The sequence below is a fragment of the Schistocerca piceifrons genome, chromosome 10 (assembly GCF_021461385.2).
Source record: "Schistocerca piceifrons isolate TAMUIC-IGC-003096 chromosome 10, iqSchPice1.1, whole genome shotgun sequence".
Taxonomy (NCBI): Eukaryota; Metazoa; Arthropoda; class Insecta; order Orthoptera; family Acrididae; genus Schistocerca; species Schistocerca piceifrons.
The window spans coordinates 137,870,563-138,381,530 of NC_060147.1; the positions used below are offsets into that span (position 1 = coordinate 137,870,563).

The following is a 510,968-nucleotide window of genomic DNA, read 5'->3' on the forward strand; positions in this document are numbered from 1 at the left end:
GTGTGTGTGTGTGTGTTTTTGTGTGTGTGTGTGTGTGTTTTTGTGTGTGTGTGTGTGTGTTTTTGTGTGTGTGTGTGTGTGTTTTTGTGTGTGTGTGTGTGTGTTTTTGTGTGTGTGTGTGTGTGTTTTTGTGTGTGTGTGTGTGTGTTTTTGTGTGTGTGTGTGTGTTGTTGTGTGTGTGTGTGTTGTTGTGTGTGTGTGTGTTGTTGTGTTTGTGTGTTGTTTGTGTTTGTGTGTTGTTTGTGTTTGTGTGTTGTTTGTGTGTGTTTGTGTGTTGTTTGTGTGTGTTTGTGTGTTGTTTGTGTGTGTTTGTGTGTGTTTGTGTGTGTTTGTGTGTGTTTGTGTGTGTTTGTGTGTGTTTGTGTGTGTTTGTGTGTGTTTGTGTGTGTTTGTGTGTGTTTGTGTGTGTTTGTGTGTGTTTGTGTGTGTTTGTGTTTGTGTGTGTGTTTGTGTTTGTTTGTGTGTTTGTGTGTGTTTGTGTTTGTTTGTGTGTTTGTGTGTGTTTGTGTGTGTGTGTGTGTTTGTGTGTGTGTGTGTGTGTTTGTGTGTGTGTGTGTGTGTTTGTGTGTGTGTGTGTGTGTGTTTGTGTGTGTGTGTGTGTGTTTGTGTGTGTGTGTGTGTTTTTGTGTGTGTGTGTGTGTTTTTGTGTGTGTGTGTGTGTTTTTGTGTGTGTGTGTGTGTTTTTGTGTGTGTGTGTGTGTTTTTGTGTGTGTGTGTGTGTTTTTGTGTGTGTGTGTGTGTTTTTGTGTGTGTGTGTGTGTTTTTGTGTGTGTGTGTGTGTTTTTGTGTGTGTGTGTGTGTTTTTGTGTGTGTGTGTGTGTTTTTGTGTGTGTGTGTGTGTTTTTGTGTGTGTGTGTGTGTTTTTGTGTGTGTGTGTGTGTTTTTGTGTGTGTGTGTGTGTTTTTGTGTGTGTGTGTGTGTTTTTGTGTGTGTGTGTGTGTTTTTGTGTGTGTGTGTGTGTTTTTGTGTGTGTGTGTGTGTTTTTGTGTGTGTGTGTGTGTTTTTGTGTGTGTGTGTGTTTTTGTGTGTGTGTGTGTGTTTTTGTGTGTGTGTGTGTGTTTTTGTGTGTGTGTGTGTGTTTTTGTGTGTGTGTGTGTGTTTTTGTGTGTGTGTGTTTTTGTGTGTGTGTGTTTTTGTGTTTGTGTGTTTTTGTGTGTGTGTGTGTGTTTTTGTGTTTGTGTGTGTGTTTTTGTGTGTGTGTGTGTGTTTTTGTGTTTGTGTGTTTTTGTGTTTGTGTGTGTGTTTGTGTGTGTCCGTTTGTCCTTAGGATAATTTAGGTTATGTAGTGTGTAAGCTTACGGACTGACGACCTTAGCAGTTAAGTCCCATAAGATTTCACACACATTCGAACATTTCTTGAACGCACACTCCGAGCTGTGCGACACGTTGCGTTGTCCTGCTGGTAGATGGCATCGTGCCGAGGAAAAAATTAACTGCGTGTAGGGCTGGACGTGGTCCATAAGGATAGATGCATGCTTGTGTCGGTTCACTGTGCCTTCGAGAATGACAAGATCATCCAGCGAACGGCACGAAAACATTCCCCAGGCCGTAACGCTCCCTCGTCCGGCCAGGACGTTTACGACCTGCCGGCAGGGAGTTGGCTTTCAGACGTTCCAAGCCGACGGAGCATAAAGCGCCATTCATGTGCAAACGCCTCGTGTCGGTACCCACTGCACGCCCAGCCCCAGCCGCAGCCGCAGCACCGCGGCGCTAACTCCAGCTCTCGTCGCCGATGAACGGCAGTCGGCACGGGTGCCTGCTGCGGCGGCACACAGCCAGCAGCGTTCGCCGAACTGTCCTCGAGGAGACACTGTTGGGAGCCCCCTCGGTTCACCTGGGCGGTCACTTGTTAAACAGCTGCCCGTCTGTTCGCCCGCGCACATCTCCACAGCCGTCGTCCAGCCCTGTCTGTCGCCTGTGGACCGCGGTGCTCCACAGCCGCCTCGTGCGCCGGTTTTGGGTAGCGCCATTTTGCCATGCGCTGTATACTTGAACCACGACGGCACGTGGACAGGCTACGTAGTTAGCCGCTTCGGAAATGCTTCCACTTTCCGCACGAAAGCAAGTGATCGTGCCCTTTTGGGCGCGAGACAAACTGCTCCGTCTGCGCATTACAACGACTGCATTTTTTCCCGCGTCCCCCCCCCCCCCCACCTCCCTCCACTGCTAATGCTGCCACATGACGTCTGCGAGTGGTTGTTCCAAGTTGACGTCAAACATGGGGGTAGGAGGGCCGCATACATTGTGACTGGGCCGTTTTTTAATAAATAAATTCCAGCCCACACGAACGTATGGGTGCTTTTTTCGCAAAATTAACGAAAAAAGATTTCATGACCTAATTGTAGTCTGAAAACCAAATTAAAACGAAAAAAAACCAGGGCTGAAATACCATCAGCAACTTGTCTAATAGAGATCTGGCAATCGTTCGAAATCACTTGTTTCCCTTCTTCCACGGTTTCGTCGTCAAATGGTGTGCTGGGACGACGAGGGCTCCCTCCATCTTCAGCGACTTTCCGGCCTCCTTCGAAACGCGTATACCTCTCGTAAACCCTCGTTTAGTCATAAGAGTGTCACCAAAAGCAATATTTACCGTTTCTAATACTTTGCTGCGCTTCATTCCTGTCTGATACCAATATGTAATGCTAATAATCTCTCCCACATTTACACAAAATTATCACCGATACTACCAACACACATCTAACCATTCTGGCAGCTCGAAACATACTAAACATCCGATAACGCTAACTCTGTACACACACATTTTCCAGACATACTTACCTACGCAAGAACTAAAAATCACGCAAATCAATCTAATACAACATGCGAAATAACAAAATTCGGTTTACTTTTTGAACACACACTTGCATTTCAATGTCTAAATTTCAGGGCTAACTTTTGGCCAATAAAATAGCATGGAAGCTAAGAGTCTCAAAAATGGCAGTGGATTAAAGAACTTGCAGAATTTCATATATTTTATGGTCATTAATGTAATTGTTTTTCATTATTATTACATTAAAAATGTTTATATACGGGTATATTAGACTGGTGCGAAACTTCGTGTCGTTTTCCTTTTGCGTGTTGGTATGCCGATTGTTATGCGTTTTCTTATCCACTCTCATTTTTATTTGTAGTTCACTCTTGCTACTTGACTTTAAATATTGTCATGTCATTTGGAGCTACTGAGTGGAGCTGTCAACGCTACAAAATGAACTGCCAAGTGGAGAAATCGGAACATTTCCTACATATTCGTCTGTTTTGAGTTCAATAGAGGGGTGACAGCAGCGGAGGCAGCGAGAAACATTTGCACGGTATGAGGGGATAACGGAAGTGTAGAGACGAAGCCAAGAAAATAGGTTTCTCGTTTTAAGGAGGATGGTTTGGACGTAATTGACTTTCAACGTTCAGGAGGCCTACGGCGTTCGAAGATCATCGTTTAAACGTTTTAATCGACAATGTCTCAAGTCAATGAACCCGAGAACTGGCAAATATGATGAACTGCGCGCTCTTTCCGCCATCGTCCGACATTTACATGCAGTGGGGAAAGTTCAAAAACGGGGTTTTATGGATACCGCATGCTCTTAGTCACGAAAATCAGCGTGTGGCCGTATGTGCATATCTGCTTACTCATCAATTGGCTCGTGAACAATACCGACCATTACCATCCCGTAGCGTTAGTGGTGACGAGAAATGGTGTATTTATGCTAACACAAGAAAGAGAAAGGAAAGAAATGGTTGAGCCCAAACAAAGCAGCAACTCCCCGCACGAAGATCTGCTCACATGCACAAAAGATCATGTTATACATCGGGTGCAAAAGTGACGGTATGGTGTACTCGAATTGCTTCCGCGAGTTGTGATCATCACTACTGAGGTTTATTGTCAACAACTGAGACGTTCTGCAGGCGCAGTCCGAGAACAGCGACCAGGAAGACTGCGTGAGGTGAGGTGATGCAACTCCACGGTAACGCCCGCTCGCATTCTGCTAGACTGACGAAAAACGCTACACAGGTTTACACCTTTTCCGCTCTGTGTCGAACAGCCTTCAAGGAACTTTATTTCCAGACGAAAATGCGCTCCGAACCTGGCTCGACGAGTTCTTCGCCTCAAAACCACGTGATTTCTACACTCGCGGAATCGAACATTTACCCCAGCTTTAGCAGACCGCTATGAATAGTGAACTATATATCACTGATGACTGAAGCCTCTATTATGTGTATCTGTTGTGTTTACTGAACTTGGAAGAACGCTTCGAACTTACGCACCAACCCAGTATTTGATCGTTATCAAAATTGTGCTCTCTGTAGCACATTCAAAATCATGTTGGAGGCTATTTTTGTGAGAAAGGGCGGGTGAAGGGTTTTGGGTGGGGAGCTAGGAGTGGGGGGAGGTGAAGACAGCTACAGAAACACAATACAGTTTTCCGTGACCACCTCCAGAAACGAGAGCTCAGTCCGCCTGATGCATTCTCTGAGCTGTTCCAGTCTTCATGGCAGTGGAAGTACATAAAAGCGGTCCTTAATATACCCCCAGAGGAAAAAGTCCCCAGGTCAGGTGACCGGTGGGCGGAGGGAGGGGGAGGACAGGGAGAACCTCTGGAGGCGCGTCACGTGCCCCACTGCGCCCTGTCCCCTGTCCAGCGATGCTGGAGTTCATGATTTGGGCGTCTCGATGCTCCAGTGAGGGGGTGTGCCGTCTTGTCGGAAGATGAAATTCTCGGAATCAACAGTCAGTTGTGGAAAAAACTCAGACTTCAAAATTTCGAAATAGGAGGTAACAGTTGCAGTGATAAGAAAAACGGCCCTTACAGCTTCGACTGTGAAATTGCACAGAAAACATTAACTTCCGGCGAATTTCGTTCACTCGTAACAATTCGTCAGGATTTTCAATCCGTGCACCACAATTTCGTGAGGATTTTCAGTTCATGCGCTAGAAAATGGAGTGCCATGTGGAGAATTCATGAGTAGAATGAGATTTTCACTCTGCAGTGGAGTGTGCGCTGATATGAAACTGCCTGGCAGATTAAAACTGTTAGGAGACGAGGTACCGGCAGAAGTAAAGCTGTGAGGACGGGGCGTGATTCGTGCTTGGGTAGCTCCGATGGTAGAGCACTTGCCCGCGAAAGGCAAAGGTCCCGGCACACACTTTTAATCTGCCAGGAAGTTTCAAGTCATGAGTACTTTCAGTGTCCCAAACTCTGACATACTGGCTATCAACCTTTCCAGATAAATTGAAGATTGCTTCGTCGCTGAACATCAGATTGTAGGCGGAATGTTCATCCTCGAGTGCCTTCTGAATTTCGCAGCGAAGTTTTAGGCGCCGGCTTTTATTTGTTCCACGAGCTACAGACGTTACGGTTGGAAATGTAACCGCCTCCGCAAAATCTCCCGTACGCTTTGCTGCGGTGTTCAAAGTTTGTGGCATGCACTGGCCGTTGATTAATTTGGACTGCGTACGAAATTTTCTCTCGCATTCTCCCCGATTGAACCTGGCACACTTTGTCGACCGGTATTTTCAGTTTACAGACGCACCCAGTGTTCCAAAATTGTCGACACGAACGCACGATGCTCTGTTTACATTGCTGTTCTTTTCCGTAACCCCTTCTGAATGCACGCTGCGCTGTTGTAACACACATGTCGCATGGTCGCATGTAAAAAAATAAAAAAAATAAAAAAAATAAAAAAAATTACTTGTCGCCATTTCGTCAACTAGGGGACTCGACGCAATCTCAGCGAGTTCCCAGTTCTGTTTAACACGTATCAAATATAGTGGCCCTGTATCACAGACGCAGGCAATGGTTTGAAAATGAAAGTACTCGTTCGCAACTAGTTAGCGCTAAAGGTAATGTGCAACTGTGCCAGAAAACTAAATAAATAATAAAATTACAATTAAATCAATACAATTAGCTGCTGAAGGGTGTTGATATACATCAACTGGGACAGTTGAAAATGTGTGCCCCGACCGGGACTCGAACCCGGGATCTCCTACTTACATGGCAGACGCTTTATCCAATTTTTGTTTTCAATATTGTGCGTTGCGTTTGATCTGAGCGGACGTTGCAAGACATGCGTTCAAGTTGATCGTTCATTCCTTTACTCGATTTTTTATTACAGACAGCCCTGTGGCCGAACACGGAGTATTTTGTTCGCTTTCGTTGTTTGATCTGCTCGGGGCGGACGTCGTAAGACACGCGTTTAAGTTCGTTGTTGATCGATTAACTCAGAGGGCAGCTAACCGTCTGACCGAACACACTGAGCTACCGTGCCGGCTCCATCTGAGCCACCGAGGGCACAGAGGATAGCGCGGCTGCAGGGATTTATTAGTCCACACACTACATTCGTAGTGCCCCTGCCATTATACCCATTACACGCGGCAGACAATCCACCGAGTACCGTAAGAGTTCAGGAAAATCGTATGCATCCGCACTGAAGGAGGTCATGAGCCGGTTAGCCTTAAACGATATGATGGCATCTGTTCTTTCGGACATGTCCGAAAGAACAGTTGCCATCTTCATACCTTCAAATAAATAATACAGGAAATGTATTCGCAATTGTCAATACGAACATGACGAGGGAGATATACAATAAAAAGAATATATCCATACAGGCAAAGATAAGCCACTACAAGGCAACGGTGAGGAATGCAGTATTATATGCTGGTGAGACGATAACACTAGGAAGATATGGGGTAGAACAACTAGAGAAAGAAGAGAGCAATCAGACTCAAAAGGGCAAGGTTTGCTGGACATGTAGTTAGGATGAGTATGGACAGAATGACGAAGAGAGTGTGGGAAACAGGGAGGAAAAGGGGAAAGAGAGGACCCAAGTGGGTTGTTGAACTTCTGAAGGACTGGTTGGAATTGGGGATCAAGGTCGAAGGAAAGGAAAATTGGAGGAACAAATATACACCGACCAATATGCCGGAGATCAATGACAGTGAAGAATACAGGAAAAGAATAGCGTCACCAGAAGAGCCGACAGGAGAAACGGAAACTGAAGATCTCGGTAGAAGAGCGGGAGAGAAGAAGAGAGAATGAAGAGGTTCTGGGAGTAGAGGAGAATACAGTCCACGAAGGGGCTACCTGTGGTCCTACAGAGGCCGTAACGGAAGAAGAAGAAGAACCGTCAGCTGTAGAATGGAATGACAATAAAAAATTCGTGCCCGACCGGGACTCAAACCCGACTTTCTCGCTTTGGGCGAGGAGTCGCACATTAACTGCTCTGGCTCTCCCTGCAGGACTCGCGGGCAGACCCAAACTTCCACACGTCGTGGGTTCTGTGTCACGACCGGTATTCGTACACACATTACGTGATTCCCGTACAGGGGAGGAAAGTCGCTGCCTGACACATACGATATCACAGTTCCTGTTTTGCAAGTTGCATGCGTGCATCTCCGAAGTACATTACATCGTTTTTCTTAACAACACAGGCACTGTAATATCGTAAATAAATGAGTTGCTGGTTTCCTATGCCAGCGAGTGTTGAAATTGTAAAAGTATTGGGTTTGGCATAGTCAGCAGGTGCGGTCACCCTGCGAAAGAATGTACCACTGCCTGAATGGGACGTTTGCTGTGGGCGGGGCTCACGCAAGTGAATAAAAAGTATCGCGTTTTAAAACGTAGCTGCCGACTTACAGAATTCTCCGCCGTGTTGAGAGTGGGTAGTAAACATCACAGCAACGCACCCTCGGCCACTCACCTCGAAGCGGGCCTTCATGCCGGACTGCGCACAGCGAGTGTTCCCGACCTGCCACACCTTCCACGACTGAGCGGCCGCCGAAGCTCACTCGTAGGTTTTGGCGCTAATCCATCTTTGCACTTGACGTCATAGGCGGGAGGCGCGCAGTGGGGGGGACCCTGGCCTTGGAACCGGCCGCTGCTCATCCACGGTCAGGATTGCACCTCGGGGCCCTCAGCGTTGCGTCACCCAGACCGCACACTGCCGACTCACGCGCAACGAGTCGACCGAGTGGAACGGCGCTAGGTGATTAATCACTGAAGCGGGCGTGGGACTGCGGCTGGTCATAAACTTGTAGCAGTAAGAAATACCAACAACCGTACTTCCGTTTATAAAATACTTTAATTACACGACCAGTTTCGACAGTGGATTATTGTCATGAATGCTGATATGCAACCGGCGGTGCTTCAGGACAGGCACCGCGGTGCTCTCCACTCATCTGGCAATGTTTGTTAACAAAAGTATGCGATGGATTGCAGAGCACCGTCAACGTTGCGATGTTAATGCCCTTTATTACTTGATGACGAGTTTCGAGTCTAAACTCATTATCAAATAATCCTGCAAGCTATGCAACAACACACATTGCGACACACACATGGCTCTTCATTCACAGTATTGAAGTATCTTCCTGCCGATATTCAGTGCTGTTGTATCCCACTGGGAGACGTAAGTGTGGGCTTCGGCCTTCCTCCGTGCCGCCCTGCGACGCCAGCCTCGCGCTGGGCACCGCTTCAGACAGCGACGCGCCGACACGTGCGGAAAGACGGCGCCAGCCAGGAAGTCCGTGTGAGGTATAAAGCGGGTTGCTGGTGTCACACTGGCACCACAGTTCTACCCAGCGCCACTGTGAGAAGGTCGTCACAGCTCTCTCACCCGCGACACCCAACGTCGAAATCACGCGATTTTCTTACGGCAAAAACATTTCACACACACCGCCGCTCGAAATCGACACGAAAAGGCCTCAGAGGGTGGGATAAAGAGCGCCGACAAAAGCACTCCGACACTGGTTCCCACACATTTCGCAGGTCGAAAACGACAGTTTGTAGTGCGATGAGCGACGGAACACATTCTCCACGTGCTTCCACCCTGTTGACACCTCCGGCCGTTCCGACCCTTCTCTGAGAATACTGCGGGGTTGCAGCGCCATTGAACGTGGTCATACCCTTTTGCAGGCACCGCAACCGCAATTTTCACTCTCGTGCACAGGTTGGACTCTCTAGGGACCGTTCAAAAGCATTAGACGAAATTTCGGCGTGACCCCAAGTATCAAAGGGTACTTACAATGTTTCAACGCTCGTGTTTCCTGACCTATGGCATGATCACACACTGCCTATCTAACCCATCCCCCCTGTGGGTCCGGGGGTTAGAATAGGTCTGAGGTATTCCTGCCTGTCGTAAGAGGCGACTAAAAGGAGTCCCTCCCCCTCAAGGGGGTAGTTAGTGCCTGCGTCCGGAGACAGACGGTTCCACGACCTCTATTTGCGGTCATTTTGGTTTTTCACTTCTTCTCGTTTCTTCCTTCCTTTGGTTGGTTCCTTTCTTTGTTCTTCTCCATCTCATTGTCTTCCTTACTCTTTCCCTTGCCTTCTTCTCCTTCCCTTGCCTTCTTCTCCTTCCCTTGCCTTCTTCTCCTTCCCTTGCCTTCTTCTCCTTCCCTTGCCTTCTTCTCCTTCCCTTGCCTTCTTCTCCTTCCCTTGCCTTCTTCTCCTTCCCTTGCCTTCTTCTCCTTCCCTTGCCTTCTTCTCCTTCCCTTGCCTTCTTCTCCTTCCCTTGCCTTCTTCTCCTTGGCTTGCCTTCTTCTCCTTGGCTTGCCTTCTTCTCCTTGCCTTGCCTTCTTCTCCTTGCCTTGCCTTCTTCTCCTTGCCTTGCCTTCTTCTCCTTGCCTTGCCTTCTTCTCCTTGCCTTGCCTTCTTCTCCTTGCCTTGCCTTCTTCTCCTTGCCTTGCCTTCTTCTCCTTGCCTTGCCTTCTTCTCCTTGCCTTGCCTTCTTCTCCTTGCCTTGCCTTCTTCTCCTTGCCTTGCCTTCTTCTCCTCGGCGTTTGAGACAGTCTGTCCTCTCTCTCTTCTTGCTTCCTCCCTGTGCGCGCCTGAAGGCCGACCCACGCGTTCGCACGCGTAGCTGGTGACGGGGTAACGCGTAATTCCCCGCCCTGGGTAGACAAGTAAGGCACGCACGTACCCCCTGGTAAAGGCCAGGCCCAGGGAGGCGTGATTGCCTGAGCTTGATACCTTCTGACCATGCCGATTGGTCCCTCCGTCTGTTTCTCAGGAGGTGTGACCTGAGGTGTAAACATACACCTAAGGCGGGAGTGCCTTCTGAGAGGGTCCCCACAAGGAAGGAGCGCGCCATCGGAGACGCTGGCAATCATGGGGGATTCCTCCGCAATGGATTTCTCTTCTTCTCTCTCGACTCCTGCCCACAAACGGAAACTTGACCAGCCACCAGTGACAAAAGTACTACCGCCCGCCCCACAGTTCCTCGTCGTTTCTCGATCTGAGGACGGAAAGAATTTTTCCTCTGTCAACCCTTTCGTTATCCAGAAGGGCGTAGATGCCATAGCTGTTAAGTCTTGTACCAGGTTGCGTAATGGTACCTTGTTACTAGAAACTGAGAGCGCCTTTCAGGCACAGAAACTGCTTCGAGCCACACTCCTGTACACGTTCCCTGTCCGGGTGGAGGCTCACTGAACTTTGAATTCGTCTCGTGGTGTGGTCTATACTAGATCACTCGACGGATCGACTGACGAGGAGATTCAGTCTTTCCTCGCTGATCAGGGCGTGACGGCTGTCCATAGGGTCATGAAAAAGGTTAACAATGACCTTGTACCGACCCGGACACTTCTCTTGACTTTTGATAGTGTTCAGCTGCCATCGCGCATCAAAGCGGGCTACGAGGTTATTTCTGTTCGCCCCTATGTCCCGACACCTACGCGCTGCTACCAGTGTCAGCGTTTTAATCACACTCGCCAGTCCTGTTCCAATGCAGCTAAATGTGTCACTTGTGGCAGGGATGCCCATGAGGGTGACTGTCCACCTCCGTCTCCTCGTTGTGTGAACTGTCAGGGTGACCATGCAGCGTCCTCCCGCGACTGTCCCATCTACAAGGAAGAACGCTGTATCCAAGAAATTCGGGTCGAAGAGAGAGTGTCCACCTCGGCTGCTCGCAAGCTATTGGCTAGTAGGAAACCCACGCTGCTCCCAGCGGGGAAATACAGTACTGTCCTCGCCTCGCCTCTCCTCGGACTACCAGGGAGGTGGCGACGCAGACATGCGATCTGACCTTCAGCACCACGGTCGTCCGTTCGGCCAGTGCTAAGATCGCGCGGTCGACGTCTCCTCTTCCTCCCATCCCCCCACAGACACAAGCCACTTCATCAGCTTCTGCTAAGACGAAGACCCAGAAGTCAGATGCACGGGCCTTCAAGAAGGAACCGTCCTGTGCAGACTTCCTACGTACCTCGACCTCCCAGCCATCGACCAGTACTTCCACCAAACGACCTTCCAAGAAGGCTCATAGGAAGCACAGTTCTCCTCCGCCACGGCGCATTTCTTCTCCTGCGGCACCCAGCGGTTGCCGCCCCAGGCCGTCATCCGTTTCGCCTGGCCGCACCGCTGGTAGCCGAACATCTGGCCGTTCACCGGCGGAGGAAGCTCCTCCTCCCGGCCATCTTACCAAGATGGCCGATGAACCTATAGAACCAATGGACGATGACTGTCCGCCTACTGATAGCGGTGGCAGTGCTCGCTCGAAGCCAGGCCCTCGGCGGCCTTCGAGGTGACACCTTCTTTCATCTTCCTTTTCTTCTTACGATGGCACTTATTCACTGGAATATTCGCAACATTCGCTCCAACCGAGAGGACTTGAAGTTGCTGCTCCGCTTGCACCGTCTGCTCGTCGTAGCCCTCCAGGAAACGAAGCTACGTCCATGCGATGAAATTGCCTTGGCACACTACACCTCTGTGCGTTTTGACCTACCCCCTGTGGTAGGTATTCCGGCTCATGGAGGGGTTATGTTGCTGGTCCGGGATGATATTTACTACGATCCCATCACATTGCACACCAACCTGCGCCGGCTATCTGGCACTAAGGTCCACTCACCAGTTTCTGGCTTGACGGTCGCGAATGACGTCCTTGTGGCCCCTGAGGAGGTCTCCAATGCCTTCGGCCGCTTTTTCGCAGGGGTTTCGAGCTCCGCTCATTACCACACTGCCTTCCTCCCCCGAAAACAGGCAGAGGAGGCTAGGCCACCTAACTTCCGCTCCTCGAATCGTGAAAGTTATAATGCGCCTTTCACCATGCGGGAACTCGAAAATGCACTTGCCCGGTCACGGTCCTCCGCTCCAGGGCCTGATTCTATTCATATTCAGATGCTGAAGAACCTTTCTCCTGCGGGTAAAGGTTTCCTTCTTCGTGCTTATAATCGCATCTGGATTGAGGGACATGTTCCCGCATGCTGGCGCGAGTCTATTGTTGTCCCTATTCCTAAGCCGGGGAAAGACAAGCACTTGCCTTCCAACTATCGACCCATCTCGCTTACCAGCTGTGTCTGTAAGGTGATGGAGCGAAAGGTTAACTCTCGTTTGGTTTGGCTGCTCGGATCTCGACGCCTACTTACCAATGTACAATGTGGATTTCGTAGGCGCCGCTCTGCTGTTGACCATCTGGTTACCTTGTCGAGCCTCATTATGAATAACTTCTTGCGGAAGCGCCCGGCCGCGGCTGTGTTCTTTGATTTGGAGAAGGCTTACGACACCTGTTGGAGGGCGGGCATTCTCCGCACCATGCATACATGGGGCCTTCGCGGTCGCCTCCCTCTGTTTATTCGTTCCTTTTTAATGTATCGATAGTTCAGAGTACGTGTGGGTTCTGTCCTGTCAGACACCTTTCGCCAGGAGAATGGGGTGCCACAAGGCTCCGTTTTGAGCGTCGCTCTCTTCGCCATAGCGATCAATCCAATAATGGATTGCCTCCCAGCTGATGTATCAGGCTCCCTTTTCGTGGACGATTTTACCATCTATTGCAGCGGGCAGCGTACATGTTTCCTGGAGCGCTGTCTTCAGCGTTCTCTTGACCGTCTTTACTCCTGGAGTGTCGCCAATGGCTTCCGTTTTTCTGCCGAGAAGACGGTCTGTATTAACTTCTGGCGCTACAAAGTGTTTCTCCCACCGTCCTTACGACTCGGTCCCGTTGCTCTCCCATTCGTGGGGACGACAAGATTTTTAGGTCTTACATTTGTCAGGAAACTTAGCTGGTCTCCACATGTGTCATATTTGGCTGCCCGTTGTACCCGTTCTCTAAATGTCCTCCGTGTTCTCAGTGGTATGTCGTGGGGAGCGGATCGAACCGTCCTACTTCGCCTATATCGGTCGATCGTCCGCTCCAAGCTGGATTATGGGAGCTTCGTATACTCCTCTGCACGGCCATCCATCTTACGCCGCCTCAACTCCATACAACATCGGGGTTTACGACTTGCGATCGGAGCGTTTTATACTAGTCCCGTCGAGAGTCTTCATGCTGAAGCTGGTGAATTGCCACTCACCTACCGGCGCGATATACTGCTTTGTCGGTATGCCTGTCGGCTACTGTCAATGCCCGATCTCCCGTCTTATCGTTCCTTTTATGACGACTCTCTCGACCGTCAATACGGGTTGTATGTCTCTGCCCTGCTACCCCCTGGAGTTCGCTTTCGTCGCCTCCTTCAACGCCTTGATTTTTCACTCCCTGCAACCTTTCGAGTGGGCGAGAGCCACACGCCACCTTGGCTCCAGGCTCAGGTTCGTGTTCACCTTGACCTCAGCTCGCTCCCAAAGGAGGTTACCCCCGGTTCGGTCTACCACTCCCGTTTTGTCGAACTTCGTTCGAAGTTCATTAATATGACCTTCATTTATACAGATGGCTCTAAGACCAATGACGAGGTCGGGTGTTCTTTTATTGTCGGGGCACAAAGTTTCAAATACCGGCTCCATGGCCATTGTTCGGTCTTCACAGCTGAGATCTTTGCCATCTACCAGGCTGTTCTTTACATCTGCCGTCACCGACATTCTGCTTATGTCATCTGCTCCGATTCCCTGAGCGCCATCCAGAGCCTCAGTGATCCGTATCCGGTTCACCCTTTCGTGCACCGGATCCAACGCTCTCTTCAGCAGCTGGTGGACGTCGGTTCTCCGGTTAGGTTTATGTGGGTTCCTGGCCATGTCGGTATCCCTGGGAACGAAACTGCAGATTCCGCGGCCAAGGCTGCGGTCCTCCAGCCTCGGACAGCTTCTTGTTGTGTCCCTTCATCAGATTGTAACAGGGTCATTTGTCGGCGCATTTTATCGCTGTGGCATGCCGATTGGGCTGCACGTACAGACAACAAGCTTCGGGCCTTGAAACCTCTTCCCGCGGCTTGGACGTCCTCCTCACGCCCTTCTCGGCGGGAGGAGGTCGTTTTGGCCCGGTTACGAATTGGACACTGCCGGTTCAGCCATCGCCATCTGCTGACGGCTGCGCCGGCGCCGTTCTGCCCATGTGGGCAATTGCTGACGGTCCGCCACATTTTAACGTCCTGTCCGGATTTTAATACACTGCGTCTTGATCTTGGCCTGCCATGTACTCTAGATGCCATTTTAGCGGATGACCCACGAGCAGCTGCTCGCGTTCTTCGTTTTATCAACTTGACAAACCTCTCTAAGGACATTTGATTCTGCTGTTTTTTTTTTAATCCTATGCCTGTCAGTCTGACTTTTATCGTGTTTTCCCTTTTAGTTGCTGTCTTAACCTTGTGCCTCGCGGTGCATTCCTAACGTAGTCTGGGCGCAAATGACCATTGAAGTTGTGCGCCCTAAAACCACAAAAAAATATCCAACCCATATTAATTTAGGCAAGTATTTGACCCACTTCTGAAAAAACCATTTGAGGGAGGACCTTTATTTTTACTGTGACAGTAATAGTCAACTGCACTAAAATCTACTTAATCCATTTTATAGTTTTTAAGAAATACTTTTTTAAATATATTAACAAAAAGTATTAAGTTTTTTCTGCAGAAAATATTTTTTGTGAACTTCCTACTGGGGAATATTAATAAATGTAGTACCAATGGTGGCTTTTTATGTTATGCGGAGTCTCTGAAAATTTCATTCATTTATCTATGATAGTTTCTGATATAATGGGGAGTATGTACTGAAAATTTTAGTTTGCGGGAAATTGACTTTAAATGAGAAACTTTTGGAAATGGTTACTAACAGTTAATTAAAACTGTCCTGCTGCATATGATGGCCCTTCTCTGGCCTCTATCAGGTCTTCCAGCTTGTTTTTTCGCCTTCCTGCATGTTTGTCTTGCTTTCTTGGCCATATTAGATGCAGACCTGTCTGCATCGGCTATCCTCATTTTATCGCAATGTTGCAGCCCAGTGATCATATTTTCACCAGGATTAATTCCCAGCTTTTCAGTATCCAACACTTTCCAATATTACCACAATCGAATGTAATAACAGCATCATGAACTAGTTTCATTGTATGCATGCCTACAAGTACAGTTTTAGGAAGGCGGTTCCAAATTAAGCTGTTGAAATATTCATTTGGGTTCTGTCTGCTCATCCAGACATTTCCTTAGGTCAGGATGCACCAAGTCTTTGAAGATAGGTTTAATTGCTGTAATAACAGCAGCAGGAAGAGAATGCTGCTGAGAATAAGATTTTCCAGTTGCCTGAGCCCTATTATATTTTCTCCTGATGGACACAATCCATGACATGGCTTATCAGTAGAGCACGGTAGATATATGTTTAACTTGAAGGAGCTTCTATATAAATAGCTGTGAAAGAGGTGAGTACATTTGCAAACAAGCACTGCAAACGTAAGTATAACAAGGACTCGCAATCACACTTGAACAAAACTAACCGCGTGTTTGAAAGCGTGTTGTTCACAAACAGCAGAAACAAAAGAATACCGACCGTTGCATTCCAAGGATAGCCAAAACACTAGGGGGGCAAAAAAAGTGCCTGATGTGCAATGTATGGGATTTAAAGATCTAAAATACATGTAGAGAAGTGGGTGACAGAAAAGTGGAAGTGGCACATAAACACACGTCGTAGGAAAATGCTCTTTAAATGCTCGAAAAAAAAATTTTTCAGCAAAATCCTTTTCGAGCACTTAAATAAAACCTTAATCTATCGAAATATGATTAAAACCGAAAACAGATTTTTTTCGACCCGAACCACGGTGTGGTAACATGAGCGTCAATAAAACGGTTAGACGTTGTTAAGATCCCTCAGTTCGGCAATACCCTCGCTGCCACCCACACGGCATTTCCTCTGACCACATTAGAAATGTACCTGTCCAAAGTTTCGGTACCAATTCAGCCTGGCGGCTGTCCAAGCGCCTGAAGGTAGCCAAACCGCACGCGGAGGTGTCGAAGGGGATGTCTAATCCTGAGGCGCTAGAGCAGCCGCATGGCTGATTTGGTGGCGAAATCTCTCATAACTGTCAAACTAACTCAGCCGGAAAACGAAACGGGACATATCTGAGCAGTACGGAAAGCAGTCTTGATGTCGAAGAGTAATGTTTCGTCAGCAACAGGTACTGCGAGTGACTGCAATAAGTGTTCCCAAATAAAACACGCAGTGCATACCGACCATGTTTTCAGCGTGATAAAGATATTTTGAGCGCAGTACGTACATGAAAATAATCAGAGCAAGAAATCAAACGGAATGAAATCAGCCTATAACGAGCCACCGGAGACCACGTGTCCCTGCTGCTAAAATCCTCAGAAAATGCCGCTATACAGCCTCAGAAATGTTGTCGGCAAAGTTCTGGTTCGTCCCAAATATACACTGCTGGCCATTAAAATTGCTACACCAAGAAGAAATGCATATGATAGACGTATATTCATTGGGCAAATATATTACACTAGAACTGACATAATTTTTCACGCAATTTGGGTGTATAGATTCTGAGAGATAAGTACCCAGAACAAACACCTCTGGCCGTAATAACGGCCTTGATACGCCTGGGCATTGAGTCAAACAGAGCTTGGATGGCATGTACAGGTACAGCTGCCCATGCAGCTTCAACACGATACCACAGTTCATCAAGAGTAGTGACTGGTGTATTGTGTCGAGCCAGTTGCTCGGCCACCATTGACCAGACGTTTTCAGTTGGTGAGAGATCTGGAGAACGTGCTGGCCAGGGCAGCAATCGAACATTTTCTGTATCCAGAAAGGCCCGTACAGGACCTGCAACATGCGGTCGTGCATTATCCTGCTGAAATTTAGGGTTTCGCAGGGATCGAATGAAGGGTAGAGCCACGGGTCGTAACACATCTGACATGTAACATCCACTGTTCAAAGTGCAGTCAATGCGAACAAGAGGTGACCGAGACGTGTAACCAATGGCATCACAAACCATCACGCCGGGTGATGCGACAGTATGGCGATAACGAATACACGCATCCAATGTGCGTTCACCGTGATGTCGCCAAACACAGATGCGAGCATCATGATGCTGTAAACAGAACCTGGATTCATCCGAAAAAATGACGTTTTGCCATTCTTGCAGCCAGGTTCGTCATTGAGTACGCCATCGCAGGTGTCCCTGTCTGTGATGTAGCGTCAAGGGTAGCCGCAGTCATGGTCTCAGAGCTGATAGTCCATGCTGTTGCAAACGTCGTCGAACTGTTCGTGCAGATGGTTGTTGTCTTGCAAACGTTGACTCAGCGATCGAGACGTGGCTGCACGATCCGTTACAACCATGCGGGTAAGATGCCTGTCATCTCGACTGCTAGTGATATGGGGCCGTTGGGTTCCAGCACGGCGTTACGTATTACCCTCCTGAACCCACCGATTCCACATACTGCTAACAGTCATTGGACCTCGGCCAACGTGAGCAGCAATGTCGCGATATGATAAACCGCAATCGCGATGGGCTACAATCCGACCTGTATCAAAGTCGTGATGGTACGCATTTCTCCTCCTTACACGAGGCATCACAACGACGTTTCACCAGGCAACGCTGGTCAACTGCCGTTTGTGTATGAGAAATCGGTTGGTAACTTTCCTCATGTCAGCACGTTGTAGGTGTCGCCACCGGCGCCAACCTTGTGTGAATGCTCTGAAAAGCTAATCATTTGCATATCACAGCATCTTCTTCCTGTCGGTTAAATTTCGCGTCTGTAGCACGTCGTCTTCGTGGTGTAGCAACTTTAGTGGCCAGTAGTGTATTAAAAAGTGCACTGCCTGCCAGCGTGCGGAGACGACGATGGTGTGCGGTCACACGGCACTTTTCCTGGTCACACGCGATCGGCGAAGCTAAGATGTCGTGTACTTCCGTAGGCATTTGCCTGTTAAATGTAACTGCATTCAGTTTGTGGTTGTGTGCGCCGAGACAACCAGTCAGAATGAGCGAACCACATTACTGGAGCATCCGACCACAAGGGACGCTGTTTCGCTGCAGTCGCACTGAGGGTCGCTTTTGCCACTGGTTGCAGACTTTGAACGTGCCATTCTCGGTGGGCGTCGAATACGCGGCGCGGTAGTTAGCGAATGCTTCTGTACAGAGCGACTGATACGAAAACTTATGTACGTAGAGCTTAATCGTTAGGCAGCGCAATTCAGTTTTTCCGGCCTCCGACACTTTCGTAACTCGGGAACTCACGGTCACCAAATGTTCTGTGAAAATACAATTAGTTGTGCGACACACCGTAAACGATTAATTGCATTGATGCGCCAAAGAAACTGGTATAAGCATTGAGAGGTGGCATGAGTCCCCTCTCATATTTCTACCTTACTCTGAGTAATTCGATTTTCCTCTCTAACTGCATGCGGTGAAAAGTTGCTATTCCTTCACACGCGGACTTCCCACGCAGCGTCTCTCGTCACCCGGGTGGTCCGGTGACAGGCGGGCTCTGCTGAGCTTGAAAGGGTTAAGCCGACGGGTGTGAGGGAGTCGAGTGGATGCTTTCCAGACGCCGACATTGTCATAAGAGCGGCAGCGACACGCCCACAGGGGCCTGAAGGAGCGGCTGGGCTAGAGATTCCGTTAATTCGCAGAAACTTAGTGAAAACACTTTCTGGCGGGCTACCAGCGAGGCGTGGGAATGACTTGTGTTCCCTGGCAGTCATGGCAGGCAAATTCCCGCGTTTTCTGCAAAATCGTAACTGTGATTGGCTTGCTCAGGGCATAGCACCGTGACATAGCAAAATCGGCGCAGAAATTGGCGCCAAGAATCTTCATTGGTGGAATGGTAATGCTTCGGCAATAGAGGGGAATTTTCCGCCGGTTTTAGAGTTGCTGATTGGAACGTTTAACCACGGCCACTGTCGTGGGGGCGGTAATGTTCGGTGTTCGGTTTGTACGGGTGCTCTTGAGGTAGTCGGCTGTCGCCTTTCGGTCGGGGTAGGTTACAAGACTGAGCTCTCGCAGCTCTGCCTTCCGTTGGCTGTCTAATATACTTTCATTTAATTGTAACTGTTTGACGAAGTTGCTGAAGTTTCGTCTTTAACGTAACTTTCCGAGTAAAGTTGGCAATTGAGCGTTCTGCGTACAAGCGACCTATGTTGTCCGTCTTGAGCAGTTTTAGCTAAAGTTGACTATCTGAGTTACTGTGTGACTTCGCTTGTTAAAATCAATCACTGTACGGTCAGTGATTGTGTGGCGAGCCTTCTTCGTCTCCCTCAGAGGCGCATTTGTATTGTTGATAGGAAGTCTTGAGTCTGGAACAACCAGACCAGGACAATTTGTTTCGGGCTATACTCGCGACATTATCACCACCACGACGGGACGTCGAAGCAACCAGCCATCGCTTCCGGTACGCCAAATCGTGTCCTTGCAGTTAAGAAGACAGCTTGGTAATGTATGTCCGCAGCTCCGGCAGATTAGGGAATTTGCTATGTGATAATCAGAGCTCAGCAGAGCGCGCCTGTTCCCGTCTTTTCTTACGTGGTTCTGTCTTGGATGTTCATTGCCTGAGTTCTCACTACTGTAGCAGCAATTAATATTGGGTTGGCTGGGTGTTTCTCTTAAGATTTGAGTTGCAAGGAATTGGCTCCACATACTACTTGGTCATAACTGTCACAATCTAGTTTATGGACAGCCTCATCTGCACAGCATTTATTTGAGTATCCAATTTTGATTTATTGTAAATGTTTCATGTGTTTTGTTTACAATTTTGAGTTTAGTCATAATAAATCAAATTATTTTGGACAGGACTTTCATTCTGTGGATCGGTAAAGCATCCCTTTCATTTCTAACTACGTTAATGAAACTTTCCTTTATCAGATCAATTTCTATCAAATTAAATTATTGCAGGTGCCAAACTTTTTTTCTGCTCCACTTGCAGGGTCGATTAGTCAGTCAGTTCGCGTTTCTTCTTAATCCATGTGCAACAGCAAAAGTCGGAGTTAGAAAAAGGGGGGCTTAGAGCATCATTTCCATATGAAGATTCTAGAAGAATTTAGTATTGAATACACTGCTAGCCCCGGCACCTCGCAGCATGCCTATTCAAATACAAAGACATGTAAACAGACAGAATACAGCGCTGCGGTCGGCAACGCCTATATAACACAAGAAGTGTCTGGCGCAGTTGTTAAAGGTTACTGCTGCTACAGTGGCAAGTTATCAAGATTTAAGTGGGTTTGAACGTGGTGTTATAGTCGACGCAAGAGCGATGGGACACAGCATCTCCGAGGTAGCGATGAATTGGGGATTTTCCCGTAAGACCATTTCACGAATGTACCGCGAATATCAGGAATCCGGTAAAACATCAAATCTCGGACATCGCTGCGGCCGGAAAAATATCCTGCAAGAACTGGACTGACGACGACTGAAGAAAGTCGTTCTACGTTACAGAAGTGCAACCCTTCCGCAAATTGCTGCAGATTTAAATGCTGAACCATCAACAAGTGTCAGCGTGCGAACCGTTCAACGAAACATCGTCGATATGGGCTTTCGGAGCCGAAGGTCAAATCGTGGCCCTTGATGACTGCACGACACCAAGATTTACACGTCGCCTGGGCCTGTCAACACCGGCATTGGACTGTTGATGACTGGTTGGGCTGTTAATGACTGGAAACATGTTCCAGGTATGAATTTAAAAAAAACGCCTCCAGTCACAATTTTTCGTATTTTATTCAGTAAACGATGCATTTCGGACCCTGTGGGTGCATCTTCAGATGTAATTCGTCTTAATACATGCTTTATTTGTTGTGTTAAATATGATGAAATGCATACTCCTGTCACGAAAAGGCTTGATGTTGGGTTACCTGGATTGGAATCCTTCGCTGGCCGAAATTTCATTGCGTACAAGACCTGGCATTGTGGAATAGTTGCTCAGAGCCAATCTAGACGAGGAAAATACGTGCGAAATAGTGTAAATTTACCAAATAATGCAAGAAAAGCGTTTTTAACGCTTTAGCAACAGCATAAGTGAGCCGTGCGTGGCTCGCGCTCGTGCCATATCTTAATTTACATCCTGTTTTTTTTTCGTGTTGCCACCTCGTTATGTTTCTGTTGTCACTGAGTTGCTGCTTTGTCTGCCCGTGATCGGCAGCAGCAGCAGCAGCAGCGCCTATCGATATAGCCCTCACGTGTTATCTTTGCTGCACTGCTATTACTTTCCGGTTGTCGTCTGTCATCGGGGTCAGTTGGAACGTGCCAGGAGGGCAGTTCGTACCTGCTAGTCGTGCAGATGGAATGCGACACTACTTCAGTCGGGTTGGAGCAGCAGTGAGGCATGGATGTCCATGGCTCACCCGACTGTTGCAGCCACGCATTACTTGAGCCAGAGACGGTCTTCGTGGATCGTCGGTCGGTTGTCCTACTGGACGACGTGAATTGGCTCGCCGATCGCTTATGGGTTGTGTGTGTGTGTGTGTGTGTGTGTGTGTGTGTGTGTGTGTGTGTGTGTGTGTGTGTGTGTGTGTGTCCCGATTTGTCTTCGTGATTGCACAGCCACTGCTGAGTGTCGTTCAAGTCTTCGTGCAAGTGTTTGTCAAACTGTGTGTGTAGTTGGTGTCATTTCCACTGACAACTTGTTTTAAATGTTTGTCGGTGTACTGGCAGTGAGCCGGTCGGTTGTAGCGAATCAGCAAGTAAGTCTCCGCGCCGCGCAATCGGCCGGGCCCGCTGGCGGTCTCTATACAGTATCAGAGCGTGTGAGGGCTGTTCAGAGTGCTACGAGGTTCGTGGCTCACCGACCCAGGACATGAAAGTTAAGTGGTGATTTAATTACCGAAACCACGTCTGTTCACGTTGTCCCCTTGTTTTGTGGTTTGCTGTTGGCGGTATTCCTGGGAGCAACAGCGAGTGTTCCAGTTAGTGAAGATTTAGCCGCCATGTGGTGGAATTAACTATATTTGTCGGTCTGAAATTCAAGTGCACCAGCGGAATTTTCTGCCTTGCGGCCATTAGTGTTCCGGTTACCTGCCCTGGTCGCTGACGTAAATTCAGGCAATGTCCTTTCCTCACCTGTTGTCGCTGTCCAACATGGTGTGTAGGTTTTGACAGCTTAAAGTATTTTTGATTGTGGGCGGCTATGTCTGTAATGTTTTGGCTTTGGAATTCTCGTATAGTGGTCGGTGGTTAGCAAGTCGTCTTGTCGGTGGGTCCCTGACACTCTTGGTTGTGTTGCCGGCGGATCGAGTATAGTTGGGCCAACTACCTGTCTCACCTAAGCGAACGTTAAGATTTCAAGGGCAGACCGAGCCCCCTGGAAACTTCTGAACGCCGTTGCCTATACTGCCTTTCTTGTTGGCGTTTAATTGTGTATTTTTTAATGGCTCATAGCCGATGGTTGGAATTTGTATGCTTGTAATTGTGTTTTTAAAATGAAAGGCCTTCAGCCGTTTTAAAATTAAGTTTTACTACATTGGGCAAGTCTTACGTTGTCTGGAGATAATGCTTGGGCCTTCTGCCTGTTTAAAATTTATTTTATTGTTTTAAAGCATCGGCCTTCAGCCACTTTAAGTCTTAAGGATCCTACTTATCTAGTATTAACTTTGGAAGATAAAGCTGTGGGCTTTCGGCCTGTTGGAAATTATTGTAGTGTGTTGTTTTTAAAAGTATCGGCCTTCAGCTGCTTTCAGTTTTAAGGATCCTATATATCAAGCATTACCTTTTGGAAGATAAAGCTGTGGGCTTTATGCATGTTGAAAATTTACTGTAGTTGTATTGTTCTTAAAATGATGGTCCTTCAGACGCTTTAAAATTTTGGATTCTTACTTATAAAGTCTTACATCACTTGGGCTTAAATACTATTTAAAGTTAAAACCTAGAGTCTTATATATATATATATATATATATATATATATATATATAGCAGTTGTATTTACTTCATGGGCCTTCAGCCGCTTTAGAATTAAAGCTTAGAAGTTGCGCTGTAACGTTTGGACAACTAAATAGTGTTATGTTTGGAGTGTAACTGACAGCCACTCATTCTGGTCCCATTCCACAATTCCTATTACTTTTCCTGTCCTGCAGGTTTAGCAGGCCGTTTCAATAAGTTTTTTCCGCCATCGTTTTCAAATATCACTTCATTCAAGAGACACATTCGCAAACACATGTTTGTAAACACTTCAGATGTCTTTGTACGTGGTGTGGTCAAAGACGAATTTTTCATAGTGCTAAAAATATAATTATTAAACAATTTACATATGTAGGAAACAACTGACATATGCATTGACTAACTTTAGATCTTTTAAAATTACTGAAAGAGCTGCGGCTTGCGAAATCTGTTCACTTAACATCGATTCATTATGTAATATAATGAAGCCATTGGTAAGACCCTAAATCTGTTAGAACTGGAGATAAACCTCCACAAAATAAAAAAACAAACAGTGTTAAATGATCTGTGACATGTCTGCCGAAAGAGCACAATGCTGGAGCGCGCACAAGTGCTTCGGGGCTCACCGTTCATCGTACATTGCTGAATATGGAGCGTCGCAGCAGACCGCCCCCGTGTGCTCACATGTTGACCCAACGGCATCGTAAATTACGACTGCAGTGGTCACGGGACCATCTGGATTCGACCGCCGATCAATGGAAACGTGTCGGCTGTTCGGGTGAATCACAATTTTGCTACGCTAGGTCGCTGGTCGTCTCCACAAACGCCGTCATCGTGTTGAACGGCGCCTCGAAACTTGCAGCGCGCCACGGACGCACTGTTATGCTAAGGGAGACTTCCTCCTGCGCTTGCAAGGGACCTGCGGTAGTAATCGAAGGCATGCTGACAGCTGTGAAGCATGCCTTGACGCTTGATGTCTTTCCCGACGGTGATGTCATCTTCCAGCAGTATAAATGTCCGTATGTCGGAGCCAAAATCGAGCTACAACGGTTTGAGGGGGCATTATAGCAAACTCATGTTGTTGTCTCGGCGACGAAATTCGCATTACGTAAATCCTGTAGAACCTATCTGGGACGCTATCGGGCGCAATCACCGCGTACGCAAATCAGCGGCCCGTTACTTAGGTAAATTACGTGACCTGCGCATAGACATCTATTGCCACAAACCTGCCAACAAACTGTCTGCTCCCTGATACGCAGAATCGATCTCGATTAAATTTGGTACGGAGAGAACTTGATCACTGAGGGAGATCACTGCTTATTTTACAAAGTGTTTAGTAAAAGATTCTTACTGATATGAAGAATATTACGCTAATCAGTTAAAAATATTCATTGTTCGAAAAACATGTTTACTCTTTGACTTTTGATCTTTACCATAATTGTGAAAAAGTGCTTTTGTCGGTTAATATGTGCTACATGATACAATTCAAAGTAATGAATGCACTGCTTATGCGATCTTAAGTGTTCTCAGTCCATACTTGCACACTATTCGTTGCATAATGCACACACTGTATGCTGTAGCCTGCAGGCACTTCGGTGTCCGTCCCACTCCGTGCCCACTCCTTCGCGCATCGTGCGTTAGGCCAGCTTGGGAGGGTAGGGGGAGAGAGACCACGACCTGTGCTCACTCAGACACGGATATTTTAAGGCAGCTGACGATATCGCACTTGCAGCAGCTTAGGTACTCACCACGTCAAAACTACTGGTATACGGATGCAGACATGATAAACAGCCAGTTCAGGAACAAATCTGGTTCTTAACTTATGATATTTGTGACTGAGCCTTACACCCTTCCCCTCTATATGTAGTACTTCTGTCATAAATTTGTGATTTTCGTTCAAGCAGTGTTCGGCAAGTGATGAATCTGGCTTCTTTGGTCTCCATCTTCCGTGGTGTTCTCAGAGCCTACTACAGGCTGACTTTCCAATACGCCCGATACCGCATGGCTGACTTTCGTCGCAGATACTCCCATAAGCACCAATTTTCATGGTGGCTGATTGTTTTGAACTGAAGTGACTAATGTCAGGGACATTTAAAACTACAGAGAAACTCGCTGCCCTTAATTGTTAATTCGTCTACATCTACAACTACACTCGTGCTCATAAATTAAGGATAATTGCAGATTGTGGTGCCACACAACGTGGCACTACACAAACCTAGCGCTAATAGCATAGGCACATAGGGAACACACGCGACACAGATCTGAAAGTCCACGGTATTGGCGATAAGTTGAGAAAACCGTCCCGAAACACATGTGCTACAAAACGCCACTGTTTCCTGCGCATGTACCCCGACATCAATATGGGATATGATCACCATGCACACGTACACAGGCTGCACAATGGGTTGGCATAGTCTGGATCAGGTGGTCGAGCAGCTGCTGGGGTATATCCTCCCATTCTTGCACCAGTGCCTGTAGGAGCTCCTGAAGAGTCCTAGGGGTTTGGAGACGTGCAGCGATACGTCGACCGAGAGCATCCCAGACGTGCTCGATGGGGTTTAGGTCTGGAGAACGGGCAGGCCACTACATTCGCCTGATGATTTCTGTTTCAAGATACTCCCGCACGATGGCAGGTCGGTGGGTCCGTGCGTTGTCATCCATCAGGAGGAAGGTGGGGCCCACTGCACCCCTGAAAAGGCAGACATACTGGTGCAAAATAACGTCCCGTTCCTCTGTCAAAGACATGCAGGGGTGTACGTGCACCAATCATAATCCCACCCCCCCACCATCAAACCACGACTTCCATACAGGTCCCTTTCAGGGACATTAAGGGGTTGGCATCCGGTTCCTGGTTCACGCCAGATGAAAACCTGGCGAGAATCACTGTTCAGACTATACCTGGACTCGTCCGTCAACATAACCTGGGACCACTGTTGTTGGCACCGGGCTTTACGGGCTCTCCTGTGACCAGGGGTCAATGGAATGCAGCTTACAGGTCTCCGGGCGAATAAACCGTGCCTGTTCAGTCGTCTGGAGACAACTGTTCCAGTGGCTACGGTAAGGTCCCGAGCAAGGCTACCTGCAGTACTCCGTGGCCGTCTGCGGGCATTGATGGTGAGATATCGATTTTCTTGTGGTATTGTATACCGTGGACGCCCCGTACTGTAGCGCCTGGACACGTTTTCTGTCTGCTGGAATCGTTGCCATAATCTTGAGATCACACTTTGTGGCACACGGAGGGCCCGTGCTACGATCTGCTGTGTTTGACCAGCCTCCAGTCGCCCTAGTATTCTACTCCTCATAACGTCATCAACATGTGTTCTTTGAGCTATTTTCAACACTCGATCACCATTAGCACATCTGAAAACGTCTGCACACTTACTCGCTGCACCGTACTCTGACATGCACCAACACACCTCTGCGTATGTGGACTGCTGCCAGCGCCACCGTGCGACGACCGCAGGTCAAATGCACCGCCTGGTCATACCCCGAGCCGATTTAAACCAGCAAACCGCCCACCAGAGCGCTGTTTCACCGTTTATCAGCATTGTCCTTAATTTATGAGCATGAGTGTTTGATTAACTATGCAATTCACAATAAAGTGCCTGACAGAGGGTTCATTGAACCACCTTAAAGCTTTCTCTCTACCGTTCCACTCTCTCGAAAGTCGTGTGAGAAAAATGAGTGCCCAAGTCTTTCTTCCTATGTAGGTGGGCGTCAACAGAATACACCGTGAGGAGAAAGCTGATGATAGTTGAGCCGTGTCGGCCTTAATTTTGGCGGACATGGCACTCTACTGGTACCGCTAACTACGTGGATTGCCCATACAGCTCGTGATTTTATGTCGGGAGCGAGTGTTGTCGGTTTTTGGCGAGCCCTGCTACTGGCAGCTGGAGGCTACGTGGCTGGCAAGTTGTTGGTTTTGGGCGACTCCAGTTGTCCGATACGGACAGAAGCCGCCAGTGGTTAAATCGGTCGGAGGCAATCCTTGCCGGCTGGATTGAGGATTGATAACGGCGAGTTGCGGGAAGACCAGTGGACGCCGCAGGCAACCTGGTCGGTAAGTTGCCGGACAATTTTACGGCATCTCGAAGACGGCCTTTACGGATTGGAGACAATAATACCCCTCGGAATCCTGAAAGTCACGATTCCTTCACACCTGAGTGGAGTTGAGTGTTGTTTTTTAATTGGTACTTGTTATCGTAAGGCCACTTCCGTGTTGATGTGGAATTGGACCTGTCATATTAACACGCCTCTGAGCCATTGTGTGTATGATCATCGGTCAGTGTAACGATAATTTGTTGTTCCAGGCCACATTCTGTGCATGTGTACGAGCATTCCGTGTTACAAACTGAGTTGGTGAAATTGAAATAGTAACTGTAACATAGCCTGCGTCGAAGGCAAGGCACCCTTTTCTAGAGGAGTATGCCCTAGTCATTGGATTTGCAGGCGCTAATATGTCACCTTGTTAATTTTCAAGTAATTATAAGGAGTATATGTCTAGTCGCTTCCGGAATAAGTTAATATCGCAGAATGAAAATTTTCACTCTGCAGCGCAATGTGCGTTGATAGGAATTAATATTGCCTTCTACATCCTAGACATTTCCCTCTGTAGCCTTATTTGGGCAGATTACTGTTCCCTTGTGATGTGTGTCGGCAGCGGACGACGCGTTCCTGTTTCCTGGGTCCGGAGCAGAGACGAGTTTTCGTCCCGTTGCGGCGACGTTTCCGTCGTCGCATGTAGTCTAGACTGTCCCGCAGTCTAGCGCCTCTGCCACTTCGTTTGGTGCGTGCCACGACGGAGTGTCGCCAATTAATCGGGAACTTCTGATCTATTCAATATTGTGAATTCAGCAAGCATATAAGCTTTGAAGCGTGTTCTGCAAGCCTGCAGTACCTCTTCACTCTACCTGCTCTTTAACTACTCGTTTAAACTTACACCTTACTGCTAACTCTGTACTGTGTTAAATTTAAAAGCCTGTACTGTGTTAAATTTAAAAGCCTTTTACTTAGGAGTATGAACTGTTGAGTTTTTACTTATTATCCACAGTCATTAGCTAATTCCACTCATTGTAAAACTTGCCTGCTTGTTGCCTGTGACAACTGCGTGCTGTATTTGCCAGCTTATCTTGTATTCTGGCGGATTGTACATACATCAAAAAAGTTTTGCATCACCCCGGTTCCCAGAACTCCTGAAGATAGACGTTGACTGTGGATATTGTATCACACACACAGACGCTTCGACTGTTCAGAGATGTCACTAAACCCGCCCAAAGAAACAATCACGCATGAGCAGCGCCTTTTAGACGGAGGGGGTCCGACAGTCGATCATTTCCAGTCATTCTACCAGGGAGGAGGTACACGGCTCGTATTGTCTGTAGTTCAACCATGCCTAGACGGTCAATATCGCGGTTCGATCGCGTCCTCATTGTTACTTTGTGCCAGGAAGGGCTCTCAACAAGGGAAGTGTCCAGGCGTCTCGGAGTGAACCAAAGCGGTGTTCTTCGGACATGGAGGAGATACAGAGAGACACGAACTGTCGATGACATCCCTCGCTCAGGCAGTCCAAGGGCTGCTACTGCAGTGGATGACCGCTACCTACGGATTATGGCTCGGAGGAACCCTGACAGTAAAGCCACCATGTTGAATAATGCTTTTCATGCAGCCACAGGACGTCGTGTTACGACTCAAACTGTGCGCAGTAGGCTGCATGATGCGCAGCTTCACTCCCGACGTCCATGGCGAGGTCCATCTTTGCAACCACGACAGCATGCATCGCGGTACAGATGGGCCCAACAACATGCCGACTGGACCGCTCAGCATTGGCATCTCGTTCTCTTCACTGATGAATGTCTCATATGTCTTCAACCAGACAATCGTCGGGGACGTGTTTGGAGGCAACCCGGTCAGGCTCTATGCCTTAGACATACTCTCCAGCGAGTGCAGTAAGGTGGAGGTTCCCTGCTGTTTTGGGGTGGCATTATGTGGGGCCGACGTACGCCGCTGGTGGTCGCGGAATGCCCCATAACGGCTGACGTGAATACTATCCTCCGACCGGTAGTGCAAGCATATCGGCAGCATATTGGCGAGGCATTCGGTTTCGTGGATAATTCGCGCCCCCCATCGTGCACATCTCGCGAATAACTTCCTTCAGGATAACGACATCGCTCGAATAGTGGCCAGCATGTTCTCCGTACATGAACCCTATCGAACATGCATGGGATAGATTGAAAAGAGCTATTTATGGACGACGTGACCCAGGAACCGCTCTGAGGGATCTACGCTGAATCGTCGTTGAGGAGTGGGACAATCTGGACTAACAGTGCCTTGATAGTATGCCACGGCGAATACAGGCATGCATCAACGCAAGAGGACGTGCTACTGGGCATTAGAGGTACCGGTGTGTACAGTAATCTGGACCACCGCCTCTGAAGGTCTCTCTGTATGGTGGCACAACATGTAATGTGTGGTCTCCATGAGGAATAAAAAGGGCGGAAATGACGTTTATGTTGATCTCTGTTTCAATTTTCTGTACAGGTTCCGGAACTCCTGGAACCGTGGTGATGCAAAACTGTTTTTGATGTGTGTATATTTATTCCATGGTCATTTTCTATGTTTCTGTTGGTGTGTACCTGCTGGGAGTCATATTTTAAACTGCATTCCTTCTCAGCTTTGTTTATATTTAGGGATTGTGTATTTTATTGCCTACGGGATTTTATTAAGGCTTATAGATTGTTAAGCGCTTTCCAACAGCCACAATCAATGGCGTGATGTGTTATCCTTTCTGCATTTTCCCTGGACATTGTCTATTTGTTTAAGGTGTTATCCATGCTTTGGAATTGTTAGTACGTTTAGTGGCAGTCATTTGTGATTCATTTTACTGGTAAAACTCAGTTTGTTGAACGCGCCCGCAGCCACACCTAGTTGGTGTGACTTCTTACTTGTATTTGGGGACAGTATAGTCCTGATTTCAAGTATTGATCCGGATGACCTCACACTTTCCGTTATTTAGACTCTATTTTCACTTTCCGGAGCATACAGACCTCTTTTCTAAATCATTTTGCAATTAGTTTTGATCATCTGATGACTTAACGAGACGGAAAATGACTGCGTCTCCTATGTCGCTCACGTGGATCAGGAGCAGCAGAGGGGCTGAAACACTTCGTAGGGGATCGCTAGATATTACTTCTGTTGTACTCCATGACTTACCGTCAGTTACTATGAACAGTGATTTTTCTGACAGGAAATCGCGAATTCAGTTGCACAACTGAAACCATAGTCCACAAGCACGCAATTTGATTAGACGTCGCTTATGAGCTACAGTGTCGAAAGCCTCCTGGAAATCTAAAAATGCGGAATTAATTTAATATCCCCTGTCGATAACACTAATTACATCGTGAGAATGAAGAGCTGATTGTATTTTACAAGCAAGATATTTTCTGAATCCGTGTCGGCTATTTCTCAATAAATCATTTTATTAGGGTAATTCATAATGGTTGAACACAGTATATTTCCAAAATCCTACTGCATATCGGAGTTAGTGACATGGTTCTGTAATTCAAATGGTTTACCCTTACTGCCTTTCTTGGATATTGGCGTGACTCTTGCAACTTTCTAGTCTTTAGGTACATATCTTTCGTCGAGTTAACGGTTATATACGATTGGTAATTACGGAGCTATTGTATCGGCATCGTTTGAAAGGAACCTGAATTGTACATAATCTGGACTGGCGCCCTTGACTTTATTAAGTGATTTAATCTGCTTCGCTACGCCGCGGTATCTACTTCTTAGTAACTCATATGGCAGTTGTTGTAGATTCGAATTCTGGATTATTTACTTAGTCAACTTTGGTGATGGAATTTCGGAAAACCGTGTTTAGTAACTGCGCTTTAGTGGCACTGTCATCAGTAACATCACCGTTGTTATCGCGCAGTGAAGGTATCGATTACGTCTTGCCGCTGGTGTACTTTGCATATGACCACAATCTCTTCGGGTTTTCTGCTACATTTCGAGAGTGATTTTCGTTGTGGAAACTATTTAAATCATCTCGTATTGAAGTTCGAGCTAAATTTCGAGTTTCTTTAAAACTCAGCCGGTCTTTGGTTTTGAGTTCTTTTAAATTTAGTATGCTTTCTTCACTGCTCCTGCAACAGTGCTCTGAATCGTTTGTGTACCATGAGGGCATCAGTACCATATCTTATTAATTTATACCGTCTGTATCTCTCAACTGCTGTCGATACTATTTGTTTGAATTCAAACCGCAGCTGGTCTATGCTTACAAAGATCGGAAGGAGTGGAGACTGCCTCTCAGAAAGGCGTCAAGCGAATTTTTCTGATTTTTTTTTTTTAAAATTAATGCACTTTCTTATTCGTAGTTTTATTTCCAACATTGATTCTGGAAATGCGGTTCTAACTGCCGGATTTTTACCTCCATAACAGATTTTTGCTGTCACGTAAACGCACAGCCGGTTTTCGAACCTGCATAGGCTGTCAGGTTGTTCTTAAAACATTTTCAGCTGATCTGCACGGCGTGACTTTTGTGTAATGTTGAAGTTGAAATGTAATATCTACCAGGAAGTTGTCTATCTCCGATATTTTGTTGAAGAGAAACACCCACTGTGCAGACAAATCAGAACAGCTGATTTCCAGACGAAGTGTTTTATCGATCTAGCAGAATCACTTCAGGCCTTAAGATGTAAACACGACAGCGAAAAACGGTTTCCAAAATTCTATTTTCGTCGTCGGGAAGTTGTGTAGCATAGAAACGTAGTGCATAAGAGTGCACTGGATCGTTGAGACAACTAGGCTCAATCTATGGTGCATGCCCTAGCGCGAGAAATTTTTTGATAATGGAATCGGAAAAATATCAGTTTAGAGCAGTTTCCTAATTTGATGCCTGTAACTCAACACTGATGGTTTATTATTTAATTGTATAATTTTTCAGTACAAATTATAATTTAGCTATTTTATGAAATTTCAAGAAAATAAATGGAACTGGAATTTTTGAGGTATTCAACGCGATTTCTTGACATCGCTATATATAACTATATTGGTAATAGTATGAGTATTATGACGAATATATATAATGCACTTTTTCCTAAAACCTCATTTTCTTATCTGACATTTAAATTTTTTACTAAAATGTTCATGGTGATCCCGTGACCTCGTTGTGACGTCATGAGTCGCTACGTGGGGCCAATGAGATTATAGAGGCCCAGCAGCGAAGTCCGCCGCCCAAGGGATATCACTGTTTCATTGAAAGCTTGCCACCTAAACGAGTTAACTTCGTCGAGAACCTGCATGCATTTAAAGACGCGGTCAAGAATTACTGAACTCGTCAGAAGTACATAGTTGCTGTTGCTGCGTCACGTGCTCTTTCTCGTGGGCCTTGCTTAGCGACGAGGAGGGCGTGGCGCTTACGTCACAGCACGTGACACTGCAGGTCTTAAAGACTGCCAGTAGCCGTCTCCGACGGGAAGCCGGCAACTACGTATTTCAGACGAGTTCAGTAATTCTTGACCGTTTGTTTAAATGCATGAAAGCTCTCGATTAACACCTTCAGTGGGTACCTTTTCACTGACGTACTGATTTTCCGTGGGCCCTGCACAGAGCCGAGCGTTCGCCAAGTATGGGGGACAAGGCGCTTAGTGTTACGTCACGAGTTCGTCGCGAAACCCGTAGTTTTCGCCCCGACCCGCCAGTAAGCTGTCTGCCAGACTCTGCGGACTTTTGGTAGATTGAACTTCGCCCGCGCTATCTCGTTAAGCGATAAACTTATCTGAATGTGGATTTCCCATGGCCGCAGAAACCACACCTGATGATATCGCTGCATCGCTATTTTCGAGGTAATTTGTATAGTTTTAGCTCGATTGACTGATCTCTGTTCGAACACTTATCCTTGTAAGTGTAAGAGGTGGTGATAAATCGCTGACACGAATCTGTCGCCTAGCCCTCGTTTTATCCGACGCGAGTTTATCTTCCTTCCCGTAGCCACCTCCTTACCTGAAAGTGCTAGCAGACAGGACACAAATTTAGGCTGCTCTTGTAATCGCAGTCATTAATACATTTTCATGCTGTGGCAACCGAAAGCATCCGGCACAAGAAGTCATCCTCGATCTGCCATCGGCCTTGTCAAAGTGGGCGGAGAGCGTACAGAAGTTCGGGGCACACTCTTGCCCGAAGGATGGGAAACTGCCGCTAGTGGCGGGAGAATCAGCAGTGATCAACGGCTTGAGGATCCAGAAGGCAATGGAAACCACGGCATCAAAGACACATAGCGTGCATCCACAGAACATGAGGCTTGTAACTGAAAAAGTGTCGTGATAATCTCTTTGGCAAAAGATCCCAGACTATTCCCCATTCGGACCACTGGCAGCGGACTGTCAAGGGGAAGGTGACCATAAGAAACAGATTACATAATCAGCGGAGGGATAACATTCTAAGAATAGGGACGTCAAATGCCAGTTGTTGGAACGTGCTAGGAAAGGTAGAAAATCTGAAACGGGAAATGAAAGGCTCAGTTCAGAAGTAGTAGGAGTCAGTGAGGTGAAACGGAGAGAAGGTAAGGGTTTTTGGTCAGACGATTATAGGGCGATACTAACAGCAGCAGAAAATGTCATAGAGGAAGTAGGATTCCAGAATGAAATTTTCACTCTGCAGCGGAGTGTGCGCTGATACGAAACTTCCTGGCAGATTAAAACTGCGTGCCGGGCCGAGACTCGAACTCGGATTGGAGGAGGATTGGAAGGTAGGGCAGAGAGGGAACAGTTCAGTGACAGGGTTGTTCTCATCAAACACGAGATATCAAAGGCAGATATATGCGAGAACTATTACACAGTCAGCTTAACAGCTCATGCTTCAGTGCTTCTGACAATAATAACACACAGAAGGCTGGAGAAGAAATTTGTGGATCGGTTAGACGACGATCAGTGTGGGTGTATGAAAGGTTGGGAGGGGGAACCAAACAGCATCGTCAGTGGTCCCATCGGATTAGGGAATGATGTCGGCTGGGCGCTTTCAAAGGAACCATCCCGGCATTTGCCTGAAGTGATTTAGAGAGATTACGGAAAACCTAAATCAGGACGGCCGGACGCGGGTTTCAACCGTCGTCCTCCCGAATGCGAGTCCAGTTTGCTGACCTCTCCGCCACCTCGTTCGGTTTTATGAAAGGTAAAGGCACCAGAGAGGCAGGCCTGGCGTTGCCTATTGATATTTCAAGCAAGACTCGAGAAAAATCAAGACACGCCCATAGGACCGGCCGACCTAGAAAAACCGTTCGATACTGGAAAATGGTTAAAGACGTCCGAAACTCTGGGCAAAATACGGATAAGCTATAGGGAAGGACAGGTGGTACCCGATATGTACAAGAACCAAGAATGAATAACAAAACTGCAAGACCAAGAAAAAAGTGCTCGGATTAAAAAAGGTGCAAGACGGGGATGCAGCCTTTCGCCTCTTACTGTTCAATCTAGTTGTTCAAGAAGTATGACAAAAATAAAAGTTCAAGTGGGGATTAGAATCCAGGATATCAATGATAATGTTAACTGGTGACATAGTCATCCTCACTGAAATTTAAGAGGAATTAGAGGATGTGTTAAAACATCTGGAGGAAAATGAGTGTTGTGTGACAAGGTGAGCACTGGGTTGGAAGGGAAAGTGTACAAGTCGGTGGTAAGGCCTGCTATGATATAAGGGGCAGAGACATGACCAATCACAGTAGCCCAGTAAAGGAAGATGGAAGTGGCGGAAATGAGGATGCTGAGGTGGATGTGTGGGGTAACAAGGAAGGACAGGATTAGATATGAATTTGTCAGAGGAGCTGTGAAAGTGGGACCCAAGGGGAAAAAGATAAAAGAGAACAGACTAAGGTGGTACGGACACTTGCAGAGAAAAGAGGAAGAGCATATCGGAAACAGAGTTGAAGATATAAAGATTGAAGGAGCGAGAAGGAGATGAAGACCGAAGATGAGGTGGAAGGATAAGATATCCGGGGACCTAAGAGAGAAAGGATGGAAGAAGGAACAGGCAATGGATAGAGTACTATGGAGGAGAAGGATCCAGAAGAGCAACGCCAACCCTACGTGACGTGGGACAAGGCGACGAAGAAGAAGAAAGAAGAAGAAGAAGAAGAAGATGTGTTAAATGGAATGAATGTCTAACAACTACAGAACGTGGACTGGGAATAAATCGAAGGAGACGAAAGTAATGAGAAGTAGCAGAAATGAGAACAGCGAGAAACTTAACATCACAATTGGTTATCACGAAGTAGATGAAGTTAACAGATTCTGCTATCTCGGAAGCAAAATTACCCATGACGGACGATGCAAAGAGAATGTCAAAAGAGGACTAGCACTGGCAAAACGGGCTTTCCTGCCCAATAGATGTCTACCAGTATCAAACATAGCCGTTAATTCGAGGAAGAAAGTCCTGACAATGTACGTTTGGAGCATAGCACTGTATGATAGTGAAACATGGACTGCGGGAAAGCCGGAAAAGAAAAGGATTGAAGCATTTGAGATGTGGTGCTACAGAATAATGTTGAAAACTAGGTGTACTGATAAGGTAAAAAATGAGAAGTCGCCTCCACATGGACATACACAGATATACAGAAAACAGAGCAAACGCACTGCAAATGTGGAATATGCGGATGGAGGCGACTGGATGAATACGGTGCTATACCACGCCTCCGGATCAGAAAAATAGTGAATTTGCGCTAAGTGTTGTCAGCTGTACTACATTTACAGGCAGTCAGCCGTGCGCGGCTCGTGTCCGTGCCATCTCTTACTTAACATCCTGTTTTTGCCGTACTGCCACCTCGTTATGTTAATTTTCAATTACTGGCGTCAGTGTGTTGCTGCCTTGTCTGCCTGTGAGCGGCAGCAGCGGCGCTTATCGATATAGGCCCTGCCGTATTATCTTTGCTGGACTGCTGTTACTTCCCGGTCGTCGTGTGTCGTCCAACGAGTTGGAACGCGCCAGTAGTGGAGGTCGGACCTGGCGGTCGGACAGAGAGGTTCGGATAGCCGTGACTCGCCCGACCGTTGCCGGCACACATGACTGGAGACGGTCTTGGTTGATCGTCGGTCGGTCGTCTAGTCGGACGACATATATTTGACCGGCGATCGCTTATGGGTTGGCTCTGTGTGCCGTCCTAGTTTCACTCAGTCACTGCCGTTAGCATTGTGTAGTCCTTCGCGCAAGTGTTCGTGAAACTGTGTGTTATTTATGTGGTTTGACTGACAAGTTATTTAAAGGTCGTCGGCGTACTGGCCATGAACTGGTCGGTTGGCGTGGAGTAGCGAGGAAGGACAGGATAGCCACCACTCGCCCGACGATTGCCGACACACACGTGTGAGTGGCAACGACCTTGCTTGTCCATTTGGTCGGCCGTCTCATTAGACGGCGCGTCTTTGGGTCGTCCTCCGCTTATGGGTTGTCTGTGATCCGTTCTGGTTGTTGTTCCAGTCTCCGCTGTTAGTATCGTTAGTTTTGGTGCATGTGTGGAGCGGAACTGATCTTTATCATTGGTCTGTTGACTGTTTGTCGGTTGGGTTGCCATCCGATCGAGAATGGTTGGCCGACTGCCTGTCTCACCTAATTTCAGGCCGACCCTCGAACATCTGAGCACCCTTGGGTGTGCTGCCCCAATTTTTTAAAATTTGTTCTTGTTTGTATTTGTATGGCTTCTAGCCGATTTTTTTTAAATTAGAGTTGTCTTGCTGTTAAGGCCTTCAGTCTAAATTAAGGAACTGTTTCACGTAAGGCCTTCGGTATAAAAAAAATATGGAGTGTTAGGCCTTCAGCCGATCTGAATTTAACTTGTTTACTTCAGTCTAAATAAAGAACTGTTTTAAGATACGGCTTGCCTGTCAAATTTCTGATTATGCTTACGTTTTAAGTTATTGGCCTTCAGCCGTTTTTAAATTCAAGTGGCTTTCAGCCGGTAGTCAAGTCCCAAGGATTAAAGGTGTGTGTGTGTGTGTGTGTGTGTGTGTGTGTGTGTGTGTGTGTGTGTGTGTGTGGTGTGTGTGTGTGTGTGTGTGTGTGTTTTTTAAGTTTTTGGGATCTTGTAATGTTTCATCAAAGAATAAAGTTGTATGTTCGAGTGTAACTGACAGACGCTATCAACTGCGGTGTGTTACAGTACATCGCTCTATATCAATGGTATCTTTCCAGTCCTGACCGTCCACTAGGTGTGGTGTTGATTACCACATAATGATTGACTGACACCACTCCGTATGGTGTTGATTACCACATAATGATTGACTGACACTACTCCGTTGAGATGGAGGGAACCTTGACGGAACACTGGATATCTGCTACTTGTCGCTGTGGAACATGGGATTAAATGTAGAGTCCATCACCTTAATAAAGTTATTTGGAAGCGTTCCACATTGCTACAGACCCGTCCTATTTACATACGCTGTGATACCCTACACGTTTTTATTTTTATTTTTTTCACCAATAAGATAACAGCACCTCTTTTTATTTGTGCTACCTCGTTTGTGTTGTGAACATCACCTTCCGGCGATGGACAACACCGAAACAGTAATCGTGTACATGACTGCAAAATGAAGCAACAATGCTTTTCCAAACGGAGCACCGAGACATCCGCTACCCTTTCGATGGGAAGATGAGATTAACTATACAGGTTATCACCCTCGAATAGTTGTTGGAAGCGCTCTACAATACCTCAGTTTCCATATGTTGCAATGAGAAACATTGCGTCTGTGTTTTTTTTCTACCAACCTGTGGTGTGGTAGCCGTACAGTTTATGCCATGTGATCAGTCTTCTGTGAGAGCCAGAGGATCGAAGCGTGTTAATGTTGGTTTAGCAGCAGCTGACACGGGTCTCTAAGTCATGGTAGAAAAAACACAGTGTATGGCTGTATATACTGATTGGATGTGTTGCAACCGAAAAAACAATGTATTAAACTGCTTATGAAGGAGCAATACAGGAACCCTCTTGTATGATAGATAGTCTGTTGGATATAGTACAGGTGATGAAACTTTACACCGGTCTGTGGAAGCGACTTCGATCATGACCCACCTGTCCAATGAACCAATACCTGTATATTTAATAGGATCACCACATATGTTCGGGTGATAGACAAGAATGCACCCTGAGAGATACAGATCACCTTCAGACTACACGTATGCAGTTTAGAGATTTGTCACAAAATCTTCGTACTTCCTCCGTGCCGTGTATGATGTGTAATCTTCCTGATTTTCCTAAGAAAAACACTACCGTTCCTACCAAAAAGCATAACACTATCAGCGGCTCCTATGTGCACCTGTAGATTCAAGACCGCTTTTTATGCAGGGTGACGGTAATGTAGTCGGAACAATCCTGTTTTTAATAGCACGGTCCTTATGCGAAATTTGTTGCGGGCGATAGAATCCCTCTGTGGCCAACTTCAGATGTCGTTTCTCAGTAGTGTTCCCCGAAGAGAAAATCATGTTCCCTCGACGGCTTCCCATTTGACCTACATGGTGAGTGTAATCTGACAACAAAAACAAAAATTACTCGCCATGGAAAATGACTCCCGTGAGCAATTTAATTTCGAAATAACGGGGACATTCTGCAGTGACTGGTAGTTTCCGCATCAAAATATTCGAAGATTCTTTTCCTGATTTTACGCAGGATGGGTATGCCTCTGCTGATCATTTGTGATCGTTGGCGGTACACTTTGCTGGACGTCACAAAGTAATGAGATGCGAGTGGAGGCGAACATAACCCATACCAATTTCGTTCACAAAATGTTTTTTTTTTTTGACAGTTCCTTTATTATAGGAGTCAAGTTGATGCTAAATAGTCCAGTGCAGAACGGCGGGCGACTTCCCTACGACACCATGGCTCTCCTTCGGTCCCATCTGGAGCGAACTACGTGACGTTAAAAATAGTATTTTCGACCGCAGAACGAGAGGCCTATTGGAGGCGCTGGGGACCTGTCTAGTCTGTGGCAGCTCGTCGTCGCAGCTGCGGCCCCTAACCATTAGGGGCGGCTGTGTCACTTTACTTTAGACGACCGAGATGCATTGGGGACAGCCGTCCTTGTTTAATTAACTATACCTGCTTTTGTGTTGGCGAAGGACGATCGTCTCAAGCCGGCCAGCGGCCAGCACGTGTCGCGAGGCTGCTGGTGGAGTACCTCCCACCCACCCGCCCGCCCCCCAGCCACAGACAGACGCTAGAGTGGATGAGGTCGGGTTCCAGATAAGATACGGCGTTCTGCGAGATACCGCCATCATCCGAAACAAGAGCAGGTATTATTTCTCAGCTGCACACCGGTATGTGGCGATAACATTTTTCTCATTGATGCAGTAAAGTGTACTGCGGGCGGGAAGGGGAGGGGGGGATAGCGATAAGATACGAAGCATTCCAAGAGAACAGTGTCGGAGGAAGCACATGGTGACGGAATAACAAGAGGGCACGCTTTGTAAATGATTGAGGACCGCCGATAAAGTCAAAAGTGGCAGCTTTACAACGGGCCACATAAATATCAGTTTGCACATTGCGTAAGCGGGAGGGAAGATGCGCACCGTCATGCTTAGAGGACGAATCTCCCAAGGCGGGCAGGCGTGCGCTGCTTTGAGAACTGTGTTCCTGACAGGGCGGACAGGGGAAGCAGAAGGCAGCAGTCTCTACATCCACGTCCGCAATGATACTCCGCAAGCCACCTGACGGTATGTGGAGGAGGGTACTTCTGGTACCACCCCCCCCCCCCCCCCCCACCTGCGAATGGCGCGTGGAAAGTGTGATTGTCGGCATGCTGAGTAATTCAAACAATGTCGGGAGACGTAAAAATTTTGATGACAAGGGAGAAATCAGGGTATGCCACAGGGTTCAACATTGGGTCCATTAATATTCGTTACGTAAGTGAATGACCTTCCACTTAAATTTCATCAAGCAGAATCGGTTTTTTCAGATATTACTGGTGTCTTAATTAATCCCATTACAGAGAGAAGGCAACAAGAGAGATTGTTAACGATCATTTTCAAATAATTATCAAGTGGCTCTTTAAAAATCGACTCTTAATTTTCACAGAACACTATCCGAGTCATGATCAGAAAGTAACGGGAGTTTTTGTTTTTCTCGAAAAATCTTTATTTATTCATCCTAAACGACTTTGTCACATTCAGAGTAATCATCCTCAGACTTAGGTCTTCGGCCTCTGGAATAGCAAGAAGCCGCAGGGCGCCATGTCCGGCGAATACGGTGCTGAGGCAAATGTAACGGTTTTGTTTTTCGCCAAAAAATAACGAACAAGTATTTATGTGTCAGCGGGAGATTTATCATGATCCATGTGGTTTTGCCAAAATATTGGAACAAACTTTGCTCATACACGTTTCATGCCCAAAATATCCTAAAAAATGCTTGGTTTGAGGCAAAGGGTATGCCGAAATAATCAGCAACCTCTTTGACGGTTATTCAGCGATTTTTTCAGACTCATTTTCTATACTTCTTTCGCACAATCGTCAGTCACTGATGTGCTGGGGCGTCTAGGGCGGTCGTCGTCTTTAACGTCTCCTCGACCCTCTGCAACGTTCACACGACTCGTAAACTCTTGTGTCACTCACAGTAGATTTGCCAACGGCGACAGTCAACATTGAGAATGCAGTGCTGCACTTGTTACATTTTTCAAGCGAAATTTAAAGCAAATTCTTCGACCCATCTTTTTCGAAAGTAAAAATTCTCCGAGCACTCGAAAACTTGTATAACCTTTCCGACTGTCAACAATGAACTAAATATTCAAAACAGCTGAAGATCAAAGCATACATAAAGAACATGTGTGACAACAAGATAAAAAAATTGAAAATCGAATGTACAAAGCCCGCGAAATTAAATTCCCGTGACGTTTTGTTTTGATCACACCTCGTGTATTCGGTGTAACGTACGGTTTCCCGGCCACCCCACCCCAGCCCTGTCCGCCGTCGTCGTCTGCTCGGCCGTTTCTGAGTTTCTGGCTGCGGGCGGGGAGCGAAGGGAGGCGAGGGGGTTTTCCTACTGCCTGGAAATGATGCGCCGGTCTTTCGTAGTCCTCCAAAGTGGGCTGTGATCGGAGGCGACTACGCAGATTTTAAGGACGAGTGGTTTAGCCACCCACTGTTAGGAAATTTATACAAGTCCTGTAGGGAAAAGCTGTTAGTGGCTGCTGGAAATGGCCAAGAAAACCCCTGCGTTCTGCTACAGGCTGCGGCTGGCTGGAATGTCCAGATGACACACAGCCTCGTGGAGAGGTGTGGAACTCGCAAAATCGGTGAGTCGGTCGGCAGACCCCTCGAGGTGTAAAAGTCGCGTGCACCGTGAGGCGGAGGCGGTCTTCTCCGTTGTGTGTTTCTGAAATCGGGAGTGGCTGATCTTTCGTGATTATTAGAATTATTGGGTTGGTGCATAAGGGTTCGTAGTATTTCCCATAAGGTTAATGAACCCGACGGACAGACGTAACAGAGACGTTGGTCATCACTAATACAGTACTGGCCATTAAAATTGCTACACAAAGAAGAAATACAGATGATAAACGGGTATTCATTGGACAAATATATTATACTAGAACTGACATGTTATTACATTTTCACGCAATTTGGGTGCATAGATCCTGAGAAATCAGTACCCAGAACAACCACCTCAGGCCGTAATAACGGCCTTGATACGCCTGGGCATTGACTCGAACAGAGCTTGGATGGCGTGTACAGGTACAGCTGCCCATGCAGCTTCAACACGATAACACAGTTCGTCAAGGGTAGTGACTGGCGTATTGTGATGAGCCAGTTGCTCGGCCACCATTGACCAGAATTTTCAATTGGTGAGAGATCTGGAGAATGTGCTGGCCAGGGCAGCAGTCGAACATTTTCTGTATCCACAAAGGCCCGTACAAGACCTGCAACTTGCGGTCGTGCATTATCCTGCTGGACTGTAGGGTTTCGCAGGGATCGAATGAAGGGTAGAGCCACGGGTCGTAACACATCTGAAATGTAACGTCCACTGTTCAAAGTGCCGTCAGTGCGAACAAGAGGTGACCGAGACGTGTAACCAATGGCAACCCATACAATCGCTCCGGGTGATACGCCAGTATGGTGATGACGAATACACGCTTCCAACGTGCGTTCACCGCGATGTCGCCAAACACGGATGCGACCATCATGACACTGTAAACAGAACCTGGATTCATCCGAAAAAATGACGTTTTGACATTCGTGCACCCAGGTTCGTCGTTCAGTACACCATCGCAGGTGCTCCCGTCTGTGATGCAACGTCAAGGGTAACTGCAGCCACGGTCTCCGAGCTGATAGTCCACGCTGTTGCATACGTCGTCGAACTGTTGTTGCGGATGGTTGTTGTCTTGCAGACGTCCCCGTCCGTTGACTCAGGGATCGAGACGTGGCTGCACGATCCGTTACAGCCATGCGGATAAGATGCCTGTCATCTCGACTGCTGGTGATACGAGGCCGTTGGGATCCAGCACGGCGTTCCGTATTACCCTCCTAAACCCACAGATTCCATATTCTTCTAACAGTCATTGGATCTCGACCAACGCGAGCAGCAATGTCGCGATACGATAAACCGCAATTGCGATAGGCTACAATCCGACCTTGATAAAAGTCGGAAACATGATGGTACGCATTTCTCCTCCTTAAACGAAGCGTCACAATAACGTTTCACCAGGCAACGCCGGAGCGCATTTTCTTCCGGGAAGAAAATTCGTTGAATGTTCGATAGAGAGCGGAAAAGGTGAAAATCTGAAGGCGCAAGACCAGTGGGTGCGGAATGACTTCCCAACACAACTTCTGTACAGTGACAGTGTTTTTTTGCCAGTCAGCTGAGTGCGGGCAGGCGTCCATCACCTCACGCAGTGTTCCTGGATGTTCTTCTCGGACTGCGTCGGGAGAACTTCTCAGTTGTAGGCAGTAAATGTCAGTAGTGATGCTCGTACCTCGTAGTAAACCCCAGCGTTCCTCTCTCACCAGATGCATAAGATTATCTTTTGTGGGTGGGCGCAGGTCTTTGTACGGGTAGCTGCTGCTTTGTTGGGACTCAACCATTCTTTTCTTTTTCTTGTTCTAGGACAAAATAACACAATTTCTCGTCGAAAGTAACGATACAGGATAGGAGTAGTCGGTGTCGTTCAGAACCGATTAACTACGAGCAAGCAGAAATACGCGTATTATCACCTGCTAATTTTTGTGATTTCGGCTTAGAGCATGAGGTACGGCTAAAGGCGATTTTTGAACCGCCCACACAGCTTGCAAACATCGCACAACGGTGGGATGATCACAGTTAGTCACATTTGCCATTTATTGAGTAGAGTTCGTGGATCGTTGTGCATTAATACGTTTACACGATCTTTATGAAACCGCGAGAGTCGAGTCACTGATGTCAAAACGATCCTCCTTGAAACGAGAGAACCACTTTCATGCCGTGTTCCGTCCAGTGACATCGTTTGTTTGTTTGGTTTTGTTTTGCTTAAGGCGCAAAAACGACTGGGGTCATACGCACCCAAGTCAAGACTATAGAACACGAAGTCAGAGAGGAGTTAGAAACGACTATACGTCAGTTCCAATTGACAGAACAGAAGACAGCTAAAAACAGGCACGTGGAAAAAGGGCTAAAAAAAAGACGCCATGCAGAAACGGAGGTCGAAAACTGAAAAGTAAATGGCCTTCGCCATATAGCTTTGGCGGATAAAAAGTAAGACGCGATCGATAGCTCTCGAGTCGTTTGTTAAAACGGCGTTATCCCCCCACACGGCGCAAATTTTTTTCTGGCTGCCTCCGCTGCCGTCAGTCCTGGGTTCGGCTCAAACAGAACAATTTGTCTGAAATGTTCCGATTACTCCACTTAGAATTCCATTTTCTGGAGTCTACGACTCAACTCACTACCTCCTAACGACAGTATGTAAACTCAAATAGCAACGGTGAACTAGAAATAAAAAAATGACAGTCGATAAATAAATCCCTAGCAACCGCGATGTCAACATGCAAAACAAGAACTTGAGCGTCGCCCAACGCCTATTACAGTACGGGACGGCCGTTAAACGGGCCTCCCTGGGCCGTGTTTTGGCATGTAGCGACTCAGTGGGCAGTCTCCACGCTACTGACCGACGCTGTTCTCGCCACCCTTCTTTCTCTGCCACTGGCGGCCTTCTCGCCCACCTTCGTCGTGCTGCCTTTTCTGGGTCACGAGTCACGTGGGTTTCCCAGAGAATGAACCGACCGGCCTTTTGGCTAGTCAGCGCTGCCGACCCCAGGTACGGATCTACGGCTGCACGCGAGATCCCTCCTCGTTGGGGATGGAACGACGCCTGTGGCGGGCTGCTGCCCCACCTGATCAACTCCGCAAAAGTACAGGAGACTGCTGCACTATGGGGCCCTTCCTTCCGCTTCTGCAGGAAGGAATCCATAGTCCTGTGTCGCCTCCGCGTCAGCCGTATCAACTTAACCCATAGTTTACGTATTACCGACATACAGTCGGTGGAACAGCGACCAATACAATACAAAAAAAAGTTTAATTGTTTTGCCTAGTGTCTGCCTGTTTCAATACACAGTACCGTTCTCAGGCACCCTATGATCAAAAAATTCGTTAACATAAAACAATGCAACGCTAAATATTTTTCTCTATGAAAGCAAACATATGGTATAAAGCGTACCTTAAAATGTGTAAGTAGCCTCTCACCCTCTCGCTTGCCAGGTAGGTACTTTCACTTTGTGTGACGAGCCACGCCCACATTGTGCTTGTGGACCCTTATAGACGGTAGCTCCAATCTTGGTGGAACACCCCTTCTTCTTGCCCCCCCCCCCCCCCCCCCCGTCGACTTCCAGACTAAAAAAAAAAAGGCTCTGAGCACTATGGGACTTAACATCTGAGGACATCAGTCCCCTAGAACTTAGAACTACTTAAACCTAGCTAACCTAAGGACATCACACACATCCATGCCCGAGGCAGGATTCGAACCTGCGACCTTAGCGGTCGCGTGGTTCCAGACTGTAGCGCCTAGAACCGCTCGGCCACTTCGGCCGGCTCCTAGACTCACTACCTGTAATACAGGCGAACGACTCACGCACGGTTCGATGTTTGAGCTGGTTCTCAGTTTTCTCCGTCATTTTTCTGACTAGGCTGATACGGCCACCAGCCACGAATTCCTCTCCTGTGCCGACCTCTATCTCAGAGCAGCAACTGCAACCAATGTCTTCAATTATTTGAAGGGTGTATTCCAGTCTCTGTCTTCCTCTACAGCTCCCTCTCTCTGACCATCTTCTCACCCCCCCCCCCCTCTCTCTCTCTCTCTCTCTCTCTCTCTCTCTCTCTCTCTCTCTCTCTCTCTCTCTCTCTCTCTCTCCCTCCCTCTCCCTCTCTCTCTCCCTCTCTCTCTCCCCCTCTCCCCCCCCCCCCCCACACACACATATATCTTCCGACCCCCATCCCTCTGTGCATACGCTTCTCTATTCTATCTCTGTCCATCTCGTCTTCGTCTTCCTCCCCCCTCTACCCCTCTTATTCCATTTCCGTCTAAATGTTCAATAGAATATTGTGTGAAAACTTGAAGTAAGTCCGTCAAGATTTTCCCGAGATTTTTACTAACGTTTCCCCTTTGTATATTACGTATATACAGGGTGATTCACGAAAACACACAAATATTGTAATATATTATTCCAGAATTAAATCTAAAGATAAAAGTTCATACAACCGTAAGTATGTTTAGTTACGGAGTTACGGTTAGTAAAAGATTTTGAAATTTAGCAACTTCGCTAATACGAAGCAGAACTGTGTGAGGTTAAAGTAAAGCACAATTTACATTTATTTTGTTCTTATTGGTCTGGTCAATCTAATAAAACATCTCCCAGACGTGTATCTGCAGTAGTTTCCCAGAACGTCCAGAGAAGCGAAGAAGTAACTGCGTAAAATTTTTGATTTATTAAGTACTTTGTCCAATTTGGTTTTTAAATTCCAAACAACTGTATAAAGTTTTTAACAGAAGTTGTAGAGAATTTAATTTTGGAAAATGATGTTAATAACGTCAACTCAAACTATTTGAATATGTCAGGTAATCTGCTCTTATTAATACCATAGCACACGTGAATTCATGTTAAACCGGAAAAAACAAAACTCAGTGTTAAGGAAGTTCTGCAATGTACATACAATTTCACAGTACATTTACAATAAATTTTCAAAAATGTCTCCACAGAGTTAAATGCACGTGTATGAACAGATTTCGTTGCTCGTTTCAGTTTCACAGGGTTGTTTTTAATTTCGTCTATTGCCTTTATAACGCAAGCAAGTAATGAATCACGTGTACTGCAGATATATATATATATATATATATATCTGCAGTACGTGATTCATATATACATTCCTGGAAATTGAAATAAGAACACCGTGAATTCATTGTCCCAGGAAGGGGAAACTTTGACACATTCCTGGGGTCAGATACATCACATGATCACACTGACAGAACCACAGGCACATAGACACAGGCAACAGAGCATGCACAATGTCGGCACTAGTACAGTGTATATCCACCTTTCGCAGCAATGCAGGCTGCTATTCTCCCATGGAGACGATCGTAGAGATGCTGGATTTAGTTCTGTGGAACGGCTTGCCATGCCATTTCCACCTGGCGCCTCAGTTGGACCAGCGTTCGTGCTGGACGTGCAGACCGCGTGAGACGACGCTTCATCCAGTCCCAAACATGCTCAATGGGGGACAGATCCGGAGATCTTGCTGGCCAGGGTAGTTGACTTACACCTTCTAGAGCACGTTGGGTGGCACGGGATACATGCGGACGTGCATTGTCCTGTTGGAACAGCAAGTTCCCTTGCCGGTCTAGGAATGTTAGAACGATGGGTTCGATGACGGTTTGGATGTACCGTGCACTATTCAGTGTCCCCTCGACGATCACCAGTGGTGTACGGCCAGTGTAGGAGATCGCTCCCCACACCATGATGCCGGGTGTTGGCCCTGTGTGCCTCGGTCGTATGCAGTCCTGATTGTGGCGCTCACCTGCACGCCGCCAAACACGCATACGACCATCATTGGCACCAAGGCAGAAGCGACTCTCATCGCTGAAGACGACACGTCTCCATTCGTCCCTCCATTCACGCCTGTCGCGACACCACTGGAGGCGGGCTGCACGATGTTGGGGCGTGAGCGGAAGACGGCCTAACGGTGTGTGGGACCGTAGCGCAGCTTCATGGAGACGGTTGCGCATGGTCCTCGCCGATACCCCAGGAGCAACAGTGTCCCTAATTAGCTGGGAAGTGGCGGTGCGGTCCCCTACGGCACTGCGTAGGATCCTACGGTCATGGCGTGCACCCGTGCGTCGCTGCGGTCCGGTCCCAGGTCGACGGGCACGTGCACCTTCCGCCGACCACTGGCGACAACATCGATGTACTGTGGAGACCTCACGCCCCACGTGTTGAGCAATTCGGCGGTACGTCCACCCGGCCTCCCGCATGCCCACTATACGCCCTCGCTCAAAGTCCGTCAACTGCACATACGGTTCACGTCCACGCTGTCGCGGCATGCTACCAGTGTTAAAGACTGCGATGGAGCTCCGTATGCCACGGCAAACTGGCGGACACTGACGGCGGCGGTGCACAAATGCTGCGCAGCTAGCGCCATTCGACGGCCAACACCGCGGTTCCTTGTGTGTCCGCTGTGCCGTGCGTGTGATCATTGCTTGTACAGCCCTCTCGCAGTGTCCGGAGCAAGTATGGTGGGTCTGACACACCGGTGTCAATGTGTTCTTTTTTCCATTTCCAGGAGTGTATATGTATATATGTAATGCATTATGAAGTTCGTCAAAATTTTCATTAGAGTACCATGTAAAAATTGGAAGTAAGCAGGTCAAGAACTTTTCGAGATTTTCGGTAATGTTTCCGTGTGTGTGTGTGTGTGTGTGTGTGTGTGTGTGTGTGTGTGTGTGTGTGAGTGTAAGTAAGTGGAAGTGTTACCGAAAATACACTGATATTTTTCGTTAGGAAAGCGTGTCTCTGCAGAACTCTCAACTGAACCCAATTTTTTTTCGTATCAAAAATACCATTACCAACCACAATTACGAGAACATCCAAAAAAAGTCAACCACATCGGTCGAGCCTTTATCAAGTGGTGATCTTTCACAGCTGATTTTAATTTGCGACTTTTCCGGTGGGTTCTTCAGAAATTTTCTCTCATAGAAACCGTGTCCTGACAGTAACGAACACACAACAAAAAGAAATCAGTCAAACCGATTAAGCCATTCTCAGCTGATGGTCTTTGATACGTGAGGCAATTGATTTTTATTTATGTAGACAAACGGACTGGTAGATACAGCAGTTAGTTTTAAAAGTAACGATGATTTCTGTGTATTGTTACATCAGAAGCTGGCCGCATTACGGCAAGCTTCATTTACTTCGCGCTGAAATCGTGCAAGCGCTGCGTTGAGCTGTTCCGCGAAAAGTTTCCTTGCGTCCCTGTTCCAGGAAGAGCAGCAGTTTGTGGCGTTGCGAAACGTTCTCGTCAAACAGCAAGTGTCAACGAAAAGTCCCGAGGCCGTCAGCCGACGAGCTGACACCGTAGTTTACGGAACGCGATCAGCATTCCCTGCCTGCGATCACCTCCCCTGTTGTCTCAGCAGTCTGGAGCATCTTGTTCAGCCTGCCGCAGAGCCAATCAACGTCTGAGGTTGCGGCCAGTGGTTCAGAGGACTCAGGAAAGCGTGTCACTTAGTGTCAGTGGTTTAAGAGACTCACTTTTAACAATGGAGGTAATAAGTCGAACAACAACGGGTGATTCAGAAAGAAAGAACAGATTTCAGTTGGTTTATTACTGACAAACTATAAAAGATACAAAGATATTGCGCATGTCACAGAATAGAGGAACGTTCAGAGTTTGGACACAGCTGCGCAACAGGGCGACTGCACCGCAAGAGAAATCACTTTGTGTGTGTTGGAATTTGCGTGGAGTTAGTCCACTGTTTAAGGATACGGGGTAATTATAAACGGCGAAAAAATCGAAATCTTTTTATGGTTTTATTAAATTCTATACACAAAATTAAGGCTTTCCTGGCCCTTGTTGACAAACTGCCTATTGGCTTCTCTCTCGGGTTCTTCGGCCGACGTTCATCTGATGATTTTACTGACGTTTCGCCAGCACGAGTGGCTGGCATTGTCAAAGCTTCACACTCCATTGCCGGTGGTGAACTGGAGGCGAGCTTTTTTTTTTTTAAAACTATTCCTTTCCGCTCCTAAAGGGAGGCGGATGGGCCGCTGGAGAGCTTGTTGCTCTATTGGGGCCAGAGATGAGGGTATTACATTTCAGTTTTCTTTATTTATTTTGTACTTATTGCTAACTTACATACTAATTACAATTTTCTTAAAATATTGTTTGATCATATACAAATGTTTTATCATCTTAAGAACTAATTACAATTTTTCAAGCAATAGAGGTAGAAATAGAATTAGAATTGGAAATGGAGATAGGGGTGACAGTGGAGGCGGATTTATGTGCCGTTTTGTTGCAATCGATTAGGTCGTGTTTATGGTGGCGGGCGGTCGGGGTTCAAAGCCTGGAGGTGGGAGGGGGTGGGAGTGTCGTTGTTCTGTATGTGTAATTGTCTTGCGTGTTCGTGTTGGTGTATTGTATCAGGGAAGATGTGGAGGGTGTTGTTTATGATTGTTCTTGGTGGGTAGGTGTATTTGTGTTTGGGTTTGTTTCTTTGTCTGGTTCTGTGTGTGTATATCGTGTGTAGGTCAGGACGGGAGGTGAGGATGGCTTTCCCATAGCGGGCTCTCAGGATGGCTAGTCTTGTTTGAACGGGGGTGACTTTTGCTTCCTCAAAGACCTCTTGTCTGGGGGTGGAGGGTGGGAGGCGAAGGATGCTGCGTAGTATTCGTCTCTCGGTGCGGAAGATTCTTTCTGCTTGGGTTTTTGAGATGCAGGCGAGAGGCGCTGCCGCGTATTCAAATAGTGGGCGGACGAACGTTTTGTAGGTGTTTACAGCTGTCTTGTCACTGCAGCCTGTAAATTTTCCTTGAACACGTCGTATGAGTTGTTGGCGTTGACGTACTTCGCTGAGGGTCTCCTTAATATGGTTGCTCAGGTTGAGATACTTGTCGAGGTGGACGCCCAGGTATTTTGCATTGGGGTAGGGGAGGAGCTGGGTGCCCCACAGCGTGAGGGAGATGTGGTCGTGATTTTGGTTTGTCTTTTTGTGGATGTTGCGGTGTTTGAATAGGATGAGTTGGGTTTTGGTGGGGTTGGGTTTGATGCGCCATTGTCGCATCCAGTCTTCTAGTTTTGTCAGGTAGGTCGCTGTCTGGTTGTTGATGGTGTTTGTCGAGGGACCAGAATTCCAGTATGCTGTGTCGTCTGCGTATAATTGGAGTTGTTCGTTAGTTCTTGTCGGGGTGGGGATGTCAATGGTGTAAAGGGAGTAGAGCAAGGGGGAGATAATCCCGCCCTGAGCTACTCCTGCTTCGGGGCAGAAAGGGGATGAGGTGGTTTGGTTGATGTGGATTTGGCAGCGTCTGTCGTTTAATAGGGTTTGGATTAGTCGTACTGTCTGCGGTGGGAAGCCTGTCTTAAGCAGCTTATACAGAAGTCCGTCATGCCAGATTTTGTCGAATGCCCGCTCGATGTCCAGAAAGACAGCGAGCGTGCACTGTCCAAGGTTCTGATGTCTTGTTATGTCTGAAGTGAGTCTGAGAAGGGGATCATTGGTGGAATGGAGTTTTCGGAAGCCAGACTGGAGGTGAGGAATGAGTTGGAGTTTGTCAGTAAAGTGCGTGAGTCTGTCTGTAATTATTCTTTCAAAGGTCTTGCGGAGGACGTCGAGGAGGGATATGGGGCGGTAGGATTTAGGATCAGATTTGGGTTTGCCTGGTTTGGGGATCATGATGACTTCGGCGGATTTCCACGCTGTGGGGATGGTGTTGTGGGAGAGGCAAAAGTTGAATAGAAGGGACAGGAGGGGGATGATGGTGTTGAGGGGGCAGTTGCGGAGGTGTAGACGCTGTATCCCGTTTTCGCCAGGGGCTGAGTTTCTGCCTGAGAAGATGGCTTTCTTAATTTCACTCTCGGTAATTACATTCTGCAGTTTGTCTTCTTCTGTGGGGGCGGTGGGGGAGACAAGTAGAAGGGGGAGTTCTGCCACGGCCGATTTCTCCACTTGCCCCAACCTGCAATGTCGCTTATGCTCTTTGATCCTGGTGTTGATTGATCGTCCAGTCATTCCGACATAAACTTTTTCGCATGTGCTTGGTTTACGGTATATTCCCGACATTGCAAGTGGGTCCCTTTTCTCCTTCGCCGATCTAAGACACTCTTTGATCTTCTTTGTCGGTTTGAAAATCGGCTTTACACCGTGTTTGCACAATATACGACCAATTCTGTCCGTCACTCTGGGAATGTATGCCAGAAAGACCGTACCCGACATTTCTTTTTCTGATTCCTTACTTCGCCGAGTGTTCGGCTCTGTCACGCTTCTAATGTAATTTGTGGAGTACCCATTGCTCCTCAGAACAGTTTCCAGGTGTTGCATTTCGCTTCTGAGGTGCTGCGGCTCACATATTCGTCCTGCTCGCGTTACGAGCGTATTAATCATGCATCTTTTCTGGCTCGGTTAGTGGTTTGATAGTCTGTGCAGGTATCGGTCCGTGCGTGTCGGTTTTCGATACACGCTGTATCCCAGGTTTTCGCCGTTGCTTGTGACCAGAACATCTAGAAATGGCAGTTTGTCCTTTTCTACTTCCATAGTAAATTTTATGTTGGTGTGGAGGCTGTTCAAGTGTCTTAGGAATTCACCATGGCTCCACACAACGAAATTATCATCGATGTACGTGTACCACACCTTAGGTTTGCAAGTCGCTAAGTCCAGTGCCTGTGCTTCGAATTGTTCCATGAAGAAGTTGGCCACCACTGGACTGAGAGGACTACCCATGGCGACGCCTTCCAGCTGTTCGCAGAAATTGCCATTCAACGTGAAATAGCTCGTGGTGAGACATGCAGCGAAGGGCTTTGTGATGTCTTGCGGGAACATGGAACCGTTGTGCTCCAGAGCGTCACTGAGTGGCACTTTCGTAAACAATGAAACATCAAAGCTGACCAGGATGTCGTTTGGTGCAAGTTTCAGTTTCTTCGGCTTCTCAATGAAATGTCCTGAGTCTTTTATGTATGTGTCGGTCTTCACCATGTGCGAATGGAGCAGAGAGGCTAAGTGTTTTGCCAGTTTATATGCCGATGAGACAGGAGCGCTAACAATCGATCTTAGTGGAACGTCATTCTTATGGGTCTCAGGCAATCCATACAACCGAAGTGGTAGGGCTTCTGTGTTGCGCAGGTTCCCCTGTATGTCCGCCGGCAGAGAAGACGCCTTGATTAACAGATTCGTATTCCGTGTGATACGCTCCGTCGGATCTGCGCTTAATTTTCGGTACGTCGTCAGATCTAATAGGTCTCGGATCTTTCGCTCATAATCTTAAGTTTTTGAGTTGGTTGTGTGTGTGTGTGTGTGTGTGTGTGTGTGTGTGTGTGTGTGTGTGTTTTGTGGTTTTGTTTTTCGTAGTTGTAGGTGTTGGTTTCTTCGTATCAATAGCTATGGTTGACCTGTGTAGGTCAAGGGAAATTACCGATTCTAATTTTCGTAGTTTTATGTGTAGGTATTGGTGTTTTGGTATAATCAGCTGTGGTAAAGGGAGATGTCTGATTCCAGTTTCCGTAGTGTTGTTTTGGTATAGTCAGCTGCAGTTGACCTATATACGTCAAGGGAAGTGTCTGATTCCTGTAGATTTTGTAAATTTTTTTTTTTGTTCTTCATTTTGTGTGTTTTGCGATCGTGTTTTTTTTACTGTTACATTTAGCTTGTCCCCTCCCTAAAGCCCCCAGTTTCCCGCGGTTTCCCGTTAGTTTGATTGTATTTTAGGACGACGATGTTATTGTCTTATTTATACCTATTTTCGTGTTTGTTTCCGTGTGTACGTCGTGACATCAATGGCGCCATATTGGAGACGCTTAGAATAACCATTTCCGCCATACTGATGACGTCATGGGTCGAAGGAGACAGGTGGAATCGGACACTTTCGTAATCCCCTTATTTTCTATGGTTGCAGACAATATTACAACTTGCATTTCAGTGGTATAAGTTCAAGTGAATGCTTAAAGTAGTAAAATGAGTGCAAGTAAACATGTTTATCTCAGTGCCACAAATAAATATATTTACATTTTGTCATCTTTATTTAAATAAACATAATTTTTTTTTTTGTCTGCCTCATGTAAGTTCAAGTGAATACTTCATAGTGTAGAAGAAATGGTGGTACACATTTTAACCTACGATATAAATGAATTTACATTTTATCATAATTTATGTTAAGAATACACAGTTTGGTCTTCATGACATAAGTAAAGTTTTTTAAGGGGCCTTTTTATATTAGTGGTTTCCTCTGTTTTTATGCAAAAGGATGTCTCAGTGCTCTAGGAATTCATTCATTATATAAAAACTTTGTTCACTGAGAAAAATTTGTAGTTTCCTTTTTAATACCAGTGTTATTCATTTCCTTTTTGATATTGATGAGAAGCTTTGTGTGTACTTCTATTCCTGGCACAGTTATTCCACTATGGACTTTTAGTGAGAGTTGCAGTGTGTTGGTGGAAATTCTCCCTGTGTCTTACGTTACACTCACAGATGTCACAGTTTCTGTGGAATAATTCCTGGTTGCTAGCTACAAACACCATTAGTGATTTGTAACGCTAAATAGCCTCTGCAGGATGTTCTGTCAGAGACCCCACACATTAACCTGTCTGCTCATTTCTGTATTTTTGAAGACTTTTTCAACTCCTGTAACATTTAAATAGAAGATAATACTGTAGGATAGTACAGCATGGAAGCATGCAAACTGTGACAAAAGCAATATTTCCCTGTCAGCAGGGAAACAAATATATCTCACGGCAAAACACACTGTGCTAAGTTTCTTGACCAGTTGATCAATTTGCTCTTTCCATCTCGGCTGGCTGGTGGTCTAAATCCCCAGGAATTTTGTATGTGTGATTTCATAAATTATCAATAAAAAATCTCCTTTTCAGGAACTTGGAGATTTTTATTTTTTCTGTTTGGATCTACATAATGTTAAGTTTTGAAAAATTTAAGGTTAGGCTATATGCTGTGAACAATTTGTGTACTTTGTTAGTGACTGTCAGGGCTGTACCCTGCATTGTGGATCTGGGACCCTGGATCAGAATACTTGTATCATCCACAAACATGACTATTTTTGCTCTGGCTGAGGATGACACAGCAGCTGCTTGGTAACACTGAACCTTCATGGCCTGTTCAAGCAGAGGTTACTTAGTTTAGTTTAGTCATTAATAAACTGGTAGATCATTAATGTAGGTCAGGAAAATAAGTGGCCGAAGGATTGAGCCCGGAGGGACCTCTGTATTTTACCCAGTCTGAGTGTACAGTTAGATCTGCCTCCAGTAAGGTTACTCTTTGCTTCTTGTTGTGTAGATAAGATTCTTGCCACACCAAAGGTTTGACTTCAGTGCCATAGTGTGGAAGCTTTTTTAGCAATGTCTCACGATTTACACAGTTGAAAGCTGTAGCGAGGTCACAAAAGAATGCCACTGGATACCTTCTGAGATTTAATTCACATAGAGTTTCATCTGTTAGGCTAAATACAGCTCTCTCTGTGGAGAATCCTTTACAAAGGCCAAACTGTGTAGGTGTCAGTAAGCCATATTATGTCATATGGCCATAAATCCTGTCACACAATGCTGTCTCCAATGCCTCTGAGAGCCCTGGCAGCAAACATTTGGGCCAATAATTGGATAGTACTTTCCTTGCCCCACTTTTGTGGAATGGCTCAAATGGTTCAAATGGCTCTGAGCACTATGCTACTTAACTTCTGAGGTCATCAGTCGCCTAGAACTTAGAACTAATTAACCTAACTAACCTAAGGACATCACACACATCCACGCCCGAGGCAGGATTCGAACCTGCGACCGTAGTGGTCGCTCGGCTCCAGACTGTAGCGCCTAGAACTGCAAGGCCACTCCGGCCAGCTCTTTGGTGGATGGGTATCACTATTGCATGTTCAATCTATCTTGAAATGTCCCAGTTTTCATTGACTGGTTACATAAATAGCATAATATGTGACTGATAAAGCCCGCAGATGATTTTAAAATCCTATTTGATATTCCATCGAATCCACAAGAGCCAGAGCTTGTAAGTAATTTTATGAGTTTTTTTCAATTCCCTTATGAGTTCTACTTCTGAAATAAAGTGCTATAATTTGGTGTGATTTGAATGTGATCAAGTAGCTCTGTGGCTTCTGTGGGCAATTGTTTACTATAGTTCCCTGTTCTTCAGTCACAGTGATAAAAAGTTATTAAAGTCTGAGGCTGCAACATTTTAATTATTGGTGTCTGAACCACTGCCAGAGGTCTGTTGAGTCCCTGCTTGCTCAGATTTTATATTCCTATTTGTCTCACTTTTTGTGATGTCTCATATGGTTTTTACTATATTGTCTTGCTAATTTTTTTCTGTATAATGCATTTGTTTGGCATTCCTGATTACACGTTAGAATTTTGCAGTATTTTTTGTTACATAATTTCACTGCTAGGTTTATCGCCCTTTGTTCTATGTATAGGTCTCTCTTTTTTGCACATGATATTTTGATGCGAGCTGTTATCCATTCTTTCCTTCCACAACAGCTTAATTTCATTTTAATCTGTCTTTGGGGGAAGCAGGCTTCAAAATATTTGAAAATTAAGTCCAGGAATGAATTGAATTTCTCATTCATTGTAGGCATACAGCCTGCTACATTTCCTCCCATTGTTCATAATGTAAACTATTCCTAACAAACTAGTAGATTCCATATTTATGTTTCGTTTTTACATAATTGGAATTTGCGGGGTCCAGAACAGATTATCAATTGAGGTCTTGCTGTGCCCATCTACTATTATTTGGGATGAGACTGTCTAGAGTAGGTTGAAAGTTTACAACAGTGATTTCAACTGTTTGACTGTTACTATTTGAAAGAAATTTTATGTTAAAATTGACATGTACTCTAATCTGACTGTTACTCCTATAAAGTTTTGTAAGAGTTGATTCTAGTTGTGAGAGGAACTTTTTGATGTTTCCCACAGGTGCCCTGTAAACTGCAGTTATTATGAGGAACTGAGTTCCCAGTTCTAATTTAATAGCACAGCGTTCAAAATGTTGTTCAATACAGTACTGAGCTTCATGTATGGTTTGTGAGCTAAGAGTATTGTGCATATGAATTGCTATCCCACCTTGGCATAAGCTGGTCCTACAGTAGCAAGAAACAGTTCCATAACTATTTACAAGTGTTTGATTTCTGTAGCTTCCAGGTGGTATCAGTTGGGCAGAGCACATCAGCAATAGTTTCATCAGTGTCAGCTAGTTCTTGAAGAGAAAGCAGTAGTTGTTCTTCTACTTTGTTTAAAAGGCGTCATCAATTATACTTCTGACAGGTTTCTTAATGTCAGATTTGACATGAGCTAAATTATTATTGAAGGGCACAACATTTATTTTCTAACTTTCCCTATCCTCTAGTCTATAAAGAGCCTTCTTTCAGTGTTAAATACTGCAGAATGAGAATTTAAACTGGAAAAAGCACATTTTGGAACTCCTAAAACATAATAATCCAGCCACATTTGCACATACAATCATTGCAAATATTGGGGAGGGACCAATCAGTAAGTTGACATTCTTTACGTATTTTCAGTCAGTAAAGTTCTATGGAACAATGTTCTGTGGTAATTCATCTTTGAGAGAGAGAGTGTCTTCGTGGCTGAGATATGTGCTGTAAGAATATATACGCTCACCCACAATCCTCATTCAAACATCTGTTTAAGGATTTCCGCATTCTGGTTACTTGCAGCTTCACAGTATATTTATTCCACCATGAAGTTCATTTTAAGTAAGCTATAGCACTCAAAAACATTAATGATGTGCTTAATTAAAATACCAGAAGGAAGAATGACATTTATTACTCCACATTAAAGTTGTCTTTAGTACAGTAAGGAGTGCCCAAGGCTGCAATTAAAAATAGTGGTCACTCACCCTGTGATACAAAATGTCTGACAGCAAAATGAAATTTGAAAAATTTTCTCCTTGACAACTCCTTACATTCCATAGAATAATTCTTATTACTGTAATGTGTAAAAGGTGGTGGATAGAAATTTTTAACTCATAACTGCACATCTAAAAAAATCCCTTATAACTATTCAGAGGGTAGCTGTATTTACAAATTAATTTGTGATGTGAATGTAAAATGACCTATTCCACATCATTACAATTTATTGTGCAAAATGATCCATGGAACACACAACTGATACTGTGTGAACCGAAACTCTACTGAGAAAATTTCTGATGTGGTTCAAGGATTCATATAAGGGAACCAATACAAAAATTTAAATAAATAGAAAAAAGTCTAGTATTAGAAAGACCAGTTGATGACATTTTCATGGGCATTAGTAAATGGTTCCTAGCCAATTATTTGTCACCAAACTTTTAAAAGAATTTGATTTAAAAGGACAGTTTGGAGATTGAAAAAACACTCTAAAAGCAGTTCAGACCTTGTAAAAGGCCCCCTACCAATACATACCTATAGGGCTAAAATGTGATTATGATCAGAAAAGACATTTACAGTAATTAACTTCAGGGTATTACAGATTGATGATAAATTCACTTATGATGAACATACCAATACCACAGAACTGCTGAAGCACCTAAACAAATTTCTATTTGCAGTGTGAGCACTGGTACACATAGGGGATAAAAAGAAGAGAAAAAAAAACCAGCATACTGAAATCATGAATGCAGTTTCCTCTGCCTTTGAACTGTTAGCGATACCAGTGTAGTGAGGCCACGTTGGCTGATGGTAACCACTGAAAGGGCTGCTGCCACTCTTCAGGAATGATGAGTTAAGTCTGGCCTCTCCACAGATACCCTCTGCTGATGCACCTATGGTAAGGCTGTCTGTATGGCTGAGGCACACAAACTACCCCACTTTGGCAAGATCCGTGTTTCATTGTGGGGCTCAATTCAGTATTGTCTGAAAAAAGCTGCACAAATATTTAATCAGATCTTGATAAGATTTCAATGTGGCGCAGAAGAAAGTAAAGTTGTTTAAGTGTTCAGAAGAGTAAAATTGTATACTTCACAAAGCAAAGCAAAAAAATGTAGTACCCTATAATTATGATATCAGAGTATCTCAGTGATAATTGGTCAACTCGTACAAATACTGTGGTGTATCAATTTGCTGGGATGTGAATAGGACAATCACATAGGTCCATTAGCAGGGTACTGCAGAAATTCAGTGAGGCTACAAAGGAGATTGCTTATAATAGAAGACTGCTCAAGTGTGTGGGACCCTTGCCAAATAGGACTGACTGAAAGGCGATATTGAACAGCTATAGAGAAAGGCAGCACAAATGGTCACAGACTTGTTTGACACAAGGGAGAGCAGCACAGAAGTGTTGAAAAAAAAGCTGTTCTGGCAGATGCTTAGAGATACACAAGCTATCCAGTGGCAGCCTGTGCACAAAGTTTTGAGGACCAGGTATAAGAGATAAATCTGGGACCATACTACAACCCCTGTGACGTATCACTGAACTGTGTCAAACATGAAGTTGATGGTTCCGTGTAAAATAAAGAAGTCACTGATCTGATAAAAGAAAGTAATTAATGCTTCAACAGAAAATATAAATAACACACACCAGGACGGGAGAGGGAGAGCAGTGTGGAGGGTGCATTATATCTAAAACAGCAGACATAGCTCAAATATTATTATTATTAACTTCATTGGTCACATTGGACCACTTGAGTCATTCCATGATCAGTTTCCTTCAAAACTAACACTGTTCAGTTCTTGCAGTCTGCCCAGTATCATTTCATTCTTTCCAATCATACTTTTCTCAATTCACCTGAAATTTTTATAGTACTGTGTGTCATTTTTGCTGAAAATTTGTGGTTCTTAAGAAGGGATTAATTTTATCTTTGTTCTCTGTGTGTATTATTCAGAGTCCAGCTGCTGAATTTTTTGCATTGCGTGTGCACCTGTCCTATTTCTAAGATTTCTCATCACAAAATCTGTTTCCTTGAATTTGCAAGCTGCAAAAGAAATAAGACATTCTTTTCTTTTCCATTATGTTGGTGACAGATTCAATCTCTTGATGGTCAGTTTCATTAAGAAGGGTTCTCCAGTGTCCTTCAACCTAGTATTTCTTATTTGTGTAAGTTCTGGCTATTCTTCTTCCAGTATTGTGAAAACGATCTGTTCTTCTTTTTCTCATTTTGTTGGTTAGCTTAGGTTCGGTTGTTTCATGGGAACAGTTACAGTTTTCTTTAAGGATACTTATTACACTAGTTAAGAGGGTTAAATCATCAGCAAATTCTAGCTGTTTGTTCTTATTGAGTATTTTGCTGCAATTTTTATTTTAGGTGGGTTTTATTTTTGACAAATCTTAATGATGTAATCAAGGGCTACACTGAAAAGCAGCAGGGATAAACTAGCACCTCATTTGACTTTTATTGTGGAAGCTTTTCAAATTCCTTCCTGAAATCTACCTTGGAATTTCTATCAAGTTAAAGTTAGGTTGATGATTTTTATGAATTTGGAGCAAAGGCCGTATGATCTGAGAATTTTCAAAAGTGAAGTTGTATGGATACGGCTGCTACTTTTTTTAAAAAAAATCAATTAATAATATAGAGTTCTTTATTTTATTGTTCAAAACTTTGCACATGTGCAGAAGAAACAATGAATTTGATGTGCCTAAAAGAACATTTTCATATATGTACTGGTGAGTTGGTTAAAGGATCATTCCCATAAAGTGTATTTTTCAGGAACCACGGTGTTGTGGAGTCACCACATAGCAATTGGCCACAGGATGAAACAATATACACAATTACAGCATTCTTTAGCCATTGACTGTAGTTAGTAATTGACTGTGAATGTGCTGGAGATGACGCCTTTTCAAACCTGATGTTGACTAGGCGAGTAGCATTGTTTGCAGTGGAAGTGGTGTGTTATGCTAGTTGATATTATTTATATTCTTTACAGCAATAAAAGAATGTGGTATGAGCACACAGGTTTATTCATAATGTACCCAATACAAACACAAGCAAAATAGAGCAAGGCAGACAACATTGGGTGTGCTTTACCTTTATATTGTCCTCCCTTTGCTGGTCACTGGCAGGTATATTATAAAATTGTTTCTGATTGTCCGGTAAGTGTTGTAGAACTTTCTTTGCATGTCCAGTTTCTTCTTTTCTAGTGGAACAGGTTCCACTTTATGCTTGTTTATATGGACATGGTATCTTCTCTAACTCAATACCCTTCTAACAAGCTCTTCTGGTGACATGACACCACCCCCCTTCCCTGCCCCCCATTATACCACACAATGCATACAGATATGAAAGTCAGTTATCTCCAGTAAACATAATTTGGGGGGGGGGGGGAAAAAAGTGGACATGACCCTTTTCCCAAATTATTGATACGCACGCGCACAAGCGCGCGCGTGCACACACACACACACACACACACACACACACACACACACACACACACACACACACACACACACACACACACACAGTGCTCGATTTGTAAATAAATGGTACCATGAGCATGGGGAGGGCGGGGGGGGGGGGGGGCAGGCAGTCTTTGAAATATGTTGTTGTTGTTGTTGTTGTTGTTGTTGTTGTTGTTGTTGTTGTTGTTGTCTTCATTCCTGAAACTGGTTTGATGCAGCTCTCCATGCTACTCTATCCTGTGCAAGCTTCTTCATCTCCAGTACGTACTGCAACTTACAGCCTTCTGAATCTGTTTAGTGTATTCATCTCATGGTCTCCCTCTATGAATTTCACCCTCCATGCTGCCCTCCAATACTAAACTGGTGATCCCTTGATGCCTCAGAATATGTCCTACCAAGTGATCCCTTCTTCTAGTCAAGGTGTGCCACAAATTTCTCTTCTCCCCAATTCTATTCAATACCTCCTCATTAGTTATGTGATCTACCCATCTAATCTTCAGCATTCTTCTGTAGCACCACATTTCAAAAGCTTCTATTCTCTTCTTGTCTAAACTATCTATCATCCATGTCTCACTTCCATACATGGCTACTTTCAGAAACGATTTCCTGTGACTTAAATCTATACTCGATGTTAACAAATTTCTCTTCTTCAGAAATGCTTTCCTTGCCATTGCCAGTCTACATTTTATATCCTCTCTGCTTCGACCATCAAGAGTTATTTTGCTCCCCAAATAGTAAAACTCATTTACTACTTGAAGGATCTCATTTCCTAATCTAATTCCTGCAGCATCACCCGATTTAATTCAACTACAATCCATTAACCTTGTTTAGATTTTGCTGATGTTCATCTTATATCCTCCTTTCAAAACACTGTTCCAACTGCTCTTCCAAGTCCTTTGCTGTCTCTGACAGAATTACAGTATCATCGACTAACCTCAAAGTTTTTATTTCTTCTCCATGGATTTTAATTCCTACTCCAAATTTTTCTTTTGTTTCCTTCACTGCTTGCTTAATATACAGTTTGAATAACATTGGGGATAGGCTACAACCCTGTCTCACTCCCTTTCCAACCACTGCTTTCCTTTCATGCTCATCGACTCTTATAACTGCCGTCTGGTTTCTGTACAAATTGAAAACAGCCTTTCACTCACTGTATTTTACCCCTGCCACCCTTAGAATTTGAAAGAGAGTATTCCAGTCAACATAGTCAAAAGCTTGCTCCAAGTCTACAAATGCTAGAAATGTATGTTCACCTTTCCTTAATGTATTTTCTAAGATAAGTCATGCAGTCAGCATTGCCTCACGGATCTCCCAGAGGTCGGCTTCTACCACTTTTTCCATTCGTCCGTAAAGCATTCGTGTTAGTATTTTGCAGCCGTGGCTTATTAAACTGGTATTTCGGTGATTTTCACATCTGTCAACCCCCGCTTTCTTTGGGATTGGAATTATTATATTCTTCTTGAAGTCTGAGGGTATTTTGCCTGTGTCATACATTTTGCTCACCAGATGGTAGAGTTTTGTCAGGGCTGGCTCTCCCAAGGCTATCAGTAGTTGTAATGGAATGTTGTCTACTCCTGGGGCCTTGTTTTGACTTAGGTCTTTCAGTGCTCTGACAAACTCTTCATGCAGTATCATATCTCCCATTTCATCTTCATCTACATCCTCTTCCATTTCCATAATATTGTCCTCAAGAACTTCGCCCTTGTATAGACCCTCTATATACTCCTTCCACCTTTCTGCTTTCCCTTCTTTGCTTAGAAATGGGTTTCCATTTGAGCTCTTGATATTCATGCAAGTGGTTCTCTTTTCTCTAAAGGCCTCTTTAATTTTCCTGTAGGCAGTATCTATCTTATCCCTAGTGATATATGCCTCTACATACCTACATTTGTCCTCTAGCCATCCCTGCTTAGCCATTTTGCATTTCCTGTCGATCTCATTTTTGAGATGTTTGTGTTCCTTTTTGCCTGCTTCATTCACTGCATTTTTGTATTTTCTCCTTTCATCAATTAAATTCTATATATCTTCAATTACCCAAGGATTTCTATTAGCCCTTGTCTTTTTACCTACTTGATCCTCTGCTGCTTTCACTATTTCATTTCTCAAAGCTACCCATTCTTCTTCTACTGTATGTCTTTCCCCCATTCTTGTCAATTGTTCCCTTATGCTCTCCCTGAAACTCTCTACAACCTCTGGTTCTTTCAGTTTATTCAGGTCCCATCTCCTTTAAATTCCCACCTTTTAGCAATTTCTTCAATTGTAAGTTACAATTCATAACCAATAGCTTGTGGTCAGAGTCCACATCTGCCTTAGAAATATCTTACAATTTAAAACCTGGTTTCTAAATCTTTGTCTTACCATTATATAATCTATCTGATACCTTTTAGTATCTCCAGGATTCTTCCATGTATACAACCTTCTTTTATGATTCTTGAACCAAGTGTTAGCTATGATTAAGTTACGCTCTGTGCAAAATTCTACCAGGCGGCTTCCTGTTTAATTCCTTATGCCCATTCCATATTCACCTACTACGTTTCCTTCTCTTCCTTTTCCTACTGTCGAGTTCTAGTCACCCATGACTATTAAATTTTCGCCTCCCTTCACTATCTGAATAATTTGTTTTACCTCATCATACATTTCATCAATCTTTTTGTCATCTGCAGAGCTAGTTGGCATATAAACTTGTACTACTGTAATAGGTGTGGGCTCCGTGTCTATCTTGGGCAGAATAATGCATTCACTATGTTGTTTGTAGTAGCTTACTCGCACGCCTATTTTTTTATTCATTATTAAACCTACTCCTGCATTACCGCTGTTTGATTTTGTATTCATAACCCTGTATTCATCTGACCAAAAGTCTTGTTCCTCCTGCCACCAAACTTCACTAATTCCCACTAGATCTAACTTTAACCTATCCATTTCCCTTTTTAAATTTTCTAACCTATCTGCCCGATAAGGGATCTGACATTACACGCTCTGATTCGTAGATCGCCAGTTTTCTTTCTCCTGATAAGGACATCCTCCTGAGTAGTCCCCGCCTGGAGATCCGAATGGAGGATTATTTTACCTCCGGAATGTTTTACCCAAGAGGACGCCATCATCATTTAATCATAAAGTAAAGCTGCATGCCCCTGGGAAAAATTATGGCTGTAGTTTCCCCTTGCTTTCAGTTGTTCGCAGTACCAGCACAGCAAGGCCGTTTTGGTTAGTGTTACAAGGCCAGATCAGTCAATCATCCAGACTGAAAAGGCTGCTGCCCCTCTTCAGGAATCACACGTTTGTCTGGCCTCTCAACAGATACCCCTGCGTTGTGGTTGCACCTACGGTATGGCTATGTGTATCACTGAGGCACGCAAGTCTCCTCACCAACGTCAATTTTTTTGAAATTTAGACTTTCTAAAACGTTTTTAATGCTCTCCTATGCATTGTAAAAGTGCAATTACAACGTTTGTACCAGTAAAAAATAAAGATGTATCGCACAACATCTCCAAAACTTCTGTTCTGATATTCTTTTTTTTTTTTTTCTTTTTTGTGAGAGGTCCATCCCATCACAAGTGTGTGTGTGTGTGTGTGTGTGTGTGTGTGTGTGTGTGTGTGTGTGTGTGTCTAAAAAGGTTGGAAAAAATATGAGGGAGGGAGCGTGCATTTGATCCACTAGGAACCCAGTCTCAGACCTTTTATTCACAACAGAGTTATCAATAATACCTAACACTAATATTCTGTGGTCTCACTAAACTGTAAATTTAACAGAACTGAGTGTGACAGGAAGCAGTGTGGCTGTAGAAATCACTATATATTTTCAGCTTTTTAGGAATCAAGCTGTGTTCATGGGAATGCATGCCAATTTCTTTCTGTTTCAGCAGTTTGTGTTGCTTTCAGGTCAGATGCAGGCAAACCATAGAACTGTGTTGAAATAGTGTCCTAAGTCTTTTTTCCTGTGTTTTCCTTATACATCCCATATCTAGCTGCACAAATCTGACATCAGTTCCCATGGCAATGTAAATGAGGCAGCTGTAGTCTACTGTCTATTTGTAGATGGAGAGGACCTATGGCAGCTTTCTGATTCTGAATTCAATTCTGGGTGCCGCAGTATTGTTGTCGACTCTGAAGAAACTATGTCAAACTGTAGATGCGTTCATCAGCACTTCTTCTATGGAGACACATGCATGAGTTGAAAAAAGAAAATACCATTTTCTGTCTAGTGGAGGTGGAAAGAGTATGAAATTTTAAGGCCAAACATTTGCTCCCTCCTGAAGTTGGGAGCTTCTTAAACCACATGGGGTCTGGCACAGTGTGACATGCAACCACAGAGCTATGAATTTCACACTGTAATTGGCAAGGATGCACAGTACTGTGACAAACTGGAAAGAAGGGAAATACTTCGACTGAGTCCCGTGCTGTTAAAAGTTGATTCTGCTGACTGGATGGTTTTGGAAGACTTGTTGGGGGTCATCCAGTCATTGTCTGATACTGGATTACACTTTATCCAACCAACCCCAAAAAAGTAGCTTTTGAAGCACATGTGTTCAACTTTAGTTACGCCATTCAACATTGAAAAATAAAAAGCACGAAAGTAACGCTTGGAATCCAGTCTCAGACCTTTCATTCACAACAGAATATGGTCTCAGACCTTTCATTCACAACAGAATATGGTCTCAGACCTTTCATTCACAACAGAATATGGTCTCAGACCTTTTATTCACAACAGAGTTATCGATAATAAATAAATAACAAGGTGTTTTGCATCAAGGCGGACTCAATTTCTGATATTGTTGTTTTTCTATGCAAACAGGGACCAAATGGAAGAGTTCAAAGATAAAATTATTGTCAAAATTTTATAGTCATCACCAACATTGAATAAGCCTTTGTTCCCTTTTTTCCACTTAGAGGAGCTTTACTGTGGTTAATTTTGTTACCTCTTTAAAATTTATATTTAACAGAATTTTATTGCTCACACTGACTCTTTTATAGATTGTAGTAGTTTAAATGAAAATGCCTTTTGTGTTCTGCATACTAATTTTTGTATTTTACTTGTGCACCCAGATGTGTTTCAACTAATTTACAAGGTAACTTCAGTGGTTGTGTGAATCAGCTTTCCAAACACAGTACTGTTACTGCCACCTTCATTTCAGACGCACAAAATGGCAGTTAAAGGGTATTGTTTTGAAAACAGAGTGAGCATAAAAAAAACTGCAATCTTTCAACCAATTTTCCACACGAGGGAAAGCTGTTTGGCTTACTAATAATGAATTAGATGCTGATCTGATACTCAGTAAAGATGATTGTAAATAAGACAAAACACATCTAGGTGCACAAGTAAAATACAAAAATTGATGTGTAGAATGCAAAAGGCATTTTTATTTTAAACTACTGCAATTTATATATGGCTGCTATGAAAATAGCCACCACAAGCAACTTGCAATTTTTTATATTTATATTTCAGCCTAACATTATTAGAATATAAATATTAGGACAAATCGCCGATCACCACATAGATGAAGTATTGAACAGCAGATTGTTAGATTTTTACACACACACACACACACACACACACACACACACACACACGGCTGCTGTTGTCTCTGCGTGCTGTGGTGTCCTCTGTGGTGAGTAGCAAATTGTCCTAATTTTCACGTTGCCACTTCAACTCTGATTTTCCATTATTTAACAGTACTGGAATACAAATAAGACTTCTGTTTATATTTTCTAGCTATATTTCATAACTCATTGGATTCCCTAAATTTAATCATATGAAGATATAATTACATACATTGATCCAAAAACTTGCCATTCATATTCATATAAATAATGAAAAAGGTGTTCTTTACATATGCAGAGCACAGGAATTATCCACCCATTATTTTGTAAAATAAGATGACAAAAACACCCCAATAATTACAGAGGAATAACTCTTCTGGACTGCACCTACAGATTTATGTCCCATCTAATGTACAACTAGGTCAAAAATACTGTTGTACCACAACCTAAAGAATACCAAAACATATTTTGTAAATAGGGAAGACACCCAGACCACAATCTCAGCCTAAAACTAATAATGAAATGGTGCTTGTGATTACAGTTACAAATAACTTAAATGGGAATGATCACACAGATAATGTCGTAAGGAAAGCAAGCCAAAGACTGTGATTTATTGACAGAACACCTAGAAAATGCAGCAAGTCTACTAAAGGGACCTCTTACACTATGCTTGTTGCCCTCTTCTGGAGTACAGCTGTGTGGTGTGGGGTCTGCAATATATAGGTTTGATGAAGGACATTGAAAAGATTTAAAGAATGGCAGCTCATTTTGTATTATTGTGAAATAGGGGAGAGTGCCCACATGTGATACATGAATGGGGGAGTAAATCATCAAAACAAAGTATTTTTTGTTGCAGCAGCATTTTCTCATGAAATTTTAATGACATAAATTCTCCTCAGAGTGTGAAAATATTTTGTTGATGCCCACTTATATAGGGAGAAATGATAATCACAATAAAGTAAGAGAAATTGGAGCTCACATAGAAAGATTTAAGTGTTCGTTTTTACTGTGCACTGTTTGAGAGTGGGAAAATAAAGATATGGCTTGAAGGTGATTGAGTGAATCCTCTGCTAGCATTTAATTGTGAATTTCAGAGGAATTGTGTAGATTTGGATGTAGACATAGTGAACCATTAAACAGTGCCTATGCAAGACCTTCATATTAAGAGTTGTGTATTGTAATTGGTTTCTTGATAGCAGAAAATGAAACCATGATCAACATCCATAAATATTCTGTGCAGTGTATGCTAATGATGCGGTTGGTTGGACTACTGTTGTGTGATTGATTAAGAGAGTTAAGGTGTGAGGAAGTGCAGAAGCTGAGCTTCACGACTGAACGTGTTCAAAATGTCCTGTCACAGCCACAGCCACAGCCACAGCCACTGCTACTGCTACTGACACGGTGAGTCACATGGCTGCCATTATTCATTTGACCGGCACATCAGAACCTGACATTTGGCTCCACAGCTGTTGATGAGCATTGTAATTGGGGGGGGGGGGGGGGGGCGGCAGGAAGAGTTCGAGTGCATCTGCAATGATTGGGACTCTAGAATAGTCAGATGTTGTGAGCTCAAATAGCTTCCATAGATTCTCACGGCAGACCAAAAGATTCAAAAGCAATTTGATTTGAACTGTTGGAACCAATTAAGGCTAGCAAAGATGTAGTGATGCCATAGATAATTACAGTTGACAAAATACAGCTGCAACATTTTGGGTCAGAAACAAAACACTGTAGCAGCACCATCCTCAATCACTAAAAAGTGAGAAATTAGAGGCAGCTTGCTATGCTGACAGTCGGGATGGCCGACTTTTTGGGATAATGATAGTGTCACTCTTGTGCAGTGTGTAAACTTTTAGATGGCAGACCTCTCACTAGTCCTGAGTGGGTAGAAGTCGGTAAACATCGGGAGGCTTCGGTAGGCATGCAGTTTCGACTGCTGCCAACATTACGTAGCTGACTGTGTTGTACAAGGTAGCCATTGTCGTCTGCTTCGTTATTGTTTTGCGCTGTACTGTTCTGCGTGTTTTTATTGTGCAGTTGTGCTACTCATTATCAAAATGAGTGAAGAGGCAGTTGCTGGCCCATCTCGGGAGTCGCCAACAACCCCTACCAGTAGGCCTACGGTTAGAAGGAAACCAGTATTATATAGCGATGCTCGCAAAATTATATTGCATGTGATTGAATGCTGCGAAAGGGAAAGGGAGCAGAAAAAATTGCTTCACCCAATTTACAAATCTTCAGTGAGAGCTGCTACATACACAGGACAAAGCATGCGTAGCATTCAAAGATTCAAACAGTTTTCCAAGAATCATCCTGGTGTATCACCACAAACGGCTGGCAAGAAAAGGTGAGTTTCCATTTCAAATAGTTTGTTCGCGATCACTTTGAAGGAGCCCCCTCTTTTGTCCGAATTACCTTATATTTCATTTTTCCTTGCTACCGTATTGCTTTGTATGGAAACACCACTGGTTACTGTATTATTTCGAAACACATTCATATTAGAGCACATTTCCAAATTCAAAAAAGTACATGCAGTGCAGAAGGCATTTTCTTATAAATCTTTCTCTCTCTTTTAACTTAGGAAAAGAAGTGGAGAAATCGAAGTAATGATTGATGATTTCAATGAGCGTGTCATTCGCGACACGATAGCGGAATTTTATTCAGTGCGGAAGATTGTGCCGAGCCTGCGAACACTTCTTCCAGTTTTGAACGACAAAATAGGCTTGAAGTGGAGTAATGTCTCACTGAGAAAAGTACTTTTGTCTATGGGATTCATATGGCGTAACGTGGAAAACAAGAGGAATGTATTGTTAGGACGTCCAGGCATTGTGCACTGGTGATCTCGTTTCGTGGTTTGTGAGTGCATAGTAGACAAACATACGTACATTCTTTTTTATATATATATATATAGATTTTAATGTAAATGACAATTTCAGTTTCGTTTACGAACAACATTTAAAGCGAGTTTTACTTCCAAGCCTTTCGTCTGCTTTTGTGTAAGCATGACGCGCAATTTTTAGTGCCAGCACTGCAACTGGTAGGCGTGCCTTGTCCCCCCCCCAACGGCTCCTCACCCCTCGCCAGCCAATGCTTGCTTCCTCCTCCCCCGCACTCCCCTCACAACTCTGCCGTCTTACAGTTAACACACTGTAGATACGTTGTCAAAAGGGTCTGCCACTAATTGACAGGCGTCTGTGAAGATTATGAAGAAACTCGAGAACCATATCTGAAGAGTTTGCTCTGACATGAAAGTGAAAGAATAAAGGAAATATTGCTCCAACATGATAATGCATGCCCCCACACAAGTCTCGAAAGTGGAAACACACTGCCAGGCTGGGTAGGACGTCATTGCCTCGTGCATCCTGCAGCCCAGACCTGCTATCCAGTGACCTCCATCTGTTTAGACCACTTCAGGATTCTCTACATGGGACACACTTTGAAGAAGAGGAGTGAGTAATTCAAGCAGTGAAAACGTGGCTGTGAGCTCTCGGCAAGAAGTCTGACCGACAGGGAATGTGTGTAATTCAGGCATGAGGCCATAGGGTGTGATGGAGTATCTATATATATCCTAATAATATATGTATATATTATTTTGAAGGTCTCATTAAGTCTTCTTACATTTGCAAGTGAATTTTGCCTCCTTTGAGGCCTGGACTTCCTGCATTCTTTGTGTGTGGTGTCACCTACACTCCTCCCTCCAAGGCGAACCTGTAGTAGTAGTAGTAGTAGTAGTAGTAGTAGTAGTAGTAGTGTACACATGCACATGCTCATGTGCATGCACACTTTTCAACTGAAAAGGGGTTCATTTTGATTGTGGCTTAGAACAAAGCTCTCGAATATATTTGTAATTCACTTTATTTGCAATCACAAAATTTGATATAAAAAAATGAAAACTCAAAAATATACATTTCATTCAACCAGATCTACATAATAATTATCACAATATAAGATCTACGTGAAAGATCAAGTTTACATTAATGTTTTTTATCATTTCTATGATTTTTAATTATTGTGACAAAACACATGCTAAATGTTTTGAACTGTGTAAAATATCTTCTCTAGAATTGCACAAGTAAGTTTTTAAATTCTAATTCTACATAACTCTTTGGTTCCTTTTTTTTCTCTACTGTGTCACTATACCCTCAAGATTTATTTTCTTCTTTAAAATTAAAAAAAAAAAATGTGTCAACAGGTATTACAGACAGGCTTACACAGTGGCTTGTGCCTTTAAAATTACAACACATATTAAGCAAGACACTTTGTTGCTGGCGACACATCGGCCATTTCCCTCTGTTGTTAACTACAGTCCGACTAACAAACATATAATAAAACACAGAACAGTTAGCTATTTAGTCCATAGTTGTGGTAGTATCCTAGAGTAATTGTGTATACAGCTGCAGAGAATAAGAAGTAATTATAGAACATACATTCAAGAAATCACAGATACAAAATGTGTCTTTCATTTTTACAGTCTACCGCACCTCTTTGGCATTGTGTGCACAATGCACATAAGTGGCCAGTTGAACACTCTAGTCTCGTGACTATTAAAGCGTATCAGTCCTACAGAAAACATAACTTTTTAGTGCCCTATGTCTGTCAGCGGTCCTGATACACAAACATACACAGTCAGTCCATTCACAATTTCAGCTGAAAATTCTTTCTCCATTTACTGCTGCAAAATGACCAAAATAACTGTATCTCATTTACCCTTGTCAAATTAGGCATTTACAGCCATCATCAATATAATATCAAAATTAGACTGAAACCATATCTGAATGGTTACAAGCTTAGGACTAAATACTACAATGGACAGAGGTTTCCTGCAATGAGCAATGGTTGATTGAGGGATTGCATTGAATATTAGTAATAACTGAATTACTCAAAATTCTAAATGTAGATATTCAAAATATCACTAAATTGAGATTGTGAGCATATATTTTAGGAATATGGGTTATCACTGTTATGAAAAAATGGTGATGACGAGCATAAAACTGTGTATTATTGAGCCAGAGAATGTTTTCATAAGGCCATTTTAACTTAATCAAATGTGGTTTTTAGGTGAAACATTGTAAATTAACTAAACACTGTTTTTTGCCTTGTTTTACAAATTTTATTACGGTTACTGCACAACCTAGGTTTCAGGTTATAAGCCCTGAAAGGGGTCTTATAACCTGAAGCCTAGGTTGCCCAGAAACCATGATAAAGTTTGTGAAAAAAGGTAAAAAACAATGTTTGTTTAACTAATTTTCTTAAGGTATTTCTACCACAGGTAACAAAAAAGTATGGAAATATAAATCCTGTATTACTGGATTTGTTGTCTCTTCAGGGAAGCTCTAGGTAAGTAGGATTTAACTGGTATTACCCCCCATTCAGAGCTATCAAATGTGTGCAACAAAAAGATAATGAATGTATACAATATGCAGTGACGGTCCAAAATTAGGTGGTACTGCTGTGCGGAACATCACCGTGAGATCTCCTCACAGGTGAGAGGGCAGCACAGAATGCAGGCAGTGAAAGAAATACTGTATGTGACAGCAGAGGTCGAGGAAGTGTGATGTGATACTGAGCAGCACCACACAGCCGGCACGTTAGGACTACGTATTGCACTTGTTCACTTTGGTAACGCATTATAGCACAAGTACGTGATGCACATACAGAATTACCAAATCAGTGGGATATATATAGGAACTGGAAAATTAATTGATGTGGGTCCTGCGAGAACGTACTCTCGGGTTGTGTGTGGGGGAGGGGAATGGGTGCAATTTCATATTACTTAGGTATGGGGGAGGACACTGGTGTTCCTGCTTGGCATCTCAACTGTGTGGCATCATTTTTAGAGAACAAAAAGATGAGTGAAAAGAATGAAGACTAATTTCTGTGAGGAAAGGAAAAGTTAATAGAGAAGCAGTTCTGATTATGCACTTAGCAACAAAAGATGTAGAATGGAAAACAGTGACATCTTCGTAGAATTTTTTGGCTCACAGAAAGTGGTTCACAATATGAGGTGGGATAAGATGGTCGATACCCTGGGACGAGTAAGGTGAAGAATAGAGGCAGACATATTATCTACAAAAAAACTAGTGGAAACTTAGTAAATGGGCACATACAGAGAAAGGTAGCTATGTATTGACAACGGTGCGAGGTGGGCTCACCGTTTACCACAAGTGTTATTAGACACGTGTGTGAGGAAGAAATTCGCAAATCCGTTATAACAAAGAGCATATATGATTTAAAAACAGAGATAAGGCAGAAGTGATGAAAAGTATTAATAACAAGAAGAGGGATGCATTTCACTGACAGACAGAACAGTGTCATATTCTGGTGTCTGGAACAGCACATTACACGTGTGGCAGGAAATTGTAGTGGCAGAGTTTCGCCATCCCTTTTCCACAGCATGAACCGTGCCTCCACACATCCAGTGAGGCGTAGGCACCTCTCCCTCCTCCGCTCATTTACTGGACATTCTGCAACTACAGTTGTTTATGATGGCGTACACTCAGGCACACACATCTCTTGAATGTTAACAGAGAGGTTCTTGTGGTTTTTAGACCAAAATAGTGGAAAGAGAAATGGTGATATGATTGTGGAAATGGTGATCATGTGATTGTGAACCAAAAAACTGATGAAACTACTTCAACAGACTTTTCTTACAAACTCGGGAATACTGGAGGAATAACAAGTTTGTCAATGTGGACATTGTCTGCAACAAATATATAAATATTCATTTTATAAATTGTGAACTGCATTGAGAAAAAGGGGTTTCAGTTTATAAAAAGAATACCATCGAAATATTCCTTAGGATGACATCTGCCATTCCCATTAAATTTATTAAAATTATCGTGTTGAGAGGATAACATATTTTCAAAATTTTCTCTTTGGAAATACACATTTAACAAAGATTGCACGTGGATCATTGCAATGTATAATGAAATTACAGAAATAAAGAGAGAAGGTTCAAAAGAGTTAAATCTGCTATGGCAGTGTATTTAGATTGTGTTTTCATTGTCTTTGCTGATACAATGTACACACAAGATTCCACCTGCTGTGTTGGAGATGATAATATTCAGGAATTCCACAAGGTCTCCACATATTCCCTGTTTTGCAACTGTGCAGCAACAATTTAAAGTCTTCACCACTACTGCTTATGTACTCATTTGATCTGTTATCTTTCAAAAGCATGGAGTTGCAAGTAATTTTTTATTGTGACACTTATCCTGTTGAAAATAATAACCTGGAGGTTCTCTAAATACAGGTTGAGTTGTTTCCTTTTGATGAATTCTACTGTGTGTGAGACCAGTCACACTTTCTTCCCTTTTTTAATGTGAATGCTAACAGTTCAAGTATGTTGTGAGTGCAAAGTTGCATGCACTGGGTTGCAGCTCTGTGTATCACAATCAATTGCTGGCCAAAAAAAGTAATCACTAGAAATCTTATTACAACGAAACAAGTTTTCCATAAATACTCCTCAAGTTCTTTGTTCAAAGTGACTACTAAATAAGGGGCAACATTTTGAAGTTATCTACTCTTTTGAACACTTCACAACATTACGAGGGACAGTATTTAATTCGTAGCTGCTAAACTGCCCTCCAGACCAAAAGAATTGGGTTCCTCTTGATGCATTTGCAAGATCTTTCTAATTTTAATTACCAACATTGCTAACTGATCAGAAATTAAACTCACAGTAAATGTGTTACTCTGATAATCATTCTTCCTCTGGATTTACCTTAACCAAAGAGAAGAAAAAAAATCAATTTCTAGCAAGTTGTTACTGTTAACTAGATATTTATGAGACAAAAAATAAGAATAGTTTATTTTAGTGTAATACTGTAATACGAAGCCTGTTCAGAAAGTAAGCTCAGATTGATTGCCAAATTGAAACCACAGTGAACATCAGAAATGTTTTACTTGTAACAATTAGCTACACCTTTCAGCTACTTCTCTACGTAGTCGCCGTTCTGACTTAGACTTTTGCCATAGCGTTGTACCAACTTTTCAATAGCCTCATCATAGAAGGCAGCCGCCAGTGCTTTCCGCCAATTCTCCACGCTGGCCTACACCTCGTTGTTTGTGTCAAAATGTTGTCTTCAAAGACAGCGGTTCATGTGACCAGAGATGAAACTCAGGGGGAGACAATTGCGGACTGTATTGTGGGTAATCTAACATTTCCATTTGAAAACGATGCAGGAGCATCTTCATTGCCCCTGCAGAATGCGGCTGAGAATTGTCGTGAAGACGAAACAGCACGACAGTTAGGTAATGTTAGCTGCATAGCTTCAGGCGAAATTTCTCACCAGGCCCTCATACTTGGCGGCAGACACTATTTTCTAGACATCTTTACGCACTCACTGCGAGCTCAGAAATGAGAAGAGCGACGTGATGCTAACTGGGGTTACACTAGAGACACTACCCAACACATCTGTGCAAAGCTTTATTGGATTTTCACAGTTGTTTCCATTTCGCGACCGATCGGAGCTTACTTTCTGAACGCCCCTCGTACATTAATGAGTGCCATCAAAAATCAGTCACCTGTGGTCGGGACAGGTACATGAGTAGGACTCTAGGGAGTCCTGTACTTGTACCAGGAGAAGCATGCAGCAGTACCAAGAGCATAGGTGGGGGAGTAAAACACTCTCTGTGTGCCTTACACTTCTAAGTATGAAACTGCTCTACTACAAAGTGATGCAGAATTCATTAACATCCAAATGAAATCATGTATCAGACTCTGTATACTGTCGACAACACACCAAACCTATTTTGTATGACAGTAGCTCATACATTACATACTAATGAGCTCCTGTCAGGTTGAAACATGTACACTCTTGAAATATTTGTTTTTGTTGAGAATTTTGTAGACATAATTTTGTTCTAAAGTACTAGGATTGCCACATTCAAAAAAAAAAAGAAATAGTTAAAAATGAAGACTAACACTATACAAGACAGAAGATTGTTTACTTTCTGATAATTGAAATGACAATGCATAAAACTTGGCAAAATATAATTTTAGATGTATCCAATCATTTAATTGCAATTTGTATGTCAGATGCTTAATTTCAAATACAATCAAGTGCTGCACTTCTGTCTTTTATATTGTTATTTATGATATTCCTTAATCTAAAACTTCATATTGTAAAGAATATTGAAGTATACAATCAACTGTGCAGGTGTAAATTACCTGCACTACACAATACACTAATCAGTTAAGGGTATTAGGCATTAGAGTCGCAAGGACAGTAATATTTTCCGACCAGCTACACATTAGGCCTCCCAGATGTAGACCGTACGGATTGACAGTGAGGTCACAAACTCATATTTTTAATACTGAGCACCACATATTTATTTTAGTAGTTATACACACGAAGAAAATTTTGAGACTAATATCGACACTGGTCCCGGGGAAACTACGCCCCCGGCATACGTATTCAGTTTCAGTATGGCACGAGGTCAGGAATTCTTATTTCAAAACTTGGCACACCACGGACGGACATCAGGTTGCCCACTGTTGAAACTAAATGCAGCTGCCCCAAAGGGAACTCCGTTTTTGTAGTATTTGCAATTTCAGGAAGGTTTCCACCACTCTTACATCAAGCATTCCTCACACTGACACACTAGTGACACCACTAGTGGAGTCACTTCGATGGTGCCAGAATAATCTGCAGCAGGTATGACTGATGGCAACACAGAGGTTTCAATTGGTGAAAATGCTCATCCGTAGATAACATCTTCATTTTCAAAGTGGGGAATGACATACATCACCGAATAGGGCTGGCAGCTTTGAAATCCTTAGGTAGTGAGTGGTACATAAACTTCACCAATAGCAATTTGCAGAGCAGTGGAGAAGCAGTTCTGAGTCCGCACTTGTTAGTCAAAGATGATAAAAATTGAGACATCTTTGTAGCACCTGCGACCTCCCAGCTCCACTGTAGTTCAGGTGGTTCTCTAAGCCGAGGGGGCACTCGTTTAGGCCGCAAACACCATTTACCAGATCTGGAAGCGACTTCAGGTAGTAGGCCTATGGAAGTGATAATTTCATGTGAATGTGGTGATTAGGGCCCACAGATATTAGTTTGTGTAAAGATTTACTGACAATGTTCATCTTGCAAACAATTTGTGAACAGAATGGGAAAGGATGATAAATACAGTACCAGAAGTGCCCTCCACCACGCACCCTAAAGTTGCTCGTAGAGTATAGATGTAGAAAAATAGATGGAAGAATATCTCCTCATCTCGTGGAATGAAATTAGGAATGTACAACTGAAGGGTTTGATCTCGCAAAGAATGGTACAATTACAGTTGCCAATCAGTGGAGTAATGTTCATAAATACATCACTTCTGAGCTTTAAAAATAAAGTATATCTTCTTGTATTGTTACTTCTCAGCTTCCGTATCACAAAAAAGTTTGTATGTCCATTCCCACCTCACTTCTGTTCTCTCTCCAACCAAATCAGTTGTAACTCAGTTTCTCACTGTGCTGCCCTTAATTCCCTAATCGCTGTATTACATACCCCAGTTTTATCAGAAATACAGAAAAAAACAAGGTGCCCACGATAAAGTGTACTACTGCAAAGCCTTTTGGAACCGAGGATGGTGTGACAGTCACGTCTGTAATGCTAGAGTTCTTGATGACAGTGATTTATTTGCCATCTCATTGAGAATTTAAAAAGTTAAGAGGAAGAGTCCTCTGTAGCTCTGTAGAATAACTTCTTTTTTTTTTTTTTTTTTTTTTTTTTTGGAGGCCTGCCTTATCGAGCAGTTTGAATATTTATCACTTTCTCTCCTCCACTGCGAAATCTGGTGAGGAGATGACAAAGCAGAGAGATTATTGAACATAGTTGTTTGGAGGCCCTTTTGTTTCTTACAAAATGGTAAAGTTTCAGACTGGCACTGTTTCCACGTAGACATTAGACGTGCTACACTGCCACACACAAACCTGCGAGAACATATACCCTCTACACGACAAGTATCAACTGCTCACTGAGGGCCTCTCCGGTGCTCTGCAAATAATTTTGTGTCAGTGTGGCGAAGCACTAGTAAGTGACGTGGGCAATTACAACTGACGGCACCTCGAATGTGCCCGTAGCGTACAAATGTTGCATGCGGATTGAATTAAACGCGACACGGAGGAGCCTGTCAATCAAAAATTTGCTGTTACATTTTTATTGTTATCCAATACTTCCAGCTGGTAGGAGCACCCTTCTTCTGGTCCAGTAACAAAGACACTATCAGACAATAAAACCACTAGATAGTCAGTTTCTGTTGTTTGGAGATCTACCAGCAAAGCAGTTTAGAGACACACACAGTCCACCAACAAGTGTACCACCTCATACGTAAATTACATCGGCAACAGATCGGCTCCTATTAGTCATTAACATTTGTTTGTGGAGCTGACAGTTGTCCGTTATCTCAGTACGTACTGTGGAACTCAAAGTGTACATAAGTTACACTCATTTGCCTCTTCCTCTCCCTCTATCCACTCTACATCAAGTGAGAGAGCCTTCAAAGTCCACACACTGAAACTCGACACCCGTTCTCTGCAGCACCGGTCAGTCCTTAAAGGGTAAATAGATCTGTGACACCCTGTTACGCCACAAGCACACCTTTACACTTCACGAGGTACGGGCACCCGGCCCCCACACCGCAGCTTTCCTCAGCCGCGACCCGAGTCGTCGTCCTCGGGCAGGACGATGGACACGGACTTGCGCGGTCCTTTCGGCGGGGTTGTCGGTGACGGTGATACGGCACCGTCGGCGGCAGGTGCGACGACAGTCAGGACCGGCTGCTCGGTGGTGGTGGCATCTGTCTGGGCACTGTGGACAGAATTTTACTCGTTTTCAGGATACTCGAGTTACTTTAAACTCAATATATACCATTTATACCTGCAAACATTTTAGTTATTTAAGATTGCAAACTGAATGGTTTTATATCAATTTTGGGCATACATTCCAACAGCTGCATTTGTAATCCATCTGCAAAAAAGAAGCAAAAAAGTGGCAGATTTCAGATGGAAAGCTTCGTAGCTAAATCTGTGGGGCCCCAGTCATGATCGGGCTTCTGGCCTGACTGCAAGTGGGAATTGTTGTTGTGGTCTTCAGTCCTGAGACTGGTTTGATGCAGCTCTCCATGCTACTCTGTCCTGTGCAAGCTTCTTCATCTCCCAGTACTTACTGCAACCTACATCCTTCTGAATCTGCTTAGTGTATTCATCTTTTGGTCTCCCTCTATGATTTTTACCCTCCACGCTGCCCTCCAATACTAAATTTGTGATCCCCTGATGCCTCAGAACATGTCCTACCAACCGATCCCTTCTTCTAGTCAAGTTGTGCCACAAACTTCTCTTCTCCCCAATCCTATTCAATACCTCCTCATTAGTTACATGATCTACCCACCTTATTTTCAGCATTCTTCTGTAGCACCACATTTCAAAAGCTTCTATTCTCTTCTTGTCCAAACTATTTATCGTCCATGTTTCACTTCCATACATGGCTACACTCCATACAAATACTTTCAGAAACGACTTCCTGACATTTAAATCTATACTCGATGTTAACAAATTTCTCTTCTTCAGAAACGATTTCCTTGCCATTGCCAGTCTTAATTTTATATCTTCTCTACTTCGACCATCATCAGTTATTTTACTCCCTAAATAGCAAAACTCCTTTACTACTTTTTGTGTCTCATTTCCTAATCTAATTCCCTCAGGATCAACCGATTTAATTTGACTACATTCCATTATCCTCGTTTTGCTTTTGTTGATGTTCATCTTATATCCTCCTTTCAAGACACTGTCCATTCCGTTCAACTGCTCTTCCAAGTCCTTTGCTGTCTCTGACGGAATTACAATGTCATCGGCGAACCTCAAAGTTTTTACTTCTTCTCCATGAATTTTAATACTTACTCCGAATTTTTCTTTTGTTTCCTTTACTGCTTGCTCAATATACAGATTGAATAACATCGGGGAGAGGCTACAACCCTGTCTCACTCCTTTCCCAACCACTGCTTCCCTTTCATGCCCTTTGACTCTTATAACTGCCATCTGGTTTCTGTACAAATTGTAAGTAGCCTTTCGCTCCCTGTATTTTACCCCTGCCACCTTCAGAATTTGAAAGAGAGTATTCCAGTTAACATTGTCAAAAGCTTTCTCTAAGTCTACAAATGCTAGAAACGTAGGCTTGCCTTTTCTTAATCTTTCTTCTAAGATAAGTCGTAAGGTTAGTATTGCCTCACGTGTTCCAATATTTCTACGGAATCCAAACTGATCTTCCCTGAGGTCCGCTTCTACCAGTTTTTCCATTCGTCTGTAAAGAATTCGCGTTAGTATTTTGCAGCTGTGACTTATTAAACTGATAGTTCGGTAATTTTCACATCTGTCAACACCTGCTTTCTTTGGGATTGGAATTATTATATTCTTCTTGAAGTCTGAGGGTATTTCGCTGTCTCGTACATCTTGCTCACCAGATGGTAGAGTTTTGTCAGGACTGGCTCTCCAAAGGCCATCAGTAGTTCTAATGGAATGTTGTCTACTCCCGGGCCTTGTTTCAGCTTAGGTCTTTCAGTGCTCTGTCAAACTCTTCACGCAGTATCTTATCTCCCATTTCGTCTTCATCTACATCCTCTTCCATTTCCATAATATTGTCCTCAAATACATCGCCCTTGTATAAACCCTCTATATACTCCTTCCACCTTTCTGCCTTCCCTTCTTTGCTTAGAACTGGGTTGCCATCTGAGCTCTTGATATTCATACAAGTGGTTCTCTTCTCTCCAAAGGTCTCTTTAATTTTCTTGTAGGCAGTATCTATCTTACCCCTAGTGAGACAAGCCTCTACATCCTTACATTTGTCCTCTAGCCATCCCTGCTTAGCCATTTTGCACTTCCTGTCGATCTCATTTTTGAGACGTTTGTATTCCTTTTTGCCTGCTTCATTTACTGCATTTTTATATTTTCTCCTTTCATCAATTAAATTCAATATTTCTTCTGTTACCCAAGAATTTCTATTAGCCCTCATCTTTTTACCTACTTGATCGTCTGCTGCCTTCATTACTTCATCCCTCAGAGCTACCCATTCTTCTTCTACTGTATTTCCTTCCCCCATTCCTGTCAATTGTTCCCTTATGCTCTCCCTGAAACTCTCTACAACCTCTGGTTCTTTCAGTTTATCCAGGTCCCATCTCCTTTAAATTCCCACCTTTTTGCAGTTTCTTCAGTTTCAATCTGCAGTTCATAACCAACAGATTGTGGTCAGAATCCACATCTGCCCCTGGAAATGTCTTACAATTTAAAACCTGGTTCCTAAATCTCTGTCTTACCATTATATAATCTATCTGATACCTTTTAGTATCTCCAGGATTCTTCCAGGTATACAACCTTCTTTTATGATTCTTGAACCAAGTGTTAGCTATGATTAAGTTATGCTCTGTGCAAAATTCTACAAGGCGTCTTCCTCTTTCATTTCTTCCCACCAATCCATATTCACCTACTATGTTTCCTTCTCTCCCTTTTCCTACTGATGAATTCCAGTCACCCATGACTATTAAATTTTCATCACCCTTCACTACCTGAATAATTTCTTTTATTTTATCGTACATTTCTTGAATTTCTTCGTCATCTGCAGAGCTAGTTGACATATAAACTTGTACTACTGCAATAGGCGTGGGCTTCGTGTCTATCTTGGCCACAATAATGCGTTCACTATGCTGTTTGTAGTAGCTAACCCGCACTCCTATTTTTTTATTCATTACTAAACCTACTCCTGCATTACCCTTATTTGATTTTGTATTTATAACCCTGTAATCACCTGACCAAAAGTCTTGTTCCTCCTGCCACCGAACTTCACTAATTCCCACTGTATCTAACTTTAACCTATCCATTTCCCTTTTTAAATTTTCTAACCTACCTGCCCGATTAAGGGATCTGGCATTCCACGCTCCGATCCGTAGAACGCCAGTTTTCTTTCTCCTGATAACGACGTCCTCTTGAGTAGTCCCCGCCCGGAGATCCGAATGGGGGACTATTTTACCTCCGGAATATTTTACCCAAGAGGACGCCATCATCATTTAACCATACAGTAAAGCTGCATGTCCACGGGAAAAATTATGGCTGTAGTTTCCCCTTGCTTTCAGCCATTCGCAGTACCAGCACAGCAAGGCCGTTTTGGTTAATGTTACAAGGCCAGATCAGTCAATCATCCAGACTGTTGCCCCTGCAACTACTGAAAAGACTGCTGCCCTTCTTCAGGAACCACATGTTTGTCTGGCCTCTCAACAGATACCCCTCCGTTGTGGTTGCACCTACGGTACGGCCATCTGTATCGCTGAGGCACGCAAGCCTCCCCACCAACGGCAAGGTCCATGGTTCAGGGGGAGGGGGGGGGGGGAATACAGTTGTCCATTTACTGCAGCACTAGGAGGGAGAGGGTGGCGATCCCATCTCTCCGACCAGCTTTTACCCTGGGAAAGATCGCCGCTGCTCGGTTCGGCGGGCTGCAGTCAGGGAAAGAACCTCTGGCCCCTGCCCGGGATTGAACCGGAGACCTCCACTGTCAGTCTAGTGCTCTACCTGCTGGACCAGTGAGCCACTTGTTTCAACAGTAACTATTACTTTTGCTGCCAGGAAATAGAATCTCCCCCAGTTCAGTTCTTTTGTAATACTGCTAATATGTCCCACAGTAGTCGATTTATATGAGCAAAAATGAGTATCACTGAAATAGGAATCACAACTGATAAATACACTCTAAAAAGAAAATGACACGCTATGAAGGAATTATCCGAATGGGATGGAAATCGATAGCTGTGACTACGTGCACAGAGAAACAAGTGATTACAATTTATGAAAACTTGTACGATTTATTCGAGAGAAAGAACTTCACAAATTGAGCAAGTCGATAATGCGTCGGTCAACCTCTGGCCTTTACGCGAGCAGTTGTACAGTTTGACATTGATCGGTAGAGTTGTTTGATGTTCTCTTGAGGGATACTGTGCCAAAATCTATCTGACCGGCACGTCAGATCGTCCAAATCCTGAGCTGGTCGGAGGGCCCTGCCTACAATGCTTCAAATGTTCTCAACTGGGAGAGAGAGATCCCATCACCTTTCTGGCCAAGGCAGGATTTGGTGAGCACAGAGAGGAGCAGTAGAAACTTCCATCGTGTGTGGGCGAGCAATAACTTGAAAAAATGAAAGTGTGGGATGGCTTGCCGTGAAGGGCAACAAAACAGGGTCAGAATATTGTCGACGTCCTGCTGTGCCACAAGGGTGCTACGGATGACAACCGAATGGGTACCGTTATGGAAAGAAATGGCACACCGGACCGTCACCCACAGTTGTTGAGCCGTATCGTGGGTGACAGACGGGTTTGTATCCCACCGCTGTGTGGAGCATCTCCAGACATGTATTTGCCGGTCACTGGGCTTAGTTTAAAGCAGGACCCATCACTGAAGGCAGTTCTACTGCAGCCACAGAGGTTCCAAGCTGAAGACGTATCAGGAGACGCTCTGGATGGTGGTGAGATACTGACCTGACTGGCGCCCACCGTACAGCCTGACGAATGGGAGTGACTGTCTGGGGTGGCGTCTCATTTCTCAGCAGGACCCCTTCGGTTGTCATTGACGGAGCACTTACGGCACTGCAGTATGTTGACTATGTTCTGCTCCCCGTTTTGTTGCCCTTTGTGGCAAGCCATCCTTGGGCTTATATTTTGGCAGGGTAATGCCTGCAACACATGACGAGAGTTTCTGCCGCTCATCTTAGTGTTGCCGAATCCTACCTTGCTCAGCAAGATTGCCAGATGTCTCCCCGACTGAGAACATTTTAAGTATTAGGGGAAAGACCTCCCGACACCTCAGGATTTTGATGATCTAACACACCGACTGAACACAATTTAGCACAATATTCCTAAGGAGGATATCTAACGACTCTATCGATTGATACCAAGCTCAAATAACTACTTGCTTGAGGGCCAGAGGTGGACCGACACATTGTTGACTTGCTCAGTTTGTGTAGCTCTTTCTCTTGAATAAATTATACAATTTTTCTGAAATTGTAATCATGTAAAGCACAGCTACCTATTTCCATCCCATTCAGATAATTCCTTCATGGTGCATCCTTTTCTTTCCTTTTCTTTTTTTTTCTTGGAGTGTATGTTGACAGTCACAAGTAGTATTTGTTGTGCCCAAAACTTTTAAAAAGCTTGTGGATGCATTCATCTGTCATACTCCACAGATCCCGTCGACAAGGAGGTGCTTCAGGTGTGTGAAACAAATCGAGGTTATGTTAATTTGAGACAGAGGCATCATAGAAGCTTCACCTGTATTAACACTAATGTATCACTATACTGCTTAATGCTTGTCACACTTAGTCATCTATATTTAATCGCATAAATTATTAATGAAGCTGATCTTCTGCAGTATGCTGCTGCCTTCTCAGTTTCTTTACACTTCTGTTGTTTACCTACTATTCACAGCTTATATTTATTTGTTTACAATTGCAGTTTTCAAAGAAAATATTTTTGGGTCTGTAAACCCTGAATCCTGTGTGTACTACATTACTACTTGTCACGCATCTTTATACCAAACACTGCTATTTGCTTATAGCTAATGGAAGTTTTCAGTCCCTAAATCTAGATAGTCAGATAATTTGTAGAAAGACTGGGTAATTTGAAATGTTTTTAATTTTATTTTAAACTGGCAGGATTCCTAATTTATGGGTTTACATCAGGTGGGAGCTTGTTTACTGGCTTACTACCAAAGTAAGTAGTTCTTTCCTGAGGCAAAGTCTACATGGAAATTATTTTTTTGTCTCTTATTATGACTGCGTGTATCACACTTCAGTTGAAACTGTTCGACAGTTGTTTTTCTGCACCCTGCTCACCATCACATGAACCCAGGATGGCCACAAGTGGGAGTCGAGCACACCCTGACACACACCAAAATGTCTCCCACAACCCTGTAGCAGCCACTGTATGATCTACCCACTACAACTGTTTCAGTACTCCAGTAAATGTAAATGTTATTCCGTTATGTATCATGACATGGCAGTGACCACGTGAGTCAGCCTCTGTGTGAAGTTGTCAGAATTAGCCTAGGTGCAGTACGGTGACAGCTATGTCAAGGTCAGTATATTTCATCAGCTTTGATTAATGCAGTGAAAATGAATTGAAGGCTGTATATACATCAGTTCAGTAATTAGTGTGTCACCTTTTTGTTCCTACTCACGGAATGAATACAATTAGAAAACTGCATTGCAACAAATCAGGATCACTTGTGATCACCCCTACAGCAACAGAGGAAATCGTATTGTATTGTACATTTATTGGTCCTGTGAATCATAAATTGTACAGGGGTACATAATGATACAAGACGAGTCAAATAATTTCAATAAAGTTTAACAGAAAACTGTCGTATGGTTTCCAGTATATAGCAATATAAGTCTAACATATGGGAATAACATTTCACAAATACACAAATTTTACACACAAACATTTCTTACTTTCAGCCTTGATTATCAAATACACACATATATGTAATAGACCACATACAATACACAGATAAATCTACATGTACACATTTCTTATTTTGGCCTTAATTGTATAAACTATTTAAATTTTTCACATATTTGCATTGTAGATAAAAATTCATCAACACTATAGTAGCAATATAGTAGCAATTCTGTAGCAGGTCATCACTCACTGCAGTTTTGAATTTTTGTATGTCAGTTATTGCCTTAATTTTTTTAGGTAGTTTGTTATACAGTTTTTTCCTGCTTGCAAGGGTCATTTTTGTTTTAGTGTTGTACGTCAAAACTGCACATGTAAATCTTGATTATTCCTTGCTATTTTCATCTACAATTTTCCTTGTAAACATTAATGTTTCTAGGATATATAGGCATGGTAATGGAAGAATATGAACCTTTTTAAATGAGGCTTTGTATGAAGATAAAGGTGCTGTGCCTTCCATTCTTTTTTGTGCAATAAAACAGCTTTTGCTGGGTGGTGAATTTTCCCAGCATATTAAACCATATCTTGGTAGCGATTCTGCTTGGGCATATTGCACATTTTTTATGACTTGCATTGATGTGTGTCCAGCAAGAATTTTTATACTGTAACAAATGGTATTTAATTTACTACATAGGTGTTGTGTGTGTTTCTGCCATCTCAGGTCATCTTAGATCCAAACTCCCAGAAATTTGGTGCTATTTACAATGTCAAATCTTTTGCCTAACAGTTCTATGGTTGCAGTTAAAGCCTGTTTATTCTGCACTGTGTTTGCATAATGTTTGTTTTATGTGTGTTTATTATTAAGTTGTTCATTGCGAACCATTCTGATACATGTGAAGTGCTCTTTTTTTTAATTTCATTTTGGAGCTCTTCTGGGGTCTTTCCACTGATAAGTATATTTGTATCATTGATATATTTAATGTGCTTATAGTTAAAGCTGGATGGTTCCAAGTCATTTACAAACAGCAAGAACAAGATTGGTCCCAGTATGGAACCATATGGCACACCGTATTTAACACTGTGTTTTCTGATTGATAGGAAATTAAATTTTTTACTTCTTTGTACAAGACTTCAACTATTTGGTGTCTGTTTTGTAGATATGACTTTACCCACTCATAAGCAGGGCCTGTGACACCAACATTTACTAGCTTTCTAAGCAGTAGACCATGGTTAATGATGTCAAATTCTTTTGAAAGATCTGGGAATATTGCTGCTATGTGTTCTTTTTAATCTAATCCATTTGAAGTTTCAATTAAGAAATCAGTAATAGCTGTCTTGGTGGATTTACATTTTGGGAAACCATGCTGTGTAGCTGAGAAAAAAAATTTTTTTTTTCGATGAAATCTAAGAGTCTCTTATAAAAGATTTTTGCTATTATTTTAGAAAAAACAGATAGTAGAAAGACTGGTCTTTTTGTACAATGGCTTCACTTTTGCTATTTTTAACCTTTCTGGGAAGATTCCCTGAGAAAGTGAACTATTGCATATGTCTACCATGGGCCTAACTACTAAGGGTGCACATTTTTTAATGATATGGTCTGGTAAGTTGTCAGTACCAGAGGAAAATTTTGATTTTAGCTCGCCTATTGTTTTCAGCATTTCCTATTCATCTGTTGGGTATAGGAAGAGAGTTGTTCCTAGAGATTGTTTTAATCTGATTTGCAGTGGCAGCATATTAGAAGTTTTGCTTCACCAGCATCTCAGCTGCCTCAGAAATATGAGTTACAATTATTTGCTATCTGCTGGGGATCAGATATTACAGAAGAGATTGCTTTCAGTTTGATATTATGGTATTCTCTCTGTTTTACTCCTGTTTCATGCCTGACAATGTCCCATGTGGCTTTCATTTTATTTGGTGCATTTGCTATGAAGGAACTGTTTGCCATTCTTTTTGCTTCTTTTATGACTTTAGTTAAAATCATTTTGTAATTCTTAAAATAGGAATCAAATTTTTGGGATGTGGTGTGCTATCTACATATTTCATGAAGTAATCTCTTTTTATTCGCAGATATTTGTCTCCTTGTTGTGACCCATTTTATTTTCAGATCCTTTTTTGTGACTGTCTGTTTATGGAGTGGAAAGCAAAGTTCAAAATAATAGCTAAAACTATTTAGGAGTTTGAATCTAAGACAAGCAGCACTTGACTACATACAGAGCTAATATTCTGCAATACTTTCTGACAATAAGTTAAAACCAAACGACAGAAAGATCTCCTGATCCTCATAAATTTACATTTGTAATAGAATGTTTTAATGTTCTGTAGAATCGGTCATGGAGAACCATTAGGGATTAGGAACAAACAAAGTTGTACAGTAACGAAAGATAATCATCTGGCACAAACTTGTACGTCAGACTGACAATAAAATCCCACTGTGCCGGTTGGTACTACCCATGCTTATGCCAGTAGATGTGACCTAGTAAAATAGCAGGAAAACCCACAACTTCACAAAAACTGTTTTTCCCCCCACTTATCTGAAGTAGCTCCTGTTTTTCTAGTCATATCTCAATACTCAGTTGGTTGCATTCATTTTCATCAATTACTTACCCGCTTCTGAACCAACAGAGGCTCGTTTACAGCTCGTTACTCCCTGACACATGGCTTTACAGTGCTTCTGTGTCTCGTATTGTGACTACGTACATTGCAGTTCAGTTGAAATTATTTTTATTATGATCGACAACCACCATTAGGGAGTAAATATATTGGGAAGTGAATGTAACAATTCTAGGAACCTTAAAAAGGCTTCTGCAAGATGTTCAGTTACCTACTTTACACAGCATTCTTACTGCGCACTTTTGCTGAATTAACACTTCATTTAATTCAGGTGCACGAACACAGAAGATAATACATCAATATTCTGCAAACCACCGTGAGGTGCATGACAGAGAGTATGTCCCATTGTACCAGTTATTAGGATTTCTTCCCATTCCTTTCACGTGTGGAGCATGAGAAGAATGATTGTGTGAATGTCTCTGTGTGTGCAGTAATTATTCTAACCTTGTCCTCACAATCCCAATGGCGCCCTTGCCGAAACAATTGGTGCTTGCCCCCCGGGCCAGAGGGGGTCCAATGTCAGACTGATGAGTGGATTCGTACTGCTGAGTTTGTTGTAATTTTTTTTTCCAGGCAGTGTATGTTTGTGAAACAGTATGCCTTATTTCTGAAAATGGATATATTTTTACAGAAAGTGAAAGATGTCCACCATCATCAGACTCGTCTTTCCAATGAGTTAGTTAGGTACATGTTCCACTGATAAATCTCACAGTAACCGTTAAGATGTGGAATGAGTCGAGTGCATAAGATATGCACTCGAGAATGTTTTTTTTTTTCCCCCCCACAAATTACATATATAATACCTATAGATTTATTTATCCCTATACAATAATTCATCTATGTTATAGAAGCAGTTGTAAAGGAGATATGATTTCAATTTATTTTTAAAACTGTTACTGCTGTCTTAAATTTTATTTCATCTGGTAATTTATCAAACATTTTTACAGCAGCATATTTTAATCCTTTGTGTGCCAAAGATAGCTTAAGTAGAGGACAGTGTAAGTCTTTCTTTCTTCTGGTATTATAATCATGAATGTCACTGCTGTTTTTGAACTGGTCCATCTTGTTGAGAACAAATTTCATTACTGAGTAAATGTACTGTGAGGCTGAGGCTGTTGTAAGAATTCCTAATCTTTTAAAGAGATGCCTACAAGATGTGTGAATATCTGCCTCACACATTATTCTAACCACTTTCTTTTGAGCAGTGAATATGTTTTGCCTAAGTGTTGAGTTACCCCAAAATATTATTCTGTATGACATCAGAGGGTGAAACTATGCGAAGTATGTTAGCTTGCAAAAAGTGCTGAACCTGGTCACTTTAGGTTGTCCAAAACATGAATTTTCCAATTAAGATTCTCACCTATATGTACATCCAAAAACTTAGTATGCTCTACCCTGGCTACTGACTTCTGTTGATGTGTTATATTTATTGAAGGAGCTGTACTCCTTCCAGTAGAAAATTGGATGAACTGTGTTTTTTCAAAGTTCAGAGCAAGCCCATTCACAGAAAACCAATCAATAATTTTTTGAAAGACATTATTTTTATCATTTTCTGTTGGAGTTTCTTTCACTGGATTAATAATTATGTTTGTGTCGTCATCAAATGTGTATAATTTCTCAGTGGCTATGTAAAGGATACAGGAGTCTAAAGCACAAGGGAGCTCCTCTATTCGAGAAGCTACCAAAAAGCTTAGTTGAATTGAAAAGGATTCAGGGCAAAAGTGAAAATGTTACTTCAGAAGAATGGGTCTATACAGTAAAAGTTTTTATTAATGCCAGTGTAAATTAACAAAGTTAAATATTTTCATATGTACCATGTGTTTACAGCTAACTTCATTCATTCTACCATGACATATTTAAGGAAAATTTAAGTGTATACTATAAAAGGATTGGAAAACAGGAAATGGAGATGGTGTATTTGTACCACTAGATGAGAAACTCGAATCCACTAAAATAAGAGTTGTAGCTGCATGTGGGACTGTTTTGGCAAGACTCAGTATCAACGGTAGGCAAAAAATTATAATAGGGTCTTTCTATCGACCACTGGGCTCTCCTCCTGAAGTAACTTCAAACTTTAGGGAAAACCTCAGTTCAGTTGTACACTAGCTCCATAATTATACTGTAAAGATTGGCAGAAACTTTAACCATCCAACAATCAATTGGGATAATTACAGTTTTGTTAGTGGTAGGTATTATGAGACATTCTGTAAAACATTACTAAGTGCCTTCTCTGAAAACTACCTTGACAAGATAATTAGGAGCCCCACTCATTATGGAAAAATATTGAATCCAATGACAACAAATAGACTTGACCTCTTTGAGGATGTCCACATCCAGACTGATAACAGTGATCACAACATGATTGTGGCAACAATGACTACCACAGTAAAAATGACAACTAAAACAAGCAGAAAGGCATATATGTCCAGTAAACTAGATAAAAAAACCAGCAGTGTCATCTCTCAATGAGGAACTGGAAACTTTCAGCAGAGGGCAGGAGCATCTAGGGGAACTCTGGCTCAACTTTAAAAGAACAGTTGACCCTGCACTGGCTAGATATTCACCCAGTAGAACAGTTCATAATGAGAGAGAACCTCCATGTTATACAGTCAATATAAGGAAACTTCTAAAGAAACAGAGATTACTGTATAATATGTGTAAAACAAAGTGTAGGACTGTAGATAGACATATGCTGAATGGAACATGTTGGGCTGTCAAGAGGGCAATGTGTGAAGTCTTCAGTTACTATTGTAGCAGAATCTTGTCAAATCATCTTTCACAAAACCCAAAGAAATTCTGTTCATGTGTAAAGGCTGTTAGCGGCATGAAAGTTAGTCCTGTCACTAGTGAATCAGATAGGAACTGGAGCTGAGAATAGCAAAGCAAAACTAGAAATGTTTAACCCTTTTTTCAGTTTCTTAAAAAAATCTTGTACCACTGAAAAGAAGAGTGAAATAGATATTAGTGTCAGTGGTGTTGAGAAACAACTGAAAGCATTAAAACTGAACAAAGCCCCATGGCCCAATGGAAACCCTGTTACATTCTATACCCAATTCACAGCCAAGTTAGCCCCTCTGTTAACTATAATCTGTCATAAAGCCCTCGACCAAAAATCTGTGCCCAGTACCCAGAAGAAAGCACAGGTCATGCCTATCTTCAAGAAGGGTAGTAGAATTGATCAATAAACCTACTGCACAATATTCTTGACATCGATTTGTTTTAGAATCTTAAAACATATTCTGCACTTAGGAACAGAATTTGCAAAAACAACGATCATGTGAGAACCAACTCTGACTTTTCTCATTCGATATCCTGAAAGCAACGGTTCGAGGCAATCGGATGGATGCAGCATTTCTCGATTTCCAAAAAGCATTGGACTCAATACCAAACCTACATTTTTTATCAGAAGTATGATCATCTGGAGTGTCAAGTGAAGTTTGTGACTGGATTGATGACTTCTTGGTAGGAAGAATGCAGCATGTTATCTTACACAGAGAATCACTGTGAGATGTAGAGGTAACTTCAGCTGCACTGCAGCAAAGTGTGTTGGGACCCTTGCTATTCATGTTGTATATTAATGATCTTGCACACAACATTAATGGTAATGTCAGACACTTTGCAGGTGGTGCAATTATCTATGATGAAGTACTGTCTGAAAGAAGCTGCACAAATATTCACCAGATCCTGATACCGAGTGATGTGGTGCAATGGTTAGGACACTGGACTCGCATTCTGGACGATGTAGTTCAAACCAGCATCCGACCATCCTGATTTAGGTTTTTTGTGATTTCCCTAAATTCCTTAAGGCAAATGCTGAGATGGTTCCTTTGAAGGGGCGCAGCCAAGTCCCTTCCCCGCCCTTCCCTCATCCAACGGGACCAATGACCCTGCTGTTTGGACCCCCCCCCCTCCCCCCCCCCCTCGATCAACCAACCAACCAACCAACCAGGTCTTGATAAGATTAAAAAGAGGTGCAATATTTGGCAGCTTGCATTAAATGTTGAAGAATATAAAATTTAGTACTTCGCGAAACAAAACAAAACAAAAAAGAAACATAGTACTGTAAGCTATGAATATATCTGTGAGTCACAGTTGGAATCTGTAAACTCATACAAATACTTGGGTGTAACACTTATTATGAGCTTGAAGTGGAACCACCACATAGGCTCAGTCATGGGTCAGCAGGTAGCAGACTTAGGTTTATTGCCAGAATACTATGGGAATGCAGTCAGTATACAAAGAAGGTTGCTTAAAAAATGCTTGTGTGACCCATCCTAAAATATTGATCAAGGGTGTGGTACCCATGCCAAATAGGAGTAACAGAGATATTGAATAAATTCAGAAAATGATGACACAAATGGTCACTGGTTTGTTTGACTTGTGCAAGAGTGTGACTGACATGTTGAAAGAACTGAATTGGCAGACTCTTGAAGACAGATGGACATTATCCTGAGAAAGTATTCAAATGATAACTCTAGGAATACATTACAAACCCCCTACTTTTCACTCCTGTATAGGTGGTGAAGATAAGATAAGATTAGATTAATTACAGCATATGTAGAGGCATTTAAACAATCATTTTTCCTATGCTTCATATGTGAACAGAATGGGAAAAAGCCCTACTAACTGATACAGTGGGATGTACCGTCTGCCAAGGATTTCATAATGATTCACAGATTACAGATGTGGGTGTAAATGTTATTTTTCTTATTATGAATTTAAAATAATCAAGGTAAATATTTTCTTTAACGCCATAAGTTTTTAGCACATTTATTGGTTTTCTAGAGATGTAATTATTGTTTTTCCTATAGTGAGTTAGTTACAGTATTTATACAACTTGTGTGTGTAACTTATCATCCATTTGTAACAACACACAAAATGATTTCTAATCTAAAATGCCTTGTATTTTCACATTTTGTGATAACTGCCCTACACACGTGTTACGAAAAACAAGTTAGGTGGCACGCAACATTCATCTAAAAAAATTCCGTTTCGGCCAGCAATATTTAAAGCCAGTAGGTATTCAGCATTCAGTATGTAAAAATCTGTGTCGTACGGTAGTATCAGTTGTTTAAATTCAGTCTGTGGCAAGCTATATTACAGGTGTAGTTGTTGGTAAATTCTACGTCAGCAGCATACAAACGAATTACGTATATGCAGTTCTTTATACGGAACAGTTAAAGTGTATAGATGAAGTATTATTTGTCCTCGCAGCACGAGACTAGTGTTCCGACCCGCCTCCGAGATAAGAGATATGTTACGCTCTGTTAAACATGATAGAGGTCTTAGAGTTCCTGGTGCATACGGCGTACACTGTGAATGTGGCAGCATTTATGTAGGTCAAATTATTTGCAGTATGCCGGATGTTGCACAGAGCATTCACAACATGTCAAACAGAGAGAACTTGAGAAGGATCATGGCTGAGCATTTCCTAAAAATTGGGTATAAAATATGGTCTGAAAACTTCAATCTTTTCAGATGGAAGTTTTGACCCCAACACCATTGTATTGGGATTCTGTGACAAAAGAAGCTACCAGAATTAGGATAAACAGCAACAATTGTGACAGAGACCAGGGGTACGTACTTAGTAAGGCACAGGGGAGGACTTTGGACACTGAGTAAAAGCAGAGGCGGAGGCTCAATACACATAGTGATGTGGGAGCAGCCATTTCATGTGTGGCACTGGCCCCTCGCACCATCTGACATCACTCGGTTCTGTGGTGGGACCAAACTGACTGACTCGCCTTCTGTGTGTGCCACTCTGGCCCTCTGTCAAAGGTTCCAGAAACTGCCATTGCATCTGTATAAGCAGAGCACTGTGCCACCCCCGCAGTCAGTAATTTTGATTCCCGATGCCAACAGTGGGGAGAGCTACTGAAAGCTTGAGTGTTTTATTTCAAGCTAAGTGGCTTGTAAACTGAGGGATCTGTCTAGTGAAATGTACAGGCACAGTTTCAGAAATCATCACTCTTGGGAGATTCACTTTGACCTTCTCTCGCACGAGATCCTGCGAATCGTGGATGAAGAGTGACGGGGGATTCCGTATTCCTAGATTTCCGTATAGCATTTCACACGGTGCCACACTGCTGCCTCTTTAACAAAGGTAAAGGCATATGGAGTAGGTTCTCAGGTCAGTAGCTAAAAGACTTCTGAAGTAAAAGAACCTAGTTCATTCACATAAATGATCTGGTGGACATGGTGTGTAGCAGTGTGCGGCTGTTTGCCGATGATGCTGTGATGTGCCAGAAGGTGTTGTCATCGAGTGAGGAAACAAGATATTGCAGACAAAATTTCTAGTTGGTGTGATAAATGGCAGCTAGCTCCAAATGTAGAAAAATATAAGTTAATGGTAGATAAGTAGGAGAAACACACCCATTGTATTCGAATACAGTATCAGTACTGTGCTGCTCGACACTGCCACGTCGATTAAATATCTAAGTGTAACATTACAAAGCAATGTGAAATGAAATGAGCACGTAAGGACTGTAGCAGGGATGGTGAATGATCAACTTTGGTTTATTGGGAGAATTTTAGAAAAGTATATTTCGTCTGTAAATGAGACTGTTGTGACCCACTGTTGAGTAATGTTGGAGTGAGTGTTTGGGGTCTGCACCAAGTCAGGTTACATATTTTTACTAGTAGGTTTGAACAACATGCAAGTATTACGGATATACTTAGGGAACTCAAATGGCAATCTGTGCAGGTAAGGTGGTGATCTTTTTGAGAAATCTATTCAGAAAATTTAGAGAAGCAGTATTTGGAGGTGACTGCAGAATGACTCCACTGCCACCAATGTGCATTTCACGTAAGGAACACAAAGGTAAGACACGAGCAATTATAGTTCATATGGAGGCATGCAGACAGTTGTTTCTCCCTCACTCTATTTGTGAATGGAACAGAAATGGAAATGACTTGTTGTGGTAAAGTGTACTCTCTGACACACACCATATGGTGGGTTGCAGAACATGTATGTAGATTTTTACATTGTCAACTACACTGATGAACATAATGAGTAGGTCGGTAAACTTACACACATCTTCCCATTTCCCGAGCTCGATGTGTTGACAAAAGGCCAAATTTTTTTGTCAAATGATGAGGATTAATGAACAATGTGCAGTTATTAAGACAGGAGTTAAAGAAGTGAGAATCCCCGTACCGAGCTTTAGGCCGGCCGCCCACTCCCCCACTCACCTGTCGGCACCCGGCGGGGGCGGCGGCGGTGGCGGTGACGGCGTCCTGGAGAGCGGGAAGCTGGCCACCTCGCGGCCCGCTGCCAGTGACTTGATGGAGCCGAACGTCTGGTCCGGCGACAGGTTGGCCCCCACCGACGGCAGCATCCCGCTGCTGCTGCGACAAGGGCACACGAGTCAGGCGGGGTGCGTCACAGTGTCTCGAATCTCATTTATTCTGAGGTGTAAAACCTGTGCCCCACATTGTGGGTCACAGTTTGGTCTCAATACAGAGTTATGTTCACTGCTATAGCTGTCCGTGCCAGAAGACAGGCAGGTCACTCACTCCACTCTGACGGCTGAGACCCTGGACCTGGGGTGGGGCAAACTTTGTCAGCACGAGGCTCCGTCCTCATTCTGTGACGGAGTGTACAGAACTGGCAGTGAGGTAACTTCGAGTAATAATAATTAATCGGTAACTTTTAAAAAAACGAGCTGACTCTATTGAAATATTTGCTCGTACCGATGTTTCACGTACGCAATATTATTAATTAAAAATTAACTTTTGGTATATAACAAATGAACCAGACTAACGTAACGAGTAATGGCACAGATGCCCAAACTCTGACAGACAACTGCCCGGCGTGGCCAAGTGAGAAACAGTTAGGGACGGTTATCGGGCAGTGTAGCTCAGTGATCGGTCTTCACTGCTGTGAACAAGTAACTCTTTACTGAAATGAAAGAGTTGTAGTTGAAGTGATGTAACTATTAATAGTGGCTCGAGCAAGATTTGATTCAAAATTTAATGACTCCCAAGGAAACACAGTGACATTACGTCGAATAGTTGCAGTGCGCAATATTACTGTCAGACATAGAGATCGTGACTTCTACTTAAATATCCACTGGCTCTCACGTGGCACCTCGCTTTACCACACTGATAGATGCCACTGTTCCTTATTTCACCTGGACAAATATATAAGGTGATGTCCCTTTTTCTTAAAGACTGAATATTATTCTACTCCTAATAGCAGCAGTCTCAATGTCCACACTGACTTCTAGCTGTATTAGGAGAGACAACCCACAGAGGAGAACTCCAGTGGGGATACGTTTAGAAGACACAGTATGAGCAGCCCTCTCCTCGACAAATCAGTGAACTGCAGACTGTGGACTGCTAGGACATACTCTATTTGATGTAGCCCTCTGTGCGGAGACAATTTACAGTATCAGCAAATTCAGATACGATAATATACCACGATAGGAAGTTTCTGTAAGCCACTTTCAGTAGAAGGCCCTGGGAACATTTACTCTGTTACATTTTAAGGTAAAAACAGTCATCGTATTATTTGAGAAAATGCAAATGGCTGAAGGTGGACATTACTGTGCAGTCAGTCTCAAAACTTTCAATGCGCTCACTAGATAAATATGTAGAACAACAGATCAGGTAGTACTGGACAAAGATTAATAGTAAAAGAAAAAGGCACTACAGAAACAATCCTGACATTACACTTAATAATAAGCATTTGTGGACTTAGTGAGAGCTTGTCACAGAGCAAATCAAATTAAAGTTTGTAAATCTTGAGAGAGACAAAGAGAAATGTGGAGTGCACAACATAGGTGGGACAGATATGGGAATAAATGTTAGTGATACAAATGAGGGATCGAGGACAGACTTCCACATCGATTAAGGCACTGCAGCAGGCCACTATTGCTATTCCATTTGTATTTTCTTGGTAAGAAGCAAATATGAGAACTTTGAAACAGAATTTTAATTCCAAGAAAAGCAGATAGCATAGCTGGGTTGGTAGAAAATATGGGAAAACATCTGAAAATAAAAAAAAAGAAGCATGTTGAATGGTACTGATATTTTCATTAATCTAAAAGTCAAATTTTTTATTCCTTTATAATATTTCACAAGTCAGCTGAAGTAAGAACGATACCAAAGAATATTGATGTAGTGAAATGGTTTCTTTCACATGACTGTTCAACTGCTATTAATAATTTGTGTGTTGCTGATGATGGAGTTACTGAGAAAGACAGTCACAGGTACAGCATTTCACAGAAACATGTTCACCATGTAAAATGAGGAGCACAAGGAACTGTGAGATTTTGAGATGTGCTTCGACTAGAACTATTTGAAACTTAAATCAAAGGAGAGGGAATGTTCGTTTCATTAACAGTGCACAGATCTAGTATCCTCTACAGACTTGATTTCACATATAGGAAATAACTCACAACTTATGAAAAAAAACTACTTATAAGTATATTAATGCAACCCAGCAAGGACCACACCAGAATCCTACAAGAATCTGACCAAAACTTTGACACTTGCAAGAAGCTTATCAGAATAGTTACCTAAAACTTTTGTGAATGTTAAGGAACCTACACGAATCTTACAAGAATATCATGAAAACTATAGCAGAACATTAAACAAATGATACCAGGCCATCGTAAGAACAACACCAAAGTATCTAATGTATTATACTGGGACATCATAGGAACGGTACCGGGGACACTATAGGTGAGACAGCGGGACACCGGGAACGGTGCTGGTAGGTGAGAGGACGTACATCAGAGCATCATAAGAACCCGACCACAGAACTGAATCAGACCGTATGTTACCTGACAGACCCCGACGTGACGAGGAAGGGCGTGGGCGCCGGGCAGGGCGAGGCGGGCGCGCTGGAGACGGAGCTGCGCGTCGAGCTGAGCGTCGAGTGGGGGCACTGCGGGGTGGGCACCGGCGCCCCCGCCCCCCACAGCCGCCGCCCCCCAGGGCCCCGGCAGCACAGCATGCCGTAGCGCGGCTTGCCGCCCCCACTCAGGCTCCCCGACAGGCCTGGAACGCGGACACACGGGTTAGCCGAACTTCAGTAGTGGGGTGTCACGGAGGCAGACTCACTGTCACACTTCACATTCGTAAATTGCATTTATACAAATAAAAATGATTATGTGAAGACTGATGAGACTGCAATGTGAGTGGTCTCGAAACCTGAAAGGGTGGTTGTGCCGGGGGCTCGGAGTACGCTCTAGGTGAGTGGTTTGGGTGTGGGTGGGACAGGATGTAGGACGAGATCCACAGTGTGTCTACAGGTGGGACACAGTAGGACTGGATTTTTGCAGGGAAAGTTTGTGTTAGCCGTCATTCGCAACGGATGGGGAAGGGTATGCTGTAGCTGATAGGACAAGTAGATGTCAAAACTGATTTCAATGTCTGGGAGGGGAAGGTAGTCGGACGAGCCTGTGAGAGGACGGGGACAGATGGATCTGTGAGGGTGGTGGGATTGAGAAGTACAGATGAGTCAGTGGTGCTGGCTTCTCGATGTTGGGCCAACAGGGAAGTGAATGTATTCTAGATGTCGGAGAACGTGTTTGACTCTTACCAGCTAGTACAAAATACAGGTGCAATAGGTTAAAGGGATACAAAAATTGAGGCAAAATGCATGTTGTTAAAGTGTTTGGAGAGCTGGTGAGGCTACTACAGTATCCAGTCACATTAACGTGACCACCCCACTAACACTTTTCTGTGTGGACTGCTGTGAGATGTGGAGGAAGAGTGTTATGGGGTTCTGGAAGGTACAGGAAAGACAGAGGAGCTGTGCCAACTCCACTGCTGTGGCCAGCTGCACTAGGGTTCTCAGTTGAGGATGAGTGGTCTGAACAGCTGATTGAGGTGCTCCCACATATTCCCCATTGGGCTTAAATACAGGGAGTTTGGTGGCCAGAGGGGTACAGGAAACTCATTTTTGTACTCTTTGAACCACACGCGTACACTGTGAGCTGTGTGACACGTTGCATTGTCCTGCTGGTAGATGCCACTGTGTCGAGAAAAACAACCTGTATGTAGGGGTGGACACGATCCACGAGGATAGATGCGTTGTGTCTTTGAGAATGACATCACCCTGGGAAAATGGTGGAACCATTCACAAGACCGTATCGCTCCTGCTCAGGACTGGACCCTTCCGACAGTTATTGCATGGTTTACACGAAGACGGCCATTTGTCCGACAGAACGTAAAAGGTGATCAGTCTGAAAAAAGGCCACCAGTCACCATTCGGTGGACGTCCAGTTGTGGTACTGCCGTGCAAATCCCAGCCTTCATTGCTGACAGACAGCATTCAGCACAGGTGCACGAACCAGGTGCCTGTTGCAGAGGGCCATTCGCAGCAAAGTTCACTGGAGTGGTTGTCGAGGACACACTGTCAGTAGCTGCTCAATTCATCTGGATGGTCAGTTGCTCAACATTGCATGTCTATTTGCCTGTACACATCTCCACAGCCAGCATTCACCCCTCCCCCATGGCGCATGGTGTACCACAGTTGCCTCGGCACCAGTTTTGGCTAGTGCAATTTTGCCATGTACATTGTACCTTAACTGCAGCGATACACGAATGGTTTACAAACTTGGCCATTTTGGAAATGCATCCGCCCTGGGCCCAAAGTCCAGCGATTCTCTCCTTTTGGACGTCGGATCCCATTTCCTCTTTACGATAATGACGGCACTGTTTTCTCACGTTCCCTCAACAAGCATTGCATACCCTCCACTGTTAGTGCTGCCATCTGACGTCTGTGGGTGGTTACTGCACACTGGCTTTGGGAGCCTAGATGATGCTCACATTAATGTGACTGGACGCGTTATGCTGCATTTGAAGATTGTGTGGTTGTTTTTCATACTGATCTGTGTTAGATTTTCCAACATTAGAGCAAGCTGCAATTAGTCACACCTAGAAATTCTGTCTAGGTCATCTTGTACCCTCGCACAGACTTTCTCATATGCTATGGTGTCCTCAGGAAGCAGCTGCTCAGTCTGTCCATCAGGTCTGTTGTGCATAATGAAAAGAAGAATGGTCCTGTCACAGTTCCCTGGGACACTCCTGACGATACACTTGTCTTCGATTAACATTCCATGTTGAGGACAGTATTGGTCATAATGGAAGACAGTTTGTGACCTTATATTTTCCAAATTCGAGGCACATTTCATTTCATAAATAATGCGCACTAATTTTTACTTTCACGTTTATTTTTTTCAATATCTCGTTACTGTTCTTCGATATAGTATCTCTGTGTCTGTATGAGTGAACCTGAACGTCTCGGAAGCTCTATTATTCCACGCAGTTCACTACTGTTCATCTGTCGAATGGCGTGGGTAATGGTGATAGAAAGCTCTTCCAGAGAAACATAACGACAGCCACGCACAGGTACTTCCAATTTCGGGGACAAGTCGAAGTCTGGTGGACTCATGTCGGGGCCGTTGGGAGGATATGGCAACACTTCCCGTCCGTATTCGCGCAGTTTCTGGGCTACAACATTGCCGATATGCAGGCGAGCATTGTCGTGGACAATGAGCGGCCCAGCCTGGAGCAACAGAGGTCGAGTTTTGTGCATTTATCTGCAGATTCTGCATGAAATTACGATAATACAGTGCTGTGACATTACTTCCACACGGAACTTACTCGTGATGATTTCTTGGTGACTATAAGTAAAAACCATCATTTGCTTGAGCTTTGACTGAACGTGAATGTGTCGAAATATTTTTGGACATGGAGAATCTGAAGCTCTCCGCCATTGGACTGTGATTTCAACTCCCGTTCGAAGTCTGTAATCCACGTTTCACAAATAGATACAATTTGACTCGAGAATTCTTGACTTTCACAGTGGAATCATTGTTTTCACGGTCGAACCGTTGTTTGAGAAAGGTTGCATGTCCAGGCGTTTCCACTTCTCTTCAGCAGTCAAAGATTATGGAACACATGTCGCAGAAATTTTTCCCTTCTTCAAATCATATGAGAACGCAGAATTCTGATGCTGGAGGAATTCCAGTGGCTGCAGAGCGCTCCTCAGTGAGTCGCACTGCGATCTTCAACAGAACCTGCCGCAAGTTTCACACTTTGTTCATCTGTTGACGTTTTTGGCCTCGAGGATGTCTGATCGTCGTGTACGCCCGTACAACCACCATCAAAACCAGTGATCTGGTGTGAAACTGTACTACGGTCCACTGTAAACTCACCGCAAACTACGCTTAAAGTACTGTGGATTTACGTCGGGTTTTTGCTTTTTTTGTTCTTAATATGTATTAAATGACTTACCACTCTATATTCATGAAGATGCAAAGCTAGTTCTTTTTGCTGATGATAAAAGTACAGTAATCACACGCAACGAACTAAAATCAGGTGAGGAAATAGTAAACAACGTGTTTCAGGAAGTTATTAAGTGGTTCTCTGCATGTGAACTCTCACTAAATTTTGAGAAAACACAGTATATACAATTCTGTACAGTAAATGACTATGAACAGAAGCCTGTTGCTAAGGCAGAATATTGCAAATTTTTGGATGTGTACATTGCTGAGAAACTGAATTCGAAGAAGCATATCGATGATCTGCTGAAACGGGTAGGTTCAGCTATTTCTGCTGTTAAGGTAATTGCAAATTCTGGCGATAAATACGACTAAATTAGCTCACTATGCCTATTTTCCTTCACTGCTTTCATTAAAAATATATCACTTTTTCAAACCAACAGCTCAAGTCATGGAATCAATACTAGAAATAAGAATAATCTTCACAAGGATTTAAAGTCACTTACTGTTGTACAAAAAGGAGTGCATTATTCAGGAGCACACATTTTCAATAACTTGCCAGCAGCCATAAAAAGATTAACAACCGATGAAATTCAGTTTAAGAGAAGCCTAAAGGATGTATTGGTGGCCAACTCCTGCTACTCCATTGATGAATTTCTTAGTAGAACCAATTTATTTTGTGTGTGTGTGTGTGTGTGTGTGTGTGTGTGTGTAAGTACAGTATAACTTCCGCACAATTTCAGTGCAGTAAAGTGTTCATTGTAAATAAGTATTATAGTAGTTGTATTACGCGTTTATTACCTAATAAATAAATAAAAACTTTTTTATTTTAAATTCAGTGCATTAGTATCTGCTGGACAAGATCAAATCCCATGCTTCCTCCTTCATAATTGCAGTAACTTTATCAGTAAACCCCTAGCTCACATAATAAACTTCTCATTCCTGAATGGTACATTTCCTGGTATGCTCAAAATTGCAAAAATTATACCTGTCCACAAAACAGGAAGCAAAGAGGATCCCAGTAATTATCGACCCATTGCACTACTTTCAACTTTTAGTAAAGTATTTGAATATATAATGGCCACCAGAATCATGTCCTTTCTAGACAAAGAAAATATCCTGTCACCTGCTCAGTTCGGCTTCCAAAGTAAGAAAGCTACAACAGATGCAATACAAGAATTTCTAGATCATGCACTGGAGCTTGTGGACAAAAAACTCCCAGCCATAGGTATCTTCCTAGATCTAACAAAGGCATTCGACATGGTTAATCATAGTATACTTCTGCAAAAGATGCATTCCTATGGAATAAGAGGAAATGCCTATGACTGGTTTAAAAGCTATCTGGAAGATCGACAGCAGTATGTCGAATTAAATGAAACTAATCTCTCAGGTACAGCTAGCACTGTACACTCCTCCATACGTACCATAAAGCAAGGCGTTCCCCAAGGCTCCGTCCTGGGCTCTTTGCTGTTCTCACTTTACATAAATGACCTTCCTCACAGCCTACCAAACACAAAAACCCTTTTATTTGCTGACGACACCTCTATACTCATGTCTGCGCCCGAACAAATTCTCCAATCTAATATAGATAGAACCACAGATCAAATAAGTCAATGGCTTCAAAGTAACAGGCTGCTGATTAATGCAAAAAAGACAATTGGAATAACCTTTCACACTGCCCAAAACAGAAATCCATTACTACCAACTATATCACTGGAAAAAAATAATGTTAAACTTGAAAATGAAATAAAATTTTTGGGGGTCACTATTACTGATACGCTCACATGGAAAAGGCACATTGACGTTACCAGCACAAAACTTAGTAGAGTATGCTTCATGATTAGATCAATAAGGAACGTCACTAACACAAGTACCCTAACCACAATGTACCATGCACTCTTTCACTCTGTACTTAACTATGGAATCATCTTCTGGGGCCAAAATTCTGAATCAATTAAGATATTCAAACTGCAAAAGAAGATAGTCAGAACAATTATGTTCAAAAAACAGAGAGACACTAGTAAACCATTATTTAAGAAACTAAATATTTTGCCCCTCCCATGCCAATATATACTAGAATTATTATTCTTTACCAAAAAAAGTATCAACAAAATTAGCAAAAATATGGACTACCACGATTATGACACAAGATCAAAAACCTCTCTAAGAATACTTCCCCACTCAACAAAACTGTACAGTGATGGTGTCAAGTGCATGGGAATAAAATTATATAATCATCTTCCAACTTTTATACAAGAAATCCAAGAAATAAATAAATTCAAACAGGCAGTGAAATCTCTTTTAATAAAAGAATGCTTTTATACCATCCAGGAATATTTGGAATCAAAATTGTCTTAGTGCATGATAATGTATCAAAGCTGAATGTTGTTAAGTCAGTCTTGTCACATCATGTAACAATTCTCTGTAAAGCTGTAACTTTAAGTAACATAATTTGGTAGGTAATGTAAAATAATCTTTCTTCTATACTCTTGTTTACTATTTTAGACTCCTGTAAACTGTATATTTGTATTGACTTATCCCATATCAGTTGTACAAGCCATTGTACCGATTTGATCTACGGGACAAATAATAAATAAATAAATAAATAAAATGATTCTTTCATATAGTGTTCAATAAAAAATGACATCATTCGACTTTGGACCTGTAGAATGGTACATTAGCTTATTTGTTTGAATTGTAAATATTTGTCATGTATTGTCGTTTTTCTGATGTTCTACATCCTGGAGGAACTCCTCACTACATATCAATTGGAATGAAAGTAAATCCAATCTAATCTAATATGGCATCACATTTCGGGGTTGTTTTGAATCACGTTCACACTTTTACTTATAAAATACTTTATTAAAATATACATATGTTCACTTTACAAAAGACACACGAAGACTATCTATTGCGCCTCATCACTCACGCATATATACACAAACATAGCTGTCACCACAATCGATACTTCTCGAACATACTCGATATAACTTATTCTAGAACAATGTTCTGGAACTTTCTCATATCCGATATAAATGTATTACATAATTCCAACACACCTCCTTACATTTATATCGCGATGTTTAACATATTCCTAATTTTAATGAATTTTTCTTTACATAATGACTTTGTGAATATATCTGCAACATTTTCATTTGAATCTACTTTAACAATATCAGTGAGTCCCTGTAAATAATACTCATTCACAAAATGGTAATGCACTTCCATGTATTTTGAATTCTTTGTAAAATTACCAAACTTCGCTATATTTAATGCTCCTGAATTATCTTCATATATGACAATAGGTTTTTCAAATTTAACATTAAAAATGTCTAAAATATCATGTACACGTTTCACCTCGCTTACAGCTTCAGACAATGCTACATATTCTGCGAAAGTTGAAGCCTTTGTAACACTCGCTTGTTTTCTTGACTTCCAAAATACAACATTACCAAATAATCTAATTACATAACCAGAAGTTGACTTTCTATCCACACTATCACCTGCCCAATCTGAATCCACAAAACAATCTAATATCTCAGCACTTTCATTCCTACAATAGTTTAATTTCAAATCTTTAGTTAAATATAAATATTTCAAAATTCTCAAAGCATATTTAAAATGAGTACTACTGTAACAACTTTGGAATCTGCTCAAGTAATTCACACTATAGCTAATATCTGGTCTAGTACCCGAACTTACGTACAAGAGTGCACCTATCAAGTTTCTACATCTAACGTCATTACAATCTTCATACGCTGGTTCTAACTTTAAATTTACTTCCATTGGAGTTTCGTACAAGATCGAATCTTCAATTTTATATTTCGCAGCTAACGAATCAATATATTTTTCTTGACTTAAACTCATAACTCTTGGTTCACAATCACAATCAATATCGATGCCAAGATATCTTTTTACCTCACCTAAATCTTTCATATTAAATCGTTTTGTCAATAAGTTCTTAATCGTCGACAAAAATAATCAAATAAATCAAGACATCTCCATCTCGCAATACATAAAGACAATAATCATATTTACTCCTTTTAAAACCTAAACTTCTTAAAAACTCGTCAAGACAATTGTACCAAGCTCGTGAGCTTTCTCGCAAACCATACAATGCTTTATACAATTTACAGACTCTATCCGTACCATCATCATATCCTCTTGGCTGCTTTACATAAACTTCAGATAAAACTTTACAATTTAGAAACGCAGTCTCTACGTCCATTTGTTCTATAACCAAACCTTCTTGACAACAGTATGACAACAAAATCTTTAATGTTTGCATAGTGGTTACTGGAGAATAAATATCCTCAACGACTTCTTTTTGTTGAAACCCCCTGACAACTAATCTTGCTTTGTAAACACTTTCTGATTTCTTTGTGAAAACCCACTTTACATCAATGGCTTCTTTATCAACTGGTTTATCTACTAATTCCCATGTTTTGTTTTTGTTCAAACAATCAATTTCCTTATTCATTGCTTTTTCCCAATAATTTGATTCGGCGCTGTTAATCGCCTCCTCAAAGATTTCCGGACTATTTGCACTGCAAAAGTTTACATAAATAAAATTGCTGTAAACATAATCACTTAATATTTTTGGTACTCTTTCTCTAGATGATCTCCTCAACTCAAGTACTTTCTCTGGTTCATGATTATCAGAAAGCTTTTCATTTTTCTCAATTTCCTTCTGTTTTTATATTAGTTCAGTTTCATTTTCCATACTTTTGTGTTCAGAATCACTAGAATATTCACTTACTGAATCATAATCTTTAAACCCAATACATTTAACACCACTTTCAACAATGTCCACATGTCGAGCAACAACTATCTTATTATTTATTAGCACTCTGTAGCCTACTTCACAATAACCCATTAAAACCCCCAAATCGGCTTTCCTATCCCATTTCGACTTCCTCAGTTGCTCAGGTACTCTTACAAAAACTCTACTCCCATACAACTTCAAATGATTAACATTAGGTCTTTTCCCCAGTAATATCTCATAAGGAGTTTTCTTTTCAATGGTGTTAGCTGAAGTTCTGTTTTTGAGGTACGCTGTTGCACAAACCACTTCAGGCCAAAATCTCGTGTCTACTCGCGCTTCGGCTAGCAGACACCGAGACATGTCCATGATGGATCTGTTATACCTTTCAGCAGTACCATTAAGCTCATGCACATATGGTGGACAAGCATTCAATACAATTCCTTTTTGTCTCACAAATTCATAGACATTTTCATTTAAATATTACTTCCCATTGTCACATCTTATCTTTAACAGTTTTCCCTGTGAGATTCTCAACTTCATTAATATACTCTACAAAACAATTGTATACTTGATCTTTAGATTTTATGGTGTAAACACGAGCTGCCTTACTGTAATCATCAATGAAAGAAAGAAAATATCTTTCCCCATGCATTCCAGTAGGTGAGCGAGGCCCATTTAGATCTGTGTGAACAATTTCTAAGATTTCTTTTGCTGTGGTTCTATTATTTTTAAAAGGAACATTATGCATTTTGTTTTCGATACAGATTTTACATTTCATAAATTCTGATTCTAGTTCTGAAGGAACCCCATCTAACAATTGATGTTTACATAAAGTATTTAGATAACTGAAATTAAAATGTCCCAAAATGCGGTGCCATTTTTCCTTTGTTGTCATATTATTGTCTTTACTCATAACGTTAACATTAACTTTTCCTTTACTAATAGTACTACTCATTTTATACAACCGACTCTCTTTCCATGCAATTGCAATCAATCCATTAGCTTTATCAAAAATTTTAGCATTATTCCCTACCGATACAATTTTGTGATTATCTGTAATTTTGGCATAACTGATCAAGTTTTTGTCTATGTCTTTTACAAAGAAAACATCTCGCATATTAATTGGAACCATTTGATCATAGACAGGAAAATTACTAATTACATTACCAACTTTAGTAGCTTGCAAAATTTTTCCATCAGCAATTTTTACATTTATAGGTTGTTTTAAAGTTATACTCTTAGAAAAATATTCCACATTATTAATAACATGATCAGTACAGCCACTGTCTAATAACCAATTGATTTGAATTTGATTGTTGTTACTTGACTCTACTGTTCTATTTTGACCTATCATAGAATTAACCTCTGTTATAAAACTACTCATACCATGATCACTCTGATGGTAACCTTGCTTGCTGTGATGCCGACCGCTGCTAAAACCATGCTGCTCTCCTCGACCACGTTGCCTGCTGCCATAACCTCCACGCTGCATGTTGCCGTAGTTTCCACGCTGTACATTGCTATAGCCTCCACGCTGCATATTTCCATTACCTTTGTCGCTACCTTGAAAATGTACTCCACGATGCCATGTGCCTCTGTTACTTGTTCTTCCCTGGTTACAATCACGTTTGAAGTGACCTGCTTTGCCGCATCGATAACATACTTGCTCCTGATTTCTTGAATTCAATTTTCTTTCTGTGTGAAATGCATTTGATTTTACCTCTTCATTTCCAGTTTTTGCATTCAATAATTGAATCTTAATTTTAACGTATTCAACTGTCTGGTCCTCTTTCTTCAAGACGTCCACTAAGTCCCCAATATAGCTCATTGACTCTGGTAACGTTCGCAGCATATAATTTATCTTCTCCTTTTCCGTTACTTTAGCGCCTGCAGATTTCAGCTCATTTACAGTTTTTTCAAATGCACTGAAAAATGTCCCCGTATCACTGTAATCACTTAACCTCAATTTGTCCAACTTGTTTCTGCATAATATTTGAAGGGCTGTAGACTCTTTCGAATATAATTCATCAAATTTCTTCATGATCTCGAAAGCACTTTCTCTGTCACTCACGAATTCTAGTTGCTTATTTGTGATTGCACCATAAATATAGTTGATAGCCTTCAAGTCCTCTTCATCCCACGTTTCGTTGTCTGAGCTCACTTTTGCTCTCGTAGTCACTGTATGGCATTTCTTCATTTTTAGGTACATGATTATCCGCTGCTTCCAGTTCCCATAGTCCTCGCCATCAAATACAGGAATAGTTATATCAGCCATGTCGAACTTTCTGAATAACACGCGACGGCCACAATATAATATTTAACTTCTACTTTTCTTTTCAATAACCACGCTCTGCTACCATGTTTTGAATCACGTTCACACTTTTACTTATAAAATACTTTATTAAAATATACATATGTTCATTTTACAAAAGACACACGAAGACTATCTATTGCGCCTCATCACTCACGAATATATACACAAACATAGCTGTCACCACAATCGATACTTCTCGAACGTACTCGATATAACTTATTCTAGAACGATATTCTGGAACTTTCTCATATCCGATATAAATGTATTACATAATTCCAACAGGGGTAATTCATCATTAAGAGAAAAAGTATTCATTCTACAAAAGTGTGTAATGAGAATAATAGCTGGAGACCACGCAATATCACCTTGCAGACATTCAATTAAGGAATTCGGAGTATTCACAGTACCTTCGGAATACATATATTCGCTTACGAAATTTGTTATTAATAACCCACCCACATTCAAAAATAACACCGAAGTGCATAGCTACAACACTAGGAAAAAAAGGGATTGACTTCACTATTCTGGGTTAAATCTGACTTTGGCACAGAAAGGGGTGAATTTTATGCTGCCACAAAAATCTTTGGTCGTTTTGCCACATAGCATTTAAAGTCTGACAGATAGTCAACGAACATTTAAAGACAAATTAAAAGAGTTTCTGAATGACAACTTCTTGTACTCAATAGATTATTTTTTTTAAATATGAAATTGTAACTGTAAAAAAAATCTTTTGTGTAAAGAAAACTTTTGTTGAAGTGACTCGTTCCACATAATTACGAAATGTCCTATTCATGATCTATGGAACAAGTATTAATGTATGTAAAGTTTCGACCTCGATGTACGACCTCTGGTCTTCAACAGTCAGAGTACCCGACACCACCGCAGGGTCCATTTCTACATGTTGCCAATTTTATGCTAGAGTAGGTACCAAGAAATAAAAAAAATAAATAATTACTTCTTCCTGACACTCGCAACTACATCTGACACAATTTTTATTGTCGTTGCATCAAAAAATCCGGAGTAACACCGACCTATGTATTATTTATGAGATGTCCCTCAGGGGCGTTTACACTGAGTTCGCAACATTGTTCGTGGCTGGTAATAGACTACCGATGTTCGCAACGTGTTGGCAACATGTTCGCAACACAAAATGAATGTTCCACGGCTGCGTCGGTAGAGAATGAAACACTGTTCGTGCCCTGCTACCACTAAATTCCGCTACGCAGCGCTAGTATTCGTTTGCTCTGCGAGAGTGTTTTGGTGTTTGTTTTGCTGGAGTGTAGTGGTGCGCTCATTTTATGTCTCTTTCATTTTTATTTGAAATGGAGTGATCACGAGACAAAATTTTCCAGTTGATATCGCTGTATGAGGCAGAGGAGTACCTGTGGAATATACGTTGCGCAGGTTAAAAAAATACTAAAATCAAACATAATTCATTACAAAAAGTTGCTGCTGGTGCAGTGACGTAACAAAAAAATTAAATCTCTCTTGTCTCAGTACCGACGAGAGAAAAGAAAAATGAAAGTAAAAATTCTGGATATGGTACTGAAACGCTTTACGAAACGAAGTGGTTTGGATTTAAATATCTACGTTTCCTGGATGATGAGGAACTTCAAATGGCTCTGAGCACTATGGGACTTAACTGCTCAGGTCATCAGTCCCCTAGAACTTAGAACTACTTAAACCTAACCACCCTAAGGACATCACACACATCCATTCCCGAGGCTTGATTCGAACCTGCGACCGTAGCGATCGCGGGGTTCCGGACTGCAGCGCCTAGGACCGCTCGGCCACAACGGCCGGCGATAAGGAACAATTTGAGATGTGGCTGGCTTTGATATGAGTCTCCTGACGCCAGAAAACGAAGAGTAACAGCAAGTCTTCGGTACACAGGGATTACTTTTCTGAAATTTGTGTCTTTCTTTGAAACAACTGGTCCTATAATATTCAACATTTCAAAATCTGACGGCGACATCCTAGTGAAGTTACGAGAGCCAGAACCGTCTTCCAAATTCAGCTCACAGAGCATGTCATTCCCGCCACGTCTTCTATAGTATGTTTTGATCCACCGACGACGACTACGTCGTTTTGTTCGTCTGTTCATTCAGTTAAGTATTATTAATGCAGCACCAAATGTCATTAATTCTTCCTCTTCACTTGACATAGCGTATCTCTTGATGCGAACACACAAAGTAACCTGTCGGTTCACCGCAGCAGACTATGCGAATACGTAGAAGTGTCGGTCGCTAGTGTAAACGGGAATGCGGACAACGAACTATGTTGCCAACATGTTGAGGGAACAAGTTGCACACAATGTTCCGAACAAAAACATGTTCTGAGCTCAATGTAAACGCACCGTAAGCCGTCGGCACACGGACCGTGCATCCGAGCGTTGAGCGTGGCGAGTTTCTGACGTCATAGCTTGGAATGGCACGTTCGGGAGTCTTTCCGAACGTGCAGAGCAATATCTGGCATGTCAGGTATTATGAGCGTGCGTCTGAGCGTTGACGAATGAGGTGGCGCAACAGAGTTGTAAGGCGCCATATTGCCATTCATTTCAAGCGTATATGTATATTGCCGTTTCTGAGCACCAGCAAATTGAGAATCACTGGAAAACCCGTTAACTGTGTGATTCATTCCAATGAAATAATGAGAAACATTATATTCGTGGCAAAAGAATTATTGTAACTTGCGTATTATGAGAGTAGGCTATTTGAAGGCAGCGACACACTGAAGATCCACCCAAAACGCAATGTTCTTTGTCAAGTTGTCATTGTTAAAAATAATAAAAAATAGTTAAATTTGAATTAGTAACATATGTACGATAAGATTTTTAGCAAGGGGTAATGTAATATGTTTAATAACCAGTTCTGCGTTGTTGGTTTAGCGTAATGGGTAGCGTCACTGTCCTGAACTCTGAGGTCTATTAGGGCGGTGGATCGCGTCCTGACTTTTCCTAACATTAGCGTTTTTATTAGGTTCCGATACTTTATTATTAGTATATACTATAATATTTGATGTTATGTAAATATAAGTTCACCTTTTTTTTGAGGGGTGACTACGTTCGATTGGCTTAATCAACAGGACAGCTTGCGCTACTTGTATGAAGATATTTACGCTTCGTAATTCACATGTTGCAAAGATTCTGCTATTGGGTAGGAAGAGTCATCGAGTAAGACTGACCTCGAGATTTTACTAAAATGTGGGAATGATGAAATAATGTTTATCTTGTGCGTAGAAGTATTCCAAATTTGTACCGCACTGTTTGTAATGGAACTTTTATAAGCTCGTGTCCTTATTGATTGGACACGGTACTTTTCTTTTCGGGGACGATGGAGGAAATGTGCGTTTCGATAGAGCTAACGTGGGAATTTTGCGCGCGCCCGTTGAGTAAACAGTGTGATTTACGAACTTTAAACATCCCTCAACTGCCACCGGAGTGCGTCGCGATCGGGTATACTACGTCGGAGCCCACGTACCGTATGCACAAGTCGTATCCTTGCTGAGCGTTCGGCAGCACGTCGAACTCGGCACGCTCAACGTTAACGTTCGACAACACGGTCCGTATGCCGACGGCTTTAACGCGAGTTTCGACGAGGAGAGGGTTAAGCAGAATGGAAGGGGAAGGAGGCAGAGTGGGCAGCAACTGACCGGCGACGGGCGACAGCGGGTAGAAGTCTCCGTGCAGCGGGCAGTGGAAGGCGACGCGGCGCTGCCGCTGCCTGGCGCGGCGGGCCAGCAGGCAGAGCGCGGCGCCGGCCACCAGCATGGCGACGCCGACCGCCAGGCAGGCGGGCCCCAGCGCTCGCGAGCTGCCCGTCAGCGAGACGCGCGCCTCGTACTCTGCGGGCAGCTCGCCCGCCGCCGGCCCGCGGTACGCCGCCGCCGTCAGCACGCAGCCCGCCAGCGCGAACAGCGCCCCGAACGCCGGCAGCGCCACCTGCGACACGCCGCAACACCGCTGCCTCACTACACACTCTCTGCCGTCGGCGCATCAGATAAAAAAGGTTTCGTAATATTTTGTGTAATGTAACATCTTGTGTAGACACATTTTATTAACCTGACACGTTCCACATCATTACAAAGTGTCGCATCATTATCTATGGAACAAGTACTAATCTAATCTAATCTCGAGGTATGTGCCTGCTCAGGGTCAGTCCAAAAGTTTGTCCAAGAGGTGCCTCTTTTCTAGGCGCCAACTCCCCCCCCCCCCCCCCGCCCCTTTCTATCTCTCATTGAAAGGAAAAAATTTACCGAATTCACATCTTTTTCTTTCAAGAAAGCGATTTAAAAATCAGTAATGCACAGGTTTTTAACGTGGTCGCGCCTTGTAACATTATGTGATTGCTTATCATTTTAAATCATTCACTAATCGAGCAGTCGCTCGGCAACAGCTACAGTTAGCAAATAATGTTGCGAGAATGTAAAAAGGTGAACGACCTGTGACGTAACTTGTTTATTGTCGAAGCGCCGTCAGAGATGCAGTGAGTTACTGACTTTGAAAACTGCGGCGCGAAAAACGGACAGAACAAGAACACTTTTACACTTTTTTTTGATGTACAAGATATTCTCGATTAACAGTTACTCAGTTACTCATTTTTTTCTTCTATTATCTCTTGTAAGTTGTGTCGGACGCGCATGTCTTGCCGCCGTATTATTATCGTTAAAAATAATATTCTTTTAGTGTTAAGTAAAAGTGCAGTACTGCATAGCAGTAGATTTATTGTGCGACGTGTATGTGAAAACGTCAAAGGAGTTATTTTCATTACGAGAAGAGAAGTGCCAGTCAAAACGGCATCCATGTTAAATCCTTCATTGCAGTGTAAGTTCATCTATTAATTGCCATAAATTCAGAGTTAAATGGAACTGGTGTATGGACTATTTATTTAACATGGAATCTATGTCTCACTCCTTCATGAAGTTATTTAATTTTTTTTTATGTTTCTGCCAAATAGAGAGTTCACAGTCACGAATTCTTTCGTCGAAATCGGACGGACGTTTCTCTGCGCCATATTCTACTAGTAAATGCATTATTTCCCTTAGGAAATTCATGTTGAGCTATCCAAAAATAATCATATTTTGAACGGGCATGTACTCTCCTCTGCAATGCAACTTCCGACTGATCACGCGATCCAACTAGAAATAGCCGCACACGGTCGGCGTTCGCAAATATATTTCCACCGCTGATTATAGCTAGATGTTACAGCACAAAAGTAAACATATTGTTATAATTAGCGACTACGAACGGGGACATTTATAACTGTATGTTTATGTATACACATTACGTAAACATATCGTTATAACCTCTAATGGCTACTTACAAGTCGCCATTCCTCTTCCATAATATTAAAAATACCCACGTCTAGCCCCCTACGTACTCTACAAACTATCGTATGCGCACCCTTTCGTGCGCGAACAGGCGTTCTCGTGTCCACACTTTGCGTCATTGCGGGAGCAGTCTGCTGCGGATCCCCTTCTTTACTTGGCACTTTCTGCTGTGTTTACTGTAGCGAGAAGGGGACAGGAAAAGAAAACGCAAAAGTGACCTGTCGCTAAAGAACTATACAAATAACACAGTTACTAGAAGTACAAAGTGACGGCAATGTTTTCTTTGCGAATTTCAGGAGGTCGCGGCGAGATTTTAGGTTTTCTTCTCGGGAAAGTCCTGTGATGAGGCTGGAGATAACATATAGTTACAGTCCAATCCACGCGCGGTGGCGATTCGTGCATGTCGAGGCACAGAAGAAGATTGCACTGTTGATGATTCTATCTGTCGCTTGCGCCTTTGTCCCGCATTGTGCACGGGGTTGGCGTGGTTAATTCGGATTTGGCATGTTGATGTGAAGGGGTGGCCGGATGCCCTTCCTGCCGCCACCCCGCACCCGCGGGACGGAGTCAGAGTACCCCATCTGTCTGCGTCGAGTGTAAATCGTGGAAAAGTGCGGATATGTTTCAAATGTCTGTGAGTCGTGTAACTGAGGCGGGACGTGGGGACCAGCCCGGTATTGACCTAGAGGCATGTGGAAAACCGCCTAAAAACCACATCCAGGCTGGCCGGCACACCGGCCCTCACCTTTAATCCGGCGGACCGATTCGATCCGGGGCCTTAGCGCCTACCTGAGTCCAGGAAGCAGCGCATTAGCGCTCTCGGCTAACCTGGCGGGTGATGGCATTGTTGATGATTCCGAGCGACAATTGTGCCGTACGTGCATGCATGTGCTTTGTGCTTGGAGAAAGCGTATAGGCTATCCTGCAAACTATGTCTCTCTCTTACTTATGCATAATTTATCACTTACCACCACCATCAGCGATGACAACTAGGGCCAAATGGAATCGAAATTCATCAAACAACTGGCTACGATCACGTACAATGTTCGCATTACGTACGGAATTCGTGGCAGAGCGCTCCGAACATACTGAACGCTCATTGCCTGTCGGACTATACGTGACGTAGGTGCGCGGAACAAGCCTAAACTCGACCGCCATCCTTCGTGACTTCAACTATAGTAACTGGCGAGTTACGTACTACTTTGTGAACTACTTACTTCGCATTTCGAAACAAAGTATTTCAGTGATTATTCCCAAATACGCTAAATACTTATGGGAGGTTTTCAGTGGTTATGTGAAGGTTCATTAACTTTCAATTTCTCCTGTGTATCTTATTTTATAAAGCTATTTACAAAACTTTAATCATGAAACATAACATGTAGTATGATGAATAAGACCGCTTCAACCGTATGGGAAATCTTTCTTTTTGATCTAACTGGTTTGGCGATGTTCTAAACACATCTTCAGAGATACAGATTTATAATTTATTCCAAACGGTAAGCAATAGATGACCCAACATTGTTTGTACCATTGGCACAAAAGCAACAGCACAAACAATTGATACAACATTTGCTGATTATATCAGATTAACACCCTCGGACCCGATAAATTTGGGAATTTCATACACGCCAAAGTCCACTAGAAATTATGAATGTCTTTCACTTCTGTTCCACGCAGTCTGCGAGGAGCGACACATATCCGATCACTTGTTTTCTTCTCATGCCATATTGGAAGTCACCATAGCACGAATATTCGTCCAAAGTTTTCATACACAATTTACATAAATCTCTGGCTTACCCTTCGAAGTTTTTATACTCCGAAACTAACGGTATCTTATTCTATACAGTAATATGATCGGACACATTTTATATAATACTTGTCGCTCAAAACATAACAAAATGAAGTTTTCTTTGAAATAATCGTTAGAAGCGGTATTTTATACGGCTTTTTTTTATCTCTAAACATGTATAAATTTAAGCGCGCTTCCTTTGTAGTCAACAGACATCATTGCACATAAATCGCTTCACAGTATAATCTCAACACACTAGACAATGAAACACACATGGCCTCCACCTAAGGCGTGAAGTAATGCGCTTAACGCACTGTCTCCATTTCCAGAAAATTACGCATGCACAAATGCGCACTGTTGGAAATATATGTGCCCACCAAAGTTAAACACAAAGAAAGGCATTCTGTGGACGCACCTCATACAGAATCGCAGCACTCGCCGCTGCGAAGATTGTTACCGTTTCATTGTTGAAATGACACTGGTGCCCCTAGTGGCGAGAAATCCAACCGTAAGATTGTTTTAATTACTTTTCTACTTAATTAACGTATTAGCTATATTTTTTAGTCCCAAGCATTAATAAATTATTAGGAGCATGACTGATCGTGAAATAAATGTAAAAGCAGTCGAATCTCACTGATTCAATGACAAGCTACAATTTATTCACGAATAAATACTTTCGAATGTGTGTATAGCTGCAGCTTCGATGAAAGCAATAGAATATAAACGCACACTTCATGCACGAGAAGCGTACGTTTGTGTTATTGTGTGTCCCCTTACTGTGATAGGCAGTTTCCTTCACACGTAACACCACTGTTCGGGGCCTAACGATTCGCACGTTCTTACTCTTGACTCGACTGTCTGCACCACAAATATTTTTGTAAACATAATTACTTGTGCTCTAAATGTGAAATTTTTGAAGACTTTTCCCGTTTGTAGCTCAGATATAGCAAGAATTGTGGACTTGAGTTTCTTCTGTGTTGGCAAACAGTTTTATTGCTTTTGACGTTTTATTATCGCGTCTGTGTGGTTTTACCTTCAGCTGCAGTTCTGATGGCTTATTTCGTACATTAAATACTGTGGGTATTGCATTCCACACACGTTTCCTACACTGCACATTCACTGATATGACTAGAAGCGTAGCGAAGAAAGCTTCCCCTTCTTGAGTAGATACGCGTCGTCTTTATGCAAAGGATCAAGTTTTTGATCTTCACTAACCAGTTTTTGCTTTTGAAAGAAAACGAAGTTCATTCAATATGTGTATGTTAAGAGAAAATTGTAAATAAACTGTCCTGTAATGTACTGTCGCATGCCTCCCGGGATATAGAAAGATAAATGAGGTGTCATTTTTGTTAGTTCCGGTATTTATGGCGCTTAACACGCTTCCTGTGTTACAAATCAATATAAACGATACTATTCTTAATCATCCGGTATCACATTCAGAAGTGTAGCTTTCTGTCCAGTTGGAGCGCTGCTATCACACCGTAGGTGTTGCAGTTGTGGTATTAAGCCCGTTTTACATGAGCGATTTTCTGATCAAAACCGCATACTCGAAGTGCGCGCTCCTTTTGCCTGCGTGTAAATCAGCAACCAACCACACCGCGAGTGTGTGTGTGTGTGTGTGTGTGTGTGTGTGTGTGTGTGTGTGTGTGTGGCCTCAATGATCTATACATTGTGTCAATTGCGGAGTAGTAAATTTCTGAGTATGCGCAGAAACAAGGGAGAATGCATGGAGGTAAGAAAGCAAGGGCGTTATCATTATGTCACAAACTTGAAGCCGAAGTCCTCTATCTTATGCACCCCAAAAAGATTAGCTTCACCGCATTTATACTGCCATGGTTCACCGAACTGATACTTCCGCGTGACGTCACTCCGATATGCCCGTGACCAGTTTCGACCGTTGAGAATAACTATAGACTTTCCTTATCCCAAATAGCGACAGGTACTGTGAATGTGTGAGGCGTAGCTGTTTCATCAAAAATGCCAGCTTGCGACGGTTACGGGTGTACTAATCAATCCGAGATTAGTGTAAAGTTCTGTCCACATTTATTGTAGTGGTTTTGTTTCAGTAACTTGATGTTAGATTTCCTAACAATCCTCATGCAGTTCTGTTTCGTTAACAAAGAAATGGCTCTAGCACTATGGGACTTAACATCTCAGGTCATCAGTCCCCTAGAACTTAGAACTACTTGAACCTAACTAACCTAAGGACATAACACACATCCATGCCCGAGGCAGGATTCGAAACTGCGACCGTAGCGGTCGCGCGGTTCCCGCCTAGAACCGCTCGGCTTTTCGTTAACATTTCAATTATATTTCACTTCGTTGACACGCGCAAGATGATAGCATACCTTGCTTCTTTCCTCATTGCACACATTTATGGGCTAACAAACAACGAATAGGTAAGTTTTTCGCAAACGTGATTAAAACTGTGCATCCGAACTGAAAGCTGGAAATGTGACGTACAAGAAGCAGTACCGGTTAGGAAACAAGCATTGGTTTCGGAGTTCTGCTTCATTTTCTATCGGTACAAACACAGTAGAAGTGGAATTAAGTGGAATACGAAAGAATCCTTTTCGCATCACAGCCTTCTCTTCTTGGTTATCCGAAATATATCAAAGAAAAACAAGTTACATTAAAAAAGCCAAATATGTCGTATTACCAGAGCAAACGCGCACACGAGAACAGAACAACGTTCGAAATTACCGTCCTGACACTACGTTATTCACGTAAGCACTGAAATTTTTAGTATTTAAAACAGCAATTGTGTACACACGACAGGAATAATGAACACGATGCAATCGTAAACAGCAGTCTATAAATGTTGTGGGCTATTTAAGACGGCGGCTTGCCACGCCCACTCTGGCTTCAAAACAACGTATAGCGTAAGTCTACAGCGTCAAAAAAATGATTCAAATGGCTCTGAGCACTATGGGACTTAACTTCTGAGGTCTTCAGTCCCCTAGAACTTAGATGTACTTAAACCTAACTAACCTAAGGACATCACACACATCCATGCCCGAGGCAGGATTCGAACCCGCGACCGTAGCGGTCACGGGATTCCAGACTGTAGGGCCTAGAACCGCACGGCCACCCCGGCCGGCTCCTACAGCGTCACCGCCCTTGAGTTTTATCTCTGTGGGACTATGGCGACGTCTAATATCTATGGTCAAAGTCGTTCTGGCCGAGCTCACTTCTCTGAGCTTGCTTCTGTTATAGAAAAGAATTTTCTGCTTTCGTGTCTTCTTAATCTTTTAAACATTGTTTGCTTTGTTTTCGTGACGCACTGCAATGTCACGCAACGTGCTAGTATTTTTTCCTAGTAGTGTTTTCTTACAAGGGATACGAAATACCTCAAACCAAAAATAGTATTTATGCTTTACAACGAAAAAGCCTTACACTACGCATAAGAAAGAACGTATATAGGTAAAGGTGTTGTAATGTAAATTATTTCAACACTGAAAATATCCTCAATATTATTTCACGAGAAAATAATTTTCGATCTTATTTGACACTTAGCAAGAAAACAAGACATAAAGGGTGAAACAAAACTGTCCTATTAGCTGCGTTCGAGACATTGTTCGACATTTGCTAGTGCAGGGTGTTACAAAAATGACCGGTATATTTGAAACGGCAATAAAAACTAAACGAGCAGCGATAGAAATACACCGTTTGTTGCAATATGCTTGGGACAACAGTACATTTTCAGGCAGACAAACTTTCGAAATTACAGTAGTTACAATTTTCAACAACAGATGGCGCTGCGGTCTGGGAAACTCTGTAGAACGATATTTTCCACATATCCACCATGCGTAGCAATAATATGGCGTAGTCTCTGAATGAAATCACCCGAAACCTTTGACAACGTGTCTGGCGGAATGGCTTCAGATGCAGATGAGATGTACTGCTTCAGCTGTTCAATTGTTTCTGGATTCTAGCGGTACACCTGGTCTTTCAAGTGTCCCCACAGAAAGAAGTCACAGGGGTTCATGTCTGGCGAATAGGGAGGCCAATCCACGCCGCCTCCTGTATGTTTCGGATAGCCCAAAGCAATCACACGATCATCTAAATATTCATTCAGGAAATTAAAGACGTCGGCCGTGCGATGTGTCCGGGCACCATCTTGCATAAACCACGAGGTGTTCGCAGTGTCGTCTAAGGCAGTTTGTACCGCCAAAAATTCACGAAGAATGGCCAGATAGCGTGATGCAGTAATCATTTCGGATCTGAAAAATGGGCCAATGATTCCTTTGGAAGAAATGGCGGCCCAGACCAGTACTTTTTGAGGGTGCAGGGACGATGGGACTGCAACATGGGGCTTTTCGGTTCCGCATATGCGCCAGTTCTGTTTATTGACGAAGCCGTCCAGGTAAAAATAAGCTTCGTCAGTAAACTAAATGCTGCCCACATGCATATCGCCGTCATCAATCCTGTGCACTATATCGTTAGCGAATGTCTCTCGTGCAGCAATGGTAGCGGCGCTGAGGGGTTGCCGCGTTTGAATTTTGTACGGATTGAGGTGTAAACTCTGGCGCATGAGACGATACGTGGACGTTGGCGTCATTTGGACCGCAGCTGCAACACGAAGAACGGAAACCCGAGGCCGCTGTCGGATCACCTGCTGCACTAGCTGCGCGTTGCCCTCTGTAGTTGCTGTACGCGGTCGCCCTACCTTTCCAGCACGTTCATCCGTCACGTTCCCAGTCCGTTGAAATTTTTCAAACAGATCCTTTATTGTATCGCTTTTCGGTCCTTTGGTTACATTAAACCTCCGTTGAAACCTTCGTCTTGTTGCAACAACACTGTGTTCTAGGCGGTGTAATTCCAACACCAGAAAAATCCTCTGTTCTAAAGAATAAACCATGTTGTCTACAGCACACTTGCACGTTGTGAACAGCACACGCTTACAGCAGAAAGACGACATACAGAATGGCGCACCCACAGACTGCGTTGTCTTCTATATCTTTCACATCACTTGCAGCGCCATCTGTTGTTGAAAATTGTAACTACTGTAATTTCGAAAGTTTGTCCGCCTGAAAATGTACTGTTGTCCCAAGCATATTGCAACAAACGGTGTATTTCTATCGCTGCTCGTTTAGTTTTTATTGCCGTTTCAAATATACCGGTCATTTTTGAAACACCCTGTGTATATTTTCTGAAGCAAGTAAGTATATATGTCTGAAATGTTTGGATTACACTTTTCTTCTGATACGGCAAAGAACTTACCACACAACTACTGAGGAGAACTACCACTATCAATTCTGCTTGAGTCATTAAGAAACTCTGTTATCATTGCTTGTTGCTACGTCTTGTTAGTATACTTAATTTTTTCGTAAAAAATAATAGTTCCACATAACTTCAGTGTCACCGCTCGGATGCCAGATTCCCCGGAAACATTTCTCATAACATGTGCAATTTTCGTGCTGACGTGTAAACAAAAACCACAGCTCGGAACAGAGGTATAAAACGCCAAGAGCGCTGCACGAGACTCTCACTTGTCACGAGTAGTCGATTGAGACAGGAAAGTTGATCGTGCAAAAGTGGCTTCAGCGCTTCGTTCGTCGCGGTCATCGGCAATCCGTCTGTGCGACCTCTGTTTTGACTCTGCGAGCAGTGACAAGGGGTGCGCTGAAGTTCTGCGTTCTGGCTCCGACCGACCGCCGCGTTATCCTCTTCCAGTGACGTCACAGGAGGCGGCACGGGGGGCGTGTGGTCGGCACAGCGTTCTGCCGGCTTTCTCAGCCTCTGAACCCCAGCTGGCCCGGTGCAGCCCGCGCACCTCTCCTCCCAAGCAGAGAAAAATCCCTGGCAGTGCCGGGACTCGAACCTGTGTCCCCCGCAGTTATTCCTCTCTGCAGGCGGTAGCTGTCAGTGTTTCCTGCAAGTGCTACTCTTCCGCAACTAGCATTTTTAGCTGATATTTGTCACAGCGGTTACGGATTCATATCCCGCAACGTTAAAACGTGATTTCTGCGCTTCATCACCGTGCATGTTACACTACCGTTCGTCGCAAGCAACAACTAACAGCAACGGCAAGTATGAGGGGCGGTCAAATGGAAACCCAACTCCCGCCACAGCGGGACCACGGAATGGTTCCGGTCAACAGTAATCACCACACGCGTTAACACACTTAGCTTAGAGGAACAATTCCTGTTTGGTAGACCGCGGTCGGCCGCTGACGGATCCACAACCGCATCCGCTCTTGCTCTTCCTCGTTCGACTGCAACCGACGTCCGTACAAGTCTGTCTTCAGATCGGCAATGATGTGGAAATCAGAGGCTGAAGTATTCGGGCTGTAAGGGGAATTAAGGCATTAATTGAAATCAACGGGGAAAGTTGAAAACTTTCGATTCGGGATTCGAGCCCGGGTCTCGTGGATACTAGGCAGATGTTCTGGCCACGAAAGCCATCCGGGCACAGCGGTCAGTGCAACTGCACCGCAGGCCTTCCTGGCACCCGCATTCCAAGTTGGTTTTGTGTTCAGCTGTCACGGGTGGATTCACTCTTCTACATTATAGAGTATAAAATGAGTGTGGCAGTTGTTTGAAAGCATACTTACTGCTAGTTTCCTTCCGCGCCGTACGTGTACACGAATTGATCTTCGTGAATTCAGTTCCTAGTAACATCAAATTTTACTGAATATACGCGGAGAAATTCTTCTTCTAATGAATAATGAACATAGCAGATATTGTTTCATAAAATATCTCGAAAATGTTAGCCACTTAGATAATGCACGGTGTATCAAAAAAGAATGATCCTATTTGGGAGTCCATATTTCTGAAACTAATATACATATACAATGAATTTTGTTTTTTCGATAAACGGGAAACTCAAAAAGTTATTTTCATACCTTTTTATAGGTGTTTAATTGCCCCCCCCCCCCTTGAGATGTACGGCATATGTCAATGCGTTATTCAAATTGTTACCACACTGCAGCGAGAATGTCTTAAGTTACAGCTTACACAGTTGCTGTTATGCGATGTCTCAGTTCATTCATTGTTGTTGGTAACGGAGACAGATAAACAGAGACGCCAGTAATGCAAGGGAGGATCATTTCGTCCAATGCGACTGAGCCATCGTTCAGTAATTCTTTGATTTGAAAATTCATGCACTTCCAGATGCCAGCGTAGCGGTGCCGCATACTGTTGCTAAATAGAGTCGTTCGAATCAGTCTCCAACTGTGGGAAAAAGAACGATCTCAAGCATGTCGAGATATGTGCTTTCTGTAACAGTGTTCCCGGCAAAGAAAAATGGACTACACAGCGTTTCCAGTGAAACTCCACAGAACACATTAAATTTTGAGAAGTCCCTCCCATGTTCTACAACTCCATGTGATTTTTGCCGTACTCCATATTCTCATATCATGACGGTTCACCTTTCCGTTGAAATGGAATACTGCCTCGTCACTAAACATTAAGCGTGGAAGAAAACTGTCATCCCCCATCTTGCCGAGAACGAAACTACAGAGCTCTACAAGTTGTTGCTTGTCACCTTCACGAAGAGCTTGCAGTAGCTGAATTTTGTATGGCTTCATGTGTAAACGGCGACGCAACACACGCCGACGGACATGTTGAGCTGTGGAGCTGTACGGCGAACAGATTTCTGCAGACTCCTTGTCCCACACCTCTAGTAACAAACCTGATAATATCTGCGTAAATGTAACAAAAGTTATTCGTGGTTCAAGAAGATGACCACTGTAAACAGTGAAACAAACATACACCTTTTATTTCAGGTGCAGATTAAGAAAGCAAGGTAAATTGTGGCCTCCACACCTATGTTGCACCTGTTTGTCTAAAGGCTTTTCCATTAAGTTTACTGTGCCAATGATGTGAACCCACAAATCATACACAAGATTGCTATTTTTGTTTGGTGCCTCGATCGAGGAAAGGGGTCAGTCAACTTGAAGAGGAAGAGGAAGAGGAAGAGGAATATTCAATATCCTGCGTTCGATATCTGTGTCACTCTCGGGGACGACCCGGCGATTTGCCTTTACACAAACAACCTGTGTCTCTGAATTGTTCGTGCCATCATCTAATGCCCTGTGGTGCAGGATAATCCACACCATATCTAGTACGAAAGTCACGTTGAACACAAAACGCTTTCTGTTGTGTCGACAGCATTTTTACTAGAACTGAAGCGGGCGCACACTGCTGCTACGTAGCAGGAACTATGTAAAACTCCGGAGTTCGCTTCTCTCAAACAGTACTTTGTTCAAGCACATACCTCAAATAACATAATAGTTATGAGTTTTTTAAAATAGGATGCTTCTTTTTGATACCCTATATAAACAATTTGCACTGACAAGAACAAGTAGGATGATTATTGAAAATATACAGCATGATGAAAACAGTTCATGCACACACTCGAATACACGAGGGCTATTTGGAAAGTAACTTGCGATCGGTCGAGAAATGGAAACCACTGTGAAAATCGGATGAAGCTTTGCACGGACGTGTTGGGCAGTGTCTCTAAGATGTGCGCGCGTAAATATACCTAGAAAATAGTCTCCCGCCAAATACGAGGCCCCGGTGAGAAATTTACCCCGAAGCTATGCAGCCCACATAACATAACAGATATGCGTATCCACTTTCAAAACAATTCTCAGCCGCATTCTGCAGCGTTTTCGATGGGAAATGTTTGATCACCCGCGATACAGCCCGTAATCGGCTCTCTCTGAGTTTCCATCACTGACTGCAAAGACGACACTTTGGCACGGACAGCGAGCTGTAGACCAGTGTAGAGAATTGACGGCAAGCACTGGCGGCTGCCCCCTTATGACGAGAATATTGAAAAGTTGGTACTATGCTATTACGAATGCCTAAGTCGGAGCGGCAACTATGCAGATTAGTTTGTATAAGGTGTAGCTAACTGTTGCAAATAGAACATTTTTTGATTCTCACAGTGGTTTCCATTTCGCGGCCGATCGGAACTTACTTTCCGAACATGCCTTGTGGTAGGAACAGCATATTATTTACTTGGTTTTTATAGTCAGTAGAATCACGCTGACAACCGTGAATATTTCTTAGATGTACACTAAGCAACAGAATTAAATGATCACTTTTTAAACACCCATTACGACGCTTAAGTCTGATATATGGCTCAGAGGTTCGTACAGTGTTGTCTCCCTGTGCGATGCTGCAGAAACAGGGTGCCCTGCGGCGTAACCCTCGGGGTCGAGGTGTCGACAGGTGCGAAAAAAAAAGGCCACAGCTCGGAAGCTGATGTGAGCAGTTAATGTGGGTTAGTGAGGTCACATGAGCACCAAGTTCCAGCACACTTCTGCCCAACGCCACCGCGGACGTGCCACACGATGGGAAGATCGTCACACCCTCTCTTAGTTACATTTCACTCCTTTCGACAGCTCTGCGATGGAGGTCAGAACTGCGACACCCAGCGTTGAATCACCCGGTTATCTTAACGGGTGGCCGAGGAAAACATGCCGGACACACTGCCGCCCACACGAAAAAGTCTCAGGGCGTGGCAGTAAAGAGCGTCCACGAAACAACCCCTTTACCTGGGGCGTTGATTCCCACACGTTTCGAGGTCGAGAACGACAGCAACGGGAAGCTTTTCTCGGCGACATGTGACACCCTCGGTCATTGCAGCCCTCGTCTACGGGCACTGTGGGGCTGCATCGCGACCGCAGTTTTTGTTCTCTTGTGCAGGCTGCAACTGAACGTGATCCGAAGCAACAGAGAGTACTTAGCCTTTTTCAGCGCTCCTGATCTGTGTCTTCCTGTGCTGCGATCATGAACGGGATGTAACATTGACACATGCGCGAATAAAATGGCAAAGGGTCCCTCACAGAACACCTTCCCCCGCCCCCCCCCCCCCAACCCCACCGCAGTCCGGCAACATCTTCGGTGGCACCCGACCACCTTTACCGATAATTTTAAAAATTCGCCTGTCCAGTCAGTGACGGCCTAGGCGCTTGTAGACCCGCAACCCCTCTGACACTCTGCGATTCCGGATGGCCCACCATCAGGCGAAATAACAGTAGGGCACCTCGCCCGCTGGTTACAAATCGGTGGTTTGTTGGAGCAGAGCTGGTGCCCCAGGTGCGTCACATCGGATTCAGGTTGGGTGAGCTTGGTGGCCAGTTCACTGCCATTCTCCTCAGACCACTGCAGCGCGGATCTCGGGTTGTGACACAGACAGCTGTCCGGCGAGAAGACGCCATCGGCGTCACGGAGGACATCGAACATTAAGGCGGGCGGTTCGTGTTCGTGAGTACAACGTCATAGGCTTCCACGGCCAGTGTCAATTTCAATAAAACCAGTTTGGGTATTCTGCCGCGTCATTGTTATAACAACTGCATCAGCGACGTTTCGACTGTCTTTCCAGCCATCCTCTTCGTGGCGACTACCTGCTGGATTCTGGTTACGGTCATCCCTGTCTTATTTCAGTTATCAGGGTGCTAACGATGTGACTCCGGGGTGCCACTGGGCAGTCCGCAGTTAAGATTGCTGAGGAAGGGAATCCGTACGATAAGATACTATCTGCGCAACTATGCCATGTTAATGGCAGACAACAGTGAATCGGCAGGTTGTAGCCACGGGTGGCGTTTTCTTCTGCAGCCGCGCGGCAGTTATCTTGTTTATACTGTTCAACGAGAGCGATGTCGAGCCGCTGGCCGGCGAACACACTACACTTTACTGTCTCAGTCAACTACTCGAAAGGTGTGGGTCTGCTGCAGCAACCCTGGTCATATACTCCCGTGCTGCCTCTTGTCTGTTTCGGGCGTTCGTTTTTTTTTACACGTCAGCGCCAGAATAACGTCTGTTGTGAGAGCTGTCGGCTGAGCAGTTAGTAACAAAATTTACGAACAAGCAATGATAAATTTATTAATGACAAAGAACAACTTATACTGGTAACGGAACTTTTTGACATAGGTCGAGTGTTAGTCTTCGCACTCCAGAGAACTGAAAGAATAGCAAACGTATCATCCAAACATTGCAAAACACAGATTTATTTGTTCGAGAAAATATATACTTGCAAATACACCAATCAATGTCAAGAACACAGTAAACAGTCTTTTTGTTTCGTCCTTTCTCTCCTGGTTTCTTGTAAAGTGCACACATAACAACACACCTTATTTTTCTCATCGGATACACTGAGGAAAAAAAGACGCATGACAAGGAATGATCCGAATGGGACTGAAATCAGTAGATGCGTTGTATATGTGCAGACAAATTTACAATTTAAGATAAAATTGATGCAATGTTACTTATAATCCGTCTTGATTGCAAAATTTTTATTCATATGACCGGTTTCGGTTAATCTAGAACCATCTTCAGATCTGATATTTCGGTTTATAGGAGTAACCCGTCCAAATCCAGCAACTTTGACATGCTGTGTCAACTGACGTTACTCATGTAACCGAAATATCAGATCTGAAAATGGTTCTAGATTAACAGAAACTGGTCATATGAATAAAAATTTTGCAATCGAGACGGATTATAAGTAACATTGTAAAATCACTGATTGCTGCTATCCTATCAGACATTGTCTGTTTTTGCAAAAAATTGATGATTTATTGGAGAGATAGTTCCACAAACTGAGCAAGTCAATAACGCGCCAGTCGACCTCTGGCCCCTATGCAAGCAGTTATTCGGCTTGGCATTGACTGTCAGAGTTACAGAACGTCGTCCTGGCGCGTCAAATCGTCAAAGGGCACTGACCATAATGCTCCAAACGTTCTCTTTGGGGGTCAGATCCAGCCACCTAACTAGCCAAGGTACGGTTTGGCAGGCACAGACACGCGTGGCAGTATCATGGCGCCACTTTTAAGGCGACAGTGCTCGATCAGATGTGACATAAGTTTGTGTACGAATTCTCTCTGTGATGCTGATGTACTCCTGTGACCAGCCAGATCCCCAGATCTGTTCTGCATAGAACCAATTCATGCGTCAACTCCACCCTAGTGCCAGTGTCCAGCATATCAGGAACCACTTCCAACATTTGTGGCGCAGGCTGTCTCAGAAGAGGTGTAAGACGTCGCAGTCTCCTGACCTTCATTGCTTACATATTCCGCCCTCACAATCATATTCCGCACATCGAGACGCTTCATTCGAACCCAAACTCGATAAGATAAAGTCAATGTTGTATGAATTCATGTAAACGATATGCAATTAACAAGTAAGCACACCGTGGTTGAAATACTCGAGGCTGGCGTACACACATACATTCCAGACACTATGGTCACAGAAGCTTTTAGTTTGGGACAGAAACCGCACAACGGGACGCTGGTCCCTTCAGAGGACGACCCAGCCTATGTCGGCCGGTGACTGCCCGTGTAGCAGTCAGCGTGGGCCCAAGTGAAAAGGGGGAACACCCCCGTGTTCGGCTTAAAAGCAAATTCCGCTACACTGTGTGGGAGCGCCCAGCCTACGTATTCTTTACACATAGCACGCAGTTTAAGAGATTTTCACAGGGAGACAGCAAACGGCAGACGCCAATGCTACAGGTTTCCGGATTGGTTGCCTTAAACGAAACGTCATTCTCCCGTTTTAGAAGAGCAATGCTCATTGGCAGACGATATTTCTGATGCCTTGAGCTGAAGGAATAATGGAAGAGACCGAAAGATGTACCCCTTCACGTCTGGTGTGGAGAGGCGCCGTTCCGTTGTCGCTCTTGGAGCGAGGAACAAGTCTCTCCTCAGTACTTCACTGGGAGAGCACCTCTGTCGAGAGCGAATCGAAGTGCGACTCTCTATATTGAGTCCTTGCGATTAAGCATTGTCCACTGTGTTGGCCGCCACACTTATTGTGCAGTGTGAACGGACAGAGTTATAGTTAAACGCATGCGGGCGAATTTTGAGTGGCATCGCGGTGGACTGGTTATATGACTGGTGTACCACGCCAGTAGTTAGACTAGGGGTGAATAGGAGTCCTTGACTTCATCAAGGCATAGGGCGAGTTTGATTGACGAAGGTCAATCCAGATAGAACGAGAGTTAGCTTATTTGTCAGCAGCGAGCAGCACAGACAGCAGTCATCGCAGCTTACGATATTGTGTGCTACAGCTATTGCGAGCCCCATATTTCCTCCAGAACAGTACACTTTACTGCATTTCACACGCGACAGCCTCGACCGTACCTAGCAACATTCTAAAGGATAATTATTCAAGTTGAGAAGGCGCGCCTCTCAGCCATTCTGCCAAGTCAACAACAATCTTAAACTTTGTATAGAAATTTCACTAGCGAATCCTATCCTTGAGAGGTAACTTCACATTCCGAAAAGAACCAGGATATAACTTTTTCAATGAATAACTAAAAGTGCCATTGTGATTTCTCAGAATTTTTGCAAAATAAATAATAACTTTCGTTAGTTTCTGTTTTTCTTACGCTAACTAGCACTACTCCAGTACCCAAGTATCCCACTAGTTACGTAAGAAATTTTGTGAATTTTTGTGTCATTTCCTTACAGTGGACGACTCCAGAAGATATTTATTGCTGAAAGTTTTTCAGGCATTCCTCTTTAGAACGTTAGGAGCGTCTGTCTGACTTCTGTAGTAGTGTGGGGGTGGAAATTGCATCTTGCAGGAGCCACAGGGTAGAGGGTACATCTCAGATTAATCCGTTGGGCAGAATAACAGATCAACCCCACACCTCAGAGAGGATACAACAGATTTATGACAGGCGACCCATGCAGATGACTGCATGGACTTGGAGCTACAGATGTGGGAGTATGGGCTACACCAGGGGACTGTGGACTGGGGGACTATATGTGCTAGGGACTGTGCTCGCCCGCCGCGCGGCCCACCTGGCAGTTGGCGGCGACGACGACGCCGGCCACCAGCAGGCCGCCCTCGATCTTCTCGACGCGCAGCCGCGAGATGGGGGCGGCGCAGCGGGTGCCCAGCGACAGCCCCAGCGGCGCCACGCCCCCGCCGCTCCCGCCGCCGCCCCCCGCCGCCGACGTCGCGACGCTGCCCCTGCCGGACTCGGCGTCGGGCCTGCAACACGGCGGGACGCCTGCCGTCACACGTCGCTCTGGGCACACCACAGCCGCGTCTTTAGCAGCGTTACGAAAATCTCTTATGGGAAAAGTAAGGTAGTAAAATTTAAAAAAAAGTCAGCAGCAAGAAACTAGCGCCCTCCCCCCTGTCACACACACAAACAAATTAAACAAAGACGTCAAATACCGCAGCAGACAAGTGTGCCTGGTTGACCAGTGGAATACAAAAGGCTGAACCATGAGCAACTCTGCAAACAGTAAAACCTAACGCCTATAACATTTTGGTTAAGAGTTCAGACAGACAAAATTTTTATTAAGCCCGTGTCGCCTTCAACTGAGACAAACTGTTGCAGCCGGTCGCGGTGGCCGTGCGGTTCTAGGCGCTTCAGTCCGGAACCGCGAGACTGCAACGGTCGCAGGTTCGAATCCTGCCTCGGGCGTGGATGTGTGTGATGTCCTTAGGTTAGTTAGGTTTAAGTAGTTCTAAGTTCTAGGGGACTGGTGACCTCAGACGTTAAGTCCCATAGTGCTCAGAGCCATTTGAACCATTTGAACACTGTTGCACACTGTGACAATGTCGCAAGTGGTGTGTTGGGCAGTGTGTAAGAGCAGACGTGTCAATAAGACAGGTGTTACACCCGACCTAATGAGATGTCGCCCAGCACCAACACCCCTGTGACTACGACCCAAAACACAGGGATGCCAGCAGACAGCTGGCAGGAGCAGGGCATTCAGCTCATGTGAAGCGTAGTGCCTGGCGCCGAGTTCGCTTAAGGGGGGGTAGGACGTCAAACGGGCCGACGACTTGGAGCAGGAGAGGCACCACAGGACATTTTAATTTCCACTGTCTATACTTTTACAATTAAATTCATAAAACTTTGTCAGCATGACCAGGAAGAATTCAGGATTCACACTCGTAGCAGCGGAAATTCAAAAGAAAAACAAAATAATTTTTTTTACATGTGAAATTTCATCATTTTTTCACTTACTGTTGGCTGCATTTGTTGCTGTAGGTACTCTTTTCTTCATAAGCAAGAGAGACTGTTCGATGAATTTTGCACGGCATACAAACCATACTTACGGGTGTCTGAAACTCTAGAATCTATTTAATTTATGAAAAAATGAATGAGCTGTTAAGTTTTAAACTTTATGTTTAGAAAAAAATCAAATTTTGTAGTTAATTATCTCAGTATTTACCACAGTTTTAATAGTTTGGAAAATTCTAGAGTTTCATACACCTGTTAGTATCGTTTGTATGCTGTGCAAAATTCATCAAAGAATCTCTCTTACTTCTGAAGAAAAATGTACCTATAGCAACAAATGCAGCCAATAGTAAGAGAAAAAATGATGAAATTTCATATCTAAAAAAAATTATTTTGTTATGTTTTTGCACTTCCACTGCTATGAGTGTGAATCCTGAATCCTTCCTGGTCATGCTGACAAAGTTTTATGAATTTATTTGTAACAGTATATACAGTGGAAATTGAAATGTCCTCTGGTCCCTCTCCTGCTCCAAGTCGGCCCGTTTGACGTCCTACCCCCCTTAACTCACGATGGAAAATATCTGTCCTCTCTTCTCGGTTCGTCCGTGGATAGGTGCCTACTAAGACTCTTTTAGTCACGAGTATTGTCTTACGATATTTCATACTTAGAAATGGTTCAAATGGCTCTGAGCACTATGGGACTCAACTGCTGTGGTCATTAGTCCCCTAGAACTTAGAACTAGTTAAACCCAACTAACCTAAGGACATCACAAACATCCATGCCCGAGGCAGGATTCGAACCTGCGACCGTAGCGGTCTTGCGGTTCCAGACTGCAGCGCCTTTAACCGCACGGCCACTTCGGCCGGCTCATACTTAGAACCATTTTTACAATTTGGCATAGACTTAGTGGTTCGTCTCATATTTCTGCGAGATTGTTTCATCGTTTGGCGTAGCACTGCCGCATTGCCGCATTGCTTGGACGTAGCCGTTTAACGATTGATAAAACAAATAAGTTGACTTCATTCTTCAGTGTTACTCGTTTTCCTATCGGCAAATTTTCTAATCACGAGATAAATTTATATTTTATTCTCTTAATATCTTCTACTGTTGCTAAACAGCAGTACCTTACGCTTCATAGCTACTAGCAAAGCAACGACAGAAAAGAAACGCAGGAACCGCAAAACCACAACACTCTATACAACAATAGTGCACCAACAAGAAAGCAACCTTCGCTCTAGACGACTAGTATCAAAAGTGGTGTAAGAAAAGTTAATACACTGTAGAAGTAATGAACGATTCTGGTAGTAATCTCAACAAAAGTACGTATGGTATCCATTAATTACGTTCTTATTGATAAACAGTAGAATTCTATCCTAAGTGGATCGCTTATTACACCTAGCTCGGACAACGTTAGCGAATTCCCCTGTAAGTTTTACGGTGCTGGCAACTTACAGAACGTGATGTCTGGTGGAGCCGGCGCTCACTTTTTAGAAATGAGCTGAAACTTTTCCTTTTGCGTGTAGATATGGAGACCACCATCTTTCCATTGGACGGTAGGTAGAATACCATTCGTATTTAACTTACTAGGTCTGTCCCCTAGTACCTGGGACCGCACCGTACGCTGACTCGGTGCGTGGCTAGTTCGGCTCTGGTCGTGTGGGTGAGCGTGGCGAGTGACCGTACAGTGTGGTGTTGGGTTTGTGTTTTCACGGCTCAAGGGAGGGGGGCGGGACAGGGAGAAAGCCCGCGCCGGCTCACTGCCCACCCCTCTCGAATGGACGAGTGTAGCAGCAGACGTGCGGAGGTAAAACCAACACTGTGCGTGAGGGAGGGGGCCGCCGACCTTAGCCGGACCACCGTCAACAGTGCCGCATGCCCTCGCTTGACGAGACACCGCGGAGACCTTTCCAGTTTAATCCCGGACACAGGCGCAAAAAAATTTAAAAAAAAATCTCTCCTGTCTTCCCCTTGCCGGCCAGATACTGGCAGTAAAAATTTGTCCTCCATTGGGATTGCAACCGGCTTACCAGCGAGGCGTGATCTCGGCTACGGACGCAGGTATAAATCATTAAAAACGTGGCCATAAATGTGTGTAAAGTACAAGAACCGTGTTACAAAACATTTACTCAGTACTGGCTTACCGAATGGACACGCAGACAGCAAATTAGGGCCAGACAATTAACAAATCCTAAAAAGATGAAGTCAGAAAATATTAAAATGTTTATTTAAAATTGTCTGACACGCCATAGTGAAGAGTCGGACAAATAACCTACCTTCGTTGATGAGCCGTACTAACATGACATATTGCAAAATGTATTACGTTGCTATAATAATGCTCATAAATTAAGGATAATTGCAGAATGTAGTGCCACACAACGTGGCACTACACAAAACTAGCGCTAATAGCATAGGCACACACACACACACACACACACACACACACACACACGACACAGATCTGTAAGTCCACGGTATTGGTGAAAAGTTAATAAAACCGTCCCGAAACACATGTGCTACAAAACGCCACTGTTTCCTGCCCATGTACCCCGACATCAGTATGGGATATGATCACCGTGCACACGTACACAGGCCGCACAACGGGTTGGCATACTCTGGATCAGGTGGTCGAGCAGCTGCTGGGGTATAGGCTCCCATTCTTGTACCAGTGCCTGTCGGAGCTCCTAAAGTGTCCTAGAGGTTTGGAGACGTGCAGCGATACGCCGATCGAGAGCATCTCAGACGTGCTCGATGGGGTTTAGGACTGGAGAACGGGCAGGCCACTCCATTCGCCCGATATCTTCTGTTTCAAGGTGCTCCTCCACGGCGGCAGCTGGGTGGGGCCGTGCATTATCGTCCATCAGGAGGAAGGTGCGACCCACTGCACCCCTGAAAAGGCGGACATACTGGTGCAAAATGACGCCCCGGTACACTTGACCTGTAACAGTTCCTCTGTCAAAGACATGCAGGGGTGTACGTGCACCAATCATGATCCCACCCTACACCATCAAACCACGACCTCCGTACAGGTCCCTTTCAAGGACATTAAGGGGTTGGTATCTGGTCCCTGGTTCACGCCAGATGAAAACCCGGCGACAATCACTACACCTACACTTGTCCGTGAACATAACCTGAGACCACTGTTCCAATGACCGTGTACTGTGTTCTTGACACCAGGCTTTACGGGCTCTCCTGTGACCAGAGGTTAGTGGAATGGTCTCCGGGAGAATAAACCAAGTCTGTTCAGTCGTCTGGAGACAACTGTTCCAGTGGCTGCGGTAAGATCCCGAGCGAGGCTACCTGCAGTACTCCGTGTCCGTCTGCGGGCACTGATGTTGAGATATCGGTCTTCTTGTGGTGTTGTACACTGTGGACGCCCCGTACTGTAGCGCCTGGAATCGTTGCCGTAATCTTGAAATCACACTTTGTGGTACACGGAGGGCCCGTGCTACGACCTGCTGTGTTTCACCAGCCTCCAGTCGCCCTAGTATTCTACCCCTCATAACGTTATCAGTGTGTGTTCTTAGAGCCATTTTCAACACTCTGTCACCATTAGCACGTCTGAAAGCGTCTGCACACTTACTCGCTGCACCGTACTCTGACATGCACCAACACACCTCTGCGTATGTGGACTGCTGCCAGCGCCACCGTGCGACGACCGCAGGTCAAATGCACCGCATGGTCATACCCCGAGGCGATTTAAACCCGCAAACTGCCCACTAGAGCGTTGTTTCACTCTGTATCAGCACTATCCTAAATTTATGAGCATGAGTGTACATAAGTTCGTAGTGTTTTTGTTTTGCAAGTTGGTATTCCGGTTGCTAAGGGTTTATTTATCGATCGTCATTTTTTTATTCGTACTTCGCTGTTTGCTATTCGAGTTTACATATTGTCATTTTATCATTTGGAGCTACTGAGAGGAGCTGTGGACGCTATTGAACGGAGTGCCAAGTGGAGAAATCGAAACTTTCCGGCAGGTTCTTCTGTTTGAGATCCACAGAGGGATGACACCAGCGGAGGCAGCCAGAAATATTTTTGCACCGTATATGGGGATAGGACTTGACTGATCTGGGGGAAGAGGCCAAACAGCGAGGTCGTTGCATTAGGGAAGCATGGGGAGGGAAGTTGGCTGTGCCTGAAGCGATTTAGGGAAACCACGGAAAACCTAAATCAGGATGACCAGACGCGGGATTGAACCGTCGTCCTCCCGAACCCGAGCCCAGTGTGCTAACCTGCGCGCCACCTCGCTCGGTGTGTATGGCGATAATAGCAATGGGCAGAGCAAGGCAAGAAAATGATTTTCTCCTTTCAAGGAGGATCGTTTTGACATCAGTGACTCCACCACAATTATCCCCAGAGCTGGCAACTGTGGTGAAGAATTGTGATCATTCCACCGTCGTGTGATATTAGCAGCAATCTGAGCGGTTCAAAAATAGGGTTATAGATATGCTCTAAGCCAAAATCAAGAAAACCGCGGGTGACCACACGTGCACCTATTAGCTCGTCATCAACTGATTCTTGAACAACGCCCATCATTTCTATCCCGTATCGTTACTGGTGAAGACGAATGGTGTCTTTATGCTAACATAAGGAAAAAGGAATGGTTGAGCCCAACCACAGCAGCAGCTGCGCCAACATGACCTGTGTGCGTCCACAAAAGATACCGTTGTGCATTACCCGACGTGTAACCGTCACTACTGATATTTGTGGTCAGTCACTGATGCAGTCCGAGAACAACGACCAGAAAGATTAAGTGGTGCTGCTCCACGGCAAGACCCTTCCGCATTCTGCTAGACTGACAAAAAACGCTAAACTTCCTTCTCGAATGAAATCTCGCTCGCAACGTCACTAGACGAGTTTTTCGCCTGAGAACCACGTGATTTCTGCGATCATGGAATCTAAAAGTTACCTCAGCGTTGGCAGACTGTTGTAAATAGTGAACGAGAATGTATATTTGATGACCAAATTTACTGTTATTTGAATCTCTTGTGTTTATTAAAGTTACGGAAAACGCTATGAACATATACACCAACCCAACACATAGTGTATGTGATGATTGCAAGTACACACTTATAACTCAAAGATCCTACACACGCATCGACCGACCGACAAAGTGGACGTGTGTAGCCATTTTGACCAGCCTACCGACAAACGTTGCGGCTTCAACCACGTGGTAGCCGACGCCCTCCCCCACCCTTAACTCCGCCCAACAAATATGTCGTGTGCAGTGCTGTCTTGCCAACCGTACGTCTTTTGTCACTCTGCGTGGGATTAAATACTGTTCTAATACAGCGTGTATCAAAAAGAATCGTCCGATTTAGCACGTCTATATTTCTGAAACTAATAAACATAGACAATGAACTTCGTTTTTTCGTGAACGGGAAACTCAAAAAGTTTTTTTTCATACCTTGTCACAGTTTTTCAATACGACTCCTTGATACGCACGATATATGTCAATGCGGTATTCATATTGTTCCCGCGGCCGCGAGCATGTCTTGAGTTACTGCTTCCAAAGCTGTCTCAGTTCACTCATTGTTGTTGGTAACGGAGCCACATAAACAGTCTTCTATAAACCCCCGCAAAAGTAATCACGAACAGTCATGTCCTGTGACCTTGGAGGCCAATAATGTAAGGCTGAATGATTTGGTCCAGTGCGACCGTTTCACCGTTCGGTAATCCTTTGATTTAAAAATACCTGCGCTCCCAAATGCCAGTATGGCGGTGCCCCATGTAAAACCAGAGTGTTTGCTCTTTCCAACAGTATGTTGTTCACGCAAATATCTCAAATAACATAATAGATATGGTCTTTTAAAAGAGGATGATTCTTTTTGATACACCTTGTGTACATGACAAAGTGCCAGGCAGACGAAACTTTAAAGACAGAGGACAGAGTTTCTGGAGAAGTTTAAACACTGCAGATGTTTGTGGGACACACAATTCTTAGATCATTACGAATATTATTGGCTAACAGTTGCTTAAGTAAGTTGGTGCCCTACGTAAACGACAGAAGCGACCGACATCTGGATACGCGACACTCCACCGACAAGCAGCAGCATCGGGCGTCCTGCGTGCACGCTACAAGATGGCTGCTTGGAGCCAACCAGCTGTTTCTATGAAACGGCGTCCTTAACCAGTAGAATACTGTAGCTGGAGAGTAAGGCTACAGAATTAGGTCTACTTAAGAAAATAAAGCGAAAAAGGAATGCTGTGCATGAAATTTACAAAGGGAGAATTTCATAAATATCATCAACTACCAAGATCACCAGGCAGATTCCTCAAATACACGTGAATGAGCAGAGGAGCATTCTACTCTCTTATCAATAAATTAAATACGAATGTTTTTACATGATCAAAGACTTTTATCAGCTAATATATGCGGAAGAATGACCGGCTACATCACTAACTACCGTAAATTCTAGATTATTAATACGTAATCATAGCTTCTTGTGGTGTGGAGGTAGCGTTACAGTATGTAACTATGTGCTTCAGGAAGGTCCTGAAAAAAATAAAAATAAAAAATAAAAAAGATCCCCGTTGCTTATTATATTTTAACTCAGTTACAATTCTGTATACTAAGTTTTATGTATACTGTTTACACTGCATCGCTAAGTGTATTTTTAAGGTCTTGCCAAAGAACTTGAAGTGCATACACACCAATCCTATCACACATTAAATTTATAATAAATTACAATGAACCATGAAATTTTACAAGATATTTGATCTTGCGAATGTGTTTCATCAGCAGTCAGTGTTAAGGCCAAGCGTTTCAATTAATCTAAACAGTCTGTAAAAGTAAAACATACAAAATTTATGAAAAGAAAATCAAACGTTTTGTGTAATGATTTGTGTAAAACTATGTAATGAAAAATATTAGGGAAACGTTTGGTGCACCCCATTTTCTGTTCACGATTTCGAGCATCATTCGAAGGCACATAGAACGTTTTTCTGATCTACTTATTTCTTTTACACAAATAATTTCATAAAATATTTGACTGATTTCTTTCATTTTTTGTTTTCAAGTTTTACTCAGAAAACATGATCTTACTGACTCCGAGTTTGCCTTCCTAGCGTACTTGATTTGAAGGAAGCCTTTTTGACAATTAAATACCGCACCAAAGTATCTTTTTATGTGCAAAACAGCTAGACCTTGAACAGATAAAATTTTTGACACTTCATTTACATAGCTTTGCGACAGCTTTTCGTGAAACATTTCAATTTTCCCTCAACTCATTAATTAAGTTTTCGTTAATTACCCTGATTACTTTCAAGCAGTTAAATATTTTCATGCAAAACTAGGCCTCACGCTGGTCACTTTGATACCCTGTTTACCTGTTTCTCTCGCTTTGTTTGACTGTGAAAATTCGGACAAAACCTCGTGGTGTAATTTGGTAATCGTGGTAATTTGGTGTAATCTTGATTTCGCTCTACTCACGCGTTTACAAAAACATATCGAGTTTTAATTATACGGTAAATAGTCCTTTCTGTGTGCTGTCATTTATAAAAATCGTCGTTTCGATATCTTGAACCTTTTTTGTGATACGACGATGTTTACGACCACTTGATTCCCGAAGTGCAGGAAATATTCGGACGCGCCGCGAGCGACCCGTCCGCGGATATAACAACCAATATCTCAAGAATAAAAATATATACCATTCCGGTCTCATCTTTAAATACAATTTAGATATATTGGTTACGTTTCATACGCAATAATGTATGGCCTTAAATGAACTATACGGAAAGTCTACGCAATGCTATTTTACCTCTGCAAATTCTTAAAAATTTCGTGCAGCCATGTACTCAATTACGTGTAGCACAGTAATTATGATGAATAACGAAAATAAATTCAGACATTTATCGTTTAAAGATATCAATCTATCAGATGCGGAAGAATCAAATTTTTTCACCGAATAGTTTTCTTAAAATCGGATGTTATGTAATTCATGGCTGCCGTCGCGTCCGCTCCACTGCTCTGCGGAGAAGACACGTGGCTGTCGCTCTGTGTCGCGCGTGCTGCAGCGACGAGATTCAAACACGTTTGGATTCAAACGTCACCGGTTGCAGCGGGGGACAGGCAGCGACACAGATGTTGGTCGGTCGGTCGGTCGGTCGGTCGGTCGGTCGGTCGGTCTGTCTGTTGGTCGGTCTGTCTGTCGGTTGGTCGATCTGTCTGTCTGTCTGTCTGTCTGTCGGTTGGTCGGTCTGTCTGTCTGTCTGTCGGTTGGTCGGTCTGTCTGTCTGTCTGTCGGTTGGTCGGTCTGTCTGTCTGTCTGTCTGTCTGTCTGTCGGTTGGTCGGTCTGCTGATAAATTAAGCGCCCAACACACATATCAACCGACCGACCAATTTACGTGCAGTGTACACACGTCCCAATCAACTAAACTTAGCAATTGCAACACCGCCCTGTTCATATCGTTGTTTGCAAATTGTTTAGTCTATAGAAAGTTCATTGAGGTTAGGTTCGACAAGATGCCGCTGACGTAATAACTGGGAACTGCCTTGCTGTTTTGGAGTTTACAACGGCAAGAAAAGCAGAGAGAAAGCTGGGGGCAAAGAAGTGGCTTATGCAAAGAAGAAATTTAGTCCCGCTCTTTTACTGAAGGAACTGGGAGCAGACGATTTTTTTCAATTATCTCAGAATGGATGAAGCATACTTTTCGGGGATGCTGAATATAATCAATGTCTTAATATATATCAAACGTTTACGGTACTATAATGTGGCATTAATCGTAACGTTTCTATTGCAGGAGAGAGTATATACTATCTTAAATTCTCTTTCATATGTCGCTCGCATGTTGTCTAACTTACGCCTCAAAACAAGAGGTGTGGCGTCTAGATTGCGGGGGATGGCTAGACCTGAGTGTATATAATGTTTTCAGTATTTTGGAAGACCCTTGCTGTCGGGTATGAACGCCCTCGGCCAGCGAGAATGCTACATAGAAAAATGAAGCGACAGATGTGAAAAAAGGTCAATTTCGTTTAGAGGCACATATGAACATCAGAGCTTATATTAAACGTGAGTGCAACAGTGTTTTATTAATTTGAGTGAGATAAATGAGAACATATTCACCATCTGAATTCTCAATGTAGAACTACCCTATTCAAACTGGACATTTTATTAGTTTTGGCTCGTATTGTTAGCAGTTGATGTAATAACTAAACTGTGAATAACAAATACTTTTCCGTGTTTTATGTCAATAATGGGTGAATGTTTCACCTTTGGCAGGTTCCTGTTTTAACTGTCGGGTATTATTACGCAAGGAATATACATATTTATTTCCAGGCGAAATGAATTTGGTCGAGAAACTTCCATCTAATACGAAATTGTGCGTCTAATGACATTTTATTCTGTTTGGTGTGGATGTGGTTTATCGATAAATAATATCAGAAATAGTTGGAAAACGTTTCGTTTCGTCATTTGTCAACATACTATCCAGGAATGAAGAAAATGCCAGAACACGCACGTGCGGTAGTAACGATCCGACTCCACTCACCACTGTGGCCGGATGCTTGCGAGTTGCCGACAGGTGGCAGGGCGGTCAGCGGTGGGTCGCAGTCTGGCTGCTAGATGGCGCGAATGGCGCCGTACGAATAATTAAACGGCTGCCTCGGTAGTGTTCTGCCACAGCCCGCTGCGGGCTATGGATCTACAATCTAGTAATAACAGAGTTGCCAGGTCTCCCGTATGTCCGGGTTTTTCATATATTTACCTTCAGTCTCTCTGTTCTCGTGATTATCGACATTTCTCCCGTATTTCATTCTAACAAAATACTGCTTGATTGAAATGCAATACTTTTTCAATTTTTAACGATTCGACTCCGATTATTAACACAATTTGAGCGATAGCTCGAAATGTACATTGGCTGATGCTTTGTTCCGAAGTGATAACAAACCTACTTAGGTATCGCATTGGTCTCACACCCAACATTAAATTACTTTTACGAGCACATATTCAAATGTGCATGTACGTTAATTTCATGTTGCAGTTAGCTTCAGGTTGCAGAACTGCCGCACGGAACAAAACTGTTGGGTTAAGATGATGCTAAGTCTGTTTCTGAATGCGAGTCAAATTGTAAATATCTTCTACCATGTTTGTTCATTCAAGTGTTTTATATACTTTAAGTGTATGGGGATAAAAATTCCATTGGACTCACCAAAGGTCAAAATTGAAATAATATAGAAAACGTCGATAGTGTAGTGTTACCGCTTGTATGGTAAAACGTGCTTCAGAATCTCCTTTATTTTCAATTAGAAAATCTGGCAATCCTGAGTAACGAAAACACGCATGGCTGAATTTAGTTTGTGCTGTAATATAAACTTCTACAGGTTTGATTCATGCTGTGAGTGTTGCAATAACTTGTTATATTTCTGCGTAACACGCCTGCGTCTAATTTTATCTTCACAATGTATAGAGGATAGGTGTTTAAGGGACCAAAAAATTACTCTTGGACATGTCTTCTAAGTTCCTAGTGTCATGAAATGTCAAGCGTCTTTCGCAACAAACCAAAACTTTAAAGAATGTAATTTTCATGTACCAAGATGATGATAAAAACATATTATACATTATTTACTACAGGTTGACAGGGAAACATTCGTTGTCAGGCAATAGAAAATTATTATAACAGGACAACGAAGATAATAATCTTATATAACGAAGATAATTTGGACTCACGCGGAGACATATAGACAGTCGCTTCTCCCTCGCTCTGTTTCCAAGTGGAATAGAAAAGGCAATGACTAGTGGTGGTACGGGGTATCCTCCATCACGCACCGTACAATAGCTTGCGCAGTATGTATGTATGTATGTATGTATGTATGTATGTATGTATTATTATTATTATTATTATTATTATTATTGCTGCTGCTGCTGCTGGTAACTTGACCTTCAGTTCAGGACCACATCCATCTACTGGGCCGAAATAGCAGTGACAAGATGGCTGTTTAATGACCGTATGCCCGTACGTTTTCGCCACCACGCCGATTTCGTACCTGGGGAACCGATTTACGAAGAGAGATTACACTCACGCCTGCCTGACTTTGTCACTTGCTTCGACGTTTCGAAGCTGAAGCCAGTCACCCCCTCAGGAGCTGTGCTGGTGGCGTGTGCAGCGTGCCCGCCATGTCTGCCTCATCCCATGGGCGACCGCAGTTTGCGGGAAATCGGGGCATTTTCCCCATACATAATTCTCACGAATTTTTAGCAGTGCTCGTCTGCGACTCAATTAAACTGCAGAGTTGACACTGACAAGCAAGACGGGAAATACGGTGACCAGCAGTCAATAAGGTAGGAGGGCCCAAATTTCGTCACCTTAATACGCTAGGACCTGTATAAGTTCTGAAAAGGTTATGGAAAAGACTATAAATTGTTGTATATATATCCCTGAATTTATATTCCATTTGTACACAAATTAAAGTTAAATTGTTATAATATACTGAAGCCAGTATTTGTCATAAATGTTAACACGACAAAAACAGAAATACAAAAAGTGTTCGTAATTTCGTCTCCCATAAAAATTCTCAAAAGTGCAATTAAGTTAAACGTATTTTTTCATTCTAACATAGCCAGGCACTTTTACTACATCCTTCTTTCAAGACACTGTCCATTCCGTTCAACTGCTCTCCCAAGTCCTTTGCTCAAGTTTTTATTCATTCACCCCGAACTTTAATTCCCACTCTAAATTTTTCTCTTGTTTGCTGAACTGTTTGCTCAATGCACAGATTGAATAGCATAGGGGGTAAGCCACAACCCTGTCTCACTCCCTTCTCATCCACTGCTTCCCTTTCTTGCTCGTCTAGGATCATACGAAATGCAACTATACGTCACATCCATTCCCTATCAGGAGTTGAGTTAAATATTACTTGTCCTCTGACGGCATGAATTAGTGGGATGTTAAAATATGGCTAAACGAATACAGAACATTTGAGTGTTGATAAATGTTTTCCTAGTTCGCTGTCATAGCAAGATAAAACAGTACATCTAGAAATATATAGTAATTACAGAACGCATCACTGAGCAGCTGAAGGAGTATTGTGGAGAAAGTGCACAGGAAGAAGAATAGATATCCTCCCTGAAGCGAATTGCGAATACATAGAAAGAAGAATCCTTTATTGTACGATTATATGATAGCAGAAGAAGCACTGGTACCAGTTACTTCTGTAAAATATCTGGGAGTATGCGTACGGAACGATTTGAAGTGGAATGGTCATATAAAATTGTTGGTAAGGCGGGTGCCAGTTTGAGATTCATTGGGAGAGTCCTTAGAAAATGTAGTCCATCAAGAAAGGAAGTGGCTTACAAAACACTCCTTCGACCTATACTTGAGTATTGCTCATCAGTGTGGGATCCGTACCAGGTCGGGTTGATAGAGGAGATCCAAAGAAGAGCGGCGCGTTTCGTCACAGGGTTATTTGGTAAGTGTGATAGCGTTACTGAGATGTTTAGCAAACTCAAAAAATGGTTCAAATGGCTCTGAGCACTATGGGAATCAACTGCTGAGGTCATTAGGCCCCTAGAACTTACAACTAGTTAAACCTAACTAACCTAAGGACATCACAAACATCCATGCCCGAGGCAGGATTCGAACCTGCGACCGTAGCGGTCTTGCGGTTCCAGACTGCAGCGCCTTTAACCGCACGGCCACTTCGGCCAGCTAGCAAACTCAAGTGGCAGACTCTGCAAGAGAGGCGCTCTGCATCGCGGTGTAGCTTGCTGTCCAGGTTTCGAGAGAGAGCGTTTCTGGATGAGATATCGAATATATTGCTTCCCCCTACTTATACATCCCGAGGAGATCACGAATGTAAAATTAGAGAGATTCGTACGCGCGCGGAGGCTTTCCGGCAGTCGTTCTTCCCGCGAACCATACGCGACTGGAACAGGAAAGGGAGGTAATGACAGCGGCACGTAAAGTGCCCTCCGCCACACACCGTTGGGTGTCTCGCGGAGTATAAATGTAGATTTAGATGTAGAAGGGTTTAAGCAATCATTCTGCCCACGCTTCATATCGCACCCTGGCAAGAAAAGTCGGAAAAATGGCAGATTTTAGTTTCTAACTGTAAAATATGTATGAACTGCCTTAATGTGCACAAAAAACATTTTATTTATGCCAACAATGTCCGCTCGGGTAGCCGCGCGGTCCAACGCGGTGCTTCCCGTGCGGGAAGGCGTGCCGGTCCCCGGGGCCGAACCGCACAATAAGCCTGGGTTCGGTGTGGGGCGGCGGTGGGGTTCTAACGCTGCTAAATATTGCATTTTCGGGCAACAACAAAGTTATATTATGTGGCAGTTGTCATTAGAGCACAGTTAATACAGTCATTTCTTGAAATAATGGATAAACTAGGCACTCATCTTTTCGTGTTTCCCACGCTGGTCTCGTTGCGAACTCATGGCTCAATCGTCGAAAATCTAGGTAGTGATGATTCCAAGCAAAGAGGCCTAGATGTTATTCAGTGATATTCAAAAGATTTTATATATGTGTTTCATAAACCATTCTTGAATATTAAACTCTTGCAAGTTAGGACAATAGTGATGTAAAAAAGTAATCAGCACTCCGAATTTAAGTTACTTCTTTTTTATTACTTTTGTTGCAATATCACGTAACTCCTTCCAAAACATCACTTCACAATATAAAACATAAATGAAAATATCTCCCTCACTGTTAAAGTTCACATTTCATAAACTGACTAGAATTTGCGTCTTTTTAACATGACGACCAAAGCTTGACTCTCTAATCGCTTACGCGCCCAAAAATCAGAGTTACAAGTACGTCAAAGATCATAGTGACAAAAGAAAGAATACACATAAGAATAATATCATTGCAATATATACATATCGATGTATCGAAGGCCCTCTACATTAATGAAATCAAATCTGATTGTTGTCACAGAAATATGTTAACTATTTTACGGAAACACGGTAGAATATTGCTGGTATCGAGAGGTTGAGGTGAGGTGCCGTAATGGTTACGTAATTCAAGTACCATTACAGGGTGAGTGGTCTGCTGTAAGCTGTTGAGAAATTGTGAACCACTGAAGTCTCTCCGTCGTTTCGAGGTCCCCGGTTTAATACACAACACTGCCAACAATATTTAGCTGAAATTTAAAGCGTATACTACTTCACTGTACGGTTTATACAATTCATTGTTTTAACCGAGTTTTCTCGGACTTGTGTCTGTTTTGCCGGCATGCGATATTTTGTTGGAATTGGAAGGTGCCCTAATAACTGGTAGAAGGAAAGCGCCCCCAACCACGCGTGTCATTGTGGTTTCCTGAGTACGGGTGTGGATGGACAGATACAAATAGCACCCTCAATTTTTCCACGTACAGCCGTCAGTGATCAGCGGAAAAGGACCAGTCCAACGTCCTGACATAGACTCGTATCACACCATAATACTACTGGCATTACAATGTAGAAGATCTTTGTGAACGTCTCTTTGACTCAACTAGATCACTGGAGCCATTACAGTATCGTAAAATTTCTCGTCCTAGTTGCTCGGGAACAGACGCCGAACAGTTATTCGTCCTTGCGACAGCAGTTAATGCAGTGGTCGCGGTGAGGGCGTTGCTTAAAAAAAGAAAGAGAACCGGTAAAGATTGCGGGTGTAACTGTGGGTAGAGCGAAGACAAGCTCCCAAGTGTACCACCAGAATTTGCTTCGTGAGCTACAGTGCGAGGACATAGCGCCACGAAACTTATTCGAGGATGGACGAAGAAACATTTCAGTTTGTTCTCACAAGGTAGCTCCTTGATATCTTCAAACAAGATTCCCATTTCTGCTAAAGATCGTCTTGCAGTTAGATTAATATTTTGAGCAACAGACGAAAGCTATGGTATTTCAGTTTGCAATGTTGTACTCTCCCACTGCATACAATTTCACCTACATCATTGTTCCAGGAACATCTGAAGCAATGTATGAATCACTCTAAGTATTAATGAACAAGTTTCTTGTGGTGGGCATTTCCGCTACAACTGTGTATAAACTGCAGTAGTTGAAAAGACAAACCCAGACGCTTTTTGCCTTAGTTAACGGCATCTTCAGTCAGTGTCTTGAAATATAACAAGAATTTTTCGTTTGCACATATAGGTTATAGATTTATGACAGTTCGTTGAAGTTTTTATAATAAAATGGAAATGTATTTACAGATCAGCGTCTAATTCATTATTTGTAGGCTAAACAGCCTTCTCTCAAGTGACAAACTGGTTGAAAGTCAGCAATTTTCTTTGCGGCCACTTTTCTCGAAGAATAGCGCTATAACTACCATTTTCTGTTTCTGGAGTGTCATTTGTTTCTGTAGGTGTTACCAACTTTCTCAGTTTCGCTTTTGTTGTTTTTTTTAACTGTGTATGTGCTGATGTAAGTATTGTGTGTTCGTGTATAACATTATTTTATTTATTTATTTTTACATATATTTTTATTTTACTGTTTATTAGTATTACCATTATTCTTTTTCATATATTTAATTTATGAAGGTTAAATTATTTACAGTAATGAATAAGGGCATTTATTTCAATTATGTACTCTTTATTAACAACACTTGGCTTTCCAGATTACCATAGGATTTTTAGTCCGGTTAATTTCTTCCTTACATCATCCACACTGGATCCACTCGTTTATAATAGTGTGACCGTTTACTGCAAGCGTCTTTTCTGTTATGAAATATTTAGGATTCTTCATACATTGCAATGGCTGTTGTTGTGGTAACCGCGCACCAAATAAAATATACTTCCGCGTCATTTTATGGGTTAAAGGCACCAGAAGCATTGATGTGCAACGTCAATCAAAAAGTTGATTTCGCTAATCGTTAATCCGTTACTAAAAAAGTAACTTCATTAAATATTGAAACGTTACCGGACAGGAAATTTAACGGAAGCTCATCGTTCATCTGTAACGCGTAATGGTAAACTTACGTTGTGCCGGTAGTGAAATGACCAAGTGAATTAAACGTATAAGCGTTGTTTAAATAAAAATGTTTTGGTTGGGGAAGTTTAGGTGAGACATGGAAGACACGTGGGAATCATGGTCGTAACAAAAAAGTTTACTATGCATTGGTCAACACTAGTTATGACACACACCGCTGCCAGCTTCTGCAATGCCGAAAGAACCTCCAGTGGCTTCCCTATAGTACTCTTTTAACCTGATTACTGCTACTGGCTCCGCTGTCAATATCTGAATGAATGTCCAAGTTCGATTTTTCTTTTTGGCTTTCCTCGACCGGACCCTGCCGTCACTGTTTCTCCAAACTGCATATATCGCGATTCATGTGCTCTCCTTATGTGTTGTTTCAAATGGTTAAGGATCGAAGGGTGAGCCCAAATTGTTGACTTTTTGGGCAAGCACAGTCTACAGTCGAAAAGTATTTGTTCTTCTGATTTTGATACAGAATTAACTAAGCACTTGAATGCGGCCACGGATTTTCATCAGTTTTAGAGCTGGAATCCGATTTCGTGATTTACTTTCCACAGTCAGTCCACTAACAAGGTGGTAGTACCTAGCGCGAACTCAATAAACACCCACTCGATTGTTTAAATAAATCGCGCACATAAGCATGCATCTACATGACCCGAGTTCGTCAGAACATGGTTTCCGCAGAGAGTGTGTGTGTGTGTGTGTGTGTGTGTGTGTGTGTGTGTGTGTGAGTGAGTGAATTCGTAAGGGACCAAACTGCTCAGGTTATCGGTCCCCAGACTTACACACTGCTTAAACTAACTTACGCTAAAAACACATACCCAGGCCCGAGGGAGGACTCGAACTTCTGGCGGGGGTGGCCGCACAGTCCGTGACATGACGCCTCGAACCAAGCGGCTTCCCGCAGAGTGACTTTTCTCATAAACAGTAGGTACTTAATGATTAACGGACTCAAAGTTAACGGAAGTTGAAGAAACTGTTAACATTCTTTAAAATTAACTTAAAATTTAATCCGTTACTGGAAAAGTTAATTTGATTCATTAACGATTAGTGGATGAACGGATTTGTGCCCAGCTGTGACTAGAAGTAAACGAAGCCACAAGTATGCAATTGGCCACTTTTTAGAGAACCTAGGACCAAGCTCTCGCTTTTTTTTCCTGTACCCGGCTTGCGTCGCAGTACCACGGAAGAAAAAGTGTTTGGTTCAAATGGTTCTGAGCACTATGGGACTTAACTTCTGAGGCCATGAGTCCCCTCCAACTTAGAACTACTTAAAACGAACTAACCTAAGGACATCAGACACATCCATGACCGAGACAGGATTCGAACCTGCAACCGTAGCGGTCGCTCGGTTCCAGACTGCAGCGCCTAGAACCGCTCGGCCACACCGGCCGGCAGAGTGTTTGGTTTTCTAATCTGTTTGTTGAAGTGCTTGTGGATACACAATATTTTTGGTTTTTCCGTTTGGCTTTACACGAATAAGTCAGAAGGCGCGCATTTTTCAATTTTAGTCCACACACGAGCCTGATGGTCGCTGTAAATGCGAGTCGCACCGAAAACAGAAAGCGTTTTTACTCGAATGGCTTATCCGCTGGAATCGTCGAGATACGATTTGGGACATTTACATTTGCTATTCGTTTGTTCTTAATACCAGACGCTGGAAAGTCGTTGACCGACTGATTTGAAATTTTTTATATATTTTTTATATATTTTTTAATACAAATTACAGTAGGTCAGAAGAAAACCGCCTTTTGCATGCTGCACATTAAGTTTTTTATTTATCCTGCGCACCCAGACACGTTTTGCCTTAGTTAAAAAGTATCTTCAGTGGACCTCCTGAAATATTACGCTATTTTTCGTTTGAAAGTACAATAACTTGTATATGCAAACGAAGAAATCGTGTAATATTTCACGTGCTGAAGATGCCTTGTAACTACGTCTAGGTGTACAAGAAAAACAAAACTTAATGTGCAGCATGCAAAAGGCGTCTTCATTTTGAAGTACTGTAATATATATGCAGCTGCTGCGAAAACGGCAGTAATTTTCGAATTTTGTACCTGAGGGACGATGCGTTTCCAAAGTAACGAGTCAGCGATGATGATGCTGAAAGTGGCGGCGCTCCGTGTTGCGGACGCCCACGCTCACAAGCCACTCGTTCCTTCGCAACTGTGAATCGTGAAATACGAGGTGCATTCGAGTTCTAAGGCCTCCGATTTTTTTTCTAATTAACTACTCACCCGAAATCGATGAAACTGGCGTTACTTCTCGACGTAATCGCCCTGCAGACGTACACATTTTTCACAACGCTGACGCCATGATTCCATGGCAGCGGCGAAGGCTTCTTTAGGAGTCTGTTTCGACCACTGGAAAATCGCTGAGCCAATAGCAGCACGGCTGGTGAATGTGCGGCCACGGAGAGTGTCTTTCATTGTTGGAAAAAGCCAAAAGTCACTAGGAGCCAGGTCAGGTGAGTAGGGATCATGAGGAATCACTTCAAAGTTGTTATCACGAAGAAACTGTTGCTTAACGTTAGCTCGATGTGCGGGTGCGTTGTCTTGGTGAAACAGCACACGCGCAGCCCTTCCCGGACGTTTTTGTTACAGTGCAGGAAGGACTTCAAAACATTTTCGTAGGATGCACCTGTTACCGTAGTGCCCTTTGGAACGCGATGGGTAAGGATTACGCCCTCGCTGTCCCAGAACATGGACACCATCATTTTTTCAGCACTGGTGGTTACCCGAAATTTTTTTGGTGCCGGTGAATCTGTGTGCTTCCATTGAGCTGACTGGCGCTTTGTTTCTGGATTGAAAAATGGCATCCACGTGTCATCCATTGTCACAACCAATGAAAAGAAAGTCCCATTCATGCTGTCGTTGGGCGTCAACATTGCTTGGCAACATGCCACACAGGCAGCCATGTGGTCGTCCGTCAGCATTCGTGGCACCCACCTGGATGACACATTTCGCATTTTCAGGTCGTCATGCAGGATTGTCTGCACAGAACCCACAGAAATGCCAACTCTGAAGGCGATCTGCTCAACAGTCATTCGGCGATCCCCCAAAACAATTCTCTCCACTTTCTCGATCATGTCGTCAGATCGGCTTGTGCGAGCCTGAGGTTGTTTTGGTTTGTTGTCACACGATGTTCTGCCTTCATTAAACTGTCGCACCCACGAACGCACTTTTGACACATCCATAACTCCATCACCACATGTCTCCTTCAACTGTCGATGAATTTCAATTGGTTTCACACCACGCAAATTCAGAAAACGAATGATTGCACGCTGTTCAAGTAAGGAAAACGTCGCCATTTTAAGTGTTTAAAACAGTTCTCATTCTCGCCGCTGGCGGTAAAATTCCATCTGCCGTACGGTGCTGCCATCTCTGGGACGTATTGACAATGAACGCGGCGTCATTTTAAAATAATGCGCATGTTTCTATCTCTTTCCAGTCCGGAGAAAATAAATCGGAGGCCTTAGAACTTGAATGCACCTCGTAATTCTGGTCATATTCGTTTTGTAAATGAAAACCGCCTTTTCTTGCTGTAATGTATTTTACTTTTTCCGGATGCATTTCGCCTTTTACTTTAACGCATCTTCAGTGGAATCTAGAATGATACAGTTTTCTACATCTACATCTTCATCTATATGGATACTCTGCAAATCACACTTAAGTGCCTGGCAGAGGGTTCATCGAACCACCTTAACAATAATTCTCTATTATTCCAATTTCAAACAGTGTGCGGAAAAACGAACACGTATATCTTCACGTACGAGCTCTGACTTCCCTTATTTTTTGCTGGTGATCGTTTCCCCCTATGCAGGTCGGCTTCAACAAAATATTTTCACATTCAGAGGAGAAAGCTTGTGATTGAAATTTCGTGAGAATATTCCGCCACAACGAAAAATGCCTTTCTTTTAATGATGTCCACCTCAAATCCTTTACCATGTGACACTCTCTCCCCTACTTCTCGATAATACAAAACGTGCTGCTCTTCTTTCAACTTTCTCAATGTACTCCGTTAATCCTATCTGACAAGGATCCCACATCGCGCAGCAGTACTCCAAAAGAGGACGGACAAGTGTACTGTAGTGTAGGCAAACTCTTTAGTGGATCTGTTGCATCTTCTTCTAAGTGTTCTATCAATGAAATGCTGTCTTTGATTTGCTTTTCCCACATTTTCTATGTGTTCGTTCCAATTTAAGTTGTTCGTTATTATAATTCCTAGGTATTTAGTTGAATTTACGGCCTTTGCATTTGACTGATTTATCGTGTAACCGAAGTTTAACGGATCCCGTTTAGTTCTCATGTGGATGACCTCACGCTTTTCATTATTTAGGGTCAACTGCCAATTTTCGCACCATTCAGATATCTTTTCTAAATCGTTTTGCAATTTGTTTTGATCTTCTGACGAGTTTACTAGACGATAAACGACAGCGTCTTTTGCAAACAACGTAAGACGGCTGCTCAGATTCGTTTCCTAAATAGTATGTATATATATATATATATATATATATATATGGGCCTATAACACTACATTAGGGAATGCCGCAAATTACTTCTGTTTTACTCGATGACTTTCCGGCAATTACTACGAACTGTGACCACCTTGACGGAAATCACGAATTCAGTCATGTAACTAAGGCGATATTCCATAAGCACGCGATTTCACTACCAGCCGTGTGTGTGGCACAGTGTCAAAAATCTTTTGGAAATCTATGTATACGGAATCAATTAGAAACACCTTGTCAACAGCACTCAACACTTCGTGTGAGTAAAGAGCTTTGCTTTGATGTGCTATATTTGTAGATTGCGAAACAGTCAAGTAAATACAGTTCTTCGAGATTTTTGGTTGTCATCTGCGTCTCCCCTCACCTGGTCACAAGCTGGAGATAGCACTAACTATAACTTCACATTTTCATGTTATGAACTTTTTCTTCGCAATTTTCACAGTGTTTCTGCTAATTGTTGTGGAGCACCATCAGTCTTCTGTCACTAGTAGTAGATATTTTATCGAGAACTGTGATTTAAAGTCGTAACTGCTGTGCGTTCACCTTATAACTCTTCCCTCTTCGTAAGGTGCAGGTGCGCTTATGTTTCGTAAGTGATGTTACAGCGCGACCTCCAGCAAGTGACCAGGTGAGAGGAAAAGGAGATGCCAACCAAAAGCCCGAAGAGCTATCCCACTGTTATTTATTACGAAACTACTACACACCAACATTTAAGCACAGGTCTCCACCATAAAATAACAGAAATGACAGCAGTTATACATGGCTATCAAGGTCTTTTATGTATTTTATAACATCACTCGTCGCTGTAAGGAAATCTTCGAAAAGACCCCTGTAGGCACGTGCAGGACATGTCGATACAACGTGAGCAGCTGTCTGCCGTTACCCACCACAAAGTCACGCGATGGCGGTGAAGGTTCGCCCCACTTATAGAGACTGTCTGCACATCGTCCAAATTGTCCGAGTTCTGGTCGAATCCAGGTGTTTTCTTCTGGACGCAGGGCAGCTTCAGGCTTTGTGGGGAACAGTTTTGTTGCCAGCAGCGTTTCCATTCATCCGTAGGATTTGATTCAGTTTCCGTGAGACTGGTACCTGTGAAGAGAGTGGGATGTCTCGATCATAGTGTTTTTTGCTCCGCAGGGAATACGTCGTCAGTTACTAGAAGGTCGGTGTTGTTAGCAATCTTCTGGTACCCACGAAGTAAGACGCTCTTCCGTCTCATATATGTGGGAGTAGATCGTATTGACCCTCTAACAATGCGGACGGCCTCGTTTGTCTTTGTTACGCGTGGAGTATTAATCCAGGCAGGCTGAGTACACCACACCGAGTCCTGATACCCAGAGACTGTCTGCTGGCGGTCCCCGACGAGAGCTGCAGAGTTTATGGTGAATGTTGTTTCGTTATCCCATGGTATTTTGGATGCATATTACGATGAAGTTTGTCTCCTCCGATATCTATTGGACTCATGAAAACATGAAACTTCTGTTGTATTTTGGTTTGGTTTGTAACTTTCATTTACCGAAATGGTGCCTTAAGATGGCTAGATCAGGAGTTAAGATTTCTTCAGTTGTTTCAAAGGTTTTGTGTTGGGTACCTATTGCCCAATAGCGAAACTATCTGGACTGTGTTGGAGGAATATAGGGTATATATGTAAATTAAAGAAGAGAGGAGCAAGAATGGATTCCTGTAGTAAGCCATTATTCAATACTTTCGGGGAGCTAGTGTTTTTTCTGTAATTACTGTAAATGTCAAAATGGTTCAAATGGCTCTGAGCACTATGGGACTTAACATCTTAGGTCATCAGTCCCCTGGAACTTAGAACTACTTAAACCTAACTAACCTAAGGACACCACACACATCCATGCCCGAGGCAGGATTCGAACCTGCGACCGTAGCAGTCCCGCGGTTCCGGACTGCAGCGCCTAGAACCGCACGGCCCCCTCGACCGGCCTGTAAATGTCGTTCGAGTTAACTTGTTGTCAACAAGTTTTATCGTCCGTTTGAACGGAACAAGTTGCAATAATTTATAAAGCAGTCCATGCCTCCAAACGGTGTCATATGCTGCACTTAAATCTACGTAAGCAACTGGCGTTTTCTGATTCATTCGGTATCCTGCTTCAATAAATGTTGTTAAAGACAAGAGTGGTTGGAACCCAGCGTGCTCAGTAGGAAGGCTCTGAAAGATTACTGGACTAATCCGGTTGGATTAGCAACTTATAAAGAGTGCTCAGTAGTGCGACTGGGCGATTGTTCTTGGCCTGCCAGGCTCGAGTATTGCTACGATTTTTGATTGGTTAATTTCTTGTGGGACTGAACCAGATATCACAATGTCAGAGAAGAAATCCGCCAGCCATCCTTTTGCGTAGTTCTCAATATGGAGAAGAAATTCTTGGTGGATTCTGTCGCTTCCCGGTTCCTTTCCGGGTTTTGGAGTTGTAAGAGCAGCAGACATTTCAGGTATGGAGAAACTTCATTATTGTCCTTTTCGAGGAATCTGAGGTTATATCTGGTGTGTCTTGTGTCTTTTATGAGTTTTAACCCTCGGTACTGTTTATGTGGACAGTAAATGTAATGGATCCTATTAGCTGATATGTGACTGTTGTTTCCGTGCAACTTCTTTAGTAATGACCACGCTCTTCTACTTGATGTTTGAGAACTAATTGACTCGACAGTATCTGTTAGCTTAATACCTCTGGCTGGATTGAGTTTACCAAGTAGCTTATCCGCAATGACTGATTGCGTCCGTGACGTACCGTGAGTCACACCTGTCTTTTGGCTGGTGCTAAAGAGCAGTCACTTCGAGGCAAGTATCTAAAGCCAACAAGCAGAGGGAGCCGGATAATCTCAAAGATCTACTGGCTAAAATGAATTTGTCTGAGACGCCTTAAAATAAAAGGCAAAACGCGTGTGGAAGATTTAAAATACATTGTAGCAAGAAGAGGTGGCTTCTATTTACAAAACGAATATTTCTGTGCTCGATGCGGATAGTGGCCGCACAACCGAACTCGTAATTGTGGGCGGACTCTATATACGGAGCCGCAGGGCTCGTGCGTCAGGTGGGCAGACAGAGAGAGACCGAGGGACAGGAAGGAAGCGGCGCTGCGCCCCCACGTGACGGCGGACGCACGCGGCTGCCGCCGGAAGCCTGTGACGTCACGCCGGTCGATGTGTCGGAGTGCGGCTGCGGCCCGCGCACGTGACGGCCGGCAGCGTCGCGTCGCGTCACGTTGACGTTACGTCACTTCACGGCTCGCCGAGGGCCCGGCCCGGCAGGGCAGAGGGCGGCGGCGGCGTGCCCTTCCTCCCCTTCCCTACCCCTCCTCTCCTCTCCACACCTCAGACAGACAAACTCTGTCTCGCCTTGTAGCTCGGTTCGGCTGTAAGCTGCCGAGGCGGTGAGAAGCCGCACAGCACGGCACACCGGAGGACAGGTCGGTCGCCACTTGCTCGTACAGCAGGGGCTTCACCCACGCAGCCTTCCGCACACTATCAAATTTGTCGGACTCTATGCACGGATTCGCCAAAGAAGCCCGTACACTATGCAACAATCGGTGTTAAGCTCAACGCGATTTAATTAAAGAGAATTTACACCAGACGCGTTTCGCTTTTACTTGCTAAGCGTCTTCTGTGGTTATCCTGCAAACTGGATACATACTCTGATCAGCCAGAAGAGTATGGCCGCCTACCTAGTAGCCGGTAAGCGCAGCTTCAGAACAGACAACTGCGGCGTTGCGTCGTGGCGTGGAAGCAGTGGGGCCTCCGTAGATCGCTGGAGGCAGTTGCCACCACATCTGACGACACAAGTCACGTAATTCTCGTAGATTCCGGGGGGAGGGGGGGGGGGGCGGTGAGCTCCGACATCACGTTCAGTCACATCCCGGACGTGTTCAAATGGTTCAAACGGCTCTGAGCACGCCGCGCGGGATTAGGCGAGCGGTCTTGGGCGCTGCAGTCATGGATTGTGCGGCTAGTCCTGGCGGAGGTTCGAGTCCTCCCTCGGGCATGGGTGTGTGTGATTGTCCTTAGGATGACCTTAGCAGTTAAGTCCCATAGGATTTCACACACATTTGAACATTTTTTTGGCTCTGAGCACTATGGGACTTAACATCTGAGGTCATCAGTCCCCTAGAGTTAGAACTACGTAAACTAACCTAAGGAAATCACATACATCCATGCCCGAGAGAGGATTCGAACCTGCGACCGTAGCGGCCGCCCGAATGTGTTCGATCAGGTTCAGGTCTGGCGATTTGGGAGGCTAGCACATCAGCGGGAACTCGCCACTGTGTTCCTCGAACCATCCGTCACACACTTGATCTCGTGACGCGGTGCATTACCTTGTCCAAAAAGACCACTGTCCTCGGGAAACGTGACTGTCAGGAATGGGTGTACGTGGTCTGCAACCAGTGTGCCAGCCTCCTTTGCCGTCACGGTGCCTCGCACGAGCTCCACTGGAACCATGGATGCCCACTCGAATGTTCCACCCGAGCATAATGGAGTCGTCGCCAGTTTGTCTCCGTCCCGCAGTAGAGGTATCAAGGAGCTGTTCCACTACAAGACGACCAATTCGCGCCTCCCATCGGCACGATGAAGGAGGTATCAGGATTCATCAGATCGCGCAACGCTCTGCCACTGCGCCAACGTCCAGTGCCGATGGTCACGTGCCCATTTCAGTCGGAGCTGCCGATGTCGAGGTGTTAAGATCGGCACACGCACGGGTCGACGGCTGCGGAGGCCCGTCGTTGGGAGTGTTCGGTGCTCTGCGTATTCACACACACTTGTACTCTGCCCAGCATTACAGTCTCAGTTCCGCCACAGTTGGCCCCGCCTGTCCTGTTTTACCAGTCTGCCCAGCCTAGGACGCCCGACTTCTGTAACGGCGGGTGGCCGCCCAATCCCACGACGTCTCGATGTTGTAAGAGGTCCACGACTAAGGATTTTGTTGCCAGCGCACTCGAGCAGATGTAATTTCGATGGATTGCTCACGGGCTGCCTGCGATATGTAAGCTGTAAGGGAATCTCAGACCAGAGAGCAGTGTTGGCTGCAGTAAGAACTGTGTCAGTAATAGCTAGCAGTCGTGTGTATGGAGTGGGCCGGGCCGGTCGTGGGTAGCGATGGCGGTGCCTGAGCGATGTAATATAAGGTAAAAGCAGCCGCGCGCATATGTAGTATGTTATAACAAAATTTGTACTATTGTTATATCAAGTCACATGTAAATGTTTCAAAAATCTTTTAATAATAATCCTTTTTATAAAATTAACTTTTTGACAATCATTCATCTGAATTTAAAGAATTTACTAATTTCTGCAATCCATGGTCAGCCCGACTATCGTAAAGAAAAATCAGTCGTTTCCTTTTGTTGTTGTTGTTGTTGTTGTTGTGGTCTTCAGTCCTGAGACTGGTTTGATGCAGTTCTCCATGCTACTCTATCCGGTGCAAGCTTCTTCATCTGCCAGTACCTACTGCAACCTACATCCTTCTGAATCTGCTTGGTGTATTCATCTCTTGGTCTCCCTCTACGATTTTTACCCTCCACGCTGCCCTCCAATACTAAATTGGTGATCCCTCAATGTCTCAGAACATGTTCTACCAACCGGTCCCTTCTTCTAGTCAAGTTGTGCCACAAACTTCTCTTCTCCCCAATCGTATTCAACACCTCCTCATTAGTTATGTGATCTACCTATCTAATCTTCAGCATTCTTCTGTAGCACCACGTTTCGAAAGCTTCTATTCCCTTCTTGTCTAAACTATTTATCGTCCATGTTTCACTTCCATACATGGCTACACTCCATACAAATTCTTTCAGAAACGACTTCCTGACACTTAAATCTATACTCGATGTTATGCATGACAAATCTAGCGGCCACCATTGCACTGGGCTGTGCCAGAAAAATTTCTTATAGGAGCAGATATATAGGCGTTATCCGGCGATTCCATTGAGGTAAGAATTTTCAATTTATTCAGAATGATCTTTCAGGGCCATGACGCAGCACTGCTGATGTCCAAATCTACCAGTTTAGATTCACAGTCAGTTAATTATTGAAAGGTTATATATGAGTCACATTTTTTATTGGGGGGTTAGTCACGTTATTATTTCGAGGTTACGGAATGTTATACATATTTTTTTCTGTTGGGAGGTTACAATGTCGTTTCATCCCTCACTCAGCACAGCCCTCCTCGGAGTGCCGACAACTCGTGCAGTTTCCGATGTGCTCTTGCCGAGCCTCCAGGCCATCAGAGTCTGCCCTCGGTCAAACTCAAGACAGATCGCGCGCCCGCTGGTACTGGATGCACAGTGCGTGTCTCTGCCTGACCGGCACGGCACTCATTTCTGGCCGGCTGTCGCTGCTGTCGCCTGGAAGCCTTCATGTCCACACTGGGCCGGTGGTCGCAGTGTTCCGGCTCGTCAGTGAGTGTTTGTGCACTTTTGGCTGTTTAAGATTAAAAACAGTACTTTGTTTCTAAAACAACCAAAAATGTACAAACATACGAATCCAAATTGCAGGATAACCACGGAAGTTAATTTGTAAATGAAAGCGAAACGCGTCTCGTGTAAAATTCTCTTTAATTGGATTGCAGTGACCTTAAGACGCGGAAACCAGTAATAACTGGTATCAACAGCTGCTGCGGAACACCAGCATGCAAACAAACACACGATGCAACAAGTTTGCCACTTCAGCCTCACTATTGTAGCAGGCAGGCGCTGCTCTTGCGTGCTCTGTTTTGACACTAGTGGTATGACGTTTGACTTTATCTTGCAACAATAACGTTACGAAATGTTTATTTGATTAGGTTGCGGTAATATTTCGTGAGCATCAATCACAAATTCGTTGTAACTGAGAAAATGATTATCTGAGTTAAATAGTATCTTTCAATCAATCGTTGAATAGTTAGCAAAGACTGCATGTAGGAAATTCTTTCTAACTCATATTTTGATTTAGTTCCTTTTTTCTTTTTTAACAGACTGATTTTATCCTCAAGCCAAAATTAGGCTTATGTGGCTGCATTTGAAAAATATAAAAACTTCCTGATAAAGGAAGGTACATTAATCCCTGTTAAAAATCAAAAAAGTTAACTATTACGCAAATCCACACTAGCTTCCACTAGTACAATTACAGTGTCCACATTATCTTTAATTCTTCAGGATAATAAAGAAGATGGAAAACTATGTAAAGAAAATTAAATAACTCTCTTCAATCATTATTATTCCGATTAGAACAAGAAACTTACATTCACTAGTACAGAAGTACTTTCAGGTGTGATCTTAATCGGCGAAAAGCACCAATGAACGGTTCACTGTAGCACATTGTAATAGTATAACATGAAAAATGAAATAAAACTGGGAGGACTGGCTCCTTACTCTGTTGTTGTTCTCGGGCGAACATAACCTGTACCTGAATCATATCACTGTAAGATACATTCAAGTACTCCTAAAATTATTTTAAAAATGGATATATACTCTTAAAATACTAAGTTCGTCATTAAGACGCACCACAGTGGGAATCACGGAAAATGCATTACTCGCATTGACAACGTCACTTTTTTTAAGAAGAAGAAGAAGAAGAAGAAGAAACGAAGACGCTCGTGCATGAAATGTTTTAAAATGAAAGAAGAAACATTCCTCCCCAACCCCCCTCCTCCCGCCCCCAAGAACAGCACCTGTTTCTTCTCAGTCTCAAAAAAGAGAGAGAGAAAAGAAGAAAACTTCAGGCTTACGTCTCGAAAACTTTCTAGCTATGGTACTTGATATTATAACAGTAATAAAACACCTCCGTTTACTCCAGAGAATTTGGAGACTCCAAGGTGGTACAAAATTTCTTTGACACCACCTCCTCCGCCCGCCCCCCTTTCTCCCCAGCCAAAATCCTGCGTTCGACTCTGTCCTCGGAACCTGACGATCATTACATCAACTTACTCCGAATGAACGGTGAAACTTTCAATAACTTGTTTATAGTTACTTGACCCTCACATGGAAAAATAAGACACAAGTCGATGGTAGGCAATGAAAACGTCGTAACTGCAATTTGATAAATCTTACAGGAGACGTAAAAAGATTTATTAAAAAATAATATAAAGTGATGTAGAGGAATTTGCTAAATGTGCTTAAATGTGTAATTTTATAGCAGAACCCTAGTTATTAGCAGACTAGAGGAATCTATGCAGTTTCTAATCTCTCTTTGATAAATGAGTTATTGGTTGCTGAAATTAGGAGGATGAAGTTAGGAGGTCTTCATTGCCTACCATCTAAGTACGTGTGATCACAAGGTGGGAAGATGTAGCCTACATCTCCGAGCTTCGATTTTTTTATTTTTAGTGTACCGCATTCCCACTTGTATGTTGCGCGTACAAGATTGATTTTCTTCTTAACCTGTTCCTGCGTGATATACGCCTGGGAAAGACGCAATAGCTCTAGCGTTTTGGTAACTGCCAGTTTTGTCTTGTTTTTAGCCTTGATGGTAGTTTCCAAAACTGTGGAAACCCACGTTATAGTAAGATAGATTGTAGTAAAACTCTATTTCCCTAAAAATGTGTGACGAAACATCAGTACAGAGAACATCCCCTTTATTGTCACATTTTGTCAGTCAAAATTTCTCTCAAACTCTGTGAAACTGAGGATAGGACATAGTCTTAATATGTCAGAAACGTACTGACTGCACTCCAAAGTACCAGCCATACGAATCACATGTGACACTTTTGTGTAACTGATGACACACCATGTGCTGCAAACGTGTAACCGTTAATTCATTTAATAGTGTCAGTTGCCCTCTGAGCCCCCACAGACGGATACAGCCATCGTGATGTTTGCAGATCTGGAACTCGTCTGTTGCTGCAAACGACCCGCTGACTCGTGGCACGTGGCATGGCTCTACGATCTGCACGGCCTGTCCTGTCGGGCGCTAGTCGGGTAGTGCCGTTCAGACGCTGCACGGCTCTGATTGAGGCGCTCGCAAACGCACCGGTTCCGTATTTGGACCGCGGCGGACGCGAGCGGCACCGCTGCCCAACTGTAGTCTGCGGCCTCTGCAGGCTATGCCCGAACTGCTGACGCATCCCACCGGGTAGTGGCTGACACTTCTCCTCCTTCACGGACTTCTTACTAGGAACCTGATTCCTCGATGAGAAACCTTTCCTTGTACAGACAATGTGCCAAGGACAATACAGGGTGATCGAACTGCCGCTACCTACGGGTTTTATGCCGCCCGCAGTGCCTTCAAAAAGCGTGCGCAAAATTTTCGTATCCTCTCGCCCACAAACTATCAGTCTCACAGAAAAAATGAACAGGACTTTTTTGTTGGAAATTCAATAATTTTATTTTGTACTTGTCGTTACAAGCTACAGTCTGAGCTACTGAAGAAGAACTCGTTTGACTGTAACTTTGGTACGTTTTTTATCGAATAATTCGAGAACTATGGCCTCTAGTGAAAATGTATCCCAGTTCAAAATTTAATTTGCTACAAAAATGTGCTGTTCATTTTTCTGTAGGATTAATAGTTTGCGCCTAGCGAGGAGGAGAATACGAAAATCTTGTTCGTGGTATTTGAAGGCATTGCGGGTTGCATAAAACCCGTAAGTAGGGGCACCTGAATCGCCTCGATACGCGCGGCCGCGCTGACATGTCGACGACGCGGCACACCTCGTGCCATTTGGACGCCATTTTCACGCTGTCGCAATTCTAATGGAGAACGGAGCAGTCACGTGACTAGTTGTACCCGGAGGAGACTCTTGCCGTTCTGTCGCACGCCGCCATTCGCCAGACAGCGGACTGTGATGAGGGAACGGGAGACAATATGGAGGCCCGGCTCGGCTCGTCTCTGCGCGCAGCTCTTTTGTTTTCCCATCAAGTGGTCCGCCCTGATGAGAGCAGTCCTAGTCGACGGCCGCGGACAATAGGTGGCAGCAGCGGCGCCACAATGGCGGCCGTCTCAGCCGCGCTGACGACGCGCCGCGGAAACGCGCCATTGTCTGCCCGCCTGCCGGCTCACTAGTCCTCATCCTTAATATCAGGATTAGTGTGTGCGGCGTGGCGGGCACGTCAGCCGGGCCTCTGGACTGGACACTCGGGACAGGTCTGAGCGAGGCCATACGGTTTAATGGTCTACTGTCGACTAGTTAGCAAAGACGATCGCGATCACTAGCAAGAGACTCTTTGATCCTAACCCACATCGATAATACACGACTAGGGTTGCCCCCTGTCCCGTACTGTACATGACCTTCTGTATCTAAAGCGAAAATTTTGCGTTCCACATTATGAACTGTTGTCCCGTAAAAACGAGCGTTTGCCTTTTTTTTCTCTAAATATTTTAAAATTCGTACTTGATTTGAGCGCCGTTGATGTTCAAAGTAGCGTCACTATTTTTTATTCACTGGAGCCTCAGAAGAATGAAATGACGTGATGTCTGACCATACGCTGGTCAAGTTGAGCGTGCCGTGTTGTTGTTTACCTTGCCTTCCGCTGCGTACTTCCGTAGGTCTTCCCTTCCAGCTTCCAGCGCGACTGTTCGTGCTGCTTGAGACTAAATCTAGTACGTAAATTGTGAAGATATCAAACCTCATCGAAGACATCAGTGTCAAGATGAGAGATTATGGCGAAAATTTACTCAGTATAACTCGTACGAAGAAAGTTAAACGGGTAACGTGATATCAGAATAGAGCTGAATCCCCACACACGTGGGAGAAACGTGTTACTGGACAAGGCCACAAGGTCCGATGTTCCGTGCGTGTGCGTGAATTCTCTCTTTCTCATGGCGACTGTAAGCAACATGCTGGAACTGAAACCCATAAAGGAAATAAAAAACCACAAAGTACAACGAAAAATCTGGAATCCTGTCTTTCTCATCAAGCGACATCTCAAACACAAACTAATTATAATGTAGTTAAAGCTGGCACGTAATATTTGATTTGCAAGTATTTATGAACTAATAAGTTTCCTTAAATTTACGTCTATGGTCACAAACTTTTTGTTAACAGATTACCGGTTTCGGTCTTTAATGACCATCATCAGATCTGTTTCATAAAAACAAAGTCCTAACGTACTGCGGCCATAGTGGCAGAGGTTGCAGACAGAAAAACACTCATTCAAAATATATTTGATTGGGAAGTTGGTCAGAGGGAAATTAGAAAACGGACTGGAACGCCGTGGTCTGATGAAAGCAAGAGAGTTCACTCTAGAAGGATGAAACAAATTTGGACACAAAGGAAGGCCAACCATCCAGCGTGACATTGACTGATTGTGCCTCCCGTGGTCCTGTTGTGAGCGTACGTGAATACATAATAATAATAATAAATACATCTACATCTACATTTATACTCCGCAAGTCACCCAACGGTGTGTGGCGGAGGGCACTTTACGTGCCACTGTCATTACCTCCCTTTCCTGTTCCAGTCGCGTATGGTTCGCGGGAAGAACGACTGTCTGAAAGCCTCCGTGCGCGCTCTAATCTCTCTAATTTTACATTCGTGATCTCCTCGGGAGGTATAAGTAGGGGGAAGCAATGTATTCGATACCTCATCCAGAAACGCACCCTCTCGAAACCTGGACAGCAAGCTACACCGCGATGCAGAGCGCCTCTCTTGCAGAGTCTGCCACTTGAGTTTGCTAAACATCTCCGTAACGCTATCACGGTTACCAAATAACCCTGTGACGAAACGCGCCGCTCTTCTTTGGATCTTCTCTATCTCCTCCGTCAAACCGATCTGGTACGGATCCCACACTGATGAGCAATACTCAAGTATAGGTCGAACGAGTGTTTTGTAAGCCACCTCCTTTGTTGATGGACTACATTTTCTAAGCACTCTCCCAATGAATCTCAACCTGGTACCCGCCTTACCAACAATTAACTTTATATGATCATTCCACTTCAAATCGTTCCGCACGCATACTCCCAGATATTTTACAGAAGTAACTGCTACCAGTGTTTGTTCCGCTATCAAATAATCATACAATAAAGGATCCTTCTTTCTATGTATTCGCAATACATTACATTTGTCTATGTTAAGGGTCAGTTGCCACTCCCTGCACCAAGTGCCTATCCGCTGCAGATCTTCCTGCATTTCGCTACAATTTTCTAATGCTGCAACTTCTCTGTATACTACAGCATCATCCGCGAAAAGCCGCATGGAACTTCCGACACTATCTACTAGGTCATTTATACATATTGTGAAAAGCAATGGTCCCATAACACTCCCCTGTGGCACGCCAGAGGTTACTTTAACGTCTGTAGACGTCTCTCCATTGATAACAACATGCTGTGTTCTGTTTGCTAAAAACTCTTCAATCCAGCCACACAGCTGATCTGATATTCCGTAGGCTCTTACTTTGTTTATCAGGCGACAGTGCGGAACTGTATCGAACGCCTTCCGGAAGTCAAGAAAAATAGCATCTACCTGGGAGCCTGTATCTAATATTTTCTGGGTCTCATGAACAAATAAAGCGAGTTGGGTCTCACACGATCGCTGTTTCCGGAATCCATGTTGATTCCTACATCGTAGATTCTGTGTTTCCAAAAACGACATGATACTCCAGCAAAAAACATGTTCTAAAATTCTACAACAGATCGACGTCAGAGATATAGGTCTGTAGTTTTGCGCATCTGCTCGACGACCCTTCTTGAAGACTGGGACTATCTGTGCTCTTTTCCGATCATTTGGAACCCTCCGTTCCTCTAGAGACTTGCGGTACACGGCTGTTAGAAGGGGGGCAAGTTCTTTCGCGTACTCTGTGTAGAATCGAATTGGTATCCCGTCAGGTCCAGTGGACTTTCCTCTATTGAGTGATTCCAGTTGCTTTTCTATTCCTTGGACACTTATTTCGATGTCAGCCATTTTTTCGTTTGTGCGAGGATTTAGAGAAGGAACTGCAGTGCGGTCTTCCTCTGTGAAACAGCTTTGGAAAAAGGTGTTTCGTATTTCAGCTTTACGAGTGTCATCCTCTGTTTCAAAAATGGTTCAAATGGCTCTGAGCACTATGGGACTCAACTGCTGTGGTCATAAGTCCCCTAGACTTAGAACTACTTAAACCTAACTAACCTAAGGACAGCACACAACACCCAGCCATCACGAGGCAGAGAAAATCCCTGACCCCGCCGGGAATCGAACCCGGGAACCCGGGCGTGGGAAGCGAGAACGCTACCGCACGACCACGAGATGCGGGCCCTCTGTTTCAATGCCATCATCATCCCGTAGTGTCTGGATATGCTGTTTCGAGCCACTTACTGATTTAACGTAAGACCAGAACTTCCTAGGATTTTCTGTCAAGTCGGTACATAGAATTTCGACGTAATATCAGCCCAAATGTGAGTAACAATAACATAATTGTAGCCACAAAAAGAGCCTTTGGTACAGCCAGACTTAGCTACAAGGACCAGATTTCCATACACCAAAAAAACAGAGGAAGGAAATTGTAGTAACACCAAAGCCAATGACCATACAGTACTAAAACGTTAATAAAAAAAACAAGTAACGATAATGCTTTAACAGTGGAAGCGGACAGAGGTAGCTCTGTTGTCATGTATGATAGTGAATATATCAATAAAACCATTGATTTTTTTTCAACAGTAATAATATAATAGAAATTCAGTCGGGCCTCACTTCTAAATTGCAGAGTAAACTTAAAAATGTGATGAACAGTGACTTCCTATCAGAGAAGCAGATAACCGAACTGATGAACTGAACATCACTGAAGCAATTGCTTACTACAATGGCTACAGTCTAGAACTAACAGATGAGCTAAATAGTAAAAGAAGTACCCACGTAAACAACCACAGAGACAAACCACCACCAAGTAACACCACAGCTAACAGAAAAACATATGAGAAACTGACATATAAATAATCAAACCTTTTTTCCGAGGAACTTTTATATCATCAATAAATCATTGCTGGGAGAAAGAGACTCTGTGGCCTATCGGCTGGTGAAGCTTCTCGTGCGCGCCCGGCCAGACAGCCGCTGGCAGCCTGGACTCCAGACTGCCGGCTCTCCAGGACGCGGCGCGGAGCCTGGCAGGTCGGCCTACCCTGCAGGCGCACGGTGTGTCTCCCTCCCCCAGACTTCCCCACTGCGGTGCCCGTCAGCTGCACTTCACTACTCCCGACTGTGCTGTGGTTCGTTCGTGTAGACTCGGCAAGGACAGAGTTTCAAAGAGATAGACCACGCATGGATCCCTGACACAAACATAGGAAAGAGGAAAACAGGACGATCACGTCTAGAGGATGACTGGTTCCGCTCTGTACCGTCGGCTTGCTTCCGAGACGCTGCAGGTATTGCGAGGTACAGGCTGGCCAACCACTAGGCAGGGTCGCCAACTTATCAACTCTCCGGCCCTTGCTCATATTGTACTGTAGAATACTCCTCTGGTAACAGTCCGCAGATCCCCTCTAGGAAACTTCCAGCCATTTACGAAAGATCTAATAGCGTTACTGAGCTACCTGTCACACAACAAGAAACAGTGAGTAGTTTGTGGAGATTTCGATGTAGATTGGTTAAAAGATATGGACAGGAAAAATGTACTAGAATTGTTATTTGGGTGTTCCAATCTAATTTCAGCAGTCAATTTTCAAATTCAGTGTTCGAATAAAGGTTTTAAGGCCACCGTAAAGCGCGTGAACGCAGGTTACCCGCAGCTCGGCAGCTACCCGACCCACAGATCCCGTGTACGGCGTACGGACGGGGAAACCGACACCAGTATTTTGGTTTTGAATAACCGGTATTTTTCAGTATTTGTTTTGTCTCTGTTATAACGGGTGTTTCTCACTTCTCACTAACAACCGAGTAAAAAGAAAAAGAAATATCAATTAGACCTAGCAGTAGTACTGCAAGTCTTTGTTTTTAAAGAAATATTTATTAAAAAAATGAGTAAGTTTATTCTTAAAATTTGTTGGTTTTAAAGTATTGCGTTATTATAAGAAAAAGGGAAAGCTATCAGTGCTGTTTTAATAACAATGGCGACAGAAATAACTAAGTCACATGGCATACGAATTGGTCCAGCGTTGCTGAGACAACAATGTCCCTGTGTTTCGTGTGTCGTGACTTTAAGGCAGGCGTGTGTGCGACACTTTGCCGCTCCTCGTCCGTTATATGTCGCAACGGCACGAACCCTAGTGCGGAAACACACTATGTGATCAGAAGTATCCGGGCGCCCCCAAAACATACATTTTATATATTAGGTGCGTTGTGCTGCCACCTACTGGTAGGTACTCCATATCAGCGACCTCCGTAGTCAATACACATCGTGAGAGAGCAGAATGGTGCGCTCCGCGGAACTCACGGACTTCGAGCATGGTCAGGCGATTGGGTGTCACTTGTGTCATACGTCTGTACGCGAGATTTCCACACTCATAAACATCCCTACGTCCACTGTTTCCGATGTGACAGTGAAGTGGAAACGTGAAGGGACACGTAAAGCACAAAAGCGTACAGGCCGACCTCGTCTGTTGACTGACAGAGACCGCCGACAGTTGAAGAGGGTCGTTGTAATAGGCAGACATCTATCCAGACCATCACACAGGAATTCAAAACTGTATCAGGATCCACTGCAAGTTCTATGACAGTTAGGCGGGAGGTGAGAAAACTTGGATTTCGTGGTCGAGCGGCTGCTCATAAGCTACACATCACGCCGGTAAATGCCAAACGACGCCTCGCTTGGCGTAAGGAGCGTAAACACTGGACGATTTAACAGTGCAAAAACGTTGTGTGGAGTGACGAATCACGGTACACAACGTGGCGATCCGATGGCAGGGTGCGGGTATGACGAATACCCGATGAACGTCATCTGCCGGCTTGTGTAAGTGCCAACAGTAAAATTCGGAGGCGGTGGTGCTACGGTGTGGTCGTGTTTTTCGTGGAGGGGGCTTGCATTCCTTGTGGTTTGCGTGGTACTATCACAGCACAGGCCTACATTGATGTTTTAAGCACCTTCTTGGTTCCCACTGTTGGAGAGCAATTCGGGAATGTCGACTGCATCTTTCAACGCCTGTTCATAACGCACGGCCTGTGGCGGAATGGTTACACGACAATAACATCTCCCTAATGAACGGGCCTACACACAGTCCTGACCTGAATCCTACAGAACACCTTTAGGATGTTTTGGAACGCCGACAGACATCGATATCTCTCCTCAGTGTGGCATCCCGTGAAGAATGGGCTGCCATTCCCCAAGAAACCTTCCAGCACCTGGTTGAACGAACGCCTGCGAGAGTGGAAGCTCTTATCAAGGCTAAGGGTGGGCCAACACCGATGAAGGGCGCGACGAACTTGTAAGTTATTTTTAGTCAGGTGTCCGGATACTTTTGATGACATAGTGTATTTTGTAAAGTAATGTAGCAATGAAGTACAATGCCTCATTTGCTTTAAATATTAAAGATTTGTCTCCCATTTATATGAAATAATAAAAGAGGAAGGAAATTATGGTAACTATGACCAATTAAAAAAATTAACAAGAATTCATTCGTAGCATAAAATAAAATAGAAACTACTTCATCTGCTGTGTTTATCTACATAATGTGCGTTTAGTTACTTGCATCCCTTGATAACGGACAAATTAACGCGAGAGACAGAATTCTTGAGCCTCAGTTTTCACGCTGCAGCACTGATTACTCGTAATGTCCAAATAGTGCTGATGTCCCAGACTGCATCACGGTCTCTGAGGAGACTTTCAAAAAATTAGAATCACTAGAAGAATGCTGGTGACTTTTTTGTAGTATTCGAGCACTTACCACATTTTATGAAAAGTAGCGAACGGTGGACGGACTAACTTTTCATTTATTTGTCCATTCAGTTTAATATTTTGGTTCTATGTATTCTGAAACTGAGTGGGTCGAAATTTTTTAATCTTCGTTCGATTTCTAAGTTTATTACAAGAAATAATAGGAATAAAAACCGGAATGGACTATTTCAGAAAACGGTAATTTTGAAGGGTTTTAATAGTCGTGTTAAATTGGCGTGAGAAAAAAAGAAGAAAAACGATTACCGAAAACCGGTTGTTCCAGTGATTACCGCCATCCCTAGCTCAGCGCCTAAAACGGACGAGATAAATTTGCGCCTAAACCAATGGAATAGTCGTGTATAGACATCGTGCAAAGGGCGTTTCGGTCTGAGAATATTCAGATTAGCCACAGGAAACTTCCCAGCAGTAGTGGAAATCGATATAAAGGCTTGGCCATTTATAGCAGAAGTAACAGCGTCAGTTAGAATAGTTGTGCGCAGTCTGTATGCGGTAGTATCATATGCTTATACTGACAAACGACGTCAAATGGTATCGCATTTGATGCCAGTACAGTATATAACAAGACGTCAACGATTCAGAGGCTGGTACCCAGTACAGAGGCAGTGGTGTGTCTGTGTGTGTGTGTGTGTGTGTGTGTGTGTGTGTGTGTGTGTGAGTGTGTGTAGCTGTAGGTGCCTCTATCGCAGAGGGGAAGCAGACGCCATTGCTGACAGCGCGTGTTGTGCACATAAACGACTGGCAATGCCACGTGGAAAACAGTTACCGTGTGATGAAGAAGCAAAAATCGCTGCGTACAGGCAAATCGGACACACTAATTGTGAAATAGCCAAGAAACTGAATCTTTAAAGTACAGTGATTTGTACAGTGATTTGTAATTTCGTAAGACCAGGAGCGCAATGTGGACAGAACGAAAAATATTGAGCAAACTAGGATAGTCACTTAGCCAACAAAACGGTTATTTCTGCGCAGAGCTAAGCCAGAAACCGTTGTTCCTCTGTTGTTGCCGATTCACGGTTGCCAGTAACTGTTAAAAGTGTATTACAAATTTCGCCAAATGACGAACACTTTCCATCAGAGAAACGACTGCAGAAATCTGCCGTAAGGCACAAACGTATAGAGGCTCGACAGGAGTCTGTTGAAAAACATGTCACGTACTTCAAAATGGGATAAAGTAATCTTCAATGGTGAGAGAGGGTGTTTAATTTAGATGGGTCGGGCGTATTTCAGTACGACTGGCATGATATGAGAAGAGGGCAGCAGGTAGAATGAGCAGAGGTTTTCGTCGAGGGAGTGTTAAGATTTGGGCAGCCTTTTTTTTTTTTTTTTTTTTTTTTTTTATTTGTGATAAGATCTTATGGGACCAAACTGCTGAGGTCATCGGTACCTAAGCTTACTCACTACTTAATCTAAATTAAAGTAACCTCCGCTAAGGACAACACACACCCATGGCTGGGGGAGGACTCGAACCTCCGACGGGGGCTGCAGAGCGGACCGTGGCAAGGCGCCTCAGACCGCGCGGCGGGCATCATTCTGCACCGAAAACAACTCGCGCATTCCTTGGCTCAACTGTGTAACGGACTCTTAACATGTTCACTGCGATGCTGGAGGCAGAATTGATTAGAATGTATGAGGACCAGGGGACGAAGGTTTGACGTCTCAAGTGATAATACATCTGTGTATGGTTCTGCTACAACCAAGAAGTGGTTTGAAGCCGAAGATACCGATGTAATGCCCTGGCCTACACGTACCCTGGATTTGAACGCCGTCGAAAACCTTCAGGGATTACTTGGAAGGCGTGTTTATCGTAATCGAAGACAATCTGAGGCGTATGTCAGTTGAAAAACGCGGTACGAGACGTGTGGGTCACAGTTCCACTGCCGGCCGAAGTGGCCGTGCGGTTAAAGGCGCTGCAGTCTGGAACCGCAAGACCGCTACGGTCGCAGGTTCGAATCCTGCCTCGGGCATGGATGTTTGTGACGTCCTTAGGTTAGTTAGGTTTAAGTAGTTCTAAGTTCTAGGGGACTAATGACCTGAGCAGTTGAGTCCCATAGTGCTCAGAGCCATTTGAACAGTTCCACTGCAAGAACTACTGACCATAACAAAAACAATGCCGAGGAGAATTTTTTAAGTAATTACGAAGCACCGAGGTCGGACAAAGCACACATTAAATAAAGATATTCACGAAACTGCGTGTTCTGAGCCATACTGATTAGTGAGCGAAGAAATCGCTCGTTTCCACCTTCTACACGATCAACACGAGCAGTTAGCCTGTTCAGAAAGTCGTGAACGTAAACAACGATGCGCAGCAAACAACATATGAAAACATCATTTTACATACAGTTAAAAAAGGAAATTAAAAAAACTGTCACTGAAGGTACCCGATCCGATGTCAATGCCGTAGATTAGTTCAGACGTTCTTAGCAAAACAGTTTTTAGCATGGATAGGGACTGCAACTGCTGTGTTCGGATGCAGGCTGAGTTGGCATCCCTTCGCTCCCAGCTTCAGGCAGTGTTGGCTTCGGTCACACAGCTTGAGGCTGTTGCCAATGGGCATCACTGTGGGGGTCGGGATGGGGGTTTGTCGGGGACGGCCAGCTCGTCCCACGCATCCCCTGATCGGACTACGACTGTGGTTGCCCGGGATACTGCCCGCATTGAGGCTGATCCCTCACCTGTGGTAGAGTGGGAGGTCGTTTCAAGGTGTGGCAGGGGGCGAAAGACATTCCGGAGGGCTGAACGGAAAGCCTCTCCAGTTTGTCTGACGAACCGGTTTCAGGCTCTGTCTCAGGCTGATACTGATCTTCGGCCTGACATGGCTGCTTGTCCTGTTCCAGAGGTTGCCCCTCAGTCTGCAAGATCCGGGCAGTCGCAGAGGGTGGGCTTACTGGTAGTTGGGAGCTCCAACGTCAGGCGCGTAATGGGGCCCCTTAGGGAAATGGCAGCAAGAGAGGGGAAGAAAACCAATGTGCACTCCGTGTGCATACCGGGGGGAGTCATTCCAGATGTGGAAAGGGTCCTTCCGGATGCCATGAAGGGTACAGGGTGCACCCATCTGCAGGTGGTCGCTCATGTCGGCACCAATGATGTGTGTCGCTATGGATCCGAGGAAATCCTCTCTGGCTTCCGGCGGCTATCTGATTTGGTGAAGACTGCCAGTCTCGCTAGCGGGAGGAAAGCAGAGCTCACCATCTGCAGCATCGTCGACAGGACTGACTGCGGACCTTTGGTACACAGCCGAGTGGAGGGTCTGAATCAGAGGCTGAGACGGTTCTGCGACCGTGTGGGCTGCAGATTCCTCGACTTGCGCCATAGGGTGGTGGGGTTTCGGGTTCCGCTGGATAGGTCAGGAGTCCACTACACGCAACAAGCGGCTACACGGGTAGCAGGGGTTGTGTGGCGTGGGCTGGGCGGTTTTTTAGGTTAGATGGCCTTGGGCAAGTACAGAAAGGGCAACAGCCTCAACGGGTGCGGGGCAAAGTCAGGACATGCGGGGAACAAGCAGCAATCGGTATTCTAATTGTCAACTGTCGAAGCTGCGTTGGTAAAGTACCGGAACTTCAAGCGCTGATAGAAAGCACCGAAGCTGAAATCGTTATAGGTACAGAAAGCTGGCTTAAGCCAGAGATAAATTCTGCCGAAATTTTTACAAAGGTACAGACGGTGTTTAGAAAGGATAGATTGCATGCAACCGGTGGTGGAGCGTTCATCGCTGTTAGTAGTAGTTTATCCTGTAGTGAAGTAGAAGTGGGTAGTTCCTGTGAATTATTATGGGTGGAGGTTACACTAAACAACCGAACTAGGTTAATAATTGGCTCCTTTTACCGACCTCCCGACTCAGCAGCATTAGTGGCAGAACAACTGAGAGAAAATTTGGAATTTCACATAAATTTTCTCAGCATGTTATAGTCTTAGGTGGAGATTTCAATTTACCAGATATAGACTGGGACACTCAGATGTTTAGGACGGGTGGTAGGGACAGAGCATCGAGTGACATTATACTGAGTGCACTATCCGAAAATTACCTCGAGCAATTAAACAGAGAACCGACTCGTGGAGATAACATATTGGACCTACTGATAACAAACAGACCCGAACTTTTCGAATCTGTATGTACAGAGCAGGGAATCAGTGATCATAAGGCCGTTGCAGCATCCCTGAATATGGAAGTTAATAGGAATATAAAAAAAGGGAGGAAGGTTTATCTGTTTAGCAAGAGTAATAGAAGGCAGATTTCAGACTACCTAACAGATCAAAACGAAAATTTCTGTTCCGACACTGACAATGTTGAGTGTTTATGGAAAAAGTTCAAGGCAATCGTAAAATGCGTTTTAGACAGGTACGTGCCGAGTAAAACTGTGAGGGACGGGAAAAACCCACCGTGGTACAACAACAAAGTTAGGAAACTACTGCGAAAGCAAAGAGAGCTCCACTCCAAGTTTAAACGCAGCCAAAACCTCTCAGACAAACAGAAGCTAAACGATGTCAAAGTTAGCGTAAGGAGGGCTATGCGTGATGCGTTCATTGAATTCGAAAGTAAAATTCTATGTACCGACTTGACAGAAAATCCTAGGAAGTTCTGGTCTTACGTTAAATCAGTAAGTGGCTCGAAACAGCATATCCAGACACTACGGGATGATGATGGCATTGAAACAGAGGATGACTCGCGTAAAGCTGAAATACTAAACACCTTTTTCCAAAGCTGTTTCACAGAGGAAGACCGCACTGCAGTTCCTTCTCTAAATCCTCGCACAAACGAAAAAATGGCTGACATCGAAATAAGTGTCCAAGGAATAGAAAAGCAACTGGAATCACTCAATAGAGGAAAGTCCACTGGACCTGACGGGATACCAATTCGATTCTACACAGAGTACGCGAAAGAACTTGCCCCCCTTCTAACAGCCGTGTACCGCAAGTCTCTAGAGGAACGGAGGGTTCCAAATGATTGGAAAAGAGCGCAGATAGTCCCAGTCTTCAAGAAGGGTCGTCGAGCAGATGCGCAAAACTATAGACCTATATCTCTTACGTCAATCTCTTGTAGAATTTTAGAACATGTTTTTTGCTCGCGTATCATGTCATTTCTGGAAACCCAGAATCTACTATGTAGGAATCAACATGGATTCCGGAAACAGCGATCGTGTGAGACCCAACTCGCTTTATTTGTTCATGAGACCCAGAAAATATTAGATACAGGCTCCCAGGTAGATGCTATTTTTCTTGACTTCCGGAAGGCGTTCGATACAGTTCCGCACTGTCGCCTGATAAACAAAGTAAGAGCCTACGGAATATCAGACCAGCTGTGTGGCTGGATTGAAGAGTTTTTAGCAAACAGAACACAGCATGTTGTTATCAATGGAGAGACGTCTACAGACGTTAAAGTAACCTCTGGCGTGCCACAGGGGAGTGTTATGGGACCATTGCTTTTCACAATATATATAAATGACTTAGTAGATAGTGTCGGAAGTTCCATGCGGCTTTTCGCGGATGATGCTGTAGTATACAGAGAAGTTGCTGCATTAGAAAATTGTAGCGAAATACAGGAAGATCTGCAGCGGATAGGCACTTGGTGCAGGGAGTGGCAACTGACCCTTAACATAGACAAATGTAATGTATTGCGAATACATAGAAAGAAGGATCCTTTATTGTATGATTATATGATAGCGGAACAAACACTGGTAGCAGTTACCTCTGTAAAATATCTGGGAGTATGCGTACGGAACGATTTGAAGTGGAATGATCATATAAAACTAATTGTTGGTAAGGCGGGTACCAGGTTGAGATTCATTGGGAGAGTGCTTAGAAAATGTAGTCCATCAACAAAGGAGGTGGCTTACAAGACACTCGTTCGACCTATACTTGAGTATTGCTCATCAGTGTGGGATCCGTACCAGGTCGGGTTGACGGAGGAGATAGAGAAGATCCAAAGAAGAGCGGCGCGTTTCGTCACTGGGTTATTTGGTAACCGTGATAGCGTTACGGAGATGTTTAATAAACTCAAGTGGCAGACTCTGCAAGAGAGGCGCTCTGCATCGCGGTGTAGCTTGCTCGCCAGGTTTCGAGAGGGTGCGTTTCTGGATGAGGTATCGAATATATTGCTTCCCCCTACTTATACTTCCCGAGGAGATCACGAATGTAAAATTAGAGAGATTAGAGCGCGCACGGAGGCTTTCAGACAGTCGTTCTTCCCGCGAACCATACGCGACTGGAACAGGAAAGGGAGGTAATGACAGTGGCACGTAAAGTGCCCTCCGCCACACACCGTTGGGTGGCTTGCGGAGTATCAATGTAGATGTAGATGTAGATGTAGAATAAGAGCCTGGCGCTCTGGCGACTTCGCCTCATGGACACTGCGACAGGCTCCTCTACGAACGTGGACGGTGCTGGCGTTGCAGGGCAGCTGATGGTGCTCCCTGTGAGTGAGTGTCAGCAAGAAAGCTGCGCGAAGTGGACTGAGGACGAAACTGTCCATCTAATTATTTTGTACGAGGAAGGATGAGCGTTACGGAATGTGCAGTTTTTGCACTACATGAAGTGAGATAAACAAGCAAAGTTCGTTGCCTGAAATTGCTACACTTTTCAACACCTCGACATAAACATTTACCACAATATCCACAGTTCAAGGAATCAGGCAAAGTAGCTTCATAACATAGATTAATTAAGATTACGTTTGAAAGTAATGCTTTAGGAACACGGAAATTACCATTCAACTTGGAGTAACACAGCTGTATCTACAATTTTATATGATGTGGTATTAATGATTATGCAGTGTTAACTGTATTGGTAGTTCAAGAACAGACTCTCAGGAGTTAAGAGTGGTCCCTCAAAATACACGTTCAAACAATGCTTCATTTATCAGGTATCAGCCCTGTTTGGGCCTTGAACGTATACGGAGTTGGTGTAACGTTATTTGATCGGAAGTGCGGCCTAAGGCACTTTCCCACGGTTCGCGCGGCTCTCCCCGTCGGAGGTTTGCGTCCTCCCTCGGGCCTAGTTGTGTGTGTGTGGGGGGGGGGGGGGGGGCGGGGGGGAGGGGGGGTGCTTAGCGTAAGTTACTTTGAAGTTTGAGCTGTGTAAGCCTAGGAACCAATGACCTCAGCAGTTCCGTCCCATAGGAACTTACGACCAATTTCCAAACTGCCTTTTTAACGCTAATGGCTTTGCGCATAATAGTATGTGGATTGGCAAATTTGGGACCGGTTATCAAAGACTATTTCTTTCACCTGTATCGCTGACGTCCTTGTAAAACTTTGATGTTGTTGTGGATTTCTCATCATAAGCTCTCCAATGATATCCTTGCCGCCCCTTCCGCTCTCTTATCCGAGACGAACACGGCTGTTTATATTTTTTCTTTGCCACTGGAAGTATGATAAGTACAGCTGCTGCGTGGCGCTTTTCCTACGCAATGTGTTCCGTCACGCGCAGAACTGCGACATAAACACTTCGTGGAGAGTGATCTCTCTCTCTCTCTCTCTCTCTCTCTCTCTCTCTCTCTCTCTCTCACACACACACACACACACACACACAGTGTGTAAACGCGTCCAACATCTGCTCTCCAGCGACTCTCACACGCTTACTGGGAGCACTGGCAAGGAACTGCCACACATTAATTATCGGCGAAAATTCGCCCCTAGTGTAAAGAATTGTGCGAGTACTGCCTGAGAGTAACAAACAGCCTGAGAGCAGAAAACTCCCCCTGACTCCTGCCGCCGTCGCGCCGCAGTTGGCTGTTGCGAGCGGCGGGCCCCCAGCAGCAGCAGCCAGTGGCGGGATCAATACTGTGCTGTGCTGTACCAGCTGTGGCTGCCGCCCGCGTCCCTCGCCCGCCGTGTTTACGCCTGCAGGTGGCTGCGGGCACTGCTCGTAAGGCGAACGTCGCTAAAACTGAAACCGAGGGCAGTGGCTAAACACGTACACGAGAGCGCAAAAACTGCTGGAAGCCGACCTCTTGGTAGACCAGTTCGCGTTCCGGAGGCGTGTCAAGAACATGCGAGACAATTCTTCGCCTATCACTTCACAGCAGAAGGTAATCGGCGTTGTTTCTGTACAGGGTGTTGAATAATCCATGTTTACAAATTTGTAGAGGTTGTATGGCGGCTTAGTACGTTTCACACGCGAACCCACGTCCGGAAACGACGTCCAGCGACACCACACAGGCCCCGGCACCCGTCAATGTGTGCACGTGGAGAGTGATCCCGTGGTAGTGTAGGATGTTGGAGAAGGCTACATTCATCAATCTTAGGTAACAAATTACTTTTGGATACATTATGGGAGTGACAGTGATCAATGTGTTACAAATATTTACTATTTAAAAACAGTCTTGATCACGATTTATTTATTAAGGCGACAGGTTTCGACCACTGCTGTGGTCATCTTCAGACCTACGAGTCGTATACAAAGCTTTAATTAGAGGGCTACATACATTAAAGAAAATACAGAAAGTTTAAAACGATGAATTACCATTGAGTAGGAACCTCTTTCTGCTGCAGAATCACTACTGAAGAAAGCAGTGCACGCCTTACTATATGTAATGGAGGCTCCGCCCACTTCTGACGGCATGATGCCACTACTAACCAATGAGTTATAAGTCGAATAACAATGTAAAATTTCTTAGTTAAAAGAACATTGTCAAGAAATAAAAATAAACACACACCAAACCCTATCTTATTAAACAGCTGTTGTCAATTAAGAAGCGTTAAAAATACTTAAATATGTAGGATAAACGAACTTCGGTTTAGCAGTACATGGGTTGCCCTCTCAAGACCTGTTAGTCAACCATTTGGAACCGATGTACTGCCAAAACGAAGTTCATTTATCCTACAACATGCTGCCGTGAGGAATGTTTCCAACCGATTTCTCATACACAAGCAGCAGTTCACCGGCGTTGCCTGGTGAAACGTTGTTGTGATGCCTCGTGTAAGGAGGAGAAATGCGTACCATCACGTTTCCGACTTAGATAAAGGTCAGATTGTAGCCTATCGCGATTGCAGTTTATCGTATCGCGACATTGCTGCTCGCGTTGGTCGAGATCCAACGACTGTTAGCAGAATATGGAATCGGTGGGTTCAGGAGTGTAATACGGAACACCGTGCTGGATCCCAACGGCCTCGTATCACTAGCAGTCGAGATGACAGGCATCTTATCCGCATGGCTGTAACGGATCGTGCAGCCACGTCTCGATCCGTGTGTCAACAAATGGGGACGTTCGCAAGACAACAACCATCTCCACGAACAGTTCGACGACGTTTGCAGCAGCATAGACTATCAGTTCGGAGTCCATGGCTGTGGTTACCCTAGACGCTGCATCAGGAGCACCTGCGATGGTGTACTCGACGACGAACCTGGGCGCACGAATGGCAAAACATCATTTTTTCGGATGAATCCAGATTCTGTTTACATCATCATGATGGTCGCATCCGTGTTTGGCGGCATCGCGGTGAACGCACATTGGAAGCATGTATTCGTCATCGCCATACTGGCGTATCAGCCGTCGTGATGGTATGGGGTGCCATTGGTTTCACATCTAGGTCACCTCTTGTTCTCATTGACGGCACTTTGAACAGTGGACGTTACATTTCAGGTGTGTTACGACCCGTGGCTCTACCCTTTATTCGATCCCTGCGGAACCCTTCATTTCAGCAGGATAATGCACGGCCACATGTTGCAGGTCCTGTACGGGCCTTTCTGGATACAGAAAATGTTCGACTGCTGCCCTGGCCAGCACATTCTCCAGACCCCTCACTAACTGAAAACGTCTGGGAAATGGTGGCCGAGCAACTGGCTCGTCACAATACGCCAGTCACTACTCTTGATGAACCGTGGTATCGTGTTGAAGCTGGATGGACAGCTGTACCTGTACACGCCATCCAAGCTCTGTTTGACTCAATGCCCAGGCGTATCAAGGCCGTTATTACGGCCAGAGGTGGTTGTTCTGGGTACTGATTTCTTAGGATCTATGCATCCAAATTGCGTGAAAATGTAATCACATGTCAGTTCTAGTATAATATATTTGTCCAATGAATACCCGTTTATCATCTGCATTTCTTCTTGGTGTAGCAATTTTAATGGATAGTAGTGTAGGTGGTCACAATATAAATACGTAGGATTCCACGACCGATCAAAGTTTCATGAAAGCCTTCTCTACGCACGCCTGCGTCATTGTATAAAATACTTATAGTGCTAAATTTCTAAAAGGAACCGACATTATAGGCCTAATACAGCGGCCTTCTTCAAGGCCAATAATAATCCGCTTGGCAGTGGGTGCTTCATTATATCGCCTTTCTGGCAGTGTCAGTGAACTCCAGGCGTCACATTTATTAGATTTAATTGTCTCTTAAATAACATTGGCGGATGTCAGAAGAGAGCAAGGGAGCATGTAAGACATTATTATATACCCTCCCTTTACGTCTGGCCGGCCGGTGTGACCGAGCGGTTCTAGGCGCTGCAGTCTGGAACCGCGCGACCGCTAGGTCGCACGTTCGAATCCTGCCTCGGGCATGGATGTGTGTGCTGTCCTTAGGTTAGTTAGGTTTAAGTAGTTCTAAGTTCTAGGGGACTGATGACCTCAGAAGTTAAGTCCCATAGTGCTCAGAGCCATTTCCGCTACCTCTGACATTGGAATGCGTGTAACGGCACGGTTGTTGCTAGGGATGCGCAACTTTCAGAGGTGGTAGTACGGACCAAAATAAGGAAAAAATTTCGAGTAAAATACCTTAAGAGCTACGGGCACTTGTTTCTCTTCGATACTGTGATACACATCTCTATTGAGCAAATGCTCAGACCTCTTACGGTATGCATCTCAGAGCCTGTGTGTTTACTGGACAGCTTTTCCTTATTTTGGTCCATACTGCCACCTCTGAAAGTCGACTACCCTACAATTTTAGCTAGAACATTACGAGTACACGTATTCCACTCTGAGTTATGAGAACGGTTTTGGCTTATAACTGTCGATTCACTCGTTTCTGGTACAAGGACCGTTGCCTCAGACTGATGCATGTATTCTTCTCCGTCGTCCTTGAAAGTCTGTAACATGATCACGGTATCATCCTGTATGTACATCCGTTTACAGGTGCCGGCGCCTGCAACTTCGGTGCTCTGCAGCGTCGTCGGATGCCGTTTTCGGACGTGCGTTCCTGTGTAAAACGTGACGTGCTGAGTGCCCTCTACAACGTCTAGAAGTGTGTAACATGAACTGTGAAACACCCTGTATATAGACAACGTAAAAGCTCCTCGCTTTTAAAATTATTATTTTTACCGACCGGTATCGAGCTACAAGCTCATCGTCAGCAGTCTCATAGAAGGCACTAATATAATACATATTGCACTCTAAGGAAAAAGATGACCTGCCACGAAGGAATTACCCGAATGGGAAGGAAATCAGTAGATGTAACGTACCTGCAAAGACAAACGAATGTTTACACTTTCAGAAAAATTGCACGATTTATTCCAGAGAAACTGCTTCACAAATTCAGCAGTTCAATAACGCTTTGGTCCACCTCTGACCCCTACGCAAGCAGACATACGGCTCGGGAGTCACAGACAGCGTTACTGGGTGTCCTGAGAAACGCCGGATCTGTTTCTCGCCGCCTGCTAACGACTTTGCGCGGCCGTGTTTGTGTAGGGAGCGCAGAGCGAGTTCTGACGCTTCCACGGCGCGTACGGACGACAAGGCCGCGCGGACACGGCCTGTGGTGGTGGTGGTGGTGGTGGGGCGGCGGAAGCGACGTCGAGCACAGCTGCCCCGGGACTGGCTCCGTCCGGCGTCTACCTCACGGCTCCGCAGCTCCAATAGCACGTGACGAAAAGTGAACGCCTAAACCTCGCTGTGCGAACTCTGATTTCTCCTATTTTATTACGATGTTCTATCAGGTAGGTGCGAGTAAACAAAACGTTATCACATTCGGGGGAGAAAGTTGCTGATTGAAATTTCGTGAAAAGATCTCGCCGCAACGAAATCCCTCTTGTTTTATTAGCCACCACTCCATTTCGCTTATAATGTCTCTGACACACTCTCTCCCCTATTTCGCAATAACACGAAACGAGTTATCTCTTTTTGAATTTTTTTCGACGTGCTCCGTCACTCCTATCTGGTCAGGACACCACACCGTGCAGCAATGTTGTAGTAGAGTAGCGAAGGCAGTCTGCTTAATAGATCCGTTGCATCTTCTAAGAATTCTGCCAATAAATCGCAGTGTTTGGTTCGCCATTCCAACACCATTTTCTATGCGGTGGTCCCAATTTAGTTGAATCGACAATGTTTAAACTTGCCTGAATTATCATGCATCCCAAATTTATAAGATTTTCATTTGTACCATAATGCTAGACTTTTTATTCACTGACGGAAAAAATCGCACAAAAAATGAATGTACGGTAATTTAATTTTGGGAATACATATAACTACGTAACATATTTAAGTGATTGACAACGCAAGATTGCAGGTTGATGTAAGTGCGAGGTGCGTCATTCCAACGCTGGTACATCAACAGCCGCTGTAACCGCCAAAATGTTGAATGCAAGCATGCAAACGCTATGAAACCTCCCCTTACAAAAATTAGTGAAATACTGTGCTCATAAACCCCTCACGTTATTTGATTTTCAAACAGCTGAGCAGAACTGGAGGTACTTAGACATTTCTCTCTTTATTTATTCTGCTCAACACTAAACTGACGCACAGTATTTTTAGCGCAACGCAATCTGACTTTCAATAATCTCTAGAAAAGAATGGCCCTGACTAACAATAACCTATACCTTTCATGAATGACTTACCTCACAAAAATCTTCATTACTCGAACTACTGCAATACAGCAAGCGACAATATTTGTAGCTAAATAAAAGATTCTAACTACTGAAGGCATTAACTACTGATAGGTATAGTTAGCAAATGAAAGATTTTGATAAACAATGTATTTACCTTAATAGTGTTCGAAAGTCATTATATATATATATATAAAATATCTCAGTTCATGATATCCAGTATTAAAAATTTACTCTTTCTGGCGGACACACGTCCAGATCGTCCGCTCTTAAAATTCTGCTATCTCTCTCCCCACATCCACCACTGCTGGCGGCTCACCTCCAACTGCGCAACGCTACGCGCTGTTCACATCCAACTGCCCAACACTACAATAGAGAATATTTCAGCAATGCCAACCAGCCACAGACTGAACACAGCACAGTCAGTGATTTACATACAGAGCGCTAAGTGGCGTTACCAACATAAAAACCTGAACAGACTACTTAACTTACAACGCGCACGTATTGAGTTGTACAGGTGCCGCATGCCAGTCTGTGGCATGGAGCTCAAAGTCTGTTGCACACGGTCGGTCAACACAGGGACGGTTAGTGCTGTTTGTGGATGACGTTGGAGTTATCGACCGATGATGAGCCGTATGTGCAGGCAGATCTGGTGATCGAGCAGGCCGAGCCAACACGTCGACACTCTGCAGAGCACTTTCTTGCGCCACAACAGCGAGCGTTATCCTGTTGGAATACAACTCTTGAAATGTTCATCAATGGCGGCGCAGCGGGTCGAATCAGCACACTGAATTTGCAGTGAGGGTGTGTGGGATAACCACGGGAGTGCTCCCGCTGCCACACGAAATCGCATTCCGGATCCTGACTCCAGGTGCAGGTCCAGTGTGTCCAGCACGCAGACAGTTTGGTTGCAGGCCCTCAACTGGCCTCCAGCTAACCAACACACGGCTGTCACTGGCACCGAGGCAGGACCATCTTTCGTCACAAAACACAACACCCTGCTCTCCAATGAGCTCTCTCTTGACACCACTGTAGTCACAAATGGCGATGGTTTGGAGTGAGTGAAATGCACGCTACAGGGCGTCTGGCTCGGAGCTTTCCTTGAAGTGCCCGGTTTCTAGCATCTCGTTGTGTCACTGTGGTGCCAGCTGCTGCTGCACGCGCAGTACGACGCGCCAGAGCCACACGCCCAACACGGTGGTCCTCCCCCTCGGTAGAGCCACGGGGTTGTCCGGAGCCCGGTCTTCTTGCGACCGTACATTCTCGTCACCACCACTGCCAGCAGTCACGTACTATGGCTGCATTCCTGCCAAGTCTTGCTGCAGTGTCGCAGGTGGAATATCCAGCTTCTCACAGCCCTATTACACGACCTCGTTGAAACAAGGTGAGGTGTTGGTAATGGCGTCTTTGTCGCGCTAAACGCTAACCTCAACCCACCTCGTCGAATATCAGAGGTAACTAACGCTTATCACTTTTTATTAAAAATGCAACTCCTCCAGCTATGCTTAAGATTTCATATTTATTTGGCTGCTACTTTAAAGTCAGTACCCCCATTAGACTTTCTTCATGTGCAGTGTTACATTTACACGATCACGATTTCGGCTTAAAATGCCATTATGAAGTGTTTTAATGTTATACAGTGCCTAAGATGGCATACTGTCGTATTTAAAATACACTGTTAGACTTTAGACAATGTGTCTAATAGTATATTTTAAATACTGCAGTAAGCCATCTTAGGCACTGTATAACATTAAAACACTTCATAATGGCGTTTTAAGCCGAAATCGTGATCGTGTAAATGTAACAGTGCACATGAAAAAACAGTCTAATGGCGGTACTGACTTTAAAGAAATCCATTATGACTGTGACCCCACATTATGAAAAAATTATTTGGCTGCTAGTTTCGATGTTGCGTCGACGCCATCTTCAGGGTCGTACACCTGAAGATGGCGTCGACGAAACGTCGAAACTAGCAGCCAAATAAATATGAAATCTTAAGTACAGCAGGAGGAGTTTCATTTTTAATAAAAATTATACCAGCTGATGTCCCACCATCACCCAATTTAAATATGGATGTACGAAGATCGCTTATCACCGTTACAGCGTGTTATTAAAGCAAAGCTGATTTTCATCCTCATGGTGGCGCTACTAGCTGCACTTTTATGCGACCTGCGCGAAATTTGAACAGACGACGTCTTTCAGACATCGAAACTCGCTTACCAACCTTCGTGTATGTCGCTTAACTCCTCCTTGGTGTTCCTATTTTTTTTTTTTTTTTGCGTCAGTGTACTTTAGGCTCAAGTGTCACTTTTCTCACGATGCAGATGTCGTGCCTAAATGATTTCGCAATGCGTTTTCATCTCCTGGTGACTTTGGTAGACAGTAAAGACATCATATCTGCAAACAATCTGAGGGCTGTTCGGACTGCATCCTAAATCATTTATGTAGATTGGCAACAGCAGAGTTTCTGTAACACTTGCTTGGCAACGGCAGATTTCACTTCTGTTCCACTCGGTGAGTTTCCGTCCATCCGGCAGCACAACTGAGACGGTAATCCATAGCCACCCACTTTGATTAAAAGCCGTATTTGAGTAAAGGTATCAAAAGATTACTGAACGTCAAGAAACGTGGAATCTCGTAGTGATGCCCTGCTCATAGCACTCTTTACTTCGTGTGAGCAAACAGCTAGCTGCGTTTCATAAGAACTATATTTTCCGAGTTTTAATAGCTGTGTGTCGACAGATTGTTCCCCTCGCGGGGTACACTGACAAAACACGCACAAGAGACGGCCTGGTGCAAAGGTAAATCTGCACGCGCACACTCCACTGGTGGGTAGGGGAATGCCTGCAGTTGCAGTTCTCTGTGACAGGGGGAACGACCACCAGAATGCATTAGCGTTCCTGCCAGGCCTGGCATGGCGTGAACAGAGTCAGGTGTTGGGTGATCACTGCGAAGCCGCGTAGTCATGTGAGAAAAAATTATCAGTACCAGACAGAGTTTGGAAGGGACTTCACTGAGGATTTGGCCGTCTGGCCGATTGTTACAGTACTCAGATCTGTGGGGGATCGGAATGTGGCTGTGGCCTAATGTCGGACTGAAGGGGAGCGTGACACGCCGTCAGACTCGTCGAGGTTCTGGTTGGCCACGCCTGACCGCTTCACACCTGCGCCCGCCGTCCGAGTCCCTGAAACCCTGTGTGTCACCCAGCTCCATCGGTCGGAGACTGGCAGCAGCCAGAACTGGGGAACTACCATCGCATGCGCGTGGACTACGCTGACAGCACGACACGAACGGCTGCTTTTGGCGTGGTGCCGTGACTGGAAACCACGGACTGCTGTCGCACTGCGCTCAGCGATAAACAGCTGCTCTGCGCTAACGCGTCTGTCAGTACGGTGGTGACCTGGGCAGAGGTCCTGTTCTTTCAATATTCTGGAGAGGCAAAGCGGTCTTCGTGCTGGTGTCGCGGTGTGGGCAGCCACCGAGTGTGTCTTTAAGTTACTGCTCACTGTGACTGAGGAAACAACGGTACGTTACAGATATCGTGCGTCTTCACGAGCTACTTTTCATGCCGCCGACCAGTGACGCCATTTTCCAACAGGACAATGCTCTCCACAAATGACACGCTTCTCTATGAAGTGTCTGCGCGATTTGGAGTTACTGCCGTGGCCAGCAAGACCCCCAGATGTGTCTCTGGTGGAACACGGGTGCGACCAGCTCGGTCGTACTCTGTCCCGGAGCGAGCCACTATCTGGGACCAGTTACAACAGCGGGGGACAGGTGCGGCTCAGGAGAAGATGCGACCGCTGGGTGAGATCCTCTGCAGCCGAATCAGTGTGTGCATCCAGACCAGGGGTGAGCAACGTCATACTCACATGTGGACACACGCTGTCGAGTTCTATGTAAATTTGGCTCGATTTTGTAATCACTGAAGCAACATCTGGTAGGTTAACATCGCGTCGGGCCTTCTTTTTCCCAGCACAGTTCGACGTGGCAGGGACTGGACAAGGAGTTGGAAGTTCCCTGCAGAAATACTGAGCCATGCCGCCTCTATAGCCGTCCATAATTGCTGAGGTGTTGCTGGCACATGATTTTTGTGCACGAACTGACGACTCGATTACGTGCTATGAATATTCCATGGGATTCATGTGGCGCTATCCGGCAAGACGACCGACCGACGACCAACCAAGGTCGTGCCCACTCCACTCACGTGTGTCGTCAACCGTCGGGCGAGTCCTGGCGGTCCGGACCTCACTGCTGCCGCTCCACGACTGAACTCGTGCCGCGTGCCAACTTGAAGGCCGGTTCCCACTAGAGCGCGGCAGCGCGGCGTGCGGCAACGGCGGCGGCAAGCGTTTTCCGCTTTGACGCGGCGGCTCGCGGAATTGGCGTTCCCATCTGGAAGCGGCAGACGCTAGCGGTAGCCAATGACGGACAGCCACTGAGGTACGGGGCGGGACCCACTGAAACGCCCGGTGCGTTTGATTAACTATATCTTACACCTACAAGAAGGAAAGACGAAGTTGGGTGAAGACATACCAAATTTTCATTTTCTGTAGAATGTACTCTTTCACATATTTCATTATTCATGTTTTCTCATTTCACCATAAACACATTGAAACATGGAAATGAAATGAGCTTTTGGCGTCATTGGCCGGGAGGCCCCTCGCGGGGCAGGTCCGGCCGCCATATCGCAGGTCTTATTACATTCGGCGCCACATTGGGCGACCTGCACGCCGGATGGGGATGAAATGATGATAAACACAACACAACACCCAGTCCCTGAGCGGAGAAAATCTCCGACCCAGCCGGGAATCGAACCCGGGCCCAGAGGACGGCAATCCGTCACGCTGACCACTCAGCTACTGGGGCGGACACATTGAAACAATCAATGTACGACAAAAGACGGTAGCAGGTACAGGAAAACAGTAAGAACACAAAGGGATGAAAGTGGAAGCCACCTGGTAGAATTTCGCACAGAGCATAATGTAATCATCGCCGGCACCTTGCTTAACACTCATGAAAGAATAATACATATTTGGAACAAAGTTTTCGAAGCCAGATTTTAAATTATAAGACATTTTCCCTGTGCAGACGCAAACCTACAATACTTTATTGGTTACGATCTGCAGTTTACAACCAAAAATACAGTAAACGATAGCAAATTAAGGAAATGGAACTTGAATAAGTCAAGACCCACAGTTATTCGATAATCTTATTTACCGTAATGCAACGACTGACTGAAACAGAGGAAGGAATCCGGTAGAATACGAATGGATATCTTTGAGAGAAGAAGTGGTGAATGCAGCAGAGTATGTTAACGGGAAGAAGGTACAGCAGAAATCGTTAGATAAAACGTGATATATTAAATTTGACAAGAGGGAAAATTATAAAAATGCAGCAAATAAAGTAGGCCAAAGGAAATAGAAATGTCTAAACATGACGTTGACAGAAAGTCCAAAATTGCAACGCGACTTTGCACTTGGAAAACATAAGGTAATGAAAATGAGAAAGAACAAAGAAAACTTTGCTCAAAGGAGAAGCAACTGTCAAGAACTCATTTGGCAAGTCAGAACTAAGCAAATAAGAGAAGGCTAGAAAGTGGAAGGAATATGCAGAGAGGAGAGAGGGAGGGGTTGTACAAACTAACATAAGCACGATGTTAGATTCCTGTGAGATGTCTGAACACACAAGGCAATACTGATCCTACCACTTAGCTAAGTAGACACACTGAAGAACTGCGAAATTTTGTTTATAGCATTTGCATGTTAAGAGAGAGATTTTGACAATCTTCATTAAAACATTCTTTGAAGCTCTGGAGATGTCATCGATGCCACAAGATTATCTACAACTTGTACCGAAACCAAACTGGATTTCTAAGACTTCAATGACTTGAAAGGGAAGCAGTAATTGAGAAGGCAGAAGTAGAGAGGATATAAAATGAAGTCAGTGAATAGCAAGAAAAACATTCTGAAAAAGAAAATTTGTTCACATCGAATATAAATTCTAATGATTCGGTACTATTTTACAAAGGTATTTGTGTGGAGTGCAGCCTTGTATGTAAGTGAAATGTGGGCGATGAACAGTTCTGTCAAGAAGACAATGGACACTTTAAAAACGTGGTGATCAATAAGAATGCTGAAGATTAGATAAGAGGATCGTGTACTAAAGAAAAGGAACGGAATTAAATAGAGGAGGCAGAGGAAATTACGGCACAACTTTGACTACAAGAGGGGTAAGTTGACAGGACACATTATGAGGCGTCAACGAATGGGGACAAAGGGGTTGGGTGATAGTATTATGATAATAATCATCTGTTGAAATGCTATTCTACTATTTTATCTATTAATGTAAGCAGTGAATTTACTCTTCCATGCACTCCTCCACAAAACATTTAAACCAAAACTGAAATCAGCTGAACACCAAATCTTTCAACCACTGTCTGACAACTACTGGATTCACTTTCAACTTTCTATAACTATCACTGACTAGCCACACGCACATACAGATATAAGGAGAACAAAAATAAACAAACATTAGTTTTCAGCATATAATTCTGCAGGTTGGCAACATGTACATAAACAAACCAGACAGGAAGGGACATGAGGTGAACACACTGTAGTTACGACTTCAAATCAGAGTTTTCGGTAAAACGTCTACTGCTAGTGACAGAAAAAAACAGAGCGAACATGAAAATGTGCTTATGTTCCATAATCTAAGTTTTAGTTCAACCTCCAGCATGTGACCAGGTGAAGGGAAACGTATATGTCCGCCTGTCCGCCAAAAACTCGGTTCACTGTAAGTAATCAGTCATTCACGTAAAAAAAGATGTGAACTGTTTTATAATCTGCAAGTATCACATATCAAAACAAAACTGAAAAATTCTAGATTCCACCGAAGGTGCCTTAAAGTAAAAGACGAAACGCGTCTTCAATCAGTGAAGTACACTGGATAAAGAAAAAAAAGTTTTTTACTTACCAAAGGGAATAATCAATAGCTGTAGATATTTAGTAAATTACATCTTATGACATACCAGCAAATTAGTTTCGGTTTAACTTCTCATTCCACATGCTATTAAATGCTGTTTAAAAAAATTCATCTATCCCTTCTGAAAAACTGTAGTTACTTTCATATCTCGGTAGATAAACAGATTTAGGATATTTATCATGCGACGAAGTACATGACTTTTCACAAGTTATCGTTTGCAAAAAAACATGTTTCGATTTCTTGAACCGTTTACGAAATTTGCGGTTGATACAACCACACGGTTTACGACGAGCAGGACGAAGTACCGGTCGCGTCGCGAGCGGTCACCGCACAGCCCGTCCGCCGACATATCATCCAATATCTCGAGAACGGTGATAGCTATCGATCTGCTCTCAGCTTTAAAAACAATTTCGATATGTTGACTAAATTTCATACGCAATAATGTATTACCTAAAATGAACTGTACGCAAAGTCCACGCAATGCGTTTTTACCTCTGCACACTCATTAAAATTTCGTGTAAAGGTTTACGTAAATGCGATACAGCAAGTAACCACAACGAATAACGAAAATAAATTCGGTCCTTTATCGAGAGAAGATATCAGGCTGTAACATACCCAAGAATCAAATTTTTCTACCGAATAGTTTCCTTGGAATCGGATGATAAGTATTTCATAGCTGCCGCCGCGTCCGCGCCAGCGGTTCGGCGAAAGTTCGTGTGGCCCGGGAGTCCGTACCTGACGTCACGCTCAGCGCGTTCTGTGATTGGCGGCGCGCACCTGGAGCGCGGCACGCGGCAGCGGAAGCGGTTCGACATGGTCAAACCGCGACGCAGAGCCCGCCGCGCCTTGCCGCTGACGCCATTTCCATGGCAACCACGCCGCTGACGCGCCGTTTTGACGCGCGGCAGCCCTAGTGGGAACCGGCCTTCAAACACTGCCAGGTCGCAACTAACTGCTGGCGCGTTCCAACTCGTTGGACGACACACGACGACCGGGAAGTAATAGCAGTCCAGCAAAGATAATACGGCAGGGCCTATATCGATAAGCGCTGCTGCTGCCGCTCACGGGCAGGCAAAGCAGGAACTCAGTGACATAAGTAATTGAAACTAACATAACGAGGTGGCAGTACGGCAAAAACAGGATGTTAAATAAGAGATGGAACCGAGACGAGCCACGCACGGCTCACTGTCGATTTTCGAAGTGAAATGTACCGTGCATGTCCAGCTACCACGCAGCGTTCAGTGTCTGTTAACTCCCGTCGTGCCGTCACAATCACGTCGGAAAGCTTTTCACATCAATCACCCGAGTACAAATGACAGAACCGTCAATCCACTACCCTTTTTCATCATGGGTGCGCCACAATACCGCCACGTTTATATGTGCATATCATTATCCAATGACTTCATCTACATCTACATTTATACTCCGCAAGCCACCCAACGGTGTGTGGCGGAGGGCACTTTACGTGCCACTGTCATTACCTCCCTTTCCTGTTCCAGTCGTGTATGGTTCGTGGGAAGAACGACTGCTGGAAAGCCTCCGTGCGGGCTCAAATCTCTCTAATATTACATTCGTGATCTCCTCGGGAGGTATAAGTAGGGGGAAGCAATATATTCGATACCTCATCCAGAAACGCACCCTCTCGAAACCTGGACAGCAAGCTACACCGCGATGCAGAGCGCCTCTCTTGCAGAGTCTGCCACTTGAGTTTGCTAAACATCTCCGTAACGCTATCACGCTTACCAAATAACCCTGTGACGAAACGCGCCGCTCTTCTTTGGATCTTCTCTATCTACTCTGTCAACCCGACCTGGTACGGATCCCACACTGATGAGCAATACTCAAGTATAGGTCCTTTGTTGATGGACTACATTTTCTAAGGACTCTCCCAATTAATCTCAACCTGGCACCCGCCTTACCAACAATTAATTTTATATGATCATTCCGCTTCAAATCGTTCCGTACTTTTGTCACGTCAATGTATTTCATAATGTTCGGACACTGATTTGTTCGAAATCCTAGTAAAAATGGGAGGAGGGCAGAATGCACAGTGCAGTGAATGCGGCAATGAAGACAGCTCGTAGTCGTATACTGTGGCCGGCTTAACTGGCCACGTCGTGTTGTGCCGACTCCACTGTAGCTTGAATGGATTTTTAAGTTTGTTTTATACGCCCGACTTCTAATTTCACCACACAAGTCTCCAGGGTTGAGCAGTTATTGCCCGATGACGACACGCAATACAGTTTGTCAAAGCGGAGTTCGCCTTTATTAATTATGTTTTTAGATTCAATTTTAATACTAGTACAGAGACTCAACGTTCCTTTGTTTAACAGCGCGTCGTCAAAATAAGTATGAAAATGCTAATGTCTTTGCAATACATAATGCCGACTATTGAATTAAAGTTCGTACCTATTTTGCCATTTTAGAGAAGGGAAACCTTAAGCACTTCTGCTTCTATAGTCTCAGTATCAAATGTTCACTAATTTCAATTTACTTCCTATCTCAGTTCAGTATTTAACACATATTATATATCAATGTTATTTCAGAGATATTACGTCGGTTCCACAGTAAGGGAATAACACGTAATTGTCATTTAACATCACTTTTATTAATAATCCTTTTTCTTATGACGTAAATGTTAATGAATGATCACTATCTAGGAGGGATTGATCCTAATCATGAGATAATAGCTTTTAGTGAGCCCGCAATTAAATAAAAAGTCACGTTCAAGGATGATATGCGAACAACTTCCGTTACGTCCGTTTTCACGTTTCTCTCAAAACTAATCCTGTCGCCCACAATTCAAATTAACATTGACGTTAACCCCTATTGTCGGAACGTCGAATCGTAACTATTATGTGAAAGTTCATTATAGTCCCCGAATTAATTCCTTTCAGATACCCGCACAACCGAACAGCAGAACGAAACACAAACGACTTGTTTTAACAACCGAACAAGGCAATGACGTTACATTACGACAATGTCCGCCCAATGAACATCTCTTTATCTTTTTTACTCTGCTTAATTAAATTATTCCTAATTACTATTTATTCAGCTATTTAACGAAAACATCTAACAAAAAATAAAATAAATTTATCCGTTATACCGGCTACCGGTCATCTTCAGCTGTAGGGCCAACTTTTCTGAGGGCAGAGCCGAGGGCGCGCTAGGCACGACCAAATAAAGGGCGCACCGGCACCGAGCAGCGGGCGTCAGCGCCGGTAGTCGAGAGTCGCGTGATGGGCGAGCCGAGGCTGGCGGCCGTGGCCTTGCGGTGCGTGGCTGTGGGTGTGACGCGCGCGCAGGCGGCCCATTGTTCTGCCCGCCACACACACACACACACACACACACACACACACACACACACACACGGGACGCACGTGTGTGCGCGCACCACGGCAGCCGCTGCAAGCAGAGACACGCCACGCGTCCCACCTGCGACTTCAGCTGCCAACATCCACGTCCCTACAGCGAGATCTGCAGTCTCTGGTACACCGGGGCCCCTGTCCTGTGTATTCATCTGCGTCACTAAACGGTAAACACGGAGGACAATCCCGGTTGCAGGTTGCCTATCTAACGACTGCCAGGAGCACAGCGAAATTTGAGTTTCAGGATCTGGCGCACACAGTCCAGCCACACAATAACGACCTGAATAGCTAACTTCTGCGGCTCGAGACGTGCAGTGGGGTTCTGGAAGGTAACCACACGGATATGGTCCGTCACACTGTGTTTCTCAGCTGAGGGTCCGTGGGGCCCGATCCAGGTGGTCCCAAAGATTCTCCACTGGGTTCGAACCCAGGGAGTCTGCTGGCCGGGAAAGTACGCTAAAATCATCCTTGCGCTCTTCACACACGTACACTGGCAGGTGAGTCGCTCGTCGCATTGTTCTCCTGGTAGATGCCGTCGTGTAGACGAAAAATGCACTGCATCTAGAGGTGGGCGTTGTCCCCTAGGATAGGTGCATACTTCCGTTGACCCAGCTGTCATCCAGAATGACAAAATCGCCCACCGAATGTTACGAAGACATTCCCCGGACGGTAACGCTCCCTCCTCCTCTTTGGACCCTTCTGATGATCCAACTGCCATCTGTCAGGTGCAGAATGAAACGTGATTCACGTGAGGAGACCACCTGTCGCCACTCAGTTGCGGTACCGGCGTGCAAATCCCAGCCTTCGTCGCCGATGAAGAGCAGTCAGTATGGGTGCACGAACCAAGCGCCAGCTGCAGAGGCCGACACACCACAACGTTCACTGAACGCTCGTCGAGGAGACGCTGTTGGTAGTCTCTCGGTTTATCTGGGCGGAACAGTTGCACGTCTATTGACCCGTACACATCTCCGCAGCCGTTGTTCGACCCTGTCATTTATGGCCCGTGGTGCACCAAAGTCGTCTCGGCGCTGGTTTTGTACAGCACCGCTTTGCCACGCACAGTACCCTTCAACCACGGCGACCCGCGAACAGTTTACGGACTTGGTCGTCTGGGTAACGCTTCCACCCTTGGCCCGAGAGCCAATGGTCACACCTCTTCGGACGACACATAAATCGCTCCGTTTCCGCGTTACGACAACAATTGCACTGTTCGCCGCGTCCCCCGAGACGCTTCATGCACCCTCCACTGCTGGTGTTCCTACTTGTCACGTCTGAGGTGGTTAACGCTAGTTGACTCGGAACACAGGCGGCGGTGACATCAATGGGAGTCCACTGTGTAGTTCTTGACGGAACTTAAAAAGTTTAAATCTCTGGTAAAAAAAAATGGCTCTGAGCACTATGGGACTTAACATCTATGGTCATCAGTCCCCTAGAACTTAGAACTACTTAAACCTAACTAACCCAAGGACAGCACACAACACCCAGCCATCACGAGGCAGAGAAAATCCCTGACCCCGCCGGGAATCGAACCCGGGAACCCGGGCGTGGGAAGCGAGAACGCTACCCCACGACCACGAGATGCGGGCTAAATCTCTGGTAGTCTACCTGTTAAAAAAGGTATAATAACACGTTTCAGTTTTAACACACCAAGACACGTATATCAGTGGGAAACTGTGTGTTTGTCTTGAGACAGCGTAACTCGTGGCGCGCAAATTACGCGGACTACGTTTGTCCAGTATTTCAAAATGGGAGCACTTAATTACAAAACCTTACGAAACATTTTCTGGCTGACACTCCTCAAAAGCCAATGAAAGGAAATAAAAGGTTGGTCGCTTGTTACATTTTCAATGTTTATGCACTACTGGCCATTAAAATTGCTACACCAAGAAGAAATGCAGATGATAAATGGCTTTTCATTGGACCAATATAGTATAACGCAACTGACATGTGATTACATTTTCACGCAATTTGGGTGCATAGATCCTGAGAAATCAGTACCCAGAACAACCACCTCTGGCCGTAGTAACGGCCTTGATACGCCTGGGATTGAGTGAAACAGAGCTTGGATGGCGTGTACAGGTACAGCCGCCCACGCAGCTTCAACAGGATACCACAGTTCATCAAGAGTAGTGACTGGCGTATTGTGACGAGCCAGTTGCTCGGCAATTGGTGTGAGATCTGGAGAATGAGCTGGCCAGGACAGCAGTCGAACATTTTCTGTATCCAGAAAGGCCCGTACAGGACCTGCAACATGCGGTCGTGCATTACCCTGCTGAAATGTAGGGTTTCGAAGGGATCGAATGGAGGGTAGAGCCACGGGTCGTAACACATCTGAAATGTAACGACCACTGTTCAAAGTACCGTCAATGCGAACAAGAGGTGACCGAGATGTGTAACCAGTGGCACCCCATACCATCACGCCGGGTGATACGCCAGTATGGCGTGCACCGCGATGTCGTCAAACACGGATGCGACCATCATAATGCTGTAAACAGAACCTGGATTCATCCGAAGAAATTGCGTTTTGCAGCCAGGTTCATCGCTGAGTGCACCATCGCAGGCGCTCCTGTCTGTGATGCAGCGTCTAGGGAACCGCAGCCATGGTCTCCGAGCTGATAGTCCGTGCTGCTGCAAACGTCGTCGAACTGTTCATGCAGATGGTTGTTGTCTTGCAAACGTCTCCATCTGTTGATTCAGGGATCGAGACGTGGCTCCACGATCCATTACAGCCATGCGGATAAGATGCCTGTCATCTCGACTGTTAGTGATACGAGGCCGTTGGAATCCAGCACGGCGTTCCGTATTACCCTCCTGAACCCACCGATTCCATATTCTGCTAACAGTCATTGGATCTCGACCAACGCGAGCAGCAATGTCGCGATACGATAAACCGCAATCGCGATAGCCTACAATCGGACCATTATCAAAAATCGGAGACGTCATGGTACGCATTTCTCCTCTTTACACGAGGCATCGCAACAACGTTTCACCAGGCAACGCCGCTCAACTGCTGTTTGTGTATGAGAAATCGGTTGGAAACTTTCGTCATGTCAGCACGTTGTAGGTGTCGTTACCGGCGCCAACCTTGTGTGAATGCTCTGAAAAGCTAATCATTTCCGTATCACAGCATGTTCTTCCTTTCGATTAAATTTCGCGTCTGTAGCACGTCATCTTCGTGGTGTAGCCATTTTAATGGCCAGTAGTGTAAAATTTGTATGCAATAAAACTTCAGCATCGGCCATGACATTTTAACTTATAACTTCTCTGCATTAGCAACACATTTTTCAAGCAGTATGCCACTGAGCGTACCTGCACAGTTAGGTCATTGTACGGCTTGTAGTTCGTGAGATGAACGTCACAAACATTGAGATGCGTGAAAAGTGAGATAAGTGTAAAACTAGTTTTTCTAGAAACGTGGACGCAAATCGCGCAGACTATACTTATCTAGCATCTGTCAATGACCACGCTTGGTGACTTTTCCCGCTTACGTGTATAACGTCGAATATTTAGGACATTGACTATTCATTTGTAAAGTAATCACACCTTTGAAGTTGTTGTTGTACAGGAGAGTTGGATTCTTTAAAGAACTGGCAGGCGCTGCAGTCATGGACAGTGCGGCTGGTCCCGGCGGAGGTTCGAGTCCTCCCTCGGGCATGGGTGTGTGTGTTTGTCCTTAGGATAATGTAGGTTAAGTAGCGTGTAAGCTTAGGGACTGATGACCTTAGCAGTTAAGTCCCAAAGAAAGAACCGGCAGGTGGAGGGTTACTGTTGAAGCACCAAGAGGAGAAAGATGGAGTACTTTAACGCGCAAACGACAATCGCAGGCTCTTGCAACTAATACTCCACTGGAAGATCGATGACAGGCGTGGTCCACGGCGTAGAAGATTATCCTGACTGAAGGACTTAAGCCACTGGTCTGAATTGAGCGCACAATCGCTCTTCAGAAATGTCACGGGCAAACAACAGATCATGCAACTCATCGCCAATGTTGTTGCAGGACGAGGCCAGTACGAGAAGAAGAAGAAGAAGAAGACCTCTGAAAAGACATGCGCCGTAATACCAGACAGCATGTCCAGACGACCACGGCGGCTGTACAAATCAGACAGCTGACGCAGCCGGTGACTTCACGTGCGGGATCGAAAGCAATCCTCGAAAGTAATGGGCCACTCCGGCTTCCGTGAAAACCGAGAGGTAGGCGCCCGGCGCCGGCCTAAGCACGGCTCTGCCAACGGGACTGCGCTAACTACGGGAGAATCCGCGTAACGGGTGTGAGCGAGTGGATGGCTCCCACAGCCGGAAGGCAACGGACGGAGACGGGCGGGCAACGACGTCCGGAATCGAAGGCAGCCGCCAAGCGTTGCTCCGTCACGGGGTCACGGCGGTGCCGTGCTCTGGTAGGACAGCGACGTCTCGGGCACTTGCACTCCATGCGTAGCAGGACCGAGGTTTGTCACTCTGCTAAACACTGACTGCACCGACAGCGATAAACTTTTGTTCCTTTCATGATTTTGTGGTGGCTGTCAGCGAGAAAAACTTTCGTAAAGGGTTGAAATTACGTGTAAAGTTCGTTGGAATTCGCCAAGTTGTGTCATCCCCAAATATAGGACGAACGCAGTCAGGCAATTTGCGCGCCTTCAGTTGCACTGCCTCGAGGCGTTTACACAGCTTCTTAACTGAAGTACTTGACTGTGCGTTAGACCTTTAACCTAACATTATACATCTTGATGGACAGATTATGGCAGCATTTTAGATTCATTCAATAATTGTACGAAATACTGAAAATCCCCAAGGCTGTGGCTAAGCCATGTCTCCGCAGTATCCTTTCTTCCAGGAGTGCTAGTTCTGCAAGATTCGCAGGAGAGCTTCTGTAAAGTTCGGAAGGTAGGAGACGAGGTACTGGCAGAAGTAAAGCTGTGAGGACGGGGCGTGAGTCGTGCTTCGGTCGCTCAGTTGGTAGAGCACTTCCCGCGAAAGGCAAAGGTCCCGAGTTCGAGTCTCGGTCCGGCACACAGTTTTAATCTTCCAGGAAGTTTCGAAATGTTTGTTATCCCTGAAAGTCTCCAACACGGACTGAGCACCGTGCAGCGTGATAGCCACACAGATATCAGACTTCCCATCTGACCGAGCATCAACCAAAAATAAAGAAATTCGAAGTGATAGCAGCAAAACCAGTGCAGAGTTGAGACGAGCGAGAGAGAGACAAATACACTGACGGAGCAAAAATCGCAACGCCCATGATGAGTTGTGCGACATAAACGAAAGTTGGGAGGCGTCTTTCAACATCTCAAAAAATGGTTCAAATGGCTCTGAGCACTATGGGACTTGACTTCTAAGGTCATCAGTCCCCTAGAACTTAGAACTAATTAAACCTAACTAACTTAAGGACATCACACACACACCCATGCCCGAGGCAGCTTTCGAACCTGCGGCCGTAGCGGTCGCGCGGTTCCAGACTGAAGCGCCTAGAACCGCTCGGCCACCTCGGCCGGCTTTCAACGTCTCAAACATTATGTCTATTCAGTAGCGCCACTATGAGGATGCAGATCGAGTTCACTTAACCGCTGTAGCGGTCATAAGTGTTAGTCACCTATCAGATTGGACGTGCTGAGCTGATAGTAGAGAATGCCTTTGAGCCGATAAAGATAGCGTTATCAACGGCTCACTGAGTCTGAACGAGGTCGTGCAATAGGAGAGTGAAAAGCTCTATATTCCTTCTGCTAAACTGCAGAAACACTTGGCGGGAGTGTAGCCACTCTACACGGCTGCTCGCAGCGGAAACGACAAGTACGTGCGATCGCAAGAAGACAGGATTCCGAACGGCCACTTGGCAGTACACCTAGGAGGAAGACCACCGTGTTCGGCGTACGGCTCTGAGCATCGTATTGCGACTACACCAGCAATTCGAGTGGCAGTCGATACGACAGTAACGCAAACAACTGTTAGGAATCGGTTAGTTCAAGGATAGCTGCGAGTCAGACGCCCTTAGCCAACACTTGGCGACTTGGGTGGTGTCAAGCGAGACCTCACAGGAGGGCAGGGAAGAGGTGTGCCTCGCTGCCAGTGGTGGCTGCGTGTCGGTTAGGAGAGACCAGCTGAGGGCCTGTAGCCAACTGTCTGAGTGCTGGAGGCGGTGAACCCACACCTCGGGTTGTGGTCTCGGCTGCGATTCCGTTTGATAGCAGGAGCTCTCGCGTGGTTATTCTACGCACTCTGACTGCAAATCTGCAAGTCAATGTGGTCATTCGGTGTGTTGTGCTGCATATCAAGAACAGCGTTCCAGGGCTTGCGCCGGCCGGTGTGGCCGAGCGGTTCTAGTCGCTTCAGTCCGGAACCGCGCGACCGCTACGGTCGCAGGTTCGAATCCTGCCTCGGGCATGGATGTGTCTGATGTGCTTAGGTTAGTTTGGTTTAAGTAGTTCTAAGTTCTAGGGGACTGATGACCTCAGAAGTTAAGTCCCATAGTGCTCAGAGCCATTTGATCCAAGGGTTGCTTTTCCGACAGGATAGCGCTAGTCCACAAACCGATGTTTCAACCCAACATGCTGTACAGTGTGTCGACGTGTCACCTTGCCCTGCTCCATCACGAGACCTGTCTCCAGCGGAGCGCACACGGGACACGATCCGACAACTAGCATTAACAGTCCCTGTAGGCCTCTTGGCAGACCAAGTGCAACAGCATAGAACTCCATCCTACAAACTGACAGGAGACACGTTTGCATGCTTGCATTCAGCATTTTGGCCGTTACAGCGGTTATTACTGTACCAGTATTTGACATTTGTAATACCTTTCTCGCGCTTAAATCAACCTGTAATCTTACAATGTCACCACTTAAATATGTTACCTAGGCACGTGTATTCCCGAACTTTCAGAAGGCTACAGTACTTATCTATTTGGTGTTCGGTTTTTTCCGTCAGCGTAGACAGCACGATTGGTTCAAATGGCTCTGAGCACTATGGGGCTTAACTGCTAAGGTCATCAGTTCCTTAGAACTTAGAACAACTAAAACCTACGGACATGACACACATCCAAGTGCTTTATCTGAAAACTACCTTGAGCAGTTAAACAGAGAACCGACTCGTGGCGATAACATATTAGACCTTCTGGTGACAAACAGACCCGAACTATTTGAAAAAGTTAACGCAGAACAGGGAATCAGCGATCATAAAGCGGTTACGGCATCGATGATTTCAGCCGTAAATAGGAATATTAAAAAGGGTAGGAAGATTTTTCTGTTTAGAAAAAGTGACAAAAAGCAGATTTCGGAGTACCTGTTGGCTCAACACAAAAGTTTTGTCTCAAGTACAGATAGTGTTGAGGATCAGTGGACAAAGTTCAAAATCGTCGTACATAATGCGTTGGATGAGTATGTGCCAAGCAAGATCGTAAGAGATGGAAAAGAGCCACCGTGGTACAACAACCGAGTTAGAAAACTGCTGCGGAAGCAAAGGGAACTTCACAGCAAACATAAACATAGCCAAAGCCTTGCAGACAAACAAAAATTACGCGAAGCGAAATGTAGTGTGAGAAGGGCTATGCGAGAGGCGTTCAATGAATTCGAAAGTAAAGTTCTATGTACTGACTTGGCAGAAAATCCTAAGAAATTTTGGTCTTATGTCAAAGCGGTAGGTGGATCAAAACAAAATGTCCAGACACTCTGTGACCAAAATGGTACTGAAACAGAGGATGACAGACTAAAGGCCGAAATACTAAATGTCTTTTTCCAAAGTTGTTTCACAGAGGAAGATTGCACTGTAGTTCCTTCTCTAGATTGTCGCACAGATGACAAAATGGTAGATATCGAAATAGACGACAGAGGGATAGAGAAACAATTAAAATCGCTCAAAAGAGGAAAGGCCTCTGGACCTGATGGGATACCAGTTCAATTTTACACAGAGTACGCGAAGGAACTTGCCCCCCTTCTTGCAGCGGTGTACCGTAGGTCTCTAGAAGAGCGTAGCGTTCCAAAGGATTGGAAAAGGGCACAGGTCATCCCCGTTTTCAAGAAGGGACGTCGAGCAGATGTGCAGAACTATAGACCTATATCTCTAACGTCGATCAGTTGTAGAATTTTGGAACACGTATTGTGTTCGAGTATAATGACTTTTCTGGAGACTAGAAATCTACTCTGTAGGAATCAGCATGGGTTTCGAAAAAGACGGTCATGTGAAACCCAGCTCGCGCTATTCGTCCACGAGACTCAGACGGCCATAGACACGGGTTCACAGGTAGATGCCGTGTTTCTCGACTTCCGCAAGGCGTTCGATACAGTTCCCCACAGTCGTTTAATGCACAAAGTAAGAGCATATGGACTATCAGGCCAATTGTGTGATTGGATTGAGGAGTTCCTAGATAACAGGACGCAGCATGTCATTCTCAATGGAGAGAAGTCTTCCGAAGTAAGAGTGATTTCAGGTGTGCCGCAGGGGAGTGTCATAGGACCGTTGCTATTCACAATATACATAAATGACCTTGTGGATGACATCGGAAGTTCACTGAGGCTTTTTGCAGATGATGCTGTGGTGTATCGAGAGGTTGTAGCAATGGAAAATTGTACTGAAATGCAGGAGGATCTGCAGCGAATTGACGCATGGTGCAGGGAATGGCAATTGAATCTCAATGTAGACAAGTGTAATGTGCTGCGAATACACAGATAGATAGATCCTTTATCATTTAGCTACAAAATTGCAGGTCAGCAACTGGAAGCAGTTAATACCATAAATTATCTGGGAGTACGCATTAGGAGTGATTTAAAATGGAATGATCATATAATGTTGATCGTCGGTAAAGCAGACGCCAGACTGAGATTCATTGGAAGAATCCTAAGGAAATGCAATCCGAAAACAAAGGAAGTAGGTTACAGTACGCTTGTTCGCCCACTGCTTGAATACTGCTCAGCAGTGTGGGATCCGTACCAGATAGGGTTGATAGAAGATGTAGAGAAGATCCAACAGAGAGCAGCGCGCTTCGTTACAGGATCATTTAGTAATCGCGAAAGCGTTACGGAGATGATAGATAAACTCCAGTGGAAGACTCTGCAGGAGAGACGCTCAGTAGCTCGGTACGGGCTTTTGTCAAAGTTTCGAGAACATACCTTCACCGAAGAGTCAAGCAGTATATTGCTCCCTCCTACGTATATCTCGCGAAGAGACCATGAGGATAAAATCAGAGAGATTAGAGCCCACACAGAGGCATACCGACAATCCTTCTTTCCACGAACAATACGAGACTGGAATAGAAGGGAGAACTGATAGAGGTACTCAAGGTAACCACCGCCACACACCGTCAGGTGGCTTGCGGAGTATGGATGTAGATGTAGATGTAGTTGTAGACGCAGGATTCGAACCTGCGACCGTAGCGGTCGCGCGGTTCCAGACTGTAGCGCCTAGAACCGCTCGGCCACTCCCGCCGGCAGACAGCACGATTCTCCTGCGACTGATCATCAAAATTTGCAAACGATGTTAAGAGAATGACTACAAGGTCGAGACGAGCGAGCGAGAAAGAGAGTGAGAGAGAGAGAGAGAGAGAGAGAGAGAGAGAGAGAGAGAGAGAGAGAGAGAGAGAGGAGAGAGGAGAGAGGAGAGAGGAGAGAAAGTACACAGTAGCAAGAAACAACCAAGCAGGCCGGAGGCTGGCGGGCTGCCTCCGTGCCACTGGTGTGCTGTCCACGCCGGCGCCCGTCTTGCCGTCGCAGGAGTCGCGCAGGCGACGTGCGCCACATTCGATTTCCAGAGGCTCCCTCCAGCCAGACGTTCGCCTGCCACGAGCTGCTCCGCGATGGACGCTGGGTACGCGGACGCTTTGTGTCGACTGCTACACGAGCGACGCCATCTGCCAGGTCCGGTCCAGAAAGTCACTCGCACCGACAAAGCAGCAGCCTGTCAGGGTAGGCGCGCTTCCTGTTTCCACCCTAAACGGCCGTTCCTACAGAAAGCTGCACTGCCCCGAGGAAAATATGCTGTACGCTCAGTCACGAGGTCATCTTATTGGCAAGTGAGGCGACAGGTAGTTGATCATTGCAGGGGCAAAGGTTACCGCACGAGTCGCATCTGGACACCGTGTGACGGCGACGCACGCGTGCATTCTCGTGTGAAAACCGACGTGAAGGTCATACAATGAAGGCTTTCCCGACCGGATGTTTCAGCTGCCGAGAATTCTTGCGGGTTGTATGGCCGTGGTCCATGGAACTCTCCTACCCCTGACGTTTCGTCCAAAGCTACGTTGCCGACTGACTCAGCACAACCAGGAGCACCTCCGAAGATGTCCAACGTAGCTTTGGACGAAACGTCAGGGACAGAAGAGTTCCACGGACCACGGCCATACAACCCGCAAGAATTCTCGGCAGCGCCGCGAAGGTGGCGAACGCCATCCCGCGAATGATCGTGCCTTCTGTCGCAGCTCGGCAATGGCTGTTTCGGGCTCTGGACAGCGGGCAAGTCCGCGGTTCATCACGTCCTAACTCCCGAGAGAGCTGGTGATCTCGTTGGCCAGGGCAGCTGTACACCGCGGAGAACACGTAGCGTAGAGGTGGCAGAAAGTAACCGGTTACTGCCACGTAGCAATTACTGTAACAACCGCTTATCTATTACTAGCAGTTATTTTAATAACTGTCAATAGAGCGTTGCGCCATCTATTCACCGAAGTGCGTACTCCGCTTGCGCGTGACCTGACATGGGATCACGGATAAACTAACAGGGCAAACGAACGACCACCTGGAAGGAACTCTATAGCTCATAGAAATAACTGTCACACGGCGCACACACTGTTTACCGAAGGGTGTTCCTCGGATTCGTTCTGCCTATTCTGCGAAAAGTGACCAGAGAGAATTCGTGCGACTATGGAAATGGCCGTCAGTATACTGGGTAAAAAAAAAAAAAAAAAAAAAAAAAGTCGCGAACTCGGACTTGACTGAGCGATTCCTCACATACTAACAATACCAAAATGTCTGTCTCATAATTTCGTCCTGCGCGTATTTCGGGCAGTACATGGACGTTACAGATAGGCAATCTGGTACCGCTGTAATAGGTGCATGCTCGCTACCCCTGTCAGGATATAATAGCGCTGTGCAGTTAGTGCAGTGGACAGCGTGTTGGGTTAGCATGCACGAGATGAAGGGTTCGATTCTGGATCGAGGTTGATTTGTTTTTATTTGTCAACAGTAGTCTGCGTGGAACAGTATCTGGCGTCTTAGTCATCATACAGTGAATACGCTGCGTCTTCTACAAAACATAAGCAGTTACGTCCTACGAACACAGAAATGGAAGAACGAGTACAATCGTTTTCATTGCTCGGCTTTTAAAGAAACGTTTTGCAAGTCGTGGACGCGAATTGTTTCGCACCACTGGATCTACTATATTCCAAACTTGTTTTGTGTGTACCTTCCCCCTCAGAGATATTTTGGTATTGCTAGTATGTGAGGATCTCGGTGCGAAGTCCGAGTGCGCGAGTTTTTCTTCACCGTGTATAAGTCAATTTTGTGTTGCAGTTACAGTGTCAGACTGCTCGTCGTCAATGGACATAACCGTCAGCAGATGAATATACACTACTGGCCATTAAAATTGCTACACCAAGAAGAAATGCAGATGATAAACGGGTATTATATATTATACTAGAACTGACATGTGATTACATTTTCACGCAATTTGGGTGCTTAGATCCTGAGACATCAGTACCCAGAACAACCACCTCTGGCCGTAATAATGGCCTTGATATGCCTCGGCATTGAGTCAAACGGAGCTTGGAAGGCGTGTACCAGCTGCCCATGCAGCTTCAACACGATACCACAGTTCATCAAGAGCAGTGACTGGCGTATTGTGACGAGCCAGTTGCTCGGCCACCATTGACCAGACGTTTTGAGTTGGTGAGAGATCTGGAGAACGTGCTGGCCAGGGCAGCAATCGAACATTTTCTGCATCCAGAAAGGCCCGTACAGGACCTGCAACATGCGGTCGTGCATTATCCTGCTGAAATTTAGGGTTTCGCAGGGATCGAATGAAGGGTAGAGCCACGAGTCGAAACGCATCTGAAATGTAACGTCCGCTGTTCAAAGTACCGTAAATGCGAACAAGAGGTGACAGAGATGTGTAACCAATGGCACCCCATACAATCACGCCAGTGATACGCCAGTATGGCGATGGCGAATACACGCTTCCAGTGTGCGTTCACCGCGAAGTCGCCAAACACTGATGCGACCATCATGATACTGTAAACTGAACCTGGATTCATCCGAAAAAATTACGTTTTGCCATTCGTACACCATCGCAGACGCTCCTGTCTGTGATGCAGAGTCAAGGGTAACCACAGCCATGGCCTCCGAACTGATAGTCCATGCTGCTGCAAACGTCGTCGAACTGTTCGTGCAGATGGTTGTTGTCTTGCAAACGTCCCCAGCTGTTGACTCGGGGTTCGAGACGTGGCTGCACGATACGTTACGGCCATGCGGATAACATGCCTGTCATCTCGACTGCTAGTGATACGAGGCCGTTGGGATCCAGCACGGCGTTCCGTATTACCCTCCTGAACCCACCGATTCCATATTCTGCTAACAGTCATTGGATCTCGAAAAACGCGAGCAGCAATGTCGCGATACGATAAACCGCAATCGCGATAGGTTACAATCCGACCTTTATCAAAGTCGGAAACGTGATGGTACGCATTTCTCCTCCTTACAAGAGGCATCACAACAACGTTTCATCAGGCAACGCCGGTCAACTGCTGTTTGTATATGAGAAATCTGTTGGAAACCTTCCTCATGTCAGCACGTTTTAGGTGTCGCAACCGGCGCCAACCTTGTGTGAATGCTCTGGAAAGCTAATCATTTGCATATCACAGCATCTTCTTCTTGTCGGATAAATTTCGCGTCTGTAGCACGTCATCTTCGTGGTGTAGCAATTTTAATGGCCAGTAGTGTATTATGTAAGTTATTTTTCTGTGTCAGTTAATTTTAGCTCACAGTCGTCTTCTCTGGAAGGTACGGGAAATATTACAGGTAAGCTGCTAGTTTTATAACCGTGTCCCAGACTCTGGTAGGTCGTAGCAGACGACGATGTTTCCAGAGAGGACAGATACTGGCGTGGAACAAGTATTTTCGTGCTTCTACGGAAATAACCGCCAGCCGTCGGGGGTTTGCACAGAGCTGATTTGAAATTAACGACCCGGTAAGCCAGTGAACAAACTTTCAGCATCGCTCAGAAGCGGATGACAGTCCTGCACGTATTAACCTGCTTTCTTGTCTGATGTGTGGCTGAGGGTGTGTTGTTTTTCAGTGTTCGTGATGTTCGTTACGCTTTGATTTTAAACTGACTTCCCGATGAGCTAGGGACTCGAAACTTTCCACATACCTCAAGAGGGGTCGACAGTGCAGCAGTAACTCTCCTTCCCGTCTGCGGCAGTCTGGGTGCACCTGCTGTTCCCCCCTCTTTTTTCCTGCTCCGGTCGCGAATGTTTCGCGGCGAGAACGACTGCTGGTAAGCCTCAGTGTCACATTTTGCGATTTGGTAGACACGTGGTATGAAACAGTACAACTGACTGTCTCAAAAGAACAGAAACTGAATTAAACCTGAAATGCCGGCCGGTGTGGCCGAGCGGTTCTAGGCGCTACAGTCTGGAACCAAGCGACCGCTACGGTCGCAGGTTCGAATCCTGCCTCGGGCATGGATGTGTGTGATGTCCTTAGGTTAGTTGGGTTTAAGTAGTTTTAAGTTCTGGGGGACTGATGACCTCAGATGTTAAGTCCCATTGAAAAGTTTCACACACACACACACACACACACACACACACACACACACACACACACAAGGCTAGAAAGCAAAAAATAATTGCTTAAGTAAAAAGCTTTTTAATATAACACGCTTTTTAAAACGAACTAAAAAGTATAAAATTCCTCCTAGCCCCAGACACATTCCTAATCGCACATAGATAGCCGTGGAATTGTGTGCACGTGAATTTTTAATAGCTATGACAGTATTTGTAAAATTTAAGACGAAAAACGTAGAGTGCATGTAATAGATAACAGCGAGGAGCATAAGGAATAGCTGTCGTTGAGAAAAATCGCACAACAGTTGACATCATTAGCGCTGCAATAAAACTGTTGCTGACTTTGGTGTACTATCCGCGGATCGATTATGTATTACACACGCCACGTTTTTCAAAAAAATGCTACAAATGGCTCTAAGCGCTATGGGACTTAACTTCTGAGGTCATCAGTCCCCTAGACTTAGAACTACTTAACCAAGGACATCACACACATCCATGCCCGATGCAGGATTCGAACCTGCGACCGTAGCGGTCTTGCGGTTCCAGACTGAAGCGCCTAGAACTGCTCGGGCACTCCGGCCGGCCCACGTTTTTCGTTCTATTTTTATAAATATTGCCATGGCTATTAAAAATTCGGAAGAGGAAATTTTCAGAACTGTTTGTAAGGGATTTGTAATTTATATGGTGATGGGAAAAATTATTATGTAAAGTTGTTGAAGCTTTCGTGGCCACTCGTTGACAAACTGGCTGTCTCGGGTCCTTCGGCCGACGTTTGTCTGATGTTTTTTTCCTGGCGTTACGCCAGCACGAGTGGCTGGCTTTGTCAGAGCTTCAGCCTCCACTGCTGGTGGCGGCCTGGAGTCGAGCTCTATGTACGTGGCGCGCCCACGTCCGAGGGCTTCTCTGCGGTCATTTCCGTGGGCGTTTCCCAGAGGAGGACAGCAGCTGAAGAAGTTTTGCAGAAATCGAGCAGTAAAACTTACATACCATTCTCTCAGTTCTTTCAAATGGAATATCTTGTACCGGGGTAAACAAATAATTTTGTGTTTCATTTCATTGCCCCACAGTACAAGAAATTAAGCTCCGAAATTTACCTACAAGACTCAGCTTACATGTTAGTTCATACTTGCAAAAGCGTGTCTTTAACCAGTACAACGGAAAACCAGCCAAAGTTCCAAATTTCACTTGTTTGTGAGAAAAAGTACCACCACAGTTGCACCTTGACAATGTCTTTATTCTATCACATGACTAGTTTCGGCGGCACATTACCGCCATACTCAGGTCATGTTTACCGAAGAACTTTAACACAATGCCAATATTTGAAAACTAAACAACTGTAGAACAACGAACACACAGAGCTATGGTACTCTAATGTATTAGTTGAAGTAACCTAAAGGTACGATTCTGCGAAGTACCAATAGAGCACATATGTCAATACACACCCTTGTGTGTAATAGTAAACATAATATTTGAGGACTGGTGTATTTGGTTATTTAAGGGGATATAGTTACCCAGGGCTTTTAGAGGAGGACCTTTTCATTTCTCGGAGATAGGTTGCCACAAAACAGTGTGCTTCACGTACAGTTGCAACAGGTCTGTGGTTAATGTCTGCCATGTTGGTTCCACTTTTACTGTTAGCTTCCTATTCACTTATACAGATTTGGCACATGTCTTTAAATACTAATGAACATTTTTAGTTGGATCATGTCTGATTTTTGGGACCCTTTGTTAAATTTATAACCGTGGTAAATTGTGTTGTTTTAATAATTTTGTTTGAAATGAGCGAAAAGCGTCTTTTTAGATGTTCATTGTTTTTACATATGACGACAGCCATGTATTTTATGACTTTGATTCACGTTTATTCTATGTTTATGTTTTATACGCTTATACATTTCTGGACTAGAGAAAAAATGGAGGTCTTGACATGTGTGCTGTATTGGTACTTCGTAGAATATTACCTTAATGTTACTTCAACTAATATACACTCCTGGAAATTGAAATAAGAACACCGTGAATTCATTGTCCCAGGAAGGGGAAACTTTATTGACACATTCCTGGGGTCAGATACATCACATGATCACACTGACAGAACCACAGGCACATAGACACAGGCAACAGAGCATGCACAATGTCGGCACTAGTACGGTGTATATCCACCTTTCGCAGCAATGCAGGCTGCTACTCTCCCATGGAGACGATCGTAGAGATGCTGGATGTAGTCCTGTGGAACGGCTTGCCATGCCATTTCCACCTGGCGCCTCAGTTGGACCAGCGTTCGTGCTGGACGTGCAGACCGCGTGAGACGACGCTTCATCCAGTCCCAAACATGCTCAATGGGGGACAGATCCGGAGATCTTGCTGGCCAGGGTAGTTGACTTACACCTTCTAGAGCACGTTGGGTGGCACGGGATACATGCGGACGTGCATTGTCCTGTTGGAACAGCAAGTTCCCTTGCCGGTCTAGGAATGGTAGAACGATGGGTTCTATGACGGTTTGGATGTACCGTACACTATTCAGTGTCCCCTCGACGATCACCAGTGGTGTACGGCCAGTGTAGGAGATCGCTCCCCACACCATGATGCCGGGTGTTGGCCCTGTGTGCCTCGGTCGTATGCAGTCCTGATTGTGGCGCTCACCTGCACGGCGCCAAACACGCATACGACCATCATTGGCACCAAGGCAGAAGCGACTCTCATCGCTGAAGACGACACGTCTCCATTCGTCCCTCCATTCACGCCTGTCGCGACACCACTGGAGGCGGGCTGCACGATGTTGGGGCGTGAGCGGAAGACGGCCTAACGGTGTGCGGGACCGTAGCCCAGCTTCATGGAGTCGGTTGAGAATGGTCCTCGCCGATACTCCAGGAGCAACAGTGTCCCTAATTTGCTGGGAAGTGGCGGTGCGGTCCCCTACGGCACTGCGTAGGATCCTACGGTCTTGGCGTGCATCCGTGCGTCGCTGCGGTCCGGTCCCAAGTCGACGGGCACGTGCACCTTCCGCCGACCACTGGCGACAACATCGATGTACTGTGGAGACCTCACGCCCCACGTGTTGAGCAATTCGGCGGTACGTCCACCCGGCCTCCCGCATGCCCACTATACGCCCTCGCTCAAAGTCCGTCAACTGCACATACGGTTCACGTCCACGCTGTCGCGGCATGCTACCAGTGTTAAAGACTGCGATGGAGCTCCGTATGCCACGGCAAACTGGCTGACACTGACGGCGGCGGTGCACAAATGCTGCGCAGCTAGCGCCATTCGACGGCCAACACCGCGGTTCCTGGTGTGTCCGCTGTGCCGTGCGTGTGATCATTGCTTGTACAGCCCTCTCGCAGTGTCCGGAGCAAGTATGGTGGGTCTGACACACCGGTGTCAATGTGTTCTTTTTTCCATTTCCAGGAGTGTATTAGACTACCATAATTTTTTGTGATCGTTGTTTTATAGTTGTTTAGTTTTCAAATATTGGCATTGTGTGGTTGTTCTTTGACAAACAAGGCCTGAGAGTGGCAGTAAAGTCCCGCCGAAAGCAGTCGTGTGTTACAATAAAAACATTCTCAAGATACAGGTCACGTGCATCACCAGCTGAAGTCTCTCGTGCAGTAACATGGACATGCATAAACTTAACTTTTTTTATTTACTTGATGACAATTTTCGGGCCGGGGCCAATTTTTAAACCATTCCAGATAGTCAAAAAGGTATATGCAAAAAAATACAAGAACCATGTCAAAATATATACAGGTATTATCAAGTGCATACAGGTGCACTGCAACTATTCATTTGCACTTCATAATACGTATATATTCTTGACACGGTTCTTGTGTTTTTTAGAAATACCATTTTGAGTCTATGGATAATTTGAAAATTGAACCCGCCCCGAAACTAGTCAGCAAGTAAATAAAAAAGGTGAAATTTGCAGCTTTGGCTGGTTTTCTGTTGTACTGATTAAAAGAAGTTGCTGACCTCCAATTATTCCAGCATACTGGAAGATCGCATGTCTTCAACATTTCACTCTTAATACTGTTGTGACAAAATTTCGTACACTTCCTGTAGCAGCTTCGAGAATTATATTTCCAATGGCGGCCGATAACCCATAAATATATAACATGAAAGATCGATGATCCTGCAAACATCAGCTGAAATGTAACTGACAGTTAACTAGGTAAGGTTATTACACGCCTCAGTCGACAATCCTACCAGTTTTCAATACCTACACTTTTAATTATACTGATGAACTAAACTAATGGATTCCACATACTTAGTTATTTACCTGTACCTCCGTCTGGCGAATTCGGCAGTAAAAATAAGTGACTTATAAATAAGTGTTGAAAGTAACTCACGTAAAACAATAATCGTACTCGTAGTAACTGATACCCCAAGACAACCGTTTGGTCCACCCCGTGTGTGGACGTGTACTGTCCCACTAAAAAAGCACACCTTTGTTGTTGTTGTGGTCTTCAGTCCAGGGACTGGTTTGATGAAGCCCTCCATGCTACTCTATCCTGTGCAAGCTTCATCATCTCCAATTAACTACTGCACCCTACATCCATATTGGTCTTCCTCTACGATTTTTACCCTCCACTCTTCCCTCCAATACTAAACTGGTGATCCCTTGATGCCTCAGAACGTGTCCTACCAACCGATCCCTTCTTCTAGTCAAGTTGTGCCACAAATTCCTCTTTTCCACAATTCTATTCAGTACCTCCTCATTAGTTACGTGATTTACCCATCCAATCTTCAGCATTCTTCTGTAGCACCACATTTCGAAAACTTCTATTCTGTTCTTGCTTAAACTAATTATCGTCCACATCTCACTTCCATACATGGCTACACCCCATACAAATACTTTCAAAAAGACTTCCTGACACTTAAATGTATTCTCGATATTAACAAATTTCTCTTCTTTCCTTGCCATAGCCAGTCTACACTTTGTATCGTCTCTTCTTATTACTTTTATTTTACTTCCCAAATAGCAAAACTCCTTTACTACTTTAAGTGTCTCATTTCCTATTCTAATTCCCTCAGCATCACCCGACTTAATTCGACTACATTCCATTATCCTCGTTTTGCTTTTGTTGATGTTCATCTTATATCCTCCTTTCAAGACACTGTCAATTCCGTTCAACTGCTCTTCCATCACCTTACTGTCGAAGAAATGTCTGTAGCAGGGGGATAGTAGCCTGTGCAACGTAGCGTGCTCTTGTCGCTGTACGCTGCAGAAGTAGGGAGAGGGCAAGGGCGAACACCGAGGAACCAGCCGTGTGGTGGGCGTGTAGCGAAATGGGCGACGCGGAGCCGCTGCCGGGTTTCCGGGAACAGCGAGCGGGTCCCGGCTGCCTGCTCTGTGGCGGCGGCGCGTGACGTGACGTCACGGCAGGATGTGGCCAATCAGCGTGCTGCCTGCCGCTCGCGCTGGCGCAACACCTGCCCCGGCCCAGGATAAGGGGCGCCTCCTGCTAAAACCCATACAAGAACATATTATCAGAGAGCAAATTCTGCCGGATTTCCGATTTGGATTCCGGCAGAACCACTCTGCCCCACAACTGGTCATGAGAATGGTTGAAGCAGCCACAGAGGGCTTCAACCACAGAGGCTACTGCGGGATAGTGCTACTAGACGTAGCCAAAGCCTTTGACTCAGTATGGCATAGAGGGCTACTCTACAAGTTGTACTCACAAGGGTTTCCAGGGAGCATAGTTCAGTTAATCAAGAGCTACCTCACAGATAGGACTTTCTCCGTCAAAGTAGAAACTGCCACCTCCACCAGAAGACGTATTCGTGCCGGGGTCCCACAGGAATCGGTCCTGGGGCCCGTATTGTACAGTTTGTGCACTGCGGACACTCCAACGGCCCCCCTGGTGCACACCGCGCAGTACGCAGACGACACAGCCTCCTACACGAGAAATGCGAACAAGGACCTGGTCATTCGAAGGCTACAAAGGGTTTTAGACGACACAGAAACCTGGGCCCGTCGCTGGCGCATCACCATCAATTCGGAGAAGACGCAGGCAATGCTGATTACCCGCAGGCTCGGAAGGCGCGAACCTCCTCAACATCGCCCCCTCCACCTCCACCTAAATGGAACCCAACTCCCCTGGCGCAGAACCGCCAAGTACCTTGGCGTAACCTTGGACTCTCGTCTTACGTGGAAACCCCACATAGACGAGGTCCACAGGAAGGTCTGCGCCAGAATGTCCATCCTATACCCTATCCTGAACACAACCAGCTTCCTTCCCTGCCCAGTAGCAGTAAATGTATACCAGGCCCTGATCCGGCCAGTAATGGAGTATGCGTGCCGTCTGGGGATACGCGGCAAAGCAGCACCTGGACAAACTCCAGAGGCTACAAAACCGCGCCCTCAGAAGGGCACTGCGCCTACCTCTCGGATTCCCCACAGACGACCTGCACGCCGCAGCCGAAATCCCACTCCTGAGAGAGCGTTTCCAGGATCTGGCAAGGGCCTTCTATGAAGGTACTTCCAGATCCGGAAACGCACTCATCCACTCCCTAGGTCGGTATGACACGTCCCGCGATAAACACAAGCGCCCTATGACGATCTTCGACGATTAAGTCGAAGAGAAAATCCCAATACCCAATCCCTAATCCAGCTCCTTCCCATATATCACCAATCATCTCGCCTACCTCAGGCAAATACCAGACACACTCACAACAATTCATCACATATCACAGACACCAAAAATATATAGAAAAATCACACACACATGTACACAGGGGAGTAAATGCCAAAAGGCTACAAACTCCCCCTCACACTTCCCCAAAGAGGGGAAAGTAATAGATGAGAGCAGGGCGGCAGTTGTGGCCCGCCACACTCGTGCGTGCATGTGCCCCATGAGGCCGAATACACTGCTGGAGAAAAAAGCTATACACCCTTTTACAGGTTTCCAATTCACTCAAGATTTAGTAGGGCAACAGTGCATATAGAGTACATGAATTTATTGCATTTTCAGATCAATAGCACAAGCGATTGGGTAGTTGGAATGAAGAGAAAACATCTTCAGAAATGAACCGAATGACGTGAAATAATAGTCGTGATAAATCCTTGCAAAATTCTCTACAGAGAGTTACAACACCCACGTGTAAACGATATTTGATGTAAAAATGTAGCTTATCTTCGTGAACTTTTTTTTTCATTTTATTTAGGGGATATAAGATTTAGTTCTTCTTGAGGAGACTACATACAATCGTTCAACACTAGCGGCGGGATCTGTTTAGTACAACCCTGTTTTTTGAAGCGTCTGCCCCTGCGACTTGCTTATAATGATAGCAAGTGCAATTTTAATAGCCAACATTGTTCTTGTCAACTGGAAAGGCGTGCTTGGATCAGACGGTGTTCAGTTCATCCGAGGTATGTACACCACCCTGTTGTTCACAAGAGTTAACAATTAACGAGCAAATACAAACACACAGCACACGCACTAAAGAAATGTAATTTACTGCTCATGACAATATTTGACTCCCAACAGTTGCTTGTGATTTCTGATTTTCGACCGTAATATTTACGTTTACCTGTTGTTGAAGAGAAGTTTATCGATAAATACGAATAGAGCGCAAAGTAATAAAAAATGGGAAATGTACAGCTTATAACGCAGTGTTCGCTTCTTATCTGGTACATCAATAAGGCCACAATAACCTCTGCATTTGACACTTTGTCCTTACTGTAAGCACGTTAGGCTGCGCTTCCTCCCGAGCGGCAAGGCGTGCCGGTCCCCGACACGAATCCGCCCAGCGGGTTAGTGTCGAGGTCCAGTGTGCCGGTCAGTCTGTGGATGGTTTTTAAGGCGATTTTCCATCTGCCTCGGGGAATGCGGTCTGGTTCCAAGTATTCCGCCTCAGTTACACTATGTCGGTGATTGCTGCTTATACACTGTCTCCACGTACGCGTACACTATAATTACTCTACCACGCAAACATTTGGGGTTAGACTCGTCTGGTATGAGACGTTCCTGGGGTGGGTCCACCGGGAGCCGAACCGCACAATAACCCTGGGTTCGGTGTGGGGCGGCGGTGGGGTGGGTGGATTGCTGTAGCCTGTTGTGGGGCTGTGAACCACTGAGGGCTACGGCAGGGACGAAGTCTCTCCATCTTTTCTAGGTCCCCAGTTCAACAGACACACACACACACACACACCCACACACACACACACACAAATGTGTCAGGGCGCAGTAGCAATTGATAAATCACAAATAAAAGCGACAATGTTAGATATGTTCGTTGTTTCGGAAACCATACTGAAGAGCCAAAAAAACTGCTACACCTGCTTAATATCGTGTAGGGCCCCCGCGAACACGCAGAAGTGCCGCAACACGACGTGGCATTGACTCGACTAATGTCTGAAGTAGTGCTGGAGGGAACTGACCCCATGAATCCTGCAGGGCAGTCCATAAATCCGTAAGAGTATTAGGGGATGGAGATCTCCTCTGAACAGCACGTTGCAAGGCATCCCAGATATGCTCAATAGTGTTCATGTCTGGGGAGTTTGGTGGCCAGCGGAGATGTTTACACTTAGCGAGTGTTCCTGGAGCCACTCTGTAGCAATTCTGGATGTTTAGGGCGTCGCATTGTCCTGCTGGAATTGCCCAAGTCCGTCGGAATGCACAGTGGACATGAATGGATGCAGGTGGTCAGACAGGATGCTTAAGTACGTGTCACCTGTCAGTCGTATCTAGACATATCAGGGGTCTGTTATCACTCCGACTGCTGACCCCTCACAGTATTACAGTGTCTCCACCAGCTTGAACAGTCCCCTGCTGACATGCAGGGTCAGTGGATTGATGAGGTTGTCTCCATAGCCGTACACGTCCGGCCGTTCGATATAATCTGAAACGAGACTCGTCCGACCAGGCAACATGTTTCCAGTCATCAACAGTCCAGTGTCGGTGTTGACGGACCCAGCCGAGGCGTAAAGCTTTGTGTCGTGCAGTCGTCAAGGGTACTCGATTGGGTCCGTCACTGAAAGCCCGTATCGATGATGTTTCGTTGAATGTTCCGCACGCTGACACTTGTTGATAGCCCAGCACTGAAATATGCAGCAATTTGCGGAACGGTTGCACTTCTGTCACTTGAACGATTATCTTCAATCGTCGTTTGTCCCGTTCTAGCAGGATTTTTTTCATACCGCAGCGATGTCAGAGGTTTGATGTTTTACCGGATTCCTGATATTCATGATAGACTCATGAGATGGTCGTACGGGAAAATCGCCACTTCATCGCTACCTCGGAGACGCTGTGGCCATCGCTCGTGCGCCGACTGTAGCACGTTAATCTTGATAACTGTCATTGTAGCAGCAGTAACCGATCTGACAGCTGCACCAGACATTTATTGTTTTACATTGGCGTTGCCGATCGCAGCGCCGTATTCTGCCTGTTTACATATCTCTGTGCCGTCCGCTGTGGCCGAGCTGTTCTAGGCGCTTCAGTCTGGAACCGCGCGACCGTTACGGTCGCAGGTTCGAATCCTGCCTCGGTCATGGATGTGTGTGATGTCCTTAGTTAGGTTTAATTAGTTCTAAGTTCTAGGGGACTGATGACTTCAGATGTTAAGTCCCATAGTGCTCAGAGCCGTTTGAACCATTTGAATTTTAGATATATGTGTATTTGGATACGCATGCCTATGGCAGTTTCTTTGGCGCTTCAGTGTATATTTGTTTAAAACAGTGAACTTCTACGACGGGCAGAGATAATGGACCACCACAATGGTCGCGGTTATTATCTATGACAATACTTCATATAAATTATCCAGTTAATAAGTACTTTAAAACAAATAAAATGGTATTTATAATAAGACACTATGAAAAGGGAGTCTCTTATTCGTGATTAATAAGTTGTTCTTCTTCTTCTTCTTTCGTGGCGCTACAGTCCAGGATGGGCCTTGGCGTTCCCACCGAGCTTCCGCCATCCATCTAGGTCACGTGCCGCCCTCCTCCAGCATCCGTAGGTCTTCTTGCACTCCCTCCATCCGGCCATCTTGCTTGAGTTCGACCTCTCCTTCTTTGCCCTCCTGGATTACCGAAGAGGATATTTTTCATCACCTCAGACTCCTCCATTCTAGCCACATGACCTGCCCGTCTTATCCTTGCTGCTCGTATGATTTTTGTTACAGAAGCATCGGGATGTATAGTGTACAATTCTGCATTGTACCTTTTCCTCTATTGTACTCTGTCATACACAGGGTCGGTTATTCTCGTCAAAACTTTCAGATCCGTGGAGCAGCCTCGCTTCGGTTTCAGTCGAGGGCCATGTTTGCGAAGGGTAAGTGATACCTGGTCTAACAAGGGTTTTATAAACAGTGAATTTTGTTGGGCGGCTGAGGAGTCTTGACCGGAGTAAAGTACTCGAGGCGAAGTGTGCCTTATTTGCTGATATCAGCCTAATCTTTAGTTGAGCATCGTAAAATATAGGTACGAAGCTGGGCATCCATGATGTCCTTTTGCCTGTATTAGTTAAGTCTCTTTTACGTTAAAATTTTCCACAAATAGTAAGTTTTAGCGCAAAATCGGTATGCAATTTCAGAAGCCGGTTCGAAACATTTCTAACGACATCTCCTTGATCCCTGCACGATTAGTTTGTGTTGAGAAAGAGGTATGTTGACTTGAGAAGTAATACTTTCGATACGGATCCGAGACCGCGCAGCACTGGCTGTACGGCAAACCCCGGCTGGTGGTCCTCCTGCCTCGGCAAGTGGCAACTCTAGCGTGCTGGCGGTGCCTGACCTCACCTTACCTGCTGTCCGCGGAAAACACGCGTCTCGGCTCGCCTAGTGTAGTGAAGTGTACAGTAGTGTAGCGTAGGTGCTGCAACTCACCTGAAACAGAGAAAAGGGGCCGGTGCTGTCATACAATAGTAATCCAGTGCATTTGGGGATCAAAATATAGTGACAGCACCGTAGACTACAGAATCAGGCGTGAGATAATGTAGGTAAAACAACAAACGACAAAGCTGTAAACAAACTGTTTGAAGAGTTGTGGCCCGTAACTGCGCCACGTGAGTACACCTGCTGACGCAACAAGCACATAAACAGGAATTCAGCGCCAGAGACATCAACGTGAGTTCTCTGTCCTGTTCCTCACACCAGCTACACCCTCGGAAGACGCAGCGCGACCGACCGACCGCCGTGTCATCCTCATAATAGGCGTCACTGGATGCGGATCCACGTGGCCAGCAGACCGCCCTCCCGGCCGTCGCCAGTTTTCGTGACCAGAGTCCCTACTCGTCAGTCCAGTAGCTCCCCAGTCGGCCCCACAAAGGCTGAGTGCACCCCGCTTGCGAACAGCGCCTGGCAGACCCGGACGGTCACCCGTCTGAGTGATGGGCAGGGCCCTCCAACTATCCAGGGATTTTGACGACCTAACACGGCAACTGGACGGAATTTTGCACGATACCCCGCAGGACATCCGACGACTCTGTCTTCGAGTATATATGAACACGTTTTTGGGGCTCCCAGAAGCTGTTATACAGATAACCATCAGGTACGGCCGTACAGTGTGGTGTGGGCTACACGTGTGCTGGTGTAGATAGCCTACAGAATTACTCAAATAAGACAAAGAGGAAACTGGTAAGGATCTGGCGGCAGATAAAACTTTAAATGAGAAATGAAATTTGTCGGTCATTTCCCACTTTACAGTCAGAGTGTCGCTTACGGAAAAATGCGTCAGCTCGCTTGGGGTCGGCTCATCCGGTCACCTGCCTCAGGCGCCAGCAGCACACACGCACACGCACACGCACACGCACACGCACACACACACACACACACACACGCACGTGTATGTTGGTGTCAGGGAACTGGTTGGGGGCAGGCGGAAAGCGAGAGTCGGTGTGGAGGCTGAAGCAACATACCTCAGGCCCAGAACACGGTACGTGCAGAGGAGGTTGCAAGATGGCTCAGGTCACACCCACCTAGGTGACGGGTAGCAGGGGCAATCCCAGAAATTATCATCTACATCGATACTGTGCAAGATACATGACGGTGTTTGGCGGACGGTACTTGTGCTACCACTAGCTGATCATCCTCCTGTCCTGTTCCACTCGTGATTGGCGTGTGGGTAGGATGATTGTCGGAAAGCTTCCGTATTGGCTCTAATTTCTGGAATTTTCTCCTCGTGGTCTTTTGGTGAGATGCATGTGGAAGGATCGTTTGACTCTTTCTGGAAAGAGCTCTCTCGAAATTTCACTAGTAAACCCCTCTGTGATGGACAACGCCTCTGTTGCAGTGTCTGCCACTGGAGCACCACTGAAACGCTCTCGCGTCGACCACACGATCCAGAGACGAAATGCGCCGCTCTTCATTGGATCTTCTCTATCAGTCCTGCGTGGCAAGCATCCGTTATTGATGAACAATAATACTCTAGAGTCCCTCGAACAAGCACCTCATAAGCAGCTTCCTTCGTCGACGAGTTACATTTCCTTAACATTCTTTCTATGAATCTCAGTCCTGCATCTCCTTTTCCTGCTATTTGTTTTATGTGGTCCTTCCACTTACGGCCGCCCAGAACAATTACTCCTACATATTTTACAGTAGATAGCGTTTCCACCGAGCGAGGTGATGCAGTGGTTGGCATACTGGACTCCCATTTGGGAGGACGACGGTTCACACCCGCGCCCCAATCCTGACTTCGCTTTACCGTCATTTCCCTAAATCGCTTCAAGCAAATGCCGGTACAGTCCCTTTAAAAGGGCACAGCCGATTTACTTTCCCCCATCTCTCCCTCATCCGATGGTTCTGATCACCTCGTTGGATGGTCCCCTCTCCCAAATCGACCAATCAACCAACCAACCAACCAATACTGTTTCCAACAACAGTGTAGTTGCACTGTAGTGCATTCCTTTTCCAATATATACGCAAAATGTTAACATTGTTTTACGTTCGGGGTCAACTGCCAGAGCCTCTCAATATTCTGTGGGTCATTTTGCATATCGGTACTGTCCTCTGGCATTGTTACTTTGTTATGAACAACCGAACCATCCGCGAATAGTCTTAAAGAGCTTTTGCCCCTTTCTACTACATAATTGGCCGGCCGCTGTAGCATAGTGGTTCTACGCGCTTCAGTCCGGAACCGCGCTGCTGCTACGGTCGCAGGGTCGAATCCTGCCTCGAGCATGGATGTGTGTGATGTCCTTAGGTTAGTTAGGTTTAAGTAGTTCTAAGTTCTAAGGGACTGATGACCTCAGATGTTAAGTCCCATAGTGCTCAGAGCCATTTTTTGAACCTTCCTGAAAATTGGAATGACCTGCGCTTTTCCCCAGGCGCTAGGTACCCTTCGTTGCCCCAGCGCTCTACGATAAACTTCTGCTAGACGGGGAGCAAGTTGTTTTCCATAATCTTTGCACACTCTTAGGTATCTGGTCCATTCCTGGTGCTTTTTCACTACTACATATGTATTCCGCGATTGGCTATCTCAATGTCTCCCATTTCTATGTTCGTAAGATGACTGAAAGGAGGACTGTGTTACGATCTTGCGCTGTGAAACGATTTCGAATTCAGTATTTCGGCCTTCTGTCTGTTATTTTCCGTTTCGGTGGCAGTATGGTCTCTGAGTGAATGAATACATGATTTCGAAACGCTTGCTGACTTCATATTCGGCCAAGCTCAATTGACAAAATTTTACTTGCAAAGCCATTGAACGCTTCTCTCATTGCTCACCCTGCACTCATTTTCGCTTCGTTCAGATTTTGTTTGTCAGCCAGGCTTTAACTTTTCTTGAATCTGCGACGAAGCTCTCTTCGTTTACATATCAGTCTTCTAACGTGGCTATTAAACCATGTCTAGTATTTCCCATCCCATCACCAACCCTCTCCTTGGCCAAAAGACATTGACAGTGAAAATTTCATTCGTCATCAGGATTCGAACCGGCTTACTTCAGCGTCGAGCGTCAACGGACAATCCGTGTGTTAACGATATCTGCCACTGAGGCGGGCACAAACCATTAGAACATGGCCACAAATGTGTGTAAAGTACAAGGAGCGTGTTAGAAAAATTTACCCAGGACTGGCTTACAACATAGGGAACAGGATGTTCAATTAGGATCGGGCAATTTATTCATTACATGATTTGCGCCACCATCATGTGTAGTGTTTCTTCTTCGAAACTGAACTGAGTTTCTTAAACTTACAGGGGCATTTTCATGCTACATACACAAACAAATCAATAAAGTTTACATGAAGTCCTCTTTTTTATTCAGTTTGCTTTGCCTGTCAACTATCAGTCACGCTGAATTCTCTTAAGTTTCACAAGTGGCTGACAGCCTCTCCTGGCAGCTTACAGCCTCTTTCATGGCTGTTTCGTTTCGTTAAGAATGGTTTGATGTCTTTCAGCAGGCCGGCCGGAGTGGCCGAGCTGTTCTAGGCGCTACAATCTGGAGCCGCGCGACCGCTACGGTCGCAGGTTCGAGTCCTGCCTCGGGCATGGATGTGTGTGATGTCCTTAGGTTAGTTAGGTTTAAATAGTTCTCTAAGTTCTAGGGGGACTGATGACCTCAGAAATTAAGTCCTATAGTGCTCAGAGCCATTTGAACTTTCAGCAGCTCCGAAAAGCATGCTTCATCTATTCATAGACAATTAAGGAAATCATCGGCTCCCAGCTGCTTAAGCAAGCAGCTTCCTTACGGAAGATGGGATGGGTGATGGGTGAATTTCTTTCCTCACATGAGCCACTTCTCTGCCCACAGCGAAAGCTTTTTCTTTCTGTACCAGTCAAAAGCCCGTTTTCGTTTCTGTGTACAACCGTGTAAACTCTACTGACCTCGTAGAACATAAACTCAATGAGCTTCAGAAAATATATCACACCAACGGAACGGTGCTGTAATCGTCGAGTGCGGCCGGTCAGAACGTGTGTAGGCTGCCACAAATTTGGTCGGTCGGTCGGTTTGTTTGTTTGTTTGTTGGTCGGTCTGTCGGTCTGTTTATTTGTTTGTTTGTTTGTCGGTCGGTCGGTTTTGTTGGTCGGTCGGTTTTGTTGGTCGGTCGGTTTTGTTGGTCGGTCGGTCTGTCTGTCTGTCTGTCTGTCTGTCTGTCGGTCTGTCTGTCTGTCTGTCTGTCTGTCTGTCGGTCGGTCGGTCGGCCCTCATATTCAGAAAGCGTGTCATGCCCAACACCGACTCAAAGGAAGGCCTCGGCGCTTGTTGGTGACGTCACGTCAGCTAGGCACGGCGAACGCCAGGTCTGTTGCAGGCATACTCATAATGGTGGTGTCTCCCTCCCTGACACAGGAAAATGTGAAACTATTGGCGGTAGTTGACTAACACACATTGTTCTGAGAGATTTCTGCAATCAATTAATTGTGCAGTTCATTACACTTCTTAACAAATAGTGTACTCCTGAACTTAAATTTCCACCTGTTTTAAGGATTGACGTACAAAAACAACTTCATGGTCCAGCAGCAATAGAATTCGTGCTTCTTTACCTTCTTTGTAAATCTCAGGAAGTTACGTTTGTACTGGGTTGCTTTTACAAGAAACTGTGACCATATTGGTGCTCTTCTTTAGGCATCATTGTTTACTATGGGGTGAGGAGCACTGAATGTTAATGAAATATCTTGCGATTGTACACGTTTGAGGAGGGGGTGGGGGACAGAAGAAGAGGCAAAAGAGAGATACTTGTTTTATAAAATAAATTTTTTTTATCTTATAAAGTTCCTCCTTTCAGTTGCAAGAGGGGAATATTTATCTTTTCTAATGTGCATGTTTAAAAAAGTTTAAGCTCAGCAGTATTTTCGACGTATGAAGCTGTTTTGTTTCCTGTTTAGAATTCCTTTCGTTGAAAACGACTGTAATCTAATGGCTGGCAACAGTTGGACATTTACACGTAAATTAGTTCACATTTCCAGTGATGATGTCAAACGAAAATAAATAAATAAATAAATAAAAGAAACGAGTTCATTCTAAGGGGGTTAGGGTAAGTTTCGATAACAAAATGGATGAAGTAAATATAGTTTCTTGAATGTAAAATTTACGAAGCTTGCAATGGGGCAAAGTAATTCTCATTGATCTACGTTTGTTTCGACAGGATTCAGTAATACAGAACTATGATCTTCATTTGTAACTTTGCGATAGTAAGAAAATCTTTCATCTAAATAAAACTGCAGAATCCAAAACAATACCAAACAGTTTGTCCAAAAATAAGAGATTTATAGTGATAAGCTCGCCCACGCGTTTCTGCCTGCAACAGACCTGGCGTTCGCCGTGCCTAGCTGACGTGACGTCACCAACAAGCGCCGAGGCCTTCCTTTCAGTCGGTGTTGGTCGTGCCTGAGTGTTAATTAAAACCTGATAAATATTAGTAAGCAGGAAAAGCGTTATAATAACTCATTAGCAATTCAGCGTGTAAAAGTCAAGCATCTGATATTGTAGATGGAGGCTGTGGCCCCTTCCTTTGCTCAGTGGGCAGCCTGTGTGGCACCTTTACGTAGGGCACAGGTTTGAGTCCTGGTACTGCCAGGGTTTCTCAATAGTGGGGGTCTGCAACAGAGTACATTCAGCCCCGTGAGGCCAAATGAAGACCTACTATCTATTTTGAGTAGTCGATAACGACCACTAGTGGGGTGTGCTGACCAGTGCCCCTCCCTATGGCATGCGAATCTCGAGATCGACTATAAATTGACACACGCAGTGTGTAGAGTAAGAGTAAAATATTGAGTACAATAGACACAACCGCACATTCAACTGGTGTAACTGAATTGTGAGCAGAAGGATTCACTTAAAAATGCGAGCGCAAGTTTGTATGTAATACGGGGAATATGCCATACACTTCTGCAGTACATATTGCTGCGATTAGTACCTTCATAAAATAGAACAATTTACATTGTTTTATAATAGACGCTGTAGAATAAAAACATTGTCTATTTTTCTATGTGAGTTAATCATCGTTCAGGATATTTTTAGAATTTTGGCGGAAATGTTTATATAATTCAAGCTCTTCTAAGAGGTTCATTTTGTAGCCCTTGTCAACTACGTGTCAAATTTCCATATTAAGTAAAGATGGCGAAGGAAGAGTGTGTGTTTCGACGTCAAGACGTTCTATGAAAGTTGGCTTGTATGACTTATTTACTATGTACTCAGAGCAATCCTCAGAAAAACGACTCTTGAATTCCCTTCTTACCTGTCATATACAAAATTCAATACAGTGAATGCCCCAGGTTTTACATACAACAGATTTAAAAAAAATTCAGTTGAAGGTCTCTCACAGGTTAGTTAGTTTCATAGGTCATATGAACGATTCTTCGTTCATCGAAATGTGGAACCTTACCGCTTACTTGATATGTATACATGGATAGTGTTAACACTGATGAACACATCATTATTATTTTTAGACCTACTCATGTAGTTATACTTTTTTTAATGTCTACCAGTTTTTAAGTAGAAATTTGGCAATGGAATAGAAGTGGATGTGAAATGTTTGTCGCCGGCCGGAGTGGCCAAGCGGTTCTAGGCGCTGCAGTCTGGAACCGCGCGACCGCTACGGTCGCAGGTTCGAATCCTGCCTCGGGCATGGATGTTTGTGATGTCCTTAGAACTAGTTAAACCTAACTAACCTAAGTTCTAGGGGACTGATGACCTCAAATGTTAAGTCCCATAGTGCTCAGAGCCATTTGAACCATTTTTTTGAAATGTTTGTCAGATGTGGCTACTGACCGTCTTGCTACCTGGAAACATCTTAGATTATATTAGATTAGATTAATACTTGTTCCATAGATCATGAATACGACACTTCGTAATGATGTGGAACGTGTCAGGTTAATAAAAGATGTCTGTACAAGATATTACATTACCCAAAATATTGCATGACACTAATGTTTTTTATGTTTTTTTGTTTTTTTTTTTCTTTTGTTCCTTTAATTTATATCTAAAAATTCAGCCAATGAATAGAAGGAGTTGTCATCTAGAAATTCTTTTAATTTATTTTTAAATGTTAGTTGGCAATCTGTCAGGCTTTTGATGCTGTTTGGTAGGTGTGGCAGCATAATTTACCTCTTTCTGTGCCAAAGTCAGATTTAACCCTGCATAGTGAAGATCATCCTTTCTCCTGGTGTTTAGCTATGCACACTGCTATTACTTTTGAACTGGGTTGGATTATTAACAACAAACTTCATAAGTGAATGTATATACTGTGAGATTACTGTGAGGATCCCTAGATCCCAAATAAATGTCTGCAGGATGACCGTGGGTGGGCTCCAGCAATTATTCTGATTACACGTTTTTGAGCAATGAATACTTTTCTACTCAACGATGAATTACCCCAGAATATGATGCCATACGAAAGCAGTGAATGAAAGTAAGCACAGTAAGCTAATTTAATGAGATTCTTATCACCAAAATTTGCAATAACCCTAATAACACACGTAGCTGAACTCAGCCGTTTCAGCAGACCACCAATGTGTTGCTTCCAGTTTAACCTCTCATCAATGGACACACCTAAAAATTTTGAAAATTCTACCTTAGCTACAGACCTGTTCAAAGTCTATATTTACTACTGGAGTTGTGCCATTTACTGTACGAAAGTGTATATACTGTGTTTTATCAAAATTTAAAGAGAGTCCGTTTGTTGAGAACCACTTAATAATTTTGTGAAAAACATCATTTACAATTACATCACTTAGTTCTTGGTTTTTGGATGTTATTACTATACTTGTGTCAACAGCAAAAAGAACTAACTTTGCATCTTCATAAATGTGGAATGGTAAGTCATTAATGTATTCACCTTAAAGTTTTCTAAAATATTCTGGGACTTCCTAATTAATGTAATATACGTATGCTGCGTAACATTTGATGTTAGGTATGTACAAGAGCCCTCACTCTCAGGAGCGAGTTGGTTAGATTTGCGAACGTGGCAGCGAACATGTAGCAACAAACTGTAAGTTACTTTCTGTGTCACAGCATCAATCGATCGCAATTTACTGTTTATTTATTCATGCAAAACAGTTTCTGATGGTGGAATAGATAATTCCTTTATAAATATTTTGTATGGTCGTGTGTTCAAACTTGCAGGTACACACACACACACACACACACACACACACACACACACACATACACAGTAAATTTTGCGCTGTGCGACCTCCGATTGTGAGGATATCCGGTCGCAACAAGAAAAGCCTTTATTTTAATGGTATCCATCCTAAATCCTGTATCATATCAGTGACACTTTCTCCCCTATTTCTCGATAATACAAAACGTGCTGCAAAACTTTCCCAATGTGCTCCGCTAATCCTGTCTGGTAAGGATCCCACAACGCGTAGCAGTACTCCAAAAGAGGACGGACAAGGGTAGTGTGGGCAGTCTCTTAAGTAGATCTGTTATATTTTCTGAGTGTTCTGCCAATAAAACGCAGTCTTTTGTTCGCCTTCCCCACAACAGTTTTTGTGACCTCTTTCTAGTTTAAGTTGTTCGTAATTGTAAATCCTAGGTACTTTGTTGAATTTACAGCCTTTAGATCCGATTGGTTTATCGTGTAACCGAATTCCATTTAGCACTCCTGTGAATGACCTCACGCTTCTCATTATTTAGGATCAACTGTCAATTTTCGTACCATACAGATATCTTAGCTAAACCGTTTTGCAATTTTTTTTATCTTCTGATGACTTTACTGGACTATAAACGACAGAATAATCTGCAAACAACCTTAGAGGGCTGCTCAAGTTGTCTCCCAAATCGTTTGTATCGATGGAGAACAGTAGAGGGCCTATAACACTAACTTGGGGAACGCCAGAAATAGCTTCTGTTTTACTCGATGACTTCCAGTCAATTACTGCTGACTCTGACAGGAATCACGAATCCAGTCACATAACTGATGCGATATTCCATAAATACGCCATTTGATTCCAAGCCGCTTGTAAGGTACGGTGTCAAAAGTCTTCTGGAAATCCAGAAATACGGAATCAGTTTTAAATCCCTTGTCAATAGCACTCAAGCATTCAACACTTCGTGAGAGTAAAGAGGCAGCTGTGTTTCACGAGAACGATGTTTCTAAATCCATGTTGACTATGTGTCAGTAGACAGTTCTCTTCGAGGTAATTCATAATGTTCGAACACAGTATATGTTCCAAAATCCTGCTGCATTTTGACATTAATGACACGGGCCTGTAATTTAGTGGACTACTACTACTCCTACTACCTTCTTGAATATTGGTGTGACCTGCGCAACTTTCCAGTCTTTGGGTACTGACCTTTTGTCTAGCGAGCGGATGTGTACGATTGTGAAGTATGGAGCTATTAATACATCAGCATACTCTGAAAGAAATCTAGTTATTGGTACATACTCTGGACCGGAAGACTTGCTTTTATAAAGTGATTTAAGTTACTTCACTACTCCAAGGCTAGCTACTTCTAAGTTACTCATGTTGGCAGGTGTTCTTGATTAGAATTATGGAATATTTACTTTGTTTTGTTTGGTGGAAGAAGTTTGAAAGGCTGTGTTAAGTAACTCTGCTTTAGCAGCACTGTCATCGATAGTATTTTCATTGCTGTCACGTAGAGGAGGCTCTGATTGTGCCTTGCCGCTAGCACATTTTACACACGACTAGAATCTCATTGGATATTCTGCCAGGTTTCGAGACAAAGTTTCGTTGTGGAAGCTATTATAAACATCTCGCACTAAAGTCGGTGCTAAATTTCGAGCTTCTGTAAAACGTCGCCAATCTTTGGGATTTTGCGTTCGTTTGAATTTGGCATGTTTGTTTCGTTGTTTCTGCAACAGTGCTCAGTCCTTTGATAATTTATTTGGTATAAATTTCTCAGCTGCTGCCGATATTGTATCTTTGAATTCGAGCCACATCTGGTCTACACTTACAATATTAATTTTGAAGGCGTGTAGATTGTCTCTCAGGAAGGCGTCAAGTGAATTTTTACCTGATTTCTAAGAATATTTTTCGTTTATTTTTGATGGAGTTGGAAATTAGTATTTAGTCTCGCTACGACAATCCTATGTTCAGCAATCCTCGTATCCGTTTTGATGCTCGTTATTAGGTGAGACTTATTTCTTGCTAAGAGGGCAAGTGTATTTTCAAAACTGTTTAGTATTCGGATGGGCTGACGAAGTATTATAATTGCTCGAAATAATTTCGAGAGAAAGCGCTTAGTATAATTTCGGACGATGTTTTATGCGTACCTCCGGATTTAAACATGTCTTTTCGCGAATATATAGAGGGTAAATTCAGTCACCACCAACTATAATTGTATGAGTCGGGTACGTGTTTGAAATGAAACTCGTTTTCTTTGAACCTTTCAGCAATTGTATCTTCTGAGTTGGGAGGTCGGTAAAAGGATCCAATTATTACTTTATTCCGGTTGCCGAGAATGACCTCTGCCCATAGTAACTCACAGGAACTACAACTTCGCTACAAGATAACTGACTACTAACAGCAACAAACACGCCACCGCAACTGTACTTAGCCTCACCTTTCAGAACACGGTTAAGTCCTTCGCATAAATTTCCGCTGAACTCATCTCCGGCTTTAGCCAGCTTTCAGAGCCAATATAGATTTCAGGAGCAGTGCTTTCTATTAGCGCTTGGAGCTCTGGTACTTTCCCAACGCAGCTACGACAATTTACAAGTGTTCCACCTACGGTTCGTGAACTTAACGTGTCTTAAAGATAGTCCCGCTGAATATGAGCAGCGATGTACGAGAGGTGATCAGTAAGTAATGTAACACTTTTCTTTCTGAAAGCAGGTTGGTTTTTTTCCGGATTCCAATACACCATATTATCCCGCACTGTTTTAGCTACGCAACCCTATTTTTCAACATAATCTCCGCGTAGTGCGGTGACCTTACGCCACCTTACTGGCAAGGCCTGTGTACTCGCACGGTACCACCCTACTGGTCGACGCAGGAGCCAACGTCTTACAGCGTCAATAACCTCCCCATCATCCACGTACAGATTCCCGCGGACTACGTCCTTCACTGGACCAGACGGGAGGTGCGAGATCGAGCTGCAGGGTAGATGGGGAAGAACAGTCGTACGAAGTTCTGTGGGCTCCTTTCGGTGCGCAGACGTGTGTGGAGCCTTGCATTGCACGTTTGTGGCGACGAACAGGTTGTAGTAGTCTCTTCAATTTCCTGATTGAACCGTGGTACTACATTTCAATTCTTTAGAAAATCAAAATTACGATCTCACCACAGTTATTTAAAGAAAATAGCAAGCCCAGGATCACTGGTGGTGGACAAGCTTGTGTTTGTTTTGCAGTTTTAATTTCACTCGAACAGACTTTATTATGAACTTCAATTCGGACATTTGTCCTCCTGCTGATGCAATATACAAATTTTCACATTAATTGAATTACATAAACACGAATAAGAATCATATTTTGCATCGGCAAGCAAAAACATAGATAGTAGGCATGGTGAGTAATCAATCATGAACAATCGTTCTTGTTTAACCATATCTCAAAAGGCTAGTAACACTATACACTTGCAACCCAAAGTTACACAGCCACATAGTACCACAACTTCATTAAAAAACAAAGATCTTAAAGATTAATAAAACTGAACTGCCCACGTAAAGGTCCACAGTGAAACATGCTTATACTAAAAATGCAAAGTGGGCCAACCAAGGTCGCAAAACTGGCACACAGGAAAAATAACAAGTTGCAAGTTCATTAAAGACACATAAATGATTAACATATGTGTTGAATGAGAATGGCTAGTAATAACCAGCAAAATAACTTAGAGAAACGCTAATATTGACAGAGTGGCCTCAGTTAACTTTAGAGAACAGCGTTAAGGCCCACAGCAGTATTTGGAAGCAATAACGCTACGGCCGGCAGCCAACTCGAGCGTTCACTCCCCACGGCTTGTGCAGAGGCTCACATAGCAGGCGGTATATATTTACATATAGTCCGACCGGCCTCACAATGCGCGGTCCTGTCAAGAATTCATAACCGCACCGACGCCAGGAAACGAACAGACATAACAGATAGCGTGCAGCACAAATAGATTGCAATGAAAACAAGGTCAAATCACAGCCACACTGGAATATATAATAAGCATGCCCCCAAATTCCTATGGAGAAATACTCTAACAGTGCCCGTCTCCCAGTAAATTAGCAGGAAACTTAGAGTTCACTTGCAGTTGCCTTAAGGCACTTTCAACATTAAATAAGCCGGCTGAGATGGCCGAGCGGTTCTAGGCGCTACAGTCTGGAACCGCGCGACCGCTACGGTCGCAGGTTCGAATCCTGTCTCGGGCATGGATGTGTGTGATGTCCTTAGGTTAGTTAGGTTTAAGTAGTTCTAAGGTCTAGGGGACTGATGACCTCAGAAGTTAAGTCCCATAGTGCTCAGATCCATTTTTTGAACATTAAATAAACATAGCAAATCCTGCCGTGACAAATGATTGAACCATTAACTCTACGGCAACCTATCCCCAAGCGGTCAGTATGTCCTATCACAAGTTAAAACTTGCATGAAAACCACTTAAAACACACACTCCACAAATGATGAGAAACGAAATGAGGAAGATCATCCTCCTTAAAATAGCCACTGTGGAACCAAGATCAGAACCATCTCCGGCAGCTACCCATGCCACAATAGGTTTCAACAATCTTCTTAGTTAAACACGAAATAACTTGCAGCTTGCAAATTACGAGCTGGGAAGCAGTTCAGCGTGACACGACGAAGCAAGCACAATTTTGCACGCCAAGGCGCCCAATGATCGGCACCGAACATCCGGAGCGACAAAAGACGAGGGCGGCGAGCGCGGCGAGGCCCGGGCACCACGGTTAGGGACGGCGGTTTGTTTTCCACTCAAGTTGGCTCGATGAAGGCCGACCGGAGACTGTCCCGTCACACGTTCACCCGGAAAACCCGCCGGGGGGAGAAGTCAAAGATAGCAGGACAGCCGAATATCGATATCAGCGATGCAAGTAGAACACCCTAGCGCCAGCCGCCACGGCTCACTGATGGTGCCACAACACACTTCAGAGCTGATCATTGCACCACGACGGACGCCATCAAACAGAACAACTCTTTCAGAGTCCCAGAACACTGTTCCCACGACTTTACCGCTCTGAACCATTTCTTTGGAGGTGCGGCGCCAGTCTACATTGCCGTCCTGCTTCCAGTTCGAATTGATGAACACATTATCACGATCAGCCTCGTAACGTGCAAACAGTTCCGTACAGACGGTCCTTCGTTGCCCTTAACAGTCTTCTGTTAGGTTCTCGCTTCTCGCGCCCGGGTTCCCGGGTTCGATTCCCGGCGGAGTCAGGGATTTTCTCTGCCTCGTGATGACTGGGTGTTGTGTGGTGTCCTTAGGATAGTTAGGTTTAAGTAGTTCTAAGTTCTAGGGGACTGATGACCATGGCTGTTAAGTCCCATAGTGCTCAGAGCCATTTGAACCATTTGAACCTTCTGTTAGGTGGCTACGGACCCAGCAGGCGCAGACTTCTGACAAGGGAACCTCCCCATCGCATCCCCCTCAGATTTACTTATAAGTTGGCACAGTGGATGGGTCTTGAAAAACTGAAGACAGATCAATCGAGAAAACAGGAAGAAGTTGTGTGGAACTATGAAAAAAATTAGCAAAATATACAAACTGAGTAGTCCATGTGCAAGATAGGCAACATCATGGAGAGTGCGAGCTCAGGAGCGCCGTGGTCCCGTAGTTAGCGTGAGCAGCTGCCGAACGAGAGGTCCTTCGTTCAAGTCTTCCCTCGAGTGAAATGTTTAATTTCTTATATAATCATGTTCACTCTCCAAAATTCCAGGACATGTTCAGATTTGCTTGGACATATGCAGGATTTGACGGTCTACACACGAAAAAATTTGAAAACGTTAAAAACATATGTTTTGACAGAGCACAGGGAAAACTGTGCGACTGTGTAACTGTTGCATTCATTTGTTGCAGTTTATGTGACAAACTCATGTTTTCATAACTTTTTTGGGAGTGATTATCACAGCCACAAGAAAATCTAAATCGGGCAAGGTAGAAGAATCTTTTTACCCATTCGCCAAGTGTACAAGTTAGGTGGGTCGACAACATATTCCTGTCATGTGACGCACATGCCATCACCAGTGTCGTATAGAATATATCAGACGTGTTCTCCTGTGGAGGAATCGGTTGACCTATTACGTTGCGATCAAATTTTTTCGGTTCCCATTGGAGAGGCACGTCCTTTCGTCTACTAATCGCACGGTTTTGCTGTGCGGTCGCAAAACACAGGCACTAAACTTATTACAATGAACAGATACGTCAATGAACGAACGGACAGATCATAACTTTGCGAAAATAAAGAAAATAAACTTTTAACTCGAGGGAAGACTTGAACCAAGGACCTCTCAATCCGCAGCTGCTCACGCATACCACGAGACCGTGGTGCTCCTGAACTTTCACCGTCCTTGATGTTACCTATCTTGCGTATGGACTACTCAGTTTGTATATTTTGCTTATTTTTTTCATAGTTCCACACAAGTTCTTCCCGTTTTCTCGATTGATGTGTGTTCAGTTTTTCAAGGCCTATCCACCGTGCGAACTGATAACTAAATCTGAGGGGGGTGCGATGGGGAGGTTCCCTTGTGAGTACCCCAACTGGTGGCCAGTGTGTCAGCCCTACCAACAGAGGCGTCCAGCTGAGCAGCGGGCTGTCTCATCGTGATCCCCCTATCACCTCGAATGAGTGTCTCCGCACGTTCCAACATTGCAGGCGGGCAGCACCCGGGAAACAGGACGGGCTGCTCACCTTGTTGCGATGACTACAGGCGCCTCGCCCAACGACCCGCCGTGCTTTTGGTCACTGCCCGGTCTCCGTGCACGTTCTGCAGCAAGCTGCGAATATCTGCGATCTAGTTCTCCCCCAAAAGAAACTCAATAACAGGTCTCTGCTTGTGAGCCGTGCTGGCCCCGGCCTCTGCTTTGGTTTAAACCTTGACTGCGTTTGGTTTCCAGCGGTTATTGCGGTTATGCCGTCGTTCTTCCTCTTTCTACGTGTGGCAGCAGCGGTGTGTATCGATATTCGCACCTCGTACTATCTTTGGTGTGGTGCTTATAGTTTCCGGCTTGCCGGTGTGCGGCAGTAGCTCGGCTGGTGTGGATCAGCCAGGAAATCTCCGCGCGGCGCAGTGGGCCGGGCCCGCTGGCGGTCTCTACGCAGTGTCGGAGTGTGTGGGAGCTGTTCCGACTGCTATGGGGTTCGTGGCTCATCGACCCGGGACACCACAGTTGAGTGGTGACTTAATTACCGAAGCCAGGCTGTTCACACTGTGCCGTTGGCTGTCGGGGGTATTCCCATGAGAAACAGCGAGTGTTGGAGTTGGCGAAAGTTTGGCTGTATTTTGGTTATTTGAAGTCCAAGTGCACCAGCGGAATTTTCCGCCTTCTGGCCGTTAGTGTTCCGGTTACCTGCCCTGGCCGCTGACGTAAAATTCAGGCAGTGTCCTTTCCTCACCGTGTTGTCGCTGTCCAACACGTGTGTGTAGTTTTGACAGCTTATGTGTACTTGCTTGTGGGCGGCTGCGCCTCTTATGTGTTGGCTTTGGAGTTCCTTGTGTACTGGTCGGGTGGAAAGCAAGTCGTCTTGTCGGTGGGTCCGTTGACTGTCTCTTGGTTGGGTTGCCGGCGGATCGGATATAGTTGGGCCGACTACCTGTCTCCTCTAAGCGAACGTTAATGTTTCAAGTGCAGACCGGCCCCCGGGAACTTCTGAGCGCCGCTGGCTGTACTGCCTTTTCTTATCGGTGTTTGATTGTGTATTTTAATGGCTCATAGCCGATGGTTTGAAGTTGTATGCTTTTAGTTGGGTTTTAAATAATGGCCCTTCAGCCATTTTAGAATTGAACCTTACATGTCAAGTCTTGCATTGTTTGGGCCTTCAGCCTCATTTAAATTTTTTTTCTGTGTAAAGCTTTGGGCCTTCTGCCTTTTGAAAATTCATTGTAGTTGTGTTTTTCAATCATGGGCCTTCAGCCGTCTTAAAATTAAAATTCCCCACTTGTCAAGTATTAGATTATTTGGGCCTTCAGCCTCATTTGAAACATTATTTAAGGATAAAACCTTGCGCTTTCTGCCTTTTGAAAATTTATTGTAGTTGTGTTTTTAATCATGCGTCTTCAGCCGTTTTAAAAATTAACGAGGGTGTGCCCGTAAGCCATAAGATTGTGTGACCTATTCAGTCGATTGTTAAGGTCGGAAATTTGCGCTGTAATGTTTGGGCAACTAAATAAAGTTATATGTATACGAGGGTAACTGACAGCCGCTCATTTTTGGCCCCTTTCCACAATTCCAACTACCTGTTCTGTCCTGCTGATTTAATCAGGCGTTTTTGCTTGGAACTCACCTCCTTAACAGACGGCATTTCGAAGGCTGCGTACTAAGCCTCCTCTCCAAACTCCATGACAATGTAGCAGCTGAAGCGGGAATATTCCACGATGCCCCACAACAAATTGCGCATTATTTCATCCTAAATTGGGCGAGACAGAAAATTTGTTGCATTACTTATTGAAATCCCCCTGTAATAAGAATGACCTCAGGGCTTTACTAAGAAGTGTGAGTGATGAAATAAATTTGCATGGCACTGTTTGTAATGGAAGTTTTAAGTCTCATGTCCTTACCGTCTGGACGTGCAACTTCTCCTTTCACGGGTACTGAAATTGTCATTTACGTACACTATGTGGCTAGCACACGTAGAAGGGAGGAAACGTGCGTTTTTATAGTCCGATTAAAATTACTTGACGGTTGACACGTGGGAGCCAGTTTCCTCCAGTCAGTCAGAGCGGTGAAGGTCACGCCCAAACCGTTCGTTGTTGCTGAACTGCCATAAGAAGTGGCCTGTTCATCTTGTCCGTCTTGTTATCTTGCCCAGAATCCTGCACCTGCATCTTCAGTTTCATATTTTATCACCCATGATAAGTAGAAAACACAAACGAAGATTAGACACACACACACACACACACACAGTGAAGTTCGAAAGAAACTGGCATAGGCATGCGTATTCACATACAGAGATGTGTAAACAGGCAGGATAGGGCGCTGCGGTCGGCAACGCCTATATAAGACAACAACTGCCTGGCGCACCTGTTAGATCGGTTACTGCTGCTAGAATGGCAGGTTATCAAGATTTAAGTGAGTTTCAACGTGCTATTGTAGCCGGCACAAGAGCGATGGGACACAGCATCTCCGAGGTAGCGATGAAGTGGAGATTTTCCAGTACGTCCATTTCACGAGTGTACCGTGAATATCAGGAATCCGGTAAAACATCAAATCTGCGACATCGCTGCGGCCGGAAAAAGATCCTGCAGGAACGGGACCAACGACGACTGAAGAGAATCGCTGAACGTAACAGAAATACAACCTTTCCGCGAATTGCAGCAGATTCCAATGCTGGGCTATCAGAAAGTGTCAGCGTGCGAACTGTTCAACAAAACATTATCCATATGGCCTTTTAGAGGCGAAGGCCCACTCGTGTACCCTTCACGACTGCACGACACAAAGCTTTACGCCTCGCCTGGACCCGTCAACACCGACATTGGAGTGTTGACGACTGCAAACATGTTGCCTGGTCGGTCTTGTCTCGTTTTAAACTGTGTCGAGCGGATGAACACGTGCGGGTATGGAGACAACCTCGTGAATCTATGAACCCTGCATGTCAGCAAGGAACTGTTCAAGCTGGTGGAGGCTCTGTAATGGCGTGTGGCGTGCGCAGTTGGAGTGATGTGGGGCCCCTGATAAGTCTAGATATGACTCTAACATGTGACACGTACGCAAGCATCCTGTGTGTGAGCGAAGTGAGTAGCTTCGCTAACAGCACGACATCGCCTGCAGCGCCTCTTCTGTACTCGCCTTGACCACAGACGACTGGACTACCGCGGTCTGGTCATACGAGTTCGATTTCAATTGGTAGGACCTGGTAGTGGCTACATAATGGCGTGGGCCGTGTGTATATGGAATGGACTGTGTCCTCTGCTCCAGCTGAACTGACCATTGACTGGAAATAGTTATGTTCGGCTACTGTGAGACCATTTGCAACGATTCGCGGGCTCCGTGTTTCCAAACAACGATGGAATTTTTGTGGATGACAATGTCCCATGCCCCTGGGCCAGAATTGTTCGCTATTGCTTTGAAGAACATGCTGGACAGCCTGAGCGAGTTGAGTGGCCACCCACATCGCCCGACACGAATCCCGTCGAACATCTGTGGGGCATAATCGAGAGGTCAGTTCGTGCAGAAAATGCTGCACCGGCAGCACCTTCGCAGTTACGGAAGGCTGTGGAGGCAGCACGGCTCTCAGTATTTGTGCAGGGGACTTGCAACGGCTCACCGAGTCCCCACCACGCCGAGCTGGCGCCAAAGGAAGTGCGACGCGGTGTTAGGAGGTGTTACGTGACTTTTCTCACCTCAGTGTACGACGTAGGACAGCGAAAATGTCCTCTCTATATAACAAAAAGGAAAAAACCCATGGATTCCGTGTAGGGTGATCTTCAAAAAGTCTGTTCTCTCTGTTGATCGATGCAGTCGAGAGCGCCGCAGACAAGCACGACAGGACGCTGGTGTGTGCGCTGCACTCGGTACAGCCCTGCAGCTACGCTTACTCAGTAACCGACCAGCATTCTGACTGTACTCGCGAGTTCCTAGCAGACGGTACTCGGTACGTAGTTCTTAACCGAACAAAATGAAAAGATGCAAAGTTGTGGGAGTACCCTAAGGAAGTGTCATGGCACCGTTACTGTTTAGAATATACGAGGTGGTCAGAAACAGTCTGAAAAGCTTGTAAGGGTGTTGCAGGGTAGGTTTTGCTGAGAAATAACTGTTAAGAAAGAAATTCGATACTTTTGGCGTTTTCGAGTTAATTAGCAATCAGGCAGTTGCGCACAAATTCAAACGGCCCACCAGACACGGTGTGGTCAGACTTGTTTTCCGTTTGGTTTCCTAACACCGAACAGGAGAGCAACGGAAAATCGGGGCGGTGTGGTGCGCCGCCATCTCCGCTGTGACGACAACAGACAGTCACTGTACCTGGCGCGCCGCCTGAATGTGGGTGTGCCACTGCCTGAGTCGCCAACTTCAGCGCTAATCGAGTCGGGAACGGCGCAACGTTTCGAATTTCTTTCTTCTCATCATAGCCTACGCTGCAACACCCTCACAAGCTTTTGAGACTGTTTCTGACCACCTTCTACATATATGATATCATGGATAGTGCCGGAACATCCGTGAGATCACTTGTGGACCATGCGGTTGTCTGCGATAAGGTGGCGAAGGTACACTATTATTAAGAAGTCGTTGGAAACAGTCACATCAATCAATGACTGCATAAGATAAATTGTTGTTGTTGTGGTCTTCAGTTCTGAGACTGGTTTGATGCAGCTCTCCATGCTACTCTATCCTGTGCAAGCTCCTTTCATCTCCCAGTACCTACTGCAGCCTACATCCTTCTGAATCTGCTTGGTGTATTCATCTCTTGGTGTCCCTCTACGATTTTTACCCTCCACGCTGCCCTCCAATACTAAATTTATGATCCCTTGATGCCTCAGAACATGTCCTACCAACCGATCCCTTCTTCTAGTCAAGTTGTGCCACAAACTCCTCTTCTTCCCAATCCTATTCAATACCTCCTCAAATGGTTCATATGGCTCTGGGCACTAAAGGACTTAACATCTATGGTCATCAGTCCCCTATAACTTAGAACTACTTAAACCTAACTAACGTAAGGACATCACACACATCCATGCCCGAGGCAGGATTCGAACCTGCGACCGTAGCGATCACGCGGTTCCAGACTGAAGCGCCTAGAACCGCACGGCCACACCGGCCGGCTAATACCTCCTCATTAGTTATATGATCTACCCATCTAATCTTCAGGATTCTTCTGTAGCACCACATTTCGAAAGCTTCTATTCTCTTCTTGTCCAAACTATTTATCGTCCATGTTTCACTTCCATACAAATACTTTCAGAAACGACTTCCTGACACTTAAATCTATACTCGATGTTGTCATACTTCTCTTCTCCAGAAACGCTTTCCTTGCCATTGCCAGTCTACATTTTATATCCTCTCTACTTCGACCATCATCAGTTATTTACTCCCCAAATAGCAAAACTCCTTTACTACTATAAGTGTCTCATTTCCTAATCTAATTGCCTCAGCATCACTCGAGTTAACTCGACTACAGTCCATCATCCTCGTTTTGCTTTCGTTGATGTTCATCTTATATCCTCCTTTCAAGACACTGTCCATTCCGTTCAGATTCTCTTCCAAGTCCTTTGCTGTCTCTGACAGAATTACAATGTCATCGGCGAACCTTAAAGTTTTTATTTCTTCTCCATGGATTTTAATACCTACTCCGAATTTTTTTAAATTATAGGTAAAGCATATACCAGGCGTAGATAGATAGATTCATACAAAGAATTGTGAGGAAGTGTAATCCTTCCGCGAAAGGAGTGGCCTACAAAACAGTCGTTCGGTCGATTCTCGAGTCTGGCTCCGTTAGCACGCATAACAGAGAGGGGGAGGGAGAGAAGCGGCGCGTTTGCACGCAGGATCGTTTAGTCGGCGCGAGGCAGTTACCAAAATACTCAACTGTCTCCACTGGCAGACATTGCAAGAGAGGCATTCCGAATCACGGTTTACTGTTGAAATTCCGAAAGACATTCTTCCGGAATGAGTCGGCCAACGTAGTACTTTCCCCAGACACATCTGCCGAAACGACCAGAAAGAAAAAGAATCTGAGTAATTAGACTTATACGGATCTTTGCCGACAATCATTCTTGTTGCAAAGATTTATGAGATCCTATCATTCTTCCTATGCGCCAAGTGGGTGAATGAAACAGGAAAAATCGTTCGGGGGGAGGGAGAGCGAACAGAACGTACTGGTACTAAAATTCCCCCCGCCACACGCCAAAAGATGGCCTGCAGAGTGTAGGTGCAAATGTAAATGCTGGCTGTCAGAGTAGAAGTGAAGGCGGCGGTCATAACCGTTTCCAGCAAATAAAGACGTGATTAACTGGCAGGACGTAAATCGTAAATTCGCGTTATAGGAGCAACAAATATTTCTCTGTATGTGAAACAGTTTTTGTCTTGTGATAACGGCTTTGGTAATGTCCGACCAATAATTTTTTTCGTAGAATGCGTTGCTCAAAAACGAACTAGCGTGGCAGTGAACGAAATTCATGTTGCTAGGAGAAGAAAAAGCCTTATCTTTACGGGCAAACGGTGGTGATAGTGTACTCCTAGCAGTAAACACGTCGTTAAGGCCGTTCCTCATTTTCTGTGTAACGCGCTGCAGCCGGTGTCCGGCAACGGAACACTGCGCCGGCTCCCACGCCACGCCACGCCACGCCACGACTTCTGCCTCCGGCCGCTCGGCCATCACGGCAACATTTACTGCGTGTACTACTCTTTTATACTCCTGTTGATTTTTACCGCCTTTAGCGTTGCAGGCATTCAACACGGGAACACATACACATTTTTATATTTCAGTGACAGGAAACGTCAGTACAGCAAAACGATTTGTGGAGTGCCGCAGTACAATGAAAAGTTTTCACAGCCGCAGTGATTCATCGAAAAGCAGTTGTGCTCAACACGGGATAGAGTATGTAAAGCTTAGCGGTTCATTACTTCAGCGGTGAGTGTCCCGGCGGGGGAAACTCGAATCGCTTCGAGTCTTTCCGAAGCTGAACAAGGGAAGATGGAATTGTCCAGCCAGTCTGTGACTGCTCATGCCGTTCGTCGAACCTATACATTGCTTCGTGACAGATTGTTTCACTTACTCCTACATTTAAATACGCTGATGGAAAGAAATCGTAACACCAGAAAATAATTAATGTAGAGAAACAGAAATTGTGGGAATACATTTCTGCAGATAGCATATGTAAGTGATTAACATTGAAAGATCACAAGTTAATGTAAGCACGAGATAAGCCATTGCAAATATGAAATGTTGGAACATTTATGACCGGTGTAAGTGCCGGATGTCAGTTTGTGGGACGGAGTTCCACGCCTTTTGCACTTGGTCGGTCAATACAAAGACGGTTAATGTTGGTTGTGAATGTTGTTGTGTGATGATGTCCCACATGTGATTGACTCGAGATAGATGTGCTGATCGAACAGGCCACGGCAATATCTTGACATTCTTTACAGCACGTTGCCCTGTTGGAGAACACCCCTGGAACACTGTTCACGAATAGCAGAACAACAGGTCGAATCAGAAGATTGATGTACAAATTTGCATTTAGGGTGTCGTCTTGCAAATGTAGAAGCACGCCTGCCAGCTTTCGTTTACGTCACATGACTCCTGTTTGGTGTTGTGATTTTCATTTACTTATTTTTCCGTCCGTGTGTATCTCGATAAGTCGAATTAAGTCGGGTGATGCTGAGGGAATTACATTAGGAAATGAGACACTTAAAGTAGTAAATGAGTTTTGCTATTTGGGGAGTAAATAACTGATGATGGTCGAAATAGAGAGGATATAAAATGTAGACTGGCAATGGCAAGGAAAGCGTTTCTGAAGAAGAGAAATTTGTTAACATCGACTATAGATTTAAGTGTCAGGAAGTCGTTTCTGAAAGTATTTGTATGGAGTGTAGCCATGTATGGAAGTGAAACATGGACGATAAGTAGTTTGGACAAGAAGAGAATAGAAGCTTTCGAAATGTGGTGCTACAGAAGAATGCTGAAGATTAGATGGCTAGATCACATAACTAATGAGGAGGTACTGAATAGGATTGGGGAGAAGAGGAGTTTGTGGCACAACTTGACTAGAAGAAGGGATCGCTTGGTAGGACATATTCTGAGGCATCAAGGGATCACCAACTTAGTATTGGAGGGCAGCATGGAGGGTAAAAATGGTAGAGGGAGACCAAGAGATGAATACACTAAGCAGATTCAGAAGGATGTAGGTTGCAGTAGGAATTGGGAGATGAAGAAGCTTGCACAGGATAGAGTAGCATGGAGAGCTGCAGCAAACCAGTCTCAGGATTGAAGAGAAGAACAACAACATATCTCGATACTGCATATGCGTTTCCTTTAAACTATTATCAAATAACAGATGAGAAGTGTTGCTCGGTGTCACTTCTGAAATCCATGTTTCGCCACAGTAGGTGAATGAGTACATCCGACCTTGTGCTTCTTAGTTATTCTGTTAGTTGCTCATATATCCATATATTATTTACAAAATTATGTTAGACATGTCATCTTAATTGACGAAAACACACACACACACACACACACACACACACACACACACACACACACACACAACCTTTGCTATGCTCCGCCGTTCTCTTGAATCTTTCGTGTTGTTGTTCCCTTGGACTTGTGAGCGCTGAGACCCTCACCACAATGAATGAGACGGTGAGCTCAGGAGAATGACTGGAGGTCACAACCGTCCATCAGAGATTGTGGGCGTAGCATTTTACAGTAACACGAATTCCGGTGTGGCAGTTTACTGTAGAATCACAATGATTTATTATTTTAAAAAGTTAAATCTTTACCATTCGGCACCTTATGTTATCCAAATAATCGTTGACTTTGCCGTAAGAATTATTTAAGGGGTATGTTTTAAGCGCGTTTTGTAGTGTTGTCTGTTCATGCTCTAGTTAGATGCAAACTTCAGACATACACAGATTCGTAAAACATCGCTGGTGGCGAGAACTGACTCCGGTGGCAGTAGGAGAGGGAAATCCCCCCCAATAGAAGCGGGCCCGCTGAAGCAGTACTCTACCACATTTCTATGTTTTTTGTGACCATCGTTCAACTGCACCGGCCACGAACGATGAAGTGCTGTTTTTAATTATTTAGTGTACGGATCTGGTCATTTTATGAAAGATTTTACGGTGTGTGAGGCCGTTAAGGCACCGAAAGTAGTCAAGAATGTTTTATGATCTGAAGATGGCTAGATTGTTAGCAGAAACTAGTAATAAACGCAAATACATGTTTATGTGCGTTCTTTACCTCACGGCTTTTCAGCCCCTAACATGAAGTAAATACAACAGACCGCGTGTCTGCTGGTTGACAATGTCTGTACTAGGCTCTCTCAACTGCTTAAGACATTCGCACTTCTCCCGTCACGTATTGACGTCCTCCTGCTTCCGTTATGGTACGCTCTCGCCCCTCTCAGTTTCCGTTGCACGTCTGCAGGCTTCTTGCGGCACGCACGCTGAATGCGGGGACTTGAGTTCGTGGACGGTAAGCGGCGCTGACACAGCCCACAACACGCTTCCTCGGCGAGACGTCGGGACGACAGTAGCAGCACGGGAGGTGCGGCGCCGCCACAGAACACAGCAGCGCCCGATGATGATGACGATGGAGGGTGTTGTATGGGCGCACGACGGGAAGGTCTTCAGCGCCCGCTCAGTAACAGATTGAGACGGGTGTCAAGAAAATGCTCAGAACAGTAAGATACAACAGAACGTAAAACACAGGTAACGAGGTTGGAAAAATATGTGCCTAGCCACACCGAAACGTGGGACGAAGCATGCCGCCAGCAGTAAAACACGGATAACACAGGAAGAAAGTGGTAGAGGGAGCTCAAACAATGTAGCAGATGGAAGTGGCTGGCTGACCGCAAGGAAAAAAGGGAGGAGCCAGCCACTTTGCAGTACACTAAAACCTCCAGCCTAAAAGTTTAGGCCAGAGTCCAGACATCACAAAACTTAAAAACCCAAGACACACACGTCTCATCATTAGCTAATAAAACACAGGGCAGATCCCCATCAACTTGTGCTTGTGCCCTTGCATCACCGTATAAAATGCAGTCTGTTAAAATGTGGCGGACAGAGATGTGCACACCACAACCGACAGAAAACGGGGGATCCTCCCGCCGTAATAGAAAGCTATGTGTGAGAGGAGAGCTATGCTTAAGACGCGTGAGGGCCACTTCTTCCCGCGTGAGCAACCGGCAGGAGGAACGGCACGGCCGAGTTGGAAGCGTGCGGCGAGTGTAGAGCTGTCGCCAGGGAGGGCGCACCTCAGAAATAAGCGGCGCCATCACCAGGAGTCCCTCGACCATAAAAATAAATCAGTGGGCAGCTGGCTGGCTCGCGTGCCTCGCACAGACTTGGCGCCAGTCGTGTGATTGGAGGCCGCCAAGGGCGCAGAGGTAGCCGAGCAGTGGCCGACCCTGGCGCAGGGGGGCGGCCCGCCCGGTGGAGGCAGAGCAGCAGCTGCCGCGTGCGGGGGCGTCAAGTCTTGCAAAAACTAGCCTACTCCACTGGACACTCCTTCACCGAGCCTCCTCCTATCTAGTCGTGTTCTAAGAAAGTCACAATAGAAAACTAGAAATGCTGTCCAGGGTAACGACTGCGTACCCAGGATCTCACTTCGGGGGGCAGAAATACTTCTGAAATTTCACAACAGATGGTTTGGGTGCTAAATAGTCACCGTCCATTACTCTACCCGCCTTACTCCTAACCAACACTGAACTGATACCTACGTCTCTCTGCATGGCAGTGTGTGAAGCCAGTGTGTGAGAGTTGGTTGATTCGGGAGCAGGGGACCGAGCAGCGAGATCATCGTTCCCATCGGATTAGCGAAGGATGGGGAAATGGGGAAGGAACTCCGCTGTGCCCTTTCAGAGGAACCACCCCGGCATTTACTTGAAGCGACTTAGGGGAATCACGGAATTCTTAATCGGGTTTGAACCGTTGTCCTTCCGGATCCGAGTCCAGCGTGCCAACCAGTGCGCCACCTCGCCCGGTAGTTTGTAATGAAGACGCTTTCTCTCGCTATCCGCATTCCGTCAAAAGAAAATGTATTTACATGTTTAAAAAGTTGACTTTTAAAAACCGAAATTTTGGGTAAGTATCGTATAGATGTCAAACTCAAGTGGGATCAGAAATCTAGGAAATTCGACCATGTAATTGGATCATCCTTAAATTCTTTCAGACGATTAACGGCTGGGCATCAAAGAATGAAAACTAAAAATGGTGCACAGAACTGCTCCGATAAATTGATTCAATTTCATTTTAATGTTTTAATTTGTAAGTCATAGAAAAATGGCTGTCGGTAAATAAGTTCATTGGCCCAAAAATTCGTCACCCCAGCGTGCACGCACAGGTTAACACCTTACAGATGGCGCGGTGATCAAGTCACTCGCTCAACCGTGCACGCACTGACTGTACGTGAGTGGAAGGCAGTAGCGACCAGTGACACTTGCATGTTTCCAGTGGACAGTATAGAGGAACGTTAATAGACGTAAGGACACTGAGCCGTGCTTGTCTTGGGTTAAACCTTGGTTGCAATCCTGTGGTTTTATTTCTCCTGCAGTTATCACTGGTCTTATTTCTCCTGCAGCTATCGCGATAATGTTGCTGTCCTGTCCGTGAGTGGCAGCAGCAGCGTGTATCGATAGTAGTACTGCTGTACTATCTTCGGTGTGGCGGATATAGTTTCCGGCTGCGCCGTGTGTTACCAGTCGGTCGGTTGGCGTGGATCAGCGAGGAAGTCTTCGTTGTGCGTACTCTGGCCGGGGCCGTTGGCAGTGTGCACCGGCGGTTGTAGTGTGATGTGCTGCTTGCGAGTGCTATGAAGTTCGTCGCCCACCGATCTTGCACATGAAAGTTGAGTCCTCACTTAACCTACTATCGACGCCGGCCGGGGTGGCCGAGCGGTTCTACGCGCTACAGTCTGGAACCGCGCGACTGCTACGGTCGCAGGTTCGAATCCTGCCTCGGGCATGGATGTGTGTGAAGTCCTTAGGTTAGTTAGGTTTAAGTAGTTCTAGGGGACTGATGACCTTAGAAGTTAAGTCCCATAGTGCTCAGAGCCATTTGAACCTACTATCGACCATTAACTGTTTACGTTTCTTCGTTTGATCCTGGTTGTCGCTTTTGGGACATTCCCACAAGCAACAACGGGTGTGTATTCAACTCGGCTAAGATTTCAGCCGCCTTCCTGTGGAGTTTAATTTATTCCCTGTTACTGAAGTCGACCAGCGGTATCTTCTGCCTTGTGGCCGTTGACGTTCCGGTTACCTGTCCTGGTCGTCGACATAATTTTCGGCAGTGTATTTTCCTCGACATGTTGTTGCTGTCCAGCGCGGCGTGTAGTTCGACAGCTGAGGTGTTGTTGGTCGTTGTGGGCACCAATATTTTGTGTGTCGTTGCATTGAAATCTTGTGGTCGTTTTGCTTGTTGCATGGAGCGGAACTGATTTTGTTGATTGGTCGGTCGGCTATCTGTTGGTTGGGCTGCCTTCAGATTAAGAAGTCGTTGGACAGGCTGCCTGTCTCACCTAAACAGGCGTGTGTTACAATCCCAGACCGACCCTTGGAAACGACCCTTGGAAACTTCTGAGCGCTGTTCCTTGTGTGTTACATACTAATTTCCCTGTTTCGGTTTTAGTTATTTGGTTGAGGCTGCCTGTCTCACCTAAACAGGCGTGTGTTACAATCCCAGACCGACCCTTGGAAACGACCCTTGGAAACTTCTGAGCGCTGTTCCTTGTGTGTTACATACTAATTTCCCTGTTTCGGTTTTAGTTATTTGGTTGATGTGTGGTCTTCAGCCAAGTATCAATATATCTTAAATTCATGTTCTTATCTTGCCCTTAAGGCATGAAATTGTTATGCTTTTGTATGGGGCCTTTTTGCATGAAATGTTTTAAGGTAAGATCTTCTGCCTTTTGATTGAAACTCTTCTTATTGCTTAATATGCGGCGTCCAGCCAAGTTCCATTAAAATTAAATTGCTAAGGCCTTCAACCTGTTTAGATTGAAGATTCAGAAAACATTCTTGTGTGAAACATCCAGAAGAACCATGTATTTCAATTTCTTGCTTAGGCCTTGTGTCTTGGATTTTGAGTGTGGCCTTCAGCTGATCTAAAGTTAATCAAAGGAGGTCGATTAAAGTTTAGAATGTTTTGCATTATTGTGTGTTGATGGATAAAGTTTTAATGTTGAGTGCAACTGACAGCAACTTATTTTGGCCTCTTTCCACAACTTAATCCACTCCGTCCTGCTAGCACACGCATTTCAGACGCGACAGAGTGGGAAATAGGGGCAATCGCGTTTGGCCGTGGCCACGACCGTATGGTGTGTGAAGTCGCCTGGCTTCTTCTCGTTTCGTGGCGGTCTGTTCGACGTGCCTACAGGCAGTGGTGTAACACGTATGGCCACAAAGCACGTCGTTAGAATCGTGGTCGAAAAAACATCCTGAGAGAGAGGGAATGGAAGCGCACTTCGCGGCTTTTGCATCAAAGTCGTTCCATCCGTTCAAGAACTGCCACAGGCAGCGAATGGAAGTCCATCGGAACTGTTACTGAGAGAAAGTTGCGACGTGAACAGCACGTGATGAACGTTTGCAGCTGGTCGCGTGCCAAAAGGTCTCAGCTCGTGGTCTAGTGGCTAGCATTACTACCTCTGGATCACAGTGTCCCGGGTTCAATCCCCTACTCGGTTGGGGATTTACTCTGCCTTGTGACTGGGTGTTTCTTTTGCCATCGTCATTTCATCATCAAGTTTGTGACACTGGCTAGATGGGACTGTGTAAAGAATTGGACTGTGTAAAGAATTGGACTGTGTAAAGAATTGGACTGTGTAAAGAATTGGACTGTGTAAAGAATTGGACTGTGTAAAGAATTGGACTGTGTAAAGAATTGGACTGTGTAAAGAATTGGACCGTGTAAAGAATTGGACTGTGTGAAAAACTGGGACTTTGTACAGGTGCTGATGACCAATCATCATCATGATCACCTCCTAGAACACCATGATACCCCTATTTTTCAGGATAACAAAAGCAACGTTAATAGGACTGCAAGAATGTGTGACTGGTTTTCTGAATAACCCCTCGCCCCACATTACATCTCGATTGGCCTTGAAAATGAACTGACTTCAACCCCACAGGAAATCTGTGGGACTGTCGGACCAGCAGGTAAATCGCCGAGATACGTGCTGAACTGCGCGATCAAATCCACAGTGAGTGGCTTAACTCGGGTATCATGTACCTGCTGAACAGTGTGGTCTCCTTTCTAAGCAGGTGGCTATAAAGTCCAGGGGTGGAATTATACCGCTCCATTATGATGCTGGTAATGATTTCTCTAGGGGATGACTGCTGAGCTTACTACACTACTGGCCGTTAAAATTGCTACACCAAGAAGAAATGCGGATGATAAACGGGTATTCATTGGACAAAAACATTATACTAGAACTGACGTGATTACATTTTCACGCAATTTGGGTGCATAGATTCTGAGAAATCAGTATCCAGAACAACCACCTCTGGCCGTAATAACGACCTTGATACGCCTGGGCATTCAGTCAAACAGAGCTTGGATGGCGTGTACAGGTACAGCTGCCCATGCAGCTTCAACACGATACCACACAGTTCATCGAGAGTAGTGACTGGCGTATTGTGATACGAGGCCGTGAGGATCCAGCACGGCGTTCCGTATTACCCTCCTGAACCCACCGATTCCATATTCTGCTAACAGTCATTGGATCTCGACCAACGCGAGCAGCAATGTCGCAATACGATAAACCGCAATCGGAATAGGCTACAATCCGACCTTTATCAAAGTCGGAAACGTGATGATACGCATTTCTCCTCCTTACACGAGACATCACAACAGCGTTTCACCAGGTAACGCCGGTCAACTGCTGTTTGTGTATGAGAAATCGGTTGGAAACTTTCCTCATGTCAGCACGTTGTAGGTGTCGCCACTGGCGCCAACCTTGTGTGAATGCTCTGAAAAGCTAATTATTTGCATATCACAGAATCTTCTTCCTGTCGGTTAAATTTCGCGTCTGTAGCACGTCATCTTCGTGGTGTAGGAATTTTAATGGCCAGTAGTGTACTTGTACAAAAGACATGTTTCATGATACAGCGAGTTCTGGGGAAAGGTAATTTAAGGAGACGATACTTGCTGAGAATATTGGGGAATGAGGAAGATCTGGTTGGAAAGAGGGATGTAAGAGTACGTACAGGGACAATAGTAGTCATTACTGTTGCTTCAGTAGATGTGTGATTGCCTGTCTCCTGAAGCTGGAGATGTTACTCAGTTCTCTAATGTAATGCTGGAGGTTGTTCCAGAGTTGTTGGTACTGAGAAGAGCTTGGAGAAGGTGGCTGAACTGCGGAGTGGGACAGAAAGGATTTTGCTGTGATGGGAACGGGTGTTGCTGCCGTGTTGTTCAGACGAGGGCGTTAAGGTCGAGCAGAGATGCGAGGGACAGTGTACGTTGATAAGACAGTAGAGGACACAGAAGGTATGGAAATCTCGCACGCACGCAGTACAGCTGTGGATATGATGGTGAAATGTGGTCGAAGAGTCGACCATCACTGGTGTGACGAACACAGGAGTTCATAACCAGTTCCAGGCGCCGTGGGCTTTGCTGAGAAAGTCCCTCGCGCATATACAGTACAAATATTGTTATTATTATGAAGAGATGAACAGTGATGTATTTAAACGCTCGTTCTAGATTTAGAAGAGGACTTGGTGGTCTTCGTTGATAATACGTGTCATCATTTAAGAAGAAGTAGTAAATTGTTAATTCGAAGAAAAAGAAGGGAGAATTTGGACAGTGGCTACAAGAGAGAAGTGTTTCGATTTGGCGTTGCTATACGAATGCGGAGATGTCGGGCGAAGTCGGGCGGCGCGAGCACCTTCACAGTCGGTATCAGCTCGGCGACTCAGCTGGAGGAATGGTAGCGACAGGAAATGTGGAGGGAGAGAAATGGCCGCATCCAGAAACAGCGCGGTCAGCTTGGAAGGTGGGCAGAACTGACTAGAGAAATCTACTGATGACGACGCGGTGGAATAGCGGGTTAAGTCAGTCCTCAGTGTTGACAAGAAAGAGACTTTCTGAAGGAAGGCAACGAGAGGAGTTGGCTGGAAGCATTGTGACCGCTTCGGGTGAGTGCTCCGACAGTTTTGAGATATCCACAGTTCTTCTGCCAAAGTGCACTTCGTAAAAGTGTTCCAACCGCTTATCAATGAGTCAGGAGGATAAATACGAAAAGCAAAAAAATAAAGTAGTGATTACTTTCCCCTGGATCCGCTTGTGAGTGTAGCAGGGGGGAGGAGCACTAGCAGTGGTACAAAGCACGCTCAGCCACGCGCTGTGTCGTGTGGTTCACGGAGTATGTAGATGCAGCAGCTGACGTTGCCAATTAGGCTGCTTGTTAAACCATCTACGTAGCATTCCGCGTCCTCCACAGCAGCTGCTACGCAGTTTAAGAACTGCGGTAGTCGTTAAACTGCCGCGAGGCTCACTCACGAGGGGTGGGGAGGGTGGGGGGGGGGGGTGCCTATGGCTGCTTGCACAGACCTGTTACGTAGTGTTTGATAAACGCCAGGGCAGCGCCATCGCAACGATATATTGTCTGTTTACGGTTCGGCGAGGCTCCATTACAAAGTCCCCGCGATAGGGTCGTGTTTTTATTTCGCGGCTCGCTCCGTCTTGTCGCGGAACCAGCGGCTTGTGGAGGCCGCTGCCAGAGTGTCAGAGGTCGCCTTCTGCAGCTTGTTCCACCAGAGGGATTACACTTGTGAGACTCGAAGGACAGGAAGGTACACACCAACTGCGAAGGGACTGAGGTACTGCTTCAGCCTGTCCTGCTTTCAAACTGTACACTCAGCAAGTATTAGAAGACACGAATGAGAAATTTGGAAAGGGTATTAAAATTCAGCGAGAAGGAATAACAACTTTGAACTTTGAAGTTTGCAGGTAACGAAGTAATTTTGACACGGACAGAAGAGGACTGCCGGCTGGAGTGGCCGAGCGGTTCTAGGCGCTACAGTAGGGAACCGCGCGATCGCTGCGGTCGCAGGTACCAATCCTGCCTCGGGCATGGATGTGTGTGATGTCCTTAGCTTCGTTAGGTTTAAGTAGTTCTATTTTCTAGGGGACTGATGACCTCATATGTTAAGCCCCATAGTGCTCAGAGCCATTTGAACCACAAGAGGACTTCGAAGAGCAGTTGAGTGGAATACATAGGGTCTTGATAAGGGATTGTAAGGCCTTGTACTCACTAGTATACAAAGTCTAGCAATTTTCGTATCTAGACAGTGTCTACAGACGACTCAGCGATTTTGAGCTACTGATACACATTTCTTGTCAATAGACTCGCATTTGCAACAAAATTTCCGCACTGTTGTCTCCCGTTTGAAATAGGAGACACGAGACAATTCTTAGACAACGTTGCGCGACATTTCCTAATGCGGACGTGTTAGCAGACTTAGCCTCCTGTTAAGCTCTTTGCAACGTGGAAACAGCTCCTTCAGTTTTTTGATTATTTTTGTTTCTTTATTGTTACACCTCACTAATGAAGGTGTGGCCAACGAAGAAAGTGTTGCAGCAGCTGACTGAAGATTTTCACGCAACATAATCTTTGTGGCAAATGAGAAATTCCGAATATAAAAATGGCAACAAGAAGAAGTTGGTTATCGAAGAAGTGACCAAAAAATATTAATTATGTGTGTTACTGGTGTTGGAAAAAACGTACTGCCTTCTGCTTTCAAAGTTAAAAAAAAATTACAGCCCAAACGACGCTTCTGCACGAACAGTTCACGTTTCCACCAACGTCTGCTCTTTCTATTTCTTCCGCTGTCTGGTGCTTTCATTGCACAAGCCGCGATCCCGCAAGGTCAGCTATGTTTATCCAATGTCAGCGGATGTGGCACTGGTGTGTACCCAGACGCAGATTAAAACTGTGTGCCGGGACCGTGACTCGAAATCGGGACCCTTGCCTATCGCGGCCAGGGGCTGTAGCGACCGACCTACCCGAGCACAACTCACGTTCAAAATGGCTCTGAGCACTATGCGACTTAACTTCTGAGGTCATCAGTCGCCTAGTACTTAGAGCTACTTAAACCTAACCAACCTAAGGACATCACACACATCCATGCCCGACGAAGGATTCGAACCTGCGACCGTAGCGGTTGCTCGGTTCCAGACTGAAGCGCCTAGAACCGCTCGGCCACCGCGGCCGGCCACGACTCAGGACCCGGCCTCACATCTACCTGGCCTCCTACCTCCCACACTTTGATATCAGTGCAGTCTCCACTCCAGATGAGAAAAATTAGTGCTGGAAGGGACTAGAACATTTTGAAATACGGTGCTACGTAGAATGCTGAAGATTTGGGGTTCATCTGATAACTGCTGAGGATGTGGTGAACTAAATTGGGGAAAAAAAGATAAATTTGTCGCACATGCTGATCATAGGAATGAGTTTGTTGTAGGGAACATCTTGAGGCATCAACGGATCGTCAATTCGCTAATGCAACAAAGTGTGTGTGTGTGGGGGGGGATTGTAAATGAATATAGTAAGCAGGTTCAAATGTATGTAAGCTGCTGTAGCCATGCAGGGATGAAGAAGCTCGCACAAGATAGAGCAGCGTGGAGCTGCGTCAAAGCGGTCTTCAGACTGAAGATAACAACAACAACAACAACAACAACAAGATGCACAGCATGATTCGATGCACGGTGGCAGCGGCAGCATTCAGTATGTGGACAACTGCCGCGTCTCGGCACAAGTAAAACTATAATTACAAAAAGTAACCAATCGAAGTAATACTTCAAGTAATTTTGTGTACATCTACAGACAACAGCCATCATTAACGTGGACAAATATATTTATTTTTTTGAGTCTTCATTCTTCTGACTAGTTTGACGCGGCACGCCATGTATTTCCTCTCCTCTGCTAACCTCTTCATCTCAGAGTGGCGCTTGCAACCTACGTCCTCAATTACCTGCTGTAAGTATTTCAATCTCTGTCTTCCTCTACAATTTTTACCCTCTACAGCTCCTTCTAGTAACATGGAAGTTGATGCCTTGACACATGTCCTGTCATCCTATCTGTTTTTCTTGTCAGTGTTTCCCACATGTTCTTCTCCTTGCCGGTTCTGCGAAGAACCTCCTCATTCCTTCCTCATTTTATCAGTCCACCTAATTTTCAACATTCGTCTGTAGCAGCACATCTCAAATGCTTCAACTATCTTCTGTTCCAGTTTTTTTCTACAGGCCGCGCTTCACTGCCATACATGTCGTGCTCCAAATGCACGTTCTCAGAAAGTACTTCCTAAAATTGAAGCCTGTGTCCGACGCTAGCAGACTTCTCTTGCCCAGGAACGCTCTCTTTACCAGCGCAGCGTGATTCACCTGAAGAACAGACACGTTTCGTTGATCGACGGTCGAATCCTGATGGTCCCGTGCCCACTGCAATCATAATTGACGGTGTCGTTGGGTCCACATGTGAAGACGGAGGGGTGGTCTGCTGCGGAGCTCCGTGTTGAACAATGTATGATCAACACTGTGCTCTAAAACACTTGTGCGAGCACCGGCACTGTGCTGTTTCGGCTCAGATGCCTACTTTAGAGCAGACAAGCCTCTGAACCCCATGTCCTGTGAAGTGTGGAGAATGTCCAACTATTTAGTCCCTAGTGGTAGTTTCACTGTCCTTTGACGTACCTCCGCAGATGCTCACCACAGCAGTAGGTGAATATTCGCTTCGCCGCTTTCGAGATACTCGTTCACAGGCTCTGCGTAATATGCCCTTTGTCAAAGTCTCTTACCTCAGTGGGTTTCCCCATCGTCAGCCCGAATCTTCGGTAGGGTGTTTATCCTTCCGCGTCTGCTCCGCTTACATGCTTTTGTTATCGCGCCACGTGTCCGCAACGCATCCATCGTGGCGCTGGGCAGTGGTCGTAATGTTTTCGCTTATCAGTGTATGACGAATTTCATTAGAGAATATAACCTATCCATTAGAGTGGCACAGGTTTTTACCTGCCTAGCTCCATGAAGAGGTACCAGCAAGATGACTACGGATAACACCACATATATTCTTACTACTCCCTTTTGTGCAGTCAATACTTTCTTTCCAAGTGATGAGTCACATCAGAAAATTATTCCGTAATTTATGGGTGGAAATATGCAAAATATGTCAGGAGGTTTATTCGTTTGTCTGCAAGCTCCGCAATAACACGAGGAGCGCAAGTTGGAGAACTTAATTGTTTGAGAAGCTGTGTAATATACTCCTCGCACTTAAAGTTATAGTCAGTATGTACATCCAAACATTTTGGAGGATTCTATTCTACTTACTGACTCCTGTACGTGTGCTAAATCAGTTGTTGGGACGATTATTTGTTGTACAGGATTGAATACGTCGCGTTTTCTCAAAATTTAGAGTGTCGATTTTGAGAGAACCACTTAATAATTCTTTGTAAAACATCATTAACAAATCTTCCGTTGCTTTCCCTCTGATGGGACTTAGCATAACACTAGCATCGTCTACAAAAAGTACGAAAACTCTAGTGTGACCAACAGTAGAGAGCTGTTGGACTGTTTGGGATCTTCGTCAAATAAGTGTGACAGATAGACGCGAAAAGAATTCGGACACGCTGCTACGACCAAAAAAGTTCAGTACAGGCCACCCTTTGGCCTAACAGAAAATACTGAAGTGGGAATCCTTGAACTGTGACGACGTGGCTCTCGCGAAGCCCTGCTGGAACAACCTGTGAGGCGAGGAGCTCCACTGTGTGCCGCCAGCGTTGCACACGTCACGCGTGAAATGGGGCGGGCTGAGAGACGGAGGGGAGAAGGAAGCACTTACGGGCTCTGCCCACACACCGACCGACCAACCAACCAACCAACCAACCAACCGAAACATTGGACGCATATAGGCGTTTTGGCCGACCGACCGACGAACTTTTCCTAGTCGTGAGGGTAGGACCACTCACTCGACAGGCGGCCCTCCCACACCCAACAAACTGCCGTTTGTAGCGCTGTCGCGCCAACCACACAACAAAAGCTCGTCTTCTGTCCCTGCGCGCGGGGTGAAATGCTGTTCTAATACACATAAATGACAAGGTGCCAGGAGAACGAAACCTTAAGAGCAGTGTTTCTGGAGACATTTAATGAATGCTAATGTTTGCGGAATACCCCGTGCGCGGTATACAGCAATACAAACGCAAGAACTCAAGCAGTTTTTTTCATTTTTTAACGAATCCATAATGGGTTCGTGTATCACACATGTGTCAGTCGACCCTCTGTATTTATGTTTTTAGGTTTTAATTATGACACTTACCGGAAATGAAATATAAAAACCGAAATATCGACATTCAAAGGAATTAATTCTTAAAGTATACTTGCATAAAATATAATTGCTTTATTATTATAAGTGTTGGAAAAGGTCCAGCATATATTGAAGCCCTCTGGTACGAAAATGTGGGATTTTGTTTACAGGTCTAACATTTGGTAAGTGCTTCAATCTTATGCATATGTTGTAGTGTTTGTTACATGATGTACGCCACCACCATGCATTCAAATTTCAAATCAATTTCTTAAACTTCCAGGGACATCTCTAATGCTACATTCCTCAGCAAATTTTTAACGTTTACACGAACGTCTTCTGTTTTATTCGTCTTGCTTTACCATGATGTATTTCCTCAGTCAGTTATAAATCACGTTGCAGGTTTCAGGCATCATTTTAGTTACTAATTGTGGAGATACAACAGCATTGATTTTCAGACCCTCTTTAGCTTCTGCCAGTAACTAGAAATCGGAATGTAGCTAACAGCATCTCCTTACAGCTTACAGCCTCTCTCGTGAACCGAGCGAGGTGGCGCAGTGGTTAGCACACTGGACTCCCATTCGGGAGGACGACGGTTCAATCCCGTCTCCGGCCATCCTGATTTAGGTTTTCCGTGATTTCCCTAAATCGCTTCAGGCAAATGCCGGGATGGTTCCTTTGAAAGGGCACGGCCGATTTCCTTCCCCATCCTTCCCTCGTCCGAGCTTGCGCTCCGTCTCTAATGACCTCGTTGTTGACGGGACGTTAAACACTAATATCCTCCTCCTCCTCCTCCTCTCTCGTGACTGTTTTCTTATCCGATAAGTAGGAAGTGAAGATATTCGGCAGCTCTGAAATGCATGATTCATCGATTGTTAGATAATTATGAAGACTATTAACTCCCAGCTGCTAAAGTAACAGAAGGTCTTTGCATCAGTCACATCTATGCCCACAGCTTGCTCTTGGCTTTTTTACAGCCAAGGCAAACCTCCGTTTCTATTTCTGCACAAAGCCAAGCGGGATCTCGTAGGACATGACGTCAGTGAACTAAAGGTAAACAAATCACAACGGGGCGGCGCTGAGTGCAGTCGATCGTGACGTGTGGGCCGACACGAGATTGATCGGTCGGCCGATAAACTGGTGCGCGTGTAGAGAGGGGCCTTTACACATCAGTACGCCCACACACTCCGACCAAGAGGACACCAGTCAGCCGGCGTGTATTTCCGGGATAGTTCGCCCCCACCCCCTGCCTCCCTGTACTCTGTATTCTGCGCACACTGTGTACGACCACAGCACAGCACAGCACAGCACAGCACGGAGGCACCGCCCGACAGCCGCCGAGGTCGGCCGCCTCGCCTCGCCTCATTTGGTCTCATTTCCTGCCGCTCTGAGAGAGCCACGCGTCCCCCACCCGGCCGGGCTCAGCACACGGGACGCAAAACGCCGACGCACGTCTGGGTGTGCGGTGCGCTACGGGAGAACGCTGCCCTGCGTCCTCAAAAACGAGACCAGTAGGATTGGATTGGATTGTTTGGGGGAAGATACCAAACAGCGAGGTCAACGGTCTCATCGGATTAGGGAAGGAAGTCGGCCGTGCCCTTTCAAAGGAACCATCCCGGCATTTGCCTGGAGCGATGTAGGGAAATCAAGGAAAACCTAAATCAGGATGGCCGGACGCGGGATTGAACCGTCGTCCTCTCGAATGCGAGACCAGTAGCACGATCGTATGGGCTGTCAAGCGGAAGTTCTTACTGGAGTGAGAATGCAGCATGTTATATAGAGCGTCCTCGAGTTGTGTGGAAGTAACTTCGCATGCGTCCCAGAGAAGTGTGTTCGCACCCTCAGTGTTTATGTTGCATATCGACGACCTTGTTCACAGTATGAACACGACGGACATTACATAAGTAATGCAAAACATTTTTTTCTAGGCCAATTTCAGTGGAAAAACTGCGGATTTTTTTGTCGCCGAATAGACGCGTTTCGGCCCCTGTAGTTACGTGAAGTTCCGACAGGTGGCGGCACCAGAAGAAGCCTTCAGAACGGACGGGCCAGACCTCCGACCTTGACCTGATGAAGGATGCACTCTGCGGGAAGCAGACGTGGGTGATGGGATGGCTATTGGTGCAGAAGAACGTCGGCTTCGATGTTAACCACTAGAGGAGTACCTAGCCAACATCCAGGCCGTCCCAGTAAAGTGGCGAAAGGCCGTCACATTGAACGGAGAGTCAGAGATTCTGAACGACACGTATGGTTTTGTAGCTAAATGAGTGACAGAACAATAGAGCGTGTTGGGACCCTCAATAAAACCAACCTGCTTTCAGAAAAAAGTGTTGCATTAGTTACTGAACACCTCTCACAGTAACCTCAGACTTTTCACACAAATAAAAAAAATCAATCGTCAGGTGCACAAAACGTTTTTATTAAATTTACTTCACCATTTCGAAAGATCAGTGTGTCCTCTTCAGTATCGTGAAACACGCTAAAATCATAAGTGACGTCAAATAGGGTTCGGACAATGAAGCTATCCCAGTAAGAATTATTAAAAAATATAGAAAACTTTATTAAAAACTGTTGTACAATGGTACAGCACATTTGTTAAAACAGATGTACAATAATTGAACACCAGGAAAACATTACATCTTCGTTAAAGAAACAATGAATAGCGTGGCATCGCTAAAATATATTAGTACGAGTATATATGTTCAAACAGTTTCATGAGCACTTACTAAGCAAAGACGCTGTAAATTCTTGTAAGTCAACTTTGCTCCCCTGACCACGTAAGAAATGAGTAAATAGGGCAAAGGACACACACACATTGCAGTATTACGGATAAAATAGAACAGAGGCAGCTTACAGACAGCTAGGATGGTTTCGGCATGTCAAAAGGATGGATAAAGACAGAAGGCCCAAGAGAATGGTTTCATGGCAAACTCGAAGTGATGGGGAGACGTGGAATGGAAGAGGAAGAATGGCGAGACCCAGGCATTTGGTGACTTGGTGACCCAGCATCGACAGCTGTGGGGCACCGCAACGACAGAGAGAGAGAGAGAGAGAGAGAGAGAGAGAGAGAGAGAATGTTTGTGGGACACGTCGTGCGATGAGTATAGCAACATAGATGCAAGAAACGAAGCACTTTTTTCGTTTCTTCAACGCATCCATATTAGTTTCGTGTGGCAAAAAGAGAGAATGAAAGTTCATCGACCTTCTCTATATATCTGTGAAGGTTTCATTTCCCGTACTTACCGGCAATGGAATCTAAAAAGCGAAATATCGACATCCAAGGACGTCAATTCATAAAACATATCAAGATTAAAGAAGTCAGCCCTACATCCAAACCAATCTGCTAGGATTTGCGCCACCACCATGTGTAGTCTTTTTTCGAATTTGAAATGAGTTTCTTAAACTGGTATATAAGGACAGTAATAAAGTTAACATGAATGCATCTTGTTTTATTCATTTTGCTTTACTACGATGTATTTCTTTAGTCAACTATCATTCAAAATGCAGGTTTTATTTTAGTTAATAATTGTGCGGATACTAAAGCACTGGATTCGAGGCCCTGACAGTGGCTAGAAAGCGTAATGTAGCTGACAGCCTCTCTCATGCCTGTATTCTGTTTCGTTAAGTTTTGATGATGATCGACAGCTTCGAAATCCATGATTCATCCATTCTTAGACAGTTACGAAAATTATCGACTCCCAGCTGCTTAAGTAGAAGAACATGGGTGAATTTCCTTCCTTGCATTAGCCACTTCTTTGCTCACAGCAATCTCTCGGATTTGTTTTTATTTCATCTAAAAGAGCAAAGCCAAACCTCCGTTTTTGTTTCTGTTTCCGTGTAAAACCGAGCGTGACGTCGACGAACATAAACTCAATGAATAAATCACAACAACGGGACGGCGCTGTAATCGTTGAGTGCAGTCGGTCGGGACGTGTGTACGCCGACATGAAATTGGTCGGTCTGTCTGTTGGTTGGTCGGTTGGTCTGTTGGTTGGTTGGTCGGTCTGTCTGTCTGTCTGTCTGTCTGTCGGTTGGTTGGTCGGTCGGTCTGTCGGTCGGTCTGTTGGTTGGTCGGTCGGTCTGTCGGTCGGTCTGTTGGTTGGTCGGTCGGTCTGTCGGTCGGTCTGTTGGTTTGTTATTTGGTCGGTCGGTCGGTCTGTCTGTCTGTTGGTTGGTTGGTTGGTCGGTCTATGTGTTTTAGTTTAAAGGAGCTGACAAAGCCTGGTACAGAATGTTTTGTGTTAAAAGCTGACATGACAGTGGCGCGATTGAGCCGATGGTGTAGCGGCAATTCGTTGTGCTTTCCAGTACCTTGGATATGGAGCTGACAGCTAGAAGGTAGTCTGCAGAAAAACAGCACGAGTTACATCGTTGCACACAGGCAGAAGTATACATGTTTACGAACTGTCCTCCAATGTAGAAAGCATGTCGTGACTGTGGCTCGTATAAGTGTTAATTAAAACCTAACTTACAAATATTTGTAAGCAGGTTAAGTGTTATACCAATCCCGTAGTTTTAACTTCTTATCAAGTCAGCGTGTGAAAATATAAATAAAGTGCGAAAGTCAATTTCCCGATCTGACCATGTAAGAAATGAGGAATAAGGGAGAGGACACAGACTCATTATAGAATTACAGATAAAATAGGACCGCTAGGATGGTTGGGACATGTCAGAAGAATATCTGAAAACAGATGACCCAAGAGAAAAGTTTCATTGTAACCTCCTGGAAGGAGAACAAGAGGAAGACCTTGGAAATCGTGGGTAAGTGGTATCCGAGAAGTGATGTGGAGAAGAGGAGTGAAAGGGAATGAGGAAGAATGGTCAGATCGAGGCATTTGTCGACAGAGATGCGGGAATTAGTTGCGGCTGTAGGACCCCTCCAACAAGTACAACTACTTTCGCAAAACATTCCGAAATTGAAAAACACACTCTCTGCCCACCTTCTTTACTTCTTATCAAAATTTTGCCTACAGTTGACAAAGAGTTCAAAATGAAAATCTCTTGCCTTAATTCTAAGGACTTCTTGAATGATGAGCTCACACCGAAAAATAGACTGCTTTGTACATAATATCTCTTAAATGACGTCAATTAACTTGTTCCACGTCGAACTAATGTTGTAATAGGTAATACACACAAGGAACTGATTTGTGCAAGTAAAAGTACAAAATCGACAGGTGTAAAGGTAATTCTGGAGTACCCCAAGGTAGTATGATAGCACTGTTTTGTTTTCAATCTATATAAATGATCTAGTAGAAAGTGTGGAAGCTCTTTGAGATTGTTCACAGATGATGCGGTTGGCTAAAACAAAGTAACAACTTAAGAGGACAGAATCGATTTGCAGAACGACCTGCAGAGTACTGATGAATGGTGCAGGCTCTAGCAGTTGACCCTGAACGTAAATAAAGTAACATATTGTGCTTACATAGGAAAGGGATCCACTACTGTACAACTACATTACTGACGAACAGTTGTTGGAAACAGTATCTACCGTAAAATATGTAGGAGTAAATATCCAGAGCGACTTTGAGTGGAATGACCACATGAAACTAATACTAGGAAAATCAGATAAAAGAAAGAAGAATGTTAAGGAAATGTAACTCACCCATGCATAAAGTGGCTTATAAGGCGTTTGTTCGACTGATTCTTGTTCATCAATATGGGATCCTTACCACGTAGGACTGATAGAGGAGATAAAGAAGATCCAACGAAGAGCGGCGCCTTTCGTTGCGTGATCGTTTATTCAGTGTAAAAGCTTGTGGCAGACGTTACAAGAGAGGCGCTGGAGAGATTTACCATCGATACTCCGAGAGATTACATTCAGGGAAGAGTTGTGCAACATATTACTTCCTCCCCCCAGGGGCTCAGCATTCATTTGGTGAGTACGGACTTGGCGACCCCTGGGTCCTGAGCTGGGGACTGGTCGGCGCCACCAGTCTCCTGTCACCGTAACCCCCGGACATGCTTCAGCGACCACCGCATGGCGCGGCGGTGGAATGTTGTGTGCTGCGGGGAATGCTAATCTTGGCTTGACCGCCTGGATTGCGAGGAAGGCCAACCTCTATAAAAAAAAACTCAATCTTACGGTGTGCTCCGCGCCTATAAGATGCATGGCTGTTGGGGTGGAACAGTCGCAAGCGGGCAACCTCTGGGGCACCTGCCGCACCCCAGTTGTATACGGCTTACTCAGGCACGCGGGGCTCTGTCTGAGCGGACCTTTAGTTCCCTAGCTGCTCGTGGGACCACAATGGACCCTTCGACCTCTACGTTTCCCCCCACCAGTGATTGGGTGGGCCACTGGTAGGAAAACACACCCCATCGAAAAAGCGACTTCGTGCTGCGAGTCCTCCAGCGCCTGGTGTTACTAGAGATTTATCAGACTTTCGTAACAGAGAACATGCCTCTGTATGTGAGGATTTGGAGCTGCGTCAGGTCTGTGTCTTTTAGCCGTTCTCCTTGTTCGCTGTCCGTCTTCGTCCCTTCACCGCGTATGTTCCTGTTTCTATGCGTTTGGGCGCTGATGACCACGCTGTTTAGCGCCCGAAAACCTCAAACCACACACACACACACCACACACATATTACTTCCTCCCACATACATCTCGAGTAATGATCACTACAAGAAAATTCGAGAAATAAGAGCCAATTCAGAGGCTTACCGACAGTCATTCTTCCCGCGCGCGTCATTCGCGAGTGGAGAAGACGTCAGTTAGTGGAACGAGAAATACGCGCCACCACACACCACTAGGTGGCTTGGGGGGTATATTGTAGACAGCTCCTACATAAAAATTTTCTCTTACACTTCACTGTTCGTTGAGCATTTAATCCAATGTTTGACTTTTTATAGGCTTATGTTAAACATTTTATACGGTTTTACAAGGTTCAGCGGATGCTTGTACTCGTACCTTGTGTTGTTGTTGTGGTCTTCAGTCCTGAGACTGATTTGATGCAGCTCTCCATGCTACTCTATCCTGTGCAAGCTTCTTCATCTCCCAGTACCCACTGCAACCCACATCCTTCTGAATCTGCTTAGTGTATTGATCTCTTGGTCTCCCTCTACGATTTTTACCCTCCACGCTGCCCTCCAATGCTAAATTTGTGATCCCTTGATGCCTCAAAACATGTCCTACCAACCGATCCCTTCTTCTAGTCAAGTTGTGCCACAAACTTCTCCCCAATCCTATTCAATACCTCCTCATTAGTCACGTGATCTACCCACCTTATCTTCAGCATTCTTCTGTAGCACCACATTTCGAAAGCTTCTATTCTCTTCTTGTCCAAACTGGTTATCGTCCATGTTTCACTTCCATACATGGCTACACTCCATACAAATACTTTCAGAAACGACTTCCTGACACTTAAATCTATACTCGATGTTAACAAATTTCTCTTCTTCAGAAACGATTTCCTTGCCATTGCCAGTCTACATTTTATATCCTCTCTACTTCGACCATCATCAGTTATTTTACTCCCTAAATAGCAAAACTCCTTTACTACTTTAAGTGTCTCATTTCCTAATCTAATCCCCTCAGCATCACCCGATTTAATTTGACTACATTCCATTATCCTTGTTTTGCTTTTGTTGATGTTCATCTTATATCCTCCTTTCAAGACACTGTCCATTCCGTTCAACTGCTCTACCAAGTCCTTTGCTGTCTCTGACAGAATTACAATGTCATCAGCGAACCTCAAAGTTTTTACTTCTTCTCCATGAATTTTAATACCTACTCCGAATTTTTCTTTTGTTTCCTTTACTGCTTGCTCAATATACAGATTGAATAACATCGGGGAGAGGCTACAACCCTGTCTCACTCCTTTCCCAACCACTGCTTCCCTTTCATGCCCCTCGACTCTTATAACTGCCATCTGGTTTCTGTACAAATTGTAAATAGCCTTTCGCTCCCTGTATTTTACCCCTGCCACCTTCAGAATTTGAAAGAGAGTATTCCAGTTAACATTGTCAAAAGCTTTCTCTAAGTCTACAAATGCTAGAAACGTAGGTTTGCCTTTTCTTAATCTTTCTTCTAAGATAAGTCGTAAGGTTAGTATTGCCTCACGTGTTCCAACATTTCTACGGAATCCAAACTGATCTTCCCCGAGGTCCGCTTCTACCAGTTTTTCCATTCGTCTATAAAGAATTCGCGTTAGTATTTTGCAGCTGTGACTTATTAAACTGATAGTTCGGTAATTTTCACATCTGTCAACACCTGCTTTCTTTGGTATTGGAATTATTATATTCTTCTTGAAGTCTGTGGGTATTTCGCCTGTCTCATACATCTTGCTCACCAGATGGTAGAGTTTTGTCATGACTGGCTCTCCCAAGGCCATCAGTAGTTCTAATGGAATGTTGTCTACTCCCGGGGCCTTGTTTCGACTCAGGTCTTTCAGTGTTCTGTCAAACTCTTCACGCAGTATCTTATCTCCCATTTCATCTTCATCTACATCCTCTTCCATTTCCATAATATTGTCCTCAAGTACATCGCCCTTGTATAAACCCTCTATATACTCCTTCCACCTTTCTGCCTTCCCTTCTTTGCTTAGAACTGGGTTGCCATCTGAGCTCTTGATATTCATACAAGTGGTTCTCTTCTCTCCAAAGGTCTCTTTAATTTTCCTGTCGGCAGTATCTATCTTACCCCTAGTGAGACAAGCCTCTACATCATTACATTTGTCCTCTAGCCATCCCTGCTTAGCCATTTTGCACTTTCTGTCGATCTCATTTTTGAGACGTTTGTATTTCCTTTAGCCTACTTCATTTACTGCATTTTTATATTTTCTCCTTTCATCAATTAAATTCAATATTTCTTCTGTTACCCAAGGATTTCTATTAGCCCTCGTCTTTTTACCTACTTGATCCTCTGCTGCCTTCACTACTTCATCCCTCAGAGCTACCCATTCTTCTTCTACTGTATTTCTTTCCCCCATTCCTGTCAATTGTTCCCTTATGCTCTCCCTGAAACTCTCTACAACCTCTGGTTCTTTCAGTTTATCCAGGTCCCATCTCCTTAAATTCCCAACTTTTTGCAGTTTTTTCAGTTTCAATCTGCAGTTCATAACCAATAGATTGTGGTCAGAATCCACATCTGCCCCTGGAAATGTCTTACAATTTAAAACCTGGTTCCTAAATCTCTGTCTTACCATTATATAATCTATCTGATACCTATTAGTATCTCCAGGATTCTTCCAGGTATACAACCTTCTTTTATGATTCTTGAACCAAGTGTTAGTTATGATTAAGTTATGCTCTGTGCAAAATTCTACAAGGCGGCTTCCTCTTTCATTTCTTCCCCCCAATCCATATTCACCTACTATGTTTCCTTCTCTCCCTTTTCCTACTGACGAATTCCAGTCACCCATGACTATTACATTTTCGTCTCCCTTCACTACCTGAATAATTTCTTTTATCTCGTCATACATTTCATCAATTTCTTCATCATCTGCAGAGCTAGTTGGCATATAAACTTGTACTACTGTAGTAGGCATGGGCTTTGTGTCTATCTTGGCCACAATAATGCGTTCACTATGCTGTTTGTAGTAGCTAACCCGCACTCCTATTTTTTTATTCATTATTAAACCTACTCCTGCATTACCCCTATTTGATTTTGTATTTATAACCCTGTAATCACCTGACCAAAAGTCTTGTTCCTCCTGCCACCGAACTTCACTAATTCCCACTATATCTAACTTTAATCTATCCATTTCCCTTTTTAAATTTTCTAACCGACCTGCCCGATTAAGGGATCTGACATTCCACGCTCCGATAGGCGTATTCAATTCACTTCAAGTAGTCGCTTTGTTGGTCGCTATTAATCGTACATACGATGGAATACAGAGAAGTAATGCCTCCGAATTTTTTACGTGAAAACTCATGAAGCTTTTTAAATAAAACGAACGTTATTAACATTCTACATCTTTATTCTTTCTCGACATAATCAAACCGGCGACGAACACATTTCTCCCAACGGGAGGATAGTTCGTTGATACCGTGCCTTTGTTGACGGAACCACAACCTCGCCTCTCGTTGCACTGCTTCATAAGTGTAAATGTGAAGCCCTGGAAGGTGTACTTAAAGTTCTGGAAACAGACAAAAATCGGTTGGGGCCAAGTCGGGACTGTAAGGGGGATCATCGGTGACAGCGATAGTTGCAGCGCGCGGGCGGGCGGGCGCGCGCGCGCGCGTGTGTGTGTGTGTGTGTGTGTGTGTGTGTGTGTGTGTGTCATCTGGCATTGTCATGGTGTAGGAGAAGGTGCGCCACGTGTGGACGGCTCGCTGTTTCTCACACAGCGACACAGTTGCGTTACACACTGCGATGCTGCACGCTGCAAGCCTGAGCCCTCTAGCGGCAGGGGACTGCAAGTATGTAGGCGTGAAGGATAAAGATTCAGAATTTTGATGAAGGCCGGCCGCTGGTGGCCGAACGGTTCTAGGCGCTTCAGTCTGGAACCGCGCGACCGCTACGGTCGCAGGTTCGAATCTTGCATCAGGCATGGATGTGTGATGTCCTTAGGTTAGTTAGGTTTAAGTAGTTCTAAGTTCTAGGGGACTGATGACCTCAGATGTTAAGTCCCATAGTGCTCAGAGCCATTTGAACCATTTGTTGATAACGTTTGTTTAATTTAAAAAACTTTAAGTGTTTTCACATAAAAAAAATCGGAGGCATTGCTTTTCAGCACTTCCCCATATTGTGTGTTGTTTACGATACGACGGTCTTTTGGTTCCCACACATCGCATATTCATTCTAAGACAAAAAATAAAAATAAAAGAAACACGACGCACTACGAAGGAATTATCCGAATGGGACGGAAACCGATACATATGATGCACATGTCCAGGCAAACAAATGATTACAGTTTGAAAAAAAAATTGGATTATTTATTCAAGAGAACAACTCTATCAATCACTGTCAAGCCGAATAACTGCTTGCATAAGAGCCAGAGGTGGACTTTGCTTTGACTTGCTCAGTTTGTCAAGTTCGTGCCCTTGAATAGATAATCCAATTTTTCTGAAATTATGGCTTTGTCTGTACATGTACATGACATCTACCAGTTTTCGTCCCATTCCGATAATTCCTTCGTGATGCGACTTTTTTTTTTTATCATAGAGTGTATTATGTACTTTTTTGGGATATCAAGCTATTCATTGTTTCTTTAAAGAAAATATCTGGTTTTACTGGCTCAAATGGCTCTGAGCACTATGGGACTTAAACATCTGTGGTCATCAGTCCCCTAGAACTTAGAACTAATTAAACCCAACTAACCTAAGGACATCACACACATCCATGCCCGAGGCAGGATTCGAACCTGCGACCGTAGCAGTCGCCCGGTTCCGGACTGAGCGCCTAGAACCGCGAGACCACCGCGGCCGGCTCTGGTTTTACTGATGCTCGTCTGTCGTCAGTTTGTTTTAACAAACGTGTTATAGTTCTTTGTTGCCCAGCCATTATCCATTTGTTTTTAACAAACTTTTTATATTTCTTACTGATTCTTTGAAGGGCGCTGTTATTGTCCTATCCTTATTTGACGTCAAGTAACCTATGATTTAAGCCTGTATCAAACTTATGGAGATGGCAGACTTGCCTGTTGAAACCCGAATGTTAATTTTACGAAAAATTTATGTGCGGGTGACCACTGATTTTTATTGTGGTGAAAAGAATACGCACCACAGTTTCTTTACAACATCCATGAATGAAAATATAACCTCGGACCTTTCATAGACGATGAATACAAATGACTGGTGCGACCGGTCCTACAATACTGTCGCGCCGTAACCAGCATCAAGTCTGTATCCGAAAGCTGCGTCGTCAGGCGCTGAAAGTAAGTTCTTTTGCAACACTTAAACGCACAGAACTGGCTCGTGGACGGAGAATGCTGTTACTTATACAAACGTTCCTTATTCCAGAATATGTAGACATTACAAAAATAACAAATTTCGATGCCCTTCTATAAGTTACATGTATTAATGTATTTGCGAATCGTTTGCAGTTCTTGTGCTCATTTCTCGCAGCCTCGTATTGAAGCCTCTCGATTCTTGCATAAATCTTCTTTCAAATTTCTTCGTTGCATGCCCTCCTCCACTCAATCATTCCACTCAGCACAGGGCCTTCCTCTTTTTCTCTTGTTCGGAGATGGCCAACATTGAACTTTTTCGGCCGTCGTTCATCGTCTAATCTCATCACATTTGCATACCGTTTCAATCGCCGTTTCTCCACTACTTCGGTGATGCATATGGAAGTTTCCATTCGCTTCCTGATTTCTTTATCGGGATCCACTCTAATCTTCAAATTTTACAACTTCCTCCATAAATTCCTATTAGCACGGCTTCGAGTATACTTGTATCTTAGTATTATTGATTCACGTAACTTCCTTTGCGTTTTTAATTTTATCTGAGCAAAGGTCGGAATGCAGCTTACTGATTGCTTCTTTAGATTGTGTTGTCCTCTGACTCATTTCTTTTTTACTGGAACCCTGATCTCAGATATTTATACCTTTAAAACTTCAAGTAAACCAGTTACCTTCGTCCGTCACTATTTCCATTTCATCCCGTGACACGTTTACACTGTCACCTTCATGTGGGACAATGCTATTATGTTACATTTTTGCTGGCTGGATGCAGCAACTTATTTGTTGTGGTTTCATTTTGCTACAAAAACCTGTGCCGAGCACTTGTTAACGTAATATGGCACTAAGATTATAAATTTTAAACGGTGACACGAGTTACTTTCATTCAGTTCCAGCGCACAGGACCTTATGATCTCCCATAAACGTACATTTTAACTTAATTTTTCTCACAGAACACGAACCGTAACAGTCCAAGATGGACAACATAAGATTATTTACACTTTTGATTGGCCTCAACAATATTTCCATCTATAATGATGTGATGATGATTACTTCCTATTCAGAGATATTTTGTTTTAGACAAATTTATTGTTAGTCCGGCCTTACTGTGCGTGTCTACAGTTTTCTTCGTCGTGTACTCGATATCAAAGACATTCGCTGGCAATGTAATTTGACCATTACCTCCGGCAGTTCACGCTGAACGTGAATAAATGTAACATACTTTGATTCCGTGAGGAACTGTTGTGCATAGTGACCGTAGATCCCATCTTTAAAGGTAACATATTGCGCATGCATAAGGAAAGTAATGCACTACTGCGAAATGTAAAACCACGAACAGTTATGGAAAACGAAGACAAAAAACGAGCGCAATTTTTCACAGAAATAATGCTTTGATACAAAAGACGTAAAAAGGTACGTCCAACCAGACAACAGTGGAAGCATCGTGGCTGTTGCGTGACGGAGAAACAACAGCCGATTCACAGCTGTCGCGTGTCGCCAGTTGGCCGGGGGGGGGGGGGGGGGGGGGGAAGGAAGGAGACGGGTGGGGGTTAATGTTTTATAAGGAGGGCCTCCGGTCTGGTTTGTTCTGCACGGCAGGAGGCCGCATCTGAGTTAGGTAGGCGGACTGCTGGGCTGTTGCAGCTAGGAATATCTAACAGAGGGACAGCTGCTGCCATACAATCCGGGTAAACCTTCCGCAAACAACTGTAGCATCTTGGGCACTGGACGAATTGTTAATTTAGCGTTGGGACTCAGTGCGGCAGACTGGAATGTGCGACCTACAGCATCAGTGGTGGCAACGGGAAAGTGGATAGCGACTCTCTCACTACCGATGGCGTTTTCTTTGTAATTCTTGTGACTGGTTTCGGATCTCTGCGCCGCAGACGAGTCTGCTCCGCACACCAGCTTACGGTGTGTGGCGGAGGGCACCTCGTGTGCCACTCTCACTTCCCCGCTTTTTTTTATTGCAGTCGCGAGTCGTTCGCGGGAAGAACGATCGCTGTCGAGCCTCTGTGTGGGTTAGGATTCCTGTACGTTCATTTTTATTTTACGGACTTTTCGCGAGATCTACCTAGGAGAAAGCAAAATTATTGGTTGACTCTTGTAGCGACGTGCGATCTCGCAGCTTTAACAGCAAACCACATAGTGAAGCAGAACTCCTCTCTCGTAGCGACTGCCACTGGGATTGGTCGGTCGTGTCTGTGACGCCTTCACGCTCACTAAACGAACTCGTAACGAAACGTGCTGCTGTTCTTTGTACCTTCTCTATTGGCTCCATAAGACTAACCTGATATAGCTCCCACCCTAACAAGAAGTATTCAAGTACTGGTGAACGAGTGTTTTGTGAGGTAGCTCCTTTGTTGACGGTCTACGTTTCCTAAGTGTTCTTTCAGTGACCCTCCGTCTGGCATCTGCCTTTCCTGCAATTAGTTTTTTTTTTTTTTGTGGTCGATGCACTTTAACTAGCTCCATACACATACAACAGATATTTTCTGGACTCTACTGCTTCCACTGATCGTTCTGCAGTCCTGTAAGGATAGAATAACGGATCTTCCTGTCTAATTACGCACAACACGCTACATTTGTTCATGTCTGTAGTTAATCGCCCCTCCCTGCACCGAGTGTCGATACTCTGCAGGTCTTCCTGTATTTTCTTGCGTCGTGACTTCTGTGTACAACAGCACCGTCTCCGGAAAGCAGCTTATGAAGTTATCTACAAGGCCATTTATGTGTGTTATGAAACACACCCGAAGTTATTTTTCTGTCTAAAGACTTTTCTCCAGACAGAATGACATGCTGAGTTCTGTTTGTCAAAAATTCTTCAACAGGATCACACAGCTGCTATAATATTACGTAGCTTGGATTTTGTTCATTAAGCAGCAATGCGGAACTATTCATCGGTCCCCAAGTTCCTACTGTTTTCCACAACTTCAATAAACACAAGAGATACACATAGCAGGGACTTTAGTCATCAATAATATGTTCTTCACAACAGCCTACCAACGCTGGGTAGCTTCTCGATGCCGTGACTGTACAAATCACACGGTTTTCAGGCGGAGAACTTGTCTAACCATGTTCGGAAGGAAGTTCCTTCACGTTTGTTCGATAGAGGGCGGAAGATGCGACAATCTGAGGCTGCAAGATCAGATGAATGAATGAGATGGGTGCGGAATGGCTTTCCAAACCAACTCCAGCACAGTGTCTTTTGACAGTAAGCAGAATGTGGACGCAGTTTATCGTGGAGTAGCATCTCTTCACGCAGGCTTCCTGCTCGATGTTCTCTGACTGCGTCTGCAAGGTGTCTCAGTTGTCGACAACAAATGTCACCAGTTATGGTTGCACTTCGGGGAAGCAAATCGTAGGCAGTTCGTACTACACCAGGCCGTCGCTGTTCCACAAGATGCGTGACATAATCTGTTGGGGATGCGCGCAGGTTTTTGTAGTGGGAGTTGCTGCTTTGTTTGAGCTCAACCATTCCTTTCTTTGTTAGCATAAGGACACCATTTCTCGCCACCAGTAACGACACAAGGTATGAATGGTGGGTGTTGCTCACGAGCCAACTGATGACGAGCAAGCAGAGATGCAAATGTGGCCACCCGCTGATTTTGCTAATTTCGACATAGAACATGCGGGCCGGCCGGTGTGGCCGAGCGGTTCTAGGCGCTTCAGTCCGGAACCGCGCGACCGCTACGGTCGCAGGTTCGAATGCTGCCTCGGGCATGGTTGCGCGTGATGTCCTTAGGTTAGTTAGGTTTAAGTAGTTCTAAGTTCTAGGGGACTGATGACCTCAGACGTTGAGTCCCACAGTGCTCATTTTAGAACATGCGGTACCTGTACACTGGATTTTCGACACTACATGCAAATCTAGCACGATGGTGGAATGACCACAGTTCACGGCATTTGCCAGTTTCCGAGTACACCGACATGGATCATTGTGGGTTGATACCTTTAGACTGTCTTCATCAAACCCCGAAGGTCTTCCTGAACGTTGTCAGACAATTACGATAAAACCATCCTCCTTAAAACGAGAAAACTATTTTCTTTCCATGCTTTGTCAAATGGCATTATCCTCACACATGGTGCAAATGTTTCTGGCTGCCCCCGCTGCTGTCACCCCTCTATTGAAGTTAAATAGACGAATATGTCGGAAATGTTGCGATTTCTCCACTTGGCACTCGTTTTTCTAGCGTCAGCAGCTTCACTCACTGTCTCCAAATGACGAACGACAAATAGCAACAGTGAACTACAAATATGTGATAATCGACAAATAAACATGCAAAACCAAAACGCTGCCAACTTGTGCACCAACCCAACACACGGGACGCCTTACGGACCAGGCCACGTGCTCCCTGCGCCCCGTGGTCGAACACAGCGAGCTGTGTTTCACACACGGTCGTCGCTTTCGAAACCCATATCGATTCCCGTAGAGGAGCGTTTCGGTCGCCGGAAATGTCACAATACGCATGCAAAAAACAAATTGCAAACTTCTATATCACACCGACGTCAGAGGTATTGGCCTGTAGTTCTGTGGGTCTGTTCGACGACCTTTCTTGGAAACTTGGATGACCTGCCCTTTCGTCTGTTTGTAGCGCTCTACAGTCGGTGACCAGTATCACGCTTGTGATAGTGCTCTGTTGTACAGTCACCGCTCCAGGGTAGATAATGGAAAGAGATCAACAGGAGGAAAAAGAAGAAAAAGAGAAAGGAAAAAAAAAACAGATAAGTGAGAGTAGCAGGAGCGCACCGAGGGTTCCGCATAGAGTGTACTCTGTAGACGCAGACTGTACTCTGTAGACGCAGACTGTACTCTGTAGACGCAGACTGTACTCTGTAGACGCAGACTGTGCTCTGTAGACGCAGACTGTACTCTGTAGACGCAGGCTGTACTCTGTACACACAGACACTTCAAACGTCCCAGCTATCGACCATCTCGACGATTTTAGTCTCGTAACGATATTTATAATATCTAGATATTGATCCTGGGAATTCCAAGACTGTCGAGAATGACCAAAAATTATTTTTCTCGTGTAATATGAGTAGAAATTAACAATTTAGGACTTTCGCTTTACTTGTAGTGTTAAACTATTCTTATTGCCAAATTCCGTGATTCTAGAACAACGGGAAGTATCTTATACGTTTTGAGGAGTGATTTTGCGAGTATAAAAATATGTGACATTAATGGTCGCATATTTTGGTTGCGTTCACTTAGAAGCTTAAATATTAAACAACGGCAAGGGACTATACGCCTTAGTATATAACATAAATTTTAACTTGATACGTGTATGCTTTCGTGAGAAAAATGGGTCATAAGAGGAGGACAGATACACACAGTCCGATAGCATATGACCAAAAAAGTTTTTTTTCTTGTGGTATAGTTTCACATTCTTTTTCTTTTGGTGTATAGTGGAACCTTGCCTGTTCGCTAACCTGATGATTCAAGGTCTACCGGAGGTGCCCTATACGTTTTACAATTTTGGTAAACATTTTGGAAACAGTGATCAATAGAGTATTATATTTTAAGTTCAGTCTTGATCACAATACTTATGTCTCAATAACATAGGTGGCCGGTTTCGGCAGCTGAGGAGAGCTCCTACCATCCTCCAAGGAAACCATGGGTTTGAAGATGGTTATATAAATATAACCGAAACCGGTCACCTATGTTATTGAGACATAAGTGTTGTGATCGAGACTGAACTTATCCTGTACGTTTTGATGAGAGAGTTTGACGGTGACATAAATTTGAACTTGTTAAGTGCGTTTTTAACAGTCGGACGGAGAGACAGATGGACAGCATAAAGTGATGCTATAAAGGTTCCGTTTTTACGGATTGATGTACTGGACCCTAAACTGGTGAGTAGAAGAAGGCAGTCTTTGTTTGTCTCGCAGCCGCATGTTTCATTCTAAACCACTCATTTCGAAAGACGGCTGAAAGGGTACTTCCGCAGCGTCAGTGAGACAGCAGCCAAGGCCGGACCTCTGCCTCCGCAACGTACATCTGCCGACGAAAAACCCGCTGAAGGTTTCCACAAATCACTGCAACCAGTCGCCTTTCGTTTTATTCTTCAAGTTTTCTTTTCCATTACCGGTTTCGAATGGGCTAGCCATTCAGCATCATCATGATCGTCACCATTTAAGACTGATTATGCCTTTCAGCGTTCAGTCTGGAGCCTGGTCCCCCTTATAAAATTCCTCCATGATCCCCTATTCAGTGCTAACATTGGTGCCTCTTCTGACGTTAGGCCTATTACTTCAAAATCATTCTTAACCGAATCCAGGTACCTTCTCCTTGGTCTTCCCCGACTCCTCCTACCCTCTACTGCTGAACCCATGGGTCTCTTGGGTAACCCTTGCTTCTCCCATGCGTGTAACATGACCCCACCATCTAAGCCTGTTCGCCCTGACTGCTACATCTAATAGAGTTCATTCCCAGTTTTTCTTTGATTTCCTCATTGTGGACACCCTCCTGCCATTGTTTCCATCTACTAGTACCTGCAATCATCCTAGCTACTTTCATATCTGTAACCTCAACCTTATTGATAAGGTAACCTGAATCCACCCAGCTTTCGCTCCCATACAACAAAGTTGGTCGAAAGATTAAACGGTGCACAGATAACTTAGTCTTGGTACTGACTTCCTTCTTGCAGAAGAGAGTAGATCGTAGCTGAGCGCTCACTGCATTAGCCTTGCTACGCCTCGCTTCCAGTTCTTTCACTATGTTGCTATCCTGTGAGAATATGCGCGCTAATTACTTGAAACCGCCCACCTGTTCTAACTTTGTTCCTCCAGTTTTGGCACTCAATCCGTTTATATCTCTTTCCCACTGACATTACTTTCGTTTTGGAGATGCTAATCTTCGTACCACAGTCATTACATTTCTGATCTAGCTCTGAAATATTACTTTGCAAACTTTCAATCGAATCTGCCATCACAACTGAGTCATCCGCATATGCAAGAGTGCTTATTTTGTGCTACCATATCTTAATCTCACCCAGCCAGTCTACTGTTTTCAACATATGATCCATAAATAATATGAACAACAGTAGAGACAGGTTGCAGCCTTGTCTTACCCCTGAAACTACTCTGAACCATGAACTCAATTTACCGTCAACTCTAACTGCTGCCTGACTATCCATGTAAAGACCTTTAATTGCTTGCAAAAGTTTGCCTCCTATTCCATAATCTCGTGGAACAGACAATAACTTACTCCTAGGAACCCGGTCATATGCCTTTTCTAGATCTATAAAGCATAGATACAATTCCCTGTTCCACTCGTAACACTTCTCCATTATTTGCAGTAAGCTAAAGATCTGGTGCTGATGCATTCAGCATCGTGGAAAAAAAAAAATACGTACCACGTGATGAACAATCGCTAGGCGATTAGAAAGCGGTACCGGAAAATAGAAATTGGAGAATAGAACGGAAGGCGACTGGTTGCAGTACTTTGTACGAACCTTTATTCGCCACAGTCTACATCTACATCTACATGATTACTCTGCAATTCACATTTAAGTGCTTGGCATTGAACCACAATCATACTATCTCTCTACCATTCCCCTCCCGAACAGCGCGCGGGAAAAACGAACACCTAAACCTTTCTGTTCGAATTCTGATGTCTCTTATTTTATTTTGATGATCATTCCTACCTATGTAGGTTGGGCTCAACAAAATATTTTCGCATTCGGAAGAGAAAGTTGGTGACTGAAATTTCGTAAATAGATCTCGCCGCGACGAAAAACGTCTTTGCTTTAATGACTTCCATCCCAACTCGCGTAACATATTTGCCACACTCTCTCCCCTATTACGTGATAATACAAAACGAACTGCCCTTTTTTGCACCCTTTCGATGTCCTCCGTTATTCCCAATCCCACCTGGTAAGGATCCCACACCGCGCCGCAATATTCTAACAGAGGACGGACGAGTGTAGTGTAAGCTGTCTCTTTAGTGGACTTGCTGCATCTTCTAAATGTCCTGCCAATGAAACGAAACCTTTGGCTCGCCTTCCCCCAATATTATCTATGTGGTCTTTCCAACTGAAGGTCGTAATTTTAACACCCAGGTAATTAGTTGAATTGACAGCCTCGAGAATTGTACTATTTATCGAGTAATCGAATTCCAACGGATTTCTTTTGGAACTCGTGTGGATCACCGCAGACTTTTCGTTATTTAGCGTCAACTGCCACCTGCCACACCATACAGCAATGTTTTCTAAATCGCTTTGCAACTGACACTGGTCTTCGGATGAAGACCACACCGCTACGGACAAAAATGCGCCGTTTGAAGGCAGGCGGTCGACGCGACGCCGTGTCGTTTCCGTAGCCGACCTGGCGGCCGCCGCTGTCCTGCGAGTGCGCCCAAGGGAAAGGGAAGAGCTGTGTGTACCTGCGCGCCTTGTCGACGTCTGCGTCGTCGTGTCCGTGCGCGGCCGCGCAGTAGCACCTCCTGAGCGCCTGCACCATGGCCCCCGCCCGTCAGCCACACACCACGGCAGCTGCTGCGACACTCGTCGGCTCCCGCGGCCGGCAGCGCGCCTCACCAGCACTCGGCCACTCACTGTGCGCCACAGCGGCGGCTGCACGGCGGTACCTTCCCCCTCCCCCCCCTCCACACCCCACCCCTACCGCCTACCCCGACACCGCCCCCTCCCCCCCACCGCCTGCCAGGAATACACGACACGACACGGGACACTACACGGCCTCCCCCGCGTGACTCACACCGGCCCCACAGCTCGTCTCGTTACCGAAAATTAAAAGACATCCGCCCGCCCACCCAGCGATCGCAGTAGCACGAGGCGGCAGCGTACTGGGGCCAGCTAACGACATCCAAAGTAAAATCTCCCCCCTTCTAGGATGAGCCGACTAACTACCATGTTCCAATTTAAATTCTTTATTCGTTGTTCTTTCGTTCCCTTCCGACGCTCTTTCATCTGCCGACTACGTTTATTCTTCCTGTCTCCTGACTACTTACAGGGTGGCGCACGAAATGTGTCACCATTTTGTTTCTGAATATAAACTTTATTGTCAATACAATCTGAAAGGAACATACACTACAATGAAGAGCCGTCCGTGGAGATCTGCTCTAACTCAGCACATGCTCAATATGTCCACCATTTCCTTTCCTAACTTCCTTCAAACTAACACTGAAGTTAGTGATTACCCTACGGCACATGTCTTCCGTAATTTCACTGCAAGCTTGAAGAATAAGTCTTCTGAGCTCCATTAAATCACGTGGACGTTTCGGGCAAATTTTTTCTTTAGGTACCCCCAAAGAAAAAAGTCACATGGATATAAACCCACAATAATAGAAAAACTCCACAACAAAATGCAGACAAAAACCACAGATCCACTTCACAGCAGTCACTTCAAGCCGATTCAGTGTGCCACTGAAACCAAACCTAAATATGCTACTCTCCCGTAGGCGCACTTTCATACCAAATAGCAAACTTATTTAAAAAGCAAAAAAAAGAAAAAAAATATCACAATCAGCTTTTCCACAAATAATAAATTACAACAAAAAGTAATCCATGATGTAAATACCTCCAAGAGTCACTACCGTAAATCAGGAATATACAAACTCAAATGTGATGCATGCCCAAAATTCCACATTGGACAGACAGGAAGAAGTTTTGAAATTAGACACAAACAACATATTGATGCTCTAAGACTTGGTAACTTGAACAAATCAGCATTTGCACCCCATATTGCTGAAGAAAACCATTCAGTGGGAAACATTGAAGACAACTTAAAAATTTTGCATCTAGCAGAAAAAGGAGCCACTATGAATATATTAGAAGAATTACAAATGCACACACACAAAAACAGCACCCCAGACTATATCCTTAACGAGCAAACAGAGTTAGCTAACACCCCTTTCCTGAAAAATTTCCAAAAATTACTTTCCAAACTCCAAAGCAAATAATGTTAATACACCTATCTCCAGATCAAGCAGCAAATTTATATGTTACTATAATTCTCATGATGCCAAATGTAATAAAATAATATACACTTTTACCTATACAGTTCTAAATATATATAAAAAACTTTATAATTAATTTAGCAATATCAACTCAAAAATTCAATGTCTCTGTTCTAATGTAAAAGGCATTTCAGTTTTGTAAATGAATATATGATCCTTTCCAAACATAGGACATCACCGTCAAATGTTACGATATATCATAGCATCTGTGATACTCATATGTTTGTAAGCTCTTTGTATGTATCAAAACATGTGGTGCGTGGTTGAAATGATCTCAGCGACAAATCTAAACTGTACAGTGAGAACTATTTACGTGTGCAACAACGAGGATGCAGTGCGAATGCATTTACATCGGTTGGACGAATGTTATGAAAACAAGCACTCGAAACCGACGTTTCACGTAAGTCACATGCAACGAAAATCTGTAACGCGACCATCTGTGTGTGGCGTGTTTATAATTATGTTTTATTTATATTTTAGCACAATTAATCTATAAAAACACACCAAATGTCATAAAGAAAGCGTGTAAACCGTCTGAGGATGAACCACAACGATTCGAAACCGGTAACGGTTTCCTTTTAATAAAGGAACTGAAAGTAAATTTGTGGCTGATTGCTGTCCTAACACCATCAACATTTGTCGCCAAGGTCTCCATCATATGACAAAATTGCAGGTCTGGACTATTGGGGGGGGCCAATTTTGTCCGTCATTGAAGCGATCTGGAAACCTGCTCGTGTAAAAACTCCAACACAGTGTTTGCAGTATGTGGCCTTGCTACATCTTGCATGAACCACTGCGTGTCGAAGGGCAAGGCAGTAGCAAGAAGCTGTGGAATGAAGCTATTGCGAAGCGTGCTAAAATAACGCTCGCTGTTCACAGTTTCTTCAAAGAAAAAGGGCCCAATAAGTCCGTGACTGGAAATTGCTGCCCACGCTGTAATCCTCGGAGCATAATGTTGTCGTTCGTGAAGCACTTGTGGGTTTTCAGTGGCCCAAAAGCGTACATTTTGTTTGTTAACCACACCGTCTAAATGAAAATGCGCCTCGTCTGAAAACCAAACGTTGTTGAGAGTTTCTTCCCTATCCTCCGCCCACTGAGCAAACAGTAGTCTCTGCTGCTTGTGTTCTTCAGTGAGCTTCTGTGCACAGGTCATCTTGTATGGGTACACGTGGAGGTCACTTTTAAGAATGCGTTGAGCGGAGCGTCGATATTCCCAGCTGCACTGGAGCCTTTCTGCACGATTTCCCGGGACTTCTCTGTACAGCAATTCGTACGGCTTCAATATTCTCCGGCGAACAAACAGGCTTAGGCCGAGGTCGCTTCGCTTCCAATACTGTTCCCTCTTGTACAAATTTATCGTACAACCTGTGGATGGTCTTCTTGCAAGGGACCCATCGTGTGTCAAACTGTTGTCGAAAACGCCTCTGAGTCACAACAAGGCTTTTCGTTTCATGAAAAAGTAACACAATTGCCGATCGTTGCTGTGTCGTCAGTCTTCCAGTGTCAGCCATCGCTGCTTACTAGTCACCTAGCGGCAGTATCGTGAATTACACGTCATTTCGTAACTCATTTGTTTTTCCAAGCTCTGCTGGTACTGCTGTAGAGATCCCAGCAGAACATTTAATGTGCGTCGTAAATTGTGAACGAAACAATTGGTAACACATTTCGTGCGCCACCCTGTATAATGGGACTTTTTCCCAGACGATCATGGAGCACTGCAGTTGGCGACACAGCCACAAATCAATCGTATACTACCTCATCTGTACCTATTACCGGCGTGCATGCCACAGGATGCGTACCTATGTTCCAAAATGCCAAGCAAAATAATGGGATTTTCCAGTGCTCATACCTCGCGTACTGTTGGTGATCAAAAGATAGGATCAAGTCTTTTCGATAGCCCTTGGGCTACGGACTATTTTGAACCTAACTGAACGATAGTCTTAGTGTAACGGTCCTGGAGTACAGGGTCAAAGTACGAATATTACAAGCTACCTCCTGAATAGGCAAACTAATCAAATCGGTTGGTTCTTATTGCATTTGATGCGGTCTGCGGTCGGCCTCATGGCACCTGTGGAGACTCCATTAGTTCCTGCGCGGTTCCTCGGTAAACCGCAAAAAAAGGGATTTATTTTTACATTTTTGCGTCACCAGCGGATCAAAACCCAGCGGAGGATTCCAAGATGGCTATGAGCAGCAACTGACCGAAAGTCTTACGATATATTACTAACATCTCAATCACCAATATACTCGAAAATTTTATTGATATCTTTATCCGTTTCCACGATACAGAGGTTCACTGTTACCATACTTGTACAGGTAAAATCCGGTAGGATACGAACTGTAAATCATAAACAACTGCAGCAAACTGCTCAGATATTAACTGTATATTATCTAGACATTTGTGTAGAAGAGCCGTCTCCCATATTCCAAAAATCTTTAATCGCTATCGGTAAACACCCGCCAGCCGCAGCGTCCGAGCGGTTCTAGGCGCTACAGTCTGGACCCGCGCGACCGCTACGGTCGAAGGTTCGAATCCTGCCTCGGGCATGGATGTGTGTGATGTCCTTAGGTTAGTTAGGTTTAAGTAGTTGTAAGTTCTAGGGGACTGATGACCTCAGAAGTTAAGTCCCATACTGCTCAGAGCCATTTGAACCATTTTTCATAAACACCCCAAAAACTTGTTATTTAGGAACCACAACGCAACTGCGGCTTCCGAGCCAGCTGTGCACCACAAATGGCTCTAAACTTCACGATGTTTTCCTAAGATCACGATCTCTGACAACCTCGAAAATTTTCTTCATATCTTTACCCGTTTCTAAGATACAGTGTGTGAAAGTTAACACTGCTTATACACGTAAAACACGCACCTAAAATGTGGTGTGAGGCGAAAACGTAGTTTGCAAAGTGACGTAGCACGGAGACATATGCTTTAAAGTGGCTCCGTTATCTTCTGAGAACACCATGTTGTAGTACTGAATCAGATGCAATTTTCTCTTGTTCATAAAATACAGTCTGAGGTGCAAAATTAGTTTCGCATTATTTCGATTTCACATCAGCAAACTATCTAAATTCTGCCGAAAAATACATTTCTTTTTCATATAAAAAGGGGACCAGAGGAAAGCACAAAAAATGCGAATATATTCCAGTTTATTTAAAACTCCCTGACTGAAAAGTGGAGTACCAGACGCCACATTCTACATTCGTCAGCAACTGTAAAGATTTTCCCGAAAGTTTTGACATGCGAACATATTCGCGCTTTTTTATGCTGAGAAAGGAGGAGACGGTATCAGAAGCAAAGAACCGAAACTAATAAATACTGGGAGATAATAGACCGTGGTTGTGTTGTAGGAAGAGCGAAAGAGACAGTGGGCAGTGTGAGGGACAGGGAGGGACGCAGTGGCAGTCGAACATGGCTGACGGTGACGGAACAGTGCTGGCGAAAGAGTGAAGCGCTGTAACGGTGTCTTTTGAACTCAGTAATAGATTCGAATTTTTGATTTCTGATTAAATATTTGTTCAGAACATGATCTTCATAAAACCACTTTCATATTATCATCATCTATGATTATTACTTATTATTTATTATTATTTCTTTCTTGTCTCAGACGTTATGCCTGGTCAAAAATGGAAAGTGATGCGGACCTTGATCAAGCGTGACTTCCTTTTAACTGTACGGTATATGTTACATTGCATTTAGGAACTTTCGGGTAATTGAACATGTATCAATAATTACAGATTTCTGTAGTTGTATATATACGTTTGGATGTAGCTGTATTGCATTGATGTACTGGTGGATATTGTGTGGTATGACTCCTGTAGTTGATAGTATAATTGATATAATGTCAACTTTATCCTGATGCCACATGTCCTTGACTTCCTCAGCCAGTTGGATGTATTTTTCAATTTTTTCTCCTGTTTCCTTTTGTATATTTGTTGTATTGGGTATGTATTATGTATTATTATTATTATTATTATTATTATTATTATTATTAGCGATTAAGTCCACTAGGACTACCCAAATTCCGTAGAGGTGGGCTGTACCCTCCATATTTCTTTCATTCTCCTTCTGTCGATTCCCTTCTCTCTTCACACCGTACTGTCCCAGTGTTCTTCGTTGGATTTTCCTCTTGGTCAACTTCCCATTCGTGAATTTTGGACCTAAGGTTCTGCGATTTGGGACACGTCTGGTGTAATTCCTGTCAGTTTCAGCTCGGTTTTGATTTCTCCAAACTATTTCACCGTGTCCGTTTTGGCTTCATTTATGTTTTAAACTAATTCGACTTCACGTTTTGTAAGTGTGTTTGGGTTCATTCTTTTAACGTGTCTATAGCGTGTCGCCATGGGTATTTGTCTATCGTTCGATTTCCTGATTTCCTCTCTGTCAGTACTGTTCGTCTACAAGCTTTCGGTTTAGAATTTCTCTTACGATTTCGCGTACATTTTTCTCAATTTTTTCAGTGTCTCCTTTCCTGTTCAAAAATACTGGATTTGATTCATAGAGGAGATTTGGTTTAATTATTGTACTGTCTTAGCTGTGTGGGCTTGGACATACATTTCTCATTGTGGAAGCTGTGGCTAACTCGGTATGCTGTTTCCATCTGTTGGCATCTACTTTCCTTTCCTTTTGTTTCGATTCCATCTTTCTTTTAACGATATATTTAAATTGCAGAACTCGTTTAATTTCGTCATAATTATTTCGTCTCCATGAATTTTGGTGCTTGTTTGTTTGTTGCGTGTCACGTATTCTACTCCCCTCGAGAGATACTTGGAGGCTGCAGTTTCTTTCAAGAGTTCAGTCTGACTACGGACTGATGAAATGTCGCGAGTTGATATTGCTAAATCGTTGACAAAAGCTAGGCAAGCTGTAAATAAGTTGCCTGTGCCTAAAATTATTGGTTTGTCAGTTTTAAGGATTTATTTCTTTTTGCGCCATTCTTGTATCACTTTCTCAAGGACACCGTAATGTCAACAGCCCATCTTCTTGGCTCATTCGCGCTTTGATTTCGAAAGGGTCTGACAACATTGCTCGCATAAATTTAACCTGGGTCTTTGTCGCTGTCGGAGTCTGTCTGCAATTTTTTTTAAATTGCATTTCAATGATTATCTCTTGTGCCTAAAATCCGTTTCAATGTACCTACGCAAGACAATACACTCTTGTCATCATGTACGTTCCATCCGTCATCTATTAACAGATATCAGTCATTTATTCGTCAATTAACATGCTTGCAAACGAGGTCTAATTATGGAACCTACTGCTTAGAACCAGTGGAAATGTGTATACGCACATCACTCATGGTGTACAAATTACACATGTTTCCATTGCTTCTACGCAGTGGGAATCCATAGTCAGTCCCCACTCTATCTCTTTGATAACTACAGTAATGTATCATAAAGTGCTGCCGTAGTTCGGTAAGCACTTCCAGTTGAAATCCCTCTTTAATAATTCTACGAGTGGCGATCAGTAAGTAATGCAACTCTACTCTTTTTCTCGGCCCATTTCGTTTGAAAAAATGCGGAATTTGTTGTGGTACATTGTGGAATGCTTCCGCTTCAGACCCCGACAGTTTCATGAAGTCTCGACTGAACGCAGTGCTATACGTACCCTGCAAAATGGCGTTTGTAGCGGAGAAGCGTTCCTAGAAGAGAGCTGTCATTGAGTTTCTTTTGGCGGGAAACCACAGCATCACAGATATTCGTAGGCGCTTGCACAACGTCTGCGGAGACCTGGCGGTGAACAAAAGCGCGTCTGTCATCGTCGCAACAAAGCCGCGCAAATCTGTCCGGTCTGCCGCGTGTCGGCTCGCCGCACACAGGTCTGACTCCTGCAATGTCGGGACGTGGGGACACTCTCATTCGAGGTGACTCACCGTTGACAATCAAACGCGGCGCTGCTCACCTGGACGTCTCTGTTGGTGGTGCTGAAACACTCGTCCACCACTTGGGGTACTCAAAGGTGTGTGCGACTGTGTTCCTGACCGCCTGACAGGAGACCATAAAGGGGAACGAAGGACCGTCTGCGCGGAATTGCTTACCCGCTACGAACATCCTCACAGTCGATGAAATGTGTGTTCATCACGTCGAACCAGAGAGCAATTCATGGAGTGGCGTAACACCAACTCTCCCCAGCCAGTAAAGTCATGGTGAACTCCGAGGGGGTGACTCTGGTACACAGCTCAGCTGTGAAGTGTGTTGTGCTACTCTCAAGAAACTGAAGGAACGATATCAGCGTGTTCGTCGCCAAAATGCTAACGAGCATCTCCTTCTCCACGAAACCGTCACCCGCCAGGGCAACAGAGTGCTGTGTTCTCAGGAGACGAGGCCTGCCAATGCAGGAACTGGCTCCATCTGGCAGTCAGTCTCAGTCACTGAAAAACACCCAACATTCCGAGACGTCCCGCCTACAGCTCCTCAGCATACAGAGTCACGTTTGATGCCCAACGGGCGGCCTAGTGGCAGGCGCTGGCGCCTGCAACTTCGACCCCCTGTAGTGGCGTTTGATGACGTTTGTGGAACAGGTTCCTAGCCTCGATTTGTTCCTCAAGACACACTCTCCAACCCCTCGAAGTTTGTCGCAACATTCTGTAGACAGTCGCTTCTGCTTCGCTCCATTTGTGAGTGAAACAGGAAAGCAAATTACTGCAAAGAGCTGGAAAATGAACATCTTGGAAGAAATGGAAATATTCATCCATGGCCACATGGGGAATAACGAGATCCTGAATGAAATGACAAAATTCGTAATCAAAATATCCACGGGTGTACTGCCGGTCTACAGTGTCCAACGGGCACAATATTTCGGCGATCATACATGTCGCCATCACGATGGACACTGTAGACCGGCAGTACACCTGTGGATATTTTGATTATCAAATACGCCGGGAGAAACTTAAGAATGACAAAATTCATATTTCTTTTCCAATTTCACTGCAGTACTCTTAGAATAAAAGATACATAACATGACAGTCGTTTGACTCTAGCTCCAGCAATAGCTTAGAAATATGTAAAATAAATAGTTTACATCATGATCAATTATATTGTAACAGGTGCTCAATTTGTAATGTATTTCGTCAACCTACGTCTATAATACGTTAAGAAGACGGGCATAAGACATGTAAACATCTTACACCGCACAGGTCGACAAATCGCTAGTCAAATCAAAACCAGCTGTATTTCGACCACCATCTTGTCCACTGCATTACAGAACTGCTTGTGATCGTGTTTCCAAGTTACTGCGATGTTAGTGACAATTCGTGAGAGCCACGGAAATGGAAACACCACAGCGCATCACAACGAGACTGCCAACATAGGAGAAAAGAGATGACCACAGTATTTACGAAAAGACTATGTAACATCAGTATGGCCTTACTGTAAAGTTGTTTTTGTAATGCCATATAGCCTGAAGATGAGGTATTACGTCAAAACATGTCGCTAAATAAATAGTAACACAATGTTCACAAAGTTTGTGACTGGTAGCGGTAATTTAAAAGAAAAATTTACATATTTCTTGAGACATTCACGGTCGAAAAGTAGTCAAAATGACTTCAAATTGCTGTTACTCAAGCACCCTCCGCCATTCACAGTGCTGTGACTTGCACAGTACTTAGATGTAGATGTAGCTGCAGAGCACGCCTGTCCTGCCGGCCACCTGGGATGTCGGGCGCTAGCGACCATTTTCACCCCCACCCCCAACCCCACCTGTACGGGACAGACTGACAAGAGAGTGAGTTAATAATGCACTGTAGTCCAGGTGTGAGTTATGTTTAAAGCTTCAGGCCCCTGGATCAGCGAGAAGTTAGTTTAAAGTCAATTGCAAAATGTTTACCGAACAGACAGGCAATGTAAAAAAACGTGATAAAAAAAATGGGTCAGCTGCGAGTAGTCCCATTGCTCCGAGGGTTCCGTACAAACTTAACTGCTTATGTACGACAGCCCAACCATTCAGGGACTCGAGAATCTCGACGATTTCTGCCTGTTATCAACACTAATACTGGTAATATATTGATCCCAGGAATTCCAAGACATCATAGAACGTTTTAGTTTTAAGTCAACACACAACTTTTCCGTGTGATATAATTATCAATTAACAATTTCCTGATTCTTTTCCTTTACTTGTACTTTCAAATCTTTTTCCTTGCCAAATTTCATGACTCTACGTCAAGAGAGAGTACCCCATAGGTTTTAATAAGTGAGTTTGCGACTGTCAAAATTTGTGACATAAACGGCCGTATCTTCTGACTGCTTTGACTTAGCAGCATAAAATTTTTGCACCACCAAAGTACTATAGACCTTAGTACTAACACAAATTTCAACTTGATATGTGTACCCGCTCCTGATAAAAAGTCTGATAACAAATGACAAAAACTTTTTCTCGCGTGATATAATTAGAAATTAACAATTTCGGATTTTTTTCCTTTACTTGTTCTGTGAAACCTTTCTTCCCGCCAAATTTCATGGCTCTAGACCAAGGGGAAGTAACCGAGAAGTTTCGATGATTGAGTCTGCGAATATGAAAATATGTGACATAAATGGCAATATCTTTTGACTACACTGACTCGGAAGTTTCACTTCTTACATCGCCAAGGGTCCGTAGATCTTAATATCTGACATAAATTTCATCTTGATAGGCCTGCTCGTTCGTGAGAAAAAAGGTTTTGAACAGTCGGACAGACAGACAACGAATTGATCCTATAAAAGTTTAGTTTTTACCAGTTAAGACACGGAGACCTAAAAAGAAACTTTCGTCTGTGTCCTGCGGCTGTGAACTGGCAGTGTTCGCGCAGTCAGTGTCTGTAACAAGGAAACTCAGGCAAGCCGCCACGTTGGCTGGCGGGAACCCGCAGTTTGGCGAGTAAGCGGTTCACAGAACGCAGTACAGTAGGTAGTGGCGGCGCTTTGACAGCAAACGTCAGCCTGCAGCTGGCGAGGAGAACACAAGTGCCGCAATCCGATTCCCCAGGAACTTCGCTCACTGGAAGAGCGGTCAGAATAAGCGAGCAAGTGTCTCGGCTTAACCGCAGATACTCCACCGTTTCCAAAAAAATAAAGAAAAAGACGGTCGAAGTTCTCGAGGTGTTGTCCAGGTACTTTATGTGCCTCGTATGGAGGGATATCCTTCGCCGAAATGGTGACACAATGGTCAGTGTTGCGGCTCCTTAATTTTGCGTTCCGTGTTCCAAACCCGATTGTGTTTTTATTTATTTTATTTTTATTGTTTTCATTTATGTAGCCCTGTCCGTAGAAGGTTACTACACGTACGTTTCAAATCAGTTAGGGAACACAAGGCCATTATAATAATTGTAAAATTACAACTGCATTTCACAATAAGTATCATACATTTATTATATAATATACGTTCGTATGGTATGTTGCGAGGTCGCAATACTCTTAAATTGTCATATCCTGATATTCCATTCTTATATCAATTCTTATTGATTCTTATATTTTCTCTTGTTTTCATTCTTCAGGAAGATTTGGTGCATTCCCTTGTATGATACCTACCGTAGAAACATTCGCAACACAGATATTCCAAATACCACGAGCGTGGTAGGAAGGCAGGTCCGCCACAGTACCGTTTCTTCATATGACTCGCTCGGGGGAGCAACATCGGTTTGACACAGGTGAAGCTATCGTGGCAAACCATCCATAACGGATCACTTTTCCTGACGCTTGGAACTGATTATGAATCAAGCTACACTAGAGGAATTACACCGAAAACAATTTCAATTATTTTTTTTTCTCATCTGACATACAAGTAGTAGACGAATTAGGACAACGTTATATAAATGTACACTGGAAGACATTCGTGTAGTAACCTTCGACAGACATGAGTAGGTAGGTGAAAAACGAAAACAGAAGTAATAATCGGGCTTGGAACACGGGGCGCAAAGTTCAGAAGCCGCGACGCTAACCACGTGCCACCACTGCAGCTATGGTAAAAGGCACAGTACCTGGACAACACCTCGAAAACTCTGACCGTCGTTTTCTCAGAAAGGATCGAGTACCTGAGCAGAAGCCACTACCATTGGTCACTTATTTTGGCTCCTCTCGGACTGAGCGAAGTTTCTCGGAAATCGGGTTATGGCACTTGCCGCGTTCTCCTCGTGAGTCGCGAGTCCGATATAGGGAGTCAGGAGAAGACGGCGAGCGGAATCAGCGCTTCTGCCGAGAAGTCTGCGGCTGTTCCGGCGTGGGCCGAGCTGAGGTGTGCCAGGCGTTCGCACAGGCTGACTCCCTGACGCAGCTCCCGGAAGTGTGTCTCTGTGTGTGTTTCTCGGTCTCCAGCAGCGCGCCGCGTATTCCCAGAGAGTGTGTGGCGAGGCTATTTGCGTTCCTGCCCGCCTCTCCCAGGGCGGGAAGCGACGACGCCGCGTAGACGCCCCCTTCCCCCCCCCCCCCCACCTGCCCATCGCGCCAGCGTCGTGGAGCAGCGCTCCCGTCGCCGGTCGGGTCCCAGCGACGGCGGTGTGCGATGCGCGGGACGTCTGGATTGCTGGATAAGTTCGTAGCGTTTTTCCACAAGCTTAATAAACACAACAGACACACACAACATGGAATTTAGCTATCAATAATGTATTCATATATATGAACATGTCCGAAAGAACAGATACCATCTTCATATATAGAGTTAAGGCTCACCGGCTATTTGACCATCTTCTTCTGTGGAGATGCACAAACAGTGCCCGAACTCTTATGGGAATCGGCAAAGACCCGCGAGTAATGAGTATAATGGGCAGGGGCACTATGAATGTAGAGTGGGACAATAAGTTGGGAATGTCGGGCTCACGGGAGGTGCGCCAGAGGTCCCTGCAGTCGCACCATCCTCTGTGTCCTCGTTGGCTCAGAAGGATAGAGCGTCTGCCATGTAAGCAGGAGATCCCGGGCTCGAGTCCCAGTCGGGGCACACATTTTCAGCTGTCCCCGTTGACCTATATCAACGCCTGTATGCAGCTAGGGGTATTCATTTCAGTCTAACAATGTCTTCTCCTTCACTATTTAAGGCAGTCTGCGAACGATGGAGTAACTTCTCGATTCCGCGACTGTAGAAGCCTCGTGGTTCTGAGGCGAAGAACTCGTGGAGCCACATTCGGAGCGCACTTTCATTCGAGAAGGAAGTTCTTCGAAGGTTGTTCGATAGAGAGCGGAAAATGTGCAAAAAATGGTTCAAATGGCTCTGAGCACATGCGACTTAACTTCTGAGGTCATCAGTGGCCTAGAACTTAGAACTAATTAAACCTAACTAACCTAAGGACATCACACACATCCATGCCCGAGACAGGATTCGAACCTGCGACCGTAGCGGTCGCTCGGCTCCAGACTGTAGCGCCTAGAACCGCACGGCCACTCCGGCCGGCTGGAAAGTGTGCAGACCAGGTGAATAAGGTGGGTGCGGATTGACTTCCCACCCCACCTCCTGTACAGTGTATTGTGTCAGTGTGGCAGAACGCGGGCGGCCGTTACCGTTGATCAGCATCACTTCACGCAGTCTTCCTGATTGCTGTTCTCGGACTGCGTCTGGAAGATGACTCAGTTGCTGACCATAAATGTCAGCAGTGGTGGTTACACCTACGGGAGAAAATTCGTAGTACACCACACCGTACATAACATCGTCTTTTGCGGATGCGCAGAGGTCTTTGCACCGGGAGTCGCTGCTTTGTTTAGGCTCAACCATTCCTTTCTTTTCCTCACGTTAGCACAAACACACCACTTCTCGTCACCAGTGACGATACAGGAAAGCAGAGGTCGGTATTGTTCACGAGCCAACTGATGGCGAGCAAGCAGAGATGCACATGTGGCCACCCGCTGATTTTTCTGATTTTGGATCAGAGGTTGCGGTACCCACAAACCGGATTTTCGAACATTCCCCACTGCACGCAAATGTCGGACGATGGTGGAGGATCGCGGTTCACCGCATTTGCCAGTTGTCGGGTGCACCGATGTCGATACTTATATATAAATGCGTTTAAACGATCTTCATCGAACTCAGTAGCTCTTACCGAGCATGGAATCACCAGTGTCATAACGACCCTCCTTAAAACGAGAAAACTAGGCGTCAAATGTTTTTTATACGTATCACAACATACTATCATACAATCAGGGAAATGTACAGATAAAATACGCTAAAACGTACCTTTTCTACACCATGTCCTGAAGTGATAAGGCCATAATGGCATCGTCAAAACATATAAATATAATCAGCACAGCATCGATATAAAATGAGGTATAGAATAGTCCACATCTCCCGCACAGTCATTATTGCAACTGGCTACTGAAGTACAGTACCTACCAGAAATCTGTTTGCCTACATCCTACCTACATGTCGCTATTGTGGGCTTAGATGTAGTCATCATTTACGCAAAAGCATAATCTCATAAAAACACGTTATGTAAAATACATGTAGCAGACTTTTAAATATTGATAAGTATCATAGAAACCAATTGTGATACATTAATAGACGAATACGGTTACCCATATAACCGGTCATCGTCAAAAGAATTGATATTGTGATCAAAGACTGGAATACAAAGCATTTGACAGTATCGGATCACCTTTCGTATACGCGACTGTGTCGCAGCTACTGAAAACGAGGCGTTCTGTGTACGATGGCATTATCCCCATACACGGCGCAAATGTTTTCCGCTGCCTCCGCTGCTGTCGCCCCTCTACTGAAACGAAACAGAACAATATGTCGGAAAAGATCCGATTTCTCTACTCGGCAAATCATTTTCTAGCGTTCAGAGCTCCATTCACTGTCTGCAAATGACAAAATGTTAATATGGAAACTCAAATAGCAACAGTGAACTACAAATAAAAAGTGACAATCGATAAATAAACCGTAGCAACGGGAATACAAATACGCAAAACCAAAACGCCACGAACTTATACACTGACCCGGTACACTGTTGGACCCGGACAACTACTCTGAAACATGTCTACAGGAGGGTCACCAGTTTAGATTTGAGCCGTGCGACAGTGTGAAACCTCACAATGTTCCACTCAGTAACCAACGTTTGGAAATACGCTATACAATTATATTTATTCTCTATGGGTTTCGGTACTGGATACCATCTTCAAAGGTACAGTACAGGATAATACAAGTATGTGATTTCCTACACTCTTACAAGAACAAAATAGGTCCAAAGCATCGGATGCTTAAACAAATTACATAAACTGGTCAAAAAATACAGGTTTGCCAAATAAGAGAACATAAAGTACAGCATTAGCGAATTATCACCATTTTCTCAGTTTTCGAGACGCGTCAGCGATCTGAAAAACCGAGAAGATTTTATGCAGTACTGTCCACCGCGAAAGACTCCGAGGACACAATTATTATGATAATTGTTTCACTGAATTTTCGCTGTAGTAGATTTACTCAGTCTGTGATAACATGTACACACTTGCCGGCCGGTGTGGACGAGCAGTTCTAGGCGCTACAGTCTGGAACCGCGCGACCGCTCCGGTCGCAGGTTCGAATCCTGCCTCGGGCACGGATGTGTGTGATGTCCTTAGGTTAGTTAGGTTTAAGTAGTTCTAAGTTCTAGGGGACTGATGACCTCAGAAGTTAAGTCCCATAGTGCTGAGAGCCATTTGAACCATACATGCGTGATCTTAACATCAAATAAATAGCCACCACAAGGTGAGTCAGAGCGTGTTCTACAGAAAAAGATGCTGTTTCGTCGATATATAGTAGACAGGTCACAATACAGACCAAGGGTTTTTTCCCACATGCGTGCGGCAAACGCGGAAACGTGAACTATGGTGAGGTTATTATGAAATGCGTCCAAACGGGACGAATGTGGTGCTGTTATTTTCGTGTCTGCCAGGGAACAAACAGCGGTGTGCACCCATCGAACAATGAAGGACGTGTATGGGGTAGCAGGTCTTCGAAAACTACCGTCATTAAACGGTGCGTCAAGTTCCGTACTGCTACCCCACAATAACGCACGTCCCCACATCGCTAAGGTCGTAACGCAGGAGTTACGCGGAGTGGGCGACATTCGAGCACCCGCCCCACACTGCTGATCTCTCCCCGTGCGATTATCACGCCTTCGGTCCCTTAAAAATGCCCTTCAAGGGCAGGCGATTCCTGTCGGACGAGTGTGTGCAGCGGGCAGCTGCGGACTTCACGGAGCAGGACGCGGTGTTTGGCCGAACGGGTCTCTTCAACGTGGTGCGTCACCACGATGGTTGCCTCAATGGTCAACGTGAGTCTGGCTCGTTGGTACACCGACTCTGGACTGTACGGCCTTCGAATGCCAACTTTCTGATCGCCTGTTAAAGGAAAAGAACCATATATTTTTTACGTTATACTGTAGTAAATGCACTGCTCAAAATAATTAGGGGAACATGACTTTGGGTGTCGGCCATACTCCATAGAGCAATGTTACCAAATTATGCCTTTATGTTTCACAAACTGAGTGCACAACAAAATATCATTACATCCTCGTTCGTTTACATAAAAAGAAGTAACATGTCCGATAGATCTCGAAAACAAAATGGAATTTTTTCATAATGCGGCGCGACAGTCATAACATATTTCTTTTTTAGTCAGTACCGCCATTAGACTGTTGTTTATTTACAGTGCTACATTTACACTTACACAATCATGATTGCGGCTTCAAAGTGCCATTATCAAGTGTTTTAAGTGTTAAACAGTGCCTAAGATGACATACTGTCGTACTTAAAACACACTATTAGACGCATATTTTAAATACGACAGTATGCCATCTTAGGCACTGTTTAACACTTAAAACACTTGATAATGGCACTTTGAAGCCGAAATCATGATTTTGTAAGTGTAAATGTAACACTGTAAATAAACAACAGTCTAATGGCGGTACTGACTTTAAAGAAAAAATGGAAACAGTCGTTCATGTAGGGTGCTTTTCATTCGACTTGGAGAGCTCCGTGAGCGTTTGTCACTGCGTGACACCTACGCAGAGTGCTCCGTGTAAGTTAACGGAAGTCACCCTGTGCTACGCTTTCCAGTTCTTCAACGAGAGGCCGTGAGAGTATTGGAGAGGCTGCTGTGGAACAGGACGACCACGGAGACGTGTGCCAAGCACGCTGTTGTCGGGACTCGCCGCCGGCCGCTCCAGTCTGCTGACCCCGTCTCGTGGCTCCTGGCGTTGGAAGGCATTCAGGGCCACCACTGTGTGCAGCAGCCAGCACGTGCTGCTACAGGATCTGTCAGATGTACTGACAGGCGGCGAGGACAGCGGCGAGGTGTGTATCGCCGGCAGCACTGAAGTCTCTGTCGATTTCCTGGACAACATTTGGCAGGTGTCGCTCATCACGGGGTCTCCACACACGAACATGGCCGGCACCTTGCGTCAGAGGATATCTGGACTTGTGAGTGAATAACACGTTTCGCCAGTTGACATGGGAACGACTGAACAGAAGGCGAGCTGCGAGCTGTTGTGTCAGAAGGGCTACTCGAAGAGGACGTCTGGGTCGTGAGATCCTTTCTCGCACCCTGTCCCTTACAGTCAGATGGGACACAGCGGCTCCAGTGGCCCTTTCTGAGACCGCCTTGCTCTGGCGGTTACGGCAAGAAAGGAAGAATGAATTGATTGTTGGTGTTAATAACGATCATCCTCCTTTAGCTCCTCTGCGTTACTGCAGACGACGTGTCACTGAGCACATTTGTTCTGAGTATGCAGTACACGTGAGGCGCCTAGTTGTTTCCACTGCACTGTGTGGAATACGAAGCTTCTGCTATAGTTCACTAACCTGCTGTCTTCAAGTCGATGTCCCCAGCGCAGAAAACAGCACGCAGGTCGTAGGTTCTGTACCTTGAGGCTGAAACTCGCTTTTAACGAGGTTCTGTTCTGAAATAACGTGTCACTTCTTTGGGATGCCACTCGCGTATTTTAATACAGCCACACGAGAAGACTGCATGATCTTAATACAACACCTTGTGATACAGCAAAGTACATGATCAAACACAATGTTTACGAAAATGTATCTTTACACTGTTTGTGGCACGTGTCTGTGCCTCATGACTACCGGAGTGAATCTTTAATACTGGCAAACACATCCTACGACAGACAACATGTCTCTGTTCTTCTCGACTGCCTAATCCAGAGTGACGAACAACCGGAAAAACTTCGCGCACCTTCCCAGAAAAGGCGTGACCCGAAAGTTTCCGAAGTGCTTCGTCTTCAATTTCGTCGTCTTTTGTTTTTGATTTAAATTGTTTTTAATGATTCTAATATGACTGACAGTCAGCTGTTGAGAGATATTTATAATAAAGAGTGAAGTCATTCCAGTGAGTAGTTTAACTAATAATAATAAATATACTTTAACGTTTTGGCGCCCTTGCTCCGAACACAGCAGCCAATCACAGAGCAGTAGCATTCTGCAGGCGGTCTTTCTCACGGGAATGGTACCTAGTCTAACATCTGTCACAGGTACCTCACACCACATTTCGTGATCTACATACTTCTTGTATTCGCACTGCTCTGTGAACAGCTTCTTGGAACCTAATGTGATAACTGACTAAGCCAGAAATATTACACGGTATCCGTGCGACGCAGCAACGCAGAGGTGGCCACCAGGTATCGGTCTCCACGTGGGGCTGTCATGCGTGGGCGACCTTCTCCACCTCGCCTCTTGTGCTGACCTGCCTCCCTGCAGCGTGTCCACAACCTGTGGGTGACACGTGGGCAGCCACCGGCATCCGCAGCAACGCGACGGGAAGTCCATCCTTTTTGTACGAAACAGACCGCCCTTACAACTTGCTCTGCGTTAAGATGTCGCACTGCGTCTGCTTGCTTTGATACAATGACCACAAATTGCAACCGCCATCTGTGTACCTCACCATAGTATGCTGGGTGTCCGTACTGACTTCCCCCAAGAGCGCACTGCACCAAACAGCCAGTAGATGCCGAATGGTTTTAATTGTTGCCGACATTGAAAACGAAGACGTCGAGCGATACAGTAAGACCACTGGTACCGCCTGTATCAATATAGATTTAACATAGCGGACATTGACACACGTGTTCCCTCAATTCTTCTGAACAGTTCACATTAATTTCCGCCGGCCGCTGTGCCCGCGCGGTTCTAGGCGCTTGAATCCGGAACTACGCGGCTGCTACGGTCGCAGGTTCGAATCCTGCTTCGGGCATGCATGTGTGTGATGTCCTTAGGTTAGTTGGGTTTAAGTAGTTCTATGTCTAGGGGACTGATGACCTCAGATGTTAAGTCCCACAGTGCTCACAGCCATTTGAACCTTAATTTCCTTATATCATGAACTTTCGTTCAGTTTACGTGGCTGTAACGGATGACTGTTGTGCTTTTGATGGTTCGGACGCTGTCTGCTTGGCCGGTGTCCAAAAGCCATTAATAATTTTATAAAATGATCAGCTGCGTGTGGGATCGCGCACCGAGGGTTCCCTGCAAATGTGTACAGGCACTTCATCCATCCCGAAAAATCGAGAATCTCTACCATTTCTTTCGTGTTACCGTCTATGATACTGGTAAGATATCGGTCTCGGGAAATGCAAAACCTTCGAGAATGTTTCAATTTTAACTTCGAAGTAGGTAACAAATGACAAAAGAAATATTTTTTTCGTGTGATACAATTACGAATTAACAATGTTGTGAGTTTTGTCGTTCACTTGAACTGCGAAATCTTTTTTCTTGCCAGATTTCGTGCTTCTAGGCCAACGGGAAGTATCCTATAGGTTCAGGTGAATGGGGTTGCGAGTATCAAAATATGTGACATAATTATCCCTATCTTTGATTCCACTGACTTAGAAGCTTCAATTTTTTACAACACGAAGGGGCCGAAGACCTTAGTATGTGAGATAAATTTCAGCTTGATAAGTCTACTCGTTTCTCAGGAAAACTGTTTTTAGCAGTCGGGTAACAAAGTAACGCTGTAAGAGCGTCGTTTTTAGCGATTCATATACGGAACCTTAAAAAAGACCACTTGCAGCCTAAAAACTCGGAGGCCATGATAGGGGGTAGCTGTCAGGGCACGTGGCGGCGTTAACGTCCTCACCCACTTCCACAAAGCGCTCTGTAGGAGGGAAACCACCTCCACCTACGAAATTTTCCGAGAACTTTTATGTAATGGACTCGTGGTCTGCGGTGGCTCGGTGCAGGCTAATAACGCCGTCACTATTTATTAACTTTGTTACTCCAACTACCTTCGTTCACTCCAGCATATTTTATTGTGTTACCATTATCGTTTACCGGAAACTTTAGCCCTGGACCTGTTATTCAGAAACTATTACAATCGTACGACAGTAAAACAGAGATATGGACGAGGCGCGTCGGCGGCACGCGGAGCTGTGCGGGTAGATGACATCCAGGGGCAGCGTGCGCGCGAGACCTCCACGCCGGTGTAGCGTCCGCCCGAATGTCTGGCCTCCACAATCCACTCCTACATCTATACTCCACAAGCGGAGGGTACTTCTGGCTCCAGTACCTTTCCTCCCCTTCCCTGTCCATTTGTGAACAACACACGCGGAGAACGACTGTCGGCGAAACTCCGACTGATACACGATTTTTCTCATTTTCTCGTCGTCTTCGTCATTTCGCTATTGTCACGTTACTAGACCTACATGCTGCTTCTGAAGGTACAAGGTGTAAAATACAGGGAGCGAAAGGCTGTTTATGCCGGCCGGTGTGGCCAAGCGGTTCTAGGCGCTTCAGTCTGGAACCGCGCGACCGCTACGGTCGCAGGTTCGAATCCTGCCTCGGGCATGGATGTGTGTCATGTCCTTAGGTTAGTTAGGTTTAAGTAGTTCTAAGTTATAGGGGACTGGTGACCTCAGATGTTAAGTCCCATAGTGCTCAGAGCCATTTGAACCATTTTTGAAAGGCTGTTTACAACTTGTGCAGAAACCAGAAGGCAGTTATAAGAGGGGAGAGTCTTGAAGGGGAAGCAGTGATTGAAAAGGGCATGAGATAGCGTTGTTGCCTATACCCGATGTCATTCAGTCTGTAAGCTAGGCAAGCAGCAGAAAAAAAATGCCGTTAGAATTAAAGTTCGGGGCGAAGAAATAAAAACTATGACATTTGCCGACGACATTGTAATTATGTAAGAGCCAGCAAAGAACTTGCAACATCAGTTGAATGCAACGGACAGCGAAAGGAGGATATACGATGAACAAAACAAAGATAATGGAATGTCGAATTAAATCAAGTGATGCTGAGGGAATTAGATTAGGAAACGAGACACTTTAAGTAGTAGATCACTTCTGTAATTTGGGCAGCAAAATAACTGATGATGCCGGAGTAGAGACGATGTAAAATGTAGACTGGCAATGGCAAGAAAAGCATTTCTGAAGAAGATAAATTTGCTAACATCGATTGTAGAGATAAGTGTCAGGAAGCCTTCTCTGAAGGTATTTTTACGGAGTGCAGCCATATGTGGAAGTGAAACATGGACGATAAACTGTTGAGACAAGAATAGAACAGAAGCTTTGTAGTTGTGGTACTATAGAAGAAAGCTGAAGGTTAGATGGGTAGACTACGTAACTAATGAGGTGGTACTGAAGAGAACTAGGAAAGAAAGAAATTTGTGGGACAACTTGACTAAAAGAAGGAATAGGTTGACGGGATACATTCTGAGACCTCAAGGGATAACAATTTAAGAACTGGTGGAAAGTGTGTGTGAGGGGGGGGGGGGGGGGGGAGGAGGCAAAATTCATAGGGCAGAACACAGTAAGCAGATTCAGAAGGATGTAGGTTGCGGTAGTTATTCGGAGGTGAAGAAGCTCGCACGGGATAGAGTAGCATGCAGAGCTTGGACCGAAGACCACAACAACAACAACACACTTGCTATTTTATAGGCCTGCAGTATTTGGGCTGTTTTCACGAATCGCCACCTGCAAATTGTTTTTGTAGGATCTAATCTTGGAATAATTTAACGAAATACAGTTTTAGAAGTTCACATTTTGAATTTCGCCAAACTTCAATTGCCCCCTTAACGTCCTACCGGTGATGACCAGGTCTCTTACAGTCTCTAATGATGTCTACAAGCGGATAGTGTGGACTAATGCCGAGCTTAATTGTGCCTGTCTCTTCAAAATCAAAGTGCACGCAGTACAGATGAAGTGACATGAGGTTGCATCACTCGTATTCGTTAACAGTGGTCTTTAAAGTATCATTGACTGTTTTCCTGGGAACGATTTTACCGTCAATTTTAAAATGATACAATATACTCACACCAAGGTGTATACGCCAATGATATGTGTAACACACGATGAGGAACTAAGTTCTTAAGTGTCCATATTAATGAGAGTTTAAACTGGAAAAGGCACATTTTGGAACTTGTAAAACAATTTATAATGTTCTGATGTAACTCATCTGAAAGTAAGGTGGTCTTCGTTGCTGAAAAAAGTGCTATGGGAATAATATGTGGTGCTCACCCACGATCATCTTGCAGACATCCATCTACGGAGTTGGACATTCTGAGTATGGCTTCAAACTATATTTATTCCCATACGAAGTTTGTTGTAACTATCCACTGCAGTACAAAAGGAACAACGATGTACACAACTACAATACGAGAAGGAAAAATGACTCTCATTAGTAGACATTAAGGTTGTCTTTAGCAGAAAAAGGGGTGCGCGATGCTGCAACAAAAAGTTTTGAGCACTTGCCTTGTAATATAAAATGTCTGACAAAATGCAAAGCAAAATTTGAAAACAAACTGAAAAAGTTTCTCCTTGAGAACTCCTCCTAATCCGTTGAAGGATTTCTATTATTGTAATAGGTAAAACGTGGTGCGTAGGAATTACTAACTCACATCTGTATGTTTTTGTATATACAAGGAAAAAAATCTTATACATATTGGGCATGTAGACATATTTACAAATTAATTTGCGATGTGAATGTAAAATGACTCGTTCGACGTCATTACGATTTATCGTGCAAAATGGTCCATGGAAGATAAAACTAACTAACTTAAGTAATTCACAAAAGCTCATCATATTGGGCAATAATACTCGCCTAAACATGATCAATCACGTTTTAATAGACATTGCTCATAGCTACAAAATGATTACACTCGATGCTGATTAAAGAAATTGACTAGGTACTCCAAGCATGTCCAGAGGCCAACGTGAAGAGACACAGACACAAACTGGCACTGAATACTGATTGAAACAAGCTGTGCTGTCTGAATGCAGACTAAACGAAGAGTGAAACAAGACTACGCACATTGGCGTGAGTCCTGGACTCATAAAGACTTGCTCCAGAATATTACGACGCAGTTTTGATTAAAATGTTAGTCATTTACCGGCAATCGGAAACAAGTCAAGTATTTTTGTAAAATTTTGTTTTGTTTATTTATAGACGCAATCACACGTTTATGACCCAGTCATAACCGATTTCGGCCATACAATGACCATCTTCAGATTCTAAAGGCGGCATAAACTGAACACAGGTTCATGCGGTGACAACGCACTGTATGCCGCCTTTAGAATCTGAAGATGTCATTGTATGGCCGAAACCGGTTATGACTGGGTCATAAACGTGTGATTGCGTCTATAAATAAACAAAACAAAATTTTACAAAAGGAATGAATTGCGCACTTCATAAACAAAATGTCGTTTTTTCCAAAGTCAAGTATTGTTTTTGTGTTATCTGGTACGAGCATCAGCTAATATGTGTGCCTACCTGTTGGGAATCCTGGCGTTATGACCACGGGATCAATCTTAGAGGTCTAAATTTGTTTACTGAAATGATAATTAATTTAAACCCTCAGCTGCCGACAGGTGTTGTTGATATACCTCGATGGGGTCAGCTGAAAATGTGTGCCCCGACCGGGACTCGAACCCAGGATCTCCTGCTTACATGGCAGACGCTCTATCCATCTGCGCCACCGAGGACAGAGATTAATAGCGCGACTGTAGGAACTTATCCGTTGCATGCTCCCCGTGAGACCCACATTCCCAACGGTCCGCAATCTACATACGTAATGTACCTAATAGATATTTGCCCATCCACTCATTACTCGCGCACACTAAGGTGACGATTCCCGTAAGAGTTCAGGCAACCTGTGCGCATTCGCACAGACGAAGGTCAATGGCCAGGTAGCCATTTAACTATATATGTGAAGATAGCAACTGTTCTCGAAGGAACAGATACCATTGATGACCGTGCAGCTTCTCTAGAATAAATGATAATTAATTATCATTTAGTTTAGAGAAGCTGCAGTTTCAATTAACTATCATTTATTATAGAGAAGCTGCACGGTCATCAATGGTACCTGTTCCTTCGAGAACAGTTACTATCTTCATATATATGTTTACTGAAAATTTACTAATTTTTAATTGGTGACTGTAGCTGATTATTATAGGTGTCAATGGAGTCAGAAAAATCGGGCGATCAAAAGTATATCAACTGATTCCGGAAATTTACAGTGGTTTGAGTATTACTGGTACTGAAAACTTAAATCAAGTGAGATCTTTAATTATCTATGTCTTATAACTAATTAAGTTTTTTGTTATTGTCTTCAGTCCTGAGACTGGTTTGATGCAGCTCTCCATGCTACTCTATCCTGTGCAAGCTCCTTCATCTCCCAGTACCTACTGCAACCTACATCCTTATGAAAAAACACACGTTATCAGAGTTTTTCAATTAAGTTTGATCTGATGTAAATGCCTTACTGAGGAAAGGAAAAATAGCTGTTTAATTTGAAATTGGTCTTCCATTCTATATTTACGTGTTAAGCGCGTAAGTTTTTCCCTATGCTTCGATGTACGATATTTTTTAATTGCAAGATACTTCAGCCTGGTATCATTTCTGACGAAACTAATTATCACATTGCAACGAGAACAGTATACTAAATGATCTTGATAGTAAAGTTTTGTGTGGGGGTAATTTGTTTGAACAGTTCTGATAATTTACATATCATGTACTTAATGTGGGAACTTTAACATCGGAATATTTAAAAGAAAATTGTATGTCGACCTTCATACTTGACATGGTAGTGCACTGTGAGTAGGACTGTGGGAGCCGCTGTGGGGGGGGGGGGGGGGGGCGGTGACGTGGCGGCGGACTGTTTTCACGACGACGGCCCTCGGGATGTGGGCAAAATGGTTCAAATGGCTCTAAGCACTATGGAACTTGTCTGTGGTCATCAGTCGCCTAGAACTTAGAACTACTTAAACCTAACTAACCTAAGGACATCACACACATCCATGCCCGAGGCAGGATTCGAACCTGCGACCGTAGCAGCAGCGCGGTTCCGGACTGAAGCGCCTAGAACTGCTCGGCCCTCGGGATGTGGGCAGCCGGCGCCTCCCTTGTAGCGCCTGCCGCTGCAGTTTGTCGGTCGTCGCTGTGACGTTCCCGCGCTTACTTAACGACGCAGTGGCGGAACGCGCCGCTTTTCTTTGACTTCCGGAAGGCGTTCGATACAGTTCCGCACTGTCTCCTGATAAACAAAGTAAGAGCCTATAGAATGTCAGACCAGCTGTGTGGCTGGATTGAAGAGTTATTAGCAAACAGAACACAGCATGTTGTTCTCAATGGAGAGACGTCTACAGACGTTAAAGTAACCTCTGTCGTGCCACAGGGGAGTATTACGGGACCATTGCTTTTCACAATATATATAAATGACCTAGTAGATAGTGTCGGAAGTTCCATGCGGCTTTTCGCGGATGATGCTGTAGTATACAGAGAAGTTGCAGCATTAGGAAGTTGCAGCGAAATGCAGGAAGATCTGCAGCTGACAGGCACTTGGTGCACGGAGTCATAACTGACCCTTAACATAGACAAATGTAATGTATTGCGAATACATAGAAAGAAGGATCCTTTATTGTATGATTATATGATAGCGGAACAAACACTGGTAGCAGTTACTTCTGTAAAATATCTGGGAGTATGCGTGCGGAACGATTTGAAGTGGAATGATCATATAAAATTAATTGTTGGTAAGGCGGGTGCCAGGTTGAGATTCATTGGGAGAGTCCTTAGAAAATGTAGTCCATCAACAAAGGAGGTGGCTTACAAAACACTCGTTCGACCTATTCTTGAGTATTGCTCATCAGTGTGGGATCCGTACCAGATCGGGTTGACGGAGGAGATAGAGAAGATCCAAAGAAGAGCGGCGCGTTTCGTCACAGGGTTGTTTGGTAAGCGTGATAGCGTTACGGAGGTGTTTAGCAAACTCAAGTGGCAGACTCTGCGAGAGAGACGCTCTGCATCGCGGTGTAGCTTGCTCGCCAGGTTTCGAGAGGGTGCGTTTCTGGATGAGGTATCGAATATATTGCTTCCCCCTACTTATACCTCCCGAGGAGATCACGAATGTAAAATTAGAGATTCGAGCGCGCACGGAGGCTTTCCGGCAGTCGTTCTTCCTGCGAACCATACGCGACTGTAACAGGAAAGGGAGGTGATGACAGTGGCACGTAAAGTGCCCTCTGCCACACGCCGTTGGGTGGCTTGCGGAGTCTAAATGTAGATGTAGTAGATGTAGAATCTGTTAGTAATCGTACCTGGTAACGTTCCAGGGCGATGAGTAATACTCAAGAAACGGCCCAGCAAGTGTTTCATAACTCACGTCTTTCGTTCGGTGAATCACACTGACGGAAAGTGTCTCATCGTGAAGAAGGGGTTGTACGAGAGAAGCGAAAGTCGGTAGACGTTTCTACATTTGAAAGATGATATCTACTCAGTTTGGCGCCGGTCGCATAAGGGTGGCGTTGGCATCGCAACTATGAGGATGCACATCAGGTTTGCTTTAAATACGCGCGTGAGCTTTAGTCACCTTTGAGACTGAGCGTTGTGAGATGATGATAGTCAAGAATGTCTTTCAACAGACAGAGGCGCCACTTTCAGCACCTCACTGAGTTTGAACGAGGTCGTGTAACAGAGCTACGAGAAGCTGGATGTTCCTTCTAAGACATTGCAGAAAGACTTGGCAGCGGTGCATGACTGCTGGCAGCGGTGGTCACGAGAATGTACGGTCGCAAGAAGACCGGACTCCGGACGGCCACGTGGCTCTGCCGAGAGGGAAGGCCGTCGTGTGTTCGGTGTGTGGCTATGGCGCACTGTATCACTTCTGCAGCAATCTGAGCGACAGTTGGCACCTCAGTGACACAACGAACTGTTACGAATCGTTTACTTCAAGGGCGGCTCCGAGCCAGACGGCCTGAGGCGTGCATCCCATTGACCACAAACCACCGCCATTTGCGACCTCAGTATTGTCAAGCGAGAGCTCATCGGAGGGCGGGGCGGAGGTCTGTTGTGTTTCCTGATCAAAGCTGGTTCTGCCTCGGTGCCAGTGACGGCCGTCTGTTGGTTAGGTGGAGGCCAGTTGAGGGCCTGCAGCCAACCTGTCTGCGTGCTGGACACGCTGGAGTTACGGCCTGGACGGACGTAGGAAGGTGCGAGATACGGGCGGCAAGGTGGATGAGGGTGTGCACACTTGTGTGAGGCCTTACGCTGTCACGGAGAAGAAGTTCGTTTGCATTTTTGTGGCGACAAACACGCTCAAGTCGTTTCTTCAATTGTCTGGTGGTAGCAGAATACAGTTGGAGGTTGATCGTTGCGCTATGAGGGGGGACATTAACAGAATAATCCCTTCAGAGTCCCTGGAGATCACCATTATTAGTTTACTAGCTGAAGGTGCGAGTCTTTTTTCCGGGGAAGATGTGGTGTGGCGGATAGCCACGATCAGCCTCGTAACGCGCGCCTCCGGTAGCTGAGTGGTCAGCGAGACAGAATGTCAATCCTAAGGGGCCGGGTTCGATTCCCGGCTGGGTGTTGTGTTGTCGTAATCATAATCATTTCATCCCCATCAACGCGCAAGACTTACACCCGGCGAACAGTCTACCCGACGGCAGGCCTTACTCACATGACATTTACATTTATTTTAGCCTCGTAACGCGCAAGCAAATGCTCACAGATGCTCCTTCGTTGCTCTTTATTGCCGTCTGCTAGGCGGCGAGCAACGCAATGGGCACACACCTTTGAGGACCCCAACTGGAGGACGAGTGTGCCAGCACTACCAACAGAGACGTCCAGCTGAGCAGCGAGGTGTTCGTCTGTGATCCGTCCACCACCTGAAGTGAGAGTGTCCGCACGTTCCAACACTGTACGACTCACAGCTGTGTGCGGCCGACCGGCAGGCGGGAGATGGAACAGGTTTGCGCGACCTTGTCGCCCAACGACTCGCCGCGCTTTTGTTCACTGACGGGTCTCCGCAGACTCTCTACAAGCGCCTATGAAGATCTGCGGTGCTCTGATTATCCCCTAAGAGAAACTCAGTGACAGCTCTCTGGTTGGAACGCCCCTCCATTAGAGACGCCGTTTTAGAGGCTACGTATGGCGCAGTCACCTGTCGGAACTTCATGAAACTACAGGGGCTGAAGTACCACAACAAAGTTCGCAGCTTTTCAGTCGAAACGCCGAGAAAAAGAAAATATTGCATTGCTTATTGAACGCCCCTCGTATATACTCAGGATCTAAGAAGTAAGTTCGATCGAAGCGAGATGACACTCTCCTCACGTTTTGAAAAGCGAAATGTGTTGTACGGGCAGGGCTCCGTAGATGATTTAACTTCCGCGTTACGAATAATTTTCTACAGGTCTTCTTAGAACGTTAGTCTCGGGAAGCGCACAGCAACAAAATGTACCGGAATAGCACCTGACACTCTTTCTTACATGAAACAGGCAATGTGTGTCTTTGATTCCAGCTGCAGACTTTATGGATTTGTTTTTTCCTGTGTTATATGAAATCTGTGTGTTTTACGTATTATAGAAACGCGAATCATGTTTCACTGACATTGCATTTTGGGTGAACAGGAGAGACAGAGAAATTAAAAAACAAGTGCTTTAACATTTTTGTCGGATTTTCGATATTAACATTCCCTATAAAGGATAATATATTTTGTAAGAAAACACGCGCTGATTACATCGTGGATAAAACAGGCCCTGTCAGTCCTATCGTTACGGCCGCTGGTCGCCTCCTCCCCCTCTTCACGAGTGGCTCGTCAGTCACACTGAAGAAGTGCGCACTTTTCGGCGCTGGGACGTCTGTATCCCACATCCGTCCAACGCTACCGTTCAGCGAGAAGCTTTCGCAACTTGAAGAGAAAAAAAAGAAAAAGAAACACTTCGCACCATCTGCTGGGTATCTAGAAGGCTGTCCGCGATCGGTTGTAGCTGCACAGTACGTCTGTCCGACGATAATCAGGAGAGATCGCCCTCTTCTCCGTCTGAAGTAACTGACTGTGTTTTCTTATACATCATATACACGGTTTTGAAACGTTACTGTACTTTTCAGGAATTACGCTGGTTTCTACATAATTTATATTTGCTGCGACGTGTATGGGCCACAAAACGACAAAGAATGTAGAACACATTGGTATTTGATAGTTAAAGCCATCTAGAAATTACAGCTATATGTTTAAATTTTGTGTGTCATATTTTTATTGTCATGAGAATAATTATGATTATGTACCGATCTTTTCTACTTTCTGTATTTGTTATCTTGACAAAATGACTCTAACACCAAAAATTTACCTTTTAAACTCCAAGGTTCACATGAAATGTCGACGTAGCTACGTTTGTGGTGCATGTGTCTTCCACTCCAACGGTTTTGAAAACTAGTCAATTTAAAAAAATTTTGGTAGAAAAAGTGTATTATTGATCATAAGAGGGGACTTTTTTGAACTTTTATTTTTTAAATATCTGTAAAATTTTCACCACGGAAGGATTAACTTATTTCATTAAAAAGAACCGTACTTAAATTTTTCGATAGACTAAATTCTCTTGCGATATAGTCAAAAGTATTGAAAAAGTATTATTACAATCGACACATACGTGGCTGCGTGTGGCGTGGACGCAGGCCTTACGCACGTGCCAGGCGGCTGCGGGCCTCACTTCGACACGTGTCCCACCTGCAGCGCATCCCTACCAGTAACTGCAAACCGCTAGCTTACGCCGTTATTTTCAAGTACAATACATTGTACTGATCGTCTACATTGCTCTTATTTTTTAAAATGGGCCATTTCGGCCCCACATGTACCATCTTTAGGTCTTAATGCATCAGTTACAAGACTAATCATCGAGCTCATCAGAAAATCTTACCTGCTACGTCACGGGATAATACGTAAACAGCATCCGTATTTTGCTAACACGTTGGAAGCGTTACTATTGGACTCCGTGGATTTCGTGTGGATCTGAGATTGATTATTTTGAAAAATGAAAGCAATCTAGCTGAACAATTTAATCTGTCCTAGAGCAAGTAATCATGGATTATTCATCGCAGAGCCGGCCGGAGTGGCCGTGCGGTTCTAGTCGCTTCAGTCCGGAACGCGCTGCTGCTACGGTCGCAGGTTCGAATCTTGCCTCGGGGATGGATGTGTGTGATGTCCTTAGGTTATTTAGGTTTAAGTAGTTCTAAGTCTAGGTGACTGATGACCTCAAATGTTAAATCCCATAGTGCTCAGAGCCATTTGAACCATTTTTTCACCGCAGACAGTATGCCAGTTTTTATGTTTTTTTTCCAAGTGTTGTAACGATGCTCTCAGGCTTTAAGAATAATGTAATTGTTCCGAATTGCAAAGAAGAGGGTTGCGGACGAGTTAGAATGTTACCAAATCATCTCTTTAATAAGTCTTGGTTGCAAAAGTACTGATATAAATTATGTACAACAGAAGAATGGGAAAGCCGATAGGGGCCGATCTCGGGGAAGATCATTTTGGGTTCCGGAGAAATGTACTGATGCTCCTTGTTATCGTAGAACACAGGTTGAAGAAAGGCAACTCTAGGCTTACAGTGCTTGCAGATTTACAGGAGTCCTTTGACAGTGTTGACTAGGAGACAGTCTTTGAAATTCGAAATGTATCAGGGGTAAAACAGAGGGAGGGAAAAGTTACCTGCAACTTGTAGAGAAACCAGACGGTGGCTGCAAGAGTCGAGAGCCATCAAAGGGAAGCAGAACTTGAGAAGGTAGTGAGACAGGGTTGCAGCGCCTGCCCCATGTTAACACAATCTGCACACAGAGTAAAGGAAACCAAACAAAAATTTGGAGTAGGAATTAAAGTTCTGGGAGGAGAAATAAAAACGTTGCGATTTTCCGATGAAATTGTAATTCTGTGGGATCGACGGGCGCGAGGATTTAAAATTGTTGGGATTTAAACAGCGTCATCATTAACGCCGTTTTCCAAGATCGTGATACTGCTGTACTGGTAGTCAGCCTTGTTGACACCAGAAGGAAACGCCAGGGAGTAAAGGCACACTGACAAAAAACATGACATACAGTCTTCAGTATAAATGTGTCAAGAGACGGCAAAGCACTTCAAAGAACAGTTGAAATGGATAGCGTCCCGAAAAGTGGTCATAAGATGACCATCTACAGAAGTGAAAACAGGGTAATGAAATGTAATCGAATTAAATGAGATTACGCTGAGGGAATTAGATTAGGTAATGAGACACTGAAAGTTCTCGATGAGTTTTGATGTTTGGACAGAAAAATAACTCACAATGGCCAAAGTAGAGAGGGTGTAAAATGTAGACTGACAATGGCAACAAAAACGTTTCTGAAAAAGAAAAATAACTATTGAGATCGGATGTGTATTATAAGTGTTGAGAAGTATTTTGGAAGGAAGTGGCGGGGCTCAAAATTGCAGACGGAGGCCAAGGCTAAAGCTGGACCCAGGTTGCAGGGGACACAGGAGTTGCGCGCAGATGTTGCGCAGTGTGACCATGGCCATTCCACTTGGTCAGAGACTGGCCTTCCGTAGCGATATCAGTACGTTATTTTGAAGAGTTTCTGTGACGAGGCGACCTAGATCCCCCGTCGGCCCGATAAGTTTGTGGCAGCTGCAGGGTCGCATCCCGTCTGTGGGCACAAGGCCGCAGCCGCTTTGCCGAGGACTCACTCTGTCCTGTCCTGTCCTGTCCTGTCCTGTCTCGTCTGGAGGGGAAACGGCAGCGTCTGGATCGCACTGGTATATCCAGACTCTCTCTGGAGCGCACTGGATAATGCGACGCTGGGGGACGCACATTACGTCAGAAGCACGGAGGCGAGCGGCGTAGCTTAGCATCGTGTTACAGCAGTGCCCTCTAAAGCGCAGCGCCTTAAAAAAAAAGAGTGACTATTGTGTTTACTGTGGCGAGTCGTGTTGTGGACCGAGTCGGGGAACTGGCGCGAACTGTGAGCTGCTGGTCGATGCTGTCTGATCCAAAGCTTACGGGTGGCGTGTGAGTAAAATAATGAGACTGGCCTTTTATCTAGCAAAGCTTTTACACTACTGGCCATTAAAATTGCTACACCACGAAGATGACGTGCTACAGACGCGAAATTTAACCGACAGGAAGAAGATGCTGTGAAATGCAAATGATTCGATTTTCAGAGCATTAACACAAGGTTGGCGCCGGTGGCGACACCTACAACGTGCTGACATGAGCAAAGTTTCCAACCGATTTCTCATAGACAAACAACAGTTGACCGTCGTTGCCTGGTGAAACGTTGTTGTGATGCCTCGTGCAAGGAGGAGAAATGCGTACCATCACGTTTCCGACTTTGATAAAGGTCGGGTTGTAGCCTATCGCGTTTGCGCTTTATCGTATCGCGACATTGCTGTTCGCGTTGGTCGAGATCCAATGACTGTTAGCAGAATATGGAATCGGTGGGTTCAGGAGGGTAATACGGAACGCCGTGCTGGATCCCGGCGGCCTCGTATCACTAGCAGTCGAGATGACAGGCATCTTATCCGCATGGCTGAAACGGATCGTGCAGCCACGTCTCGATCCCTGAGTCGACAGATGGGGATGTTTGCTAGACGACAACCATCTGCACGAACAGTTCGACGACGTTTGCACCAGCACGGGCTATCAGATCGGAAACCGTGGCTGCGGTTACCCTTGACGCTGCATCACAGACAGGAGCGCCTGCGATGGTGTACTCAACGACGAACCTGGGTGCACGAATGGCAAAACGTAATTTTTTCGGATGAAACCATGTTCTGTTTACAGCATCATGATGGTCGCATCCGTGTTTGGCGAAATCGTGGTGAACGCACAATGGAAGCGTGTATTCGTCATCGCCATACTGGCGTATCACCCGGCGTCATGGTATGGGCGGTCACCTCTTGTTCGCATTGACTGCACTTTGAACAGTGGACGTTACATTTCAGATGTGTTACGATCCGTGGCTCTGCCCTTCATTCGATCCCTGCGAAACCATACATTTCAGCAGGATAATGCACGACCGAATGTTGCAGGTACTGTACGGCCCTTTCTGGATACAGAAAATGTTCGACTGCTGCCCTGGCCAGCACATTCTCCAGGTCTCTCACCAATTGAAAACGTCTGGTCAATGGTCGGCGAGCAACTGGCTCGTCACAATACGCCAGTCACTACCCTTGATGAACTGTGGTATCGTGTTGAAGCTGCATCGGCAGCTGTACCTGCACACGCCATCCAAGCTCTGTTTGACTCAATGCCCAGGCGTATCAAGGCCGTTATTACGGCCAGAGGTGGTTGTTCTGGGTACTGATTTCTCAGGATCTATGCACCCAAATTGCGTGAAAATGTAATCACATGTCATTTCTAGTACAATATATTTGTCCAATGAATACCCGTTTATCATCTGTAGTTCTTCTTGGTGTAGCAGTTTTAATGGCCAGTAGTGTATTTTTTCAAAGTACAATATTGTCTGCTTCAAAGTAGTTTCCTTCGGTAACTACGAACCGGCCAAGTCTTTGTTCTGAATTTTGGTAGCGGCGCTGTGAAGTTCCAACCGGTAGGGCTTTTAACATGTCGGATACTTTCTTTTGAATGTTCTCCAGAGTGAAGAAATGACGTCCTCTCAAGACAATTTCAATTTCGGGAAAACAAGAAAGCGACAAGGACTCAGATCAGGTGAACAGGAGGGCTGTTGAACTAAAAGAACGTCCTTTTGAGATCAAAAATTCCGCGATGGCAGTGGCGACGTGACATGGGGCGTTGTCGTGATGCTCCACCCACCTGTCTGCAGTATCGGGTCTCGTTCGGCCTTCGATGAAAATTATTCGTACGGTGAAAGTGAATAACAGGTCAGCCGCCATCCTTATTGTTAAACGTCGGTCTGATCTCACAAGTTTACGCACAGGTTCGACGTTTTCGTCGGTTTTTGAAGCTGAAGGTCTGCCTGAGCGAGTTTCATCTTTCACTTGTTCTTGGTCTTCCAAAAAAGATTTGTGCCGGTGGAAAGCCCGTGGTCTTGACAAGGAACGCTCCCCGTAGGCCTGTTTCAACTTTTCACACTCACGGATTGCCCCAAGAGGGTCCGAGTTCCTGGAGTCCAGTTCTGCTGCGGTACCGTTAACAGGAGCACCACGCGACTGGAGACGTACTCCAGTCTAAACTGCGCTGAGACCCGCCGTGGAATCCCGTGCGGTGCGGTGTGGCGTCCCACGTCTGTGGAGCGACGCCAGCGGTGCGACCCGAAGCCACACACACGAGGCTGGCGACGCCGCAAAGTCGAGATCTCGCGCCGCGCCATTTGCGTGTTTTTCGGGGCAATACTGAAGAATGGGGTGCAGCTCGTCGGTTACGAGCCATGTCGTCATACGTAAAGCACAGATGATAAATGACAGAAAGCGTAAATGAATGTTCAGAAGCAAAGAAATGTGGCACAGAGAACAGAAGTCATAGACATACGTCACGTAAATCCGTAACGCAAGCTTATAATGTAACGAAAAAATGAAGAAAAGAAATGCAGCACAGAAAACAGAGATAGTACATGTTCATGACCTAAACCCATGACTGCAAAAGAATCTTATGTAATGGAAAAAAAGGAAATTTGATTTATCAGTCCTTAAAATAACTGAAATACAATTATGGGGTTTCGGGGGGGGGGGGGGGGAGGGGAGGGGGTCGACCTAGTAACAGAACTACAAACATTACCATAAAAGAGAAAACTAAGAAAAATATCAGGGAAACGCATTACGCAACGCGAAAAAAAGACAAACGGAACATTGGTATTCTGTTCTTCAACTTAGTAAGAGTATATCTACGTTAGCCATGAAGCAAAAATCGAGCAATCAGACATCGCTATCACAAACACCGAAAAGAACAACATACCTAACACTGGTATCCTATACTTCAGTTCACCTATGTAGGTCTTGGTATCACCAAGAGCCAGAAGAACTGCATATACACTCGTCAATTGCACATTTCAGCCACATACAAACCACCGAACAAATTCAGCAATTCATCCTGATGCTAAAAAAAATTGTAGATGACATATCAACATCCACAACAACACCCAGGTCGCCATTCGTTGGCACAGATAAATCCATACCTACTCACGAACAACACACACCTCAGAATTCCCCAGAATGAAAAATAACTCTACCCAGGTATCTAAAAACTACGCAGAATGAAAGTTTGTAAAGGCTTGCCTAACAGACTTCAGACAGTCACTGTCAGATCAAATGATGACCAATAAATGAAAACGCGTAAACAAATTCTTAACAGCGACGACCACCAACGAAACGCGAACACAATAAATTTTCGTTCTTGCAATGCTACATTCATTTATTTAAATGTACGCCTTGTTACCCAAGAGAATCGTTTCAATATCTATGGTTCAGAAATAAACAAATTCTGACCTATTAGTTAAATATGACGTCACTGGTCGGAGCCGGCAAGCTGAAGGATCATGTGGTTGAGGGAAGACAGGTTTTCCAGCAACGAGGACGTTCACACAGCAATTTTGGAATGTACCCGTGACAGAGGGGAGCGGATCTCTGTCGACGAGAAACTGGACGACTGGTAGAACGTCCCGAGCATTGTTCCCAGAGATCTGGCGGTTACGTTTAAAAAATAGCGTTACCTGTCTGTGTCACTCTGAAGTGTAGCATGGCATTACTTCGCTTACCGTAATAATGTGTAACTCACTGTCTGAAGTCCCTCGAAATACGCACGAAGGGCAACAGACAGATTCGATATTTCTCGATTTTCGGAAAGCGTTTGACGAAGGTACGAGCATGTGGAACAGTAGGTTGCCAGCTACGTCAGCGGCTCGGCGACTTCTTAAGTAACAGAATCCACAGTGTTATCCTCGACGGCATCAGAGAAAAGGTATCGCCAAAAGTGCCCCAGTGAAGTGTGATAGAACCGCTGCTATTTTCTGTACAGTGTGTTCAGTAACTCCCTTTACGAACTTATAAAAACTGTAGAGCGGACTGAGTACATAATGTGTTGAATAGAAACCTATGTCTGCAAATGTACCATTTGCATTCTACAACGGTTTCAGTTCAGGTGTGTTACACGCCCACGTCTGCTGAGGGAAAGAGAAAAGTCTCAGAGTTGCTTGTCCCAGTATGCAGTGGTGTAGATGTATGATGTGTAGCTGCTATGTACTACTTGTTGTGGGGTCGTATGCAGAGTCTGATCCATGAGACTCCTGGAGAGACAGAGGGATATCTGCTGGCCACTGCACGAGAGACTGGAGAGTGAGTACCAAAACGTGCTTCATGGGTACGGTGTCTGTAACAACGTTGGTGCTCGCCACATTGAATGCATCAGTACAGACACAGAGCACCTCGTGTTCCTGCTAGTAAGAAGGAGAATACACGGTTCGTGTGCTGTATATTTTTACGAGCTTCGAACGGGAGCGACTGCTGTAATGGATAGGAACTGTTACTGCTGTGTACAGATGCGAGCTGAGATGGCGACCCTTCGCTCACAGCTCCAGGCTGCATTTCCTTCCGTCACACAGCTTGAGGCTGCTGCCAAGGGGCATCACAGAGGGGGGGGGGGGGGGGGGAGGGGGGGGGGACGCAGGGATGCGAGGGACGTCGAGCACTTCCCACGCATCCCCCGATCGGTCCACTGCTGTGGCTGTACCGGGTACTGCCTGCCTATCCAAAGTCTGGTGGAAGGCAGCGGAAAACTTGATGAGGGACCGACCGTAGAGCCTCACTGGTTCGTTTGACGGACAGGTTTCGGGCGCTATCTGTGGCTGACGATGTCTCTGAGTCGGATGCAGTCGTCCACCCTGTTCGAGAGGAAGCTTCTCGGCCTGCAAGGTCTGGGCATTCAGAGAAAAATGGTTCAAATGGCTCTAAGCACTATGGGACTTAACATCGGAGGTCATGAGTCCCCTAGAACTTACAACTACTTAAACATAACTAACCTAAGGACATCCATGCCCGAGGCAGGATTCGAACCTGCGACCGTAGCAGTCGCGCGGTTCCGGACTGAAGCGCCTAGAACCGCTCGGCCACCACGGCTGGCGGCATTCACAGAGGGTGGGTATACTGGTAGTTGGGAGCTCCAACGTTAGCCGCGTAATGGGGCCCCTTAGGAACATGGCTGCCAAGGAGGGGAAGGCAGCCAGCGTGCACTCTGTGCATTCCGGGGGGAGTCATTCCGGATGTGGAATGGGTGCTTCCGGATGCCATGAAGAGTACAGGGTGCAGCCAACTGCAGATGGTGGCCCGTGTCGGTACCAGTGACGTGTGTCGCTTTGGATCGGAGCAGTCTCTCTCTGATTTCGGGCGGCTAGCGGAAACGGAGAAGACTGCCAGTCTTGCTTGCGAGATTAAGGCGGAGCTCAGCTCACCATTTGCAGCATCGTCGATGGAACCGACTGTGGTCCTTTGGTGGAGAGCCGAATGGAGGGTCTGAATCAGAGGCTCAGGGGGTTCTGTGACCGTGTAGGCTGCAGATTCCTTGACTTGCGCCATCGGGTGGTGGGTTTCCGGGTCCCGCTTGATAGATCAGGAGTCCACTACACACAGGAGGCGGCTACGCGTGTAGCGGGGGCTGTGTGGAAGGGACTGGGCGGTTTTTTAGGCTAGAGGGTCGCAGGGGACCACAGAAGGGACGTCCGTCTAAAAGGGGGCAGGTGAAACACAGTAATTTAGTTGTAGAAACGATCGGTATTGTAAATTGTCGTAGCTGTGTTGGGAAAGAGCCAGAGCTCCAAGCCCTAACAGAAAGCACTGAAGCTCAAATAGTTATAGGTACAGAAAGCTGGCTAAAACCGAAATTAAGTTCAGCCGAAATTTTTTCAAACGACATAACAATGTTCAGAAAGGATAGATTAAATACAGTTGGTGGTGGAGTATTTATTGTTGTCAGAAGTAGTTTGCTTTGTAGTGAAATTGAAGTAGATCGTTCCAGTGAAATAGAGGTTATACTTGACAATCGGACTAAACTATTAATGGATCGTTTTACCGACACCGCGACTCAGATGAGATAGTTGCTGAACAGTTCAAAGAAACTTGAGTCTCATTTCAGTTAGGTACCCCACTGATACTGTTATAGTCGGTGGTGACTTCAATCTACCCTCGATATGCTGGAAGAATTATTCGTTTAAAGCCGGCGGCAGGAATGAAACGTCATCCGAAATTTTACTGAATGCATTCTCAGAAAATTATTTTGAACAATTAGTTCATGAGCCCACTCTAAGAGTAAATGGTTGCGAAAGCATACTTGGCCTCTTAGCAACAAATAATCCTGGACAAATACGGAGTATCATGACGAATACAGGGATTAGCGACCAAAAGGCAGTTGCTGCTATGCTGAATGCCGTAACACCTACAACCATAAAAAAGAAACGCAAAGTATATATAATTAAAAAAGCTGATAACAATGTTCTTAACGCCGTTTTAAGAGACAGTCTTCAGTCCTTCCGATCTGGTCATCTAAGCCTAAGTTGTGGAATGATTTCAGAGAGATGATATCGACAGAAATTCAGAGATAAATTAATAAGTGATGGTACTGATCCCCCTTGGTACACAAAACGGGTCAGACCGCTGTTGCAGAAGCAGCGAAAAAAGTATGCCAAATTTAAAAGAACGAAAAATCACCAAGACTGGCAAAGTTTTACGGAAGTTTGAAAATAGCGCGTACTTCAATGCGAGATGCTTTTAATAATTTCCATAACGAAATCTGGCAGAAAACCCAAAGACATTCTGGTCATAGATAAAGCACACCAGTAGCAAGACGCAATCAATGCCATCACTGCGCGGTGAAGTCACTGATGACAGTGCCACTAGAGGAGAGTTATTAAACACGGTTTCCCGAAACTCCTTCACCAGAGAAGACGAAGTAAATATTCCTGAATTCCAATCAAAAACAACTACCAAGATAAGAAACGTAAGAGGAGACATCCTCGATGTCGCAAAGCAGCTTAAATCATTTAATAAAAAAAAAAATGGTTCAAATGGCTCTGAGCACCATGGAACTTAACATCTGAGGTCATCAGTCCCCTAGAACCTAGAACTAGTTAAACCTAACCAACCTAAGAACATCACACACATCCATGCCCGAGGCAGGATTCGAACCTGCGACCATAGTGGACGCGCGGTTCCAGACTGAAGCGCCTAGAACCGCTCGGCCACACCGGCCGGCATTTAATAAAAGCAAGGCTTCCGGTCCAGATTGTATACCAGTCAGGTTCCTCTCAGAGTATGCTGATACAATAGCTCCATATTTAGCAATTATATACAACCGCTCACAGAAAGATCCGTACCTAAAGACTGGAAAATTGCTCGAGTCACACCAATACCTAAAAAGGGATGTAGGAGTAATCCGTGCATTACAGGCCCATATCACTAACGTCGATTTGCAGTAGGGTTTTGGAACATGTACTGTGTTCGAACATTATGAAGTACCTCGAAGAAAACGATTTATTGACACGTAGTCAGAACGGATTCAGAAAATATCATTCTTGCGGAACACAACTAGCTCTTTATACTCATGAAGGAATGAGTGCTATCGACAGGGGATGTCAAATTGATTACACAGTTTTAGATTTCTAGAAGGCTTTCGACACCGTTCCTCATAAGCGTCTTCTAACCAAACTGCGTGCGCATGGAATATCGCTTCAGTTGTGCGACTGGATTCGTGATTTCCTGTCAGAAAGGTCACAGTTCGTAGTAATAGACGGAAAGTCATCGAGTAGGATAGAAGTAATATCCGGCGTTTCCCGGGGAAGTATTATAGGCCCTCTATTGTTCCTGATCTATATTAACGACATAGGAGACAATCTGAGTAGCCGTCTTAGATTGTTTGCAGATGATGCTGTCATTTACCATCTTGTAAGGTCATCAGATGACCAAAATGAATTGCAAAATGATTTGGATAACATATTTTTGTGGTGCGAAAAGTGGCAATTGACCCTGAATAAAGAAAAGTGTGAAGTTATTCACATGAGCACTAAAAGAAATCCGCTAAATTTCGATTACGCGATAAGTCACTAAAATCTGAAGGCTGTAAATTCAATTAAATACTTAGGGATTACAATTACAAATAACCTAAATTGGAAGGATCACGTAGATAATATTGTGGGTAGAGCAAACCAAAGACTGCGATTCGTTGGCAGAACACTTAGAAGGTGCAACAGGTCTACTAAAGAGACTGCTTACACCACACTTGTCCGCCCTATTCTGGAATATTACTGCGCGGTGTGGGATCCGCATCAGGTGGGACTGACGGATGACATCTAAAAAGTACAGAGAAGGGCGGCTCGTTTGTAGTATCGCGAAATAGGGAAGATAGTGAGACAGACATGATACGTGAATTGGAGTGGCAATCATTAAAACAAAGGCGTTTTTCGTTGCGACGGAATCTTCTCATGAAATTTCAATCACCAGTTTTCTCCTCCGATTGCGAAAACGTTCTGTTGGCACCCGCCTACATAGGAAGAAATGATCATCACGAGAAAATAAGAGAAATCAGGACTCGCTCGTTTTTCCCGCGCGCCGTTCGAGAGTGGAACGGTAGAGAGACAGCTTGAAGGTGGTTCATTGAACCCTCTGTCAGGCACTTTATTGTGAATAGCAGAGTAATCATGTAGATGTAGACGTACTTTTCTGCACTTACAGCACTTACAGCACGATGGGTTCTTTTTTTTGTTTTGCAATAGCGTAAACACGTAATGTTAAAGTGTTAATACAAACAAATGTGTCCAAGTGATAAATGGATGTTTCGTTATGATTCCATTCGAATTGTTTCCTAGTAATTATACTGTGTCACGCGTAATTCAAATCCTTAAGCAGAAATGGATGAGTTAAGCATGTGAATTTAAACTGTCTTAGAACGGAAACGGTACGGTTCCGGACATGGGTTCCTGTTCAAAATAGTATGTACCCACTCCCCTTAACAAGTACTAGAAGCTTGTAACGGGACTTTCCGAACACCCTGTGTACGTAAATGGCTTGGCGGGCACGGAGGGTACCAGCCTGTGATTGTTTGCCGATGATGCAGTGGTGAAAGGGAAGCTGTCGAAGTTGAGTGACTGTAGCGGGACGCGAGATGACTTGGACACAATTTCTAGTTGGTGTGATGAATGGCAGCTGGCTATAAAGGTAGAAAAATGTAAGTGAATGCGGATGAGTGTGAAAAACAAATCTGCATTAGTAAACCGAGCGAGCTGGCGCAGGAGTTAGCACACTGGACTCGTATTCGGGAGGATGACGGTTCAATTGCGCGTCCGGCCATCCTGATTTAGGTTTTCCGTCATTTCCGTAAATCGCTCTATGTAAATGCCGGGTTCGTTCCATTGAAAGGGCACGGCTGACTTCCTTCCCCGTCCTTCCCTAATCCGATGAGACCGATGACCTTGCTGTTTCTTCAGCCTGGAACCGTGCGACCGCTACGGTCGCTGGTTCGAATCCTGCCTCGGACATGGATGTGTGTGGTGTCCTTAGGTTAGTTAGGTTTAAGTAGTTCTAAGTTCTAGGGGACTGATGACCTCAGATGTTAAGTCCCATAGTGCTCGGAGCCATTTGAACCATTTGAACCCCGCTGTTCGGTCTCTTCCCCCAAACAACCGAACCCAACCCAACCCAGCATTAGTGCTGTCCTTCTTGACGGAGTCACATCGGTTAAATATCCAAGTCGTAACGTTGCAAAGCGATACGAAATGGAAAGAGCGTCTCAGTATTGCGGTCGACTGCGGCTTATTGGAAGAATTTTATGAAAGTGTGGTTCATGGCGCATATAGGACGCTAGCGCGACCTATTCTCGAGTACTGCTAGAGTGTTTGGGATCAGCACCAACTTGTATTAAAGAAAGACACTGAAACAATTCCAAGTCGTGCTACTAGGTTTGTTAGCGGTAAGTTCGAACAACACGCAAGGGGTACGGAGATGCTTCGGGAACTCAAATGACAATCGCTGGAGGGAAGGAACACTACTGAGAAAATTTAGAGAAGCGGCATTTGAAGCTGACTGCATAAAGATTCTTCTGCCACAGCGTACATTTCGCGTAGGGTCCACGAAGATAAGACACGAGATAACGGGGCTGGTACGAAGGCATATAGATAGCCGTTTTCCCCTCGCTCTATTTGCGTGCGGAACAGGAAAGGAAATGACTGTTAGTGGTGGTACGGCGTATTCTCCGCCACGCACCGTACGATGGCTAGTCGAATATGTATGTAAATGCAGGTAATTGGTGCCAGCAGTAAATCCGACATGTTCATGAGCAGGAGGAAGTTGAGTAATGCAAAACGGAAGGGGGTAGATGTTCCTCTAACAAAAAAATTAAAAGAGTAAAATAAAAACAGCTAACTGGACGACTGACCTTCCCAAGACGTCGATAGAAACGACCGAAACAAACAACACTTCCTCCGATCCACACGCCACCGTCGCCAAATCCCTGATACATTCACAATGAGACTCGGGTGCAGTCCTCAAAGACGAGGAAGTTTTGCTGTCATATTTCTTACATCCGTCGGCGTGAGGGAGATGCGGGAGCAACTGCCAGACAGGCGTTCCGCATCACGTTGTCGTCTGCTCTCAAAGTTCCGAGAGCGTACGTCTCCAGCAGAGTCGACCAGTATATTGCTCCCTCCCGCGTGTATCTCGCGAAAAGACCACGAAGATAATTCTAGCTCGCGACTGGACCAGAAAAAGGGGGCAAGTGACAGTGGAACAGAAAGTAACCTCCGCCATACACCGGTAAAGAGTCTGCAGAGCGTAGATGTATCTGTAGAGTTGCATGACTTAGGTTTTTTCCGAAATTCTGAGAGAAGCGCTTTTTGGTCAAATGTTTGGGCGGAGCGGAAACGAAGACTCCCTATAGATTACACAATCGATTGTTGCTCGAATTTTCACAGTTAAGCGAATTGTTGGAAATGAACAAATGGGATTCATCGTGAGGCGTAGTTTCGCAAAAAAGGATTTATTTGCCTGAAAATAATTGGGGCGGCATTAAGAAAAATATAATTAGTGATTACAGACAAAATTTTTATGCGAATTTGCATAGCGGGAAGAATAGTGGGGAATAGCCAAAGGGCTATCAAGTTGACAAGTCTGAGGTCTAGTTTTGCAAAAAAAATATAACTGAAACTTTCTGACAAGATTAACTCTGTGTGCCAGACTGGGAATCTAACCTGGGACATTTGCCTTTCGCGGGCAAGTACTCTACCGACAGGGCCACAGTGTGTACGGTCTAATATCCTCCGAGCTCCTACGGTAATCAATAATTTTCGAGTAGAGTGTTTAATGGGCGAGGGATGCTGCATTTCAGCGTACAGTAAGTTGGAAACTTGAGTCAGGAACCGTGTCCGGATGGCCGAAGCCGTTAAGGCAACCGCTCATGAGAAGCAATGCACCCGGGTTCGAGTCGCGGCTCGACACAGATTTTCAGCTTTCGCCATTGCATTACGACAATTCGCTGTGCGACTAGACGTCATGATTTCTCATCTATCTCTTTCCCCGCCATTTCATATAAATCTTTCTAAGCACCACTCACGAACCGCCGTCACAGTTTCACTTCGGCAGTACCTCATTTCTAACTTCCATACTTCGATACCGATTTCTTCAAACGTCAGGAAAGAGGAAGCAGTAATGTCTCCCCTGCCTCTGCTGTCGACATCATTGTTCTCGCTCACTCACTTTTCCCGATAAAAAAAATGATTTGAGAAGACAGAATAAATTGAAACCATAAACCAGAGACAAGTTCCAATCGAACTGCGGATTATTTTTGCTGCTCTTTCTACGTCACCAACGTCTGGGTATTGCTGCTGCTACGGGTCTCTGTTCATGACTTTAAATAATTAAATATTTGATTCGACAGAGCAATGTCAACCACATTTACGCGCCAGAATTCAAATGGCCGTACATGGTTTCCACCATCATTCAAAGGCACGTCAAATGTTTCTCTAATCTATTGTATTTCTTACCTCTGGACAAGCACGGTCTTTTACCCAACGGGCATCCTCAGCCTCGTACGTCAATGCTCAGGGCGAGTTTTCCTGATTGGCATATCGACTACGGACTCTACGGTTTTCGAAAGGAAACTCTTTGATTGCACCTTTACATTAAAATATTTTACATTTAGTTACTGTTATTATTATCAAAATCCTAATAGCGAACTGTAGTATGATAAATTTGGCAGGTTGCATTTGTGTGTCTGCCCTTAAGTGGCAGTTGTCTGCGCACAGAACGACAACAGGAAGATATATAGGGAGGTGTATATTGCAGTCTTATCCCAGCTTTTCAGAATGGAGACTCCCAAGATGAAACTTATGTTTCCTGGTGCAGCGCTATAAATACCATGCGACAGGGAAGATGAAAACCCAGTGTGATTCCCTTCTCAACCACTGCTTCTCTTTCGTGGCCCTCGAGTCTTACAACTGCCGTCTGGTTTCTGTACAAGTTGGAAATAGCCTTTCAAGCCCTGTATTTTATCCCTCCTACTTTTAGAAAGTCAGATATCGTAGTGCAGTCAATACTATCAGAAGACTCGTCTAAAAATACAAACGACATAAAAGTAGGTTTGCCTTTCTTCAGCCCATCTGCTAAGATAAATAGCAAGGTCAGTACTGCCCTGGAAGCTGAGCTGATCTGACCAGAGTTCGGCCTCTGCCAGTTTCATTTATCCTTGTCTCAATACAATCTAAGACAAGAACAAACAGACGCAACACAAAGGAATTATCCGAATGGGAAGGAAATTGGATGTCATGTACGTGTACAGACAAACGAATGATTACAATTTTAGAGAAACTGGACGATTTACTAAAGAGAGACAGCTTCACAAACTGAGCAAGTCGGTAGCGCGTTGCTCCAGCTCCGGCCCTTACGCAAGCAGTTGTAAAGTTGTTCGATGTCCGTCTGATGGATATCGTGTCTGTCCAATCGGCGCGCCAGAGCGTCCAAATCCCCAGATGGTTTGAGGGCCCAACCCGTAATCCTTGAAATATCCTCAACGGGGAGGAGATCCAGCGACTTTGCTGGACAAGGTAGGGTTTAGCAAGCACGAATTTAAGCAACAGAAAGTCTCGCCGTGTGTGGACGGGCATTATTTTGTTGGAATGTAAGCCCCGGGTGGCTGGCCACGAAGAACGACAAAATGGGGCGGCCGGCCGGAGTGGCCGTGCGGTTCTAAGCGCTACAGTCTGGAACCGGGCGACCGCTACGGTCGCAGGTTCGAATCCTGCCTCGGGCATGGATGTGTGTGATGTCCTTATGTTAGAATTACTTAAACCTAAGTTCTAGGGGACTGATGACCGTACCGCTGTGCTGTAAGGGTGCCGCTGGTGAGAAAGGGCAGTCCTGCCAGGAAAAGAAATGTCCTGCCAGACTCACCCTCCTGTTCATCGAGCCGTATGGCGGGCGACTGTGAGCTTGGTGTGCCACCGCTGAGCGGGGCGTCTGCAGACATGTCTCTGGTGGTCATCGGGACTACGTTGGCACCGGATCTGATCACTGAAGACAATTCTACTCCAGTCAACGAGATTCCAGGCCAAATGTGCCTGACACCACTGCAGACGGGCTTTTGGTGTACAGAGGTCACTGAAAGTCGGCACCGTGATCTCAGTCCCCTTTCTGCGAAACGCCCGTCAGCGGTCCCTGTGGTCACTGAAACACCTGCCGCACGCCGGATGAACCTGGGGCTCTGTGGCGACTGCTCGGTCCTCGCGTTGTTGTGTCGCGTCTCTGGGTCGACCGCTTCCTCTTGACGCTGTGTTCGGTCATGCCGCCCATTCCTGCCACCATACTGCAAATGTGCAGAGATTAGCCGATTACTCCAACAAACTTCTATGATCCCGGGTACACGTCCTCTCTCAAATGTTGACATGCTTATGTTCTTCACGTACGTGTCTGCAAGGGATAGTTACTGTCCAGCTGAGTGCGCAGATTGATATTCGCAAAGACTTTGTGCACTGCTATCGACGTGTCCCCTGTTTACCACGCTTGCTATCGCGCCGAGAAATTGCGCTGCAGCATTATACATTCCTTCACGGGCCGCCAAAGTTTACAGTTTTGCATTTCCCGTCGATACCTGTACGAGTACCAATTTGCGAGCAATTTGAGTAACTCCTCCGTGGTGCGTCCTTTTTTTTGTGTAATTGGTGTCTGTATGTTGCAACCGTGACTTGTTAAACTGATAGTTGGGTTATATTCGCACCCGTCGGCATCTGCCTTCTTCGAAGTAGCAGTGTGGACAGCACGAGAAGCAGGGCCTGCGTCTGTTTACACTCTGGTCTGGATATCTGTGGCAGACGCTCCACACACACGGAGTCCTCTGTGGGCGGTCACGGGAAACTGTAGCCGTCTGTCTGTCTCCCTGCTTCTGCGAGACGCCACACAGCCAGCCACCCTATTCCCGCACTTCGCGGAAGAACGACCAACCAGAAATCAAAGTGAGGGCGCCTCTTCTTAGTGAACAGTGTTATTTCTGAATGTTCCCCCCGTTCGTGTGAAACTCCCGTAACGCACAGGTCGATTACGCCAGCATCTGCAGGGATTTCACCAACTTAGGCAACATCACAGTCTGCGAACATTATTAAGTGTACTGAGACGAAATGAAGTGAGCGATGCGGATTAAAGTAATGAAATCGCTGTGACGTAACATGGCAGATACAGATATAAGTGATTGCCACTTCTGTGATTTCTGTTCTTGGCAAATGGTCGAAATTTGTGGCAAATGTTTCTAAGATGTTCTCGGAGAACCTTGAGTCTTTTTCTTGATATCATTAGACGTTACAGAGATCCAGAGGTTGAAAGTTACGGTACGTAGGCGCGTAATATCCGGCCTGAGATGTAAATGTAGTTTTAACTGACGTAGTCAACACCTGGCAACAGTTCTAGGACCACCGCAAGGTTCTCATATCACCAAAGTATGTTTTTATTTAGAATGTTTTCACCAATAAAATTTTGTGACGAGCAGTATCTGTATAATGGGCAATTAACACCTATAGAAATATGTCCAGCGCGGTACTCCAGTCACAAAAATTTCGAGAAAGGGTCTTATCACGCCTAGAAAGAAATTAGTCACTGCCAATTCACTTAGGTATTTTTAATAATATTATTGCTCTTTTAAGGCACAAATCATAAGCTGGGCGTTTTCGAAAAATTCCGATCCATGAGCAAAGCATCCAGAAAAATGTAATGCAAACGATTTTGTGTTGCCGGCTGCTTCGGTCGCGGCTTCAAATCCTGCCTCGGGCATGGATATGTGTGATGTCCTTACGTTAGTTAGGTTTAAGTAGTTCTAAGTCCTAGACTGATGACCTCAGATGTTAAGTCCCATAGTGCTTCGAGCCATTTGGACCATTCTTTTTTTTATTTTGTGTTAACTTTATATTATGTACACTTACTTGTTGTTTATATGTGTAAAAAGTATATAAATGTATCGCATTATATAAACAGACCTAGATAATTCGTTTTATATAAACAGTATCCGCTGCTGTAGCAGCTAAAAGAAGGGAACCAGCAGAAAAATGATCCTGTCAGGGCACAAAAAAGGCGAACGCCTTCCTCTTTAAAACACTAAGGTCGCGCGGCCGTCTGTTTGCAGTCAGTCAGGTGTTCCTGCCATACAGGTAAGAACTGCAATGTGATCCAGCGGAAACTACACCGACACGATACCGGTCTGTGGGGAGACGCACCGCAATGCAGGTCAGGCCTGCAGGCTGTATTCGCAAAGTTTTCCAACGCGGCGTGTACGCTGTGCGCATGTTTTTAGACGTTCAGAGTTGCGTTTAAGGACCGAGGGAGCTTTCCAGGTACAACGTGCCGTGAAGCGAACAAGCCGCGACGCACCCCATGTTGGCCGGCACGTTACCGAGTATTTTGGAGCACATCCTACGCACGTTAAGCATTGTTGTTGTTGTGGTCTTCAGTCCTGAGACTGGTTTGATGCAGCTCTCCATGCTACTCTATCCTGTGCAAGCTTTTTCATCTCCCAGTACCTACTGCAACCTACATCCTTCTGAATCTGCTTAGTGTATTCATCTCTTGGTCTCCCTCTACGATTTTTACCCTCCACGCTGCCCTCCAATACTAAATTGGTGATCCCTTGATGCCTCAGAACATGTCCTACCAACCGATCCCTTCTTCTGGTCAAGTTGTGCCACAAACTTCTCTTCTCCCCAATCCTATTCAATACCTCCTCATTAGTTATGTGATCTACCCATCTAATCTTCAGCATTCTTCTGTAGCACCACATTTCGAAAGCTTCTATCCTCTTCTTGTCCAAACTATTTATCGTCCATGTTTCACTTCCATACATGGTTACACTCCATACGAATACTTTCAGAAATGACTTCCTGACACTTAAATCAATACTGGATGTTAACAAATTTCTCTTCTTCAGAAACGCTTTCCTTGCCATTGCCAGCCTACATTTTATATCCTCTCTACTTCGACCATCATCAGTTATTTTGCTCCCCAAATAGCAAAACTCATTTACTACTTTAAGTGCCTCATTTCCTAATCTAATTCCCTCAGCATCACCCGACTTAATTAGACTACATTCCATTATCCTTGTTTTGCTTTTGTTGTGTTCATCTTATATCCTCCTTTCAAGACACTGTCCATTCCGTTCAACTGCTCTTCCAAGTCCTTTGCTGTCTCTGACAGAATTACAATGTCATCGGCGTACCTCAAAGTTTTTATTTCTTCTCCATGGATTTTAATACCTACTCCAAATTTTTCTTTTGTTTCCTTCACTGCTTGCTCAATATACAGATTGAATAACATCGGCGATAGGCTACACCCCTGTGTCACTCCCTTCCCAACCACTGCTTCCCTTTCATGTTCCTCGACTCTTATAACTGCCATCTGGTTTCTGTACAAATTGTAAATATCCTTTCGCTCCCTGTATTTTACCCCTGCCACCTTTAGAATTTGAAAGAGAGTATTCCAATCAACATTGTCAAAAGCTTTCTCTAAGTCTACAAATGCTAGAAACGTAGGTTTGCCTTTCCTTAATGTTTCTTCTAAGATAAGTCGTACGGTCAGTATTGCCTCACGTGTTCCAGTGTTTCTACGGAATCCAAACTGATCTTCCCCGAGGTTGGCTTCTATTACTTTTTCCATTCGTCTGTAAAGAATTCGTGTTAGTATTTTGCAGCTGTGACTTATTAAACTGATAGTTCGGTAATTTTCACATCTGTCAACACCTGCTCTCTTTGGGATTGGAATTATTATATTCTTCTTGAAGTCTGAGGGTATTTCGCCTGTTTCATACATCTTGCTCACCAGATGGTAGAGTTTTGTCATGACTGACTCTCCCAAGGCCGTCAGTAGTTCCAATGGAATGTTGTCTACTCCGGGGGCCTTGTTTCGACTCAGGTCTTTCAGTGCTCTGTCAAACTCTTCACGCAGTATCATATCTCCCATTTCATCTTCATCTACATCCTCTTCCATTTCCACAATATTGTCCTCAAGTACATCACCCTTGTATAGACGCTCTATATACTCCTTCCACCTTTCTGCTTAGCATAAGCATAGCTTATACGAAAATAACGCATACGTGCAATGCACCATACACGGAAGTGAGTAAGTAGGCTGTTTGCGTCTTTATGTTGGTAACGCCACGTAACACTCTATATGAAGATCACTGACTGTGCTGTGTGAGGTCTGTGGCTGATTTGCATTGTTGGACTATTTGCTCAGCTGTTTGAAAATCAAATAACGTAAGGGGTTAACCAGCACAGTATTTGATAAATCCATATGAAACCTCCCCTTAGAAAAATTAATGAATGACTGTGCTGGTAAACCCCTACGTTATTTGATTTTCAAACAGCTGAGCAGACCTGAACGTACTCAGACATTACTCTCTTTACTTATTCTGATCATCACTAAACTGACACACAATGTTTTTAGCGCAACGCAATATGACTTTCAATAATCCCTACAAAAGAGTGGCTCTGATTAACAATAACCTATAACTTTCATGAATCACTTACCCCACAAAAATCTTCGTTACTCGAACTACTGAAATACAGCGAGCGCCAATACTGTCAGCTAAATAAAAGATTCTAACTACTGAAGTCACTAACAACTGATAGGCATAGTTAGTAAATGAAGGATTTCGATAGAGAACAAACAATGTATTTACCTTAATAATATTCAAAAGTCATCATATGTATATCAGTTCATGATATCCAATATTACAAATTTACTCTTTCTGATGAACACACGTCCAGATCGTCCGCTCTCAAAACTCCGCCATCTCTCTCCCCACATCCACCACTGCTGGCGGCTCACCTCCAACTGCGCAACGCTACGCGCTGTTCACATCCAGCTGCCGAACACTACAATAGCAAATAGTCCAACAACGCAAATCAGCCACAGACCTCACACAGCACAGTCAGTGATTTTCATATAGAGCGTTACGTGGCGTTACCAACATAAAAACCTAAACAGCCTAGTTACACACTGTATGACCCCTAATATCTCATAGCTTATCTTCGTGGTCCTGACGCAAAATGTAAGTTGGCAGCAGTAGAATCATCCTGGGGTCGGCTTCAGATTCCAGTTCTCTAAATCTTCTCAGTAGAGTCTCTCGCGAAATGAGCGTCGCCTACCCTCCACGGATTCCCATTTGAATCCCCAAGTATGTCCGTAACACGTAATTATTGTTCGAACGTACCGGTAACAAACCTAGCAGCCCGCCTCTGAACTGCTTCGATGTCTGCCTTCAGTCCCACCTTGTGCAGATCCCAAACACTCTAGCAGTACTCGAGAATTGGTCGCACCAGCGTCCTGTATGCGGTCTCCTTTACAGGTGAACCACTCTTTCCTAAAATTCTCTCAATAAACCGAAGCAGACCATTCGCCTTCCCTACCACAATCCTCACATTCTTGTTCCATTTCTCACTGCTTTGCAACACTCCGTCCGGATATTTAAACGACGTGACTGTGTCAAGCAGGATACCACAAGTATTGTATCCGAGCATTAAGGAGCTTGTTTTCCCTACTCACCCGCATTAACTTACATTTTTCTATGTTCAGAGCCAGCTGCCATTGATTACACCAACTAGAAATGCAGTGTAAGTCATCTTGTGTCGCCCTACAGCCAATTTCGACGCCTTGCTGCACACCACAGCATCATCAGCAAACGGCCGCACACTGCTGCCCACCCTGACCGCCACATCGTCTGTGTGTACAGCCGCCCTGTCATACTTTGCTGGGGCACTCTTGGCGTTGCCCTTGTCTCCGATGAACATTCGCCGACGTGAGCAACACACTGGGTTCTGTTACTTAACAAGCCTTTGAGCCACTCACATATCTGGGAACTTATTCCGTATGCTCGTACCTTCGTTAACAGTCTGCATTGGGCCACCGTGCCAAATGCTTTCCGGAAATCTAGAAATATGGACTCTACTTGTTGCCCTTCGCAGTATATTGTGTGACAAAAGTGCGACCTGAGTTCCGCACGTGCGATAGTTTCTAAAACCAGCTGACTCGTCGAGATCAGCTTCTCGGTCTCAAGAAAATTTATTATATTCCAAGTCAGAATGTATTCAAGGATTGTACAGTAAACCAATGTTAAGGATACTGGTCTGCAATTTTGCGGATCAGATATTTTCAAAAAATGTTCAAATGTGTATGGAATCTTATCGGACTTAACTGCTAAAGTCATCAGTCCCTAAGCTTACACACTACGTAACAAAGTATCCTAAGGACACACACACAGACCGCTCGGCTAATCCCGCGCGGCTCAGATCTTTTACCTTTCTTATATTAGGAGTCACCCGCGCTTTTTTCCAGTACAGTCTTATGTTGAATATTTAACACAATAAGACAAGTACTGCAGCTAGAAACTCTCTATACGTCTTCAGGCAGCGTAACCTAAACTACATTCGTCCAGTATTTGAGAGTGAGACCACTTAGCGACTTCCGACTAACTCTACACGTACTTTCAAACCTTTACGGAACTTTTTCTCGCTCACACCACCTCGACATAATAAAAAGGAGAAAAATATCGATTACATTTTCGCTGTTCGTACAATCAAAATTCGATATCGGGCACAACGTCTCAACTTGTTACTTTTTCACTACCGACGCTGTTCGCACCACGGTTTGCAGACAGTGCGCGCATTTAGCACTGAATGTACAGTACCTGCAAAATTGTAACATTGTACGAGACATAGTTGAGGAGATGTGACGTAATAAACATTGAAATGCGAGAAAAACTGGCTTTTGCATAAAATGTAGCGCAAATTAGCCACACTGCATTCGTCCAGTATTTTATAATGGAAATCGTTTGGCCGGGAGGCCCCTTGCGGGGCAGGTCCGGCCGCCGTGGTGCAGGTCTCTCACTACAGTCGACGCCACATTGGGCGAACTGCGCCCCGGATGCGGATGATATGATGATGAAGACAACACAACAGCCAGAAAATCTCCGACCCAGCCGGAGATCAAACCAGGGCCCCTAGGACGGCAATCCGTCCATCGGGCCAGACAGTAGTTGATAATGAGACCGCCGGCCGCTGTGGCCGAGTGGTTCTAGGCGTTTCAGTCCGGAACCGCGCTGCTGCTGCGCTCGCAGGTTCGAATCCTGCCTCGGCCATCGATGTGTGTGATGTCCTTAGGTTGGTTAGGTTTATGTAGTTCTAAGTTCTAGGCGACTGATAGATGTTAAGTCCCATAGTGCTCAGAGCCATTTGAACCATATTTTTTATAATGAGACCATTTAGCGACTTCCAACAAATTCTAATGAGCATAATTTCAAACCTTTCTTAACACATTAACTCATTTGCACAGTAATCAGACGTCTAAAGCTGTTTCATACATGAGAGTTCGATTCTTTAAAGAATCACGTGTTTGCTCGTTTAAGGGGGGACGTTCGTAAAATTGGCCGTAAATGTCAATTTTCAATTTATTTATTTTTTTATTAATAGAACTCGTGGACAATAGGTTTCCACAGTTTCAATGATGAAATCACATTCGAAGTTCCTGCCACGCCCACTTTTTGAAGCGACACTTCAGTGTCAGTAGACAGTGTCGGAAGTTCCATGCGGCTTTTCGCGGATGATGCTGTAGTATACAGAGAAGTTGCAGCATTAGAAAATTGTAGCGAAATGCAGGAAGATCTGCAGCGGATAGGCACTTAGTGCAGGGAGTGGCAACTGACCCTTAACATAGACAAATGTAATGTATTGCGAATACATAGAAAGAAGAATCCTTTATTGTATGATTATATCATAGCTGAACAAACACTGGTAGCAGTTACTTCTGTAAAATATCTGGGAGTATGCGTGTGGAACGATTTGAAGTGGAATGATCATATAAAATTAATTGTTGGTAAGGCGGGTACCAGGTTGAGATTCATTGGGAGAGTGCTTAGAAAATGTAGTCCATCAACAAAGGAGGTGGCTTACAAAACACTCGTTCGACCTATACTTGAGTATTGCTCATCAGTGTGGTATCCGTACCAGATCGGTCTGACGGAGGAGATAGAGAAGATCCAAAGAAGAGCGGCGCGTTTCGTCACAGGGTTATTTGGTAACCGTGATAGCGTTACGGAGATGTTTAGCAAACTCAAGTGGTAGACTCTGCAAGAGAGGCGCTCTGCATCGCGGTGTAGCTTGCTGTCCAGGTTTCGAGAGGGTGCGTTTCTGGATGAGGTATCGAATATATTGCTTCCCCCTACTTATACCTCCCGAGGAGATCACGAATGTAAAATTAGAGAGATTAGAGCGCGCACGGAGGCTTTCAGACAGTCGTTCTTCCCGCGAACCATACGCGACTGGAACAGGAAAGGGAGGTAATGACAGTGGCACGTAAAGTGCCCTCCGCCACACACCGTTGGGTGGCTTGCGGAGTATAAATGTAGATGTAGATGTAGATGTACTAGCTCGGTGAACATGGTTCCGTGGATCCAAGAAAACTTGCACGGGATACATCTAGAAGGCTGTGATATATATACTTTGGTTTTATAGCTCATCTGTGATTTTTCCGTATCTTATTCTTGTTTTGCAACATTATCCGCTGCAGTTGTCAGAATTGCAACCTTTGATGCTGTTCTTGTGTTTAATGTTGGGGACGTAGGAGGATGAAGGTATTACGTAGAATAGGGTTTAAGATAGGAATTTTCACCCAAGACATCTTGAGGAAAATAATTTACAGAGCCTCTCTGCAGCTGGAATATCAGTTGGAAACCTGGTAAAGGAAAGAAGGCGGAAAGCAAGGAACCAGAAGAGAAGCCTCGAAGTGAAAGAGGGCGCTGAGTGTGAATCTGGGGCCTCCTAAAGAGAAAGAACAACCGTTAGGTTGAACTTTAAACAGCATTTCCTGAAAATTTTAAATTTTATGTACCTTTTTCTCAGAATCTATGAAGGCTGGAATTCTGAAATTTTGTAAGCTTATTTTCTATAAACCCGAGATTAAATTTTGAAATTCTGATTGTAAGCTGAGGTACGGGGCAATGTACTTCGAATTTTGCGTGAATTTTATATAATACTTACGGAATTATAATTAAAAATTATAAAAATTTTCCTATTCGATGTATTAAAAAAAGTCACACGACATTATTATATACAAAGAGACTAACCAGAGAAAGTTTGTAGAAATTTGTTGAATATTTTTTTGAGAAAAAAGTATATATATTATTTTTGAAAATAAAATTGTTAAATGTCATAAAAAAAGTTAAATATACGTAATGCAAAGAACTTAACAGTAAATGTGTTAATTTCATATAAACATGGTACAACGTTTCATTGTGATACATTCAAAATAGTTCATTTGGTGCATGTTTTAGGCAGTGTGTGTATTCATGAACGTACCCCCTTAAACTGACCTGGGACACAGCTGCCGGTCTTACCTTGACATCAGCTTGAGGGCGGGATATTCGCCGACGAGGAACGCGATACGAGTCGTCATGTAATATAATTTCCACATTTTACTGCATTTTTCTGCACGCGCCGTCTGATTTACCGTAAACGTCACAGCACGCACAAAAGGGCGTTGCCCAGAGTTAAAAAGCGATTTTTTTTACCTCCGTAAAGGTGTGTCCTTACGATGCCTTTTGTGTGTTCGACTCTAAATTTCCAACAGCGCAACTTCGCATGAGCATTTGTGTATGCGTAATTCCTGGAAATGGAGGGCGTGCGTGAAGGGCTTTGCTACCCGCATTCGGAGGGAATCTTTGCGCTCCTTAGCAGACGACAGGTAGGTGAGGCCCATGTTGTTTGCTTGTGCAACGTGCTGAGTTTATGCTGTGAAGCGAATTACGTGCAGTAATGTCAAGCACGCTTAAGTTTATGCATGATTACAGTCAATCTTCAGAAGGAGCACTCTCTACGACTATCTGTTGCCCAGAGCGTTAAGTATTACATAAAAGATCACATTTGTGAAAAGAACAAGATACCGTAAGTTTAGAAACAGAAAAACTGAGGAGAATAAGCCAAAAATTTATCAAAATTGTGGACCTATATGAAAACTGTGGAGGAATATTGATACTATTGCGACTTAAAACCACAACAACTAGGGAGTCAGATATTTGAACAAAAGAAGTGATGGGGTATGATTATCTCCTCAAAAAACTGCTAAAATTGAAATGGAGTACATTGATGAAGCAAAAAATACAATATTGAAAAATACAACCTCTGCTCTAGTCGATTCTGGCGTCTATGAAAATCTAAAATCTGTCGAGAGCTAGGATATTAATCTACATATGATCTTTCATTATTAAAGTTATGTAAAGAAATAAAATACAAATGACGCACTGAAAGTTAATTAATCTTTACATAACGACTAAGAACTTCCCTTCAATATATATAAGTATCAGGAATAATCACGGAAATGCTTTGTTTGTAATGAGGAATAAATTGTTAAAACCGGAAGATAAGTCGCTAATTACCAGCTAACGAAATTTTATTGTCGGCCTTTTCGGTGCAGTTCCCCAAGCAGAAAATCTAAAAGATCACTGTGACGTCGTTTAAAATATGTACACATAACTTGCAGCATAACTTGCTATTTCTCGTAGCGCTATTATTTAGATACTTCATCTACAGTCGCTTTTGTGTTTTCTTTTTCTGTTGCCTTTCCTTCACAATAAACAAAAGCTGCCAAGCAAAGAAGGGAATTTATAGCAGACTGCTTGCACAATAAGGCAACCTGTAGACACGAGGAAACCCACGCGTACCTGCGTTCTTTCCACAAATTTTTGTGCATCCCCATTTATTCTGCGATTTCGCACGGGGACGGAGGTATCTCGCTGAAAAGCAGCGCTTTACCTTAAGCATCCTACGCATTCCGATCGACCAGCAGACCGACCGACCAACAGACCGACCGACCGATCAATTTACGTGGAACCTACACACGTCCCGACCAACTTCACTCTGCGGTTGTGCCCCCCCCCCCCCCCCCCCCCCCGTTCGAATGGCCGTTAGCGAACTAATATAAAATTCAATGAGGTTGAGTCCGACAAGATGCCGCCTGTTGTTACGCAGAAGCAAGAATTGGGAACTGCGCTGGCTGTTTTGGATGTTACAACGCTAAGAAAACATATACGACACTATTGTGTGGTCTTCATTGTAATCATATCTCCTACACACAACGTTTCTACTGTAGGAAAATGGTTCAAATGGCTCTGAGCACTATGGGACTTAACATCTGTGGTCATCAGTCCCCTAGAACTTAGAACTACGTAAACCTAACTAACCTAAGGACATCACACACATCCATGCCCGAGGCAGGATTCGAACCTGCGACCGTAGCAGTCGCGCGGTTCCGGACTGAGCGCCTAGAACCGCATCTACTGTAGGAAAGTCCATCTCTTTCCCAATTCTCTTTTATATGTCGTTCTCATATTATCTAATGTACGCCTCAAAATCAGAGATGTGGCGTCCCGAGTGATCTGTTTAAACACTTGCAACAAGAAGTCAATGTAGCATTTCTTGCTTCCCTGTTACTGTACTCACAATTGATATCCCAAAGGCACCTGCTGCCTATGTAATTTTCCAATAATTCTGTCATTTTAAGGCGATCACCGTCGGGATCTGTCTTGTTTTTCTTTTCACTATTGAGCGAGTATTTCACTATTATGCGAGTATATTTCACACTTACACTGCTGACGAACGTAAATCAGGTACTTGGTACGATAGCACTAGAAACGGCGAAATTCATACTCGGAAGGACATGACATGTTGGTCGGTTGGTTGGCCAACAGCGCTTAACACGTCGGTTGGTCGGTTGGTTGTCGCGTGTGTACAGGTCCTTGACGTAACCGCCACAACTCTGCAGGTTCAACAAGACGTGTGTGTGTGTGTGTGTGTGTGTGTGTGTGTGTGTGTGTGTGTGTGTGTGTGGGTGGGTGGGTGGGTGGGTGGGTGTGTCACCTGACGTAGGGGAAGCGCCGGAAGATACTTGGCCTCTTCAAGGTGGCACAGATTAATTACTGACATTCTCCCCAGACTGCTCAATAATGTTCTGCAAAAACAAGGTGGTTCGAATTGTTAGACGTTAAGACGCAGCTGTTGCGATAATTACTCTAAGTTGTTGCAAGTAGGAAAAAAGGTAGATGAAAAATTTGTTTAAGGAGCGTTAAAGGTCGCGCACAAAATGACCTTTCGTGTGTTGATACATAACTGGAAATGGTTCCCTACATACAATGGCGTTTCCACAAATAGCAAGCCCTAGCTGATCCCCCCCCCCCCCCTCCTCGACTATAAAATTCTGGGGACGCCCATATCCCCAACAGCAAAAGACCGTAATACAATGAGAGACGCAGTTCAGTCAGCGCTCCCCGTATCTTCTAATATTACGCTATGATGCCTGACAGTTCTTTCGAAGACTTGAAACTTACAAGAGCAGTTTCACCTTACAGTCTCTGAGGCATAGTAATGGAAACAAGTCATGGAATAATACGTGCACTAAAGGACTGCATGCAGGTAAGCGATGTACACACTTTCATTTATAGTTTTGCATTAATTAAATTTGATAACATCTTCCTTCGTGCCCGTTCTCTGTATTTTCTGAGCGGCAAATCATGGATTCATCCTTTTTTTAACATTTCCACTTTTGTACTCACTTACCCGGACATCCCAGAACGCTGGTAGTGATTTATACATTTCGATGCCCTCGAACGACAAACCTAACCTGCTCGGTCTGTGTAGCACGCGAGATTCTGCCGAGCATATTGCCGATACTGCCCACAGACGGCACAATATTTCCGGGCAGCACACCATTCCAAAGTTTTTTATGTTCTCAATATTATTGCGCAACCTCTCAATCTCACTCGTAGAGGGTCAATGTAATAGCGCATTGGGGAAATATTGTCGATGTTATTGACCGCATGGAGGACGCTTAAAGCTTAAAACAGTGAGAGGTGCGCCGCGACAGACGGGTTTCTGCTGTGGCGCGCATGACGTCACCAACCAACTCCGGGCGAACATATCTGAATGCTGGAAGCCGTCACGATCACGGACGTGAAACTCACATACAGACTTCTGGTAACGTGCCCTTGGTTCGGTGCCAGGTCACTTGGAGCGCGGCAAGTTTATCGGTCCATCATCTCGCGTTCTTATTGGCTAATATTTAGTCTTACATGTTTGTTTTCGTTTAATAGTTAACAGGAATTGGTTTCATCAGTGTGGTTCCGAATACGACTTCTCGTGTGTATTGCACACTTTGTATTGCGTTGTAAATACGTTACTCATAACCTGATTGCATTCTGCTCGCGTCCATAATATTGGATGGGGTAAATGAGCGTTTTGTTTTATATAAGGCAAAGCCTACGATTAAGTTATGCTCTGTGCAAAATTCTACCAGCCGGCTTCCTGGCCTGGAGACTAAGGCAGAGCTTTAGCAACCAGGTTTTAAACTGTAAGACATTTCCAGGGGCAGACGTGGACTCTGACCACAATCTATTGATTACGAACTGTAGATTAAAACTGAAGAAACTGCAAGAAAGTGGGAATTTGAGGAGATGGGACGTGGATAAACTGAAAGAACCAGAGGTTGCAGAAAGTTTCAGAGAGAGCATTAGGCAACGATTGACAGATACAGGCCAAAGAAATACAGTAGAAGAAGAATGATTTGCTTTGAGAGATGAAATAGTAACAGCAGCAAAGGATCAAGTAGGTAGAAAGACGAGGACTAATAGAAGTCCTCGGGCAACAGAAGAGATACTGAATTTAATTGATAAGAGGAGAAAATATAAAAATACAGTAAATGAAGTAGGTTGTTGTTGTGTTGTGTGGTCTTCAGTCCTGAGACTGGTTTGATGCAGTTCTCCATGCTACTCTATCCTGTGCAAGATTCTTCATCTCCCAGTACCTACTGCAACCTACATCTTTCTGAATCTGCTTAGTGTATTGATCTCTTGGTCTCCCTCTACGATTTTTACCCTCCACGCTGCCCTCCAATGCTAAATTTGTGATCCCTTGATGCCTCAAAACATGTCCTACCAACCGATCCCTTCTTCTAGTCAAGTTGTGCCACAAATTTCTCTTCTCTCCAACTCTATTCCGTACCTCTTCATTAGTTACGTGATCTACCCTTCTAACCTTCAGCATTCTTCTGTAGCACCACATTTCAAAAGCTTCTATTCTCTTCTTGTCTAAACTATTTATCATCCATGTTCACTTCCATACGTGGTTACACTCCATACAAATACTTTCAGAAACGACTTCCTGACACTTAAATCTATACTCGATGTTAACAAATTTCTCTCCTTCAGAAGCGATTTCCTTGCCATTGCCAGTCTACATTTTATATCCTCTCTACTTCGACCATCATCCGTTATTTTACTCCCTAAATAGCAAAACTCCTTTACTACTTTAAGTGTCTCATTTCCTAATCTAATCCCCTCAGCATCACCCGATTTAATTTAACTACATTCCATTATTCTCGTTTTGCTTTTGTTGATGTTCATCTTATATCCTCCTTTCAAGATACCGCCCATTCCGTTCAACTGCTCTTCCAAGTTCTTTGCTGTCTCTGACAGAATTACAATGTCATCGGTGAACCTCAAAGTTTTTACTTCTTCTCCATGAATTTTAATACCTACTCCGAATTTTTCTTTTGTTCCCTTCACTGCTTGCTCAATATACAGATTGAATAACATGAAGTAGGTAAAAAGGAATAAAAACGTCTCAAAAATGAGATTGACAGGAAGTGAAAAATGGCTAACCAGGGATGGCTAGAGGACAAATGTAGGGATTTAAAGGCATATATCACTTGGAGGAAGATAGATACTGCCTACAGGAAAATTAAAGAGACCTCTGGAGAAAAGAGAACCACATGTACAAATCTCAAGAGCTCAGATGGAAACCCTATTCTAAGCAAAGAAGGGAAAGCAGAAAGGTGGAATTAGTATATAGAGGGTCTATACAAGAGCGAAGTACTTGAGGGCAATATTATGGAAATGGAAGCGGACGTAGGGGAAGATGAAATGGGGGATATGATACTGCGTGAAGTCTTTGACACATCACTGAAAGACCTAAGTTCAGATGTTCAAATGTACGTTAAATCTTATGGGACTTAACTGCTAAGGTCATCAGTTCCTAAGCTTACACACAACTTAACCTAAATTATTCTAAGGACAAACACACACACCCATGCCCGAGGGAGGACTCGAACCTCCGCCGGGACCGGCCGCACAGTCCATGACTGCAGCGCCCAAGACCGCTCGGCTAATCCCGCGCGGCAGAGACCTGAGTCGAAACAAGGACTCGGGAGTAGACAACATTCCATTAGAACTACTCACAGCCTTGGGAGAGCCAGTCCTGACAAAACTCTACCACCTGGTGAGAAAGATGTTTGAGACAGGCGAAATACCCTCAGACTTCTAGAAGAATATAGTAACTCCAATCCCTAAGATAGCATGTGTTGGCAGGTGTGAAAATTACCAAACTATCAGCTTAATAAGTCACAGTCGCAAAATACTAAAACGAATTCTTTACAGACGAATCGAAAAAGTTGTAGAAGCCGACCTTGGGGGGAGATCAGGTCGGGTTCCGTAGAAATGTTAGCACACGTGAGGCAATACTGACCCTACGACTTATCTTAGAAAATAGACTAAGAAAAGGCAAACCTACGTTTCTAGCAGTTGTAGATTTAGAGAAACCTTTTGACAGTGTTGACTTGAATACTCTGTTTCAAATTTTGAAGGTGGCAGGGGTGAAATAAAGGTAGCGAAAGGCTATTTACAATTTGTACAGAAGATTATAAGAGTCGAGGGGCACGAAAGGAAAGCAGTGGTTGTGAATGGAGTGAGACAGGGTTGTAGCCTATGCCTGATGTTATTCGATCTGTATATTCACCAAGCAGTAAAGGAAACATAAGAAAAATTTGGAGTAGGAATTAAAATCCACGGAGAAGAAATAAAAACTTTGAGGTTCGCCGATGACATTGTAATTCTGTCAGACAGCAAACGACCTGGAAGAGCTGTTGAATGGAATGGACAGTGTCTTGAAAGGAGGGTATAAGATAAACATCGACAAAAGCAAAACGATTATAATGGAACTCAGTTTAATTAAATGAAGTGATGCTGAGGGAATTAGATTAGGAAATGAGACACAAAGTAGATGAGTTTTGCTGCTTGGGGAGCAAATTAACTGATTATGGTCGAAGTAGAGAGGATATAAAATGTAGACTGGCAATGGCAAGGAAAGCCTTTCTGAAGAATAGAAATTTGTCAACATTGAGTATAGATTTAAGTGCCAGGAAGTCGTTTCTGAAAGTATTTGTACGGAGTGTAGGCATGTATGGAAGTGAAACATGGACGATAAATATTTTAGCCAAGAAGAGAATAGAAGCTTCCGAATGTGGTGCTACAGAAAAATGCTGATGGGTAGATCACATAACTAGTGAGGAGGTATTGAATAGAATTGGAGAGAAGAGGAGCTTGTGGCACAACTTGACTAGAAGAAGGGATCGGTTGGTAGGATATGCTTCTGATGCATCAAGGGATCACCAATTTAGTACTGGATGGCAGCGTGGAGGGTAAAAATCGTAGAGGGAGACCAAGAGATGAATACACTAAACAGATTCAGAGGGATGTAGGGTGCAGTAGTTATTTGGGCATGAAGACGCTTGCACGGGATAGAGTAGCATGGAGAGCCTGCATCAAACCAGTCTGTGGACTGAAGACGACTACAGCAACAACAACAACAACAACAACAACAACAAGGCAAAAAAGTGCTTTCGTTACACGGTGTTCTGTGAATTTAACGTGTTATTGCTTACGAATCTGTGTGTGACTTGCTCGATTTAAATGCGTTGAAAGGATATTGCTCGTACTCTACGTTATTCTTGTTTGCACCCGTTTTCCGTGCTCTTTCGCCTCGATGGGAGAGTTCCGTGCAAGCAGGTTTCGACTGTACTGGTATTCAGTTTCGTTATTCCTCGTCACGGAATGAGCACCGTACGTGATTCTGCTTTGTAGGGTGTCGCTTCTTGCCCTGAGTGCCACGCATTTCACAGTGACTTGCAGAGATGAGTACACCCTGTGCTTTGTAGTCTTGCTGACTGGAGCTTTCGTTCTTCCGAATGCTAAAATGCGACAGTAGTTACGCAAATGCTTTCACACGTTATTAACAGGCACTGCAAACAGTACATTTTAGCAGATGTGAATGAAAATTGGCCTCCCCGCCGAGAGTGTGTCAGCCGCCTTCTCTGTGCCGTAATGCACCGCCTGTGGCTGTGTACACAGCGACTGTGGATGTGGGGCCACCCGGCAAACACTGTCCCTTTGACAGGTGCCCTGACGTCATCGTTGGCGTGGTTGACCGTTGACCAGAATGCCATGTTCAGTGCAGGTCACATCAGTTGACAATTTGTATGATTATATCGTAATTTAGGCGCAGGGCGGGGAAACAGCGGTTTGTTGCTTTAGTTTTCAGACACCAGTGTAGTCGCTTCCGTGTCGCGCTGCCCAGGCGTGAGTTCAGTTACTCGTCTATTTACAATATTATTGAGTCGCTTTTGTCTGGAGCCCTTGCAGTGCCACGCGTTTGTTTGACGTGGGTGTGATCCGCCCATGACTGACAGCCCGAACCCCCCCCCCCCCTTTTCATGTCCTCATAATCATGTGAGTACACCACGTTCCACAACTGAAGCTTTCATTTTAGTAAGTCAACCCCATAGTGCTTGTACGTTAGTAGCCGCTCCTCTTTCTCCCAGTTGGCGTCACCTGAAGATGAAGCTCTAAGCTCCGAAACTGGTGGAAACAATCGAGAAAACTACTGGTGACTGAAGCGGATTTTCATTCTATAAATCTTCTATACTTGTCGGCTTCGAAGTGAGCTCGATTGCGTCGTGTTTAGCGACTCTGTGAGTTCCAGCAAACACACGAGCCCCACCAGCTGCTGCGTCCCTGCCCGTAGTCAGGCGGTCTGCGATGTTTCTGTCGCGCTGCGCTGTCGGACTCAATTTCCAGCTACCTTTACAGGATTATGCATTCAGCAAACGTCGATCGTGCGAATCTCTACTCGCACTTTTTGTCACAGGACATGCTAAAAAGCCACGGATCGAGAATATCAGATTGGCACAATGGTTTTTGACTTATGAAAAGTACTTGACTTGCTACAACAGCGATGTCTGTTGACAGAATTATCTGGAATGCCAAACAAAATTTATACCTCGCTTGAGGATTTCTTACCACCGACGTAAGTAGAGAGAGGTATTGGAGGAGTGAAGGGCGGTGTGTTGGGACCTCGCTGTTGTGGTTGCACGTTAATGATCTACCTGACAACACTAACAGTAACCCAAGACTTTCGGCATACGATACAGTTGTCTATAATGAACGAGCAGACAGTGCTGCAAACGTCAGCTGTATGAATACAAGAATCACGTTCTCATTTGCCAGTACGGTGAAACCCCAATTGCACAATGTATTGGTGACTGAGAATTTCCGCCTGACCGGGACGGGAACCCAGGTTTCCCGTTTTACACGGCCTGCCACCGTAACCGCTTCGGCTATCCGAACAGATTCTGCAGACAGACCCAGACTTGCCGGCCTGGGAGAAATTCTCATTCTCACCAATACACCTTGACTTTTCCTTACATCGTATAGTGCGAAGGGCAAAGACAGCCCACTGGTTGCAAAGGATTATATAGTCGAATTGACCATGGTTTCGACTCCTAAACTAAGGGAGTCTTCATTAGAATTTATAATTACATACGTAAAACAAAAAATTAAATATTGCCGCTAATTTAATTTTTATCTAGAAATGACAGTAAAACTTTTACTTAGGATGTTTTATTATGTGACGTGGCCTTTTTGGTGTTAAAATTGTATGACGAGAGCTGCAATGCTCAAAGCTTTACGTATGTAACTATAAATTCTGATGAAGACTCCCTTAGTTTAGGAGTCGAAACCATGGTCAATTCGACTATATAATCCTTTGCAACCAGTGGGCTGTCTTTACTACAAGAAAAAAGATGTTTTCACGGTTGCTGCATACAGCTATGTTTAAAGTTGTAACTTCTATATTTTCCAAAAGCATTTGCCACGGTATCCCACTGCTGACAATTAACGAAGGTAGGAGAATACGGAATAGGTTCCCAGACATACGAGTGGCTGGAAGACTTCTTAAGTAACAGAATCCAGTCTGTAGTCCTCGACGGCTAATGTTCATCAGAGACAAGGATGTCATCAGGAATGCCCCATGGGTATGTGGCAGAACCGCTGTTATTTGCCGTATACGTAAATGATGTGGCGGGCAGGGTGAGCAGAAATCTGCAGTCGTTTGCTGGGTGTCGAAGAAGAGTGGGTGTAGGATGACGTAGACGACATTTCTAGTTGGTGTGATGAGTGGGAGCTTACTCTAGAGAAATGCAATTTAATGCAGATGAGTAGGAAAAACAAAGTCGTTTAGATACGCGGGCGCGACGTTGCAGAGCGATACGTGCGTGTGAGAACTGTGGCACCGAAGGCAAATGATCGACTTCGGCTTTACGAAGGAGTGGTTCACCTGTAAAGGAGAACGCATATAGGACGCTGGTGCGACCTATTCTTGAGTACTGCTGGAGTATTTGGGATCCCTACCAGGTCGGATTAAAGGAAGGCATCGAAGCAGTTCAAAGCCGCCTGCTAGATTTGTTACCGGTAGGTTCGAACAACGCGTGTTACGGAGATGCTTCGGGAACTCAAATCGGAATCCTTGGAGGGAAGGCGACGTTCTTTTCGAGGGACGCTACTGAGAAAATTTACAGAACCAGCATTTCACGCTGACAGCCGAATAGTTTCACTACCGCGAATGTACATTCCGCGTTGAGCCGTGCCGGCTCGTATCGATTGATCGATCGGGTCTGCACGGTGTGATCTTTGGGCTCGGCCGTTTGACGTGGCTTTTGGCCGAGACGGGCGGGGGGGGGGGGGGGGGGGGGGGTAGAAAGGGGACAGCCGGGGAGCGTGGTTGAGCAGGCCGAGGCACGGCGCAGAGGTTGTGGTGTGTCTGACACGTTTGCAACACCGAACCTGGCTTGTAGAGTGGGAACTGGACTCGGCCACATTACCCGAATCGAGTCGTGCGTCCCTGATTTGGATCTGTAAAGGATTTCACAAGAGATTTGGTTTATCTGCATTTGGTGACGCGATACAGTCCGAGTAAGCGAGGTGTATTAATTGGCACTATTGCTGTTTGGAGTGACGGACGGCATAAGCCAGTATGGTGAAACTGTAATATTTTTCCTAGTACACTGAGCTGTGTGGACGTTGTTGTAGTTGGTTCATAGCACAGGCTTAACACTGAATCTGTACGTTCTGTGTTTTCTAATTGCATTACTTGTTTACTCGTAAACAGTGAAATGGTAGCCTTACTTGACTGTTTAAGTTTACCAGTATCCTGTTAAGGGGTAATTTAAATGAGCTCCCCAGTTTCAGTGACCATTTGTTAACCTACTGGGGTAGTTTAAATTTCTAAGCTGACTTGGAATTATTCTATTCGCCCTCGTCCTTTAACGTTACGTCAAGGGCATTAGTTATTGATTCACCGTTGACTATTTTATTTCAATTTTCGTGAAATAGGCTACTATTTTATACATCGTAGTTATTTTACGTATGAGGAATTAATGTCTACCCTCCCCCCCCCCCCCCGCCCCTTCCCCTGAAACTGTGTAGCAGCACGGGCTCTAAGACCTTTTCTTTCCAGTGTGTCACAGTGTAGTGAGTGCGGCACCCTGTCCAGCTCGCCCGCTCGCTGTGGGTTCTGGGTCCAGCCGCCTCTGGTCTGGCTCCAGTGGGGCCCCCCTTCTGCTACTTGAATTTGCCCGTGCCTATGTGACGTCACCTGTTTTGAAAATCTGCCACCAAGCGGTGCATCTGTTTGTATTTTTTTTTTAATGTGATATCCATGACTGGTTAAAGTTTATCTCATTATTGTAGTCTCCTTTTGCGAGCTTTACTGTGTACAGAATTTAATTAACTTGCGAATCACTTAATGCCTGTTTAAAGATTAATGTTGTTGTTTGAATAGGGCGCTTGCGCGTCCTTGTAAGGATTTCTTGCTAACTTACCTTATCACAAAAATTTTAAAGACAAAATTTTATTTCCTAAAGAAACGTTTAATAAAAGTGTTGGTGTTATAAACTGTGAACGTTGCTTATGTGGCCGAGCCTTCCCGCTCAACAGCAAGTGGCTGATTAGGGTCGACTGACCACAACACTCGTAAGGACTACTGAGATAACATACAAGGCGTTAGGGCTCGTGTCGAGGCATACAGATAGTTGTTTTTCCCTCGCTCTGTCTGGAAATGGAACAGGAAAGGAAATGCCCAGTAGTGGTACATTGTACCTTGCGCCACACACTGTACGGTGGCCTACGGAGTACGTATGTAGGTTCAGATGCTTTGTGCAGCTGAAGTTTCAGTGTACTGGCAAATGCGGACATGACTCTTGTACCAATCTCAGATTTCCAATTAAAATAAGTCAACTCATATAAATAGCCAAGTACAACTACGTCTGGTGATACGAAATGCGATTACGACACATACACAGTCCAAGGCAAAGCAATTGACACATTTCGAGTCATTGACAGATTGCTTTAAAAGCACCCGTTCCCAGAACACTGCTGAAGTCTGTAGCGCCTGTATCACATAGGAGCAACAGGGGATGTCGAACGTCCACAGAGAAAGGCGCCAACAGAGATGATGAAAAAGCTGAAGTGACAGACTCTTAAAGACGGAGACGAACTATCACGAGGAAATCTATTTACTAGATCTGAAGAACCAATGCCAAGTGAAGACTGTGGAGATACTCGTCACCCGCTGACGTACCGTTCCCGTCGGGAATTCTAAGACGAGATGAGAGCCCTCACAGAGGCTCCTTACGCTACTGGGACGTGAAGGAGTCCTAGCAGTGGTACGCCCTGCCGCGCGCTTCACTCTGGCACTGCCTGCCCTTAGCGGCGGCAGTACAGGGGTGCTCTTCGTACGCCAGTCGGTGCCGGCCTGGATAAAGTCGCCGGGCTATTTCCGCGCCATCGATCCAGAGCAGGCTATTCTGAATGACTGTACGGCCGGTGTGGGTCGCTGGAGACACCCGACTGTCAACCTGCGTGCCCTGACCCCTCTACTGCTCTGGTCCTCGCCAGTTCGCACTCGGCAGTCGGTGCTACCTCCCAGGTACTCTAGCTTCCCATTCCCCATCTGCAGTCCACGCGTTGTCGATAACCTTATGTTTAGGGTAAACCGACTCTCAGACCGCACTACGATGTGGGGACGACTACTTTTTAGGGCAGAGATTTGTGATACTTTCTTTCCCTAAAGAAAATCGAGTCGATACGTGTCAACTTTGTAAAACGAAATGTTGTTGCACGACGATGAAGATTTTCTGGCTTGCGTCGTCTTTAGTGGTGAATCGACATTTCACCTGAGTAGAAAAGTGAACACACACAATGTGCTCTTCCGGGGGTCAGCGAATCCCCAGAATATGGTGCAGTTGCTGCGAGACACTTCTAAATCGAATCGTTTTCCTGTCATATCCCAGCGTAACTTTTATGGGCCTGTGCAGCAAGTGTGACTGGTGATTGTTATATTGATGTGCTACAACCTAGGGTCTTTCCTCGACTGGGAGAAGATCTAAATCTACATGATTACTCTGCAATTCACATTTAAGTGCTTGGCAGAGGGTTCATCCAACCACAATCATACTATCTCCCTACCATTCCACTCCCGAACAGCGCGCGGGAAAAACGAACACCTAAACCTTTCTATTCGAGCTCAGATTTCTCCTATTTTATATTGATGATCATTGCTACCTATGTACGTTGGGCTCAACAAAATATTTTCGCATTCGGAAGAGAAAGATGGTGACTGAAATTTCGTAAATAGCTCTCGCCGCGACGAAAAACGTCTTTGCTTTAATGACTTCCATCCCAACTCGCGTATCATATCTGCCACACTCTCTCCCCTATTACGCGATAATACAAAACGAGCTGCCCTTTTTTGCACCCTTTCGATGTCCTCGGTCAATAGCACCTGGTAAGGATCCCACACCGCCCAGCAATATTCTAACAGAGGACGAACGAGTGTAGTGTAAGCTGTCTCTTTAGTGGACTTGTTGCATCTTCTAAGTGTCCTGCCAATGAAACGCAACCTTTGGCTCGCCTTCCCCACAATATTATCTATGTGGTCTTTCCAACTGAAGTTGTTCGTGATTTTAACACCCAGGTACTTAGTTGAATTGACAGCCTTGAGAATTGTACTATTTATCGAGTAATCGAATTCCAACGGATTTGTTTTGGAACATGTGGATCACCTCACACTTTTCGTTATTTAGCGTCAACTGCCAATTGCCACACCATACAGCAATCTTTTCTAAATCGCTTTGCAACTGATACTGGTCTTCGGATGACCTTACTAGACGGTAAATTACAGCATCATCTGCGAACAACCTAAGAGAACTGCTCAGATTGTCACCCAGGTCATTTATATAGATCAGGAACAGCGGAGGTCCCAGGACGCTTCCCTGGGGAACACCTGATATCACTTCAGTTTTACTCGATGATTTGCCGTCTATTACTACAAACTGCGACCTTCCTGACAGGAAATCACGAATCCAGTCGCACAACTGAGACGATACCCCATAGGCCCGCAGCTTGATTAGAAGTCGCTTGTGAGGAACGGTGTCAAAAGGTTTCCGGAAATCTAGAAATACGGAATCAACTTGAGATTTACTGTCGATAGCGGCTATTACTTCGTGCGAATAAAGAGCTAGCTGCGTTGCAGAAGAACGATGTTTTCTGAAACCATGCTGATTACGTATCAATAGATCGTTCCCTTCGAGGTGATTCATTATGTTTGAATACAGTATATGCTCCAAAACCCTACTGCAAACCGACGTCAATGATATAGGTCTGTAGTTCGATGGATTACTCCTACTACCCTTCTTAAACACTGGTGCGACCTGCGCAATTTTCCAATCTGTAGGTACAGATCTATTGGTGAGCGAGCGGTTGTATATGATTGCTAAGTAGGGAGCTATTGTATCAGCGTAATCTGAAAGGAACCTAATCGGTATACAATCCGGACCAGAAGACTTGCCCGTATCAAGCGATTTGAGTTGCTTCGCAACCCCTAAGGTATCTACTTCTAAGAAACTCATGCTAGCAGCTGTTCGTGTTTCAAATTCTGGAATATTCCATTCGTCTTCCCTGGTGAAGGAATTTCGGAAAACTGCGTTCAATAACTCCGCTTTAGCGGCACAATCGTATATCTTTATTTGGCAGCAACACGGTTCGCCGCCTCACTGCCATAACTCAGTAGCGATTGGTTAAAAGACGTCACACCGGATCGCTGGATTGGCCACAAGGGGCAGGGTGATCGGCTGGTTCAAATGGCTCTGAGCACTATGGGACTTAACATCTGTGGTCATCAGTCCCCTAGAACTTAGAAACTACTTAAACCTAACTAACCTAAGGACATCACACACATCCGTGCCCGAGGCAGGATTCGAACCTGCGACCGTAGCGGTCGCGCGGTTCCAGCCTGAAGCGCCTAGAACCGCTCGGCCACTCCGGCCGGCCATAAATGATCACGTGTATGTGTGTACCCCCGCTACCAGCTAATCTACCCGACTTTCGAAACAGGATTGAATCATTTTTGGACAACATGATTGTGGAGATGAGGCAGCGATTAGTATGATTAATCAATTATTCAAAAACAGTCTTAATCGCATTTATTATTATTATTATTATTATTATTATTATTATACCGTCAACCGGTTTCAACCCGACGTAGGGGTCATCTTCTCGCCGTTTACACTGTGAAATTATAGATATGCGTCAGAAAGACTCTATTATACAGCAGCCAAAATTACGTAAATTTAAAATATGTTACCCATTGGTCGACTGCTGGTGGTGTCACTCCTGTCTACATAACGGCAGGAAACTATGCGGGACTAGCCCTCCGTGTATATCAAGCGCCCTCAGGGCAAAGATAACACCATATGAACACACCAGCTGCTACCATGACGACGGCTTCCTCGCGACACAGACTAGAGAGCGGCTGATATACGCTTTGTAATCCATGGCGACGGCGTCCTCACCACAAGCAGTAGAGGGCTCTATTGTCCTTCCATATCAGCCGTTTTAGTAAACTGACTCAAATGTTTTCTACGTAAATGTACGAATAGATATATTATAATACAAGACGACAGCAGTTTTTGTGTGTCACAAATTGTTTTACTTTATATTATGGCACATAATGTAATATACTTTTACGAATTGACTACGGAACATTTGTTATTATTTTATAATTAACACTATAATTGTAGCTCTTTTAAAATGGAACGGTTCCGTTTTCTGTTATTTACTGTCACTTAAATTTATGTTAAACCAAGGTGACTAGTAATTACGTATAATAAACTGTATTAAGTGCCGTTGATAGCCGCTGGGGGTATTGCCGTCTATTCACGTGACCTCAGCACGCTATTTAAGCCCATACGAAGGGTTAGTCTCGCATAGCTTCCTGCCGTTATGTAGACAGGAGTGACACCACCAGCAGTCGACCAATGGGTAACCTATTTTAAATTTACGTAATTTTAGCTGTTGTATAATTTTCTGACGTATATCCATAATTTCACAGTGTAAACGCCCAGATGACCCCTACGTCGGGTTGAAACCGATTGGCGGTATAATAATAATAATAATAATAAATGCGATTAAGACTGTTTTTGAGTAATTGATTAATAGGATTGAAGCAACTGTTGGAACAATCATTCCAGACACACTGACCAAGGTTTGGCAAGAACTCGCCTACGTAGTCTGTGTGACCAACGCTTGTAAGAAAACCTGTCTGAGTTGCTGTTGCTTTCGATGTATTATTCATAGTTGTAATTTGACTGTAATAAATGTTACAAAGCCTTATAACCGGAATATTCCCTTTGAAACAACCTGCACGTAACGATCGCTCAGATGTACAGCGTGATTCAAAAGGAAACAATACAGACTAATTACGAAAGATAGAAACGCATCGCGCATGTTACTGGATAGACGAAGCTTCGGAGTTTCATGTTCGCTCGGGCGCTATAGCATACCCTCAACATGAGCACAATGAGTTGCTGGAGAAACGTGGAAACGGTAGTCCCGTTCATTCCACGAACAAATCAGTAACGCCACATTTATGAAATCGACAGCTTCAGCAATTCGACTTCTCAGCTGTTGAAGAGGAACTGTCAGATGCGGGATAAAGATTCTGTCTTTTTATGTACCGACACAGAAAAAAATCGCCTGCGGTGTGGTGACTTGCGCTATCAAAAGTAATGAACAAGACCTTGTTGTACGCCTCTTCCATCCCAACGTTATGGCATCGTGTTCTTAAGGTAACGCTGCACCTCGAGGTGAAAGCGAGGCGGAGTGCCGTCATCCGTAACAATGAAATTATTGGAATCTTCGCTGAGTCGAGGAACCGACCAATTTTGCGTCGTGTCCAGATGCAACATTCCTGTCACAGTTTTCTACGGAAAAAAAGAAAGGTCCATAAACTTTGTGAACAGCAACGGCACAAAACTCGGTCAGTTTCGTCTTCACGTGCGATGACGACGCCAGGACTTTGGAGCCCCAGATTCTTGTATTGTGGGTGTCAGCTGTGCCAGCTGTCAATTCGTCCGGAACACTAAGTCGTTCGGAAAAAGTGTTCTCTGCCAATCCTCTAGAAGTAAAACGCAAAATTCGTACCTTCTGATCGCCGGGACGCAACTGTTGTCGTGAGTACAACTAGTAAGTCTTATATGCAGGCGTCGTTTCAGAACACGCCAAACCGTCGTTTGAGGAAGCTGAAGTTCGTGGCCTGCCCGTCTTGTGCACTTTCCAGGGCTCCGTGTGAACGCATCTCGACGTTTTCATGAGACGTGCGTGGCCGGCCGGGGTTGTTCTCCTTGCATGTACGACCAACCTCCAAGAAGCTCTCAGTGCCACCAGCTACGAGTCTGCTTGTTGCTGCGGCTGCTCCGTGATGAATCGACTGCGCAGTGCGCGTTGCCCTCGAACAGTGGACTGACTTCGCGCAAATTCCAACACAGAGTGATTCCTCTTGTGGGTAGTGACCATCTTGCCACAGACAGCGTAGCTGTCTCAAAACTGCGAACCTTGCTCTTTCCTGTGACACGCGCAATGTCTTTCCATCTATCACGTTTTATCTGTAATAAAGAAGTGAGGTCTGTTCTTTCTTTTTGTATCACCCAGTATTAAAAATATTCGCATTACCGGTTTCGGAGAGTAGTTGCCCTCTTCAGACGTGCTCACTTCACTAAAAATGGTCATAATACTGGTGATGCGAAGAAGAGCTTGAAAAGATTTGCAGATGAGTGGAAAAGAGGAGGATTTTTCAGGTAGAGCACAAGTAGTGTGGCTTTTGTCGTGGATACTGAAGTACGCGTGCGTCCTTACGAAATACTGTGACGCTGTCCTGTTCGGCGTCGGTACGCTGTTACATTCCCAAATTGGAAAAAAGTAAACAAATAAAAATCAGGAAACTGACACACGAGGCTGGTGTACGGTGGTACATGTTTGGCACTGTCTCTGCGTTACTGGGTTCATAACATTTGTTTAGGGACCTTGAAACAAGAGGTTTGTGAAACTTTTTTCGACTCGTGTCCGGCCACCCTGATTTAGGTCTTCCGCGATTTCCCTAAGTCGCTTCAGGAAAACGGCGGGATGGCTGATGTGAAAGGGCAGGCCGACTTGCTTCCCCATCGTTCCCTCGTCCCGTGACCTCGCTGTATGGCTGCCTCACCCAAATCAACAACGAACCAAACTTTTTTCGGAGCGATGTTGACACTTCGCTCAAATAAGATTTCAGTGTCAGTGAAGCCCGCGAAAATAATATAAAAGCAGACGCATTTCACTCCAGAGGCATCTGTACTGATGTACTGGGGGATTATAAATAAACTTTCGCTACTTGAGCCAGTGCGGTCGGAGAACTGTTTGCCGTACGGAAGACCAGCTTCATAGGAATGATGACCAGACTGCGTTCTGCAGTGTTAGTTGGGCGCCGCTACTGCCGGGCTACTTAGGCACGAAACACAAACGTCAGTGTGCGTCACGGTCGCAGATAGTGAACGTGGATCAGGACGGGGTGAGCAGGGCTTAACCGTAAAGCTGTTTCGTCCAAACAACGGCGACAGTGCCGCTGCTCTTCGCGTGTATCGACGCATTAAAGGAGTACGGGGAGGACTCGTTTCCGCACCGAGGTTGAAGAACGCGATGCGCACGTTGGAATTAACTGGCGATTTGGGAATTGCTCCTTGGGGAGGCCGACGGTCAATTGCGCCACGAACTGTTGAAGCAGTTACTGTCGCCACCAGCATTCTCAGCCGTGGCGTGCGAAAACTGCTGTAAACACGAAGTGGTATCTGTGGCGCGGTTCCGGGCTGTCGTGGATTCAGATGGTTGTCACACTCAGCAACTTTTGTAACCTGGAACGAAAGCATGGTACGCGATTAACAAATGCCACCCCCTCGTGTAGAAATTAAAATGTATTTCTTTCATCGGTTTATTCGTTATTTCTCTTCTGCATGCCCTTAGAAATGTCTCCGCAGATTTTCACTGTCCTACGATCACTCGTCCCTCTGAAGTAGCGAAAGTTTAGTTCTGTCCAGCCACCCTGTCTGTACAGCGGCCTACAGCAAGCGACAGCTGGGCCGCAGATAGCGGGGTGGTGTGGCGATCCCTCATAAAACTACGCTGCTGCACTTTAACTACGCAGATTTAGAAATCCACATCTTATTCTTTGCCAGTAAATTCCCGACTCTTTAAGCGTCTAATTACTTTAAAAATGAGTTAATGTGTCAAATATTTGGCGTTAACCGTGTAAGCGGGAAAAACTTTAGAAAAGGTTCGAAATTATGTTTAAAGATTGCTGGAACTCGCCAGTGCTCCCGTTATCAAAGAATGAGTATAGTCTGTGCCCCGTCTTAAGCGAAAGCTAGACTTTCACGCACCTCACTGTTTATGACGCCGTATCCTCGAAACCCAAATTCTTGGGAGACGGAATGGTGCGATGCTCTACGGTAGCGTTCCAGTCAGCTGTTTCCGGGACTACGGATGTCGCCACTTATCTACGTGGAGACGTCTATTCGGTCGCCGGTCGAAATTCCTCACGTGATAAAATGCCGTCAGACCCGAGTCGCTAACAACTGCGAGACTCTCAGGCCGTGAACAATGGCCGAGCCCACAACGGGCAGGTCCTGCGTGTGTGTGTCTGTCCAGCACCTCCCAAAACAAAAGAAAGCCTGCGCGCCGGTGTGTGACGTCAGCGCGTGTAGCCGGACCCAGCTGCAGCGCAGTCCGTTCGGTCGGTAATGGGACCCGGAAGTCATAAATTCGTCACGATATCGATTTGAACTCTCTGTTGATTCACGGAACGGCAATATTTCTTGTTTGAAATTACCTGCTTATTTTATTTCCAAGTTATTTCTGAGAACTTTTCGGTGGTTTCGAAACAAAATGGTGCATTCAAATTTAAAGGACAGCTGTCAGTCGAAAAAACCCGTAATTTGTTGACTCCAGTTCTACCGGTTTCAGCATCTATATTGTCACAAATAAAACGTAGCGCCTCATTATTAATGGCGCTCGGGACAAAAGCATTCCTCCTGCTATTCTGTCGAAAACACATTTCTGAGACCGTGGCTGTATACGGAATACAAAAAGGTAAACAGCCACCGGCCACTGTTACTATACTCCGATTAAAATTACTGCATAGTTAACGTCTGTCACTTGTCGCTGCAACAACATTTGGCTGCCGACTACACACGCACACACAGTGGGTCATTCAGCAAATGCTGTCCTATGAGGCTGTTGACACAGAAAAATTTCAATACTAGTACACGTGACTGTTAGTCCAGTCAATACAGGAAAGATTACTGTCACCATCAACTACTGTATGTATGCTCAGGAGATTTCTGCGTTGTCGAGTTTATTGTATTTTGGAATGACTCTACAACCGAAGTGTCTGAACCTGGTCGTGGAAGGAAATTACCGATTATTAATCAAAGTCCATTGTCCCCAGTTGGTCTCGCCCATGTCAGTTCGCAGTAGAATTCATTTTGGTCCTCGCTAGAGATAACGCTCCCGCTTTTCGCTATAAACAGAGCAGTGTTGGAAATGACAGCCGCGAGTTATGGCGGAAATACGAGATGCTCTCTCGACAGGTCATCTTAAAAAGTGAGGAGTGACTGAACAGCGGCAACGACGCGTTTTGCAGCCCCGTATTTATACTCTTGTCCTCAGCTAACCACCTCGAGATGTGCAATGCGGCCGAGAAAATGGCGATCAGAAACGTGCGGCAGAACTCAAATCACGATCGCTTTGTTCACGGCAATTACAGCTAACCTACAAGAACAGAAAAAAATTCAGTTTCAGTGCTAAAAGCAGGCCGCAATTTCCCGCTGAAACAAACCTCACACGAGCTGCCGCGTCATGGACCGGGAGGCAGTCCTCGCTGGCACATGGTTGCAGAGTATGGGCGACACAGGCACATTACAAACGAAGAGAGCATTGACATTGAGAAAATTAAGAACAAATAAAGTCAATACGACGATGAAAATGACGCAGCAACGTATTAGAAATAAAAATTGTATTTAAACCAATTACCTGAGCAAAAATTATACACTAAGTTAATGCGTTTTACAAACAAAATAACATTTCGCTATATTTCATGGCCGTACCGTAGGTGCAACCACAACGGAGGGGTATCTGTTGAGAGGCCAGACAAACATGTGGTTCCTGAAGAGGGGCAGCAGCCTTTTCAGTAGTTGCAGGGGCAACAGTCTGGATGATTGACTGATCTGGCCTTGTAACATTAACCAAAACGGCCTTGCTGTGCTGGTACTGCGAACGGCTGAAAGCAAGGGGAAACTACAGCCGTAATTTTTCCTGAGAACATGCAGCTTTACTGTACGATTAAATGATGATGGCGTCCTCTTGGGTAAAATATTCCGGAGGTAAAATAGTCCCCCATTCGGATCTCCGGGCGGGGACTACTCAAGAGGACGTCGTTATCAGGAGAAAGAAAACTGGCGTTCTACGGATCGGAGCGTGGAATGTCAGATCCCTTAATCGGGCAGTAGGTTAGAAAATTTAAAAAGGGAAATGGATAGGTAAAAGTTAGATATAGTGGGAATTAGTGAAGTTCGGTGGCAGGAGGAACAAGACTTTTGGTCAGGCGATTACAGGGTTATACATACAAAATCAAATAGGGGTAATGCAGGAGTAGGTTTAATAATGAATAAAAAAATAGGAGTGCGGGTTAGCTACTACAAACAGCATAGTGAACGCATTATTGTGGCCAAGATAGACACGAAGCCCACGCCTACTACAGTAGTACAAGTTTATATGTCAACTAGCTCTGCAGATGATGAAGAAATAGATGAAATGAATGACGAGATAAAAGAAATTATTCAGGTAGTGAAGGGAGACGAAAATTTAATAGTCATGGGTGACTGGAATTCAAGAGTAGGAAAAGGGAGAGATGGAAACATAGTAGGTGAATATGGATTGGGGGGAAGAAATGAAAGAGGAAGCCGCCTTGTAGAATTTTGCACAGAGCATAACTTAATCATAGCAAACACTTGGTTCAAGAATCATAAAAGAAGGTTGTGTACATGGAAGAATCCTGGAGATACTAAAAGGTATCAGATAGATTATATAATGGTAAGACAGAGATTTAGAAACCAGGTTTTAAATTGTAAGACATTTCCAGGGGCGGATGTGGATTCTGACCACAATCTATTGGTTATGAACTGCAGATTGAAACTGAAGAAACTGCAAAAAGGTGGGAATTTAAGGAGATGGGACCTGGATAAGCTGAAAGAACCAGAGGTTGTAGAGAGTTTCAGGGAGAGCATAAGGGAACAATTGACAGGAATGGGGGAAGGAAATACAGTAGAAGAAGAGTGGGTAGCTCTGAGGGATGAAGTAGTGAAGGCAGCAGACGATCAGGTAGGTAAAAAGACGAGGGCTAATAGAAATCCTTGGGTAACAGAAGAAATATTGAATTTAATTGATGAAAGGAGAAAATATAAAAATGCAGTAAATGAAGCAGGCAAAAAGGAATACAAACGTCTCAAAAATGAGATCGACAGGAAGTGAAAAATGGCTAAGCAGGGATGGCTAGAGGACAAATGTAAGGATTTAGAGGCTTGTCTCACTAGGGGTAAGATAGATACTGCCTACAGGAAAATTAAAGAGACCTTTGGAGAGAAGAGAACGACTTGTATCAATATCAAGAGCTCAGATGGCAACCCAGTTCTAAGCAAAGAAGGGAAGGCAGAAAGGTGGAAGGAGTATATAGAGGGTTTATACAAGGGCGATGTACTTGAGCACAGTATTATGAAAATGGAAGAGGATGTAGATGAAGACGAAATGGGAGATAAGATACTGCGTCAAGAGTTTGTCAGAGCACTGAAAGACCTAGGTCACAACAAGGACCCAGGAGTAGACAACATTCCATTACAACTACTGATAGCCTTGGGAGAGCCAGCCCTGACAAAACTCTACCATCTGGTGAGCAAAATGTATGACACAGGCAAAATACCCTCAGACTTCAAGAAGAATATAATAATTCCAATCCCAAAGAAAGCAGGTGTTGACAGATGTGAAAATTACCGAACTATCAGTTTAATAAGTCACAGCTGCAAAAAACTAACGCGAATTCTTTACAGACGAATGGAAAAACTGGTAGAAGCGGACCTCGGGGAAGATCAGTTTGGATTCCGTAAAAATGTTGGAACACGTGAGGCAATACTAACCTTACGACTTATCTTAGAAGAAAGATTAAGAAAAGGCAAATCTACGTTTCTAGTATTGGTAGACTTAGAGAAAGTTTTTGACAATATTGACTGGAATAGTCTCTTTCAAATTCTGAAGGTGGCAGGGGTAAAATGCAGGGAGCGAAAGACTATTTACAAATTGTACAGAAACCAGATGGCAGTTATAAGAGTCGAGGGGCATGAAAGGGAAGCAGTGGTTGGGAAAGGAGTGAGACAGGGTTGTAGCCTCTCCCCGATGTTATTCAATCTGTATATTGAGCAAGCAGTAAAGGAAACAAAAGAAAAATTCTGAGTAGGTATTAAAATTCATGGAGAAGAAGTAAAAACTCTGAGGTTCGCCGATGACATTGTAATTCTGTCGGAGACACCAAAGGACTTGGAAGAGCAGTTGAACGGAATGGATATTGGTTTGAAAGGAGGATATAAGATGAACATCAACAAAAGCAAAACGAGGATAATGGAATGTAGTCAAATTAAATCGGGTGATCCTGAGGGAATTAGATTAGGAAATGAGACACTTAAAGTAGTAAAGGAGTTTTGCTATTTAGGCAGTAAAATAACTGATGATGGTTGAAGTAGAGAGGATATAAAATGTAGACTGGCAATGGCAAGGAAATCGTTTCTGAAGAAGAGAAATTTGTTAACATCGAGTATAGATTTAAGTGTCAGGAAGTCCTTTCTGAAAGTCTTTGTATGGAGTGTGGCCATGTATGGAAGTGAAACATGGACGATAACTAGTTTGGACAAGAAGAGAATAGAAGTTTTCGAAATGTGGTGCTACAGAAGAATGCTGAAGATTAGATGGGTAGATCACGTAACTAATGAGGAGGTACTGAATAGGATTGGGGAGAAGAGAAGTTTGTGGCACAACTTGACTAGAAGAAGGGATCGGTTGGTAGGACATGTTTTGAGGCATCAAGGGATCACAAATTTAGCATTGGAGGGCAGCGTGGAGGGTAAAAATCTTAGAGGGAGACCAAGAGATGAATACACTAAGCAGATTCAGAAGGATGTAGGTTGCAGTAAGTACTGGGAGATGAAGAAGCTTGCACAGGATAGAGTAGTATGGAGAGCTGCATCAAACCAGTCTCAGGACTGAAGACCACAACAACAACAACATATTTCATGAGATTCGAACTTAACACTTTCTACACATCAGATTTATACGCTAATACTTGCGCATGCCACGACACTTGGTTTAGAATTTATATTTATGACTGTGGTGTTCCAGTCGTAACGATAAATTGCAGTCTTCAAAAATTTGGCTTCGTTCAGTGTCTTGCGAAGCTTACCTAATGTAAACTGGTCACAGCGATTACAATAACTGTATATGTGACGCCGAATCGCTTCTTTTGCCGAAGTATCCAGCAGTACCAAACACTGCTGCATACTTTCGCAAAAGAAGCTGTGTATGAAACTTGTGTATTTCGTGAGTATCGTCGTGCGTGTGTGTGTGTTTGTTTTTGGACTGCTTGTCTTCTGTGATGAAGTACGAAATAAAACTGACAGACGCATGAAGATAGAATTCCGGACAAGGAACTGGCAAGAGGCCGGACACCAAATGCTGCGGGCAGTCTGGCAACGGCGAGCGGCTCGTGCGTGGCGGACTGGAGGTAAACAGCTGCAACGCGTTCATATTATATTTGTTGTTGTTTACATTGGCAACAACTAATGTAAACAATAACAAACGCGAATAGACGTCTGAAGATGAATCTGGCGGTTCAAACTCGGCACCCGTGCCCTTTGCGTAAATTAAACAGCGTTGTCAATATTGGCTGCCTGTTGTTTCCTTCTTTGCAAGAATCAAATAGTAAAAAGTTCCTTATTAGCTATTACAACAAGTAAAGTTTCCTGTTAAGGACCTTAGAACATTGTGAATAAAGCATTTATTTTCTAGTTTGTCTCATTACTTGCTTGCGGTAATAATTCTGTGATATCAGAATACGTTTTACATTTTTTCGACACAAATCACGTATGTGAACCAGAGAGGAGTTTTCTTAGGCTGAATAGCAACTACACTGTTTTTGTTCTACTGATTTTTTGTTTATTTCTAACTAGTTTTCGGCGTATTGGGTCACCTTCAGAAAACAACTCATTAGTGTCTGCAAGGGATTCTGGTTCTTAGGTAACCAATCATTATAAGTAGAGATACAATCCACTCGCACAGACGTGTTTTTTAACTTTCAAATTACACTTTACGCAGTGGAGAATACTGAGAGCAATAAATAATGAAACTAAACAGTATTACATTTTGTATGGTTACAACGCTAAAGTGAGGTCTTGTTACTGGCTGACAAATTGTGGAACTGAATTATCTTCATTTATGTTGTGCACAAAACACAATTTTTAACGTTGTAAATTGCACTTTAGACAACGAACAATATTAAACACAATAATTAAAGTACACAATCTCAAAGTATTACTGATTATGTGGCTATGATGCCGTTGTTTGTGAAGTCGTGACACTGGATGAGAATTTTCTGAGCATCAGTTGCGTAATAAACATGTTTTATATTGTCAATTACAGTCCATGTAATGGGCAATAATTAAACACAGTAGATGTACATTGCGTATATTATAATGACCAATGTAAAACATGTTTCTTGCACAACGTAACTGTCTGTGCTCAGTTAAATAGTTCTCATCCAGTGTGATGACCTCACACAGTACGGCATCATAACCATATAGCCTGTAAAACTCTCAGATGTTTTTTGAATTATTGTGTAAAATATTGTCCATTACCTAAAGTATAACTGACAAAGTTAAAAAAAACATGTTTGGTGCACAGTCTATTGTGCACGTGGATTGTGTGTCTGCTTTTTTGGTTACCTGAGAACTAGTCTCCCCTGCAGATGGTAGTCAGTTGTTTCCTGAAGATGGCCCAGTAAGCAAAAAACTAGTTAGAAAGAAACAAAAATCAGCCGAACAAAAACAATGAACTTGTAATCCAACCTTAAATGTGGAACTGTTCTACGAAGAAGTAACGGAATAATCTACAAATGAATTGTTTTTCCATTGTTCTGACAAATGTCAGATTTGGCACATACAACGTTTTCCATTTCCACTCGGCAGTTGATGAAATTGGATTGAGAGAGTGCCAAATGGCCTAAGAAGGTAGCAAGAAGCAGAAAGTGACGAAAGTCATTGGACAGCGATATTCAGATGGCAGTATTACTGCGTTCGCAAGGTATAAAAGGGCAGTGCATTGGCGTATGCTCTGGTGATTCCTGTCAAAAGGTTTCCGCCGACATCGTGGCCGCACAAAGAGAAGTAACAGATTTTGGCACATTGCATTTCCGAAATCGTTAGAGAACTCACTATTCCGGGACCCACAGTGTCAAGTGTGTGGGGAGAGCAGCAAGTTTAGGACTACCTCTCACCACGGACAACACACTGGCCGACAGTCTTCACTTAACGGCCGAGAGCTGCAGCGTTTGCGTAGAGTTGTCGGTGCTAATGGACAAGCAACACTGCGTGAAATAACCACAGAAATCAACGGGGGGCGTCTCCGTTAGGACAGTGCGGCGAAATTTAGCATTAATGGGCTGTGGCAGCAGACGGTCGACGCGAGTGCGTCTGCTAACAGCCGGCCGGAGTGGCCGAGCGGTTCTAGGCGCTACAGTCTGGAACCGCGCGACCGCTACGGTCGCAGGTTCGAATCCTGCCTCGGGCATGGATGTGTGTGATGTCCTTAGGTTAGTTCGGTTTAGGTAGTTCTAGGGGACTGATGACCTCAGAAGTTAAGTCGCATGGTGCTCAGAGGCATTTGAACCTCTGCTAACAGCACGACATCGCCTGCAGCGGCTCTACTGGGCTCGTGACCGTACCGGTTGGACCCCAGACGACAGGTAAACCCCGACCCCGGGAGATGAATCCCGATTTCAGTTGGTAAGAGCTGATGGCAGGACTGGAGTGCCGCGCAGACCACGTGAAGCCGAGGACCCAAACTGTCAACAAGGCACTGCGCGAGCTGGTAGTGACTTCATAATGGTGTCGGTTGTTTTTGTACAGAATGGAATGGTCCTCTGGTCCAACTGAACCCGACCATTGACTGGCAGTAGTAATGTTCGGCTACTTTGTGACACTTACAGCCATTCACAGACTTCGTGTCCCCAAACAACGACGGAATTTTTGTGGATGACAGTGCGCCGTGGCAGCGAGCCACAGTTGTTCGCGATTGCTTTGAAGAACATTCTAGACATTTCGAGCGACTGATTAGGCCACCCAGATCGCCCGACATGAATCCCCTGGAACATCTGTGGCACTTTCGCGGGAAGTAGTTTGTACACAACGTGCCGCACCTGCAGGACTTTCGCATTTAAGAACGACTGTAGACGCAGCACGGCTCAGTATTTCTGGGGGCGAGTTCCGACGAGTTGTTGAAGGCGCCACGTCGATTTGCTGCACTACGTCGGGAAAAAGGAGGTCCGGCACGATATTAGGCGGTGTCCGAGGACTCGTGTCGCCTGGGTGTGGTCTACAGCTCTGTGCAGTACGAGAAGCGCAGCTGGTAGCGTCAGGCAACGCGCAGTGCCGCATCACTGCCGAGGTAGCCAGCGGCCCGCATTGTGTGGCCACTGCAGAGGCTTCGCTTCCCGACGCCCCGCGTCGTGTCGCAGTGCCGTACTCACATGTCGGCCTGGCCTCGGCCGTGCAGCAGCCAGCAGCCAGCTGCCTGTGGGGCGCCCCGAGCAGCAGCAGCAGCAGCAGCCGTCGGCCGCCTCACATCGTCGCACCACTGCGACGCACCGGGCCGGGCTACGCGCTCTCCCCCATCGCTACTCGCAGCGCCCCGCGACCTGCCCGCACCGCTCCCCGCCGCAGACTGAACAGTAGCGCCAGCCGCCGCTAGTGGCGCTGGCGTAGCGTCGCCGCGGTCGATAAACTGCGGCGACGGACCCCGGCTGGGGTACCATCTCTGGTCACGTGACTCGACAATTGGCGGCATTATTAACCCCGAGAGTGGAAGTGCTTCGGTTCGATACTCTCGGATAGAAAATATGAGCCAAAGTTACGCCCAGACGTATGGCTGCACTGTTAAGACTAGATGATACGCGCCGCACATGACGTTACATAGAAATCTAGTATGGCGCACGAAAAACCGGCTGCGAATAGAGACTGCTCGCCAATTACGCACGAATTGTCACCCGGCACGAGCAGATACAACAATAAATAGATAAACATTTAATAATCTATACAAATAAATATGTTCGCTTGGTCAAAACCGTGTATTTCAGCAAGTTCTTGACCAACTGCTTTGAAATTTTGATACAACGTTGAAACATCAAAGTACCCTCACACTGAAAACCAATCACAAAAGCCGGCCGAAGTGGCCGAGCGGTTCTAGGCGCTACAGTATGGAACCGCGCCACCGCTACGGTCGCAGGTTCGAATCCTGCCTCGGGCATCGATGTGTGTGATGTCCTTAGGTTAGTTAGGTTTAAGTAGTCCCATAGTGCCCAGAGCCATTTGAACCATTTGAACTAATCACAACAAATAAAAACACGCAACTAAGTTTGGCAAACTTACAACTGTTGTCAGCTGTTACAAAATGTTCAAACTCTTGTAAACACACGCATTTGGTATTTTTTGTATTCACAGAAAAGAAAATGAATCCTGCCTGAGAAGATACATTAGCACATAGTGCTATGATTCTTGTTCTAATTGCTACGAAAATCAACCCAAAAAAGACGCATGTATTCCAGGAATACTCGTGGAGCTTGTAATTCTGTATCGGAGGAGTTCTGCGTTGAAGACAGGCAAGATGACACGTGGGCGGACCAGTTATCAAATAATGCAACGAAGTATTTCAGATGGTGATGTCTTTAACCGTTCCAAGGTGTGACAGATTTACTGAGGGAAAAATTGGTGCACCCACACCATTACACCTTCCCGAAAGAAATGAGAACGTGTCGTTTGTCCCGGTGGGAGGTGATACTTCTGTCCTTTCAGAGTACACGATAAAACCATATGCAGGGAGGCGAGACAAAGGCAGCCAGGTTTCTGATTTTTGTGGCAGACCCGCCAGTTCCCGTGGGTCGCGCAAGTTGTTGCGCAGGCGTCACGTGTCTTATGCAAGTCTCCACGAATCAGTGGACTGCGATTATATCATACTGCAGCCACGCAATCGCTTTGAAATCAAAATTTTATTGTGCGTCTAAACAGGTTATATTGACACTCTGAGTATGGAGTACTACAATGTATACCCGCAAGAGGCTGTTACGGTAGAGTATTACAAGGACACGTTTGGCGTTTAGCTAAATAAAAATGTACTTTCCATTTCCTGTTAATATCTCTGATAATCCAAAGATCCCCCCCCATGAACCATGGACCTTGCCGTTGGTGGGGAGGCTTGCGTGCCTCAGCGATACAGATAGCCGTACCGTAAGTGCTACCACAACGGAGGGGTATCTGTTGAGAGGCCAGACAAACGTGTGGTTCCTGAAGAGGGGCAGCAGCCTTTTCAGTAGTTGCAGGGGCAACAGTTTGGATGATTGACTGATCTGGCCTTGTAACAGTAACCAAAACGGCCTTGCTGTGCTGGTACTGCGAACGGCTGAAAGCAAGGGGAAACTACAGCCGTAATTTTTCCCGAGGACATGCAGCTTTACTGTATGGTTAAATGATGATGGCGTCCTCTTGGGTAAAATATTCCGGAGGTAAAATAGTCCCCCATTCGGATCTCCGGGCGGGAACTACTCAAGAGGACGTCGTTATCAGGAGAAAGAACACTGGCGTTCTACGGATCGGAGCGTGGAATGTCAGATCCCTTAATCGGGCAGGTAGGTTAGAAAATTTAAGAAGGGAAATGGATAGGTTAAAATTAGATATAGTGGGAATTAGTGAAGTTCGGTGGCAGGAGAAACAAGACTATCGGTCAGGCGAATACAGGGTTATAAATACAAAATCAAATAGGGGTAATGCAGGAGTAGGTGTAATAATGAATAAAAAACTAGGAGTGCGGGTAAGATACTACAAACAGCATAGTGAACGCATTATTGTGGCCAAGATAGACACGAAGCCCACGCCTACTGCAGTAGTACAAGTTTATATGCCAATTAGCTCTGCAGGTGACGAAGAAATCGAAGAAATGTATGATGAGATAAAAGAAATTATTCAGATAGTGAAGGGAGATGAAAATTCAATAGTCATGGGTGACTGGAATTCGGTAGTAGGACAAGGGAGAGAAGGAAACGTAGTAGGTGAATATGGATTGTGGGGAAGAAATGAAAGAGGAAGCCGCCTTGTAGAATTTTGCACAGAGCATAACTTAATCATAGCAAACACTTGGTTCAAGAATCATAAAAGAAGGTTGTGTACATGGAAGAATCCTGGAGATACTAAAAGGGATCAGATAGATTATATAATGGTAAGACAGAGATTTAGAAACCAGGTTTTAAATTGTAAGACATTTCCAGGGGCAGATGTGGGCTCTGACCACAATCTATTGGTTATGAACTGTAGATTAAAACTGAAGAAACTGCAAAAAGGTGGCAATTTAAGGAGATGGGATCTGGGTAAACTGACTAAACCAGAGTTTGTACAGAGTTTCAGGGAGAGCATAAGGGAACAATTGACAGGAATGGGGGAAGGAAATACAGTAGAAGAAGAATGGATAGCTTTGAGGGATGAAGTAGTGAAGGCAGCAGAGGATATAGTAGGTAAAAAGACGAGGGCAACTTGAAATCCTTGGGTAACAGAAGAAATATTGAATTTAATTGATGAAAGGAGAAAATATAAAAATGCAGTAAATGAAGCAGGCAAAAAGGAATACAAACGTCTTAAAAATGAGATCGACAGGAAGTGCAAAATGGCTAGACAGGGATGGCTAGAGGACAAATGTAAGGATGTAGAGACATATCTCACCAGGAGTAAGATAGATACGCCTACTACAGTAGTACAAGTTTATATGTCAACTAGCTCTGCAGATGATGAAGAAATAGATGAAATGAATGACGAGATAAAAGAAATTATTCAGGTAGTGAAGGGAGACAAAAATTTAATAGTCATGGGTGACTGGAATTCAAGAGTAGGAAAAGGGAGAGATGGAAACATAGTAGGTGAATATGGATTGGGGGGAAGAAATGAAAGAGGAAGCCGCCTTGTAGAATTTTGCACAGAGCATAACTTAATCATAGCAAACACTTGGTTCAAGAATCATAAAAGAAGGTTGTGTACATGGAAGAATCCTGGAGATACTAAAAGGTATCAGATAGATTATATAATGGTAAGACAGAGATTTAGAAACCAGGTTTTAAATTGTAAGACATTTCCAGGGGCGGATGTGGATTCTGACCACAATCTATTGGTTATGAACTGCAGATTGAAACTGAAGAAACTGCAAAAAGGTGGGAATTTAAGGAGATGGGACCTGGATAAGCTGAAAGAACCAGAGGTTGTAGAGAGTTTCAGGGAGAGCATAAGGGAACAATTGACAGGAATGGGGGAAGGAAATACAGTAGAAGAAGAGTGGGTAGCTCTGAGGGATGAAGTAGTGAAGGCAGCAGACGATCAAGTAGGTAAAAAGACGAGGGCTAATAGAAATCCTTGGGTAACAGAAGAAATATTGAATTTAATTGATGAAAGGAGAAAATATAAAAATGCAGTAAATGAAGCAGGCAAAAAGGAATACAAACGTCTCAAAAATGAGATCGACAGGAAGTGAAAAATGGCTAAGCAGGGATGGCTAGAGGACAAATGTAAGGATGTAGAGGCTTGTCTCACTAGGGGTAAGATAGATACTGCCTACAGGAAAATTAAAGAGACCTTTGGAGAAAAGAGAACCACTTGTATGAACATCAAGAGCTCAGATGGAAACCCAGTCCTAACCAAAGAAGGGAAAGCAGAAAGGTGGAAGGAGTATATAGAGGGTCTATACAAGGGCGATGTACTTGAGGGCAATATTATGGAAGTGGAAGAGGATGTAGATGAAGATGAAATGGGAGATATGATACTGCGTAAAGAGTATGACAGAGCACTGAAAGACCTAAGACGAAACAAGGCCCCAGGAGGAGACAACATTTCATTAGAACTACTGACAGCCTTGGGAGAGCCAGTCCTGACAAAAATCTACCATCTGGTGAGCAAAATGTATGAGACAGGTGAAATACCCTCAGACTTCAAGAAGAATATAATAATTCCAACCCCAAAGACAGCAGGTGTTGAAAGATGTGAAAAAGTTTAATAAGTCAGTTTAATAAGTCACAGCTGCAAAATACAAACGCGATTCTAGCATTTGTAGACATAGAGAAAGGTTTTGACAACGTTGACTGGCATAGTCTCTCAAATTCTGAAGGTGGCAGGTGTAAAATACAGGGTGCGAAAGGCTATTTACAATTTATACAGAAACCAGATGGCAGTTATAAGAGTCGAGGGACACGAAAGGGAAGCAGTGGTTGGGAAGGGAGTGAGACAGGGTTGTAGCCTCTCCCCGATGTAATTCAATCTGTATACTGAGCAATCAGTGAAGGAAAAAAAAGAAAAATTTGGAGTAGGTATTAAAATCCATGGAGAAGAAATAAAAACTTTGAGGTTTGCCGATGACATCGTAATTCTGTCAGAGACAGCAAAGGATTTGGAAGAGCAGTTGAACGGTATGGGCAGTGTGTTGAAAGGAGGGTATAAGATGAACATCAACAAAAGCAAAACAAGGATAATGGAATGTAGACGAATTAAGTCGGGTGATGCTGAGGGAATTAGAGTGGGAAATGACACTTAAAATATTAAAGGAGTTTTGCAATTTGGGGAGCAAAATAACTGATGATGGTCGAAGTAGAAAGGAAAGCGTTTCTGAAGAAGAGAAATTTGTTAACGTCGAGTATGGATTTAAGTGTCAGGAAGTCGTTTCTGAAAGTATTTGCATGGAGTGTAACCATGTATGGAAGTGAAACATGGATGATAAATAGTTTGGACAATAAGAGAATAGAAGCTTTCGAAATGTGGTGCTACAGAAGAATGCTGAAGGTTAGAAGGGTATATCACGTAAGTAATGAAGAGGTACGGAATAGAGTTGGAGAGAAGAGAAATTTGTGGCACAACTTGACTAGAAGAAGGGATCGGTTGGTAGGACATTTTCTGAGGCATCAAGGGATCACCAATTTAGCATTGGAGGGCAGCGTGGAGGGTAAAAATTGTAGAGGGAGACCAAGAGATGAATACACTAAGCAGATTCAGAAGGATGTAGGTTGCAGTAGTTACTGGGAGATGAAGAAGCTTGCACAGGATAGAGTAGCATGGAGAGCTGCATCAAACCAGTCTTAGGACTGAAGACCACAACAACAACAACAATGCAAATATCATGCAGCCCACAAAAAAAATGTTCGAGTGTGTGTGAAATCTTACGGGACTAGGTCATCAGTCCCTAAGCTTACACACTACTTAAGCTAAATTATCGTAAGGACAAACTCACACACCCATGCCCGAGGGAGGACTCGAACCTCCGCCGGGACCAGCCGGACAGTCCACGTAGCCCACACAGAAGTGCCATTTTGTAATCGTCTCTGGCGCTATTTTGACATGTATTAACGTCAGCTGGAGAACGGAAATGACGAATGCAGCCGATAGGAGTATAGAGGGTGTTATATTCAGCATACTGCTTGTTAATGGTTTTTCAGTGTGCACAACGTCAGCCATAAGATGTGTTTTCGGTATGTATTAGTATCCTGTAATCCAACAGCTGATCTATAAGAAAAAAATTTAAATACGTGATAACGTCTTGTTACTTCTTGTTTATATTCCCTACACTGAACGGCATGTACGATTTATTTATTTTCAGTTGATCATACACCTGAGAATGGCTATGATACCGAAATCACGATTGTATAGAATAAATGAACAATTAACACTCAAATGGTGGAAATTTCTTTGAAAAACTTATGCACGGCTGGTTCGCCGCGAAGGAAGGATCATCAGTTGCTGTACAGTAGCACGCACACAACTGCGCAGCAGTCGTCCACCCACAGTTGCCTCAGCGCCAGTTTTTGATAGCGCCATTTTGTCACGCGGGGTATACGCGACGGGCAAACAACTTAGCCGTTTTGTAAATGCCTCCACCCTCGGCCCGAAAGCCAAAGATGACGAGATAAATCGCTCCGTTTCCGCAATACCACAGCGGCTTCCCCCCCGACACGCTATATTTACCCTGCACTGCTAGTGCTGCCACCTGCAGTGTGCGAGTGCTTGTTGCACGGGGGTGGCGGGGCTGTGTCTCAGCTCCACGTTTTATCATCACAGAGCCAAGAGCCACAACATCGTCACAAGCAGCAAGTCTGGCCGTCGTCTTCATCATCCTCATCATGTTGTTGTTGTTGTTTTGACTTCTTCAGTGCCCTTCTGTGTTTGTGTCATCAGTTGGCCATGTGAAAAACTCATGCAAATCATACACAATGTTTTGTTCTTCAAGGAAAACGAATCTTCTTTAGTTACAGGAAGATTAAAATATTACATACGTAAAAGCAGGAATTATAGAAAGTATAGGTTTTAAATGACAGCATTTGCTTCCATTTACAGTAACTCCTTCCGTCGACTGCATTGTTTTAATGGTGTGGGCGTCACTTTTAGCATGTTGCCAAACCTTTTGGTACATTGGGCCACTGTGATTTTCAGTCGTTCGTTCTCTGCTGTTCTCGGGTGTCTTGAGGTTCCGCCCCTGTCTGTTGAGTTATACAGGGTGCAGCCCTGTAAATTGCTTTTTTTCGGAATTCACGTTGTGGCGGCACTGTTGGTCGAATAGAGGGGAGCGTGGGCGGGAGGTTTGCATTCAGTTGTTGTTCAGCTGCGATAATGCAATGGACACGTGAGGAGCGCTCGATTTGTGTTGGAGTGTATTTCTCGAATCTCCGCTCGATCATTGCAGTGCAGTGCAGTGCGGTGCAGTGTGGTTTTCGTTTGCGATTTGCAGTAGCCCCAGGCGGACGTGCTCCTGGGCGGCAGTCAATTTTAAACTGGCTAAATGCATTCACAACAACAGGGAATGTGTCATCTGTACGAAGAGGACCTGAGAGGAGCGTCACAACACCACGGAATGTCGAACGAGTGGGAACAGCAGTAGTGCAACCTCCGAAACGCTCAGCTCGGAAACACCCACTTCTTCTTGCCATTTCGAGACGTTCTCTCCACCTGATTCTTCATAATGAACTGAATTTTCGCCCGTATAAATGTGCGTGGTCCAGCAATTGTCAGTGCGGGGTTATGTAACACGGAGAACATCTTATGATGGCGTGCTTGCAACCGTACGCACATGTGTTCTTTTCTGATGAGGCACATTTTCACCTCAGTGGGTGTGCAAACAAACAGAGTATGCGGTACCGGAGCGACGCGGACCGCACGCAAATTCACCAGAGACCCTTGCACTCACAAGGGGACGCCGCGACGTTTGGAACGCGGATTTACTGTAAACTTCGAACACTCGTAGTACTCCACGAGGACAACAAAATGTGTAAGCAGTAACCCGTACCTCTCAAACGTTACTGAGAAAATCGCAAGATAATTTCTGTCGTCAAATATACACTCCTGGAAATGGAAAAAAGAACACATTGACACCGGTGTGTCAGACCCACCATACTTGCTCCGGACACTGCGAGAGGGCTGTACAAGCAATGATCACACGCACAGCACAGCGGACACACCAGGAACCGCGGTGTTGGCCGTCGAATGGCGCTAGCTGCGCAGCATTTGTGCACCGCCGCCGTCAGTGTCAGCCAGTTTGCCGTGGCATACGGAGCTCCATCGCAGTCTTTAACACTGGTAGCATGCCGCGACAGCGTGGACGTGAACCGTATGTCCAGTTGACGGACTTTGAGCGAGGGCGTATAGTGGGCATGCGGGAGGCCGGGTGGACGTACCGCCGAATTGCTCAACACGTGGGGCGTGAGGTCTCCACAGTACATCGATGTTGTCGCCAGTGGTCGGCGGAAGGTGCACGTGGCCGTCGACCTGGGACCGGACCGCAGCGACGCACGGATGCACGGCAAGACCGTAGGATCCTACGCAGTGCCGTAGGGGACCGCACCGCCACTTCCCAGCAAATTTGGGACACTGTTGCTCCTGGGGTATCGGCGAGGACCATTCGCAACCGTCTCCATGAAGCTGGGCTACGGTCCCGCCCACCGTTAGGCCGTCTTCCGCTCACGCCCCAACATCGTGCAGCCCGCCTCCAGTGGTGTCGCGACAGGCGTGAATGGAGGGACGAATGGAGACGTGTCGTCTTCAGCGATGAGAGTCGCTTCTGCCTTGGTGCCAATGGTGGTCGTATGCGTGTTTGGCGCCGTGCAGGTGAGCGCCACAATCAGGACTGCATACGACCGAGGCACACAGGGCCAACACCCGGCATCATGGTGTGGGAAGCGATCTCCTACACTGGCCGTACACCACTGGTGATCGTCGAGGGGACACTGAATAGTGCACGGTACATCCAAACCGTCATCGAACCCATCGTTCTACCATTCCTAGACCGGCAAGGGAACTTGCTGTTCCAACAGGACAATGCACGTCCGCATGTATCCCGTGCCACCCAACGTGCTCTAGAAGGTGTAAGTCAACTACCCTGGCCAGCAAGGTCTCCGGATCTGTCCCCCATTGAGCATGTTTGGGACTGGATGAAGCGTCGTCTCACGCGGTCTGCACGTCCAGCACGAACGCTGGTCCAACTGAGGCGCCAGGTGGAAATGGCATGGCAAGCCGTTCCTCAGGACTACATCCAGCATCTCTACGATCGTCTCCATGGGAGAATAGCAGCCTGCATTGCTGCGAAAGGTGGATATACACTGTACTAGTGCCGACATTGTGCATGCTCTGTTGCCTGTGTCTATGTGCCTGTGGTTCTGTCAGTGTGATCATGTGGTGCATCTGACCCCAGGAATGTGTCAATAAAGTTTCCCCTTCCTGGGACAATGAATTCACGGTGTTCTTATTTCAATTTCCAGGAGTGTATATATCTGTGCGTGGCCATTTTAACCTTGAAGCGGCTGCAGCTAAGTGGTGCCTGCACGGTACCTCAGAGTGTAGTGGTTGGCGTTCAAATCACTAGATCGAGTTCCATTCGTCAGTTTTTTTTTATTTTCAACACAGTCATTTTCTTTATTATTTATATCACAATTGATATAATGGGGAAAATCGGGTGAACTTTTATTAAATTTAGAATGTTATGTGGCAGTCTACTAATTTTTACTATCACAAATAATATAATATTCATGACTTGTAAACGACGAAACGTATAAAATCATACTGAAAATGTACGCTTGCCCGTGATTTGTGAAATCCCTTATACCTCGAAGGAGCCCGAAACGACTTGTTACAACCAAGTTTTGACCGGCACAGACGGCTTTCGAAAGATGTACAATTAATCGTCGCTTTCGACATTCCGAGTACAAGTTGCACGATGGTATTTTTCGTAAAAACATGGAAAACAAAGTTAAACGGCACCAGCTGCATTGATAAATGCTATGCTTCCGCATACGCAAGGACTTTTGACGTTTTCCGTGGAAAAACAAACCTTGTTAACATTTTCAAAAACCTCTCTTTCAGCCGATAGTTTGGAAGCAAACCGTGCATAACGCAGTATTTCCTTAAAAATCGGCGCTGATGATTGGTTATGCAGTATCGAGTGTATTTTAGTAGCGTCTTCCAAGAAGCAATTTCTCGTTCTCTTTCGATTAAATACGAACAGTTTTGAAGACACGGACAAGCATACATTTTCGGTATTACTCATGCGTTTGGTCGCTTACTAGTCGATAGGTACGAATATTATATTATTTCTGATAACAAAAATTAGCAGACTGCCAAATAACATTGTAAATTTAATAAAAGTTCATCCTATTACACGTATTTTCCCCATTATATCAATTGTAGCATAAATAATAAAGAAAATGACTGTTGAAATGGCAACGCACAGATATATACATAATTTGACGACGGAAATTATCTTGCGATTTTCTCAGTAACGCTTGAGAAGTACGCCCTACTGCTTACACGTGTTGTTGTCCTCATTGAGTACTACGAGAGTACGAAGTTTGCAGTAAATCCGCGTTCCAAACGTCGTGGCGTCCCCTTGTCAGACCGCGTCTCTGTGTGGTGCGCCGTATCACGGCTAGGCATCACTGGCCGTTACTTTTTCCACGAAAATCGTCCTGCTGTAACCGTGAATTCGGATCGTTTCTGTACTATGCAGCTAGATTTTCTCCAGCCGGCTTTCGAGGTAATGCAGTTACACGATACCTGGTTTCAATAAGACGGTGCCCCCGCACACACAGCGGGCATTACCACGAATTTTTGAGGCATGCGTTTCCTGGAAGGCTTATCTCTGGGATGGGGGATCTCAACTGGCCCGCACGATCGCCAGACTTAGCTCGTGCGATTTTTTTCTTTGGGTTATCTGGAGTCAAAGGAGTACTGCAACCGTCCCAACACCCTGGAAGACCTACACAACAATATTGAGGCTGAAACTGCAAGAATACCAGAAGATATGCTTAAAGAGTGCACGAGAATGTCAGAAAACGATTGTGGCAGTGTGTGGATTGTTAATGTAGACATTTAGTAGATACACCGTTTAAACCATCTAATTAGAAACTTGCATTATTCTCTAATATGAGAAAAATAAAGATGTAAGTTGATTGGCGACTCCATGGAGTGCTGTGTGCACAACGACCATACATGTTAAATTAAAAGGAGGTCAGCGTTGGTCGTAATATAGATGGCTTATTGATAGCAAAAAGATTTTTAATCACATAGTGATCATCTTCAGTGCTGTTTGAAACAGCGGCTTCAGTTATTGTGATCGCTTCTCAGCCTGCTGATACCAGTGTCTATGAGTTTCATTTGTACACCACAGCATGAAGATGATCACTATGTGATTGAAAATCGATTTTGCTATCAATAAACCATCTGATGTCCTCCTCGCCGTGTCCGGCGACAGCGACTCCGTCAGTCTTCTCTGTCCTTGTTGTGGTAGGCTCGGATGTGGCTCGCGAATCCGAATTTCGCTTTGAATATCCTGTTGCATGAAGCACAGTGAAGATGACCAGCAGAGTTGTAAGTATACGTGTAGACAGGCTTGAGCTGAGATTTTCGGAGCTCTCTTTTAGCATCCAGGTTCATTAGACGCTTTTGCTCGAATTGTTCGATGCTCTTATGTACAGTTGATCGCCACTCCGATCGGCGCACTGCTAGCTCCTCCCAACGGTTGCTTGGAATGCCACAGGCTGCAAGGTGGCGTTTAATGGTGTCTTTATATCGCAGGTGTTGACCACCCTTCCTCCTCTTCCCGCACGAGAGCTGCGAGTAGATCACCGCTTTAGGTAGCCTACTGTCATCCATGCGTACTATGCGACCACTCCATCTCAGCTGATGTTTCATTATTAAAGCTTCAATACCAGCAAGTTTCACGCGGCGCAAAATCTCCGTGTTTGGGACACGGTCTTCCCATTTGATGCGCAGGATTGATCTCAGACATCGAAGATGAAATTTATCTAGCTTCTTAATGTCAGCTTTGTAACAGCACCAGGTTTCCGAGGCATAGAGTAAGGTGGATAATACTACTGCTTTGTAGACTGCAATTTTTGTTTGGAGTTTGAGATCATGTGATCTCCATACTCGGTCATTAAGCTTACCGAAGGCTGAGGCTGCGCTGGTTATACGCGCTGCGATTTCCGTTGTCAGGCTGTTGTCACTTCTAATCTGGCTTCCCAGGTATTTGAAATTTGACACATTTTGCAAGGGTTTGTTATTTATCTCAATACTGGAGTCATCTGCATTAAGACCTCTAAGTGGCTGTTTGAGAACTTGCGTCTTAGTGATGCTAATGGCTAAGCCAAATCTTCTGCAGGAGGCATTTAGCAGATTTATGTAAGTCTGAAGAGTTTCGCAAGAATTAGCCATCATGCATACATCATCCGCGTAGAGAATCTCTAAGATGGATAGTTTGGTTACGCGACTTTTTGTTCTGAGGCGAGAGATGTTGAAGACACTTTTGTCTGTCCTTGTGTCGAGACTAATTTGATTACCACACGCTTTGGTCGCGTCTCTCATAACAACTGCGAAGTAAAGTGAGAAGAGTGTGGGAGCCAGAACACAGCCTTGTTTTACACCACATGTCACGGGAACCTGTTCTGAGAGCTTGTCCTCATGGCGGATTTTTGCCATCATGTTTTCACGAAACTGCCGAATCAAACTGACAATTTTGTCAGGGCACCCAGTTTTCTTTAGTATGATCCAGAGAGCTTCCCGTGGGACACGATCAAAAGCTTTTTCCAGGTCTACAAAGCACATGAACAAAGGCCGATGTTGCTCTAAGCTTTTCTCTTGCATTTGTTTGACAACAAATATGGCATCCACTGTGCCTCTGTTTGGGCGAAAGCCACACTGGGTCTCTGGTAGCAGTTTTTCTGCAAAGTGTGTTAACCGGGTGTTAATTATGTGGGCAAGGACTTTTCCCGCTGCTGAGAGAAGAGAAATGCCCCTGTGGGAGCTGCAGTCTGATATGTCACCCTTGCCTTTATAGATCTTGGAAATACAAGCATCTTTCCAGTCTTGTGGAATCATTTCATACTCCCAAATCCTTAAGATCAGAGCAAACAGTGGTTTCTTGATGTTTGGCCCCCCATATTTATATAGCTCTGATGGCAAGTTATCTAATCCTGCTGTTTTGTCGTTTTTCAGCTTAGCCAGTGCTGAAATGAATTCATCGTAGGAAGGGGCATCCGCAAGTTGTTCCTCAACTGGCAGGTCTTCAAGTGCTTCTATGTATGGAATATCGGTTGTCTGATGGTCGTGATTAAGAACGTCATTAAAATGTTCCGCCCACCGAGACAGGATGTCACTCTGTTGCGTCAGCCGACAACTTTTATCTTTGTTATAGACTGGTGCTATCTTCCCAACTCTTGGACCAAAGATAGTTTTCAGGGACTCAAAGAATCTGCCCGTTTGGTGTGTGTCGGCATATAACTGTATTTCATTTGCTTTATTTGCCCACCAACTGTCTTTGAGAGCACGTACCTTCACTTTCAGATTGTAATGCGCTGCTCTACGCTTGTTATCATCAGGGGTGCGAAGAGAGGTTCTGAAATCATTAATTAGCTTTCTGATCTCTGGATCTGAGTCGTCAAACCAGTCCTGGTGCTTCTTCTGAGGCTTTCCCAAGACTTCTGAATCACAGCCACGCAGTCTGCTAGCGTATGCACTCCACTGTTCATCTACAGGGGCAGATTCAGATATCAAGAGGCCATCGACACCAAATTTTTCACCCAGTTTTGCTCTCATAGTCTGATCATTGGCCAAGATTTTGCAGGACAATTTTGTTGGTATTTTGTGTGAAGCCCGGTGTGGTGCCTTGAAAGTTATCTTTAATTTTGACCTCACAAGTTGATGGTCTGTCCATCCCTGAGCGCCTCTCATTGCACGTGTGACCAGTACGTCAGCAAGATCTTTCTTCCGTACTATCGCATAATCCAGAAGGTGCTAGTGTTTAGATCGCGGATGCATCCATGTCGTTTTATATTTTTCAGGCAGACGAAAATATGTATTTGTCAGACAGAGTTCAAACTCGGCACATAGAGTTAGAAGATCCAAACCATTCGAGTTGCATTTTCCAATCCCATGGCGACCGAGGACTCCATTCCAAGCACTGAAATCATTCCCAACACGAGCATTAAAATCACCGAGTAACAGAAGTTTATCTGCAGAAGGAATATCCCTAAGGACATGTCGGAGGTCTTGGTAGAACTTGTTCTTCTCTTCATCCGGTTGTTGTTGGTTGTTTTTGGGGAAGGAGACCAGACAGCGAGGTCATCGGTCTCATCGGATTAGGGAAGGATGGGAAGGAAGTCGGCCGTGCCCTTTGAAAGGAACCATCCCGGCATTTGCCTGGAGCGATTTAGGGAAATCACGGAAAACCTAAATCAGGACGGCCGGACGCGGGATTGAACTGTCGTCCTCCCGAATGCGAGTCCAGTGTCGAACCACTGCGCCACCTCGCTCGCTCTTCATCCGGAGATGGCAATGTAGGTGCGTATAAATTGATCAAGTGAAGATATTTCTTGGATGCCACGTGAAGTATGAGTGTTATTATTCTGTCACTGATACCTTTTGGGAGTTCTGTTAGTGAACATGCCAATTTATTGCGTATGGCAAAGCCTACCCCACTTTCCGCCCTTTCAGTGGATGATTTTCCACTCCAGTAGTAGGTATAACCTCCGAGCGGTTCACATAACTGTCCAGAGTCACTAAGATGAGTTTCACTTATGGCGGTAATGTCGATGTTATATCTAGCCAATTCCCTTACGATAAGTCCTGTCTTTCTCTCTGGGCACTGATTATGGTCGTTATCCTGTAAAGTACGGACGTTCCAGACTCCAATCATTAGATATTTAAGGTAACTATTTTATTATTTTTTTGACCGCATATGTTAGTTAACAAGTGACCGCAGTTTGCCACTTGTGCTGGGTTGAGACGGGCTATGTTTAGGCCACCTTTTCTAGGCCCCTCCCTGGATTAGGGAAAGGAGAGCGATCCTAAATAGGGCTGCTTTGTCGTCTGACGAGCTGCCGAACCAGTCCTCCCGTCTCTCACGAGAACCAGAACGACCATCACCGTCTGACCGTCTAACGTGCAGAGCACCAACTAAGGTTCAGGTACACCAAACCCTTGCCTCACCATCAGTACTCCATCGCCGCAGGACTTTCAAAGCTCATAGTCCATTGAAACTTTGCCGGAGTCATCTGCGCGTGAAGGTATTTAAAGTGGACAAGCGGTTGCGCAGATGCAGATCCACTCTCTCGTCCTCTGCCTCTGGTTGGCAGTGGATCGTAGGGCCGATACGACTGGCAAGAGGCAGGGGATGCAGTGAATGGCCATATGCCACTGGAAGTATCCTGACATACGCCCTTAAGGCACATCACAGGTGCCTTGCTTCGTCGGCACAGAAGCCGTGAGTGAATAAACCATCACCATTGACGATAAGCATTTGAGCGAGAAAAAGTTTCATAAGGGTTTTAAGTTATGTTCGGAGCTTGCTGGAAGTCTCCAAATGCTGTCATCCTCAAATAGTGGATGAAAAGAGTTGAGTAATTTGCACACAGTGAACTAAACTGCCTCAAGACAATCACACTTTCTTACTGTAGCGCTTGTCGTGTTGTGTAAAACCTTTAACGTAAGATTATAGCCCTTAATGAGTAGATTATGACACCATTTTAAATTTTTAAATTCGGCCACGAACCATGAACCGCGTTAGGTGTTACTAATATAGATTTGCGGGCCTACCATATGGATGACTCTTTATTTCCTAATATCACCCCCGTGTTCACAATTAAATCTGTGGATAAATGTGTTCGACATTTCTACGTTCAGGGTGTACAGCAAAGTAGCCCCCTGCCTTCAGAATTAAATATCTCCAAAATTGAGATCGACAGACGAGTGCAAGAAGAGGTATGTTTACTGCGAAAGCTGTAAGAATTTTATACAGAAGTTGTACACAAATTTGGAAACTGTTCGGAAAGCCGCCAACACGTAGCTCCGTACGCAGTACAGCGTCAGCCTGCATACTTAAACTCGTCCTTTGAAGTCACACCACAGTCTTTTCCGCCACTCGCATGACTGTGTTGGTACACACGAAGAATGAACTTTGCCATCACATCCTGCAGTCTCGACGGAAGTGCATTCGGATCGCCGACTCGAGGCCGATAGCGTGGTCGGTGGTTCTGGTGGACAGTGTCTTTCAACGTGCCCCACAAAAAGTGGTCACAAGCAGTCGGATGGAGGCCAATCCATCGCTGCCGCCAATAAATCTTCAATAATCCGATGCTAAGACTTTACCCCCAATCTTCATCGAGAAAGCGAAACAGCTGTTCGGTGCGATGAGGACTGGCCCCACCTTGCACCAAGCACCGGGTACGGTCGATCCTCCAACGCTAGCTGTGTGGCGACAAATTGTTCAGAAATTGCAACGTATCGTCCACTAGTGATCGCTCCTGTCACGAAGAAAGGGTCCGTAACGCCTCTGCTGCGTACCGCAGCCGAAACACTTAACTTTGGCAGAACGCAGTGGTTTCGCTTCAACACAAATGGGTATTTTCGGAATCTTAAAAATCCCCAATTTTCTTTATTCGAGAGTCCATTCAGGTGGAAGTGTGCTCGGTCTGTGAACCAGATGCAGCCAACACGATCAACGATTGAGAGAGTCTGGTCAACAAAGTCAGTCCTCTGTCTCCCAGCGCGTACGCCGAGGCTTCGGATTTTGAATGGAAAACTGAGTAGGCTCTCCCTCAGTATTTTCTGCGTACCGGAACTGTGCAAACCAATCTCTGGTGCAATTCCCATGACGGATTTCCTTGGATTTTGCTGAGTGGTTCCAGGAACGGTGGCGACGTTGTCAGGAGCAATTCCATTTTGCCTGGGGCCAACATTCACCGCTAGATCACGAGCCACGCTGGCTGTCCGTTGCAATGTATCGGAGAGCTTGCGGCCAGCTCTCGCATCCGGTCCTTTTCGAACATAAAATCGTGTTTGCAAACTGAGTCTTCTTGTTGTAGGACTGTGTTCTGGGCCGGCCGAAGTGGCCGTGCGGTTAAAGGCGCTGCAGTCTGGAACCGCAAGACCGCTACGGTCGCAGGTTCGAATCCTGCCTCGGGCATGGATGTTTGTGATGTCCTTAGGTTAGTTAGGTTCAACTAGTTCTAAGTTCTAAGGAACTAATGACCTCAGCAGTTGAGTCCCATAGTGCTCAGAGCCATTTTTGAACTGTGTTCTAAACTGTGGTATTCCACTACCATAAAAAAGCTGTAAAGGAAGACAGAGATTGGAATACATCCAGCAAATAATTGAGGACATAGGTTGCAAGTGCTGCCCTGAGATGAAGAGGTGGACACAGGAGATGAATTCGCACAAGACGCATTCAGTCAGTCAGAGCACTGATGACTCAAGAGCTCTGTTGAAGAACAGTGGACAAATTCGCAAAGAATAATGCGGGTTCGTCGATGCTTCCAACAACAAACACTACATAAAGCGGTACAACAATCTGAGAGACGTACCAGTGGAATTTATTCGTTAACTCAATTGATTTGTCACCCCATTTTCGGTTTTAATTTGAATACAGTTAAGGTATAGCGTCAAATGTCAGTTTGCTCGTGCATAGTATCCACACACTCGATGTTGCTTTGACTATCAACAATCTCAAGCAACGTATTTCTTCGCTCAGACTTCAAAGTGGAGAATCATTTTAATTTTGTTGACATCGAAGACGAAATTTTTGCGAAGCTACTCACCATCACTGGAAAAATTATTTACCGGCAAGATATATATATATATTAGAGAAAGTTTCATAATAGCGAAAACTTCCAAAGCGTAACTTGTGTTTATCTCCAGGCATAGACTGGTCGTCGCGATAAGGTTGCTGGCCACTTGGGAAAGATTCCAGTCATTTACCTTTGCAACAAGAAACGCCGCAAATACATTATTTATAACAAAATGACAGCGACTTTTAACATAATACTAATATTAAATGAATTAGGAAGATCCAGACTCTTATAAAAAAAACTGAAGAAAAGAATTTGGAAGGAAGTGGACACAAGCGTTCATACGTCTACCTTCACGGCTTGCCACTCACGACGCTACAGTTCCAACGCAAGTGGCGAATCTCCCAATCTTAGATACACTGTCTACAGACTGTATCTACAAATTTCACTATTTCATGTTTAATATGCAAGCTTTACCAAACCGAGACGTTTTTGGTATATCATCATTCATCATTGTGCCGTAACATTGAAACAGTACAGTTTCGTAGTACCCGAGTCAGGACACTAGAAACGTCAACTGCAGCAAGACGTTACGTAGTTTCCTGTCATTTTTTAACAACTCGCAACTAGAACGCCGCGTTTTCTAGGGATCCTCGGTTTGCTGACGCTTTGAAACAGCTTACATTCATATCACGTACTCGCCGAGAAAGAAAACCCGACAAACACGGCGTTTAACGCCACTCAATATGGCAGTTCCTCTGTTCTGCTTGTAACGTAAAACGATGTCAGATTTCATTGCCCACGTTCCTCTCCACAAAGTAAAAATGTGATACGCCAGATTCTTTATTTCACGTGGACGGGATATTACACGCTGTGACGTCACCAGCTCCTCCCCAAATTTCGTTTTCACCACTTGTAAGAGAACGTCTAAAGATGAGTTTTCATTGCTAGGGAATTTGTTATCGACGATGGAATTATTTAGATTTGACGGTGAGGCGAACGTTGTGTACATTCCTCCAGTGCATCCACCGAAGACCACAACAAAAACAAACGCGCGAGAACTGTGTGGCGAATACTTGGTGCGTATGCCGGATTGCAGTGGAGAACAAGTGCTCCCCCCTCGCCGCCATTGCGCGCGTGGGACTATGACTGATGACGTAGGATCTCGCGGTCGGCGACGAACAAAAGAGCCGCGGAGTGGCAGCTGCAGCTGGCGCCACTGTCTGGGCCGGCCACAAACTCACCTGGCGGGCCGCTTCCGGTGACGTCACCAGCGCTCAGGCCGCGCCGGCACCAGCTGCGTCGCGCGGCGGTGGCGCCGTCGTAACCACCGTAGGCTGGCAGTTGTATATCTTCTATGCTCCAAGCAGACAAATCACATTAGTGGCCAGCTTCGCCCTTAAGCCATTATCAAATGTCTGCAATACAATACGAAAACTACGGTACGGTAATTAGGTAAGACATATTAGTGGATAACGTTACGCTTGTGTATAAGAATCGTCGTTTAAATTATTTACATGATATTGGTGATGTGTGTGCCACATTTAAAAATGTCTGTTGCGTGTTATGTGGACACACACACACACACACACACACACACACACACACACACACATGACGAATGTTGCAGATATGCTCTTGCACATACACATCAACTTAGAAGAAGAACTTCCACAGCACGTCACGCAGGGCAAAATCTAACCGACAGGTTGCTTACTTCGTTCAGCAGCGTGCTGTCTACTCTTTCACACTCATACATAAGAGGTATGTTCACGAAATTCCGGATCGTAATTTCGCGCCAATGGTGTGTTGGAACGAAATGCGGCTGGAATCCCTGCACACGCCTGTGTTGAATATGTAACTGCCGGAAGTTCCATTGTCGTATGTCTGTTGGTTGTTGTTCAGCGCTGCCCCGAGTAGAACGTTGTCACACAGTTCGCGAATTTCGAGAGGGCGGAGTTAGAGGAACAACGCGTTTGCATTAACTGTTGCGTAAAACCTTTACAGAGACACACCAGATGATGGAGGAAGCCTACGGTGAGGAGTCCTTAAGCCGTGCTCGGTTTAAAAATGAACGGACGGAAGTTGAAGATGACCGACGACGCCGGCCGCTGTGGCCGAGCGGTTCTAGGCGCTTCAACCTGGAACCGCGCGACCGCTACGGTTGCAGGCTCGAATCCTGCAACGAAACTGTGCATGCCAGTCGAACGCTGACTGTCACAGACATTGCAGAAGAATATAATATTTCAGTTGGATCGTGTCACGAAATCCTGACTCGGCAACTCGGAAAGCATCTTGTTGCCGCTAAGATCGTCCCACGGCATACGAGTCGAGACCAGAAAGATCTTCGCCTCGCAATCTGTGAAGAGCTTTTGGATCGCACAAGTGAGAACGAAACGTTCCTTAAGAGAATCATAACTTGTGGGTGTACGGCTCTGATGTGGAAGAGTTGAAAGGACGAAGATTTGTAACAATAGACGAGATAAAATTCGCAGACGCGCTTCGCGCGATCCAGCAAGAGCCGTACCAGGACTGCTTCCGTAATTGGAGAAAGCGTTGGGAGCGGTGTTTCAACCGTGGAGGAGAGTATTTCGAAGGAGACCGTGCACAATAGTAACAGGTAAGCGTAGAAAAATTTTGTGGACTAAGTTCCAGAATTTTTTGAACAGACCTCGTAGACGTAACTATTACAAATTGCGGGAAACGTGTCTCAACCTAAGAACTGTCATTTTCGAGAGGCAGAGTTATCACGGTCACGTGAACAGTCTTAGGTACATTTCGTTGTGTCTTACCAAGCTACTTATATGATGGACTTTGACAATAGTTATAATCATCATAGGCAATTAGCGTATGTGTAGAGTTGTCAGTGCTAACAGACAAACAAAACTGGGTGAAATAGCAGAAACCAATGTGGGACGTATGACGAACGTATCCGTTAGGACAGAACCGTGAAACTTGGCGTTAACGGGCTGTGGCAGCAGGCGACCGACGCGAATGCCTCTGCTAACAGCACAGACATCGCCTGCAGCGCATCTCCTGGACTCGAGACCGTATCGGTTGGACCCTAGGCGACTGGAAACCCGTCGCTTGGTCAGATGAATGCCGATTTCAGTTGGTAAGAGCTGATGGTAGGGTTCGAATGTGCCGCAGACCCCACGAAGCCGTGGACCCGTCACAAGGCACTGTGTAAGGCTGGCTGTATTTACATAGTGTCCTTCTCTCCAACTGACCCAGTCGTTGACCGAAAACGGTTACGTTCTACTTCTTCGAGACCATTTACAGCCATTCGCAGATTTCATGCTCCCAAGCAATGCAGGAGTTTTTATGGGCGACAAAGCGCAACGGCACCGTGCCACAGTTGTTCGCGATTGGTTTGAAGAACATTCTAGATAATTCGAGCGAATGATCTGGCCACGCAGATCGAACTACACGATTCCTATCGAACATTTGTGGGACGTTGTCGAGAGGTCAGTTCGTGCTCAAAATCCTCTGCCGGCAACACCTTCGCAGTTATGGATGCCTATAGAAGCAGCATGGCTCAATACTTCTGCCGGGGACTTCCATCACGGCAGAAAAGCAGAGGGAGGTGCTGGCTCCTTCAATAGTCAGACATTTTACAGTGACGGTACCAACAAGCTGGTCTCTCGTTGGGAGAAATGTGTGTATTGTGAACAGTAGGGTTCCTATGGCACTTCCTTAGCTCTGTGGATCTCGCGGAGGATTAGAGCGAGCTGAGTTCACAAGTTTGCGGAGTGCCTGTTGATTTGCGTAGAGGAATCCCACCCGTGCAAACGATCACGCCTTCCTCCGACTGGTGCTAGACTAAAACAAACATGTTACCTCACAAACAGTTCTAGAACGTCGCTGGTTTGAAAACTTCAAGAACCATTCTTCACGAAAGAAACTGCAGATATCCGTCAGACTCAATCAGAAAATCACTGTCGATGGAACGGGCAGAGAGTCTAATACGGACCACAGGGTGCTTCAGGGAAGGTGTCTTCCTCTGAAACGTAGAAAATATGGAGTGACAGGAATATTTATTTAGACAGGTGGACATAAGAAACGCTCGTCTTTATGCAGAATTCTGAACACAGTATTTTTTTTTTTCAGCGAGCTACAGCAACTAGACACATTTTTTTAATAGAACACTATGTTTTCCAATCATGTAGCTGACGTATTTAAACAAGCTGCAAATCAATTTGAATTACATTTCTATCAAGTTTATATGTCGTCAGTAAGTCGTTTTAATAGGAGCGTTAGTTGTACACTGAGGAAAACGGGCCCTCGTTTCAGCGCTCACGTAAACAAACACTCCACCATCGGAACACAGCATGCTGCACCACCCGTCAAACTTTCAATGTTTCTAGCTCCCCAACAGAGATCGATAAAAATCTGATTTAAAAAATTTACATTACGTATAGCTTAATATGTCAGTTTCATGAAGAACTGCCTATCATCTCGATCACTTTCCTGGTACATGATTCCAGTAGAGAGCAAGTGCTCCGCCGTGCGTATTCGTATTTACGTAAGATGCTGCGCGAAATACGAAAAGTTTGCAATGAAAAATGTGGATTGGTATGATTTTGCTTCTAGTGCACATTATACTATTATTTACTGTGTATGAAATACAGTTAACATATTGAATTTTTCACTGGACTTCAGAAGTGATCTCTATTTGTCTCCAGTATCGAGAAAATGAATCTTATCGCTTCGGCCGCACACCTGTGAGAATGAAGTATTCATACCGCAGGAGTACCTCGTACTTCCTAAACTGTTCGAGATATCGAAACGAAATTTTAGCATATGACAGCGCGGAAAGAGAAGAGTATTATCCCATTTGGTTATCATGCGGAACTTTCTGTCTACGTCGATATAGCCGAAGCTATAATTTTTATTTAATTCTTTTCAATGCAGTATTGCAATCTTTAATTAGTGAAAAAAGAATTTGCTACTATGAAAATAAACGTCTAATTTCTTCTCTTATGTTACTACAAAAGGAGACGATGAGGTTTTCTGCGAGACACTGACTTCGCTGGTCACCTATTGCTTGTTTAGTGGGGCGCTCTGTTCCAAGATTCTGCCGCGATAGGTACTGCAAGGCGAGTTTAAACAATTTACACCGTGTTTTGACAAAAGAAGCAAGATTAAAAGGGACAACAAGGGAAATGTACCCGATAGCCATAATTGATGGTGCTTCTTCAAATGAGAAATTGTTAACTATTCAGATAAAAATAAATCGCCAGTTCTGTTCTAATTTTGGCGGAATCCTGAAACTCACCGTATTTTTAATAGTGAACGACTGGAATGAAAACATATCAAAGGATATTCTCTTTGTTCTTCACGTGAGGAATATGATGATAATTCGCAGCAAATAGTGTACCATACTTTTTGTTCCTTTACCCATTGAGAGTGAAGTGGTGAACTTCTTCAACGTAATTATCTTCTGATGTGCTAAACATAGATTACACCTATTCACTAGGACCCAGTATGGCAAAGTTTGCCAGGAAAGAAGGGTTAAGATTATAAGAACCAGCATGCTATATACAGACAGTCATTCCTTTCATTCTGTGCAACCACAACATCCATTGAATTTAGAGGATGATGTAAAAAATAATGTGACTCTCATGAGGGAAAAAGCGTCTGAATCAAGGTGTCTAAGTAAATGACAGCAAACGAAGCCATCTAGTGTGTTAACAGGGTATGCAGATGTGTTCTAGGATAATCCAGTAATCTTACGAGCTTGCGAACCTGGAAGTTACAGCACACTAGTGAATTCCAGAGTTGCTTCACAACTGCGGACTGGATGCACGTCTTAATCCCCTCCACCCCGCTTCATCTGTCCGTCACCTCCTCTCCGCTGTCTGTCCGCAGCTCGTGGTCGTGCGGTAGCGTTCTCGCTTCCCACGCCCGGGTTCCCGGGTTCGATTCCCGGCCGGGTCAGGGATTTTCTCTGCCTCGTGATGACTGGGTGTTGTGTGATGTCCTTAGGTTAGTTATATTTAAGTAGTTCTAAGTTCTAGGGGACTGATGACCATAGATGTTAAGTCCCCATGGTCTAGCGGTTCAGGCGCTCAGTCCGGAACCGCGCGACTGCTACGGTCGCAGGTTCGAATCCTGCCTCGGGCATGGATGTGTGTGATGTCCTTAGGTTAGTTAGGTTTAAGTAGTTCTAAGTTCTAGGGGACTGATGACCGCAGATGTTAAGTCCCATAGTGCTCAGAGCCATTTGAACCATTTTGTTAAGTCCCATAGTGCTCAGAGCCATTTTTTCTCCGCTGTCTGTATCCATCTCCTCTCCTCTTCCTCCCCCCTCTCTTTCTGACCGTGACCCGTGTTTGTTGTTTTTGTGAGCGAAACCTCGATTGGGAATTGAAGTCGCTTCACGCTTCATCTCAGTGCGTAAATCGGTTGGGATCATCGGTATACGGGCTATGAGAGAGAGAGAGAGAGAGAGAGAGAGAGAGAGAGAGAGAGAGAGAGAGAGAGAGAGAGATCTTCCTGTTGGATGTGCGAGTTCCAGTGACGTTGTGTTCCGTAAGCGGGTAGGACTGCACAGAATCTGACGATTCAGTTTCCGTACTAGAATTCTAATCATAAGCCGATAAGACATAAGTAAAACTTCCGTGTTTCCTTTTAAAACAAACTGCGAGGGGAAAAAAACAGAACATCACATTCTCGTGCAATTTTTCTTTAAAAGGGGAAAGAATATACACACACCAAAAAAAGTTTTGCATCACTCCGGTTCCCAGAACTCCTGAAGATAAATGTTGACTGTGGATACTGTATCACAGACACAATCCTTTCAACTGTTCAGAGATGTCGCTAAACCCGCCCAAAGACGTAAACAACCATGCATGAGCAGCGCCTATTAGACGGAAGGGGTCCGGCAGCCGATCAGTTCCAGTCATTCCACAAGGAAGGAGGTACACGGCTCGTGTTGCCTGCAGTTCAGCCATGCCTAGACGGTCAATACCGCGGTTCGATCGCGTCCGCATTGTTACTTTGCGCCAGGAAGGGCTCTCGACAATAGAAGTGTCCAGGCGTCTCGGAGTGAACCAAAGCGATGATGTTCGGACATGAAGGAGATACAGAGAGACGGGAACTGTCGATGACATGCCTCGCTCAGGGCGCCCAACGGCTACTACTGTAGTGGATGGCCGCCACCTACGGATTATGGGTCGGAGGAACCCTGACAGCAAGACGACCATATTGAATAACGCTTTTCGTGCAGTCACAGGACGTCGTGTTACGACTCAAACTGTGCGCAATAGGCTGCATGGTGGGCAACTTCACTCCCAACGTCCATGCCGAGGTCCATCATTGCAACCACGACACCATGCAGCGGAGTACAGATTGGCCCAACAACATGCCGAATGGACCGCTCAGGATTGGCATCGCGTTCTCTTCGCCGATGAGTGTCGCATATGCCTTCGACCAGACAATCGTCGGAGACGTGTTTGGAGGCAACCCGGTCAGGCTGAACGCCTTAGATACACTGTCCAGCGAGTGCAGCAAGGTGGAGGTTCCCCGTTGTTTTGGGGTGGCATTATGTGGGCCCGACGTACGCCGCTGGTGGTCACGGAAGGCGCCGTAACGGCTGTACGAGACGTGAATGCCATCCTACGACCGATGGTGCGACCATATCGGTAGCATATTGGCGAGGCATTCGTCTTCATCGACGACAATTCGCGCCAATCGTACCCGTCTTGTGAATGACTTCGTTCAGGATAACGACATCGGTCGACTAGAGTTGCCAGCATGATCCCCAAACATGGAACATGCCTAGGATAGATTGAAAAGGGCTGTTTGCGGCCGACATGACGCACCAACCACTCTGAGGGATGTGCGCCGAATCGCTGTTGAGAAGTGACAATGTGGAGCAACAGTGCCTTGATGAACTTGTGGATAGTATGCCACGACGAATACAGGCATGCATCAATGCAAGAGGACGTGCTACTGGTTATTAGAGGTACGAGTGTGTACATCAATGTGGACCACCACCTCTGAAGGTCTCGCTCTATGGTGGTACAACATGCAATGTGTGCATGAGCAATAAAGAGGGCGGAAGTGATGTTTACGTTGATCTCTACTCCAATTTTCTGTACAGGTTCCGGAACTGTCGGAACTGAGGTGATGCAAACCTGTTTTTGATGTGTGTATAAGGGAGAAACAATTTGTTTAGTGGTTTAAACGCCCTGCTATCGTTGTTAAAAGTGTATGTAAGAAATCAAACGAAACCGCACGTTTTCACAGCACAGTACATCATTTTCGTTCTCCCAGTGCGTTAACAGAAAACCTGTTTATTGTCGTTAAAAAAATATGCATCCTCTACGCATTTAAATGTCTAATAGAGTATCACGTAAAAATTTGAAGTAAATCGATGTAGAACTTCTAGAGGTATTTAGCAACAACGTTTCCGGTTTGTTTAGTGGATATCAATTTATCCGAGCGCAAATGGCCGTTGTCGGTAGCCGTCGTCCGTTGTTGTTATAACTGGACAGCGTCAAACAACGGCTAGAAGAGCACGAGGGCAGTTGCAGGTGAGGGGAGACTCACAGAGCAGCCGTTGCCGAACATGCTTTGCAGCCAGGAACCACCACACCATTTTGACAGGACTCGAGTACTGGCAGCCTCAAGTGGATATCAAGAAAGGCAGTATACAGAGAGACCTTAGAGACTGCTACATATCCCGGGAATTTCAACAGAAAGGAGGAGGGCGTGAAATTGAACATCTGTATCCCGGTGCCGAAGAAGTTGTGTACCAGTCTTCTGGCACGGGGTGAGAGCAACAGCGCACGGCGGCCATTCAAAGCGTGTGACGTCACGCCACGAGCGAACGGGTTTTGCTGTGGTCAGTCGCGGGCCAGGGTGTGAATTGAACACTCAAAGAAGCTACGATCCCCGTTGAAGATGTCCTCCGAAGTTGGGAACGAAACGTCGAGTTTTAATGTGAAATCCATCCGACCACGGCACAATAGCTCGGAATATTTTGACGACAGAATGAAGGCTTTCACGACCGGACGACATTGCTGGTGGTAAACCTTTCGGGGTATAAGGTCGTGGTCCACGAAACTCTTCTGTTCCTAATGTTTCGTCCAGTACTGCGCTGACTCCGTTGAGTCTTGCCGACTGACGGCTCTGAGGTCGAGAGCGACAGAAAAACAGGAAAGAAGAGACCGTGAAACTTTGCGGCATATCGACAGCAGCTCTGCAGTATCGCCAAACAGTTGTTTTTGTCTTTGACTAGAGGACAATCGAGAGTTAAGGATTATCTCTGCTTCTCACGTGTAACTCTATCGACGCCCCTTTTTTGTACGGTATATAGGTGGAACCGTCAGTCGGCAAGTCTCAATGGAGGAACGCCTCTGAAGATGTCCAGCGCAGTTCGGTCGAAACATAGGGGACGGAAGAGTTTCGTGGACCGCGACCTTATACCACTGAAATATTTTCTTGATTGTGATTCATATTTGGCACTCGCCATTCGCGAATGGGACAGATAAGGGGACCTCTTCCTCCCGAACTCGTCGTCGGGAGGAGGTAATTTTAACTAGACTCCGGATAGGGCACTGTCTTTTTAGCCGTCGGCATCTTTCAAATGGCAATCCTCCCCCGCTTTGTCCCCACTGTTCTGAACCGTGGACAGTGAGACACCTTTTACTTGAGAGCCCCCATTTTACTCCGCTAAGCGCTCGTCTACAGTTGTCGTCTGATGTATCTTCCATTTTAGCAGGTGACACGCGCTCAGTCGATTGCGTCCTCGAGTTTATCAGTGTCAGCGAGATCACGTCGGTCATTTGAAGCTCTTTTTGGGGAAAACAACCCCCCCTTCTATAGTGGTTTTCTAAGCTTTCCTTCTGTTTTTTAGTTTCCCCACCTTTTGAGTTCCGCTCCCATTGCTGCTGATTTCACATTTGGTTTTTTTTTTTACGCTTCTCTAAGCCACAGCGTTGGTGCTAATGACCGTAGCAGTTTTGCGCCCAAAAACCATAACAAGAAAAAGGACGGTGTTGCCAGAGGCAGCGCCCACAACACACCGTGGGGCGGCTCGCGTATCGCAGAGGCAGGTGCAGTGCGTCCTGGTGGGAGCCCCACGTGTTGTGGAGGTGTCGGGCGTCTCGGACGCAGCCCGGGGCAGCTACGTCCGGCCGCCGTGGAAGACTTCAGGCTCCAGGCGGCCAGCACTACCGCTCCAGGCCGGCCGCGTGCTCAGCTGGAGACTCGTGGAACGCTGTCTGTCGCCCCGCTATTCTGGACGCGAAAGTCTGCAGGATTTCCACCCTAATGGAGAAGCTAACGGCTGGCGGTTTCCATTTCCGCCTCTGCTAATCGCGCGGGTGGAGCTCTCTCTCCGGTAATGCGTCAAAACCTTTGCAGAATACGGGGGAAAGGATGCGGGAAGAGACTTTCCGACGGATTTCCACTCAGCTCTCGTCTTTCTGGGACAACAGGTGTCGCCGTTTCAACACGTCTTTATGAGTTCGCTCTCTTGTCTCTCTCTCTCTCTCTCTCTCTCTCTCTCTCTCTCTCTCTCTCTCTGTGTGTGTGTGTGTGTGTGTGTGTGTGTGTGTGTGTGTGTGTGTGTGTTCGGGACACATTTTGCAATTGGTTCCCAACTAATATCCCGATGAGCTAGAGACTGGACACTTTCAACATAGCTAAGAGCTAAATGACAACGCATTATTAACTCGCTTTCTTGCAGTTTCTCCGTTTTCTGTTCGAGTCGCGAGTGGGTCGTGGGACAACGGTTGCTTGGCAGTCCCTGTGTCGTTTCCCATCTCTCTAATTTTCACCTGCTCCGTCTTTTCACGGGGTGCAAGTCGGAGGAAGCGCTATATTGGTTGGCTGAGGTGAAGGGAAACTAAAATAAGCCTGAAATTTACAACATGTCTCTGTTGTAAAAAAAATGTTTGAAATCAGTTGAAAAATGTCACACACTTAAGATTATGAAATGCACAATAATAACTTAAATCAGAATCAGTGTATAATAAAAATACCACATTTTTAAATCGGACTAAAGAGTATAAAATAATCCCATGCAGATTCCTAAACCCATATACACTGTTCCAAAAACTTGTGGTTGTGAATTTTTAACAGCTGTGAGAATACTTGTAAGATTTAAAACGAAAAACATCGGTCGCATGCGATACGTAATATTAAGGAGCTGACCTTTAGCTATTAAAAGACTCACAGTCGATAATTTTCAAAATTGTCTGTATGGGGTTAGGAATCTGTAATGAGACCTTTACTTCAATTTAAAAAGGCGCCTCTTAAAAAGTGGTTTTTATTTAAATAATTTTTTGACACGAAAACGTCTATTCGCCCGTCGATCGAGCTTTCTCGTGTGACAAAATGCCGTCAGATTTGAATGCTTGTGCCGGCCGGAGTGGCCGTGCGGTTCTAGGCGCTACAGTCTGGAACCGCGCTGCTGCTACGGTCGCAGGTTCAAATCCTGCCTCGGGCATGGATGTCTGAACCGCGCTGCTGCTACGGTCGCAGGTTCGAATCCTGCCTCGGGCATGGATGTCTGTGATGTCCTTAGGTTAGTTGGGTTTAATTAGTTCTAAGTTCTAGGCGACTGATGACCTCAGAAGTTAAGTCGCATAGTGCTCAGAGCCGTTTGAACCATTTTTTGAATGCTTGTAACTACGAGACTAACAATGCGTAAACAATGGTCGAGCTCACAACGGATTCATCCCACCTGTGCTTGTTTCTCGCGCAGCATTTGTTTTGCCGGTGTAGTTGCGTGTGCCTGATTGTTACAAATTAGCTTTACGTAAAGATGTAAACTCGAGTAGCGTCGAAACGCCTTCTGCTACGGAGTCTATTTGGGTGTCACTGCGAAGAGCTTGTGGAACACTGCTAGTACCCTAAACGACGATAAAAATCTCCGGCACAGTGTAAGTCGGTACTAAATTGAAAATTACAAAATAATTAACCCTACTACAACACTGTGAGACTTTCAGAACATGAATCACGCTATGGGGCCTTCCGCGATTAAGTTAAGAATGTAGTAGATTAATGTACTCTCTAAGACAAAAAAAGACACACCGTCAAGCAATTATCCCAATGGGACGGAAATCGGTAGATGTGATGTAAGGAAGTCAAATAAATCATTAGAATTTCAGGAAAATTGGATGACTTATTGGAGACTAAGAGCTCCACAGATTGAGCAAGCTAATAACGCGACGGTCCGCATCCGGCCTTTACACGAGCAGCTACTCGACTTGGCACTGACTGACAGTGTTACTGGATGTCCTCCTGGGGGGATCTCGTGCCAGATTATGACCAGTTGGCGCATTAGATGTCAAACTGCCAAGCTGCTTGGAGGGCCCTGCCCGTAACGCTCCAAACGTTGTGGACCTTGCTTGCCACAGTACGGTTTGCCCAGCACGAAGACGGACAGTGGAAACTCTCGCGGAGTGCAGGCGGGCATTATCTTGCTGAAACTTGAAAGCCCGCAGTATACGTAATGAAGTTTGTACGGAACCCCAAGTGCGCGAGTCTACTTGCACCTGCCGAATTTTTTAGTGTTGTCTAGGGATCTGGAACTTTACCAAGCGCGGTTAATAGAAGAGCTAGAGAAGATCCGAGGAAGAGCGGCGTGTTTCGTGACTGGACCGTTAAGTCAGCACGGAAGCGTCACGGATATACTTCACAAAATCCAGAGTCAGACACACTACACAGCGCCTTAGGGAGGCGCTTACTACGGAAACGTCGACAGGTGGCGTTGCAGGAAAAGGCTGGCAGTGTATCACTTTGTGCCACGGACGAAATCATGACGTCGAGAAAATGAGAGCAACCGCGTGTCATTTGGAGCTTAACGGACATTCATCTTCACAGGCGCTGTGGTGGGAGAAGTATCCTCTGTTTTCGGGGTTGGGTTGTTTGGGTGAGGAGACCAGACAGCGAGGTCATCGCGCTCATCGGATTAGGGAAGGACGGGGAAGGAAGTCGGCCGTGCCCTTTCAAAGGAACCATTCTGGCATTTGCCTGGAGCGATTTATGGAAATCACGGAAAACGTAAATCAGGATGGCCGGACGCGGGATTGATCCGTCGTCCTCCCGAATGCGAGTCCAGTGTGCTAGCCACTGCGCCACCTCGCTCGGTCTGTTTTCGGAGTGTACATGTAGCAGTAGAAAAGGCAGAAATGTTCAGACATACGGTGGAAACACGTTAATAATTGGCAGTAAGAGATTTCTAACACGCCAGATTTTCAGAGCGAACCCTACGACATCGTATCGGTGTGATGTTCGCCGTCGTCCGTACTGCTGTCTCGTCCCCTGCGCAGCCAGGCTACCCCTGGATGTTCTCTACCCGCCCTGCAACTGCCACATAGCAGAGAGAGAGAGAGAGAGAGAGAGAGGAGCTTATATCGCTCCGTCCGCGGTCTACTGCCGCGGTGCATATCTCTGTTTTCTTGTCCGTACCATCAGACCTTAACAGGTTTTGGATCACAGAAGTCCAAGGCGAGAGTTTCGAGTAAAAAATTTTAGGAAAAGAATAAAACATACTGGAGTGCACTTATCGAATCAGAAGTGTTCTTGACAGCTGGTAAAACAGTACAACGTAATGTCAGAAGCCTCTGAAAGTTACAAGAAACCAGGCGACATAAATCTACTATGAGCAGTGGTCGTAATGATTTGACCCATTTGAATATACTACGGATTTCGTCCCTTCCTAGTTCCATCCCCGCTCCTAGAAACTAAATTTCAAATGGCTCAAATGGCTCTGAGTACTATGGGACTTAACGTCTGAGGTCATCAGTCCCCTAGACAGAACTATTTAACCCTAACTAACCTAAGGACATCACACACATCCATGCACGAGGCAGGATTCGAACCTGCGACCGTAGCAGCAGCGCGGTTCCACACTGAAGCGCCTAGAACCGCTCGGCCACAGCTGCCGGCAACTACATTTCTTTTTGACTGTCGTCAATCATCTCAGCAGCAGGCAAAACTGTATATTTCATACTATATCTTTAATTTTCGGTTATTTTTACACGTGTGCGACATCAACACCGTTCCCCGCCTAATGAAGGTACTTCTGATGCTGTGACCGCCCACAACGTTTTTGTCAGGTACTAAGTCTCTACTACACCCCACACTCCCCATTCCTTAAAGACTGCACCTCCCAGGTATAAAAGAGCTTCTAACGTCTCATTACTTTACAAATGACTTAATATTTTAAATATTTAATCTTAGGCAGATAAGCGAGAAAAATCTTTCAAAACCTCTGACATTATGTTTAAAGTTTGTTCGAAGTCGCTAAGTGATCTCGTTATCAAACACTGGGTGAAGACTGTCTAATTTCACTTCGCTAGAAGCAAACATTAATTTCTCACGTACCTGATTGTTTACGACGTCATACCTCCTAAAGCGTGAGTCGAGCAGCGATAAAATTTTGCAGGTACATTAAGTGGTATATATGGATACCGTCTGCAGAATGTGTTGCTAATAGTAGTAAAGAAGTATAATAAATTAAAACGCCGTGTCAGATGTTGAAGCTTTACTGCAGAACAGCGAAAATGTAGAAAGAGTGTACTTTTTCTCTCATTTCATTTTGTAGGCGGTGCCAGTGAGAAAAAATTTCTTAAGGTTTGAGACTGTGGGTAGATCTTGTTGCAAGTCACTAACTCTGTCATTCTCAAATACGGGGTAAAAGTACTCGTATTTTCGGTAATTTCCGCTCCGTGAGTTACGCTGTGTTAAGACAACGTTTCCAACTGTAACACTTGGCTTATGGTGTTTGACTTTTAACGTTACACGCACGCCAGTGACATTAATATGGTCACCTGTCAAAAGCCTGAGTAACCGCGTTTTGCAGCGTGGACGTGCAGGAAGAGGGTCCGTGAGGTTCTGGAGGGATGTGGAGCCACGCCGGATCCACTTCCGTGGCCAGCTGCGCCAGGTTTCTCGGTTGAGTCTCCGTGGCGCGAACAGCCCGATCGAGGTGGTCCCACGGATTCTCGTCTGGGTTTAATGCGGGGAGCCTGGTGGCCAGGGCAATACGATAAACTCATCGTGGTGATCTTCGAACCACGCACGTAGACTGCGAGCAGTGTGACACGTTGCATTGTCCTGCTGGTAGATGCTATCGAGGACAGGAAAACAAACCCCGTGTAAGGGTGGACGTACGTCTACAAGGTCACTCTGCAATGCACACTTAAGTGCCTGGCAGAGGTTTCATCGAATCATTTTCATATTACTTCTCTGCCATTCCACTCTCGAATGGCGCCTGGGAAAAAGGAAAACCTAAATCTTTGCGTTCGAGCTCTGATTTCTCATATTTTATTATGATGATCATTTCTCCTACGCAGGTGGGTGTCAACAAAATATTTTCGCACTCGGAAGAGATAGTTGGCAATTCAAATTTCGTAAATAGATCTCGCCGCAAAGATAACCGCCTTTGTTTCAGTGACTGCCACCACAACTGGCGTATCATATCAGTGTCACTCTCACCCCTATTGCGCGATAACACGAAACGAGCTGCCCTTCTTTCCATTTTTTCGACGTCCTCCGTCAATCCTACCTGGTAAGGATCCCACATCGCGCAGCAATATTCCAGCAGAGAACGGACAAGTGTAACGTAGGCTGTCTCTTTAGTGGGTTTGTCGCATCTTCTAAGTGTTTTGCCAACAAAGCGCAGTCTTTGTTTCGCCTTCCCCACAATATTATACACTCCTGGAAATGGAAAAAAGAACACATTGACGCCGGTGTGCCAGACCCACCATACTTGCTCCGGACACTGCGAGAGGACTGTACAAGCAATGATCACACGCACGGCACAGCGGACACACCAGGAGCCGCGGTGTTGGCCGTCGAATGGCGCTAGCTGCGCAGCATTTGTGCACCGCCGCCGTCAGTGTCAGCCAGTTTGCCGTCGCATACGGAGCTCCATCGCAGTCTTTAACACTGGTAGCATGCCGCGACAGCGTGGACGTGAACCGTATGTGCAGTTGACGGACTTTGAGCGAGGGCGTATAGTGGGCATGCGGGAGGCCGGGTGGACGTACCGCTGAATTGCTCAACACGTGGGGCGTGAGGTCTCCACAGTACATCGATGTTGTCGCCAGTGGTCGGCGGAAGGTGCACGTGCCCGTCGACCTGGGACCGGACCGCAGCGACGCACGGATGCACGCCAAGACCGTAGGATCCTACGCAGTGCCGTAGGGGACCGCACCGCCACTTCCCAGCAAATTAGGGACACTGTTGCTCCTGGGGTATCGGCGAGGACCATTCGCAACCGTCTCCATGAAGCTGGGCTACGGTCCCGCACACCGTTAGGCCGTCTTCCGCTCACACCCCAACATTGTGCCGCCCGCCTCCAGTGGTGTCGCGACAGGCGTGAATGGAGGGACGAATGGAGACGTGTCGTCTTCAGCGATGAGAGTCGCTTCTGCCTTGGTGCCAATGATGGTCGTATGCGTGTTTGGCGCCGTGCAGGTGAGCGCCACAATCAGGACTGCATACGACCGAGGCACACAGGGCCAACACCCGGCATCATGGTGTGGGGAGCGATCTCCTACACTGGCCGTACACCACTGGTGATCGTCGAGGGGACACTGAATAGTGCACGGTACATCCAAACCGTCATCGAACCCATCGTTCTACCATTCCTAGACCGGCAAGGGAACTTGCTGTTCCAACAGGACAATGCACGTCCGCATGTATCCCGTGCCACCCAACGTGCTCTAGAAGGTGTAAGTCAACTACCCTGGCCAGCAAGATCTCCGGATCTGTCCCCCATTGAGCATGTTTGGGACTGGATGAAGCGTCGTCTCACGCGGTCTGAACGTCCAGCACGAACGCTGGTCCAACTGAGGCGCCAGGTGGAAATGGCATGGGAAACCGTTCCACAGGACTACATCCAGCATCTCTACGATCGTCTCCATGGGAGAATAGCAGTCTGCATTGCTGCGAAAGGTGGATATACACTGTACTAGTGCCGACATTGTGCATGCTCTGTTGCCTGTGTCTATGTGCCTGTGGTTCTGTCAGTGTGATCATGTGATGTATCTGACCCCAGGAATGTGTCAATAAAGTTTCTCCCTTCCTGGGACAATCAATTCACGGTGTTCTTATTTCAATTTCCAGGAGTGTATATATGGTCTTCCCAGTTTCAGTTGCTCGTAATTGTAATTCCTAGGTGTTTAGTCGAATTGTTCGATTTATCGTATACCGAAAACTTATCGGATTTCTTTTAGTACCCATGTGGATGACCTCGCACTTTTCTTTGTTTAGTGCCAATTGCCACTTTTCGCACCATACAGAAATTCTCTCTAGATCATTTTGTAATTGGAATTAACCGTCTGATGATTTTATTAGACGTTAAATTACAGCGTCATCTGCAAACAATCTAAGGCGGTGGTCAGATTATGACATAGGTCATTTATATAAATCAGGAACAGCCCAAGGCCTATGACACTACCTTGCGGAACGCCAGATATCAAAAAAATGTTTCAAATAGCTCTGAGTACTATGGGACTTAACTGCAGTGGTCATCAGTCCCCTAGAACTTAGAGCTACTTAAACCTAACTAACCTAAGGACATCACACACATCGATGCCCGAGGCAGGATTCGAACCTGCGACCGTAGCGGTCGCGCGGTTCCAGACTGCAGCGCCTAGAACCGCTCGGCCACTCAGGCCGGCGCCAGATATCACTTCTGTTCTACTCGATGATTTACGGTCTATCACTACGAACTGTGACCTCTCTGAGAGGAAATGACGAATCCAGTTACACAACTGAGACGATACTCCACATGCACGCAATTTGATTAATAGTCGCTTCTCAGAAACGGTGTGAAAAGGCTTCTGGAAATCTTTGGAATCGATCTGCGATCCCTTCTCGACAGCACTCATTACTTCATGGGAATAAAGAGCTAGCTGTGTTGCACATGAACGATATTTTGTGAATCCGTGTTGGTTATGTATCAATAAGTCATTTACTTCAAGGTGATTCATAATGTTTAAGTACAGTATATGCTCCAAAATCCCACTGCAAATTGAGGTCAGTGATATGGGTCTGTAATTCAATGGGTTACTCCAACTTCCCTTCTTGAATATTGGTGTGACCTGTGCTACTTTCCAGCCTTTAGGAACAGCCCTTTCGTCAAGTAAGCGGTTGTATAGGATTGCTAAGGAAGGCGCTATTGTGTCTGCATACTCTGAGAGGAACCTGATTGGTATACCATCTGGGCCGGATTGTACTAATTGAGGCAATACAGCTAAAGTTATTACCAATTGTTCTCAACTGCTACGTCACGAAGAACTTGACTGCATATACGAGGCCTGTTCAGAATGTAAGCTCCGATTGATTGCCAAATTGAAACCACAGTGAACATCAGAAATGTTTTACTTGTTACAATTAGCTACACCTTTCAGCTACTTCTCTACGTAGTCGCCGTTCTGACTTAGACTTTTGTCATAGCGTTGTACCAACTTTTCAATAGCCTCATCATAGAAGGCAGCCGCCAGTGCTTTCCGCCAATTCTCCACGCTGGCCTACACCTCGTTGTCTGTGTCAAAATGTTGCCTTCAAAGACAGCGGTTCATGTGACCAGAGATGAAACTCAGGGGGAGACAATTGCGGACTGTATTGTGAGTAATCTCACATTTCCATTTGAAAACGATGCAGGAGCATCTTCATTGCCCCTGCAGAATGCGGCTGAGAATTGTCTTGAAGAAGAAACAGCACGACAGTTATGTAATGTTAGCTGCATAGCTTCAGGCGAAATTTCTCACCAGGCCCTCGTACTTGGCGGCAGACACTATTTTCTAGACATCTTTACGCACTCACTGCGAGCTCAGAAATGAGAAGAGCGACGTGACGCTAACTGGGGTTATACTAGAGACACTACCCAACACATCTGTGCAAAGCTTTATCGGATTTTCATAGTCGTTTCCATTTCGCGACCGATCGGAGCTTACTTTCTGAACGCCCCTCGTATATTATGGTAGATGGTTTGTTCTGGTGTCAACAACGGTTCGCACTATTGATTGTAAGTGTGACTGTGTTATTTCTTGTACTCTGTTTCGCTGTTTCGTGTGGTGAACACGGAGACAGGACGATAGGCCACCAAACTGGTTAACATTGTGATTGATTTTTAGTGGTAGGGCTGTGTTGTGACTGACAATTCGCCATGATTCACAACACAACTTTTATTGATGTAAGTTCACAACGTTGTGACTGAACATACAAACGAAAGATAACATTAACGAAAAAAGTCTCCTAATTGAGGCAAACAAAAGTTCACTTCTTACTTTCCACAAAGGTTCGTGGTAACACACACACACACACTAGTAACAGTACAATTCCGAGACGAAGACGTAATCTTCGACGGTTGCAGTACACGAGGTCGGCATCCGGCGTGAGCTGAACTTCTGGCCCGTAAATAACTGTCTCCAGCCAATCAGATTTCGGCGTAGTGATACTTCCTGCCTTTCTTAAGTGATTTGAGTTGTTTCGCAACACCTAAGATATCTACTTTTATGTTACTCGTGCAAACATCTGTTCTGGTTTCGAATTCTGAAATATTTACTTCATCTGATTTCGTGAAGGAATTACGGAAAACTGTATTTAGTAACTCCGCTTTAGTGACACCATCATCGGTAACATTTCCATCGCTATCGCACAGTGACGGTATTGACTGTTTTTTGTCACTGGTGTTCTTTACATACGACCAGAATCTCTCTAGGTTTACTACCATATTTTGAGACAATATTTCATTGTGGAAACTATTAAAAGCATCTCGCATTGACGTCCGTACTAAATTTCGAGTTTCCGTGAAACGTAGCCAGTCTTGGGGATTTTGCGTTCTGCTGAATTTGGCACGCTTCTCTCGTTTGCTTCTGCAACTGTGTTCTGACGTGTTTTGTGTACCGTGGTGGATCAGTCCCGTCTCTTACTAACTTATTCGGCCGATCGACTGTGCCTTATAGAATGACTATAATACCAACGAGAACACTCCCCAGACCTCGACGCTCCCTCCTCCGTCCTGGACCATTCCGGCGATCGCTGCAGGGCGTTTGCTTTCAGAGGCTTCACGCCGTAGGGGCATAAAACGCGATTCACCCGAAAAAGCCACCTGTCGCCATTCAGTGGATCCCAGCCTTCGTTGCCGACGAACACCAGTGAGCGTGGCTGCGCCCGGCCACCGCCGGTTGGGGAGCCACTGCTGGCGGTCGGTTGCTCGACGTCTGCACGTCTGTTCGGCCGCACCCTTCTCCGCGGCCTTCGTCCACCCCTCTCATCTAAGGCCCGTTGTGCACCACAGTTGTTTCGGCGCCGGTTCTGCACTCTGCCAGGCACGGTGTTCTCTAACCACAGCGGCAAGCGAACAGTGTACAAACTTAGCCGTCTCGGAAATGCTTCCACCCTCGAACAGAAACCTAGTGACCGTGCCCTTTTGGACGTCAGATGAATCGTTTCGTTCCCGCATTACGACAACGACTGCACTGCTCTCGGGGCCCCTCCGACACGCTTTCTACGCCCTCCGCTGCTAGTGCTGCCACCTGCCGGGTGGGAGGGGTCAGGGGTCACCGCACGCAGGCGCTGGTCACTCTGATGCGGCTGGACCGCGCACGTCTTAGTCAACACACTACGACGTCATTTTAAATTTGGAAATTTGGTCAAGAATAACGTGATATATCGAAAAACAAATTTTGTTGCGCCCTGTCCCCCTCCGTCAGATGCCGTTAGACAACTGAGATGGGCACCATGACCGGGTGAACCATTTAGTAATATAGATGACCACCTTCGCTAACACGTGTTGGATGTGAGAACTACGTCTTCCTCGCAGCGACTATGTACAGGGTGTATATCTTGACCGCCCTAAATAACTGTTTGTTCAGATGCAAATTACAAAATGTTTCAAGCAAATGTTCTTCAGCCGTCAGGGGGATATCAATCAGCGTGATTTCCTTCGTTGGAGCTTTGTTTTTTTACAAAGATAACAACAGCGGTATGACTTTTTTAAATAGCACCCTGTATTTTTTATTCGGTAATTTATTTCCTCTCCTAAAGACCTATTCAAAAATGTATTACAGTGTGCCATTCACTGAAACACAACGTTATTAATTACGTAACACAACATTGACTCTGAGCCCAGGATCACAAACTCGTCCACTTGCTGGAGTTGTCCGAAAACAAATGAAAACCAAGTAAAAACACAAAATTGACTTTGACTCTCCTGTACCATTGCTCAGGAGTAGAACATTCAAAGGTTCTCAAAGTGGTGACCCTGGACACCGATACACTGGAGCAATCGTTGAATGAAAGACTTATTTACTGCTTCCAGTGTTTCCTGCTGAAGAGAATCACAAGCAAGCACGATACGTTCCTGCATGTCCTCTGAAGTTGTTGGAATATCGCGATAGACAGCGTCTTTAATGCATCCTCAAAGAAAAAAGTCCAGAGGATTTAAATCGGGAGACCTAGCAGGCCAAGTAACTGTTCCTCCTCGACCAATCCATCCGGCAGGATACCTTCGGTTCAGAACACGACGTGCACGCGAGGCATCATGTGCTGGACATGCATCGTGTTGATACCATGTAAGCATTCTGGTTCTTAGCGGCACCATCAAGAAGAGGAGGAAAAATTCGTCTGAGAAAGTTGGCAAACGCTGTACCGTTTAGACTACCATTGATGAAATAAGGGCCAATAATTGTAGTATCAAGCATCCCACACCAGACGTTAACCCTCCATTGATGCTCATATTTCACCTGTCTAAGCCACCGTGGGTTGTCGCTGGACCAATAATGCATGTTCCTTGTATTTACCTGTCCTCTGTTTGAGAAGGAACATTCGTCGGTAAATATAACACTGGAGAAGAAGTTCGGGTTGATGAGGATTTGCTGCTGTGCCCACTGAGAGAAATATACACGATTCTGGAAATCATTACCATGCAATTCTTGATGTAGGCGTACATGGTAAGTATGGAACCGGTGACGTGTAAGAATACGATGTACACTGGTTTTAGTAATACCAATCTCGTGTTCAAGCTCACATGTGGATTCATAGCAACGGAAGCGAGAACAGTAACTTCGGCAGCTTCGTCTGAGCGAATGCTACGACGATTGCATTGTCGTGGGTTGAAACTTCCCGTTTCCTGAAGAGTCGCAAAAAGACGACAAAACATCCGTCGGAAAGGTAGTTTCTTGTCAGGATATCGCTCTCTGTACAGTTCCGCTGCCTGCGTAGCATTTCGCCTACCTTCAACAACAACAACAATAAAAGAAACATTATGTCGATGCAGTTTGTAGGAAGGACAGACTTTACTGTGTGCCTACCCTACACAACAGTATTTAAAGTACTAAGCTACTGTGCTAAATATACACGTGCAGAAGAAAACAGTATTGCAATTACTGTTCGGCTAACTTACATTCCCATATATGAGTACCATTTCTAACTTCTCTTCGTTGGTGTACATTCTACTAACACAACTCTTCAACTGACGATGGTTCACGTACCGACGGCAGTGCGTTCTACTCATGTTTACATTTGTCCTCTGTCAACGTCAGAACGTGGATGTGTTCCATTGCCCGGAGTACCTGCACTAAGCGCTGGGAGTGTCAACGTCAGTGTTGTGTTATGTAATTAATAACGTTGTGTTTCAGTGCATGGTACACTGTGATACATTTTTGAATAGGTCTTGAGGAGAGGAAATGAATTACCGAATAAAAAATAGAGAGGGCATTTAAAGAAGTCATGCCGTTGTTCATATTTATGTAAAAAGAACAAAGCTACAAAGAAGGTGATCATGCTGATTGATGTCCCCCTGACAGCTGAAGACCATTTGCTTGAAAAATTTGTAATTTGCACCTGGACAAACAGTTATTTAGGGTGGTCAAGATAAATGGGACACCCTGTGTATTTTGTGGGGGACAGCCATCAGCTAATTCTGAAAAGCTTGCTATGAGAACACTGGTCTGCTATTGACATTTTTCTCGGAAATTCTTTTGAAGCAACTGACATATTTCGATCGAAATTCGGGATCAAAGTACCTCTACTGTGATAACTAAGCCGGCCGGGGTGGCCGAGCGGTTCTAGACGCTACAGTCTGGAACCGCGCGACCGCTACGGTCGCAGGTTCGAATCCTGCCTCGGGCATGGATGTGTATGATGTCCTTAGGTTAGTTAGGTTTAAGTAGTTCTAAGTTCTAGGGGACTGACGACCTCAGACGTTAAGTCCCATAGTGCTCAGAGCCATTTTTTTTGTGATAACTAAGCCGGCCGCGGTGGTCCAGCGGTTCTAGGCGCTTAGTCCGGAACCGCGCGACTGCTACGGTCGCAGGTTCGAATCCTGCCTCGGGCATGGATGTGTGTGATGTCCTTAGGTTAGTTAGGTTTAAGTAGTTCTCAGTTCTAGGGGACTGATGACCACAGATGTTAAGTTCCATAGTGCTCAGAGCCATTTGAACCATTTTTTGTGATAACTACTTTTAGTTAAAATATGTTTAATTAATATTAATTAACTAATTAATTCAAAGCTCGCTAACACTCATCATACTTTCCCTAGACAAAAACGAGTTATTGCTTGGTTGATATGGGTCATGATGATATTTCATTTCATTTATATTTTGGCTTTTTTTTGTCGTTCTTGTTTTTGTACTTTTTAGCTCTATCACGCTGCTTTTAACTTATAACTTATGCATGCGACCAGAAGGGGCCATTTTTTGATGCACTCCGAGGATCGCTCAAGAGCACTGAATTAGCCATATAATTGGCCATCAGCATAACTTAAGACTACTCGAAACGTATCTTGATACGTAGGACACGCTGTAATTCCGGCTCCGTAGGAATTAAGTGAAATGCACGAGAACAAAAGAAGCAGGCTGAGCTGTAGGTTGGCGGGTGTTGTGTGGACAGTTGCGAGGGTGTCGTCTTACTGAGGTCACTGATTCTGATTCCTCCATTATATTAAAATATGCCGGCATAACTGGGTAGGTCAGGTGCAAAATGTCTTTCTTTTGTACTTAGCAATAATAAACAGATTTAACTGATAGTTTTTGTTCGTTGTTCATGAAGTTAAGATCACCTCAGCCATAAGGTGGGTGCGTGGAGCTGCAACCCTGGAGAACAAACGAGGGGCATTCAATAGGTCACATAACACACTTTTTTTCTGAAAGCACGTTGGTTTCATTCGGGATTCCAGTACACCATATTATTCCCCACTCTTTTGGCCCAAAACCTTGTTTTCCAACATAATCTCCGCTCATTGCGACGGCCTTGCGCCACCTTAGTGGCAGGGCCTGTATGTCAGCACGGTCCCACCCTACTGGTCGACGTCGGGACCAACATCTCGCAGCCTCAGCAACCTCCCCGTCGTCCACGTACTGCTTCCCGCGGAGTGCATCCTTCATTGGACCAAACAGATGGAAGTCGGAAGGTGCGAGATCCGGGCAGTGGGGCGAAGAATGCAGCTTGTGGACGCGTGTGTCAACGGAGACGTCTAGTTGTGCAGAGAGGTGTTTCCATGCGATTCGTCGGGTGCCCGCACTTGCCGACATTGCAGGATACCCAGCTGTATGCGGGAGATCGCACATGTTTGTGCGACCACGTTGCAAACATAATAGATACCTCGCCCAACGAGTCACGGTGCTTTTGTTCTCTGCCAGGTGTCCGTAGACATTCTGCAAACGGCTATGAATATCTGTGATGCTCTGGTTTTCCGCCGAAAGGAATTCAATTACAATTCTCCACTTGGAACGCACCTCCAGTACAGACGCCATTTTGGAGGTCCATCCATCCGAACTTCGTGAAACTACACGGGCTGAAGCGAGAATATTCCACGCTGTCCTACAACAAAGTTCGCTTTTTGTTTCCCGATCGAAAATCCCTGACAAAAAATGTGTTCCGCTACTTATTCAAATCCCTTATAGATGATAAGTGAATCCCCAGGTGCTACCGATGTGATTTATAAAATTAAAGACGATGTACAGGCACATCTTGCAGTTGACGAGTTCCATTTGTGATCCTTAAATACGACTGGACTGTCTTCAAATAAATTTCAGTGTAAACATCGACAGCGGCGCTTTTGGTTAATTAAATAGGGTATTCGAAACTGAATTTGCAGGGTGTTTGACAAGTAAAATTTACGCCCAGTTCTTAACACCAATTTTTTGACTTGTTAGGACGTCCGAATAGTTCCAGCCGTAGGCGGTGAAGATGAAATTGGGGAGGAAGGAAGGAAGAATAGTCATTACAAATGGCTCTCAAACTCGAATTGTTTAAAGAATGAGAAAGGAAATCAGCCCTGCCATTTCAAAGGAACCGTCCCGGTATTTGCCTGGAGCAATTCAGAGAAAACCGAAACCTGCACGGCCGGACGCGGATCTGAACCGACGTTCTCCGGATTGCGAATCCACTGGGCTGCCTCAGCCACCTACCTAGGCACGGTTCATATACTCTGGCCGCGAACGCAACAGCGTGAAATGCCGACGCACTGTACATTAACAATGTATCCTCTGCCACGCACCTCACGGTCAGACGTCACAGCGCCTCGCCCTCGTGTTGTTGCACGACTACATACTTTGATCCACTGGTGTGGAGCCTCCTACGTACCGAAGCGAACACAAGCCAAAAAGAAGTCTCTCTGGCGTAAAGACTAGACGCGCACGCTCAAGCGGTTTTCGCGTTCACAGTTGTTCGTCGCTGTTCCTCTGATTGTTGGTTTTTTAACGAACCGTAAAAGGGAGTTCGTGTGCTCTCGGCTTCGGCGCTAAGAATAGAGATAGCTTTGGTCTGCTGTCTTTGCCTACTTTTCTTGTTGCTGATATCAGTTGCGTGGAGCTGTCCGAAAACAATGTTATGGTACAGATGAAAGAATGTACAGGATCTCCCTCCTAAGAATAGTCAGGCGCATTTTCTCTTGTCTTTCGGCAGATATATAAAGATTCCCTTTTCCAGTGTGTAGCTGACGAGTACATACGAATAATGCTTATAGGTTTCTTAACGCGACACCCAGTGTCGACGGAAATTGTAGTTTGCTTTCCATTACAAACAAAATGATCTTTATCGCGGAATTTTACGTGCCCATTCGGTAGAGCCGTCCCAGACCAGTCTAGTGCGATATTCGTGTTAGCGACAGAATCGCTCTGGGCTGCACTGACTCGCCATCCAGCGCTGCTCAGTAGCTGCTGGAGTTCTGCGTTATTCTCTTCCTGCGTCCCTGTCCCTGATAAAACGCATTTCGCACTAGCCTAATTTTGGGCCGCTCTACGCAATGGGCATGTAAAATTCCTCGATAAAGATGATTTTGATTTTAAAGGGAAGCAAATTGACGCTTTTTGCTGACACTGCGCGTCGCATGAAACATCCAATGAGCGGTGTTTGTCTGCTAGACTCTGCAAAAACGAAATTGTAAATATCTGCGCAAGCATAAGAGCTTCTCGGATTTCTCGGGTCTCAGAGACGGCAGAAATGGAGAAGAAAGAGAAATTTGAGTGGTAGAAAACTGTCGCAGAATTCCGACGTCGTACAGAGGGCGTGAATAAACTCATTAAATGTCTGCATCTAGTGGGGAACGGCGTATGTACACATAATCTTCGTAACTCTTTTCATTAAAAAGATAAAGCTCAATAAATTTCTTTGAGAGTAAACAAATTCGAATATGTAGCTGTTATACAGATTGAAACTGGTGTATTTTTCAAGTCCTGATCATTCTCGTTGCTTACTTTCAGGATATCTCTAATTGCATGCTTATGCATGCTAAGTGCATTACCTTCACATGTTACACGTAGACGAGCAATTCGAGTCACCTAAATTCTTCCTCTCCTACGCCAAATTGCACGTTTCTGTTCTCCATCGTGAGTATAATGTGCTGTACGGAATAAGTGAAAGAAATTTACCGCGACAACGTTGGCGCCGAGAAACAGTACACAGTTTATCCTTCGAAGGTCGTTCCGTCGCGTTATCTTCCGTTCGCTCCAGCGTAAATGCTTATTCGCAGCCTCAGACGGCGCGCACGAGCGAATCCCCTGCGCACTGTCTGCGAATGTGCGTTCGCTACGCCGTGGAGTTGCTTGGCCCGCACAGTTGCGATTGTGCTCCCAGCGGCGCCTGGCAACAGACGGAGTCTCAGCTTCGGCGCCCTGCCGCTATTGGCGCTGGAGGTGCGCAGCGTCGATACATCGATCCCGGCGCGCAGCCAATAAACAGCTGAGGCGGCGCTTCTCGAGAGCGCGGTCGTTGGACGCTCTTTTGTTTCGTCGCCAACGCTACAAAACGAAAAAGAATTAACGCTCTACTTAAGACGTTTTCTTTATAAGCTATCTAACAAGAGGAGGCCGCGACGTTCAGATCACGGACTTACTTCAGGCTTTGTACATTTTTAATGGTGCAGTAGAATACCACAATATGCAAGTAATAACGCGTACTACATAGAGAAAATCGCAAGAGTAGTTTTGTTAGTGAGGTACTGGTGCGTCGCGAATCTGACTACGAGATGGCGGTGGTCGTGTGGTTAGCGTTCAGACTGGATCGAGTCCCGCTCATCGTTTTCAATTTATATTTTTCAACACAAGTCATATTATTTCGTATATATTACATTTAAAAGGCAATACGATCAGAAGACATGTCTAATTGCATGAACTTTTATTGAATTTCCAACGTTATTTGACTATTTGATAATTTTTATTATTGCAACAAATATTATTTATCTTTTATTTCTATAAGCAAGTTAAAAACTTTATCAAGCACCTTAAAATGTGTTGATAATTGATAGATAATTGCTTTTTCTGAAAATGCTGTTAAATTGTATGTCGCCAATTTTCGGCTTCGATATTTGCGAAAATGTTGCTTTGCGCATGGTTTGCATCCAAATTGTCGGAACAAAGATATTTTTTTTCAAAATACGATAATGCAGTGCAGGAGGCGGCATTGCGGCGACTACAACCGCTATGAAATACATTAAACAAATTCGCAACTGCGAATAAGGACAACCATCGGCTGTACAATGGATGACAAGGCTGAAAATTTGTGTAGACGAATGGTTGACGACATATGGAAGTCTGGCTCTGGCCGTGAGTCGTGCACGGATACCCATATGGTAAGGTGACAAGCGGCAAATCTGAGTTTGAGCCCCGTGCAGCACAAATTTTCATTGTCGCCATTCCATTCTACAGCCGATGGTTGTCCTTATTCGTAATTGCGAATTGGTTTAACGTAATTTTTCAAATGCCAACGAGCTTAATTTTTCCTTAGAAACGTTGAAGATCATTGTACATCGTGGGGGAATTGCGTTCACTCGACGAGTAGATGCCGTTTTAATTTTGTTTTTCGTGTCTGTATGAAAAATATCGTCGTGCAACCTGTAACGTTGAAAGCACATCCAGCGATTAATCGTACATTACCCTCATATTCTGGCATATTGTCATTCATTGTGTTATTGAATAAGTTTATGTACAGCTTTTTTTAATCAATGTTTGACTTGGGCTTTGCAAGCCTGTCCCTCGTCCTTGAAACCTGTGCATGCAGATCGAAGCGTCGAGGTGCAAAGCTGTTCTCGGTGCCTTACCCGGTTGCTGGTATTAGGGATTTCGGACAGGCAAACATGTTAAGGAAAATTCTCTGGATTTGGTGGTTTACTTGTCGATTGTTATAAATGTAATATTTCTTGTGATACTAAAAATTTGCAAACAAGCAAATAACACTGGAAATTCAATAAAAGATCGTGCAAATACACGTGTCTTTTCATCATATTACCTTTCAAATGTAATCGTAGTACCTTACATATGTAATATGTGTGAAATAATATTACCAGAGTTGAAAAAAAACCTAAAAAAGAAATGAGCGGGACTCGATGCAGCGACGCATTGATCAGGGAATTTGAACGCTAACCACGTGACTGCCGCCATTTCGGTTCAGGCTCGCAACGCACTGATACATCACTGACGCGTGAAACTTCTCTCGCGATTTTCTCGACCACGACTTAGTATTACGCCCTACTACTTGCACACTAGGTTGTCCTAATGGACTACTAAAATTGTGCGACGTTTGAAGTAAATTGTCTTCTCCCTGTAAGAATCGTACTAATTCAGCGGTACACTTTCTCCAATAATTCATCTATTTACTATATCGTTTCCTGTCTCCTGTTTTTAAGTTACTTCTTCTCGTTTTATAATTTGCTCCTTCTTGCAAAACTTCTCACTTCTAACTCCTATCTATATTTTCTTCTATTTTCGACATCATACTTATTTGTTACAGTTTGTATCAGATGTTCTTGAGCTTTCATACGCTAACTGGCTTCCGCTTTTCATTTTTTCAGAATGTACAGGTTTTATCGTGAGTCTGGTAGGATATGTTCGCCAGATGAACATGTAAAATACTGACCAGTATTGATTATTTTCATCTGTGTTCTTTGAATGTATTCATACGTGTTTGCTAAATCTTGTACAAACTAAAAAAAAATCAGTTTTGATTAGTATTGTTTTATTTTATTTTTCGAGTTAAATATCGCCCATACTTACTCTTACGCAGACCTTTGTTTCCTAATTTCATCGTTTTCTTTTTACTAGTGTACCAAGGAAGAGAAGAGATCTTGCCAAATAACTGTTTTGTAATTTATAGTTTTTCTGCTTCCAGTTAGCATTCAGCAGTGCTGGAGGTGAAGTCGGACACAGAAGCCAGTTACACACACTAACAGCCACGGTGAAGTGCACTGCAGGGGGTACTAAAGTCACGGTTTCTTCCAGGGTTTCAAGAGTTTTCCAGTTCAACATTTCCACACTCATTCTCCCACAGGTAAAACAAACCTGTGACCATTCGCAGCGTCCCTCAGTGTAGACGTCCAGTATCCACAGTCAGTTCGGGTTGGCACGGGCTCCACACACTTGAGCGATATTATGGAATGAGCCGAACGAGTGTCCTATGAGCAATCTCCTTTATTTATTTACCTATTTACTTTATTTATTTATTTATGTTTGAGTCATCAGTCGTCTGACTGGTTTGATGCCGCCCGCCACGAATTCCTCTCCTCTGCCAAACTCAGAGTAGCTCGTGCAATCTATGTCTTCAGTTATTTGCTGGATGTATCCAAATGTCTGTCTTCCCCTATATTTTTAACCTTTATAGCTTCCTCTAGTACTACGGAAGTTATTCAGAAAAATGGTTCAAATGGCTCTAACAAGGGGAGACCATGATGTTTGGAACGCGGATTTACTGCAAACTTCGTACACTCGTAGTACTCCATGAGGACAACAAAATGTGTAAGCAGTAGCGCGTACTTCTCCAACGTTATTGAGGAAATCGCAAGATAATTTTGGTCGTAAATATATACCTGTGCGTGGCCATTTTTACCATGACGCGGCGGCAGCCGACATGGTAGCTCGCCCATTGTAATAAAAAAAAATGAGTGAAAGGAATCAACGGATGTCTTGTGACGTCCGCCCAGACCAAACGCAACGAACAAAACCGCAAAAAAAAAAAAGTTGTTAGCGTTCAAGCCTCGCAATCGTTGGGTCGCGGGATCGAGTCCCGTTCGTCAGCGTTTTTTCTTTTTCATTTTCAACACAGTCATTTCCTTTACTATTTATATTACAATTGATATAATGGAAAAAATACGTGTAATCGGATGAACTTTTATTAAATTTACAATGTTATTTGGCAGTCTATAAGTTTTTACTAGCACAAATAATATAATATTCATAACTGTCGACTAGTAAACGACCAAACGCATGAAGTGATACTGAAAATGTATGCTTGTCCATATCTGAATGGAGCCCAAAGCGACTTGTTACCTCCAAGTTTATGAGCGGCACGGACGGCTTTCGAAAGATGTACAATTAATCGTCGCTTTCGACATTACGAGTACAAGTTGCAGGATGGTATTTTTCGTAAAAACATGGAAAACATAAAGTTAAACGGCACCAGCTGCATTGAATAAATGCTATGTTTCCGCATACACAAGGTCTTTTGAGGTTTTCCGTGGGGAAACAAACCTCGTTCACATTTTCAAAAACCTCTCTTTCAGACGATAATTTAGAAGCAAAGCATGCATACCGCAGCATTTCCTTAAATATCGGCGCTGCTAATTGGTCATGCAGTATCGACTGTATTTTAATAGCGTCTTCACGAGAAGCGATTTCTCGTTCTCTTTCGATTAAATACGAAACGATTTTGAAGACACGGACAAGTATACATTTTCAGTAGCCTATCACTTTATGCTTTTGGTCGTTGGCTAGTCAATAGTAAACTATATTATTTGTGACAATAAAAGTTTCTAGACTGCCAAATAACATTGTAAATTTAATGAAAGTTCATTCAATCACACGTATTTTTCCTGTTATATCAATTGTAATATAAATAGTAAAGAAAATGACTGTGTTGAAAATTTAAAAAAAACTGACGAACGGACTCGATCCAGCGACCCAATGGTTACGTGGCTTTAACGCTAACCAGTCGGCTGCCGCCGGTTCATGATAGAAATGTCCACGCACAGGTATATGTTGGACGACCGAAATGATCTTGCGATTTTCTCAGTAACGCTTGAGAAGTACGCGCTACTGCTTACACATTTTGTTGTCCTAATGGAGTAATACGAGTGTGCGAAGTTTGCAGTAAATCCGCGTTCCAAACGTCGAGGCCTCCCCTTGTAAGTACTACGGGACTTAACATCTTAGATCATCAGTCCCCTAGAACTTAGAACTGCTTACACCTAACTAACCTAAGGACATCACACACATCCATGACCGAGGCAGGATTCGAACCTGCGACCGTTGCAGCAGCGCGGTTCCGAACTGAAGCGCCTAAAACCGCTCGGCCACAGCTCCCAGCATGGAAGTTATTCCCCGATGTCTCAACAAATGTTCTGTCATTCTGTCACTTCTTCTGGTCAGTGTTTTCCATATTTTCCTTTTCTCGCCGATTCTCCGGAGAACCTTCTCGTTCCTTACCTTATCAGTCCACCTAATTTTCAACATTCCTCTGTAGCACCACATCTCAAATGCTCCGGTTCTATTCTGCTCTGGTTTTCGCACAGTCCACGTCACTGCCATCAATACGCTGATCCGGCCGGAGTGGCCGAGCGGTTCTAGGCGCTACAGTCTGGAACCGCGCTACTGCTACGGTCGCAGGTTCGAATCCTGCCTCGGGCACGGATGTGTGTGGTGTCCTTAGGTTAGTTAGGTTTAAGTAGTTCTAAGTTCTTGGGGACTGATGACCTTAGAAGTTAGGTCCATAGTGCTCAGAGCCATCAATACGCTGAATTTCTTCCTCAAATTAAGGCCTATATTTGATACTAATATACTTCTCTGTGTCGGGAACTCCCTTTTTGCCAGTCGTAGTCAGCATTTTTCTCTTCCTTGCTCCGTCCGTCGTGAGTTATTTTACTGCCTAGGTAGCAGAGTTATTTAACTTCATCTGCTTCGTGATCTCCAATTCTGATGTTGAGTTTCTCGCTGTTCTCATTTCTGCTATTTCTCATTACTTTCGTCTTTCTTCGATTTACTCTCCATCCATATTCAGTACTCATTAGACCATTCTATTCAGCAGATCATGTAATTCTTCTTCGCTTTGACTCAGGATAGTAATGTCATCAGCGAATCGTATCATTGATACTTTTTCACCTTGAATTTGGTTCCACTGCAGAACCTTTATTTCCATCACTGCTTCTTCTATGCACACATTGAACAGTAGGGGCGCAAGACTGCATTCCTGTCTTACGCCCTTTTTAATCCGAGCATTTAGTTCTCGGTCATCCACTCATATTATTCCCACTTGGCTCTTGTACATATTGTATGTATTACTCGTCTTTCCCTACAGCTTATGCCTATTTTTCTCTGAATTTCGAACACCTTGCACCATATGACACTGTCGAAGGCTTTTTCTGGGTCGACAAATCCTACAACCGTGTCTCTATTTTTTTCAGTCTTTCTTGTATTATCAAGCGCAACATCAACAGTGGCTCTCTGGTTCCTTTACCTTTCCCAAAGGCATACTGATCGCCTTCTTACACATCCATAATTTTTACCATTCTTCTGTATACTCCTCTTGTCAGCAACTGGGATACCTGAATCACATGAAATGTACTCACAGTTGCGAATACGGACGACCACAATGAATGACTGCAATGAAAATTTGTCCCGAACCGGGAACCGAACCCCTGTTTTACGCGAGCGGTCATCTCAAGCGCTTTGGCCATCCGGGCACGTCTCGCGGCCAAATTTCCATATATCGTCGCTCATCAGTCACAACCTGCACTGTACGGGTGGGGAAATTTTAATTGAAAGTCACTGCCTCGTATTAACGCTTTGCATATGTTCTAATGATTCTCCACTCTGCACTCTCTTGGCCCTTTCATATCCTCCTGGAGTCGGTACTTTTGTTTCCCTTCGTATTGATTTTCACTCTACAACGCTTTTCTTCAGCTTCAATGGTGTCTATACATTCTGATGCTCGCCTTTTGCAAGGAGATGGAGATGAAATGAAGCGGCGGCGCCTGGATAGCTCACCCTGTAAGACCGTCGGCCGGGCCACTCGATAGATTCTGCGTCAGAATTGCGGCCCTTCCTGTTGTCAGGAATTCTCAGTCGTAGCACCTGCCCCACAAGGAGTGTCCTTGTACCGAAAAAAATATTAATTTTTTCCGCGGCGATTAGCTCCAATTATCGTGATGTCGGTCGGGTCGTTGCGTGTCGAAGGAACCGGCTGTTGCGTAACGAAGCGATGGCCATTACGCCCTGGCCCACAGACCGAGAACAAAGGCGGCCCGGCCCCCTGAACCCTTACGTGGCCGGGCGTCCTGTTAAACTGCGCCGGTAGAGGTCGGCCAGAGGTCAGCTGCCGTCAGCTGGAAGGGCCGCGAGTGCTGCATCGGTGAAGACGACTGCGGATCGTCCGACAAGAACTGGGATTCCAAAAATTTTACGATCGGGAGTGGTCATACCTTATTTTGTTTTCTATCGGACGCAGTCACAAGATTTTTACTGACGACCTGATCCTCGGAATCTAGGAAAACTTAGTTGAATTTTTTGGCAAAAAATCGGCCAAATATTTTGGTAAATTATTTGTCTGAATGTAAGAAGTAGACTAGATTAGAGAAACACTTGATGAACCTCATTGTTGTACGTAATTCCGAGCATCATTCAAAGGTGCGTCAAATGTTTCTCTGTTCTGCTTTTTACTTTTAGACAAATCATTTTACAAAGCATTTGGCCATTTTTCAACTTTATTTATTTTCGAGTTTGTTCAGAGAGCGTGATGTTATGGACACCTCATTTCCATTCCTAGCGCCATCTCTTCTCGAAATGTCCTGAACTTAATACTTGAGTCGAAGGAAATCACTTTGACAGTTAAATATCACACCAACGTAATTTCTTACGCACAAAATAGCTAGATCTTGGAGAGACGAACTTTTTGACGCTTCGTTTCATAGATAATTGGTCGTGAAATATTTCAGTTTTCCCTCAGTTCACTAACTACCTTTTTCTTAATGAACCTGATTATTTTCAAGCAAATAAACTTTTTTTAGCCCCATATATTAATTCCCCACTCTTCGTTTCGCACAGACAATAATCTCTCTCTTCGTTTCGCTATGGAGATTCAGACAGAAGCCCATTCCGTACAGGATTGCCAGTTATAGGAGTTAAGAGGTGCTCCTGTAATTTAACTAATCTTGCAAATGAAGCTGTTAGTCCTAAAAGACCAGCACTCAACAGCCGTTCAGAGTCGCAGAAAGTTGACTGATTAGCCCCCTCGGCCAGAATCGCTGTATGATGATGAGCAAATGTCAATTTAGGACAAAAAAAAGTCCTCAATCGTTGGAAGTCGATTGGCTTCGGCCGACAGTCATTTTCCTCTGGCTGCAGCTGACGTTACGCACGCAGCTGACAGCACTCTGTGAGGTAGCCATTGTTCTCTCTTTCTCACTGTGTGTTTTACTTCGCTCTATTTACGTAGAAATAATGATTTCAGTTTCGATCGCGAACGTCGTCGAATCAACTTTTACCGCCGACTTCTGCTTGTAAAAGCAGCTGCGGCTGGTTCGCCCCACACGGTGGAGGTGAGTGTGGGGCAGGGCTTACAGACGCCTTACTTAAAGTCTATTGAAGTACCAGTACCGAAAGAGAAGCTAAAAGTGAAACCGAAAACCAATTTTAATGACGAATGATGTGAGGTTTACTCACGGCTTCACAAAGGTAGAGATGATTAGCTGGAGCGCTCGGTGCATTGTAGGCTTCTCACAGTTTAGTGTCTGTCACTGAGGCGAAACTGACGTTAGAGACACACGTTAAAAATCCGGATTCTGTTCAGTTTAAAACTGTCATGTTCGAAAAAAATGCCGACTTTTTACAGAAATCTGGCAAACCTCATTGTGTAATTTATATGGAGTCTTGTTGTTGCTCCACTCAAACATTAGACTAAACATTTAAAACATAGTAAAATTCTACAAAAGGCGATAAAAATTGAAATTTTCATTACTCGCTAATAGCAAGTAACTTTTTTTCTTTTATTTAATTTTCAAATGGAAGCATCTGAAGAGGTAGCTTCGGTTGCCTGTGGGAAAGGGTGTTCTCCTTGCACGCACTCTAGCGACTTTGCTCGCGGATGTGAGAGAAATGTGTGTCTGTCTGGTATAATTGAGTGTAACAGATGCGTGTGGTAGTGGTTTTGAGTTGGATGATGATGATGTGATGATGTTGATGAGAGGAAGGAGTGTCTGGAACAGGGTGACGACTCACAGCCTACTCCTCTCGAACAGCACTGAGGGGGCCGCCGAGCTACGACCGAAGGACCACCTCCCCATTGTCACCTGTGTTCGAGAGGCACTACGGAGAGGTTTACAATTTAATGCACGACACAAGGCGCATAGAATGACTCTCAGTAACTTTGCGCTACCACTTCTCCTCCCCTAGCCGGCCAAATATTGGCAGTGAAAATTTCATCCGCGACGTGGATTCGGAACGGCTTAACTCCGTTTCGAGCGCCATCACATACGCGTGCGTTTGCGATCTCTCCAACAGAGGCGAGCGGAGTAACGATACAAATAAAGGGCCCTACACATACACACCAACCAACCAACCAACCAACCAACCACCCAACCGACCGGTGGACGGACCGACAAATTGGACGCGCGCAAGCGTTGTGACCAACCGACCGACCGACCAACTTGTCGAGATGTCGGGTGGGTAGGACCATCTGACAGCCGACCTGCCCCCTCCCCTTGCCACACACGCAACAAACTGTGCTGTGTGTAGCGCTGCCAACCGCCTAAAGTTCGTCTTTTGTCACTGTGCGTGAAATGCTGCTCTAATTTACATAACAGCACGCGAGGCGGATGAAACTTTAAGGAATTTTGAAGACTGCAGATCTTCGTGCGACACGTCGTGTTACAAGTATACTTTTACATCGACACTCCACAACACGTGGCTGAGGGTACCCTGTACCATTACTTGTCAATTCCTTTCCTGTTCCAGTCGGAAACACAGATGGAAAAAGGACTGTCTGTGTGCCTCCGTATCAGCCCTAATTTCTCGAATATTATCTTCGTGGTCCTTAAGAGCGATGTATGTTGGCGGCAGTGGAATCGTTCAGCAGTCAGCTTCAGATGAAGTTCTCTAAATTTTCTCAGAAGTGTTCCGCGAAAAGAACTTCGCCTTCCCTCCAGGGATACCCATGTGAGTTACGTGTTGCTCGAACCTGTTGTTGTTGTTGTTGTTGTGGTCTTCAGTCCTGAGACTGGCTTGATGCAGCTCTCCATGCTACTCTATCCTGTGCAAGCTTCTTCATCTCCCAGTACCTACTGCAACGTACATCCTTCTGAATCTGCTTGGTTTATTCATCTCTTGGTCTCCCTCTACGATTTTTACCCTCCACGCTGCCCTCAAATACCAAATTGGTGATCCCTTGATCTGCTACCAACCGATCCCTTCTTCTAGTCAAGTTGTGCCACAAACTTCTCTTCTCCCCAATCCTATTCAACACCTCCTCATTAGTTATGTGATCTACCCATCTAATCTTCAGCATTCTTCTGTAGCACCACATTTGTTTTTGGAAACCCAGAATCTACTATGTAGGAATCAACATGGATTCCGGAAACAGCGATCGTGTGAGACCCAACTCGCTTTATTTGTTCATGAGACCCAGAAAATATTAGATACAGGCTCCCAGGTAGATGCTATTTTTCTTGACTTCCGGAAGGCGTTCGATACAGTTCTGCACTGTCGCCTGATAAACAAAGTAAGAGCCTACGGAATATCAGACCAGCTGTGTGGCTGGATAGAAGAGTTTTTAGCAAACAGAACACAGCATGTTGTTATCAATGGAGAGACGTCTACAGACGTTAAAGTAACCTCCGGCGTGCCACAGGGGAGTGTTATCGGACCATTGCTTTTCACAATATATATAAATGACCTAGTAGATAGTGTCGGAAGTTCCATGCGGCTTTTCGCGGATGATGCTGTAGTATACAGAGAAGTTGCAGCATTAGAAAATTGTAGCGAAATGCAGGAAGATCTGCAGCGGATAGGCACTTGGTGCAGGGAGTGGCAACTGACCCTTAACATAGACAAATGTAATGTATTGCGAATACATAGAAAGAAGGATCCTTTATTGTATGATTATGGTAGCAGTTACTTCTGTAAAATATCTGGGAGTACGCGTGCGGAACGATTTGAAGTGGAATGATCATATAAAATTAATTGTTGGTAAGGCGGGTACCAGGTTGAGATTCATTGGGAGAGTGCTTAGAAAATGTAGTCCATCAACAAAGGAGGTGGCTTACAAAACACTCGTTCGACCTATACTTGAGTATTGCTCATCAGTGTGGGATCCGTACCAGACCGGTTTGACGGAGGAGATAGAGAAGATCCAAAGAAGAGCGGCGCGTTTCGTCACAGGGTTATTTGGTAACCGTGATAGCGTTACGGAGATGTTTAGCAAACTCAAGTGACAGACTCTGCAAGAGAGGCGCTCTGCATCGCGGTGTAGCTTGCTCGCCAGGTTTCGAGAGGGTGCGTTTCTGGATGAGGTATCGAATATATTGCTTCCCCCTACTTATACCTCCCGAGGAGATCACGAATTAAAATTAGAGAGATTAGAGCGCGCACGGAGGCTTTCCGGCAGTCGTTCTTCCCGCGAACCATACGCGACTGGAACAGGAAAGGGAGGTAATGACAGTGGCACGTAAAGTGCCCTCCGCCACACACCGTTGGGTGGCTTGCGGAGTATAAATGTAGATGTAGATTTCGAAAGCTTCTCTTCTCTTCTTATCTAAACTATTTATCGTCCATGTTTCACTTCCTACCGGTAACAAATCTAGCAGCCCGCCTCTGATTTGCTTCGATGTCTTCCTGCAGTCCGACCTGGCGCGGATTCCAAACACTCGCACCAGCGTCCTATACGCTGCCTCCTTAAGAGGTGAACCACTCTTTCCCAAAATTCTCGCAGTAAATCGAAGTTGTCCATTCGCCTTTTCTATCGCGGTTCTCACAGGCTTGTTGCGCATCATATAGATTTGCAATACAGATGCGAAACATGAAGCACTGTTTACAATTTTTTAACGAATCCATAATGGTTTCTTGTGGCACATAGTATGAATAATAGACTGTAGACCTACCGTATTTCTGCTTTCAGGTTTTCTTCTCGATACTTAACGGAAATGAAATCTAAACACCGAAATATCGACATTTAGTGGACGTTAATTCCGCAAATGTATTTGGTTCTTTCGTGTGTTGGAAAAATTTCAGTATATATCCAAGCCCTTTGCTGTGAAAAGCAGTGTGTGCGAATTTTTTACAGTTCTAACAGTTGCTAAATGCTTCCTTTCTTATGTATATGTTGCTGTATTTATTAGATAATGTGAACCACCATCATGTGTATCTTTCTTCTTCGAATCCAAAATTAATTTCTTAAACTTAAAGGTTTCTTTTACGCTACATAAATAAATTAATAACGTTTACATGAACATCTTTCGTTTTATTTATTTTGCTTTATCACAATGTGTATTTTCAGTCAAGTATAAATCACTTTGCACGTATCGGGAATGATTTTAGTTGATAGTTGGAAGGATACAACAGCGCTGAATTTGAGGTCATATTAATTTCTACCAGTGTCTAAAAATCGTAATGTAGCTAACAGCCTCTCCTTGCCGCTCACATCCTCTGTATTCTTTTTCGTTAAGAAGGGTTTGATGATGTCGAGCGGCTCTGAAACACACGATTCATCCGGTTTTAGGTAATTACGAAAATTGTCGGCTTCCAGCTGCTTAACTAACAGAACGTGCGTGAAAATCTTTCCTTACATAAGTGACTCCTTTGCCCACTGCTTTCTCTGAGCTTTTTATGGTCTTGTTACCTCTAAAACAACAAAGGCAAACCTCCTATTTTGTTTCTGCGTAAAACCTAGCGGAATCGCCTAGAACATGAATTGAATGAAATTAAGATTAAGAAATCGCAAGAAGAGCGCGTCGCTGTGATCGTGGAGTGCAGTTGGCCGGGACGTGTGTAGGCTGACACGAAATTGGTCAGTTGGTCTGTCTGTCTCCGTCACACTTGTAATATTAGATTCATGGCAGTCAAGGTGTTAAAAAAGTTTATTAAAATCAAACCAATACCGGTTTCGTCTTCGGCTCTTGGAGAATTCCTCGCTTTCTTGCTGAGGTTACATTTTGTACTTGTTATTAATTTGGTGCAGTGGTTTATATTTCTGTGTGTGACTCATTCGTTCTGTATTTGTGTTTCGCATTTTAAAGTAGACACATTTTTGCACATGCACTATGTGAGTGCAGCTCAATTCTCCGGAAACCACGATAACACACACAATTTGTAACAAATTAATATACGAGATGTGCTTATGAAATAACGGGACTGATGCTGTCACAGAGTAAGTACGCAAGGTCCGAAGATCAGCGACCAGTGGTTGTGAAGCGTGAAGCCTTCTCAGCCGAATGCGGCATCTCTGGTGTCCGTAGGCAAGCCAGTGTGGCCGCGGCCTTCGTTTGTGTAGGAGCTGTTATTTTGTTTTCCCAAAGATGGTAAGTGCAGTAACAGAGCAACGAATTGTCGTGAAGTTTCACACGAAACTTAGGAAAACTTCCACTGAAACCTATCTTTTACTAAATCGAGCGTAGCTGGAAGATGGTTGATCACGTACGCTGCTTTTTGAGTGGTTCGTGCGTTTTCAAGACGGTCGACAAGATCACTCGAGCCCGGGAAGCCCTTCAACATCAAAAATGGATGAGCGTATGGAAAAACTAGGTAATCTCATTCGATCTGACCGTCGGTTGAGAATTTGATAAACTGTTGAAACTGTAGGAATTGACTAAGAATGCCTAAGGCAAATTTTACATAACCAATTTAACATGAGAAAAATATATGCGAAAATGGTGCCGAAAGTTCTCACGACCGAATGACAAAAATCTCATTAAAATGTTCGTTTTTACACTTTGAATACCATTGAAAACATCCTAATTTCTTGAAAAGAGTGATAACATGTGCCGATTCTTGGTTTTTCACTTTTGATCCAGAAACTAAGCAGCAGTCTAGGTGCTGGATTGCCCAACTTCGCCGAATGAGTAAATAAAGATTAAAAGAGACGATGACTGCTTTTTTCGGTATTCGTGGAGTTGTGTGTCTTCGTCGGATTGCTGAAGGTAAACTGTTAATCAGCATTACTGCCTTGAGGTTCCTGCTCAACTCTGTGAGAAAAAGAAACAAAATAACCGCCCCAACAAGTCAATGATTGTGCATCAAGACGACGCACCGGTTCGCACCGCATTGTCTGTTAAGATGTTTATAGCTCATTGTTGGTTCACCCACCTCACTCACCTAGCACCATCTGACTTTCACCCGCTCCCCAACGTCAAATCTGGATTAAAAGGAGCATCATTTCAGTCCACTGAAGCAGTGAAAGAAAAACCGGCATCGTCATCACAGAGGAAGAGTTCCAGCATGGTTTCCGTCAGTGGAACATTCGCATGGAGCGTTGTAGGGACAGAGGAGGAGAGTATATTGAGAGCGACAATAGATAAATATGTATGTTTTTAAATAAAAGTTTCCAGCAATAGTCTCAACATCTTTCCCTCTGACGGAGATCAAATTGCAATTTCTATCGTTGCACATGATTAGCATCGCTTCTGTAATTTCACGTTTCATATTTTTCAAAATAACTGAGGCACATAGTCTTCTTCTTATTACCTTTTTTCCCGCGACTAACATCATGTCATAATGCATTTCTTTATCCCCTGCAATTTTGGTTATAATAATAACATTATATAATTAAATTTATGTTTTTATTTAGAAGCGATAGGTCCATATTCCTTTACTAATTATGTTTACAGTGTCTGTCTGTCTTTTAGCAGTCTAACTATGTTAGGAAGCGGTTGGTTTGGTGACATGTTGATGGCATGCCATTACATATACATTCGCGTGTTCACAAGTCGAACCTCGCAACCTAAATATTCGGTTACTGTTTCTGTGTAATGCAAATGATTTGTTGCATTACACTTCATTCTATCACTGAGCTTTTCCGCCCTCCATCTCGACTCTGCACCTGACTCTAAAAGAAATCAGAAAACAGCAGGTAATGGAGCCGTCTTTGGCCTAGTATGTTTAACATCAAAATTCTAATTGTTGTTGTGGTCTTCAGTCCTGAGACTGGTTTGATGCAGCTCTCCATGCTATCCTGTGCAAGCTTCTTCATCTCCCAGTATCTACTGCAACCTACATCCTTCTGAATCTGCTTAGTGTATTCATCTCAAATTCTAATTATCCCTGTATAAATTAAATGTGCTCGCTCTGTGGTCACTGTGATGTGTCCCACCACTGACCAATTAGCTTTCGGGAAATTAAGAGTTAAAAAAATGGTTCAAATGGCTCTGAGCACTATGGGACTTAACTTCTGAGGTCATCAGTCCCCTAGGACTTAGAACTACTTAAACCTAACTAACCTAAGGACATCGTACACATCCATGCAATTAAGACTTCAATCATTTTATTACACATTCACTCTCTGAGGGATACGTCATACATTGTACATCGTGGTTGTCTAACGATATAGCTTACAAAAGATCTCATTCGGCCAGTACTTGAGTATTGCTCTTCAGTGCGGGATTGATGGAGGAAGTAGAGAAGATCCAAATAAGGGTAGAGCATTTCGTTGCAGGTTCGATTAGTAAGCGAGAAAGCAAACTGCAGTGGCAGGCATTACAAGAGAGATGTTCTGCATCATGGTGTTGTTCTGAGAATGTACGTTCGTAAAAGAGCCAACCAGTATATTACTTCCTTCTACGTATACCTGACGAAAACTCTGTGAAGATAAAATTGCAAAGATTCGAACCTAGGCAGAGGCTTAACAGCAGTTATTCTACCCAGGAACCAACGCGACTGGAATAGCAAAGGGTAAATCTTTGCGACCTTTGTAAATCTTTGTATATTTAATTTGTATATTTAATTTAATAATTTATTACGTTATTGTCGTTTAAATATGTTTAAAATATTCACATTACCCGTGTCGGCTAGTAATTGCCATCTTCATGTGTGGTAAATTCTTTAAAAAGTTTCATGCGGATATATAACAAACACATTAGACACTTCGAATATCATGAGTGGTTTTTTTTTTTACGATGCGATGTTATGACGTATGTTCATCGAAATACAGTAGAGTACTTCATGAAGTTCGAAGTTCCACAATGTTCTTGTTCTACAGTGTTCCTAAAAGGACTGGTCAGCAATATGAGAGGAACGGTCATTCGAAGCAAATAAAAAAGAAGTGTAGTGTCAAATCTGTTTTACTATAGGCTCTTTGCTTTCAATATTTTGGGAGGTGACTGTAAGGACCCAAGAGCCGGCCGGGGTGACCGAGCGGTTCTAGGCGCTTCAGTCTGGAACCGCGCGACCGCTACGGTCGCAGGTTCGAATCCTGCCTAGGGCATGGATGTGTGTGATGTCCTTAGGTTAGTTAGGTTTAAGCAGTTCTAAGTTCTAGGGGACTGATCACCTCAGATGTTAAGTCCCATTGTGCTCAGAGCCATTTGAACTATTTTTTTGTGAGGACCAAAACAAAAAATAAGTGTCCAGCAACCATGGACATACCCTAAGACTTAGGAGCACTTGTTCATCTTCGCTGCTGTGAAACACATCATTGCTTTTGAACATGCTCATGGCTCTTAAGGCATGCATTTTAGAGTCCATGTTTAGTAGACCTGTTTTTTCCTTCGAATGATCGCTCGTGTCACACAGCTGACAACTGACCATTTCTCCAGGGACACACTGTTATCTGTACGAAGCTGTTTTAGTAGATTTATTACACATGAAGATGACAACGACTACCTGAAACTGGTGATATGAATATTTTATACATACACTAACAGTAAAAAATCCCAGCACCAAATATAAATGATAAAGAGTAATGAAATTTTGGAAATACATTTGTCTAGGTAACATATTTAAGTGATTAACGTTTCAAGATCAAAGGTTACTGTAAGCACAAGAAAAGCCATTACAAATGCGAATTGCTGGTACATTAAGAACCGGTGTAACCACCAGAATGGTGAATGCAAGCATCCACAAGTTTATGCATTGTGCTGTATAGGTGGCGGACGTCAGTTTGTATGGTGGTATTCCATGCAAGTTGCACTTGGTCAATCAGTACAGGGACAGTTAATGCTGCCTGTGGGTGATGCTTAAGTTTTTGTCCGACGATGTCCCATATGTACTCGACTGGAAACAGATCTGGTGGTCAGGTAGGCCAAGGCAGCGTGTCGACACATTGCAGGGCGGGATGGGTCGGAACAGCGGTATGTGGGCGAGCGTTGTACTGTTGGGTAACACCCTCTGGAAGTCGAATCACCAGACTGACATGCAGCTTTGCGGTCAGGGTGCGTGGGATAACCACGAGAGTGCTGCTATTGCCAGACCATAACTCAGGGTGCAGGTCCAGTGTGTCTGACACACAGACAGGTGTTCACCTGGTCTCTGCTAAACAACACACAGCCAGCACTGGCACTGAGACAAAACTGGCTTTCATAAAAAAACACTGACCTCCACCCTGCCCGCCAATGAGCTCTCGCTTGACACCAGTGAAGCCGCAAATGGCGGTGATTTGGAGTCAGTGAAATGCACACTACAGGGTTTCTGGCTTGAGTTGTCTTTCAAGTAATCGATTTGTAACAGTTCGTTGTGTCCTGTGGTGCAACTACTGCTCAAATTGCTGCTGCACATGCAGTATGATGCGCCAGAGTCATACCCCGAACACGGCGATCTTGCCCCTCTGTTGTGTCACGTGGCCTTTCGAAGCCCGATCTTGTTGCTACCGTACATTCTCGTGAGCACTACTGCCAGCAATTGTCTACAGTGGTTGCACTCTTACCAAGTACTAAGGCAGTGTCACAGAAGGAACCTCCAGCTTCTCGTAGCACTATTACTTGACCTCGTTTAAACTGAGTAAGGTGTTGGTAATGGCGTCTTTGTTGCCTTACACCACCTCACCACATTCAATCTCAATCTCTCACGATCTTTACAGCGTGTATTTAAAGCAAACCTGATTTGCAACCTCATAGTGGCGCTACTAGCGAAGTTGAATAGACAATATCTGTCAGATGCAGAAACACAGCTACCAACTTTCGTTTAAGTCTCACAATTCCTTGGTGTTCAGACTTTTTTCTATCAGTGTATTTAAATGAGCGTGACGTAATAAATTATTATACAAAGAAGTGAAAGTCGTACACAAAGTACTCTCGGCCACACACTGTAAGGTGGCTTCCAGAGTGCAGTACAGATGTGCCAAGGAATCCATGAAAAGGATACGAAAGACAAATCGAAGTGTAGACGTTCAAGGATTGGGGGGGGGGGGGGGGGGAGAGGAGAAAGAGAGGGAGAGAGAGAGAGAGAGAGAGAGAGAGAGACAGAGAGAGAGAGAGAGAGAGAGAGAGAGAGAGAGAATTTTGGTGTTTCACTATCTAAGTACCATTGGCATCTAGGAGAGGATAGATGGTAGGTGTGTAGTGAAGGGACCGAATCCTCACATTCGTCCTGTTAATTGTTTTTCTCTATTCTTCAGACAAACGAATCACAACAACAGGGCGTCGTTGTAACCATTGCGTGCAGTTGGTGGGGAGTGGAGACGTGTGTAGGCTGACATATTAGTCGGTATGTTGGTCGGTCGGTCGGTCGGTCGGTCGGTCGGTCGGTCGGTTTGTCGGTCGGTCGGTCGGTCTGTTTCTCGGTCGGCCGGTCTGTTTGGTGGTTCGCTGGTCTTTCATGTTGATTGGTTGGTTGGATGGTCCGTTACTGAGGCTCCCGAAGTCATGCTTCATATTCAGGTATTACCTACAACGTGGAATGGGCGTTTTTCACTATTGTCTATCTACGTGTGTTTTAATGTATTTTAGATGTGCTTTTCATCATTTTGAATATATTACACTACTCGTCAAAAGCAGACATACTGAGAACCACAGCTCCAGTACAGTGTTATAAGATTTATAATTTAGACAGCAACTCTGAGTGCCATGCACGTGATATTAAGTTGTCTTCAATGTAGGAAAGAGTGTGTTGCCTGAAATATTACGGGTGCAACATCTTAGTGAGGACGGCCACTGCTCGTTGATATTATCGGCATGACACTCAAAAGTGTTAAAAAGTTTGTTCAAATCAAACCATTACCGGTTTTGTCCTTCTTGAGATGGGTCTTGCAGATTTCCTTGCTTTTCTGCTGAGACATCATTTTGTACCACTCGTTACTGGTTTGGCAAAGTGGAGTATATTTATGTGTCACGAATTCATCTGTATTTGTGTATTACAGTACGCACGTTTTGGCATGTGCAGTGTGTGAGTGATGTTTAATTCACTGGAACCCACTAACACAAATTTGTAACACACTAATATACGAGGTGCGGCTATAAAATAACGGGACTGGTGCTGCCACAGAATAAGTACGTATGTGCCAAAGGTGAACGACCAATAGCTGGGAAGTCTTGTAGGTCGAATGCGGCATCTCTGGTGTCTGTAGGCAAGTCAGTGTGGCCGTGACCTTCGTTTGTGTAGGAGCTGTTATTTTGTTTTGCCGGTAAAACGAGAAGTGTACTGATAGAGCAACGAAATGTCGTGAAGTTTCACACGAAACTTGGAATGACTGCTACTGAAAACTATTTTCGACACAAACTTCTTTTAGTAAAAGATTATTGATGACGTATGCGAGTTTTTGAGTTCTTCATTCGTTTTCAAGACAAGACGTTGAAGATCACTCGTGCCTGCGTCGCCCTTCAACTTAAAAAAATGGACGAAAGTATCGGAAAACTAGATAATCTCATTCGATCTGAACGTCGGTTGAGAATTTGATAAACTGCTGAAACTATAGGAATTGACTAAGAATGCGTAAGGCAAATTTTACATAACCATACCATTGAAAAGATCCTGATTTCTTGGAAAGAGTGACAGCATGTGGTCAACAGCGAAAAAAACTGGAATGAGCAAATCAAGATTCAGAGCGATGATGATTGTTTCGTTCTATATTCGTACAAATGTGTATCTTCGCAGCTTTCTAATAGCCATATTAGATTAGCTATTTTGAATATTGAAAATATAACTTCAGATTTGTGTTCAGCGACATCAAAAAATGTAATAACATTTACTTTTTATGGTAATTGAACTAATAATACATATAAAAGTTTTCCCTAAACTTTAAATAGATTTTGCTCGAGAAACGATTTTTCAAAACGCCGTGCTGCATAAAAAGGAGACCAGTTCAACCTATTAACTTCAAAATTTGACTCAGAAAAATAAACAATTCTTGGGAGCTTATAGTAAATGAAATTTGTTAATATTAACTCTCTTTTGTAAACTATAAAGAGTGTAAAAAAAACACAAAAATCGAACTCGAAGTTCGAGTTAGCAGCATATTGTCAAATTTAAGGTTATTTCAAAAAAATTGTTCAAATGGCTCTGAGCACTATGGGACTTAACTGCTGTGGTCATCGGTTCCCTAGAACTTAGAACTACTTAAACCTAACTAACCTAAGGACATCACACACATCCATGCCCGAGGCAGGATTCGAACCTGCGACCGTAGCGTTCGCGCGGTTCAAAACTGTAGCGCCTTGAACCGCTTGGCCACCCAGGCCGGCTAAGGTTATTTCATTTTGGTTTGATATAACTTCCCATAAATTTAATGTAGTATCCACTGATGTTATCCGTTTTTGATTTCAGATAATTCCTGAGGAACTGTAGTGCATGCAGTTACGTACTTCAAACTCGCAGGCCCTTGAACGAAACCATAATTATGGGCGCCATTTTGTTTTTTATTGAAAATCTAAAGTAACGTTCAAAATAAGATGAATCATAGCCCCCAAACAGATCCTTTGTAAGTCTTTTCATGGTCTCAAAAGAACTTCGAAATCTTTATCTGTTTTTTTTTGCTCGTTTAAAGAAGAATCTGGCCTTAAGAGGTTCATAGTGAAGTACAGCATCCCAGTGTTGGCCACCCACCTAGCACCATGTGCCAATGACTAAATATGTATGTTTGTGAAATAAAATGTTTTACAGAATTAGTCTCGTAATCTTACTGCAACACCTCGTATCTCTCTACGTCTGAGGTAAAATTGTAATCTGTATCGTTGCAAATGATTAGCATCGCGTCTGTAACTTCATGTTCTATATTTTTCAAAGTAGTTGAGGAATGTAAAGTCTCTTTCGTATTACCTTTTGTCTCTTGACTGCTCTCATGTAACGTTTACATTTCCTTATCCTCTGCAATTTTGTTCATTATAATACCTAACTTGGTTTACTGAGAAACAGTAGCTCTGTATTCTTTTATTAATGATGTAATCAGAGTCCGTTTGTCTTTCAGCTATTTAACTACGTTGGGGAGCGGTTGGTTTGGTGACGTGTTGATAGCGCGCCATTATACATTCATTTTAAGTGAAGACACTGAAATACGAGGCTTGGCCACAAAGTAAACCACTGCATTTTTATTTCTTCAACAATTCTTTATTGAAAATAATGAGAATTTTACACACACGAAACAATGGTGTTTCATCTACACACCTTATTTTTCCACGTATTCTGCATCCAATTCCATGGCCTTTATCGAGCACGAAACAAGGGCGTGTATGCCCTGTCGGTACGAATCCTTGTCCTGGTGGCGGAGCCAGTGCTTCACAGTATGAATCGCCTCCTCATCGTCCTCAAAATGTCTTCCACGAATGGCATCCTTTAATGGCCCAGACAAGCGGAAGTCCGAGGGGGCCAGGTCAGGTGTGACAGCCGTGGATGGTCTCCCTGACCGCCGCAAATCGTGGAGCCCCGGCAAACCGCCTTCTGATGACCTCACCCTTCGTGCCCAACGACTAACTGTACTTCTGTAGACAGCAGATGCTACATATAGTTTGCACAAGCGTTTGTGAATATTGCCCGCAGTTTCTTTCTCTGCAGTGAAAGATTCAACGACGGCACGTTGCTTGTAGCGTACATCAGCTACAGAGGCCATTTTGAAACTGTCCTGCAGCTACGCTATCTGTCGGAAGTTACGGAAACTTGACGCGCACACTCGGAAGACTTCAAATAATACGTACATAACGTTTCGCATTCGTAGCATTGTTTTCGGATGAGGAAAAATAAGCGGTGCATTACTTTCGTAGCACACAGCACATACATGGTGAATCCGTGGTGGCGTTACAAACTTCGAGAGATGACGAAGAGAGGTAAATGTAGTCGTATCTGGAAAATCATACATGCGTGGGTGGCGGGGGGACAACTTTGAAATCTTCAGTGTGAACACCATTTTTTTTATTGCAGATTATGGTTCTATGGGAAAATCTACGTACGTTTTGTGAGAAGCATTTTCTTCGTTTCGCCACAGACAGCGCAGTAATCGAAGGAATAGAAATGGGTCCGCATTCGGAATTTAGGACATGCTACTCAATGGCCTATCAGTATCAACTGCAACATGGCGCTCCACCTCCATGCTGCGACGGTAGGACGGGCCAGTGTTTCACAGCTTGTAACTGGGAACCTCATTCGCAACGCTGTATTCCTCCGGCAAATCTAACAGAGGACTACTCTACGCCCCACAGTGGCCGTGGCTCGGGGCGAACGCTACTCTTCCTTTCCAATCAGAGTAAGTGTTCAAACGTAGTACCGCCAACTTCAGTCCACGTAGTGATCCGCTCTTCAAACGATCATGCAGAGCACAGAATGATATCTGCAGGGTTGTCAGCACAGGCATTTCAGAGGCTGGTACACCTTGTCTTTTAAATATCCTCACAGAAAGAAATCCGGCGACTTAGCGGCACAGTAAATGGGGCCACCGACCAGTGTGAGCACGGTCCAGTACCTCCCGTGCTTCAGTTTCGTAATGCGATGGGCAACCGTCATGCTGAAGTCACATACGTTGTCGGACGTTCAGGACAACATCCTGCAGTAGCGCTGGTAGTTCCTGTTCCAAAAACGTTCGATATTTGCTTCTATTCAAAGTGCCGTCAATAAAATACGGACCAATGAGTTTGTTACCCATACGTTAATCGACCAAGGGCGTTGGTGGTCGACCTGCTGTAACCAGTGCTGATTGCCTACACTCCAGAATGCGTGTTATGCCGGTCAACGCTACCGCGGTTTGTGAAAGTAGATTCATTGGAAAACAGTAACTCGGCAAAGGACGTGGGGCTCGTTTTCACTTGTTGACGAGCCCATTCACAAAACCCCGGCCGGCGCCGTGAAATCCTCGATGCTGTGACACGTGGTACGGATGCAGTACCGGGATCGCGGTGTAACTGCCGGGCGCTCGTCCGCAGGTTGTGGTGCTCTGCCGCTAGTACAGCTACTTCATTAGCTTCTCCTATAACACTTTCGCTTCAGTTCCTTTTGCCGGTCTGTGCGCTGCCATCACACATGAAGGCGTTCACAACGTTGTAAAAGAACGAACGAGAGCCAGCTTTCTCTGGAAAATGCTCGGCATACGAGGCAACAGCAGCCTTAACCAGGATCATTTCAGTTCTTTCTTCTGTGGTTGTAACAGCCATCGCCCACTTGCTCCGGTCGCAATGTACTGCCTGCTACGATACGTCGTAGTTCGCTACGTGGCCACGGTGGCGCCTCGAGTAGTCCCCCTGTTCGATATGGCGGAGGAATACAAAATTGCGAATGGTGTTTGCAATTACAAGTTATGAAACACTGGCTTCTCCTACCTTCGCAGCATGGAGGTGGGTGGGGTCCCATGTGGCACTGGATATTCGAGAGCCATTGAGTAGCATGTAGTAAATGACGATTTTGTACCCATTTCCGTGCCTCTGATTTCAGCGCCGTCTAGGGGAAAACGGAGAGAACGACGAAACATACGGAGATTCTGCCGTAGAATTGTAATCTGCAATAAAAAACGCGGGTTCCCATTGAAAATTTAAAAGTTGTCCCCCGCCACCCACGTATGGGGTGGGATGGTGGGTCGAGTGTGATATCGTTGGACGTCGTCCTGCGAGACAAACAAATTACATTCGCGCTTTCACAAGTCGAACCTTGCAATCTAAATTTCCGAATACTGTTTCTGTGTAATACACATGACGTGTTGCATTATACACTACTGGCCATTACAATTGCTACAACACGAAGATGACGTGATACAGACGCGAAATTTAACCGACAGGATGAAAGTGCTGTGATACGCAAATGATTAGCTTTTCAGAGCATTCACACAAGGTTGGCGCCGGTGGCGACACCTACAACGTGCTGACATGAGGAAAGTTTCCAACCGATTTCTCATACACAAACAGCAGTTGACCGGCGTTGACTGGCGTATCACCCGACGTGATGGTATAGGATGCCATTGATTACACGTCTGAGTCACCTCTTGTTCGCATTGACGGCGCTTTGAACAATGGAAGTTACATTTCAGATGTTTTACGACCCGTGGCTCTACCCTTCATTCGATCCCTGCGAAACTCTACATTTTCAGCAGGATAATGCACTACCGGATGTTGCAGGTCCTGTACGGGCCTTCCGGATACAGAAAATGTTCAACTGCTGTCCTGGCCAGCACATTCTCCAGATCTCTCGCCAATTGAAAACGTCTGGTCAATGGTGGCCGAGCAACTGGCTCGTCACAATACGCCAGTCACTACTCTTGATGAACTGTGGTATCGTGTTGAAGCTGCATGGGCAGCTGTACCTGTACACGCCATGCAAGCTCTGTTTGACTCAATGCCCAGACGTATCAAGGCCGTTATTACGGCCAGAGGTGGTTGTCCTGGGTACTGATTTCTCAGGATCTATGCACTTAAATTGCGTGAAAATGTAATCACATGTCAGTTCTAGTATAATACGTTTGTCCAATGAATACCCGTTTATCATCTGCATTTCCTCTTGGTGTAGGAATTTTATTGGCCATTAGTGTACTTTATATTTTTATAGTGCACCATCACTAAGCTTTTCCGCTCCCCAATTACGACTCTGCACTTGACCAAAAAAAAAATATTTCGGGAAACAGCAGATAATGTCTTTGCGTAGTAGGAGTCTTAATAAAGAGCAACATTAAAATTATGATTATCTCTTTTAATGTGCTTCTTGTTTGGTCCCTGTGATGTGTCCTAACTCTGAACATTTGAGTTTTCAAGGATTAAAGTTCAATCATTTTGTTGCTCATTCCTTCTTTGAGGGATACATTCCATGTCGGACCGGGACTCGTACTTGTTACCTCTGGATGTTCGGGCAAGTGTCCCGCTGACTCAAGAACCCAAGCAGGTGTGACGACTGGTCCTCGCCCCTCTACATCCCCCAGTACCTCCTACCTTTCAGACTTGACAGAATCTCTCTGGCATAACGTACTGGACTAGCACTCCTGGGAGATTGCCGAGTCGTGGCTCAGGTAGGTCCCAGGTTCGGCTCCCGGTCTGGCGCCCATTTTTAAGCTGCCAATAAGTTCCAAAGCGGCTACGGAGTGACATTTCATTTTGGATACAATCACCACGCTGTGGCTAAGCCGTGTCTGCGCAGTATCCTCTCGTCCAGGAGTGCTAGTCCTGCGAGATACACGGGAGAACCGCTGTGAAGTTTGGAAGATTGAAGATGAGCTACAGGCTAAAACTATGTCGGCAGCATTTTAATCCTGTTGGGATACCTCTGTAGTTAAATTACTTGCCTGCAAATCAGGGACTTAACTAGTTCGAGTCCTGATGTGGTACACAGTTTTAATCTATCAGTTGTAATCTGTCACGCGTTCCATTTGATTATAAGACGATGACGGTGCCATATGTGTTTCAACTTCATCAGTCACAACGACCTATTTTAATTTTTCATGCATGGTGGTAAAGTCGCGAAAGTCACACGAGCGTAGTACTTTTTCCATTTTAGACGTGGACTTCACACCTGTGGCGTTTGTGCCTCCGCCTACTCTAAACTCTCATTGCGGTCGCTGCACCCAACACAGATGTGTACAATTTATGTCGTACTAACTGTGTAACAGATTATTTTGTGATTCAACTTGATATTGACCAAGGATCTGGAGTTAGCGAATTGCTTAATTACGAAGTAAAATGTTCACTTCAAAATGAAGCACTAGTCTACGCAAGAAAATGGCTTGTTTCAGGAAATTTACAATCACTGTGGATCCGTACAGAAAAAATACCACTGCAAGAATAAAAGAAACAATGGAGTTGTTGCACCTGAGTTTGCAGGTTGTGTAGGACGCACGGAGGTGTTGAGTGTGAATGAGGGAAGGCTGGCGTCTCATGGTGTAGCTTACAAAAACTGTTATAGGGCCGCTACTTGAATGTTACTCGTCAGTATGAGCTCCATACCGGATATGGTTGATGGAAGAAATAGAGAAGGTCCAGTAAGGGCAGGGCGTTTCGTTACAAGTTCATTTACTAAGGGAGGAAGTGTCACTGATATGGTCAGCCATCTACAATGGCAGATGCTGCAAGAGACGCATTCTGCATCACTGTGTTAAAATTCCGAGAGCCGGCTGGAGTGGCCGAGCGGTTCTAGGCGCTACAGTCTGGAACTGCGCGACTGCTACGGTCGCAGGTTCGAATCCTGCCTCGGGCATGGATGTGTGTGATGTCCTTAGGTTAGTTAGGTTTAAGTAGTTCTAAGTTCTAGGGGACTCATGACCTCAGATGTTAAGTCTCATAGTGCTCAGACCCATTTGAACCATTTAAAATTCCGAGAATGTACATTTATGATCAAAAGTATCCGGACACTCGACTGAAAAAGACTTACAAGTTCTTGCCGCCCTCCATCGGTAATGCTGGAATTCAGTATGGTGTTGGCCCACCCTTAGCCTTGATGACAGCTTCCACTCGCGCAAGCATACTTTGAATCATGTGCTGGAAGGTTTCTTGGGGAAAGGCAGACCATTCTTCACGCAGTGCTGCACTGAGGTGAGGTATCGATGTCGCTCGGTGAGGTCTGGCACGAAGTTGGCGTCTCAAAACATCCCAAAGGAGTTCTATAGGAACCAGGGCAGGACTCTGAGCAGGCCAGTCCATTACAGGGACGATATTGTCGTGTAACCACTCCGCCACATGCCGTGCATTATGAACAGGTGCTCTATCGTGCTGAAAGATGCAGCCGCCATCCCCGAATTGCTCTTCAACAATGGGAAGCAAGAAGGTGCTTAAAACATCAATGTAGGCCTGTGCTGTGATAGTGCCACGCAAAACAACAAGGGTTGGAAGCCCCCTCGATGGAAAATACGACCACACCATAACACCACCGCCTCCGAATTTTACTGTTGGCACTACACACGCTGGCAGAAGGCGTTCGCCGAGCAGTACCCTGCCCCTTCCATCGATTCGCCACATTGTGTACCGTGATCCATACCACACAATGTTTTTCCACTGTTCAATCGTCCAATGTTTACGCTCCTTACACCAAGCGAGGCGTCGTTTGGCATTTACCGGCGTGTTGTGTGGCTTATGAGCAGCCGCTCGACCATGAAATCCAAACTTTCTCGCCTTCCGCCTTAGTACTTGATGCTTTTTGGAATTCCTGTGTGATGGTCTGGATAGACGTCTGCCTATTACACATTACGACCCTCTTCAACTGTCGCCGGTCTTTGACAGTCAAGAGACGAGGTCGGCCTGTGCGCTTTTGTGCTGCACGCGTCCCTTCACGTTTCCACTTCACTGTCACATCGGAAACAGTGGACCCAGGGATGTTTATGAGTGTGGAAATCTCGCGTACAGGCATATGACACAAGTGACACCCAATCACCTGACCACGTTCGAAGTTCGTGAGTTCCGCGGATTGCCCCATTCTGCTCTCTCACGATCTCTAATGAGGTCGCTGGTATTCAGTACCTGGCAGTAGGTGGCAGCACAATGCACCTGATATGAAAAAGTATGATTTGGTGGTGTCCGGATACTTTTGATCGCACAGTGTACGTGTATCTCACGAAAGGTAAAACTGGGGAGATTCGAGATCGCACAGAGGCTTACCAGCAGTTGTTCTTCCTGAGAACCAAAGCGATTGCAACAGCAAAAGAGGGCAGTGAAAGTTTTTTGAAGATTGATGCAGTACCAATTCTAAGCATGCAAACTTTGTGAAATAATTTATTAATTACTCACATTAGCAGCTTAACCTAGAATTGTCATCTTCACATGTGACAAATTCACTGAAAAAACCTCATACAGATATACAGGGGATAAGCAAACTAATGTGAACAGTGGTGGTAATGGAGTGGTTGTGTTTGACGGTCAACAACGCAGGGTTGTGTTTGACGGTCAACAACGCAGGTAAGGCACGTATCTGGACTGTGCGTGTTCAGTGCGGACTAGGAATCAGAGCAGGTTGTTTACGAGTAGTGCGCACTTCGTGGTTGCATTCAGAGGCCGAGGTCGACGTGCAATGAGCGACCTAACAAGAATTCCAAACAGGGCAGATTGCGGAGGCCCGATTAGTTGGAGCATCAGTAACCAAGACAGCCTACTTGTTGAATATTTCGCCGGCCGCGGTGGCCGAGCGGTTCTAGGCGCTTCAGTCCGGAACCGCGCGACTGCTACGGTCCTTAGGTTAGTTAGGTTTAAGTAGTTTTAAGTTTTAGGGGACTATGACCTCAGAAGTTAAGTCCCATAGTGCTCACAGCCATTTGAACCATTTTATTGAATATTTCAAGAGCAACTACTTCAACAGTCATGACAGTCTACACAAAATGTGGAAAGACATCGTCGTGTGAACGTAATAGTGGGCGCAAATCAAAACTAAATGACCGATATCGTCGTATGTTAACACGAATTGTGTCAAAATAACACAAAACTACTGCCTCTAAAGTGACTGCAGAGCTCAATAGCCGTCTTAGATACCCCATATTTATCGACACTGCCCACAGTGAACTCGAGAAAGTGAATATTCGTGGACGAGCTGCTATACCGAAACCATTAGTGACGCCAACCAACGCGAAGAAGCGTAAAACATGGTGGCAGGAGCATAAAGCCTGGACGGGTGGTCAGTGGAAACACGTCATGTAGTCCGACGAGCCACCGTTTTCGTTGCTTCCAGCATCGGGCCGGGTTCATATCTGGAGGACGCCAAAAGAAGCCTACAGTCGTGACTGCTTGATTGCAGCGGCTAAGCGTGGAGTGATATGGCCAGCAGTACCAAGGTACTTTGCTGGTCTCATCATTACTCTCAAAGGCCGCGTTATGGCCAACGATTGCGTGAACATTTTAGGTGATTAAGTGCACCGCAAGATTAGAATGCTGTTCACCAACAATGATGCCATATTTCAGGACGACAGTGCACCCATTCACACAGCCAGGACAGTACAGTCGCGGTATGAGGAGCATGCAACTGAACTGCAGCGTCTTCCCTGGCCAGCGCAATCCCCGGACTCGAACATTATAGAACCCTTGTGGGCGGTATTGGAGCGCAGACTCCGGAGCAGATTTCCGCCTCCCTCGTCACTCAGAAGAGGGTCCGATCGAAGTGTGGCATACCACCCCACTGGAGACTATACAATCATTATATGCCAGTATTCCGAGAAGAATCGCAACTGTATTACGGGCAAATGGGATCCAACCGTTCATTAATAAACCATTCCCAAGTAAGTACAAGTGTTCACATTATTTTGCCTATCCCCCGAATAACAAGCACAGTAGAGTCTTTTGTACCACGTGACATTATGATGTAAGTTCATCTAAATATACGAGAGATGTTGAACAACTAATTCATCACATTTTGTCGGACACTTGCAGAATGTCTTCGGTGACCTGGCAGTGAACAAAAGCACGGCGAGCCGTTGGGCGAAGGTCACGCAAACCTGTCCGATCCCCCGCGTGCCGGCCGGCCGCACCTGTTTTCATAGACGAAATGTGTTGAATTACTTATTGAAAGCCCCTCGCAATAGTTTACCTCCTGATGTTAGAAGTGAATACACGTGCTTGTTCTGCTGTGTGTCAGTATTCAGAGATATGAGAGGAGCGACGATTGGAAGCAAAAAAAGTAGTTAACGTGGATTGTAAAATGGGTACCTTAAGAGCCATGAGCACTGCTTCACCTCCGATTCCGTGAAACAAATCTCTCTTACTGCAGTGCCTTTGCTTTTCCTATTTTGGAAGGAAGTCGAGCAAACAGGGCCTATACCTTAAGAGGTGTGGTCACTTGTTCATCTTTGGGAGGATGAAAAACATCTCTGCTACTGAGCAAGTGCTCACAGCTATTCAGCTATGCAATTTAGAACCCACTAGACAATTTTTTGTCTTGTTGTAGTCGATGCTACCACCTCCCAAAATGGGGAAAGCAGAAGGGTTGCAGCAGAAGAGATATGTTTCACAGTATTTGAGCTGAAGTAGTACTGACAGCTCTTCAGGTGTGCATTTCAGATCCCATGTTTACTGGCCTTTTTTGCTTCGAATGATCCTTCCTGTCATAACAGTCATAACTGACGGTTCCTCATGGGACACCCCTTACATATGTACAAAGCTTTCTAGTAATCACACGTGTAGATGGGAAGTAGTAGCCAAAACTGATAATATGAATATTTTATGTACATCCAAGCGAATGTGATGTAATAAATTAAAGAAGTGGAAGTGGTACACAAAGTACCCTCCGTCACACACCATAAGGTGGCTTCTGGAGCGTAGTGTAGATGTTGATTTAGACGTGGATAAGGATGTAGAGTTGATTAAGAATCCATGAGAAGGATGCGAAAGGCAAGCTGAAATGCAGACTGTCTAGAATATCGAGTGAATATTGGTGGTTTCAGTATCTGTGTAACATAGGCATGACAGAAGATAGATTGTAGATTGTAGTGGTTGGACTGAATCCTCTGGTTCGTCCAGTTAGTGGAAAAATGTAAGTTAATGCGTCTGAGTAGAAAGAACAAACCCATAATGTTCCGATACTGCATTAATAGTGTCGTGCTTGACACAGTCACATCGTTTAAAAGTCTAGGTGTTCGTTGCAAAGCGATATGAAATGGAATGAGCATTTAACGACTCTGATAGTGAAAGCGAATGGTTGGCTTCAGTTTATTGGGGGAATTTTAAGAAAATGTGGTTCATCTGTAAAGGAGAGAGTACATAGGACGCTGGTACGACCCCTTCCTGAGTACTGCTCGAGCGTTTGGGATCCGCACCAGGTAGGATTGAAGGCAGACATCGAAGCAATTCAGAGGCGCTCTGTTACTGGCAGGTTCCAACAACACGGAAGTGTTACGGAGTTGCTTTTTGGAAATCAAATGGGTCGCCCTGGAGGGAAGGCGACTTTACTTTTGAGGACAGCTATTGAGAAAATTTAAGAGAACCGGCTGACTCTGGAACAATTCTAGTGTAGCGAATATGCATTTTGCGTAGGGACCACGAAAATAAGATACGAGAAGGCAGGGCTCATGCGGAGACATATAGACAGTCGTCTTTCCCTCGCTATATTTGCGAGTGGAATGGGAAAGGAAGTGACTAGTACTTGTACAGGCTACTCTCCGTCACGCGCCGTGACGTGGCTTGTGGAGTATCGATGTAGAGGGTCACTCCAAAAGAAATGCACACTATTTTTGTAAAAAATACAGCTTTCATTCAGCATGTGTGAAAGTTTTACAGTGTGTAGATATATCCTTCCCGCTTGTTTTCAAACTTAGTTCAACCTGTTCCCGTCAGTGACGCCGTCACAGCATGTCTTCAGGATGGCTGATACACTTGATGTTCATCAGAAGCAACGTGCTGTCATAGAATTTCTGTGCTGTGAAAACGAGACAGTGGGAAACATCCACATGAGGTTGCAAAATGTGTATGGAGATGCTGCTGTCAATCGCAGTACATTTAGTTGGCGGGCAAGCAGGTTACGTGATGAAAGCGGGCACGGCAATATTGAGGATTGTCGTCGCAGCGGCAGGCCTCGTACTGCACACACTCCAGACAATGTGCAGAGAGTTAACGAATTGGTGACTGCTGACAGACGCACCACAGTGAACGAATTGTCACGCTACGTTGGGATAGGGGAAGGAAGTGTTTGCAGAATACTGAAAGTGTTGGCGTTAAAAAAGGTTTGTGCCAGGTGGGTTCCCAGGATGTTGACAGTGACTCACAAAGAAACAAGAAAACCGGTATGCAGCGAACTTTTGGAACAGTCTGAGAATGGTGGAGATGAATTTCTTGGAAGAACTGTGACAGGTGATGAAACATGGCTCTATCATTTTTCACCAGACGAAGAGCCAATGAATGGAGTGGCATCATGCAAATTCACTCAAGAAAAAAAAATTCAAAACCACACCTTCTGCTGGAAAACTTATGGCTATGGTGTTTTCCGATTCCGAAGCACTCTTGCTTGTGGGCATCGTACCAAGTGGAACCACCATAAATTCTGCTGCATATGTGACGACACTGAAGAAACTTCAAGCTCGACTGAGTCATGTTCGACCACATCGGCAAAAGCAGGATGTTTTGCTGTTGCACGACAATACACGGTCACATGTCAGTCAATAAACCACGGAAGCGATCACAAAACTCGGATGGACAACACTGAAACACCCGCCTTACAGTCCTGACCTGGCTCCATGTGACTATCATCTTTTTGGGAAACTCAAGAACTCTCTTTGTGGAACAATGTTTGAAGATGATGACTGCCTTGTGCACGCTGCCAAACAGTGGCTCCAACTGGTTGGTCCAGAATTTTACCATGTGGGTATACGGGCGCTGGTTCCAAGATGGCGTAAGGGATGGAAATTTTGTGGAGAAATGAAAATATTGTTCCTAAAGGATGTATCTACACACTGTAAAACTTTCAAACATGTAGAATAAAAGATGGATTCTAAAAAAAGTAGTTGCATTTCTTTTGGAGTTACCCTCGTAGATGTAGTCTGTCCTGGGCTTTGTGTTGGGTGGTTACCAAGTGGGGTTTCCACGTTAGTCGCCACGATTCGCCACTATAGTTCGAGATACTTAATCGTGTACGGTAGTGGGATAGGATAGTCTGGAATGGGTAGGTGTGAGTCACGCGGGCAGGAGTTGCTGGGGTTCGGACCTGTTTGCCTCTGTGAGCCGCTGGCCCACAGGTGTCGCCGCGGCTCTGGGACATTAACACTATACAGCACAGCAGAGCAGAGCAGAGCTGCCCCGGACACCGGAAGTGGCGCCCTGGGAAGGCCGCCCATTGTTCGTGACGTCAGCGTGACGTCACGGCCACGTGCCGCAGTTCCGCCACCGCCAGAGGCCGCGACGCCCGAGCCGCGGTTTCTCATTCCGTGCCTCACAAATCTCTGGTGAAAGCCTGCCACTGTAAAAACGATTTGTTTACAAAAGCTTTTTTATATAATAACGCTTTATGCTACGAGTCGCGATTTTCTTTTTATTTATATTTTGCACGGCACGTTTCGGGAAATGATTACCATTTTCAAGTGCGTTTCCTGTGTGCTGTGCCACTTATTCGTGATGTTTTCGATCTGCGACCTGTCGCATTGTTCTGTTTTCTTCACTACAATATCTAAAAATATACCCACAATTTTTAATCGATCTTTGTATACAGTTGATGGCGAAATTTGGAAAGAACTGCTTACCGTTTTGTTATAGCCACTTGTGCAGAGAACCACAAGTATTAAACATCACACTCAATTTACGTGCACAGCACATAATGAGAATTGCAAACTTTGATAAACAAACAATTAGAAATATATGTACATAAGTTTAAGGGCCGGCCTGAGTGGCCGAGCGGTTCTAGGCGCTTCAGTCTGGAAACGTGTGACCGCTACGGTCGCAGGTTCGAATCCTGCCTCGGGCATGGATGTGTGTGATGTCCTTAGGTCAGTTAGGTTTAAGTAGTTCTAAGTTCTAGGGGACTGATGACCACAGCAGTTAAGTCCCATAGTGCTCAGAGCCATTTTAACCATTTTTTTAAGTTTAAGGTTGAATAACAAGTGCACTGTTTTTGCTCTACTGATCTTCGTTTATTTCAAACTCATTTTCGGCTCACTGGGCCATCTTCAGGAAGATGGCCCAATAAGCCTAAAACCAGTTTGAACGAAACAGAAATCAGTAGATCAAAAAGAGTATACTCGCTATTCGACCTTAAGTATGGAATTGTTCTACCAAGAAGCAATGGAAGCATCCGTAGGTACTTATACATCTACCCACCAGATATAACGCTATAGACCGCCCAGAGTACGACATATTTTCGAACACAGGATATTTATCTTCTTAATTTGGAGTATTATTTGCTTATGTAAATATTTACAATGCTACTTATTTGTATGCATCACTGTTTTTATTAACGCAAATATACTATAGAATCCATAAATTTAGTATTGGAGGGCAGCTTGGAGGGTAAAAATCGTAGAGGTAGACCAAGAGATGAATACACTAAGCAGATTCAGAAGGATGTAGGTTGCAGTAGGTACTGGGAGATGAAGAAGCTTGCACAGGATAGAGTAGCATGGAGAGCTGCATCAAACCAGTGTCTGGATTGAAGACCACAACAACAACAACCATCGAATCAACTGAAGAAATCCAACTACCCGTTTTTCATTTAATGTTTAATGTTCATATTTTTGTAATGTTAATATGTCTCCAATTCGTCCAAAAGATGCATTTCATGACCTTAATTGAGTTGGTAGAGTATTTTGACATTTTCTTTAGTTTTCGAAATCCTCCATTGTCTATGCATGTGGCCATTTCTGATTTTCAGTGTGTGTTTTATGTGTAGGCTTTAATGTAGTCTCTACGTCTGGCGTGAAAATCTCGCTCTGTTTGTCCTTCGCAAAACGTGGAGCTTTCCTAGCATGTTATTTGGTATACACTGGAATCTAAATATGACTCAAGATTGAGTATAGGAATCGTTTCGCGAAGTGTGTCGTGCAAAATAAAAATAAAAAGAATACAGTGACTGCCAGACGCTAGCAGAAGCGGTTATTTTATAAACAAACCCATCTACGGAGACCTGTAAACTGTATTGCAAATGGTATTTCACATTGTGCCGAATGTTAGTGTGTCTTCCCACTCCCTTCGAAAATGAGGTGCTTTATTCCTAGATTCGTCTCTTAGGGCAGATTCTTGTAACTTTGTAAGTAGGCATTCAGGAGACAGTTAGCGTGCCTGCCACTTCTGCTTGTTTAGGATATCCGAGGCGTTGTCCCGTGGGTCAAACAAAACAGTCATCATTCATGATTCTCCAGGCTCCGCACTTAGTGTTGTTGGTACGAGTCCCACACACTTCATCAGTATTCTACGATGAGATTCACGAGTGTTTTGTGAGCAATCTCCTTTTTGGATTATTTTCTCCCAGTTTCCCATCAATCAACAGAAATCTACCAGGGCTTTGCCTAAGGTTGGGCCTATGTGTTCGTTTCATTTCATATCGTCACAAATTGCTTCACCCTGGTATTTGCATGGGTTGACCAATGCATCTGTTTTACTGGTACTGTAGTCATAGGATACTATACTTTTTTTCTGTTTTGTCAGTAACACAATTTAACGTATCTGAACATTTAAAGCAAGTTGTCAAGATGTGATTGAATATTTGATCAGTTTTTTGTGAGACTGTAATGACTGCAATAGAAGTTAATATATTTTCTTATTCCACTTTGAAATCATGACATTCAGTATACGGATGTTGCAGTCTTTTTCTGAAATCACAAAAATTAGTCCAGTGAAGCAAATTTTTTCCCAATGTGGAAAACTGCTCCAAGGTATAACATGGTAATGTACCTAGGAACAAATACTCTGTTCATATTTTAAAGTCTCGCAATCGACAAGAGTCTGTGCTCTACATTATTACTCTGTTGCACACCAACAATCAGGAAGTGAAATTAGATTGAGAATAAGTACTACCAAAAAACCAGTTAAAAGTTGAAAACTGAAAGAGAAGCTGTTGGAGACTAAAACAAATTTCTGTTTTCGACACAGGGAAAATTATTGAGTCATTAAATAAATACATATCATTTCCGAATATGTCGTGTTGGCTGTAGAAGACCTCCTTCGTTTTCTATATACAAGACGGCGCATGACGAAGAACGTATGGTTTAACCGTTTTTACTCATCATAAAACTCTCTAACTCGTTGCGCAGCAGAAAACGCAACCTCATGTCTCCCAGAAAGAAAAACAGCAGAAAATGCCGGCAACTTCTAATGGCGGTCTGTGACGCGTTTTCTTTCATGTGATACTGAAACTGGTCACTAGTTTGAAACACATGTATTACTATGTACACAATCCTCCGTCGACCTTCTGTATTTCTATTTTTCGACCGTGACTGTTTCAAGAAATATGTAAAGTTTTTTTTTTTAATTCCCGCTACCAGCCTCATCTTCAGGCTAGATGGCATTACAAAAACAATTTCACAATAAGATCATACTGATGTTACATAGTCTCTTCATAAATGCTGTGGTTATCCTGTGGATGAAAGCCAAACTTTGTAAGAGGCGATGTCACTTTTCAAGTTGGACTGATGTTTGCATGAAGATCTTTTGTAACAGTCACTCACTTCGTTGTTCTGGCGTGGCAGCCTCGTATGTTTCCCTTTCAGTAATCAAGAAAGCCTAGAGAGCCACGGAAATGGAATCACCTCAGCTCATCACAAAAGATTTTCATGCAAACATCAGCCCAGCTTACAAAGTGACATCCCCTCTTACTTAGTTTTCTCTTCTTCCACAGGATAACCACAGCATTCATGAAAAGACTATGTAACATCAGAGTGATCTTATTGTGAAGTTGTTTTCGTAATGCCATTCAGCCTGAAGATGAGGTATTCCCTCGAAACATGTCGTAAAATAAATAAACATAACAATAGTTAACGAAGTTTGTGACTGGTAGCGGTAATTTAAAAGGCCTTGACATATTTTTGTATTTCTGTTTCTTGTTTTTATTTCCCTTACTTATCGAAAATGAAATCTAAAAACCTGAAATACCGACGAACAGTGGATGTTACTTCATAAAATACACTAGCTTCATTATTACAAGTGTTAAGAATCCAGCCTATATCCAAACTCTCTCGTACGAAGAGCAAAGTGTGGAATCATTTTTTTTATATCATCTGCTATATTTATTACATGATGTACGCCACCACAATAAGTAGTCTTTCTCATTCGAATTCCAAATGCGTTTTTAAAACTTACAGTCATTTTCTATGCTACAAACACAAATAAATTTATAATGTTTACATAAAAGTCTTTTATTTTTGCTTTATTGTATTTCCTTGGGCTATTATAAATCAAATTGTAGGTTTCAGGAATCATTTTGATTAATAATAGTGGAGGTGGAACAACAGCAAACTTCAGGTCCACTTCTGCGAATCGCTAGAAAGCGTAATGCAGCTAACAGTTTCTCCTTGCAGCTTGCAGCCTCTCTCACGACTGGATTCTTTTTTGCTAAGAATGGTTTGATGATGTTCAACAGCTCCGAAAATCATGATTAATCCATTCTGAAAAAATTACGAAAATTATCGACTCGCAGCTACGTAAGTAACAGAACGTGGGAGAATTTCCATCCCTGCATTAGCCACTTCTTTGCTCACGGCTGTCTCTCGGCGTTTTATGGCCTTCTGTCCTCTAAACCAGGCAAGGCAGATCCTCGTTTTTGTTCCTGTGTGAAACCAAGTTTGATAGCGTAGAACTTACGATAAGCTGATCTGTGCGACACGGCGGCGTTGTAACCGCGGAGTGGAGTTGGTCGAGACGTGTATAGGCTGACATTAAATTGGTCGGTCGGTCCGTGTGTGTCTCTCGGTTGGTTGGTTCGTCTGTCGGCTGGTTGGTTGGTCTGTCTGTCTGTTGGCCCGACGGTTTGTTGATTGGTCTGTTAGTCGGTTGGTCGGCTGGTTGGTTTGTCGGTTGGTCGTCGGTCTACATCTACATCTACATCTACATTTGTACTCCGCAAGCCACCCAACGGTGTGTGGCGGAGGGCACTTTACGTGCCACTGTCATTACCTCCCTTTCCTGTTCCAGTCGCGTATAGTTCGCGGGAAGAACGACTGTCTGAAAGCCTCCGTGCGCGCTCTAATCTCTCTAATTTTACATTCGTGATCTCCTCGGGAGGTATAAGTAGGGGGAAGCAATATATTCGATACCTCATCCAGAAACGCACCCTCTCGAAACCTGGCGAGCAAGCTACACCGCGATGCAGAGCGCCTCTCTTGCAGAGTCTGCCACTTGAGTTTGCTAAACATCTCCGTAACGCTATCACGGTTACCAAATAACCCTGTGACGAAACGCGCCGCTCTTCTTTGGATCTTCTCTATCTCCTCCGTCAACCCGATCTGGTACGGATCCCACCCTGATGAGCAATACTCAAGTATAGGTCGAACGAGTGTTTTGTAAGCCACCTCCTTTGTTGATGGACTACATTTTCTAAGGACTCTCCCAATGAATCTCAACCTGGTACCCGCTTTACCAACAATTAATTTTATATGATCATTCCACTTCAAATCGTTCCGCATGCGTACTCCCAGATATTTTACAGAAGTAACTGCTACCAGTGTTTGTTCCGCTATCATATAATCATACAATAAAGGATCCTTCTTTCTATGTATTCGCAATATATTACATTTGTCTATGTTAAGGGTCAGTTGCCACTCCCTGCACCAAGTGCCTATCCGCTGCAGATCTTCCTGCATTTCGCTACGATTTTCTAATGATGCAACTTCTCTGTATACTACAGCATCATCCGCGAAAAGCCGCATGGGACTTCCGACACTATCTACTAGGTCATTTATATATATTGTGAAAAGCAATGGTCCCATAACACTCCCCTGTGGCACGCCAGAGGTTACTTTAACGTCTGTAGACGTCTCTCCATTGATAACAACATGCTGTGTTCTGTTTGCTAAAAACTCTTCAGTCCAGCCACACAGCTGGTATGATATTCCGTAGGCTCTTACTTTGTTTATCAGGCGACAGTGCGGAACTGTATCGAACGCCTTCCGGAAGTCAAGAAAAATAGCATCTACCTGGGAGCCTGTATCTAATATTTTCTGGGTCTCATGAACAAGTAAAGCGAGTTGGGTCTCACACGATCGCTGTTTCCGGAATCCATGTTGATTCCTACATAGTAGATTCTGGGTTACCAAAAACGACATGATACTCGAGCAAAAAACATGTTCTAAAATTCTACAACAGATCGACGTCAGAGATATAGGTCTATAGTTTTGCGCATCTGCTCGACGACCCTTCTTGAAGACTGGGACTACCTGTGCTCTTTTTCAATCATTTGGTACCTTCCGTTCCTCTAGAGACTTGCGGTACACGGCTGTTAGAAGGGGGGCAAGTTCTTTCGCGTACTCTGTGTAGAATCGAATTGGTATCCCATCAGGTCCAGTGGACTTTCCTCTGTTGATTGATTCCAGTTGCTTTTCTATTCCTTGGACACTTATTTCTATGTCAGCCATTTTTTTCGTTTGTGCGAGGATTTAGAGAAGGAACTGCAGTGCGGTCTTCTTCTGTGAAACTGCTTTGGAAAAAGGTGTTTAGTATTTCAGCTTTACGCGTGTCATCCTCTGTTTCAATGCCATCATCATCCCGGAGTGTCTGGATATGCTGTTTCGAGCCACTTACTGATTTAACGTAAGACCAGAACTTCCTAGGCCCGTCTGTCTGTTGGACGATAAATTGGTGCTTGTGTAGGGGCCTTAAATGGATTTAATTGTCTTTAACAGACGTAATGATGAACGATCCACGTTTTAAATGGACATACAACTAACATCGATTTTAATGTAAAACTCACGCTGTAACAAAATGCATCGGTGGAACTGAGAAGTTTTATGTCCATCCAACATGATTTTCTCATGTGAATAAGTATGTAGGTATAGTAATTTGAATTTGCATCTGATTTCGTCTCGAGAACATTGATATTTCTTTTATTATCAAGTCTTGAGCATTTAGGGGTTACCCAACTTTGAAATGAATCGGCGTTCGAATCTTAAAGGCAAAGGCAGAGGTAATACCCAGTTGTTAATTTTTAGGATGGCACTGAACTTTTATCGAACTAGTGATATGTATAATTTTTGAATTTTGTCTTTCTCTACTTACTGGTCCAAGTATTACGGTGTGCTGAACCAGAATGTTGTAGAGGCGCACTGACCTCCAAACCTTTGAACACGGCACACTCACCGGTCAGTGTCATTGTGACAATCAACTCCGTCCCGATATACGTCCTCACACTTGGCTTTCGCTTCATTTCTTGTGGATGACAATGCGCGACCCCATGCAATGGAGCTCTTTGAACGATAGGATATTCGCCGAATAGAGTGACCTGGCCATTCTCCCGACTGCAGGAGGCATGTAATGGATTTGGCTCCAATAAATCGATTTTTCAAAAATATTATTTTCGTAATGTACAGGGTTTAATGTATGTCTTGTATAAATTTTATTTTGATATGAAATGTTTCAAAAATGTCAAAGTGTGCACTGGGAGGCATTTCCAACTTTTCACACATCTGGGAAACGGTGATGGAGTTGGAATATGTTGGCGACATCCAAAAGAAGCTCGGTGGTAGGCTCCGTCACTTACTAAAGGAGAAGAAATGGAATCGTTGAGAATATAGAATGGGATAGCTAGAAGGAAACATTCAGTCAAGTTCGAGACAACGAAGTGTGCTGTGTGGGCACTTTACTTTCACAAGCTATCCTCCGACCAAAGACCGTCACATAATGTTTCCAAAAAACAACTGCTGCAAGTACAGCACAGAAGCGGAAACCTATTCATATAAGCACTCACTACCAGAACTTGTTGTCAATGAAGCCGACATTCAGGTTTCTTGCAGACGCTGATTTATTGAGGAAATGTCTTAATAGCATCACAAGAAATTCGAATGAAAGCCCAGGTAATTTAATTTGGTTTTTATGTTTAAAAAGGGCATTTTGTGTATTTGACGTGCTAAAAACAGCTGTCCATGATGCGGTTTTATGTTTTAATGAGGGAAATAATGGCAGAATTGAAGTGCTGAAGGGAGCTGATGATACAACAAAAGCATTTTACGCCGTCGACGAGAGCTGACGGATGATTGCCTAACCCACAAGTACAGCCAGGCGGATTAGAAGGGCAGGTGAGAGGAACTTGCAGGATGAGGAACATCAGTGTGGAGGACTTTAAAAGCTTATTACATATAGAAATATGAGAATGGAATCTTTGAATCTTGTTTTCTCGGTTTTACTTTTTTGAATTATTAGGAGTCTTTTCTCAAAGAGTATAATGCACTATTGATATCAATTTTTCAAGGGTTGTTCGAAACATGTTGCTGTTTCATTGGAACTAAAAAATACAATAGACTTTGATTAACTTCTTGTTTATAAGCTTGTATGTAGAAAAAAAAACCTTAATTTTGAATGGGAGAAATTTAAAACTCCTTAAATAATAAAATTTTTATCGTAAATTAACGATGAACCGTGGGATGACTTTCAAAATCTTTTCTTAAAGAATTTACTTTATTTACTAGCGATTCATCAAGAACATTAACACATTTAATCACACTATGTGAGCGTGGAAGTAGTTGCCAGTGGGTAACTGATGAAAACAAATTTCTTTCAACAAGTGGAAACTTTATTCCTAAAAACCCCCTTTTTTTTAAACAGATTTAAAAATTATCAGAAGGCACCCTCTAAATATCAAGTTACAATTTATTCAGAGGCGGAAATAACTTTATTTTGGCAGTATGAGTTTTCGGGCTGAGAACTTTGCCGCTCCCTTTTAAGACGGCCGTAGTCACGACCGCTCACAACAACCTCTGAAAGACTACACTGGTGTAAATCTGCAACACACCGATTACTTTACACTAAAGTTTTTTACAACTCACACAAACACATAAACTATGCACCCCGTAGGAGGGATGGAAATGGTAGAAAATACTCACACTAAAAAAAATTACTTGCCACCGATGGTGCAACTTGATTTTAAAAAAAAAACCTCTTACGGTGGAAGGGTGGCAACTTTATATACTAAAATGACCATTTAAATAAAAACCCATGAAATGTACTCTTACATAAAATATACAACATGCTCTACATTACACATATACCGCCTCTCAAGATTATAGGCAAGATAAAAACATATTTCAGGAATTCGGCCGTTACACTTCATGGAATAAATTCGTTAACACCGAATCCGACGAACATGACAGAGGCAGCTGTTAACATACGGCAGACCGACAGACAGACACTAACTGCCAAACAAATGCGGACGAGAGACAGGCGAGCAAGCTGGGGACGAGAGACTGACCAAGAAATCAAGTAGAATTTAACAAGTAAATGAAATAACATATCACGAATCATTTAACTTCTACAAAAAACTGCGATGTCTGGCGAAGACCTGGCGCAGCACCCCCAAATCGCTCTCCCGAACCGTCCGCTGGCAGCCGCTTCAACGGACGCTGGAAGGCGCGCCGATCTCCCGTCTCACGGCGTCGCAGCTCGCGCCGGCCAGCCCGATGTCGTGGGTTGACTCCTGTTGGTCTCGTGTCGACCGCGAAGCCACTACCCCTCGCTATACGGCGCGGCCCACTGGACTCACGTGGCGACCTCACATGCGCCGACGCTCAAGGCGGACAAGTCATCTGGTGTCCCAGTGCGCGACCGACCAACCGATCGATCCAACCGCCAATGACCATTGCCTGAACAAACTTGAGCAGCACTCCGGACGACAGACAGACACTGACTGCCCCACACTGACCAGGCTGGCCAACTGACCAGACTCGTCGCCTAGTGACCTCATAGCGCCCCTTAAATGCACGTGAACAGGCTACCTTTCCCTTTCCCACCAGAGGGAGACACCAAAGCTGCGATTGCCACAGCGGCGCCACCGCCAGAAACGGAGGGCGACTGCCTCACACAACGCGCTACGGCGCGCCCTTCATAACAGCAATTTTTTTTTCCACGGCTCAAACGATTATAGATCAGTGGTCTCATAAAATTGTTAGGACACTACAATAATAGTTTCAAATTAATTACACGACTTGAATCTGAGTTATAGCTTTTTATACAAGACAATAAAAAATTAAAAATTCATATATGTGGCAAAATATTAATCCTTTACTATATTTTTCCGTGAAATATAGCTAATTTTCTTTACACGCACAAAATTTTAGACCTGCACAGTAATAACTATGACCTTGGTTGGTTGGTTGGTTGTTTTGGGGAAGGAGGCCACCGAGGTTATCGATCTCATCGGATTAGCGAAGGACGGGGAAGGAAGTCGGCCGTGTCCTTTCAAAGGAACCATCCCGGCATTTGCCTGGAGCGATTTAGGGAAATCACGGAAAACCCAAATCAGGATGGCCGGACGCGGGATTGAACCGTCGTCCTCCCGAATGCGAGTCCAGTGTCTAACCACTGCGCCACCTCGCTCGTTATATGAGCTTAGTGATTTTTCAATAAATGTATACATTTCCGGCCACATGTCCCCTTAAGTACCCTCGAACACACTGACTGCAGCACGTCCGCATGCGTCCAGTTGTCGGCGGCGCCGGGCACTGCTGGAGGGACGCAGCTCCGCGGCCCGGCCACACTCACTGCACCGCATCCTCTGCCGTCAGAGGTCGTCCCGCACCCTATTAACAAGTGAGTCCCACCAGCGAACCGCCATAAGTCGCAATGATTTCTGTGTAATTATTATCTTTGAATAAAAGTGTCATTTCTCTTTGCCTCGTTCCGTATTTCTCTCTATGGTCTTGTTGTTTCTACGTACGATCCAAGTTTCATCGAGCTATTTTATTTGGCAGCAACACGTGATGCAAAAGTTACTTTAAATTTCGCTCACCAGCGCATTTAATATTTAAGCCTCTCAGGCAGTCGTGATTGGAAGGAGAACGAACGTATCCTGTTTGACCGTTTCCTCCTGCTGTTTACAGCATTTATGTGATGCACCCTGCCGGGAAATTTTGCAGTGGGGGAGCAGAAAAAGACACTTACAGTGTGGAGAAAACCTGTTTCCCTGGCGTACACAGTAGCCACCGAAACGAGCAAACAGGTGCGGTCCAGAAGTGATACGTTACGAGACGTTTCCAGACCCGCCAGTTATCTTGATCGCCAGGTTCTAGTCAAGTGGTGCTCCCATCCGTACGGCTTCTTCAGGCTGAGTTTCTGTTCCTAGTCCAGTACCGCTGTGAGAGTTATTTCTTGATTTCCTTCTTTGGTGAACAGGGTTGCAGCACATCTACATCTACGTGATTACTCTGCTATTCACATTTAAGTGCCTGGCAGAGAGTTCAATGAACTACCTTCAAGCAGTCTCTCTACCGTTCCACTCTCGAACGGCAAGCGGGAAAAACGAGCACTTAAATTTTTCTGTGCGAGTCCTGATTTCTCTTATTTTATCGTGATGTTCATTTCTCCCTATGTGGCTGGGTGCCAACAGAATGTTTTCGCAATCGGAGGAGACAACTGGTGATAGAAATTTCGTGAGAAGATCGCGTCGCAACGAAAAACTGCTTTGTTTTAGTGATTGCCACTCCAATTCACGTATCATGTCTGTGACACTATCTCCCCTATTTCGCGATAATACAATACGAGCTGCCCTTCTTTGTACTTTTCGATGTCATCCGTCAGTCCCACCTGATGCGGATCCCACTCCGCACAGCAATTTTCCAGAATAGGGCGGAGAAGCGTGGTGTAAGCAGTCTCTTTAGTAGACCTGTCCCACCTTCTAAGTGTTCTGCCAATGAATAGCAGTCTTTGGCTTGCGTCGTTCACATTCCTGTCTGGAGTACTACTAGGTCCTCGACTATTCTGCAGTTGACGTACCCCGACGAACGCAGTCGTGCTTGAAAGGAGTTTTGGTCTCTTTGTCGTTATGGTGCACTAAAGCAGTACTCATCAACAATGTAAACAGTTGTAAAAATCATTTATTTCTCAAAGGGAAAGCACAACATGTCTCACCATCAGGTGTATATTACAATGTGAGTCCACAAAGGATGCACCTGAAGATGAGACACATGTCCTGAAATCGGGTTGTGCTTCACTTTTGAGAAATAAATAATTTTTACAACTGCAGCGGATTTTATCGTTGATAACTGTGGGTGTCGCGTCAAGAGAATCGTGTGGAAAAAAATAGTACTCCTTACGCATCAATGTATCCCGAAATTTTTGAAGCTGAGTGTGCTTATCCTCTGGGGGAAGAAGGGGAGGGGGTGAGTTGCTCTGCTGTTTAACCCCAACAATGCCAGAGTGTTGGAGAACCAGTTGGGGTTACGTGCAGCGGCGTCGCACATAAATCGCCTGAAGAATTTGTTGACGAGTTGTTCATGAATTGGAAGTATTACGTCGGTTTGTGCGGTGGAAGTAATGTGCGACTCGGTTTATTCGCGGAAAGGCGCTCGGAATTATTTATGAAATTTGTGGTCGAAACAGCATCGTGGCTGGTCAGTAACTTCTGTTGGCGGAACATGTTGATATTTGAATAGATACGAAACAGTTTCTGAGAACGGTCATAACCTGTTGAAATCGGATATGCAGTGCAGCAATGGTTACTTCAGCCCGAGTGTGAAACGAACTTACTTGTTGATACAAGAGTAGATCGCTATTAGGGAGTTGTTACCTGCCAAAATTATGATCAAGTGGCTCGAGGGGCGTTCAATAAGTAATGCAACAGATTTGTTACCAGTAGATTCTATCAGCACGCGAATGTCAGGGAGATGCTTCTCCCCTGAAGGGGACGACGTTCTTTTCGGAAAACGCTATTCAGAAAATTTAGAGAATCCTGTCTACAGGAGTCCCACACCGCCACCGTACAAATCGCGTTGACGCCGGCGAAGGCAAGGTAAGAAAAATAAGGACCTATACAGAGGCATATAGACTGTGGTATTTGCCTCGTCCCATTTCCGAGTGAAAAGGGAAAGAGAGGACTATGGTGATCTAAGTACCCTTCTCCATACATCATATGTTTGCTCGTGGAATATGTGTACAGGCGCGGATTTAGATGTAATTTGGTAATTCTTCCCCACCACGTTTTCCACATTCCAAAACCGATTTCTTCTGGGAATAGGAGGAGTTCTCGAGGATGAAATTTTATAGTTTGTATTCAAATTTAACTTTGCTGCCTGTTCAGACATTTTGTACCACTGGGTGGGTGATCAAAAATTTAGGCCACAGGACTATGCATTCCCTTTGTGCTAAAGACAACTTAATGTACAGGGCGGGCGAGAAATTCCTGTAGTTGTTGTAGTTTAACTACGTAATTACTTCCGTGCTAAGTGCCAAATACATCGACATGTTTCCCATCTCGCTGTGAACACATTTCCATACGCTTCCATCTTGTTCTCGGCATATTTTGGAGAGTGTCCCGTGTTATAGAGCGGAATGTATTCTCAACAGTATTGCACAGTTCTTCGTTTGTAGTATTTCGACGGATAGATAACATGCTCATTAATGATTTTCCATGACGAGTTGTCAGGTGTGGTGAAGCAATTGCTTCTTTTAAGAGAGCTGGTGTTACTGATGAACCACAACCTGTCCATCGTCCTGGAAATTGTTAATTTAGGAACTCACACACTGCAAGAACGTAGTGCTACGTCTCGCTGCAGACAGAGCACTGTCCTCAGCCTGAGGTATTAACCATATTTTTATGATGTTAGATAATTCGCGCCATTCATAGCTCCTACAAAAAACGTACGGTCCAAACGGATGTTGTGATGTTCTCGCTGGTTTTCTTTGGCCCAAATGACAATATTTGTAACACGTGAGCTGCAATAAGTGGCACATTCACCTGAAAACATAACCTTGCCAAGCTTCATAGCATTTGGAAACTGAGTTAACAAAGCACAGCATCACAAAACGTGCTCGTTCGGGCCTGTATCCGATAACTTGTTTACAAACGAAGGTCCAAAAATTCTTCTGTTGAGGTGTTTTTTCATGCAATCTCGCTTTGTTGTCCTCCCTACATCGTGTTCTGAAGTGCGATTACGCGTCGACTGCATACGAGAGATAGTTCAGTCGAGGCAGAGGTTCTTTCCTTAACACTGCCAAAAGGAAAAGCACGTCTTTCGCAATCCACAAGTTTTGCCTTTTGCGGTGGAGCCTTGTTAAGTCTTTCCTGGAATGCTCCCTGTATATTGTCTCATTGTCTGCCATGTGCGTTGTCGCTAGTACACACACACACATTTGTCGCTCAATAGTGTAACTATGGCCGCTCACATATGCCATGGCTATTCGACCGCGACTGCGAAAATACGAAAAGGCCCCCACACACCAACCGACCGACCGACCGACAAACCGTTAAACCGACCAACGAACCAACTGACCGACCGACCAACCAACTGACAGACCGACCGACAGACCGACTATCCAACCGACAGCCTGACCAACCGATACACCGACTAGTTTCGTACACACGTCCCGACCGACTGCACGACTGCACTCCGCGATTACAGCGTCGCCCTGTTGCCCTGTTTTGAACTATGTAGTGAAAGACAGATTGCTGCTCGCTGTACAGAAGACACGTCAAGTTGGAGGCAGGCAACTGTGTCTGCAACTTAACGTGTCTTCTGTACAGTGAGTAGCAATCTGTCTTTTCCTGCATCCTTTATATTCCTACCTGGATTATTTATTGTTGTGATTCGTTTATCATATAGTTCATAGAGTCTGTTCTGCTATATCCCAAGGGTTACACACAGAAACAAAAACAGGTGTTTGCAACGTGACATACTGTTGACTGATGTCCGCAGCTCGTGGTCGTGCAGTAGCGTTCTCGCTTCCCGCGGCCGGGTTCCAGGGTTCGATTCCCGGCTGGGTCAGGGATTTTGTCTGCCTCGTGATGACTGGGTGTTGTGTGCTGTCCTTAGGTTAGTTAGGTTTAAGTAGTTCTAAGTTCTAGGGGACTGATGATCATAGATGTTAAGTCCCATAGTGCTCAGAGCCATTTTTGTTGACTGAGTAAATACATCATGATAAAGCAAAATAAAATAAAACAAAAGACGTTAACGTCAACGTTATTAATATAATTACCTATGTAGAATAAAAGATTACCTGTAAGGTTAAGAAACTCATTTCAAATTCGAGGAAAAAAGACTACACATGGTGGTGGGGCACATCCCACATCCTCTAATGAATACAACAGCAGATACGTAAGAGATGAAGCAGTAGCAACTGTTAGAATTGTAAAAAAAAATCCCACTGTAAAAAGTGCTTCATTTCATGCAACTGTATTGCCATAATCCTCGCACGACGTGTCCCACAAACATCTGCTGTCTTCAGCTTCTGTCGGTCGATTGGAACGACAGAAGTAGACACGACACTTTTGTTGGGTGGGGGGAGGGGTTAGCTGCTGGTGGTCCTACCTGCCCGACATCCCGATAAGGAAAGTTCGTCGGTCGGTCAGAGCGCCAACACACGTCCAATTTGTCGGTTGGTCGTCTGGTCTGTTGGAGCATGTGTAGTGCCCTTAAACATGAATTCCAACAACTAATTCCAACTATTGCTAACAAGTAACAACCCGCCTATAGTGTGCTTCTCGACATTAACCTAGCCACATGCGCGAGTGTGTGGAAAAAGAAATAAGTTTTCTTTTTTTTTTCAAACAATAATGTTGTTCCCTTCAGAGTGGTTCCCTTCGGCAGCTGTACACCGACGAAGTCGTCGTTGCCAGTCTTGCTAGCAGCGCTGAAAGGCCATCAGCTGCAAGAGCCTTAACGTGTCGGTCACGATATTTTGAATGTTCTCCAGAGTTCCAAAATGACGTCCTTCTAAGGCTCTTTTCAGTTCCGAAGAAAGGGAAAAAGTCACGAGCACTCATCAGTTGAAAAAGAGGACTGTGGAAGAACAGGAATGTCTTTTGAAGTCAAAACTTCCGTGATGGAAGTGGCAGCGTGACATGTGGCATGCAGCATCCACTTGTCAGCAATTTCCCGTCTCACCGACTCACTCTTTACCTCAGCCTTTCGACACTTGGTTGACAGTTTGCCCAGGAAGAGCAATTTCTTTATGCACGATGTCCCTACTGCAAAAAAAAAAGCTGCATTATTTTGATCTTTGATTTGCTCATTTGACCGTATTTTGGTCCAGGAGATGTGTCGGTGTGCCACTCCTCACTTACCCGCTTTGTCTCAGAATTGTACTCAAAAATCCAGGGTTCGTCATCTGTGACCACAAGACCGTACGGTACCATTTCTGGTCATTGGAAATCCGGTCAAGAAGATGAATGCACACGTTTCTTCGATTGTCTTTCGGCTCATTTGTGTGATTTTTCGGCGCCAGTTTGACACAACCTTTCATGGTGCCAAACGTCCGTCAAAATTTTATTTTCGATGAAACTGTTTAAAAGGTCACTCATCATTCTCATTGTTAAACTTCACCATGCCATGGTTCACGTGGCTCCCCATCAGAGATTCGAGTCCTCCCTCGGACATGGCTATGTGTGTTGTCCTTAGCGTAAGTTTAAGTTAGATTAAGTTGTGTGTAAGCTTGGGGACTGGTGACCTCAGCAGTTTGGCCCCATAGTACTTACCACAAATTTCCAAATTTTGTTAAACTTCCATCTGTTCTCACAAGACCATGGGCACATTCGACATGTTCGTCGGTTTTTGAAATTGGTCTCCGTGGCCGAGGTTCATCTTCAACTTGGTCGCGGCCTTCAAAAACTGATTTGTCCCCGCGAAAAACTTGTGCTCTCGATAATGTTTCCCGGAGACCTATTTCACTTCTCAGAGGTCACACTCGCGGATTCCCGAGTTTAACAACTAACAGTATAACGGTGCTCTGAATTCCGCTGTTCCATTTACGTACCACACAGCAAAAACACAACTTCACTGATGGCGCTCTCAAAAATCTCGTGATAGCTGTACGGAGCTGAAACCCGGACTGAGCATCTGGCAGGGACGGACACAGCGGTCTACACGAGGAGAAAGCACAACGTTGCCAGATCGCTCACGCTGTTGTCAGTCTCGTTACTTTCCTCACACACCTCGTATGTGAGTGTAGCCGAATTCCAGGATGGAATATGTTTTCGGTAGCTACGCTCCACTGAACCTCATATGGAGAGCCAATGGTACGTTCTCACTGTTACGGACATTCTTTCTGGTGTGTCTCCTCTTCTAGGCCCTCGGTCTTGTTTGCACATCGCTAGGTTCAAAAATGTTCAAATGTGTGTGAATTATTAAGGTTCAAAATGGCTCTGGGCACTATGGGACTTAACATCTGAGGTCATTAGTCCCCTAGAACTTAGAACTACTTAAACCTAACTAACCTAAGGACATCACACACAGCCAAGCCCGAAGCAGGATTCGAACCTGCGCCGTAGCGGTCGCGCGGATCCAGACTGTAGCGCCTAGAACCGCTCGGGCACACCGGCCGGCTGAATTACTAAGGGACCAAACTGTTAAGGTCATCGGTCCCTACACTTACACACTACTTAAACTAAGTTAAGCTAAGAACAGCACACACACCCATGCCCGACGGACGACTCGAACCTCCGGCGGGAGAGGCCGCGCAGTCCGTAACACGGCGCCTGAAACCACGCGGACACTGTGTTCGGCAGCGCTAGGTAGGAACCGAATTAGCAAGCGGCGCCCCTCCGGACTGGTTACAGTTTTACAGTACGGACGCAGTCATGGGCTGGAGTCAGTTCTATCAAGGAACTTGTCGCTGTGGGTGTCGTCAGTGAATCGTACATAGCCCATTTTTTTAAAGGAATCGTATATTGCAAAACAGTTAATCCCCATGGCTTCTATGTCAAACTTACTTCAGATTGAAACTTCCTGGCAGATTAAAACAGTGTGCCAGTCCGAGACTCGAACTCGGGACCTTTGCCTTTCACGGGCAAGTGCTCTACAAACTGAGCTACCCAAGCACGACTCACGCCCCGTCCTCGCAGCCTTACTTCTGCCAGTACCTCGTCTCCTACCTTCCAAAATTTACAGATTATTGATCACAAGGTAAAGAAACTTTTTTTTTCAGGCGACTGTCAAAATATATGGAGAAATACATGGTACACACAATGTCGTTTACAAATATATTTATTCATAAATATATTTTTGTGAATAAATATGTTTGTAAGACAGCACAATGTGTAGGATACGTTTCTACATCTACATCTACATTTATACTCCGCAAGCCACCCAACGGTGTGTGGCGGAGGGCACTTCACATGCCACTGTCATTACCTCCCTTTCCTGTTCCAGTCGCGTATGGTTCGCGGGAAGAACGACTGCCGGAAAGCCTCCCCGAGCGCTCGAATCTCTAATTTTACATTTGTGATCTCCACGGGAGCCAGAAGTAAGGGGAAGCAATATATTCGATACCTCATCCAGAAACGCACCCTCTCGAAACCTGGACAGCAAGCTACACCGCGATGCAGAGCGCCTCTCTTGCAGAGTCTGCCACTTGCTAAACATCTCCGTAACGCTATCACGCTTACCAAATAACCCTGTGACGAAATGCGCTGCTCTTCTTTGGATCTTCTCTATCTCCTCCGTCAACCCGTCCTGGTACGGATCCCACACTGATGAGCAATACTCAAGTATAGGTCGAACGAGTGTTTTGTAAGCCACCTCCTTTGTTGATGGACTACATTTTCCAAGGACTCTCCCAATGAATCTCAACCTGGCACCCGCCTCACCAACAATTAATTTTATATGATCATTCCACTTCAAATCGTTCCGCACGCATACTCCCAGATATTTTACAGAAGTAACTGCTACCAGTGTTTGTTCTGCTATCATATAATCATACAATAAAGGGTCCTTCTTTATGTGTATTCGCAATACATTACATTTGTCTATGTTAAGGGTCAGTTGCCACTCCCTGCACCAAGTGTCTATCCGCTCCAAGTGATCACAGGGTGGCCAGGAAATGTGCTTTATGAGAACAATTTTAAGCAGTTACTTGAGCAAGAATTGTTTTGTTGTTAACTGGATGTTGCATATGGTTGTCTCGGGGTTTGAAAGCTTGCCGCCTGTATTAGTTATTTGATGAAAAGTATGAGGGGCGAAGAAAAAGTTTCCCTTTGAGAGAGTTGATGCAGCGTATATCCAAAGTAGTGCGACTCCGGCTGCAGGTATATAAGCACCGACATGTAGGCAAAGGATTGTATTGTATTGAACTAGGACCCTAGGAACGACTGAGAGGCTTCGTCCCCGCCGTAGCCCTCAGTGGTTCACAACCCCACAACAGACTACGCTCCACACCGAACCCAGAGTTACTGTGCGGTTCGGCACCCAGTGAACACCCTCCTCCCCCTACCCTCCCCCCCCCCTCCCGGGAACGTCTCGTTCCAGACGAGTGTATCCCCAAATATTTGCGTGGTAGAGTAATGGTGGTGTACGCGTACGTGGAGACAGTGTTTGGGCAGCAATCGCTGACATAGCGTAACTGGTGCGGAATAAGGGGAACCAGCCCACATTCACCGAGGCAGATGGAAAACCACCTGTAAACCATACACAGACTGGCCGGCACACCGGATCTCGACACTAGTCCGCCGGGAGTTTGACCGCACGGCTAACCGGGCGGGCCAGCCAAGACATTAGTGTGGCTTTCTTGTTTTTCCGACTTGCGTACGATAAATGCGGAAACCTGAACTGTGGCGTCGTTATTAGCAAATGCGTGCTGTTATTCTTTCCTGGCTGCCGAAAGACGAACACCGGTAGATGTATATCGGCGAAAGGAGAACGTGTACGAGTCAGCATATCTATCGAAAACCGACGTTGTGCAATGGTGCGCCAAGTTACATGCTGTTCTCGGTTCGACACGAGACACCAGTCGACCTGGGAGGCCGTCCTCTTCCATCAGGGACAAGTGGGGGACACTGGAGCACCTGCAGTACAGTGCTGACTTCTCCCCACGCTGTCTCACGACTTCTGTCCCTCAATAGAGGCCTCGAAGAGTCGACGACTCCTGTCGGGCGACGATGTGCAGCAGGCAGTTGCGTACTTGTTCGTGCAGCGAGACACGGTGTTTTAGCAAGTCGGTATCATCAACCTGGGTCAATTATTCAAAATGACAGTCACAGTAGCATTATTCATTTTGCCGCCAACCGGTTTCAACCCGTGATGGGGGTCATCTTCAGGGCAATTTACACCATTTGGTCGCTCGCTCGCTGGAGTCGTCACCCTGCCTGTGGACGGTTGGTAACTATACAGTATAACAGTCACAGCGAGCGACCAAATGGTGTAAATTGCCCTGAAGATGACCCCATCACGGGTTGAAACCGGTTGGCGGCAAAATAAATAATGCGCTTGTGACTGTCATTTTGAACAATTGATTATAAGTAAACCAATCGCTGTTATCTCCACACAACTATGTTGTCTAAAAAATCAACCTGGGCAGTTGCGCAAATGCTCGCGGGGCAATTTTGCCTGATCGGTGTACCGATTCTGGACTGAGCAGCCTTCGAACGGGAACATTTTTAACGCCTCTTATATTTTAGGCGTGCCACTGACATGGCTGTTCAAGTTTTACCCCTCAGCTAGCAGTGACTTAGTAAGATATTGTGAACATTGAAACGCAGAGAGCGCGGAAGACGTTGTCACTGTGAGGTTGTATCGTGGTCAAATTCTAATGTGAAATTTTTCCAAATTAGCAGAGACTTCCTTGTTTATACTAGCTGACAAATCCAGCATTCCCAGGTTTTCATTTTCCCAGTTTCCTATTAAAAACGAAAACAAAAAAAAATCAACTGTCTTTGCAGTCTAAACCCGAAACATTTTCGTTTACATACATCTGCGTAAACTCCTTTCAAACTGTGAAACAGTCGTCCAAAGAAACATGCATAATGTACAAATGTATAAGTGCAGTATACAAATTAAGAAACACGATGCCAGACAGGTTCTGCACCGCAGACGTAGGAGCTTCGCGTCCTGCAACGCGATTGTGCAAAAACGTCTCTGTGGCAACGCCTCTTCACACCTCTATAGACAGCTACTGTTCCCTCCTACAGCCGTTTGCGCTTAGCAACTGAAAGCTGTGAAAAGTGCTGCCAGGTGTCAGGGAATTCCCTAATTTAACTCGAATGTAGGAGTGTCTGAGTAGTAAAGCATAAATGTATTAAAAGTTTATGTATGATGCGGCATTTTGTCAGGCTTCTCAGTGTTTATGACGTCATATCTTTTGAACTATGTGTCGTACAATTACATATTTATGTAAGTACGACGGCAGTTCAATAAGTAATGCAACACATTTTTTTTCTGAAACAGGGGTTGTTTTATTCAGCATTGAAATACACCAGGTTATTCCCCAATCTTTTAGTTACATAACACTATTTTTCAACGTAATCTCCATTCAATGCTACGGCCTTACGCCACCTTGAAATGAGGGCCTGTATGCCTGCACAGTACCATTCCACTGGTCGATGTCGGAGCCAACGTCGTACTGCATCAATAACTTCTTCATCATCCGCGTAGTGCCTCCCACGGATTGCGTCCTTCATTGGGCCAAACATATGGAAATCCGACGGTGCGAGATCGGGGCTGTAGGGTGCATGAGGAAGAACAGTCCACTGAAGTTTTGTGAGCTCCTCTCGGGTGCGAAGACTTGTGTGAGGTCTTGCGTTGTCATGAAGAAGGAGAAGTTCGTTCAGATTTTTGTGCCTACGAACACGCTGAAGTCGTTTCTTCAATTTCTGAAGAGTAGCACAATACACTTCAGAGTTGATCGTTTGACCATGGGGAAGGACATCGAACAGAATAGCCCCTTCAGCATCCCAGAAGACTGTAACCGTGACTTCACCGGCTGAGGGTATGGCTTTAAACTTTTTCTTGGTAGGGGAGTGGGTGTGGCGCCACTCCATTGATTGCCGTTTTGTTTCAGGTTCGAAGTGATGAACCCATGTTTCATCGCCTGTAACAATCTTTGACAAGAAATTGTCACCCTCAGCCACATGACGAGCAAGCAGTTTCGCTCAGATGGTTCTCCTTTGCTCTTTATTGTGTTCGGTTAGACAACGAGGGACCCAGCGGGAACAAACCTTTGAATATCCCAACTGGTGAACAATTGTGACAGCACTACCAACAGAGATGTCAAGTTGAGCACTGAGTTGTTTGATGGTGATCCGTCGATCATCTCGAACGAGTGTGTTCGCACGCTCCGCCATTGCAGGAGTCACAGCTGTGCACGGCCGGCCCGCACGCGGGAGATCAGACAGTCTTGCTTGACCTTGCGGCGATGATGACACACGCTTTGCCCAACGACTCACCGTGCTTTCGTCCACTGCCAGATCACCGTAGACATTCTGCAAGCGCCTATGAATATCTGAGATGCCCTGGTTTTCCGCCAAAAGAAACTCGATCACTGCCCGTTGTTTGCAACGCACATCCGTTACAGACGCCATTTTAACAGCTCCGTACAGCGCTGCCACCTGTCGGAAGTTAATGAAACTATACGAGACGAAGCGGGAATATTTGAAAATATTCCACAAGAAATTTCCGGTTTTTTCAACCAAAATTGGCCGAGAAAAAAAATGTGTTGCATTACTTATTGAACTGCCCTCGTACATTCCGAGGCATATGCACATACTGTCTGCGAAATACGTTTCGAGTAGAATTAGTAGCAAAGAAGTAATAAATTTGAACGTCATGCATGATGCGGCAGTTTTTCACACCCCTCATTGTTTTATTACGTCATATCTCCTGAAACGTGCGATTGTTGCCTGACAGTAAGGGATATGTGTAAACAAGTTTAGTTGAAATCAGTCCAATGGTTTAGGAGCAGATGTGGAACATACATACATACATACATACATACATACATTTTTATAATATGTATGGATGTTAGTGGTTATACAGCAAGGGCCACACATATTTGGTTACCTGTGAGCTCTTGCAGCGACATTCGTGTCCAAGGCGTGAAGGCGGCTGCTCACTGTATTACGCAGTTAACGAGTTCTTGTGGCATCAAGTAATGTCTTCGATTCTCATAATTCTGTAATTCTTACTTAAAAAATGATGAGTAGTCATTATGTACTTTACTTACCCAGTTACCGGTCCCACTACTATACCTGTGTAAAATGATGTAATTATGTACATGATTGTTCCTTTTGGACTGCAGTGGATTATTTACAACAATCTTCATGGAGTAATAAATATACTCCGAAGCAGCAGTCAAAATGCCAAACTCCATAAACAGACGTCCACAATATTGGGGTGGCACCACATGTTATCCCAAAGATTTGCAATGGTTCTAGGTGCAAATGTAGCTCAACTCTCGTAAGATGTTTTAGGAGTTTCCAAATGTGTATCTACGAGTTATTTTCTCATCAGTATGGATATACATTTTTTGAAGTTCACGCATTAGTTATTATTTTGTCATCGTGTTTTAACTCATTACTGGTGTAGTACCTCTAGAACTGAATATGTTGTGCCTCTTTGAAATTAAAAGTGAGACAATCTGCAAAAAACCAGTCGGTAGTTCTCTTAAAAACATCATTTATCATTTCTTCTGCTGCTGTATTTATGTATGTTTTCATTGATTGCAATACTAGTGTAAACCGCATATAAGAGCTAATTCTGTTTATTTCAAATTAGATGCAAAATTGTTTACACATATGAGAAACTATAGTGGACCTTACAATGAGCCTTGCGGATCCCCATAAGTGATCTCTTCACAACCAGAAGAACCTCTCCTGCCTACAACGCTTGAATTTTTAAGTACAACAATCTGCATTCTTTTGGTTATATGTGACATTAGCCATTGGTTAGCTAACCAACAGTTCCATAAAACCTCAATTTATCTCGGAGAGTATTGTCATTCACACAGAAAAATTCCTTGGATAGGTCACAGAAAATACCAACGGCTACTGTTTTGTTATTTAATCCTTGGAAAATTTTGTGACTGAACGTGCCAGTGGATTCACAATTGAGCAACTCTTCTGAAATCCAAATTGTGCTTTACGTGTTACTCGCGTAGGATACTATTCGAGACTACATCACCGCTGCCAACTCTCCCCCCCCCCCTTTCCTAGCCATTACTGTTGAGAAGGGGGGGAGGGAGGAGGAAGGGGGCACACGTAAATAACTTAAATAATAAAAAGAGCTTTACATTCAGTGTTTACGGTACGCTCTGAAGATGACTGGTTTACAGCCGAAATATTAAGCGAAAAACAATGTTTGGTTGGTGATCAATTACGACAATTTTATTGATGTAATGTTTTTAGAAAAAGACGACAAAATTTACTAGTGGTAAAAATACTGAAAGTGAGGGGCTGTTGCCCTAAGGCGCCAGGGCAACTGCTGCAGCCAGACCGCAAAACTGGGCAACTCTGTGATTCGTTTAGCGCTTTTTGTAACATAACCTCGTACGAATATGTACTGCGATATTTATGTAATTTTCACAAATATGGAATTTTGTAATCTATATCATTTACTTTTGATAGAAATAAAGTTTTATGTGCAGTGACGTAATCGGAATATGCAGTATTGTCGCAACGGTACTCCCCACCCCACCACAACTCGGGATAAGACGGGGAAATAAACTCCGCCCGAACAGGTCGTGAAGCCGCAACGGTACCGACCGACCGCCGTGATATCCTGAGCCCAGGGGCGTCACTGGATGCGGCTATGGAGGGGCATGTCTGCCAGCCGTATGTCAGTGTACGAGACCGGAGCCGCTACTTCTCAGTCGAGTAGCTCCTCAGTTTGCCTCACAAGGGCTGAGCGCACCCCGCTTGCCAACAGCGCTCAGCAGGCCGGATGGTCACCCGTCCAGCCCCACAGCACTTAACTTCGGTGATCTGACGGGAACCCGTGTTACAACTGCGCCAAGGCCGTTGGCCTAAAGACGGGGAAAGTACCATTAAATTCATGTAAAATGAAATGATCCTGTGGCATTCCCGTCTGGGGAAGTTCGGCCGCTGTGTTATTGCAAGTGACGCCACAGTGGGCGCCTGGAGTGTCGGTGACGGTGGTAAGCAAACACGTCAGCACTTGGCTAACCAGGCGGACTCGCCTGTCACTGAGGCTGTGCCGACGAAGCACAGCTATGACTTCGTTACAAATTTGCCCAGCTTTATGAGCTTCGTTTTATCCATACACAGAAAAACATTTGCCACAAAATGTGCCGATTTCGTGGGATTTTTTTTTTAATGCTCCAAAAATCCAAATAATTATAGGCCTATCCTCACCGAAATAAAATTGAAGAAAAGTAAATTGCGCTAAGCAAGGTAATGAAACAAAACTTTTACACATTTATGTACGCTCCTGTTCAGAGGGACGGCCGCAGTGACCGAGTGGTTCTAGGCGCTTCAGTCCGGAACCGCACTGCTGCTACGGACGCAGGTTCGAATCCTGCCTCGGGCATGGATGTGTGTGATGTTCTTAAGTCAGTTAGGTTTAAGTACTTCTAAGTCTAGGGCACTGATGACCTCAGATGCTAAGTCCCATAGTGCTCAGCGCCATTTGAACCATTTTGAACCTGTTCAGAGGAATAATATAAGAAAAAAAAAACAGGTTGCTCAAAAATGGTTCAAATGCCTTTGAGCTCTGTGGGACTTAACTTCTGAGGTCATCAGTCCCATAGAACTACTTAAACGTACCCAATGACATAATACACATCCATACCCGAGGCATGATTCGAACTTGCGACCGTAGCGGTCGAGCGGTTCCTTACTGTACGCCTAGAATCGCTCGGCCACTGCGGCCGGCAAAAAACAGGTTGCAACACCTAAAATTAATTCAATGTCCTCTAAGCAAGGTAATTAGTTCAAACCAGGAGACATTTTCCTAAAAAAGTTCAGTGGTATGACGGAAAAGAAGAAAGTCATGCCACATTGTATACAATTTTCTGAGGGACGTTAGGTTGTACACGGCTTCTCGAACCTACTGGGTGAAACTGATAGTGGGTCCCCAGCAGATCATATTGAGATGGGGAGCGAGCGGTCGGAAACGCGCATTTGTTATGTAGTGGACGTACACAGTGTACGCCGTATAACGACAACGCAGCTCGCAGTCAGTGTTGAAGGTGAAGGATGTACTGCAATGGCGCACGCAGGCTGTACCCACTGTTCTCCGTGACAAGGCGTGGCTTCAACACGACAGTGCACCAGGCCACTTCGGAGTCAGTGTCCACGAGCTCCTCAATGGCGCGTACCCTCGCCGTGGGACTGGAAGGGCAGGACCTGCCCCAAGGCCAGCGCGACTCCTCGATATAGTACCCCTGGACTTTTTCCTCTGGGGTTACATCAGGACGTCGGTGTACGAAACCCACGTAGAACCAAATGCACACCTACTCGCTAGAGTCCAAACTGCCTGTCCACCGGTGCAACAGAACGTCAGGGATCTTTGAGAGTGGGCGGCAGAACTTCACGAGCCGCTGCCGTGCGTCCACCGAGACTGGCGGTCGTCGCTTTCAACAATTACCACGAGCTACATTGTTGTTATGCGGTGTTCGGTGTGCATGTCCGTAACACAGTAAATATGCATTTCCGACCAGTAGTTCCCTTTCTCAGCGTAGTCGGTTCTGGATCCACTATCACCTACTTCAGTTTGATCTAAACTTTGTCCTTTTTTACTACACCAATCATATATTTCCCTAATTTCGTATGTTTCTGCAGTTATGTATACGGTCACAAAGTTCCCCATAAAATCGACAGATACAATTTTTTTTTCGTTCTCCAGTGGGTGAATAAAATATGTGTAAAATTTAAACCCTACACTGAATGGTCTGCACGTATAACTTGTTTATATCAACTTACATTCGGTTACTTAGCACTACAAAGATATCGGCACTAGCAGAAAGTCTCCATAACACTTTCTCCATCTGAAAACAAAATGACTTTACTACCAGCTCAAACACAATGCGCGTACTTGCAGCTTCCGTCACAAACAGCAGAGCACACTGCAGCAGGGCTGCGTGCTGAATGTTTACCTAAATTACGGTACTTAAGAACCAACAGCTGGTGCGCGCTGTTGTCACAAAGTTGTCACCTTACGAGGAGAACGGGGCAGGTGCCAACACCTCATTTCCCAGAAACTTGGCTCAGTGACAGAGAGGGGGCCTCATATCTAGGGATAAAGTTGAAACTTCCTGACAGATTAAAACTGTGTGCCGGACCGAGACTCGAACTATGGACCTTTGCCTTTCGCGGGCAAGTGCTCTACCATCTGAGCTACCCAAGCACGACTTACGCCCCGTCCTCACAGCTTTAGTTCTGCCAGTATCCCGTCTCCTACCTTCCAAACTTCACTTGCTAGTTCTGCAAGGTTCGCAGGAGAGCTTCTGTGAAGTCTGGAAGGTAGGAGACGAGGTACTGTCAGACCGAAAGCTGTGAGGACGGGGCGTGAGTTGTGCTTGGGTAGCTCAGATGGTAGAGCACTTGCACTTGCCCGCAAAAGGCAAAGGTCGCGAGTTCGAGTCTCGGTCCGGCATACAGTTTTAATCTGCCAGGAAGTTTCATATCAGCGCACACTCCGCTGCAGAGTGAAAATCTCATTCTCGAGGGGTAAAGTTATTACAACATACGTTGGAAAACATTCGTGCAATAATATTCCATGGACACTGGTAGACAAACGAAATAAATAAAAAAAATGAAATAAAATCAATAATTGGGTTTCGAACACAGTGTGCAAAAGTGTGAAGCGGCGACGCCAGCCACTGTACCACGGCTGCGGCCCCAGCTGCACCAGTTAATCGCTCGAGAACGTTGACCGTCGTTTCACCGGAAACGGTCGAGTATCTGTGGATAAGTCGATACGCTTGTTGGATAATTATCAGCCCTCTCTCTCTCTCTCAGTGAGCCAAGTTTCTGGGAAATCAGATGATGACACTTGCCCTGTCCTCCTCATAAAGTAATACCAGGTGGTTGTAATTAAACTTTCCCAACTTAACATGTTATAACACGGGAACTAATTTCCGTACGAATACCAGTCTTGGCAGCATTAATGTCCGGAGTACGGGGCGCATGATTTGAATGCGCCACAGCGCCACCGTCCAGTTCCAACTGTGGCCAGCAGCTGCCGGGACCAGTCCTGGTCTCACACACCTGACCAGTCGCAGGTCACTCGTTGACGTGTCAACATGAGCTTGCACAAGAGGAGCAGGGCATTATTGGCGAAGCTCTATTATCGTAACAACAGTAATGCTGCAGCTGCAGTCCGAGAATGTCGCCGGCTGAAAGCGTTACGGAAGGGTCCTCTTTCTCCACCTGCTGTGCGGAGCACGGTGAAGGAGAACTGGAGAACTGGGCGTCGCTCCGGGAAGAGGCCGGCGACCGGTTGCACCACAGGTGGCTGACGGAATCTCTGTCGCTACGGCAGACGACGCTGCGAGCAATTCCCGATCGTCAGGCAGTGCGTGTGCTGTGTCACGACAGTTGAACATCCCGTGGTCCGCTGTAAGGAACGTGCCTCGAATGGTATCCGTACAAGATCCGCATCGTGCAGCAGCTTGCACCACGGGCGCACGTCGACACGTCGACTTCGTTCTCCACTTTCTCGTAAGGATTGAAGATGACGAGGGCTGGCCTTGAACCACCCTGTGGACACAGGAAACTCATTTGTCTCTGACGGGTGAGGTGAACACACAGAATTACCGAGTTTGGGGATCTTCACCTCCAGTCACTGCGCACCAACTTCCTCTGTATGGTGAACGTGTCACCGTATGGTGTGGCTTCACGGCGACGTTCATCATTGGCCCATTCTTTTTTGAACAGGTTGGCGCTGGAGGACCAAAGACGTGCACTGTGACTGGTCAGCGTTACTGCGATATGCTTCGTCAGCACGTCATACCCGCCCTACAGCAGACAGACGCATTGAACTGCACAGATTTTATGCAAGACGCGGCCCCACCGCACATCGCTCGTACAGTTCACCTGCTTCTCCGAAACACATTTGGAAACGATCGAATTATCAGTCGATCGTTTTCAAAGACTTGGCCTGATCGATCACCCTATCTCACTCGCAGTGATGTCTGGTTGTGGGGCTTCCCCGAAGGACAGGGTTTACCAGGGGAACATTCACACATGTGCTGACCTGAAGCGCAGCATATCAAGAGAGGTAGCTAAGATAACGACGGACCTGCTTCGTTCTGCAGTGCAGAATGAAGTCCTGCGCTTTCAAACTCTTCTGGACACTGATGGGCGCCCTTTTGTAGCATTAATGGTACCGGTATGCAATGGTATGATGTACCGTAGCAGCGTATTAAAACTGTTTCAACTGAATTGATTCTGCATTATTTCACTTCCCCACGCCATAGGCATTGATGCTAACAACTTTGGACCTCGTACGGTAATTAGTTTCTGTGTTATAACTAAGGTGTTAAACAGGGAAAGTCTAATTATAACTACCCGGTACTTTGTGACAACAGCAAGCACCAGCTTTTTATTCTTAGATACTGTAACTTGAGTGAGTATTTATCACGAAGCTCTGCTGCAATGTCTTCCTCTGTAGTGCTGATGTTAGTGACGGAAGCTACAAGTACACGCGTCGTGTTTGAGCTGGTCATAAAGTCATTTTATTTTCAGATGGAAAAACTGTACGTAGATATCGTGGGACTTTCTGCTAATGCTGATAATTTTGTAATGGTAACAAACCGAAAGTAAGTTGATGTTAAGTTATACGTGCAGATCATTCAGCATAAGAATTAAATTTTACACAAATTTAATTCACCCACTGGAAAGCGAAAAAAAATTTGTAAATGTCGATTTTATCGTCAACTTTGTGACCGCATACATAACTGCAGAAACATAGGAAATTAGAAAGATTGGTTTAGTAAAAAAGGACAGAGTTTTATTTCACATTATGTTTCTAAATACAGGTTGTCTCAAACCTTTTGGATGAAACTGAAGCAGGTGATAATAGGTCCAGAACCGATTATACTGAGAAAGGGAACCAGTGGTCGGAAATGCATATTCACTGTGTTACGGACATGCACACCGAACACCGCATAACAGCAATGTAGCTCGTGGTAGCTGTTCAAAGTCCAGAATGAGATTTTCACTCTGCAGCGGAGTGGGCGCTGATATGAAACTTTCTGGCAGATTAAAACTGTGTGCCGGGCCAAGACTCGAACACGGGACCTTTGCCTTTTGCGGGCAAGTGCTCTACCAACTGAGCTACCCGAGCACGACGCACAGCCCGTCCTCACAGCTTTAGGTCCCGAGTTCGAGTCTCGGCCCGGCACACAGTTTTAATCTGCCAGGAAGTTTCAACTGTTCAAAGTGACGACCGCCAGTGTCAGTGCACGCACGGCAACGGCTCGTGAAGTTCTGCCGCCCACTCTCAAAGATCCCTGGCGTCTGTTGTTTGGACCCTAGCGACCAGGTCTCCATTTGGTTCTACGTGGGTTTCATAGACCGACATCTTGATGTACCCCTGAGCAAAAAATCCAGGGGTACTATATCCTGTAGTCACGCTGGCCACGGGACGAGACCTCCCCTTCCAATCCGACAGCGAGGGTACGCGCCATTCAAGAGCTCGCGGGCATTGACTCCGAAGTGGTGTGGTGCAGTGTCGTGTTGAAGCCACATCCTGTCACGGACACCGTGCTACCTGCTGTGCCGCTGCTGCAGTTGAAATTATGGCGTAGTGAAAGACACACACATTGCGGAGGAAACTTTCATTGTCGTTTTCTCAAAAACGGTCAAGTATTTACGGATAAGCCGAGACACGTGTTCGTTTATTTCCAAGCCTCTTCCACCGAACGAAGTTCTTCCGAAATCTAGTGACGGAACTTGCGGTGTTCTAATCAGCCACAGAGTTGCCCAGTTTCACGGTACCCGACCTAAGAATGTGAGACGAGCGGAAGTCGACGCCTTCCTGCCTCATTCTGGTGCAGAGGTGTTTGGCTGGCCGGCATTACTGAGGAATGCCCGCGTGCCACTCCTGCCGATCGCCGAGGCGGCTGCAGCGCTCGCCGGGACTCACCAGACGGCGGCGGAGCTCCGCGGCAGGTAGCTGACCAGCCGCCGGCACAGCAGCTTCGCCTTCCTGCCGCCAACACAACAGGGCCCCGTCTCGTCAGAGGCACGCAAGTCCACAAGTGGCGGCTGCACTGCACCTCGGGGGCTACTTAGAACTGTAGAGAGAGCATAGTCTAGTGCGCATGTTCTCAGCATCAAACCGGGCTAGTCACGTGATTTTGGGGCGACACTGCTTCCCTATTGTCTACAACTTGGAGTAATAAAGAAACTCGAATATTACACGCACTCGCTTTGTTTTACACGGAAGCGCCAAAGAAACTGGTATAGGCATGCGTATTCAAATACCGAGACACGTGAACAGGCAGAATACGGCGCTGCGGTCGCCATCGCCTATATAACTGCAAGTAGGCTGTTTAGGTTTTTATGTTGGTAACGCCACGTAGCGCGCTGTATGAAAATCACTGGCTGTGCTGTATGCAGTCTGTGGCTGGTTACCATTGTTGGATTATTCGCCATTATAGTGTTGGACAGTTGGCTGTTAACAGCGCGTAGCGTTGCGCAGTTGGAGGTGAGCTGCCAGCAGTGGTGGATGTGGGGAGAGAGATGGCAGAATTTTGAGAGCGGACGATCTGGACGTCTGTCCATCAGAAAGAGTAAATTTGTAATATTGGATATCATGAACTGATATATATATATGATGACTTTGGAAGATTATTAAGGTAAATACATTGTTTGTTCTCTATCAAAATCTTTCATTTGCTAAGTATGCCTATCAGTAGTTAGCGCCTTCAGTAGTTAGAATCTTTTATTTAGATGGCAGTATTGGCGCTCGCTGTATTGCAGTAGTTCGAGTAACGAAGATTTTTTGAGGTAAGTGATTCATGAAAGGTATAGGTTATTGTTAGTCAGGGACATTCTTTTATAGGGATTTTTGAAAGTCACATTGCGTTGCGCTAAAAAAAATTATTGTGTGTCAGTTTACTTTTGATCAGAATAAGTAAAGAGAGAAGTGTCTCGAGTACGTTCAGTTTTGCTCATCTGTTCGAAAATCAAATAACGTAAGAAGGCCGGCCGAAGTCGCCGTGCGGTTAAAGGCGCTGCAGTCTGGAACCGCAAGACCGCTACGGTCACAGGTTCGAATCCTGCCTCGGGCATGGATGTTTGTGATGTCCTTAGGTTAGTTAGGTTTAACTAGTTCTAAGTTCTAGGGGACTAATGACCTCAGCAGTTGAGTCCCACAGTGCTCAGAGCCATTTGAACCATTTTTTAACGTAAGAAGTTTATCAGCACAGTAATTCGTTTGTTTTTCTAAGGGGACGTTTCATAAGAAGTGTCTGGCGCAGTTGTTAGATCGGTTACTGCTGCTACAATGGCAGGTTATCAAGATGTAAGTGAGATTGAACGGGGTGTTTCAGTCGGCGCACGAGCGATGGGACACAGCATTTCCGAGGTAGCGATGAAGTGGGGTTTTTCCCGTACGACCATTTCACAAGTGTACCCTGAATATCAGGAAGCAAGAAAACATCAAATCTCCGACATCGCTGCGGCCGCAAAAAAGATCCTACAAGAACGGGACCGACGACGACTGAAGAGAATCGTTCAACGTGACAAAAGGGCAATCCTTCCGCAAACTGCTGCGGATTTCAGTGCTGGGCCATCAACAAGTGTCAGCGTGCGGACCATTCGACGAAACATCATCCATATGGGCCTTCGGAGCCGAAGACACACTCGTGTACCCTTGATAACTATACGACACAAAGCTTTGCGCCTCGCCTGAGCCCGTCGACACCGACATTGGTCTGTTGATGACTGGAAACATGTTGCCTGGTCGGATGAGTCTCGTTTCGAATTTTATCGACCAGATTGAGACCACCTGTATTTAGAAACATAATGTGAAATAAAACTCTGTCCTTTTTTACTAAACAACCTCATGAATCCACGGACCCTCTATATCACCAGTGGCTGTTCAAATTGGCGGATGCTCTGTAATGGTGTGGGGCGTGTGCAGTTGGAGTGATATGGGACCCCTGACATGGCTAGATACGACTCTGGCAGGTGACACGTATGTAAGCATCCTGTCTGATTACCTGCATCCATTCGTGTCCATTGTGCATTCCGACGGACTTGGACAATTCCAGTAGGACAATGCGACACCCCACACGCCCAGAATAGCTACAGAGCGGCTCCAGGAACATTCTTCTGAGTTTGAACACTTCTGCTGGCCACCAAACTCCTTAGACGTGGGCATGTGTGTGTGTGTGTGTTGTCCATATCGTAAGTTATGTTAGATTAAGTAGTGTCTAGGCTTAGGGACCGATGACCTCAGCAGTTTGGTCCCATAAGACCTTACCACAAACTGCCTCACACGTGAACATTATTGAGCATATCCGCGATGCCTTGCACATGCTGTTCAGAAGAGATCTCCACCCCGTCGTACTCTTACGGATTTATGGACAGCCCTGCAGGATTCATGGCGTCAGCTTCCTCCAGCACTACTTCATATATTAATTGAGTCTATGCCACGTCATTTTGCGGCACTTCTGGGTGCTCACGGGGGCCCTACACGATATTATGCAGGTGTACCAGTTTCTTTGGCTCTTTAGTGTATATACGTTTCTGCACGTTCGAGTTTTAGTAACAGCTATGGTGGAGTATTGTCGCTGCTGTGGATGTAAAGAGAAGTATTTGACAGGATGACTAGTTACTTTTCATAGCTATGTATAACAAATATAGAACTATAAATGTCATATTGGTATGACGCTCTTTATATGTCGAAAAATATCGAGACACGGTGTTATAAAGGTAATTTCTGCGATTTTATGGCCGTGCTTATACAAATGCTAGATAAATTTGTATGTGTAAACTGACAGTCAGTGTATACGTATTGGTGCTTTGTTTATATGCAGATAAGCTTCATACGCGACAGCCTGATTAATTTCCTCAAATTTAGGCGTGTTCTCGGATCCTTGTGTGTATCTAAAGATCTCTGCATGAGACGGTTTCCTGTACAGTTCACTGTAACGTGATTAATTAGAATACATTGGACAACGTGTGTGTCCAGTGCAGTAGAAAAGCTGTCGCTCCTTTTGTCACCCCAAAATTCGAGCACCGACCTTGTATTTTTTGTGCCTAGTGTATGGATTTACTTTTCTGAAGTGACGGCAGAGAAATGTTATAGATATTTTACTTGCCTATAAAAAGCAGAAGGATAAATAAAGAAAAACTGAAAATAATAATGGACAAGCAATCGCTTACCGTATTTACTGCAACAGTTTCATAGTTCCAAATGCGTTGTTTTTTCGTGACACTTTAGCGCCGTCTACAGTATCACATACGTAATTAACTCGAAAAGACGAATAAGTGCAATATCCCGTTACCGAAAAAATAAATAAAGTGGAATTTGAGCTATGATACTGTGGTGAAAAACCACAATACCATTGTTCTTCTCCTATTCGAGCCAACTTCAGTTTCTGGTATCAAACTGTTAAGATGTCTGTAAAACGGGAATACAAAGTTTCAAGTACTTCTGAAGGTGATTTAGCTGCAGCAGCGAAGTAGTAACACTCAAAATACACTAAGCGCCGTCCCAAAATCACGTGACTTGAGCTGCAGGAAACGTTGCGGACAGAATTGCCGTTCTGCACATCCCAATGCTCACTCCGTAGATATTGATAGTCTGTGGTGCAGTTACAAGCATTTAAATGGTTGCCATTGCAGTCTTACAAGTACTGACAGTAACACATTAGAACGACAATGTATAGAAACAACTACATATTTTATACTGCTTGCCTTTCGCGTGTGAGATACTCTGCATTGGAGCCGAAGCAAAAATTTGAAATGTTAGTGCGTAGCCTCACAACACTGTCGAAAGTTATTACCAATACACACTCGATCACTTCACTGAGAGAAATGCAGGAGCCTGTGAATAACTAAAAACCCTTATTGAAATAAAGAGAAAGATACACTGTCCGAGCAAAAGTATGCGGACACAACTGTGTAACGTGGGACCGGTCACCAGATGCCACCAGAGGCGGACCTGGAGGTGGAGGAGGGGTACTGTATCGTCAGCAGCGGAATGGGTTGGGCAGGAGAACTTCGTGAGTTTGAACACCAGCTGATCACTGGATTACACCTGAGTAACAAATCCGTCAGGGACACTTCAACTTTTCTAAAACTGCCCGAGTTGACTGTTGGCGATGTGATTCTGAGGTGGGAACGTGAAAAAGCGACCACGGCTAAACCGAGACCAGACAGGGACCGTCGAGCATTGCGGAGGGTGGTCGCGAAAAATGGCACGAAGTCAGTGGAAGGAATTACTTCTGAATGCAAACTGGCGTCAGCGGTGTGGCCAGCACGAAACTCTGGTAGAGAATTAAAAATCACGGGTCGCAGTGGCCGAGCAGCTGCCCAGAAGCCACGCACTCCTGTGCTCAGCTGATCCGTCAAACAGCGGAGCCACTGGGCAGTAGACGGCTGGAAACGAGTGGTTGGGCTTAATGGACCACGTGTGGAATAGGGTCTGCAGAAGGTAGGGCCAACAGCGAAGTACAGAGGAGGCGATGTTATCGTCTGGGGGACTTTTTCGTGCTTAGCATATGGTTCCCTAACTGTGCTTAAGCAATACGGAAGGATATGAACACATTGCAGAGCATTGTATATTGCACACAGTACAGGAACTTTTTGGAGACGATCATTGTTTGTATAAGCATCACAGTGCATATGTGAGGCAGTGTTTTGTGGACAGTACGATTCCTAGAATGGGCTGGCCTGCCCAGACTCCAGATCTGAACCCAATGGAACACTTATGGGAGGAGTTAGACTGTCGACTTTGCTCCACACTCCAGTATCCAGAATCACTACCTTATCTGGTTTCGGCTCTTCAGGAGGAATGGGCTGCCGTTCGCCCACAGACATTCAGATACCTCACTGAAACTGCTCCCAGCAGAGTTCAAGGTGTCATAAAGGTGAAGGATGGACAGGTTCCATGCCAATGTCCAGTAAGAGGTATCCACATACTTTTGATCGGATAGTGTAAATTTGTTACCACCGTGTTAATTATTTTCTTATCGTAATTTTGAAATTGACTGTCACAGCGTCATCCATGGTGACCAACTGTAGTTAAAATACTGTTCTGTAGTTGGTATCCAGATAATGAGCCACATAATATTAAACAACGCAACCAGCTGAGGGAAAAGAAGCACGCACCTCGATCGTCGTGCGACTATTGATATGTCGTTTTTGCGGTATCACATTCAGAACGATTTGTAGATGGCTGAATGAACTTTGCTGAAGTTTTGTGTTTGTTGGACCACTCGTCATTTGTCTTGAGAGTACAAATGGAACAAGACAGGCCCATCCAGACAGCACCTCTTTTAAAGGAAAAGTCTATTTCTAGCGTGGATCATTACAGCGAATGGGTTGTGAGTGAGTTGACCACTGCCAACCTGAGTCGAAGTGGTCCTACACAAAATGGAGACGTGCCTCCTCCCCAAAAAGAAAACCAAATTGGTGTCGTTAAGACCAGTTTGCGAGATTATGGTGACTACAGGCTGAGGTGACAAAAGTCGTGGGACACCACCTAGTATCGTGTCGGACCTCCTTTTGCCCAGAGTTGTGCAGCAACTCACCGTGGCATGGGCTCATCAAGTCATCGGATGTTCTGTACGGAAGTATTAAGCTGTGCTGCCTCTAAAGCCCTTCACAACTGCGAAAGTATTGCCGGTACAAAATTTTGTACACGAACTGACTCCTCTACTACATCTCGTAAATGTTCGGTTGGATTCGTGCAAAGGGATGGGTCACTTGGGTGGCCAAATCATTCATTCGATGTGTCGAAATTGTTCTTCAAACGAATCACGAATAAGTGTGGCCTGGTGGCATGGTGCAAAGTTATCCATAAAAAGAGTAGATCAACTGAACCCAGTCCATTCCATGTTAGCATAGCTCACGCTATTATGGAACCGGGTCCACGGTTTCGTGGGCACTGCACCAAACGAACCCTACCATCAGTTCTGACCAACTGAAACCGGGACCCATCTGAACAGGCCACGGTTTTTCAGTCGCCTAGGCCCCAACGAGCCCAGGAGAGGTGCGACAGGCAGTGTCGTGCTGCTAGTGAAGCCAGTTGCGTCAGCTGCCTGCTGCCATAGCCCATTAACGCCAAATGTTGCCATTCTGCGCTAACGGATATGTGGTTGTCTCAACCAGTGTTGCTTGTCTGTTAGCACTGACAACTCTTCACAAACGCCGACGCTCTCGGTCGTTAAGTGAAGACCATTGGCCTCTGTGTTGCCTGTGGTGAGAGGTAATGCCTGAAATGTTGTATTCTCGGGACAATCTTGACACTGCGAACTTGGAATATTGAATTCCCAAACGATTTCCGAAATCGAATATCCCTTCATCTAGCCTCAACTACCATTGTGCATTCAATGTCTGTCGATTCCCGTTGTGTGGCCACAATCACGTCAGAAACTTTTCACATGAGCCACCTGAGTACAAATGACAGCTCCACTAATGCACTGACTTTTTATACCTTGTGTATGCGAATTGCTGCCATCTGTATATGAGCATATCAGTATCCCACGACTTTTGTCACTTCATTGTTTATGTTTTGCACGGAGAGTGGAGATCTCAGCCTTACATTCAGGCTGTTCATGCTACATCAGGCAAACCGTACCACCCGGCGGCAGGCCACATGCTGTGAACAATCGAGATGTTTGGTGGAGGATATGATTCTTCAGGAGGAAAGTGTGATATTCATGTGCCTGGGCCCCGTAAGGACTGCCATTCACGAGCAGTGCTTTGAAAAACGTGGGACTGCAGCTCCAGAGATCGCTCGTATGTTGCTGCAGCAGCCGTACGAATTTTTCACTGAAGGTTTTTGAGTTCTCGTCACACATCGGTATGTGCTTAAATTTACAGTGAGATACATTTCAGGCTGGTATTTGTGGGCTGTAGTCGCTAACCCATTTGATGTCTGCCGACTGGTCAACATAATCGAAATAATGAGCCAGGTGCCCTGTGAGGTTTGGAGCTTACCTGTATGTGGGGGGCGCAGTAGGGGGCCTAGAGGTCGGCCCCCTGCAGCCCTTCTTCCTCCGCTTCCGCCAACGCCTCGGCCTCCGCCTCCACCCGCCTGGCTCCTCGATGTCGCAACTCCGGCTTTGACGGCTCTGCCCCTTCCTGAAGACAAACGCATCGAGTATGCCGAAACGTCGCCATGAAATGTGTCACTGTTACTGTACAAGCACTTACTAACTTTCGTGCTACAGTTAACACAAATGAATCGCAATCGACCAATGAGAACACGTTTTGTCTGTATCGGATGTAGGGAGGCTTACAGAATGAGGTATACCTTTTTTGTAGTCATTGGTCTGAAGACTGGTCTGATGAGTGTCTCAGTGCTGGTCTGTTTTGTTCAGGTCTTTTCACATCTACACAACTACTGCATCCTACATCCCGTGAACCTTGTATCTGTGCCTTTTCTCCTTCAATAACCTAAACCCTCCACACTTTCCTCCATCGCCAAACTGCTGATTACCTGACGCTTCCGGTTGTGTTCTACCTATCTGCCATCTCCTCTATTCAGCTCGTGGCATAAACCCCTTTTATAAGCAATGTGATGCAATGCCTCAGCATTTGCTAGTGAATTTTTACTTATAATCTGCAGAGTTCTCTTGTAGTATCACATTTCTGAAGTAACTGTTACCCTCATGTCAGTTCTGTTATCATATGATACTATCATATTTCTCTTTCATAGGAAAACTTGTCCTATTATTGAGACTGCATTTATATATCTCATGTATACATGGCAAGCCTACTTGTGGTATATTGTGGAGGGCCTCTGAGTACCACTGTCACTGCCCTCCTTTTCACTTCCGATTTCAAATGGGTTGTAAGAAGAATGATAGGTAGTAAGCCTTCATGTTTGCTTGTGTCTGTATTTTGCGTTCGTGGCCTTTTTGCCAGATGTACGTTGGACGAAGCAATAAACTCTTATAGAAATGTACGCTCTCGGAATTTTAACACTAAACCACACCTTGATGCAGAACGCCTCTCTTGCAGCATCTGCCAAAGAGTCAGTTGATCATCTCTGTGATGCTTTCGTGTTTTCTAAATGAACCTGTAACGAAACACACAGCTCTTCTTCGGATCTTCTTTATTTCCACTACCACTCATATGTGGTACAGATGGCAGACTGAAGAACAAAATTCAAGTATTGGTCGAACGAGTGTTTTGTAGCCTACTTCGTTTCTCGACAGACTATGTAGCCTGAGGATTCCTCCAAAGAACCTCAGTCTGCCTTTCCTATGATTAGTTTAATTATGTGGTCACTCCACTTTAAATCGCTCTATGTATGTATCGTATGGATGTAACTACCTCCACTGATTGTTCTGCAGACATGTAAGCATACAGTAATGAATATTTCTGTTCATGTTTTCACAATATGCTGCATTTGTTTATTTATGTTGAGGGTCAGCTACCAACTGCTGCTCTGTTAACTCACTTAAAATTTTTGTACTTTAACAGTCTACATCTACATGGTTACTCTGCAATTCACACTTAAGTGCCTGACAGAGGGTTCATCGAACCATTTTCATACTACTTCCCTACCATTCCATTCTGGAATGGCGCGTGGGAAAAAGGAACACCTAAATCTTTCCGTTCGAGCTCTGATTTCTCTTATTTTATTATGATGATCATTTCTCCCTACATAGGTGGATCCCAACAAAATATTTACGCATTCGGAAGAGAAAGTTGATGTTTGAAATTTCGTAAATAGATCTCGCCCAAAGAAAACCACCTTTGTTTTAGTGACTGCCACCACAACTTGCGTATCATATCAGTGACACTCTCACTCCTATTGCGCGATAACACGAAACGAGCTGCCCTTCTTTGCACTTTTTCGATGTCCTCCGTCAATCCTACCTGGTAAGGATCCCATACCGCCCAGAAATATTCCAGCAGGGGACGGACAAATGTAATGTAGGCTGTCTCTTTAATGGGTTTGTCGCATCTTCTAAGTGTTCTGCCAACAAAGCGAAGTCTTTGTTTCGCCTTCCCCACAGTATTAACTATGTGGTCTTTCCAGTTTAAGTTCCTCGTAATTGTAATTCCTAGGTATTTAGTCAAATTGACAGCCCTTAGATTTGTGCGATTTATTGTATACCCAAAATTTATCGGATTTCTTTTACTACCCATGTGGATGACCTAGCACTTTTCTTTGTTTAGTGCCAACTGCCATTTTTCGCACCATACAGAAATTCTCCCTAGATCATTTTGTAAATGGAATTGATCGTCTGATGATTTTACTAGACGGTAAATTACAGCCTCATCTGCAGACAATCTAAGGGGGCTGCTCGGATTATCACAACAGAGGGCCCATCATACTACCTTGCGGAACGCCAGATATCGCTTCTCTTCTACTCGATGATTTATCGTCCATCACTACAAACTGTGACCTCTCTGAGAGGAAATCACGAATCCAGTCACACAACTGAGACGATACTGCATATGCACGCAATTTGATTAATAGTCGCTTCTGAGGAACAGTATCAAAAGTCTTCTGGAAATCTAGGAATATAGAATCGATCTGAGATCCCTTGTCGACAGCACTCATTGCTTCAAGGGAATAAAGAGCTAGCTGTGTTGGTTACGTATCAATAAGTCATTTTCTTCAAGGTGATTCATAATGTTCGAGTACAGTATATGCTCCAAAACCCTACTGCAAATTGAGGTCAATCTCATGGGTCTGTAATTCAATGGGTTACTCCTCTATTTTCTCCACAGAAGCTGTTACACACGGCACAATACTGGGCAAGGGTAGAACGATGGATGCCTTCGAGCTTTTTTGCACATCAGAAAAAGATGTGGAATGAAATAAACAGAGACGATGGTGATAAAATCTATTAAAAACATAACAATTAATTTTAAAACCAAGCTCTATCAGCAAACAAGCATTTGTAAAACAACATTGACATCAGGATATACATGCAAGGATATACATAAAATTTAGACAGAACACATCAGAATAACTAGAGAAATTCAAGTATAAAACACCAGTACGGACACGTTTAAAGAGAGCCAGGTAACTGGGGCTGGGTGACTACTTAGGAACAATGGGTGTCCGAGTCCCTCTTCTAAACATTAAAATTGCACATGCAGTGTGTCGGGAATGAGCCTGATGATTACAAACTACATTCGTCTGAGAAGCAAACAGAAACCTTTTCAGTTATTAAACAAACTGTCACACATCGCTATGCGGTACTGATTCATTTTTCTGCAACCAGTTAGTGGTTACTTCATTGAAGAGTATTGGGCACGTTTGCTCGGGAGGAAGGTTTCGCGTGTTTCTTGTAGGAGGGGCGGGCTACCGGTCCGATCTCAAGTTCCTGCCTGTCGCCAGAAGGCAGCCAGTGGCTCTCGTTACAGGGCTGAGCGCCCCTGGGCCGCTGAAGTGGAGCCGAGGCCCGTTCCGTGCTTTTGTTGGTAGAGCCGGCGTGTGTCCTCGCCGGTGCAAGGACTGCCTAGCCGCCGCTGCTGCCCCCACAGTATAAGTGGGCACCGTATTTTGCCTTTTGTGTATACTGCCGTGGTGCTGTCCAGCCTGCGAGAGAGAGAATCGCCTGCTTTCACTCCAGAATCTTGGTACATCGAATCAAATGAGTTGCCCTCGCAACTGTGCTTGGCACTAAGATGCTGATCAATCGGTAGAAAACCACTCCATCCCAATACAAACCTAATATGCGTTTTGTACGCATATAGTTGGAAGTTTTTTGCTGAGTCCCCCTGTTTTTATGTGAAATGAATATTTTCGCTCGTCACTTTGGTGGCAACAGCAGTGTGTGGAGTTTTCTTTAAAGTTGTTAGCTCAGGTTTGTGAACTAAGATGAGGGAGGCTTTCTTCTCGTGGCCACCTTCTGATGCTGATTGGCACGTGCTAGCTGATTTTGGACAAATTTATCGCAGTTGCAATAGAGCATTACGTATTCTGAGTAGCTCGCAACACTTTTGTTCTGTCATTAACTGCTCATATGAGGAAATCTTGTTGTGTTTTCTCCACACTGTCTTCCACATAACTTGGAACTCCCCACACCCTCCCCGCACAGTGTTAAAGTTATTTTCTATTATTTCAAATTGCATTTTACGAAACATTACTGTCAATTTTTGTGTGAATTCTGTTCATTTAATAGTTCTAATAAAACTTTGTTATACTCAGGCTTTACTCAGATTTCGAAATGCCTTAAGTATTGCCATGGTTTGGCGGCTCTCCTGCACACCTAAGCTGTCGTTCTCACTATGATTGTTCATCTTTCGTACCCAACTGCCAAACCAAATGATCAATTATTTAATGCTCAGAGAAGGTAAAAAACATTGTGCCCGCTCATCTAGTGCGACAATAACTTTCTTTATCATACAATGAGAGATATTTTGATCTCCCTTAGGTCTAAAAATTTATTTTGTGGTTTTCCATAATAAATTGAGTTAACGACCTTGCACTTTCAAGGTTTTATCATAACTCAGGTCAAGGATGTACTGCACACCTGAGTCAGATTCATAACAACAAATCTTATACTACTACATTTATTACTAAAACAGATTCTAATATTTTATTTCAGACAAAGGAAATAACAACTAATTTTTTTTACTATTCTGAACCATGTAAGGGTAAAAATTACTATTCTGAACCATGTAAACATCAAAATTAATCGTGTAAAAAGTAGCGTGAAGGACGACCAATGAGAGCATTTCTCAGTGGGGCAGAAACACCATCGCAGGCCCTGTGTGACAGTAGTGGGCAGACGTTTGCCAGATGCAGAGGACCATCACTACGTCTGGACAAGATACAGGCTGGCATTAGCAGCCAGTGGTGGGGTAAAGATGGGTGTGGGACCCAGTTCCATCTGGCACAGCCACTGCAAATGGTGCATCTGCTGCTGTTGTGGACACTATCAGCAATTGTGGGCTAATTCACCTCATAACTCCTAGGCAGCACAGATTATCTGTAGCACTGTAGAATCAAAGCCTTGCGGAAGGACACATTATCAACTGATATTGATTCTGTATGATGGTTCAGAATTGCATTTACATAAGACTACCATGTTCGCTGGGAAAACATAATTCATTAAAGGTATCTGAACCAGTGATACATTGTCTCCATAACTCGTTATAAATTACTATCTCCGCCCAACTGCAAAATCTCTACTAGAAAAATTTTGTGGGGAATGATGTCAGGTAGAGAACGGCCAGCCATTCATCTCACTGAAATCACGCTATGAAGACAGACAAGTAAGTGAATTTTTCGACTACACTGCATAATTTTAATTAATAGACCTAACTGCCTCAAACCTTTTGCTTGATAGATCTGTCACTGGTTTAGCTTGTTCCTTGAATGTTAAATACTAATTTCTTACATTAATATATGAGTAGTAAAATTGATAAGAAACTTTCATTTCTCATCTCATTCTAATATATGTGGACAGCTTGTGGTCGATACAGACTAGTGGTAAGAAGGTAGCAAGTTTTACTTCATGTGAGTCTATTTCATCTTCAATGGCCAAATGTGAGGAAGACCGAGTGGCGCTCAAGAGAGTGAAGTGATGGTGGTTGTGGCACGGCGTGATGGCAGGGACAAAGAGTTTCTTCTATGGCGCTGACGGCCCCTGGATAGTCGAACAGAGTGTGCCAAGTGTCTACATAGAACGCGCATTTCTGTTGCCAGTAACTTTTGCTTTCACCGTGCAGATGATTTAATACTGAATCTGACTCGGTACCATAACTAAGATAAAATCTGCTGACTGAAAAGTTGTTGTGACTGAAGGAAAAGGCAGTTTTTGTGATAACTACCATTTCGTACATTTTGGGGTCTCGGTTTAAATATGACAGTCATTAGAAAACGTTACAAGCTAGAGGCCACATATTAGTAAATACATGGGTTGGATAAAAAGTAGTGGCAACACATCTATGATTCGTGCCAGACTTTACTGACAGACGTCCAACATACCACATGCCCTCAATGTAATCGCCGTGCATCTCGATCACCTTCTCCCACAGAGATGGAAGGCATCACATACTGTCAGCACGTCCATCTCTGTCTGTGTCTCGAAGGACTGCCCTACAGGATGGATGACGGTTTCATTTATGTTGTAGTGCTTACCACAAAGAGGTTACTTCAGTTTGGCGAACAGCTGCTAATTGCACGGGCTCGTACCAGATGAATGGTACGGACGTTCCAGTACCTCTCCCCACGTACGCAGGAGCTTCTGCACGTGATAAGCTGTTTACCGTCGTGCATTCTTATGAAGGATGGTGAGATGCGGTGCCAGAAGGAACATTGTTGTGCACTTTGACCACATGCTACTCGAATCTTGACTCTTCACACTGTTTGTGTTTCCCGATTGTACCAGTAGGGTGCCTGAACTGCCCTCCTGTACTTTCAGACAGTACACGCAGCAACCGACTCGAAGAAAGCCTTCACCGTTCAGTGCGGTGCTTCGGCTGACCCTGTCGCAGCAGTTACAAATGGCGGGCGGGCGTGCCGTGCGTTGCCCGTCTTTCGTGTTATGGCAGTGTTGCCACTACTTTTTATCAAACCCTTATGTGAAAATAGAAAGATGAGCGTGGAGGGCTGCACAAAATCTTTTTGGATGGGTGAGTAGAAGAACAATGGCTATACTGGCACTGTTTTTGAATGGAGTCGGCTGAACTCACGTGCTCGGCCGCAGTCGACGGGCCTCCCGCTGTGACGCCGCCGTCGCCCCCGTCCTCGCCCCCTCCCTCTCCCTCTCCCTCGCCCTCTCCCTCTCCCTCCTCTTCCTCCTCGCCAGCCAGTGAGAGCAGCAGGCGCTCCTGCAGCTGGCGGGCTCGCTCGGCGCGGCCGCGCCTGCGCAGTTCGCCCGGCAGCCAGAAGCAGGCGCACACCAGCTTCACCAGCAGCCAGGCCGCCGCCGCCACCAGCAGGTAGCCCGCCGAAGAAGTCACCATACGCACCACGTCCACAGACACCTTCTGCTGGCGCATCCTGCGGGCACAGGGAGACTTCTGAACACGATCTACTCACTCCTCCAGCCACATATACGGTGGGCCGGGATGCAGAGTAGGATATAACACGTCCGTGTCTTGTTCCTTAACAGTCCTGTTTCTTTTGTCACAGGTGTGTATCGTAACTGACGCTTTGGAGATTGTGTACAACGAATAACACCGGTTTGCAGTAGGGTTTTGGAGCATATACTGTATTCAAACATTATGAATCACCTCGAAGGGAGTGACCTATTGATACGTAATCAGCACAGTTTCAGAAAACATCGTTCTTGTGCAACGCAGCTAGCTCTTTATTCGCACGACGTAATGGCCGCTATCGACAGGGGATCTCAAGTTGATTCCGTATTTCTAGATTTCCGTAAAGCTTTTGACACCGTTCCTCACAAGTGACTTCTAATCGAGCTGTGGGCCTATGGGGTATCGTCTCAGTTGTGCGACTGGATTCTTGATTTCCAGTCAGGAAGGTCGCAGTTCGTAGTAATAGATGGCAAATCGTCGAGTAAAATTGAAGTGATATCAGGTGTTCCCCAGGGAAGCGTCCTGGGACCTCTGCTGTTCCTGATCTATACAAATGACGTGGGTGACAATCTGAGCAGTCCTCTTAGGTTGTTCATAGATGATGCTGTAATTTACTGTCTAGTAAGGTCATCCAAAGACGAGTATCAGTTGCAAAGCGATTTAGAAAAGATTGCTGTATGGTGTGGCAGGTGGCAGTCGGCGCTAAATAACGAAAAGTCTGAGGTGATCCACATGAGTTCCAAAAGAAATCCGTTGGAATTCGATTACTCGATAAATAGAACAATTCTCAAGGCTGTCAATTCAACTAAGTATCTGGGTGTTAAAATTACGAACAACTTCAGTTGGAAAGACCACATAGATAATATTGTGGGGAAGGCGAGCCAAAGGTTTCGTTTCATTGGCAGGACACTTAGAAGATGCAACAAGTCCACTAAAGAGACAGCTTACACTACACTCGTTCATCCTCTGTTAGAATATTGCTGCACGGTGTGGGATCCTTACCACGTGGGATTGATGAAGGACATCGAAACGGTGCAAAAAAGGGCAGCTCGTTTTGTATTATCACGTAATAGGGGAGAAAGTGTGGCAGATATGATACGTGAGTTGGGATAGAAGTCATTAAAGCAAAGACGTTTTTCGTCATGGCGAGATCTATTTACGAAATTTCAGTCACCAACTTTCTCTTCTGAATGCGAAAATATTTTGTTGAGCCCTACCTATATAGGTAGGAACGATCATCAAAATAAAATAAGAGAAATCAGAGTTTGAACAGAAAGGTTTAGGTGTTCGTTTTTCCCGCGTGCTGTTCGGGAGTGGAATGGTAGAGAGATAGTATGATTGTGGTTTGATGAACCCTCTACCAAGCACTTAAATGTGAATTGCAGAGTAATCATGTAGATGTAGATGTAGAGGAAGAATGACTAAAAACTGTGAAATTTTGTGTTTAAGATAACAGCAAAGAACTTAATAGCAATCATTTACGAGTCTGATACAGGCATTGGCGGCAGTGATTTGGGAACAAATGGCACACTTACAGAAAGTTCCGTGACGAATCTTCCACCTACTAGCAGACCACATTCTGCTCAAAACGAAAATAACATCGAAAGAGTTACGACCAGTGTCAAAGAAGAACTGGGAACATCAAACAGATGATGTTCAAGGGAATTGGGGATGTCCTGAGCTCCTGAAGGAGAATTTCTTGTTGAAGCTAGAAGAAAGTCTTAAGGTAAAAGGATCCTGGCTTCCCATTCTGCAGCGAATGACCGTTGCAGGTACCGAGAGGAGAACCGCACCAGAAGCGACCGCAGAGGAGCCCTCGGATGATGGCGTGCCAGGTACGTATAGAGTGTGGCCGCGACCTCAGCTCTAGTTCACCACCGGCATTGGAGGGTGAAGCTTTGACAATGCCAGCAACTCGTGCTGACGAAACGTCAGTAAAGTCATGAGATGAATGTTGGCTGGAGAGCCTGAGCCAGAAGCGAATAGGCAGTTTGTCAACAAGAGGCCACGAAAGCCTTAACAATTTTTTATTATTATCAGATCTTACTTCCGTGAACAGATATTGGGATGTGACTGATAATTTTTTACGTCCTTCAGTAGAAAATTGTCCCAAAATGTAGTTTCATCAAGATGGGGCAACCACCCATGCAGCAAAAGCTACGATGAATCTTCTGAGCCAACTGTTCAGTGAGCAGATAATCTCAAAAAAAGTCCGTGTTAATTGGATGTCACATTTCCCCGACATTACGGCCCCCAATTACTTCCTCTGTTAATATCTTAAGCAACATATGTACGTGAACAAACCGTGTACGCTTCAGCAGCTCAAGGAGAATATCTGTACAGAAATTCGAGCATTAACCCCTCAGATTTTAACCACTGTTATGAACAATGTAATAGAAAGAGTACAGCTTTGAGAGCGTGCAAATCGAGGTCATTTGAAAGATGTTGTCTTCCATACATAATCGCCATTTGTTAAACATTGACTGTATGGAATATCAATGAAATTTGTTCACAACTAACAAAGTTATTTACATGTTAAGTTCTACTCTGCGATCTGGCCCATTTGTGCATCCACGAGCTAGTAGTGGAGCGCACCAGAAAGATGAGCATTTCAAAGGGATATACAGGATGTTTGGAAAATACCCATTACAAATTTCTAGGAGTTGTAGAGAGGAGTGAGTGCATAATATCTTCAATGGGAACCCACGTCCAGGAGCATACCAGTTCCTTTCTACAACAATTTCAATTCAATGTGAAATGTGTCCACCTCTGCTGACGGAAAGAGAAAAGTGTCAGAGTTACTCATCCAGGTACGCAGTGGGATAGACAGGATACCGTATACCGTGTCAGGCAATCACCTGACGTCAATTCGTGTCTCCCTTACTCCGTCAGGAAGTGTAGTTTCAGCACGATGGTGCACCATCTCACTTCTCACGTGCAGTTTGGAGACATATCCACAGATGATTCAGTGGAAGATGGATAGGCTGAGGTGGTCCAATCGTGTAACTGCCACATTCGTTGGTTTTAACTCCTATGGACTATCTTTTGTTGGGTCTAATGCAAAGTTTAATTTACAAGACGCTTGTAGAGATAGAGGAAGATCTGCTGGCACAAGTTCTGGCCACTGCATTAGAAACTGAAGAGACACAGATGTGTACCAAAACATGCTTTGCAGCTACAGTGTCTGTAATGGTGTTGATGGTCGCCACATGGAACTGCTGTTGTAATGAATCAGTACTGTTCTGCATGTAGAGTATGGTGGGTTCTTTTTTGTTTTGGAATCATGTAAACACATAATGTGTAAGTGTGTTATCTAATAATTGTAGTGTGTCATGCCTAATTTGATCCCTCAAACAAAAGTGGATGACTTAAACGTGTGAATTGAAACCATTGTAGAATGGAAATGTTACAATACCATAATGGGTTCCTATTCAAAATAGTCTGTTCTCACTCACCTCTACATGTCCTAGAAATTTGTAACAGGAATTTCCAAACACCCTGTTTGTTACGTCTGTTCTTTCAGACGTGTCTGAAAGAACAAACATCTCACGTATAATTCAGACGATGACAGCCATTGGTCCCTTCAGTGCAGATGCACACCAAGTTCGACCTCTTACAGAAACTGGCGAGATGCCACAAGTAATGAGGGTAATGATGGCAATGAGCAGGAGCTCTACGTCAGTAGCGTGTGGTGTAAGTTGAGGATCTGGTCTGACAGGCTTGCCAAGATAGTCCGTGCGATTCTAGTGACCACTGTGTCCGAATGGCCGTAGTAGCCAGAAAATCGCCCTAGTAAGCAGGAGACCTGTATTCGAATCCCAGTCCGGCACAGGTATTTGACTTGCCCCGTTCACAGAAATCACTGCCTGCTGGCAGCTAATCCCTTTCATTCCTTTGTGTCTTCATTCAGAAAGGAACTCTGCTTGTGATCAGCACTACAGTGAGAGTGATGACTGGGGACATCTGTCAACATGTTGTGAGTGTGTAAGGCCGGAAATGCATATCCTCCTATTTCCATCTATTGTGCTATAAATTTTTCCTTATTTTGTTACCTGAATATATGACATTTCTGTACCTTTATATATTGTAATTGTTTTACTATTTGTATATATATATATATATATTTATCCATCTATGTCGATGTATAATTGGTTTGTTTTGTAAATACTATTTGTATTTTTACACTGGGTCTTGCCTAGGGAAAACTATGCTATCGAACGATTACGTCGATAGGTCGTGTGGAGAACCAAAGTGTTTAGGATCTTTGGTATTGTGAACTCGGCCGCGTGGAGCGCGGGCAGAGGAGAGTCTGGCTGGAGTAGTGCGGTGGAGCAGGTGTGTTGTGTGACGCTCCCGCGAGTTGCCGCGCTTTCAGGGTTTGGCAGTATGCTCGACTTGCTATGATAGTTTCTGACACGGTGTCGCGGACGGGAAGCATTAGCTGGCGCACATCAAGAGAACGTTTCGACTGGTGACAGTGTCGAGAAGAAGGCGCGCCAACATCCGGCGTCTGCAACAGCGACGGCCGACAGTGAGTGACTGTCACCACCTCCTCGACCGACTTGAAACCTTCAAGCAACCAACAAGGAAGACTGGAAGCACGTAAAGTTTTAGAACTGTATGGCAGACCTCAGCTTTTAAAATTGTTGTATCACAAAATTACAGCAACTTAGCATGAACCTTTGTTGCTCATTGTCCCAATTGCATTACCAAGCAGGGTCCCTTCCTTTTCCGAAAAGAACCCGAGTGTCGTTGAAATTCAGACGCAAGCATTAAAGTAATATCATTCCATTTCACTGCTCTAATTTCGAAGTTCAGTTAAGGTATTCATAGCTGGCTACAATATTTAGATGACACAAGCACAAATTAAGAGTGTGAGTTTTGTTGCCATATTTTAGTTTACCTGTGACTACAGCTCAGCTTGGTACGTACTAAATTTTACTATTGTTAATTGTTCAGAATCATTTAATTCAAGTTCAAAGTTAAATCTCTTATTTTGCGTAGATTCAAGTAGCTTTTGAAATGATTGTTGAGGTAGTCCAAGACTAACCGTATTTTACTGAATTTCGATGTGCTTCAGAAACAAAGCTCACTATTAATTTCAGCCACTAAATTAACTTTCAATTTTCCGGTTTTATTAATTCTTTTGCTAAATTAAGTCAGAGTGTAGCGAAATTTATTACTTCTGATGGACTTTCAGTTTTCACACTACACGTGTCAACCTTCAGTTGCCACGCTTCTAGTGCTAATTATATGTGTAATAACCTTTCTTTTTCAGTTACTATAGTAATTGTCCATAGGACTGGCGACCGTAATTTCCCCCAAATCTCAAATATCTAATTACCGCTAGTTAATTGTTAACATAACGGCCACACATTTACTTTCTTTATTAACTTTACCCCTTTTCAAAATTAATTTCCACCAGTTTCATTTACATTTTTCCTTTCATTTAGATGTAACCCTTTCCTCCCTCTTTACTGACAGATTAACTTCGGTGACGATAGCTTTTCCCAAATTTCCATTAGGTACACGCGGTTTAACTTTTCACTGTCATTAAGGTCGATAAGTGAGGGGGAGGTTACACGTGGCGACCTGGTGACGGGACAATCTTCAGATTTGAACTTGTTCTGGACACGAATTTTGTATGGTGCAAATCTCGTAACAAAGTATTGGTTACGAACAGGTCGTTACGTCAGCGAGATTAAGTAGTGGGAGGAATCCTAATTAGACTTGAGATTTGTCATTTATATTGAAAATTATTAAAATGAGTGAAGGCAACAATTACCAAAATTTGGTAGACTTGGATACGGAACAATCGGTCGAACAGTGGGAAACGCGCACCGCGGTACCCATTGTTCAGGGGCAGGCGGCTAGCATGAAAGACACGACCGCCGAAACGCAACAAAGAGCAGAAATGGAATTCCAAACTTTAGAAAATGTTTCGGAATCGGAAGTGAAAATCAAATCTGAACCCCTTGATGACGAGTACGGGGGGACAATTACAGAGGAAGCCGCTACGGAAGTAAAACCGCTAGTTTCCGCGAATTTAACTGATTCATTGAATGTTTTGATTGACGAAATCAAGAATCAATCAGCAGAAATTAAAGCTCAGGCTGCCAAGCGAGAAGCTCAGTCTGCCAAGCAAGAAGCTCAGTCTGAAAAAATTGAACGGAAGCTAGGCAATCAGAACAAATCTATTAATGTTGTTAACAACAATGTTGGAGTTGTTAACACAAAAGTTGATAAAATCGATGAAGATATTGTTGCGATTAATACCGAAATCAGGAATCTTAAACAGGAAATGATAGGCGTTCAGGCGGAAATTGCGAGCATAAATACTCGTTTTTATTCCGAAATTAGCAGAATCGAGAAAAGTGTAGGAGAAGCAGTTGCTCCAATCATCGAGAATAAAGTGACGGAACAAATTCAATTACTGAAAAAAAGAGGATCAAAAGAAGGTGGAAGCTTTAAAGGCTTTAGTATCCGTAGTAGATACCAAAGTGAGGAAGCAGTATAATACCTGCGAAGAGAAAAAGAGGGAAGTGGAAACGCTTGAGACAACCACTTGACAATTAATTACGAGAGTTTCGGAATTAGAAAAGAAACTTGACGAAAAACAGAGCTATGTGCCAATCTGTGCACATAGTTCGGAATTGTTGACTAAAGAGGAGCGGTTTGTCCCTTTGAAAAAAGGCGGTATACACGCGACGCATTTCATTAAAAATTGTGAGAGAGTTTTACCCAGATCGTGGACTAATGAGAGAAAAATTAATGCGGTTATTGACGTGTTGGCTGGTGATGCCAAGCGTTGGGGCTTAAACCTCAACATTAAGAACCTGACTTTTGACGAGTTTAAAAATTTGTTTCTGGCTGAATACTGGTCAGAGCAAAAACAACAAAGTGTCTGGCGCGAATTTGTCGTATCGAGGCCTTTCGATGCGAATTCGCGCGGCTCGATGAAGGACTTTTGTGAGGGCTGGATCCGCAAGTTGGAATATTTGCGTGATCGCGTACGGAATCCGAAATAGTCTGGGAACTCTACAAGAAGCTTCCAGATGATACAAAACGCTACGTAGGAAGCAATTACAGGACAATCAATGATTTCCTGGAAATAGTTGAGGACGAGGACAATTGGCGCAATAATCGCGAGAGTGGTAGAGGCCGTGGCAACAACAACGGGTACCACAGCAACCACAACAATGATAACTATGGGAATAATGCATACCACAATCTTGGCAGCAGTAACAATAGTGGTTCGGGACGTAATGACAATCGGTACAATGCAAATAATAACAGGAATAGCGGAAACCAGTATCATACCAGCGTGATACGGGCTTCGCAGGATAGTAATAACGCCAGAGGGTGTGACCAGCCGCCTCAGCAGTATCCGGGGGGCGTATCTGCTGGGACGAGACAGGGAAACCATTAGCCGCGCCGGTGAGGGGCCGACCGGGCGTGGAGAAATTTTGGCGGCCCAGTAACAGTAGAAAACCGAGGTGTCGTCGTTATGAAAATTCCGTATGCAATAATCAACGGCGGGAGAGTGTGCCAGTGTTAGGAGAAAGGAGTGCGCCCACAAGTAGTAGATCAGCTATAGACACGGCAGCAGAAAATACATTCACTGTCAGTGAGAACAATTTAAGCAGTGTTCAGGAAATCGATTATAAAGTGACAGCTGTAACACCCACAGCGGAACTGGAGATTGAGTTTAAGAATGATTCGCAAGTGTTGAGAGAAGATCAGATGTCGGATAAAACGTCCGTCATCGAGCGAGGGGATGCAGAGAGGGATGAGGTCTGGTTAAGGCAGTTCGGTCGCTTATATGACGAACTAAGAGATTATAGGGGCTTGTATGAGAGAAGTGTTTAAGGGGAGCGCGTGCAGGATTTTCCGCGTCTCGTCCCGCAGGAAGATAGTGTTTGTGAAATGACAGAAAGTTCTGGCCCTAACCGACACACTTTACCAGAAATAGTTGATGTTAATGGGGAACACGAGCAAGATTCGTCGTGTTTCATACCGCAAGAGTTGGGTGTTGAAGTAGTAACGGAAAGTTCTGGCCCTGACCGGCAGACTTTACCGAAAGTTATAGTGTTAGAAGTGGCCGACCCATCCGACGCAAAACTCCGGTTTAAACATTGCGAAAGTATTGAGGAGAAAGATTACGAGAATTTTAGTGATAGCCGGACACGATTGGTAGAAAAGCACGTAGATTACAGCGTGTATGAGGTTAGAGCTGGCGTTATACGGTCAGACTGTAGCAGTGTGGGTTGCGCAGATCCAGAGGAAGTAATTGCAGATACTACTGGGCGCGTTCCTCAAGGTAGATTGGCAGATGAGATCAATCTGACCAAAGAGGCATCAACGAAGGTGACAATTAGTGAATCGATAGCAAAGCAACACTCACTAGTTGACGAGTTACAGGAAAAGGTTTCGGTATTGGAGGCGAAACTACAGACTAAGCCTCAGGACAAACGTGTTGAAATTACAACTGTATGTGAACAGAGGCTGAAACTGCCGCCAGATAAGCCGGATTTACGATCAAAGCCGGATGGTTTTTTCTGGAATGACCTGGATATAGACGAGGATTTATTGTGGGAAAATAAAGAAACAGGCGAGGATAAGTATAGACAGATAGTAGTGTCTGTTAATATGCACGGCCTACAACTAAACGTGTTGATTGGCACCGGTGCAGAATTGAGTGCTGTATCTGGAAAAATATTTCAGTTACTGAAAGACAGACCTGGCATCGTAGTTATGCCAGTAACAGGAGTGAAAATTATCGGTGCTACTGGGAAGGCCAGTAAACGGTGCTACTGGGAAGGCCAGTAAACCAGTCACAAAACAGATTTTTGTCCACTTCGGGATATGTGGGGCACGATTTGAACAAGAGTTTGTCGTCGTGCCAGACTTAACTACAAAAGTAATTATCGGGTTAGATTGGCTTTTAAAGTAGCGTGCAGTGATTAATTGCGAAAGTAAAACTTTGACATGTACATCACAAGATAAAACAACAGTAGTTAATAATATTCTTCTCGGGTATGCAGCCGGATCACAGCGTCTTCATGACACAATATTTCCGCGGTCCATCTGGCCGCCATCTTCAGGTGCACGAACTCGCCGAACTGACTTCGTAGCGCAAGCAGCGGCCCCTATATAGGCCAGCAGAAGACCCAAAACGCGTGCGCGAGAAGGTGCCGTGACTGCCCTCTAGCGCAGTAAACATACCGCGCCGCCAGCGGTGGAAATAGGCGAAATCGAGATATCGCTGTCAAAAATAAAAAAAAATTTTATTCCGACGATCGAAACACAGACCGTTGTTTTTTGATGTCAGATAACACCGGGTCTCAAGTCTTACTTAAAAGATAGCCCTTGTGTCTATTAAGAAGACTGTCAGATAAACGAATCTCTATGGATTCTTTTAAAACACAGTCCCAATAGCGAGATGCAGGGGTAACCCTTTGTGTCTTGTCATAGAGCATTCTGTGTCCTTCGGTGAGACAGTGCTCCGTCACTGCTCAGGTTGAAGCAGCCGTGTGTGTCGCTGATGCTCAACACAACGGTCCTGAATGGTCCGGATTGTCTGCCCAATATAAGCCTTCCCACAGTGGCAAGGGATCTTGTACACACCGGGCTCCCTCAAACCCAAGTCATCCTTTACAGAGCCAAGGAGCGCTCTAATCTTGGCTGGCGGACGAAAAATACTTTTGATATGGTATCTTTTCAGAATTCTTCCTATCTTCGAGGAAATGCTCCCAGCAAAAGGCAGAAAGGCCACCGATTTGCAGGTATCTTCTGGTGGTTCAGGCGAAGGTCCATACTGGAAAGCACGACGGATCTGTTTATCTGTATAGCCATTCTGCTTGAACACAACCTTAAGATGGTCCAATTCTTGTGTCAAGCTTTCTCCATCTGAAATGGCATAAGCTCTTCTCGCCAACGTCCGCAGGACCCCCGATAGATGACAGCTAGAAGCATGCAGGTAACGGTCCGTGTGCGTGGGCTTTCGATAAACACTGTGTCCCAGTGTCCCATCATCCTTTCTGTACACCAGAACATCCAGAAACGGAAGATTCCCATCACTTTCCACCTCCATGGTAAACTTGATGCTAGGATGCAGGGAATTAAAATGATCTAGGAGGCGGTCAAGAGCTTCTCTCCCATGGGGCCACACCATAAACGTATCGTCAACGTACCTCCAAAAACAAGTTGGTTTTAAGGACGCCGTCTTCAGCGCCATATCCTCAAAATCTTCCATAAGAAGATTGGCGACTATTGGGGACAATGGGCTCCCCATAGCCACTCCGTCAGTCTGTTCAAAATATTTGTCATTAAATAAAAAAAAAAGTACGTCGACGTCAGCACGTGGCGACAAAGCCTGGTTGTTTCCTCATCCAGTTTCTCACCAATTAGTTGCAAGGATTCTTCCAGAGGAACCCGGGTAGATGGTGCGTCAGACGTAACACACGAACAGAGACGAGGCCTGCGCGAGCTAGGCCGACCTTGCCGTACCTATTGCCACCGCAACCATAGGGCGTGGGGCAAATATGTAGCAGAATTTAAGAGAATTGTGAACACCTTGAGACATGAATCTACGGTATTTTCACGAGAGGAAATCCTGTTAGATGACAGAAGTAAAAGTCTAGTGGAAGAGATAATCAAATACCCTCCACGGATTGACATTAGTATTGGTGTGAAAAAAGATCGTTTGCGAGAAATAATGAAGCTCAAAGCCGATGCTCGCATACGTCGTCATGACGCTAAAGCGCGTTTTGCTAAGTTTGCAATCGGAGACTTAGTACTTGTAAAAGCTCATGAGAAATCGAGCGAGATAGACAATGAAATTTCTAAATTTAAGTTTGTTTATAATGAACCATTTAAAGTCATTGGTATACCACACACAAATGCTTATTGCTTAGAGTATCCAAGCTCTGAAAAACTATTAGGTATACGGAACATTATAGACTTGAAATTGTACCAACCTAAGATTGATGAATACTACAGAATGGGTAATTTGTACAGTATGTAAATATAGAGTGTAATATTTACGATTTGCTAGATTGCCATGCTTTTGCCTGACGAAGAGGTCATTAAAGAAGTTGTAATTAATAAGTAATTAATTTTGATTAAATGATTAAGAGTAACTGATTCTTTATCAATTGAAAAATCCAAGCTGCTATTTAAAGTTTTCAGCTGAGTCACAGTAGATTAAGGAATGTAAATATGATTTTGTAACTAGCTGTTAAGATTTCATAAATATGTGATTTACTAGTCATTGCCGATGTACTTAGACGCTGTTTTAAGTTTCAGGCTAGTACATGCGTATGACGGACAGTCTTGAGTTATCCACTGTGATAATGTTAATAGACTCCTTGAGTTTTTCCTAAAGAATTCAGTGAAACGGACGTTCTGGAAGTGCTGTTCCAAGGGCGAGTGAGACCAAGCGTGCCGCACAGGCGGGCGCAACAATACTGGCGAGGCGGAGCCGCTGTCGGCTCTTGTGCCGCTGTCGGCTCTTGTGCCGCTGTCGGCATTCTTTGTACTTGCGGGTACGGAAGGCGGAGTTGTTTTTCTTCCCGGACAGCTGATGTGAAAGAATTCTGCTGTCAATATTTATGTTTTTGTCAATCTGCTGTATATTATTTTCTTGTTTAGCGTTAAGTGGACTCTCATGGCGAGAGTATTAATTATGAAAAGGTTATATAAAATGTGTATTCTATGTAATTAATTATTAATTTGCATATTTTGATATACCTGTTTTTTTATGACCATGTACTCTGATTAATTTTGTAAATAGTATTCCATTTCTTGATACTGTTAGGAATTTTGATTTTTTGGATAGCTAAACCATTTTCTATGTTTTCTACGAATTTTGATATGTTGTCAACCTGTTTTCTTTTGTGTAAGATGACAGAGTGGAATAAGATTACGAGTGTCTCCACTCAATTATTATGGTCTAAAAATTGGTTTATGGTTAATTAGACGAATGCTAAATTTTGTTGATGTTTTGATCATATGCATTTCCGCTGTTTTTTTTTTTTTTGGGACATTTTCTGAGTCTGTTTAGGTTACACGAACATCCTCAGACAATGTGGGGCACGTGTAACGCCGGAAATGCATATCCTCCTATTTCCATCTATTGTACTATAAATTTTTTCCTTATTTTGTTGCCTGAATATATGACATTTCTGTACCTTTATATATTGTAATTGTTTTACTATTTGTATATATATATTTATGCATCTATGTCGATGTATAATTGGTTTGTTTTGTAAATACTATTTGTATTTTTACGCTGGTTCTTGCCTAGGGAAAACTGTGCTATCGAACGATTACATCGATAGGTCGTGTGGAGAACCAAAGTGTTTAGGATCTTTGGTAGTGTGAACTCGGCCACGTGGAGCGCGGGCAGAGGAGTGTCTGGCTAGAGTCAACGAGTTAAAATTTCATAGAGTGGCTATAGGTCCGCCATGTTTGAAGCAAATTGAAGTTCTGGCCGCCATGTTTTCTTTAGTCAAGGCATTCGTCTGCTGTGTCCCGCCCCCTTGTAAATGCGTTTGACTTACTTGAAATAGCCCATACTAGCTTTATTTTTTCTAAAAAAAGCAATAGACAGCAGTGATTTCAGTGTACACTGACAGCAAAAAGGGATGTTTTTGTCGAAATATGGCTAAACTTTTCGATGTAGATAACACTACAAGTCAACTCAAATAAGTCTGTCCATCCACTATAACGTTACTTGTTGCCCATAAATTAATGCAATTAGAGCAGGTACCACCAGAATATTACGGTGAAACTTCTAAACATGCTGTGGTTAACTATTAGAAACAGTAACGGGCGCAGAAATGCGATATTTTTGTCGCTATGCCTTGGCAGAATAAAAGTGTAGGGTGAGGGCAAATTTCCTTATTTGCTGAGAATAATGGCATACTTTAGCACTGCACTGAAGTTCCAATAGCTCCTTCAACAAACCAACTACATGTTGACTGTTTAACATATCAGAAACTGAACTACATAGCCTTCTTCTCAAACCAGCAACTAAAGTCTGTAACTGCACTATTCTTCTTTTGTGTCGTACACTAAGTTGCTTCATTTGCTTTATCCGCTTCTTTAGTCTCACATTCTCTGCTTGTACTCTGTTATATTGTGTTTTCAACTTCTTAGGGCTTGGTAGACAGTAATTGTGGTCAGCAGAAACAGATGTGGGTCCGACAGGCACTGAAAGAATGCAGTTACATAATAAGTTTATAACAGAGTTACACCATAAGATTATAATAGCAAGTATGTAATTCAGAGTAATAAGAACACGGAGTAAAATTAAATTATTGACTTACTTTGTGCTAATGATGTCACTGTAACAGCACTATCTTGCAAATTGTCGAAAGATCGCTTTCTGGGTTGTGGTCGTAATACTTTATCTTGCTTTTGTAAATGTGGTGGAAAGTTAAAGATAGTAGGTCCTGCTTTTCACAAAAGGCGCCTCTGGACATTTGTGTGGTACATATATTTCTCTTCAAAATGAGCTGAACAGAGGTAACTGGCTGTAGTAGGAAACCAGTTTTCTCGCTTCATATTTATAACCCATCTTTTCGTAATTTCCTTATCTTTTAAGGGAAATCTGTAATCAACGATAAATAAACTACTTTCCTGCATTTGTCTTAAGCATAATTACAGTTCCAATGCAAATGACTCTTTAATAAACATTAAAAAACATGTGTCGTATTTCGGTACTAATATACTTACTTATAATATGAAATATTTGTTGTTTTATCGCTGCGATTTGTGCAGTTGAACGCTGAACACACTGCAGGCATGTTGACTTTATATTTTGTAACAAAAAAGTCAACTAGAAAAATTAAATATTGCAGTAATATCACAACAGCTGACACACTTCGAACACAAACAACAGTAACGCTTTCCTAATGTTTTGACTAAGGAGAACATGGCGGCCGAGTTAGCGTTGGTTGCCGCTAGGAGCGCTGTAACTAGTATCTCAGCCACTCTATGAAACTTTAACTCGTTGGCTAGAGTAGTGCGGTTGAGCAGGTGTGTTGTGTGACGCTCCCGCGAGTTGCCGCGCTTTCGGGGTTTGGCAGCATGTAATTGCGCTCGACTTGCTATGATAGTTTCTGACACGGTGTCGCGGACGGGAAGCATTAGCTGGCGCACATCAAGAGCCCGTTACGCCTGGTGACCGTGTCGAGAAGAAGGCGCGCCAACATCCAGCTTCTGCAACAGCGACGGCCGACAATGAGTGACTGTCGCCACCTCCTCGACCGACTTGAAACCTTCAAGCAACCAACAAGGAAGACTGGAAGCACGTAAAGTTTTAGAACTGTATGGCAGACCTCAGCTTTTAAAATTGTTGCATCACAAAATTACAGCAACTTAGCATGAACCTTTGTTGCTCATTGTCCCAATTGGATTACCAAGCAGGGTCCCTTCCTTTTCCGAAAAGAACCCGAGTGTCGTTGAAATTCAGACGCAAGCATTAAAGTAATATCGCTCCATTTCACTGCTCTAATTTCGAAGTTCAATTAAGGTATTCATAGCTGGCTACAATATTTAGATGACACAAGCACAAATTAAGAGTGTGAGTTTTGTTACCGTATTTTAGCTTACCTGTGACTGCAGCTCAGCTTGGTACGTACTAAATTTTACTATTGTTAATTGTTCAGAATCATTTAATTCAAGTTCAAAGTTAAATCTCTTATTTCTAAATTTCGTAGATTCAAGTAGCTTTTGAAATGAGTGTTGAGGTAGCCCAAGACTAACCGTATTTTACTGAATTTCGATGCGCTTCAGAAACAAAGCTCACTGTTAATTTCAGTCACTAAATTAACTTTCAATTTTCCGGTTTTATTAATTCTTTTGCTAAATTAAGTCAGAGTGTAGCGAAATTTATTACTTCTGACGGACTTCCAGTTTTCACACTACACGTGTCAACCTTCAGTTGCCACGCTTCTAGTGCTAATTATATGTGTAATAACCTTTCTTTTTCAGTTACTATAGTAATTGTCCATAGGACTGGCGACCGTAATTTCCCCCAAATCTCAAATATCTAATTACCGCTAGTTAATTGTTAACATAACGGCCACACATTTACTTTCTTTATTAACTTTACCCCTTTTCAAAATTAATTTCCACCAGTTTCATTTGCATTTTTCCTTTCATTTAGATGTATCCCTTTCCTCCCTCTTTACTGACAGATTAACTTCGGTGACGATTGCTTTTCCCAAATTTCCATTAGGTACACACGGTTTAATTTTCCACTGTCATTAAGATCGATAAGTGAGGGGGAGGTTACAAGTGTAATACTGTACGTTATTCATGTGGGATGGTAGGTTTGGAAATATGTTTACTAAGAAACATAAGGGGAACTGTTCTCAGGAGGACAGAGTTCTGAGAGATGTTCCAAAACCACTAACTAAAGAACCACCAGACAGACAAGTGATGTGAAGCTCAAGAGTTTAATGGAGCAGGACGATCTTCAATTAAAGGTGGTTTGTGCAGCGTATGTTATTAAACGAGGCAGAATTTTTCAGTAACATTAGTAGTTGTAAGTGGGAAGTGGAAGTAAAAGATAATTGTTGCATTGTAGCATTTTAATGTGGCTGATAGTAAGAAATACATTCCCTAGTCTTTAAGAGGCTCTAAGGTTGTGGAGCAGAGCATGAGGACCTTGACAGTGTGGTGAGGTGTTAAGCAGTAGACAGAAAGCTGTCGAGATGATATGGCTAGTGAGATGCTAGTAGTTTTAGGTTGTGTTGTATATTCTTATGAACGTCAATGAGTGGGACAAACGGGCAATATTGTAGTTGTAAGTAAGGCTCTAATGAACTGAACATTGGGGAGTAAATTTGCAGTCCAAACTTAGCTCTTGCAGAGTGTAAATTTTTGTAAATATAGTACATCCATGGATGTCAAGATCTGTTGCAGACCAATACAGGGTTGAGAACTGGGGGGCAGGTGTCCCAGGGGGGGGGGCATTATTTTTCAGCTGTTCTGTGCAACTGTGGCAGTGTAGCACTGCAGAAACCAGAGGCAGCTGGTGGGCACATGATGTTGGCATGTTGATTAACGCAACAGGACTGTAAGATAGATCAAGAGTGGCACCATAAACCTGCCAGTGCAGTGTTTAAGGTAGGGGCCTTAATCAACAGTCCAAGCAGTTACCTCATACGAGGTCATGAAATGTTGCCAGGAACATGACCAGGTGTGGTGTATTGGCACAACCAATGTGCTCCTCATACAGAAAGCTCTGAGTGCGCGTTCTTAGAAATATTAGCAGCCCATCATCCACTGTTCCCCCATAGGTCAGCAAACAGCCTGTACGAGCCTAGCCAGCTGCCGCCACAGCACCATCCTCCAGCAGTGAGCCCACCTTCTTGCACTTGGTGCTGCTTTACTAGTAGGCCACTCAAAGGCTCACCCAGCACCAGCCTCAGTTCCTGTCCTGGAGTACTGGGTCATGAACTGGTTGATACAACCCTCTCCCATCTACAGTGGTGCAAGTGCCGTGGCACCTAGCATTGCCACTCGTGGAGGCAGGCCTTCCCATCACGAGGTCGGCATCCTCAGCAAGTGCTGTCGGCACATTGTGGTATAGCTAGGTGGTGTAGATGTGAACTGCAGGGCTGGTGACATTGCAGTTTTGACTAACAAGCTGCTGGTCCAGTGCCTGGCCATGAACTGACAGGGTGATTGAATGCTCCTGCTTGAGAATTTCAATGCCTTAAGTACCCAACAGGTGGAAGGATACAGATGGAAGTTGACAATCGCATATCATGCTGCTCATGAACATGGCTGGTACCCCCTAGTAGTGTCTGCAACAATCGGTACGTAAATAGATTGTTCATAAATGATACCACATCTGCAGCATTCGATGCTGATGTGCTATTTGTAAATAACCTCAGCAGAAGCGTGAAGGCCAAATCCACAGGGTCGAAGCATTGTCGCAGACATGTCCCGTGGAACACAACACCCCTTCCCCCTTAAGAAAGAGATGGAGAAGACCGTAGATGCTGGCTGTGGAATCTGCAGCCCTTCTCCTTTGAGGGAAGATGGTGAAACCTGCAAGATAGAGTGGTGCAATCCAAGGGAGTTCAGAGTGCACACTGGATGCAACCCAGCCCTAGGAACTGGGGACTCAAGGATGTTATGCTGTTGGTGCCAAGGGAGTGGATGAACTGGGCAGGGTTGCAAAATGCAGGAGAGTCACTGGGACGTGGAGTGCAAACAAGTGTGAGCTGACCAGTGGCCCGTGGAGGCACACGATATGATGCCACAGTGTGAAGTGTGAAGAGGCCATTGGTTGAAGGGATGGTGGCAGTACTAGATGTGGGGAGGGAGGTGGGCACTGGGAGACGAGGCTTGAGCAAAGGAGGCCAAGTAAGAGCGATGCTGCTGAGACAGAAAGCGATGTCGTTGGGTGCTGGCAGCACTGGGAGACCAGTGTGGTGCCAGAAGTGCAGCAGTTCCAGTGGTAGCTGTGGTGTCAGTGGGCACTGACAAAACGTGTGGGAACGATCACTGGTTGAGAGAAAGTAGAGAAATTGAGGGCACGTGGAAAGTGTGAAGGGTGTGGTACAAGAATAGTGAAGTGTGTGAGAAGTGTGTCAGTGTGTGTTACTGTATGCCAGTGTGTTTGGGTGTAGGGTGGCTCTGGGAAAACAGAGTGGTGCCGAGAAGAGGAACAGGAAAGGTGCTGCAGGAGAAAAGCAAACAGAGCAGAAGATAGTCTTTGCCAAGTGTGGTGCGTGCAGGAGCACAGAAGGAGGGTGGCTGAAGCGAGGCCACAAGCAGCAGGGGTGTCACTGATGTGGTTTGCGTTTGAAGCACAGAAGGGGCCGGCAGAAGGAAGGCCAGGGGTGGCGGGACGAATATCTCCGTGGTACGCATTTGGAGCACAGAAACGACTGGCTGAAGAGAAGCCATAGGTGGCAGGAGAGACGTCGCCACATCTTGTATGTGGCGCACAGAAATGCAAACACTGCAGAAAGGTAAAGAAAGGATGAAGCACTGTGCCGAGGTGAAGAGGTCGATCGTGGCTGCGCGGGCCTGAAGTGGCGGTGTGGAGCGAAAGGTCAACCAATGTTGGGCACAATTGAGTTCGAGCAGTATTGGAGTCAGTGGGAGTGTTACCAGAGAATGGCACTGGTACTGCAGACTGCATTCACACTGACAAAAGAGATGTTACACCAACCTTAAAAGGAGGCCAGCCACAGCTGCACAGAGGCGAAGACGAGGAGCATCAGGAGCAAAGGGCAGTAGAGTCGTCACGGTGCTGTGTGAAGATGGCAAGCCGTGGCTGTGGCACCACAGCAGAAGAGCAGTGTCGAGCTCAGCAGGAGGGAACACACGCGGGAACCTCGGTGCTGGGCAGTTGCATTCCTGTACTGTAGTTGTAGGTGGGTGGAAGCAGCAGCCAGAAGCGGCAGCGAGTGGGTGGCAGGTGAGGTTCAGTGCAGCGAGAGCAGAATGGTGTCAGTGGAGCCAACCGGCGTCCCGGATTGCTTCACCCCCAAGAGGTAGTCTGGCCACAGCTGCACCTTCGTGACGAAGGTGCAAATTGGTACGGTGCAGTGGGTACGGATGACAGAGGACCTGTGATTGAGAAACGCCAGCCTCGGGATAAGAGCCGACTGTGGCTCCAACTTGCAGAGCAGGATCGAGTGCAGCTGGAGGTGGACAGTGGGTGAGGTGGAAATGCAGCGTGGATGGTCAGTGGCCTCATTGCCAGCTGGGAACTGGGGCCAACTCCCACGTGAGGAGGGCCGGCCATCTCCGCACGAGCGTCGGGTGTGCTCGTAGGGTAGTCGTGGCCAGTTGACAAACGAGACCAGGGACTGGTGCTGGGGCCAGCAGAGCGTTTACCCTCGTCACCAGCTGAAACGACGGACGATATGAGTACACTGGTGCAGTAATGAGACTCATCACCATGTGAAGTGTAGCAATGCGACTCTCGAGAAGAGGAGGCTGCCACAGCTGGGTGAAGCAGCCCGGCAGCTGTGTGCCAGAGCGCTGGACCCGGCCACGTTTATCCTCGTCGCCATTGTAGAGTCCTGAGTGGTAAGGCCGCACATAATATCTTATTAGTACATGATGGTTCGCAGGTTGCACTTATTTCACTGCACAGAGTTCACAATAAAGAGTAACTGTGGAGAACAACTGAAAGATTGTCTATGGTCATTAGTAATAACATAGACCAAGTCCACTGAAGGATACCAGTGCATGGTGGGTATCGGAGTGACATTCAAAGCGTGAGTTACGTTTATGATGCCGTGACACCGAGATGGTGCGGCACGTCGGTGGTGTGGTGCGTCGGTGTAAATGTGAAGTGCAGAGGTGGTCTCGGTGTAGTTCCAACTGATAAGTTGCTGGTGCATCCAGCGCTTGGGCGGCAACTGAGACTGCTGGAAGACTGCCGCACCTTCAATGCCCAGTAGCAGAAGAATACGTGCAGGAGTTGACAATCGCACGTGGGCGAGTCGCGATAGCAGCGCCACTGTTTCTGATGTGCATACTACAGGGAAACGTGGCTGGTGCACTCTGGTGGTACGTGGAACAATCGGTGCGTAAACAGGTTGTTTGTAAATGGCACCGGGTCTGCAGCACGAGCACTATTTGTAAATAACTGTGGCGGAGTGCCGGCTGGGTACACAGCAACACCGTTGACTGCTCAGGATTCGTGCGCGCTACCAAAAAGGCGCCAGAATATATCGTCAATGTGGACATTCAGTCAGAAAGGCGTCCGTTATGATTTTCCAACTTCCATGTACCACATTTTACAAGTCTGTATTTGTAAGCAATCTTTGCTATAACATCTGCACCTCGATCGATTATCGATATAGTCGCTTCTGCTCCTCCTGCACTGGTTTGTCTTGACTAAGATCTTTGAGGAACGTGAGGTCTCAGACTGTGAGAATTGAAAGCACCATTACTATCCGTATGGTTTGGAAATCCGAAGGGGAGACATCTTCCTTCGTTCTGTTCTATTCACCTTTGTTGTGGCAGTTGGTGGTGCACATTTTGTTATGTTGCGATGATAAGCATACTGAGAAGGAGAGAGAGCGTGATGTTTACGAAGAGCAGAGTCCGACTACCGCTTACCATCAATCTGTGGCAGTTTCCATTTGCTTTTACAAGATATATTTAATTCCTAATCGAATCGAGCAGACGGGGTTTTGATTCCCTAAAGGTTTGTCGGATTTCCTTAGTTACACAACTACTCTGTGGTTGAAGTCTTTGATAGTGGCTGTGTCTGCTGTGTCTGCAACGTGGTTCTTGTGTCATTAAGCCTGACATTAGGAGTAAAAGTATTTGTATATTGTGACTTTTCGTCAATCGTCTGTTATTACAACGTCTCTTCCATATATTTACATGTCGATGCTTCAGCAGATTAAAAACAACAGTATCTTCCTATTAAGTTTATTTAGAAAGACTTGAGTTTAGGGACATTTGTATCGCACTGTAACGACAGCTAATTACGATTTTGTGGCACGAGCATGACCGTCATTTTCACGAGAATGGTTCTTACAGTGCATAGATTTTTCAAAAGCGAAAGATTACTTGCAATATTCTAGAATATTTATTATAGGTTCGCGAAGGCAAGTTTATGTCGAGAACTTCAGATCAGCCATGTAACACGTCACCTGTGTGGAGAGCGTACGCTGTGGACTACGAGCAACAGCCAGACACTCTCCTTACACTTGTTTGCTTGTGTGAGAAACGTTTAGGGGATAACATGTTAGCTCATTTGATAAGGAATTTGTGGACTGTGAAGTAATGAATAATTTCAGATTCCCAATTAGTTGTTTCGTTAAGAAAATTTGCCTCTTTTAAGATTATTCTTGAAGTCAGACTACCTGTGAAATTATTTTAAGGGTCAACGAACCACGAGAAACGAGAAAATTTTCATTTGGGCAAGATTCTGTGGGGGTTTTCATGCCCACTGAGTTAATTTTACCGGCCACAAGCATCTCTCAAGCTGTTAGATAGTAAAATGGTAAGGGCAGAAACAATATTTCGTTAAGAATCGACGGACATGTGGCCAAGTGGAGGGCATCTGCCAGCTACTCAACAGTGTCTGAACCAAATGTCAACATGGGAAGACTGAAGTGCAGACAAACTGTGAGCTCTTTCCGTGAGACTTTCTGAGAGGGAAGCTAAGAACAATGGATTGAGCACTTTGGCTAACAGTGTGGAATACACAGGATGCTCTTCTGTATGACGATAAATGTAGTAACTCCACCTACAGATATCATAAGAATGCCTTTGAGGGTGCGAAATTCGCACAAATGAAAGCTCAGAAACCGTGAAGCTAAACACTAGAGCAGCCGAGAGCTCTGGGAGGTTCAGAAAACGAGAGCACATTCGATCACCGGTGTGGGGGGCGGGGAGTAGGGGGAGGGGGAGGGATGGAATCACATCGTCAGCTGCTGTGAAACCTCCGCCCTCCTCGAGCTTATTTTCAGAGTGGTACCACCATATCTGCATTACTGATACCAACAGAAGACCAGCTGTGTTAAGTTGCAGGATCTGTGGCGAATTCAACAAGGGTCTACAAGCTACCACCAATTGAGAGTCCAATGCTGCCAATCCACAGCCATATGGCCACGCAGAGGACCTGTTCTACAAGCTGCAGTCCAGCTCATCACATCGGTGACTGACTGGGGGATGGTGCGGGCCAATCTTCCAGGGCTGAAGAACCGATCTGCCTGTACGTGAGCTGTTCCAGTTGGGGGCTGGGCGCCTGTGTCGTCGCCAGTGGGGCAGTACGAGCTCGTATGCTGGGACCGCCTCTCGTTCTGTCCTTCGTGTCTTCCGCCAACATGCAGTCTCAAAAACAGTGGCGAACAGATTTCTGGAGCCGGGCTCGAGCGCCGCTTCACCAGTCGAGAATTCTGAGGCTCTGACGGACGACCACAGCCGTGCCCGGCCGCCGCGTCCTCCTGTGGCACCGACGCCAGGACCTGTACTCGGCAGGTTCCTCACCGGTCACTGGCGTGCCACCTCGCGCTTTCGAGCAGCGGCGGGAAGAATACGGCGGGATTATAAAGCTTTCACCAATGAACGATTGTTAATTGAATACGGCGGGATTATAAAACTTTCACCAATGAACGATTGTTAACTGAATACGGCGCGCTTATAACACTTTCACCAATGAACGATTGTTAACTGAATACGGCGCGATTATAAAACTTTCACCAATGAACGATTGTTAACTGAATACGGCGTGGTTATAAAACTTTCACCAATGAATGATTGTTAACTGAATATGGCGTGATTATAAAACTTCCACCAATAAACGATTGTTAACTGAATGACGTTTCATTAGCCCCCCGGCGCTCCACAGGAAGACTCGACACTACTCTTCGCTCGACCTCCCGAGAACAGTTTGACGCCGGTTCGGGTTGTAGCAAAGCCGTACCATATTTTACGGACTATAAGACGCACTTTTTTCTCCGAAAAATTGCCTCAAATATTCGTGTGCGTCTTACACTCAGTATTAATATAAAGGCATCCAGTGTTCGATTTAAACTTCCTGCCGGACTACAAACTGGTGATATATTAGTGCCGCAGGAAACTTATCTCTATCTGGCAACGCTGGATCACAGTCCCGCCCCGCCCCGCTACGCCATCACAAACCCAGAACACTGCCTATCCTATGATGCGACAGTGCAGTCTACAGTGCCAGTGAACTGAAAGTGATTTGTGTTGTTGGTAACAGATCAATATTTTGTTAGTACCTACTTTCGTAATGGAAAAAAAAGTGGAAGGTATTCATATAGTGTGGGCTATAAATCGAAAGTAGTAGCATATGGAGAAGAACGTGGAAAAAGAGCAGCTGAGCCGCATTTCGGTCCTCCAGCAATAAAAAAACCATTCGCGATTGGAGGGTCAGTAAAGAAAAACTGAAAAAAATGAAGAAGACTAAATGTGAAAATAATGGACTGAATGCAAAGGCAGAAACTAGATGATGATGATTTTCAGGGATTTCAAATGTCAGTTCGGTATTATAAACTAACGTATTTTTTACTCTGGCTTCGCAATCTAATAATAAAAATGAGAACAATGGTATTTTAAAAAAAATTAAGGTGCATCTCACAGTCCATACTGTCTTATAGTCCGTAAAACATGAATGTTATCTCCCCGTATATTTTGCGATACTATATATTTTATGTATTTTCGTATCTGCTCTGCTTTTATATGACCTCTATGTTTTATATGCATACATAATGTTCGTATCTAGACTATTTATATCTAATTAATTCATGTCTTGCACTATGCTATATGCTAAATAAATAAATCCAGTGCAGGCGAGAAACATTGCTTTATACATCGGTGGACTGAACACCATTTTAAGTCACAACTCGTACAGACAGTATGTGAAAAAGAGCTCAACAGCCGTACGGCACTCCGTCAGAACTCGACAATGGCACAGGGACATGCGGCCGAAAACTCGAGGTTGTACGCTGCAGACCCAACGAAACTGGTACACCTGCCTAATATCGTGTAGGTCCCCCGCGAGCACGCAGAAGTGCCGTAACACGATGTGACATTGACCCGACTAATGTCTGAAGTAGTGCTGGAGGGAACTGACACCATGAATCCTGCACGGTGGTCCATAAATGCGTAAGAGTACGGGGGACTGGAGATCTCTTCTAGACAGCGCATTGCAAGGCATCCCGGATAACCTCAATGATGTTCATGTCTGGGGAGTTTGGTGACCAGAGGAAGTGCTTAAACTGAAAAGAGCGTCCCTGGAGCCACTCTGTAGCAATTCTGCACGCGTTGGGTGTCGCATTGTCCTGCTGGAGCTGCCCAAGTCCGTCGGAACCGACAAGAGACACCAATGAATGCAGGTGATCAGACAGGATGGTTACGTACATTTCACGCGTCAGAGTCGTAACTAGACATATCAGGGGTCCCTTATCACTCCAATTGCACACGCCCCACACCATTACAGATCCTCCACCAGCTTGAACTGTCCCCTGATGACATACAAGGTCCGTGGATTCACGAGGTTGTCTCCATACCCGTACACGTCCGTCTACGCCATACAATTTGAAACGAGACTCTTCCGACCAGGCAACATGTTTCCAGTTATCAACAGACCAACGTCGGTGTTGATGGGCCCAGGCGAGGCGTAAAGCTTTGTGTCATCAAGGGTACATGAGTGGGCCCTCAGCTCCGAAAGCCCATATCGATTATGCTTGCTTCAATGGTTCGCACGCTGACACTTGGTGCCCCAGCACTAAAATTTGCAGCGATTTCCGGAAGGGTTGCACTTCTGTCACGTTGAACGGTTCTCTTCCGTCGTCGTTGGTCCCGTTCTTGCAGGATCCTTTCGCGGCCGCAGCGATGTCGGGATTTGATGTTTTACCGGATTCCTGATATTCAGGGTACACTCGTGAAATGGTCGTACGGGAAAATCCCCACTTCATCGCTACCTTGAAGACGCTGTGTCCCATTTCTATAGCACCACGCTCAAACTCACTTAAATCTAGATAACCTGTCACTGCAGCAGCAATAACCGATCTACCAACTGCGCCAGACACTTGTCGTCTTATATAGGCATTGCCGACTGCCGACTGCCGTATGCTGCCTGTTTACATATCTCTGTATTTAAATACGCATGCCTATACCAGTTTCTTTGGCGCTTCAGTTTATAAGCAGTTGACATGGCTGGAAGCCTGAAAAAATTTTATTCTGTCGTATACTTGATGAAGCGTGATTTCGTATAATTGATAACTCCTCTCTCTAGAGCTGAAGTATTTATCGGTACAGCTCAGCTGGAAGGGGTGACATACAGTTCTTGGATTTGTGTCTGCACGTCGGCATGCGTAATGATGGTTTTCATAAGACCTGTAGTTCGTCTATAGAAAAGATTTTTGTGTGAGGAAGTGACATACACACGTTTCTGAAATTTTTATCTGATAAAATTTCACATTTTGCGTAAAACTATATGATTGTTTTTGGATTTGCAAAATTCACTCTGCTGAGCAGTGATTCCCATGGGATTATAAGGCGACGGTTCAGTAAAAAAATATTTCGAATGTTAATTTCAAATTTACAGATGTATCCACATTTATTTATTGCGGAAGTAAGCATACCTTTTTCTATTAAAGAATGTTTTAAGACCTTATCTCGAGAATTTACTGATGTAAATTAAATAATTTCACCATTTTGATCAGAACATGTTTAGAAAATATTTTAAAGTCTCGTGTTTTTATAATCATTTGTGACAACTGACGAAACAAGTCTTAAAGAAACGCTCTGGCACTCTGTTAATGAAAACTTATAGTGTGCAAATGCAATTTTCTTTCCTGAAATACTTCTTTCAGTACAAATTGTGAGAGGATCTGTGACTTACTGATCTCATTTCAACGGTTTGTTTGTCTTGCACAGTACACAATTACGTGTACTATGTTTTATCACAGTTCAGTAATAGTCAATTTCCAGGCAACGAGCTATTAATTATATATATATTACCGGCCAAACCCGATTATAGAATAACTAGTTTCGCCTAGGTCAAACTCATTCATCCTGTTACCGATAGGATAAAACAGTTTAGCCTAGGTCGAATCAGTTTATCCTAGTTAGAATTTACATGCTTTAGGATAAACTAGTACGTCCTAGTCTGAACTAATTTCACCTAGTTTGTATCTTCTATAAGTTTTTCAAAGCGAAACTGAATAAAGGAATAGAAATAATTTTCATATCAGCGCACACTCCACTGCAGAGTGAAAATCGCATTCTAGAAATAAAATAGTCAATATGATTCATTAAAGTTATTCATTCACTAATTAATAATTTCTCATTTATCACTAGATCAACTTACATATATCCATCCACAGAAATCATCTTATCGGCAATTTGCTTATTTACTTATTTTCACAAGGTTTACTTCGGTGGCACTTAGAATTGCAGAGTACTTTGTTTTTCTTAGAATTGCATTTGTTTGTTGTACAGTGTTCCATGCAGATGTGTTTCTCGGAGCCTCGCCCTGATCCGACAGAATATTTTGTGGCTGCAGTCCTTAAAGATATTTTGATATCCTGGTTAATATCTCCCACATCCAAAAACTGAATACAGACGTCGAAATCAGTTCTAAAAAAATAAAAAAGAAGTTAAAACAAATATTTTTTAATATTTTATTACAAAAATTATGAAAAATTTTAATAAAATTATACCTGAAATAATGTTTTTAAAGTACGCCATCTTTGGTGCCAACTTTGTCGAGGCCTTCATCAGTTTTTTGAAGGATTACTCCAATTATGATTCCAGGGTCACCTCTGACTGTATTTACAGCTGGAATAGGTATGGTTACGTTGTCTCCAATGTCAGCTGGGATGGGATTTGTCAGAGGAAGGTTTTATTCTTTTAGCTTGTTTTTTTTTTTTAATTTAATTTTCTGTCGCAATTTTTCTAGCATTTAAATGTCGTTTGTGTCAATGTTATCATCATCACTGTCTTTCTACTCTTCAGTATTGCTGTCATCTTCGATTGCCTTCTTTAGGTCATCTTCATCCTGAATATCATTCATGATTTCTTGAGGCAACGAGGAAGTGGAAAGTCCTGCTCTAGGTTCGGCTCCGAATAATGCTTTGTAAGGTGATTGTTTTAAGCCAGAGTGGTAAGCTCGATTTTTCGTGAATTGGACATACCTTAATCCTTCCTACCACTTCCTCGAACTGTTGTCCTTGAACCAAGAACTTATCATATTTTCAATGACTTGATTGGTACGTTCACCAAAGACCTGACTTCGGCTGTGCCTTGGTTTTCCATGCATAATTTCCAGTTCTGACTTTTGCGAGTTCACTTATAACATTATTGACATATTCTCTGTCGTTATCAGATTTGAGAATGCACGACGTCCCTGCAGTTAGGAATATGTCATTCAAATGATAAGCCACTTCTTCAGCCCTCTTTGATGTTTACATACGAAGGAGAGCAAATTTTGTGAGATGGTCTTGGTTAACTAGAATGAATTTTAAAATCCCGTCTGGTTGTGTTTCGAAATCAATCAAATCGGCTTGGCATCTGCTATTAATTTCCCAATGGAGAATTGGCTTTGAAACTAGCCCTCTTTTCATTTTTGTCTTCTTTTATTCACAAACATCACACATTGATAAATAGAGGCATATCATTTCCTTTGTGATATTGGCATACTTTTTTTGAAGTTTCAGCTAACATTCTATCACGACCACCATGACCCACAGCTACATGAACTGCGTCAATCACATCATAAAGTCCCTTCACACCGTGCAATGAGTTTTTTAACATCACCAATTTTCAAAACAGCAAATCGTTTCAGTCTTAATGGTTCAAATGGCTCTGAGCACTATGGGACTTAACTTCTGAGGTCATCAGTCCCCTAGAACTTAGAACTACTTAAACCTAACTAACCTAAGGACAGCACACACATCCATGCCCGAGGCAGGATTTGAACCAGCGACTGTAGCGGTCGCGCGGTTCCAGGCTGTAGCGCCTAGAACCCCTCGGCCACTGCGGCCGGCGTTTCAGTCTTATTTTTTTATAATGATACTTTTACGCGTCTTCTACTTGTTTAATCATATCCGCCTACTCGTATACTGATAACACATTGCAATGAGAAGACTTTTTGTTTTCATTCTGCAAAAGTTCCTCCAGAAACTTTTCTCTCCACAGCTTTTGATTGGCTAGTCTTCTACACGAAGGTTCATCCATGATGAAACACCTCCCGATAATTATGCTAGGATTATAATAAAATCTTTTAAACGCACTCGTCGATGCAAAATACCGTTCAAAACAAAGAACAGTGCGAGCAAAGAGGGGATGAGGGGCGCGAGGGGCTAGCCAGCGATGATTCGGGGATTCCCCGTTTGTACAGGCAGCGACGTGCGTTCGGACTAGGCAGCATTAGTTCAGACTAGGACGTACCAGTTTATCCTAAGCTAGTCTATTCGGTGCGATTTCAATACATGCACTTTAAACAAAAAGAACTATTTCTGTTCTTTGGGTATATTATTGCAGATCATTTACCTTGAAATGGATCCATTTCATGTAATTAAATCTCGCTGCTGAAAGATTTCTGTGTATGGTTGCATCTAATTGGATGTATGTGATGATAAAAAACCTGATGAAAAGGGAAGAGACGTTTTTCACAGTTATTACATCTATATTTTGTGTATCCGAATTCTTCCTGTGACCTAATTATGTGTTTAAACCCCTGATGTACGGTTCTATTTGATCATCTAGTTTCTCATGGGTGACGAACATATACAGTCTGCCATAACCGTTTTGCCAATTTGGGGGTAGAGGCAGGAAGATAGAGAGGCTTAACTGTATCGACAGGCCAGGCGTTTGCTCAAGGATTTGCCGTTAGGACGGCCAGGAAACTTGAAAGTTTGCGTCTTCGTTGACCGAAATTCCCACACAGGCCAGTGCTACGGATTAGGCCTTAGGCCTTGTGCTTTTAGATCAGAAACGAAAGTTTCAGCCTTGAGTGTTTTTCAGTATACATATAAATTTACGAATTAATGTTCCTTTAGTGGTAATAAATACATGAGTCTTTGTTGTGTATGTGTATGCTACGAACATCCACGTTTTTCTCAGGTTTTGCATGGATTGGTATTCTCATTAATGATGAATAGTAGGGGAGAATGTTGTAAAGTGGAACATTTGTCAGACTTTGCCCTCTAGCCAACCCAATGACAGAAGTTTAATATATTTTGTTATTCAATTTTTAAATGATACTTTTACTTTTTGCGTGCTGGTGTCTTTTTCCGAAATTACAAAAATTATTCTAGAATAGTACAGTTTTTCCAAATGTGAAAAAATGTTCCAGAGTACATGGTTGTGTATCTAGTATCAAATATTCAACTGAAATTTAAAATTGTTGTCATTAAGTAAATCTTACCACTACTCTATATAATAGTCTATCTGTTACATTGTTACTGTACAACACACCGCTAATCAGTAAGTGAAATCAAATTAAACACCAGTTACAAGTTGAACGCATTGTAGACTAGAAGTTATTGCAAAAGAAAATCAGTGACTAGATTGAAAACACTGGCCAGTAAACATCATGTGTTCCTGGGCACACTATGCTCGAAGTACAACGTTCACCCCTACTAAAATTTCTGCTTCAAAAGAATATCTACATGTGTTGGACAAATTTTGGCCATTTACGTAATTTTCAGGTTAATGTAGTTTTCGTGGTTTGCCAGGTGCCCACTACTGAGGTCCAACTTCTCTTCTGTGAACGCAATAGTTCTTCTAAACATTATTTACAGTGATGAATATCATTAACCATGTGTGTTTAACGAATGAACGAACGTGCGAGTGTTTCTGTTTGTATACTGTTCCCATGTGTTACCACGTGCAGTATCCAAACCTTCCCAGTGCCTTGCGATGTGGTCAACATCGATGCATACTAAGAAAGTTGTAGTTACCTTGTATTGATGCGCTATCGTTTTATTTTGTGACAAGCGAGGAGCGTTTTAGTTATTGATTTGTGTCCACCAAGATCTGCTTAGCTTGATAATAAATCTATTTAATGGAATTAGAAGAAGCCGAGATGTTTTATGTTACAAACATCGAACAGATCCTTATGTAAGAGGTATTAGAGATAAAGTTAGCCAACTGCCAATAGACGTTAACTCTGAAATTATTGGTATATCAGAGCACCACTTAAATAATTTGATAATTCAGAGGCTTCCTTTACCAGGCTACAGATTAGCTGGCTGTTTCTCAAGGAGTTCCTTGTGGGATGGGGGAGTGGCTCTGTACATAAAAAACAGTATTTCATTTGAGTCCATAGACGTATGACGACACTGCACTGAACAGATACTTGGAAGTTGTGCAGCGTTAGTTGAATTTAGTGAAACTAAACTTATAATTGTTGTTGTTTATAGGTCCCCTAACTCCGACTTCAGAGCATTTTTGCTTAAGCTAGAGAGGGTTCTTGATTCACTTTGTAGGAAGTACCAGAAAGTAGTTATATGTGGTGACTTCAATATTAATTTTGTATTTGATTGTGGAAGAAAAAGGATGTTGGTAAATCTCCTAAATTCATATGATCTGATGCAAACTGCGTTTTTTCCCAACTAGGGTGCAGGGGAACAGTAGCACAGTCATAGACAATATTTTTATTTATTCTTCATTACTAGATAGTAAAAGCATGAAAGGCCTTTCAGACCATGATGCACAAATTTTATCACTACAAGGCTTTTGCACTGAAACCAATGTCATATTTAATTACAAACTATGTAGGAAAGTTAATCCAACAGCAATAGAGAGTTTTTTAAAACTTGTCAAGGAACAAGAGTGGGAAGATGTTTATAGTGCCGATAATATAGACGGTAAATACCAACGAGTTAAAATTTCATAGAGTGGCTGAGATACTAGTTACAGCGCTCCTAGCGGCAACCAACGCTAACTCGGCCGCCATGTTCTCCTTAGTCAAAACATTAGGAAAGCGTTACTGTTGTTTGTGTTGGAAGTGTGTCAGCTGTTGTGATATTACTGCAATATTTAACTTTTCTAGTTGACTTTTTTGTTACAAAATATAAAGTCAACATGCCTGCAGTGTGTTCAGCGTTCAACTGCACAAATCGCAGCGATAAAACAACAAATATTTCATATTATAAGTAAGTATATCAGTACCGAAATACGACACACGTTTTTTAATGTTTATTAAAGAGTCATTTGCATTGGAACTGTAATTATGCTTAAGACAAACGCAGGAAAGTAATTTATTTATCGTTGATTACAGATTTCCTTTAAAAGATAAGGAAATTACAAAAAGATGGGTTATAAATATGAAGCGAGAAAACTGGTTTCCTACTACAGCCAGTTACCTCTGTTCAGCTCATTTTGAAGAGAAATATATGTACCACACAAATGTCCAGAGGCGCCTTTTGTCAAAAGCAGTACCTACTATCTTTAATTTTCCACCACATTTACAAAAGCAAGATAAAGTATTACGACCACAACCCAGAAAGCGATCTTTCGACGATTTGCAAGATAGTGCTGTTACAGTGACATCATTAGCACAAAGTAAGTCAATAATTTAATTTTACTCCGTGTTCTTATTACTTTGAATTACATACTTTCTATTATAATCTTATGGTGTAACTCTGTTATAAACTTATGATGTAACTGCATTCTTTCAGTGCCTATCGGACCCACATCTGTTTCTGCTGACCACAATTACTGTCTACCAAGCCCTAAGAAGTTGAAAACACAATATAACAGAGTACAAGCAGAGAATGTGCGACTAAAGAAGCGGATAAAGCAAATGAAGCAACTTAGTGTACGACACAAAAGAAGAATAGTGGAGTTACAGACTTTAGTTGCTGGTTTGAGAAGAAGGCTATGTAGTTCAGTTTCTGATATGTTAAACAGTGAACATGTAGTTGGTTTGTTGAAGGAGCTATTGGAACTTCAGTGCAGTGCTAAAGTATGCCATTATTCTCAGCAAATAAGGAAATTTGCCCTGACTCTACACTTTTATTCTGCCAAGGCATACAGCTACTTACGAAAATTTGTGAAATTACCCCACCCAAGAACGCTTCGCCGTTGGGCAATGTCAGTGGGTGGCCATCCAGGTTTTACTGAGGAGAGTTTCACTAAAATTGTCTCTGAAGTTGAGAATAGCACAACCCAAATTTTTGCAACATTGATGTTTGATGAGATGGCTATTAAGAAGGACCTTGTTTGGGATGGGGAAAAAATAAGAGGCTATGTTGATTTTGGGGAGGGTGGCATAGAAAGTGATGATAGCGAGGCAACAAAAGAGGCTCTTGTGTTCATGGTCACAGCGCTAAACAGAAATTGGAAAATTCCTGTGGGTTATTGTTTAGTTCACTCCCTATCTTCTGCTGTAAAGCTAAATTTGGTACAACAGTATCTCCGAAAACTTGAAGACACTGGTGTTACTATAGTGGCTGTGGTTTGCGATGGTACTGCCACAAATAGATCTTTAATGGCAAATTTAGGGATCAGATGTGATGAACAGGAGCACAGTGTTGGTTTCCCCACCCTTCAAATAATGATATGAGGGTATTTTGCATGTTTGACACAGCTCACATGCTAAAGCTGGCACGTAATTTACTTGCAGAAAAGAATTTTTTGTTAGATGGTACCATTTCAGGCAGTGATAACATAATTAAATGGGAATATTTTAAAAAGTTAGTGGACTTGCATGAAAGGGAAGGTTTGCATGCTGCAAACAAACTTAGGAGGCAGCACATTCTGTACCATACTCAAAAAATGAAAGTGGCTTTGGCAGCACAAACCCTTAGCAATTCTGTTGCAAATGCCATGTTGTTCTGCAAAGATTTAGGCATTAAAGAATTTTATGGGTGTGAGGCAACAGTTAAATATATCAAAATGTTAGATGGTGCCTTTGATTTATTAAATTCTTGTCACACAATGGGCAAGGGCACTAAGGCACCAATTTTCAGAGGGAACAGAGACACAGTCAGTAAAAGGATCAATGAATACATTAAGTATTTCAAGTCTTTAAAGCTTTCTGATGGAAGTCCTGTTATTCTGTCTAACAGAAAAATGCCGTTGTATGGACTTATGCTGAATTTAATGAGCATAAGGCAAATTGCAGAATTGTATGTTTGGAAAGAAAATGCAGAGCTCAATTATATTTTGACCCGTCGAACAAGTCAAGATAACTTGGAATTATTTTTCTCCAGCATTCGCAGTAGAGGAGGAAACAGAAATAACCCAAATGCTGTGCAGTTTAGGTCAGCATACAGGAAATGCTTAATTGCACAGATAGAAGGTTCTCAAAATGGCAATTGCCAAGAATCAAATACTAGTATGCTACCTCCTGCTACTGTTCCATCACTTCCTTTTGCTAAGGTAAGCCCTGCAGCTGTAGACCATGATTATGTGCCAGATTATGCCTCACTGAGTATGTACTCTGAATATGTCATTGAGTACATAGCTGGAAGCATAGTGAGACAGGTGACAAACAAAATTAACTGTACTGACTGCTTAGAAGTTATTTTTGCTTGTATTGAGGCTAAAAGAACTGGATTGATTGCAGTGAAAGATGTGAAAACCAGTTTAATCAATCCAGCTAATGATGTTGTTAAACTTTGTAATGTTGCTGAGAAGGTTTTCAGAAATAATGAGGACATAATCCTGAAATGTCAGAAAAACGTTTTGTTGAGGTTCCAGACAGAAGTGTTGCAATTGGTGAGAGGCTCCTTATTTATAAACAGTGAACATCTTTTTACAGAAACTGAATTTGGTGAAGAAACCCATTATGTTAAACTGATAAAACTGCTGCTCAAACATTATTTTGTATGTCGAATAAATCACTTATGCAAATCAAAATCATCTGAGCAGAGAGGTAAAGTTGTGAGACAACTATACACGAAGCTTATTTTATTTAAAGGTCAGCGAAAAGACTGAAAAAATACGAATGTCAGTTAAAACATTGTAAAAATTAAATGTAAATAAATTATTTTACTTTTCTTGTAGATTATTATTTTATTGAGTTACTATGCTTGTGTTAACTACTTGTAACACATATTTCAAATAATATTCTCGTTCACAGTGTACTGGTTTTTGAGGCTTTGTTTACTTTGAAATAGCGACAAAAATATCGCATTTCTGCGCCCGTTACTGTTTCTAATAGTTAACCACAGCATGTTTAGAAGTTTCACTGTAATATTCTGGTGGTACCTGCTCTAATTGCATTAATTTATGGGCAACAAATAACGTTATAGTGGATGGACAGACTTATTTGAGTTGTCTTGTAGTGTTATCTACATCGAAAAGTTTAGCCATATTTCGACAAAAACATCCCTTTTTGCTGTCAGTGTACGTAGAAATCGCTGCTGTCTATTGCTTGTTCTAGAAAAAATAAAGCTAGTATGGGCTATTTCAAGTAAGTCAAACGCAGTTACAAGGGGGCGGGACACAGCAGACGAATGCCTTGACTAAAGAAAACATGGCGGACAGAACTTCAATTTGCTTCAAACATGGCGGACCTATAGCCACTCTATGAAATTTTAACTCGTTGGTAAATACAATGCTTTCCATAACACATTTCTCTTGCTCTTTGAGAGTTGCTTTCCATTAGAACATTCCAAACGGGGTGCTAGCAGTAATGGAGAGCATGGGTGGCTGACTAGTGGGACAAGGATATCATGTAGAACAAAGCGGGAATTGTATCAAAATGTTAGAAGTAGTCACACTCAAGCTACAGTAGCCCATTACAAACAGTATTGTAAGGTGCTTAAAAATGTTATTAGCAAGACAAAGAGTATGTGGTATGCAAATAGAATAGCTAATTCACAGGATAAAATTAAAACCATATGGTCAGTTATGAAGGAAGTGTCTGGTCAGCAGCACAAGGTCAACAATATAAAGTCAGTTCACAGTAAAAATATATCTGTTACTGATAAATCGGATATATGTACAGTATTTAACAATAATTTTATGAGCATTGTTGGTGAATTAAATAAAAATTTAGTTTCTACAGGAAATCATATAACTTTCTTGGCAAATGCCTTTCCAAGATTGATGTTTGAAATACTCCTCTGTGATACAGAGAAGAGGGAGATTGAGTCAATAATTAAATCACTGAAGACTAAGGACTCTCATGGTTATGATGGAGTGTCTAACAGAATATTAAAGTACTGTGCTGCACTTGTTAGCCCTGTATTTAGCCATATTTGTAATTTTTCCTTTAGGAATGGTCAGTTTCCTGAGCGATTAAAGTACTCATAGTAAAGCTGCTTCATAAAAAGGGAGAAAGGGATAATGTAGATAATTTTAGACCTATTTCTATGATATCAGTGTTTGCAAATGTTATTGAAAATGCTGTGTATGTAAGGTTAATTGATCATTTTATATCACACGATTTGCTATCAAATGTACAGTTCGGATTTAGAAGTCGTTTAACAACTGAAAATGCTATATTCTCTTTTCTCTGCGAGGTACTGGATGGGCTAAACAAAAAGTTTCGAACGCTTGGCATATTTTTTGATTTAACTAAGGCATTTGGCTGTGTTGATCACAAAATATTGCTTCAGATGTTGGACCATTATGGAATACGGGGAGTAGCTCACAATTGGTTCACCTCTTGCTTTAGCAACAGGCAGCAAAAGGTCATTAGTGACAATGTTGATAACGGCTGTGATGTGGGATCTGAGTGGGGTACTGTCAAGTGTGCGATGTCCCAGGGATCATTGTTGGGGCCACCCCTGTTCCTTATTTATATAAATGATATGCCGTCTAGTATTAGGGTAACTTTAAAATATTTCTGTCTGCTGATGACACTAGCTTGCTAGTAAAGGATGTAGTGTGCAATGTTGGCTAGGTCTCAAATAGTGCAGTACATGACCTCAATTCATGGCTTGTAGAAAATAAAGTAACGTTAAATCACAGTAAGACTCAGTGTTTACAATTTCTAACACACAATTCAACAAAACCTGACGTTTTAATCTCACAGAACGGGCATATGATTAGTGAAACTGAACAGTTCGAATTTCTAGGTGTTCAGATAGATAGTAAGCTGTCTTGGAAAGCCCACGTTCAGTATCTTGTTCAAAGACTTAATACTGCCTTTTTTACTATCTGAATGGTATCAAAAGTGAGTGATACTTCGACACGTAAATTAGTCTACTTTCCTTATTTTCATTCACTTATGTCGTATGGTATTATATTTTGGGGTAACTCTTCCCATTCTACAGGGATATTTTTGACTCAGAAACGGGCGGTTCGGACAATAAGTGGTATGAGTTCGCGAACCTCTTGTCGACCTCTCTTCACGAGTCTGGGTATTTTGACATTGGCCTCTCAATATGTATATTCCTTATTGTCGTTTCTTGTTACCAATATTAGTTTGTTCCCAAGAATAAGCAGCTTTCACTCGGTTAATACTCGGCAGAAATCAAACCTGCATTTGGATCGGACTTCCTTAACTCTTGTGCAAAAAGGTGTGCAGTATACTGCTGCATCCATTTTCAATAAGCTGCCACTCGAATTCAAAAATCTTAGCAGTAATCCACGCGCTTTCAAATCGAAACTGAAGAGTTTCCCATG

At 44.5% G+C, this 510,968-nt stretch overlaps 3 protein-coding genes across 3 annotated transcripts in view; all 3 read right to left on the reverse strand.

The window, feature by feature from the left end:
• The window catches only part of LOC124718869 (UDP-glucosyltransferase 2-like), a 95,512-nt gene extending 87,748 nt beyond the window's left edge, over window positions 1-7,764 (reverse strand). The window contains exon 1 of the mRNA XM_047244502.1: window positions 7,693-7,764. Coding sequence (XP_047100458.1) covers window positions 7,693-7,710 — 18 coding nt within the window. The 5' untranslated portion in view covers window positions 7,711-7,764. The remainder of the gene's footprint in view (window positions 1-7,692) is intronic.
• A 68,981-nt stretch (window positions 7,765-76,745) lies between these two features.
• LOC124718774 lies at window positions 76,746-159,506 on the reverse strand. Its single transcript, XM_047244386.1, has 7 exons — window positions 159,466-159,506; window positions 128,274-128,403; window positions 111,045-111,337; window positions 106,470-107,368; window positions 96,869-97,085; window positions 94,272-94,421; window positions 76,746-77,851 (listed from the first exon to the last, which is right to left on the reverse strand). The coding sequence occupies exons 1-7, from the start codon at window positions 159,504-159,506 to the stop codon at window positions 77,692-77,694; spliced, it is 1,890 nt and encodes a 629-aa protein (XP_047100342.1). The 3' UTR covers window positions 76,746-77,691.
• A 54,673-nt stretch (window positions 159,507-214,179) lies between these two features.
• Window positions 214,180-474,866, reverse strand: LOC124718775 (translation initiation factor IF-2-like). Its single transcript, XM_047244387.1, has 5 exons — window positions 474,777-474,866; window positions 474,558-474,729; window positions 467,886-468,029; window positions 460,852-461,002; window positions 214,180-214,241 (listed from the first exon to the last, which is right to left on the reverse strand). The coding sequence occupies exons 1-5, from the start codon at window positions 474,864-474,866 to the stop codon at window positions 214,238-214,240; spliced, it is 561 nt and encodes a 186-aa protein (XP_047100343.1). The 3' UTR covers window positions 214,180-214,237.
• Window positions 474,867-510,968: the final 36,102 nt, after the last annotated feature.

Coding starts and splice junctions, on each gene's coding strand:
- LOC124718774 (XM_047244386.1), bottom strand. CDS start 159,506: ATGGCGTCCAAATGGCACGAGGTGTGCCGCGTCGTCGACAT. Junction 128,404..159,465: donor GTGTGCCGCGTCGTCGACAT/GTCAGCGCGGCC, acceptor CGGCGGCGGGAG/CGGCGGGGGCGTGGCGCCGC. Junction 77,852..94,271: donor CCCCCGCCGGGTGCCGACAG/GTGAGTGGGGGA, acceptor TTCTGTCCACAG/TGCCCAGACAGATGCCACCA.
- LOC124718775 (XM_047244387.1), bottom strand. CDS start 474,866: ATGCGCCAGCAGAAGGTGTCTGTGGACGTGGTGCGTATGGTGACTTCT. Junction 474,730..474,776: donor CGGCGGCGGCCTGGCTGCTG/GTGAAGCTGGTG, acceptor CGAACTGCGCAG/GCGCGGCCGCGCCGAGCGAG. Junction 461,003..467,885: donor ACTGCGCCCCCCACATACAG/GTAAGCTCCAAA, acceptor CTCTCTCTACAG/TTCTAAGTAGCCCCCGAGGT.